Source organism: Chelonus insularis, unplaced genomic scaffold (assembly GCF_013357705.1).
Source record: "Chelonus insularis isolate UGA/USDA-ARS -01 unplaced genomic scaffold, ASM1335770v1 contig_57_pilon, whole genome shotgun sequence".
Lineage (NCBI taxonomy): Eukaryota > Metazoa > Arthropoda > Insecta > Hymenoptera > Braconidae > Chelonus > Chelonus insularis.
Genome location: NW_023276654.1, coordinates 27,544 through 604,259, shown reverse-complemented (window position 1 = coordinate 604,259; position 576,716 = coordinate 27,544). Strand labels below are relative to the sequence as shown.

General features: G+C 32.5%; 10 protein-coding genes, 2 long non-coding RNA genes and 1 pseudogene across 35 annotated transcripts in view; 6 read left to right on the top strand and 7 right to left on the bottom strand.

Annotated features, from left to right (window-relative positions):
- The window catches only part of LOC118070375 (uncharacterized), a 97,895-nt gene extending 27,160 nt beyond the window's left edge, over positions 1–70,735 (top strand). The window contains exons 1-5 of one of the 4 annotated variants that reach the window (XM_035088943.1): positions 50,398–50,736; positions 50,863–51,967; positions 52,040–52,191; positions 52,232–52,400; positions 70,248–70,735. In XM_035088943.1, the coding sequence (XP_034944834.1) occupies positions 52,260–52,400; positions 70,248–70,667 (561 nt within the window). In that variant the 5' untranslated portion in view covers positions 50,398–50,736; positions 50,863–51,967; positions 52,040–52,191; positions 52,232–52,259 and the 3' untranslated portion in view covers positions 70,668–70,735. Of the gene's footprint in view, positions 1–50,397; positions 50,737–50,862; positions 51,968–52,039; positions 52,401–69,207; positions 69,352–69,423 lie in introns of those variants that run through there. The other 3 variants (XM_035088941.1, XM_035088942.1, XM_035088940.1) reach the window with 3 other exon arrangements.
- LOC118070382 (uncharacterized) lies at positions 65–1,055 on the bottom strand. Its single transcript, XM_035088959.1, has 3 exons — positions 567–1,055; positions 259–472; positions 65–178 (listed from the first exon to the last, which is right to left on the bottom strand). Exons 1-3 carry the CDS (start codon positions 717–719, stop codon positions 72–74), a joined length of 474 nt encoding a protein of 157 aa, XP_034944850.1. The 5' UTR covers positions 720–1,055; the 3' UTR covers positions 65–71.
- Positions 9,240–15,394, top strand: LOC118070403 (uncharacterized; annotated as a pseudogene).
- On the bottom strand, positions 29,276–31,577 carry LOC118070389 (uncharacterized). Of its 2 annotated transcripts, XR_004690776.1 has the most exons (6): positions 31,442–31,577; positions 31,238–31,363; positions 31,042–31,149; positions 30,391–30,950; positions 29,579–30,109; positions 29,276–29,480 (listed from the first exon to the last, which is right to left on the bottom strand). It is a non-coding gene; the product is annotated as an uncharacterized lncRNA (long non-coding RNA). The 2 variants fall into 2 exon arrangements; XR_004690775.1 differs by having other exon boundaries at positions 29,579–30,950.
- Positions 44,253–45,863, top strand: LOC118070381 (uncharacterized). Of its 2 annotated transcripts, none has more exons than XM_035088956.1 (3): positions 44,253–44,374; positions 44,524–44,948; positions 45,045–45,863. In XM_035088956.1, exons 2-3 carry the CDS (start codon positions 44,793–44,795, stop codon positions 45,465–45,467), a joined length of 579 nt encoding a protein of 192 aa, XP_034944847.1. In that variant the 5' UTR covers positions 44,253–44,374; positions 44,524–44,792; the 3' UTR covers positions 45,468–45,863. The 2 variants fall into 2 exon arrangements, with proteins under 2 accessions (XP_034944847.1, XP_034944849.1); XM_035088958.1 differs by having other exon boundaries at positions 44,259–44,374; positions 44,736–44,948.
- LOC118070385 (uncharacterized) lies at positions 48,442–48,789 on the bottom strand. Its single transcript, XR_004690769.1, has 2 exons — positions 48,589–48,789; positions 48,442–48,483 (listed from the first exon to the last, which is right to left on the bottom strand). It is a non-coding gene; the product is annotated as an uncharacterized lncRNA (long non-coding RNA).
- On the bottom strand, positions 54,572–58,713 carry Psa (puromycin-sensitive aminopeptidase). Its single transcript, XM_035088933.1, has 4 exons — positions 58,284–58,713; positions 57,964–58,205; positions 57,122–57,272; positions 54,572–56,760 (listed from the first exon to the last, which is right to left on the bottom strand). The coding sequence occupies exons 1-4, from the start codon at positions 58,500–58,502 to the stop codon at positions 54,679–54,681; spliced, it is 2,694 nt and encodes an 897-aa protein (XP_034944824.1). The 5' UTR covers positions 58,503–58,713; the 3' UTR covers positions 54,572–54,678.
- Positions 70,736–70,937: 202 nt separating the features above from the next.
- Yod1 (Yod1 deubiquitinase) lies at positions 70,938–78,269 on the bottom strand. 7 transcript variants are annotated; one of them, XM_035088982.1, is made up of 4 exons: positions 77,574–78,269; positions 77,192–77,508; positions 76,843–77,105; positions 70,938–71,631 (listed from the first exon to the last, which is right to left on the bottom strand). In XM_035088982.1, exons 1-3 carry the CDS (start codon positions 77,962–77,964, stop codon positions 76,887–76,889), a joined length of 927 nt encoding a protein of 308 aa, XP_034944873.1. In that variant the 5' UTR covers positions 77,965–78,269; the 3' UTR covers positions 70,938–71,631; positions 76,843–76,886. The 7 variants fall into 7 exon arrangements, with proteins under 7 accessions (XP_034944873.1, XP_034944877.1, XP_034944876.1 ...); XM_035088986.1 differs by lacking the exons at positions 70,938–71,631; positions 76,843–77,105 and adding exons at positions 72,999–73,268; positions 74,477–74,509; XM_035088985.1 differs by lacking the exons at positions 70,938–71,631; positions 76,843–77,105 and adding exons at positions 73,605–73,634; positions 74,438–74,509.
- On the top strand, positions 73,262–74,011 carry LOC118070399 (uncharacterized). The gene is made up of 2 exons (XM_035088987.1): positions 73,262–73,419; positions 73,495–74,011. The coding sequence occupies exons 1-2, from the start codon at positions 73,348–73,350 to the stop codon at positions 73,936–73,938; spliced, it is 516 nt and encodes a 171-aa protein (XP_034944878.1). The 5' UTR covers positions 73,262–73,347; the 3' UTR covers positions 73,939–74,011.
- Positions 78,270–86,304: 8,035 nt separating the features above from the next.
- Positions 86,305–174,000, top strand: EndoA (endophilin-A). Of its 10 annotated transcripts, none has more exons than XM_035088972.1 (13): positions 86,305–86,718; positions 92,306–92,405; positions 105,272–105,372; positions 105,703–105,771; positions 135,149–135,365; positions 135,470–135,603; positions 136,471–136,537; positions 144,101–144,201; positions 151,859–151,962; positions 152,034–152,131; positions 154,014–154,106; positions 156,274–156,389; positions 171,233–174,000. In XM_035088972.1, exons 3-13 carry the CDS (start codon positions 105,328–105,330, stop codon positions 171,350–171,352), a joined length of 1,164 nt encoding a protein of 387 aa, XP_034944863.1. In that variant the 5' UTR covers positions 86,305–86,718; positions 92,306–92,405; positions 105,272–105,327; the 3' UTR covers positions 171,353–174,000. The 10 variants fall into 10 exon arrangements, with proteins under 10 accessions (XP_034944863.1, XP_034944861.1, XP_034944862.1 ...); XM_035088971.1 differs by lacking the exon at positions 92,306–92,405 and having other exon boundaries at positions 86,323–86,400; positions 86,530–86,718; XM_035088973.1 differs by lacking the exon at positions 86,305–86,718 and adding an exon at positions 92,154–92,239.
- Positions 174,001–200,760: 26,760 nt separating this feature from the next.
- LOC118070394 (uncharacterized) lies at positions 200,761–201,920 on the bottom strand. Its single transcript, NM_001414536.1, has one exon. It carries the CDS (start codon positions 201,876–201,878, stop codon positions 201,024–201,026), a length of 855 nt encoding a protein of 284 aa, NP_001401465.1. The 5' UTR covers positions 201,879–201,920; the 3' UTR covers positions 200,761–201,023.
- Positions 201,921–240,190: 38,270 nt separating this feature from the next.
- On the top strand, positions 240,191–541,150 carry LOC118070371 (dystrobrevin beta). Of its 4 annotated transcripts, none has more exons than XM_035088930.1 (14): positions 240,191–240,315; positions 276,055–276,217; positions 276,299–276,515; positions 304,989–305,071; positions 348,699–348,850; positions 368,015–368,123; positions 389,632–389,798; positions 389,914–390,041; positions 456,309–456,489; positions 488,596–488,717; positions 509,258–509,423; positions 509,505–509,806; positions 535,240–535,385; positions 540,725–541,150. In XM_035088930.1, exons 2-14 carry the CDS (start codon positions 276,058–276,060, stop codon positions 540,784–540,786), a joined length of 1,995 nt encoding a protein of 664 aa, XP_034944821.1. In that variant the 5' UTR covers positions 240,191–240,315; positions 276,055–276,057; the 3' UTR covers positions 540,787–541,150. The 4 variants fall into 4 exon arrangements, with proteins under 4 accessions (XP_034944821.1, XP_034944820.1, XP_034944822.1 ...); XM_035088929.1 differs by lacking the exon at positions 240,191–240,315 and adding an exon at positions 251,737–251,998; XM_035088931.1 differs by lacking the exon at positions 240,191–240,315 and adding an exon at positions 264,892–264,921.
- Positions 541,151–543,976: 2,826 nt separating this feature from the next.
- On the bottom strand, positions 543,977–545,616 carry LOC118070402 (uncharacterized). The gene is made up of 4 exons (XM_035088991.1): positions 545,503–545,616; positions 545,318–545,431; positions 544,848–545,124; positions 543,977–544,701 (listed from the first exon to the last, which is right to left on the bottom strand). Exons 1-4 carry the CDS (start codon positions 545,614–545,616, stop codon positions 543,977–543,979), a joined length of 1,230 nt encoding a protein of 409 aa, XP_034944882.1.
- Between the last annotated feature and the right edge of the window lie 31,100 nt (positions 545,617–576,716).

Below are 576,716 nucleotides of genomic sequence, written 5' to 3'. Positions count from 1 at the left end.
AAAAAGAAAACATATAAAGAAACTTAAAGTATTCAATCACATGAAAAATGAACAAAAAAAGAAATAACAAATTAATGGATATTTTTATTAATATCATCCTTTGTTTTATTAATATCATCACTTTGTTCTATTAAAAATTCTTCAAGACATACATCATCTAAAACAGCATTTCGTCGCCCTACAAAAATACAATAAATTATGTTACATTATCTACAATATTGTAGATATATATTAATCTATAAACTTTAACAAACTTACTTTCAATTTTATCTCTTGGTATATTTGATGAAAATAGTGTTGGAGCACTTGTCATTAGATTGGGCACAATATTTTCAATTTCCGGGTCAACATCAACCGTTGGAATTGGGGAACCACCACCTGTAGCCATACGAGCTTGTCTTTCCTTGGTCAAAGCATCTCTTTGATCTGACTTCAAATTGCTCCACCATTTTTTCAGTTGTTTGACAGTTCTCTAAAATGGTTAGATAGATAGAATGTTATTTTATTTCATGATTTAAATCTTGAATAGTAATAGTAATTACGAATACTTATTATCAAATTCTCACCTGAGTTGAAATAACTGATGAAGAATTATGTTCTTCATGAATTTCTCTCCAAGCTTCATCCTTATCTTTTAAAGTGGCACTGTCACTTTTTTTATTTTCAATGACATGTTTAAACTTTTTCAATATGTTTAAAAAAAAAAAGTTTTTCAACATCGTTATAATGTTTTTTTGCACTAGGCATTATAATAAAAAATCTTCTTATGTATTTTTTTATTAGAAACTGATGAAACTTGACGATGTATTTTTTCTCCAACGGGTATTGACATGAACGTAAATTGTACCTTATTTTTAAAATCATTTCTGATTGGCTCATTGAACGTAAAAAATACGGAACTAACCGAAGATAATATAAGAAATGCTCAAGCATTTCCTTCATTAAGAAATTCTCGAGCACCAATTACTCAAAAAAGTCCATCTCAAGTCATAATTGTGAATAAATAGTATCTTAAGTAGAATTCATTCCAATAAGGCACACTTATTCAAGAAATTCTTAAGTCCATTCTCAAGCCACGACTAATAAGAATTCCGGCCCATGTTTATTTATCTTAACTACATGCTTCGATCCGTAGACTTGGAATTGAGCTCGCTTGTTGAAATTCATACCTAGTAGAAATAATAATAATGGATGAATATGTGTATTTTAAGTTATTTTCAGGTATTCCATTAATTAATGTTCAATGTGTATCATCATATTCATTTATAATACTGCAATAGTCATCAAAGTGTAGGGCATGTAGTGTGACACACTACATTTACATCACGATATGTATTGTACATACACAGATACAAATTACTCACCAAAATGCAGGGCACCATCAGTTCTGGATACGGATTGAGCATTTTTTCAATATGAATGACTGAGGTCATCTGCGAGCATAATGCTGTCACCTATCAGAATTTTTTCAAACTAATTTTCCGGAGAATATCATCTGGAATACAATATTTCTAATTATTTCTAAATTATTCAATTTTATACTATGAATTGATTTTTTTGACATTCAGACAGGTGGCAAGGACTGACGCAAACACGAATTTTGGGCGAAAAACGTATAAAAATGGAATAATTAGTGATTTTTCATCTGAATGATGTAGCCGTAATCTTGGAATTTAAGCGTGGCAAGTCAATTCATAATTTTTTCATTATTCTTTCTAATTTTTTTAATAAAAATATTCACTATATACAAAAAATTGTTGTTTACGTCAGTCCGGCATTAATTCCTCTGTAATTTGGTACCTAATTTTATAGAAATAATCGTAAATTGGCAAAAAAATTAGAAATATCCCGATCCCATGTATTTGGATAGGGGGAATCAGTCGCCTTCCTGACTTCAGCCCAGCCTTAAGGGTTATAAACACTTTTTTTACTATAGCTATATGAACGTAGTTTTTTTTAAGCAATTTAGAAATATTTAGAAGTAGTTGAAATAATCCACGGGGATTTCCGGCACTTCGCCGGCAAACTCTATCCCTACCCTTCGTACTCAAGCCTGCATTATACAATTTATAAACATAAACATAGTGTCAGAGATGATGTGTTAGCTCTGTGAGTAGAACACCAAGCTTTCATTGTACCGATTAGGGTTCGATCCCAGTCATAGCCAATTTTTTTTTTCCTTTTTTTTTCATTAAAATTCTATATAAATACAATAGTTGGTTGTTTATATAAGTTCAGAATCAATTTCTATTGTCTTTCAAAGACAACACTTTCGGAAAAAGAGAATTCATAGTAACTCGTTCCTCACCCTCAGCTTATTTTCAGAAAAACAAGTTGTTTTCCGTAATTAATTGAAAGAATAATTTAATCAAATATATGAATTAATTTATAAGTATATAAAGTCACTTAAGCAAAAAAAAGAAAAAACAATTTGCCTATGACTGGGATCGAACCCTGCCCAGCAAAATAAAAGATTGGTGTTCTGACCACTGAGCTATTATGGTTTCAATAATATTAACGATGCTTGAAAATTATAAGCTGCAGGCTTGGGCACAGAGAGTGGGGGTAGAGCTTGCCGGTGAAGTGTCGGAACTCGCCGCGGATTGTTTCAACTATTTTTTATTGTTAATAAGTTGTTAAAAAAAGCTATTATCAATGTATTTGTACAAAAAAAGAGTTTATGGCTCTGTTCAAATATTTCCTCATTTGTCATCGATTAATTGAAAAATAATTTTACATAAAAATTGAAATTTAAAACTCATTTTTGGAATGATAAAACTGCAATTACATGCAATTTAAATAAAAAAAAATTTTTGCCGCAATTGGAATCGAACAACGTTCGGTAAAATAACTGTCGAACCTTCTGACTATAGAGCTAGAGTAGAACCAAGAAAAGAGTAGTTTGGTCGAAAAACTCGGCTTTTCCCCCACTTAAGAAAATTTGAGTGTCATCAGCATTTTGGCTATTTTCACGGCACCATAATAAATAATCCGCCGAAAAAAAATAGTCCCTCATTTATTTTTACTGATTATTTATATATTATTAGAAAATACAAAAATGTATAAAACTTTCATAATAAATCAAAAATATTGTTAATAAATAAAATTATGTTCAAAAGCCAATATTAAGTGATATTCATAAGGCTAAAATTGGACCTAAACATCAAGAAGTAATCATATTTGTTCGTGACGAGGTATTGCTGGTAAGATTGTAAATATGTAAATTTAAAACTAGATTTTTACGAGCAAGTTATATGGCTCCTTGTACAGAAATAAGACTTATGTATCTGCTAAATATGTTCCTGGAGACAAATTATCAGCATTAGTTTTTTAGTCACTTCAAAAATATTATTATAAAAAACCTTTACTTTGTAAAAAGAATCCTCATCTTCCAATAATCTTGAAGTTAATGAATGTATTAAAAGCATGAATTTTAAGAGATTTTGAAAAAAGCGATGGTATTAAAATACCATATAAAAATTGTCTTTTAAGGAAAGTTAGAGAGGATGAACCATAGACAGTGTTGCATGATCACCAGAAAATTAGAAGAATGTGGTATCGAACGGTATGATGAATTAATTATTGAAGCAAATGAAACTTGCTGAAACTGCAGATCTGAGACAAAATTTTAAAAAAATATACCTGAAAAATTTGACTTAGTTATTAATATAAGTATCATTACATAAAATAATTTATGCTTTTTTTAGATTACTAGTATAGCGAATACTCCAATATAAGAAATAGAAGTGAAAAAAGGCGCATAAGGAACAAATATACGGGCTGATCATGATCCAACAGAAAAATGGGTTCCAGCAGCAGATGATGTTTGGCCAATAGCATTTGAAGATGGTGTTGTCATCATATATAGGTTTGCATTTTTTTTGTATAATCATATATAGTCATAATTCTTTAAGATTGCTGTTTCATTGAAATAAATGAAATCAATTTTTTTTTCAACAGACCTGAAGATAACTCTTCAATCCTGAAAAAAAAGAAAATATAAGCTTTCAAATTCTCTTGATATGTCAAATCATCTTCGAGAGATGGAAATGAATCGAGCTTCTATACCAGATCCTACACTTCGAGCTCCAATATTGGACCATACACATCGAGTTCCAGCATCAGAAAATCGACATAGAGAACGAGCACTTAAAATTTATGTGAACAATAAACGATCTAACAATAAAACGTATGACAATCAGCTAGTGGATAGCTGATGATATTCTCGATAGTAATATTATTAAAATGAACGGGACAAATATAATGAACAAAAAATACAGATATTTTTAGTGTCTGATCCAAGATTAAAACTGTGAGCACAAGTTCACATCTATATTTATCGATTTATCTTTAAAATGTGTATAAATGTTAATAAAAAAAAATTTTAGTTCTACGTAGTTTCTCCACTCATTTTTATATATACTTCAAATTATATACTAAACGTTTTTAAATAATTCATAGTAGTAAAAACACTATGATTAATCATTGAAAATTAAATCATTATATTATTTTAAAATATTCTTATCTTGCATTTACTTTGCAATTATGCTAATAATCGTCATTTTTATCAATCAATTAAGCTTACATTACTGGTTACGAATAACAAAAAATATCGAATAATTTAATTTTATGATAAAAATAATAAAAAGTAAAAAAAATGTTTTTAAGGACTTTAGTCAAAATAGTTCTAATATTCATCCAGGTGTTAATGTCGTTCAAGAAAGAAGAACACAAATTAATAAATATCCTCGATATAGTAACAAAAATAAAATAGCTACAGATAAGCTGGTAGGCCAAACATAGTGGTAGGGCATTTAATGAACGATCATTTAGTTTTATTTAATCGTCAACTTCACAAATAAAATATCGTGACTCACATAGCCAAAGTCTTAGAACATAGAATATTCTGATGTAATAAATGCGTTTGTACACCTTTCAATGCAGACTTCGATGGCGACTAGATAAATTTACATTCATCACAAACAAAAAAAGCTTCATCTGAAGCTCTTGTTCGAATGAAAAATTAATTGAATCTGTCAATTCCTCAAAATGGAGAATTCCGAATAGCTGCAACATAAGATTTTATAACGAGGGGTCATCTACTTATTAAAAAACATACTTTCGTAAAGAAGACACAAGCTTGTCAAATAGCTTCTTGTTTATTAGCTGGATCTGATGCAAACATGGCAATAGATATCTTAACACTACCAATTAAAAAAACTGTGTAACTTATGGACTGGTCATCAAATTTTCAGTCTTTTTTTACGTCCAAATTTGTCTTATAAAATATTATTGAATTTAAAAACTAGAAGAACAGCATATGCTCATGCCAAAGAGCTTTTTATAAAATCTTATATCGTAATCATAAGATATCCTCCTTTATTATCCGGAAGGGTAGATAAATCTACTTTTAGTTCTGGATAAAAACAAAATATTTTGTACATTGTTCTGTGCGACTAATAATTAATTATACATTATTTCCATGAACTTTGAGTTTTATATTCATATGAATTTATGTAGAACATAGATGGTTCATTTCGAATTAGCGCCCTTAAAAGCCCGCCTTTTCAGAAGACAACGTGACAGATTGTTCTCCTTCTCTCTCTAACCTTTGTGTTCCTTCTCAAAATCTACGGACCTTTCATATTTTTCGTGGGTCATATTTGTCGCAAGTTGTACCGGCCGATGGTAAAAAATAGCTAGAAAAATAAACACAAGATGTCAGCCATTACTTATTTCGTTGTTGATGAGTGTTTATGAAAGTGCAAATTTTAAAATGCGATATATTAAAGTGGATTCAACCCCGAAAAAACATCGAGAACGTTATCAGTGGTATAAAGATCTCAAAGATAAGCGAGGTCGTTCTTTTAATAGGCAGACTCAAGCTTTAATATGCCATACATATGAATTCTGTCAAGAAGAGGCTAAAGAAAACGCTCCCATTGTTCCTTTCTGTGATGTTAAGTAAGCTTTTTGTTTACATATTTTCTCATTTACACTTAATCAAGTATGATAAGAAGAAATATTTTTTTACAGAGGCCGAACAGCCGCTATCTTACAAATTTCGAAATCTAGCGTCATAAAATATGTAAGAATAGGTGAAGAAAGTGGAATTTTTGAAACGCCTGGAAAGTGTAGACCACATGCTAAACGATTGCGTACAGTTTGTACTGAAACAAAAGAATCCATCCGAAACATAATTTATGTAGTGTCTAGCAAAGGTAAGTTTAATGGAAAAGCATGTAATTGAAATCGTGTTTAATTATTTTGAACAATAGTTGCTAATGTAGTGTTCCATCTATTTTCAGGTATTTCTTTAAGTCTCCAGAAAATCTATAAGCTCGTGCAACAGTAAGTTCGATCATTATTAATTAATTTCAATGTATTTCTAATGGGAATATGTCTAAGAACTTTCTTTGTAATCTTTTCTATTAACTTTGTAGAGACTCGAAGATAGATTTTTGCGGACACAAGGAAACTTTTAGAAAGGTCCTGAAAGATATTGGGTTTTCGTATGAGAAAAAAAATGGTTCTAAATTTCTCATTGAAGAACCGAGTATTGTTGTGAAATGAAAAAAGTTTCTGGCAGCGTACGTCCAAAATTATATGGAAAAAGACCCGTCAAAGAAGTTATATAACGTTTTCCAAGACGAAACTTGGACCTTCAAGAACGGAACTAATACCACATGTAATTGGCAAGACAGTGATCGCCGTAGTTGTTCACGTCGGAAAACTGCAACTGGACAGCGATACATCATTTGTCATGCAGGTGGTCAGGATGGTTTTGTGCCCAACGCATCGTTCATTTATGCCACTAATGCCAAATCTGTTCCTGGTGACGATTACCATGGCCAAATGAACAGTAGTATATTTCAGGCTTGGTTTGCAAATCACCTCTTACCTAATTTGACGAAACCATCACAAATAATTATGGACAATGCATCATACCACAGTGTCACGGTACGTCAAATAACCACATACAATAATGTAATATTGTCAATAATAAATGAAGTAACATTTGTATTATTTTTCCAGAGAAACCGCCAACCTGCAAGTCATTGGCGAAAATCTTAAGTCAAAGAATGGCTAGATGTACGACATATTCCATTCGATCGACAAGAGAATAAGAAAAAATTACTCGCTTTATGTAAAGCGCACAAGGAAGCTCCCATCTATGAGTTGGCAAAAATCATAGAAAAATATAATATGCCTCATCAAATTTTGTTTCTACCCCCTTATCATTGCTTCTATAACCCCATAGAGATGGTATGGGGCATTGCAAAAAACAAATTTGATAACATGATTGGTAAAGACGGCGATTTCTCTAAAGCAGCAGTCCAGGCAACCTGGAAAGAAGCCATTGATCATGTCACACCACAAATGTGGTATAATACAGTGAAGAAGGTAGAAGCCAGAATTCTCAGTGACTATTTTCGAGAGGTGTACTCGGGTCAACCATCGTGCGCATCATTACCATCACCAACAGCATTATCCTCATCATCAGCTTCACTTGAGAAAGATTTAGACTGGGAAACAGATGATGAGATACCAGAATCGCCATCAAATTCTTTAAGAAAGGTTTCTCGGAAGCTATCTTTTGATGACCCGAAGATGGTAACTCGCAGATTTTGCCAAAACTTTGATTGAAATACCTGACATGATAATGAAGCTAAATAATGATAGTATCTATTCTTTTAGGACACTGAAGAAGATATAGACGCGATACATAAATCATCAAAACCGTTTACTATGGTTATTGAATCAGTCAACGCGGTGAAAACCATCATCGAGAGAGACCAAGACACTGCGTCTATCTCTTTGGCTTCTTATAAGGTAAATATATTGATTATTATCTACATAAAATAAGATTTCAAACAGTCTACTAGTGATAGTAATGTTATGTTCTTTTATAGGAAATGTTAGAGCAATACCAGACCTAATACATACAACCATCGTCAATAAACGCATTTCAACACATAGCCTCTTAACTATATGTAGTGATGCATGGTTGACTGATGAGGTTCGCAGATATTAAGATAAAATTGACTATGGCATCATGATCATGATATTGGAATTAATAACTAATCTTTATTTACAGGTAATAAATGTGTATTTCCAGCTCATAAAAAAACAGTCTACGATGGATATACATGTTTTCAACACGTTCTTCTTCGCGGCTTTGTGTGATGGAGACTACAAAAGAGTCGAAAGATGGACGAGAAAGGTAGTTATTGGTTGATTTTTTAAAAATCATTATTCATATAGACTTTGATGTATAGTACTTTTTTAACAATTTATTTTTTGCTAAGGTTGATATATTTGCAAAGGAACTCGTCCTTATACCAATACACCTTACTTCCCATTGGTGTTTGTGCTGTATTCAATGTTCAGAAGAAACTATCGTTGTGTATGACAGCCTATACACGCATAGCAATGAATTCTTGAAAGTAAGTATGAAAAATGTGTAATATATTACATATGTTACTCAAACATATTGTAATCATGTATATTAGAAATGTATACGATTATATTTTTCTTGCTGTTATTAGGTTTTTCATAATTATATAGTTGAGGAGCATGGAAGCAAAAAAGGAAGCCCATTGGATGAATCAAAATGGAAAATATATCAACAAAAAGAATGTACAAAAAGTCATATTTATTATTATTTCAAATTCTTTGTCATCTGCTTCCTAATTATGATGTAATTGATATTTCCTAATGAACTAGGATGTGCTCCAACAACGAAATGGACGTGATTGTGGGGTTTTCATATGTGCGTATGCCTTAAAATTAAGTCATGGAGAGAATTTTGATTTCACCCAGAATGACATGGACGGCTTCCGTCTTGAAATATTAGAAAATATTCTCTCGAACATTATTAGCACATCGATAGAAGAAACATTGCCAGCAATACAACCACCAAATAGTTTATTACATCAAAAAGCATCTTCGAATTTCATAAAAGAAGCCATCAACATTGAAGGTGCATATCTGTTACAATCTGCCAATTTCCATCAAGGAAGTGAAAAGATATTTTCACATAATAACAGAAATGCACAGTGTACAGGAATATGTGCGTATGCATTATGCCGGCTTTCGTCGTATGGAAATAATTATACCACTATATCACCTGAAATATTAGACGAAATTTTGATAGAAGGCGACAAATATTATTGTCAATGTCTAAGTCAACGTAAGACGTCCATTAATACCAATTTTCTTAATGTTGAAGAACTCCAGCCAATATTCTTTGGTCATTATGAAGTCGTTATTACTATCCACGACATTGGGTATGGAAAATGGAATGACAGATTCGTACTCAACAACATCATTGCAGCTATTGATAGCTGTGTTTCAAGAGAATTAAAAGAAACAACAATAAATAACGGATACCTATTCATCGGTTTGAACAAAACTATCGGCTTCAAAATTTTTTTTGATGGTAACAAAAATACATCATTTATTATGTTCAATTCGCACAGTATTGACAAACACAATCAATACTGCAATGATGGTCGAGCGAAACTACTTCACTGCAACAACAGTAAATCACTTGCTAAATTATTAACAGTTGATTCTAACCCTTCTGAGACGTATTGGCAAATTTGTGAACTAATTTTCATGAATTATATTAATGACGGAAGCTGATGAAAAAAGTTGATATAGTTGCTACGCTCAATGGAATTAGGAAAAAATTGGACGGTAAATAATGGCGAAGACTTTTGTAGTGAGGAAGAATGCTCAATAAGCACGTTAACATTGTGGTTCATGTCATTGAAGTTTAGGTTTTCGTGAACCTACAAATGCGGATTTTCATGGTGGTGGTGGAGTAACTTCAACAGACTCAGATAAATCACCATGCTTATATTATTAGGCTCATCTCGTTATGCAACACCAGAATTTTTATCGCCTATTGCCCAATATTCTATAGCTCCTTATATCAATCAATCACCAGTTCCACTTCTGGGTTTCAATGAAGATAATATTTTCATGCCTACATCCAGCACAGCTCATCATCCAACTTCGCTTATTTCACCTGGAACTAAATGGAAACATTCTCCAATACCTCAGTCTAATTCAAATGAACAATTTCAACAAGTTATTAAACCAGAACCAAATCGTATGGTGTGATCAAAAAGTGGGACTGATGTACCAGTACCAGGACATAGTATCCAAAATGACAAGTATCGGCAAGGCACTATGATGAATCATTTAGAACAGATGCAACAACAATTACATCAGTCAACATGCCAGTCGTTGCAATCAATCATGATACCATCATCCATTCACACTGATAAAACTGTAGTTATGACAAAGGTAAGATTATCGTAATATTGTTAACAGTAAGATAATTCATTTACCATTGATACTACGTAAATCACTTACTAAATTCGTTTTATACGTCATAGCAAACAAATAAAATTGGGCTTCATGGGTCGAGACACGATGATTTATAAATGAATTAGCCGCTATCAACAAGTGTCGTTATAACAGCAACAAATACGTCAGAACCTACTAGTGTCTACCAATATATAATTGTACAACCCAGTCATGTTATTCAAGTACCAAAGTCTTTACCTCATGCTACTGAGGATAATGCTAAAAGCAACGGAGTTGTGTCTAAGTATTGGATACATTTTATTATTTTTGTAAATAGATTGTATTTATTTAATTAATATTTTAAATTGCCTTAATGATGGGTTTTTTTGCATGTGCAGTTTAATAACGTAAATATATTGTAATATTTATTTATACTTGATAAACATAAATTACATATTAGAGTTATCGAACATTATTTAATTATAAAACAAAAATTCGTCTATGCATGTTGTCAATAAATTTTATGACTAAATGGAAAGGATTCCACAGATGACAGTCACAAAGTATCTTCTGGATACCCGTCTCACCCTCCGCTATTACACAGTAATGCAGTACGCAATTGGAAAAAAAGTATGAATCTCATCTTTGATGTATACAATCAAAGTAATGAATGCTTATTGAAGATTTTACTATACCAGTGATATAATTCATTTAATAATCTAAGATGTTTCTTAATATAATTTTTTAATAATCACTGTGCACGTTATACTGTTGCTGAATACTTAACTTCCTTGCCACATTAATTTCGTCTTTTGTACTAATCATTCTTTTTTAGCAATTTAACATCTACTTTAATGGGGTTATTACTCATCATAATAACATTTTAATTGATAATCTATTTATTGATACATTTTTATAATTAACATATAATTTTTTAATTTTTATTAGTTCAATGATATTGAGTCTTTTCCACTGTTTTGTCTCAATGATGAGTTATATTTTTCAATATTTGTAAATAACAATGTATCTGAAACTTTTTTTATTGAGCGAGATATATTGGCTTGCGATTCTTTGTTATTGATTGAAAATAACTTCTGTATTGTTACTTGGATACTACAAAAGAATTCATATAACTGAATTTTCTCAATTTCATAGAAATTTTTCAATGTCAATTGTGGGATTTTACATGATTCTCCATACTTAATTTTCTAATTGTTTTCAAATTTAACATTTGCAATTGGTATTTTTAGGATTAAAATGTAATAAATAAAAGATATTTTATCATTTTTGGCGATAAAGTAACGAAAAAAGCTCGATATTTCTCAGATGTATAGCAGTGTTTCCTGTTTACTGTCTATCATCTTCATCTTTAATTTGAATAAAAAATCTATGATTAAATTGCTATTTCTACTCTACGCTACTAACCACATTTCATAATGATTAACCCCGAAATTTTATTGCAGCTTCTTCCTACCAGACAACCGTGGTGGTAGACTAGCCTGAAGAAAGTCCACCACCATCAGCATTGAGTCCGCCTCTTAGTGCTCCACCTATACTACTTAGTACTGGAAATTCAGGTGAAGAACAACAACTTACGTGTCCTGTACCAGATCCAATAACTCCGGTTAGGAAAGAAGATGGTGATGTTTTTGATAGTACTGAACCAACTACTCGTGCTGAAGTAGATAATAATTCAAATAAACGTCGTAGTCAATCTTTTACTTCTTTACATACTGAAGAACCTCAAAGTCCATTAAAAGTAAGTCAATTCCGAAATTTCGTGAAATCGATTTCACTGTAAGTTGAAAAAAATTTATTATAAATATCATTATTTTTATTTTTACAAACTAAAGATCGTATAAGACATCCTGTGAATGCATTCATGATATTTTCAAAGCGCCATCGAGCAGTTGAACATCAGAGACACCCTAATTAAGACAATCGAATTGTTTCAAAGATTCTTGGTGAATGGTGGTATACACTGGGAGCTGAAGAAAAACAAAAATATTATGATTTGGCATTAGAAGTAAAGAAGCTCATGTTAAAGCTCATCCAGATTGAAAGCGGTGTAGTAAAGATAGACGAAAATCATCAACAACAAGTTTTAAAGGAAATGAAACTAGATCTAAATTAAACAGTACCGGTGAGGAAACTAATACTGGTAGTCCACCCAGTGTAGATGTACCATTAACTCCACATGCCACTGATGAAATTTATGTTTCTGTTGCAGCAGTTTATAATGAAACAACAAATATGAAGGTAAATAAATCTATTTAAATTTTAGAAATTTTTTTTTTTCTTTTAACATAATACTCATTGTTTATTATATAATAGAGTAACATCAATTAGACAATTGTATCTCAATAAGTACACTAACATCAAATACAGACCGATAACTCTGATACGGTGACATAAGAAAAGGACGGTAATGCATCTGATGTCGATTAATTAATCGAGATATTCACCTACTAGCGGTCAAAATCGAGAAGGTTTGCATATTACTTCAGAAATCAATTAAAGGTTATTATATTTTCATTGATATCAATGAAGTGTCAAATTTTTATTGTTAAATAAGTATATTATGGATATCTTTTAATTCAATAGGTACTGAAACTATGGATAATGGATAAAGGAAGCACTGTATCAGTATTATCTACTTATCCTTATCACAATCCTGTAAATCCTACTGAAATTTTCTACACAGTATAGTGTGAACAATTTAGTGTCAAATGTTTACAATGGAAATGGTAGAAATGTGTCTAAATTTATGTCTGCATCTGTTTTACACGCGGTAAGGGCTAAAATAAATAACATTAAATCGAAATTTTTTTTCTCGAAATAACTTTACAAAAGAAAATAACGATTTTAGTTTCCAATTTGTTAAACAATAATTTTGTCAATACAAGTCAGATTATATTTAGTAATATAAGTAACAAAAATAAAACCAATACTAACAGATTGGATCTAAACTGATGATGGCTGTGCTCAAGCAACAGCTTTTGCAGACTTCAAGTACTACCCATCGTCCCTAAATATCAATCGCTTCCTATCAACCCCCGCTTACTCTTAGAGTTCTCAATAATAATTTGGTGGCATTTTCACAGCAGCCACAAGACTCCTAGTATCTCGAACCAAATTCTCAACATCAATGTATTTTTATGCCTGGTTTGCAGATTCCTATTGCTAGTAAGAATAATATGATTTTTTTAAAATTCAATTATAATTGTCAAAAAGTTGAAAAAATTAAATTCCGTTTTATTATTTTTTCTTTTAGATGTCGGAGCTTCAAATGTATCACTACAAAATTTTGTTACTACTAGTAAAGTAGAAACGCCAAGTGTTATCGTGACAAAAACTCACGTCAATGTTAATTCTAATCCTTCCAATCCACCACCGACTAATAATCGTGAAATTGGTCATTCAATTACACGACAGAATCAGAAAAAAAAGAAAATTTGTCATCAACAAATCATCTTCAATATTGTGGTAAGTATCTAATATTTATGTTGTTTTTCATACAGAAATGGTGACGAAATACAATTATTTTTAATAAGTAATAATCTAAGAGTAGAACAAGTAAGAAAGAAAAGACGCCATATACTCCTCACACACCTCATACATTCCATACTACAATCAGTCAGAGTGGCAATCATTCAACACCATGTATTTCCTTTACAATGAAGGGACCTATTGTTAGAAATAATTACACTAGTCAAATTAAAGGTACATTTATGCTTGCCCCAACACCTTCTCAACTTGGTCGTGCTCCGTTCCAACGAAGACAGTCATTAGGTAACTTGTATTATTAATTTTAAATTGATTATTATAAAATCAATTTCTTAGAATTATTCCATAAATTATTGTTCATTATTGAGCCGCCATGGCTCCGCCTGTATCATGTGCAGAACATGCATCTACATCTCAACTTTTTGACAATCGGCAAAAAAATACAACTAATCTAGAAACACAGCAACAAGATAACTTCAATGAATCTCTTCCATCTCCTTCACCATCTAACAAAAAAGGAACATTTTTTAAGAAGAGCGTTAGTGATGGGATGGATAGGTAATTCGCTATATTCTTGAATAATTTATCGTTTATTGATTGTTGTGCAATAAAATAATATCGTTTTAAATTGTAATTGATAGAGTTCCTGAACAAGTGAAGTTTCAAGTAAAATTTTCTTCATGACCTGAATTTAAACCCGAGGATATATAGAGTCCTAATTCAATGACTATTAATACACCTGCAGGATCTACTGTTCATACTCTGGCAACAGATAATCTTCATTCATCAAGCATATCTTCTTTACAGAAATTCTGTAAAAAATCGGGTCAAGGTTCTCATCGTTCATCTGGTAAATAATTAATACTAGAAAATAATAAATTCAGAATTGCAAGTTATTAAATTCGTTGTTTTTATTGAAATAGTTTATGCAGAATATATTGAGTCTGCTATTCCTAAATTGACTACCAGTGTTCAATTAACTGGGAATATATACTTTAGTCCAGACTTCAATGTCGAAGCATTTGGATTAAATCCTGAATTAAGTAGTGATTCATTAGCTACTCTATCATCTGCAAAATCTCGTATGGAAGCACATTTTCAAACTGACAGGGGACAATTAAGAACCGAACGTGAAGAGGTATGCTATGAATAATTGTAAATTGTTTTGAAATATTTTAATCATTTTTTGTTTTAGTGTGATAAGGTTATAAAAGACTTAACAGATAAATTGAAACAAACTCAACAATATGTGAATTCAGAAATAGAACATATCAAATACAAACTTATTATGGAACATCATGACAGAGAAAAAGAGGAAGCAGATAATTTAGCCATCATCAAGTAATGTATTAAAGAAGGCATGATTTCATCGAAATATTAAAAAATGTAAGTAATTTTATATTTTAGAGAATTACAAAAACTCGTAGTAAATGAAAGACGTACCAAACAATCATTAGAGTATCAACTGAAGAAATTAATAAAACAATCTAATAATAAAACTACAAGTAAAATACTTGAAGCTGAGCTTGAAACAGTAAATAATAAATTAAAAGAAGCTGATTTATGAAGAACGAAAAAGAGTAATAGCAGCTGAACAACTAGCAAAAGTTTTAAAAATGGTGAATGAAGAAATTAAAACTTTGAAGTCTTCTATTCGTGCAATGTTAATGAATAAAGATAATTTACTTTTTAATTTTGATAAATCATCAGTAGAATCGGAAAAATCCTCCAAATCAATGACAGACTTTGTATCGGCAATGCTCGTAGTTGACAGCAGTCCACTACCATTGTTACATTTTGCTCAAGAACTAGCAAGACGCGAAATTCAAGTAACAGGATTGAGAAAACAAGATACTGAATGAGAAAATACATTGAGAGAAAATCAGCAAACTCTGTTGATTATTACCCAACGTCATGCTGACGAAATTCAAACTTCAGAAGCTAAAATTTTTCGGTTAGTATTAAATAGTATGATATATTAATAAGACAATTAAAGAACAGTGAGACTAAATGATTCCTCTTCTTTTATTCTAGATTAGAAGCTTGTAAATTTCGAGAAACAATTTATAAACTTAAATATGATCAATAAAATATAATAAAATAAAATATCATCTTGGCAAGTAAAAAATTGTAATTTTCAAAACTATTCAACTTATCATAAAAAAAAAAAACGAACATAATCTCATTGTATTAAAGTATATATTATTTAGTTAATATTTATTGCTGTCATAGTTCATGAAAGAATTATTTAGTCGAAGAAAAAAAAATTATATGAAATGAACACAACGACATTCGTGTTTATGGTATTTTATTAGAGTCTAATAATATAGATAAAATGTTTATAATAATTAAAAAAAAATTAATAATTTAAAACTACTCCTTTCTTCAACATACGTCTATCAATAAATTCATCAAAATATATTTTTATATGTAAATTTAATTAAACTTTTACTATTACAGTTTTTTGAAACGCGCGCTGGCGGAATAATTCATTTATAAAAGTAGTTCACTGCAGACGGGACTTTAGTCACTGTGAATAGAGTGGGGATACAGCCGAAGTTTTCCGACCAAACTACTCTTTTCTTAGTTCTACTTTATTATAAATTTATTTACAAAGAAATAATATATAGAAATACCTTTGAAATTAGATATTAAATTATTATATATAAATGATTTAATTATTATACATGTTTAAACAATTATTAATTGAAGTTATTCTACTAATAATAATAATAATAGAGAAAAGAAAAGAATGAAGAAAAAAAAAGAAGATTTGAATACCCGAGACTCACTGCCGGAGTCGGGAGCTTTACCGCTGAGCTACGAAGCATACAGGAACTTATTTACTATAACTTAATTTTAAGTTGTGAAAGGGAGGTGGCTTGCCCTTCTCCAATTGCCAATTCTCCCTCTACGGTAGTGACGCTTGCGCACAACAGTTCAAATGAAAAGAAAGAGACAGACATATTCATTTTCTGTCTCACTTCATAGGTCACGCGCCCACTTACGGGAACTAGCAATATAGGAGTATTAGATATATGACAAGGAGTCCAATCTTTGTATATAGAAGTTGTGCCAGAAATTTGAAAAAATAAGGTCAGCGCGCAGAGAGCGCTGTGTTCGCTAAGTCCCAAGAGTGAGGGGGAAATTCCTGGTATGTTCGAACGTCAAATGAATAATAAAACAGCAAATTTAAATAAATTAAAGCAAAAACAGTTTAACTCCATCAAGAATGGATAAGTACTTCTATAAATACTACAATAATGATAATTTGGGCTTAAAAAAAAGAATACAGATATTTTTATGACTAATAATAATTCTTGACAACTCCAAGAGTATTTCTTGCAATTTTCATCTAAGTTGAAAAATTCTGTTTTCGTGATATAGGTAACTAAACTAATATATAAAGATCAAAATAATACAAATATGAATTCAAATAAATTTTTTTAAATCAATTTTCCATGTAAGTAAAGTTTTGGACATAGATAAAATCGATATGCTATACTATTTACTGTTCAACTGAAATTTGTTTTCATATTCGATTAATTCGATTCAATTAGATTCTCAAATTTTTTCTAATGCTATGTCATTATCCAAATTGTCATTAAATAAAACTATCAATAGTAGAAACTTCTTATCTGTTTGAACCTTTTTATGGTCTGAAAGCTCATTTTATAGAAAGAAAGAAACAACAAAAGAATATGAATGAAGAAGCTTTTTATTTATTAAATTTACTTATTACGTATCACTTTTAAATTTTTATAGTCTCTATTGTATATATTATTCATACATTCTATGAACTATGTACTTAAATTTTAAACGTCTCATTAGGAAGTTATTGTAATTGGGTCGATTGGTGAAATTTGAATTTTCATTAAATCTCCACGTTTCAAGATATTTGCAAGCATAGTGATATATTTTTAGAATGATGTGTCCGTATGTATGTATGTATGTATGTATGTATGTATGTGCGGACGTCAGCATTTTTTCGTTTTCGATATTTCAAGAACAAATTGAGATATCGACTTCAACCAAAATTAATTCGAAAGATATTATTATAAAGAAGACCTGAAAGAAATTTGAACGAATTCGATCGAGCCGTTTTTTTTTTAATAACAAAATAACTAATTACAACATGAAAAGATTAGCTATTTAAAATACTTTAAAGCCAAACAATAACAATTCTATTTGAAAATTAAGTCGATATTAACTAGACATTATTGTTCACAACCAAATATGACACTTAACAATTACACATTGTTTATAACAATATGAATTTGTTATAAACAATTCCTAATGGGAAGTTTGTTGTGTTAGCACAAAGTGTGCTCAGACCTATTTTTTTTTTTATTTCATCTGATATATTTTTTATTCAATATGCACTGATATTAAAGTTCCAAAAGCCTAGAATAACCATGAAAAATAAAACTTGTCGCAATAAACTCCAATTTGAAGTAAAAGATTATTTACAAAAATCCTCTACATGGTTTTTTTTTTCATCAGATAACAAAACTTATTCCCGTACTTTTATAAATACTACATATAAATAACGGTAATTTAGACTGAAATAAAAAATACAGATAAAATATACTTTATTCAATATTAGAAATATTTTCAATTTATTTATAAATTAGTAAAAATGTTTTTTTAACAGACATAAAGTATATAGAACAATTGTTAAATTATTTTTAACATCTTTCAAAGGATTATTACTGTGTGTCTACTACATGTTCTTTTATTCTTACTCAAATATGTTAAAAATTTTCACGCAGTGAATATTATTCAATAATTTAAATATAATTTGTAAGAGGTTTTTATGCATCCAATGTTAAAATGTGTGAAGAATATAAAATTTATATTTGAAATATCATAAATTCATATTTAAAGTTTCCAAATTTTTATACTGTTTTTTTCTCATAACTCAAAAAATATTGGTTTTAATTTTCAATATTTCGTTAAAAAAAATGTTTATGAATTGACACTCTCTCTTCATAAACACCTATATATTAAACGATAATAAGTCTTTTTCTTTATAAATAAAATATAAATTAATTTATTCTGTATATATTTCAACAACTTGGCATTTATACCTAATAATATTTAGCATTTTTCCGGTACATTTTAGTTTTTTTATGATGTTCTTCATTCTTTCGATTTGCATATTTCGAAAGAAAAAACCCTCTCATTACCAGATACCTATCAATGACTCTTAAAGTCACTTCTTGTGCATGAGACTCACAACCAACTTGAGGTAAATTTTGTTTTCCTACTTCTTCTAAAATGTTGTGCATAGTATCTATTTGCACTTCTGAAACTCCGATTACTCTGAAAACAGATTCTTTTCAAAGTTTTGTGAGGAGAAATAATTTTTGAGATAGATAAGTAAGACCACTATATAATTCTCGAAGTCTAATTAATTCGTTATACTCATCCCTACGTTCACTTTCAGTTGCTTATATAGTACCTTTGCAATCTTCACATTTTAATGCTTTAGCATCTTTCTTATGATGTACCCGGCTATAAACGCTTGAACTTCGTCACTTGTATGAACCACATTATAATCATGTTCATTAATATTATCTTCAGTTACATTTCTAACTTCATTTTCCGAATTGTTTTCAAGCAAATTATCAATACTATTAATCCATTCTTATCTCGGTCTCTCAGTAGCGTACAAAGAATCTGTTGTTTGTATCAATATTGAAAGAAGTTGTGGACCGGAAACGTTACAACCTTTTGGAGGACGTACCAAGAAGAAGCATGACATAAGTCTGAATACTTGGCCAAATAATTTTGGGTCGCATTATAGAAAAAAACCTCTGCAAGAAATCAATGAAAATCTATGATTTGTTTTGAATAATACTTTTTAAAACATACATATGATTATAAATCTCGAACTTTACATTTATATGAGCAACGTTTTAATTGTAAAACAACAATAATTATAAAAATAGTAATATTATGTATTACTGTTTTTACCTCCAAGGGATCTTGACTTAGGCGGGATGTCATAAGAAGTTAAAGTTGAAGTTGTCATGCAAATAATCCACTAAGTGTGGTGTTCCTTTTAATGTGACTTTAAAGCCCAGAATTGTGGTAGAAGATATTGGTATTTGGGGTACAGTTCCAATTAGAGGGCACGCCTGATTCCAAGTATTTACTTGTGTTTCCCATCGTTCCAAAAAAAAAAATTTCTTGATTGCCTAAAAAAATTGAAAATGCAAAAATTGAAAGTGATTGTATTTAATTTCAAAAAGTGTAATACACCTTTGTAAATATAATTTTTAAATTTATGAGTGACAGTTAAAAGCTGCTTTGAAGTTGCTAAAAGCAATAAAAGTATAAGAAATAGGAACGTTTTTTTTTAATTTTTTAATAAGGAAATCAATAGATACTTGATAATAATACCTGATGAAAGAAATATCATTTAAAAAAAAAAGTAAAAGAAAAACATCAACATGAATAAGGAAAAGATATAGTACATAGAATGTACATATTAGTTGAATATTAAATTTTTAGTAGTATGAAACAATAGAAATATATAGATCTAGTACTTGCAAGGAAATAATTGTATCTTTTCCTGGTCCATTCCATTTCATAATAAAATACATACAAATAAAACCAGACAGAATTCTCATACAATCTGAAAAACTAAAATTGTTCACATACTGTTTTCGGTAGTCAAAAAGTTGTGAATTGACTGCTCTCAGCCAGCTAATCTAAAGGAAAATTACATTAAACTGCTTTCAAATGTAGTACTTAATGAAGTTTTCGATTTTTTAGAGTCCAATGATTTCACGTTATACTCTAGAAAATGTTAAATAATGCAGTTAACTACAAATATCTTCTGTAGTTTTTTTTTTTAAAAAATACGTTAGTATTTCTTTAGATCGTGCTTTATTAGCTATACAATTAAAAAAGTATATATAATATTTTATATTATATATATTACAAATTTCAGAATAATCTGTTCCGAGCAAGACAGAGCACAGAATATATCTATCTATCTCCGTCTTATTTTTCAGAGAAGACTGCGAGTTCGAACAGCTAAGTACCTAATCTAAACGTTGATTTCTGAATTGATTATTGATGATTAAATTTAGGCCGTAAGACGGACGGCGGAGGTTATACAGAAATTTGTGCCTAATAAATTGTGTGCCACTTTGTGTGAGATACATTACTACCGTATCTACGCTCAATACCAAGATCTAGCGTTAGAGAGTAGAGACTAGAGACCCGCACTTAATCTCTAGTACCTAACCTCTTAGTACCTGTTCTGACTTGGAGGGGCCCAAGTCAGTTAGTCAGAAATATTAAAAAATTGTTAATGCCGGACTTGTCCACCGGCGCGTCAGTCAACTCACTGGACCAATCATCGGGAAGTATTTCCCTCATGGCCCAGCAGGCAACTCTACGGCCCTAGTGACGCCAACAAGCACGCGGTCGAGCACTTGGGGCGTCAGTTAGCTCCAGGCAAATCAAGCGGTCAACTCTGTAAAAAATTACAAAGTCAGTTAGCTCCAAGCAAATCACGCGGCCATCTCTGTATAAGTTTTCGCAGTCAAATCGTAGTTTTTTGCAGTCAGCTCACTCGTTGTACAATAAAGTACGGTCAAATAGACTCAGACAACTCTCACGAAGAAGCGTGAATCATCAAATCACTCTCATCAGTGCAAGTGGTCCAGTATATTCAGTTTGTAGTGTCTTTGGGCGCGAAGCTGAACTGGCGTCGACGCCATAGTGCCTCACGGACATTCACCTATACATCGCTCCCCCGAATAACTCTGGTGTATACTGTGAATGTTGCTATTCACTGTTTTTTGAGACTATGTCATTTGGTGAAAAAATAACCATTGGACAACTCATAAGTGTACAACCAATTATGGTACAGTCAACTCAACTAGATGTAGTGATTATTAAATTCTATTGAGTACGTTAAGTGTTATTGTTGAATAAAAACTATAAAACCCAAGCAATCCAGTGTTACTAAACTATATTTTTGAACCTTCTAGCATCCAACCTTTTGTTCTTATTCTGCTCTTAATTCATACAGTCCACTAGTTTTCAGTTTGCTCATTCGGCCGACTCGAAGTCAGAACAGTACCTAATCTAAAAGTGGAATCTTAAGTGGATTTCTGAATTTATTATTGATGATTTTTTTTTTAACTTTTTGTAAAGTTTGAACTTCGCAAATTCGAACTTTGCGAGTTCGAACAGCTGACGAGCAAGAACATCCCCTACCCTCTGTTACCAAGCCTGAAGCTTATGATATCTAAACGTAAATAAAGCAAATGAAAATATGCTAGCTCTGTAGTCAGAAGGTACGACAGTCATTTTACCGAACGGTGTTCGATTCAAATTGCGGCCAAATTTTTTTTTATTTGAATTGCATGTAATTGCAATTCTATCATGCCGAAAATGAGTTTTAAATTCCGATTTTTATATAAAATTATTTTTCAATTAACCGATGACAAATGAGAAAATATTTAAACACGGCCATTAACCTTTTTTTGTTCAAATACATTAATAATAGCCTTTTTTAACAACTTATTAACAATAAAAAATAGTTTAAACAATCCGCGGCGAGTTCCGGCACTTCGCGGGCAAGCTTTACCCCCGCGTTCTGTGCCCAAGCCTGCAGCTTATAATTTACAAGCATAAGGGCCTGATTATAAACAAGATAGCTCTGCGGTCAGGGCACGGGACTTCTATTTTGCCGAGTAGGGTTCGATCCCCGTACATACACACACACGCACATACGTACATACACAACCACAGACGTCCACTGGAAAACGATCGTATTCGACTCTGGGAACCTTAAGACGTGGAGATATGTGAAAATTCGGGATTCACAAAATCGGACCCATCCCTATAACTTCTCACTGGGAAGTAAATAATTATTTTATTTTAATAATTAAAACATGTTTGTTCTTTATTTTTTTATCCATTAAAATTTTACATAAATGTAATAATTGGTTGTTTATATTAGTTTTAAATAAATTTCCATTGTCTTTTAAAGACAACATTTTTTAAGAAAGGAAATTCATAGTAACTCGTTTCTCATTCTCAGCTTATTTTCAGAAAAACGAATTTTATTTCGTAATCAATTGGAAGAATAATTTAGTAAAATATATAAATTGATATATAAATATATGAAGTCACTTAAACGAAAAAAACAAAAAAAAAATTGCCATGACTAGGATCGAACCCTGCCCGTCAAAATAGAAGTCCAGCGTTCTGACCACAGAGCTATTGTGTTTATAATCTGCATATTTATGCGTATAAAGTTTAAGCTGCAGGCTTGGGCATGGAGAGTGGGGTTGAAGATTGCCCGCAAAATGCCGAAATTCGCCTCGGATTGTTTCAATTGCTTCTAAATATTTTTAAAAATCCTATTCATTTCTGGAATAGCAATAAAATGTCTAAAAATGGTCGAAAAATACAAATGCGTAAAGTTGACGAAAAAAAAAAAGATTTTCATCACACAGTAAAAAATCGAAAACATTAATTTTGTCTTAACAATTCTAACGGGGAAATGTTCAGAAAACGATTCTGGACATTCTATAATTTTTTCAAATTTTTAAAACCAAAATAAAAAGAAAAATTGGCTATAACTGGGATCGAACCCGAATTGGTAACATAAAAGCCTGGTGTTCTAACCACACAGCTAACACATTATTTCTGACATCATGTTTATGTTTATAAGTTTGTATAATGCAGGCTTGAGTACGAAGGGTAGGGATAGAGCTTGCCGGCGAAGTGCCGGAACTCTCCGCAAATTGTTTAAACTGCTGCTAAATATTTTGAAATTATTTAAAAAAAATGATACATTTATATAGCTGTAGTATAGAAGATTAATGGCCCTGTTTAAATCTCTCCTCACTCAGCGTCTATTAATTAAAAGAATTATTTTAAAAAAACCTTAAATTCTTATTAAGAATCGATTTTGGATTATTAAAATTATAATTACATTCAATTTCACTAAAAAAAGAATTGGCGATGACCGGGATTAAATCCTGTTCGGCAAAATAAATGTCTGGTGCTCCAACCACAAAGCCAGCATGCTTCCAATCAAAGCTTCATGTTTATTCATTTTAAACTGCATGCTTGGATACGCAGATTTGGACACATTAACATTAACATTTATACTTACATTAACGTTAACATTTATACTTGATAGAAATGATAATGATGGATTGATATGTGTATTTTAACTCATTTTCAGGTATTATATCACCTAATTTTCAATGAGTATCATTATTTTGCTGTTATCTGTTGGACTTCTTCGAACTAATTTCCAATAATAATCATCCCAAATCGTAGTTTTTTAATTTAATCGCCTAAAATAATTTTTTCTATGCTTAAAAATGTTACAAGAATTGCGCTAGACAACATTTTGGAGCTGAAATTAGGGAGCCAGAGAAACGACTGATTCTCCCTATCCAAATACATGGGATCGGAATATTTCTAATTTCTTCGCCAATTTACAATTACTACAATTATTATTAGTACAATTATTCTAAACATTCGATATTCATATTTTTCAAAAGATCTCGAAATTGCTTCTAAATATTTTTAAAAATCCTATTTATTTCTGGAATAGCAATAAAATGTCCAAAAATGGTCGAAAAATACAAATGCGTTATAGAATGTCCAGAATCGTTTTCTGAACATTTCCCCGTTAGAATTGTTAAGACAAAATTAATGTTTTCGATTTTTTACTGTGTGATGAAAATCTTTTTTTTTTTCGTCAACTTTACGCATTTGTATTTTTCGACCATTTTTAGACATTTTATTGCTATTCCAGAAATGAATAGGATTTTTAAAAATATTTAGAAGCAATTGAAACAATCCGAGGCGAATTTCGGCATTTTGCGGGCAATCTTCAACCCCACTCTCCATGCCCAAGCCTGCAGCTTAAACTTTATACGCATAAATATGCAGATTATAAACACAATAGCTCTGTGGTCAGAACGCTGGACTTCTATTTTGACGGGCAGGGTTCGATCCTAGTCATGGCAATTTTTTTTTTGTTTTTTTCGTTTAAGTGACTTCATATATTTATATATCAATTTATATATTTTACTAAATTATTCTTCCAATTGATTACGAAATAAAATTCGTTTTTCTGAAAATAAGCTGAGAATGAGAAACGAGTTACTATGAATTTCCTTTCTTAAAAAATGTTGTCTTTAAAAGACAATGGAAATTTATTTAAAACTAATATAAACAACCAATTATTACATTTATGTAAAATTTTAATGGATAAAAAAATAAAGAACAAACATGTTTTAATTATTAAAATAAAATAATTATTTACTTCCCAGTGAGAAGTTATAGGGATGGGTCCGATTTTGTGAATCCCGAATTTTCACATATCTCCACGTCTTAAGGTTCCCAGAGTCGAATACGATCGTTTTCCAGTGGACGTCTGTGGTTGTGTATGTACGTATGTGAGTGTGTACTTATGTGCGTTCGAAATTATTTTTCGCCTCGATTATCTCGAGATCAAAAAATGTTATCGATGTGGGACCAATTGCATTCGACGCGTAATTATGTAACTTAGATTAGATTAGATTTTCAGCAAAATTGGTCTAGCCCTTTTTTTTGCAGAACCAAAAAACTAGCAAAAATGGAAAATGACCTGATTTTTTCAATTTATGAATTATACCATTTTTTAGACAAAATTTCAAGATCATTGCAGAAATATGAATATTGAATGATTGGAATACTTGTATGGATATATGATGACAATATTTCATCGAAAAAAAAAAATTTAAAAAACAATATCAGCAATGAAAGAATTTTAAACTCGTGTCAGGATTGAGAAAACAGCATTAAAGACGCTATCATAGTCCATAATAATTGTCAATAATATGGAATTGTGTTCATAACAATTGAACATTGTTACTAACAAGTGATTATTGATTATAGTAATATTTAAATAATAAATTTTAAATTGTTATAAACAATAAAAATAGGGACCCTTTCTATATATAGGTTCGGTTGGTAACATTTTTTTAGTAAAAGAAAAAATTATGCGTTAAAAGTACTCATATATATAGAAAGGGTCCCTATTTTCATTGTTTATAACAATTTAAAACTTATTATGTAATATTACTATGATTAATAATCATTTGTTATTAAGAATGTTCAATCGTTATGAACACAATTTCTTATTATTAACAATAGTCATTGACTATTTTATTATCCTCAATGCTATTTTCTCCATCCCAACACAAGTTTAAAATTTCTTTATTGCTGATTTCGTTTTTTAAAAATTTTTCTTCTATGAAATACTGTCATCATATTCCTGTACAATTATTCTAAACATTTGATATTCATATTTTTCAAAAGATCTCGAAATTCCGTCTAAAAAATGGTATAATTTATAATTGCAGAATTTAAGTAGTTCACTATTTTTTCAGTTTTTTGATTCTGCATAAAAAATGACTGGACCAATTTTGCTGAAAATCTAATCAGTTCTAAGTTACGTAATTACGCGTCGAATGCAGTTGGTCCCACGTCGATATCATTTTTTGTTCTCGAGATAATCGAGGCGAAAAATAATTCCGAACGCACGTACGAACATACGAACATACGCACATACATACGCTTCATTTCGTTTAGGACGGCAAATAATTTCTGAAGTAATATGCAAACTTTCTCTATTTCGACTGCTAGTAGGCGATTATCTCGATTGATTAATCGTCATCAGATGCATTTCCTATCAGAGTTATCGGTCTGTATTCGATGCTCGTGTTTTCATTGAGATACATGTGTCTTATTTATGTTACTTTATTACATAATAAATAATGAGTACTATTTAAAAAAAAAAAAGAAAAATTCTAAATAGATTTTCGAAAAAAATTTTCACTGGGTGGACCACCAGTATCAGTTTCCTTACCGGTACTGTTTAATTCAGATTTAGTTTCATTTCCTTTTAAACTTGTTGATAATTTTCGTCTATCTTTACTACACCACTTTCAATCTGAATAAGCTTTAACATGAGCTCTTTTTACTTCTAATGCTAAATCATAATAATTTTGATTTTTTTTTAACTCTCAGTTGTAGTGAGACAAATATTGATAAATAAAATAAAATAACATCAAAATTTTCAATACAATGTTGGCAAGATTTATTATCAAAATAATTCATCTAAATACTCCATACAAAATAATACAATCTTGATTCGATTGCTAGTCAGATGATAAATCCTGGATCTCAGGAATATTGTCACCTTACGTTTATCCACGCTTTATATTTACAAGATATAGAAAAATAAATCCAGGTTGGACACTGGATTCCGCGACATAAATTTGAGTCACGATATGTATTTATAGATTATATCAAAATTAAAATCTTTATGATTCGCAATCGCTATTATTATTGATCATTAGATCACTCAATTAAGATTAATATGGATACCGAAAGCGACCTAGATTTGAGGCTTTACGTTCCTTCCTAGCAAAATATTCTTAAATATCTGTATGTTGCCATCTAATGACTATTAGACTAACGACAGTTTGTTAGTTAACGACGATTGCTTAACGATTAGATTGTTTATAGCAACGAGGGGAGAGTTTGTTTATCTCCACTTTTTGACTGAGACTTGAGTTGACCGTACGGATTCTTTCATTTTAATTAATTGCTGTCAATCTTTAATAAACGTTTTTCTTTATTTATTAATTTTCCAAATTTGTAATTTGTTCTTATTTTACATTATATATAAAATCTCCTACCGTATTTATCTGCCTTTTGGTTATCTTTTATGTTAACCCTTTTACTTGATGAATTGTGACCATGAGCCGGGGCCGGTGATCCCATAAAAGAAATAAAGAGGATGCCCAAGCTTGCACTTCCTCCAACACGTGATTTCTCGGAGTCAAAAATGTTGGTTCCTTTTTGGAGCAGAGCGACAGTAGGGAGAGAGTCAGTGTGCCTTGTTCGGCGTCGCAGGACGAAGAGAGAGAAGATAGTGTCATAATAGCTTGACCGTGGGTCAAGCGACACCTAGGAATATTTAGAAATCTGGGAAACGTCTCCTAGATCTTTACGCGGGAGCCGTTCAAGCATCATTAATTAGCGCAAGGGTTACCTTTGAGCACTACACAGTGTATACCACCATTCACCAAGAATCTTTGAAACAGTTCGATTGTCTTGATGAGAGTGTCTATGATGTACAACTGCTCGATGGCTTTGAAAATATCATGAATGCATACATAGGATGTCTTATACGATGTTTAGGCTGTAAAAATGAAAATAATGATGTAATGAATTTTTTTAAACTTACAGTGACATCGATTTCACGAAACTTCGGAATTGACTTACTTTTAATGGACTTTGAGGTTTTTTAGTATGTAAAAAACTGAGAGATTGACTATGATGTCTATTTGAATCATTATCTACTTCAGCAGGAGTAATTGGTTTAGTACGATCAAAAACATCACCATCTTCTTTCTCAGCCGGAGTTATTGGATCTGGTACAAGACACGTAAGTTGTTGCTCTTCACCCGAATTTCCAATACTAAGTGGTATAAGTGGAACACTAAGAGGCGGACTTCATGCTGATGGTGGTGGACTTTCTTCAGGCTAGTCTGACACTACGGTTGTCTAGTGGGAAAAAGCTGCTATGAAATTTCGGGGTTAATCATTATGAAATGTGGTTAGTAGCGTAGAGTAGAAATAGCAATTTAATCATAGATTTTTTATTCAAATTAAAGATGAAGATGATAGACAGTAAACAGGAAACACTGCTATACATCTGAGAAATATCGAGCTTTTTTCGTTACTTTATCGCCAAAAATGATAAAATATCTTTTATTTATTACATTTTAATCCTAAAAATACCAATTGCAAATGTTAAATTTGAAAACAATTAGAAAATTAAGTATGGAGAATCATGTAAAATCCCACAATTGACATTGAAAAATTTCTATGAAATTGAGAAAATTCAGTTATATGAATTCTTTTGTAGTATCCAAGTAACAATACAGAAGTTATTTTCAATCAATAACAAAGAATCGCAAGCCAATATATCTCGCTCAATAAAAAAAGTTTCAGATACATTGTTATTTACAAATATTGAAAAATATAACTCATCATTGAGACAAAACAGTGGAAAAGACTCAATATCATTGAACTAATAAAAATTAAAAAATTATATGTTAATTATAAAAGTGTATCAATAAATAGATTATCAATTAAAATGTTATTATGATGAGTAATCATCCCATTTGAGTAGATGTTAAATCGCTAAAAAAAGAATGATTAGTACAAAAGGAAGTCAAGTGTTCAGCAACAGTATAATGTGCACAGTAATTATTAAAACATTATATCAAAAAATATCTTAGATTATTAAATGAACTATATCATAGGTATAGTAAAATCTGCAATAAGCATTTATCACATTGATTGTACATATCAAAGATGAGATTCAAACCTTTTTTCCAATTGCATACTGCATTACTGTGTAATAGTGGAGGGTGAGACGGGTATCCAGAAGATACTTTGTGCCATCTGTGGAATTTTTTCTATTTAGATTCATCATAGTGCCTTGCCAATACTTGTCATCTTCACTACTTAGTGCAGGTAATGGTACATCAGTTCCACTTTTTTGTTCCATGCTTCTTAACTATATAATTATGGAAAACCTAATAACAGCAAGAAAAATATAATCATATAAATTTCTAATGTACTTGATTAAAATGAGTTTAAGTAACATATTTAATGTATTACACATTTTCTATACCTAATTTTAAAAATTGTACAATTGAATTAGACTGAGCTGTTAGAGAATGTTTCCATTTGGTTCCAGGCGAAATAAGCGAAGTTGGATGATGAGCTGTGCTGGGTGTAGGCATGAAAATATTATCTTCATTGAAACCCATAAGTGGCACTGGTGATTGATTGGTACAAGGAGCTATAGAATATTGGGCAGTAGGCGATGAAAATTCTGGTGTTGCAGAACAAGATGAGCCTAATAATACAAGCATGGTGATTTATCTGAATTTCTTGAAGTTGCTCCACCACCACCATGAAAATTCGCATTTGTAGGTTCACGAAAACCTAAACTTCAATGACATGAACCACAATGTTAACGTGCTTATTGAGCATTCTTCCTCACTACAAAAGTCTTCGCCATTATTTACCGTCCAATTTTTTCCTAATTCCATTGAGCGTAGCAACTATATCAACTTTTTTCATCAGCTTCCGTCATTAATATAATTCATGAAAATTAGTTCACAAATTTGCCAATACGTCTCAGAAGGGTTAGAATCAACTGTTAATAATTTAGCAAGTGATTTACTGTTGTTGCAGTGAAGTAGTTTCGCTCGACCATCATTGCAGTATTGATTGTGTTTGTCAATACTGTGCGAATTGAACATAATAAATGATGTATTTTTGTTACCATCAAAAAAAATTTTGAAGCCGATAGTTTTGTTCAAACCGATGAATAGGTATCCGTTATTTATTGTTGTTTCTTTTAATTCTCTTGAAACACAGCTATCAATAGCTGCAATGATGTTGTTGAGTACGAATCTGTCATTCCATTTTCCATACCCAATGTCGTGGATAGTAATAACGACTTCATAATGACCAAAGAATATTGGCTGGAGTTCTTCAACATTAAGGAAACTGGTATCAATGGACGTCTCGCGTTGTCTTAGACATTGAAAATAGCATTTGTCGCCTTCTATCAAAATTTCGTCTAATATTTCAGGTGATATAGCTGTATAATTATTTCCATACGACGAAAGCTGGCACAATGCATACGCACATATACTTGTGTACTGTGTGTTTCTATTATTATGCGAAAATATCTTTTTACTTCGTTGATGAAAATTAGCAAACTGTAATAGATATGCACCTTCAATGTTGATGGCATATTTTATAGAATCCGAAGATGCTTTTTGATGTGATGAATATGCTGGTTGTATTGCTGACGATCTTTCTTCTATAGATGTGCGAATGATGTTCGAGAAAATATCTTCTAATATGTCAAGACGGAAGTTGTCCATGTCATTCTAGGTGAAATTAAAATTCTCTCCATGACTTAATTTTAAGGCATACGCACATATAAAAACCTCACAATCATGTCCATTGCGTTGTTGGAGCACATCCTAGTTCATTAGGAAATATCAATTACATCACAATTAGAGAACAGATAATAGAGAATTTCAAATAATAATAAATATGACTTTTTGTACATACTTTTTTTTGATATATTTTTCATTTCGATTTATCTAATGGGCTTCCTTTTTTGCTTCCATGCTTCTTAACTATATAATAAAGGCCGAGTTCCTTTGCAAATTTATCAACCTAAGCAAAAAAAAAATAGATTGTCAAAAAAGAAAATGCATAAAAGTCGATATGAATAATGATTTTTCAAAAATTAACGAAGAAATACCTTTCTCCTCCATCTTTTGATTCTTTTATAGTCTCTATTACAGAAAGCCGCAAAGAAGAACGTGTTGAAAATATGTATATCCATTGTAAACCATTTTTTTATGAGCTGGAAATACACATTTATTATCTGTAAATAAATATTAGTTATTAATTCCAATATCATGATCACGATGCCATAAATAATTTTATCTGAATATCTGCGTACCTCATCAGTCAATGATGCATCACTGCATATAGTCAAAAGGCTGTATGTTGAAACCCGTTTATTGACAGAGGTTCTATGTATCAGGCCTTGGTATTGCTCCAACATTGTCTATGAAAGAACATAACATTACTATTACTAGTAGACTGTTTGAAATCTCATTTTATGTAAATAATAATCAATATATTTATCTCGAAGAGGTAGACGCAGTGTCTTGGTCTCTCTCAATGATGGTTTTCACTACGTTGACTGATTCAATAACCATGCTAACAGTTTTGACGAATCATGTATCGCGCCAATATCTTCTTCAGTGTCCTAAAAGAATAGATAATATCATCTTTTAGCTTCAATATCGTCTCAGGTATTTCAATAAACATATCGACAAAATCTGTGAGTTACTATATTCGGGTCATCAAAAGATAGCTTCCGGGAAACCTTTCTTAAGGAATTTACTGTATTATACCACATTCGTGGTGTCACATTAATGGCTTCTTTCCAGGTTGTCTGGACTGATGCTTCGGAGAAATCACCGTCTTTACCGATTGTCTTATCAAATTTATTTTTTGCAATGCCTTATACCATCTTTATGGGGTTATAGAAGCAATGGTAAGGGGGTAAAAACAAAATTTGATGAGGTATATTATATTTTCCTATGATTTTGGCCAACACATAAGTCTTTGTTTCCCTGTCCTGAGAAGGACATTTTATTTGAGTACCTCGCCTTATAGGGCATAACTCTAGGAATGGCTCTACTTCTAGTAACGGCGTTACTTGGGACGTAATATTTGCGCGCCTTTAGAAAGGCACGAGGATACACGCATCTAGCCCAAGGCCTTGCAACATACCACTACGTGTCCAACCTCAATTGACCGGAAGCACCCGGTTCCTACATGTCGTTTTTCAACTTTGCAGCACCGGATGCGGGCTTGGATTTTAGTCTCTCGTAGTACCAGTTTTATCCGCTTTGGTCGGTGGCCCCAGTTGTTTATGGTGTGAGGGAAGCACGATTATATCGTCGATAGCTGAAAGAAATGTTTAGTGTTAGGTGTTCCCTAAGATATGTAAAAGTTTTATTATTATTGGAGATTATTAAGTGAAGTAAAGTGAAATGGAAAATAATATCCCTATCCGTTTGATCTACAGGTTACAGGTGTTCTGCGAAGATTGCAGACGTGCAACCGTTGCCTCGGTGTTCCGACAACGCCCAGGTGTAAATCAATAAAGTTCACGAGCTATGTTTTACGGCGCTGGTAATGACCTACTTCTTCTACGGGGCGGAGGATTCTGTGTGTTGGGCATTGCTGCCCCCGTTCGCGCTACCCTCCTCTTTTCTCTCACCCCCTTGCGGATTCTTCTGATCTCCTCGAACAATTTCTTTTCCGCACACGCCTTGACAAATTGTTCGAGTGCCTTACATGTGTCCTTTGTTTGGACGAATTTTGGCGCTATTTCAGGCCATGTTAGGCTGAGGTCAACGTTCGTTTCCGAACGTATGACCGATAAGAGATCCCTACGTTTGTCCCTATATGCAGGACAGTGCAGCTGGAAGTGCTCTACTGTGTCGTCGTCTCCCCTATTGCAATTAGGGCAAGTTTGGTGTGTTTCGATGGCATATTGTGCACGGTGTGCACGAAATATTCCATGTCCTGTGAATATTGGTGTCATCAGGTTGTTCAGGCGTATCCAATTACTATCAAGCCTATCTGCTATGTTTGAAAAGAATTGGTATGTTTTGCAACCCATCTCGGACGCATCCCATTTTGCCTGCCATATTTTAAGTGTTTGTAACCTGAGGTTCATTATCGGCGTCGACGATTCTTCTGACGTACTGTCATTCAGAGAAATCCGAACATTGTTGTATGTAACTGCTTAGTCAATACGAAGTGTATTTCGCGCATTGAGAACAACGATCGCTATGCGTATAGGCGGGACACCTACCGCCACACAGAAACCGTCGCTTGGGGTAGATAGGCGAGCGTGCGCGACAACTGCTAAGACGCCCCTCTGTCTGGCCGCAAGCGTCAGCCAATCTTTAGCGTTACATAAATCGCTCCATGCCGGGGACGCATAAGCGACCACCGGCAGGAAGCACCCCCTATATATGGTTAGACAGGTGTGATAAGCAAGTCCCCAACGCATCCTCGAAAGTCGTCTTATTTTGTGGAATAACTTTTCCGCTTGCGGCAGTCGTTTATGAATATGCATGGAGATGTTAAGGTCTCTGCCGAACCAGACTCCCAGGTACCGAACCACCTCTGGGCACTTGATCCTGCTACCCTTTACAGTGATTCTCGGCGGTTTACATTCGTGCCTATCTTTCTTCCGTCTGAGGTGTGGTTTATATTCTTGGTAGTTGGGATTGTTTTCATCCCTGTAATTCCTCTTGCCTCTAAGTTTAATTGCTCTTTTTATGAAGATTGCCTCTGTTTTAGTTTCTTATAACTCTAGCTTGACATTCTTGCACCAAGTGAGTTTTGTGTCAACGACTGCCTGTCCTTTGGCTTTAAGGGTATCTCTAGAATTGCCATCTATAATGATAATTAAATCGTCCGCGTACGCTGCTTAGCGTTTTTCACGTTCGGATTGATCAAGTGTTTTTACAGATCATCGAACATGATGTTCCAGCATAGTGGGCTAAGCACAGAGCCCTGAAGGCATCCAGGCGTGGCTAGTCCAAGCTGGATTCCGATAGCCATGTGATCTGACCCCTGAACCCACTCTCTTCCGACTGAACATTTGCTAAGGAATTGTGACAGTCCGTTAGTCACTACAGTCACGCCTATGTACGACTCTCCTCTTGAGAAGCTGTATGTGGGACCTTCTTCGATTTTGTTGAGAACTTCCAGACTAAATTCAGTAGGGAAATTTGCAAGCTTTTCCCTCTGGTATCGAAGTCTAATGACCACAGAGGATATCAGGCATTCACATCCATACAGATGAAACTTGCTTGCCTTTAAGAGCCGTCAAGACTTTTCGTAGGTGTGAACCTCGATTGGATCCTTGAACTGGAAGTAATGTAAAATAGCGTAAAATAAATAACCAAGCCCTTCAATGAGAGCACACGTACAGTGTGCAATACTAAGTTCGTCGATATAGAGCATCTTAAGAAGAAGATTAACTACGACAATAACCAATTAGGGTTTTTCCCATTTATGGGTTTTTGCGGCCACAAGGGGTCTTGGCCAACGCATAATCCTTGCTTTCTCCCTCCGAAAGACGAAAATTGAGTACCTCGCCTACTAGGGCATAACTCTGGGAAATTATAACTCTACTCTCTTCGCGATGACGTTTCCCGAGACGCGTATACCTGCACCTTGAAACAGGCACAAGGATACACGTAACAAGCCCGAGGCCTTTCAACATACCTCTACGAGTTCGACCTCAATTGGCCAGTTGTACCTAGTCCTATATTTCATATTTTAACTTTGCAGCCCTAGGCACAGGGCTTGGAATTTGGCCTCCCGTAGTACCAACTTTATCCGCTTTGGTCGGCGGTCAAAATGGGTACGACGAACTATAATCTGCCCCCGTGTTACGCGACACATCTTAAAGGACAGAAACATCCATGTAAACCCGGGGGGCCCGTGGCCAACTCATAAATGAGAGCTTCCTTGTGGGCTTCACATAAAGCGTGTAATTGTTTATTATTCTCTTGTCGATTAAATGGAATATGCCGTACATCGAGCCATTCTTTGACTTAAGATTTCCGCCAATGACTTGCAGGTTGGCGGTTTCTCTGGAATAATAATACAAATGTTACTCCATTTCTTATTGACAATATCACATCATTGTATGTAGTTATTTTATGTACTGTGACACTGTGGTATGACGCATTGTCCATAATTATTTGTGATGGTTTCATCAAATTAGGTAAGAGGTTATTTGCAAACCAAGCCTAAAATATACTATTGTTCATTTGGCCATGTTAATCGTCACCAAGAATAGATTTGGCATTAGTGGCCTAAATGAACGATGCGTTGGGCACAAATTCATCCTGATCAACTGCATGACAAATGATGTATAGCTGTCCAGTTGCAGTTTTCCGACGTGAATAACTACGGTGATCACTGTCTTGCCAACTACATGTTGTATTGGTCCCGTTCTTGAAGGTCTAAATTTCATCTTGGAAAACATTAGATAATTTCTTTGACGGGTCTTTTTCCATATAATTTTGGACGTACGCTGCCAGAAACTTTTTTCGTTTAACAACAATACTCTATTCTTCAATGAGAAATTCGGAACCATTTTTTTTCTTATACGAAAATTAAATATCTTTCAGAACCTCTCTAAAAGTTACTGCGTGTCCGTAAAAATCTATCTTTAAGTCTGTACAAAGTTAATAGAAAAGATTACAAAGAAAGTTCTTAGACATATCCCCATTAGAAATACTTTGAAATTAATCAATAATGATCGAACTTACTGTTGCACGAGCTCATAAAATTGTTTTTATCCATTGTTCAATCAAAAAATCACATAAGTGTGCGTAAGAAATTGTAGATCAAATATTTGATCAAAATATTAATAAATATTTGATAGTATAAATCTTATTCAGAATTTTCCTTCAAGTGTTTGGAGTATCCCATGAAAACTGCCATCATCGAATGAATGCGAATCTTTGCGCCATGTACACGTCTCGACTGACTCTGCAAAACTAAATTCTTATTTTTGAATAATTATTTAAAAAAATTTTGAAACACCAATAAAGTTTGAAATCAAATGGAGTGTTATATCATCTATAAAATTAAGTCTTTTTTTTCTTTACTTTCGATGAATTGTATAAGAGAATACTTTTCCGAATTTTCTTGAAATAATTTAAAATGTAATTTTGTAGATGAAAATTTACGATAAATTTTTTTTGCAGTCAATTTTTATTTCATGTGAAGAAGTAGCTAGTTGAAAAAAATGTCATAAGACGTCGCCCAATTTTTAAGAATTATATCCAGAAATCTTTTATCAATAGCAAACATTACAAAAAATGTCATAAGACGTGGCCCAATTAAAAACCTACGATATTGCGGAATTGCCGTGGTAACTCAACTTTACACGAAAGATCAATAGATAACAATTAATTTTTTTTAAAAATTCATTTTATTTCGTCAGTAACTTCAGTTTAATCGGATCTCGTTCTTACAGTACAACACCTTAAATTTTTCGTGATGATCTCGAGTTCAATTACTTATAACAAATTCTAGAGGTTTTAATTATAGACGGTTGTTCAAATTTATTTATCATTTATAGAAATGATAACAACAAGGCAAGTTGATTTTAGATAAGTTGAACGATGTCGAAGTGATACCAATCTTTTCACACTGCAAATCCAAGTCTGTGATTCTTGTAGACACTTTTAACACGCGAAGCTTCTCCAATGTTAAATACCGTAAACAAACTATAGATTTTTCACACACTATGAAATGTGTAAAAAGTGTCTGCAACACTGTAAATCTCAGATTTCTAAAATGTATTGTTTGAATGCGGATAAGTGTGTTAAATATGACGTCACCCATTTGATTAACATTGTAGTCACTTTTTACGCAGATCTAAGTGTGTTTGACTGGTATAAACAGTTATGAATTAAAAGAACTGATGGACGGAAATTAGAAACCATTCATTTCTTCAGCCAAGTAATAGAATCTGTTATCTATTGTAAATAATCGATGTGGCATGATTGCGTTACATAAGAATCGATTGATTTAGTGAAGATTTTAATAAGAATTTCGAGGTTTCAATGTCCTAATTCTAGATACGTAATACTTTGTGATAACATAAGAGAAAAAGTAATAAATTTGTGTGTATAAATGGAAACAGTAAAAATTCGAATTTTAATGTAAGATTTGAGAGACGCTTATTTAGAGCGATTACAATCGTAATTAATAACTTGTTCGATTACACTTATTATGAGTCAGGGATTGTAATTGATTAATATTATTTCTCAAGTCTAAATTTAAATCATCCCCTCATAATAGGACACTGTCTAAAAAATGTCTTACAAAGTTTTTCCATATTCTATACCCAAAAACATCTAATGGTTGAATTTGTCCAGTAGCCCCTTTAGGAATAATCATCATCTCAAGTTCTTCATTCGATAGTTTGGCAAACGTGTCAGCTTTAGAACAATCTTCAGTCCACAAATCGCTCAAAAGTAGACTATTTTCTCCAACATTAGGAAAGAATACATTCTTCAACCAGATATTAAAGTGTTTTAAAAAAATTAGTATGTAAACTTGCAGAATATATCATATAATATAATATTTAAATTGAATTTTCCCTTAATTACTTACTAATTGCACGTGGAGAACCATATGGTGATCTGGGGTCCACATCCATTCCGCTAAGGACACAACTTCTGCGCATCGACAGTTTATCACCAATTCTAAAACGGCATTACAGAACTTGGAAGCAGGATAGTAATATTCCAGTAAGTACATGTACTAGCTTCAATAAAATATTACTTAAAAAATATAAATTGTAGAATATGAACATTTTCCTTATATAGAGTCATCACCATTTTGTGCTATGCATATTCATATTACAATTATAACTCAAATTTTATAGCTAGATATATAAAAATTTATGAGACTTTTATATTTCTTTTGTTTCTAATTCTGTTAATATTCATTTCATCAAGTATTTTCATCCATAATTACAGATTCCATTAAAGACAATACAGAAATGGACCAAAAAAACAAAGAATGATTGCCAAGAAAGTTCAAATGATCATCAAGTACCGATACCATCATGTCATCAGCCTATTGATTTATCAGATGATCATGATGCTAGCATTAGCAGTTCATTAGCTTCTAGTGATAATGAAAATATAAATAGCTGCTCATCAGATTCTATTCACGACGATAATGAAGATGAAGATGATATAGATGAAAATGTTTGTTCTCATGACTTTGATTATGAAATTGATGAAAATCCTGATGATGAAGAAAATATAGTTGAACGAGTAAAACATGAACAAATAAGTACTGATGAAATTGTACTTGATCTTTTAGAATTATTTATGGATTGTAAGTATACAAAAGAATGTTTAAAACGTATGCCATCAATAATGTTGAAAGTTCTTCCTCAAGATACAGATGTACCAAGATCCGTTTATAAATTGTTTAAGTACGTTTATGATCGTACTATATATTCAGGTACTATATAAATTAATAAAAATTCATTGATACATTTTACTTACTTACATAATCATTAATTTCCCAGTAGGAAGTTATAGTAATGGGTCCGATTTCGCGAAGCCCTGATTATTTTCCTCAGTGTAATATATTTCAACATACTAAATCAATCAATTTTACATATCATTGTTTTAAACATGTACACTAAATAATAGTTATATTAAAATACACTTCTTTTATGTTAGTGTTTTTTGATTTATTTATTATTGTTATAATCATTCGTATTAATAATGTATTCAATACACATTAAAAAGTGATTTTAATGTATAACACAATTTTCGTGTTGAAAATACACAAAAAAATGTACTTCTTTCATTTATTTTTCATTAAACGAAGATTTTGTTACTATTGTGTTGTTTATAACTTATTGATATTTTTATTGTGTTAAATCCAAATTTGTGTCAATACTTTAATTTAACACAAACAATAAATGTTAAATTAACACAGGGTTGTGTTGCTCATTTAACACAAAAATTTTAACTACTACATTTTTTCACACAAAACACAAAATTTTTTACTATGTATGGATCCTGAGCTAGAGTGCAGCAAAACTTAAAAAAAGAGTAAAGGGAATTGGATTTTTATCGGACATGCATACCATAAAAAATCAGTTGCAATTAAAAAAGGAAAATTAATCACGTAATATAATATAAAAGTTAATATCAAGTAGTTAGTGCATTATAGAAGTGTTGTTACTTGATTATATGTATATAACCTATTTTATAAACAATGAATAATTAATATGACCAATAGTATCAATGACTATGGGACAGCATTTTTTTTGAATAGGTATCTAGTGTGTATCAGGGATCAAGATAAAAAAAAGAAATGTTCAGCAACAGAATACTTCACTGAAGTAAAATTCCACGTACAGAAGGTACAGCATAACCATAATCCAGATCCTGTATTATTAGATAAGAAAAATGCATATCAACGAATAAAGAAATTGTGTGCAATTAGAAATATGAAAACCAAAGATATTTATACCACAGCGATAACAATAGAGTAGATATCATATTTTATGTTCAACATACTTGGGCAACAAAAATCGAGATCGAATGCAATTTAATCAAATTCATGGTACAAAATTTTTAGATTTGCTAAACTTTCAATACTTTGTTTGATGAGATCTGATTTTGTTCGCCTCGAGTAATAAAACATTTTAAAATATGAAATCTTATTTATTATAGCATGAAAACTGTTATAGGAATAGTTAAATTGCGCCAGAAATACCTTACGCAAAAGTTCGTAGAACCATCAATTTGATGAAGGAAAAGAGCCATGGTAAATTGCAATTGGAAAAGACGAAAATCAAAGGTGTAGATAAGACATCATTTTTATCATTTGCCAAATTATTAAAATCAAAAGAAAGTACAGAGCAACTACAATATGGGCAGCTATTGGAATACAGCATACAATCTGATTATGATAACATTTTAATAATATCTAAAAATGAAAAAAGAACTACTATCAACGTCTACTCAGTTCGATAATTTTTAAATTACCAACAATAGTATGTCTAAAATGTTAATATATTTTTTTTTTTTTACTAAGAGGTATTGAAATAGCTCAGTCGAGCTTTTGTTGGTTGGGAAGGGGGGTGAATATGCTCGGAAATCGGACTTTTTAGGATCAGAAATTATTGTTTGACTGAGCTGGATCAGGATATGTATAGTGACGTAAGGATCTGATCGTACCAGGGATTGAAGTGATATATTCCAACTGGAGAAGGCACGTGACCTTGAGAGAATATATTATTTTAAGACTGCAAATGTATATGTGTAATTCTCACCTACCTTTCAAAGATTTTCGAAACGCAGCCCCGATGAAATGAAGACGAGGTGGAGTAAGAATATCGAATCATATAGGAAGAGTGTAATATTTGAGAGTATGGGTTCGGTGACCCTCGACCCGACGTGAGATTTGAATACACAAATTGAGTTTCTCTCCTTTTGGAATTAGAGTCGTATCCTTGGGGATTCCTGGATCTCTGGAAATTGCATGCAAACGTACGCGGAGTACGTTTAATATCGACTAGATGAGGTCCCTGATGACTCTATATCTACTTTCGTGAATTTTATTTGTTTATAACGTTTATTATTAACGTTTTTTCACTATTTATAACAATTACAGGCTGTTATAAACAAACTATAGTGGCGAAAGTACATATAAAATTAATCATTTACTGAAAAAAAAATTTTTTTTTAAACTGATATTTAACTTGTTTTTTTGCAGTTAAATACGCGAGATCTATTTTTATTATTCAACCAATATTAAACCGATTTTTAACCAATATTTAACTGTGATCTACGTCCAGATATATAAAAAATATGTTAGTTATATAACTTGTGTTATTCAGTTAAATACCTAACATTTAACCGGGATTTAACCGTGAATATTCAGTTAAATATGCGAGTTATTTTACTGCTCTTTCACCGTTTTTTAACCGAGGAAAAACGGTTGAATTTTGGTTCGATGATTTATCCGGAATTTAACTGGTTTTTTCCAGCTCATAGAAACCGCGAGAGTCTATTAGGTATAAATGTCAACAAACGAGCTCAATTCCAAGTCTACGGATCGAAGCATGTAGTTTAAGATAAAAAAACATGGAGTTTTGATTGGAGATATGCTGGCTTTGTGGTTAAAGCACCAGACTTTTATTTTGCCGAGCAGAGTTCAATCCCAATTTCGGCCTTTTTTTTTTTTAATAGTAAAATTGAATGTAATTATAATTTTAATAAGCTAAAATTGATTCTCAATCAGAATTTAAGTTTTTTTTCTTTTTATAATATTTTAATTAATGAACGCTGAGGGAAAAGACATTCGAACAGGGCCATAAACCCTTTTTTAGTACAGTTATATAAATGTAGTTTTTTTTAATATAATAGTAATTTAAAAATATTTAACAGCAATTTAAACAATTTGCGGAGAGTTCCGGCACTTCGCCGGCAAGCTCTACTCCCACTCTCTGTGCCCAAGCCTACAGCTTATAATTTACAAGCATAAATAATAGAATTGTTATCCTGATAGCTCTGTGGTCAGAGTGTTGGACTTCTATTTTGCCAGGCAGGATTCGATCTTAGTAATGGCAAATTCTTTTTTTCCTTTCTTTCGTTTAAGTATACTTTATATATTTATATATTTTATTAAAATATTCATCCAATTAATTACGAAGAAAAACTTGTTTTTCTGAAAATAAGCTGAAGGTGAGGAACGAGTTACTATGAATTCTCTTTTTTAGAAAATGTTGTCTCTAAAAGACTCTAGGAATTGATTTTGAACTAATATAAACAACCAATTATTGCATTTATGTAAAATTTTAATGAAAAAAAATTGGCTATGAATATTTTTAAATTGTTTAAAAAAAAGCTACGCTCATAGAACTGTATTTAAAAAAATGTTTATGACCCTTTTTTAAGGTTTTCCGACTCGGCGTCGATAAATTACATAAATAATTGAGAAAAAAAAATCAAATCCTTAGTAAGAGTTCATTTTGGCATGTTAATATTATAATTACATACAAATCTAATAAATAAAAAAGAAACTTTGCCATGACTAGGATCGAATCCTACCCGGCAAAATAGAAGTCCAGCGCTCTGACCGCAGAGCTATCGTGTTTATAATCTAGTTATTTATGCTTGTAAATTATAAGCTGCAGGCTTGGGCACAGAAAGTGGAGGTAAAGCTTGCCCGCGAAGTGCCGGAACTCACCGCGGATTGTTTAAACTATTTTTTATTGTTAATAAGTTGTTAAACACATGCTATTATCAATGTATCTGTACAAAAAAAGGTTAATAGCCCTGTTTAAATATTTTCTCATTTGTCATCGATTAATTGAAAAATAATTTTACATAAAAATCGAAATTTAAAACTCATGTTTGGCATGATAAAATTGCAATTACATGCAATTTGAATAAAAAAAAATTTTGCCGCAATTTGAATCGAACACCGTTCGGTAAAATCGCTGTCGAACCTTCTGACTACAGAAACAGCATATTTTCATTTGCTTTGTTTACGTTTAGATATCATAAGCTTCAGGCTTGGTAACAGAGGGTGGGGGATGTGCTTGCTCGTCAACTGTTCAAACTCGCAGTCTTCTCTAAAAAATAAGACGGAGATAGATATATTCTCTGCTCTGTCTCGCTCGGAACAGGTTATTCTGAAATTTGTAAATTTCTTGGTGCCCTTAGGCTCCCTCATTGTAGTGCATCCCTGAAAATTATCATTTTTCGAACGATTTCATTGTTACCTACTCAATTTCAATTGATATCGAGCTTCGGCCTTTCGCCGCACAACGCGAGGGCGTAAAGTCAACTCCGGGATACTTTCTGACTCCAGCCCAGCCATGGAGAATATAATAAGGAGGCCGCACTGACGTTGGGGAAGTAGGCAAAATACGTATCAAAAAGTCGAGTTGTAGGGTAGTACACAGAAACGCAACAAGCGGCGCTAGCATCAGAAAGCTTCGAAATAAAGAAGAAGAGAGGGCATATAAGGCGGAGCATCATAACTGAGAGGAGGAGGAGCATGAAGACAGAAAGTGGTTCCCTCTGAGGGACCAAAATCGAAGCAAAATGAAAAACTAATAGAAATGAATTTAATACAAAATAGTCTGAAATCAACTCTCTGCGCAGAAAAAAAATTGTTCAGAAAAGTAATTTAAGAAAAACAAGAAATTGACGATTGCGAACATCAGCAAAAAAAATTGAATATCAGAAGGGACAGTTAGCGAACGCTGATTTGACCTTTTGGCGTCCAGCTTTTCGTCTCGCTGTACTTTTGAAGGAGACGCTTTTATGAAAAAATTCCCAACTCATCGATTAAATTAACAATACTCGACTATTGAAGAACTGTAGGAACAAAAACTGGCAGACTGATAGAGAACAATCTGATCTATAATCCTGCCCAACTAAAATGATTAAAAACCGTGAATCGACCTCGCGGGCAATTATGAGAGTAATTACGTTTTCTGTACCTTTTTCTATATAATTGATGCTCTCATAACTGCCTGCAAGATCTATTCACGATTGTACATTATTTTATAATATTGTTATTGAAAAAGTTACAGATTTTAGACGGTGAAAAAGCATGGTTTCTGTACCTTTTTTTCTAAAATTGATGCTCTCATAATTGCCCGCGAGGTCGATTCACGGTTTCTAATCATTTTAGTTGGGCAGGATTATAGATTAGACTGTTCTCTATTAGTCTGCCAATTTTTATTCCTTAATATTGATGTTGAAGAAAGTTACAGATTTTAGAAGCTGCAAAAATCATGTTTTCTGTACCTTCTTCTCTAGGCTGTCTGGCCTCAACTGATGTGGGCGGATCGACCACTGTAGCGCTTCAATATTCTTATCCCTCTCTCTTCTCCTATTCTCCAACTTGTTTCAATTTTTCTGACGCTTCTTGACATCAGCGCTGTCCGTAGAATTTAGGAGAACTATCCGCCAACTCTACTTTTAGTACCAAAATCCTGTCTCTGAGCTCGGCCTCCTCATTATATTCTCCATAAGCCCAGCCTTAAGAGTGAATTTCACCACTCCAGCAGCTACTAAGTAGAGCTGTCAACCATGAAAAAATTTATGCATTCAGCGCCACCATGTGAAAGAGTGTGCTACAACTTTACCAGACCAGGATTCAGCGCGAAAGAAATAACATCATTGTATTTGTGACAAGTTGCAGTGTCGATTTTCGTTTATTTTATTTTAATATTTGCGTTTAATAAACGTTTTTTTTAGTGTGGTGACCAGTGTAGGTAAGAAAATATTTCCATTGTTTTTGAAATTATAATTACATATGTGTGTACACACACTATAGACGAGTAACCTAATGATTCATTAAAATGATTACGAATCATGCTGATTAATTTATAAATATAATTAATGTATTCTTAAATGTATCTAGTTTTTAGAAATGAATACAAATCTGACTTGACTCCGTCAACCTAACTTGACACTTGACGAAATGTTAAAGATTGTTCAATTGATTTTTGAAGATAGAAACATCATCGAAAACAAAGCAACAGACCTTATTATAATAGCTCAAAAAAATGAATGTTGGGTGAAAATCGCGAAATTATTTGATGGAAACTTATCTGTGTCATCACCAAATTATAGATCTATGGAGCAAATTGGAAATTTCTGGACTTCAGATAATTTTCAGGAGGTCGACAAATGGAATTGGCCTTCAATTGTGTTGAAGAAATTACATACAGTATAATTAAACCCTCAATAGAAGGTTTAAATAACCCCTATGATAATGATTCAGAATATAATATGAATAATAAACAGAATGAAAATCAACCACCAGCTGATGATCCAGTTTTTGAAGTAAGTGATAAAGTATTCATTATAATGATGGATTATTATTTTTTCTTACAGTTCTTCTTCATTTTTTATGATTTCTATAATGAAATTTTATTTCAGTACCTCTTGGAATCCAACAGTACTACAAACTGGAACACAGGGGCTCCTGCCGAACTGAAAAACCCTTTAACTGAACCTCTGAAGAACATTATATCAAGAAGGTCTCTTTCGAATGATCAATTCGAGCCAGTAGCATCTACGTCAAATGGAATAACGTCTTCAACTAAAAGATCCTGTTCCTTTTCTAAAACTGCAGACATTTTACAATCAAAAAAATTAAAATTAATAACAGTTATGGAGGAACGTATGAAAGAGCGTGAAAGCTTAGATGATTTAAAAGAAAAGGTATTACAAACTAAATTAAAAGCTGAATCATTGAAATTGCAACTCCTTGAAAAAACAGTACGGAAAACAAACGATGAAATAATACAAAATGCACATGATTATGAAGACTTTTTCAATATATCAGACTCTGATGAATAATAATAATGAAGATATACTTTCATTAAGTTAAAAACTTTTCATTATAATGAAACATGGTGCAATTAAAAATTTTTAACTTAAGTTCAACAATTTTTTACTGGGTTGCGTTAATATTAATATAATTGTTTTCATCTGTTTTATATTTATTAAAAAAAAAAAGTTTTATAAGTAATCACATAAGTTACATATTCACGTTGCTTTGAAAGTTATATGAATGAAAAGTTACAAAATACTTTTTGATGTTTCAGTCATTTTTTTTATTATTATTAACTCATTGCCTGACCAATATTTACTTGTTAATGTATTTTGTTTACTTTCCATAAAAAGAAAACCGAATACGTCGATGACAAACTTCTCAGTATGCAACTGTATCATGCCTGAAAAACGTAATGTTATCTCTTTGAATATAATATATTTAATTTCTAATTGTCTACAATCTTTTATTACACCAGTAGATCATCAACTTTAAATGTAACACTAGCAAAATCTCAACATATATCTTCAGAGTTTAATGGATTTATCAAATAATTATATGGACAACAAACAATTTTAATCTTAAAGAAAATTTATTGACAATTACTTCCGCAATTTTTCAATTAATTCAGATGCCTAAAACTCCGTACATACTTTTGAAATATTGATTAAAAATTTTCGAAATCGATCTTGGTATTGCAGTGAGTGTTTTGATTTATAAACAAAGCCATAAAAAACACAAGACATTACATTATTATTTTGACCTTTTCTTGACCATTTTTTGGTACCAACTGAGAGTGGGTTTGAGTAGTTGAACCAATTGAACATTTTGAATACTTGGACTTAACGTAATGGGATCTCATAAAATTTGTTCATTTGTAAACATCATGATTGATCTTCATCATATTTATTTCCATGTTATTGTCAATTCGGAGTTATAATAATTTTGTTGTTACGGACAAATATGTAGCATATTACTTCAAATTCTGAATGTATATTATGATCCACTTGTTTGCATAAGAAATTAGAAAAATCAGTCTATTTATATAATAACAAATATTTATAGTCTGAAAGGATTATTATAAACACAAATGATTCCATGATACAACCGATTTAATTATAATTACATACCGATCAAAGTAATTATCAATTATCCACTGACGTTCATTGATGTTGTTTATTGGGTTGTATGTTTGTGGAATATTATCATATCTGCTATGCCTTAAAGTCCAGTCAAATAACGGAAATGGGATAATTTTGATTTGCTACTGCCAAAGTGATGATTTATAGATGACTAGATCGGAAATTTCGCGAGAAACACGATGGTGTAGGTCAAAAATGTTTGGCACGCATAGGAGTACATCGCGAAAAACCGCCCCCCATCGCGAATTTCTCGATTTCTATCATAGATACGAAAAAATGTTTTAAATAAAAGTTGTTCAGAATTTAATTTTAATGAAAAAAGTACTGAACACTTTTTTCCATATCTATGATAGATAAAAAGTTATTCGCGACTGAAGCTTCACTATTGACGGAAGCTCCAGTCGCGTCTGAGAAAATTAATAAAAAATTCTTAACGTTACAAATTTCACTTTGTGGCGATTTATTTCGAAAAATGAGATATTAAAGTACATTTTCAAAGAAAATTTTTTTTCGTTCATTCATTTTTTCATTATTTTTATTAACAATGAATTATTTAAATCGTTCTCATTTTCGTTAAAATGCACAGATCAGCCTGATTTTGGGCTCAAAATGTGCGGAGTTAAAAATTAAACAGTCCATCTTCCGGTCATCACGAACGTTCGAGAATTGGCATACATGTTCTTAGATATGTCAAAAACATGTACGCAAATTTTTTCTCTCCCAATTGCCAAGTTCAAACCCAGTCATGGCCAATGTTTTTTTTTTTTAAATTGCATATAATTGCAATGTAATAATAAAAAAAACAAACAGTGTAAAAAAACTTATCTTTATACTTATGTATAGCTACATTAGTTGAAAGATTATTTTTTAAACAATTCGTAATGATAAACATCAAAAAACTGTCAAAACAATCCACGGTGAGTTCCGGCGCTTCGCCGACAAGCTCTATTTCCACTCGCCGTATCCAAGCCGACAGCTTATAGTTAATAAATTTAGTATTCTCAAATGAATGTATCCTAGCTCTGTGGTCAGAGCGCCAGACTTTTATGCTGCCGATGACGGTTCGATCTCAGCTACGGCCAATTTTTTTTTTTACATTCATTAAAATTACAGATAATTACAATAATTATCTATTCATATTAGTTTTATGTACACTCGTGTTCATTAATACCTTCCCATTACCATGGGAGAAATTACCGACCGAGACGGTTTTTTTTTTATATGAATTATTCCATCTATTATTTTTCAAATATTCTATGATTAAATTCTCCTCCGGCCCTGCCCCCTCTTAAAAATAAATTTTCCTACTCCAAAACATCTTATTTCCCCTAATTTTAATTATTTCCCCTCATTTTTGACAGCTAACAAACATTTTTGTTTATAAATAATAAACAGTGTACAGTGTCAATTTTATAAATGTAAACATAACTCGTGTTGACATGTATTCGAGAGGCGAGTTATCATAGGATATCTATCTATTGATTTTCAAATCTTGTTGTTACCACAGGTAGCGAGAGCGTAAAATTTAATCGTTTCTAAAGTAATTTTAACAGCTTCAAAAAGATACTTCATTAACTTGGTAAGAGTATACAAACTTCTTACTTTAATACCAGCATTTTCTATATTTTTTTTGCCACTTTGTTCTCGGTCTATAATTACTAATGCTTTAGTAACGTTCAAACCTTCTGGAGTTAAGTCTTTTCTAAAATACTACTTCCACTGATAATAACATCTTCGATAATAACACAATTATCTCCTTTTTTGTATTCACCTTTAATCATTTTTTTTGTACTATAACTTTTTGCTTCTTTTTTTCTTATTATCATTGGAATGTACCACATAATTGATCAATTTTTTGACTACTATCGCTTAATTTCCAAAGAGTACTTGAAAGCCGGCTCTAAAATTGAGATAAATCATAATAAAATATAATTGATATCAATTATATTTTAATTACATTATAACCTGTAATATTAAATTAAATTTAAATTTGATAATTACTTACAAAAATCTTTAGATATCCTATGATAACTCGCCTCTCGAATACATGTCAACACGAGTTATGTTTACATTTATAAAATTGACACTGTACACTGTTTATTATTTATAAACAAAAATGTTTGTTAGCTGTCAAAAATGAGGGGAAATAATTAAAATTAGGGGAAATAAGATGTTTTGGAGTAGGAAAATTTATTTTTAAGAGGGGGCAGGGCCGGAGGAGAATTTAATCATAGAATATTTGAAAAATAATAGATGGAATAATTCATATAAAAAAAAACCGTCTCGGTCGGTAATTTCTCCCATGGTAATGGGAAGGCATTAATGAACACGAGTGTATAACCTCCAACATGTGATATGCATTTAAATAGATTTTATTCTATAACAAATGAATTAATCATTAATTTATTATATTAATTTAATAATATTGTTGTTAAATATATTTTCTTTGATAAGAAATAAATGAATAGCCTAAAAATTAGTAAGTGACCATTTCTCAATCTAAAATACAAAAGGTTCTCATTGGTTAAAAATGTTTTTGGTGGGATATAATTATCATAATTACCTATTCATATTAGTGTAAAATTAATTTCTGAATTTTTCCAAAAACGACATGTACAGTTACTACGAATTCTCTTTATTAAAAAATGTAGATTGTATAAAACTCTAGAAAACAATTTTAATCTAATATGAATAGGTTATTATTGTAATTATCTGTAATTTTAACGAATATAAAAAAAACAAAAAATTAGCCGTGGCTGGGATCGAACGCTTATCGGCAAAATAAAAGTTGCGTGCTCTGACCACAGAGCTAATATGTGTTCATTTGTTACTTACATGTTTATAAGTCATAAGCTGTAGACTTGGGTACGAAGAGTGGGATACGAGCTCGCCGGCGAACCGCCGGAACTCGCCGCGGATCGTTTCAACTGTTTTTTGCTGTTTATTATTTTCGTTTGTTAAAAAAAATACTACAACGAATGTTGCTATATAAAGATAAATCTTTCTACACTGTTTGATTTCTTTATTACTCTTCCGTCATTGATTAGTAAAATAATTATAGAAGCAAAACAATAAATTTGTAAAATGTAAAAAGTAGTAAAAGTAAATGAAAAGTCTTTGCTATAGCGAACATTCCAATCTATAAACAGATTGAGAAATGGTGTAATGAATTGTTTCGCAATTTTTAAAAATTATAAAAATGTATATTACGATAATGAAAATTAATTATTTATTATTGGTCAGACAAACAGTCGTGAATTTTCCACAAAGCATACGGTCATGAATGTAAAATTTCCTGCTATGACATGCGTAGTATGATATGAAAGAATTATAATTGTCAACTTGGAATTTATTTTTCGTTAATAAAAATTCAGAGAATTGTAAGATACATAATTGTGAAAAATTTTCAATGATTGGTCAGACAAGAAATTTTTATAAAAATGTGGTCTAATATGGAATGAATGGTACAAAATGAGCAATTGTTAAGTCTAAATTAAAGTTGAGATTTATTTGTGGCGTCTTCCGATATTAACGTAGTAATGTGAATTAAGTTCTATAAATTATCAGAACAATAGGATCGCATAAATAAAAATTTAATATCTATTTTCTGTTTTATTTAAGGATTTCCGTCATTTTCAGCTATCAATGAATATTTAACATCTTTAATTTCTCCCACTTTACTTTTCAATAAACTTTCCCGTTGTCCTATTCGTTTTGACACATCAACAAGCTACGCTCCTGTTCCTATAGTAACGACATTTCTGGTAGTGGGGATAAGCTACTATAAATTCACACTGTAATTCCTTGGATTTTCAATTTAAAAAATAATTTGTAAAAATCAGTGTTGTTTTTTAAAATGTCTGATGGATACTGCAATTTGGAGTGTCTTGAATCTTCTAATTCTGAAATCGACGTAGCGAATACTGAAAATAATCCGACGAATAAAATTATTTTAAAGAAGAAAAGAGATATTTGGAGCGACGACGAAGTTACCTGTTTATTAAATGTAGTATCCGAATTAAAAATTGTTGAAATTTTAGACAGCAAAAATATCGCTCGAATGATGTTTTCAAAATAGTAGCAGAAGCTCTGGAAAACATAGGCTATAATAGAAATTTCGACCAAATACGGAATAAATACAAGTCTCGAAAAAGTAAGTAGAAACATATTAAATTTTCTGGGTTAATGTATTAATTATTGTTTTTTTAAAGAAATTGTGGTCAAGAAATTTATTTGAAATGTTGAAATTCCACAAAAATATAAATCTTTTTTTTTACAGAAGAGTATTTCATTGTAAAACGACAACTTAACACCAGCGGAGCAAGATTTCATTACATATGCTCATTGCTTTAAGGAGAAATAAATTAAATATTAATTTTGGGTACATTTATTTTTTAGTTTGTAATTTGTAGTTATTTTGTTCGTTGATAATCATGTCATATTTCTGCTATCTAGTGGATTATCTGATGATTTATTCTTTGAGGCCGTGATTCTACAAGACTTAAAAAACAGGTTTTTTTTCTCCCGCAAACATTCGATTCCGGTGGAAACGGTATATTTTCATTCCAACTCTACCTTCTTTCTTGGGATGGTTGAGTTGTGTGCGTTTTCTTCCGTTTCCACCATCGGAAATATGTGTAGTTATGAAATTTTTCGGAATTTTGAACTCGCCTCTACTCGACCATCAGGTAGAAACGCTTGAAAACGCAGTCCGCCTCTGGTGGAAACGCTTTCATCTCGTCTCAATGTTTTTTCAACTCGGCTCCGGTGGAAACTGAGCCAATTATAATTAGGTTTGAAGAAAGGGGATAGAGCTTGCCGGCGAAGTGCCAGAACTCGCTGCCTATTGTCGTATGCCTCTCTCTTTCTACGAACACGAGCCTTTCTTACTTCTACTCATTCTTTTGTATGTGCAACACATGCGCAGAAAGATAGAATGAGTAAGACTGCGACAGAAGATATATCGCTCTTTGTCACTTGTCTTAGGGCCCTGAGTAATTTTGATACGCACTGTCGTAAAAATCAATAATCATTCCATGCCTTTCAGAGACCATTGCTGCGCCACCTGTGTTTTATTTATTTGTTTTTTTATTATAAAATATTTTTTTAAATATTCCGAACAATAGTATGTATATCGGAAAACAACGATTTACAGTATAGATACAGTGATTATTGTAAAATAAATCATTTTTGCGTTGACGGCTAGAGATGTGAATCGGTAATTGACGGGTAAATTTACCGTAAATTACCGGTAAAAAACGCGTCAATGACCAAGCCTGTTTTACCATATCGGTCAGAAAAATGCTGATCTCTGATTGGTTAATACATGTCCAATCACAGTTTAGAATTCCCAACGGCATACAAATGTTTATTTGTTCTATCAGGTATATATTTTCATTTTTATTTGTTTATTAAAAATACTGATAATATTTAATATAAGAAAATTCAATTTGTAGATAAGGATTTTCATTGAGAACTTGGTGCAATGGGGGAGAACAAATCAATATATAAACATTTCTCTGCATTACCTCTGCAACCTAACCTAACCTAAATAAAGTACCTGAATGTTTTTATGATTTATATAATCATTTTAATAATGCATTTAATAATATTGGAAATATTTTTTCGGAAGAAGAAAAGCTGAGCATATATACTTGTTTAGAAAATCGTAAAACTATGGCTCTACGGCCCATACATTATGCAGCTAACTTACTTGATCCTCAATTAAAAGGAAAAAATTTAAATAGGTCAGAAATGGTTGAAGCTCATCAATTAATTATAAATCTTGGTGATAAATTAAATCTAAATAGTGATAAGGTATTAAAAGATTTAACAGATTATGTGTCAGAATCAAGTATGTGGAGTTACGACTACGTTAAGCGAGCAAGTATAATCACTTCAGCATGTCAATGGTGGCAAAGTATTTGCCAAAAATCTTCGTTGAGCAAAATAGCTGTGGCTATATTGACTTTACCTGCAACATCAGCTGCAACCGAGCGTTCCTTTAGTACACAAGGATGGATTCATTCATCTAAAAGAAATAAGTTAAGTATCGATAGAGCTGGAAAAATAACATACATTGCAAGAAATTTAAAATTACTTAATCCTTCACCAAAAAATACAGAAGAAGAATGGGAAGAAGATGAGGAAAGTAATAAAGGAGAGGATGAAATAAGTGAAATTTGTGCTGAGCATGAATAAGTTGAATTTTTAGAAGAAGAATTTACTCAAGACTAATTAGTGATGTTGATGGAATTGAATCAGTATCAGACTTGTTATTTCCTAATGAAATATGTCAATTATTATGTGATATTACTAGTTGATAGAAACTATAGATTATATAGTTTTATTTTTTCATAAATAATTTACATAAAAGTTAAAAAAGTCAAATTCTTTATAATATGTAATAACGAAGGATTATCTATTTTATAAAAAAAAATTTACCAAAAACTTAACTAAATAAACGTTTATAATAAGTTTCAATATATTTATTATTTCTGTCCTAACAGTCAAAAATGTAAAATATTTTTTTTATTACAAATTACAAAATTTTTTTTTCATCTTATAATAATTAATTAGTTTTAAATTAACAAGTGCAAAAAGCAAAATTAACTTAAGCAAATTGGCAAGCAAGTTCGAAAGCAAGCCATTTCCTCGGTAAAAAGCTCATCATATTCATCTATATAGATGCGAATGACCGGTAATTTACGGTAATTACGCTGACCGACGGCTTGACGGTAAATTTTACATTCAGAATTTTTTGACGTCAGAATACCGTCAGATACCGGTAATTTTACGTGGTAATTACCGAATTTTCTATTACCGGTAAATTCACATCTCTATTGACGGCTGATGACAGAGGTATCCGCCATGATACCTCTAAAATCTAGTGAAAAGTGAGTGCATATGTTCATCTTCATTTTTATTATGATAAAGTAATTAATGTTATTATATTGTTGTTTCCCGATGTGAATAATGAAATAAGCTTTTGATTGAGTCCTAAATTAACTAAATTCATCAATTTTTGACGCCGTCATTTGTAGAGGAAACTTTGCTAGGAACTTTCTAGGGGGGAATCTGTCTACAGCCCAGCCTTAATATAATACCTAAAAATAACTAATCCATTATTATCATTTTGATGAGATATAAATGTTGATAAGAAAGCTCAATTCCAAGTTGGCGTATCCAAGCATGTAGTATAAAAACAAATACACATAAACTCAATATCGAGATTATGCTGGCCATGTGGTAAGTGCGTCGAAGTTCTGTTCTGCTGGGCAGGGTTCGATCCCAGTCATAACCACTTTTTTTCTACTTTATTTGTTAGATTAGCATGTAATTATAATATTGACATGCCATAATTAATTCTTTATAACGATTTGATTTTTTTTTCTCTTTACTCATTAAATTTATAGACGTTAAGTCGGAAAATATTTGAACGGAGCCATAAACCTTTTTTTTATATAAATACATTGATAATGGCCTGTGTTCAACAACTTATTAACAATAAAAAATAGTTTGAACAATCCGCGGCGAGTTTCGGCACTTCACCGGCAAGCTCTACCCCCATTCTCTGTGCCTAAACCTGCAGCTTATAATTTTTAGCATCATCTATATTATTGTAATCACAACAGCTGGGCTGGGCATAATTTTTTATTTTGCTGGGCAGGGTTCGATCCTAGTCATATGCAATTTTTTTTTTTTTAGTTTAAGTGACTTTACATACTTATACTGGAGATAATTCTTTATTTATTATCTCCATTGATCTCTATGATAAAAAATTGGATACGTCTACAAACATCACAGTATATTTAAAGTGATCAAAACAGATGTACACAAAGACGTCAAAACGTAGAGATTTATCGGACTTTGAAAAATAAGACTTATTACAATAACGTTCCACCAAAAAATTAATCAACACATCTATTTTTGCGAAAATATTTTAAATATTTGTAAAAATGTTGTATGAAAATGAACAATCATTAATATGTCATCAAGATTTTTATTGATCACATATTTCAGTGAAATATATTTTAAATATTCGTAATAAAAGTAAATATTACATTTCACAAATAATACCATATCTTAAAAAATCTCAGTACATATTGACCTTAAAATAATCTTCAATTGCTGCTTGATCTCTTGAAAGCCAAGCAACATTAAGTCTGATACTTTCCAGACTTTGTTGCACAGTTCTCTCTGCACCAGGAGTCGAATGTTTTTCAAAAAATTCTTCTATTTCTATGGCATTGCTTTCGGTCACAAAATTTTCTGTTGTATGTTTAATTAATCGAGATAACAAAAAACCTCCATCGTAGCGATTCATTAAAATATGCCAATTATTTTTCAAAAATTCCCATGCCAGGTCACGTCCTTTGATATTAAGAGCAACTGACATTATTGCAAAAACAGTATCTTGCGCCCGAACTTGATCACTCATAGCAAAATCTAGAACCTTATTAAGTAAAGTTCTATCGGAAATTGTTCCTAAGGCTCGCAGTATTCTATCTTTTTCTTCATGGAGATCAGCTTCTGTGTATAATTTAATCATTGCTTCATAAGTATTGATATCGCCAACTGACAATACAGCTCGATAAACAGGTGTTCGTAAATCAGCAACAAGTGGTAATTTTTTCGTAATATGAAGCTCAAATCTTTTTTTTGCTTCTTCAATAATATCTGTATCTTTAAAAATAGCCATTCTATTTAAAACGAGTGACCTTAACAAATTATTTAAATGGCTCTCCCCTGGGTGCGAATCCCAACCTAATTTTCTGGTAATATCTTTAAGTAAAGTACGACCAAATGCTTCAAAGTTTTGGTGAATATCAAGGTGACCTATTAGAAGACTGATTTTTCCAAGTATACTAACGATACTAGACCACACAGTATAATTATCTTCGTATTGAAAAGCCTTCATGAATTTAAGTACTTGAATAGTTGAAGCATGACCAGTTTGAACTATGGCGAAAAGATCGTCAAGAAGTCCTAATCTATCTAAAGGTGGTAAGGTGCGATTTTCAACTGCAGGAATGAGCAAATCTAATATTTCAGGACTATAACGTGTACGATAGAACCCAACTGTTCCTGGATTTATTTTTATCCATGATTCTTTTGGTATATCTTTCATGATAATTTTTTGATTTTTTTCACTCATAACAGTACTGAATGCAACTTCGTCAGGAGACTTGGAGGTACTGATACTTAGAGGTATCATCCATAAACATTGTTCTTGATCTTCGGAACCATCAGCGAGAAATCTACTTTGACATAGTAACAAAATTCTGTCATTACCATCTTGGCACTGCTTTACAGTAATTAAAGGAAAACCTTGTTGTTTTGTCCATGTTGACATAACAGCACCTACAGGTTTATGACTTGCCTCTTCTAACGCTGCCCAGAGATCTTCTGTTTCAGCATTAGCGTAACTATGTCTTTTTAAATATAAATTCATTCCTTTACGAAAATCATCATCTCCTATATACGAATGAAGCATTCGTATGACACTAGCACCTTTATTATAAGAGATATCATCGAATATTTCATCAATTTCTGTAGGATGTCCAACAGGTACTTCAATAGGATGGCTATTTTTTAGACAATCTAATTCTAATGCTTTTATGTACGTATCAGTAACAAATTGAGTCCAAATATCGTATTCAGGAAACAAGTGTGCAACGCAGAGAAATTCAACGAATGACGCATAACCCTCATTAAGCCATAAATGAGTCCACCATTCCATCGTCACAAGATTACCGAACCATTGATGAGCTAATTCATGTCCAACAACCAAAGCAATCCATTGTTTTGATGCTGCAGATGTATTTTGAGGGTCTACTAATAAACAAGTTTCTCTATAAGTTACTAATCCCCAATTTTCCATAGCCCCAGCAGAAAAATCTGCAATAGCAATAAGATCCATTTTTGGTAAAGGATACGATATACCAAAATATGTATTGTAATAAGGCAACACTTTAGTAGCCACTTCTAAAGCAAATCTTCCTTGCTCTTGTTTAGTTTTTGGTGTATAAACTCGAACGATAGTTCCATCGGTTGTTTTACTTTCAAGATAATCAAATTCTCCAATTACAATGGCTAACAAATATGTTGACATTATCGGTGTTTTTAAAAAAGTCAGAACTTCAAGATTGTCATAAACTTGACATTTTTCGACAGGCTATAAGAATGAATAAAAATTAAATGAGAATTTTTGATTAATCTATATAAAAATATGAATTACTAATAGTCAAAATTAACTTTTAAATATTTAGAACTTTTAAAAATTAAGAGTAAAAAAAATTATTAAATTCATTGAATGTAAATAATTTAACCAACAACATACCGTAAAGATTAACTCGTTTTAATTTTAATTAAAAGTGTTTAGATACATTGTTACTATGAATTTTTACTGTATTTTGAAATTTTTATTATCAACTCAAAAATTCGAGAGTCCCAAATTGTCGGACCTCTAAAGGAGTTTACTATAATTTTTGAACAATAAAAAATAAAGAAGAATAGTGTAATATTGAAATATTTACCATATTCGATAGAGCAACATAACCAATGGGTATTTTCAACGTTATACTAAATGTTGCTTTTACCGATGGTTCATCCCAACATGGAAAACAACGTCTTGCATCAGTCGCTTCAAATTGAGTCACGGCAGCATATTTTATACTTCCGTCACTTCTGCAATATAAAATAACAATTAATTTTATATTTATATAATAACAATTGTATTTTTTTTTAGAACAAGAAAGGTTTGTATAAATAAAACATAGATATTTAGAGTCTTTTGATGTTAAAAAACTTAATAAAAATAATAATGTTAATAATAACAATGTTTATGCTCATAGAAATTTCATTACTTCCGAAAAATAGTTATAATAAGAGTATTTACTAAAGTTAATGCTGCAAAATATTATTAGGAAAATTAATTCTTACAATTTACATCAACATACTCAATATTCATATAGATATATATGTGTACAACTAGCTAGCTCTTGTTGACTAATTATGTACGACCATAGCACAATAGTGTGTCATGTTTGTACTTTATCATAGGATAAAATACATAAATTTCATAGCTATTAAGGAAAATTTAGAAGCGGACTTACACGACTTTCTTCAGGTAAGTAAACAGCAATCTACTTTTAATGTCATGCTTTGTCTACCAAGAAGTGAAACAAATAAATCCAACTACTACAATTTAGATGTGAACTAATATCGAGTATTAATTAATAAAACAATCGTTCTGAAATTATTGAATTATCATAATAGTAACTATTGGAACATTTCTTCGTACTCATATTATTTAAGATATCTTTTTTATATAGTATTTATTAGAAATATTATGAATGTAATATACTAAAAAAATTACCCTTGATATTTACTGCGATATAATCCTTTCATTTTATCATTGATCTGCCCATCAAACTCAAGATATAAAGTTCCATAACCAAGTGCCAAACATTCAGGGAATATTAAAATAGCAGTTTCTTGAGATGGAACAAATTCAACTTTAGATGTATTCATATGTACTCCATCATTATTATCAAAAGTAACATTTTTTATGTCTATATCAAGAGAATTTAATACAACCTTGTTCGTAGATTCTTTCACCTGTTATAAGTTGTCATTAAATTTTTAATTATTCGACAAGTTAAAAATCACTTTGAATTATGAAAATACGTAACTTACCTGAATTTCAACTATTTGTGTCCCATGAAAAATGAATTTGTCAATATTTGGAACCAGGGTTATGTTATAATGACAAGGTCGAACATTAGTGGGAAGGCGATAAAAAGGCTTTTTCTGAATTGTAGTCATGTTTTTAATAGTAATAAAAGAGTTATCTATAATTTTTCTTTTTAACAAAAAAAAAGAACTTCGATAGACTAGTTTAACTAATAAAAACATGCAAAATGCATCTCGATGAATATTATTATATATGTATTGGGGTGCGAAAAGAGTTCCTCAGCTGTTTTAATGCTTTCGGGCTCCACACCACTTGGGTGTTTTTCATTTAGAAAACACAAAAGAACATAAAACACTGTGTCGCCACTGTATTCAATAATGTTATGAATGGAATACTAACTTCTTTTGTATTTCAACAGAGGGCAAGACTTTCGGCTTCGTTGTGGCGGCTCCGAGAATTCGGGCGTCAAATTTAAAGATTTCAAGTCCAGCCCTGAAGCAGGCAAGTAAGGCGCCAGGAGTAAGCAGCGGCGAAAAGAAGAAAGACTGGGAGATCGATGCTAGATAGACAGCTACACGTTTGGAAGTGAAATATATTTGTTTAATTACCTAAAGAAAATAATAATTTAAATTTTATAAATAGATAAACTAAATTGTTTAAATAATCGTTCTTATTCCAAGAATCCTTCTTCCCTCTGAAAAAGGCTAAATCGTTAAGGCTGGGCTGAAGTCACGGAGGCGACTGATTTCCCGGCAGGCGATCATTTGTGCCAAAGCGGTAACTGTACTAGAACTATAGCAGAGAATAGAGATGTAAATAGAAGAATCACTGACATGGGAGCGCTTGGACAGAAATTTATGTTTATGAAGATTTCCGAAGGATGGCAGGGCAGTCGAGAAAGAGCAGTAAAACCTTAGATTCGAACTAGGAGAGAGTATAGGAAGGCGGAGTCATTTGAGCGCGCTTCCCTCCTTTGCAAGAGAAACAATAAATTCAATGCGATGGACTGATGCTCAAGATTCAAATAATTTTCTAAGTTCTCTGGGGTACTTATTCTACGTGTATATGTAGAATAAATGCAACTTAAGATATTAATTTAATTCTCTATCGATTCCGCTTAACTATTTTTTTAATTGTTTAATTTATTTAAATAATGTATTTGAAAGTTTATTTGGGCGTTTTCCATTTAAAGAAAACCTTTCTGTGTTTGACACTGTGTCGACTAATTTTATAAATGGAACATCTACTTTTATTGTGTTTCGATAGAGGGCAGCTTATAAAAATTACTAGGAGAAAAAAAATGTTAAAAAAAATGAGAATTTTGAGATTATACATACATTGACATTTACATAGCATTGCATTGTGTAAATGATAAAAGATACTACCTTAATTTCATAACGAAAAACTTTTATATCTGATAATTTTCTCAATTTACCTGTATTATCCATTATTTTTTTTTAAAGTCAATCATTAATTTGCTGGTCGTTGTGAAAAAGTAGTGTTGCCAATGAAAGTATTGAAGTTACCAAGCTTTAGTTGGCATTAGGTTTTTGCTATAGTATGGTCGACACTGTGTTGCACTGTGTCGACTTTTTTTTCTAAATGGAAAACGCTCATGATTTAGAATTTATTTTTAATATACACTTCAAGTACTATCCATAACTCAGCGGAAACATGCATGACTATAAAGCCAGAGGTCACGGGTTGAAATCTCAGATGAAACTTTTTTTTATTTTATTTCTTTACTTATTTATATTAGAAATTAATGTTCAAAAAAAATTTATAACATTCATTTTGAATCGAAATAAGCTAAAACATAAATCGTAATTTAGAATTTATCTTAAATAATAATTTTAAATGGAATCCATAGCTCAGCAGAACATGTATGACTGTAAAACCAGCGTTCGCCAGTTCGAAACTTGTATAAAACTTTTTTTTTATATAAATGGGATTATTTAAATGAAATATCATTTAATATTTCTTTCCTGCAAAATAGTCCAATGAAGGGATGGCCGAAACCACCATTTTGCGGAAAAAGAATGAAACCAACGCGAAAATGTTCATAAAAGTCGTAGGAATATTATTGTAAAAAGTCAGCATCCTAAACGTAAAGGAACCCTTGCAAAAAAATTGCGAAAGCGTGCAAAAATGACTTTTTCGGTAATATCTCGAGAACGGCTGGAGATATGAAGAAAAGTTTTAAGTAAAAGTTGTAGAAAATTAAATTCTCTACAAAAAAGTATTTATACATTTTTTGCGTATCTCTTACCGTTTATTAATTATACGCCATCAAAGGTACCGTGGAATGTCGAATTTTTCAAAAAATTATTGTAGATGTAAAAATTTTTTTTTCTAAAAAAGACCAAATCAGAGGGCTTCTTTATTACTCTGACAATATTTTTGAAGGTAATGAGTTTTTCATTAATTAATATTAATTTGAAAATTTCAAATTAATTTTTTTTACACTTAATCGAATTGAATTTTTTTTTTTTTTTCTACACCATTCGATTCAGCGTAAAATTTACGTTACAATATGCTTTCGTACTTGGATTTTTATTTTAATCCACGTGAGAATGATGAAAAAAATTAATTGGGGGACTTTTCATTTCTTACGTTACTGCCGCTGAGAGAGAACGACATATCTCTCCTTCTCATTCGCACTCATTATATTTTTCTGCACATGCGCGGCGCATAGAAAAGTGTAAGTGCGAGAGAGAACGGCAGTATCTTCCGTTTCTCTCACACTCACTACATTTTTATACACATGCGCGGCGCATAAAAAATTATGTTTTATTCTTTATAATTTCTCTTGGCTCTAAAAATGTGAGAACATCTGACTATTTTATAATAACTAATTTTCCTGTTTCTCGAAAAAAGAATTTTTTTTTTTATATATTTATATTTTTTTTTTTTGCGTAAGTGAGACTATTTTATGAGTCTCACTTACGCACATGCGCGGATCCCTTAAAGCATGATGGTCTGTGGCAAAGTAGGGATGCAGGTATGGAAGTGTCAGACCCATGCCTTAAACTATAATTAAAATAATTTTATTGATGATAATATTTTGTAATTCTGCAAGAAGAAGATATTTCTCTTACATTTTTTTTTTTTTTTTTAAATTTGATTGTCAACTTCCGGTTATTGGGGAGAATTAAAAAGTTGCACGCATGTTTGTATAAATGTTGTGAATATGTGTGTAAATTTACAGCTTGATGGTAGTAATTTTATTTATGATAATAATTTTTAATTATTGAAAAAGATTTTTTCTTTCCTTCTAAAGAATTTTTCTTTAATTCTTCAAAAAGAATTTTTTAAATTTTTTAAAAATATTTAAAAATTTGCACACATGTATGAAACAATGTTACAATTACATTATCATTGAAAAATGTTGCAAAATTTGATAAATTTTTGTATTTTGCAACAACATTGCAATAAAAAAAAAAGTTGATCTCATTCGATAGAGAATTAAATTCTCTATCGATCTGTATATATAAAAATTATTACTTTTTTTTAACCCAATTTTCCATAGTTTAAAATTATTTTAAAAACTTAGAAAAATTTTTAAAGATTTTCAACTTGAGTGAAAAAGCATTTTCGACTCAACATCAAGAATGTCCATAGCTGCTGACTATTCATCTAGAATAATAGCAGTAATAAAATTTAATATGTTTACAGTAGGATTCAATGAGCCCTTTTCTATCTGTTGCGCTTCCACTAGCGGAGTATGCGATTTCACTCGTACTTATATTTTGTCGTATACTCCGCACGTGTATAAAAGTACAGTGAGTGTGAGTGAAACGGAAGAAACTGCCGTTCTCTCTTGCACTTATACTTCTTTATGCGCCGCGCATGTGCAGAAAAATATAATGAGTGCGAATGAGAAGGAGAGATATGTCGTTCTCTCTCAGCGGCAGTAACGTAAGAAATGAAAAGTCCCCCAATTAATTTTTTTCATCATTCTCACGTGGATTAAAATAAAAATCCAAGTACGAAAGCATATTGTAACGTAAATTTTACGCTGAATCGAATGGTGTAGAAAAAAAAATTCAATTCGATTAAGTGTAAAAAAAATTAATTTGAAATTTTCAAATTAATATTAATTAATGAAAAACTCATTACCTTCAAAAATATTGTCAGAGTAATAAAGAAGCCCTCTGATTTGGTCTTTTTTAGAAAAAAAAATTTTTACATCTACAATAATTTTTTGAAAAATTCGACATTCCACGGTACCTTTGATGGCGTATAATTAATAAACGGTAAGAGATACGCAAAAAATGTATAAATACTTTTTTGTAGAGAATTTAATTTTCTACAACTTTTACTTAAAACTTTTCTTCATATCTCCAGCCGTTCTCGAGATATTACCGAAAAAGTCATTTTTGCACGCTTTCGCAATTTTTTTGCAAGGGTTCCTTTACGTTTAGGATGCTGACTTTTTACAATAATATTCCTACGACTTTTATGAACATTTTCGCGTTGGTTTCATTCTTTTTCCGCAAAATGGTGGTTTCGGCCATCCCTTCATTGGACTAAAAAAATTTTCGCTCTACATGTGAGCACAAATATATTACACCAGTTAAGTGTACCAAAAACTATAAATGTGTGCTACACATCTCTATTTCACTCACACGAAGAAGCAGCGGTATTAAAAACCAGGGAAGCGACTGAGACAGCACACTTCTTCAGAAAGTGTAAGAGAAAAAATACAATAACGAATTAAGGGGATTGTAGAGCCCCTGTAGGCAAAAAAAAGGTCGAGTAATAAAAACAACGCAGTCATAAAAATTGTTATAAAGATAGGAATAGAAATAGAAGAGACTTCTTTGCACAAATAATTTTTTTTTCACCTCGGTAAAAATTGAGGTAGATTTTATATCCGCGGAACTTGAAAAATATTTTCAAAGCATACACGCACGCTCCGAGATTTATTTTTTATTCCAAGTTCCATTGCACCCAGTCTTAAGACACAAAAATGTCAAAATTCAGTACCAGTTTTTATATATACAGATCGATAGGAAATTCAATTCTCTTGAAATTTTTGCACAATCTCGTAATTACGTAATAATTACTTTTTAATACTAAATGAACAATCATTACATTATATTTCATTGTATCGTGAAAACAATACTTCTGAGTATCTAAAAAATTTTAAAAATTCATTTATAAGTAAATCTGCATCTTTCAATACCTAACAATGCTTGAAACTTTTTTTTTTATGCCATTTTCCTACGTATAAAAATTCGCAAAAAATGAAAAAATAAGTTGTGTTTAATCGATAGGAAATTTAATTCTCTATCGATCTGTATATATAAAAACCTGTATTGAATTCTGACATTTTTGTGTCTTAATACCGGGTGCCGCTGAACTTGGAATATAAAATAAATCTCGGAGCGTGCGTGTATGCTTCGAAAATATTTTCTAAGTTCTGCGGCACCTAGTCACAAACTTATTTTTTAATTTTTTGCGAATTTTTATACTTCTAAGTATCTCAAAAATTTCTAAAATTCATTCATGAATTTAAAAATAATTGAAAAAAATATTTTTAGAGTATATAAGCTCACTCTAATATTCAATTTTCAACGCGGTTCCATCGCATTAGTTGTTAGGGGTAACATCGATAATAATTAGTACATGAAGTACTATGTCCAAGTTTTTCAATTACCTTTATTTTATTCTGTTGTACTTATAATAGTAGGGTTGAGAACAGTCATTTTAATACCAGTACTAAAAATTGTTTTCATCATGACATTGATGTAATTAAATAAATTAATACGCTACTTTGATTTGTCTATACTTAGCTAGCACCAGATAAAGAGTTTGTAATGACATGTTTTACATTTTATTGCAATATTTCTTGTATATTACTTTCTGAACTGTTCGAATTTTTTTTTATCTGATGCTACTCAGTGAATACCGCGAGAAGGTAATAGACATCATTCACCAGGGGGGATAGGTATTTAAGGCCGGGATCAAAAGATTATGGAATTATGAAAAATGGGATATCCTATTAATTACTTATCTTAAATAAAAGTTAACATTAAATATGGCCCATGTGTTGTTGATGCTATCATCCGTAATATGAGAGATCTTCAGCACAAATCACATGAGCTGCAAAAAGTAAAACTATATTAAAATTTAATCTAATATTACATGTAAATTAAATCTATTTTTTTTTTGGTTTTTTTTTAATACTTATAATTAGTACATATCAACTACTTATAATTATTATACTAATTTATCTTATTTATGACAATTTATCTTTGAATTGCACTACTTACTCACGACTCTTCTCAATTTTGAATTTTGCTGGTTATCGGTTTTTTCCCCATTCTTCCGTTTTTTTAAATTTAATTCTTCTTCTCGATTCATCCACTTTAAATTTTAAAATATAAATGTTCGAACGAATAAATGAACTATGAAATCGCGATGTTCTTCACACGGTTCTTGCCAACAATTTCTATCAATTTCTTCGATTCTAAAACGAATTTTTTGCTTAAGAATATTCGCGATGTTCTCTAAATAAATTATTTTAGGAAATTCGATCGTAAATATATTGTATGCTTTCTGAATCATTTTATAAAACCTATCAGAAGGTACAACTAAATGCACGAAATTTTTACTATTTAATGTATCATATGCTTACCAAAAAATCAACAATTCTGTGTTATCCGTCAATTTGTCATTACTTTGAACGAAAATTTTATTGCACTGTTCGCATTCAAATTTTCTGAATAGCCGATTCAGTAAGTAACCCGCAACGTAATTAACCGCGCAAAATTCTAAGTTTGGTATTGAAAGTTCTATTATCTGATCTTCTCTATCATCACTATCATCGTTCTCATTTTCGAAGAAAGCTTCTATCATTTCCCCATCGTCCGTATCAATATCAGTTTCATCGTCCCTATCGCTGTCAATTTGGTAATCTTTCTCTTTATCTATTTCGTGGATTTTTCTATGATTGATCTCATCTACGAAAAAATTTTTAGAAAATATATTTAAATCTCTACCTTCATCATTAATGCAGTTAGAATCATCGAGGGTTGACATTAATCTAGTAATCATGCTATATTGTAAGTTATGCCGGAATTGCATTGAAGATGGATTTGTGTTATTGTCCAAATGACGACGTAAAGTGCCGAATTAATTCTCTAAACAATCTTGATTGTGGCGTGACGTTAATAAATAGGATTGACCACCATGAAGAACATCTCGTGAAAGTAACGTAATTTAATTTAATGACAATTTTAATCCTGAAAAGGACGCCGGTAAATCACGCTGATTATCTGCATATTCCCACGTATTAATCCATTCTAATGATTTATCAATAAAATTTTGTACTTGAAGAGACTGAAATGAAATTTCGCGTCGTAATGGATTTCTATCTTTAACGGACTTTGCATTAAGGCAATCAAACATATCATTCATATGTTTTACAAAACTCGCGGTTGCTATCCAATTAGGCTTACTTAATGATAAGGCTTGAAACTCCGTTTTTAAAGCCGCATCTACACTCGCACTGAAAATTTGCGTTGCTAGTGATACGCGCATTTTATCCCAATTATTAGGGGAAACGTGTCTTTCACTTAAGTCCTATATAGATGTGGAATATCACAATTAAAAAAAATTTTCCTATCTTCCCACAAAATAAACGGGTCTTCTCCGGTAATCCTGAGTAACTTCACGGCTTTTTGATCATTTGACTCTTGATTACAAACCATTGATCTAATATTAATACCGGCACCAGTACATTTCGAAATACACGATTTAATGAGAATAATTAAATTTTCGCCCTTCACATCGGTGTGTGAATGAAAATATGCAACTGGTTGCTTCCACGAGAATGTCAACCCGCGAATCATAAAAACGAGAGATTTTTTCCCGCGCTTATTCGATCGACCCAGCTCCCCAAGATGTTTAAATCTTTCTACAATATCCTGCTTTAAGTTATATTCTAAAAGCTTCTTAATCGAAATTTCGTCCCACATTAAAACCGCGTCGCGTTCTCGCACTGCCATTGTGTCGACTTTCGCGCGTAGCCTATTGAATAGTTCGTCATCAACGCCGGTAAAAATATCGAGATTATTCACCCATCTCCGAATTGTACTAAGACAAGGCAATGCGATTTTTATCGTATCGCGGAGAAAAACATATGGTTTAGGAGAACCGTAGTACAGTGATACTGCAAAACGTCTTTTGGCTGACGTCCACTCTGTTTTTGAAGAAACGGAACGCTTCAACTGCATTTCTAATCTGATAAGCTGATCAGAATCTAGATAGTTAGAAGCGTCATTGATGATACTATCGGGCGTAGGACGATTAGTTTTCTGTAATTTTTTCAAATTTTTAATTGTTTGTTTTGCGTTATTATATTTTAATTCCAGTTGAGCGATTTTACGTAATAAAATTTGTTCGCGATGAGTAGGAATACGATCTTCTAAATTGAAATGCTGGTTTACAAATGATTGAATATTCGTTGATCGATGGCCATCCTGATTAGCTCCCGATTCATCGTTAGAAATCAACACGCTATTTGACGACTCTATATCTATTGATTCGGACTCCGTATCTACTAAAATATTTTCGAACGGCGTCGAAATGCTTCGCGGAATTTCAAAATTATTCGTGCTTCCAGATCGATTAAAATTATCCGTACATACCAAATTAAGTGGAGTCATTTTCGGTAGTGCATTCCAAATTAATCGTCGTCCTTAACCGTTCGGCTTACTTCCATAAAAAGCGCTGTCATCAAAATGTTCTGAACACAGACGTTTATTTTTTAATTGTTCATATGACAATTCCATCAAATCATCATTACCGCTCCGAACAATCCAATCAGTAGCACTGCAAATAATTGTAATTCTCATTTAGGTTTCTACGACTTCTTAAAATAATATAAATAATCCGACATCAGTATTGAGAAGTGAAGTCGAGTGAAAAAAAGAATTAATTCATAAATGAATCTACATTTTCTTATTGCTAACAATACTCAAGGAACTTTTTTTTTGCGAACTTTTTATTGCAAAAAAAAAAATTCCTCGAATATTGTTAGCTACAAACATGTAAAGGTCTATCTATAGATAGAATTTCGGGATTTTTTAGCTTATGAATAACAAATTAACTACGAAATAATTACTCGTTAATCAACCTACGTCTGTTTATTGTCTAATCATCTATTATAGCATCAAAACATTATTATGTATTATTGAAAAAATCTCTAAATTGTATTTATAGATAGAGCTCTATATTTTTGCAGCTAACAATGCTTAAGGAATTTTTTTTTTTGCATTTTTTTTTGCAATAAAAAATTCGCAAAAAAAAAAAGTTAAGTTTAATCTTATTGCTTATTGGAGTACGTGAACAATTTTATTACCCTAAAGAAGATCGTCCGTGCTTAGACTGTCTTTTAAAAGAAGTGTAGACGGTGCAAAAAGCTGAAGACGTAATAATTCCTTTTCTATTCTCTCCCTTTAAGCTTACTCTGGTTATCGTTGCTCTAGATTCTGAAAGTACTTTTTATTACGAGTCTACCGGACTATTTTGAGTTTTCCTGATCTCGTTTTGAGGTAATGATATTGCCCTAGACAACTTATTCCGACGAATCATTGGAACTACCTAGACCATTAAGAGTTTCGATGTAATTTTGTGAATTCTTATTGTAGTTTCTCATACTTTCCAAAAATTCAATTTGCGTCATCTTCTCAGTAAAGGAATAAAGTAGCACAGGTTTTTGAAAAATGAAATTATTACCGATTTATATGTTATAGGTATCATTAAAGTACATTAAAAGAATTTGAAATTTTTAATACATGTCATAAATATTTCACATATCAAATATAATAACAGTAGAAAGTAATTACAGAAAAATAGAACTTCATATGTAGAAAAAAAATGTTGAATAATATTTATATTCGAACAAGAATGTATGGAAAGAAACGGAGAAAAAAATTAAATGGAAAAAAAGGCTCATTTAAGATTTGAACTCGCGACCGCTGGCTTTTAAGTTATGCATAATTGAAATTGTAGATTTTTCTGCTTAAAAGTTTATTTATCTTTTATTTTGTCAAATATTTGTTTTTGATACAGATAAATAAATTCATATGTTTGAAGAAGTTAGGAAAAAAGTTAAGCAGAATCGATAGGGAATGAAATTGCGAAGAAAGAGTTCCGCAAGCATTCGTAGCTATAAGGAAATGTAGATTTATCTATGAATTGATTTTAGGGCTTTTGCAGAAGACGAAGAATGATATTTTGACACTATAATAGATAATAAACAATCTATAAATTTTATTTAAAGATCGATCTGTATACGTTTGTAGCTAACAATACTCAAGGAATTTTGTTTTGCACTTTTTTGGCAATGAAAAATTCGCAAAAGAAAAAAAAAAGTTAACTTTAATCGATAAAAAATTGAATTCTCTATCGATCTGTACATAAAATAACTTGTCATTTTCTTCACTTCCATAACTGATGCAGTGAGACTTAGAAAATGTTGTTTGAGCGTACACGCATCCAACATGAATCGAATATTTTTTTAATTCCTACTGCATCAGATATGGAAGTGAAAAAAATGACACGTTTTCATATGCACAGATCGATAGAGAATTCAATTCTATTAGTTTTTCATTTTGCTTCGATTTTGGTCCCTCAGAGGGAACCACTTTCTGTCTTCATGCTCCTCCTCCTCTCAATTATGATGCTCCGCCTTATATGCCCTCTCTTCTTCTTTATTTCGACGCTTTCTGATGCCAGCGCCGCTTGTTGCGTTTCTGTGTACTACCCTACAACTCGACTTTTTGATACGTATTTTGCCTACTTCCCCAACGTCAGTGCGGCCTCCTTATTATGTTCTCCATGGCTGGGCTGGAGTCAGAAAGTATCCCGGAGTTGACTAGAGATGTGAATCGGTAATTGACGGGTAAATTTACCGTAAATTACCGGTAAAAAACGCGTCAATGACCAAGCCTGTTTTACCATACCGGTCAGAAAAATGCTGATCTCTGATTGGTTAATACATGTCCAATCACAGTTTAGAATTCCCAACGGCATACAACTGTTTATTTGTTCTATCAGGTATATATTTTCATTTTTATTTGTTTATTAAAAATACTGATAATATTTAATATAAGAAAATTCAATTTGTAGATAAGGATTTTCATTGAGAACTTGGTGCAATGGGGGAGAACAAATCAATATATAAACATTTCTCTGCATTACCTCTGCAACCTAACCAAAAATTAAAATCGTATTCATGTAACTATTGCAAGAAAAAGTATGCAGAAAACATTACTCGCATGCGAAAACATCTTTATAAAGAGTGTAGAAGTTGTCCTCAAGACTTACGGAAACTTTTAAAACCATGTAAACCTCGTAAACGAAATAATTCTCATCTAAACAGCACAGACGACTCATTTACTATTGAAGATTTGAATGAAGCAGACAATAGAGCAAGTACTTCAATGATTTCAAATGAAAATTTACCAAATAATATAAGTGTTTGTAGCAATAACTATAAAAAAAATACAATCGATAGTTTTTGTGATAAAATGTCAAAAAAAGATGAAGATTCTCTACAAGAACTACTTGCAGAAGCGATTTATGCATCTGGTACACCATTATGTATAACAGAAAATCCATATTGGCTAAAATTTTTTAACGCATTACGGCCTTCATTTAATTTGCCATCAAGAAATCAAATATCAAATAATCTTTTAGATTCAGTATTCGTTAGAACACAAAATATGGTTAATGAAAAAATTGAATCTGCTACTACTGTTGGAGTGCAATGTGACGCATGGTCTAATATTCGCAAAGAAGGAATCATCAATTTTATTGTAACAACCCCAGCGCCAGTTTTTTTCAAAACATTTCCAACTGGAACCGAATCACAAACTGCCTTATATATTTCTGAAAAAATAGGAAGTGTTATTGATGCTTTGGGAATTAAAAAAGTTATCGGAATTTGTAAGGTATTAAAAGATTTAACAGATTATGTGTCAGAATCAAGTATGTGGAGTTACGACTACGTTAAGCGAGCAAGTATAATCACTTCAGCATGTCAATGGTGGCAAAGTATTTGCCAAAAATCTTCGTTGAGCAAAATAGCTGTGGCTATATTGACTTTACCTGCAACATCAGCTGCAACCGAGCGTTCCTTTAGTACACAAGGATGGATTCATTCATCTAAAAGAAATAAGTTAAGTATCGATAGAGCTGGAAAAATAACATACATTGCAAGAAATTTAAAATTACTTAATCCTTCACCAAAAAATACAGAAGAAGAATGGGAAGAAGATGAGGAAAGTAATAAAGGAGAGGATGAAATAAGCGAAATTTGTGCTGAGCATGAAGAAGTTGAATTTTTAGAAGAAGAATTTACTCAAGACTAATTAGTGATGTTGATGGAATTGAATCAGTATTAGACTTGTTATTTCCTAATGAAATATGTCAATTATTATGTGATATTACTAGTTGATAGAAACTATAGATTATATGGTTTTATTTTTTCATAAATAATTTACATAAAAGTTAAAAAAGTCAAATTCTTTATAATATGTAATAACGAAGGATTATCTATTTTATAAAAAAAAATGTACCAAAAACTTAACTAAATAAACGTTTATAATAATTTTCAATATATTTATTATTTCTGTCCTAACAGTCAAAAATGTAAAATATTTTTTTTATTACAAATTACAAAATTTTTTTTTCATCTTATAATAATTAATTAGTTTTAAATTAACAAGTGCAAAAAGCAAAATTAACTTAAGCAAATTGGCAAGCAAGTTCGAAAGCAAGCCATTTCCTCGGTAAAAAGCTCATCATATTCATCTATATAGATGCGAATGACCGGTAATTTACGGTAATTACGCTGACCGACGGCTTGACGGTAAATTTTACATTCAGAATTTTTTGACGTCAGAATACCGTCAGATACCGGTAATTTTACGTGGTAATTACCGAATTTTCTATTACCGGTAAATTCACATCTCTAGAGTTGATTTTACGCCCTCGCGTTGTGCGGCGAAAGGCCGAAGCTCGATATCAATTGAAATTGAGTAGGTAACAATGAAATCGTTCGAAAAATGATAATTTTCAGGGATGCACTACAATGAGGGAGCCTTAGGGCACCAAGAAATTTACAAATTTCAGAATAACCTGTTCCGAGCGAGACAGAGCAGAGAATATATCTATCTCCGTCTTATTATCTTAGCTTACTAGGGTAAGCCTGGATGGCTGGGGTCAACTGTGATCATAGTGCTGCCATCAGTCGGACTTATTTGAACCAATTTCCAATGATAATCATCCCAACCGTAGGTTTGTAATTTCTTTGTAGTTATCCAATTTTATTACCTGAAATAATTTTTTTTATTCTTAGAAATGTTGCAAGAAATGCGCTAGACAACATTTAAGAGCTGAAATTAGATAGAAAATAAATAATTCACGATTTCTTTTCATAACCTTGCAGCGGCTATCTTGGAATTGAAGCGCAGCAAATCAATTCATAATCGTTCAATTTTCCCTTTAATTTTTTAATAAAAAAAATAAGTTGTATAATCGAAATTGCTATCTAGCGCACTGCATCATAAAACAAGCTTTAATTTGGGACCAAAATTTTTAAGTAAAAACCTAAATTATCGGAAAAATTAGAAACCTACGATCCAATGTATTTAGATAGGGGGAATCAGTCGCCTCCGTGACTTCAGCCCAGCCTTAATGTCGCGTAGTGTATAGTCAAACTGGACAAAGAGGTACTATGGAACTTAGACGTAACTCGTCTTGAGTGCTTATGCGCATGCACTAGTGGTGGGGCAGTCGAGGTTACGTCTGAATTCCATAGTACCTATTTGTCCAGTTCGACTATTGTTGAACCAAAGAATACAGACCCATAGAAGCCCAGGGCAATAGGATTTAATGTCGCAGTAGAACGCTCAGTACTAACTGCGACCACAGATGTCGCAGCAGTCCAAATGAGTAGGCTGGAGATGGAGTGGCCAGCAGTCGTTGACCAAACGTCAATCGAACCAGTATTGAGTCAGTATGTAGATGAATGTTTGAATTTTTAGGTGATTTAGATAGCAGTAAACAATGATAACATGGATGAAAAAATTCATTAAAGAAACAACTAGGTAAACCACTAATCAGAGCCAGGTTATATTTCCGAAATTCTCGACTATTTCCAATTAGGATATCGCATTTTAAATAATGCAAATTTCGAATAAATGACAATGGAACATGATTTTTTCATCTTTTATAATTGAGAATTTTTTTAATTATCAACATTGAAGAATAAAAAATGGCAAAATTATGAATATCAGTCTGATGTAGAATTCTGTATAATTAAAATATCGAAAAGTCGGAAATCAAGCTCGCAGGCAATTATGAGAGCGTCCATTTTAGGGGAAAAAGTGCTTAAAACATAACTTTTCCATCTTTGAAAATTAATTACTTTGTCAATTATTAAGATTAAGAAATCAAAATTAGCAGAATTATACAAAATAGTCTAATGTATAATTCTGTATAATTAAAATAATGAAAAGCCGCGAATCAAGCTCGCGGCATTAATTATAATCGCAGCATAAAGGACATAAAAAACAATATTTTTTGCAAGAGGACAATAAATTTTAGTGATCTCCAGGTAATAATGTTATATATTCATAATCGGTAATAAAACATCTAAGAGTAGTGCCATAACATAAATTTCACACTATTCGATGTACCACCTAACCTTACTTACTAGATTGTATACATTTTTCTTGTAGACGAAGTCTAATTAACAAAATATTATCAACTCCTGGTAGAGTTTTAAGAGTGAGACTTTTTTCTAAATTCTTATAATTTTTTATGAATAAGCGGGGAGCCTATTCTTTTTATTATCCATCTCAAAAAGTTGAGAAGTCACGAGTACAGTGGTCTATCTTGCGGTAGAGACTATACTACAGGTAGTTTAGTAACTTTAGGTTAATCGGTCATTTCAATAAAAATGGAACCTGTCAGCAGAACATTCACTATTTATCGTTGAAACAAACTAAAAATAAGATTTATTAATTTTGAAATTTTCTTTTCAAGATGGAAATTGAATACTACCGTTTTGAATGGAAGGTCGGTACAGCACCTATGGATAATGAGGAGAACGTGATGGTAACTTTTTTTTCGAATATTTTTTTAATAAAAATTTTTAGGACAATATTAATATCACTAATTTATTCATGTTAGATCGATGATGCTTATAATATCCACTGCATAAAGAAGCATCCATTTTACGTCACAATTGAATTGCCCCGTACACTTATAGGACCTCGACTTATAATCTTCAGTTTGATCAATTCTTTATTACATAGTCAACTCATTGAACGCTGTGAAAAGCATACTAAATCTGATCGATTAACACAATTATGTCATAAAGCACTCCCATTAGTCATACATGAAGATCTTTCTTCGGATTACCCTTATAGGTATGCCGAGAATGGGAGTGTTGCAATCATACTGCCACCGCAACAGCAAGTACATGGAATTCCTGTTGCCATCAAGTGTTCATCAAAATGTACTCGAAAACCATTTAGTCTCATGGTATGCGTATTAAATGAAGAATTAGACGTTCCAATAAATATTCTGCCGATGCACGTTTACGAAAATCGGACGGAATTGATTGATAGCTGACATAGTTCCTACATTTCTGGTGTCAACCGATTCTTGTAAATCCTTTAAGATGTTTTTTACTATTTTTTCAGCCAGTACGCTATCTCTAAAATCAATTTGAATAGACTGTAATCGCGGGAAAATTCGCCATTTCTCGTCGTTCACTTAATATTCTAGCTATTTGAGCTCTAAATTCCGTCCGATTTTCGTAAACGTGCATCGGAGAAAGATCTTCATGTATGACTAATGGGAGTGCTTTATGACATAATTGTGTTAATCGATCAGATTTAGTATGCTTTTCACAGCGTTCAATGAGTTGACTATGTAATAAAGAATTGATCAAACTGAAGATTATAAGTCGAGGTCCTATAAGTGTACGGGGCAATTCAATTGTGACGTAAAATGGATGCTTCTTTATGCAGTGGATATTATAAGCATCATCGATCTAACATGAATAAATTAGTGATATTAATATTGTCCTAAAAATTTTTATTAAAAAAATATTCGAAAAAAAAGTTACCATCACGTTCTCCTCATTATCCATAGGTGCTGTACCGACCTTCCATTCAAAACGGTAGTATTCAATTTCCATCTTGAAAAGAAAATTTCAAAATTAATAAATCTTATTTTTAGTTTGTTTCAACGATAAATAGTGAATGTTCTGCTGACAGGTTCCATTTTTATTGAAATGACCGATTAACCTAAAGTTACTAAACTACCTGTAGTATAGTCTCTACCGCAAGATAGACCACTGTACTCGTGACTTCTCAACTTTTTGAGATGGATAATAAAAAGAATAGGCTCCCCGCTTATTCATAAAAAATTATAAGAATTTAGAAAAAAGTCTCACTCTTAAAACTCTACCAGGAGTTGATAATATTTTGTTAATTAGACTTCGTCTACAAGAAAAATGTATACAATCTAGTAAGTAAGGTTAGGTGGTACATCGAATAGTGTGAAATTTATGTTATGGCACTACTCTTAGATGTTTTATTACCGATTATGAATATATAACATTATTACCTGGAGATCACTAAAATTTATTGTCCTCTTGCAAAAAATATTGTTTTTTATGTCCTTTATGCTGCGATTATAATTAATGCCGCGAGCTTGATTCGCGGCTTTTCATTATTTTAATTATACAGAATTATACATTAGACTATTTTGTATAATTCTGCTAATTTTGATTTCTTAATCTTAATAATTGACAAAGTAATTAATTTTCAAAGATGGAAAAGTTATGTTTTAAGCACTTTTTCCCCTAAAATGGACGCTCTCATAATTGCCTGCGAGCTTGATTTCCGACTTTTCGATATTTTAATTATACAGAATTCTACATCAGACTGATATTCATAATTTTGCCATTTTTTATTCTTCAATGTTGATAATTAAAAAAATTCTCAATTATAAAAGATGAAAAAATCATGTTCCATTGTCATTTATTCGAAATTTGCATTATTTAAAATGCGATATCCTAATTGGAAATAGTCGAGAATTTCGGAAATATAACCTGGCTCTGATTAGTGGTTTACCTAGTTGTTTCTTTAATGAATTTTTTCATCCATGTTATCATTGTTTACTGCTATCTAAATCACCTAAAAATTCAAACATTCATCTACATACTGACTCAATACTGGTTCGATTGACGTTTGGTCAACGACTGCTGGCCACTCCATCTCCAGCCTACTCATTTGGACTGCTGCGACATCTGTGGTCGCAGTTAGTACTGAGCGTTCTACTGCGACATTAAATCCTATTGCCCTGGGCTTCTATGGGTCTGTATTCTTTGGTTGAACTATGTCCAGTGAAAACACGTCTAAACATGTTTAGATTCAGTCATTCGATCGAGCTGGGACGTACACTTGGCTTCATTAATGAAGGATAATTTTTTTTATTATTAGAATGAACGAAAAGTCTACCGTAATTAATAGAAATCAACGAAAGTTTTTTAAGAAATTAATGAATTATAAATTTCTATTGTCATGTTCGCACGACCACCTTAATTCTGAGACATGCAAAATGAGTAACTATTCTTTTTTTTACGAATTTCTACTAATTGTTGTTGATTACGACAGAACTTTGTACCCTATTAATACGAGAAAGAATTATTTCATGTACTAAAACATCATATTTTTAATGTTATCTCAATTTCTATACTTTTTTCAGTTCAGCCGAAGTTAAAAAAATTCTAGATTGGAAACTTATAAACTTAAATTGCATATTATTGCAATTTATACATATTAAATAAATGTTAAATCAGTTTTACTTTTTTTAAAATTTTATTACTCTTCCAATCAATGACGGAGGAGTAATAAAAAATTTAAATAGTGTAGAAAAACTTATTTCTATACAGCCCATTTCTATGCAGGTCGATTTTCTCTGACCATGGTCGAACTCGCCCTAAACATCTAAATACTATTTAATTTGGATTAGTGTAATTGTTTATCTTTATAATTGTATATAAATGACATTTCAAGACATAATATTATACGTAATTGAAAATTTTACTCTCCTGTATATTGCATAAATTATAAAGAGCTACTCCAATAAATCACAAAATTTTTCCTTTTTATGCTTTTACTATTTGTAGTAACGTAATATTTAGAAGGTAGTCTGGCCCCCAAAAAAACTACTCATTTTCTATAAATAAAGAAAAAGTATTGATGAATTTCAGTAGCTCTTTGAATTACCACTTTTGAATCGAATGTAAGATAAAAACATTTCTTTACAACATGTATCGTGTATCTAATTTTATCGAAAGTAAGTTACAGTTCATTATCGAATCTGATACGATTTCATATAATCTATTTGTTTCAAAGGGCACTTATACGAAAACATAGTTAACAATATAAGATAGACAAAGGATTACAATTACAATAATAAATTAAAAATTTAAATTTAATTATGTATCACAAATAAACTCACTGATGTTATAAAACAACGTTTATCATGAATGAATAAAATGATATTCAAGACGTTATCTCCCCGAAATTCATATGACCTGACTGTTTTGCATGTTGACTTGCAGCCGATGATCCACGTAAATAAATATTACAATCCATACATTTAAGAGTAAATTTCTGGACATCTGTATATTGATGAGAAGAAAAAGATTCTTTTGCCAATTCCATTGCTTTTAAAAGTATTTCACTGTCATTTGTAGGGAATATTGTTTGAACTGGCCCGCTCTTCAATTTGATCAAAAAGTCAAAATAAGAGTCTCAGTCATACTTCGACTTATATTACTTAAATAGATTTAACTTTTTGTACTTACATTTGGTGATTCCATATATAATGGATCATAATGAATTCCATCGAATATTAAAAAAACTCGCTGAGCATAATGTTGATCTTCACCAAATCGGTTGATATTTCCATTTACACTATTAACAACTACAATTTCTAATCCATAAAATTTTGATAAAATAGAAAGTTCGATTCCTCCACCCCATGACTCGGGTTTTAATATCCATTTGCAATATTCTTTATTCGGTTTACTCAATAAAGCTTCTGAATATTCCTCAGGATCAGCTGCGACAGTATTAGCAATAATCTCTCTCATAAAACTTGAACAATCGGAGTTAATTTTACCTGCAATTTTTAGTTATATTATTGAAACGATTACATCCGCTGAAACGAATAATATCGTAACTTACCGCCAATAACATATCCAATACTTGTAAAAAGACACGAATTATCAGCAGGAACCACTTTTTTTATAAATGTTCCAGGAACATGAGAGTTTCCATCACTAATAAGGTGTGATGATGATTGTATATTATCGTTCAAAAACTCACTGAAAACTGATTTTTCTTCAACTATAAGTGTTTCTCCAGACATTATACCGACTTCTTTTAAAGTTAATGTATCATTGCTTACTTCTAAAACTTTAGGAGGAAAACCATATAAAATATGAAGCGCTTTGGATTCAATTCCAGTAAATTCAGTCAATTTTACTTTAAGATTATAAACAGTATCAGTTGCTAATAAAGTGCTGATAATTTGATGACCAGATTTAGTTTTGATCCGTAGAAGAAAAGTATTCATTGTATAAAATGATTCAGCGAGAACGTCTACTATAAATTTGGTCTAAGAAATAATATAGATATGCACTCATTTTTTACTAGATTTTAAAGGTGTCATGGCGGATACCGCTGTCATCAGCCGTCAACGAGAAAACGATTTATTTCACAATAACCACTGTACTTATACTGTAAATCATTGTTTTCCGATGTACATACTATTGTTCGGAATATTAAAAAGAAATATTTTATAGTAAAAAAACGAATAAATAAAACACAGTTTCGCGAGAAAAATTTCAGGTGATCATTCACAGGATCGTATTTTTTCGATTCTCGACAGGTGGCGCAGCAATGGTCTCTGAAAGCATATATGTAATACTTCCTATATTGCTAGTCGGTATAGGGAGGGAGACCTAAGGGTGCTTATACATGACAACAACGGAAAGGGTGCCATAGAGTGTCCCGAATGCCAGAAATGTCTACGGCATCATTGTTAACAGAAATGAAATCCCCTAGCGTTTAAAATATACACTAACTATTATGAAAGTTTTCTTCTACACTCTACATTTGATAAAAAGTATGAAAGTAAAAAATTTCATTTTGTCCAATTGTTACGATAAATAATTGATTGTAATTTGATGAATTAAAAAAAATATATCTTTAATAAATTAGTTATAAATTAATTTTTTTAATGAAAATGATTCATTTTGTCCACATGGCATACACTAGCGCTCCTTTTAACATCTACTGCCGGTAAACTAGATTTCATGAGGTAAGTCAAATACCAACATAAAAAAACTACAAATTATTTTAAACATATTACATAGCAATTTTCTATTTTATTACTTAAATAATTACAAAAATAAATTTAAGACGCTTGGTTGAATTTTGAAAAAAAGAAAACATCTTGAAAATCTAGAAAATATTATTAGAATTACATATTTTTATTTTTTAATCCACTTAATACATGTTAGTTATTAACTTTAACTAATTTGTAAGAATATTGTTTAAAGACATTACCATTTTTAATTAACAATAAAAATAGTTTTTTTAATGTCGAATTTCTAGAACGTTTTAAAATCAAAGAAATTTATAAGAACTTTAAGAAACCTAAAAGAAAAATTTACTAAACCTTTAAATTTTTTAAATAATAAACTGATAAGTGAGAAAAATTAAATTTTTGTCTTAAAAATTCCAAAAGTAGACCAACTAAAAAAACAAATTCTTTGGAGTACTTCTCCACAAATTGAAAATTTCAAAACATGTTTTTTAATTCTCATGTTCAAAATGAACACTTTTTATTTAGAAAAACAAATTATAGAATTAATTAAGTCGATCAATGTGTTGTGGAACAGCTCTACAGATAGGACACACTAATGCTTGCTCATCTAGCCTCCAGTATCTCCTGTTTTCTGATCCTTATTATTTTTAATCAACAATAAAAATAGTATTTTCGATATTCAATTCCTGGAACACCTACAAATTAGAGAAATCATTGAAACTTTGAGCTGTATATTAAAAAAGAATGATAAACATTCTTATTTTTGTTTCTTATTATTCATAGCACGATATTATACATTGAATTACCAATATCATTACCGTTATTCTGTGATATTATTTGCACGTTTGTAAGTCCATCACCGATTTGTTTTGTGGAGAATGATTTCAATTCATGACTTGCATAAGCCAGAAATTGTATCGAATTTATCATCTGTTTTTCATATAAGTTCCATAATTTTCTTAATTGATTATTAAAAATTATGTTCTCATCTCTCCTTGCTCGTTTAACATCATTACCTATTATTAAAGTCTGATATTCCAACAATATCGTTTGCAAATGATCTTTCATACGTTCTGAAAAACATAAAATAATTTCAAATAGCATGTACTTGAATAATTTAATCATCAAAAGAAAAATTATACATAAATCCACTATTGTGACTTTTTTTTAGAAATTTTTACTCCATACCTGTAAAGCTCCATATCGATGGATGCACTTCAAGGTTCTCTTGAAGAATCCTATTATATGATTCTGCATAATTGTTCGTTCTTATATCGATACCATATACACTAAATCGATCAGGCTGTATTCTATTTATCCACTGTCGTTCATAATATTTGATAAATTTTTCAAAAAGTTTTTCTATAGATTCTGGTATGTTATTAATTAATCACTGAAAAGTTTCTTCAATCTTATCAGCTGGTAATAATGCCAACGCACAGAATTTTTTTGATAATATCCGTCCTATTTTCCATCGCTGGATGAGAGGTAATAACTGAAGTTTTTTCCACTTTTTCATTAGAGCCTATTTAATTAACAGAAATAAAATAAAATATATAGTTAACTCTCTTGCATTGAATTGGAAATTTTTTCAGTGTATATTGACCTGGCAATAGTGAAAAAAACAACGTTTATGCAACGTTCCAGGATATACTTCTTCAATCACTATTGAAAGAGCTGCTTCAAAATCCGATATAATAATATTTGGTACCAAATCAGGAACAAGAAGAGTAAAACATTTTACAACTTGACAATATGCTGAACTACTTTTCTTTTCCATTAGACTCTAAAAAATAGGGATTGCCTGAAATACCAAAATTTGAATGTATTCCACATTTTTATATTAGAACACCTATTGTTTTTTTAATTCAAAAGTAATAAGACTTACAGTATTATTCACTAATGCTAAAATCGTAAAGAACTGAAGGGCTTGTGGTTTTTTCGGCACAATTTTAAATGTAGCATCCATAAAAAGCTGCGGTGTTTTAATTATTTGTAATAACGTCCTGTTACCAAAAATCGTCACATAAGATTTGTCTTCACATTCTGAAGTTGACACGTGCATCAGACTTGTTTTATCATAGGTTTTTCTAAGAAATATCCTGCGAGGATCATCTTAAATCTTTTGATATTGTTGGAGATTCTGTGGTATTGGAGGTTGAACTTGAGTTCGCTAACGACGCATTCTGGGTTCCATAATTTTCCATGTTTTTATAGTAGCTGCTTCAAGATGTCTAAAAATATATAATTTCTGTGTAAATACATTTGTATATAAAAATGAAAATTTAATTTGTACATATACATCAGAAAATTTATACTCACAGCAAACTAATTTCATTGTAAACAGACTTGACAGATTTCAACCTGTTGTTTATGATTGCAGTATATAATGCCTTCTCAAATGCATATGTAGCATCAACTGATTTAACCTGGACATGATTATGATCAGTTAACATAAAAAACTGACCATTTACAATCTTCCCTCTACCCGGACAATATGAATTTGTTTTTTTTCTGCAGACAACGTATCTGCAATTCATTAATTTTGAATTCATTTAAATTGAAAAGAATAAAATCATTTTTTAAAAGAAGTAAGAAAAATATATTATCACTTACTTTGTTAATCCACCTTCTTTCCAATAAACATAGCAATAGCCATTGAATATTTTGTTTTCCAACTTCTCACAAATAGAAATTTTTGGTCCATGAGCAAATGATGTAATTTTCGGCATATCACTTAATGAAATAGAAGCACATTGATTATTTACACAAGCTATCACGTAAAAACCTCCACGATGTTTTACAAGCACTGTATAATAAATTCTATAAAATTATTTCTCTCGCTAATAAATTGGTAACAGATCAAAATCAAACGGCAGTTAGCAAGGTCACGTGGCGTTAATTCCTAAAGCCAAGAAAGATAGCTTCTCATTGGTCAGTAGAAAGGAGGTGGACCTAAAAATTTCACGATATAGATGACATACAGTGTACACCATAAATTAGATTTCTGAACCGTCTTTCTTTTCGATCTATCCATTGTGTTGATCAGTATACTTAGCCTACAACATATCAGCAGTGAATAGATATTTTTGAAACGTATTGTACACATTCAACAATAAGCGTTTCAAACTATCGTTCGTCAGTTGTTTTTCTGAAAAGTGTGTTCGGTGGATCGGCATTATTACGGCAAATTGGTGGACGCGATACAAGAAAAAGTAAATAATTAATAAGAAAAATAAGTTTCATAATCATTTTTTCATTATTTTTAAAATGTTATCACAGCGTGAAATCCCTATTAGAAAAATTCACAATGGATATTCATACGTAAGATATCGACAAACGGTTGATGCTATGTAAGTATTTCACAATTATTTAGTATCTATTAATTTTGTATGTTTGCTTTCATTTCCGTTTTGACTGTATGGGAAACTAGCTAATTCGTCTTAATATTTTTTGTCTTTTTAGAAAAATGTAGGGTAAATACATGAAAAAATTGGCAATTAAGTCCAGGAGATGGACACAAAATTATTATAAATAGATATAAAAAATGTTTACGTTAAGCGTTTCACAGTTTTCAATTAATAAGATCTTCGTTAAAGGATAAAAAATACATTGAAACATTAAAATGTTTAAAAAATGTGTCCATCTTCAGGATGATATCCATTTATCGATCTATTTACTCTATTTTACTCTTTGATAATCATCTCATATTATTTTAGATTTTGGCGATGTAGTCTCTATCAAAGAGAGAATCGTCGAGGTCAGTGCAAAGATATGAACAATCATTGTATTCTTATAAAAGAACACAATCATCATCAGCAAAGCAACTCGGAATTAATTTCGAACTTTCGTCAACAATTACATCAAGCTTGCGTTAGAAGACTAAACCAACATTCGAAATATTTACAATGAAATCGCCAGTCTGTAAGTTTTTCTAAAATATTTTTAATCAAAATAACGTTAAAGTTTTAACATGAAATATTTATACTTATTTAAACTAATTAAGTATCATAAATAAAGCAGCAATTAAGCTAAAACGTTGAAATTAGAGTTTCACTATTTAATTAATTTGTTTTTTAATAACTTTAGAGTTGTTAGATTTATAAAAAAAATAAAGGATCAAATGGTAACGAAATCATTAAAACATCATTTTTTAACTTTTCAAAAAAACTTGTTCAAAGTTTTAGTTAACTGCTATCTTTAATTATTTTTTAACACAAATTTGATTTTTGATATGTTTTTAAGGAATCAAGAAGCATCAGCATTAGTACCATTCCATAAAATTCAATCGTCTATGACTCGATGGCGACAAGAGAAAATTCTAGCTCAACCACCATCATTACTCACATTTCGCGCCATTGTGCAAATACAGCGTTACAATAAATTATTTATGCATAATAGAGGGAACATTATGGTAGAATTTTTAAGCTCGTTTCGATCATATCAACATAAAATTGCTGTTGGTTTCACTGATGCTAGCGTACTCCACAAACTACGCAATATCAGGACTAATCTCTATGTGGACATGACTCGAAAATTGATTCCTACGAATATGGATCTTTCCAAACTTGTTGCATGGACTATTTCATTCAGAAATCACGTAAGTTCTTACCAGCAATGGTTAATCTTCGAAGAAAGGTGATATATCTTATTTAAAATTAATGAATTTTTCATTTACAGAGCTTCCAAATAGGTTGGAATCTGATTAAAAAAACCCATAATGTATCATACCAAGAAATTACTACAGATATTTCAGAAAAATTTTTCACAAATAATATAACCATTGATCGAGTATTTTATAATTTCGATAAAAAATTGTACAATGAATTGTCTACAAATTTTCCCGAGGCTCAAATTCGAGGACTATTTATTTCTTATTGTATGGTATGTATATCACTCTCAAATAATTCAATCTTTCTTAAAATGTAATAAACGTTTCTTTTTCGTTTATTCTTAGATTAACAATAATAAGGTTATCATTTTTATGTGCAGATATTACTGGATTATGCCGACAATATTCAAGGAATAAATGTAACAAATCCTCATCATTTAATTATATTGAAAAAGTTCATAGGCTTGAGCTTATTACCTGCAAATCAGATAAATCGTGTATTTATCGATTTGTACAGTTCTATACTGAGGTCATACTGAATAATGGATTTCTAGATTTCGTGAAATACTATCATTCCAATTGGATCAGTTCTGTTGGAGTAAACAACATTTCTTTTTATCAAGAGTAATGAATCACCTGATATTTGAAAGTTCTGTGGAATGATTGTTGAATGGGTGCAATCAACTCATCGAGATCTTGATCGTACAGAAAGAGGAGAAAACAGATATATATCTGCACCATCTTTAACCTGTTGTCCTAAATCAACTGATTTAAGAGAATCATAGAGAAGACTTGATAACAATTTAATAGATACAAACACATTTTTAGCAGTTGCATCAAATTTGATCGATCAAATTGTACAAGATATATTATTCAATGGGTTAACACTTTATTCAGACTTCTCTTTAGTAAAATTAGTAGATTTAAATGAAAATCTTCCAGAGATATCTTATAATGAAAATAATGTATTTAACGAAATATTATTAGAAAATCTCCCAAGACAAAATGAGATCAGACATGGCAAGATTTTTTATTACATTATAATAATAATTTTACAATAGTAAAAAATACGAATCAGTTATGAGTGTTTTTCATGATTTCTCCAAATATATACTTTTTTCACAGGCTTAAACGCTTCATCATTGACTACACTACTATTTATTGCTCAATACTGTCATTCTTCTTACTCCTTTCAATACTTTGACATTGCTTTTTCTTCTAAATCCTGGTATTTACTTTTTTTACAAATTTAGAAGGTTATACGTACATTATATGTATATTAGTTTTCACTGATATTGGCATGACTTTTGATGACGAAAAGGATATATGTTTAAAGAAAATAATTTGTTTTTAATTCAATGAATATTTTTTCTTATAGAAAATCAAGAAAACAACGACTGCGTTGCATGCTCATCGAACAGAATTGAACACATAATGCAACCTTGTGGACATAAAGTTTATTGTTGGAATTGCCTGGAGATGAAATTATTTTATGTTTTTCAGAACGTATGAAAGATCATTTGCAAACGATATTGTTGGAATATCAGACTTTAATAATAGGTAATGATGTTAAACGAGCAAGGAGAGATGAGAACATAATTTTTAATAATCAATTAAGAAAATTATGGAACTTATATGAAAAACAGATGATAAATTCGATACAATTTCTGGCTTATGCAAGTCATGAATTGAAATCATTCTCCACAAAACAAATCGGTGATGGACTTACAAACGTGCAAATAATATCACAGAATAACGGTAATGATATTGGTAATTCAATGTATAATATCGTGCTATGAATAATAAGAAACAAAAATAAGAATGTTTATCATTCTTTTTTAATATACAGCTCAAAGTTTCAATGATTTCTCTAATTTGTAGGTGTTCCAGGAATTGAATATCGAAAATACTATTTTTATTGTTGATTAAAAATAATAAGGATCAGAAAACAGGAGATACTGGAGGCTAGATGAGCAAGCATTAGTGTGTCCTATCTGTAGAGCTGTTCCACAACACATTGATCGACTTAATTAATTCTATAATTTGTTTTTCTAAATAAAAAGTGTTTTTTTTTTTTTTTCATTTTGAACATGAGAATTAAAAAACATGTTTTGAAATTTTCAATTTGTGGAGAAGTACTCCAAAGAATTTGTTTTTTTAGTTGGTCTACTTTTGGAATTTTTAAGACAAAAATTTAATTTTTCTCACTTATCAGTTTATTATTTAAAAAATTTAAAGGTTTAGTAAATTTTTCTTTTAGGTTTCTTAAAGTTCTTATAAATTTCTTTGATTTTAAAACGTTCTAGAAATTCGACATTAAAAAAACTATTTTTATTGTTAATTAAAAATGGTAATGTCTTTAAACAATATTCTTACAAATTAGTTAAAGTTAATAACTAACATGTATTAAGTGGATTAAAAAATAAAAATATGTAATTCTAATAATATTTTCTAGATTTTCAAGATGTTTTCTTTTTTTCAAAATTCAACCAAGCGTCTTAAATTTATTTTTGTAATTATTTAAGTAATAAAATAGAAAATTGCTATGTAATATGTTTAAAATAATTTGTAGTTTTTTTATGTTGGTATTTGACTTACCTCATGAAATCTAGTTTACCGGCAGTAGATGTTAAAAGGAGCGCTAGTGTATGCCATGTGGACAAAATGAATCATTTTCATTAAAAAAATTAATTTATAACTAATTTATTAAAGATATATTTTTTTTAATTCATCAAATTACAATCAATTATTTATCGTAACAATTGGACAAAATGAAATTTTTTACTTTCATACTTTTTATCAAATGTAGAGTGTAGAAGAAAACTTTCATAATAGTTAGTGTATATTTTAAACGCTAGGGGATTTCATTTCTGTTAACAATGATGCCGTAGACATTTCTGGCATTCGGGACACTCTATGGCACCCTACTGGTAACTTATCAACTTAACTTTTTATTATGGCGTTGGGCATCATGGGGCAAGGGAAAACTACTTTTTCATCATGTTGTCTAAAAGTGATATTTTATAATAGTTTAACTGTTTGTGAGGAGACGATTCTATTATTGTATAGTATGATGTTTTTGGTTGTATATTTGTTATCGTGTTGAATCGTTTTTTTATCGTTTTTTATTTATTTATTCGGTCTAAATATCGAAATAGTAATACTGAATCTTTTATAATATTTTCAATATTCTCTAGGGGTTTTTGATTCTGATCGCTCTAGCCTAACTGGCCTTTCTTTCTTTCACATAACCCTAAAGCACCTTCGCGTAGTGTATACCTATCATTTAATAGACTTGATTGTAGTAAAATTTTTGCATATAACAATTGAATGTAAATATCTTTAATTCATGTGAAGTAAATCGAGTTATCAAACACACAATTGAGGTAAGTTACATGCAACTGTATTTTCTTTTAACGATATGAGAATCATGGGAGTTTAGACATGGATGACAAAAGTAACGTTAGCAGTTATATAGAGAAAATTACCTCCATGAGTTTAGCTAGATTTTTTGAGGTGACTTAATTATATTTACTCAATCAGGATCTAATCAGTGTTATAACATACAGTACCGGACATAAATGCTGTTTAGTTTTTTGAAGGTTATACATACAATTTCTGTTTACCCTTCTATAGAAAATCACAGAGTATTTATGTCCGGTTCTGTACATTAAAAAAAAAAGAATAAGCATTTGATGTTATATACAATTCAATATGATGTTCGTAAGACAATCCGCTATGTTTTGTATAAAGTGTTAGTTGGAGTCAACGCTTGAATTCGAGACAACTCAACACTCAGCATTTAATGAGTCAACACATTCAGTCCGAACACAACCGTACACATCGAAATCAGAGTGATGACTGTTAGGGCGCCAAAATTTAAATGAATAAAAATTAACTTGATAGTAAACAATCAAATTTATTATTACTTCTTATTGAATTAATTATTAATAATAATTAAAAACATATATTTACTAGATATTTAATAATAATAACTATGAAGCTACAGTAAATTAGGAAAAAATCTGTAATTGCTCAATCTAAAATCCACAATACAAACTCAGTTAAATTCAACAAACAATTTAACAAATAAAAAACGTCAATACACTGACAGAAAAAATGTGATAGCTAGAAAGTATACTAGCGGCAAACACAAAATATACTCAATTTGAGTATAATTATTTTTTGATGCAAGTACATTTTATATCAAAATGAAGTTTAAAGTGTACTGTACAATCATAATAACATTAACTTGATTTCAAATTTTCCATCACTCAATCCTAATATAATATTAAGGCTGGGCTGAAGTCAGAAAGGCGACTGATTCCCCCTATCCAAATACATGGGATCGGGAAATTTCTAATTTCTTCGCCAATTTACAATTATTTATATAAAATTAGGTACCAAATTACAGAGGAATTAATGCCGGACTGACGTAAACAACAATTTTTTGTGTATAGTGAATATTTTTATTAAAAAAATTAGAAAGAATAATGAAAAAATTATGAATTGACTTGCCGCGCTTAAATTTCAAGATGGCGGCCACATCATTCAGATGAAAAATCACTAATTATTTCATTTTTATACGTTTTTCGCCCAAAATTCGTGTTTGCGTCAGTCCTTGCCACCTGTCTGAATGTTAAAAAAATCAATTCATAGTATAAAATTGAATAATTTAGAAATGATTAGAAATATTGTATTCCAGATGATTTTTTCCGGAAATTAGTTTGAAAAAATTCTGATAGGTGACAGCATTATGCTCGCAGATGACCTCAGTCATCCATATTGAAAAAATGCTCAATCCGTATCCAGAACTGATGGTGCCCTGCATTTTGGCGAGTAAATTCTGCATGTGTGTGTACGGGTTATATATGTATGTGATGTAAACATAGTGTATCACTTTACAATGCCCTACACTTTGATGACTATTGCAGTTAGGATAAATAAAAATGATGATACTCATTTAACATTAATTAATATAATACCTGCAAATAACTTCAAATACATATATTTATCCATTATTATCATTTTTATTAGGTATAAATGTTAATAAGGAAGCTCAATTCCAAGTCGGCGTATCCAAGCATGTAGTATAAAAACAAATACACATAAACTCAATATCGAGATTATGCTGGCCATGTGGTTAGAGCGTCAGAGTTCTATTTTGCCGGGCAGGGTTCGATCCCAGTCACAACCAATTTTTTTTTTCTACTTTATTCGTTAGATTAGCATGTAATTATAATATTGACATGCTATAATTAATCCATGATAATGATTTGATTTTTTTTTCTCTTTACTCATTGAATTTATTGACACTAAGTCGGAAAATATTTGAACAGAGCCATAAACTTTTTTTTTGTATAAATACATTGATAATAGCCTGTGTTTAACAACTTATACATCTTTACATGTATTAACAATGTTATGTTATTAACAAGTTAATCATATTATTATTAACATTGAAAAGTAGTTTAAACAATCTGTGGCGAGTTTCGGCACTTTCCCGGCAAGCTCTACCCCCACTCTCTGTGCCCAAGCCTGCAGCTTATAATTTTTAAGCATATATAAGCGTATTGAAACCATAATAGCTCAGTGGTTACAGCATCGGTCTTTTATTTTGCTAGGCAGGGTTCGATTCCAGTCATGATAAAGTTTTTTTTTCTCTTTTATTTGTTAGATTTGCATGTAATTATAATATTAACATGCCAAAAGTAATTGTTTACAACGATTTGATTTTTTTTTTTCTCAATTATTTATGTAATTTATCGACGCCGAGTCGGAAAACATATGAACAGGGTTATAAACACTTTTTTTACTATAGCTATATGAACGTAGCTTTTTTTTAAGCAATTTAGAAATATTTAGAAGTAGTTGAAATAATCCACGGGGATTTCCGGCACTTCGCCGGCAAACTCTATCCCTACCCTTCGTACTCAAGCCTGCATTATACAATTTATAAACATAAACGTAATGTCAGAGATGATGTGTTAGCTCTGTGAGTAGAACACCAAGCTTTCATTTTACCGATTAGGGTTCGATCCCAGTCATAGCCAATTTTTTTTTTTCCTTTTTTTTTTCATTAAAATTTTATATAAATACAAAAATTGGTTGTTTATATAAGTTCAAAATCAATTCCTATTGTCTTTTAAAGACAACACTTTCGAAAAAAGAGAATTCATAGTAACTCGTTCCTCACCCTCAGCTTATTTTCAGAAAAACAAGTTGTTTTCCGTAATTAATTGAAAGAATAATTTAATCAAATATATGAATTAATTTATAAGTATATAAAGTCACTTAAGCAAAAAAAAGAAAAAACAATTGCCTATGACTAGGATCGAACCCTGCCCAGCAAAATAAAAGTTTGGTGCTCTAACCACTGAGCTATTATGGTTCCAATAATGTTAAAGATGCTTGAAAATTATAAGCTGCAGGCTTGGGCACAGAGAGTGGGGATAGAACTTGCCGGAAAAGTGCCGGAACTCGCCGCGGATTGTTTAAACTATTTTTTATTGTTAATAAGTTGTTAAAAAAGGCTATTATCAATGTATTTGTACAAAAAAAAGGTTAATGGCCCTGTTCAAATATTGTCTCATTTGTCATCGATTGATTGAAAAATAATTTTACATAAAAATTGAAATTTAAAACTCATTTTTGGCATGATAAAGTTGCAATTACATGCAATTTAAATAAAAAAACAATTTTGCCGCAATTTGAATCGAACACCGTTCGGTAAAATAACTGTCGAACCTTCTGACTATAGAGCCAGCATATTTTCATTTGCTTTGTTTACGTTTAGATATTATAAGCTTCAGGCTTGGTAACAGAGGGTGTGGAATGTGCTTGCTCGTCAACTGTTCGAACTCGCAGTCTTCTCTGAAAAATAAGACGGAGATAGATAGATGTATTCTGTGCTCTGTCTTGCTCGGAACAGATTATTCTGAAATTTGTAAATTTCTTAGTGCCCTAAGGCTCTCTTTTTGTAGTGCATCCCTGAAAATTATCATTTTTCGAACGATTTCCCTGTTACCTACTCAATTTCAGTTGATGTCAAGCTTCGGCCTTTTGCCGCACAACACGAGGGCGTAAAGTCAACTCCGGGAAACTTTCTGACTTCAGCCCAGCCTTAATTTATACCAAGAATAGCGATTACTGCATTTTTGTAAATATTTTGCTTATCTCAAGTAGGTAGATAATAAAAGAAGATTACAAAGTTTACTTCAGTTGATAATATAGTTTTCTTACACTGAGGATCTTCCTTACTTACCACAAGTGTATTTTATACGGAGATCCCGTATAAAGCGTACTTATGCTAAGTATAATGCTGTTTTACACTTCAAAAACCATGTTCTCACATTATGAATCCTTTTTTATTAATAAGAAAATACTTGTTACTTGATTCAAGTATATCAATTCTTCACTGCAAGTATATTATATACTTAAATTAAGTATACGAAGTACTCATGCTAAAATTTTTTTCTTATTAAATTTAAAAATTTCAAAATATAAATAATCATATTAATAATAAAAAAGTTACTGTTATACCCATTGGTATTGGTCAATTTAAATTAGTGACCATTACTAATGAAGTAATTTAATGATTAAATATTCAGTAATTAATAAATAGATGAAAAGTAATCTTATAATAATTACAACAATTACTGTTGTACTTTTAAATACGTGGAGCTGCTACACTTACACTGGGCCTGTTAAAAGTCTAACTCGTAATATGGCGCTCAGAGATAAATTATTGATTATAGAATCTTTAATAATAATTAATAATTAATTGCATGTCTATTAATTAATTCTAAAAATGAATCGAAATTTGACAATGATTGGAACGATTATTGTGGTACATTTCAATACCTCAAGCTGCTGCAGTAAGACTTGTTAGGAGCTTTAGGAGTTTATCTTTCAATCCAGCGTTCAGCTATAAATGGCTTAATGTTAAATCTTTAATAATCATAATAAAATTATTTAATGTTCATTGATTAATTTCGAGAAAGAATCATAATTGAATGATAATAACAACAAATTGGTGTTGTGCTTTTAAAAACTCCAAGTTGCTCCAGTTAGACTATGCCTGTAGAGTGTTTATTTTCAAACTTAGCGCTCAGAAATAAATTATTCGATATAATACCTTTGATGATGATAAATAAATGATTGATTGTATAATCATTAATTCATAGAGATAATCATAATTTTTTCATAAGTGCAACAAATATTGTTGCATATTTCAATATCTCGAGCTGCTGCCCAGTGTAAGTGTAGCAGCTCCACGTATTTAAAAGTACAACAGTAATTGTTGTAATTATTATAAGATTACTTTTCATCTATTTATTAATTACTGAATATTTAATCATTAAATTACTTCATCAGTAATGGTCACTAATTTAAATTGACCAATACCAATGGGTATAACAGTAACTTTTTTATTATTAATATGATTATTTATATTTTGAAATTTTGAAATTTAATAAGAAAAAAATTTTAGCATGAGTACTTCGTATACTTAATTTAAGTATATAATATACTTGCAGTGAAGAATTGATATACTTGAATCAAGTAACAAGTATTTTCTTATTAATAAAAAAGGATTCATAATGTGAGAACATGGTTTTTGAAGTGTAAAACAGCATTATACTTAGCATAAGTACGCTTTATACGGGATCTCCGTATAAAATACACTTGTGGTAAGTAAGGAAGATCCTCAGTGTAAGAAAACTATATTATCAACTGAAGTAAACTTTGTAATCTTCTTTTATTATCTACCTACTTGAGATAAGCAAAATACATTGGCTCACATTATACTGATTCCAAGTAGAAAGACTACTTAAATACAAGTACTTTATTTTCATAAAACTTGTATACTTATTACTTCTTCAACCGCTTGTAGTCTACTCAGGAGTGGTATATTCTGTATTTAGACTCAGTATTTTTTTTATTCATTTTAAAACGAAGTTTTACTGATTCCAGGTACTTTCTTTACCTGCCTTCCGAAACTTTTTTACCTATCACTTTTATACTGGGGACAAGTAAATTCTATAATTTGCCACCGGAAAAAATTTCTGTCAGTGTAAGTGTTAGATTTTAAATTTTGTTTTTTCCTCTTTCATTTGAATATTCTTATTTAATAAAAATTAATTGGTAATTTTCAGTTGAAACATAACAAAAACCAATGGAATTGAATCGTGAAATAATATTTAGTGTCGTAGTAATCGCTCGTCTGCATAAAACGACAAATGAAGTAAAAGCATCGATTTTAGTGTCCTGTTTGAAGGACAAAACTCAAGTCATTTTAGAAAATTGGAGTTTAGAAGATTTAGAAAACAGTCTGAAAATGAAAATTTAACTGATTTTTCAAATGATTTGGATAGGCTTGTCAAATTTGCGTATCCTTCGGTCTCTTCCGAAGAGAGAGATAGAATTGCTGGTTTGCAATTCATTTCTGGGTTAAAAAAATTGAAGTTACAATTTTCTCTTTGTTCGGAGAAAATTGAATCTCTTCAATTAGCAACTCAGAGAGCTTTAGAGCTTGAGTCGATTGAAGATTTGATCTTTGGAGGTCAGAATAAAAATAAATTTAATAATAAGAATAATAATAATTTTAGTAAAAATAATTATAATTTTAATAAAAATAATAATTTTAGAAATAATTTTAAAAAGGATGATAAAAATAATTCGTTTAAAGGAAATTTTAGGTCAAATTCCCAAAATCAAAATTCTTCGCAAATTTTCCAATGTTGGATTTGTGGTGAAAAAGAACATTCTAAGAAGAATTGTCAAGTTCTTCAAGCTGTTCAAGCTAGTTTATCAAATATTCATAATTCTAATGAGTCTACTGGTGAAGGTTGATCCAAACAAAAAATTTCGTCAAAACTAACAATTAATTCAATTGAATTTTCTTATTCTTCTGGTTGTTCTAAACTGAAACTTTTACTTAGAGGAGAAATTGATGGTAGAAAATGTATCATGACAGTTGATACTGTTGCTGATATTACGGTTGCTAATTCTTCTTTGTTTAAAGGGATGGTAACTGTTTCGAATAATTCTTCTATTTCTTATTCTATTTTTACAGTTTCAGATGATAAATTTGATTTTGATTTTATCGAGACTGTAGAAATAAAGATTTCCAATATTAAGGTTAATGTAGAGGTTGTTTTTGCTCAAATTAAAGAAGAATGTATTCTAGGATTAGATTTCTTAATCAAGTCTGGTTTATTTACTGATTTCAAAGATCTTCTTGATAAAAAATTCTCAGAAAGTAATGAAGTTGTTTCAATTAATAAAATTAGTTCTTCTTTGAATAAACTTCCAGAATTTGTTTTAGATTTGTTTGAAAGATCTTCAAAATTTTTGGATGTCAATGATAAATTTCGTTTTAAAGAACTTTTATTGAAGAACTTGGATATTTGTGCGAAAAATTCTTTTGATTTAGGAAAGTGCAAAATTTTACAACATTATATTGATGTTGGAAATGCTCTTCCTATTAAACAGGCTCCTCGTCGTATTCCTTCACATTATAGGGATAAAGTTGATTCAGTTATGGAGGAAATGAAACAACAGAATGTAATAGAACCATGTAATGGTCCTTGGGCTTCTCCTGTTGTTCTTGTTCCAAAAAAAGGTGATGAAATTAGATTTTGTGTTGACTATCGTAAATTAAACGATGTCACAGTTAAGGATTCAACACCAATTCCTCATCAAGAAGACATATTGAATATGGTTCTTGTCAAAGATTTTGCTACTATTGCAAAACCTTTATATCTTATTAATCAGGAAAAAATAATTTCATTTAGGATGATTTAGCTTTTTAAACATTTCAAAAATTGATACAAATTTTAACTTTTGCTCCAATTCCGAATTATCCTGATCCGAATTATCCTTTTGTTCTGGATACTGATGCTTCGAATGTTGGCACTGGTGCTGTGTTATCTCAGAAGATTCCAGTTAATAATAATGGTGAGACTGTTTATGAAGAAAAAGTTATTGCTTACTTCAGTAAGACTTTAAATAATCGAGAACGTAACTATTGTGTTACTAGGAAAGAATTATTAGCTGTTGTTATTTCTGTTGAACATTTTCGTCATTTTCTTCTTGGCAAGAGGTTCACTATTAGAACTGATCATGCCTCTCTCACTTAGTTACTTTCTTTCAAAAATCCTCAAGATCAAACAGCTCGTTGGTTTGAAATCTTATTTCAATATGATTTCGAAGTTCAACATAGACCTGGTCATAAACATGGCAATGCTGATGGTCTTTCTCGGCGTCCATCTGATTGTGAAAAATGTCTCAAAATAGATATTGATGAAAAATGTGATCGTAGGCATATTTTTTGTGTCATTTGTGAAATTAACAATGATTCTGATTGGATCAAATTTCAAAATGGAGATAACATTTTGAATTTAATTATAAAATTCTAAAAGGGAAATAAAGTTCCTGAGTTTAATGATGTTTCTGGAATACTGGTTCTCCTTTTAAAAGGGTTGCTATTAATATTCTTGGTCCTCTTACTAAAACTTCTTCTGGAAATAAATTTTTACTTGTTGTTACATATTATTTTACTAGATGGCCTGAGGTAATTCCTCTGCCTAATCATCAGGCTTCTACTATTGCTGAGGCTTTAGTAACTTAAATATTCTGTAAAGACGGTGTTCCTATTGAAATTCATTCTGATCAGGGTCGAGAATTTGAATCTGAAATCTTCAAGGAGGTCATGAGTCTTTTTGGTATTAAGAAGACAAGAACGACACCTCTTCATCCTCAATCAAATGGTTTAGTTGAAAGGTTGCATAGGACTATTCTTCAATATTTGTCCAAATTTATTAGTAAGAATCAAAAAGATTGGGATAAGTGGATTGGTTTATTTTTGTTGGCTTATCGTTCTTCAAAACATGAAACTACTGAGTATTCTCCAGCTTTGTTAATGTTAGGTCGTGAATTAAAGTTGCCTATTGATCTTTTTAGAAGAATTCATCCTTCAGATAATCCTCCGAAAAAGGATGCGAAGTCGGAATTTCGGAAAATTGACTCTATGAAATGCGACCATTCAACCTTACTATTGATTAAACATTGAATTTACGATAAAATAATGAAATTTTTAAAAAACTTTGATTCTGTAAGGAACTTTTATTTTGTTTAGTTCCATGACCTTTCAATTCTTGGCATTTCCTACTCTTTGGGTTTTTATGGTTCTTCTCAGTGGTTCCTCTTGATGAGGAAGAAGGAAGGAAAGGGAATTGAAGATGTAAATTTAGATTTTTAATTTTTAATTTGACTAACGAACGATTAGTTTTTAAGGAATCTTTTATTGTATAGAATCACATTATTAGTTTAATTTAGATCATTTTGGTCTGTTTGGAGATTTTACCCGCCGCAAGGTTTTTTCTTCCTAATTATTTGTTTTATTTATTTTAAAGCAAACAGAGTTGAGAAGCGGCAGTTTTAGAAGCTAGGCTGGATTTTAATTTTAGTTATTAGTAATTCATTGTTCCGTTTTATTTTACGATTGAATTATTGGCAATTTAGCACTACTCTAGTACTTCAATGGTCAATACCACTTAGGCTGTTTTGGGATGATATGCGAGCAAGGTAAAAGTTAAATAGACAGATATATGCGGTCTACATTAAGACAAGCTGTAGCCATTTAACTTTAAACATGAATGTCTTCATCAATAGGGTAGATACTAATTTCTTAAAATATTTAGTAAACTACACTAACTCCACCTTGTACACCTATAAAATGCATGTTCCATGACTTGGTGGAAAGTCAAAATAAGCCAATCGAGCTAATAGTTTTCCAGGTAACAATGTTCGCTTAGTTTCCATATTGAAGCGATTATAAGCGGAGTAAATTATTGTAAAAGTTGGAGCATTTATATCAGTATAACATATTGTGTTGTTTCGGAGTTCAAATCTGGATATGAAGTGAATCATGAAAAAAGCATTTTGTTCCATGTGCCAAAAGATATCAAACTACGGAAAAAACGGCAGATTGCAATGCGTCGACAAAAATTAAAGGCGAATCACCAAGTCTGCATTAGGCATTTTCGAAAATAAGAAGTTCTTTTGGAAAAAAAAATTTAAAAAACAGGATAGTAACGTATTAGTTGTGGTAAGTTCTTAACAATCATACATACATCGTTATCTATAAAAGTTAAAATACAAATACATAGGATCGTAGTTTTCTAATTTCTTCGCCAATTTATATTTTTACTTGAAAATTTTGGTCCCAAATTAGAGCTTGTTTTATGATGTAATGCGCTAGATAGCAATTTCAATCATTCAATTATTTTTTTAATAAAAAAATTGAAAAGAAAATTAAATAATTACCCTGCTTAAACAATCTTATTAGAAGAAAGGAGTTCAATAGAAAAATTGCATCGGAAATTTCCTATTCAATCCTATTGAAAGTTTTGGTTTTTCCTATAGAAATCGCTTTAATCCTATTCAGATGTCCTATTAAAATATGCTGAATCCTATTTAACTTCCCAATAGGATATAATACAACTCAATGGGAATACTGTTATCTCAGATTTTCCTATAGAATGATGCAGAATCCCATTCGATTTTTCAATAGGATTTTAGTGAATTTAATAGAATCTCATTACAACAAAAAAATTCTTTCAAACGGAAGGAAATTTTAATTCGCTCTGGAGGTTCTTTGTTTATACGAATTCGTTGTTTAAATATACACCTAGAATGAAATTTATTTAAAACTCATGAAATTAAACCAAATGATAACAAATTTCAAGTTAGTATTGTTTATTTAATGACATTTTTTTACTTAGTTATTTGCTTACCTCTGTCATTATCTGTTATTATAAATATTCTTAATAATGTAGATCATTAACGAAGCTTTGACGACTTTAAACTTGCTGACTACAAACACTGTAGAGCGACTACCGGTAACTTGAACATCTATGCCGTTTACAAAGTTGGAGTATTGATGGGACGAGTCAATCCGACTCTTTGAAGGTATTATGAGAGACAATTACAAATAGGAGGAGCAAATGATCATCGTGTCGTAAATACAGAAGTCATATAGGTATTTTTATTAATATATCGATTATTGCTATAAGAAACAATCAGACCATTTGTTATAAGATTCTATGAGAATTTATGAGTAAGAACTACTATAATTTTTTATGAAGAAAGTTGATATGTTAATAAAAATTTTTTACCGATAAGTTCTTATCCAATCGAATGACCTCCATTCTAATAGAATCGTATGGAATCAGACAGACCACCAAACGGCGTCATTAACTGATAAAGTCTCATAGGATCTTACGACAAACGGTGTGATTGTTTCTTATAAAAATAGTTGATATGAAAAATAATTCATTGATTTCTTAAAGTAATTTTTCTAATGTTTTTCTTTTAAATATAATAAAATCCTATCATATGACACTGGGATAAAAATATAATTTCTAAGTTGCATTCTACCGGTCATATCTTCACAAATGACAATTAATTTATTTCTGCTTTGAAATAGTTGCTAGGATGCAAACTTAATTAACGTCCGAATTATATCGAATTTTGAACCCAAATAGATTGGGCAAAAGTCATGTTTCCATGTTTTAGAATAGCGCAGTCAGCAGCGTACTGGACTATGTGGACCCAAGGATGCCAGGATCAAATCTCACCATAATCAGGATTTTTTCGGACAAAGTTTTAGATAAATTTCATTCTAGGTGTATATTTAAACAACGAATTCGTATAAACAAAGAACCTCCAGAGCGAATTAAAATTTCCTTCCGTTTGAAAGAATTTTTTTGTTGTAATGAGATTCTATTAAATTCACTAAAATCCTATTGAAAAATCGAATGGGATTCTGCATCATTCTATAGGAAAATCTGAGATAACAGTATTCCCATTGAGTTGTATTATATCCTATTGGGAAGTTAAATAGGATTCAGCATATTTTAATAGGACATCTGAATAGGATTAAAGCGATTTCTATAGGAAAAACCAAAACTTTCAATAGGATTGAATAGGAAATTTCCGATGCAATTTTTCTATTGAACTCCTTTCTTCTAATAAGATTGTTTAAGCAGGGTAATTATTTAATTTTCTTTTCAATTTTTTTATTAAAAAAATAATTGAATGATTGAAATTGCTATCTAGCGCATTACATCATAAAACAAGCTCTAATTTGGGACCAAAATTTTCAAGTAAAAATATAAATTGGCGAAGAAATTAGAAAACTACGATCCTATGTATTTGTATTTTAACTTTTATAGATAACGATGTATGTATGATTGTTAAGAACTTACCACAACTAATACGTTACTATCCTGTTTTTTAAATTTTTTTTTCCAAAAGAACTTCTTATTTTCGAAAATGCCTAATGCAGACTTGGTGATTCGCCTTTAATTTTTGTCGACGCATTGCAATCTGCCGTTTTTTCCGTAGTTTGATATCTTTTGGCACATGGAACAAAATGCTTTTTTCATGATTCACTTCATATCCAGATTTGAACTCCGAAACAACACAATATGTTATACTGATATAAATGCTCCAACTTTTACAATAATTTACTCCGCTTATAATCGCTTCAATATGGAAACTAAGCGAACATTGTTACCTGGAAAACTATTAGCTCGATTGGCTTATTTTGACTTTCCACCAAGTCATGGAACATGCATTTTATAGGTGTACAAGGTGGAGTTAGTGTAGTTTACTAAATATTTTAAGAAATTAGTATCTACCCTATTGATGAAGACATTCATGTTTAAAGTTAAATGGCTACAGCTTGTCTTAATGTAGACCGCATATATCTGTCTATTTAACTTTTACCTTGCTCGCATATCATCCCAAAACAGCCTAAGTGGTATTGACCATTGAAGTACTAGAGTAGTGCTAAATTGCCAATAATTCAATCGTAAAATAAAACGGAACAATGAATTACTAATAACTAAAATTAAAATCCAGCCTAGCTTCTAAAACTGCCGCTTCTCAACTCTGTTTGCTTTAAAATAAATAAAACAAATAATTAGGAAGAAAAAACCTTGCGGCGGGTAAAATCTCCAAACAGACCAAAATGATCTAAATTAAACTAATAATGTGATTCTATACAATAAAAGATTCCTTAAAAACTAATCGTCCGTTAGTCAAATTAAAAATTAAAAATCTAAATTTACATCTTCAATTCCCTTTCCTTCCTTCTTCCTCATCAAGAGGAACCACTGAGAAGAACCATAAAAACCCAAAGAGTAGGAAATGCCAAGAATTGAAAGGTCATGGAACTAAACAAAATAAAAGTTCCTTACAGAATCAAAGTTTTTTAAAAATTTCATTATTTTATCGTAAATTCAATGTTTAATCAATAGTAAGGTTGAATGGTCGCATTTCATAGAGTCAATTTTCCGAAATTCCGACTTCGCATCCTTTTTTTAAATAAAAATCCGACTTTCAAATAAATGATTCAATATTATCAAAATAATCAATTTAATTCCACCTTGCGCAAGGAATTTTTAAAAATAAGTTCAATAGCTTCTGCTCCCTGTGCAAACTAAATTATTAAAAATTGGGCCCACAGTTACGCATACTATCCGAACAAAAATAATAGGATACCATGGGCATCTAGTACCCCCCTTTGCTTCACTTCGGCCAATAAATGAAGAAAAGGATTCCGGTACAATGCCTCCAACCGTGTATATCCTAAAATAACTCCACGAGAATGCTTCAGCCACTGCACAGTTTGACCCATCTGCTCTAGAAGCTGACGACACCTAGCGCTCCTAGTGAATGAATTTCTAAAGAAGTCAGGACTGTACAGAATTTTTATGTATGGAACATAGGAAGTCGGATAGGGCTGAGCAAAACTAATTACATACATACAGTCATCACAAATGCGATGAATTCCGCCATTTGTGATGACCATGTTGACTTGTGTTAAGTTGTCAACACTTCAAAAACTTAAGCCGTAAGACGTACAATTTAAGACGTACGCGTGCGCACTAACATCATAATAAGTCAAAAATTAGTTTGTGCACATGCGTACGTTTGAAATTGTAGGTCATACGGCTTAAGTTTTTGGTTGTGTGAATGGTCTAAGAGCTTTAATAGATAATATTAAATGTTAAGTATTATAGCGGCTTATTCAATTTTAAGTTATTATCAATCCGCTGGATATCTGTAAAAAAACGGCGCCACGTCACTGTTGTTTGAAAATCCGATATTTTCAAATTGTTCTCCATGCAAAGAATGTTTGAAATCATAAAATTGCGTTAAGTTTGACTTGCCATAATCGCAAAACCATAACATTGTTTTTATCATAAGAATCGATTGATTGAGTGAAGTTTTGTTCCAAGTTCTAGATACGTAATACTTTGTGATAACATAGAAGGAAAAGTAATAAATTTGTGTGTATAAATGGAAACAGTAAAAAATCGAATTTTAATGTAAGATTTGATAGATGCTCATTTAGAGCGATTACAATCGTAAATAATAACATGTCCAAATACGTTATTTAACATGAGTAACAACTTTTTATCAGTTAAAAAAAGAAAAAAATCCCGTTGAAAACATTCGAATTGATTTCATTTCATTGAGTCAATTTCCATCCATGTAACGTAGTTAGTAACTTTTTTTTAGTAAAAGAAAAAAAATCACGTGAAAAGAATTCAAATTAATAGCATAGATTCCGTTTTTAATTATTTATAAAAAATTCAGTCGTTACAAACAGAGTTGATTTTCATCCATGTAACATATTTAATAACTCCAGTAAAAGAAAAAAAAATCACATAAAAGAACAAAAATAAAGAGAAAAACAAACGTTGCCGTAATTAGGTTTGAACCCTGCTCGGCAAATTGAAAATCTAATGCTCTGATTACAGAGCTAAATTATAAACATTTGAGATGTTTACATTTATTAATCATCAGCTTCTCGCTTGGGTACGAGGAGTAGGGATTGAGCTTGCTTGCGGGCTACCCAAACTTGCAGTTTCTCTTTGATATGTGAATATAACGGAGATAGCTGAATGAACTTCGTGCTTTGTCGTTCTCGGAACAGATGATTAAAGAATTTTTGGTGCCCTGAGGCTCCCTTTTTCAAAGGCATCCCTGAAAATTAAGATTTAGGACGTTGAGCTTTCGTCTTTCAACGCACAAAGGGAGGACGCAAAGTAAGCTTCGGATTTTTTTTTGTCCAGCCCATCCTTAAGAATTTTGAATTTCTATTCTATACCTATTCAGGATAATTATTTTTCGTGGTTCTGCCTCACTCGGGACTACTCAATTCCAGCTTTTTACATAAGTGCCAATTTTTGAAGTAACCACGACCAATTCCACTTTTCGGCGGGTTAAGCAATTGAGACAAGTTGTGGAGAATTTATTCAAAAATACGTCAATAGTTTTAATTTAAAAAAAATCATCTCAGGTCTGAATCAGCGTTTTCCGTTATCTTCAAACTAAGTGCACGTAAAATTGATATTTAACACATATAAAATAACTTGTTAATCATTCGAATTATTTTTATTAACTAGTTTATAGCCATTACTATTTTTTCTGTCTATCCATCGAAAGACCCGCTCAACCCTATACATTTTATCTACGGAGTTAATGCTATATATATATGTATTATAATTAAATAATTAATTTGGAATTGATACTACTTTTTAAGAGGTAAAAATTATTCTATACTCTAGTATGCTTCATCTCCCCGATTAATATTATTGTTACTCCGGAAAAGTAGTAGCTTTTATTCCTAAGAATAGTCATCTATGTATTGAACAGGCACTTCAGTACACGGAAAAAATATTTTACGTAAAAATTACTACATCCAGGTGGGTAATCGCGTTCCATAGTTCAGTTCAGGGCAAAAAGTAACAATTTAAATTGTAAATATAACTATAACGTAAGCGTAAAAAGTTCTATTTGTTATAGTAATATTTACCACTAAGCGGTAGTAAAAATTACCCACATTTTAAATTTTAATTTATGCGCATGCGTGAGTCCAGCACAAACATGCGCACAACGCTGATACGGGTGGGAGAGATCATTTCCCGAAGATCACGTGTACCTTCGAGTACCGGCATTTTACGTAATCATCATTTCTTACATATATTTATACTACGCAGCTAAAATATCACAGTCATCTTGAAAATAAGTTTTAAATTAACTATAAATTCCATTAACATCGTTTAGCGATTAAAATATAACGGTCATCAATTATTGATTTTATTGTATTGAGTGATTTAAGTGGTACTATTGACAAGGTAACAAGTCTTTGCATGAGTTTCTTTCTCCTTGTTTGGCTTTAGATTATAGTTATTCATCGAACAAATTAAGTTGATTCACTGATTTTAGTTGCTAATATTATTATTTTCTCAAATCTAAACTTCAAATTTAATTGACAATGATGGAATGTTCTTTCGTTTTTTTTACAGTGCAAAATAGAATCAATATGACGATGGTGAGAGGTTAACCTTAAATATTATAGTTCACGTGAATCTTGTTTAATCAGTTTTAAATCTTACATAGCGCTAAGCATATTGGTTCATGTGGGTTTGTCTTGTATTACAATATAATCTATGATTTTTCAACTTTATTTCGATAAAAAGATTTTATGCTGTGTTGTTAATTAGTAATATGTGATTATATTTTCTCGAAATCGTGAACAGTCTTCAATCGATCAAAAAAACAACGTTTGTGTAAATTTCGTTATATTTTTTATGAAAAAAAAGCAATAAATATATAATGAATGTTGCCATTAGAAGATATCCCACTATTTTATGAAATCGTTTACATGATTATTTTCAATAAAAATATTTTTGTAATAACCAAAAAATTTAAAGAAATTTATTATGATATGATTGTTAATGCTTTTGAAATGATGAATGATGAAAAGTAATGGTCAGTCATTAATGCAGAATCATTGCATAATTGTATTGTTAGGCATTAAGTCGGTACAAATGGTGGAAGACAATATGTAATTAAGAACTGGTATTAATAAATAAAATATTTGGAAATGACTTTGATCCTAAATCCCTTATTTCAATTTCTTTCAATAATATATCAAACATATAATAATAAAATTAAAATAAAGAAAAATTAATAACAATTGATAAAATTAAAATTAATTAAATACATTGGATAATATTTCGTTTTTATGTTATTTCTATTTTCACCGTTTTATTAATGCAATTTTTTAACATAAAAAATTATTTTTAGACTATTAAAAATTTTACAAAATGTAACGTAAAAATTACAATCAGATGTGATACTTTTTGATTTGACAATATGCTTATCGCTCCAATTCAATTATTATGTGTATAAGTTATTTAAAAATTCAAAAAGCCGTCTTTACCCATAGATCCGTCTTGCTCCGTATTCCCCTACTCCTCATTTTTCTCCGTATACGAATATTAAGAACAAACTGAGTCTTTTTCCATTCATGTAACATGGTAAGTAATTTTTTTTTAGTGAAAAAAGGAATGTTCTGTTGGAAAAACGCTGATTTATTGTAGATCTTGTTTTTAGTTGTTCATAACGAATGCAAACAATAATGGCAAAATTGAAATAGTGAACTACTGAAGAATACATATAAAACATTATGATTGGAGTGTGGGATAAAACTTTCACAAGAAAAAATTGTAATGTAATAATTCTAATGACTTTCTTGTTAATGTTTATCACTTGGTAACGATTTTACATTCTGATTCACTAGCTAATAAACAGTCTACTAATTGAAAAAGTTGCTTAGCATTATGATTCGATAATTAAATATTGAATAAGAGTTTAACTGTATTTTCGAATTCCTAATCAGATATCTTTATCTACTCGCTTTGTTGTGTCGGTACTGTACTCAAGTACTTAATTCAACTTTGAGAATCAATACAAGCATTTTTTTTCCATTACTTGAAATATTGAATGAATCATTACTTACATCTTAAAAATAGTGAGAAATGAAGTGGTATTAATAAAATCCAAAAAATTCACGAAAAAGAGATTAATTCTTGTATATGTGACGAGATTTTTTTAATCAATCTATCATTTAAAAAATGATATTGAAAGTTCAATTATTACATGAAAGATTTTTCACAATTTAATTATCTATATGATGTTAATTTATTAACGATTGCTCATATTTAGAACATAGAGAGGAATCGAATGACACGCCTGAAATCGCGGCAAATAATTTAACAAAGTAACTCTTTTTTCTTCTTTTCTACATAACTCCATATCACTTTTTTTCTGAAAATAATAAAAAATTGACAATGTTATTGTTTCATTATGTAATAAGTCTTTATGTGAAACTTGAAGTAGCCTTTAACTTTACCGAAATTTTTTTGAAAAATAACTAACATTGTCAGTAAAATTAACATTTGTAGTCAGTCTTTGTCAGAAAGAAAATGAATGGTGTTACAGTGAATTCTGGACAAGGAAAATTAAAAAAATTATCGTATCTTAATCGATACAAAATTTAATCCCCTGTCGATTACTATACACACACATTTATATAAATATGTACGTCTATATATTCCTACATATATATATTTCTATATTATCGATCAGCCTGCACTCGAAGTGTATGAGCAGTTGAGGGTTTTTCGCGCGCAGTCACGTAGTTACAGAAGGAGAACGTAGAAAGCAGAAGCACAATTATCGATTGTTACGTTTGAAACCACTATTTTAGAAGAATAACGTTACAGTATTTTCTGTGCTTTTATTATAGTAACAAACGATAGATAAGTTATAAGTATATTGTTGAACTCATCCTTTCTGAATTGTTTGTATATATTTTCACCAATATATTCATCAATAACTTTTATAGAAGTTTGTTGATTATACAGAATCATTATCGTTCTACAGAAGTGTTGATCACAAGAAATTCGGGCTCTCGTTTATTTGTTTAACGGTTAAAAATATATTATATAATCATTCAATATACTTTATATTTATATTCTTGATTACTAATCAATTTTTTGTCTTTTTCAGATATTATCTAAAAACGCCTACTGAAAAATTATTGGATTACTCGGTGGAAAAAAACCATGGCGTTCGCAGGTCTTAAGAAACAAATTAATAAAGCAAATCAGGTACGAAAACAATTTAAACAATCTTTTTTATTATTTAAGATAATTGGAAAATTTATTGACTTGAAAGAATTCAAATCAAGAAGAGTTTTATATTTCCATTGTTCTTATATAGAAACAATGTGAAAAAAATAAACAAATATTTGAATTTTCGTTTCCATTATTTTGTAAAAAATCATAACTACTCTTCACTACAACTGAATATATAACATGCATTAACTATCAAAAACTAAGCGACATAGTAATATAATTTATTGAAAATAAAATTATATTGCAAGAAATTCGTATACGTAGATTTATCTACATATACATATTTATTTGTATTTTTTTCAGTACATGACGGAAAAAATGGGAGGTGCTGAAGGAACTAAACTTGATGTAGACTTTGTGGATATGGAAAGAGTAAGTAAAATGTTACTAGTGAATATTTTTCTTTTAACATGTTCTACTATGCTTATAGTGTTAAAAATAATAGATGTAAGCATGAGTGTGGTTATAATACTGCTCTACAACGGAAAAAATTCCGATCTAATTGTGATTTAAAATCACATGACGAAAAATTACGTAGCTGTCAACATGTGAGTTTACAAACTTACTGAAAGTAAAAAGTAAATGATCACATACAAAAATGTATAGTTACATAAGAAAATGTATCATTCCAGGTTTTTTGAAATTACTTTGGCAGCACCAGAAAATGTAGGTGTTCCACAGCCCTGAAATTTAGTAACGTTAGCTGATGATAACTAAAACCGACAACAATTTTATTTAAGTTTAGTGAATAATATTTTGTGGTTATTAAACAAATATAAATAATAGGTCATTATAATTAACTTTCCTTACTAATGAATTCAGGTGAATAAATACGGCCGCACTTTAACAATACGGCCCACCCCCCTATCCCCTACGTCGGGATCTTACGCAGAAAACCTGTGTCGTACGATACAACACCCCGGCTCCCCGAAGAGATCTGATCTTCGCGCTCCGGTTGGCCCGAGAAAAATCATATAATGAACTTTTTTGTTCGGCGGACTCGAACCCGCGACCCGTCTGTGTCAGCTGACGCTTACCCTGAGTCCACGCGTCACAGCCGGTTGCAGAACTTATCATAATTCGTTAATAGAACGTGTTGCCGCCAATATTGAATCGTACCAGGAAAAATATATTAATTCATCTTTGTTTACTATATGGAAAAGTAACTATAGCACATGAGGGTGTTCACACATCACAAACAAAAGCCGTAAGATGTACGCATGCGTACAAACCAAGTTTTAACTTATTTGAGTGAGTATGCAACGCGTAAACGTCTTAATGTACTTTTACGGCTTATGTGGGTGATTGGTGAACGGTCTTACTACAAAGAAAGATTGTGTTGGACCGTAATTCGAAAGGATTCCCAGACCCAGCACGAAACTCTCTCGATAATAGAAAAAATTATAGAGAAGCACCCGAATTTTCCTACCCCGATCATAAGAAATGAATAATCAGATTCTCATTTTTTTCTAGTCACTTACTATTTTTGTTAAAGTTTTGCATAAAAATTAATATTTATCGAATATTAAACCGTGCTGCATAAGAATTATTTACTTTTCTCTTCTTAATAATATTGAATCTATAAATAAAATTTTAAAAGGATTACTAATTTTTTACTTTGAAGTTGTCTAATTGTTTAGGGAAGTGACAGTTTGCGCGTGGATTGTTGTGCTGAGCACGGTATTTTTATTGGAATTTTTTTCATTTTTTTCTCCGTGTAGTATGATTAGAAAAGAAATTGAACAACATCATTATCGAATTATTAGTTTAAAAAATCGTTAGAGACATAAAGTAATATTTGATTCACTCCAAGTATACTTGTTATTACTATCAATGGATAAATAAAATAATTTTTGTAAACTGAAGTAATCAACATAATAATTTTATGAGATTTTTTTTAAAAAAAAAGATTCTCTATCATAAATTTGAGTATTAATTGATTAAACTAAAATTGGTAAAAGACGATTAGAGATTTCCTTCTGATCTTCCATGAGATGAATTGTTTTTTGTAAACGATAATAACCCTCAACAGTAAGTATTAATTTTCTTAATGGATTAGTCATCAATTTTTTTTTAATTTTTCGCCATAATTTTCATTACAAATCACAAAAGTATGTGATTTTTGAACAATTTAAAGATTGAACTCAAGTTAAAAAATTCGTTTTCGACAACACAGAACGAACCCTCCTTTTTTATTATCGTGTTAACGTATAAAGACTGCTTACACTCTAAAAAATAATAAATGAGTTCCATAGTTGGATTCACAATTCTGTGTTAATGTCTTATTTGACAACTTTATATTTCTCTGAGTATTTATGAATTATTTTTCTACTGCTTTATTTAATATAAAATGTATTGTTCGCGGATGTATATAAGTTACAACGTATCATTTGAGGAGATGTGTATACTTATCTACTTGTTGAGTAATTATTTTTTATAAAACCATAGCTGTAACTGAAAATTTCGTAAAATCGAGGGAAGATTCTACTCCCCTTTTCCTGAATGATGCATTTCCGAAGCGAAGATATAAAACTTATTTGAACCTGTTAAAACGGAATCGAACCTTACCTTACACTGATTGTACCGAGTTGTATAAGAAGGAACTCAGTATCATACTGAATACATTACTAAAATATCAGTGCTCTCTAGGAGTGACCAGAAAGGTTCACACTACTAACTTCCCAACGAAAAAAAAAAAAAATTTAGCCAGTTCCCGAGTCGAAAATTTTCACCTGTTCTATGACTCTTTAATCAAGACTGAATTTTTCCTTAAAAAACTTCTGTTTTATTCCTAATATCATTGAATATCAAAGTCTGTTTTTGTACTTCGAACTGACAAATTAAGGTTAAATAAGTCTATAATGAGTATATTTATTTATTATGTGCACCAATTGTACGTGATAAATAAATGTAAAATTAATAAATTGTAATGTACATGAATTTCATGAAAAATTAAAAAAATATTTTAAAAAATAAAATATAATGAAAAGTAGCTGTAGTCAATACTGGTAACGATATTATCATAAAAATTACTATCGTTATTCGCTTATTGTTTCATTGTACGGTTATTCTCAAGGTTTATATTATTCCAACTCACAATTCTCTTATAATGGTGCTATTCCTTCTACTAACACTTATCAGAAAGACCACACCAATGAGCTCATGAGAAGAATATTGAGAAAAGTGACACAAAGCATTTTTTTTTATCCGGATTTGAACTTGCGATCCTCAGAATCTTAAGTTTAACACGTTAACTCTACGCTATTTAATCTTCACGAATATAGTTGTTTAATTTCAATCTTGAGTTGAACATTCGATTATATATATGATAAAAAGGAGATCATAAGACCAAATTAAAACAAGTGGAGAAAAACAGATAGAGATGAGGACAAAATCAGATGAACGAAAGCTTAAGGGAGAAACATAAAGTAGATGCACTATCAAGAAAAAAATTCGACTAATTTCGGAGTAAAATGAGTGAAATCATCAATTTTCGATATGAAATAGACGAAATTTTGCGACTCGGGTTTACTATTTTCTTCAGTTTTTTGATTCTTCAACAAAAATGGTTGAACTGGTCTAAAACCTACTCAGTTCTAAGTTACGTAATTACGCGTCGAATGAAATTGTTCCTACGTTGATATCATTTTTTGTTCTCGACATAATCAAGCAGAAAACTAATTCCGAACACACGTACGACGTCCACTGAAAAAATACGATGATTTTCAACAATATCTAATTGATCTTCTTGTTAGTAAAATCTTATAGTTCATAATGTTCTGTATCCTACTTCATGTAAATAAATGACTATACTCGAATAGAGATTATTATTAGCAATATTAAACTGTAATTAATTGCATTATCTTATCATTAACAATTTTTAATTATTTGATTATTAATTGATGCTGGAAAACGATGAAAAATAATAATTATCCGTATACCGTATTAAAACTATTATATATTGTATAGTTTTCATTGGTATTCATTTGCTTAATACGTAATTTAACAATTAGCTATAAAAATGACATTTTTATCGATCATACTTGATTATTTTGAAAATGATTAATAATATTACTGACAAGGAACCTCACGAGCTATCACCGTCGATTTAGCTATGGTTTCTATATAATAATTTACGACGAAAATGATGAACCACGTATTTTTTTCGGCAGAGAAACGTTTCGAAAAGGTGAAAATCACCCGCAAAGTTGACGCAATGACCTTGTAAATTGAAAACGACATAAAAGAGGATGAAAAATACCTTTATTTACATATTTATGAAACTTTCAGATATACATTTTTTTTCATTAACAAGAAATCTATAACTCAAAAACTATAATATATTTTTTAATGAGACCAATTTTAATCGAAAAAGCATAAAAAATTACGAGATAAGTGTTTATGCAACTCTTAAAATAATCTCTTTTTCCTTAGATTCGTATCAAAATGAAGAAGATAAATTATTTATTTATTGTTCGTATTACATATATGATAATCATTGTAAAAATGTTCAAGACACAATGATTTTTTACACCATGCACAACGGTGATTGTAATTTAATAATATTATTTCTCGAATGTAGATTTAGATTATTTCCTCGTTATAGGCCACTGTCTGAAAAATGTCCTAAAAAGTTTTTTCATATTCTAAATTCAAAAACATCTAATGGTTGAATTTGTCGAGTAGCCCCTTTAGGAATAATTATTATCTCAATTTCATTATCAGGTGGTTTGGCAGACGTGACAGCTTTAGAACAATGTCCAGTCCACGAATCCATCAAAAGGAAACTTTTTTTTTCAACATTCGGAAAGAATACATCCTTCAACGAGATTTTGAAGTGTTCTTAAATATTTTACAATCTTCAATCGTTTTTGATGACATGAATTGTTTAATTTTATGAGAAACAATACGATGAGCCCTTTTGAATGATAGTATCCACGTTGGAGATGCTTGAAAACGAAGATCATCGAATTGTAAATTTTTTTTTAGCTAATAATGCCCATTTTTTCAAATCGGAATCATGGACTATCATCTCAGCATCGATTGCAGTTTTGAAATTGTTCAATGTATATTCAATTGTCGCGTAGACTGTACTGTTTTAAATTTTTGCTTACCACTATCGATACTTAAATTCTTTTTCTTACTACTTTACCAATACTCGACTGCTTGCAATTTATAATCATGACTTAAGCTCTCTTTATCAGTAGTGCATGCTCCATCAGACACTTATAGCTCATGGATTGCAGATGCATATTATTCGTCTTCTATAATTTCTCGTTCCCAATTTTTATATGGTTCTTCAAAATGTAATAAATGTTTCTCCATCATTTCGATATCAGTATACCTATTCATTGCATTCAATAATATTGGTTCAAAGTAATTCTTCAATTGTATTCGAGCATTATTTACAGGTGTCTCCGTATTTTTCATAGTTTGAAATGTTGTTAAAAATAACCGAATAACATTAAGGGGGTTAACTTTTATTTTCAACTATTAAGTGTTACACAATTTTCAGAATAAGACATAATCATATTTCTACTTCAAGCATACAATATCAATTTACTACAGTATTAAAGATTAATGCAAAAATAATGTTGCAATTTTTTCAATGATTAAAATATGTCACATTCATTCAAAATGCTAACATTAAATGATCCGTATTGCAATTAAAAAAATCATTAACTTCCCAGTGGGAAGTTATAGTAATGGGTCCGATTTTGCGAATCGCTAATTTTGACATATCTCCACGTTTCAAGGTCCCCAGAGTTGAATACGATAGTTTTCACGTGGACGTCTGTGTGTGCGTTTGTGCGTATGTGCGTATGTACGTACGTACGTTCGGAATTATTTTTCGCCTCGATTATCTTGAGAACAAAAAATGATATCGACGTGGGACCAACTGCATTCGACGCGTAATTACGTAACTTAGAACTGATTAGATTTTCAGCAAAATCGGTCCAGCCATTTTTTATGCAGAATCAAAAAACTGAAAAAATAGTGAACTACCTAAATTCTGCAATTTATAAATTATACCATTTTTTAGACGGAATTTCGAGATTTATTGAAAAATATGAATATCAAATGTTTAGAATAATTGTACAGAAATATGATGACAGTATTTCATAGAAAAAAAAAATTTAAAAAACGGAATCAGCAATAAAAAAATTTTAAACTTGTGTTCGGATGGAGAAAATAGCATTAAAGACGCTATAATAGTCAATAATAATTCTCAATAATGTGGAATTGTGTTCATAACAATTGAACATTGTTACTAACAAGTGATTATTGATCATAGTAATATTTAAATAATAAGTTTTAAATTGTTATAAACAATAAAAATAGGGACCCTTTCTATATATATGAGTACTTTTAACGCATAATTTTTTCGTTTACTAAAAAAATGTTACCAACCGTATGCCATAAATGAAAACATACTTTTTTCGTGTATAACAATGAAATTCGTTGTAAATAATAAAAAAAAGGATCTATGAGGTACATTCGAATTCTTCTAACGCACAATTTTTTCTTTTACTGGAATAAAGTAACTAACCATATCAAATGAATAAAAACAGACTCATTTCGTTTATAACAATTCCATTTGTTATAAAAAATGGAAACGGGTTTTATTCAAATTGTTTTTTTATTTTTTCCACTGAGAAGTTGGTCGTGTGGACCTTTCGGGTCGCACCCAGACCACTGCAGAGCACTGATATTTTTTCTTAGAAATAGTTTATCCGTGACTGTGACAAGAATTCTATCTGTTTGCCTACATGACAATAACAAAAAATAATATTTTGACTAATCATAACTTATTTAGTCACTAATTATGATGTATTTTATTCGCCGATTATTGTAACTATAAAAAATTAATCAATAACAATTGAAAATTTTTAAATTGCGATTTTGTTGACTGTCGTTATTGTTATTTGAAAAATTGCATAGACACTTATCTCGTAATTTTTTATGCTCTTTCGATTAAAATTGGTTCCATTAAAAAGTAAATAATAATTTTTAAGTTATAGATTTTTTTTTGATAAAAAAGAAATGTATATTCACAAGTTTTATAAATATTGTAAAATAAGACTCAATAACAACTTCGGAAAATTAGTAAATAAATAAAAATGCTTATTAATGATTGACAGTAATTAATTAAAAGAAAGAATTCATGCGGTCAACTCAAGTCACAGACAAAAACAGGAGATAAACAAACTCTCCCTTCGTTGCTATAAACAATCTAATCGTCAAGCAAACGTCGTTAACTAACAAACTGTCGTTAGTCTAATAGTCATTAGATGGCGACATACAAATATTTTACAGTACTCCCGATCTTCTAAAAATTGCCACCTGGCAATTTCTATTTTTTGGGTAAAAATATTGGATTAGGCTGAAATAAAAAAACATAAAAAATCTATAATTTAATTTCTAATTCGAAATTATGATAATCAAAATAATAATCATTCAGCCTAGATTCCAATATTGCCGCTTCCCAACTCTCTCTGCTTAAAAAAATAAATAAAACAAATAATTAGGAGGGAAAAACCTTGCGGCGGGTAAAATCTCCAAACAGACCAAAATGATCTAAATTAAACTAATAATGTGATTCTATACAATAAAAGATTTCTTAAAAACTAATCGTCCGTTAGTCAAATTAAAAATTAAAATTTCCATCTTCAATTCCCTTTCCATCCTTCTTTTCCATCAGGAGGAACCACTGGGAAGAACCAAAAGAACCCAAAGAGTAGGAAATGCCAAGAACTGGAAGGTCATGGAACTAAATAAAATAAAAATTCTTCACAGAATCAAAGGTCTTTAATAATTTCATTATCAATCATAAATTCAATGTTCAATTAATAATTAGGTTGAATGGTCACATTTCATGGAGTCAATTCTCCAAATAAATTCCGACTTCGCATCCTTTTTTTAAATCAAAATCCGACTCTCAAATAAATGATTCAATATCATGAAAACAATCAATTCAATTCCACCTTGCGCAAGGAATTTTCAAAAATAAGTTCAATAGCTTCTGCTCACTGTGCAAACTAAATTATCAAAAATTGGGATCACAGTTACGCATACTATCCGAACAAAAATAATAGGATACCATGGGCATCTAGTACCCCACTTTGCTTCACTTTGGCCAATAAATGAAGAAAAGGATTCCGGTACAATGCCTCCAACCGTGTATGTCCTAAAATAACTCCACGAAAATGCTCCAGGACAGACATTGTGACTTTAAATCAACAATTAAATGATCAATAAGAGCCAACATTCTCAGACTGGAAGTTACAAAAACCCTGAATTCAACAGAAATTAGGAATCCAGAAAGAGTCAAAAATAACTAATCATCTTCATAAGGAGCGAGTCTATTCACATGAACAACTTTCAAACGACCATTCGGAATTTTATGAATTCGAAATACAACATCATTAAGTTTGTTTTTGATAATATAAGGACCCTCCCACTCACATTGAAGTTTTGGACACTTTCCTTTAACTCTTTTAGGGGAAAATAACCGAACCTTCTGACCGACATCAAAAGAAAGAATATTAGATTTCAAATCATACATATACTTAAGTTTTTCGGATTTAATTTGCAACTTATCCCGTACATTATCATGAACAATCTTTAATTGTTCACGTAGATTAAAAACAAAATCAGTTATAGAATTATCCTCAGAAGAATTATCTGAAGGATTAATTCCTCTAAGAAGATCAATAGGCAACCTTAATTCACGACCTAACATCAACAACGCTGGAGAATACTCAGTAGTTTCATGTCTTGAAGAACGATAGGCCAACAAAAATAAAGAAATCCACTTATCCCAATCTTTTTGATTCTTACTAATAAATTTGGACAAATATTGAAGAATAGTCCTATGCAACCTTTCAACAAAACCATTCGATTGAGGATGAAGTGGTCATTCATCAGAATGAATTTCAATAGGAACACCACATCTACAAAATATTTGAGTTACTAAAGCCTCAGCAATAGTAGAAGCCTGATGATTAGGCAGAGGAATCACCTCAGGCCATCTAGCAAAATAATCTGTAACAACAAGTAAAAATTTATTTCCAGAAGAGGTTTTAGTAAGAGGACCAAGAATATTAATAGCAACCCTTTTAAAAGGAGAACCAGTATTCCAGAAACATCATTAAACTCAGATGGACGCCGAGAAAGACCATCAGCATTGCCATGTTTATGACCAGGTCTATGTTGAACTTCGAGATCATATTGAAATAAGATTTCAAACCAACGAGCTGTTTGATCTTGAGGATTTTTGAAAGAAAGTAACTAAGTGAGAGAGGCATGATCAGTTCTAATAGTGAACCTCTTGCCAAGAAAAAAATGACGGAAATGTTCAACAGAAATAACAACAGCTAATAATTCTTTCCTAGTAACACAATAGTTACGTTCTCGATTGTTTAAAGTCTTACTGAAGTAAGCAATAACTTTTTCTTCATAAACAGTCTCACCATTATTATTAACTGGAATCTTCTGAGATAACACAGCACCAATGCTAACATTCGAAGCATCAGTATCAAGAATAAAAGGATAATTTGGATCAGGATAACCCAAAATTGGAGTAGAAGTCAAAATTTGTTTCAAACGTTTGAAAAGCTAAATCATCCCAAATAAAATCTTTCTTTTCCTGACTAATAAGATATAAAGGTTTTGCAATAGTAGTAAAATCTTTGACAAATTTCCTGTAATAAGAACAAAGACCTAGAAAACTTCTAAGTTCAGATTTATTCTTAGGAACAGGCCAATTAATAATAGCAGAAATTTTATCTGGAGAACTTTTCAGTCCTTCACCAGAAACTACATGTCCAAGGAAAATAACTTCTTTTTGGAAAAATATACATTTCTTAGGATTTATCTTAAGAGAAGCTTGTAAAAGTCTTTTAAAAACATTTTGAAGATGAATAAAATGTTCATTAAGACTTTTACTGAAAATAATAATATCATCCAAATAAACTAAACAAATTTTACCGAGAAGACCTTTTAAAACTATATTCATAAGTTTAACGAAGGTAGCAGGAGCATTACACAAACCAAAAGGAAGAACCTTAAATTGCCAAACCTCATTCCAAATGCAAAAAGCAATTTTAGATCTATCCTCCGGAGCAACTTCAACTTGCCAATATCCACTTTTTAAATCAACGGTAGAAAACCATTGAGCACCAAGAACCATATTCAATATGTCTTCTTGATGAGGAATTGGTGTTGAATCCTTAACTGTGACATCGTTTAATTTACGATAGTCAACACAAAATCTAATTTCATCACCTTTTTTTGGAACAAGAACAACAGGAGAAGCCCAAGGACCATTACATGGTTCTATTACATTCTGTTGTTTCATTTCCTCCATAACTGAATCAACTTTATCCCTATAATGTGAAGGAATACGACGAGGAGCCTGTTTAATAGGAAGAGCATTTCCAACATCAATATAATGTTGTAAAATTTTGCACTTTCCTAAATCAAAAGAATTTTTCGCACAAATATCCAAGTTCTTCAATAAAAGTTCTTTAAAACGAAATTTATCATTGACATCCAAAAATTTTGAAGATCTTTCAAACAAATCTAAAACAAATTCTGGAAGTTTATTCAAAGAAGAACTAATTTTATTAATTGAAACAACTTCATTACTTTCTGAGAATTTTTTATCAAGAAGATCTTTGAAATCAGTAAATAAACCAGACTTGATTAAGAAATCTAATCCTAGAATACATTCTTCTTTAATTTGAGCAAAAACAACCTCTACATTAACCTTAATATTGGAAATCTTTATTTCTACAGTCTCGATAAAATCAAAATCAAATTTATCATCTGAAACTGTAAAAATAGAATAAGAAATAGAAGAATTATTCGAAACAGTTACCATCCCTTTAAACAAAGAAGAATTAGCAACCGTAATATCAGCAACAGTATCAACTGTCATGATACATTTTCTACCATCAATTTCTCCTCTAAGTAAAAGTTTCAGTTTAGAACAACCAGAAGAATAAGAAAATTCAATTGAATTAATTGTTAGTTTTGACGAAATTTTTTGTTTGGATCAACCTTCACCAGTAGACTCATTAGAATTATGAATATTTGATAAACTAGCTTGAACAGCTTGAAGAACTTGACAATTCTTCTTAGAATGTTCTTTTTCACCACAAATCCAACATTGGAAAATTTGCGAAGAATTTTGATTTTGGGAATTTGACCTAAAATTTCCTTTAAACGAATTATTTTTATCATCCTTTTTAAAATTATTTCTAAAATTATTATTTTTATTAAAATTATAATTATTTTTACTAAAATTATTATTATTCTTATTATTAAATTTATTTTTATTAACTTCAATTTTTTTAACCCAGAAATGAATTGCAAACCAGCAATTCTATCTCTCTCTTCGGAAGAGACCGAAGGATACGCAAATTTGACAAGCCTATCCAATTCATTTGAAAAATCAGTTAAATTTTCATTTTCAGACTGTTTTCTAGCCTGAAAACGACTAAATTAAGCTCGAGAAAATTGAGCTTCACCAAAACGATCTTCCAAAATTTTCTTCAATTTATCTAAATTCCCTAAATCTTCTAAACTCAAATTTTCTAAAATGACTTGAGTTTTGTCCTTCAAACAGGACACTAAAATCGATGCTTTAACTTCATTTGTCCACTTATGCAGACAAGCGATAGTCTCAAATTGACGGAAATAAGATTCCCACGTCTGAGAACCATCAAATTTTCCCGGTTTTGCAAAAGCTAAAGAACTATTATTAACCGAAGAAGTTGAGACCGATTTAACCGAATTATTAGAATTATTTTCTAAATTATGAATTTTCAAATTATTATTATTTTCATCTTGCGATTCGTCAGAGGTGTCTGGCCAGGGATCCCAGGGCTCCGACCCACCTGGGGCCTGACCAGACGGAATTATCCTGCAGGCACCTGACTCCCTCAGGTTTGAGGGTGAGCCGGGGCTGCAGCCGTTCAGTCATTTGTTACAGTCGTCTCAGGATTCGGAGAGAACCAAGGATGACCGCTTTCTGCATACGAGCCGCGAGAATCTCAGCCTGACTACGGCAGACTGGTATTGTTCGAAGCTCTGTCAGAAAGCGGTCCCTCATCCCTCCGAGGGCGCCAATCACCAGGACTATCACGTGCGCTGTGTAGTCGTGATAGACATTTCTCATGACCTCCATGAGCTCTCTGTAGCGTTCTTGTTTACTCTCTTTTTTTGCACGTATATTTGTCTCAGCCGGGGCTGAGAACTCAATGTAATATACGTGCTTGGTGGTATGGTCGAAAAGAGTAATATCCGGCTTATTGTGTTCAATACGTTGGGGCGTAGAGAGCGGGTAATTCCAGAGAATTTTTGCTCTTTTCTTCTCAACGACTGACTCAATTTCACCAGGCACATAGGGCAGCACTGGTGTCTCGTCTATTCCATAAGAGTGCCGGAGATGGTAATACAGCACTCTTAGGGCGGCGTTATGCCGGTGAATGTAGGCTGAGCGCGCTAATATCGGACAAGCCGATAAAACATGAAATAGCGTCTCATCTACATCACCGTGACAAACTCGGCATCATGTGTCCTCGAGTTGCTCGTGCATAACATCACGCCGATAGGCGAGGGTGGAAACTACACCATCTTGGCAGGCCATAATGAATCCTTCGGTCTCAGAGAACAAGCCAGCTGACTTAAGGTATTGGAAAGTCAGCTGGTGTGACAAGTCCTGTGTTTCGAGATGACGATAAAACACACCATGTAAGGACTTTGCCACATGTTCGTCGAGCAGTTTTAACTGCTCGGTTGTTTTTATATCGACCTTTCGCTGCCCTCTGGTCAATTGCAAAAGCCTTAGACCGTCTGGGCTGCTAGGGTCGAAAACTGAGCCGAGGTTCTGCGCTGCCTGATATGCTGCTCTATATAGGAACGCATCCCTTCCCAATAGTTCAAAGCTGTTCACGAACTTGAGAAGAGGATCAGAGCTCTCATAGATGTCATAAGCCAGGCCTATCACTAACCTGTCATGTAGACACTCCAAACTTAGTAGTCCACGCCCTCCCAGATCACGGGGAAAGTATAGGCGTTGGACAGAAGATCGCGGGTGATGACTTCGATATAATGTCATCACTTTCCTCGTGATAATGTCCAGATCTTTAAGCTCTTTTCGGAGCCATTCGAGAACTCCGAATGAGTATAGCAAGACTGGGACAGCAAGCATATTCGTGGCTTTGACTTTGTTAGGGCCTGATAATTCAGAGCCCCATATTCTCTTAAGTCGCCACTTGTACTCACTGCGGAGAGTATCTTTGATGACAGACACGTCCTGCAAAGGAGATTGTGCCTGTCCAAGATATCGGTATGACTCTCCAGCATCCAGATGTTTTATGATGCTCCCGTCTATAAGCTCGACATTATCACTCCAGTTCGGCGATCTTCCTTTTACTAAGTGGGCAACTGCGCACTTGTCCAACCCAAACTCCATGCCGATTGCACTGGTATACTCGGAAACAACCTCTAGGGCTGTTCGGAGTCTCTCAGGACTTGCCGCGTACACTTTCAAGTCATCCATATAAAATAGATGTGTGACTTTGTGTACGCGGTTGGAGACTCGTCCGGCTTTATATCCAGGCGTTCGGCGTAGAGTGACAGATAATGGCAGCAGTGAGATGCAAAATAGGAGAGGACTCAGGGTATCTCCCTGGTATACGCCTCTCCTAAATGGCACTGCTCTGGTAGACACTCTTGTTTCACCAGATGTTACGGTGAAACGTGTCCTCCAGAGCGGCATCAGATGTTCGATGCATCCCACTATTTGTGGGGGTACTGAAAGGCATTCGAGCAAGTAGAGGAGAAGCTCGTGTGATGTTGTATCAAATGCCTTTCTGTAATCCACCCAGGCCATTGACAAGTTGCGCTTGTAGTAGTATGCGTCCATTGTGACGCATCGGTCTACTAGCAAGTTCTCCTTGCAACCTGTCAAGCCACGCTTGCTGCCACGTTGTTCGTTTATCTGTCTCCATACAGGTTCTATTGCAGTCAAAATCCTCTCGTTCAAAATCTTTGTAAACAAATTATTATTATTATTATTATTATTATTATTATTATTATTATTAATAATTAAATTTCTTATCTCTTCAAATAAATTTTGAGTCTCTCTTCGACCTTCCTCAAATGAATCTGATCACGATTTAGTCTTTCTTCCAAACCATTTAATCTCATCTCTAAAGCTAGAAGTCCTCCATTACTACCGTCTTCGACACAATTGGCATATTGAGTTCTCCTTCCAGCTCGAGTTTGTCTCTGACTTGGACTCTTGGGCATGATTTTTAAATATTCTTCTAAAAATCACCAACAAAAAAATATTCACGGCACGCGTAACGAACCGCTTCTGACACCAATGTAAAATAAGACTCAATAACAACTTCGGAAAATTAGTAAATAAATAAAAATGTTTATTAATAATTGCCAGCAATTAATTAAAAGAAAGAATCCGTGCGGTCAACTCAAGTCACAGTCAAAAACTGGAGATAAGCAAACTCTCCCCTCGTTGCTATAAACAATCTAATCGTCAAGCAAACGTCGTTAACCAACAAACTGTCGTTTGTCTAATAGTCATTAGATGGCGACATACAAATATTTAACAATATTTAAATAGAGGTATTTTCCATCATTTTTTATGTTGTTATTAACGTATAAGGTCGTTTTAAAAAATTTCGATCAGAAATATGTAAAAATAAAAATTATTTTCATGGGGTGTCGACTTTGGAGCAGATTTGCACCTCTTTAAAACGTTTTTCCACCGAAAAAAATACGTGGTTCATCATTTGCGACGTAAACTATTATATAGAAACCATAGCTAAATCAACGGTGATACCTCACGAGGTTCCCTTGTCAGTTAAGATTGTTTAAAACGATAGTTTGTGATTTTTTTTATACTCTCTACGGTAAACACAGTCATGGTAAGATTGCTAGAAATCTAAAAAAATTTACTAGAATCTCCTCTACTAATTCAAATGATTGTCAAGTCCAGAAAAATTTACGAGACATATGTCGTTAGTCAAGATACTCTTGATTTATAATAAATTTCAGTAAAATTGACTTGACTAGAAAGTAGGCCACTTTAAAACTTTCAGTATGTCGCGTTTATGTTGCTTGACCATGAGGCCATCATCCAGATACAGAACAATTATTATGTTTCTGTTCTTGTTATAGTAAACACATGGATCGTCATCAGTGGATCTAAAACTTAGATACTTTAGGAATTCTGAGAACGTTGCATTCCAAATCTTAGGTGCTTTCTAGCTAAAGACTTTTCTTCAATTTATCTGTAAGACATGACTTGTCATCGAAACCTTTTGGTTGATACATGAATATTCTTTTATCGAGCTCACCATGTGGAAAAGCTATTTTTACATCGAATGTCATTATCTTTATCCTTTCAGATTCAAGATTAACCTGATTTACACCAGGCGAGTGACAGGACTAAAGACTTCACAATAATCTTTACCTTCTTTCTGTTCGAAACCTCTAGCAATAAGTCTTGCCTTATATTTTCGATCATCTTTCTTGTGTAGCTTCCAACGGCAAGTTATAGGTGTGATGTCTTTAGATTTCTCGGTTAAAGTCTATGTTTTCATTTTTAATGATGATTCGAATTCTTCTGACATCCTCTTCTTCTAATTTTCGTTTTCAAGTGCTTAAGCGACTGAAATATCATTCACATCACCGGTTAAACCAGTCTCAAAAGCTTGAATTATTAGTGCTACATCAGTTGAATAATCGAATCTAGCTGGTGCTTTTATTGCAAGACGATTTCGTAAATTTTTTTCTTCCAGGGACTGCAACCGGGCTGTGTGAGCTGTCAGACTTGTTTTTATTTTCTCGACTTGGAGACCAATCTTCATCTACAAGATCTTCAGTGCTAAGGCTATCTTCATCTTCCAAGTTCATGTTTGAGTTTTCATTGTCAGACGTTTCAGTATTTACTTCCGACGGCAATATTTCGAGATCAGTAAAACTTCCAGTGTAAGTCCCGTCATCAAATACGACATTGCTTGAGCTCACGACATCATTTTTCTGTTGAAACTCTGAAATCAGGAGAATCTATATCATACCCATCAAATGAACCTTTAGTTGACTTTTTTTTGTCTTTCTTCTTTTGTTATCTTATACATCTTATACATCAATACGTAACAGTTGCAACCAAAAGATTTTAATTTACTAATGTCGATTTTCCTTCCAAGCCACGGATCAGCTAGGCTTTTCCCTTTTACTGTGCTTGTACCAGTATGATTAATTGTAAATATAACATAATTTACTGCTTCGCCCCACAGATTCTCTTTCAGATTTTTAGCGTGTATAAAGGTTCTGGCAGCTTCGACTACACAGTTCTCATTTTTCTTCCAATACGTCCATTTTGTTGTAGCGTGTAGGCACTGGATTTGCTATGAAAAACCCAAAGACTTTCCAGAATTTTCTGCTCCTCACGATTTTTTATTTGAGTGCCATTGTCCGACCGCAATACCTTGACTTCCTTGTCAAATTGATTTTTAACTAAACTCGAAAATACTTCTAGTTTTGCAGCCGTTTTACTCTCATGTTTTAGGAAGTACACAGTCCTGAAATGTGAATAGTCGTCTTTGAACAGTCAAAAATACTTTTCTCCTCCTAATGAGTGAATATTTATTTTACATAGATCCACGTACTAGACAAGTAGCCTTGTTGATGTTTTTAGATCTAAAGGGTGCTAGCATACTCTGTGCTGCTTTTCGTAGGTACATCCTAGACATACATATTCATTCCAATCATCTTGAAACTTAATTTTAATGTGTCTTAATACATCTCACACGTATGCAACATTTTGATGTGCGAGTTTTTCATGCCATTTTCTGGAAGAAATATTTACAAGACATATTTCTAACTCTCTGCGAAAATGCACTCTGTAGAGGTTTTCTTCTCTGACTGCTATTGCACTGGCATTATCATTGCAGTCCTTGAAAACTGACTTATTTGCACCGGTTGACTGTATGTATCCTCTGTCCAATGCAGAATTTATCGAAAAAAGATTAAATGATATTTTTGGAGTGTATAGTACTTCCTTTAAGACTATCTTCCGCCAGGTTTGACAATCATAAGCTTCAAGCTCGACATCACCTATGCTAATATCTTCCACTTCGGTTGCATCACCAATAATAACTATAGATAGTTGATCAAGAGTTACATAGTTATTGAATCACTCTTTACGTGATCTCATGTGGAGAGTAATAGCACAATTTTGATACCAACAGTCTTCAGGAGTATTATTTAGGGCATTTATTGACGACAGACTCACTGTAATAAGTCTGTCTGTGATTAATGTTCATATTGCTATTTTTGATTGACTTATTTTCCTGTTGACTAGCATCTGTGTTTGGACAGTCTTCGGCAAAATGTCCCTTAACCTTACACTTGTGAAAGCCATATGTATTTTTACAATACTCTAAATATTTTGCAAACGGTTTTCCACGGCATTGTGATTTGATGCGACCAGTTTTTCTACATTCAAAGCATTCTACTGTGTTGTTCTTCTGACTTCCAGATGACTTTTCTGACTTATTTCTTTGTTTTGACATGAATGCATTTTGTGGTGTTGGTATACGCGTTGACTGACTTTTATTTAACTTGTCGTCTTCTAATCTCAAACGATCGAACAGGTTGTTGAGATTTTTATCTACTCCGCTAACATTGTCCCAGGCTGTTTGAAAATAATAAAGTTTTGAAGATAATATATTGAGGATTCTTTACATGATCCAAGTCTTTTTCAATTCTTCACCTTTAGCAGACAAGCTATTAGCCGATTGCTGAACTTACATACAATTTTTTTACGATTGACTTATTTTCATTGTACTTATACCCGAAAAATTGTCTTTGTAAGCCTTCAGTAGACATATCAGACCTTTTTTCATACAAAGTGTTTAGTTTTGACAGCATATTATAGGCTGATGTACATTTTGATGTTTTCATAGAAATGGAGCTGACACAATTTAATCCAATAGAAGTTTAAGCTACCAAATCTTTAGCTGACCATACTGATGCATTTTGAGTGTTCATTCCTCTTTCAGGCTTTACTGTAATTTCAGTGGCAGCATCGAAAATCTTCTTACTTTTCAGGGTTAGACCCAACTTGAACCTTTATGTCTCATAGTTTAAATTTCCTTGGGAATCTTCCGTTAGACGTTCTAATTGGGACCGTATAGTTTCTTCGTATAGTGTGGTGTAGAGTAAAGTACTCACAGCATTTTTTCAAATCGCTCTTTTTATTATTTTATATAAGAAAAATAGGTCTGAGCATTCTTTGTCTATGCTAACATGACTCACTCCCCATTAGTAATTGTTTATAACAAATTTAAATAGTTATAATCAATTTTTGTTGAAAGCATCCGAATCCATGTGATATACACATTATTTAATCAATAAATACAATTTTTAATTGTTTATAACAAATTTGTATTGTTATAAACAATGTGAAATGGTTGAAAGTCATATTTGGTTATGAACAGTAATGTCTAGTCAGCATTGACTCAATTTTCAAATGAAATTGTTATTGTTTGACTTAAAAGTATTTTAAGTAGCTAATTTTTCCATTTTTCATGAGTTATTTTGTTATAAAAAAAAATAAAAACGGCTCGACTGAATTTGTTCAAATTTCACTCAGATCTTCTTTATGATAATATCTTTCGAATTAATTTTGGTTGAAGTCGATATCTCAACCCGTTTTTGAGATATCAAAAAAGAAAAAAATGCTGACGTCCACACATTCGTGCGTACGTACACACACATATCATTCTAAAAGTTGGTCAGTATGCTTGCAAATACCATGAAACGTAAAGATATGATGGAAATTCAAATTTCACCAATCGACCCAAATTCAATGGGGAGTAAAAAAACTTTTTTTATTATTTATTGTTCTTTCGAATAAAGTTAAGTTACCACGTCGATTCCGCGATATCGTAGGTTTTTATTTTTTTCTTTTAAATTAATATTATTCAATCCAGACTTCTTATTGGATCACGATGAGTATGGGTACGTGTAGGAGAATAGGAAGTTAGAAATAGTCATTTACATTTCAACAGCACATGAATAATTTTTTGAGCTTATTTTTAGGCAGTTTTTTTCGAATTACAAACAGATACTCCAATTTTATTCGTACAGATTACTAATATCAAGTCCGGATAAATAATAACTATTTCAGCCATTACGAAATACACTGCCTCCAGACATATGTGTGCTGTTGTCTTGTAGTTTCCTAGGCGTAGACGAACATGAATCTGTTGACAGATTCTGACATCCCAGATATTGGCTTCTAAGAAAGATACTTCTTTTGTGCTTATATTTCTATAACCAATTCAATTGATATAAACAAAAGATAAATGATTTTATACGATTGACATGGTTTGTAACACAATTTCACGTTTTCTATTGTTACAACGAATTCAATTGTTATAAACGAAAGAAGTAAGTTTTTATTCATATTATAAAGTTTGTAACTTCATTTAAATGAAAAAAAAAAAATTATGCGTTGGAAGAACTCAAATATGTTGCATAAAACCCGTTTTCGATTGTTTGTAACGAATTTAATTGTTATTAACAATTTACATGAGCAAAAATTAGCCTATAACCTTTCTGACAATTTTTTATTTTGAATTTCCAAAATTTCATGAATAACGCTATCAAATATCTAAAAAAAGAGAATTTTTTTACTTTTTAAATTATTAATTCTTGTGAATAATTCTGAATAATCAGAAACTATTTAATATACATACTTATATTTCGTCGTGAAAAATACATCAATTTATGTATTTGTGACTTTCGATGAAATATTATTTATAATTTTAGTTGTATAGACAAGTGCATACATAACCCAAATTAGTTGTATGTTTGTCCATTAGGAAATAGAATGTTAAGCAACAAGGACGGTAATGAGCCGATGCCTATGGTGGCAGTGTTATACGCACGAGCGAAGCGAGCGGTAAACTGAACTACCGTGAGTTATTCCTAAGCCTTTGTGAGTAATCTTCAGGTACCCGTGCGTTATTTTAAAAATCCGAGGTTTTATGGCTCATAGGCCTACCGTGGGCAGTCGGAGCGTTACGGTATGGAAATCCGTGCGGTAATCTAGTAGTTACCACGCACAGGTGATAAAAGCTGAATTTAAAATACGCGTTACTCACGCAAGATTTCATTGGCTATTAGAGAGATCAGAATAGGGTGAAAGACAAGCAGCACTAACAGAATTGTCCTATTGATACTAACGGAAGTGTAACACTAACGAGAGCAATATTAACAAGCTTCGACTGTACAATGATTATGCCATGTACCACTAACAACTTAATAAAATGCAAAATGTTCACCTCTCACCGACAGATAAAATATTTTTCCGAAGAGTTCCGATAATAAGTTTCTACTAATCGTGTAAAACAAATGAAAACCTACATCTTTCGTTTATGATAAATTCAATTCATGGTAAAAGAATCAAAACAGAGAACAATGAAATATTTTCAAGTTCTTGCGACGTGTAATGAATTCCGTGTAGAATAAAGGAAAACAACATACTGTTTTTGTTTGTAACAATTAAATTGGACATAAGCAATGAAAAATAGGATCTTTACACTGTATTTTAATTCTTCCAATGTGTCTCTTTTTTTTTTACTGAAAGAAATGAATTCACTATAAACAATGGAAAACAAGACCTATGCAGTGTTAGTTAACGACGTTTGCTTGACGATTAGATTGTTTATAGCAACGAGAAGAGAGTTTGTTTATCTCCAGTTTTTGACGAAAACTTGAATTAACCGGACGTATTCTTTTTATTTATTTAATAGCTGTCAATCTTTAATAAACTTTCCCGTTATTTATTAATTTACTGAAGTTATTATTTGGTCTTATTTTACATTTGGTGCCGGAAGTGATTCGTCTTACGTATCGAGATATTTTATTTGTGTGTTGTGATATTTTTTTAAAGTTTTGAAAATGCCAAGAACTCCAAATCGTCGTCAAACGAGGAGGGAAACAAGGAGAACTCGTTTTAAATATTGTCTTGGAGAAGATAATTCTTCAAATGGTAGATTATTGGCTTTGGGAATGCAGATGAACAGATTGGAGGTACAATTAACGCGAAATAAATTGGAAATGAATTGATTATTTCAAAATTTCATTAGAGAGATAAGATCTTCATTTAATAATAATTTTAATTCTAAAAATAAAAATAATAATAATCTAAATTTGAATAATAATAGCATTAATAATAATTCGATGAATGTTTAAACAATTCCAAATAATTCCTCAGGAATTGTTAATCATAATAATTCTTCAAATTTAAATCCAAATTTAATTGAAACGGTCTTATCGTCTTCCGTCGGGAATTCGTTATCTTTCGCGAAACCGGCAAAATATGATGGTTCTCAGACGTGGGAATCTTATTCACGTCAATTTGAAACCATCGCTCGATTGTATAATTGGTTGGATGAAGCTAAAGATTCAATTTTACTGTCCTATTTGAAGGATAAAGCTCAAGAAATTTTAGAAAACTTGAGCATAGATGATTTAAGAAATTTTAGTGTGTTATCAAAATCTTTAGAAAATCGTTTCGGTGGAGCTCAATTTTCTAGAGCTTTTTTCAGTCGTTTCCAAGCTAGGAAATAAAATAAAAATGAAAGGTTAATTGATTTTTCCAATGATTTGGATAAATTAGTGAAATATGCGTATCTGGGAATTTTAGGTGATCAAAGAGAACGAATAGCCGGATTACAGTTTATTGCAGGATTAAATAATCCAAAATTACAATATTCTTTACGCTCAGAAAAGTTAGAATTTCTTCAATCGGTGACTCAACGGGCTGTTGAATTGGAGTCGTGCGATAAATTATGTTTCGGAACCAAAGATGTTGAAGATGATCATATTAATAAAAATAGTAATAATAAAGATAATAAAAATTTAAAATTAAATAAACAATTTAATAATAAAAATTATAATAATAATAATTTTAGAAATTTCCGAAATAATAACAATAATTTTAATTTTTCTAAAAAAAATTTCAGGAATTCGATCATGGAAATTCTTCTCAAGGTTTTCAATGTTGTAGACAGATAGATCATTTGAGAAATAATTGTCAAGTTCTTAAAGCTGTTCAAGCTAGTTTGGGAAATAATTCTCAAAATATTGGTAATTCTTCAAGTGAAAATTCTTCAAAAAAAAAATTTCGTCAGAAATAAATCATAATTTAGTTAGTTCTTCGAAGATTCTTCAAGATTCGGATTCTTCATCTAAATTTATACGTAAAGGTGAAATTAAGGGTAAAAAATGTAATATGTTAGTTGATACTGTTGCTGATATTACGGTTGTTAATTCTCCTCTTTTTAATGAGAAGTTTACTCGAGCAAATAATTCTTCTCTTTCTATTTTTACAGTTTCTGGTAATAAATTTGATTTCGATTTTCTTGAGACTGTGGAAATTAAGATTTTAAATATCAAAATTAGTTTAGAGGTTATTTCTGCTAAAATTTATGAAGAATGTATTTTGGGAATAGATTTGTAAGTGAAATCAGGTTTGTTTGGTGAATTAAATACTGTTATGATAGAAATGAAGGAACAGAATGCAATTGAACCTTCTCATGGTCCTTGAGCTTCTCCGGTTGTTCTTGTTCCTAAAAAAGGTGGTGATATCAGATTTTGTGTTGATTATCGAAAGTTGAATGATGTTACAGTTAAGGATTCTACTCCAATTCCTCATTAAAAAGATATTTTAAATATGGTTCTCGATGCTCAATGGTTTTCGACTATTGATTTAAAAAGGGGATATTGGCAAATTGAAGATGCTTCTGATCGTGAAAAAACAGCTTTTTGTATCGGAAGTGAACTTTGGCAATTTAAAGTACTTCCTTTTGGTTTATGTAATGCTCCTGTCACTTTTGTAAAACTTATGAATATAGTTTCACAAGGTCTTCTCAGCAAAATTTGTTTAGTTTATTTAGATGATATAATTATCTCCAGTAAGAGTCTTGATGAACATTTTATTCATCTTCAAAATGTTTTTGAAAGACTTTTACAATCAGGACTTAAAATTAATTAGAAGTTTTCTTGGACTTTGCTCGTATTATAGGCAATTCATTAAAGATTTTGCTACTTTAGCAAAACCTCTTTATTTAATTAGTGAAGAGAAAAGAGATTTTATTTGGCATGATATAGCTCTTCAAACTTTTCAAAAATTGAAACAAATTTCAACTACTACACCTATTTTAGGTTATCCTGATCCTAATTTCCCATTCATTCTTGACACTGATGCTTCTAATGTTGGGTTTGGAGCAGTTCTATCTCAGAAAATTCCAATTAAGAAAAATGGTGAAGTTATTTATCAAGAAAAGGTTATTGCGTATTTTAGTGAGACTTTAAATAGTTGTGAACGAAATTATTGGGTTACTAGAAATGAATTGTTAGCTGTTGTTATTTTGATTGAACATTTTTATTATTTTCTTCTCGGTAAACGATTCACAATTAGATCTGATCATGCTTCTCTTAGCTGGTTACTTTCTATCAAAAATCCTAACGATCAAGTTGCTCGTTAGTTAGAAATTTTGTTTCAATACGATTTTGAAGTTCAGCATAGACCTGGTCAAAGTCATGGTAATGCTAATACTTTATCTCGGCGTCCATGTAATTGTAAGAAATGTTTGAAAATGGATGCTTATAAAGAATGTTCTTTTAATAAAAATATTTTCCGTACTATCTGTGAAATAAATGATAATTTCGATCGGATCAAATTCCAAAATAACGATAAAATTTTAAATTTAATTATTAAATTCAAAAAGGAAAATAAAGTTCCCGAGTTCAATGATGTTTCTCATTTAGATTCATTTTTTAAACTTTATTTACTTTATTGGAATTTTTTATAATTAAAAAATGGTGTTTTAGTTAAACGATGGGAAGCTCCTAATCTTTCTTATATTATTTTTCAGGTTGTTGTTCCTCGAGCCAAAGTTCATGAAATAATTTCTGAGGCTCATAATTCTCCTTCTGGTGGACACTTGGTATAAATAAGACTATTTCTAAAATCCGTCAAAGATTCTTCTGGTCTACTCTTAAACAAGATGTTGATATTTGGTATAAAAAGTGTAAAGTTTGTTTTGCTAAAAAGGGTCCTCATAAGAGATCATGTGGTTCTCTTCAAATTTATAATGTTGGCTCTCCTTTTGAAAGAGTTGTGATTGATATTACTATACTATAATACTAGTGCTGAAGCTTTAGTTTCTCAAATATTTTGTAGATATGGTGTCCCTTTAGTAATTCATTCCGATCAAGGTATAGAGTTTGAATCAGAAATCTTCAAAGAAGAGATGAATCTTTTTGGAATTAAAAAGACTAGAACTACACCTCTTCATCCTCAATCTAATGGTTTAGTTAAAAGAATACATAGGACTATTCTTTAATATTTCTTACCTGAAGTATAATTTCTTGTTCCCAATTTTTATATGGTTCATCAAAATGTAATAAATGTTTCTCCATCATTTCGATATCAGTATACCTATTCATTGCATTCAATAATATTGGTTCAAAGTAATTCTTCAATTGTATTCGAGCATTATTTACAGGTGTCTCCGTATTTTTCATAGTTTGAAATGTTGTTAAAAGTAACCGAATAACATTAAGGGGGTTAACTTTTATTTTCAACTATAAGTGTTACACAATTTTCAGAATAAGACATAATCATATTTCTACTTCGAGCATACAATTTAATACACGTATAAAATAATAACGATTAATAAAAATTGACATAAATACAAAAGGCAAGGAATATCAATTTACTACAGTATTAAAGATTAATGCAAAAATAATGTTGCAATTTTTTCAATGATTAAATTATGTCACATTCATTCAAAATGCTAACATTGAATGATCCGTATTACAATTAAAAAAATAATTTTTCTTAGAAATAGTTTATCCGTGACTGTGACAAGAATTCTATCTGTTTGCCTACATGACAATAACAAAAAATAATATTTTGACTAATCATAACTTATTTAGTCACTAATTATGATGTATTTTATTCGCCGATTATTGTAACTATAAAAAATTAATCAATAACAATTGAAAATTTTTAAATTGCGATTTTGTTGACTGTCGTTATTGTTATTTGAAAAATTGCATAGACACTTATCTTGTAATTTTTTATGCTCTTTCGATTAAAATTGGTTCCATTAAAAAGTAAATAATAATTTTTAAGTTATAGATTTTTTTTTAATAAAAAAAGAAATGTATATTCACAAGTTTTATAAATATTTAAATAGAGGTATTTTTCATCATTTTTTATGTTGTTATAAACGTATACAAAGAGTACAGAAATATTTCTGTTCAACAATAAATTTTAGACTGTCGTAGTAATTTTCGAGTCATCTCAAGTAATTCTTGTGTTAAGACACCTTTTGACTCCCAAGTTTACTTACAAGAACTTAAAATTTACTATTAGAAAGAAATTTGTTGACTTCTAAATTTCGAAACGTGGGCTTGTTATATTTGCACTTATGTTCAGTAAAAAAATTTCGTCCTTTAATAGTTAACTCTGTAACTATTAATTACTCATTAATAATAAAGAGGAAGATGTTTGTTTATATCCAAATATTACAAGTAATGAATATATGTGTATCGTATAAAATTCATAATGAAACTGTTGATATATTGAGCGTACGATGGAATTATATTTCCCAGAAATAAAATATCTAAAAGATGATTCCCTCAACTATTTTCCGAAACCCTTTCTATTTTAATGAAATCTTAGGAAAACTCAAAGAAAAATAACTTTAATAAAAATCGTTAACCTCAATCCTTAAGTTTTATTGCTATTCATTCTTAGCTTCTCTTAAGATATATTTTAAATAATTATGTGAAATAATTAAAATACATTCAGACATTACAAATATAAATCTGTTATAAAAAATTAAAAATGTATGAATGAATTCCCTTATGCATGTATCGCACTGATTTGAATACTATTGGCGTAAAAATATTTCCGATGAAATAAAACTCTAAACAAATTCACTTTATTTATAACAATATGAATTTGGTATAAACACTTGGAGATTGTATTTATCAATTGATTAATGCGTATATTGACTGTTCCATTTGGAGACACAATTATATATAACCGAATACAGGCAAACTAGACATGAAGCAACACAATCTGTAACACAACTCGACACTGTGTCAAGTTGTATTCCTAAATGGAAAGCACCCACCAACCAAAAAATGTTTTTTGCGACGAGATATGACTTTCTACAATTACCTATTGTTTATAACAATTGGAATGTGTTATAAACAATTAACGATGGGAAATACGTCATGGTAGCACAAACCATGTGTGCTAAGACCTATTTTAAAATTTTCTTTTATTGTTAGAAAGGTACAAAGATTTGTTACGAATGATGACAATGATTTCATTGTTTTTACTATCCTTCACGTGGTGTTCTCTTCATTTCCTCCTCTTTTGGACTTAAAATATTTTATCTTTACAAATATAAAATCAAAGTGTCTGTATGTAATTTGGAAAAAAAGTCTTAAATTAATCTTGTTGTATTCCAACGAGATATTTTTAGGTCATTTTTAATTTACAAAACAATTGTATTCTAACTATATTATTCGTTATTTAATATTCAATATAGGTTTGAAGTAAGGTAATTTTTAAAAGAGATTTAGAATAGACGAGTTTTTAATCTTTTTTGTATTAATAATAGTTTTGTTCATAATATTATTATTAATATTGGTAAATAATCAGATTTTCCTACAATCTACTAGGATTATTCGAAAACGGCTGAACCGATTACGATGAAACTTTGTAGACATAAAAATGAGGATTTCAGGAGTAACATAAGCTACTTTTTGATTATGTCCATTATTTATACCAATTGCATTTGTTATGAACAATTAAAAAAGGGATCTACGTAATATATTCGAGCTCTTCCAAAGAGTAATTTTTTCATTTACTTAGAAAAAATAACTAATGATTGTTCGCTAATTGTAACGAAATGAATTTCTTATTGGCCTAATTTATAAGATTTTTGTCCTCAAATTTTCTATCGATAGAAAAAGTTACGAAAATTAGGCCAAGTCTTATGAAATTTTTTTTTAACTAACTTCTTTTCCATATTAAGTAAAAATTAATTGAAAATAAAAAATTCATTGTAAATTTGCATCAGCAAAATTACTTTTTTAATTATTTAATGATAATTCAAAAAAGTATTTTCTTACACTATTCATCGGAATTAGAAAAAAAAAACTTAATTTTATGGATGACATGGCATTCTATTTGATTTTAAATCTTTCTGCTGTTTTAAAGTTCTTCTAATTAATGCTTGAAAAATGTTGTCATGTTGTCACAATTTCATCATTTGTAGAGTCATTTGGGACGTCTACATGGCACCGAGTTTTCTTGACATCCGATGACGGCAGTTTTGGTCGAATTTCAATTCTTTTTGTAATTTTATATAACACTAGCTCATGTTCATAATTTCGTCCAAGCTAGTGTTCAGTACTTGACATATATATCGTCCCAAGCAACTGAAAAAATGGATGCTTGTTTTCAATGTATTGCTGAAAAGTTCATTAGCTGAAACGTTGAACTATTCGCTATAATGCTTCTAACTATATTAATAAATCATTTACAGCTAGTGAATTTATTTTTTGTGCCATTTTATCTTTTTAGTTATCGAGATTATATGAATGTTTTTATTAAATTACATAATCGTACTCTAGTAGCGAAATCAACATAAGAATGGCAGCAGATTGACATACGATGGTCTAAGTTTGTCATTCACGGATGTATCAGCCGTTTTTCTAAAACAGACAGACGCAATATTTTTGTCGGGAAATTCAATATCAGAAATAAATAGCGATTTAACTAAAAAAAGAAAAAGGTGGACGTAAGTCTGACGAAAATTATGAAAGTTCTATGATCTAGACACTTGGAATATTTTCGATTGAATATGATATACAATTTAAAAAGAAGAAAAACTTGCTCACACGGCCCGGATGCTTTTTGAACGTGATGAAAAATGACCGGTATCTGAGACTTCGGTAACAAATGTATAATTTACCTTACTATGTTGCGGTTGTTACTTTGAGAAATATCAAAGAAGAATATTAATTATCGTTAATTTTACCCATCAGATAGAACTACAATAAATGTGCGATAAGCACGCAACGTGCAGAGAGCTAAACGTTGCTTATATATTGTAAAATAAGACCAAATAATAACTTCAGTAAATTAATAAATAACGGGAAAGTTTATTAAAGATTGACAGCTATTAATTAAATAGAAAGAATACGTCCGGTTAATTCAAGTTTTAATCAAAAACGGGAGATGAACAAACTCTCCCCTCGTTGCTATAAACAATCTAATCGTCAAGCAAACGTCGTTAACTAACAAACTGTCGTTAGTCTAATAGTCATAAGATGGCGACATACAAATATTTTACAATATTCATAAACACTTACATAATTAAATGTCATCTCAAAATATACTGGCATACATCTGCGACAAAGTCACGAAGATAGTATATTTTCAAGATCAAGTTGAACTGTTTACAAACATATTATTATCTAACTGAACATATGTCAACAAAAAAAATCAGGATTTCATCGTAAGAATCAGTTTTTAATTATGTATAAAAAATGTACTGGTTATGAACAGGAAAAGTCAATTTTCATTTATATTACAGAATTAATAACTTCGTTCAGTAGAAGAAGAAATTTCCCATTAAAAGAACTTTAATTCATTGCATCGATCCCGTTTTCAATTGTTCATAAAAAATTTGATTCTTATGAATGACAAGGGTTCGCTTCTGTTCATGTGACGTGGTTAGTACTTCTTTTCTAGCAAAAGGAAAAATTTGATATTGACTTAATCAATTGCAGAATTCTTATTTTTTACTAATAATTTAAAAAATTTTTAAGCTGCAACAAAGTTTAAAATCGAATCGAGTGCTATGTCATCTATAAAATCATGTCTTCTTTTTCTTTCATTTTGATGAACTGTGAAAGAAAATACTTTTTTGAATTTTCTATCAATAATTTAAAAATTAATTTTGTAGATGAAAATTTAAGATGAATTTTTTGTGCAATCAATTCTGATTCAATTTGAGAAAGTAGTTAAAAAAAATTTCATACGACGTGGCCTAATTTTTGTAATGTTCTCTATTGGTAGAAATTTTTCAGACATTATTCTAATAAAAAAATTAATTTTAAACATTCTTTGCATGTCGAACAATTTGAAAATATCGGACTTTCAAACAACAGTGACGTGGCACCGTTTTTTATTATAGATATCGGATGATAGCTGTTTTTGGTAGTACATTATTTTTAAGAAATTTAAAATGAATCGAATGAATGAAAATTGATATTATTAGTAATGCATTTTCATTGTCTGATTTTCTGGGTATATTATTATTCTTCCGCATTATTATCTTTAAGTGTGTAATCTGGCTCCTGATACATATTCTTCAAACATTGTAGATGCATTGCTCTTTACTACTATGTTTTCCATACACACATATAACGTTTTTTATAAATAAAACATTCGATACGTTTTAATATCACATATCGCGGTTTTAACGCATCTTATTTTTCCTCGTTACAAATTTTCGCCTGTTATTTTCAAATTCGACATGGTATATTGTAACTTTATTTATTTGTACAAAATAAGGATGATTTCAATTTTTTGATTAAGAAAACTGACGTCACATGCGAACTCGTTGAAGAGCTGCAAACAAAAACTAAAGAGTTTTTACAACCAAATCCAACTGCCAGAGCGAAAATGGCTGCTGTGAAAGGAATAAGTAAACTCAGTGGACAAGCAAAAGCTTCAACTTATCCACAACCAGAAGGCGTTCTTGGCGACTGCATGCTTACTTATGGTAAACGAATGGGAGATGACAGTGTTTTCGGTAAGTTCTATGAATGTAATGTTAAGGTTAACATGCTAAGAAAAATTTATTTTGTTAATAATAAGCATCGACTTTCCTTCTTATTGTATTATCTATTTTATTAGCTCAAGCTTTAATTGAAATGGGTGAAGCAATGAAACAAATGGCTGATGTTAAATACTCACTTGATGACAATATAAAACAGAACTTTTTAGAACCCTTACACCATTTACAAACCAAGGATTTAAAAGAAGTTATGGTAATAATTATGTATTTAAATCAGTGTTAGAAAATCATTTATCTCAAAGATTAGAATTGTGGTCTAGGTATGACCTAAAAGGTTCACGTAACGAACTTCCCAGTGGAAAGAATAAAAATACTGTATATTCTATGTGCCATTAGTTATTAATTTATTATGATGAAGTAAGCATAAGAAGAATAGTCGAATGAATAGCTTTGAATCTTTCGTACAATTCCTCAAGTTCAATTTTTAACAATATTGATAATACAAGATAACCTTATTTAAAATTAATGAGTTATTATGTTATTACGTTAATTTTAGATTTTTTTTTGAGTACAATTTCGTTATCGAAGATTTTTTTTTATTTTCTTATTTAATTTTATGCTATTTTATAGTCTTTTTCTCATTTCGCTTCCCCTTCCTCTATTTGGTAGGGAGTACTTCTTCAGTAAAGTTAATTGAATGAAACATAACCCTATGTATGAAATGGGAAAATCGACTATTTTTCTTAAAAAATTGGTAAATTTGCAAATTTGGACCCGTTACAATAACTTCCTACTGGGAAGTTGATAAGACTCAAAATTAACTTTCAAAGCTCATATTTTTGAGTAAAAAATTGTACCTCATGCAGAGTCGAGTTAGTTTTATACAATTTATGATCTGTAATATTTCGTACTTTAGAGTGGAATGATAATGAATTTTATAAAGACTAGCGGTTTTTAAGATACGACTTTGAATATTGAGTATCAAGCCTCTCGGGTAGTTGTCGTTCATTTAAGAACATGGCAGTAATAAATAATTAATTCGACTCCAGTATATTTCGAGGGATAAAAATTCTTATCAATTAAGGATAGAACTGACATATAAAAATTATACTTTTTCAAGCATCATCGCAAAAAGCTTCAAGGTCGGCGGTTGGATTTTGATTGCAAACGGAGACGACAAGCTAAAGGTTTGTTTTATACATTACATACATTTTATACATTTCGAAGATTTAAAAACCCGATAAAAGAGGATTCAATAGAATTATATACGATCACATACAGTTTTATGTGATAGTTTTGTATAGAATTGTATCTAAAAAATGAGATGATAGAATCGTATACGAATGTACAGAATTTTATCAAATTTTATACAATTGTATTAAACGACATAACCGATAAAAAGCAATGATATAGAATCCTATATGTTTTCATAAAATTCTATCTATTTTCTAAAGAAAGTAACATTTCATACAGTCATAAATGCATTTATAAAGATGTATATAGTTGCATACAATAAACCCCTGCGCTTTTCTGTAAATCTTAAAAAGTAATTTCTGAATTGTCTATTAGAAATCCTTATTATATCTACCAATAGAAGTCGATGAAAATTAATAAAAAAAATTTTGTTCATCAGAAATTTCATGGTATCCCGGAAAAAAATTTTCGTATATGATCATGTATGGGAAATTGGCCTTACATGGTTCATGTATAAAACGTATATGATTTTATATGGAACTTATAAGATTATATATGCCACATATATGACGATATATGTTACTTTTTTTGGCTATATATGTTACGTATACGATCTTATATGTTTCATTCACAATCTATAGAAAATAGTACATGTGTCATATAAGATTATAAATGATCCATATGTGAACCATATAAGGCGAATTCCCCATATACGATCATATTAGAAAATTTCTTCCTGGTTATAAATATAGTCATATAAGAGTGTATGTTGTTGTATAAGATTTCATACAATGTGTCGTATATACTTGTGTACAGTTTCATATAACTGTATAAAATTTTCTAAAAGTATATAAACATTTTGTATATAATTGTATCCAATTTTACAAAATTCGATAAAATTCTATCCAATAATTTTTTATCGGGTAATCAGAACACAAACAAAAAAAAAATTGTTATACACGAGAAAAATAATCACAGTAATATTGCTGGAATTCTAGAAAACATTACTAAGATCTCTTTCACTTACATGGATTACTGAAGAGTCGAGGAAAATTGAATAAAATTCCGATTAAGCGTCTCCTCCGATTCGGGCCAAAATTTTTTTACGAGTTTACATCAATTAGTGATGAATTTTCCCCAAGGGATTTTTGGCACAAATGCCCCATAAATTTTTTATGGGGGTTTATAGATTTTACCATACTAGCTATTCATTCATTGGGATCACTCCCAAGAAGAGTGAAATTCAAGAAATATGTTCAGTATTTTTATTCAAACCATCCCGATAGCATAGTTTAATAGCCTTTAATAATTCTATGAAAAGATCACGTTTTAATAACTTACATCGACAACGTCACAGAAATTCACACATAAAATCACTGTGAGATTCTTTCCAAACTCCCCCTCGTGACAATCAGCTACTGTAATAGTATGCTTATATTTGCTTTTTGAACGAAAAATAAATGTCCCACAGATGAGACCGTTATCGTTACGTCCCATAATTTTCTTATGCTTAAGACAGTACCGACTTGATGGTATCAACCCAAGGTCTCTAACCCACTGCAAGGTAATAGCTTTATCAGTAGAGATAGTAGCTATTTTAAGTAAATTGTAAAAATCATCCATTAGTATTAAAGTAATAAAATTTCATGAAAAGTAGTTTATCAATCACACTTATATTGATCTCTGAATCAATTAAACATACGACAAAATCTTGAGGATTCGCCATCTATTGTCTGCTCTTAGAGACTAAACACGGTGAGAGATACTATAACACTGGTAAAGACCATTCTACAATTTTTATTCTGCCCATAAAAATGATATGGTGCATTTGCGCCAAAAATCCCTTAAGGGTTTTTCATGTGAGTTAATATTCGAGGTTTACAATAAATTCTAGTAAAATAAACGTGATTTGGAAGTAATTTTTACGAATATCGCTAATATTTTAACTAAATGATTCAGAAATACATTTTTTCGAAGCCATGAGTTATTTATTTGAATGTTCAAGAAATATTATAGTCGCCAAATTCCTTACGTTTAGAATCGTAGCGGTTTACGAATATAATAGAAAAACTTAATCAACGTAAATAGCCCCAATAATAAAAAAAAAATTTCATTAAATTTTACGCATGTCATACACCAATGTTACGTATATAAAGTTTGAAGATTGGAGAGAACGTTGATGTAAATCTAGTAAAGAATATTCTATAAATCGAGTCAATGGGAGGCCTAAATCACTATTTCAGGCAAAAAAAATAAAACAAATGTAAAAATGTGCATAAGGACTTTATAAACACCAGAAAAATCAGGGTCCTGAATAAGGGAGAACCCTTGCAAAATAATTTCACTAGTGTGCAAAAGTGGCTTGTTCACGAGTATCTCGAAAACGATTAGAAATGTAAGAAAAAAATTTCGTACTCGAACGATTTTTTTATTTTTCTCATCGCTTATTCATTGGGTGCATTTCAAAAGACTGTGAAACAAAGAATTTTTAAAAAAATCGCTTTGTTATTAAAAAAATTTTTTTCTAAAAAATGAACACATCATAGCCTTTCACTATTACTCCTACAATATTTTCCGAAGTTTCTTCTTCTTTTAGATTTTAGATAGTTAATCTTTTGATTTATTTATTTTTAGTTTTTTTGTTATAACGAAAAAAACTGCTCAACCGAATTCGTTCCAATTCCTTTCAGATCTTCTTTATAATAACATCTTTCGAATAAATTTTTAATTGAAGTTGATATCTCAATCCGTTCTTGAGATATCGAAAACGAAAAAATGCTGACATACGCACATACGTCCATACATACGGACACACACACATCATCTTAAAAATTGGTCAGTACGTTGCAAATATCATGAAACGTGGAGATATGATGAAAATTCGAATTCCACCAATCGACCCAATTTCAATAACTCCCTAATGAGGAGTAAAAAAACATTTTTTATTATTTATTGATTTTTCGAATAAAGTTATGTTACCACGTCGATTCCGCGATATCGTAGGTTTTTATTTTTTTCTTTTAAATCAATATTATTCAATCCGGACTTCTTATTGGACCACGATGAGTATGGGTACGTGTAGGAGAATAGACTTTAGAGTATTGCGATAGTTTCAGTAGCAAAAGCATCTAACGCGCACACTTGGGGGTTCTAGAGTCGAGTCCTGGTTAGAAGAAAAAATTCCTTTTTCCCGGAAAAATGTGCCAATACAAAACTGTGTAGATAGAGTGAGGTGAGTCGGGGGAGAGAGGGGAGAAATTGGAAAATTACCAAGACAAGTAAGTGAAATCCGCCAAAAATAGCTATCGTCTGATGTCTGTAGATGAAAACAGCACTACGTCACTTTTGTTTGAAAGTCCGATATTTTCAAATTGTTCTACATGCGAAAAATGTTTAAAATCATAAAATTGCGCCAAGTCTGACTTGCCATAATCGCAAAACTATAAAATTGTTACTATCAATCGTTTATTAAAAAATTTAATCTATTTCTAAGGTAGGTATGATACAGGCTGAGCACAGTGCAGTCCTTGGAATGTTACCTGATTTTATGGCCAAAGTAGAGGCTAGCTGCAAAGATGTGACGAATCTCAAACGTGAGAATGCTGAACTCAGGTTCATACTAGTGCGTTTAACATCACGTGTTGACAAATTGGAAACATGTGAAATATCTGCTGCCTGCCTTTCATCATACTCCTTCTTTGTCGTCTCCTTCCTCAGCTCTAGCTGCAGCTACTCAGGCAAACACTACTCATCTTCAGCACCTCATCAAACAGGCTATCAACACGGAGCTAGTGATATCAGGCTTTTCAGATAGTAATTCACTTACTAATCCTCAGCCTCTAGTAATGGCAGTGTTTGATGTCCTTAAACTACCCGTTCCTTCTGGCAAGATCGTTGAATCGAGGTTTATGCGAAGATCATCTGCTAGTTCTACGCCTCAAGGTATTGCTACAAACTCTGCCCAATCTCTGTTTTCGTCTTCTTCTGCTGCGCTTTCTACAGCTCTACCTCAACTGGTGCTATCAGAAAGCCATCCAAGTCTAAGACGTTTCAATTACTTGGAAGAGCTAAAGCTACTCTAAAGCAGATTGGCTTTGAATTTGTTCGGACCAACAACTCGAGTGTCTGCGCCAAATTTAAAAGTGGGGACATTACACATTTCATCATTAGCCATAATGACATTGCTAGGTTGGTAACGATCTACTTATCATCTACCAGTGACTAACTCATATAACTCCACCCTAACCTACTCTTCATGTCTTGTCTAGAAAATGTCTAGGAAACCTCTCGAAACGCAACCAGATCAACAATATCTAGCAGTTCTTAGATGACCATTATCTACCTCTACATTGCATTACATTGAAATGTGACGGTGTATGATATCTTTTAATGTATTTATTTTGAGAGCATTGTTAAATAGGCTATTTTTTATATCGTTATTAATTTTTATTTCTTAATTATTGTAAATTGTTGAGTTATGAATTTTTAAAGTCCTAGAAATCGTGCTCTGGGACCAGATCGAACAAGTTGATGCTCTCAAAAATTATTCTGGGACATTAAATATTATTTTTTAATAAATTTTAGCGCTCTAAATTGTTTAATAGGCAGAATGCTTAATTTCTTTATTTCGAATTATCCTGGATGTTTCGTTAATATATTTAAAGATTTTTTGAGAAAAAACTTGAATTTTACGGTACATTTTACTATTATTTCGTGCATTAAGAATCAAATATCAGTCAAACTTCATGACGGCATTATTATAAATGTCAAATTAATAGATTTAAAATACCTAAGCAAAAAAAAACTCAATTTTCGTAGTGATTCAAATTATCTCCAGAAACGCGCTAGTAAATTTCGAATGGTAAAATGTTGAGTAGAAGTCCATCTCGTGCGCATACTCTTGCGCAGCTGACATCTGGTCCTCGAGTTGAGAACTCTAGCGCTGGGTAGTGGAATAATGTTTTTGAGGGTCAAGACCGAACTTCGACCGTATGCATAGTAAGATAGGGAGTCGGATAGGGCTGCTCTAGATCAAAGATTCCGATATAACATGATCGTGGTTTTAGTATAGTAACAGCGCGCTCACCGAGCGCGCTTACAATTTCTAGTTCTATTTATCGTACGTGGTAAGAAACTGTTTTTTCGCAATAGAACAGAATTTCCGTTGAAAATACTTATTATTATCATAAAAAAAAGAGTTTGTTTATAATTATGCTATGTTGTTAGCAACTTTTTTTAGCAAAAGAAAGAATTTCTCAAAAGTGAGGCGTGACATGACACAAATAACGAGCAGTTTCATTACGAATTTCTGACCCAGTTATTCATATATAGTAGCGCACAGAAAGTTAGAAATAGTCGAAATACTCGTGAACAAGCCACTTTTGCACACTAGTGAAATTATTTTGCAAGGGTTCCCTCTTATTCAGGACCCCGATTCTCTGGACATTTGTTTAGAAATCTAACTTATACTTTCGTGATTATGTCCACGTATAACATCCAAAAAATGAGACGTTAGTTTTTTCACAATAAGAACTTCGATATTCGAATTATTTTTAAAATAAAGAATTCTACAAAGATTTTAGCACAATTATGTCTAGTTTTCCGAAACTATTGACTCAAAATTTTATTTTTCACCCAGGGTCATGTGGAAATAACGTGATATTTTATCAAAACTGTATCGATACTTAAAAAATAAATATCACGAAATTTCTTAATATAAAAAACGAATTAAATATCAAAGAGGAGTCTCTATCGTAAAAAAATTAAGGCCGCTACTTTGTTAAGTTCAATAATCCGCCAATCGATTAGAATCCACATGAATAAGATTGAAGAGTTTATCTGTGATATCAAGGATATTGTCCTAAATTAAGCTCAAAGAATAATTCTGACAGTATTTTTCAGAATTTCTATTTGTCTTTCTGAAGTAATCTCTGAAACGATTACACTAATTCCGATGAAACTTTGCGAACATTAAGAGAAGGATGTTTGGAGTGACATGACTATTTTTTTTTATTATTGATTGTTGATAACAATTATGGTCGTTTATCGGATACAATTACCAACAAATGTGCATCGATTTTTAAAATCGAATATCGTTCACAACAATTCACTTTCAAAAGATTCTAGAAATTTTTCGGAAGTTAAGAAAATTTTTAACCATTTCTTAAATTTTTCCAACCTTAAAAAAATCTAATGAGATTTTCATTCATTCTAGAACACTTATAATGTTGTTGAATAATTAAAAAAAAATCTTTAATATTTTTCAACTTTTTTTTTTAAACTTTTGGAACAATTCAACAAATTTTACAGACATTCCAGAACATTATTTCAATCATTTATCATCTTTCTACTGCAATACTTATCCCATTAACTAGAGTCAAAAAATAAGACCTGACTTGGAATCTCTTTCTTTGATGTCGGAATATGCTGTTAGAATAAGATCTGATTTGGAAAATGTGAACTTAGTTTGGACAAAGCTACTAAGTCGAAAACAGTTTTCAATTTTTAAGAGGAGTATAAGATCTGTTTTTGACCTAATTTTAATTGTAAATAACAATTTATGACAAATATATATTTATTTTAACATGAAATTTGAGATAGCCGAGTAGCCACGCGGGTTAAGGCACAACTCTTAGAACCAGCAGTTAATTTGATAGATCTTCTGAATAATCTAAATACAGCATGGATAAAATAATATACCAATAAATATTTCTTTCTAAATGATTAATAATTTTAATTGAGTTTTAATCATTTTTAAATTGAAACCAAATGTTATTTGGCTCAGACAGTTGACAAAGCGCAATGTACATTTATACATACAAATCCATTGTCATGGAAAGAAAGACATATATTTAAGTCGAAATCAGCTTTTAAAAATTTCTAGACCTGGTTTGGACTTGGGAAACAAGACTTGATTTTAGATTAATTATTGCGTATGTAGCTCCAAATCGGGTTAAGAAAATTTTCAGTTTTTATCTGCTTTTGACTTTTTTTTAAAGTCAAAATCAGATCATATTTTTCGACTCTAGAAGTGCCTACTTTATTTTAATGCACATTTGTTTATAATTATACTTTGGTAATTTTAATTTTAACTAGTGATTTTGCTCTTCATTCTAAAATTAACAATTTTTTTACTGTTTATAAATATTATAATTATTTCAATCGTAAAAATAAAAGTAGTCTATGTCACTTCTGACATCATCTTCATTATGTTTGCAAAATATTGTTGGAGTCGGTTCAGTCGTTATCAACATAACTCTCGACCGACAAATGGATTGATAATTGTAAAAATTATTCTTCAAGTTTTAATAGTGTGCGAATATCCCTTGACTTTGCTTAAAATAAGACAATTCTTTTAATATCACAAACAGATACTGTTATCGATAAAGATTAGTGGACTATAAGATACAGCATAAAATTATAGTTACTAGGCCAATCTTCATATAAATTTCAATGACTAATTTTGCCTCAAATCCAATAAAATCCAAATTTCCAGTAAAAAAACGTATTAGATATAGTTGGTATTTGTGATTATACACACGTACCGTTGCGTACAGGTATTCATATTTCAGATGAAGAAGTTCGACAAGCGGAAGAAAAATTTGCTGAAAGTTTACACTTAGCTCAAATGGGAATGTTCAACCTCCTTGAAAATGATGTAAGTACTTACAATATCCCGATTCAAAATATAGTTACTTGTTCAAGTTCTTTTATTTCTTTCGAAATCCTCTGTGACATTGGAATTTTTTTTTTTTTTTTATTATAATCTTTTTGACATTTTATATTCTAAGTTTGCTCAATATTAAATCCAATAAACAATCTAGAGTTCTTTAATAATTTAGAATGTGCATAAATTGACATCAAACATATTTTGTGCATGCTATTCCAATATGTTTGTAAAATACAGGATTCGCCAAGTGAAATCTTTTAAAGAGTTAAAAATATTGAAAAATTTTACAAAAATCTCAACTGAGATTTGAGTTATTAACAATATTACTTAAAAGTATACGGAGAGAATTTTTTCACTAAATGGAAGTGCGAAAATGACAAGCCCACGTTTTGAAATTTAGAAATAAAAATATTTCTGTTCAACAGTGGATTTTTGATTGCCGTAAGTATGCTTGAGACTAAAAGGTGCCTTAGTAAAAGAATTACTTACGACAACTTACAAAATTAACTGTTGAACAGGAATATTTTTATTTCTAAATTTCGAATCGTGGACTTGTCACTTTTTGCGCTTACATTTAGTGAAAAAATTCCCTCTGTGTATGAATCTAAAATCTATATACATATATCTATGAATACATATAAATCTAATCAGAGTGTCATTTAGGGACATTTCTTAAGTGCAAGGTATTATATGAGGACACGACATTGCCACGTTGTGATAAATTTATTTATTTATTATTTTTTTTTTTTTGAAAAAAAAGGTGAAAATGAGGGCAAAAGTACATTGTAATTGCATACGCTGTACTTGCAGAGTTTTTGTTTTTTCTTTAACCGTGCGGCCGAAGGCGGGAATTTTGAAAATCGAGAGGGGGATACCAGTCCCCAAATAATACATAAGATGGATTTATATAGATAAATCTAGAATCTAGACCTGAAATTTCACATAGTTATACCTTTCTCGACCAAGACACACACTAAGAACGGATTTTGACTCAATCGTATCCAAAATACTTTTTTCTCCGATCATTGATAATATATCAATACTAGCTGATATCCACCTATCGCTATCGTAACAGTTTCTATGTGCAACATTTGTCACAGTAACCGTTGCTATAATATCCGTTGCTGTGGTAAACATTTTCATATTAACTTTTATTTATGAAAAAGAATTAGTGACAAAAAGAGTGGCGACATATTTTTGTATTTTTCTAAAAAATTTCTGAATTTGTTAGCATCAGGAGAATAAAATAAGAAGTATCAATGGGCTTATAAATAACTTTAGAAAGCGTCTCATAGTAAATCTAATAGTCAATGAACGATTATAGTTGATATTTTGTAAATTCTAGAGGTAGAAGTTTGATCAAAATATTACGTAGGTACCCAGTGAACACATGACTTTAATGTGACGTCATTTATAAGTCATAGGAACGTTACAATATTTTACGTAAATTTAATGTAAAAATGACCTCTCTTGTGATCAAAGTATGATGTAAAAATTTGTGATATAATTTTGATGTTATACTGATGAAAGTTTATGACTTTCCTATGATATGACACTGATATAAAATTTAACTCTTACATGATGTCATGTTTATGACTTAAATGTTACATACATAATATAAAATATGTACATGATGCTGTGACATCACATCAATGTCATAAACTTACATATTATTTACGTAGGAAGTAAATTATACAGTTACATAAATAAAAAGTCCTTGTCCTGGGTGATATAATAATGTCATCACATTAATTTTATATTTGCAAAAGGGAACAACCATTACCATTACTCAATATAGACTTACACGGGAAATGAAAATGATGTTTTCATCATGTTAAATTATAATTAGACATAACCGATTATTACATAAAAAATATACGAAGGTTTTTAACAATGTCTAATTGATCTTAGTAAAATATAATATTTCAGGATGCTGTATATCTATTTAATGGTTATTTACTAAGTTTAATGTTTAATAAGAATTGTTATTATTTATTATTAGCTCTAATTCAATTGTTGGATTAATAACCCAACACTTTATTAACATAGAGTACGAAAAAAGATTTAAGTCCAACATCGTACGGGGGTATGGAAGTTAGCACTTAACACCTTCAAAGTCAAGCAACATTTATTGCGAGGAATACTTGGATGGGTGACCACTTGGGAACACCAAAAAAAAACGTAACGTCGCAGTGAATGATTACTTTTCGTAATCATTCTGAAATTGATTTGAAGAACCTGGAAATAGTTTTTATTTTTAACCTGAATTAATGCTGAACAGACAGATTTTTGGAATACATTTTTAAACCCAAAATAATTGTGAATTCATTTGACATTATAATGATATAATTTTTATATCAGCTTGACATCAGGTCAGTCACAGTGACGTTACTTGGAGGTCATATTTACGTCAGAGTCTGACGTCAGGAAGTATGAAATAATGACTCACATGTGAGTCATCTGTGACTTACAACTTACGTCAAACCTGACTTTGTATGATGTCATAATTACGTAATTGACTTTACTGCGTAATGTAAATAAATCAAGATTATAACATTAGAAAGCTGCATTGTAAAAGATAAACCAAAACTATGTTCTTTGGAGCAAAAATGTATTTTTAACTGTTCTCTAAAGAAATTATTGAACGCAACATGAATAATGCTGGAAAATTTTAATAATTTTCTATGCTACATAAGTGTATTTCACACTATTTTATCAGTCTAGTACGTCAGTTTTTTTTTCTAAAAATAAAAAGTTCAACACGAACATATTTTATTGAATTAGTGAAAAATATGATGATATTTTAATAGAATATTATTTAAGGCAAGACTTATAATTTATGACAACTTTAATTATTCTCGAAATTCGCGGAATCAATAAACTACAAAGTCACATAGTACACAATTCCTCTAATGTACATATAGAGAAGTAATGAGATATCAGTTACATTACATACAATAAGAACTATATTATAATTTTATGTTTATCGTCAACAAAAAATTAAGCAATTTATTAACATCTAGGTTCCACAATCAAATTTCATCTTGAGCTTAGCAGAGCGAGTGGGTGACAGCTATTACATTATATATCCAATATTTCACCTTCAATTTTTTCATACATAGTTCGATACATGCAGATGCAAATTTCATCTGAATATTAAAGTTAAATGAAAATTTTCTTTAAACATTACATTCAAATCTAGATGTTATAAATACTTTTTGGCTGTCATTATTTACGTTTCTTAAAAACTCTAAAAAAAATTATTAATGCCCCGCCATCCATTAAGAGAGCAGCATCTCCCGGACTGCCAAACACTCAACGCCACCTGATAGTCATGAAACACAAACTTAGACTCCATGACACTAATCCCAACAACCACGCACGTGTGACCAGTCGCATCTATTTCCAATCGTTCAATTATTTCATGTTCTCAAGTCATTTTTCACGTTTGGATGTGAATTTTCAAGTTTATCCGACACTGAGGAAAGTATTGTGCACTCTTGTGGTCAGTCAACAATCTTCTGGTGTTCAAAAACACTCATATAATAACTCTCAGCCTGTTGCCGTGACAAGCACGTGCATCAGACATCAAAATTAGTGTTAGTGAACACCGCTTGAGTGAAGATAAATAGTATCTTTCCCTCATCACTGATCTTCATCCTCATCATTGCTGCATTGTGAGAGACTTATAACCTCTCACGTACCCAGACAGGACACCTCAAATGCCTTCAAGCCGTCATTAATTGTGACCAGTGCATTGTGTGCTACCTGGAAATACACCCTGCTTAAACAATCCTATTGGGAGAAGGGAGTTCAATAGGAAAATTGCATCGGAAATTTCCTATTAAATCCTATTGAACGTATGCGTAATTTTCGATGCTCTAAAATTTTACAATGTTGATAATTATGATGCTTTGATGGCAAAATAAGGAACATTATATAAAGTGCTTTGTACCAGATGCAAAAACTGCACTTAGAGCTGAATGTATTGTTTGTGATAAAAGAATGATTACTAATATTGAAGTCATTGACAAGTATGCAAGCTCTTAAGCACATATCGATAAAAGTCAGGATGTATTGAATTAAAATCAGAAGTCTATTTATTCGTACATTCATCAATCTGGAAAAAATGACGCCTGAAGTCAATTTGTTAATATATTCTTTGTCCAAGCTTTATGTATTGTTGTTAGGTCTGTATATAAAGAAATTATTACATTTTTCGAATAATTTTTTTTTTCTTTTGTAGAAAAAATTTCTAGAAGAAGGACAAGTTTTTGTCAAGGGTGTATTAGATTTTTCTGTGACTGGTTGTCCGGAAATCTAGAAAAGGTTGATTAATCTCCTTTAAACCCATCAAACCCTTAATGCAATCATTACCTCATGTAGTACGTGAAACTGAATATCAGAATAGGATAAATGAAGTTAACAACTTTGGGCACAATTTGTATCATTGTGATAACGATGATTAAATATATTTTTAAATTGAAAATTTATCTATTCGCTTTGAATGCAATTTCACTTCATCTTTCCAATGTAGAATGTGAAAGGATATTCAGTAAAATAAATTTAATCAAAACAAAGACTAAAAATATCAGTGCTCTGCAGTGGTCTGTGTGCGACCCGAAAGGTCCACACGACCAACTTCCCAGTGGAAAAAATAAAAAAACAATTTGAATAGAACCCGTTTCCATTTTTTATAACAAATGGAATTGTTATAAACGAAATGAGTCTGTTTTTATTCATTTGATATGGTTAGTTACTTCATTTGAGTAAAAGAAAAAATTGTGCGTTAGAAGAATTCAAATATACCTCATAGATCCTTTTTTTCATTATTTACAACAAATTTCATTGTTATACACGAAAAAAGTATGTTTTCATTTATGGCATACGGTTGGTAACATTTTTTTAGTAAACGGAAAAATTATGCGTTAAAAGTACTCATATATATAGAAAGGGTCCCTATTTTTATAATTTATAACAATTTAAAACTTATTTTTTAAATATTACTATGATCAATAATCACTTGTTAGTAACAATGTTCAATTGTTATGAACACAATTCCATATTATTGACAATTATTATGAACTATTATAGCGTCTTTAATGCTGTTTTCACAATCCTGACACGAGTTTAAAATTCTTTCATTAATGATATTGTTTTTTAAATTTTTTTTTTTCGATGAAATATTGTCATCATATATCCATACAAGTATTCCAATCATTGTATATTCATATTTCTGCAATGATCTTAAAATTTTGTCTAAAAAATGGTATAATTTATAAATTGCAAAATTCAAGTAATTTCCTTTTTTCAGTTTTTTGATTCTGCCAAAAAAATGGCCCTACCGATTTTCCTGAAAAACTTTTCAGTTCTAAGTTCCGTAATTACGCGTCGAGTGCAGTTGGTCCCACGTCGATATCATTTTTTGTTCTCAAGATAATCGAGGCGAAAAATAATTCCGAACGTACGTACGTACATACGCACATACGCACAAACGCACATACGCACATACGTACATACACACACACAGACGTCCACGTAAAAACTGTCGATTCATTCTAGAAGAGGCTTTCGAATTTATTTATTATTAACTTTTTTTTAGCAAAAGAAAAAATTACGCGTTAGAAGAATTCAAATATATTGCATTGATCTCTATTTCCATTGTTTATAACAGATTTAATTGTTATAAACAAAAAGAATGAGTTTTCATTCATGTCGTACGGTTGGTAACTTTTTTTTAGAAAAATAAAATATTACGCGTTAGAAGAATCCAAATATATTGTATAGATCTCTATTTTCATTGTTTATAACAGATTTAATTGTTATAAACAAAAAGAATGAGTTTCCATTCATGTCGTACGGTTGGTAACTTTTTTTTAGCAAAAGATAAAATTACGCGTTAAAGGAATTCAAATATATTGCATAGATCTCTATTTTTATTGTTTATAACAATTAACAAATTTTTTATTCAAATATTATTATGATCGATAATCATTTGTTATTAACAATGTTCAATCGTTATGAACACAATTTCTTATTATTAACAATAATCATTGACTATTTTATTATCCTCAACGCTATTTTCTCCATCCCAACACAAGTTTAAAATTTCTTTATTGCTGATTTCGTTTTTTAAAAATTTTTTTTCTATGAAATACTGTCATCATATTTCTGTACAATTATTCTAAACATTTGATATTCATATTTTTCAAAAGATCTCGAAATTCCGTCTAAAAAATGGTATAATTTATAAATTGCAGAATTTAAGTAGTTCACTATTTTTTCAGTTTTTTGATTCTGCATAAAAAATGGCTGGACCGATTTTGCTGAAAATCTAATCAGTTCTGAGTTACGTAATTACGCGTCGAGTGCAGTTGGTCCCACGTCGATATCATTTTTTGTTCTCAAGATAATCGAGGCGAAAAATAATTCCGAACGCACGTACGAACATACGCACATATGCACATACGCACATACGAACATACGCACATACGCATATACGCACATACGTACATACACACACACAGACGTCCACGTAAAAACTATCGTATTCAACTCTGGGGACCTTAAAACGTGGAGATATGTCAAAATTAGCGATTCGCAAAATTGGACCCATTACTATAACTTCCCACTGGGATGTTAAAAACAAATTGGTAATATCAAGCATAAATGGATTACTATTAGTTGGTCGAAAAATTGATGAAGACTGTGTGTCATTCGAGCCATTAAATCAAGAATCCAGTAGAATGACAAACAATATTCTTTATATATCATATCATAACAAACAAAAGACAGCAAAGACTTTTACATCTTTTTTCGATGATTTTTCTCATGGCTGTGCAATTCTTTCTCTTGTTGATGAATCTGGTACTAATACTTCAGACACAGAAAATATGCATACGACTATACCAAATAATAAAAAATAGATAAATATTAGTAATAATATTTCTATTTTCTGTAATATTCCTATATTAATGTTGAATAATTAGTTCTGCTATGTTACTGAGATTTCTCCAAGATTTATAAAAATATTTTAATTACTAGGAAAAAAATTCGTTTTATATGAATGGATGAAGGAATTTATACGTTGAATATTAATGAATAAAGTCAAGCAATAGATAAAAAACCTACGTTGTTAATTATTACGCTCTATCATATCAAAATTAAAAGATTAATTGTTATTGCATTATTAAATTTACTAGTAAAGATCCCCAACAGATGATTTTTAATGTTCCGCATTGCATTATAAAAAACAGGATCCACGCCATAAAATGAATTAGAACATATTTTTGAAAAAATTATAAATAACTATTACGCTGCAAAAATGACGATTTAAACTTAATCTTTTTCTTAATACAATTTATCTTTGGCGCCCATAGAGGGGAAGTAAATTGCAAAAAACCTTCCCAATCGCGAATTTTTCAATTTTTAAAGTAGATGTAAAAAAAGTTTGAAATATTGTATAAATAATGATTTCAAACATTTGGGAATCAGAACTTTGAAGTCTCAAAAAAGTATCTGTATTTCGACTCGGGATAGTTAATCAAAGAAAAATTTTTTTTTCTAATGACTAGTAATAATCATGATACTTACCAAATTCATTAAGTTTTTTTTAATGACTATATCTTCTATATTTACGATACAGATCGAACAAGTAGCGCAATTGGCTACTTTCAGTGAAGCACTTCTTGAATATCATCAGCAATGCACAGAAATTCTACGAGGGTTGACTGAAACACTTCTAGAAAAGTGAGTATTATACATAGTATACAATTATATTCCAATCTTTAATTGAAATTCTTTCTAATTATTGTGTATAGAAAAAATGAAGCTGCTAACCGACCGAAAATGGAATTCGTCCCTAAAACATTGGCTGATTTGAATGTTGATGGATTACCGGCAATAGATGGAATGAATGGTAACATATTTTTATAATGCAATGAATACTTCAGAAATATAAAACATGAGTTAATACTAATTTCACTAAATTTACAAGTTTAAATTTTTCTTTCGAAAATTTGTTATAAACAACTACTAATGGGAAGTTCGTCGTGTTAGCACCGACAAAGTGTGCTCAGACCTTTTTTTTCGCCTTGTAATGCGTAGTTTTTGAAATCAATTTCTTAACCTCTTACCGTTTACGTAGAAAAAATGCCGATGCTTACAACAAAGAATTATGACTCTTTTCTGTAAATGATCGAATTTTTTACGAAAACATTGACTGCTTTGGACGTTCTGGTAGAATATATTGTCAGATATAAGTAGATGACAACAAATATTAATGAAGAGAGTTTATTAAAAATAACAGATTCAAATACAAAATCTTAAATATGACATCTAATCAGAACTAGTCTCAGTCCTAAACTGGAGATAAACAGACTCTCCCCTCGTTGCTATAAACAATCTAATCGTCAAGCAATCGTCGTCAACTAACCAACTGTCGTTAGTCAATCAATTCATCAATGGAGACATGCATATATTTTACAATGTTTTTGATCATTTTATTGATTAACTATAAAGTACGTAAATATGATTTGATTTAGAAGAAAAATCTTAGTGCTGTCCTGTGGTCCAGGTGCGACCCGAAAAGTCCACACTACTTACTTTTCGGTAGAAAGAATGATAAGATTTAGCTTTTTTCCAGTTTTTTGATTTTTAAAAAAAATGGTGGGACCGATTTTGCTGAAAACCTAATCAGTTGTAAGTTGCGTAATTATACGTCGGATTGCATTTGACGTATACCGAGTACGGACACAAAGTAATACTGGCAGTGACCGAGAAATACTGACTACTACAGACTGAACAAAACTCTGAAAACTCTGCATTCTAGAATCTTCTAGGTCCTTAAGAAGGGATATCTATGCCTACAAATCAATTAGAGTAGTCTTATCGGCGTAGATAAGTTGGCAGGAGACACTCAAATTCCGTAGAGTATTTGGTGGAGAGAAAAATGTCAGGCTGTAGATACAATACCTCTGACCGGGTCAGAACACAGAATATAGATAAACTACTATTTTTTAACTATTTCATTAGAAAATATGAAGATAAAACGTTTAAAATTACTATTCAATAATACACATTTTATAGTTATTCCATTTATTCATCAGAAAGATGAAAAAAAAATTCATTGACATTGTAAAAGTTTTAAAATCATCAGAAATTTCTTTTTCAAATGAATAAATTGTTATCTTCAAAAAAAAATGCATTACACTTTTTTCATTACGATGTTACCATTACCATAAAAACATTTATCATTCTAATTTTCGTAAGTAGTATATTATATTGATATTATCATGTAATAAAATTCATATTTACCAAACCTAAATGTAAAAAATGTCATATCACATTAATATAATTGTTTAATATGACATTAACGTGAGGCAGATACAACACATGTTATATTACATTGATATAACCATGCAATATAATATCCACATACCACGAACATTACAACTATAAATTTATTCCAAGGTAATTATAAAATGTGTACCTCAAAAATACCATCAAAGGTCAACTCTGACAATTTGTGACTTGTCATTGTACATCTGCATAATAAAAATTATATAACATCGCAATAATAATGTAATATTCTTGTTAGATTGTATAAAAGTAACTACTGTTATATTGATTCATTATGCTCACGTAATATCATGATTACGTTAGCATAACTTGTTATGTATATATTATATAACAGCACGGTTTGATATTTACTGGGTAAATACAAGAAACTTATCCTCTTAGATATCTCTATTAAACAGAATTGTTTCTTCTTGTTTAATAATTATATCCATTCTTTGCAGGAGCAAGTCGAAGTGGATCTCCAGTCTACGGAGACGGAAAGCGTTCTCAACTAGAACTTTTTTCGACTGGAAATCTTCCGCAATCTACTAATGGTAATTAACATCTGAACTATTTAATTTCATTTTTTAGTAGTTTCGTCATTTAAAAATGAATGTGCTTCAGACATTCACACGATTCAAGTAAAACTTCTTTAGCTCTATATATATAAATCTAATCAGAGTGTCACTTGGAGACACTTCTTAAGTACAAGGTATTATTTGAAGACATTTGTATACTTTAGGGACAGTCCCCAAAAAAAATCATGTATCCAACGTATTATTGGAGCCACTGGTCTATGTACAAGGTATTATTTGAGGACACGACGTTGCCACGTTGTGATGAATTTATTTATTTTTTTTTTTTTGAAAAAAAAGGTGAAAATGAGGGCAAAAGTACATTGTAATTGCATACGCTGTACTTGCAGAGTTTTTGTTTTTTCTTTAACCGTGCGGCCGAAGGCGGGAATCGAGATGGGGATACCAGTCCCTTGTTCCCAAATAATACATTAGATGGATATATATATATATATAGCTGATTCCTGTGACTTCGTCCGCGTAATGTGTATAATTACATTACATGGTAATAGATTGATCAAAGAAGAAACAAGTAGTGATTTCGTAGCATCAATAACTGAATTCCAAATATGCTTTGTGATATGATAAAAAAAAAAAGTAATGAATTAGTGAGTATTTTCAATGAACAGAAGAAAAATTGTATTTGATTGTGAGCTTCAATTTCTGTTCGTTTACAACGATTAAAGTGTGATAAAAAAGGTCGTTTCTATTGATGGAACATAGACAGTACCTTTACTTCAAAAAAAAACGGACTAATGCAGAGTATTCAAGTCATTTCTTTTTCTTCGAGGTAAAGGTGCTGTCTATGTTCCATAAATAGAAAATGACTTGAATACTCTGCATTAGTTCTGTTTTCAAATGTTTATGTTATAAATGAGAAGATTTTTTTTAATATCTACATTATATAGTTAGTAGCCCTTTTTCAGTAAAAGAGAAAATTCTGCGTTCGAAGAACTCAAATGTATTGCGTGGATTCCGCTTTTAGAGAAGCTTTAGTCGGTAATACGCACCAGACAGTCCTGAATTTGCAGTTCATGAGACAATGAGCAATCTCTCTAAAGTCAACAACAAGCGATACCTTAATGTCTACCTCAGACATAGAGTCTGGTTCATTTGTCAAGTCCCTTTCTTAATATCTTAAGGCGACTCAATTTATTGATAATTTTCAATCAATTCCACACGAGGTTCATACATGCCCGACCAGCATTCCTTATACAATTTCTGGCGATTTTTTTTCCATTTCCCCACCAAGATTCTCTACTACTATCACATATGCGCTTCACACATATATTTTTATTACTATTATACATTAGTTATTATATACTATATTATATATTATACTATACATTAATTACTATATAAAATTCTCCAATATCGTACAATATGTGTTTTACGCTACTGCTTGATAATTATGATCTATATCTTTGTTGTACTCCTTCTGATCTCTTATCTCTGGATTAGAACAACTTCTGTAGACATCCCAAATATAGTCCTGGCACTTTAATCAATCCTGTTCTTCAATATCTTCTGGGCGTTTTCTGCCCCGGATTTTCTTTAAATTCCGGACGTATTACTTACTTCTTGAAGATACGGGCGGTAACTGATACCGGCTTGACTTGTTCTGCTGGTCAATCAAAGGTGTTCTTATTACGAGGTGAGACGTTTGGTGCCGCTTAATTACTCATTTTCTTGTTGATAAAATGACTAAGAGGGTACAGCTCAATCAGATACCAGTGTCCTATTTCATTGTTTATAACACATTCAATTTTTTTTTTATTAATACAAATTCAATTATTATAAACAAAGAGAATATGTAAATATTTATATTACACAATTAGTAACTTCTTTTCAGAAGAAGAAAATCACACATTGGAAGAACTCAAACATCTTGCACAGATCCCTTTTACATATATCTCCCTCTCAACTACTGTTCCTCTCGCCCGATCACATTTTTCATAACGCTCTCGTCACACATTCACCAGCTCACTCCCCAACTCAAACGTGCGTAAAGAAGATTTACATCAAAAACTTTAGAGCTTTTACAAAATATAACTGTAGCATTAAAAGGTTCATAAAAAAATATGCAATGGATTATATGAATATATGGATAATTGTGAATATATTCCTACGATATTTGTGGTTATAGCATCACCTTTGCCATCACCAAGTAAATCTCCTGCGCGGACTCCAGTGCCAAAACAACCGTGTTGCACAGCTCTATACGACTTTGAACCAGAAAATCCCGGAGAACTCGGATTTAAGGTAAGAGATTGACGATTGTTCAATATTGTAAATTAAAGGAGGAACATCATTATTCAAATCTATAGTATAAGACACAACACCGCCTAAGTCAAAAAATTCCATCTGTTTCACAACTCTTCGATGAAGACTAAATTTGCCGTTAAAAACTCCTGTTTTATTCTGGTTTCAAACCATTCAGAATCTATAAAATAAATTTTTTTATTTTTCTAAATTTCCAAAAAAGCTTTCTAGAAAGAATAGAAAAACTTTTTTTTCCGTAATTGCGTTTTCCACAAATATAGTTGATCATGGTATTCTATCGTTTTTTACCATTAAAACTAGTAGTTATTAACTTGTTCATAACAATCAATATCGTTCACTTACTTTAAAAAATAGTGACATATTGTTTTTTATGGTTTTTCATAGCTATAGATAAAATAATTCTTTACTGCTACTTAAATTGATTTTTAAAATTTCTATATTGTTTATATATATAAAAACCATTTGATAACATATTGTTGTTTTTATCTTTTATTATGTGTAATGTTTACAAAATGATTCGAAAGAGAAAAATTTCAATCGATCACTATTTTACGAAAAAATATGAATATATCAAAAGAGTTAGATAATTCCGGTATTGGAATTCTACGAATATTCATAACTATACATCTTTTTTCATTATTTGTAATTATCACCAAGTCATTTGGGCCGTATGCAAAAGGCTAGAGCTATGTAGTCCCAAATGAGGCAGAACTACGAAAAAAAATTATCCTATATAGGTTAATATAGACTGAAAAATTCAAGATTCTCAACGTTCATTGTCACAAATTATGTAGATAACCGAATTTTACAGAACCTCAATCATTTAAAATCACGGATAACTTACTTTATTGAACCCTATATTTTCATGAATTATGGATTGTTACGAATATTTGTTGTTCCGAAAAATAGTTTTTCAAAAAGATGGGATTCTCACAACTGTCAGTAATAAAGTTCTTTCAAATGAATTTGGTATCATCATGAAAATTTGGAGCAGAGACTAGACAAAAATTTCGTTATATTTGAAAAAAAATAGATTTAATTTTATATAAACTATCTCACTTCGAACTCATCAAAATACCATTAAATTTAAATCATAATAACAATTTTTTCAGCCGTTTTCCCGATTTTTATTTAATTTAAGTCTAGATAAATTTAAAAATTATTTAGAAGCAAATGTACATTTGTAAAAAAATACTTGATTATTTATTTCTAAATACAAGTACAAATATTTAGCTTGGGATTTTCTATCAGAAAATATATTTGTATTAAAACAAATTTGTGGAAAATTATTGTTTTGCTTAATTATAAATTCTGTGAAGTTTAATTGATATAAATCATTATCAAATAGAAAAAATGATCAAAATTGTTGAAAAAGTATTTGCAAAATCCAATAGAATAAAAAAAATTTTGTATTGAAATACAAATAATACATACTTCCATTAAAAAATATTCCAAATATAATTGCAAATACCCTAAAAATATTATAAAAAATCATAAATTATGACTTACACTGAATACTGAATAAATGATTGTAATATAAAAGTGTCTTACCCCAACATTGGACAACAAGCAAGTTTGTCGCTTTCTGCTCATCCAAAATTCTTTGTTTAGATGATTCAATATCCGTAATGATCCAGGCTGCCAATTAGCCTATTAATTCACATTATTATGGTATAATCTTTTTTCATTGAAAGCTAAAAGAATTACACAATTAAGCAAAAATTATTTACAAAGTTGCATCATACATATAGGCATCATACACATTTTTTCGAATTGATAAATCAGTTTGCTCTGGCGGTACTTCTAATGACATTGTAAATTTTTCCAATTGATTGATTTCTTCAGTTGGATGTTTACAAAATGTATATCCATGTATTCCATTGAATGTTTCCATATTCCGTATAGAGAAACGTGCACATATGTCTACACAACATCCCAAGGCAAACGTTTTACTCTTTACTTCTTTTCCTTTGTGAATCCGTGATACCATTCGTTGCTAAATCGTTTACGTCATTGACAAATGGTTTAAAAAACACATTCATGAAAGGCAAAAATGATATATTTTTACGCAATTCCAAAGATAGTGCATTTAGCATGATATAAATAGGCCAGATTGATATTTTATTTAATAACGCAGACTGACATCCATCTGTATTTAATATAAATAATGAATTGGTTTTTTTTCTCTTCTAAGGTATATGAGCTTTCGAACTTTTTATATTCATCGTTATCATAAACATCTCCCAATGCTTCGATATTTTTTTTCTGCTGTCCACCTGATAAAAAATATTATTTTAAATATCTTTATTCTTCAGCAACGTCCGTAATTGTTTCTTGATATTTGTTATAAATAAGCATCGATTATCTCGGGTATTTATTATTATATTACTATTATCACACATTACTCTTCCCATTATATATATCGAGAAGTTTTACAAACGCCAATATGCAATTCACATATATAATGATAAATATGATATGTCCGTGAATTATCGGTTATTGGAAAATATTGGTGGAACAATTAATGTTTTTGAGCAGATATAATGTCGGTGTTGAAAATCTTATTTAGTATTATTAATGTATATATATATATGTAATATATACATATATATTGTAAAATAAGAACAAATAACAACTTTGGAAAATTAATAAATAAAGGAAAAAGTTTATTAAAGATTGACAGCTATTAATTAAATAGAAATAATACGTCCGGTTAATTCAAGTTTTAGTCAAAAACTGGAGATAAACAAACTCTCCCCTCGTTGCTATAAACAATCTAATCGTCAAGCAATCGTCGTTAACTAACAAACTGTCGTTAGTCTAATAGTCATTAGATGGCGACATACAAATATTTAACAATATATATGTAATTTTAATTACATGCCCACTCTTGAGCTTATGCAATTTCTTTGCTTACATGTATACCTTACTTTTTTTTTATACATCTTTATCTACAGTTAACTATATTCTCTTCTACATTCTTAATATAAATACATATTTCTACGACCACCTCCCCTCTAAGCATCTTACTTTTTCTCGCAGCTCACCCTCACGCAAACCACTCGCCCACTTTCTTATATAGTCACTAACTTCACTTGTTTGTAGATCAGCTGCTCTGTCGCATATCAGTAAGTACTCCAACGTTCCCATCTCTTAATTACACAGCCTACATGTCCACTCGGTAAAGCCTTTTTTATATGCACGCCCTACACACCCACATCTCATTCTGGCCCATATCTCCTTCCATTTTTTATGATGATTACTCGCTACCTTAAGGTACTTTGCCCCATCATCCTCCGGAACCAGTTCTTTATATAACATACTGAAGCTTGAACTTATGATCAGCCTTTTGACTTCTTCTTTATGACGTGACTTCAACTTCTCAAGCTTGTCTATCATCAAGTCATGTATTTGATTACCATCACTTTTATTTCATATCATTTGGCAGACTTCAGTGGCTTCAATGTCCTCCAGCACGTTCCACACACATTTACCCTACTGTGACGGTTTATTATTCAACACTCCTCTCATCTCTTCAATTAAGCAGATCTTAGGCCATCTATGATTGTCTTGTAACATAATGTCTCTTATGTATCTAATAGCTCTTTCCCTTATTGTAATTTCCATTGATTCAGTACCTAACTCATTTTTCCATAGATAACTAGGGGTGTTTCTAGAAACTCCCAGCGCCATTTTACAGTATCTCGCCTACACTTTACACGTTTCCGTAACCTTACCCCAGCCCCAAATCTCCACATCATATAATGCACCAGCTCTTATTAATGAACTCAGTAGATATATTCTTTTTTTGAGTCTGTCTCTTCCTGCTCTTTTTAATAAACTCCAGACCACGTTGGTGGCTTTCTGAACTTTGCCTGCGGTTGCCTCTAAATGTTTACTATAAGAGTTTCTCGTTGTTAGCCATACTCCTAAATACCTAAATTCATTCACAATTTTAATTTCATCTCCGTTTAGAATCCAGCGCTCATTTGCTCTTTTTATCCCTCCGTTGCGAAATATCATAATTTTGGTCTTTTTAGTGTTGATTACCAACTTATTCATTTTCACGTATCATTCCAAGACGGCTATCATTTCTCTCAACTCATTATTTGATTCAGCTACTACAGCTATATCATCTGCGTACTTTAATACTCTTATCTTAATTTTTCCAATCGCAGAACCTCCAATACCTCTTTTCTTCCACTCATCATTTATATCATCTATAAAAATATCAAACAGGGTTGAGCTTAACGCACAGCCCTGTCTGACTCCTTGATTTGTGACAAATTCCTCAGTGACTCTGCTGCCTACCTTGACCTCAGCTGTCGTTGTATAGATGTTTCTTACCATTCGGTGCATTTTACCCCTAACACCCAAATTCCACGTCTTCATCAACATAAGTTTCCTGTTCACTTTGTCGAATGCTGCTTTAAAATCAATAAATAACACATACAACTTCCCTCTTTTGATTTTCAACCTGTTACTAATCAGAGAATTTAATGCAAAGACATGCTCCCTCGTACCTCTACCTCTTCTGAAGCCAGCTTGGCTCTCTTTCATCTATCTATCTTCAACATTTAGCAGCTTTTTAAAGTGCTTATGCCATTGAACACCACTAATGCTTTTCGGGACTGGACTAACTTTCTTTTTTCTGAATTTATTTATTGCTCTCCACCAGTCTGACATATTTGTTGCATTATTAATCTCGTCCCATCTGTCTTTTTTCCACTTTATTTTTTCCTTTCTGATGACTGATCTGAGCTTGTGTTCGATCTTATTCAACTCCTTTTTATTTTCACTGCATCTATTTTTTAGCCAGACCTTTAACTTACGCTTTAATTATCTTTGCCTTATTTGCAGCATACCACACTGCGCTCTTAATGTCACACCACATTGTAGGATTGCCCTCACTGATTGTCTCACTTAGTTTTTCTTTTGTGGCTTCGTTGAAGACCTCAATTCCTTCTTTTTTCCACACTATTTTTTTTTTTTACAATCACTGCGCTAACTGAACCCTTCACTCTCCATACCTTCACTCGTTGTTACACAGCCGCTCAGTTTAAAGGTTAACGCTACCGGGAGGTGATCTGATTCCGTCCTCGGAATGACATTAAGTCTTACTATTTGCTCTAAATTATTCCTGTCTATCATTAGGACTAGATCTAAGACAGATCCATTGCATGCATTGTCATCTCCGATATATGTGATTCTAGCCATTCTATTGCCATTGACTCTACCATTCAAAACCGTGAGACCCAGACGCTCAGCCAATTTTATCAACCTTTTTCCATTATCATTTATATTGCTGTCTTCCGAATTCCTACGGTGGCATTCAACATCGCTCTCATTAACTTGTACGAGCATCTGCGTCACTCCGATTCTAGCATTCATGTCACCGCAAACAAAAACATTTTCAAAATTAATTACACATTATTCAATCACTTTACATAGCTCATTTTCCATCTTACTCATTCTGACATTATTATACACGGATACGATACATACTTTATCATCAAGAGTGATTTTCATTCCATATTCTCATTCTATTACTTTCCATAACCCGCTCATGCTTCTCTTTTTAATCCCGACTATTTGACCCCCGGCTAACCGACTTCTCACACTATTGTCATTTCTAACAGCAACTTCTGCCCAGTACTTAAGACTATTGCTTAAATATTGACTCTTCTGCAGCTTCGGCACACAACCACGTTTCTTGCAATATCACAATATCATATTTATCTAAAAAGTCTTTTGTTGGAAAAATGCTTTGGAACCATGCGTCTTCCACAACATCATATTGCACTCATTACTGTCCTTACTTCTTTCTTGCTCAATAATCTTCAGCCCGAAAGAGCTGTAATACTAGCTCAGCCGTTAGTTCATTGAACATCCACGTTCCTTCTTCATTTGTGATCTTCATGTATCCAACTCTTACATCCTTTTTCCTTAGTTTCTCTTCGACAGCTACCGCTTTTAACCATTTTTGTATATCTATCTCACGTTTCGTTAAATCATCGTTTAGCCATATACTCGTTTCTTTTAAACCCCTTCTCTTCTTTAAGATATTTAGCTTTGCGTTCAAGTCACAACATTCGAAATTTATCAGTTTCTCACTTCTGTAGTTAATCTTAATCTTATTCATGTCCAATTCTAATTTTCCGATGATGAAACTCCATAGTTGTTGATCAATTTTCTCTATATCCTTCCCGCTTGTTCGCACACAGATGTTACGCCTTTTACCTCATGATTATCTACAGCCACTGAATTATTTTTTATCACTTTTTCTTTTAATAACTCAGCTTTTCCAGCATACCACGCACCCCTTTCTTTTTTGAGCATTTATTCACATTTTTTGCAGTTCTCTTCCTGATTCTTCAGTTGCAGTTTCAGTGTTGATATCATTGGCTTCTGCTCATCCACTTTTCTTTCTAGCTCGTCCCTCCTACTTATAATACTCATTAAAACCTCGTTCAATGCCTCGCAGTCTTCTCTCGACACTCAGTTACTATTTTCAACAGAGTCCTTCGACAGTTTTGGATCTCCATGCGCTTCTTTTGATTCATTTGTATCGAGGAACACGATGATGTAGGTCAAAAAGGTTTAGCACGCATAGGGGAGGGGGGGGAGTAAATCGCGAAAAATCGCCTCCCATTGCGAATTTCTCGATTTCTATCGTAGATATAAAAAAATATTTCAAGTAAAAGTTGTTCAGAATGTAATTTTAATGAAAAAAAATATTGAACACTTTGTTTCATATCTATGATAGACAAAAAGTTATTCGCGACTAAAGCTTCACTATTGACGAAAGCTGCAGTCGCGTCTAAAAAAGTTAATGAAAAATAATTAACGCTACAAATATTACTTTGTAGCGATTTTTTTTAAATTATAAGATATCAGAGTACATTCTCAGAGAAAAAAAAATTTTTTTTATTTATTTTTTAATTATTAAAAAATTTAAAAAAAAAAAAAGGGGGAAAAAATTAATTATTTGTAAGAAAGAATATTTATATCTCCCGCATAATTACCTCAATCGATCTAAAAATGTACATACATGTTTTTGACACATCTGAGAACATGTATGCTAATTTTCGCACGTTCGCGATGGCCGGAAGTCATCCATTTAATAGATAAAGCAGCAAACCGAAATTATCCCATTTCCCTCATTTGACTAGACTATAAGGTATAAATGTCAACAAGCGAGCTCAATTCCAAGTCTACGGATCGAAGCATGTAGTTTGAAATGAATAAACATGAAGATTTGATTGGAAATATGCTGGCTTTGTGGTTAAAGTACCAGACTTTTATTTTGCCGAGCAGAGTTCAATCCCAATCTCGGCCAATTTTTTTTTCTTCTTCTTTTAGTGAAATTGAATGTAATTATAATTTTAATAAGCCAAAATTGATTCTTAATAAGAATTTAAGATTTTTTTTTTTTATAATTCTTTTAATTAATGAACGCTGAGGGAGAAGACATTCGAACAGGGCCATAAACCCTTTTTTTAGTACAGTTACATAAATGTAGTTTTTTTAGAAAAATAATTTAAAAATATTTAGCAGCAATTTAAACAATTTACGGAAAGTTCCGGCACTTCGCCGGCACGCTATACTCCCACTCTCTGTGTCCAAGTCTGCAGCTTATAATTTACAAGCATAATTAGCTAGATTATAAACACGATAGCTCTGCGGTCAGAGCGCTGGACTTCCATTTTGCCAGGCAGGATTCGATCCTAGTCATAAAAAAGTTTTTTTTTCTTATTTATTAGATTTGCATGTAATTATAATATTAACATGCTAAAAGTAATTGTTTACAACGATTTGATTTTTTTTTCTTCAATTTATTCATTTAATTATTTGACGCCGAGTCGGAAAACCTTTAAAAAGGGGTATAAACATTTTTTAAATACAGTTCTATGAACGTAGCTTTTTTTTAAACAATTTAAAAATATTGAGAAGTAGTTGAAACAGCCCGCGGGGAGTTCCGGCACTTCGCTGGCAAGCTCTATCCCTACCCTTCGTACTCAAGCCTGCATTATACAACTTATAAACATAAATATGATGTCAGAGAAAATGTGTTAGCTGTGTGGTTAGAACACCATGCTTTTATTTTACCGATTAGGGTTTAATCCCAGTCATAGCCAATATTTTTTCATTAAAATTTTACATAAATGCAATAATTAGTTGTTTATATTAGTTCAAAATCAATTCCTATAAACTTTTAGAGACAACATTTTCTGAAAAAGAGAATTCATAGTAACTCGTTCCTCACCCTCAGCTCAAAAAAAAAAAAATCTTAAATTCTTATTAAGAATCAATTTTGGCTTATTAAAATTATAATTACATTCAATTTCACTAAAAGAAGAAGAAAAAAAAATTGGCCGAGATCGGGATTGAACTCTGCTCGGCAAAATAAAAGTCTGGTACTTTAACCACAAAGCCAGCATATTTCCAATCAAATCTTCATGTTTATTCATCTTAAACTATATGCTTCGATCCGTAGACTTGGAATTGAGCTCGCTTGTTGACATTTATACTTAATAGAAATAATAATAATGAATAAATATATGTATTTTAAGTTATTTTCAGGTATTACATTGATTAATGTTCAATGAGTATCATCATATTCATTTATATTACTCCAATAGTCATCAAAGTGTAGGGCATTGTAGTGTGACACACTACATTTACATCACAACATATATTACTTGTACACACACATATACAAATTACTCGCAAAAATGCAGGGCACCATCAGTTCTGGATACAAATTGAGCATTTTTTCAATATGGATGACTGAGGTCAGAGAAAAGAGACGTAAATAGAATCACAATGCCGTGTTCCATTTGGGGATCACCCCAGATCACCCCAAACCGCAAAGTTATCACCCCATCCGCAGGACGGCGATACTGTACATGTAAGCTTCTGTACCCTAAAACCAGGTGGCGACAGTGTTCTTGGCACAGTCACGCCTACTCCCCTCCAAAGATGCGCACGCATAGAAAAAATGCTTCGCGGCAGGAAGAGCCAACTTGAAAAAGGTAGACCCGCATCAGTCATAAAATCGGATTACCTACATAAAAAAGTACCACTTGTTCGTCTTCAGATGTAAAAATGTTAAAACTAGACTCGTAGTCCAGTCAAATGAGGGAAATGGGATAATTTTGGTTTGCTGCGGCCAAAGTGATGATTTATAGATGACTAGATCGGAAATTTCACGAGGAACACGATGGTGTCGGTCAAAAATGTTTGGCACGCATTGGGGTCACAAAAAGTCGCCCCCCCCCATCGCGAATTTCTAGATTTCTATCATAGATATGAAAAAATGTTTCAAATAAAAGTTGTTCAGAATTTAATTTTAATAAAAAAAGTACTGAACACTTTTTTTCATATCTATGATAGATAAAAAGTTATTCGCGACTGAAGCTTCACTATTGACGAAAGCTCCAGTTGCGTCTAAGAAAATTAATAAAAAATACTAAACGCTACAAATATCACTTTGTGGCGATTTATTTCGAAAAATGAGATATTAAAGTACATTTTCAGAGAAAAAATTTTTTTTTTATTAATTTTTTCATTATTTTTATTAACAATTGCACATTTTCAGATCTATCGAGGTAATTATGTGGGAGATATAAATTTTCTTTCTTCAAAATAATTAATTTTTCTCCTATTTTTTCTCAGATTAAATTTCCTGTCAATCTAGCTGTACTTTTTTAGGTACTTTTTCCGATTTTTCAACGCAAAAAAATAATTATGTGGGAGAGAAAAAATCTATATCTCCCACATAATTATATCAATCAATCTGAAAGTGTACATACATGTACTTGACATATCTGAGAACATGTATGCCTATATTTGCACGTTCGTGATGACCGGAAGTCATCCATTCGAATTTAAAAGAAAAAAAAATATAATAATTGAAGAAAGAAAATTTATATCTCCCACATAATTACCTCGATAGATCTGAAAATGTGCAATTGTTAATAAAAATAATGAAAAAATTAATAAAAAAAAAATTTTTTCTCTGAAAATGTACTTTAATATCTCATTTTTCGAAATAAATCGCCACAAAGTGATATTTGTAGCGTTTAGTATTTTTTATTAATTTTCTTAGACGCAACTGGAGCTTTCGTCAATAGTGAAGCTTCAGTCGCGAATAACTTTTTATCTATCATAGATATGAAAAAAAGTGTTCAGTACTTTTTTTATTAAAATTAAATTCTGAACAACTTTTATTTGAAACATTTTTTCATATCTATGATAGAAATCTAGAAATTCGCGATGGGGGGGGGGCGACTTTTTGTGACAATGCGTGCCAAACATTTTTGACCGACACCATCGTGTTCCTCGTGAAATTTCCGATCTAGTCATCTATAAATCATCACTTTGGCCGCAGCAAACCAAAATTATCCCATTTCCCTCATTTGACTGGACTACGAGTCTAGTTTTAACATTTTTACATCTGAAGACGAACAAGTGGTACTTTTTTATGTAGGTAATCCGATTTTATGACTGATGCGGGTCTACCTTTTTACAATAGCGTTTTTTACGTCGAAAAACCTACGGGTTAAGTGGTCAATGTTTGGCGCGTGCTCGATTACTTTTTGATAATTGAAACTCCGCACCCTCATCATTGTCTTCGTCTTAATTTTTTGTTTCATTTAAAAAAAAATTTGAAACAAATCTATCAACTCCTTCGTATTTTTATTTTTTTCTCTCCTGTTAACATGAAAGAGAAATTTTCTCAGAGAACGATGTTAGGAAACCATTCGTCTCCCACCACTACATGACAGAACTTGAGCTCCGCCCTACGCTCAGAAACGTCTCCGAATCTCGACCATTCTGCCATCTGACAGCAACAACACGTATCAAAATTTCCGGCCACATTATCCCATAAGAAATAAACTTCTATTTACGTCTCTTTTCTCTGGCTGAGGTCCTCTGCGAGCATAAGGCTGTCACCTATTGGAATTTTTCAAACTAATTTCCGGAAAAAATCATCTGGAATACAATATTTCTAATTATTTCTAAATTATTCAATTTTATACTATAAATTAATTTTTTTGACATTCAGATAGGTAGCAAGGACTGACGCAAACACGAATTTCGGGCAAAAAACGTATAAAAATAAAGTAATTAGTGATTTTTCATCTGAATGATGTGGCCGCCATCTTGGAATTTAAGCGCGGCAAGTCAATTTATAATTTGTTCATTATTCTTTCTAATTTTTTTAATAAAAATATTCACTGCATACAAAAAATTGTTGTTTACGTCAGTCCGGCATTAATTCCTCTGTAATTTGGTACCTAATTTTATAAAAATAATAGTAAATTGGCGAAGAAATTAGAAATATCTCGATCCCATGTATTTGGATAGGGGGAATCAGTCGCCCATGGAGAAGTGAGATAGTTTATATGAAATTAAATCTATTAACATTATGTCATGTTTATGACTTAAATGTTACGTACATAATATATAATATTGTAAAATATAGTCAAAAAATAACTCCAAAAATGATAAAATGTTTGAAAATGTTTATTGAAGATTCACAGCTATAAATAAATCACGAGAAGACATCATGTTAATTCAAGTCTAAGTCATGAGCTGGAGATAAACAAACTCTCCCCTCATTGCTATAAACAATCTTATCGTCAAGCAAATGCAACTAATAAACTGTCGTTATCCAACTTAATCATATGTGGAGATATACACATATTTTACACTTCATCCGATCTTCTGAAAAATTGCCACCCGGCAATTCCTAATAGTTGAGTAAAACATTGGATTAGACTGAAAAGAAAAATCGTTTTAAAAATAACAAATTACTAATTTTTCTTTCAATTTTTTTAAAAATTTGGTTAAATAGTCACCCTCAGTGGAATCAATTAGCAAAATGAATAACCAACTACGTATCCTTTTAAAATTAAATTCGACTTTTAAAGCAATGATCCAATATCATTACAATAATAAATTCCACCTTGGGCAAGAAATTTTCACAAATAAGGTCAATAGATTCTGCTCACTGTGCAAACTAAATTATTAAAAACTGGACAGTGACGTATACTATCCGAGCAAAAATAATAGGATACCATGGATATCTAGTACCGCACTTTGCTTCACTTTGGCCAATAAATGTAGAAAAGAATTCCTGTACAAAGACTCCAACCGTGTATATGCAAGAATATAACTCCAGGACAATGCTCTAAGTAATCATTGTGATTTTAAAACCAATAATCAAAAGATCAATGAAGACCAACATTCTTATACTGGAAATTTACCCTGAATTCAACAAAAATTAGGAATCGAGAAAAATTCAAAAATTAATCATCATCATTAGAAGTGAATCTACTCATATGAACAACTTTCAAATGACAATTCGGAATTTTATGAATTCGAAACAAAGCATCATTAAATTTAGTTCTGATGATAAACGGACCTTCCCACTCACATTGGAGTTTTGGACATTTCCAAAGAGAAATAGCCAAACTTTTAACTAACATCAAAAGAAAAAACATTACACGAAGAAAATATTCATGACCATATTTCTAGAACTCTAGAAAACTTTACTAGAAATTCTTTCACTTATACAGATAATCGTCGAGTCTAGCAAAAGTTACCAGAAATGTCTCATCAATAGATACTCGAGGTTTACGATAAATCCTAGTAAAATTTACTTCACTAGAGAGTAATTTTTACAAATGTTGTAGCTACTTTAATCAAATTTTCCAACAACATATTAAAAAAATTAATTATTTGGTAAACTTATCAACAATATATTTCATTTATATAACGTATCATCTACTATAATGTTTAAAAAAAATCATACTCTTTAAATTCTCTATCGTAAAAATCGTGGCGGTTTACGAAGAAAACGCGATAAACCAATTAATAAAAATAATTGAAATAATTAAGAAATTATTTTTGATAGACGCTATATGAATATGTTGAATACCAATTTTACGTATTCACAGTTTAAAAGTTTCCCGACGACATATGCCTACTATTCGGATAACTATAAATAAACACGTGAGCGTAAAACAGTACAAAATATTTCTAAAATCCGTTAAAATTTAAACAGAAATGTTGGAGTAAAATTTAACATGAATTGCTCGGTAAAATTTACTCAAAAACTAACAGTAAAGTAGCTTTACCAAACTGCTTGGTAAATTTTACCTACACATTATAGTCAATTTTTTCAAGAAAAATTTTCTCAGTGTACTATTACTATCAGATTTTCGCAAGTTCATCTGGGTAATGTGTAAAATAACGTTACCTAATAATAGATTGATCGAAAATGTTTTCAACAGTAATTTCATAATAAGTATAAGCGCATAATGGTACACATTACCTTGTATCAGAATGAAAGAAGAAGTAACGGTTATAAAAACATCGAGAATAAACGTAAAAAATGCGAATTATATCATAATATTGTAAAATAATAGAATGAGAACAACTATTATTAAAAGTTAGTTTATTAAAAATGACAGATTCAAATACAGAATCAAAGACAAGACGTCTAATGTAAGCTAGTCTCAGTCCTAAACTGGAGATAAACAAACTCTCCCCTCATTGCTATAAACAATCGAATCATCAAGTAATCGTCGTTAACTAATAAACTGTCGTTCGTCAATCCATCTATAGATGGACACACATATATTTTACAATATTTTATTTTTGCATTCTTACAATAATTTAATTGTTAAATACTAAAAGTGCAGGTTTCCTTTCGAGTTAACTTAACTACGAGTTGTCACTTTATTTTAGTGAAAGAGAACATCTTGCGTTGGTAGAACGCGAATATTTTGCATAGATCTCTTTAACTTACATTTCCCTCTTAATTTTCGTTCCCCTTGTCCGATCACAATTTTCATAATACTTTCATCACGCATTTACTAACATGCTCCTCAGCCAAGCGTGCGTAAAGAAGTTTAATTTCATAAATGTAGACACTTTGGCTACAGAAAATAAAACAACAATCCGAAAGTCTTATATTATCGAAAAGTACTCTAACTAAAAATTTCCTTTTTTTTTATACTTGGACATGCAGTAATTGGTATCAGTAGAGATTGACCTTCAATGAGCATGTTACACTCAACAAGAATTTATACGCATATTAAGTACGGAAATTACGTCTTCATATTGTAATTATTTTTTAAAAAATGGAAAAGAGGATGACATCATATACCCTTTATACAATCAAAGCAGGAGGGGTTATTAGAAAATATTGAGAGTACGTATAAACATTGCATGCGTTTATGCAATGCGATTGCGCGTACTGCATATGGTAAAGACAATATTGAAATAATTAACGAGATTATCTAATAATAAAATTTTAAACGATTGCAAAGAACCTTCAAGAAAATCAAAAACTATTTTACAACAACGACGCATAGTGAAATATATTGATCATAATGGATTTTGAACTGTAAAAAGAGTTCGTTTGCAGTAGAATATTCAGGGTATATCATAAGTATGTATACACTAGTTACTGTTTATGACTAATTCTTAATTATTATTTTAGAATATTATAACACAATGATAATATAGTGTTTACATAGAATGTGCATACGTGTACTGCCACTCCGCCGTCTCTCTTACAGCCTCAAATTTATAATAATTAATAAAAAATCACTTTAATCGTGCTTCTAATTACTAAATAATAACTAGTGAATACTAGTTACTGTTAATTATTAGTTCTCATGTATTATCCTAGAATATTATTATTATAGGAATTATTATAAGAATATTATAACACAATAATAGTATAGTGTCAACACAGAATATGGACTATAATCAATTAATGAAATTTTTTTTCTATGTTTCAGGAAAATGACACGATAACATTGATTCAAAGAGTTGATGAAAACTGGTTTGAAGGAAAAATAAATGGACGTACGGGCTATTTTCCTGTTAGTTATGTGCAAGTCGTTCAACCATTGCCGTAAATTCTGTTATCACATTGTACGAAAATGATATTTAATAACGTTAAATATCATTCTAATAATATTAAGTATTATAATATACTCAGATCGAATTATACAATTCAATAAATGAGAGATACTGTATAAGGATGAATCCAAACTTAACAATTCCATTGGTTGTCTTCAAAATATGAAGTGAAAAAAATATGTTTCAATATAATTAATTACAATTTCTTATATTTTTAACGTATGAAATTTTTTGTTTCTGTTAATACGTTAGTAATAAAAATTATAGGCGGAGTGCATGACAATGTTTCATATTGTATTTTTTATTAATTTATTTAAACTCTGATGATATAAATTATATCCTTATAAGATATTGTCCTGTCATTTAATGATAAAGAGTTTTGAAAAAATTATTTATCTTTCTATAATATGATGATTTTCTGAAGATCAGGTGAGGGCCGGAAATAATAAATATGTAACGAAGACAATTACCAAGCCTGTCGAATGATTCGAAAGTGAGAATATATGCGAAAGTTGTATATATTCTTCTGGATGCGTCTTTATTGTCATTAAAATTATTATTTGATTTTGGCTAATAATAAAAGTTATACATTGTGTAACACTTGAATCTACTATAAAAAATCGGTATTACATATTATAAGACAAATATATACGTTGCACTCGAAAAATCAATGACATGTATACTTTTGAGAGCTGACAAAAATTGAAAGTAACAGAGTTGATATCAATACTTGAATAGATAAAAGTTTTATGAATGGTTTCTCAGCGCTAATTTTATTCAATCACTATGAATGTTAATAATTAATGATAATCTTTTCTGAACAGTATGAATATCTATTTACGAATGCGTCCAAAACATGTGTTAAAATTCTCTTACAAAAAAACTTAAAAGTTTAACCGCTACACCATAACTTTGACGTCTTGTAAAACTTCATACAATTAAATGTTGTTATTTTCCAAATAAATTGACAATAAAGTATTCTTAGAAGACGTTAACGAGATAAAATAAATATATTGTTCTATTCTATCATCATTGTCTACAGTTGAAAGATATGAATTAATACTTGTTTTATGGTCAGATTATATTTTAAAGTTAAATTGTTAATACTATTTTACACTCAGAAATAAACATAATTTCTATCACTAACAAAAGTGAAATTTTGAGTAGATTTAATAAGAACAATTAGAGAGCTCATTAGATTTTTTTTCGCAGTTAATTTAGCGTAGAGAATTGAAGATTTTATTGAACTCTAGTGAAATATTATTACCTAACAAATAACAAATCGAAGGTTCTTATAAATTTCTCATGGAAGCTTAAAACTGTATCGTAAAAGTGATCATGAACAGAATTTTTTATGCTCTGATAAGCTTTTGCGCCATGGGATTAATAACTTAAGTGATAAAATTTGATAAGGTCAAGTCTAATAAGATATTTCCATACTGATAATTTACAAATTATCTCATTCTAATCATTTTTTTTGTACAATTAAACAAAGAAATTTATTGTTTCGATAACCAGTGATACTTTCGACTCGAAAGTAATAATAGAAATGGTATTTTTTGGTATTATTTCAATGCATGAGAGCAGCTATGTAATAAAAAGTTATTATCAAAGGCAAGATATGCATGCAAATTATATACGTATATGATTTATTGCATTCGCTTATGACATACATTTACTCACGATTTCTGAAAAATTAGATTTTACTCAATATTCAATTCTAGAATCAATAATTATTGACATTTTACATCTAACCAATGATAGTATATATAATATTTTCAATGACATATTTTCGTCTAAGATGTTTATCTCGAAATCATCTAAATGCTTTCAGATCTTTTGAACAGTTTGATGTTATTGTACGCCCGGCGCAACATGATTGAATTTATGTGAATTCTATAAAATAAGAGGAAGAGCAATTCTGTGCGATTTGATAAGTTTTTTGAGATTCTGTTTCTTAAAAAATGATAACTATGTCGTTTCATATTTTATTATGATAAAATATAAAAGAAAAGGAATTGTGTAACGTGATAAGAGTGATTGAAGTTGTTATGCATTTAAAAAATTCTGAAAATAATTTTAGAAAATAGCTTGTTCATACTCGATAAAATATAATGAAAATATTTTTCTCTGATTTCTTTCTATAAAATATTTGATCTAATGAATTCATAGATTTATGTATTCATAATAGTGTACATAATATGGATCGTTTTATTTCCCCTCTTCTTGCAAGTTTACTATTTAGGATTTGAGTGACCAACTTTTCATTTATTTGTCATTTCATAAGATTAATTAAGACTCACTAATTAATTTTTCGACTGTGACAATTCTTTTGTAGATTTTTTGGTCTATTCTTAATTATAAAGAAAAGACCCTACATAAGGAATAAGAATAGAACCATTTATATAGTGTTCGCAGTTTAATAAAAGTTCATTGACTGTGGAGATCTGTCAGCTCTAGGCATCACAACATTTAAAAATGTTCCACTATGATGAAACCGAGGCTGGAAGTAAATGTTTAATTTAAGTCTTAGTTATTTACTTGAAATGGATTGATGGTAAATGGAAAATTGATTATAGAGCAATACTGAATAGATGTAATAGCTATCAAGTATTATAATGAATAAATCTCATTTTATCATGAAGAAATATTTTTTAACAGTTGACAAATATTTTTTAACGATTAATAAATCGACGATCGTAATACCACCTAACCTTATATCAACCAGAACTGTTATATTTATCAATTCAACCTAGTGATGTGAACGAAAAATGCGACCGTCGAGTGACTGTCACGTGACCGTCATGTGACCGATGGAAAAAAATGACCATTGGTGCGCTAACCAAAAGCTGACCAAAGCAGATCTGACTGTCATACTGACAACTAAGTAGAGGCTTAAAATTTTTGGTTTCTTTTATTTCCAAACTCTTAATTCAGTTTTTCTCTTTCAAAATTTTGCTTATTATTGATTATTTATCGTTTAACTGGTCAATCGTCCACAGATATTCTAAACTGCAACGTTTCGTATTTTCAAATTTTAGCGCTATTTTATTTATATTTGTGACCTCTGACGGTGTAACCTTACACTCAAAAATGACGGTCACTGACGGCCGAAAATTTTGTGACCTAACCGTTTCAAAAATTAACGGTCATTTCACATCACTAATTCGACCTTTATAACTTCACTTTTTACCTTTAGATATCTTTTAGTTATACAAATATGTATGAAATAAAACCAAATCATCCTCATTTGAATGTTATATCATTTTTCAAAAAAACCAAATAATCCACAATAAATATGGATTATATTGGTTTTTTTAATTTTTAAATTTTTAATTTTATTCCTTAATAGTTGAGAAGATTTATAAACTGTTAAAAAATATTTTTTAACAATTAAGAAGCCTCCTTTATCATCATTACAAATCCCTTCTATCAGTATGTAGAAATTATCCATTTTTAAAATATTACAATTTAGTCCAATTTCGGAATAATGCCGAAAAGACAACATTTCACATGGCTGCAAAAACTATCTTTCTGTAACAAATGTTTCAGATATCGTCAATACACTATCTTAATAGTCTTCTCAACTATCTAATGTAATAGTCAATCCAAAACATGCAAGATTGCTCTAAGGCCTGTAAATTTTTTCAAAGTTCAAGGGTACGCTCAAGTCAGAAAGTTCCCCCAAATTGACTTTCCATCCTTGCTTTGGGCGACAAAAGGCTGAAGCTCGATGTCAACTGAAATTGAGAAGCTAACAGAAAAATCGTTTAATATATAATCATTTGCGAGAATTTCTTCGAGAAAGAAAGCCCAATAAATTACAATTCTGGGCCATATACGGATAAACTATCAAATTATAACATCCGGCCTGGCTTAGCATGCAACCTCGGCTCAAAAATTTGTCCCAAAGATGTATCAGAGTTGGCCGAGTGATTTTCTGCCGAAGTTAAGATTAACGGTAGCCCAGGGAATAAAATTTGTCAATAAACTATGTATAAACTCTTGTTTTAAATGACCAGGATTCATTTGAGATTGAAATTGAGAGAATTATTATTTATAGGGAATGATAAAAAGATGAATACAACTTATCCTATGAAAATTTATAATAATTTGTTGTTATTTTTCTGTGATCGCTTAAATACACAAATAACAAATTTGCGTTAAAATTAACACATTTCACATGTCCAAAACGGCCCACTAAATTTTTTGTGTTATTTTAACAAAAACTGTATGTGTTAAATCTTTAAACAAGATTTGTGTCAATGATTTAATACACAAGAGCACCAAATTGACATAAATTTTGTGTTAATTTGACACAATTATTTAGCTTTAACTTTACCAGTACATATGTTAATATAACTATTAATATAATATCATACTCCTTCAATTCTTTATAGTAAAAATCGTGGGGGTTTACGTAAAAAATACGAAAAACTAATTAATAAGAGTAATTTGAATAATTAAACAATAATTTGGTTATATTTTACGTATGTTGATCACCAATTTTACATACACATAGTTTAAAGCATACATATTACATGTTTATCTTACGAAAGTATATTATAGCATTTTACGTTATATTGCCTACATGTTCTTAAATACTACTATTTCATTTATTCTATCATACAACAGGTTTATTGGTTTGTTTTGTTTACGTTCAACTTGGTTAAAGTTATTCAGCTGTAGCAGTATGGGTTGACCTTGCTTATTCTTAAACCTCTAAAGAAATGTCTTTTAGTTATTTAGAGATTATAGAAAAGATGGCCGCCGTGGGTGCAGCCAGGATCGTTTCCGTGCTTAGGGGGAGCTGTTGATTTATTTTGCTGAGCTTTCTGATTAGCGTTGCTCTCTGGATGTCGCAGCGAGGGCATTGCCATACGACATGGTTGATGTCTTCTTTGGTCTGACTGCATTTACAGGTGGGATGAGAGACGATGCCAACTATGACTGTGGACTCAGCTAGGGCATAGTAGTTTGGTCTACATCTGTTAAAAATGACTGTGGGGCGCCGCTCAAGTTTTAAAGAGGAGAACCAAGGTTGGGTGCGTTCATTGAAGAAATACTTGAAGTATTTTTCGCCTTTTGATTGTTCTATACTTTTCAAAGTTGCGTAATGCGACTCCTAGGTTGATTTTTTATGGAACTCGAATTGGTCGGTAAATGATATAGGACTAGAGGGGGGGGGAGTTTGTAGCCCTCTTTGCCGGGATATCAGTTTCTTCATTCCCTAAGATCTCTTTATGAGATGGGATCCAGAAGATCTCGATTGAGCTGTATTTATTATTGGAGAGGTAACCGGAGAAAATTTTTTTTATCTCGTGAATGTAAGGGTTGATTTTCACTGAGAATTGAATATTCTGAAGGCTCTGGAGCGCACTAAGTGAGTCCGAGAAAATGATTACAAAAGCATTGACAAAAATATGATGAGTCAACTGAGGGGTTACCTTTTGCCTTGCTTCCATCAGTATAAATGTCTACTGTATTGTTACAATATGAGAGCTAATCATGTCCCTTCGAGACAAGTGGTGACGTCTGCATTATCTCCAGAAACTACAGATACTCTCACCAGAGAAGAGAGACCAGTATAGAAGTCCAGTCCTTATGGGAGGTAAAAAATGCAGTCAGCATTTATGAACGTAACCGCAAGATGGCACGCTAACCCGGCATCTAGCCGAGATAATATGAAGGGCGGAGCTTCGTTTGGTTTTACGGTAGTAGGGAACGAAGAAAACCACAGGAAACAATTTCCGCAGCCCAGAGATCATATGATATAAGGTTTAAAGCGAAATTGTAAAAAAAAACATAGAGATAAAGGAAATAGCATCTCTTCGATAGAAAAAAACTTTTTCCAAGTTCTCAATCCCCCGAATGTGAGGGAAATCGGACTCAGATTGAGTGAGCATTTTTGTAGCCACTTATTTGTAGAGAATTAAATTCTCTATCAAATGAAATATATTTTTGTTTACATTATTGCTTATAACAAAAAAAAAAGCAAAAAAAAATTGAATTACAAAAACGAAGAGCATTTAATGGCTGGACCGATTTTGCTGAAAATCTAATCAGTACTAAGTTAACTAATTACGCGTCGAACGCAGTTGGTCCCACGTCGATATCATTTTTTGTTCTCGAGATAATCGAGGCGAAAAATAATTCCGAACGCACGTACGAACATACGCACATACGTACATACACACACACAGACGTCCACGTAAAAACTATCGTATTCAACTCCGGGGACCTTAAAACGTGGAGATATGTCAAAATTAGCGATTCGCAAAATCGGACCCATTACTATAACTTCCCACTGGGAAGTTAAAAATTGCAAAAAAAATATATTTTATTTAATAGAGAATCCAATTCTCTACAAATGAGTGGCTATAAAAAGGGTTACTCAATCTGAGTCAGATTTTCCTCACATTGGGGGGATTGAGAACTTAAAAAAAAATTCCAGTAGCATAAGTGCGGGTCCTACATTTAATTTTTCATGCCTCTTCTATTTTGGTTAAAATGTTTTTATAAATTACTATGACAGTAAATGTAGCCACTCATTAGCGAGAATTAAATTCTCTTTGTTTTTGTTGTTCAGTTTGATTTTGCTTTTTTTGTTATCAACATTTTTTTGAAAAAAAAAAAAATATAGTTTATTTAATGGAGAATTTTAATTCTCTACAAATGAGTGGCTTTAAATATGGTTTCTATATTTGTCTATACATATGCCTGTAAGGTCGGGAAAAGATTCATTGTTTTTCATCGTATCTAACTACATCCGAAACTAATTTTATTTCTCGCGCATGAAAGTGGAAATTATGAGGAATAAACTAGTTTTTTAGTTCACAATTTGTCATGATGTTTACGTCATGAATACTTTCTAGGAATAAACTATCTGGGATGATAAATGCCTCTGAAAATGTTTACTGTTCGTAAGCTGTTTCCAAGCACCGAGGGATTAATTTCTTACGACCTATTGGAATTTTTTTATTACTGTGAGTAAGTTGCATTTACTTGTTTTCATTATTAATAATTTTTTACTTATCACGTAAACTAATCCTTTTAGTGTATTATGCGAATATGAATCATTGCATCATTTGTAAAATGTATTTGACACCCGAATTTCGTAGGGAGAACATACAACCTATTTAAGGAGATGTCATAAACGATAATAAGCTGCGAAATATTCTAATCCTCTTTACAAGTAGATGCACAGTTCTCTGAAAAACATTTTTTTTTTTTTACAAATTTTTAAAGCAAGAGCCAGAGAAGATAATGACAGACGATAAGAATACATTTCAAGCCGGCAAACTGTAACGCGTAAGAAATGTCTGCAGACGGATCACACAATAAAACTCTCGTTTATATTATAAACGCGGACACATAAGTCTTCTGCTTTATTAAAATTTTTGTTATTTTTCCGTTGTTTTTTAAAATATCAGTCGAAAATAAAATCACTAAAACATTGCGGAAATACTAATTATCAAGGCTCACAAATAGGAAAAGAAAGAATTCAGTGTATTTATTTCCCAGATAAAAATTCAAATAGCATCAATGCGGGTCCTTCATTTAACTTTTTATCATTCTTCAATATTAAAAATATAATTTTTTTAAACTACTATGATAGCAAATGTCGCCACTCATTAGCGAGGATTGAATTCTCTTCGTTCTCATTAATAAATTTAATTTGCTTTTTTTTTTGCTACAAACAATTGAAGAAAAAAAAAAATTGCAAAAAAAAATATATTTCATCTAATAGAGAATCCAATTCTCTACAAGTGAGTGGCTATAAAAACAGTCACTCAATCTGAGTCCGATTTTCCTCACATTCGGGGGATTGAAAACTTAGAAAAAAGGTCCAGTGGCATTAATGCGGACCTTTCATTCAATTTTTCATGCCTCTTTTATTTTAAAAGAAATGTTTTATAAAACTACTATGAAAGCAAATATAGCCACTCATTAGCGAGACTTAAATGCTCTTCGTTTCTGTTATTTAATTTTATTTTGCTTTTTTTTTTGTTATAAACAATAGATATTGCAAAAAAAAATATATTTTATTTAATAGAGAATCCAATTCTCTACAAATGAGTGGCTATAAAAACGGTTACTCAATCTGAGTCCGATTTTCTTTTTATTTGAGGGACGAGAGCTTGTGTTAGGAATTTAACTGCATTGGGATATTCACAATGAGAGTAAAGGAGAACACAAATCTTGTCTTTCCTCTCTCTTAGATTGAGAGGCGTGGCTCAAATAATTCGGAGCAGCGCCATCATGTGTTGGGTTCACAGAAGCTTTTATGTTGTGACCTGAGATTACCGACATGTTGACCGAAACTCCGTCCGGATTTTTAACACAGCATTGGACTTCTATGGTGGTCTCTCTTCTCTGCTCTCACCAAGCTACCTACGGGAGTGCAAACTCCTTAAGCTGTTACAGGATACCCTGAACGCCACCTACACTAGCCGTCGGTACAGAAGACTCCTCGGTGACCTTCAAGGGTCATATGTTTCAATGACCAGAAGCTTCAACCAGAAAGGCGCTGCGACGGCAGAGTGGGCGGGGCCTCAAGATGGAAGGGGATCCCGCCAAAACGAAGCCTCGAGCACGCCGACCGTAGAATCGTGGCCGCTTGAAGATTTTGCTGTCAAGACGCTTGGGGAGATCCTGCACGACTCGCTGCAACCTTCGAGGGTTGCCGGGTAGTCACGGCTATTCTCCAGGACTCCTGATGACGTGTAACGCCAGACCTGCAGTCCCGGCAAGGCCAAAACTTCGATATCTACAAAGGAAGACGACACTTGCTGGTGAGCTCCCATTGTTTAGATCAAATCATTGTAGATTAATTCATTGTAAATCTTGCCGTCCCGTACCCGAGTCATCGACTCGATTGTCTCTATAAAAATATTCTGTAAAATTCAAATAAGTTACTATAAAGCTCGCTTCAGGACGCGGGGGGATAACCCTACGTATTATTGTTCGGACATTAATTTTATAATAAAAAGTATTTTCTATCTCAATTTACGTGTGGAGAAATTATCCCTTGCGTACCTTATTTGCATGCCTTACAGGGTAGGAGATATCTCGAGGGAGACGTGACTCTACTTTCCAAGGACAAATTGTCCAACCACCTGTATTGCTATGAATTCTCGTCGTCGTTTTTCGGCACGCTGGTTGTCTAAGAACCTCTCACATTGTTCTTTATCGATTTATTTTTTTGCTTATTCATTTATTCGTACGACAACTGTATTAAACATCGAGCAGACTATCACCGAAAAGTAAGTAAGAAATTGCACTACCTTCTTGTAGCTAAATTTATAAAATATACTTCAAGATCACACAAGATTTTACTTGCAGCAAAAACCTCTTCAATCCCTGGTAAAATAAGATACCTCCTTTACCTCACATTTACTGAAATAATGGCTGAGTGAGACGTGGTCTCTGGTGTATATAAAAAGTCTGAAAACCGAGCACACCTATAGAAAAATCCATTCCCATCTTATTCTCTTGGATCCTCCATCAGAAATATTCCCTGCTGGACATACAATTTTCCCGCGCTTTTCCCTAAACCACCCAAAAACAAGTCCACCCTCAAATACATAAAGCCAATTTATTTCAGTATCTTTGCCGAGGATTAAAGTATTTATTTTCACGCTAGGAAAGGCTACTTAATGGAGCTGGAATCCAAGTTCGGTGTTAACTGGAATGGAGGTCATTAATGTGAAAGAGTCGTGGCAGTAAATATGATACTTTGGTTTGGTATGGAGGTACGCTTGTTAGTCTGTGGTTTTTTCGATGCACAGCCTTAGAATACTTTCTTCCCTGTTCGTTTTTGGAGCATCTTTTGTGGAAACGAGTTATGAGTTTTTGGAGGGGACAGGTTGAGCTTGATGCTATTTCACTACGAAAGAAGTGACCTAATAGCTTCACTTTATTTCGAAGAAGAATTAGTTTGGATTCTTCGAGTAAGACATTGGTGGGTGTAGTCTTTCTAAAGCCTAGAGCAGATCTAATAACTGTATACTGGAGTCTCTCGAGTTTTTCTGATAAGGGGGAAGTAGACGCAGCTGCCGTAGTCGAAAATAGATCTGACATAACTTTTACATGGAGTGAGGAGAGTTGAGGGATGCGACCCCCACCATGTACTACACAAAAACTTGATAATGTTCAGAGCATTTGGACATTTTCTGAGGACTTTACCCGTTCGTGATGGCGTAAGTGGTAACGCGTTAGGACGATATCCTGAATTAATTATTGATGATTAAATTTAGGCCGTAAGAGGGACGGCGGAGGTTGTACTGAAATTTGTGCCTAATAACTTGTGTGCCACTTTGTGTGATGAGATTGATTACTACCGGATCTACGCTCAATACCAAGATCTAGCGTTAGAGAGTAGAGACTAGAGACCCGCACCTAATCTCTAGTACCTCTAACCTCTTAAAACCTAATCTAAAAGTGGATTCCTAAAGATCCTGGTTCGAATCCAGGTTGCAGACATAATTTTTATAAGTCTGCAATGGCGTAAGTGGTAACGCGTTAGGACGATATCTTGAATTAATTATTGATGATTTTTTTTTTTTTTTATTTGTAATTAATTGAATTTACTGTGAATTGTCTAGAAATTTTACTTAATTTATTTTTAGAATGAATAGCTGAATGATTTGTGTTATATTGAATGTCATAAACTTCACAGATGGTTTCAAGAAAATTAGATTCAGATTTAATGATTTAGAATATCTTGTTAACGCGGACGAGAACGAAAAAAGAATGACGACCGAAACTTCATCAGTCAAAATGGACACTGATTTTTAGTCAATTGGCCAAGATGGCCGCCAAAGTTTCTGCCAGCTGATTATTCAAACTTGAGAATTGATTAATTCTCAACAGAGTCAAATAAAATACCAAAGAATTGTGCATTCAGACTGGATTGAATTACGGTGTCTCCTACGGTGATTTGGATTTCTCTTGGTAATTTTTCGTGGATAATAAAATCAATTAGTACTCCGTTGTAAGGAGAAAAGTCGAGACCTAGCTCGTTGAGGTTGTTTTTACTATTATTATTGCGTTTTCAATTCTTCTTTGACTTACATTGACTGTGGAGTTTTTTAAACTACGATGTCGTCTGCGAATTGAGAGGCTATTGTACTTTTGGGTACATTTTTAGCTATGTCAGCAACGTATAATGCGAAAGAAGAGGGCTCAGTACACCTTCCTTGGGTACGACTTGTAACGAGGCGGCTGATTCGATTGTTACTCAGCCCTTCAGCAAGTCGATACGTTATCGACTTATCGATCACTAGTTGACCTAATTTACCAATTGGGTCAAATTAATTCATTTTTAGCGACGCTATTATCACCACGTGGCTAGCCGGCTAAAATATTTCCGGGAGGATGCCATTGTAGTGTTACCATTGAACGAGTAAGCACGTGGTGTCCACTCCTTTCAAGTTACAATCATTCTCCGACGTTGCGGAGTATTATTATTAGAAGAAATAAATTGTTAAAAAGTCTCTCGCCGTTGCGAGAGCATCTGTGAAGTGTAAAACACATTAAAAAATTGTAAAACATCAACGTTGCGAGGCAATGAGTAAAAATTTATTGGTTGGCGTGACCTCGAGAACAAGGATTATTTGGTGTTCCAGTTCATTCTTTTGGACGTCTCACCGATCATACATATCCCGTGGAGCAGGGAGTTAGACTAGTCACTCTTGGTTTATTTCTCACTTTTAGCAATAATTACAGCAAGGCAGGTTGATTTCAGTTGAGTTGAACGAAATCGAAGTGATAACGATTTTCTCCGAAAATAATGGGGATTAAGTCTGACAAAAGGTGTAGGACGTATCAATTCCATCTATTTATGCTACGATACTAACCCAGTCCTGCAACTTTGTCTGCGTAAATTCTGTTTAACTAGTATAGACAGTAACAAATAATAAATATCAGTGCTCTGCAGTGGTCTGGGTGCGAGCCGAAAGGTCCACACGACCAACTTCCCAGTGGAAAAAAATAAAAAAACACCCCGAGTAGAACCCGTTTCCATTCTTTATAACAAATAGAATTGTTATAAACGAAATAAGTGTGTTTTTATTCATTTGATATGGCTAGTTACTTCATTTCACTAAAAGAAAAAATTGTGCGTTAGAAGAATTCAAATATACCTCATAGATCCTTTTTTCAATTATTTATAACGAATTTCATTGTTATACACGAAAAAAGTATGTTTTCATTTATGTTATACGGTTGGTAGCTTTTTTTTAGTAAAAGAAAAATTATGCGTTAAAAGTACTCATATATATATAGCATGGATCCCTATTTTTATTGTTTATAACAATTTAAAACTTTTTATTTAAATATTACCATGATCAATAATCATTTGTTAGTAACAATGTTCAATTGTTATGGACACAATTCCATATTATTAACAACTATTATTGACTGTTATAGCGTCTTTAATGCTGTTTTCTCAATCCTGACACGAGTTTAAAATTTTTTCATTGCTGATTTTGTATTTTTAAATTTTTTTTTTGATGAAATATTGTTACCATATTTTCATACAAATATTTTAATTATTTAATATTCATTTTTTTCAAGATTTCGAAATTTTGTCTAAACATGGTATAATTTATAAATGGCAAAATTCAGGTAGTTTTCCATTTTTGCTAGTTTAGTTCCGTATTTAGTTAAATCCTCAATTTTTACATCAGGTGTCTCTATTGAACAAATCTTGGATAAACTCAGGTTCATAATTGAATTATTGAACATTTGGAAATTTTGGTGAAAGTTATAATTAATCAATGGTATAAAAGTTTGATTATTGTCGTAATTTATACTTTTGTAAGATTTTAGTATGACACTATTAGAGACAACACTACATCCAGGTGCGATCCACAATATTTTTGTTCCGTTTATAATTTTATCTGTTACCTTATTATTGTAAATAATTCAATGGTCTCAGGTTTAGGGGCCGGATACAACCATTTGTCATTACTTTTAAATTTTATCCAAATAGAAGTTTTTAAACTAATCAGTTTAATATCACAATCATTTTCGCTTCAGTTTACAGGTTCGTTTACAATTTTGCTCATACATGTGTCTTGTTTTTGAATAAAGTATTTTGGGTATATCGTTTTACAGGAATAAAGTGATTTGTAGGTTTTACAAGTTTCTAAAAAATATTTATCGCGAGGGGTATACAATAATCTTTCATTATTAGTAATTATATAATCGTTTGGATTTGATATATAAGCCAATAGATTACTTTTTATTAATGTAGGAGCAGGAATTGCTCTGTATGCTTTATAATTTCCTATTTCTAAAATCGGTATTTTGATAACATAATCAAATCTATATCCTATTACACCATTAGTACGTCACTTGTTTCTAAATATTCAAAATAGTTGCCTTGATGAAAAGCAATTGGCATTTTGTTTGCTCCCCTTTTGTCTCTTATCAATTTTATTGAACTTATAAGTAAATCTGATGTTAATAATTGGGAATATATTTGACCAATTTTTGCAAAACTAAGAGATTGAACGATCATATTAACATTTCTACTAAACTCAATTAGGGCTAACTCAATTTCTAAGCAAATATCTGTGATGACAGTATCTTTTTGAATGATATTTCCATTCTTTAAGATTTTTTGAATGTTTTTATCAATACTTTGAAAATTAGAATTTATTTTATTAAACTTTTCACTGTATTCTCTAAAGAGGCTTTCAGTTTTATGAATAGTTAATTGCAATGTGTATGTTTGATTTCGAAAGAATTCACTTATTCTTTTATTATCCCTATGAATAGCATCAATTTCATTATTGTAATAAGTTGCGTCATCTGAACTCATAGTTCCGAAGAAAATTTTGGAAAGTTGGAACCGACAAAATTGAATGTACTTCTCTTTTCTCTAACTGGATTTGGAACTCCTATAGCAGAAAACAGTTTATACTTATCTTGTCTAAATGTCTCAAATTGATTACGTATTTTCTTTATCAGATTCGCTTCAGTACAATTTTCGTTACAAAACGTGTTGACCATGTTGAGTCCTTTCATGATTTCGGATTCCTGGAATGGGAATTCATCCAAGTTGAGATATGATACTACGTTGTAGGTCTTGTGGAAGAATCTTACGTCCCCCAAATACTCCATGTAGATATTTGGTAATACAGGAAAACCTGTTTCTCTGTAAATTTCTTTGTTACCGTCAGAAAATTCCATCAGGGAAATTCTGAAACAAATTTATATTAGCGTATTTTAATCTATTTGCATGGACGATAATTTTTTTTATTATTCTTTATTATCTCATAATTGACGTCAGACGTCTTGTCAGATATTTGATATGGCCCTTCCCATGGTGGGTTGAGTGCATGTGATTTATTGTTAGCTACACTTTCTTTCCGTAACCAAATTAAATCGCCCGGTTTGAATTCTTGAGGATTACTCATTCTATCATATCTGTCCTTGGATCGTTTTTTACTCTCGGATATCATTTTTTTGCATTCATCTAGATTCTTTGATAACTTGCGTTTTAATTCATTGAGATACTCAGTATATGGTATATTATGACGTTTCTTGACTAATGATACATCTCTTGCGTTTTGACCGAATACTAGTTCACAAGGTGTAAATTACGTTCATTCATGTTTCGATGTATTGTAGTCAAGTGTTGCAAAATGAATTACTTCGTCCCAGTTTTGAGCATTTTCATCACAGAAGTGTCGCAGAAAGTCTTTTAATACCTGATGACTTCGTTCGAGGCTTCCGTTGCTTTGAGGGTGGAAACTTGTTGTCGTTATTTGTTTTATTCCCAACAAATTTTCGAAATTCTTCATTAATTCACTTGTCAAGTTTATTCCTTTGTCTGTTAAAATGTTTTGTGGTACTCCAAAATAGCTGACCCAATGTTTCAAAAATTCATTAATAACTGTAGCGGCTGTGAAATTTTTGAAGGGTACTGGGTCTGGTTTGAAGGGTCAAAAGATATCTATTTTTCCCTGTTGTCGAAGGTAGAGGTCCACAAATATCCATTGCAATTTTCGTATTAAATCTGGTTGGTGTGTCGGTGATCACCATTAACATTTTTGTTAGATGTCGATTGATTTTATTTCGTTGACATGTTATACAATTTCTTACATAATTATCGACATCTTTCCTTAACGATTCCCAAAAATAGTTCTCTGCAATTCTGTAGTAGGTTTTCTTAATTCCTCCATGTCCTCCAGTAAGGCTGTGATGGTTTTCTTTTAATATTTTCGGTATCTCTTCTTCTGTTAGAATCATTCTACGTTTATCATGAAGATAAATTGTGATTTTCTTATTTCGAAATTCTTTTATCCAAATTTTTTCCAAAGTTTTACTTGAAAAGCCACTTAACTGGATACATCCATCGTGATCAACGTGGAGTTCTTCAAGTTCTTTATTAACTGCTATTTGTTTTATTTCTTGAATTTTTTCTATCAATTCTTTAATTTCTCCTTCTAAATTAATTCTCACAATAATGTGATATTCTTAGTTGTCCTCTTCAGAGTAGACTTCTATGGGTTGTGAATTTTCTCCTTCAATGAACGATACATCCACACTACTCTCAGGTTATCTTCCTTTTCTTCCTCTACTTTTCTTTCTTTATTTTGTTCTATGTTTACTTCTATTCTTCTTCGTTTCTTATTATGAGTTACTGATTCCTCATTTTCTTCTTTCTTGTCTGTTTGAGTTTCACTCAACTTCCGTTTCCTAACTTGGTTCTCTGATTCTTCTCGTTCTATTTCTTTTCGTTTTCACTAGTTGAATTTACATTCTTCTTCTTTCGGTACGCCAGTACCGGGTTTCTTGATAATGCATCTGCATTTGTATTCAAAACACCTTTCTTATAGACAATTTCATAATCATAATCTTCTAGCATGATTCTCCATCTGGCTAATCGTGAATGAGGATCTTTTAGATTCATTAACCAAACCAAAGGCCTATGGTCGGTTATTATTTTGAACTTGCGACCATACAAATATGGGCGAAAGTGTTTTACACACTATACCACTGCTAATAATTCTTTTTCAATAGTTGAATAGCGTTGTTCGGCTGCATTGAGTACCCGACTGGTATAAGACACTGGGTATTTCTTTCCATTTTTTTCTTGCGATAATATTCCACCGATTGCAACGCCAGATGCGTCAGTAGCTAAGGTGAATTCCTTTGAAAAATCTGGGTATGCAAGGATTAGACTATTACATAATTCTTCTTTAAGAATTGTGAATGCTTTTTCTTGTTCTACTTCCTATACCCAAGGTGCATTTTTCTTTCGCAATTGTGTCAATGGTTTAGCCTCTTTGCTGTAATCTTTGATAAATTTTCTATAATAGCCTGAAAGTCTCAAAAATTGTTCAATGTTTTTTATGTTTTTTGGACGATGAAATTCTCGAACACTTTTACACTTCTCAGGATTAGGTTTTACACCATCCTTCGTAATGACGTGACCCAAAGACTGTAATTCAGGTTTTAAATATTCACACTTGTCAGGCTGCAGTTTGAGGTTAACATCTCTCATTCTCTGTAGGAAGATACGTAATTTATTATTGTGTTCTTCCAAGGTTGATCCATATATGATGACATTATCCAAGTAAACAAAGCATACTTTTCCAATTAACCCTCTTAAAGCTTTATCCTTTATTCTTTGGAAGGTTGAAGGACTGTTTTTCAACCCGAATGGCATTCTGACAAATTCGTAGTGGCCTTGAGGAGTACTAAAAGCCGTTTTATGTCGATGTTCTTTTCTCATCGGGATTTGGTGAAACCTACTTGCTAAATCAAAAGCTGAAAAATAGCGAGCGTTACCAAGCTGGTCTAAAATTTCTTCTATGTTTGGTATAGGATAAGCATCTGCGCGAGTTTTTTCGTTCAATTTTCGATAGTCTACTACAACTCGCCATTTCTGTTTCCCTGAAGCGTCACTTTTCTTGGGGACAATCCACAAAGGTGAGTTATATGGAAGGTCCGAGTCTGTAATTAGTCCTTTTTCTTTCATTTCTTTCACTTGTCTCGAAATTTCTTCAAGTTGTCCAGGTGGATATCGATATTGTTTAACAAAGACCGGTATTTCGTCTGTTGTTTCAAGTGGATGATCTCCTAAATCTGTGCCTGGTAACGGATCTGCTGGCAAACAGTACACATCTTGATATGAATCTATTATTTCCCCTATATTTTCTTTAGCTTTCTCATCCAAAATATGATTTCGACGTGTACTTTCTTCTAAAAGTTTACTTCTCTCTATTGTGTAATTGGTTGATTCTCTATTCTCAATTTTCAACATTTTTAATTCTGGTATTTTCCTATTAAAAATTATTGTTCTTCGTTTCGCTAATATTATAGCATCTTCTTTCTCAAGAAATAGACGACCAGCAATACCGTCTTCTTCCAGGGGGAACTTGTTAGGAACTACGAGAAAAATGTGTTCAACGTTATCTATTTCAATTTTACATTCCTGAGTACAATTTACAGGCGTAGCATTAATACCCGTTAGCTGCGCCCAGGTTTTCCTGACTGGTAGTCCGACAATACATTTTAATTCGATGACGTTGACGGCTGCTCCTGTGTCTGCCAAGAACGAATAATATCGTTGTCCAAATTGGATGTTGATTCTGAGCATAAAGGTTGCTCCTGGGTTTCTTCAGTTCCTTGACATTCTGTGTATTTGATGGGATTGGGCACGGTTGGTTGTCAGCGCGACGGAAAATTGGCATTGGTAGGTTTTTGTGGGCAGTCTCGAATAAAGTGGTCTAAACTGCCGCATCCATGACATGGAAATCGCTTTTTTGTTTGCGCCAGATTTTTCTGCGTTTCATTATCGATGCTTTTCAGGTTTTTATTTAAATTTTTGTTAATAGGTTTTTTGTTTTCGTGATTCAAATTTTAATAAACCACGCGCGATATTTCTTCTTCTTTTTCTGTTTCTAATGCTAAATTTTGAGCTTCTCGAATAGTTGTAGGTTTTCCAGCTTTAACAAATATTCTGACACTCGGCTTTAAACCACGAATGTACTGTATCAGTCCTTGTTTTTCATCATTTGCAAATATAACGGCGCGATCTCTTTTATCATAATCAATATAATTATTTATTGCTCTTTTAATATTAAGATGACATTCAGTGAATCGTTTATTGTGAAGGGTTACTTTCCTGATCCTTGTTGACATTAGCTTCTCTCAAGAATAGCGATATCGTAAGATTTACACTCGCCAAAATTATTATGTAAAACTTGATAGAGATTATCTGACGATCGAATATCGTGCCCGTCGATAGCTTTCCGTGCGCCCTTAATAATCCTTTACGAAACGACCACCGAACAAATGTATTTCTTTGCTCCGCCGGCAAATCATCAATAATAGATTTTATTTCGAAAATAAATGTTTTAACTGCTATGTTATTGCCTTCGAATTCCATAATCAATTCGAGTTGTTGTTTAAGATTTTTTATATCAGTTGCCGTCATGACGCTGTCTTGCGTTGTAGATGCGCGATCGACTGTATCGTGATTTGACGTGTGATTATTAGCCGGTGCATTTATATTTTCTACTATTGCATGTAATGTAATTAGTTGATTCTGTAATGCTTGTACTGAATTTACGAGATCTGTAATTCGAGCTTTCATCCTGTTTTCTGTTACTTGAATTTCTCGATATTCATTCAAATCTTCCGTAGACTCGTTAGAATCGTCCGTATTAAAATAATCGTTATCATTATTTTCTCTGTATTCCGAAAATGCGTTATCCGTCATATGTGTTTCAATATATAAGTTATTGTACTTACAGAAGTGTTGTTATTATCATTTTATCCTTTATCGATCCAAGCATTCAAATTTCAAACTGATTTGAGATACTACCGCTGCCACCAATTTTGTTATGCCGTGGATAAATTTCAGGATTTCAGTCAATTTAAATATACAAAAATTTATTTTAAGTGATCACAAATTTACTGTCACTTTTAATATTAATTACACTTAAATGTTTTGCACTAAAATTATAATTAACAACAGTACAGTTAATTAATCACTTCTATTTATTATTGAATATTCTAAACTTATTGACAATATTCCGATTTTTATTCTTCACAAGAATCGAGAAAACTTTATTTATTTCTGTTTCTACTTCAATGATAGTTTCCTGTCGACTGCCTGAATAAAAAAATGAAAAAATATCAAAATACAAAAGTAGTGCTACTAATGTGTTACTGCGCTTGAGAAAAATAAGTGAGAGAGTTGCCCTAAGTCTCGAGACATAGGCGTAATAATATTACGGTCAGCAAAAATTAAATACACGTATAGTGTGAGGTAGTCACGGCGTAACAATGTATATAAATTTTGCTAAGTATAAATACTTAGTATATTAAAAATTGAGTTGAGATTTGTGCGGTATCTTTTAAATAGTTATAAAAATTATATAAAGTATTGATATTAAGTATATAAATAGTTTTCTATAGAATTACACGGTATTCATTTTATTTTTATACGCAGTTTACCGGCTTTTTACACTATGTTTGTAAACATTAACTTCCAAATCACTATTATTTTTATTGTATATTCATACAGGGTTCACTATGTAATCACCTAAATTTATAGAACGTTTATTTAGAGCTTACAAAATACTTATAAAATGTATATGAGCGATTGATCAAGTGCTTATACTTGGTTAAAAAAATTTTTATGCCCGTAAAATCCAAGTTACATCTAGCAATATTACCTTTTTATCTGTAAAACTACTACGTTGCATTTATTAGTATATACATATATGTAAGCATAAATCGTTCCACTAAAATAACTATTCTTGTTTATAATTTAGGAACAGTAAAAAAAGGCATGTATAACAGTTTTTGAAAAATGATTTCAAATCTTTGAATCAATTTTTATTCGAATATGCATCATAAACACAATTTAAATGAACACAATAATACATAACGCTGAGGAATACATAAAAGGATTCAGAAAATTTAATTCTGACAGTAATTATGATTAGTATAAAAAAAAACTTAGAATTTTAACGACCATTATCAAATTGTTGCGTTTAAAATCTGACGATAACAATCTTCGAATATCGACAATATTAATGAAAATATGAAGAACTTAAATGATAATGGATGATCTAGAACATCTGCAATATCAATATTAAACTCAGTCATACATTAAACATTTGGCATTCACTTGAAACGCTTAAAAAAAATTATTAATTATAGTTATCATCAGATAATACTAAAAGTTTTGGCAGTAAGCATCACTTAAAAACTTCAGAAACTTTATAATAACAGACTTAGTACATCAACAATAGTACTATCAAATTATACGAAATTATTAATGCTGAAGTAAATCTTAGAATTATATGAGTATCAAAAAGAAGTAAGCATCGTAACAATGATCACTGGGCTAGAACATCTACAGTATTAATATTAAATTCAGTAGTGAATATTATATGTTTGGTATGTTGTATTGAACATAATAAGTTTAACATTAGTAATATTTATACTAAAAAACATTATTACAGAAATTAATTCAACATTTCTTTACATATCTGAAGAAAAATAAGAATGAATTTCAAATTTTAATATTCGAATATAGAAAAAAATGTATTTATTTTTCGAAAATGTAATATGTATTCTTATGGAGCCGGGTATGAATTTAGCATGGTTGGGTACTTGGGGCAATCCTTAAAATGAACACAGCATTAAACTTCTATACACGTCTCTTTTCTCCAGCGATGTTCGGGCCCAACCAAGGTCTGTAGATGGAAGGGAAATACTCGGTCAGCCATCATCCCTATCGACGGACTTTGAGTCCAACAATAAATAATGCTTACATTTATTGTTTTCTAGGTAGGTCACGATTACCCCAAAAGTGACTGAGAAAGACATTAGTTTATGTTGAATTTTCTATAAGTCTTTCTCATTTTACTTCAAAAAATCAAAACTTGCCGAGCCCTGCTTCGGTGTACCGTAAGTACAGTGACAAATTTTATTATTTCGTAATTAGTCTTTTGACATCTAGTACTTTAGAAGTGTTTGAAACATATGTACATTTCTTGTATCAGTTTTAGATGATTATTGTTTGTTATCTTCACAAATTTAATTTCTTCAACATCAGTTTGTTGCCAGGTAAAAAAAAATCATAGTATTTCACACTGTATTTATATTAAATACATATTAATATTCATTGAAGGAGTATAATGATAATTTAATAGCAAGAAAATATGATTTATCATAATTCTTCTTATGTATTGTCATGTTTTTTTATCTTTATGTAACCATGTAAATGGAATTTTATTTCATTTTATCTATTTTTTCAAAGTGATTTTCAAATAAAAAATAGAAAAAAGACGTAGCAATGAACAACAAGCTGTCCATAAGAGGAACGCCAAAAGGCTACGACAGTATTTTGCTGTTTTTCCTGAAAATACTACGTTATCTGGTATTCCATCGAATTTTTTAGAGTTACAAGCAGGTACAATTAAATTTTAAATAATAAATGTAAAATGAATGTAAAAGGAATTCTTCAAGACAAAAATATTAAACATATAGCAAATTTAGAAGAAGCAATTCATTATCTAAATAATGACTCTATAACATGCGAACAATTAAACAAAGCTGAAAATTTACTAAAGAAGTACGTAAAAAATTTTGAATTATATTTTGGTGAAGGCAATATGATTCATAACATACATCTAATGACATATATTACTCAAAATGTACGTAATTGGGGTCCTATTTGGACACATTCAGCATTCGGATTTGAATCATGGAATAGAAAAATTATTAATACTGGAACAAGTCCGCATTGTAGAGCAGAGCAAATTGTAACTCGTTTTTTTCCACCTCACTTACCTGTATCTTCTGCTGGAGTATACGGGGGTGAGAACGATGTGGAGTAATGCAAATATGAATTTGATTATATGACAATGGAATAGTCTAGCTGGACCTGCTGCTCGCGTGGGCGCGAGGTCACCCTCAGGAGAATTGGCTTCCACGAATATACAATAATGAATTTTTATTATAAATTGAATGTATACACTGGGATTCTTCTCTACGACCTGGAGTGGATAGATCAGTTTTACAAATATTTCAGTATACTTATTTTATTAGTTAAAAACTCATAATATGAATAAATAACATTTTCTTTATAAACAATTCAATAATGAAAGTTACGATAGGGTTGAAAAAAAATTAAAATATAGGATATATTACAGAAATTTTAAAGTTATATTTATTTAAATAAAAATTTATGGAATAGATTTTTTCAACAATTGTTTATAAATATTGCTGGCAAAAAATTGAAAGAAATTTTTTTGTCTTTCCTGGATAGAGTTAGAAAAAGTTTGCTGAAGACCATTTTCTAAAATAATAATATCTTCAGCCCTTGAAGAGGGGTGAAAGTTACGAAAAACATGTTTAAGATTTTTTAAAGGGGAAAAAAAATTTCTTTTAAAAACTGAGATGGCTATTTTGTAGAGCGAAAAAAAATGTCGAAAAATTGTTAAAAAATCCAGATGCGTAAAGCTGAAAAAAAAACGTTCACGGCATTGTAAAAAGTCGAAAAAATCGATTTTTTATTAATTTTAACAGGAAAATGCTTTAAAAAACGATTCTGAAAATTCCATAATTTTTTGAAATTTTTTAAATAATGAGAAATATTTTTTTTATGTTAATCAATCAAAATAGCGCTCAACAGCACATTTCGTCCGAACGCTCAAAATGGTCAGTTTCGGTGCACGCGTTTAGAGCGCTGCTCCTTTTTACCTGAAACAGATAAGTATATGCACTCGCGGACTTTTTCGTAGAGAATTCGATCCTCTACAAAAATGGTATTTACTTTTTTCCGAAAAAACGTACGGTTCTCGCTGCGTAATCAGTGACAAGTAAAAAAATTCACTTTGCCCAATTTCAAGTGTTAATGGACAATAGTAAAAATCATTTCTAAACAATGACATTCGGTACAAATGCTCTTCTCGATAATCTCTACGTGAAACCGTCTTAAAAAAATTTTCTTAACTCTTTTAAAATTAATGAATACCAGCATAGGGGCTTTTCATACTGCTCCTGGACTATTAAGAAAGTTATGAATAAATAAGGATAAATTCCAATATATACACGTACTGTAATTCGCTATTTTTTTTTCGAACTACGAAACAGAGTTACTATGTCAGAGGGAAATCTCATACTCTATGAGATAAGCATGTATTTTAATAGTAATGCCAACGTTTTATTCACATTTTTATTTCGTAAATAGAAAGAAAAACTAAAAAATGATTCATTATCAATAACAAACATTGAGCTAATTACAAAGAATTATTTTGTATGTTAAAAATGATTGATCATGTGAGATAAAATAATGCTGGAGGGTTTCCCCTGTAGAGTATCTCAGGCGCAAAACTCCTAGAGTTCGTACACCTTAATATCGACTGGTATGAGACGTGAGTGAGACCCGTTGTCTTCGGAGATGATGTTCACTAAAATTTCTTGTACTCATTACCTTACTGGCTGCGTTTACTGTGAGTTTTGCCTAAGGAAGCCTACTGATTTTCTCTGAAAATAAATTAATCTATTTATTTTAGAATTTTCTGTGTGACTGCTTGATTCTTGGGCGCCAGGTGTAATTGTTTCTTTACACCATCCAAATTGGACCTTACTAAACCTGCAATATCTCTCTGACCAATTTTCTCCGACTATGCTGGTAGACTCAGTAGAGGATAGATCTTTGGTCTCAGGGTTCGTTTGGACAACTGATTAACTGAACTAAATTAACCGATTCATCTCTGAATTGATTTCTCTTTTTACGAGAACTGTAGACTCATTTAATCAAGAAAACAACTGTTTCATTACATTAACAATCAACATTACTGTCTCAATAATCTCTTTTTACAATTATTTTGTTTTCCCACCTTTTCTATTCATACAGCATTCTATAACATTCTATGACATTCTACAACATTCTATTTGCACTTTAAGTCGCTTTTTATGAAATCATTTATATTATTCAAGACAAGTAACTGATTATTCTATCGTTTTTCAAATTCTAATTACAATTTTTACTGATTTACTGACTTTACCGAATCATCGAGAACTCTCGTACGACGCTTAAAAGGAGAGTACCAAGTGATGCAAACTTACGTAAGCATTTTCTCAATCCTTACGTCCTGAGATAATCTCGGTACTGGAATTGACTCTGACTGGATTCCTTAAAGCCTTTTCAACTGACTGGATACCAAATCCACGGACAACCTCCAACCGTTCTGATGGATATCCTGGTCGTGATTGAGACACCTGTCTCGTGATTAGTTCCTTTAAACGGACTCTATCACCAGGAACTAGATTTGACCCTCTGGTCCTTATTGCCAAGCAATATCTCTGACTGTGCTTCTAATTTACTTATAGAAGCCTTCAAAGAACTGATTGAGTACTGTGCTATCTAGCTGACTGCTTCTAGCTTTACTTCAGTGACTGTTGTCTTGTGAGTGCTTCGGAGCAAATGCTACTTGCTGAATGCTAGCGATGTCTCGTTGAGTTGCTCCTCGTGGCTGCATTTTCCCCTTTTCTTTACTAAACTGAGCGGGCTGTTGCGCACGCAGGTAACTGAAACTCGATTAGATGTCGTGTGTACGATGCCATGAGATCTCTGGTGGCCCTTTCGAAAGCCCTCTACATTAAAATGTTTCAGCGGGAAACATTTTTTGTCCTGGTTATGTCACAACTGAACTGTTTTATTGTACTGAATAAAAAGTGTATGCGAACTGAAATATTAAACTGTTAACAACGGGGGCAAATTGAAGATTATTGATCATAATCCGTCGTGCCCCATTTTTGTACTGCCCTATATGGTAGTCTGAATGTGGGCACGTCGAACACGCCGACCAAAGCGGATAAAGTTGGTACTACGGGAGGCCAAATTCCAAGCCCTGCGCCTGAGGCTGCAAAGTCAAAATATGACATGTAGACCTAGGTATAACTGGCCAATTGAGATCGGACTCGTAGTGGTATGTCGTAAGGCCTCGGGCTTGTCACGTGTATCCCTGTGCCTGTTCAAGGTGCAGGTATACGAGTCCTGGAAAATGCCATCGCGAAGAGAGTAGAGTTATAATTTCCCAGAGTTATGCCCAAAGAGACGAGGTACTCAATTTCCGTCCTTCGGACGGGGGAAGCGTGGTGCTGTTCATGATACAATAATTAACTTTAAAAATAAACTGAGCAGCATGATCTGTCCAGACTTTGACGTGTTTTCTTTCAACAAAATGACGTAACTTGGTTATAGCCCAAACAACTGCCAGACACTCTTTGTCAGTCGTATCATAATTAACTTTTACTGGTAACAAAAGACCAGAAATGCAACAAAAAAGTAATTCACAATCCTTTTCTTTATCAAATTGAACTAACACTACACCTAATCCAACATTACTGGCATCAGTATATAACCTGAAAGGCAAAGAAAAGGAATATTTTGACGAACAAGTGTCCAGTGTAGCTGCAGAATTTAACATCTAGTTAACCCGCACTCCAATTTCATGGCCCCAGGCAAATCCAGTTGAATGTGTCAATAAGACTATCAAACCGATGGTAACTGCTTATCTTGAAGATACCGGACATTCGTTATGAGATGAGAACCTGGAGGAGCTCGAGTACCCCTATAATACCACGGTACATACTAAAACCAACCAAGTTGACACCTTTTTTTCTTATGTTTGACGCAGTCCAAGAAATGACATTACAGGACACAGTAGTATTACACGCATATACCTGTATTACACTTGCAGATTCAATAGTGCCAAATAATAAAATCAGAGCTTCTGTTAAAAGGCTTATATCTCATCCACCAACCTCTGGCCGAGATTTTACGATTTTTCATATATATCAACTTAAAAGAATATTGAAAAATTATAACATTGTCCAGAAAATACTTCAATTATTTGCATATTCGCGCTCGAGCAAGATTAACGTGTTACCAACTTTATAATACGTAAATAAGGAAACTTCATAGCAATCGAAAACTCTGATGACCAACTCGATAAAAAAAAAACGTATGATTGCTCCATGAATAAATTCTCATTTTACTCCATTTCTTCGCAACGAAATTGTTTTAATTTCGTATATTATAAATGAAGCAATGATGATACTTCATAGTATGCTTAATTGAAAGCCAACAATCACTTTCCGAGCAAATTTCCAATTTCAGCCAATGTTTATGTTATAATAAGAAAAAAATTTTAGTTTCAAAAATTATAGCCTGCAAAAATCATCTTATAACTTGTATGAAGCAAGATGTCGGCGATTTATGCTTAGCACACGAGACACTACCGTATCTCTTGATCTTTCTTAGTACAGTCTCCTGCTGACTTGTCATCACGCCATATTGTAAAATATGTGTATGTCACCGCCTAATGGTTTTCGGACAAACAACAGTTTTGTAAGTTGTTGACGTTGCTTGACGATTAGAATGTTTATAGCGACGGAAGGAGAGTTTGTTTATCTCTAGTTTATAACCGAGATTTGAATTGACAGGACGTCTTTTCTTATTTATAAAAAGCTGTCAATAAACAATTTATTTAATATCTTTTATTTTGAAGTCATTATTTCACTGTATTTTACAACATTGTGAGAGGCAATAATGTTATAAACTAGATATGCATTTTCTCAAAACAATAAGCGTTATAAGCAGAGAACACTGGAAGCAAAAAGCTATAGGAGTATAAAGAATATAAATGAAGGAAAGGTTAGCAGGTAACAGAAACTAAGACAAAAAAAAATCATTAAAAAACTAGGAAAATAAGCACAGGTGAATCCTATGTGGGAGAATCTTAGAACCAAAAGATGCGCTGAAGACGAGATAAAAAGAACAAGGGTAAAATGCGTGGATGATTAGAGGAAATTTGGGCTAGGCCTAAGTCATTAATTAATCCAAGCTTTGGATAGAAGAACGCCAATCTAGAAGCTTCCAAGGGATGCGCGGAAGGCACTTCAAGAAGCGCGGATTTGGATATTAAGAACACTCTCTTATGAAATTTTACTGGGCATGGTGCGAATCCATAATATAAATGGTATATTCAAATTCATTTTTCTTAAATTTTTACCAAGAATCATTTAAAAAAAACTCGCGAGTGCAAGAAGAAAGAAGACTAGAAGGTTCTGACTAAGATTTCCAACGGGGCAACGACAAGCGACTAACAAAAGAAGCCATAAAAAGTCATAAAGTTATCTTACCAGCACCGAGAGCCGAGAATTTCCAATCGACGCATCAGCCAGACCAAGCAACTGCAGCTTTCCACTCATAGACAACCTTCTGCTACCTAGCTACCTGTTAACCGAAGTTGTGAAACAAATTAGTGAGTAAAAAGAAGACAAAAATAAAGAATTGACTAATAAAAAAGACTCTATTTTTCTTTAATTTAACAAAAAAAAACAACATTTTTATGATTATCATGATAAAATACAGCGATTGATGCATGATTACCACTATTTTGGACGGAAATGTCCGATTTTTACATCGCATATTCGGGGTAATAAAGAAGTAGCCTATGTTAAAGGTGCCAAAATTTAGATTTTAAGCCGATTATAAACATGAAAAGTGGAAGAGAATGCTAGAACACGGACTCCATAAATAGAGATTGTAAGTCGTTGCCATGAATTGATCTGGAATCGTGTATAGTACCACCAAGACAGCTGTATAAATAACAAAGATACTGTAGTCGAGCGTAACAGCCTTTCTATAATCCCTAAAAACTGAATGTAAGTATGTGCTGTTCATGGTTTAATAATATTCAAAGAATTTGACAGAAAATTTATTTTTCAAGGCCAACTGCATATGAAAAGATCATCGGCTACTACGCGGACGGCTATAAACTTCTTTTTTGATAGAAATAATGGGTTAGTTAAAAAAAGATGAAATCATTATTGTTTAATAGAATTTACTTACGTGAGAATAAAATTATATTTCAATGGAAATAATAATTTAATGAAACCATAATAATCGGTTTTCAGCTTATTCGCTTCTAATTTGACACAAGATATATTTGCGAATTGCAGTACATTCTGAAATTTGGTCAGACATGGTAACGTGCGTCTGAAAGTACGCTTCGATAACGACTTAGCTTCAACAATAAAATGTATTTTTTATGCTGAATATAAGAATATAGTTGTAATTGATTTATTTCATCAAGGAGATCGGCATCGAGCTAACAGTCCGCTGTGTAATACATTCAAATAGTAAGCACTGTCTAACTCAAGATTAACTTTGTGCTTGATATACAAGAGTTTTTCAAGACCGACGCTGATTTTTTGCTGAAAGAAATTGCTTTAAAAGCTAATATTATTGAGCGTTGGATAGTTGCTCCTGAATTTTCATATTGTAAAAATACCTATAAAAATCGGTTATGTGTAAAGAAATTATAAATTCCAACAGCATGTCTGATAAGCCCCTATCAACTGTTCCGTGAACTGTAGAGATCGTTTGTTCATATTACTCTGCTATGGAGTAGATGTTAACAGGCCACCGTTGAATGTCAGCTGCTTATTGTTACCGCAGTCCGCTACAAAATAATTCATCAATGTACATCAAATTTATGCTTGGCTAGCAGCCAAGCAAAATTTGAATTGCGACGATAATAACTGCAAAGTATGTAATGAATACGTTGCAAATTGTAAACGCTCTTCAATACATCTCGGCTCATACAATATATGAGCGCGATTTTATAATGAAGCGCGAGGTTAAGAAGAGTAAAATAGCCAGCGGGCCAATCTTGGAGCACAAAAATATTGTTATTAAAAATGTAACTTATTTGTAACTCCTCTAATAATTGACCAAAAATTATTCTTCTATACTTTAATACAAGATTATAATCTTGAATGACAACCTGTCAAATATAAAAGCATAATATGTAGTCATTACAGAGATATTTGCATGTGGAGATTCGTTGATGACATAACGAAATATTTTTCGTGTGTAGAGTCGTTGATAGCATTGGCGCACATAGGAAAAAGAGTGCACTAGTATAAACGGTAGAGACAATGAATATGCGCTAGATGCCAAATATCTACCAATACTCTCGATAAATAGTCTAGCTTAATAGTTGTGGTAAACCGGGATATGAATTTTCAGATTGGTATTCTTTTACAATGCAGTTTATGCAGGTTTGTCGAAGTCATTCTTCATGACTTTTTTTTATAGTACATGAAGTTCAGAGCATACATCTGACAACAGATACGGTTAAATCGACAATCTCTAGAGAAGTATTTCGATTGGGATGATTCGTTGACACTAATGATTTTCTTCAACAATATTATAATTTTCAAGTAATAAATTTTACGCAGAGAATAATTTTTCGTATGTACTCAATAAAAACCATGAGATCCACGTAAAAACAAACTAGAGATCAATATTTAGTAATAATTTCTTATGTATTTCTGTAAAAAAAATTATATTTCTTTCCGGAGTTTAATTTCTCTTCATTTTAGTAGATTGTATGAATATTTGAATCTATGTTCTTGGGTGCGAAAATTAGAATAAATTGATTAGTTCTCCAACTGATTTGTAATGAATTTAAAGTTTTTTTAATCTAGTTCGACTAGGGATCAAGTGTTACAGAATGTTGTGATTATAGAAACATTTATCGATAGTGTTGATACATTTGAAAATCTATGAATTTCGCCATTGGCTTTATATATTTTCTATTGCTATTCAATAAAGAATTCATCCGTTGTTTTTATTATTTCGTTCTTTATTTTATACATGAATGTAAGACCTAAATCAACAAATGGCACTCGTTTGTTGTAACGTACATACATTTCGTAAATTGTTTTGTTTATAGAATCTCTTGTACACGATATAACATGGATTTTATTCACTTTTTCGTTTTTTTTATTGATGTATTGTTTGTCATTTACTGATAGATCACAAATTTTTTCTCGATTCAATATCATTTTCTCAATATTTGTGTATAATGTATTATATAATGATGTTGAAACTGAAATGGTTCGTAAGACTTTCCGTTTTTTAACAGTTGTCGTAAAAGAAACTCCATCTGCCATCATTTGCAAGTTTTCAAACTTCAATTCAAATATTTCATTTGGCTGTAAATTTGTGATGACTAGTAGAACAACTGCTATCGACGTGTCGATAATGCTACGAGCGTCAAATTTATGTGAATGTGTAGATGTGAAGTTTTTGATATATCGTAACATCATTTTGAACAATTGTTTCATGTCGTTTATACTTTCCTCACAAATATTGTTTGAACGATCGGCTGTTCGATGTTTACGAGGAAAACCCATTTTACTCGCAGACCGATCGAGTGAAGAATTCAATAATCGCAATGTAGAGTATATCACGTTGACGTAACTATTGGATAATTTTTTTCGTCTACATCCTGTGTTTTTTATGTAGTTTAAAATGGAAACGACATTATTGTTGTTTATATTCGCTACATTTATCTTAAGCTTTTGTAACTTCTTTACATGAGATAAATGCATAGACACAGTTGATTCTTTAAATGAAGCAACCTTAGTGTAAAAAGCCTCACTCAAATTCATACGGTGTTTTTATAAGATCACACCTATTCTCAATTTATTTGGTCAAGACCGCTCTAAATAAACTGATGAATTTGATAATATTATAAAATAAATATATGCCCTCATCCATGTATAAATTAAGAAACGACTGAATTCATTATTAACAACGTTTAACCGGTTTGTTTACATTTAGTTTCTGACTGAGACTTGAGCTGAACAGGAAAATTTTCCCTGTCATAAAGATCTTACCATTGATTTAATAAATAATTGAATTGTCTCGTAATATTTATTAAAATTATTATTTTATCGTAGTATACATTGAGCATTAAAAGTGAGGCGCTCTGGCATCAGTTCAATGATTTCTTCTCGTGAAGTAGGATGTCGAGAGATTCTGGAGTTTCTGGCAACCCGAAAAGAATCAAGATGATTCAGTCAATATTGGTGGACTATTAGCTATGCAGGTGCATCAATTGAAAGAATAGATAAGAAAAAATAAATGGAAATGTTGACGGATATGATAGAACAGCTAAGCCAATTATTTAATAATAATAACAAAAATTTTCTATTTTCTGTTCACTCTCCGTCCTCCCTCCCCTGCACTGAGCCTTGGCGCCATTGAGCTGGATCAATGTATACAGTAAAAGCAGTCGTCAAGTAGTCATAGGTCGGCTTTACTTTAGCCCGTCTTCATAGCAAAACTGCAGAAGTCCAGCTGCCTCGACACCTGCCCTCTCTTATCATGTGAAGAGAACTCTTTTCTTCCTGTTCACAGCACCGACAGGTGGATTTCTCCACGCGTTCCAGCATCTCTATGTGGCGTCGAGTTTAGGGCGGTAGTAGACCCTTTTGCCATTGACTTCCGAATAGTCCAGTAACGGTGCAATTAAAAATAGGGGTATTAACGAATTTAAGCTTCCATTTCGAACCGAGGTAATTTTTATGTAAAATTGCAAGAGGATTCTAAAAAACTATTCGCAGGCAAAAAAAAGTACGCGTCATTGAGTTTTTTTTTTATAAGTCCCCAGAGTCGAATACGATCGTTTCCCAGTGGACGTCTGTGTGTGTGTATATACGTATGAACGTATCTGCGTATGTACGTATGTACGTATGTGTGTTCGGAATTATTTTTCGCCTCGATTATCTCGAGAACAAAAAATCATATCGATGTGAGACCAATTGCATTCGACGCGTAATTATGTAACTTAGAACTAATTAGATTTTCAGCAAAATCGGTCTAGCTATTTTTTTTTGCCTTTTGCCTGAATTTTGCAATTTATAAATTATACCATGTTTAGACAAAATTTCGAAATCTTAAAAAAATGAATATTAAATAATTAAAATATTTGTATGAAAATATGGTAACAATATTTCATCAAAAAAAAAATTTAAAAATACAAAATCAGCAATGAAAAAATTTTAAACTCGTGTCAGGATTGAGAAAACAGCATTAAAGACGCTATAACAGTCAATAATAGTTGTTAATAATATGGAATTGTGTCCATAACAATTGAACATTGTTACTAACAAATGATTATTGATCATGGTAATATTTAAATAAAAAGTTTTAAATTGTTATAAACAATAAAAATAGGGATCCATGCTATATATATGAGTACTTTTAACGCATAATTTTTCTTTTACTAAAAAAAAGCTACCAACCGTATAACATAAATGAAAACATACTTTTTTCGTGTATAACAATGAAATTCGTTATAAATAATTGAAAAAAGGATCTATGAGGTATATTTGAATTCTTCTAACGCACAATTTTTCCTTTTAGAGAAATGAAGTAACTAACCATATCAAATGAATAAAAATACACTTATTTCGTTTATAACAATTCCATTTGTTATAAAGAATGGAAACGGGTTCTACTCGGGGTGTTTTTTCATTTTTTCCATTGGGAAGTTGGTCGTGTGGTCGTATGCAGAGCACTGATATTTTAATTAATATGTTTTTTGGATTCTTCAACCCCCACCTAAGATCTTGCCACCCCATGCAATACTACGCAGCTACCTTAACTTCCCTCAGAACCACTCCGTTCGACATAAATCCATCCCCACTGCGTGGTGTGCATGAGAGTGTCGTCCGCCAAAGGGGCAGCATTCTACTCAGGCATTAGTGAAGAGGACGGCCATCCGCGTGAGAAGTAATAGACAATAAAGAAGCGTTGAGCAGGAGATGCAGCGCTACTGGTTTCCGAAGACCGTACTAGTCCAGTAACGGTGCAATTTTATCAGCATATTCAAGCTTCCATTTTGAACCGAGGTTATTTTTATGTAAAATTGCACGAGGATTCTAAAAAACTATTCGCAGGCAGAAAAAAATGTACGCGTCATTGAGTTTTTTTTATTATAAACAATTTTTGCCTGCTCGAATTTCCAATCGATCTCAAAACGATTTCTTAGCATAATATCGAAAAATTCAATCGTTTTTCTTTTTCATATGTCTAAAATTATTCATTGTCAATTAAAGACTTTCATTCAAAATTTTATCAGATTTCGTTAATCTTATACTAAAAAATCGTTTTGAAATCGATTGGAAAGAATTTTGTAATACCGACTGGGAAGTTAATAATTGAATTATTACTTGATAATTTTTATTTTATGATGTGATTCACAGTGAATTACCAAATTTTTCAAAGTTTATTTATTATCCGCGCATGCGTGCGGCGTCGCAATTGGCATGGTTTGGCTAAAGGGCTTTGACGAGCCACCTAGTAGTTTCAGCGCAGTGATATAGTTCTCGGCTGATATACAGTGAGCAGATTCAGTGTTATTACGCTCCAGAGTAAAAGTGGAGGGGCTGTTGCGTGGTGGGACCGAGTCCGATTCACACTGGCTGAACGTCGTTTCGAGCAATTAGTCTTGCCCAGCCAGGACCAATGCACGTACGCATTTCTATATTTAGGGTCGCTATGTGCAGATATGTATGTTCCAACTTCTTTTCAGCTACAGGCGTGGCGCTTGAGCAGTAATTGTGCAAGCAAAAGCACGGCAAGTAATGAATGTACAAAAAAAAAATAGATATGTTTGGGGCATGATGGCCGCTGCATACACACGTACTCACAACATATGATTTTCTCAGGCATACGTAATTAAATATAATTGTTGATAAAGGCATATTTTATTTTTTATATGATTGATATGTTTTAATATACATTTACGTCAACCTTACATAGTCATGAGTTAAATATATAGTGAAAATTATAAAAATACAGCGTTATAGTATTAAAAAATGTTTCCATTCAATTTCTTCTTTGATATCCAAAAAGTAGTATCAGAAACTCATCTTTAATGCGCCGCTTTGTATTCTGTATGTGGGTTGTTTTTGTTACACGACGAACCCTTCAATCAGGTTGTTGCACGTCTTATCAATTAAATCATCCGGGTAGTTGCCCGTTTCATGATCTGTACTATTTTTATTAGAAATATAAATAACTGAATCAGTATCACCATATAAAGCGCGAGAGCCTAATTTTTCTAGGTAAGAATATAACTTTAAACAGGCGTGAGCTGTTATGTACGCGGCTTTGACGACATTTGTAGTCAGGTGTGTCTCGAGAGCTTCTTCTTTCTGTACGTATGACTCTTACAAAATTTCATTATTAACGCAGTGTAAACCTGTGATGTCGATTTCAGGATTTGTCAGTAATTTCATAAGCTCAACACGATTATTCACTGTTTCAGTTTGGGTTAGATTTTCACGCTGACCAAATTTATACCATAACGAATTTACAAATAATTTTGCAACAGATCGCAAACCGGAATTATATATTATTTTTCCCCTTTCTAAATTTATGCCTTCAGCTTTTTTATCATTTTCTCTATGTAATTTTGGTTGAATAGGATTATTTTAACATTGTTCCGGCGAGACAAAACAAATACAGCTCGTGTTGTTGTATATTTTGTCATAAAAGATGCGAATTAGTTGATATTTTCAAACTAGAACCATTTTTTTTTAAAACTGTTGAAAGTTACATTCCCACTCCTCAATAAGAGTATACCTTGTTGAACGTATTTTATTTGAAGTAGCCCGTGTTGATTTCATCTGTTGATCACTTGTACGAAATTGTTGATTTCTGTTTACGCGATAACACATTGTACTTCTATGCCAATCACACCTATGAAATTGGAAGACAATTTTTTCCGGAGTTTTTGAATTATGATAATAACCGTCGACTAAAGTACCACAAGGTAACCAAATCTTTGTACGCTGAGCCGCATGATGTGACCGCGCTTTTTCTCCCGGATTGTTAACCATGAAATCGCTACTGATAATTGATTGAATGACCATCGACATACACTGTGTGGCGGTAGAATGCCAATTGTATTAGATTCTAAAAATTTCTTTCCAACAAATTACCGATCGGGTTGTAATAAAATAAATAATCACGTTTACCACAAAAAACACAGTTTTGTGATAAATTATTATTACCAGCACAATACACGCATACTTTCTGAACAACACGAAGATTACGGACATGTAGTTTTGTCATTCTATCACCTTCGACATGCTCGTGCTGTTGTGTTTCAAAATCGTAGAAGAAAAAAAAAACTACTGTTTGAAGCTGCGTTGTGTTGCACATGCTGTTTTGTTTCAGATATACCGCATATTTTTAGATAAAAACATTTTTCGCTAATTTCGTATTAGATGACAAATAGTTAAATCTTTACCTTTGCCATTAAGTAAAACAGACCTCTTTAATATATGTTTATTACAGCAACTATCACTTAAAAAATATCTATTACATTCATTACATATTCGCTGTCTTACAGGTTTACAAACAGGTGCAAAAATAATACAAACGAGCAAAAATAATAACAAAAATTCTCGAACAACTGAAGCCTATCTACATAACATTACCGTTTGTATCAGTTATGGACGTCAAGATGATCGTTCAAGAATTGTGCCAGCTTTTCAATGAGCACGTTGTAAATGAAGCGATGCTTTAAAACTTTTATCATACCACGGGTAAAATTGTTGTAGTTAATTTTTGTGCAATCATTCATATATCAGACTGTACTATGATAATAAAATATCAATAAAAATATTTTCACCTCAGTTCTACCTCTTTTGAGATTTTAGTTTTTCATTAATTTCAGGTTGTTTTTTTGAGCATATTATCTGAAAGTATATTTTAACAATTTCCTTTTTAATTTCCGTCAAATAACCTCTTGATAATTATTTCCTTTTCGAGCTCCCGACATTGTTACTTATCCCAAAAATATACCCCGCTGTAGATGGTGCTAGGCATCACATATCGTAAGTAGGGCTTATTCATATGATACGACTGTGACACATCATATATAAAACATTTCATAACAATATAAAATATTTTGGTGAACCATCGTTGAGTCATATGCGGCGCTATTACTGAAAAAAAAAAATTTTCTTTGTCATTACTATACATGCATAAGTGATAGTCAATTCAGCGCTAGGAAAGACAATTCAACTAGCTTAAACCACGTGTTTACTATCCTCGCCTTTGGCTCGGGTTGTAATTCTACACGTGGTTTAAGCTTGTCTACTTTTCCTTTCTAGGTGTGAAATGTACTATTTGTTGATTGTCTGCCTGTCTCGGCCAATCTTCGACTCTTTATCAGATGGTCCCCAGATAGAAACATCATCAGAATCTGCGGGTATCTTTACAGGATTCAAATGAAGCTGCTGCATGGATGGTTTACGTCCATCTCGACAGTAATATACACGCCCCCAGCAAAATTCACGCTCACAACGCACTACGTTTCATTTATAGAGTTCGTGTTTAAGCATCGCCTTTCACTGCACACGGTCTCAATCTGGTTCGAATCTACACTTGTGTTCATGAACCTTTTCCATCACCAACTCGCATTCAATTGTTGTAATGATAACGCTAGTTAAGTCTTCACCACCCCGAATATCCCAAATAAAAAATCGAAAATTCAGAAGGAAATGACAGTAGTCATGTGTTAATTTCCGTATTTTTCATGATCTTTACAAAAGCAATTTTCCTTGTTGATCTATTGTACTCTAGATCACAATAGATAAATGCTTTACACTTACGTGAATTTGTTATGGCTAAGACCACCAAGTGATGATAGCTATGATAGCTAAAGGCTCTTTTTAAATGAAATCATAAAGTGAGTCAGAGCCCCCTGATGCTGTTGATTTTTTGTGAGAGTGAACCTCAAATAAGTTCAGGAGTTTCAAAGCGAAAGTGTAACAATAAATTGAAGTACTCCAGCAAAATAGTGGTTGTGCGATCGTGCCGGAGTAAGAAAAAATGAAGAATTTGGTCTAGGGGACGAATAAAAAAGAAAGAAAGAGCGAAGATAGGGATATGTGTCTGAGAGAGATCGATGCAAGAGGTCAAAGGTGAACTATTGTGTGTATGGTATATTATCTTTTTCCTTGCTATTTTAGGGGTAAGGGAATGTTACAGGATTGATGGATGAATTTTCAGTGTCAATAATACCGCTTAACACTTAATTCTTCACTTTATTAATCAATAGATTTGACAATACTTCGAACTCAAAGTGACGCGATAAAGACAGTTTTCTCTAGCCGTTACAGCTATTCTTTCAGATAATATAAGTTTGATACTGCAAGTTACATGTGCAGGAATATACTAGGTTTAGAGGAATTCAATATCTGTTTTTTCCGATGGAGAGTCGCCGTACAATTATAGATATTGTGTTTACAATTATGAAGTGACGCGCATCACCTACGCCTTGTTAACAATGAAAACGTACAATACTGATCACCTATATGATGATCTCGAAGACGACATACTATACTATGGTAATGGCATCGGCAGTTTTTTAGGGAGTTTATGTAGGTCTGTGCTGCCTTTTCTGAAAAGTGGTGCAAAATTTATAGGTAAAGAAGCTTTAAAATCAGGTTTGAATACTGCCGATGATGTCCTTGAGAATAACGTATCATTCAAAGAATTTGCTCGAACTCATTTACGAGAATCTGGATGAAATTTAAAAGAAAAAGCCACCGAAAAAATTGATCGCTTGATGAGCGGCTTGGGCTATATATCGCTAGGTTCAACCCTAAATCAACAGTTGCTCCATGACAACCGCTTAGAAAACATCTATTCTCAAAAGATAAGAAAACGCACTGTTAAAAAGTCAAAATAACAGATCTGTAAAGGAAATAAAAGAGTAAAACCCCTAAGATTGAAAGAAAGAAGGCAAAGAAGAGAAAAAAAATTGAGGAACGAGTTCGTAAGAAAGTACGATCTAAAACGGATATATTTGAATAATAATAATGGCTTTTTTTGATGTTCATTCTAGTAAGTGTGCAAAAACAGAGCTAGAACTATTTACAAGGTCCAGGAGATGAATACATTGATCTTGCGCATACTATGTTGAACTCAAAAGTCAACATTGTATCTCGTAAATCATTACAACCTAATAGTGATACAAAAACAACCTCAGATATTAATGTTGGCCCTAAAACAATGTGAATCACTGCCTAATAATTTATATGCTTATAGAGCATGCATCAAAACACTTCTAAATTATGGTCGCGAAGCTCAAAATTCTCATTTCAGTACTATTGGATGGTCTTAATACACACCTGGTAGAATGGATAGTCTTACAGATGAAAATGATGGCTTAAAAGAACGGCATTGATTTTTATTATATGGAAGAACCTTTGATTTACTTGCCTATCTACATTGAGATAATAACTTTTTATATTTATATATTCTAGAATAAACATATATTCAATCAAGAGCATTTTTTAATAACTGTGTTTAAACACGGCTGCGTTTAACGAAATCTCGAGATTGATTCTGTTTAATGAAAGCTGCAGCTGTTGCATGCAAAGTTAAAATAATTGAAGCCTCTTTGATAATGAAACGTGTAAAAATATCCCCGAGTTCTTTGCTTTTACACGTTCGAGTTCTTACAAAAACCACCGGTAAATATCCTTTAACACGTGTGGAAGTTAAGGCTGTTTCTGTACATCGACGTGTTCATGGTGAAATTATTGACAATGTTTTTCTGAGGCAATTACTACGCCGATTAATCATAACTTTTGTTGGTAACAAACCTTTTAACGTCGATTCAAAATTAAATCGTTTTAATTTTTATTATTATAAAATTAATCATCTGTCCTTATGTGTCGATAACACCAAGTTCCTTTGAAACCTCTTCAACCAGATTTTACTAAGAATTCTCTGTATGTTAATTGTTATCACAAGTTATTCTCAGCAACAGGCATACATTTTCTTGATGAAGGAAACGGTATGAATCGTTTATCCCAATAGCGATTGCTTATTTGCTTTTAATTTCACACCTGATCTTTCTGCAAATAGTAATACACACTGAAATTTTATCAGACACGGCAGTGTACGTCTGAAATTACGCATTGATGACGCCTTAGCTTCAACTACAAATTGTATTATTTATGCTGACTATGAACATATACTTGAAATTGATTTACATCAGCAAATTGTTGTGGATTTTGATGGCTTAATATATTTTTATTAATATATGTATCTACTCTTTTATAGATTAGTGATTTTTTTAATAATTTATGTTTAAGTCTTTTTTCCGTTCCAATTGTCTTTAACTCCATTTTTTATTAAAGCACATAAGTATCACATATATCACAACGTTTAAGTAGCAGTAACTGACATATTCAGGTGAACTAAAAATAATAACGGAATTTTTCATCTACATGGCGTTACAGTTACAAATTAATTTAAGATTCTAAAACTATCCTGAATCTTACTAATGTGAAAGAAATGTAAATCAAAAAAAATTGTCATTAATAATTATATTAAAACTGACGCAATTGTGAGTGAAAAACACTTTTTAATTTTTATTCTGAATTGTAGTAAAAAGAATTTCATTTAAATAAACATTGTTAAGAGAAATATACATGGCGTTACAGTTGAGTTGGAATCTGAGGACGTAGGCGTTTTAAGTGGGAGAAATGAAACGGAAATTCCCTTTGCAAAAATTTTGTACGCTGAATATTTACGGAATTATAAAAGATTGCAATTGACCAATCACAGAAAAGTCGCTAACGACAAAAAGCTTGTCTTAAACCACAAGAAAACAAAAATCAAAATTTGAATTGTTGAGTTACGTGAATAAAAATATTGTCACCTAAAAAACTGACAATCGCAGCGAGTATTAAAAACTAGAGAAAAATGAGTTATGTGTGAACATAGTAAGATTAAATTGCTCGGAACAAAAAGTGGGGGGTTCAGTTTACTCGATGACTGAGAATTTGACTGTGAGATTTAAATAAAAAACATGCGCAGATTTAAATTTAAGGACTGAATGGAAAAATAAATAAAAAAAGAAATTAATTGATTAAAAAATGATGCAATAGGAGCAATAGCTAGGATGATTTGAGCCCAACTGGACGTCTATTTTGATGTTTAATTCTTCTGACTCTTTTTTTGCTTCTGTTTTGGTCAGTCAAAGTTGAAATAAAATAAAAAATGATGTAGAAGCAGTAGCTCAGATGATTTGGAGCCAATTAAATCTCCATTGTCATGTTCAATGAAGTTATTTGTTTAATGATTATTGATTATTTGTACGATCTGTTCTATGAATAATACTCTTATTACTACGTTTGTAATATGTGATCGAACGTACTCATACATTTTAATGCTACATTTTGTTATCATTGATTTTATAGTATCGCGTGAATTTAGCGATGTGAAGTTTTCCATGTCCAACTACAAATTGCTTCATGTATATGTTGCATTCTAATCACTGTCCGCGTAGAGTCCGTCTCTTCTTTATTCTATAATTCTTTTTCTTCAATTTAAAATGTATTACTCAGATTTGTGGTGTCGTAATGAAAGTTCGAACATTGTGGGGAAAAAGCATTTTAAGGCAAAAATTATTGCACAAAATAGTAAGTTTTCAATTTATTCAATGCTTTAGTGTTCTAAATATTATCACACAATCAGAAAAAGACATATTCATGTTAGTTTTTAATGGTTTTAAGGTATTTTTCTAAAAGTCAAGCGTAAATTAATCATTTAATTTTTCATTAGAATCATTAATTCACGCATTTATTCAAATATACAAATCAAGTTCTATAATAACCCCACATATTTACTCATTATTCTACAAGTACAGTCTCATTCAAACGGATTCAACACCTCAGTCACCCATTTCAATTCCTCAAACATCTGCGACTGTTTCATTTTCTACATCAACACCTCAACATTTTTCGCCTGCAGTTACATCGTTGCCATCAAAATCTCAACCGCATCTGATCGCAGCTTCACCTTCTTCACATACACCGCAAAAAAATTCGAGAGCCCCTTCAATATCCATTATTACAAACGTAGTAATAAGAGTATTATTCATAGAACAGATCGTACAAATAATCAATAATCATTAAACAAATAACTTCATTGAACATGACAATGGAGATTTAATTGGCTCCAAATCATCTGAGCTACTGCTTCTACATCATTTTTTATTTTATTTCAACTTTGACTGACCAAAACAGAAGCAAAAAAAGAGTCAGAAGAATTAAACATCAAAATAGACGTCCAGTTGGGCTCAAATCATCCTAGCTATTGCTCCTATTGCATCATTTTTTAATCAATTAATTTCTTTTTTTATTTATTTTTCCATTCAGTCCTTAAATTTAAATCTGCGCATGTTTTTTATTTAAATCTCACAGTCAAATTCTCAGTCATCGAGTAAACTGAACCCCCCACTTTTTGTTCCGAGCAATTTAATCTTACTATGTTCACACATAACTCATTTTTCTCTAGTTTTTAATACTCGCTGCGATTGTCAGTTTTTTAGGTGACAATATTTTTATTCACGTAACTCAACAATTCAAATTTTGATTTTTGTTTTCTTGTGGTTTAAGACAAGCTTTTTGTCGTTAGCGACTTTTCTGTGATTGGTCAATTGCAATCTTTTATAATTCCGTAAATATTCAGCGTACAAAATTTTTGCAAAGGGAATTTCCGTTTCATTTCTCCCACTTAAAACGCCTACGTCCTCAGATTCCAACTCAACTGTAACGCCATGTATATTTCTCTTAACAATGTTTATTTAAATGAAATTCTTTTTACTACAATTCAGAATAAAAATTAAAAAGTGTTTTTCACTCACAATTGCGTCAGTTTTAATATAATTATTAATGACAATTTTTTTTGATTTACATTTCTTTCACATTAGTAAGATTCAGGATAGTTTTAGAATCTTAAATTAATTTGTATTGGATTTCTATTAAATTAAACTTGTTCTATTCTCGACAATGTCACCTCAACAAATAAGTATTTCTGTACTAGGTTTGGTGAAAATGAAGAATAACTTACCATAAAAACTTATTAGTGTACTGGTAATGTGTCTAATCAATTTTGTATGTGTTTGGAAAAATTCCATAATGTTAATAGTGTGAAAAAGGAACCTTTAGTTGAAATAAATACTTTAATACTACAAAAGTAATAAGAATTTATTGATTTCAGACATAGATTGGTGTACAAAACCTCGAATTTTTGAAAGATCTATAAGGTATTTTCCAAACAATTCGAAAGGATGAAAAATTGCTATAGTTTACCAGTTAATTGATAATTTTTTCTTCATAGCAGATAAAAAGTATACTAATAAAAATAAAGAGGGATAAAATTAATTGATAGAAAATTATTCTTCAGAATTCATTAAAAAATACATAAAGATTAGATGGCAAAAATAATTATCAATTTAAAATAACAAGAATAATAATCAAAAAGACATTATGAATGAAGAATTAGATTTCAGTAAAACAGGCTTACTTCCATATTGTGAACAAATAAATAGAACTGTTAAAAAATCTTCCAAAAACATGAAATTCCAGTTATATTTAGAAATTCAAATAATTAAAAAAAAACCATATAACGGGGGTATAGATAGAACTTTAAAAGATATAATGTCAAATTGCATGATTGAAATCGACTGTTTAGATTGTAATAAAGTTTACATTTGCCAAACTGGACAATGGATGAGAAAAAGATTTCACCAATATAAATATAGTATTAAAGCTTAAGTAGATAATTTAACTGCATGATGTGAACATAGTAGAACTGAATCTCATAGATTTGATTTTGATAATACAGAAATTTTGAATGTTGAAAATAAAATAAATAATAGAAACATTATGGAAATGATACAAATCATTAAAAATAAGTCAATTGATTTTAGATCGGATACTAATAATTTATCAAATATCTTTTTTTTATTTTTTTTGTGAACTTATTAATAAAATAGAGTATAAAACATTTGAGCATAGTGCCTCTTTAAAACTGGTGTATTGGTTAAACCATCTTAACTTCCAAAACCGATTTTCAATTACTGTTGGTAAAACAGTTATTTTAGTTGTTAATTGATTTAGCTACTGAACCTGCTATATTTTAAATATTAATTTTTTTCTAATTTTGATTATTGTCATAAACATGGAATGAAAGAGAGAGTTTCTAATGTTCTACTTATTATTAACTTCCCAGTGAAAAGTTATAGTAATGGGTCTGACTTTGCGAATCTCGAATTTTGACATATCTCCACGTTTTAAGGTCCCCAGAGTCGATTACGACCGTTTTCCAGTGGACGTCTGTGTGTGTGTATGTACGTTTGGAATTGTTTTCGCCTTGATTATCTCGAATGAAAATAGCGGAATAATGTAGTTGGACTCCGCCAATGACAACCCGACGTGCGTCTATTATCTGCTCGAAGGACAAGTTCCTTGTTTTCGGGGCGATGGTCGACTCAAGTCCTATGAGACTCCTATACGCTGCAATTTGCATGCAAAGTAATCTAAAGGAGACGAGGTCACCCTTAGAAGAATTGCGTCCACAGATGCGTGTGCGGTAATGAATTTTTATTAACCTTGATACATTCAGTGGGATTCTCCTCCTCATATAACTGATGTTACAATCATACAATAATGATATAATAATAATTAATCAACGCAGCGTCGCCCTATGCCTATGGATGTTATTTATACTGGTATGAGCTCACTGATGCTAGCTGGGCCTCAGGAACCTGTTGGTGATAATGACGTCCTGACTGGTCTTCCTGCTGCGGCGTTACGTGCGTCTAGTCGTTGCTCACCCTCAGGGAATACCTGGCTTCCAACTTGAACGGTCCGCTGGCGTAGATGAAGACTTCAAGCTCCTGAAGATATTACTTCCTTCAGGGCAGCACTCCCTCACTTAGAGAACAGCTTCGGGTCGATTTACCATCACTTTATTTGTGAATTTTTCGTTGCCTCGAGGAGCGTCGAGACCTCACTTGTGCCTAGGTCTGGATGCAGAGGGCACCTCTTGCCACGAAGGGACAAAGACATCATCCCGTCCTGTCACAACTTTCCCGGGGTGGCCATTCCTGCAAGGGGGTAACGATGGGTCAACGTTCTTCCCAAAGCGACCACCCACAGGAGAGACAAGTACTGGCGGAGCTCAGTGACCTTTGTGTATCTAGGGCATAGGGTAGCCTCCCAAACAGTTTTTACATACTTTTTTCTCAGACATACGTCTGGATGACTCTATACAAACTAAAGAGATGCTTGACCTTGAAGAGGTCATGGCTTGTTTTCATGTAAGCTTACCCGGTCATGCGCAGAGGTCGCTTCGAGTCTGTTAGAATGACATTTAGTCAAATGACCTTGAGTTCTATGTTCCAGAACCCAGTGACACAGTGTATGTTATACGTTTTCAGCCGCAACCAGCAATTCTTCCGCCCTTTGGCGTACGGGTGGTACACAAGAACCATGTACTACTGAGGGGTTTCCATCCCAAGTACGATGATCGTATTTAGATAAGTATGTTAAAATCATAGATTTAAGAGTGCGATGAACGCGCTCGACCGGATTAGCCTGGGGATGACCTACTGGTGTGAATGTCAGATGAATATGATATTCTTCCGCCAGTTGTTTAATGACTTTGTTGGCACACTCAGTTCCATTGTCCAAGATGATCTGGCAAGGTATGCCATAACTAAATATCACATTGCGTAAAAAGATGTCAACCACTTTTGCGTTATTAGCCAGGACGGGTTTGACCTTGATGAACTTCGTATAAAATTATTGCGTCACCTCATCATGGGCTTGACGAAGGATATCGACGGTGGTTTCATAATCGGGAGGAACCTTTTTTTAATAATTCTCAGTTAAAGTAGATTCGAAGTCAAAGGTATAAAAATACAAATGATTTTCTCTTAGACACCAGTTCGGTAATTTATTAGGAGTCTTCTGAAGTAAATAGACTTTATTTCGATACCACGTAGAATAATTCTCCTTAGCAATCTTTCATTCTAACAATAGAGTACGGTATGGATTGTCAATAACAATATTTTCCTCTTCATCATCTTGAAACATACGGTTCGATGATTTGACCTCCAATTCACCTTGAACGTCTGTATGACTCACAACATCTGAATTAGTTTTTATCAAGAGGAGAAGTGACTTTTGACTGACTTAGTATATCTTTAGAGTGTAGAACGATCTGAGGAGATTTACGGGTATTTTCAGGATGTGAAGAAGTTTGATTGAAATCTTTTTTAGACTTTGATCGAGTAGTAATCTGTGCTACTGTGACGTTTTTTGCCCTAGTTATTTCGAGAGGCAAGGTGACTGAAGATAGGTTAAAGGAGTACTCAGGCATATCCTCATATGCCCGTGGAGGATCGATAGGATCAAGCTATGTATTCCCTTCGAAAACACGAGACAAGGCATCAGGAGCTTCATTATGAGGGCCACGACAATGAACGAATTTAAAATCGAATGTAGACAAAAGGACTGCCCATCTGGACAGACGACCTTTGAGATCCGATGCTGTTGTTAAATGTGTGAGCGCAGAGTGATCAGTATACATTGTCACCGAACTGCCTTCGATAGAATGGCGCAGTTTGGTAACTGCCTATATCACAACTAGACACTCCTTATCCGAAGTATGATAATTTCTTTCAGCTTTAGCGAGTTGTCTCGATATACAGCAATTTAGATATTCACTGTCCTCTTTCTCATCGTATTGGACTAATATCGCACCTATTACTACGTCACTAGCGTCTGTATAGGGGTAAAACGGCAATGATGAATCTGCCGGATATAAGGTGGGGGCATTAGCCAACGCCTCTTGCGTTTCCTCAGTCCAATTCCAGACTGCTTTAAGACTGGTCAACTTATGAAAAGGAGCCATCGTGGTATCAATGTTCTTGAGATGACGATGATACCAATTTACAAAGCCAATGAACTTACGTAATTGTGTCTTATCCTTAGGGACCGGGTAGTCTAACACGGTCGCAATGAGTTCTTGACTCACGTGTACACCGCCATTATCAACAATGAGACCTAAGTACTCGATTCTGTTGCAATATAACTTGCATTTTTCCTGATTCAATTTAAAACCTAATTCTGTTAAGACTGTCAGCGGGTTTTGAGTAGAATGTCATTATCTTTGTTTTCACTCACGACAACCAAGTCGTCGAAATAAACAAAGATATGCTGTTCGATCGGAAGATGAGGATGAGATTGACTAAGTCTATCTTCGAGATATCAATCGTGGAGATAAAATTAGGATGGCCAATTTTCTAAAGGATTCTTAACATATTTGGAAGCGGATAACCAGATTTGAAGGTTCGCGCGTTGACGCTACGATAATCTATACACAGCCGCCAAGATCCATCTTTCTTGGCTACTAGAAGTGGTTCACTCGACTGAATGCTATCCGTCTTAGTGATATAACAAAGCACTTCCGCGTCATGACGACTAATTAAAGGATCTTTATATAAACAAAATATTTTTTGCGTGAAAAATTGATTTTAAAAATTGTTTCAACATTTCAAGTAATAAACGAAGTTTTTTTTACAAAAAATATATTAATGGTATAGTATCAGGTAATAGAAATGACTTATTCATTATAGTATAAATTATAATATCAATATAATACAAATTACTTATTAATTAATGACTTAATATATTTCTCAATGGACGGCGGAGGTTGTACAGAAATTTGTGCTTAACCTGTGCCACTTTTGTGTGAGATGGATTACAGGATCTACGCGCAAGATTTAGTGTTAGAGAGTAGTAAGAGAGTAGAGACCCGCACTTAGTCTCTAGTACGTATAGTTTTTTCTTTCGATTACCGTACAACCTTTTGCCATTAATCTATGGCGTAATTTTGTCTAATAGTAAATATATTTGAAAAACTTACATCAAAGAATTTCCATTCTTCTCGACAATTACCAGATTTGAAGTTGAAATCTTCAACTTACTGATATTACTTTAATAAACTTCGTCATTTCGTTTTACATTGTGTTGCAGCAACAAAATATTTTTGGGTAATAAGTATTTGAGCAATAGATTCCCATGTTTCATCTAAAATATTATTTCCTCCTCTTTTACTTCGAACTTTTTAAAATTTTTTATGCGCGTCAATCAACATTAATGTTGCAGCTGATGTCCATTTAATTGTGCCTTAAAAACAAATGATAAATTAAGACTTAATTGTATTTGCAATTGTTCAATAATCTAGAACATCGTGTAATGAATTACTCTGAGAAGTACTAGCAACTGAATGTTGAGAATTTGAAGGTGTATTTTCATTGTTATCATCAACATTATCATCGTCATCTTCCAAAACAATCGTTTCATACTCATCAATATCAATTTTTTTTCCTGCCATTTGTTAAAGTTTTAGGTAAAAGATCCTCACACTCTACAAATAAAAGTTTAATATATAATTTCATAAGAATTTTTTTCCAAATATATTCTAGATCATTTGATCTAATATTTTGTTAAATTTTCTTAGTAATGTAATTTTCGAATTTATCTATATTAAATTTCTTTGTTACAATATAGTACATGAGAATGAAAACTTTAAATATTTATATAAATATATGTATTTCTACTAACTGCGTAATCATCTTTACCTCTATGTCGCTGGCAAATTCTCAGAAGTTGATTATAATATGCAGTATCTAGAAAAAAAAGTATACTTATATAGGTAATATGAAATGGTTTCTCCTGGCGAAGAGGGTTATTTCCGCACCAGGAGAAGAAATAAGTATAGACTTGATGGGAGAGGAGAGTAGAGAAGCGAGGAGGTTATGGTGAAGGTTGGTTAAGGTTAGGATTTTTAGGGAATTGAGTGATTCCTGTACTATTTTAAAGGTGAAGGCAAGTCCTTAGGGGACTGGAAGGTATTTGTGGAATGAGGAAACGCGCCGGAAAAAGTTTGACGGAGTTTCTGCGGCTTTCTCCTTCAGGATCTACTTTTCAACCACTTCAGAGAAGTTTTCGTCGTAACGAAAGCTTTTTATTATTTATACGGAATAGCCGGGTATTCCAGCGTCTCGGATCTTGAAGGAGTCAATAGAATGAGGAATGTAATTTTATAATTCTGCTTAATATATATATATATATATATATATATATATAAATAATTTTCCCTAAAACGTCTTTTATAAATTAATTATGTGTCCTGTGGAATTTGACATGGTACCCGTCTTCTCAGGACTGTTAGATGTTACTGTCCTGAAAAACACAGGTAATTCAATCATATATTGAAGCGACGATTTTTATGAACTTAGAACTTTTTATTTCCATAAAATGTTTCACTATACCTCCAAATTGCAAATCGTACTTCTCGATTACTTCTCGCTCGGATCTCCAATGATAATAACCTCACAGAACTTGGTCAAAGTAGTGGGAATATACTATCACTTTATCCAGACATGGTATCTCACAAGGCTCTTTCATGTGCCAAAAGTAAGGTGTCTTATACTCATTGTGATTTTTCTCTAAGTCATACTTTTCATAAATTTCATCGTCCTCCAACTCATAAATATTGGACCAGCTGCTTCGGGGTCCCCAAGGTTCTTGAAGATCGGATAAATCGGATTCTAATTTCTGCTTCCGAGATTCATGGCAGTTTTTTGGCATATAAAGTTCTAAATTTTTCGTGAAATGATTGACTACAAAAACGACTGGTGTTATTTAAGTTACCACATTTTATGTCCCCATAAACAAAGGCCTCACAAGGCTAAACGTTTCTTGATGATTTTGTTAAATGATAAAAAATGTTGGACGTAATGAAGCATGACATGTATTCCAAAATTTGATTCATTTTGATTGTACTTCAACGATTGCGTATACTTTAACAAACTTTTAAGTCAATCTTTTGAGTCTAACGGCTTTATGAAGTTTAGTACTCTTCATTTTTACATTTTTATTTTTAGTTACTCTTTATCAGATGACTACTGTCAGCAAAGAGCAGCTAGCCTCTAGACGATTCTGTGATGAAAATTTTTAGAATATAATTGCTTTCCGATTATAATAAATATCGGGTATAAAGGTGGATCCCTTTTCGTGGGTATACCTGGTAACTCTGCCCTTATGATAACGGGATAAAGGATAAGAGCCACCATCACCACTACCTCCTTATAGGTCCACAATCAAGGCTCTGCCTCGATGTAGAGTCCCTTACAGGTGTGTGTGTGTGTGTGTGTGGACGAAAATGTATTTGAAGAAAAAAAGTAATATGAAAAAATGGCAATGCAATTGCAAATATATTTTCCTTTATAAATGATACCAAGTATCATGGCAGAAACGGCAGACAGAAATAAAAAAGGCAGTTAAATAAAAAATGAGTAAACATAATGAATGTAAACTTTCGACACAATTCCTATATATCAATACACGTACAAATAAATAAATGAATAAATACTTCAATAAATAAATAAATGAATGAATAGAATATCAGTGCCATGCAGTGGTTTGGGTGCGACCCAAAAGGTCCACACGACCAACTTCTCAGAGAAAAAAATAAAAAAACACCTCGAATATAACCCGTTTCCAATCGTTTACAACAGATTTAATTATTATAAACAAACAAGTGAGTTTCTATTTATGCTATACGGTTGGTAGCTTTTTTTTAGTAAAAGAAAAAACTACGATCCCTTTTTTATTACTATTTATAACAAATTTTATTGTTATAAACGAAAAAAGGATGTTTTCATTTATGTCATACGGTTGGTGATAGTTTTTTAGTAAAAGAAAAAATTATGAGTTAAAAGTACTCATATTGTAGCATGTATCCCTCTTTTTTTTTGTTTACAACAATTTAAAACTTTTTATTTCAATATTACCATGATCAATAATCATTTGTTAGCTACAACCTTTAATTGTTATGGACACAATTCCATATTATTAACAATTATTGTTGACTATTATAGCGTCTTTAATGCTGTTTTCTCAATCCTGACACGAGTTTAAAATTCTTTCATTGCTGATTTTGTTTTTAAAATTTTTTTTCTCGATCGAATATTGTCATCATATTTTCATACAAGTATTCTCATCATTTCATATTCATATTTTTCGAAAGATTTCAAAATTTTGTCTAAAAAATGGTATAATTTATAAATTGCAAAATTCAGGTCATTTTTCATTTTTGCTAGCTCTTTGGTTCTGCAAAAAGAATAGCTTGACCGATTTTGCTGAAAATCTAATCAATTCTAAGTTGCACAATTTCGTGTCGCATGCAGTTGATTCCACGTCGATATCATTTTTTGCTCTCGAGATGATCGAGAAGAAAAATAATTCCGAAAGCACATACGTACATACGCACATACGCACACACGTACATACACACACACAGTCGTCCACTGGAAAACGATCGTATTCGACTCAAGGGACCTTAAAATGTGGAGATATATCAAAATTCGGGATTCGCAAAATCGGACCCATTACTATAACTCCCTACTGGGAAGTTGGTAAGTAAACAAATGTATCCGAACCATGTTTACGATCGCAGGCTGCCGCCTCAGAAGGTTAGCTGGTCCTTGCCATATCGCTGGACCAATCAAGTGAGACAAGAACAAATATCAAAACACGCGGAGATTGAAAGCTAAAGCAGGGTAGTGAGACCCCTTGGAGAGTTCTGAGCTGCCTTGTTGTCATGTCGTAGGTTTCTCAAGAAGGCATGTTTGTATTGAATTCTTAATAACCCAAGCCACAGTCGTCGGCCAATGCAAGGTGTGATGACTTGGTCCACGGGGGTGGTTAGAGTCGCACGCAAACCGCTTTCCGAGAATCCGTCCTTCTTCCGAAAATATTGTAAGACGAAACTGCGAAGGTTATTCCATCTTTCATATTTGATTAGTCGTAAACGAGGTTTTACTCTTTGGTTTTCTAGTTTACAAAGGTGTTCCTCGAGGCCCTGATCGGCTCCTCTACTCAGGCTCCTGTGATGTGGGCAAGGGAATGTGCTGGTCTTGCCCAACACGTTTCCTGTTTTTCTTTTTTTACTTTTTCAGAAAGCAATACGTACCTATAAAGGTACGCCATGGTACTTGTCCTAAAATTTCCTGTTTTTCTACTTAATTATGTCTACTATATCTATATTATCAAAAATGTGTCATTTTCACACAAGAATGCACATAAGCTAACCACCCTAGTTACTTTATGTTTTCAGAACCAATACGTATCTCTATGCAACACGTATCTCGGTACTACAACACATATCACAGGGACTACCGCCTTTAAGGTGATAGCAAATATAGAATCAAGCGTAATTAAGGAAATATCCGCAAGTACATCCAGCCCCACTCGGAGTTAGCGGCGGGGCCATTACTTAGTGTTAGGCCAGAAAGGCTGCAAGATTCAACTGGAATCCACATCAACAACCAGAATGGATCAAGAAGACGACCCTGGAACTTGGACACCTCAGCACCCGCAAAGGTCTGGAACGTTTGACAGGGTGTCCGGTTGGCGCTCTCGCTAACAGCCGATCTCCGAACCTGGCCACGCGCGCGCGATCAGTCCGTCTTTACCGTGCGTGAGGACATGACCTTGTGCAGCCAAAGGAATACCTAGTGCTCCTAAATCGACTGGATGCTCGAGTAAACCCAATAGGCAAGGTATTTCGAATCCGTAACTGCTCAGTGAGCCTCACCCGACCAAAAATATCTTTTCACAAAAGTGGCCACGCGTGGATGCTCTCAGGGATCTGTGCTGGAACATCATGTTCGGTGATCTCTTGAAAACAATTGATCAGTCTGAACATGGAAAATGATATGCAGCGTACGCGGGTGTTCTAATTGTCATCATAGACGGCAATTCAGGGGAGGCCCTTGAAGCCAAAGGACAGGCAGTCGTTGACACAATACTAACTTGGTGCAAGAATGCCAAGAACGAGCTATCAAAAACGAAGACGTAGGCAGTCTTTATGGAGAGAGAAATAGAACTTAGAGGCAGAAGGAATTACAGGGATAAAAACAATCCCAACTACCGGCAATGTAAACCGCACCTCAGAAGGAAGAAAGACAGGTACGAATGTAAACTGCCGAAGATTACTATAGAGGGTAACAAGACAAAGTACCCAGAGGTAGTTAGGTACCTGGGGGTCTGGTTCGGCAGAGACCTTTACATCTCTATGCATATTTATAAACGACGGCCGCAAGCGGAAAAGTTATTCCACAAAATATGACGCCTTTCGAGAATGCGTTGGGGACTTACTTATCACACTTTTCTAATCATATATAGGGGGTGCTAAAAATAGGCTGACGCTTGAGGCCGCACAGAGGGGCCTCTGCGTGGCAGTGGGCGTCCCGCCAGTACGCATAGCGATCAATGATCTCAATGCGCGATATACACTTTGTACCGACGAAGTAGTAACGTACAACGGCACTAGAATTTCCCTGAACACGTCAGGGGAGACGTCGACACCGATAATGAACCTCAGATTCCGAACGATAAAAACATGGCAGGCAGAATAGGATGCGTCTGAGACGGGCCGCAGAACATACCACTTCTTCCCGAACATAGCAGACAGGCTCTATAATAGTTGGATACGCCTGAACAACATAATGACACCAATATTCACAGGACATGGTATATTCCGTGCACATCGTGCACAATATCCCACCGAAACAGATCCAACCTGCTCTAATTACAATAGGGGCGATGAGGACACAGTGGAGCACTTCTTGCTGCAATGTCCCGCATACAGAGCCAGACGCATGAGTCTCATAGCGGTCATACGTTCGACCGAGCGGTACACAGATCGACATGGTCTGAAATAGCGCCCAAGTTTGTCCAAACGAAGGACACATGTAGGGCCCTCGAACAATTCGTCAAGACATGCGGGGAAGAACAATTGTTCGAGGAAGTTAGAAGAATCCACGAGGTGGTAAGAGAGAAAAGGAGGGTAGTGCGGACGAGAACGGCAATGCCCAGCACACAAAACCCTCCGCCCCGCAGAAGTAGCAGGTCATTACCAGCGCCGTGAGGAAACATAGCTCGTGAACTTCATTGATCCACACCTAGGTGTTGTCGGAGCACCTAGGCACAGGTTGGAGGCCTGCAATCTTTGCAGAACACCTGAAACCTGTGGATCAAATGGATAGGGACTTCTCACTCAATGATCTGTAACAAAAACGATAATAAACTTTTACAATAATAATTAACTTTTATGTATTTCAGGAAACATCTAACACTAACCATTTTCTTCCTTTCAGCATTTGACAATATAAGGGTGCTCCCCTCACACCATAAACAACTGGGGTCGCCGACCAAAGTAAATAAAACTGGTACTACGGGAGACTGAAATCCAAACCCGCATCCGGAACTGCAAAGTCAAAAAACGATATGCAGAGAGCCGGGTACAACTGGCCAATTAAAGTCGGACTCGTAGTAGTATGTCGTAAGGCCTCGGGCTTGTTGCGTGTATCCCAGTGCTTGTTTCAAGGCGCAAGAATATCACGTCCCAAGTAACGCCGTTACTAGAAGTAGAGTCGTCCCCAGAGTTATGCCCTATAAGGCGAGGTACTCAAACAAAATATCATACATGATGGATCCATGTTGGAAACATCCATGGACCTCTATTATTTGTGGACCTATAGGCTGTGGAAAAACTGTTTTTATGAAGAAATTTATTAATGCTACATGTCCTTGCTTCCCCTGTCCGAAGGGTGGAAATTGAGTACCTCGCTTCCTAGGGCATAACTCTGGGAAATTATGTCTCTACTTTCTTCGCGATGGCGTTTTCGGGGACGTGTATACCTGCACCTTGAAACAGGCACTGGGATACACGCAACAAGCCCGAGGCCTTACGACATACTACTACGAGTCCGACTTTAATTGGCCAGTTGTACCTAGTCCTACATGTCATATTTTGACCTTGCAGCCCCAGGCACAGGGCTTGGAATTGCTCGTACAGTTGTTCGAGAAACGACACGGATTTTTAAACGTCGTGATAACAGATTACTACGCACATCACAAGCAGATCGTGGCAAAGAATTTCTAGGCAGTGATTTTCAAATAGTTATAGATAAAAAAGTAATTATTTTTAGAACAGTGAGAAATTCTAATGTTAAAGCCGCTATTGTCAAACGTTTTAATTGCACGTTAGCAGAGCGAATGTGGCGTTATTTTACTTAGGCCCACACAAAAAAATACATTGATGTTCTACAGAAAATTGTCTCAGCTTACAATAATACTAAACCCAGTTCAACAAAACTTATGCCTTATTAAACTGATACTGAGAATGAATTAATAGCCTTCCAGAATATGCAACATCGCTATGAAAATAATAGGTGGCGTAAGAAAGTATCGAAAATGCCTAAATATAACGTTGGCGATCTAGTCCGCATCAGTGAAGCAGAGGTTGCGTTTATGAAAGGTTATACAAGCGGCTGGAGCGATGAAATTTTTAAAATAATTCGTGTGTCAAAACTTCGTAAAGCGCCTGTATATATACTTTAAGATCTGAAGCAACAAAATGTAGATGATATTTTTTATGCGGAAGAGTAGGTCAAAAATCAAGAAAATAAAAATGACACTGCAGAAAGACGCATTCTACATAATTTTACCCAGTAATAGTAGCATGATTTATTTTCCTGAAAATACGACAACGCACTTTGTTACACAATTATCACATCCCCTAAAATTGCCTGGGGAGTGGAGCGTATCCTCGTAAGAAGTAAGTATTCCCATGAATTTTTTGAATGTCCCTGCAAAACATGGCAATGTTTTTTTTTCACTTATACATGACGTCGATATCCTAGAATTCGTGAGAGAAAATGTTGCTAATACTTGTAATTTTGACAAAGCAGAAAATCATCATCATCATTCCTGCTGGTGTATATCATACACTTAAGCATCTAATTAATGAACTAAATGAACTTGACATTATCAACGAGCATACGAAATGAATGTTAAATTCTGGTGGTTATGTTGAAACAACAATGATTTGTGACGAAAGTTGTGATTGGGTACACCTGGTCTAACTATCACCCTATCTTCAGCAGATTCTTGGGTTCTCAGCAAAAAAATAGACATGAATTATTAGCTCATCTTTAAAGCACACGGCTAGCAAGCATCTTCGCATTTCACCATGCAGCTTATTTGTTTATACAGATATCGGATATTCGTACAATCGAAATCGATATAAGAAATGAGTTTGGTAAACCTATACCATTTGAACACGGTACGCTGACAGTAACGCTACACTTCAAAAGGCTAAGATATGTATTACGGAATTGACTACAATATTTCACAGCGTGGCTTTGGGTGCAGTGGTTACAGTGGCATCAGTCAAATTTACATTGGAACACCTCATCAGAGAGGGCATGGTATCGTTATTTTTTTTGGGTGGCTTATTTAGGAGTGTTCTGCTCTTCTTAAAAAGTGTCGCAAAAGTTACTGGTGAAGAAGTCCTCAAATCAGGGCTAAATATTGTCCACGATGTACTTGACAACGGTTTTTCATTCGGAGAATCAGCCCGCACGCGTTTACGAGAGTCAGGGCGAAATTTGAAATGTAAAGCTGAAGAAAAATTGATAGTTTGATGAAAGGTTCAGGCTATATGCCGCTAAGTTCAACATTAAATGAACAGTTGCTTCTGGACAGCCGTTCAGAGAACATCGGCCCTCAAAAGAGAAGAAAAAAAGTCAAAAAAGCACACACGTAGAGAAAAGAAGAAGAATAAAGACCGCAGAATTAAAAGAATCTCGCTAAAAATAAAGAAGTCAACTAGTGTTTTACAAGCCAGTTCCATCCTTAACGAATAATTCGCCTTTTGAATGTGTCGTTCAAGGCCAAGGACATAAATACATAGACCTTTCGCATACTATGTGAAATTTAACAGTCAAAATTACAGCCCGCCATACGCCTATGTCTGAAAGTGATCCTAAAGCTAACCCTCAACTTATTGCTGTCGCGCCTATAAATCATTTTATGCATTCTATGTTTAATCAAGTTGATGTTCTTTTTAACCAAAAATGTGTATCACCTCCTAATAATTTATTTGCCTATAGAGCCTACATTGAAACACCGTTAAATTATAGATAAGACGCAAAAAATTCACATCTAAGTACCGTTGGCTGGGCTCAAGATATACCTGGTAAAATGACCAGCCTCACTGATGAGAATGAAGGTCTGAAAAAACGTCGTCAATATTTATCATACGGAAAAACTTTTAATTTTCTTGAACATTTACATTGTAACGTGTTCAATTAAGAACGCCTTTTCAAAAATGGTGCGGAAATACGCTTACGCTTGACGGAACCTCGAGATACATCTTGTTCAATGGACGCGTCTAACGCTGAATATAAAGTTGCCATAATTGAGGTCTCATTAATAATGAGACGTGTAAAAATATAACCAAGTATGTCGCTATTACATGCTCGTGCTCTAACGAAAAAGACATAAAAATACCCATTTATACGCGTGTAAGTTGAAGCTGTTTAATACATGGAGGTGCTTATGGTGAAACCATTGACAATATGATTCTTAGTCAATTACTACATCGTATAATCATTGGTTTTGTTAATAATAAAGCTTTCAGCAGTGATTGGAAATTAAATCCGTTCAATTTCCATCATTATAAAATTAATTAGTTATCTTTGTATGTCGACGGACGACAAATTCCCTCAAAGCATCCACAGACAGATTTCACTAAAAATTCCCTGTATGTTGACTGCTATCATACATTATTCTCAAGAACAGAAATACATTTTCTGAATGAAGGAAACGGAACTAGCCGCACCGATTATCCAAACGGCTATTGTTCATTTGCTTTTGACTTGACACCTGATCTCTCAGCACATAGTAATACAGACTGGAATTTAATTTGCCATAGCAGCGTACAAATATTTTGTAAGTAAAGGGATAAAATTTCATCAAACATGTTTATGTAGAAATAAAAACATTTAACATTTTACACTTATGAAAATGGAAAAATATATGTGACAATATACATGATTATGTCGAAATGAAAATATGTAATATTTTACACTCATAAAAATGTAACAACATATACAACAATAAAATATATAATTAAATGAACATCTCTGTTTATAATGTGATTAAAATCACACCTCAAGCCTCTGCTATGCGCATGCGTCAATAACATATGAATATTAGTAAAATAACTGCATGTAATTTAACTACTGTAATGTCTAAATGTATTTTAATTATTTCATATAATTATTTAAAATATATTTTAAGAAAAGCTAAAAATGAATAGCGATAAACTTAAGGATTGAGGTTAACGATTATTACTCAAGTTATTTTTTTGAGTTTTCCTAAGATTTCGTTAAAATAGAAAGGATTTCGAAGAATAGTTGAGGAAGTCATTTTTTAGATATTTTATTGCTTTTGGAAAACCCACGTGGCGAAAAGCAATAAAACTCTAAAAAAAAAGTACGTGACGTAAGAAGAGCGTTAAGCTTTTCCAAAAAGGGAAAAGACCATGCGAAGGGACTTGTGCGCGCCTGAAGCAAGGGACTTCTAATTATGTCACATTCGACTAAATAAATACGTGAGGTTTGATGCATCAGTCAGTTGTCGAAAAAGTAAGATCGAGATCGGATCGTCGTGGAACATCTCTTGAAATCATAAGTCTTGAGTATTGTATTGATAATACTTCAAAGTTTGTAAATTTTTGCATGAAGTTTATTTGATCGTCAAATTATTTTTAAATTGGTATTTAAATTAATTCGCGAGAAAAAGTGAATAATTGCGCTGACTGGAACATCGACTAAGGACCAATTAATAGTAATTCATCTCGACCAGAGTAAAAGCAATCATCTGTTGGTAACGTTTAAATTGTTGTTATAATTTTTCAATAATTTTCATTCAATAAAATTTTGTTATTGTTTTTATAAAAATCACACATTTTTACTTTCTCTATCGAAGATCCCCTCATCCCTGTCTATTGGTCGAAAGGCTAGGACTAAAAAGAGGAACTTAAAGTCTCTAAGGTTAAGCATATGGTTTACATATTGACACCTTTAAAGAGCAAAATTACATAACACTACTTATGATATTTTTTACAGTTGAAAATAAGGCTAATTACAATAAATATTCTAATTCTAGAGGGTAATTATTAATATAATTATTTTTACACCTGTAAATATAAACTCTCACTACACGCCCACCCCCACCGCCAGCAGCACGGCTTCACTGGACGCAAATTGATCCCCACTTTGTTGTGGGGATAGGAGTAGGGTCCGCCAAAGTTGCTTTATACTACTTTAATGTATACGGTTTAGATGATGATAATGACATAACGGCTGTTTATTTAAATGAATATTATGATATAAATAAAAAACGTATTCATCTTTTGATTTCTGAGATAGTCAACTATCGAATCATAATGGAAGTATAAATCTTTGTGATCGCTGTTTAAATCACTTTCACACAATAGAATTTTATGATGAACATATTCCAGATTGTATTAATTTCAATGATCGTAAAATTTCATTTCTCAAAGAAGAAAGTTCAAAGGAGAAATTTAAAAATTTTATGTGTAAAGAAAAAGCACCTTTTGTAATTTATGCTCAAACGTGGGAAAGATTCATAAAATGTTTTATGACAGAGTTACATGAATTTTTCAAAAAATAGTCTGTTAAGAAAATTTCGTGGTCCTGCTCATAATGAGTGTAATTCAAATTATCAAATAGGACCTACAATTCCAATTGTTTTTTATAATTTATCGAGATACGATTCAGATTTTCTTATTGAATCATTATCATCGTCCGATTTTCACGGTACTATAATTATCATAACTATTAATAAAGAAAAATATAAATCATTGACTCGGGCAGGTTCAGCGGCAAAATAATCTCTGGCAGGAGATTCAGCGGAAAAATAATTCTGTCAGGAGGTTCAGCGGCAAAAATGAATTCTTTCAGGGGGTTCGGTAGGAAAATATAGATTTTTAGGGGATTCAGCAGCAAAATAATAGTAAAATTCTGACTCGGGTACATTTCCTTTGAGTGTCCCAAATGTTTAACCATTTATAAATCTTTAACGTTTGCTGCCACGGGTTAAAACCCAAAATAAACGCGGCACTAAATGTTTCTTGAATAAAAGAAGATTCAAACTTTAATTTAAGCCTACTTTGAAGCGGTTACTCGATAGGTACGATTACTATATCTATATTAGAAGATTTAAAAAATCATATAAATTTTATGCACTACTTAGGATGGCAGCCCTTTCAGTTTTAAAAATAAAAAAGTGAGTACTTTACAACAAAAAATGTTTTATTCGGTAACTCGAAAGAACCAAGATTTTGCAGCGGGCTCTCCCTCTATAAACAATAATTATTACACATTATAACTTATTCAATTTTAAAGGGTGTCATTAAAAATTTAATTATTAATTTTTTTGAATAATTATTTCTTATATCATACACTTCAAGTGCTTGACAAAAAATAAAAATACAGATAAAACGCTTCAATAGAAAGCACCGCAAGTGCTTTACACAGAATACAATAAAGCAGATAAAATGTATCAATATAATATATTTAAAGTGTTGCTTTGCATGAAACACTTTAAAAAATTTAAAAAACGACTACGTAGGTTTAATCATTTGGAAAGTTTTACTTCAAAACATCTAGGTTTATAGTGACTTTATTTTGCTTATAATAACAAGCTATGGTTACGAACGAATCAAAAACGATAATAAGTGTGGGTTCTAAGATTTCTCAGCAGAATTCATTTAATATCGATCAGGTATGATGTTTCATGACTCTATACCTATTCTCGTAATTATAAATTTATTTAGCCTGTAATTGTCCTAAATAATTGAAAAACATAAATAAATGTAAGATTCGAAATTTTTTTAAAAGATCAAGGGGAGTCATATGGTTCTGCTGGAAGTAAATAGTCGATACGCGATAGATAATTTACATTCGTGATTAAAAAAAACAAAAAATTTTAGCCTACACAAAGTCAGCCCTTTTTTTCTGTATCCACCGTCCACGTATATTGATAAAGATAGAAGAAAGTCTGTGATAGATACTGTGGAATATACAGAATACTGAAATATAGAAATCATGTGTAAAGGAAATAAGATCATATTATCAGAAAGAGAATCGGGAATGGATGAACGTTTTTGAATTGCCTACAAAAACTTAATACTATTGTATAAAGTAATCTTTTATTGAAATAAACAAAATTAAGTTAAGTAGTCAGATTCGCAATTATCGTAGGAATATTAACATTGCTTCTAAAAATCAAGGAGTGAAGCGAAAGCGAAAACAGAAAGCTACGTTACATGTAGAAAATGTAGAGTACGAGTGCGCGTAGGATCTCGACTGTAGGAATAGTGAGTATTGTAAAACGCCGGTTTCTAGCCAGGCATACAATTAGAATAAAAAAAGATATAAGAAAGATTGTTTCTAGTAGTAAAGAAAATAAAACTCGAAAAAAAATTGTTAATTTGTGCATAAAGGTGCGTTGTAATTTTCAGGTAATAATAAATCTATTGAATTTATTTATGATATCTAAGTGATTGAAACCAATAGTGTCGGAGAATTTAATGTAATATTATTAATCCATGGAGTGGTCTTCATTTGTCTATCCAGTGGCATCAAATAGACGACAGAAGGTCGCAATACTGCGTCGTGGTTGAGTCCAGGATACCACCCGTAATCTTACGGGAACAATTAGTAACTAAAAAAAGGTGCGGAAATAATTGAAATGAGAAGTAAGTTTCAACACAAGGGGGTTGGATCACCCGTATCAATAAACTAGGAATGATAGTTTATTCCGCCACTTACGGCGATTCGCAATTAGTACAAAGAATTTTATGAACAGGTGATATTCGTTAGTAAACGTGCAAATGGACGTGATAAGGACTGTGTTAATACAGGATTATTTAAGTAATACGTAAATAAACAATATGAAGAGAGAGGAATCTCCTATTAAAGCAAACTCACCGCGTATGCACGCGCCCTACTGTTGCTTTACCATACTTTCCATGGGTGGAGGGCAGTCTATATAAGCTGGTGAAGCGAGCAGCAAGCCTGGTAGTAGCACGTGGAATCTCGTAAAGATGTTGAATAATATTTTAAGCGTACTATCACTTAACATTCGAAAGCATATAACCGTATTTTTACTCAACTGCGGAAATGATAATTCTCATCGATCGGGTATCGACCCGTACACGCTCTGCTCTCGACTCTCTCCTTCGATTCTTTTTGGGAGACACTTTAGAGTCTTCCGCCCACCCATCAAGTCATCGCAGGACAATGAGATCCGTAGTATTCTTCTGTGTAGAAGTTAAATAATAGTAAATGTGACCTTCAGTTGAATTTTCACATGGAGCGTATCGCAAAGGATTTTGTCCGGTATTTATTGAAGAATTATAGGAATCTTGAAAGTGTTGTTCATTGTAAACGAATTGCTCCAGATTTTTTTTTTTATTTCATCGATAACAGTTTCTATTTACAATACAGTAAAAGCCCACTGTAATTAATTCAACACATGTTGGCGCTTTCACTGTATCCAACTTTCTCCTTTAACGGTATTTATTCCTTCTCTAATGTATCTATTTTCTTTTATTAAAATGTTTCTCTCTGTGCATCAACAAGCGCAGAAAGTCCAACATAGCCATATCCTTCAAAATAAGTACTATTGTGTGTGCAGATATAAAATTTAGGAATAAATATGCGAAATATCTATCATCGACAAGCAGACACTTGGATACACGAAATTTCGTGTTTCTCTCTTCCCTGCAACCTATGCCGCATAGAAGTGAATAATGGAAGTTTTCCAAATTACATTCAACTAAATTTATTCCATGAGTGAAAGTTGGACATTTTGCATCTTCTTAAGTTAGCACTCACTAACTGCAATCTGTAATCCACGTTTGTATTCTATCTAGCCTTTCATATTTACTAGGCCATTATGTGCGCGCTTTTCGCGGTCTTTCGTTTATGTCAGTAGGTATATCATGAATACATGGTAACGCTATCTTGTGTAACAAATTATGTTATCATTTATAATAATATTTTATTGATATTCATCTTTACCTATATTTATTTAAATTTGTTCTAAACAATACATAATCATCTACAATGATATGAACTTATTATTACATGTCTTCTTTACTTAACTTATTTTGCACTCTTATCATTATAAAAGAAAATGGATTTACCGAATTCGTTCAAACTTCTCCCAATTTTTCTCATTGGAATATTCTAAAATGAAATTCTTTCAGACACGATATCGTCAGCGGTTCTTGAGATATCTAAAATGAAAAAGACCCTCATACACGCACACTCATGCATGCACATACGTATGATATTTTATAACGAAAAGATATGATAAAATTACGAATTTCAAAAATCAACCCTGTTACAATAACTTTCTAATGGAAAGTTTAAAATTTATCAGAATCCTCTATACTATTATATAAAATTTTATTAATACAATTCCTGATATATGTAATTTTTGATAACATTTTTATTCCTATGATTTTCTACATAAACTTTTGATATTATATATGAGCAAACTCTTGATAATCCAACATAAGTTGATCACAAGAAAAAACATCTTTTGTAAGCTCCATACCACTTTTCTGAAATGATTGATGCCGAGCTCTATAAATGGTCATGGCAAATGCTAATTTTATTAGAGATTGTCATTTTTTACACTTAAATGTATATATATTCTTACAGTAAAAAGTGATACGAATTATAAGTACTGTATCTCCAGGTTTATCGTCATAATATATTTTAAATTTTGAAATATTACTATGTAGCTCAAAGATGCATAGCCTAGTTCCGTCACATAATTCTCCGTCAATATTGAGACTTCTAATTAACATGTCTACGGCGCTTTATCGTCATCGAAGTCGATAAGAAGGATAATTTGGTAGATTGAGTATTTAAAACTTCTCAGCGTATTATACATAATGGAAATCGAATAGTTGGAAATTGTATCTAGAGTGATTTGAACCTACGACCACTACTTTTGGCATTTTGAACCGGTACCTTTACCCGCTCGGTTATCGATCTATCAAATGGAATACGACCTTTATATATACCGGGTGAGCGAAAAATTGACGTAATATTGATACCATCATAATCTAGAGTGTAAGTGGGAATCGAAGTTCCTTTGCAAAAAGTTGTCTGAACAAATTCACTCGATTGAATTTAAATGAACAGAGCTGTTGTCATAATTATAGAGTGGGGAGACGCTTTATACTTGAAATCACGAAAGCTGATTTAAAAGAGAGAAGATCGAGGTATTCTCTCATACTTTCTCTGATGCTTTGTCTAAGCGATTCTCTCATACTTATTCTCACATAATTTTTTATCTATTTTCTTATAATCTCTCTCATTCATTCTTTCATACATTTTCTCACTTTCTCTTGGTCAACTATTTTCTCATCTGTCTCTCTCTGTGAGTACACTAAACGCTTTTTCTTTTTGTTTTATTTCTTTTGTGCTTTTTTGCTGTTTCTTTTTCCTTCGGGCTTTTTGCTTGCAGATTACGCATGCTATTTTTGCGGTTTATAATACTGCATAATCATTTTTGCACGGAATTGCTTGATGGCTGCATATTTCACGATTTATATTCGGGACTTATCAATTTGGACATCGTTGAGGTTGTCTATTGTCTCTTACATCATTTTACAAATTTGCACTTTTTCGTGGCACTGGCAACTGTAGTGGATATTCGCTAAAACTACTATATTCACGTCAAGCCTCGAAGGCTCAGCCAAGCCCAGTGTTACCGACAACTTCGACTAATTCGAAAATCTTTTCCTTCACGGCTTCATTCTGTTCTAAACTTGCTGTGTTTTGGCTATGATAGAAAAAGATACGGTCTTGAGCAGTGATGCAGCTACTGAATCCGATAGTTCAACTAAGAGAACAAGGATGAGCTCTGAAAAGTGCTTTTGTCGAAGTTGCCACCACCAAAAAGACCTGCTAAAATCACTCTACAGAATATTATGGAAGCTATTAATAGATTTCACTCGTCTATGTCCAAGATTTTATGGCCAAAGTGGAGGCTAGCTGCAAAGATACGGAGGATCTTAAGCGCGAAAATGCTGAGCTGAGGTCTTCATTAGAGCAACTAACTCTGCGTGTTGAGGAGCGTGAAGTGTGTGCTACCTCTAATTTTACTCCTTCTTCGTCGTCTTCTGCCTTAGTCTAAGCTGCAGCTACTTGTTTACAGTTATCAGGCAAACACAACTTGTTTACAGCATCTTATCAAGCAACTACTTAAGGACTGAAGATATTATTATAGTAAAAAATTCCCCTCAGCCTTTAACTTTTTTAACTCCATTAGAAAAATAATAAAAAAATTTTTTTCCAGCGATATTTATCAACAATTTTTATTAATAATTGCTATAGAAAAATATTTTATAAATTTTTTTATGAACATATTGCATGTAAATTTCTGCAATACATCTCATTTTTTGAATTTTTTTTAACCCTATCGTAACCTCCATTTTTAAATTGTTTATAAAAAAACATTATTCATTAATTTCATAAATTTTTAACTAAGCACTGTCATGTAATTTTAAGTGTTCTTAGAAAAAATTTTTACTACTCAAACTACTGTATGGAATTTTATTTGATTACTTTTTCTATTTTTAACTTCCCAGGGGGAAGTTATAGCAATGGATCCGATTTTGCAAATCCCGAATTCTGACATATCTCCACGTTCTAAGGTCCCAACGGTTTTATTTTTCGCCTCGATTATCTCGAGAACAAAAAATGATATCGATGTGGGACCAATTGCATTCGAAGCATAATTATGTAACCTAGAATTGATTAGATTTTCAGCAAAATCGGTCAAGCCATTCTTTTTGCAGAACCAAAAAACTAGCAAAAATGGAAAATGACCTGAATTTTGCAATTTATAAATTATACCATTTTTTAGACAAAATTTTGAAATCTTTAAAAAATTATGAATATTTTTTTATAAATTAAATAATAAGAATACTTGTATGAAAATATGGTGACAATATTTCATCGAAAAAAAAAATTTTGAAAAACAAAATCAGCAATGGAAGAATTTTAAACTCGTGTTAGGATTGAGAAAACAGCATTAAAGACGCTATAATAGTCAATAATAATTGTCAATAATATGGAATTGTGTCCATAACAATTGAACATTGTTACTAAGAAGTGATTATTGATCATAGTAATATTTAAATAATAAGTTTTAAATTGTTATAAACAATAAAAATAGGGATCCATTCTATATATATGAGTACTTTTAACGCATAATTTTTTCTTTTATTAAAAAAATATTACCAACCGTATGACATAAATGAAAACATACTTTTTTCCTGTATAACAATGAAATTTGTTGTGAATAATGAAAAAAACGATCTATGAGGTATATAATTCATGAAAAATTATTCATAAATTTTATGAATTTGTAACTAAGCACTTTTATATAATTTTAAGTGCTCCCCAGATTTTGTCATCGAGGGGAGCACTTAAAATTATATAAAAGTGCTTAGTTACAAATTCATAAAATTTATGAATAATTTTTCATGAATTATATACCTCATAGATCGTTTTTTTCATTATTCACAACAAATTTCATTGTTATACAGGAAAAAAGTATGTTTTCATTTATGTCATACGGTTGGTAATATTTTTTTAATAAAAGAAAAAATTATGCGTTAAAAGTACTCATATATATAGAATGGATCCCTATTTTTATTGTTTATAACAATTTAAAACTTATTATTTAAATATTACTATGATCAATAATCACTTCTTAGTAACAATGTTCAATTGTTATGGACACAATTCCATATTATTGACAATTATTATTGACTATTATAGCGTCTTTAATGCTGTTTTCTCAATCCTAACACGAGTTTAAAATTCTTCCATTGCTGATTTTGTTTTTCAAAATTTTTTTTTTTCGATGAAATATTGTCACCATATTTTCATACAAGTATTCTTATTATTTAATTTATAAAAAAATATTCATAATTTTTTAAAGATTTCAAAATTTTGTCTAAAAAATGGTATAATTTATAAATTGCAAAATTCAGGTCATTTTCCATTTTTGCTAGTTTTTTGGTTCTGCAAAAAGAATAGCTTGACCGATTTTGCTGAAAATCTAATCAATTCTAGGTTACATAATTATGCTTCGAATGCAATTGGTCCCACATCGATATCATTTTTTGTTCTCGAGATAATCGAGGCGAAAAATAAAACCGTTGGGACCTTAGAACGTGGAGATATGTCAGAATTCGGGATTTGCAAAATCGGATCCATTGCTATGACTTCCCACTGGGAAGTTAATAAAACACATAAGAAGATTCATTTATTCATGTTTTACAATTATAATTATTTCTTTGGCCTACACGAAAAAAGTCAATATTTCCAAAAACAAAAAAAATTATGCACAACTTATGATTTATTAATGTTAAATAAATTTAAATAATTCTAATGACTTCAAATTGTATTATTTTTGTGTTCAATGGCAACAATGTATAATATATATGTATTTTAAACGAAAAGTAGGTAAAATTTTTAATGAATGATCTGAAAATGTCGAAAATAAAGGAAATCAACTATATATCATCTTCAAAAATGAATCGAATGGATCGATTACATATATTATCCCCGAAAAAATCTTGTAGCAGAATAAAAAAATTATGTAATATTTGACAGTGATTGCTATATCTTAATTTAGACATAAATTCTGCTACATATCCTAACATATTCTCCTCCTTACATCCAAATCTTGGAATCTTGAAATCTCGCTGTTCTCCAGATTCTCTTAATATGTTGAGTATTTGCTCCACTATCCAGGTCAACAAAATTATCAGTGTAGTTCACTGTTAAATGTTTGAACTCTAAAATATTTATAAAAAATTTTACAAATCGTACAAAACAGTAAATACGATAATATCAATAAATTTTTGTTTCAAACAATCCAGAAAAAATACGCATAACAGAAAATTGATAATGACTTTTATCATTCAAGCAATCGTATGCCCTCCAGCAATCCGATATTATCGTATTCCCAGGTTCAATTCTCCTTTTGATCACTTCCAATAATGTCTTTTTACTCCGATCCATCACTGGTTCCATGAAATATAAATTTGACTCTCTCTAAATACCTCCAAAAATCCATTTTCCCTTAATAACGCTCCCTCAATTGTACTTCCTATGTCCGAATTTAGCCTTATCAATTTCAACAATTTTGCGCCGACCACTAATTTTCTTACTACAGTTTTTAAAAACCCAATATTCACATATTTCCCTCATGTAAGATGCCCAATCATTGTATGTATTAGGTGATATCTTAAACTCATGTTGTCAATTATACGCGTAGGGTGGATTTAAAAGTAAATATTGGCTAATTATTGAACAAACTTTTTCGAAACTCATCGAAGAATTATGGAACCAAGCATTAGTACGAACTGACAACTTGAAATTACACCGTTCAAGTTTCGCACATTTATTTACAGTTACTTTTTTCGTTCTGCGGCACTGTCCAATCATAGTTGTAGAGTTTAATCCACACAATTTCCACAGAATACCTTTGACTTCATCAAACCATGATTTATGAGAAATTGTATTGTTTGTTTAAAGTCATTGAACATTGAAAGTGCCTCAAAAAGGGCCATTTCACAATTAGAACACACCATTGTTAACTATTACGCTACTATATAACGAAGACATTATTACCAACATTCCAAAAATCATTTTAAAACGATCTTGGAAGTTGAACGGTTAATAGAAAAATTTATTTAGACAAACTTTCACGAATAATTCAGTTTTTATTAAATATTAATTTATCAAATTTTAGATTGAAATAAAAAAAATTTTTTTCTTGTTATTGCTTTTTTTAAATCAAATAAAACTACCCATTTCGGTATTTTCAATTGTTCACATGAAATCAGAGAGAATGTCGATCGGGACAGGGGGAAGGGTGTGTTAAAAATTCATAACAGATATTTACTCTCCCCCTTTTCCAATTTCAATTCCATTCAACAGTAAACGTCAGTAGGATACCATTTTTTCTAATGGTAATAATTTTTAACTTTTTGAAGTTTACTTTCAGTATTGTATACTCGATTAATAATTTTAGGAATGTTTTTGTTTACATAAAAATAACAGTAAAAATATGAAAAATCAATATTTTTGTGTATATTTTTTTTTTTAATTTGTTTGATTTTTTGTTAAAAGTTATTTTGCAAAAAATATATACGATAATTTTTGTTTTGCAATCATTTCTTATTTATTTTATATAAGTAGTTCGCGTAATGTACACGTTTCAAATGACTCTGCCAATAACCAAATTCTCATTTTTGAATAATTATTTTTAAAAATTTTGAAACATAAAAAAAGTTTGAAATCAAATGGAGTGCTATGTCATTTATAAAATTAAGTTTTTTTTTTCGTTACTCAAATTGGACACAATTCATCGAAAGTAAAAAAAAAAAAAAACTCAATTCTACAGATGACTCTATTTGATTTCAAACTTTTTTTGTGTTTCAAAATTTTAAAAAATAATTATACAAAAATGAGAATTTGGTTATTTGCAGAGTCATTTGAAACGTGTCCATAGCGCGAAGTTTTACTTGCATCCAATAATGACAGTTTTATGGGATACTTCAAACACTTAAAGGGAAGTTCTAAATAACATTTATGCTATCAAATGTTTATTAATATTTTGATCAAACATTTGATCTACAATTTCTTTCGCACACTTATGTGGTTTTTTTATACAACAATTGATAGAAACAACTTTATGATTTTGCGAGTATGGTCAGTCAGCCTAGGCGCAATTGTATGATTTCAAACATTTTTTGCATGTCGAACAATTTGAAAATATCGGATTTTTGAACAACAGTCACGTGACGCCATTTTTTCACAGATATCGAACGATATCTGTTTTCGGCAGATATTATTCAGAATTTTTCTTGAAATTTATTTATCTTTAAATTTAAATATTCTATGCTGGCTTTCGATTCAATCATGTAATTCTATTGATTCATTTTAGGTGGACGTTTTAACTTTATGTGGTGTGTATAATAGTTTGCTACATTAACGCCACCACGTGGATATTTCTTTCAAGTAGTTCTGAATACTGTATTGAGTAAGCGTAAAAATTAACTGTTTACGTATCGTGATAACATTTATGGAATTACGTTTCTATAATTCTACATTTCTAGAATATTACTAATCAAGTACTCTTGAATTCTTAGATACTGGTAAGGAAATTTAAGTATGTTTAGTTTTTAAACTTATTTTTAAAGAACAAATTAAATGTAATTTCAACAGTCGATATCTACAGTGATAACCAACAAAATATCTTTATCATGTATCTTTATACATGCACAATAATAAGATTCTGTACGTGAAATCGTTCTATCCAATCAAAATTAATTTTTAAAAATTACACTTTGCACTGTTAATTGAATGCGTTTTATATATTTGTATTGTTCTGTCAACTAGAAATTATAGTGAATGAAAAATCGTACTTTTGTTCAATTACTCGTTCAGTGATTGGTTGAATGACTATGGCTGCAACATTAAAAATAATTGCTACAATTTAGCTTTAACAAGTTTTTCCACAGCAACAACAAATCAGATCTTATCATGAGCAGAAACATAATACTTAATACTGAATTACTAATAATGTACTGTACAAATAAATCAAACTTATTCAGAAATTTTCCAGTAGAAGCTCGAAATTGCCTGCTCAATGTTTAACTCAGGTTATCGATTAAAAATTAATAGAAACTGTAAATAATTGGTATAAGACAACACTGCTTTCATATTTGCCGTTCTTTAACAAGTTACAACAATTATTATGACACGAAATACTTTAAATTTTACATATAAAAGTTAAGATTCATTCATTTTCATTTCTACAATGTAAATATTGAATAATAAAAACTCTGAAATTGATCAATTGTGTTTGGAAGATGGATGAGGATCATCAAATTTCTCTGAAACAAATACTTGTTCAATTTCTTGACTTCTATTTCGAGCTTATCATCATTTCTTTTTACACGATTAGTGGCAATTAAGTGTATGCAATCGTATAGTCTTCACAGTGCGAATCTACGTATTGTATTCTTATCAATACTCTCTATATGCCAAGCCTATTTAATATCGAATGCTGTAAACGAACTACAGTCAATCCACAGTTAGTCTACAATCTTTACAATCTACATGTCAATGTTTCATACACCTAGAATGAGCAAGAAAAAGTAGACAGTACATGCATAGTTTATGAATATTTATATCACAATAACTTAAAATTGATTATTCGTATCATCGCCATATGTGTAAAAGATGTTTGGCTTGTGAATGGAAATTTTTGAATCATACTTACATCATCATATGAAGTTGAATATTAGAATAAAATACAATTCTTTGTGCATTAATTTACTTTCGTTATATACTTGAATGAAATGTATTATTGAATAGATTGAAACGTAGGAAATACATGACGAACATATAAAGTTAAAATTTACAACATTGAAATCGGCAATATTTGTCATCACATTTATATATACTATAATTAATAATGTGATGATAGAAAATTAAAATTTCGAAAAATAATTGAAAATTAATAATAATAAATAAAAATTTAATAATTGTATATGCATATAGTAAAAATGTTTTAAAAGTAAATTAGATAAATTTTGTACTACATATTTAAAAATTTTTCACTAAAAGTTGCTTGCACGCAACTTCAACCTACGTTGTTGTCCACTAGGCTATTTTAATATTTAATTCCCAAATTGAAAATAGGCTCATATAAACATATATTTTAGTTACATGTATAAATATTTAGAAAAATGAGCATAATTGTGTGTAATTTTTAATTGAGATTTATTCATTTTTGAGATTACAGAACATTTTGTAAATGTCTTAGGTTTAAAAAAATTGATAAAAAAATCCTTATTTTCTGAGTATTAAACACACATAGCCAATAATAAAGTGAACGAGAAATTCTCTGACAATTTAGGTACACAAATAGTTCTTGAACTGTGAAATATCCTCATAGCTTAGAAGCAATTACCCTGATCTGCTATCAATCTCAGTTTATCTACACATTGAAAAGAAAAGCAACTATAACCAGAAATTTGTAATGTCACATCTGTAGAATATGCCGTCAATACAAAGAACGTATGTAATTACTTGTATGTATTACAAGAACATTGCGCGTATGCAACGAATGTTACCTAAAATTAGTAAAAATATGTTATGTAACATCTAAATAACAGTTGCATAACAAATGTAATGTAACACAGAGATTACAGTGTTATATCATAGAAACATAACATTAAATAACAAAAAATATATACTACTAGTATAACAGTGTTATCTAACATGGATACAACATGCATGTAACGCTAATTATATTGCCATTAGATAACTACGTTATATAGCTACAACGTCACATGGGTGTGAAATCTGCAATATGAACTTGTTACTTTGACAATATATTACAGTTATATAACATATATGTAACATATATTGTTACCTCTGTGTTATATTGCTGTTATATTCAGTGTTTACTGAGTACAGGAAGTAATGTCTACTTTCTAATATTGAGAAATCTAATTATCATTCTTAATCGCTAAGGAAAGCGATATGAGCCTTAGTAATTTTCTTCGTGTGTTGATAAGTTCGAGTTGAGTGAAATTTTTTCTGTTTGTGAAGAAAAATGATAAATTCGTCGTCGACTACTGTCCCAATCTTTTTGGGTTCGAAACCCACTCGAGGATTCTATTATTTTTTTTTTTTCGTACTTTATGCATATAAAAATAACCTTATATTCAAATGATTTACAAGAGTTTTTGTGTTTTTTTTTAACAAAGAATTTGCTATAATGATTCTATTATAATGATTCTATTATTCTGATATACAATTTTATATATAATTAGACTATCGAATATTGTAATTGGAGGAAAACTTTTATCTATATGATTAAAAAAATATAATAAAGCAACTAGAAAAATTGATATGGACATAATACAAGAAATTAAAAAACTTCCTTCGCGTATGTCAAGTAAATACTTTTCATTGGCAAGATTTAATAAAATAAGATCTCATAAAATGAGAACTGCTCTAGAATGATTTATAAACATGGGTTATTATATAATGTATTAGGATGAATAAATAACATGTACACCACATTTATTGAATGCAGTTCTATTACGTTTTTATTATTAACTTTAAACTAACAACAAAAATATTTCGATTTACATAATAGGTGCATAATCAGCTATCTTCACTACTTTTATCATCACTAACATTAACACTAATGTTAGATTTTGTTTGTTTTTTGTTGGTTTTTTTCTGAATGACTTGGTCGTTACAGGGCTTGTACAAATCCTCGTAATTCGCCCGAATAATCATGATATTTTTTAATATTTCTTCTTTCTAATTTGTTCTTAGGTCATTGAAGATAAATCTTAAACTTAAAAGAGTCTTTTGACACTTACTTGTGTCGCCGGGGTTGCTAAAGTGATAATTACAAGTTGATGCAATTCCGGCATATGCATATGCTTTGTCCATAATGTTATATGAATAGTTTCGATTTTGGTCTGTTGAATTAAAGATTAATTTAACCATTCTCTGTATAATAAAAAATTATTGCAAAATTATAGTAAGGGCATTAGGAGCCATTGAAATAAGAGAATCATATATAAGTTAAAATCTGGAAAAAAAAATGGATAATGTCTTAAATACTTAAAACATTAATACTAACAATGTCTACTCATTCACTTCAGATAATGCATCAACTTTGGTGGAATTAGACAAATTGCTCGTTAGTGTCGTTATAAGTAATAATAAAAATGGAGATGATCATGAATATGATTCTGATAGTGAAAATAATAACGAAAATCAGTACATTTTACACAGTAAAGAACCGAATTTTTTCTGGATACTAACATAAAACTTGTGTATTCTAAGTTATAGTCTTTTATACTTAAGAATACTACTTTCATCGTATTATTTTGCAATTATCATACACTTTGCTTACGATAGATAGAAAATTTTCATTTCTAGTATTTTGATACCTTTAAAAGTAAAACCTCAAAAGGATCGAAACTGCTACTCTATATCCTTAGTAAAAATTGATTGATTTGTCATTCCGTCATTTAAAATTATGAAGATAATTGATCAAATTATTTTTGAGGCAAAATTGTTTAAAGTGATATAAAGGTCAACGCCACTGATATCCTTTAAAGTATTATATAAACGTTGTAATGACAATGACTTTAGCTGAAGAGTTCAATTGGACCGGAAAGACGAGTAGTGAAAAAAGAAAGATGTTTAATGGAAACAAAAACCAATAAAATATTCTGGCGAAAGTAGATAATTAGAAAAAATTGTAGAGACAGAAGTATCAAATATTGCGAAATTTTATTGCCTATTCATTTATAGAAGCTCTTTAATTATCATTTCGTCATTCAAAACGAACAGTGGAAGGATTCGAGAGGGACGTGACAGAAGTTTTTCGATCCTACAGGCAAAGTGCTCGGAATGCTCGAAGACCAAAAAGGAATAAAGAAGTTTGTTTCTGTAACAAACCGCAGTACTTTAAAATAATGTAATGTATTCTGAATATTACTTGAATTTTTTGATAATAATAATTTGTTTAAAAACGAACATTGATAACTTTGTAACGAAAAATGATATTCAAATAGAAAATAACTTTTCCGAGTTGGCATTTTTATATCAACTTTATGTTAAATGTATTGAGTTTCTCGATATATTTAATATAAATTAAATATTTAACGAGTATCAATTTTGTACATAAAATTAAAAAATTTTTCACTGAGTTTATATTGAACACATTTGAATAATTCTGTATTCATAACTGTTAAGATAAATTCAGTATGGATAAGAATGTGTCATTATTGAACCTATACTGACTTTACTGAATTTCTAAATTTTTACTCAATATATGCAGTAAAGAATCAATACAGACTCAGAATTTTTAGTATAGAATCAATACAAATTTGGAATTGTGCAAAACTTACAGCTGCGAATTAGTGAATATACACTGTTTCTCAGTAATTTTCACTCATCTATTTTTAGAGAGTAGGTGAAGCTTATTATTAATGAAATTTAAATAATTACAGTAATACTTTGTATTATTATTGTTCAAGCAACAATTACATTGACTTACTTAGTTAAAGTTTGACAAATTTTTTAAATGTTATCACAAATATATCATCTATTATTAATATTATTATCTATTAACTTTTATTTGCTACTCTATGAAAATATATAATTTAAATCAAATATAAATTATATTTCAGAAAAAACACAATCTTAGACTCATTACCAGTAATTTTTAGAACTATCAAATTCAAACTGATTAATAATTACTTTTAGAAATAACATTCAACTTTTATTTAAAAATAAATTATTCACTGATTATTGTTTTAACTTTTTCTTAGCGTATGATCTTGAGCTCGCTGTGTGCTTATTGATGCAGTTTACATAATCTTTTTTAAAAATAGCACAATCGTGCTGACGATTTACCTATTCTGAATCATGATCATGAATAAATATTGTATTTTTTGTATTTAGAGTTTTTATTAATTACATAATTTATTGAAATACCTATATTTACCATACAATCCTTTCAACAGACGTTCATCTATTCCTGGTCGTCCCATTTCTTCATTTATGGCGCTATAGTTCTTTAATTGTTCGCCGTAAATTCGTGTTAAGGCGTCCCTTACCATCACTTTCCAATCTTTGAATCGTATATAGCCCATTTTTATTACTGATATAATTATTTTGGGCGTATAAAAACCACAATCTGAGGATATTTCAGCCTGCCATTAAATAAGATTTTTTTTATTATTCAATTCTATACATATTTAAAAATACTCTCCATATTTTCAATTTAAACCCAATTGCTTGAATTTTTTTATAAGTACGTTGATATTTTAATGACTTACACTATCCTGTCCTGCACTGAAATAATTATCCGAAAGCTGCAATCAAAAAGTTCAAGGTTAGTACAGTAGAATAATATGAGTTACATGAATTTTAAGTAAATTAATAAAATAATACCTTTGCACTTCGGATTGTTTTAGCTTCGTTCTGTTTTTTTAGTTGCCATTTCATAGACAACCAGATTTGCTTTTGGACAGCCACGTCACGTTCCGTTACTGTTAAATTATTGAAAAAAAAATTCATAAATTTCAACTATTTTATAATTTTCAATTTTTCAAGTAATGATAACATATGAATGATTAACGTCTTCCAATGGTTGTCCCACTCAAGATTGTCTGCCCTTGATAAAAATTTTCATCTTCAGACGTTGAATCTTCTTTTGTGCTTTTTGCTCTTCTTGATTTGTGCTTTTTGAGGTTGATGATTTATTGTATAGATCATTTTCAGCTTCAATATTAGATTCGTTGAAAATTAGTTTAGAAATATTTCGTTTTTTATGTGGTGTTGTTCGTCGTTAAGTATCTGCTGTTGCTGATTATTGTCAACATTATCAATCTAAATCGAAGTTTCTTTAGACACCTCATATTGATAGTTAGTCACTACACTGTTTATGTGATTTTGTTGATTGATAATAAGTTGCGGTAGATAATTATTCTCTTTAATATGTGCAGGTATAGTTTAAGTACTATCATGCTGACTAAAAACCTGACTTTGGGTGGTTTCTTCATTCGTTGTTATTATGATACGATGATAAGTAGCACCAATTGCTGGGAAGGATACATCTGAGATAATTTTAATTACAGATGGATCTGACAGATCCATCAATTCGTAATTGTCGGCATTGGTTTTGGTACTACTGACATTATCTAATCAGTTGATAAATTTTTTTACATATTTGGTGAACTTAAAGTTTCTGGTAAGTCAATTGCACTTGATATTTTTTTTTTAAGAAAGGAGCCAAAATTCGATCCTATTTCATCATTTCGTTCGATCTTATTATTAGATATCGATTCGCCTATTGATTTTCGATTATTGTTACTTTATTCATTTTTTCCGCTAGTTCATTTCTATACTTTATAAATTCGCTAAAAACAGATATCGTTCGATATCTGTAGAAAAATGGCGCCACGTCACTGTTGTTCAAAAATCCGTTATTTTCAAATTGTTCTACATGCAAAAAATGTTTGAAATCATACAATTGCGCCTAGGCTGACTGACCATACTCGCAAAACCATAAAGTTGTTTCTATCAATTGTTGTATAAAAAAACCACATAAGTGTGCGAAAGAAATTGTAGATCAAATGTTTGATCAAAATATTAATAAACATTTGATAGCATAAATCTTATTTAGAACTTTCCTTTAAGTGTTTGAAGTATCCCATAAAACTGTCATTATTGGATGCAAGTAAAACTTCGCGCTATGGACACGTTTCAAATGACTCTGCAAATAACCAAATTCTCATTTTTGCATCATTATTTTTAAAAATTTTGAAACACAAAAAAAGTTTGAAATCAAATGGATCGCTATGTTATCTATGAAATAAAGTCTTTTTTTCTTCATGTTCGATAAATTATGTAAGAGAATATTTTTTCGAATTTACTTAAAATAATTGAAGAAGTAATTTTGCATATGAAAACTTACGATAAATTTTTTTTGCAATCAATTTTTACTTAATCAAACCGTCTTCAAAAAATTTGTTCAATTTCTTTCAAATTAATGCATAACGAAAATTAAAAAAAAAAAAAACACATAAGAAGATTTATTTATTCATGTTTTACAATTATACTTTATTTTGATAATTACTTAATGAAAAAGGCACAAACGATGATATGCAAAGAGCGGTCAATTTCAAGGAAAGTTGTAATTTCATTACTTTAAATTGTTCGATTTTCCGTGTAGATTATGAAAAAAAATATAACACTCCTATACGATAACTTGTAAAAAAGTTATCAGCAGTTATACGTGAATGAGTGCATTTACATGAATATTCAATAACGAGGGGACTGCGATAGTATAAAATTACCATAGTTAGTAACTTTTTTAGTAAAAGACAAAAAAAGCACGTTGAAAGAATTCGAATTAATTGCATAAATTCCGTTTTTGATCATTTATAATAAATTCAGTTCTCATATTCTTTATCTTTTTTAGTTAGTTATAGATAAACATTACTATCCATATCTAAAAATTAAATAAATTCCCGTTCTGCATCATTTATATTTCAAGATAATCTATAAATTGATAATGTTATTTGTATTTCCATCAATATTAACGTAAGGAATATATAAAATATTTATTCGCTATATTTATACATTGGAAGTATACCTATATATATCGTAGAAAAATTGTGACCACGAGAGAGAGAGGTCCGTGTTAGATGGCATTTATTATCGGCGTAAAAAGTATAGACCCCTCACTCTCAATAGCGACATAAAAAAAAATAATAATCTCATTAAGTTGTGTGAGGAATCAATGGATAGGAAACCGATTCTACAACTTCTCTAAAAATTTCAATGCAATGAATTAAAAACTTCGCGGGATACAAAATTTTTTAGCGTAAAAAACCATGTTTCTAGCGGTCAATTCTTCATGAGGGAAGTTTACACGATCGTATCAATGCGAAAAATATAGGGATCGAATTGAAAATTTTATCGTAGTTAGGGAAGACGTTTAAAAATAAAATTAAGTTGGAAAAAAAAATTTTTCATAATAAACAAAAAAGTAACAACAAATAATATCAAAGGACAATATCTCGGCCCTAAATGATAATAGTAAAGTGAGACAACATCGACATAAAAAAAAAAATTATAGAGAATGAATCGCGAATAATAAATAGCAAAAAAAAAGAAACCGCGAAAATACGTAACATTTAAAAAATTATGCAGGTGTTTATGACAGTCATTAACGGCAAGGATAATCCATCGTAAACCTTTTCTTCTTATATATAGGCTTGAACATATAAAAGTAAGAAAAAAACTATATTTTTCAACAAACATCATAAAAGAATTAAACATAGAAAGGCGTAAAATCGGTAAAATATTTAAGGGGCAAATGAAGATAGACACAACTTGCACGGAAGCATCCAGTACAGAAAATAAGTGACAGAAAACATGATTTTTTTACTTTTTAAATGTAGTAACTTTTTTCAATATTCATATTGAGGAATAAAAATTGGCGGACTAATAGAGAATAGTCTGATCTATAATTCCATCTATTTGAAATCAGCAAATCAGCTCGCGGGCAATTATGAGAGCATCAATTTGAGAGCAGAAGGTACAGAAAACATGCATCTTTTGTACATTTTAAAATACATAACTCTTGTTAATATCAATATTAAAGAATAAAAATTGGCAGACTAATAGAGAATAGTCTGATCTATAATTCCATCTACTTGAAATAACTAAAAACCGCAAAACAAAACTTTTATTGAAAAAAGTTACAGATTTTAAAATGTAGAAAGTGAGGGGCCTATACTTTTTACGCCGATAATAGGTAAGATTGACGAAGAAGTAGCTAGAAATTGAGTTAAAATCTGTCAAAAACGGAATTAGGGGCGTGGCCTAATCTGTATTTCGATGAATACTCAATGAATCAATCTCATTTTGGATTTTAATGAAAGCTAACACTCATCATTAATTATGTATTGAAAATAATCCTATAATGTTGAATAGTTATCGAGATACTTACAATTAAACATTGCGTTATGACGTCACGCGCGAAATTTTCAGTATAGAGTAGCGTGTCCCTCGGTACTGTGAATATGAGCCACGAGAGCTCGCTCGTTCGACGAGGGGCAATAGATGTCTAAGGGGCAGAATGTGCAGGTGACGTGGTGCCGAGTATCTACCGCTACTCTAGATGGAAAATTTAATAATGAAAAATGTAATTACAGTAAATTCTATAATGTACAATTCAATTAGTTGATTTTTCTCCTAATTAAATCTTCCTATTCTTATATCTATATAATTTGTAGTAACTTCTTAGAACTTATACTTACTACTCATTTCTAATAATTTAAAGCTATCGTTGTTAATCAAAAACGTTCGGGATATCTTCTGGTTTTTTAGGGACTTTTGATAATGGAATGAGTTCATTCATTTTTTGTCCGAGATTCCACACTAGAGCATTTTTTTTCCCCTCGAGGCATTTTCAGTGTACTTTATTTAAAAACTTATGATCATTTTTAGCAAAATTTCACTCAAAAGAAAAAAAAAACGGATCACTCTTAGGAAGAAACAATTAGTTTGACAGCTATTCGCACTAAAAAATGTGTATGACGCACATAGATTTCTTATTCATAGATCACGTTTAGACAGGCTGATAAAGCAACAGTTACTATAGCAACCATTGGCGCTCGAGTCGCTTTTCTAAAGAATTTCTTCAGATAGAGTCACGTATAGGTGGCGTTGAAACATGGTTCGTATGCGCCAAGCTCTTGAAGGCACAATCCCGTATACGTTTATAAACATTTACATTCACGTAAAAATTCACATTCTAAGTAATATTCCTTATAACGATCAAATTTGCAAGAAAGTAATTTAAATTTTTTATAATGTCACGAAAAGCTTTGAGAGATCTCGGTTTACAGCAGCATAATGAGAGATTATGTTTAATTATAAATTTTAATAACGATATACATTCTGAAAATCTTGAAGATGAACCTATACTTATTGATGAAGATGGATTTCCATCAAATGCAGAATTAGAATTATTAAGAAGAATATCAATAGAAGCATAACTGTTTTTACATATTTTTTTGAATCATTCTATACAAGTTATAGTAACTCAATTTGAAAAATATAAAATATTTACATCTTTCAGACTTATAGGTGAAATGTTTGAAGCTAATGAACTACTCGATACCAATGATACTACTGAAAAAGGTTCTGTATTCGTTATTGCTGATGATAATGATGAAGAAGAATAAGAATATAATAGTAAAGATGAAATACTCAATAATGAAACTAATGATAATAACCGCAATCCTTTGGTATCTGGTATACTCAGCATATTTAGTTCAATTAGCACAGTCGAAATGCACTGTCCAAGTTTAGGATAAGTAAAAAACAGTTTATATCAATTTAAAAATTTTTTAACTTCAGAAAAGTGACCTACAAAAAACAACATTACTGTACATCCTGTACAAATAAAATAAATCCTGAATGTGGAGTGTGTGCAACACTTTCGAATAGGAAATCATTAGATTTTATCGAAATGTCAATTCTTAGTCAAATTCACAAGATGTATCAACGAGAAGAATTCTTCAATTTATTACAAAGAAGATTTCAGCAGTCCAATGAAACAAACACGGTATGTGATATCTATGATGAAAAATTATATCAAGAATGTCTTAATAATGGTTTTCTATCAAACAAAAACAATATTTCGTTTAACTGATACACTGATGGCATTCCGGTGTTGTCATCATCGAAAATAAGTGCTTCGTCAATATATCTCACCATCAATGAAATGCTATCCGAAGATAGAAAGAAGAGGCACATCACTTTGATATTAGGACTTTGGTACGGAGAAAAAAAATCCAGATTTTAATCTTTTTTTCTATAGTTCTAGATCACCGTTGAAGATATTATTAAGAGGTATCAGAGTTACACTCCTTGACGAATGTACAATCACTGTGAAGAGTGTTTTACTTCTGGGAGTTCGCGATTTACCAGCGAAATCTGAATGTCTTAATTTCAAACGATTCAACGGCGAGTATAGTTATCCAGTATGTTTTAATACTAGTGACAAATTAATAATTAGGCCATTATCTTATCTTCAAATATATCCATACAATAGTAACCATGAATTGAAGACATCGGAAAAATGTATCGCCTATGCTGGAATTGCAGCAAATAACAATTTTCAATTTGGAGTTAAAGTACATACAGCTTTATCAAGAATTATGTCTAACTTTGTGCGAGGCATCAACACTGATTGAATGGATGCAGTTAAAGGTGGGGTTATGAAAAAAATATTATACCTTTTTTTTGACAAATCATTCAAAAATTCTTTATTTTCATTATATACCAAGATTGATGGAGCTAATAATCGATTAAAAATGATTAAATAAAAATTTATCAATCCCTCGGGACATTAGAGATTTAATACACTAGAAAGCGTCTAAATTGAAGCATTTTTTTATTTTATTATTCATTACTAATACCAAAGGGAATTATGGACCTTAAGTACTTCAATCATTTCACATTATTCGTAGTTGGTTTTCGATTTTAAGTTCTGAAAAGATTACACATATAATGATGGATGTTGGAGAAGACGTATTAAAGTTATTCCTTGCAGAATTTGAACATCTGTACGGCCTTGGATATCTGACAATAAACTTTTATTTACTCGTACATTCAACTCATTGTGTAAGAGAACATGAACCACTTTGGAGTTACACATGTCATGAACATGAAAATATGAATGGGGTAGAATAAGTAATTTTTGTCATTATAATTATATTGATGGGGATTAAATGTAACTCTGACGTATACATTGCTAATGAAATAGGTTATTCACTGAAACTCTCGTCATTTCTTCAATACGAAATAAATATAATTTCAGAATATTTAGCAAACATTCATGATACTAATTTGAAAAAGCTATTCTGATTTTATGTTGAAAATATTAACGCCAGAATAACAAGTATGAAATAAGAATGATTTCAAGATGTCTAACACAGGTTTAAGATAGAACTTCAAAAATCAGTAATTTCAAGATAAATTCAGGATATTCAGTATGAAGTTAATACAAAAATTTCGATTCGGGATCAAACGTGAGCTTAAAAACTCATAACTTAATGATTAATTTAAAAAAATGTATATCTAAGTATGTATGAGTATAGTTATAAAGTAGAAAATAGTTATTCACTGTCATGATTTCTGAATAATTTTTGTGCTTCTTTAGTATAGAAACAATTCCGTGTAAACAACCAAAGGAATACATTTCTTACGAGAAAACCTCGCGAGGTGGTCACCGCCGACTTAGCTGAGGGGTCTTTATAATAATCTACGATAGAAATAATAAAAAACGAATATTTTTTTCTGCGGAAAAACGTTTTAGAGGTGTGATAATCAACCGCAGTAACCCACACATATTTTTAATCGAAATCATTCAAAATGATTTCATTCGATGAAAACAAAAAAACAACGAAAAATCCCTCTATTTACATATCTAAAGAATTTTCGGATATACATTTTTTTTTTTAATTATGAATAACAAAAAATCTTAAACTCAGAAAATATTAATTTCTTTTTAATGAGACCAATTTCAGTCGGAAGAGCATAAAAAATAACGAGATACGCATCTTTGCATTTTTCATGCAATCATTGCAATATTTTTACATCCTGAAATTTTAAAATGAGATTTACAGTCATCGCCGAATGTAAAATCAACTAGATTTGCAAATTTATCTAGTTTAATAAATGTATAACTACTTTTAAACCATGCATAACGGAAAAAATTAATGTATCGTGGAAACGAGAGTTGATTAAGAGTCAGTGATTGTTATTAGATAATAATATTTCTCAAATATAAATTTAAATCATCTGCTCGGAATAAGACGCTCTCTGAAAAGTGTCTTACAGAGTTTTTCCATATTCTAAACCCAAAAACATCCAATCGTTGAATTCGTCTAGTAGTTCCATTAGGAATAATCATTATATCAACTTCTTCATCCGATTGCTCGGTAGACGTGACAGCTTCATAACGATGTCCAGTCTACAAATCAACAAAAAGTAAACTTTTTTTTTCAACATTCGGAAAAAATATATCCTTTAACTAGATTTGGAAGTGTTCAAAAAAAATTAGTACATAAACTTCCAGAATATATCATATAATATAATATTTGAGTTGAATTTTTTTCCTGAAGTCAGTTTTTCAGATTTCTACGTATACATTATCTGGTCTAAAAAGTGTTGCTTCTACCCGTGGACCAAGTTTTCCAGTTGGTTCTCTTAACACAAGCAAGAGGAGAGTGAGGAGTTTTCCATCAGCTTATATCGTTGGTTATTTGAATGTACATCTAATTGGAAGCTACTTTGATTAACATTATATGTGTTATCTGAACCATATGATTGAATTCCGATGTTACATCGTTGACGAACTCTTTTAGTGTTTGTTTTGATATTTTACGATCTTCAATTATTCTAGATGATATGGATTCGTTAATTTGACAAAACAGAGATCATTGAATCGTAGTTTTTTTTCAGCTAATGGTGTCCATTTTTTTCAAATCAAAATCATGGATTATTATCTCAGCATCGATGCCTTATAACATACCACTACGAGTCCGACCTCCATTGGCCAGTTGTACCTAGGCCCACTTGTCATATTTTGACTTTGCAGCCCCAGGCACAGAGCTTGTAGTACCAACTTTATCCGCTTTGGTCGGCGGTCGCTAACGCGTCTCGCACTCGGCGTGACCACATTCACACTACCATATAGGGCAGTACGGAAGCGGAGCACGACGGATTATGATCAATAATCTTCAATCTGCCCCCGTTGTTACGCGACATATCTCAAGGACAGAAACATCTATGCAATTCCGGGGGCTCGCTATGTTGCTCTATATAGGAACGCATCTCTTCCGAATAGTTCAAAGCTGTTCACGAACTTGAGAAGAGGATCAGAGCTCTCATAGATGTCATAAGCTAGGCCAATCATTAACCTATCATGTAGACGCTCCAAACTTAGTAGTCCACGCCCTCCTAGACCATGAGGAGAGTATAGGCGTTGGACAGAAGATCGTGGATGATGACTCCGGTGTAATGTCATCACTTTCCACGTGATAATGTCCAGATCTTTCAGCTCTTTTCGGAGCCATTTAAGGACTCCGAATGAGTATAGCAAGACTGGGACAGCGAGCATATTCATAGCTGTGACTTTGTTGGACCCTCATGATTCAGAGCCCCATATTCTCTTCAGTCACCACTTGTACTCTCTGCGGAGAGTATCTTTGATGACAGACACGTCCTGTAAAGAAGATTGTGCCTGTCCAAGATATCGGTATGACTCTCCAGCATCCAGATGTTTTCTGATGCTCCCGTCTGTAAGCTCGACATTATCACTCCAGTTCGGCGATCTTCCTTTTACTAAGTGGGCAACTGCGCACTTGTCCAACCCAAACTTCATGCCGATTGCACTGGTATACTCAGACACAACCTCTAGGGCTGTTCCCAGTCTCTCAGGACTTGCCACGTACACTTTCAAGTCATCCATATAGAATAGATGTGTGACTTTGTGTACACAATTGGAGACTCGTCCGGCTTTATATCCAGGCATTCGGCGTAAAGTGACAGATAATGGCAGCAGTGAGATGCAAAATCGAAGAGGACTCAGAGTATCTCCTTGGTATACGCCTCTCCTAAATGGCACTGCTCTGGTAGACACTTTTGTTTTACCAGATGATACGGTTAAACGTGTCCTCCAGAACGGCATTAGATGTTCAATGCATCTCACTATTTGTGGGGGTACTGAAAGGCATTCGAGCAAGTAGAGAAGAAGCTTGTGAGGTGATGTATTGTAAAATTGCATTTCAGTCAGGGCAAATTTTTTTTTCTTTCTTTTTATATCGTATAAATCCACTCATAACAATCATTACTTATTCATATCAGTTTAATAATGTTCTCTAAAGTTTTGTACAATCTCCATTTTTTAATAAAGGAAATTCGCAGTAACTACAAATGTAGTTTTCACAAATGAAAAAAAAAATTTTGCCGTAATTGGGATCGAACCCGGCCCGGCAAAATAAAAGTCTAGTGCTCTGACCACAGAGCTAACATGCTTATACTTGGTTCATTTATGTCCATAAATCATACGTTCCAGGCTTGGGCATGAAGTGTGGGGATATAGCTAGTCGGCGACGCGCAAGAACTTACCGTGGATTGTTCTAACTGTTTTTTGATTTTTATCATCATAAATTATTAAAAAAAAATCTAACTGATGCGCTTATATAAAGATAAGTTCTTTTACACTCTTTGATTTTTTTTACTCTTCCGTCATTGATTAGAAAAATAATTCTGAAAAAAAAATGATTTTTGAAATCAATGCTTGAAATTGTATTTTATTTATTCGTCTTTTTGTTATAAAATATATTTTTAAACATTCCAAACGATAGTTAGTAGATTGGAAAAGATCAGTTCAGAGTCAAGGTACAGTAGTTATTGTGAAATGAATCATTACCTCGTTGATGGCCGATAACAGCTGTATCCGCCATGACACCCCTGAAATCTAGTTAAAAATAAGTGCATATATTTATCTTCATTTTTAATCATAATGAAGTAAGTAATTTAATTGTATTGTTGTTTTTCGATGTGATGAAGAAAACAAGCTTTCGATTAAGTCTTAAATTTAAAAAATTTGTTCATTTATGACGCTATCATTTGTAGAGAAAAATTTTCTGAGAACTTTCTAGGAGGAAATCTGTCTACATCCCAGCCTCAACGGAAAATTTCTTCTCTTACTGAAAAAAGTTATTAATTCTGTAACATAATTAAAAATGGACTCTTCTTGTTCATAATTAGTAAATTCGTCATGGATAATCAAAAATCCATTCTTACAATAAAATTCTGTTTTTTTTTTATACATATCGTTCAGTTCGATAATAATATATTGTGAACAGTCCAACGTTATCGCGAAGATATATGAATATCAAATGTTTAGAATAATTGTACAGAAACATGATGATAGTTTTTCATAGAAAAAAAAATTTTTAAAAACGAAATCAGCAATAAAAAAATTTTAAACTTGTGTTGGGATGGAGAAAATAGCGTTGAGGATAATAAAATAGTCAATGATTATTGTTAATAATGAGAAATTGTGTTCATAGCGATTGAACATTGTTAATAACGAATGATTATCGATCATAATAATATTTGAATAAAAAAATTTTTTAATTGTTATAAACAATAAAAATAGAGATCTATGCAATATATTTAAATTCTTCTAACGCGTAATTTTTTCTTTTGCTAAAAAAAAAGTTAATAATAAATAAATTCGAAAGCCTATTCTAGAATGAATCGACAGTTTTTACGTGGACGTCTGTGTGTGTGTATGTACGTATGTGCATATGTGCGTACGTACGTTCGGAATTGTTTTTCGCCTCGATTATCTCGAGAACAAAAAATGATATCGATGTGGGACCAATTGCATTCGACGCGTAATTACGTAACTTAGAACTGAAAAAGTTTTCAGAAAAATCGGTAAAGCCATTTTTTTGGCAGAATCAATAAACTGGAAAAAAAGGAAATTACTTGAATTTTGCAATTTATTAATTATACCATTTTTTAGACAAAATTTCAAGATCATTGCAGAAATATGAATATTGAATGATTGGAATACTTGTATGGATATATAATGACAATATTTTATCGAAAAAAAAAAATTTAAAAAACAATATCAGCAATGAAAGAATTTCAAACTCGTGTCAGGATTGAGAAAATAGCATTAAAGACGCTATCATAGTCAATAATAATTGTCAATAATGTGGAATTGTGTTCATAACAATTGAACATTGTTACTAACAAGTGATTATTGATCATAGTAATATTTAAATAATAAGTTTTAAATTGTTATAAACAATAAAAACAGGGACCCTTTCTATATATATGAGTACTTTTAACGCATAATTTTTTCGTTTACTAAAAAAATGTTACCAACCGTATGCCATAAATGAAAACATACTTTTTTCGTGTATAACAATGAAATTCGTTGTAAATAATGAAAAAAAGGATCTATGAGGTACATTCGAATTCTTCTAACGCACAATTTTTTCTTTTACTGAAATAAAGTAACTAACCATATCAAATGAATAAAAACAGACTCATTTCGTTATAATTAAATCTGTTATAAACAATGAAAATAGAGATCTATGCAATATATTTGAATTCTTTTAACGCGTAATTTTTTCTTTTGCTAAAAAAAAGTTACTAACCATATCAAATGAATATAAACAGACTTATTTCGTTTATTACAATTCCATTTGTTATAAAAAATGGAAACGGGTTCTATTCAAATTGTTTTTTTTTTTTCCACTGGGAAGTTGGTCGTGTGGACCTTTCGGGGAGCACCCAGACCACTGTAGAGCACTGATATTTTTACAAATCGCATAGACATGTATCTCGTCATTTTTCATGCTCTTCCGACTGAAATTGGTCTCATTAAAAAATGAATAATAGTTTTTGAGTTATAGATTTTTTTGTTTTTCTTAAGAAAAGAAAAAAGTATATTCGCAAGTTACATAAATATGTAACTACAGGTATTTTTTATTATTTCTTATGTTGTTTTTAACGTATTAGGTCGTTTTGGAAAATTTCGATTAGAAATATGTGAAAATTAAAAATTACCTTTATAGGATATCAACTTAGAGGCACATTTTCACCCCTTCAAAATGTTTTAACGCCGAAAAAAAATATATGATTTATCATATTCAACATAGATCATTGTATAAAAACCTCAGCTAAATCGACGTTGATCGCTTTGCGAGGTTTCCTTGTGAATCGAATTGCTATTTATTTCTGATATTGAATTTCCTGACGAAAATATTGCGTCAGTCTGTTTCAGACAAACGGCTGATTCATACGTGGATGACAAATTTAGACCGTCATATGTAAATTTGCTGTCAGCCTTATGTTGATTTCGCTACTATGATACGGTTTTGTGATTCAATAACAACAATCATATAATCTAGATAGCTTAAAAGATAAAATGGCACAAAACATAAATTCACTGGCTGTAAATAATGTATTAATATAATTAAAAGGACGATAGTTTATAGTTGAGTGTTTCAATTAATGAACTTTTTAGCAATACAGTGAGAACAAGAGTAGTTTTTCAGTTGCCTGGGACGATATATGTCCGGTACTAAACATTAGCTTGGACGAAATTATGAATATGAGCTAGTAATCTATAAAATTACAAAAATAATTGAAATTCGATCAAAATTGCAAACCGAGCTCCACTCATTAAATAAATCACATTATTAACGCGACCAAAACTGCCATCATTGAATGTCAGTGAAATATCGCACCATGTACGCGTCCTACATGACTCTGCAAATGACAAAATTGTCATTTTTCAATCATTAATTAAAAGAACTTTAAAACAGCAAAAAGATTTGAAATCCAATTTAATGCTATGTCATCCATTAAATTAAGTCATTTTTTTTAATTCCAGTGAATAGTGTAAGGAAATACTTTTTCGAATATTTTTTAGATAATTAAAAAAGTAATTTTGCTGATGCAAATTCACAGTAAACATTCTTTTTTAATTACTTTTTACTTAATTTGAAAAAGCAGTTAGTGAAAAAAATGTTTCATAAGACTTAACCCAATTTTTAAGATTTATGTTGATGAAATTCTATCAATAGAGAATGTTACAAAAATTGGACCATTGCTCAGGCGACTTGGGACTCTAGGGACCTGCAGGCCTAAGACATAAGACGACCACCTTTACTGTGCATGCGAACCCTGTGCGATGGCCCCGTAACTCAGTGCAGAGAAAAAAAAAGAAAAAAAAAACTCTATCTGGAGAAAATGAAAAAATTTAGAAACTTTTTTTTTCAACAAAACGAACGGTTCTCGCTGCATAACCAGTGGAAGGTAAAAAAATACATTTTGTCAAATTTCAATGGTTTATAAACAATAGTATAAATCATTTTTAAACGATGACATTTGGCACAAATGCTCTTCTCGATAATCTCTATGAGAAACTGTCTTCACAAAAATTTTTGAACTCTTTTAAAATTAATGCATACTAGCGTAGAGGTTTTTCATACTGCTCTTGGACTACTTATAGATATGTGTGGTAGATTTTATTAAAGTTTGCAACAGTGACTAATGAACTCAATTGACATCAGCCGTTATTGATATTATCATCGTTACTGATTGATAGTATCACTATTAGTTAGTAAAATTTATTCATAAAAACATGTGTGAATTACTGAAAATAATGTCGAACACAGTGTTAAATACTTCAGTTTAGATATAGATATGTTGTAAAATCTACAATGTAGCTTATATTTTACAGGAAGTATTATGCTCTTTGAGATAAAAATTGACTGCTTATCAGGTCAATTAAGGTAAAAACGTGACACAAAATAGATATAGGGTCAAACTGTTTTTATACTTCAAAGTGACAATAATACTCATTGATGTTATTTGAGAAATAACCTAATTTTTTATATCCACGTAAACTTATCGATAGTTTTGCTGGATTCGTTTGCTCTCTAAATTACCAGATCCATCTTGACCAGAGTATTCCTAATTACCGATAGAAGTAGGATACTAATAAATTTATGAGAGGATTTTATTTAAAACTTTAAAAAAATTATGTTTTCCATGGAATTACACACAAACTAATCAGGATAACGACAATGATGATGATAGTGATATCTACTCTCTGGAGGTCATCACAACATTAACTGTGAGTATATAGATGATTTTCTTAATGATGTACAGTTCCTTAAAATGTTTCGAGTTCGTAATGAATAGAATATATGCTAAACTCTCAAACTGTCCTTGTAACCATTATCCTCAAATATAATGATTTTATCGTTTATGACGATGTCTCGAAAATTATAAATATCTCGGACGCCGGGAAACTGTATGATCCCGCTTGGTAGAATTCGAAAGACAGCAGTTACACTTTCTACTATTAACATAGCTCTTCTAATATCCCTAGTTGAATCAACCTGATAGTGTAGAGAATCTTCGATTAGCATTCCTAGAACATCAGTTAGTGTTTGGATTATTTTTTTTTTGTCACGTAATCCTTACCTCATCTATACTCTCAGTCATCGCTGAGGAGCTGATATGCAAGACTTTTAAAGATCATATTCAACGAATAATCGATTCATTTGAAAATGTAAACGTTCTATACATCCAAATTTTTAAATCGTGCTGGCTATCGCTTCCATATTTCATCTATACCTTCCTCTTTACTAAATAAAATCTTCTGCAAGAAGGATAATATACTTTACTCACACGCATCCGTCAATACCACAATATAAATTTCTGGTTTCTGCCTGTTTCTTTTTTTGCGCTAATCTCCAAAACGGCTCATTCGATTGCGACCAAATTTCGCACAAATGTAGAGGGCTGAACTTGAAAATATTGAAGCAAATTAATTAGTAACAGACACACCGAGTTATTGGTAGTTATATTGAATGTGTCATAAAATGTACTAATTTTTTTTTCCAAATAATCTAAGAAAACAATTTTTCTCGAATACTTTAATAAACATTTAAATCTTTTTTATTAATTTCCGAAGTGATTATTGGGTTATATTTTACAATACCTTTAGGGCCGTTTCGTGATTTTAGTCCTTCGAGAACTGAAGGCTACCATACATTATCAAACGCGCCTGAAATATCGACGAGCAATGCAACTGTGTTACGTTCTGTGGATTCTTACACTGCTCTTCGCACTGTCAATATTGCACCTACCATTGATCGCCCTTCCATAAATCCATTTTGGTGATCTAAAATATTTCCATGTTTGAAAACGCTTGTTAAAAGACGAATTTTTATAAGTCTTTCAAACATTTTACCGAGTACCGATAGAAGACAGATAGGTCGATATGATTTGTGGTCTGCTACATCTTTGTCGGGACTCTTTAGGAGCATACAAATTATTCCCTCCTTCCAATCCCAAGAAAAGACGCTTTGGGACAAACATTCGTTGAAAAATGTTAGGAATTTTTTTAGAAGGTACGCAATTGCACGCTTAACAACCTCTACTTACAGTAAGTCTAGCCCTGGTGCTAATCCATTCATGAGCATTCGGACGACTTGCTAAAGTTCTTCCTTATTGAATGGTTCTGCATCACCTGTGCTGGGTAAATTGAGAGCGTTTATCTTTATCTGGCTCGGTTTATCTGTGTCCATATCTGGATGGTCATCGACTACGTGTACTGCTAGCAATCGCTTGGCTTTTTTTTTAAGTCTAAGGATCTATTGTTTTCTTCAGTGTGAAGTGCATTTATGACTTTTTCGACCCTTATTTTGTCGGCCGCAATTTCGTAAACCACACTACATTTTTTCTCGTTCTCGTGGGTTGTAACAAACTTTTTCCAGCTCTTCGTTTTCGCTTTTTTTAATTGCTTAGGAGTACTCCTTACTTGCTGGGGGTATCGAAGTCTCTTTGCCGTGATTCGGTGGGTATCAGCACCAAGCTTTTTGATGCACTGCGCAGTCTGCAAACATCCCGCTTTAAACGGGACGAGTAGCTGTTTCACTAGGGATTCGCTTTTCTTGGTGCTTTTCGACGTGGCATAGATTTTTCGCAAAGTTCTGTTAACCCATTTACGAGAGTGTCAGCAAATCCATCAATGTTCATCGGGACGTCCAGCAATGGCCCAGCGGAAATGGTGCTTTCCAGCTCGGTTATCAACTTACCGAAGGCTTCCCAATCAGCTACTTTGATATTGAACCGTTGGGTTGCCTCCGCATAAGTTTCACCCTGCACTCCACTTTGACCAATGGGGATTCCGATGACCAAGTAATCTGACCCCTGAACCAACTCTCTTTCGAGTGACCATTTGCTTAGGGACTGTGACAGTTCCTGAGTCGCTACAGTTACGTCTATATACAATTATCCTCTTGAGGAGTTGTATGTGAGACCTTCTTCAATTTTATTAGGAACTTCTATATCAAACTCAGTGAAGAAATTTGCAAGCATTCCCCTATGGTGTCGAAATCTGGTGGCTACACAGGATATCGGGCGTTCGCATCTACACACATAAGAACTTACTCGCCTTTAAGAGTAGTCAAGACTTTCCTTATGTATTTAATGTGAACATCAATTGGATCTTTATATTGAAAGTAATGCGCAGTGGATAAGCAGGGCCGGTTCTGGATCACTCTGCAATACCGGCCAAGTCAAAAAAGTAGGTTCTGATCCGCACTAATTACCGACCGCGATGACTTCGACGATAAGTTGCCGACCGCGATAAGTTATCGACACTGATAAATTATCGGCAGCGATTTTTTTTACCGACCTCGATAAATTATCTTCAATGATAATACCGATTTTTTACCAACCGCGATTAAAATTTCATCATCAGCAAAAATAACTGATTTTTTTTCAAAGTTTTGTCAGTGTATTGATATTCTCTCAAAATTTGCGCTACCGACTATTAGATTTTTTCTGGAAATAAATGAATGAAAACAGTAATCTTTTTCGTGTACACAATTTACTTATAGCAAAAAAAAATTTGATTAATACATGAATAATATAATCATAATTATATAATATGTATATTTTTTACAATATTTTATGTTAGTTTTCTCATTTGCGCACTTAAAGGTTTATACTCTATTATTCGATCATGTAAGATCAAACAATAGGCTGATGTGTTAGCAGGAAAAGCTTTCGATGATTCAAATTCCAGTCGAACATCAACTGGTCCTGATTTTAAGGATTCATTTTGTTTAGAACAATCAATTACAACGAGTGGTGCTATATCTATAAATTTTTTTTTCGTGAGTAGAGGTTCTGCTTCTTTATCATAATATGATGTTTGGAAATCTCTATACATATCATATAATAAGGCAAATTGATTGTGACTTATGTCAAGATTCATGTTGCCATATGGATAGCATTGTGAATTGAGGAAAAGTTTTACATCCCTTAAATCACAATGATCGAAATGACTTGCATCTTTTGTAGCATCATTTTTGCGTGCCGTATGAAATCCTAATATAACATAGCGGGGCTTTTCCAATTGAGTTGATGTTTTTACGACCCATACGTGTTTGGTTGTGTTCGGCAGCATTGGATATTCATATAATTCCCATGATCTGAAACTCACTGGAATCGGTGGGTCTTTTGCAATGTAACTTAACAATTCTACTTTCCTTATGTCTGTAACAGTAACATAAGGAATGATCCATTTCATTTTTATAAGCGTGATCGTCTCTTCAGGTTCCGCTGTAGCTTGTAAAATTGCATTAAGATCGATACTTGAACGAGTAAGTATTAATTCATGTTTGGCATTAACAATTATGCGATGATAATCTTCAGCAAATCCCAGTAGCATATGTAACGGTATCAAAACATCAAAGTATCCATTATCATTGAATATTCTTTCATTATCAATTACCCAACCTACATTATCTAAATAATTTTTTTGACCTGGATGAATAGATAGATATCCCTTCATGAGACTTGTAAGACCAACATTTTTATTTCGATCAATCTCAACACCATTCAATTCATATCGTATTTCTTCAAATAAATAGCATACGGCCATATTAACGAATCTTGATGTTGCTGCTACTGCATTTCCGTTAGATTTTGTAAATTTCCCCATAATATGAAGGGAACTTTTGCTTGGCAACAGACATAAATCTTGATGTTGAACTGAGATATGTATCTCATCATTATTATTATATGTTGTAGATGCATATGGTTGATGAGCATGCACCTTAATGTGTGCAATAGACTCATCAAATATGACACCTTTGCTTATTGCTAATTTTTCTTCTTTCATGGTAAAAGACATGCAAGACAACACACTTTCACTTTAATTTTGTTGCACTTTTGCGTATTTTTAGTCCCAGACTTTGTAGGAATAATCGATTTTGATAAGTTAATCGTTTGAATTTTCTTCGATAACTGATGGGATTCAGGCATGATATGTTAGTTTTATAGCTTCCCCCTACTATTGGTTTATAAACAATCCCCATTACGTGACTGATTTCAAATGTAAACGTATTGTTACAGTTTCACCACGTAAATTAACCGATTGACCGTCTTGATCAACAATGCGCAGTTGTAAATTATGTATTGTCTGTACGGTGATTGGAAGATAAATGACGTTTGATGGAACTTCAATAATCATATATCCTGGTGGAACTGATGGGAAAAATTCGTGAATCGTATGTACCAACTGATTATTCATGTATGCTCCTGTAGTAATATCACATTCAATCCTTAATGCATTAATTTTCAAGATAGATACTGGTAAATCTGATGTGTAAGTCAATTTTGGAAAAATAACTCGTGGACTAAAGCCCAACAGACTACCAATAGAATCATGCGGTTTGAAATTTATTGTTGCATTTTCACTGTAAACTTCACTGTGTAGTTCATTATTATTGGGCTTAATAGAAATTGATAATTGAGTATCAGCTTTCTTCAAATAATTTTCAATGTCTTCAATTTCATAGCTTCCTGTGGGTATTTTAATACTTTTATCTTCACCATTGAGTGTATAATAAAATTTATTATTGCCGTTATCAATATTTGCAATGGAATTGAAGGTTAACAATTCCACAAGTCCTAGGGTATATAGGAAAAGAATTTTACAATAAAGAATTTGAAGCACTTATGAAACAATATAATATCGAAATCTATTCCACATTTAGTAATCTTAAGGCATCTATATGTGAACGATTTAATCGCACGTTAAAAAGTCAAATGAGGAAACAATTTACGTTGCGAGGTAATTACCAGTGGATAGACATCTTACCAAAATTGATGACATCATATAACAATAGCAAACATAGAACCATCAAAATAAAACCGATTGATGTTACTTAAGCCAATGAGAAACAATTACGTCATACTATCGACAATAATAAACTTGAAGTTCAACAAAAAAAAAGACTAAATTTAAAGTTGGGGACAAAGTACGCATAAGTAAATATAAGCATGTTTTTGAGAAGGGATACACCCCTAATTGGACAACTAAAATCTTTAATGTAAGTCAAGTATTGAATACTGATCCAGTAACCTACAAGCTTGTCGACTATCAAGATCAACCGATTGAAGGAGGTTTTTATCAAGAAGAATTGACTAAGGTTCAATACCCTGATATTTATTTGGTAGAAAAAGTTCTGAAAAAACGTGGTAATCAAGCTTTTGTCAAGTGGTTAGGATTCGATAAAACACACAATAGCTGGATTAACATAAAAGATTCATAATGTCTCTAACTAATGAGTTAGAAACAATGACTGCCAAAATGTCTTTAGCTGAAGAGCTAGAAACAATGGCTGACAAAATGTATAGTGATGCTCAAAAATTACCACGTTATACAAAAGATAAAGCTGCTAATATTAAATGGATATCTTTAACTCATAAAGAACAACAACAAATTAAAAGAGAAAAAAAAATAATTAAACGTCTTGATAAAATTAATAAACGAATGTTAAAAGAAATTTAAAAAAATAAGACCAATAAGAATGAAGATGATTTTGTCATATTATTTGTAGAAGATGAGTTCAATATAAACTAATGTAAATAATTTATAATGTTATTTTTTTTTATTGAATAAATTTTTTTTTTCTTACAAATTATTTTTTTTTTTTTAACATAAACCTCATATTTACAATAATTTACTTAGACTATTTAATATAAATTATAACCTCAAGGAAGTGTATCAGTTGTTTGTGCTAGAAGAACTCTTTTATTGTCTTCCCAACTTAATGCTAATTTTTGTCTACTAATTGTATGGACTTCATGTTTCTTGCTGACTACATGATATTCCGTTTTACATAATTTTTCATGATCAAGTAAGCATTTTTTGTAATCATCAAATGTTATAGATTTTATTGTTGCAGTTTTGACACCCTTTGCTTTACTATATTTGTCTTTTTTATTTTGAACTTTAAATGTGTACATTTTTGCTTTTAGACCAATGAATTCCGTCATTATCTCACCTTTATTTTCATCTTTTATAAGGCCTACAATTTTTTTTATTAACTAATGGAATATTGAAACGGTTATTTGGTGGATAGTCTGAGGTGTCAAATTTATGTATATTATCTTTGATGCAATCATAAATATCAGCATTGAGAAATTGATAAATTAAACTATCTGTATCTGTGTATAATAATTTTATCTGATTGTCTGTAAATTGTCTTTTAATTAAATTGTAATGGAAGTCATAAATAAACATTTGTGAAAGATCTAAAACTACAAATCCTACGTATATCGGCTTATTGAAATATATATTTTTTCGCTCCATTTTTATTATTACCATGTCATTGTCAAAAATTATACTATTGTGGAATTTTGGAGAGGCAATGAGATTTTTTGCACCATACCGACCTTCCCACTGTGTAACTAACTTTACATCTTTATACTTCCGAACGTTTTCCATTGTTTTTCCGTAAACTGCATTATTCATTAATTTATAGAAATTTTTTTCAAAATCATTTTTAGATTTTTTTCGTAAATCTGTATTCAGATCTACATACTTCTTCATCCATGGTGATTGATTAAATTTAAGGCTCTATGGATTTTGGTTACAATCATTCCTAAATCGAGACATTGTTTTAAATTTCTGTAGTGAATCACATATTCAAGTTTAGGTAATAATGTCGTCATAAGTTTGCTGCTATTGCTGTTTTGAGGTTTACGGTGTTCAGGACACAATGGCAAATCTTTATGATGCTCGTGTAAGATTTTTGGATACTCTAAATCAACCTCGAAAATGTAACCAACTGGAGAATCATTGGAGATATTTTTAATTATTTCACAGATATTAGAAATATTGATGTCATCTTTCAAAATACATGAGATATGATATATTTTCATTGGGGTTATAATCATTACACATATACGGGTTATTTGCTCTTGCATATCTATTTGAACACTGTGCCACTCCTCCTCTAATACCTTTTTCTATGAAATTAAGCATTTCCACATTGTCCAAGAGTTTGAGTTCAATTTCTGTATATTTCAACATAGCATCAAAAGCTAATCCAGGTGCAGTGTAGTAATGTAACGGATCAAGCTCATAAGTAGAGATACAACTTTGTCTAAAATTTTGAAAAATGTCTGCTAACAGAAGAACGTCTGTTTTTAAATATAAATCTGAATATTCACCGAGGGTGTTTGGTTGAAATTGATCCCAAACGTGGCGTGCATGTTGGTAATCGTCATCGGAAATGGCCGAATCGTTGAGTTTCGAATAGAATTTTGTTTTGTCAGGTAGTTGTCATTCGTCAAGTTTTTCCCAACTGTCAATACATTCATGTGGGAAAACACCTTTACGAGTTACTAACTGAAATTTATCTGGCTCGGGATAGAAACTTTTGGTAATTGATTTTGCGTTATTATCCAAAAATGATCCAAGTTTCTCAATACTATTGCTCATGAATCGGAAAGAATCAATAAATCGTAATTAAACAAATATTTCTTTTTTCTTTTTTCGTGGGAAATTTTCTGATCAACTGTTTTTGTAAATGCTATGTATTTTTTTTTATTGACAGGTAATAATTCCATATAACCTTTAAATAATGCAGCTAATGATTTAATAGAAAAATGTGAGTCATATCCTGAGAGGTTATGAAAAATGATGAATTATGCATGAATTTTGATCATTTAAATTACAATTAACATGAGCAGCGCCTCGATAATTGTCTGTAAAGTGACAGTGATCATGTACTTTCGTTTCATCATGTAAAAATGATTTATTACAAATGTGACAGATTTTTGCATTATGAAAATCGTTTAACTGTTGGGATGTTAATGGTTTCATTGGTACTACCTTTTTTAGGTGAGTTTTGACAGTTTCAGCTATTTTTTTCAACTCAGTCATGAACCAGTTTATACAATTAACGTCACGTTTAAGATTAAATCGACATTTTGAATTGTCATATGTACAGTGCATATAATAGGCTACACTACATGGAATATGCTTTTGATTACCTTCATTATCAGGTTCAAGAATACTCTCAAGATCGGCATAGATAGCAAATGGCACAGGCTGTTTAAAATGAAAATTTTTAAATTTTATTTTAACACCTTTTTCCGGAAGTGAAATTCGCGTATCATTCATATTGATACAATCTTTTTGATGATTTTTCTATCTTAAAGTGATTTAAACATCTATCACATAAGAATAGTTTGTGTGCATTTTTAGAAATTTGATTTCCAACTAATCTTGAAAGATCCTTTATCAGACAAAAATGAAAAACTGGATAAATATTATTATTTTCATCACCTACTTCTACTCTACTTTGTACCATTAACAGGTGAATACATGGCTCATCTACTTTATAATATTTACTTAAATATAACGGAATAATTTCACAATTATTATCTAAACCATACGTACATTCATCTAAACCATACACATTTATTGCTACATCGTTGAGTTTTTCAAATTTTGGAACATCATGTAAGGTTGTGGGACAGTTGATACCCTCACATTTTAACACACTTTTGTAATCAGAATATGAACTTGTTCTTGTTGAATTTACAAAAACAGGATAAAGAGCTGCAGTAACAGTCCAAAAGGAACAACATTGATCGTTGTCTTTAATATTTAGTACTGCTTTTTTTTGTTGTATAAATTTTGGTAGAGGTATAAATGTAGATTGTCCAGCTAATAGAGGTTGATAACTATTAATATTGACTTGCAGATATTCAATTTCTACATTCTACGTTCAAGTGACCAACCAGAATCTCGTTCTTGAAAATCCTCGACTTTTGTTAGTAATTTGTCAACAACATTTTCCAGAAAATGTTTTTTTGTGTCTGTTGATGGCAAAATTGCTTCATTTTTAACATTAAAGTACTTAATTTCTACAACTGTTCTATCATTTGTTTGATTACTGAATTTACAAGCAAGGACAAAGTTCACTTTTGAATTTCCCTCACTTGTTACTATATCTGTCAACTTTTTGATAATCAGCTTTTCAGCGTCCAACAAGAAGTCTCGTAAATTTGAATGTTGCAAGTTAATGACAACACCAGTGCGAATTCGATTTTGGAAAATATTTTCTAAATCTTTCCATCGAATCAATTGTTCTGTTGATTGAAGGCTTCCTCCAACGATTGAATGATTTATAAACTTTTCATGTAATGTTGTGAGTGCTGCAATTATCGATTGAATTCGTTGTTTTTCACCAACCGATAAACCACTCGATTGCAAATGTCTGTTTAATGTAGTCATATTGTCACTACTCATTCGCACCCACTTATCAATGATTTCACTAGATTCATGATTCAAAGATGGTAGAAGAGCATAAGCCCCCTCCATCATTTTAATCAAATCAGAATAATAGTTCGATGCACTCATTTTTGACTATACTAGATATACAAACTTCGGAATTACAATGACGGAAAAGCGTGTTTAAAAAGATTTATATAGGGTTTTAGATGACCTTGTAATGAATGCCATAATCCAAAAAATTTCTTGAAAGTTCGAGAATATCAATTACCAAATTTAACTTATATTAAATAACGATTTTCTTGAAATGTAGAGAGAGGAAATATTTAAATCAAAAGAACAATAATTTCAATTTTCATTTCATTCATTGTATTCATTATTTTTGTGACATGTAAAATTTTAGATTAAATTTCATCATTAACTATGAATTCAAAAGAATTGTTAGCTCCACCATGGTACAACAATAATAATCTGTTGTCAGCAGCCAACTCAACCAATTTTTCAAATTCTTTATGATTTTCCAAAATTTTCACCGTTCTTGGAGGTAAAAATATCATGTAGCTATTTTTAACTGTTGCCACAACTTTTGTTCCATACACAGTTTCAAGTTCTTTTAAATCAGTATTTTTATACGTTTTAAACGGTTTTAATGTATCCATCTTTTTGGTTGGTAAGTACGTCTCACAATTGGCAATTTTATTTAATCTTGATAGATCCATTTTCACTGTTTTGAATTATGTATAACAATGTATTTCGCACAGTTTCAATTGATCAGTGATTTTAAACATGAGTTGCATGGGTATAAATACAATTCATCCCCTCCAAAACAAAGATTCCAGAATGTTTCAATTTTTGATGCAATCATAAATTAAAACATGCATAAAAAAACGTTTGCGTAATGTTTTATCATCATCCCCCGCTGAAAACTTCCAGAACATGTCAAGGCTGTGAATCATCCCTGAGATCATTTAAATTTTTGCTTAATTTTTCAAGAAAAAATCTTGAGGGGTTGGCATGATGTTTCATCATCGTTCTTGCTGAAAATTTCAGAATATCGAAAATTACATGTAATGAAAAAAAATATAATTTTATAGACAATCGTTGTAGTGATGGAACAATAAGATTAGATGTTATAATTTTAAAGTGGGGATAAACATATAAATAGATGATTTACCAAAAAACTTTTCAGTTGGGTTTTACATTTTGGCATGTATACAAATTTTTGAGCGCATCATGGAAATGATATTGGATGTTCAAGGTTTCAAGCAGCCAAATAATCAGTTTTTAGTGAAAGAATTGGTGACTATTACAATCCAAGATAATAGTGATGGTATGGAAGACATTTCAGTGATAATTTTTGAACCGCCATATCAGTGGGAATATTTACCTGAAAAATATGAATGCATAAATTCGTGGTTGATACGTAATTATCGTGGCATTCCATGGAAATCTGGAACAATACCATATGATAAACTTCCATACATTCTTCGTGTACATGTTAAAGATCGAGACCGTATTTACGTGAAAGGAGATGAAAAGAAAAAATGGTTATAAAGTTTAATTGATAACTCAAAAGTTGTAATTAATTTGGATTAGCTTGGATGTCCTTCGCTACATGTTCTGGATATGAATTATCTAAGAGATTGTGGGGTGCATAATGGAGAAAATAAAGAATGTGCAGAAAAGAATGTAAAAATTCTAAAAGCATGGTATATGGTGAATTTTCGTAAAAAAACCCCATTTGAGAAGTCATTCAAATTGGATTGTTTCTTAAAAAATATAACAAAAATGTCAAGTGAAGATATTGCTTGTCTTCCAAAGTATTTTTTCTTGAAGATTGTTCCAGAATACATCGACGATATTTGGGATAAATTACCGGAACATTTACAACTCGATAGAGATATCTTATTGCATCGTAAATGTTACAAACATTACATGTCATTAGATCATACAAGAACATTGAGAATTAATTGTATTGATTGTAAAAAAGAAAAATTCATTCATTTAAATACATAAAATGAAAATGTATAATTTTTATTTCTTAAATAAAAATTCTTTCTCAAGATTAAAATCTTATTATTATTGTTAAAGAAGTCATTTAACGTAAATAATTATAGATCATAGTTCAGAAAATATAAAATGAAAAAAGATAATAATTTTTCGTTTCAATAATTTTTTTACATTTAAAATACGTTTAGTTATGATTACTCATACAGTAAATAAAATATTTCAATTGATTATTCATAATATGTATTCTGTCTTACTTCAATAAGTAAAAGAGAATGAGAGCATAAACAAAGTGAAAAAGAGATAAGGGTGAGGAAAATATGATGCAGTCGACCGACTGAGTCAAACGTTAACGTTTCTAAATGAAATAAAATAAGTCGATTATTTTTTGACACATGGCCCTTTTAACTCTTGCATAAATCACAGCTTCTTAGCGGAGAATAAAAGTATAGACAAAGTGAGGAAGCGGTGGCGGAGCGAGGAAAAGAAGATAGCAGAGGCATGAGTGACAAAGAAAACACATTTAATTAAAAATCCAATCGAAAAAATATGTGTCTAAAATTATTTATCCATAGTAGAGATCGTTGACAAACTATTTTAATAATTAAAAAGAAAAAAAATGTCATTTATAAATTTTTTTTTAAGAGAATTTTTTCTTGTTGTCAAATTCTTTTCTTTATCTGTAATTTGATGTTGAATGATATGATCACGGCCTCTCTATATAGATTTAAATCAATATCGTTCAATGATTTTTTCACCATTGGCCTCTTTGAAAAATATAAACATTTAGCCATGGTGTATAATGCATAGGACAAAATATTTAGTTCATTTTCGACAGTCAAACTGATCAAACCATACCAAGTAGTGACTTTTGCTTCATTCAAGTATAAAAAGTGTGTTTTTTTTTTAATTTTTATGCATTAATATAATTATTTATTGAGTGTAATTGTGAATTTTATGAATTGTTAAATGATAATTTATCAAGTGGGAGAATTTTTCTTTTTTTAAGTTTGAAAACAATCTATCATAATCGTTATTACTTTTTAGAAAAAGATGTGCACTTTTATTTTTCTGGAGGCCTGGTTCGATCTACCGATCACCCTCCTAGAAATTATTATTCTAATGACACTTGAAGATCATTGGGAAAAGACGGGAGGGATAGAAGGCGCTACCCTTACACTTTATGGCGTAACGGCTACACTGTCGAAGACAGTGATAGTGAGGTAGAAGTTCTACCTCCTTCTCCAGCGACTGTGTCATCGGAGGATAGTGAGGTAGAATTTCTACCTCCTTCACCTCCAACAATTGACGACGATGATAATTATGATGATGATTCCACTGACTATGATGATGGTTATGATACTATAAGTCTTGTTTTATGATTAGTTTTTCTAGTCTTACTTATATGAAAAAAGTTATTAAAGCAAATAATTTTGATTCCTACAGGTAGATTAATGCTACTTGGGAACCATCATTCAAGGGATCATTATTTTTTTATAAAAAAGAAAAAATATATTATAATTTTTTTTTGAATAAAAAAAAATGGACTTGAAAGAGACATTGTTTTTACTCTAAAACCTTTTCCCAATCATCTAACATCCTTGAGACACATCACCGCCATTTTTTTTCTACGGTTATTTTTCTGATAATTATAATATTATCGCTGAAGATAATTTATCACCAATCAGGATCGGTAAAAAAAAAAATCGCTGCCGATAATTTATCAGTGTCGATAACTTATCGCGGTCGGTAACTTATTGTCAAAGTTATCGCGGTCGGTAATTAGTGCGGATCAGAACCCACTTTTTTGACTTGGTCGGTATTGCAGAGTGATCCAGGACCGGCCCTGCTTATTTACTATGCGCAATACCATAAAATGAATAACCAAGCCCTTTAATGTGAGCACACGCGCAGTGTGCGTTACTGAGTTCATCGATATAGAGCATTTTAAGAAGACGATTAATTGCAGCAATAGCCGATTTGAGTATTTCCCGTTTATGAGTTTTTGCGGCGACAAGGGCTTGGCCAAATTCTCTTACTGCGTAACCTCGTGAACTGGCATTTGTGGAGTAGAGCTCCTGTAATAACAGTATGTCTAGTTTCTTTCCTTTCACAAGTGCATACGCTTTTTTGTAGAATTAATGTTAAGATAAAGGTTTAGTCAAAAACTTAGTCAAAAGACGAAGTTCATCTGTTATTCTGACGTTGGCATTCTTTGCGATATTTTAGGACGGCGTTTGACTACTTGGAATCAGGATAATGCTTTTGCCGGCTTTGTTGTCTTGTGGTCGCACGTTGTAATGCTTCAATTGGTTGCTATGTTATTTGCCTTTGTACCCGATGCAAATCTGCAAGATAGACTGATGCATTGCCATATTCGACCTACCGTTAATACACATTTTCGGGTTGCTAGTATTTCTATATTTTAACACCTTAAGATCATGCATCTGTTGATCAGTGCATCCCTAAGGTACTACTAATCTTTTTCATTTTATTTATTGTTTGGTGAAATTTTCCAGCCCAAACGAAGTGATTATGCAACCATAGGTCGATGCATCGCTATTCATGGTTTTGTTGTGAGATTCTCTACGGACACAAATCAATCAATGTGATAAATACACACCTGTACACTTACACTTGACCAACACCAGAGTGGCATCTTTGGCCCAAGGGCGATCTTAGCGCATCCTCCCATCAGAAACTTAAGAGCGGCCTAAATTTACCCCCACTTCTTATAGATATCCCTAGGTAACACCTTACACATAAATCCACCTCCTCCTCCCTCTCGTGTCTACAACTATGAGAATTCTACAACATCTAACTTTTTGATGACGTCACTGCGGCCGAACTCTTATAGCATAACTACTAACAAACAACTGAATTTCCATTAATCGTTGCTGAATTGGAACATAAAAAAACTTTTAAGATTTTTGTTTGCATTTTATTCACAACCACAAGATAAAGGTGAATTTTTAAGACTTTACATTATAGTTAAAATGTATATCAGCCTTTCTTTGGCACCGATTCCACAGGCACCCGGAGACGTCTGTTTTGTCTGGATTGAGAATCCTTCAACAAATAAAAATCACTGAGGTTTAATTGTGTTCTGACTTGGAGGGCCTTGAATCAGCGAGTCTGAACATATTTGAAAATTGTGTAATGCCGGACTTGTCCACCGGCAGGTCAGTCAACTCACTGGACCAATCGTCGGGAAGTATTTCCTTCATGGCCCAGCAGACAACTCTACGGCCCTAGTGACGCCAACAAGCACGTGGTCGAGTACTTGTGGCGTCAGTTAACTCCAGACAAATCACGCGGTTGAGTTAGTGTCTCATGGATTAACGTGAACAAGTATTATCAGTCTACACAGTGCGAGTGGTCCAGGAAAAGCAGTTTTGTGTTTTTAAGTGCGGGGCTGTGCTGGCGTTGACGCCGTAGTGCCTCACGGACAGTCACACGTACAGCACACACCCGAACAACTCCGCTATATTGTGTGCCTGTCGCTACATGCTGTGTGAGATCATTTTTGAGGTTCTATTACTCAGACAATTTTGTTAGTGAATTATATGAACAATTAATGGACAACTCACAAACAATTAGTAATTAATTAGATACACAGTCATAGGTTAAGTGTTTTTGTTAATAAAAAACCCAGAAAACCATATTCTTTCGTGCCAGTGCAATTTTATTCTCTACACCTCCTCGCATCCAACCTTTTTCAATCCACCTAAAATTTTTTATCATTCATTTTTCAATAGCTGACTTAAAGTCTGAAAAACTTGAATTGTCTAATTTGCTTATAATGCAATTGAATTGTAAGTGAATTTAAGTTATGCTATCTATTAAATACTTTTTATAATTAATTATTGTTATAGTCTCAAAAAACTCTTAAAAGCATTATTAACAGTGTTACTTTCCTATCTAGTATATCCGTCTTAAGTTAGATGTAGTACAACTTCTTCTAACATATTTTAACAGAATGGAATTGTACTATCATTTTTTGGCATTCAAACTCTGAAAAATATGAGACAAACTGTTTCAGAGAACACTATTCGCTATCGCAGAATTCGAAAGAAATTTTTTTATTTGTATTTTGTTCCAGATAATGGAAGATGAACAACTTGTCAGTTCCGATTTCGATATGAGTGGAGAGAATAGTAGACTTCATCTGTTACAAGAGCTGAAGCAGCAAAATTTCGACTCTATTCGTTTTGCATCATACCGTGTAGCTTGCAAATTGAGATTTATTCAGAAAAAAGTCCATCGTAAGTGGAAAATTATTCAGAGATTCGTGATTATATAAACTGTACCAAAAAACTAAACTCAAATTTTTGAAATAATTTTAGTTCACAATGTCGATATATGGAATATTATTGAAGCATTTCGAGAAAATGGACTCAATACACTAGACCCTTGTAGTACTATTGGGGTGTCAAGATTGGAAACACTTCTCTCTTCACTTTTTCATGCTTTAAACAAGCGAGTTCCGGTTTCTCAACAATGTAACATACAAGCGACAACAACATTGCTGTTAAATTGGATATTAGCAGCATATGCGAGTAGGTACGATGATTCAATATATTTTCCGTGTACGATAATTTACAACTATGAAAAAGTTCAATCGATTTACTCGAATGCGTAGAGACAATCTTGAATATTTTGTGAAAAAGATATGTTCTAGAAAAACCAACATAGTGAGACCGGGAATCAAACCGAGATTTTAAAGTTACGCGCTCTACCACTTCAGCCGTTCTACACTCGCGTCTAATTTTCTACTTTCCGTTCCTAAATTGAGCAAGACTTTCCTTACTCCACCGTCTTTCTTACAGCCTAAATTGAAGTATATGTGACAATATATGATGATCATATGAAAATCAGAGGTGTGAAACTTAACATTGTATTATTGTTTATTTATGGTTTTATTCAAAATATAAATAATAAAGAACATAAATTTTTTTGATTTATAAATATGGAAAAGAGTATTTATTTATGACTAATCGGAAAAAATAATGCCACAATAGATACTGTGATGAATAATAGCACAATGATGGAATAAACTCGTTGTCAACCTCTGACGAATTTTTTCTGTAGTATAGTTTATCAATGAACTATAAAACAGCCATTTCTTTATTTATTATATTTTATTTGTGAAATGACTACTGATTTTGTTATAATTACTTGAAATATTCTATTCAATATTTAATTTGAATAATCGGCCAACTATTTTTTGAAGAGACCAACTGCAATCGAAAGAGCAGAACAAACAGTAAATCCGTGTTTTTGTATACTAAAATCAGTACTGTAAAAAATGAGATTAAAAAAGCAGATATAAAGGAAGGAAAGTTTATTAAATTGACAGATGTGAATACAAAATCTTAAAAAATTGGTCTGAGAACACTTTGCCTGTGCTAACACGACGAACTTCCCAATAGTAATTATTTAGAGCAAATTTAAATAGTTACAATCAATGTTTGTTAAAAACATCTAAATACATGTGATATACACATTACTGATTTAATAAATACAATTTTTAACTGTTTTAACCAATTCATATTGTTACAAACAATGCATGTTTGATAAAAGTTATATTGAGTTGTGAACAAAAATGTCTAGTCAGTATTGACTTAATTTTCGAATGAAAATGTTATCGTTAGACTTAGAAGTATTTAAAATAGCTAATCTTTTCATTTTTTCATGAGTTATTTTGTTATAAAAAATAACGGCTTGACCGAATTTGTTTAAATTTCACTAAAATCTCCTTTTTGATAACATCTTCCCAATCAGTTTTGGTTACGTGCACACACACATCATTCTAAAAATTGGTCAGTATGCTTGCAAATATCATGAAACGTGGAGATATGATAAAAATTCAAATTTTACCAATCGATCCAATTTCAATAACTTCCGGATGGAAAGTTTAATGCACTGTTAGCTTTTATTTAGTCAATGTAAAGGGTGCAAAGGGTACATTAAAGAAAGTGTATTAATGGAAAACTTTAACATAAATTAAAAGAAAGTAAGAAAAGTGAAGTTGCTGGCTCCAAAAACGTGGTTACAAACTCATGTCAGAGAGCAAAAAAAGGAGAGACAGAGAGAAAAAACAGGAAGAGATAAAATGGAGCTAGCATGCTCTAAGAGGATCGGGACTCAACGTCCTCTGCGCACAGTCTCAAAAAGCGCCAAATACAAAATATCCAAACTTTAACAACATATTGATAAAACTTACGGATATACATTTTTTACCATTCACAAACTCGGACCTATTACTATAACTTCCCACTGGGAAGTTAATAACATTAACGACAGTAAACAAATTTACAATTTCAAAATTTTCAATTGTTATTGATTCATTGTTTATGGTCACAATAATAACCGAATAAAATGCGTTGTAATTAGAGACTAAATAGTTAATGATTAGTCAAAATATTATTTTTTGTTATCGTCATGTAAGCAAACATAGATTTAATTCTTATCACAGTCACTGATAAAGTTTTTTTGAGGAAAATTATTTCTGTAATTTGTAATATACGGATTAATCAATGCTAGCATTTTGAATGAATGTGATATATTTTGATTAATTAAAGAAATTGTAAAATTATTCGTTCGCATTCATCTTTAATACTGTAGTGAATGGACATTTATGCATCTTGCATTCATATTAATTTTGGTTAATAGTCATTTTTTTATATGTGTGTAAAACCATGTTCTCGAAATAGAAAAATGATTATCTTTGATTCTTAAAATTATGTAACACTCAATCGTTGAAAATAAAAGTTGACCCCCTTAATGTTATTCGGTTACTTTTAACGACATTTCAAACTATAAAAATTATGGAGACACCTGTAAATGGTGCTGAAATACAATTGAAAAATCACTTTGAACAAATATTATTGAATGCAGTGAATAGGTATACTGATATCGAAATGATAGAAGAGAATTCATTTGATTTTGAAAAACCATATAAGAATTGGGAACCAGAAATTATAGAAGACGAAGAATATGCATCTGCAACCATAAACCAACAGTACCTGATAAAGCATGTACTACTGATAAAGAAAGCTTGAGTCATAATTATAAATTGTGAGCAGTTAAGTATTGGCTAAGTAGTAAGAAAAAGAATTTGAGTATCGATAGTGTTAAGCAAAAATTCAGAAAAGTACAGTCTACTCGACAATTAAAACGCTGGGCGCATCAATTGAACCAAGGTTAAATATACGAGGAGAAAATAGATCAAATTTGCAAATATACGTTGGGAAATTTTAAAACTGCTAACGGTGCTAGAATGATAGTCCATGATTCCGATTTTGAAAAATGGGAATTACTGGTTAAAAAAAAATTACAATTCGATGATCTCTGTTTTCAAGCATCTTCAACGTGGATACTACCATTCATAAGAGCTCATCGTATTGTTTCTCGTAAAATTAACGAATCCATATCATCTAGAATAATTGAAGGTCGTAAAATATCAAAACAAACATTAAAAGTGTTCGTCAACGATGTAACATCGGAATTCAATCATATGGTTCAGATAACACATATAATGTTAATCAAAGTAGCTTCCAATTAGATGTACATTCAAATAACCAACGATATAAGCTGATGGAAAACTCCTCACTCTCCTCTTGCTTGTGTTAAGAGAACCAACTGGAAAACTTGGTCCACGGGTAGAAGCAACACTTTTTAGACCAGATAATGTACACGTAGAAATATCAAAATCTGGAAAACTTCCTTTAAGTGAACAATCTAATTCAAATATTATATCATATGATATATTCTGGAAGTTTATGTACTAATTTTTTTTTGAACACTTCCAAATCTAGTTAAAGGATATATTTTTTCCGAATGTTGAAAAAAAAAGTTTACTTTTTGTTGATTTGTAGACTGGACATCGTTATGAAGCTGTCACGTCTACCGAGCAATCGGATGAAGAAGTTGATATAATGATTATTCCTAATGGAACTACTAGACGAATTCAACGATTGGATGTTTTTGGGTTTAGAATATGGAAAAACTCTGTAAGACACTTTTCAGAGAGCGTCTTATTCCGAGCAGATGATTTAAATTTATATTTGAGAAATATTATTATCTAATAACAATCACTGACTCTTAATCAACTCTCGTTTCCACGATACATTAATTTTTTCCGTTATGCATGGTTTAAAAGTAGTTATACATTTATTAAACTAGATAAATTTGCAAATCTAGTTGATTTTACATTCGGCGATGACGGTAAATCTCATTTTAAAATTTCAGGATGTAAAAATATTGCAATGATTCGTTTTGCATAGTGTAAAAAATCATTGTATCTTGAACATTTTTTCAATGATTATCATATACGTGATACGTACAATAAATAAATAATTCATCTTCTCCATTTTAATACAAATCGGAGAAAGAAGGGAATATTCTTTTTAGTGTCGATTTCCATGTTATTTTAAAAATCGCATAGACATGTATCTCGTCATTTTTCATGCTCTTCCGACTGAAATTGGTCTCATTAAAAAATGAATAATAGTTTTTGAGTTATAGATTTTTTTGTTTTTCTTAAGAAAAGAAAAAAGTATATTCGCAAGTTACATAAATATGTAACTACAGGTATTTTTTATTATTTCTTATGTTGTTTTTAACGTATTAGGTCGTTTTGGAAAATTTCGATTAGAAATATGTGAAAATTAAAAATTACCTTTATAGGATATCAACTTAGAGGCACATTTTCACCCCTTCAAAATGTTTTAACGCCGGAAAAAAATACATGATTTATCATATTCAACATAGATCATTGTATAAGAACTTCAGCTAAATCGACGTTGATCACCTTGCGAGGTTTTCTTGTCAGTTACATACATAAAATATCAGTGCTCTGCAGTGGTCTGGGTGCGACCCGAAAGGTCCACACGACCAATTTTCCAGTGGAAAAAATAAAAAAACAATTTGAATAGAACCCGTTACCATTTTTTATATTTTTTATATTCATTTGATATGGTTAGTTACTTTATTTCAGTAAAAGAAAAAATTGTGCGTTAGAAGAATTCGAATGTACCTCATAGATCCTTTTTTTCATTATTTACAACGAATTTCATTGTTATACACGAAAAAAGTATGTTTTCATTTATGGCATACGGTTGGTAACATTTTTTTAGTAAACGAAAAAATTATGCGTTAAAAGTACTCATATATATAGAAAGGGTCCCTATTTTTATTGTTTATAACAATTTAAAACTTATTATTTAAATATTACTATGATCAATAATCACTTGTTAGTAACAATGTTCAATTGTTATGAACACAATTCCACATTATTGACAATTATTATTGACTATGATAGCGTCCTTAATGCTATTTTCTCCATCCCAATACAAATTTAAAATTTTTTTCATTGCTGATTTCGTTTTTCAAAAATTTTTTTTCCTATGAAATACTGTCATCATATTTCTGTACAATTATTCTAAACATTTGATATTCATATTTTTCAAAAGATCTCGAAATTCCGTCTAAAAAATGGTATAATTTATAAATTGCAGAATTTAGGTAGTTCACTATTTTTTCAGCTTTTTGGTTCTGCAAAAAAAATGGCTAGACCGATTTTGCTGAAAATCTGATCAATTCTAAGTTGCACAATTTCGTGTCGCATGCAGTTGGTTCTACGTCGATATCATTTTTTGCTCTCGAGATGATCGAGAAGAAAAATAATTCCGAAAGCACATACGTACATACGCACATACGTACATACACACACACAGACGTCCACTTAAAAACTATTGTATTCAACTCTGGGGACCTAAAAACGTGGAGATATGTCAAAATTAGCGATTCGCAAAATCGGACCCATTACTATAACTTCCCACTGGGAAGTTAATAAATAGACAGTCGCGCGTTGCTATCAACAGATTCTATTGTTTGTCAATCTATTAATACATGGACACACAATTATGTTACAATACATATATTGAATTATTGACAATGTAAATGAATTATTCTCGTAAATAGTCGGAATGTGCAATTTATCCGTCTATACCTTCAGCATATTCAAGAGTTTAATCATGAATCTCATTATTACAGGTCTCATATTCATAATTTTTGATGGAATAATACCTATGCATAATAATTTTTTACGCAAGGAACAAAGGATTATTGCGGTATTTTGGCATTCTGGAATATTGCAGTGTACGTTACAGTCATCTATAAATGCTACTAGAACTTGTACTGTTGATTTCTATTGTAACATTTATCGCACAAAAAGCACTACAAGATTATTGTTTCATCACTATTGATTTAGAATCTCCATTTTTCATCTGAGCCAAATCATTAATTAATCTAAAATACTTTTTGAAGTTGAGGATATTTCTTAGAACCACAAAGAAATTATTTAATGAGATGATTTTCAAAATAAACGTAATGATGACATCATATAACATAAAATTATTACAATTAAAATAGTACAATAATCCTATCTTCGAAAACTCATGACTTACTGTCAAGCAAAGAGATACAATCACGAAAACCGTTCATGTGTACATAATTAAATATTCATAATATTTTTTTCATAACATTACGGAGATTACAATTTAATAATGATGATATCAAAAGAAATTTTTAAATTACCGTATTAAATACAAAAAAAAAAATAATTAAAGAATACAAAATTAAATCAACCAATCAGAAAGGCGTAACCATTTTATTCGTGCACTATGTTACGTCCCGTAACTGAATTGCAGTCTCATAGTTTATGTTGCAAGAAAGCCCTCCTCCAACTTTCTTGGGAGCGGAGACCTCGCTTATGAGATATGTTAGGATATTGATTTTTTGCTACAGCAGTTGCATATTCACACAAAAGACAACATCAAGGTCAAAGACACAAATGAATAGGTTATAAATGAATGAATTACTCATGTCGGCTCTTCCTGAATGCTAACACAACAACAAATGTTAATTGATCGGTCAGATGTGAAGAGTAATTTGATACAAGGTTTTGAATACAATTGTTGAGATATTGGTTGCAGAAGACGTGCGAAGATCGAGCCAGGTTTCGACCAACAAGGATCTGGTGTTCAAATCAGACTAACATTTTTATTCAATTTTCGCATACCTTTTATACACATTTTTCGCCTATTCGTTAACATTGCTTCGCTACTACCCCTGGCTATTTTAGCCCCACTCTCCAGACATTGTCTTCACACTCATTGCCCTCTCTTAACCATCTACCATAAACTTGCCCTCTCTCGATTATTCACCATTAACTTTCCCTCTCTTTGGCATCCCTCAATAATTTTACTCTCTCTTCGGCTACCTTTAATAAATTTACCCTCAAATTAGTCTTACCTCACGCATATTCGTTCCTTTCTTATGCATACTTTTCACCCCCCCCCCTTTCTTTTAGAGCCTTCTTCCCTCAGAGACTCTTCTTTTCTCTAGCATTTATCATAATCCGCGGGATATTATCCCCTTCCTGGTTTTTATGGGCACTATACTCTCTTTTAGTTAACGTATTCCATATAATATTATTGTTCTCTTTTTTTATTACAAATCAATACAACATAATTTCAGATTGTAACACGCTAATTGATCAATTTTATTTTTGAATTTTCGAAATAAATAAAAATAAAAATTGAATAATTTCTTACGTTGTCGACTTGAGACAGCACGCTCGAAGAGCGTATAGTGTATTTCTAGTTCTACATAATATCATATACTATAAGTAATACTAGTAATATTACAATACAATTATCTATAGAAAAAGAAAAAGAAACTTGTGACTTGAACTCTGCAAATCTCAAATATAGAAGTATTCGAATTTAAAACACCTCTAAGTATCTAAAAAGCGACTACAATTTTAATCGAATGGGTGACTTATTTTAAAATGCTTTGAATGTTTTAATTAAATCACTACGATTTGCAGTGAACTCACTGTTGCAACAACTTAACTGCAAGTTTTTAACGCGATGTTAACCTGTTATATCGATCTCAGGGTTGGTCAGTAATTCCATGAGCTCAATACGATTATTTATTATTTCAGTTTGGGTAAGATTTTCACGCTGCCCAAATTTACGCAATAACAAATTGAAAAATCATTGTGCAAGAGATCTTAAACTGGATTATGTATCATTTTTCTCTCCTCAGTTTATTACGTTTAGCTTTTTCATAATTTTTTGTGTATACCTTTTTTTCATTAGAATTATTTTTACATCGATTTCGACAGCTACTTGCTTTTCCTTTAATTTCTAAAAAAGTGTTAACATCATTAGTGAAAAGACTCGGTTATATTGAATTATCTCATATTACTACATATCTAATACTTATAAAATTCTATACCCTTTCTATATATTAGATCTGAATAAAAGTTTACCGTGGAATTTTTATAGTAATACTAGATATAAAAGGTCAAGAGGCGTAAGATTGTACATTTTACAAGCCCCTCGATTTGATTAAAATTTTTTTAATTTTTAGGAATTTCATTACATTCGTTGCCAACGTAAATTAAAGTATGATCAATAGAAGATTTACCGGTTTTACCCACGTAAGGGTATAGTGAACATATTTGATTTTTTTGGTGATACGAGCATCACGTAGTGATGCGAAGTTTCCTGTACGTTGCAGTCAATAGACAAAGGAGGAGTACAGGGTCATTTGATTGTAGAAATTTATTAAACAACTGATTTTATTTTAAAGTGGCCTTTTAAAATCGTATATTAAATAACAAACAATTTCAATGGAAGAAAATGACATTTTTAAATGAAGTTATAATACCTTGAATTAATAGCAATTCAATCCACAGAATTTCCAATTTTAGATAACGAACCTAATAGTCAACATGAATAAAGGCAGGAACCACGATTCATAATTAATGAAATAATTCACATTCGTACGGTTCAAACACGATTGCAACTGACTATTGAGTTTTTACAGTGGTATGTATATGGTTTGAAAAAGGCGCTGATTTTTCCGAAGGTAGGAGAAGTCGAAACCATGTATCATTGAGATTTTTGACTTATTATTTTTATTATTGAATATTACTTCAGGGAACACACTATCTTTTTCATATTAGTGATGCCTCAGCCTGTAGGTATCTTACTCACTACGCACCAACGTCACCAGGCGTAATTACCTACTTAATTGTTTCTGCTAATATGTGTTGGAACGGTATAATTTTTTTCGAGTAATTTAAAAAGTGTTAAAACATGTGTTAGTAATTAATTTATTTTCTTTGTTACAAATGATTAAAATCTATTGCATGAATGAGATACCGATGATTTCTTACTCAAAGGTAAAACTTTTTGAAGTAATTTTGTTATTGCTTCTTCCACAATTTTTATAAAATATTTCATAAAACTAAAATTGAAGTGACCATAAATTATTGATAATATTACAAATTTAGCGTTAAGAAAATAACCAGTATGTTAAGAGAAATTTTTTTCAATTCAAAGCATTATATCACTATAGATGATTCATTGAATGACCACCGATATGCACCGCGTGGAAGTAAAATACCAAATGTATTAGATGTTAAAGATGCTTAGGCATGTTGATACTAATGCACAACATTCAGAGTAACTCATGGAGATACAGTATGGACGATGAGTTTGTTTCCTCTTTTTTATTTTATGAAATAATATACAATAATGTGTTGTGGGTTAGAAACGTTTCGTTTCATTGAAGGCATACATTTTACAGTATATTCACCTTACATTCTAGTCAAAAAACACACCATATTGAAGTCTTCAATAACTTTCCACTCCCATTTAATGTATTTAATTGCAGTTAATAGCGTTTAAATTTTGTCGTAATTTTCTGTGAGATGTAAAAAATATATTAATGAAATAGATAAAAATTTCTTTTTGTAGTAAAAGAGAAAATTAGAGGATGAATACGGGGCTCTCAGGAATTTTCTACCAAGAAAAAACTGATTCGGAGCCTTACGTAACCGGACAAATTGGGAAATCTGTCAGTCTGTTGACTAAAGTGGTATATAGTTTTAAAATAAGCGATTCTTTATCGTACGAGTTTGATGAACTTTTAACTTGACCAAGAATAAAGGGTATCTGAGATTTCGGTAACAAATGTATAATTTACCTTACCATGAGTCGATTGTGATTTTAAGAAGTAGTAAACGCAAAAATTATCGTCAATGTTATCAATTATCGTTAATTTTACCTATCAGATATAAATACAGTAAATGTGCGTCTGGCGTGCAACGTACCGAAAGTCAAGTAATAGTTATATGTTCATCAACACTTACACAATTGAATAATGTATATTACAGATTTGGTAATTTCTTTTTAATGAAAGAGACAATCTTTGGTTGAAAGAACTCAAATTTATTGCGTCGATCCTGTTTCCCATTGTTTATGATAAATTTAATAGTTATCAACAAAATAAAAAGCTTTTATTAATGTGACATTGCTTGTAACTTTTTCAGTAAGCAGAAAAATTTTTTGTTCGAAAAACTCAACTCATTACATAGATCCCATTTTCATAACATATAATTATGTTGTAAAATATTACATGAAGAAAACAAATATTAAAAGAAATAAGTCTATTCAATTGACAGATTTGAATACAGAATCTTACATATAACGTCTCATCGGGGCTAGTCTCAATTACAAACTAATATAAACAAACCAGTCACGCGTTGCTAACAAAAAATCCAGTCGTTCGTCAATCCATCTATAGGTGGACACATATATTTTACATTTCTCCCAATCTTATGAGAATTGCCTCCGGGCAACTTTTCATAGCTAGGTAAAAATATTGGATTGAGCTGAATAAAAAAAAATGCAAAATCTAAAATTAAACTTCTTATTTAAAATTATAAAAATGGATTGAGTAATCATTCAGCTATGCTTGAAAATAAATAAAACAAAGTATTTTGGAAGAGAAAATCCGCGCTGGGAGAAATCTCCAAAATTGGCCAAAATAATCCAAACTAACTAATAACGTGACTCCATATAATTCAGAAATCTTAAACACTAAGAGTCCGTCCGTCGAAATTTAAAACTTCAAAAATTCTTCTTTTCTGTTTCTTTTTTTATTGAAGAGAATCCAAAAAGCATTAAATGAAAATCCACAAAGCTGGAAATACCAAGGATGTAGGAGAAATTAATAAAGAGAATCTGAACAGATTTCTCAAAATTACTGCAGCATCAAAGTTTTTAATAAATTTTAAATTAAATTCAAATTCTTTTTTTTTAATTGAATGGTCTCACTTCTTGGAGTACGTTTTTAAAAATTAATAACCGACTACGCATTGTATTCATAAAATTGAATACTCTTGAAATCACAAAAACAATAATCACAAATGATCCACCATGTAAGGAATTTCCAAAAAGATAAGTTTGATAGTGTAATCAACTATTAGAACTTTATAGGATGCCATGGACATTTAGTTCCTAACTTAACTGCATTTTGGCGATTCATGAAAAAAGGGTCACAACACACGCTCCAACCGTGTATATTGTATATTAACTCCATGAGAACGCCTCAGGACAGACATGTTTTCTACACGTGAAATTCTACGAAGAAAATCTAGATGTAACCTTTATTCATGACCTAACATTAATAATGCTGGAGAGAAGTTCTGTAGTTTCACGCCTTGAAGAACGATATGTTAACAGAAATATAGAAATCCAACGATCCCAATCTCTCCGATTTTTATGAATAAATTTTAACAAATATTGAAGAATAGTCGTACGCAACCTTCCAAATAAACCATTGGATTGAGGATGAAGAGATGTAATTTTCGTCTTTTTTACTCCAAAAAGATTCATCACTTCTCTGAAAATTTATGGAACATTATATCTACAAAATATTAAAGTAACTATAGCTTCAGCAATAGCAGAACCCTGATGATTGGAATGAGAAATTGCTTTAGGCCTTCTAGTTATGTAATCAGTAATAACTAAAAGAAAATATATTTCTAGGAGAAGTTTTAGTAAAAAGACCAAGAATATCAATTGCAAGTCTCTCAAAAAGAGAACCGACATTATAAATTTGGAAACAACCACATGATCTCTTATAAGGATCTATTTTAGCAAAAAGAACTTTACACTTCTTACACCAAATATCAACATCTTGTTAATTATTAAATTCAAATACAATCGGAATTATCATTAATTTTACAGATAGTACGGAAAATATTTTTATTAAAAACACTCTTTATAAGCATTCATTCTCAAACATTTATTACAATCACATGGACGCCGGGATAAAGCATCAGCATTACCATGACATTGACCAGGTCTATGCTAAACTTCGAAATCATATTGAAACCAAATTTCTAACCAACAAGCAACTTGATCTTTAGGATTTTTGAAAGAAAGTAACCAGCTAAGAGAAGCATAATCAGTTCTAATTGTGAATCGTTTACCGAGAAGAAAATGACGGAAATGTTCAACCGAAATAACAACAGCTAACAATCTTTTTCTAGTAACACAATAATTTCGTTCACGACTATTTAAAGTCTTACTAAAATACACAATAACCTTTTCTTGATAAATAATTTTACCGTTTTTCAGAATTGGAATTCGTTTCCAATAACAGCATTAGAAGCATCAGTGTCAAGAATAAATGGAAAATTAGGATCAGGATAACCTAAAATAGGTGTAGTAGTTGAAATTTGTTTAAATTTTTGAAAAGTTTGAAGAGCTATATCATCCCGAATAAAATCGCTTTTCTCTTCACTAATTGAATAAAGAGGTCCGGCTAAAATAGTCTAATTTTTAATAAATTTCTCACAATATAAGCAGAGATCGAGGAAACTCCTTAGTTCACTTATATTTTTTGGAATATACCAATTTATAATGGAAGAAATCTGTTCAGGACAACTCTTCAAACTTTTACCAGAAACAATATGACCTATAAAGACAACCGCTTTCCAAAATAATAAAGATTTCTTTACATTAATTTCAACTCCTGATTGTAAAAGTTTTTAAGTAACATTTTTAAGAATATCAGTGCTTTGCAGTGGTCTGGGTGCGACCCGAAAGGTCCACAGGACCAACTTCCCAGTGGAAAATATAAAAAAACACCTCGAATAAAACCCGTTCCTAATTGTTTTTAACAGATTTAATTATTATGAACAAAAAGAGTGAGTTTCTATTTATATTATACGGTTATGAGCTTTTTTTCAGTAAAAGAAAAAATTACGCGTCGGAAGGATTTAAATATATCGCGCTATTATTTTTACGAAATTTAATTGTTATGGACAACGAAGTATGTTTTCATTTATGTCATACAGTTGGTAACTTTTTTTCAGTAAAATAAAAAATTACACGTTAATAGAACACAAATATGTTGCATAAATCTTGTTTTCCATTCTTTATTATAAATGGGATTGTTATAAACAAAATGAGTGTGTTTTTATTCATTCGATATGGTTAGTTACTTCATTTCAGTAGAAGAAAAAATTGTGCGTTAGAAGAATTCGAATGTACCTCATAGATCCTTTTTTTCATTATTTACAACGAATTTCATTGTTATACACGAAAAAAGTATGTTTTCATTTATGGCATACAGTTGGTAACATTTTTTTAGTAAACGAAAAAATTATGCGTTAAAAGTACTCATATATATAGAAAGGGTCCCTATTTTTATTGTTTATAACAATTTAAAACTTATTATTCAAATATTACTATGACCAATAATCACTTGTTAGTAACAATGTTCAATTGTTATGAACACAATTCCATATTATTGACAATTATTATTGACTATTATAGCGTCTTTAATGCTATTTTCTCCATCCCAACACAAATTTAAAATTTTTTTCATTGCTGATTTTGTTTTTCTAAAAAATAATTCTGAACGCACATACCTACATACATACACACGTACATACATACATACACACACAGACGTCCACTGGAAAACGATCGTATTCGACTCTGTGGACCTTAAAACGTGGAGATATGTCAAAATTCGGGATTCGCGAAATCGGACCAATTACTATAACTTCCCACTGGGATGTTAATAAATAACATGTTCATCAAGACTTTTTTTGAAGATAATAATATTATGTGAATAAACTGAAGAAATTTCGCCTAAGAGACCTTGTAAAATTATATTTATAAGTTTTACAAAGAGCATTCCATAAACCAAAAGAAGAAACTTTGAATTGCTAAAGTTCACTTCCAGAACAAAAAGATGTTCTTATAATATTCAGAAGCAACCTTAACTTGCTAATAACCACTTTTCGAATTAATAGTCGAAAACCATTGACCATCAAGATCCATATTTAAAATTGTAACACGACGTGTTCTGTGGGGATCGCCCGTTTTATATCCCCTCACTATTTTATTAGTTGACTGAGAAAACAGTCAGCCAAGAAATGACACCTAACACTACCGTAAGATTATCATGAGAGGTCGGGTCAATAATTACCGACTGACCCTTTTTAATCAATGAAAGGATCAGTAGTTCATCCAAAATTTTAAATTATAGATGAGGGCTTGACTAAGCTCTTTGCCCTACTCCTAATAAAGAAGCCACGAATAAACGATTGATCACCAGAAGCTTTACTCGGCGGTTGCCTGTCTAGTTGAAAGGACTTCACGTGGCATTGCTGGTAGTGCCGAAAAGACATCACTGTTTTGTGAGTCTTACAATTAATTATACAAAAGCGAACGTTCGTGAAGTTTGAGAGAAGATCTATTGTATCATCGGGTTTATACTCTCTGTTGGAGAAGCCGTTAGTGGTCAGGAGAAAATCATTGGGGAAAGTACTCAGTAAACCTGGATATCCAGCCGTCGGTAGTGGGGCAGATCAACGATAGCTACAAAGGGAGCGTGTGTCACGCAATTTTTATTGTATAATTTCTTAAGTGATTTAGGAACGCCGTAGTCAGGAATTTTGGCAGCAACAAGTTTTTGTCGTGCCGTACGTCCAGATCTCTCTTGAGACAGGAAATTATTATCTCACAAGTCTCATGAGTAGTGGTTTGATCGATGTTGGATTGATCTAATTATTTGATTGATATTTTAATATTTCTTATTCGAGAGACTATTGTGAATTTCGCTGATACTTGATTAATTGTTCTAATGGAATTTGAGCCATTTTGGCAGTATTATGGTAGCGGCTGACGCAAATTAAATTTATTGATAATTATTATTATGAATACGGCGACCCATTGGAGTCATTGGAGGGTAGAACCTTTATTGTTTTCCCTACCTGGTGCTCAAATCTATTATGAATTTTATCAACATTGATTTGGTTTTGGTTACCGTGATATAAAATATAGCAATCTAAATGAATATTAATTTCTCATTAACGATAGACACTGTGTCGAGTCACAACAGTCTATGCGGATTGAGAACCACTCTCTGTCTATCGTTACAAAATATCTTTGTAATGAGGAATTGGAGTAGAACCCTTAACTGTAACATCATCCAATTTTTAATAATCAATACAAAATCTGATATCACCATCTTTTTTAGGAACAAGAACAGCAAGGGAAGCCTAAAGACCATGAGAAATCTCAATTGCATCCTGCTGCTACATTTCTACCATAAGAGTATAAACAAGGAGCTTTTTTAATATTGATCTTATGTTGACATTTCTGGATATCAAAAGAATGTTTCGAGCAAATATTTAAATTCTTTGATAACAATTTAAAACGTAAAACATTTTTTTGATCGAATGACTTCGAAGTGCTTTGTAACAAATCTGAGATAATTTCAGGAAGATCACTTGAATCGGGAGAAATTTCGTTTCTAGAAACAATTTCATTATTGGCGAAAAATTTTTTATAAAGACTTTCCTTAAACACACTAAACAAACCTGATTTAATTGATAATCTATTCTCGAAATACATACATCCTTCATGAATTTAAGCATAAACAACTTCTAAAATTATTTTAATGTTTGCAATGTTGATTTCCACAGTCTCAAGAAAAGCAAAACCGAATTTATCACCAGAAACTGGAAAAATAGTAACAACAGAATCATTTGGTTCATAAAATTCCTTTTTAAAAGAAAGATCTACAACCATGATATCAGCAGCAATATCAACGAACACATCACATGTTTTACTATCCATTTTACCTCGAAGCATACGTAAAGGTTTAAAGGAAGAATTCGAATCATATAGAATCTTCAAAGAGCTAACTAAACTATAACTTGCTTCTAACGAAATGGAATTTCTAATAATAATAATAAGAATAATACAACATATCACGAGCTTCTCTTCCACTTGCTCGAATGCCTTTCAGAACCCCCACAAGTAATGAGATGCATCGAACATCTAATGCCGTTCTGGAGGACACGTTTCACCGTAACATCTGGTAAAACAAAAGTGTCTGCCAGAGCAGTGCCATTTAGGAGAGGCGTATACTAGGAAGATACCCTGAGTCCTCTTCTATTTTGCATCTCACTGCTGCCATTATCTGTCAATCTACGCCGAACGCTCGGATGTAAGGCCGGATGAGTCTCCAACCTAGAGTTTGGGTTAGACAAGTGCGCAGTTGCCCACTTAGTAAAAGGAAGATCGCCGAACTGGAGTGATAATGTCGAGCTTACAGACGGGAGCATCTGGATGCTGGAGAGTCATACCGATATCTTGGACAGGCACAATCTCCTTTACAGGATGTGTCTGTTATCAAAGATACTCTCCGCAGAGAGTACAAGTGGTGACTGAAGAGAATATGGGGCTCTGAATCATGAGGGTCCAACAAAGTCACAGCTATGAATATGCTCGCTGTCCCAGTCTTGCTATACTCATTCGGAGTCCTTAAATGACTCCGAAAAGAGCTGAAAGATCTGGACATTATCACGTGAAAAGTGATGACATTACACCGGAGTCATCACCCACGATCTTTTGTCCAACGTCTATACTTTCCCCGTGATCTGGGAGCGCGTGGACTACTAAGTTCGGAGCGTCTACATGACAGGTTAGTGATAGGCCTTGCTTATGACATCTATGAGAGCTCTGATCCCCTTCTCAAGTTCGTAAACAGCTTTGAACTATTAGGAAGAGATGTGTTCCTATGTAGAGCAGCATATCAGGCAGCGCAGAACCTCGGCTCAGTTTTTGACTGGTTAGCAATAGTTCGTTAGCTTTCGTGAAACCGGATGAATTTGATGGTTCTCAGACATGAGAATCTTATTCACGGCAATGTTAGACTATTGCTCGTCAGTATGAGTGGATAAATGAGAATTTAATGAAGATCATTTTTGAAATTGTATTGTTGATTTTTATTTTAAACTTTATTTAGTTTCAGCTTAATCTAATACTTCACTCACCTAATAGGAATTTCCGGATAGAAATTTTTAGAAGACTGAGAGAAAATTAAAATATGTGTATATTACAATCTAATAATTTACGGACAAACAACAGTTCTGTAAAATGTTGAAGTTGCTTGATGTTTAGATTGTTCATAGCAATGAGGGGAGAGTTGCCTTACTTCGAGTTTATGACCAAGATTCAAATTGACAGGACGTCTCTTATTATTGATAAATAGCTGTCAATAAACATTTTTTTATTTATTTTTTTAACTTTGAAGTCATTTTTTGGCTCTGTTTTACAATATTATGCGAGCTGATTTCTGTGGCTTCGTCTGGGTATGTGGATAATCGTGTCACGTAATAATAGATTGATTGAAAATGTTTCAAATAGTAATTGTGAAGTGTGTAAACACCAATTCCAGAAACGTATTGTTATATAACAGTAATTAAGGTTATTATTTTGTGGGTGTTATCAATTACTGCAAGAAATCCAACTCAACTTTAAACGGGCTTGGGCTAGACTTGGGCACACGTAGTCACAAAAAATAATTTTCTCTGACATACGTGATTAAGTATAATGAAATACACGATTATTGTCGATAAAGGCACGTACTAATTATTCATTTCATTGATATGTCCAAATACATGTTTACGTCCTTTATGCATAACCGTAATAATTCGATGTTAACAAACCGCGTGCATGTGCACGGGCTAATAAACGACATGATACAAGTGATATAATGCGTCTAAATAGTCTCATCCCATCGTTCAAGTCTAGACTCGGGATAAAACCGAGAGATCGCTGGTGATCGATCACGAAGATAACGCACAAGTGTTGACAAAAAAATCATGAAAGACGTAGCGTTTGACTTATCCATGATGAATAATAAAAGATTCACGTTTACAGCTGATTAGCAGTCAGGGAATGCACTCACTTTGAAGCTTTTCAGGGACTGACGATTGAAGAATTATATTTAAAATTGCAGCAGTAGATGTTTCTATATTGTGCATATTTGTTGCTCTCAAGAAAAGAAATATTATATTTACTCCTAAATTTCTTAATAATGCTGTATTATATTAATGTTCATTACATATTTTTATACTAACAAAATCGAGATCAAAATAATTTTGAAAAATTCTTACTTTTGCAATGATTATGTTCAAGGTTGTTCGTCATGATCGTTTTTCTTAGAATACAAAGGCTCCAAAACTGTTAGCGTTGCGGAAATCAGTGTTTTACAGAGGTTTAAGTTATATGGTTGAAGGTCACTAAAATGCAGTCATGAAGAATAACATGGTGGGGGGTAAAATGTTCCAAATAACAAATTCTCTTAAGCGATTTGTTGAAAAAATGTTAACTTTGAATAGCCTAACTGATTAAGGTTAGGGAAGATTGTGCTAGATCAGATCAATCAGGAAAGTCAGGTTTTGTAAAAAAAATAATATTCTTTATTTTAGTATAAACAATAAACAATTATACACTGTACACTTCTACTTCACTACATAAATGAATGAATGTTTCTAGAACTTAATGAATGTTAGTTGTAAGCACAGAATGTTAATTAATAATTAACTGAATGATGATTGAATGTCTAAACCAAAACTAAACTTGGTGTATTCGGTATTATTGACCTAGTCCACGAGCTCAACAAGCTTCTCAAGTTTAGTTGAATGATGATTGTGCACGTGGTGTTAGCCTAACAATGCAATGCAGAAAGAATTTAAGTTAATCACTTGAATTCACTGTCAATTGTCGTGAAATATTTATTAATTCAGTTGTAGAATGAACTGTAGAATGTTTCCGTTTATTCAGAATTGTACTAACACTACTGATTGACTCAAAAATGATTTTTTGAAAAAAAGAATAGAATGGCGTGTACACGTGAATGAGAACAGAAAAAAAATGGTGACAGGAACTTCATTAGTCAAAATGATCACTAAATTTTAGTCAATTGAGTGACTAGATTGAGAATTATTGATTATTTGGTCGATTGGTTATCGACCTAGGCCCAAGATGGCCGCCGAAGTTCCTGGTAGCTGACAATTCAAACTTAAACATTAATTAATTTTCAACACAATTCATTCAGACTCGTGTCGTGAGTGAAACAATCAACCGTTATAACATGTCATCATCATCAAGCCAACAATATGAATCTTCTTTATCCAACGATCAACAGGGTGAAATGGATACTTCTGAGGGAGCAGCCTTAAAGGGCCTTAAAGAGCCATTTAGCGCTTGACCGTGGTGGTATGGGCCGCTATTATACATTCAAGAGTAAGAGTGGCAGGGCTAGCTACACGCTGCTTCGAGCGTTTAGTTTTGCCTTGGCGCAATTTCATGATTTTAAACATTTTTTGCATATAGAACAACTTAAAGAAATCAGACTTCCGAACAACGGTGCTGTGGTGCTATTTTTTTTACAGATATCATAAGAAAACTGTTTTTGGCAGATTTATAACACAGAACGTTTTCCTCAGAGAAAATGACAACGTAAAATTTTTTAAAATGCTAACTACATCGTATTTTTGAAAACCTCTGTGATCATTCACAAATTCCGCATTTAGCCCGGCAAGTGTTGCCCGAAAATATACGCTTTTTCCAAGTTATATATTACGATGCAACTGCTCAACCACACGGTTACTTATTGCGAGACTGGAAATAAGCAACCTCTGAAAATTGTCGATTCCGCACGTGTATTTTTCCAGAAGACCCAGAATATAACGTTAATGTACAACGCAAACATAAAAATGAAAACACTCATAATCACAATTTTTTAGCTATAAATATGTGATGCTTCAGATGCATCATAAAAAAAACAAGCTGCAATACTCAGTGCTTTCTTCTATCTAACAAAGAAGCCTCGCGGGGTAAACACTGTCGATTTAGCTGAGGCTACTATATAATAATCTACGTCAGAAATGATAAATCATGTATTTTTTTTTCTGCGGAAAAACGTTTCGAAGGGGTGGAAATCACCCCCAAACTTGGTTACAATACTTAACTGCTTGCAATTAATAATTATGACTCAAGCTTTTTTTATCAGTAGTACATGCTTTATCAGGCACCGTTGGTTCATGGATTGCAGATGCATATTCTTCGTCTTCTATAATTTCTGGTTCCCAATTCTCATATGGTTGTTTAAAATGAAATGAACTCTCTTCTATCATTTCGATATTAGTATGCACATTTATTGCATTCGATAATATGTGTTCAATGTGATTGTGATGAGGAATTGTATCTATGTTTGCCCAAATGACGTTGACAGAAAATAATATTTTGACTAATCATTTACTACTCAGTCTCTCGTTACGACGTATTTTATTCAGTGATTAATGTGACGATAAATAATTAATCAACAACAATTAAAAATTTTTTAATCACGATTTTGTTCACTGCCGTTGATGTTATTTTTAATATTCCAAAGACACATATCTCGTAAATTTTTACACTCTTTCTATCAAAATTGGTCCCATCAAAACTAAACTTTAGTTTTTGAGTTATAGATTTTTTGATGTAGATGTTTTCGAAGAAAAAGAATAGTTTTTTCAGCTCCAGAAGGGGGAAAAAAATAGAGTGTACAGTTCAATCAGTTTCTTCGACAACTCACAGTTATAATATACAACCATCGGTATCCCAATATAACCCATTGTAACCCAAATATTATATTATATGATATATTCTGGAAGTTTATAGACTCATTTTTCAGAACACTTCAACATTTGCTTGAAGAACATATTTTTTCCAAATTTTGAAAAAAAAAGTTTACTGTTGATCAATTCGTGGACTGGACATCGTTCTGAAGCTGTCACACCTGCCAAACCACCAGATGAAGAAATTGAGATGATGATAATTCTTAAGGAAGCAAATTTAGCCATTAGATGTTTTTGGGTTTAGAATGTAAAAAATCTTTGTAGAACATTTTTCAGATAGTATCCTTTTACAATAAAATGATTTAAATTTATACTTGAGAAATAATATTATTACATCACGATTACTGGCTTATAATCAACTCTCGTCTCCGCGATACATTAATCTTTTTCGTTATTCATGGTTCGAAAGTTGTTATACATTTATTAAACTAAATGAATTAGAGAATCCAGTCGATTTTGCATTTGTTGATAACTGTAAGTCTCACTGTGAAATTATAGGATTTAAAAATATTGCAGGTACATAATTTATCTTCTTTATTTTGATGCAAATTTAGGGAAAAGAAGAATATTTTTTTTAGCATCGATTTTCATGTTATTTTAAAAATGGCAAAGACACGTATCTCGTAATTTTTTATGCTTTTTCGACTGAAATTGGTCTCATTAAAAAATAAATAATAGTTTTGGAGTTATAGATTTTTTGTTTTTTTTTTAATAAAAAAAAATGTATATCTGTAAGTTTTATAAATATATAAGTAAAGGTATTTTTCATCATTTTTTATGTTGTTTGAACGTGTAAGGTCGTTTCTGAAAATTTCGATTAGAAATATGTAAAAATCAAAAATCACCTTTATAGGATGCCAAGTTTGGGGGGTGATTTCCACCCCTTCGAAACGTTTTTCCGCAGAAAAAAAAATACATGATTTATCATTTCTGACGTAGATTATTATATAGTAGCCTCAGCTAAATCGACGGTGACCACCTCCCAAGGTTCCCTTGTGAGCAAAAAACAACAAGCGGCTGTATTACGGAAAGCTAATCCTCCTAGTACGTTACTCTTTTACGACTCTTAGCTTGGCGTGGAAGTGCTAAGGGAAAAAAAATTATTTTACGAGAAGGTGTGATTTTTCACCGATTTTTTCGGCACATATTCTGGGCAGCTCAATATCAGAATTGATTAACGACTGAAAATAGAACATGCTAAAAAAAAAGTTCTAGAACCTGAAGATACTGTGAAGAATTTTCAATCGCTCGATATACAATTATTTACAAGCAGGTTAGATAAAAGTTGTGATTTCTCATCAAGGCGCCTTGATCAAAAAATGAATTACATATTATGTTCTACACTTTACCAAAATGAACGTGAGAAGTGGAATACCTATTCACAAGTGCTGAAAGAGTATTTGCGATTAATCAAAAATGTGAGCCGTCCTGCAGTAAGTCAGCATTTGACTCAAAGTGACAGTGAAAAATCGTCGAGATAAGGTAACGAAACTAGGAAAACAATACATAAATCACTTGATCATAATATTGATCAATTTGTGATCGATAGGGTCCTGAAGAAATTCCAGTCAAGGTCAGAAGTATAAAAGCGGAAGTGTAAAAATAAATGGTTCAAATTTTTCGTTTAAGTGATAGGCGCTCTTAAAAAGATGTATTACACGTCCTGAACATCCGGCAGAGGTTTTGCTGGTGCAAACCAATTGCTGAATTATACACAAAGAATACACAGGGATAATGTGAAAAAAATAGCTAGAAAATCAAAATGCTTACACGTTACACCGTCCCACGAGGCGGCGTTTTTCAAGGCGCACATATAATGTTGCACATGTTGACGATGTCAGGGAAGCAGATTTAGTTGATCTACATAATATTGCTACTTATAATGATAACATTAAATATTTATTAATTGTTATTGATGTTTTAAGTAAATTTGTAGGGGTTATACTATCACTTAACAAAACAAGTTTAACTGTTGCTCAAGTAATGGGGTGCTTTTTTAGACGTAGTAATAAAAGATTACCGCACATATTACCGACAGATCGTGGTAGAGAATTTTTGGGCTCTGATTTCAGAAAAATTCTAAATAGAAAAGTAATTAATTATTTTTAGAACTGCTAGAAATTCGGATGTCAAAGCAACTGTTGATGAACGATTTAATCGTACTTTAAAAAAGCGAATAAGGCGTTAATTTACATACACACCTACAGAATGATACATCGATGTTCTACAAATAATTGTCACCGCTTACAATAACATTGAACATAGTGCTACAAAACTTACGCCTGTTGAAAATGATTTCAACTATGAGTTAACAGCTTTTCTGAATATGAAGCATAAATATGAGTACAATAAGGGCTGTAAAAAACTATTCAAAAAGCCTAAATATAGTGTTGGTGATTTTATTCGTGTCAGTAAAGCAAAAGCAGCTTTCACGAAAGGATATACGAGCAGTTGAAGTGCCGGTGTAAATTGAACTCAGTCTCAGCACGCGCCAGCCTCTCCACTTTTACTCTCGAGCATGGTAATATAGCCGCTCCTTATAATATTGAACAATTTGGCGTTACGCAGGGAATCACATAAAAACCATTAAATAATTGAAAGGTATATATTTTAATAAGCCAATAATAAGTAAATTATAAAGTTATTATATTACAAATTACAATATATCAATATATTACAAATAGAAATTGAATTAAAACAGAATTGGAGGGAGTGACCTAATTCGTATATTGATAAATACTTAATATATAAATCTTATTTTGGATTCAAATTGAACCTAATTGTCATCATTGATTGTACATTAAAATTTATCTTGTAATGTTGATGAGTTTTTGAGTTATTTACAATTGAACATTGCGTCTTTAAGTTGAACGCTATCTCTCCAATTTAAATTAGCGTGTTACTAGGCACTGTAAATGTGAGTCGCAAGAGCGCGCTAAATCAACAAGGGGCAATAGTTAGATGGGAGACAAAATGTGCGAGTATCGTAGCACCCAGGCCCCGTGATTACATAGATGTTTCTGTTTTTTAAAATATGTCGCGTTACATGGAGGCAGATTATAGTTTGTCGTGCCCCACTTCGTACTGCTCTATATAGTAGTCCGATTATGGATACACCGAACACGCGAGCGCGAGACGCGTTAGCGACCAACGACCAAAGCGGATAAAGTTGGTACTATAGGAGGCCAAATTCCAAGCCTTGCACCTAGGGCTGCCAATGTCTAAATATTGACCAATTGAGGTCAGACTCGTAGTGGTATGCTATAAGGCCTCGGGCTAGTTACGTGTATCCCCGTGCCTTTTTTAAGGCGCAGGTATATACATCCTGGGAAATGCCTTTGCGAAGCAAGTGGAGTTATAATTTTCCAGATTTATGCCCTAGAAGGCGAGGAACTCGATTTCCATCCTTCGGACGAGGAAAGCATGGCTTTCATCATTTTCACTATATTTTTAATATGACAGAACATAGTAAATACAGTAAATTTTACTGAACTTATACGTATTATATGAAGTAAAGCTGAAATTAATTTCATAGTTGACCACTTACTTTTTATCCTTTCCTCTTAAGTGTCTTTTAGTATTTATAAACATGTTGGCAGAATATCAACTATCGTGACTCCAATCGCGTAAGGATTAGGCCTTAGACAATATGCCAGGACTTTTCGTGCCAAGAAGAAATTAAGAGATGTTACAAAAATGTTATCTTCATTATACAACTAAGTATCACAATGAATCATCACAGTTCATTACAAATACAATGAATAAATTAAAGCAAAATATTCTTAAGCAATGTGTCTCCGGATCTTGATGTAAATGTCTGCACATTTTAAAGACTTTTTTTTTAGATCAGTATATCATTATTTAAAATGTTTTCACCACTTTTCATTAAATTAATTCTTTCTTCTATAGAATTTTCTGAGATATTGTCTTAATGTGGTTCAACGAATTAAAAGCTGTTACCGACTAAGTAGTTTTTATATCCGACAAGTTTTCTAATTTTACTGTCAATTCTGATATAAAGCGAATATTTTTTGGATGGTATTACCCAGCCTTAAATGTAGTAATTGAGTCCGGACGCTCTTACCTAAAAAGTACCTACTTGTATTTGTTTAGTGCACATGCTTTGATTTATGCACTAAAGTTGCAACAAGCTACAGTTCGATAAAACTTTGAATTGAAAGAGGTTTTCAGCATATTTTGCAGGAACGCCTAAAATGATGTTTTAGGACGCGCGTTCAGAATGCTGTATACATTTAATCGTTAAAGAGAGACAGGTGCTGTGTGGACTCTCCGTAAAGAACTTGAATCTCTATAAAAAAAGGTTTTGACTTTCTTTCCGTATTTATAACTGTTTTCGCTACATAAGCAGAAAACGGACAAAAACACAATTTTCAGAAACTCGACACTTGCTAAGCAATAGTAATATTATCAGTTCTTTTACATTGATTTTACGGAGTTGTTAAGTTTGAAGGTTATGTTGCTGTCAGCTGATTTATTTTTGAATACACAGTTAGTTAAATTTTACTACAGTGGAATGGGTCGTTTTGTGCAAAAAAAGTGTTTTCAATGAAACAGAGAAGACTCACAGAGATCCCGTTCGGGTAACGAAAAGCAAGAAATAAGCTTAAACAAAAATTTCTTCGAATTTATTGAATTTCGAGGCCACAAATTTACCACATGTAAAAAAGAAAAACAAGACTGCTTAAAAGAATGACTACCGGTATTTAACCACGACATAGAAGATAATTTGGTACATCATATTTCCGAATTAGAGAAGTACATGTTCGGGCGGACAATAAATAATATTCAGTGTAGAAAAATAGTGATTATATTATCATACCTTATGTAAGATACTTATTGTTGTATTTTAATTTTCTTTTTGTTTAAGACATATATGATTATGTCGTATCAATTAATAAATTTAAGTTCTTACCTTGCGATAATTCAAAAATTGCTTTAATTAACAGAGAAAAGTAGGTAGAGTGTTGATGATTTTTTAGTCTTGAAAATAATAGAATACTTATTATTGTGTTTTGCATCTTTATTTTTCGACATACGATATGTTAGTGATAAAATATTATTCAATTATAGTTTCTATGTTGCCATAAAACGAACAGTATATAAAAAAACCTTACTCAACAGAATAAAAGTAAATATCGGTTATAATTTTCTTAATTCATTATAAATACTTATTATTGTTTTTCTTTATCTGGGTGTATATAGGCAAATTTCGTGTCTGTAAGATTGAGTACTGCCTCAAACATAGATATTTTTATGTAAATAAATATTGTATTTATTACTCGCACGATTTTAACTCCTATAGTACAATTTAAACAACTCGTTGGTTGAATTGAATCGTTTGTAGATCTTCAAAAAACACATGTTTGACTACCTTAAAAGCAAACTAAGACCCCCATTTTTTTTGTATGTGATAGCCAAGCCGTTGATTTATAATTATAAAAGTTTTTCATGGGTATAAGTTTGTATGTAAAAGAAAAATTGACGTTAAACTAATAATCGGTACAATATATCCGACTTTTCCTTATTAATTTTGTAAAGGCAGTATCTGTTGCTTCGACAGTGCGGACTCTGTTATTATTATTAACCCCTGCATGTATTTTCTTTTTCGAGCAAGTTGCTATATGCTTGCAGAAAATCTCTCGTCCGTCATCATCACTATGTGCCGAACCTTGATCTCACTAGAGGGGTAGTGTCACTTAGAAATTGCTTGATATCTTCACATGCACTTAGGCGGTGATCTGTTCTAAAAATTTTGGAGTCTCTGTACAACTAATTACCATGTAAAAATTCTCGACTCAGAAAAGTCGAGTAGTGGAATGTCAGGCAGCTTATTAAGTGGTTTTTCAATAAAAAGGTAACCTGGCATTAGTGCTTTCAGGTCGAATGGAATTCCAGATAGTGGGCTCAGTGGTCTTGCATTCAACACAAACTCAATTGGTATTTTGAAGTATAAAGTGCTATGAGAATTGAACTGCCAATTTGTCCGATGCTCTAGTAATAACTCTTTCAGATGCTTGTTCTCCAAACAGACGGTAAATTGGATTTTGCCCTTTTTAGATGATTACAATAGCCATAATACCCCATGTCTTTATAGAATTCGATTTCATTACTTCTTTGGTGATAAACTTCTCGAAGCAGAGTTAACTGAATTGTATTTGCCAGCAACATACTACCTAATGGCATTTAGTTACAGGTATTCAACGCGATGAACTCAATTTCTCGGGTAGTTCTTATATCTCCAAGAAGGAAACTCATCAGAAATATCTGGTTTGTTCTTTAAACTAATGTATAGTCGTTATAGGGATATACAAGAAAAAAGGTAACTGGATCTAGTGAACTCTACTCTAAGTTTAGTCATAGTGCACTGCTCTCTCTCTCAAGACTTCATGATTAAAAAAAATAGTCGATTGATGCTTCAGTCATTTTGGTGAGTACTTATTTTACGTATTCTGGATTCTTATACTCACCCATGAATTCAGTATAAAGTCTTTCGTACTGACTACAGTTTTCTAATCTTCTGGGAATATCTCTTAAACATTTTACCTCAACTGATGAGTCGTCAAGATAAATAAGTGATGATTTTAAAGAGAGCGTTACGATGTATTTACTTATATTATTTTTAGTGTGGGTTTTCTTAACATGGTCTGTACATTGCTGGTCCGCAGGGCTTAGTTTTAAATTGTTAACTCCAGAAATTTTTTTTAGCACTGAATTCACTAATGAAAAAATAGAACTGTTTTTTAGTTGTTGACTAATTACAGTACGACAGATTTTTGCCAGGATTGTGTTGGACAAACCCATTCGGTATAAACAGAAAGAAGAAACCTTTGTGATCGAAAAACTCGAATACAGAGCATAGATCCCATTTTCAATCGTTTATAACATATTCAATCGTCATAAACAAAAAGAGTACATTTTCATTCATGTTAAGTGAGTTCAAAGAAGCTTTCGAATCTATCATCATAATTACATGTTTACATTTATTTATTTTGACTACAATAATAAAACGTAAGCCATCTAAATTTTCTAATTTCACGCTCATGATTAGTACTCATTTTCGGTTTCCTCCTCCAAAGTCGATGTCACCGGACGCTTTTGAAGTGCCTCTGACCCCACGCCTATCTGGCAAGAGACATTCAAGTTTTCCTGAAAACGACTAAAAATGCAATAACCAGATTTTTTATAGAATTTATAAGCTTTATTTTCACTGCTTTTATTTGAATTATTAATTAATCAACACGTTTTAGCAACATGACCATTTTCCCCACAAAGTTGAAATTTTACATTCGATGAAACTCTATTTGATTTTTTAAAACAATTCTTAACAGTATGTCCAGTTTTACCACAAAACTGACGATTTTCTTTGTTACCTTTTTCTCTTGAGTAGTAATCGTTAACCTCAATTTTTAAGTCTTATTGCTATTGATTTTCACCTTCTCTTAAAATATATACTAAATAATTATGTAAAATTTTTAAAAATACACTTAGACATTACTAAAATATTGGAAAAAATTGAAAAAAAAAAAATTTTTTTTAAATTGTTTTTACATTTCTTCATGACTATTTATTTAAAAATAGGAAAAAATCATTTTATTTACATTGTTACGAATGATTGATGATAAAAAATTATGAAGGTATCCTATAATATACATATTTCAAAATTTTGGACTTTCAATCTCAATATCTCAAAAACAAAGAGAGATATCGAAAAGTTTATGCTTCATTTTCGACTTATTTTCGGTCGATCTATCTAAAGACATCCTCAAATGGCGGTGCCACGGAAACCGTAGTCGTGCCTGTTCAGCCGTCATACTTTGCCGCACTACTCATACTTCACAAAGTTATAGATATATGTAAATGTTAAAAATCGTATCTAACACCCAGTGTTTAATGTTGGCAATGAAATAACATAATGAATATTCTGTGCCTCGGTCAAAGCCCGTGGTATTAAATAAAAAACATGGTTGCGTGAGAAATGCCGTTAATAGATTAGCAATTCAGGAACTTTATCAATTTTTCAATTCCTTTCTACAGCATCCACCTAATTGCTTGAGGCTTAAAATGAATAATTAATGATTGATAAGAGAAAATCGATTGAACTTCCAAATCATGATAAACTAGAATTAAAATTAAAATTTTTTTGATTTTTGTAGTGATAACAATAAAATTCAAGTATTCTCTGTGAAAGTTGCACTAGCTACATTGTGTGCTGGAAAGCTGATGGATAAATTTCGATGTAAGTAATAATTTTTTAATTCTAATCTTCGAATATTTTCGAATTCTATTGTACGAAATATATCTGTACAATGGAAAAAATATGATACAGATGAATAAAAAAAGGAGCAATGAAGTAAGTGGAGATAAGGGAGTGTTTATAATTCGGCGCAATATAAACAAAAAAAAAACAAAATTCTTAACAAAATTTTTGTTTTTAATTTCAATTGATTTTCTCGCCTACGATTTAAATTATAAACACCTCGTACCCTTTACCTCCACTTACTTTATTCCCTCCCTCCAATTTAAACCCATGAGAACTCAACTACTCCAGCTTAAACCCTTAAAAGTTCTACAGTACTACACTCCGGTTAAAATCTATGAGAGAACTCCATTTCTAGTTCAAATCCGCTTGCATCTGAATTATTAATATTCGATAAACTGTATTTTTATGTTGAAACGATACTTTCAAAATTTCAATATGATAAGTAAATATAGATTTTCATGTAAGGCACAAAAATACGTTCAAGAAACAGGAAATTAGAAATGTAATAAGTAGAGGGAGAAAAGAACGTTAGTTTGAAAATGTATATAATGTTGGATGTAATCTAACAATGAATCAGTCAAAAATTAATCTTGAATTTAGCATCATCTTTAACCATTTTTTATGATGGAAAACACTAAAATTACACATATTATCGATATGAATGGTTTCATAATAAATGAAGTATTTTATTGTGAAGAAATAGCTCGTATTGATGTTAAGAGTGGTGAATTAAATTCAAGTCATTACGATATTGGATATCATATTCTGTCACCTAAATATGAAAGGATATCAAGATTCGTTACCATGTTTTTTCATGGGTTGACGATGAAAGATGAGTACGATAATCCTCATTATAAATAATAATAATTTCTTATTATATATTACTGAAGAGGCGAAATCACGAGGAGGAATAATTGGATACAAAGGAGGATGTTTTAAACGAGATAAATTAACATCATTGGGGATTTCTAGTTTTGACATAGAACACACTTTCAGAGTCGATGAAAATAATGTTTCTGATGTGTAATTAAAAAAAATTTTTGTAAGATAAACTTCAATACCTTGCATACGAACTGTTCCCTGATATTTATAACAGGTGTAATTGTTATAAACAGAAAGAGGAAGTTTTTATTTGTCTTATATGGTTCGTAACTTTTTTGTAGTAAACGAAAAAATTACACTTTAGAAGAATTCAAAAATGTTGCATGGATTCCTTTTTTCATTGTTCATAACAGATTTAATTATTATTAGCAAAAAAGCATGTTTTCATTTATGCCATACAGTAGGTAACTTTTTTCCAGTAATAGAAAAAATTACGCGTTAAAAAAATCTATGTATATTGCATGGATCTCTTTGTTTATTGTTTGTAACAGATTTAATTGTTATGAATAAAGAAGCATGTTTTCATTTATGTCATACGGTTGGCAATATTTTTTTAGTAACAGAAATAATTTTGCGTTGAAATTTCTCGAATATATAGCATGGATCCCTTTTTTTCTTGTTTTTAACAATTTAAAATTTTTTATTCAATTATTAATGTAATGAATAATTTGTTAGTTACAATGTTCAATTGTTATGGACACAATTCCATATTATTAACAATTATTGTTGACTGTTATAGCATCTTTAATGATTTTTTCTCAATCCTGACATTAGATTAAATTCTTTCATAGCTGGTTTTTAAAAAAAAATTTTTTTTTTTAAGAAATATTGTCATCATGTTTTCATACAAGAATTCTAATAACTGAATATTCATATTCTTAAAAAGAATTTGAAATTTTGTCTCAAAAATGGTATAACTTATAAATTGGAAAATTCAGGTCGTTTTTCATTTTCTCTAATTTTTTGGTTGTATAAAAGAAATGGCTAAACTGATTGTACTGAAAATCTAATCAGCTTTAAGTTACGTAATTACGCGTCGAATGCAATTGGCCCCACGTCGATATCATTTTTGTTCTCGATATAATCGGCCAGGAAATTTCCGGATGAACGTACGCACATACACACATACAGGCGTCTACTGGAAAACAATCGTATTTGACTCTGAGGACTTTAAAACGTAGAAATATGTCAAAATTCGGGATTTACACAATTAGACCCATTACTATAACTTTCCACCGGGAAGTTAATAATAGTAAATGATTATTTACTTACTGATGAACTCTTCCACAACCTTATTTTTTTTTATATTTATAACAATTATTATTATATATACTCAACCACTAATTGCTCGTGAGTTGTTACTGAAAACCGAGTCGTCTGTGTAATAGAATTACAACAATTATCATGTATCTATGAGTTGTCTGTATTGTTTTTGGGGATCATTGAATGATGTGAGTTGTCTGAGACCTGACTGAGGTAAAGTTGTCTCTTTTCTTGAGCTGTAGGAGATCGGACCAAACCTAGTGACCCTTCTTCTAGGACCCTCAACCTTTCTGAGGCTGAAACCTCATGTGCCAAGGTCATCTCTTCCGTCGAGTCACCAGAGAAGCATTCTTTACTCCTGTTAGCACATATAGATTGACATGATTCATCACCATTGATCATTGAGTTGTCTGCATGTTGAGTGATCACACCACTTCTTGACGAGTTGACTGAAGCATAATCAGAGTTGACTGCAGAGAGTTGACTATGATGATAAGTTACCTAGTAAGAAGTCTGTTCAGATCGATGAGTGTGATTTGGAGTTGGCCATGGAAATGGCGCTTTACCACCTCACTGCTGGGAGGTTGATAGCTGTTGACTGTTTTAAGTAGGCTGCGGTTCGTGGCCTGGTATATATCCCCTCTTTCTCAATGACTCCGTCCGGGGTGTATGGATCGTTGAATGATGCTTCTGATTGCACCCATTGCACCGTTTGTCAGACTGGATCAAGTGGTGGCCGAAGCAATTGAAGCACAGCCGTGCTGAGAGGACCAGTTTGTATCGCTTCAGTTGAGAGAGAGCTGCAAAAGATGTATAGTCAACTAAATAATGCTCTCGACTGTCGCACTGATCACAACGGTAATCAGCCTGTCTGTTTTAAGCCCCATGCCTGGAGGCTCGAGTCGTCTGAGGTTGAGTTGACTGCTGTTGGGACCTAGACTTCCTCGTGATCACTGGAGTAGGCCACCTTTTAGCCTGACGTGCAACATCCTCAATTGACTCCATCGCACGTGCCGTGGTTAAGATGAAGTTTAGTAGACTGTTCAGTCTTTTGAAAGTTTATATTTTAAAGTAAGTACATTTATGATATATTGTTTCTAGAGTTATTACGGGAAGAACACTCAAAGAAGGATTGGACATCTCTGGATTTCTCTCTACTACTTCAATCAAGAAATGCTGTCAAATTATAAATGACTTTCGAACACATCACTTTGAAAAATTGCACAGTAAAACTATCTGGATGAATTTATAATAAAAAAGTAAACTTAATTGATTATTGTGAAGAAATAAAAATACACTCGTTTATTTTTAAAACATAGAATGGCTAATAGTAATAATAATGATTGAATAGGAGTAATATTACTTTATCAAAAATAACGTGAAAGAAAAAAAAAAAGTATAAGAAAAATTAATTTCATAATTCTTGATTAATTTTATCCTAAAACAATTCATTCATAAAGAACTAGTTTTAGCTAAAAGAATGTTTGAAATGCAGATTTTTTTCCCTTTTTTATCACTACTGAATATAAAAAAACTAATTAATTAAAGAGTCGAATGTAAAAAGACCAAGTGATCGGAAAAGATCCTTTATTAACAATTATAAAAAAAGTCTTTTTTTATTCTTAAATTATGATTTGCAGAAAGATGTACGTACGCAAAATGTTAAGGATTGTTTTCGTTAGTAATTGAGCGACTCGCCATTTAAGTATAATTGCTGATTAATAATAAAATAGTTTTCAATGTTTGCAGTGATATATTGTGTAACTTAGCTCAGCTACAGCAATAACTACTGCAAGCGCTACAGAAAGTTTCAGAACGAATTCTACTTTCTACTGTAGCTGTGGCACCACAGTTTCTGTGGATAGATTTTGGGATAGTCCCTGTGGAAAACATCTACACAGTAAAGAATATAATTTTCCATATGATTATGAGAGACTTGCCCTACGAACTTCAACGGTTCTATATAGATAAATTTATTAATTGAACATTAAAACAAATTTTTTTAACTCTTATATAATAAAACTTGGAGAGTAGAGCTCAAATGTTAACTATCGTGGACACGTAAAAATGTACAGTGCTGCGATGACACGCTGAAAATCAAGCATTTTCGGCGGAATATGCCGTTAAACGCCTTTTTACTTAATATTTTAATAAAAATCAGTGCTCTGCAGTGGTCTGGGTGCAACCCAAGAGGTCCACACGACCAACTTCCCAGTGGAAAGGAGAAATAAAGTCAATATGTTTTGTAGTTATAATAATTATTATTGTTACAAATGTAACAATTATTATTATTATCTCCTTTTAGTTCGTCAAAGGTGTCTGGTTAGGGCCCAGGTAGGTCGGAGCCCTGGGATCCCTGACCAGACAGGATTATCCTGCAGGCACCCGACTCCCTCAGGTTTGAGGGTGAGCCGGGGCTGCAGCCGTTCAGCCAAGATTTTTACAAACGTCTCAGGATTCGGAGAGAACCAAGGATGACCGCTTTCTGCATACGAGCCGCGAGAATCTCAGCCTGACTACGGTGGACTGGTATTGTTTGAAGCTCTGTTAAAAAGCGGTCCCTCATCCCTCCGAGGGCACCAATCACCAGGACTATCACGTGCGCTGTGTATTCGTGATAGACATTTTTCATGACCTCCATGAGCTTTCTGTAGCGTTCCTGTTTACTCTCTTCCTTTGTACGTATATTTGTCTCAGCCGGGGCTGAAAACTCAATGTAATATACGTAATTGGTGGTATGGTCGAAAAGAGTGATATCCGGCTTATTGTGTTCAATACGATGAGGCGTAGAAAGCGCGTAATTCCAGAGAATTTTTGCTCTTTTCTTCTCAACGACTGACTCAATTTCACCAGGCACATAGGGCAGCACTGGTGTCTCGTCTATTCCATAAGAGTGCCGAAGGTGGTAATACAGCACTTTGAGAGCGACGTTATGCCGGTAAATGTAGGCTGAGCGCGCTAATATCGGACAAGCCGATAACACAGGAAATAGTGTCTCATCTACATCACCGTGGCAAACTCGGCATTTTATGTCCTCGAGTTGTTCATGCACAATATCACGCCGATAGGCGAGGGTGGACAATACACCATCTTGGCAGGCCATAATGAATCCTTCGGTCTCAGAGAACAAGCCAGCTGACTTAAGGTATTGAAAAGTCAGCTGGTGTGACAAGTCCTGTGTTCCGAGATGACGATAAAACACACCATGTAAGGACTTTGCCACATGTTCGTCGAGCAGTTTTAACTGCTCGGTTGTTTTTATATCGACCTTTCGCTGCCCTCTGGTCAATTGCAAAAGCCTTAGACCGTCTGGGCTGCTAGGGTCAAAAACTGAGCCGAGGTTCTGCGCTGCCTGATATGCTGCTCTATATAGGAACGCATCTCTTCCTAATAGTTCAAAGCTGTTTACGAACTTGAGAAGGGGATCAGAGCTCTCATAGATGTCATAAGCCAGACCTATTACTAACCTGTCATGTAGACATTTCAAACTTAGTAGTCGACGCCCTCCCAGATCACGGGGAAAGTATAGACGTTGGACAAAAGATCGTGGGTGATGACTCCGGTGTAATGTCATCACTTTCCACGTGATAATGTCCAGATCTTTAAGCTCTTTTCGGAGCCATTTAAGAACTTCGAGTGAGTATAGCAAGACTGGGACAGCGAGCATATTCGTGGCTCTGACTTTGTTAGGGCCTGATAATTCAGAGCCCCATATTCTCTTGAGTCGCCCCTTGTACTCACTGCGGAGAGTATCTTTGATAACAGACACATCCTGTAAAGGAGATTGTGCCTGTCCAAGATATCGGTATGACTCTCCAGCATCCAGATGCTCCCGTCTGTAAGCTCGACATTATCACTCCAGTTCGGCGATATTCCTTTTACTAAGTAGGCAACTGCGCACTTGTCTAACCCAAACTCCATGCTGATTGCTCTGGTATACTCGGACACAATCTCTTGGGCTGCTCGGAGTCTCTCAGGACTCGCCGCGTACACTTTCAAGTCATCCACATAGAATAGATGTGTGACTTTATATACGCAGTTGGAGACTCGTCTAGCTTTATATCCAGGCGTTCGGCGTAGAGTGACAGATAATAGCAGCAGTGAGATGCAAAATGGAAGAGGACTCAGGGTATCTTCCTAGTATACGCCTCTCCTAAATGGCACTGCTCTGGTAGACACTTTCGTTTCACCAGATGTTACGGTGAAACGTGTCCTCCAGAGCGGCATTAGATGTTCGACGCATCTCACTTTCTCTGACTCTACCCCGAGCAGCGTCTCCTTTTTACTTATTTCTTTGCTCTTTTACTTTTTTTTTCAATCCCACCACTTTTTTCTTTATGAGAGTAGTAGGAACCTCCATCCTCGGCCTGTAAATGTAGAAAAATTATAATAATGATAATGAAAATGAACAAAAAAAAATATATACATAATTGAATAAAAAGACAAATATTAAAAAAATCAGTAATTGAATGAACATATCGATGGAAAAATAAAAAAAACATACAAATTGATCGTTATATCAATGAATTAATAAATAAATTTAAAAGTACATCAATAAATAATAAAAATTAAATAAATAAATACTTAGGCAATTTAAATTTAAAAAAATAATAGATCAATATATAAAGAAATCAATGGAAAAACAACAAATAGATAAATACATATATATATATATATATATATATACATATAATACATATATATAATAAAATACATATATATATATATAAATGAAACAGAAATATAATTAATGAAAAGAAAATGTAAAAAAAATAAATGAATGAATAAAAAAAAAAGATGAATAAATAAGTAAAATAATAATTATATACATGAATAAATATATGGATGAACAAATAAACAAATAAATAGTAAAAAGAATGAATCAAAAAAAAAAAAAAGAACAAGAAATAAAAAAAAATGAACAATAAATGCTTGAAAAAATAAATAAATCAATTGGTAAATAAAAAATCAAGAATAAAAAAAAATTAATAAATAAATGAATCAATAAGCATGTAAAAGAAAGAAAGACCAAATAAAATTTATTAATAAATGAAAAAAAAATAATAAAAAAAAAAATAAATGAATAAAAAATAAAAACGAAAGAAAAGATCGGAGACGTATGCTATACGAATTCGGTGGTTAAACATCAATTCACTCAAATAATCGGAAAAAAATGAAAAAATTAATAAAGTAGAGAAGTAAAAGTCTGAAATATTTTGAAAAATCAGCATAACATAAGACAAATCAGAATGTAAAACAACAGTATTCAATGTTTATAATTGATAGATGGCTCTAAAACTAACAGAAAAAAGCGTTGCTTTATTTAAAATTATTTTTACTGTTGACAACTGGTATTTACAACCGGGCTCTGCGTCGATATTACAATATTGCCTATAAATTTTTGATCAAAAACTATACGCTCGTATTTATTGTTTAATAATAAACTAACCTTTAATTGCAGAAACATAGTTAAATTTTTTGTTGGTAAGTATACCCTTATATACATTAGCTATTCACTAAAATCAAATTGATTATAAACTAGCAGATTTTCGCGACTTCGTCCGCGAATAAGCCAATTCCAGTACCTATTGCTGTGTGATGAAATTAATAAGAAAATAATAAATGCGTAAGCATTGATAAAAAAAGGAAATGATTCGTATTTTATCGTAATACTCAATTTCTATTTCTTTACAACAAATTGTATGTTACAAACAAAAAAATTCGGTTCATAATTATTTTACATGTTCTGTAACTTTATTTTAGTGAAAGAAAGAATTACGTGTTGGAAAAACTCAAAAATATCAAAGAAATCCTTTTTTCTATTGTTTACAACAAATTAATTATTATAAACGAAAGCAGGATGCTTCCATACATTTTACATAGTTCGTAACTTTATTTCAGTAAAAAAAAAGTACGCGTTGGGAGAACTCAAATATCATGCATAGATCCCGTTTTAAAATGTTTAAGAAGAATTTAATTGTTATAAACAAAAAGAGTGAGTTTCCACTTATGTCATACGGTTTGTAACTTTTTTTCAGTAGAAAAAAAAATTACACGTTGGAAGAATTCAAATATATTGCATAGATTTCTATTTGTATTGTTTATAACAATTTAAAATTTGTTATTTAAATATTATCATGATCAATAATCATTTGTCATTAACAATGTTCAATTACTATGAACACAATTTCATATTATCAACAATCATTATTGACTATCATATTGTTTCCAATGCTATTTTTACCATTTCAACACAAGTTTGAAATTTTTTTATTGTTAATTCTATTTTTAAAAAAATTTTTTTTTTCTATAAAATATAGTTATCATTTTCCTGTACAATTATTACAAACATTCAATATTCATAGTTTCTGAACGATCTCATAATTTTGTCTAAAAAATGATATAATTTATAAATTTCAAAATTCAGATAGTTCACCGTTTTTTCCAGTTTTTTGATTCTGCAGAAGAAACTACTCGACTGATTTTGCTAAGAATCTAATCAATTCGCAGTTGCGGAATAACGTGTCGAATGCAATTGGTTTCACGTCGATATCATTTTTTGTTCTCGAGATAATCGAGGTAAAACATAATTCCGAGCGCACATACGTACATATGTACATACACACACACAGACGTCGACTGGAAAACGGTCGTATTCGACTGGCCACCAGAAAACGTGGATATATGTGAAAATTCGGGATTCGCAAAATCGGACCCATTACTATAACTTCCCACTGGAAAGTAAAAAAAAAAAGTAATATTTTTACTGAATATATCGAAAGAAAGAGCATCACTCATTATTGAAAAATTAATTTACCAATAACAAGAATTGTTATTGGAGCTATTTTTTTTATAAGCAAATATCAGTGCTCTGCAGTGGTCTGAGTGCGACCCGAAAGGTCCACACGACCAACTTCCTAGTCGAAAAAATGAAAAAACACCCCGAGTAGAACACGTTTCCATTCTTTATAACAAATGGAATTGTTCAAAACGAAATGAGTGTGTTTTTAACTTCCCATTAGGAAGTTATTATAATTGGGTCGATTGGCGAAATTTGAATTTTGATTAAATCTTTACGTTTCAAGATATTTGCAAGCATGCTGACATATTTTTAGAATGATGAGTGTGTGTATGTATGTATGTACGGGGGTCAGCATTTTTTTCGTTTTCGATATCTTTAGAACGGATCAAGATATTATCTTCAACTAGAATTAATCCGAAAGATATTATTATAAAGAAGACTTGAAAGAAATTTGAACGAATTCGATCGAACCGTTTTTTTTTTATAAGAAAATTACTAATAAAAAAATGAAAAGATTAGCTATTTGAAATACTTTTAAACCAAGCAATAACAATTTCATTTGAATATTGAGTCGATATTGACTAGACATTATTGTTCACAACCAAATATGACTTTTAACAATTACGCATTGTTTATAACAATATGAATTAGATATAAACACTTGAAAATTGTATTTATTGAATAAGTAATTCGTATATCACATGTATTTGAATGTTTTTAACAAACATTGATTACAACTATTTTAATTTGTTATACACAATTACTAATGGAAAGTTCGTCGTGTTAGCACAGACAAAGGGTGCTCAGACCTATTTTTATTCATTTGATATGGTTAGTTACTCCATTTTAGTAAAAGAAAAAATTATGCGTTAGAAGAATTCAAATATATCTCATAGATCTTTTTTTTCATTATTTACAACAAATTTCATTGTTATGTTTACTATAACTTCTCACTGGGAAGTTAATAAAACATTCACATACTACTAATAAATTTTAAATAATTCCAACATTCTGTTGGTAATCGTTTATATGGAGCCAATAAATAACGTTCAGGAAAATTTTAAATAATTAAAAATTACACATTTGTATGAAAAATTTATTAATAACAAATGCTAACACAAATTTAAAAAAAATTGTTTTACACTCTTCACATAAAGATATGAAACTTTGCTGTCGATAATTTACTGATTAAAAAACTCGCCAAATGCGACAATGAGTCCACCAGTCTAACTGTTGCCACCTATACCTGATGTCTCAGAGCCTAGAATTTGCCCACTCACGAATTAAACTATTTAATTGTAATTTTTAATGCCCGCAATGCACCAGGAAGTTTTATACCAGACTTCCACTGGTTAAAGGTACGTGAAATAAGTCAAGTAATTAACTGGCCTGCAAGCAGGACCTCTAGTTTATTTATAATAATAATTACAATTATTGAAATTAAGTTCGCAAACTATCGCGACTCTACTGCAGGTTACTAAAGAATCATACGCGAAACGTTCCAACGCCACACCACATACGATTACAAAATTATTTAACTTATTATTATTGACAGTAACAATTAAATTGAGCGTTATACTTAAAGATGCTCTAACGTACAATCTCTCAGGGAGTATTTATGTTGGTCGTTATACGTTGTTTACAAATTATTGAGTCTGCCGTACACACGATAACAATGCGTGACCTTAGCCAGCTACGGTTTCTCGAACCTTCGAGTCTTCTGTTAAGTTGTGAGTTTAAGGCGTTAGTTACTCGAGAAACAAAGTAAGGTATAGAGTAAATTACTAGAAGATAAGAAGATAGTCGAAATGTCACAAAATCCATGCAAGAATTATTAAAATGTAGATCAGGCTCACGCTTGTTGCGTCGTGTCCGCCTCGTCGAATTCTCCGAATGGACGACGATAGCTTCTGCCGGTCTTTCTTGTTCCTCCAGACATCTGTTTTGCTCTCGCCTGAGATTCTTGACAATGGGTCACAACTGAACTAATCTTCTTGCCAATGTTCACAACTGAACTATTTTTCTGGTAGTAATTCACCAACTTCAGTACTTAATTGCGATGAGGCACTCTTACTTTTATGGATACTTCTCGAGTGTGTCGCCGCTTGTTCTCTAGCTGCCGCACGATCTCCGTGTATCCCTACTAATCAATAATTTAGGGCAGTGGGGCCACTGCACGTTCCTTAATTGGGTCATCTGTTTTGAGGGATGTCTTAATTCACGCCGTCGCCTGACGGCACCCGATGTTAATCGATTGCCCATTGCGAGCATTGACAGGCTGAGCGCGAGATCGCTACAATCCTCGTCTCAGCTACCCCCTTCCAGATCGATGCTTAGCCTGGTCTGATAGCTCGAATCGTTGTAGCTCCTTTCTGCATCGTTGTTAAAGTGACTCCCGTGGGTGTTGGCGTAAACATGATCATTAATTTTCATAATAATGTATGTTACAATAACTTACCTTATTTCACGTTAACCATTTTCATACATGGCGCCTCCCAACTCAGAATTTTTGTATAATTTTAATTATGGTACTGATAAGTTTTTTTTTTTTTTCGTGATGTGAGAGAGTATCGTATGAGTCTATTGACTAATTGGATTCGATTATTAGAGCTTGCACAATCTTAACGATCGACAGAACGTCTACTCGTGTTGTATATTTTTATTTGTTATCATCAATTTTTTTTCGATGTTGCTACTGCCATTATTTCCTGCGTAGTGTTTTAAGAAATTCGATTGTTTCGTTGGATTATGATTCATTTATTCGGGTTATAACGTGATGTCATACAAAAGAACCCAGTTGAGTCTAGCAAGAATTTCTATGGAATGATCTAGAGGAATGTGCCAGTTATTTATTTTATTTTAAATCAATTTTGACAATAATACAAGTCTAAAGATAATACACATAATAATTTTTATAATAAGAACAAAAGAAAAAAAAATATTTTTAAAAGGAAGTTGCCACGATTAATGTTTGGAATTTATAATTAACAAGTAAGCATGGTATTGAAATGTTAGCAGCGAATCAATGCTACTCGCAACGTAATAAATAAATTGTGTGACTAAGTCGGAAAGTTTTGTTTTATATTTTCTTTTCTCTAAGAAAAAAGGAGTCGTTTTCGTATTAGTGCCTACTGGTTGATTGTTGAGGTAACTCGATCATCTCGCCTGACTCCAGGCGCAAGTATCTCGGGTTATCCTCTGTTTTCTTGGCCCTTTCTCTTTTTTCCCGTGGAACTCGTCTCTTCAGATGTGCAGGTGGTTCGTGCTGTGGAAGACGTGCGATGCACAATTCACACCAAGGGTTAAGTAACTCTAGCGGGCCCCTGCATCCAGAACAGCGATCCTTGCGTGATCGATCATGATAACTTCTCCAAGGACACTTGTCGGTAGTAGTATTGTCAGCCAAGCATTCTCTGCAGAAGTCAGATCTTATAGGTTTAGGACACCTTTTCCAAATGTGATCTTCTGAGCGGCAATTTACGCAACCATTAATCGGTTTTGGACGTAGCATGGTGAGCACTGTTTGTGTCTCGCAGGGTTTTGTTTTTGCCGTTTTGCGATCTCTCATCTGGCGATATTCTCCAGCCAGTTTCAACAGAGAGTCCTCCCTGGTTTTCAATGTTGATTTAACGGTGCCCAGCTCAGAACGTAGTTGAACATTATTTAACACAAGCGTGCGGGCTTCTTGCTCCAACTCCACGATCTTTTTGTTGCGCTCTTCCATCGAGGCTCGGTTATAGTTAGTGGTCTTTCTTGGTTCAGCCAACTCGCGACGCAGCCGTGCGTCATCTGAAGTGGTTGAACTGACCTGTCCGGTCTCCTCACGCCGTACTGCTTCAAGGTCAGCCTTGACTCTACGCAGCTCTTCCTTCGGTGTTCGACAACAGTAGGCAGATGACGCCTCTCGCTCTCGAGATTCAGCAAGTTGTTTTTGCAAATAGTCTATCCACCGGCGCTCTTCTGCTCCTCCCGTTTTGGGAACCACATATTGCATCGCCCTGTTGAAAATCCAATAAGTGTAACTCAAAAGCCAGTGAGCCTGCCCATTAGATGAATTAGAAGGAAAGACTTGATGATAGTGAAATAATAGCTTATCCCCTAAGTCAAGCAAGTTAATAAAGAAAAGAATGAGCAAGTTACTATGATAATCTACAGAGAATGTTATTGAAAAATTGCTGTAGAAAGCAGTCAGTAGATAGTAAGAAATATAGTTAGCAATAATGAAATATTACAATAGTTAAATTATTCATTCGTGGTTTGTTTGTCGCGATCCCGCGTTCTTTTACTACGTCTCGGGATTTTTAAGTCAGTGACGTAGTACTTCCCTAGAAACTTTCCCTTGTCGTCATCGAGAGTTACTACTAAAGACGAAAGTACCTCTTTTACTCTGGCAGGCCCTTTATAACGAGGTGCCAGCTTAGCAGAGTCACCCTTACCAGCGTTGCTCAACACCCTGTTATGGTAATACACCACGGTGCCGGGTAAAATACCTGGCTCTGCTCTTGACTGAGATATTTTCTGATATTTTTCCGTAGCAAGACTTCGCTCAATTAACTCTTGTAGCTCTATAATTCGCCTAGCACGATTAAGAGTAACATCCCTTGACTCTCCTATTTCAACGTTCCCTGACACTTCACCATTCAACCCTACGGACTTCCCATATGGGTTGAGGTGCCTACCAAAGTTGAGATAAGCTGGCGAAACCTTTAGAGTGGAATGAACAGAAGTATTATAAGCGAATACGAGCTCTGGAAGTGTTTTATCCCATGACTTATGTCTGTCACCTACATAGATAGCTAGGAGATTTTTCAGATTTCTATTTATACGTTCCACAGGGTTCGATTGGGGGTGATAGAGTGGAGTAGTGATTTGTTTAACACTGCACGGCTTCTCCGTCTTAGAATTCAGTACTCTATAGTCAACAAAAATCGGTGTTTACCACTTTTCTTCAGCACTACTACTGGGGGGCTCGACCAAGCACTATTGCTAGGCACAATATAACCTTTCTTGAGTAACCGATCAACCTCTTCATGCAATATTGCCCTAACAGCTTCGCTTCTGCGATAAGGTTTTTGACGAACCGGTTGCGTATCTAATAGATTAATTTTTAGTGAGATCAGATCTGTAGGACCAGGTTCACGACCTTCAAATCTTTTGAATTGGTCATCTAAAAATTTTGTTAACTGGTCTTTTTGCTCAGGCAATAATACCTTGAAACAACGAATAAAATCACAATCGGCTCCGACTGTCTCTGCATCACCGCTTTGACTATCCTCGCTAGGTAGTGCTGTAACGTCATAATGATGAATGACATCATCACCCACAAATGTCCAGCACTTTTCCTTCGCATTGGTGGCCACCCACCAATCAACCATAAAGTTTTGCCCAAGAATCAAATCGCCTGAAACATTGTCCATCACATGTATGTAAGCCTGACCAACCCAGTTGTCTACAGCTATACGAAACTTTGCAGCGAATCCTGGATGCACGATTGATACGCCATCAGCTAATAGAACACCCCTGCGGGTCACAAAATCTTGTTCTGGAGGAGAAATTTGACAAAATTTAATTTTCTCATATAACCTTTTCGAGATAAAACTGCGATCACTACCATTATCTAGCATTCCTACGACCTCATTAGGCCCAAAACGAACGACTATAGGTAATCTCAATTGACCAAAATCAGGTTTGTCGCCTGTAGCTCGTCCAGGTTCTGGAAATTCCCTCAATTGACTATCCACCATTGGATCAGCAACCGAACAAACTCTAAAAGCGACACGGCTCTCGGTGTGACTCTGTCCAGAGTTACCACCCACGTGGACCGCCATTGCCCTCGCCTGAGGTTCGCCCTGATCATCATCAGATTCGTAGTCCTCCTCCTCGCTGCCCTCGTATTCACTATCGTCTATACCTATCAACTGTTGGTCAGCAATTTGTTGACCCATATTGGACCCAACAACCATAGCATTTACATTAACTAGCGCTTCGGTTCGCTCCGAAGAAGCGCCTTGCTTTTCTTGTGATCCCGAAGCGACAGCTAGTTTTTTGGACTTTTTGAATTATTCCTACAACCACATTTAGTTTTGTTCGTTCCCGTTTTCCAACAGAAGACGCAAAATTCTACCCTATCGTTTTCACAATTAAAGACCGTGTGACCCTCCTAAGCACAGTTGAAGCAACGGAGGGTTTTACCTTTCTTATTATCATTAGGCGACCGGTGCTCTTGACGTTTATCTCGACCATTATAGTTCTTGGAACGCTCACCTTTAATATTGTTGGTCTTTTTCTCGTTTTTCTTAACATTAGACTGCCTTTTTGGCTGAGAAACACTGACTGCACATACTGCAGTTCTCTCCCTCTCACTAGCGACCTCACTAGCCTCCGAATCCTCTAAGAAGATGATAGTACTATCAACCGCTTCAGCTAAATGAGCCCTAGGACGAAGGTTGTATTCACAACGGACTTTATTTTCCTTGGCTCTCTCACGCATCAGTTCCACGGCCTTTTTTGCCTGCAGAAGAGCTGCTACATACTGATCGTAGTCCTGATAACCATTAGGATTGCTTACTAGACCGATAAGCGAAGGTTTCAACCCGCCGTGAGTTGCTGAGATTTTCTCGCTTTCGGTCATTGGTTTTTCACGCACAACAAAATACGATTCCATAACAGCTATATAATCAGACACCGAGTTCTTCAGCCCTTGGCGTTTGTTTAACATTTCCATCTGGATTTGAGAATCATTTTGACGAACAATATTATAATTACTAAAATCGACCTTAAAGTCTTCCCAGCATGTCCAATATTGATGCCTATCCTCATACCAATTCCGCGCTCTACCCTTCAGTACCCATACTAAAGCAGCTTTAACTTCCGAGAATGTTAAGTTTTCAGCTATGACATTCCTTTCAAGAGTACGAAGAAAAAGTCTCGGCCCAAGATTACCTGGAAATTCTAAATTCCAATCTTTAACCATCTGAGAGAAAGGTCCACGACCTCTAAATCCATTTCGATAAAACTCACGAGCGACTGGTGCTCCCCGATTGCCCGCACGGTCGGCATCACGAGGACCAGCACCAGAACCCCACTCAGGCCCGTTTAGATTATCCAATCCATCATTGTTCAAACGATTATGGTTACTCTCCCTTTCTTTATCACCTTTAGAGTTCGACAGGCGAACACCTGGATCACGACTCCTAGTGACACCATCAGGATCGCTTTGAAGAGGAATAATTCTTTGACTTATATCACCTTCAAGATTCAAACGACGGGAAATGGCCCCTCGGCCTCTAACCACCTCATCGCGCCAATTGACTGAACGAATTGGATCATCAGTATTAGCCCCAGTAACTCTAGGAGTTATTTCAGGTTCTGTACCCACGTGTCTCCCGTTACCCTGTCTGGACCCCCTGCGAACGGCTGGTCCTATTTCCATTTGTTGACCATTTGCAACCAATTCAGGATCCGGTATTCGAGCTACACGATTGCTTTCAACCCCATAAATGCTTTCGTGCATCGTACGACCCAACTTAGGTGACCAAGCATTTCTCCTCACATGAACATCACGACCAGTCGAACCATCTCTCGACGAGTCATGAATACTATTAAGTTTCTCTGCGAACTCCGCCAACGTTCTACGATACCCATCGTTATCCCAGCGAAGCGTTGATATCTCGTTCAGCAAGACCGCCGTGGTTTGTTGCCAGCTTCGAGAAAAATCATTCAACTGTGTACCGAGAGAAATCGATAATTGACGCAGCGCCGCCACTAGCTCTGCATTGGACCCACCATTGGACCCGACGACCTCCTGATTATCCGCTTGCTGAGCTTCCACCACTGCTGCAGCCTCATCCTGCGTGGCTTCAACCGGCCCTAGAATTTCATTCATGTCTTGGACCGACCGGGCTGGCTGTGACTGCTTTGGACGCCCGCGCGTCTTAGGTACAGCGCCTTGGCTCACACCACCATTCGCGCGTTTGACATCTCCCCCAGGAGCTGCTTTATTGGCCTGATCAAAACTCCACCCCCAAAATAAGGGTGGAAAAATTCCAAAGCAACATTTGGATTTTTTTCAACATGAAAAAAAATTTTTTTTCAAAACTGAGATAGCTCAAAAGAAAGAAAAAGATGTTTCAAGTACTGTAAAAAATGGAAAAAATTTTTTTTTTTTTCAAATAATTTTCATTGGAAAATACTAAGAAAACGATTTTAGACGTTCCAAAATTTTTTCAGATTTTTTTTAATATCAGAAATATCTCTTTTCAAAGATATTGTTTGGCAGACCATCTATTATACAGGTCGTGAGCCAATCACACAAGGTCTGCACTTGGACCCTTTAGTTACCAGCGATAACAATGATGCCGACAAATGGATATCCATGGCGAAAGAAGTCTTGACATGGGGTCCCGAAAAGGTTGACATTGTATTCGATAAACATACCGTAAGTACGCGTTATCTGAAGGGCGTTGTACGAAACACGCATTCATACAGCAACGAAGTGTTCCATTGTGAAAATTTGATCTTAGGCAGTACACAATAAAAATTTGCAGGAATGCTCTCCTTATTATTTTTTACTAGAATCTATAACCAAAAATTTTGTATTTCTATTTTATAATTAATGCACGATAGCATAGGGCTTTAATCTGCGGCTACTCGACTATAAGGCTGTCACGTCTGTCAAACTACCGGATAAAGAAGTTGAGATAATGATTATTCGTAAAAGGAACTACTGGTCGAATTCAACCATTCGATGTTTTTGGGTTCAGAATATGGAAAAACTTTGTAAGTCATTTTTAAAAGAGTGTCCTATTATAAGGAGATGACTTTAATTCACACTTGAAAAATAATATTATTGAAGTACAATCACTGGTTATGTACAACAATTAATACACCTAAGTCGTTCGCGTATTCTTAGACTATAAGCTGTTAAGGATATACATTCAATCTTGACCAGGAAATTTTCATTTTATTATTTCTCTTTGTTCAATCTTCACTTTCATTTTTAACAATTGTTATTAACAACTTGATCTAGAATGTCTATCCATCTGGATGATTGGAATTATGACTCAAATTTTAAAGTATTTTTGTTAATATTTCACTTATTATAAAACTATCTCTTTCGCCTTTGTGGATTCAAAGTAACATGTAAAAAATATGTTTGATTTTTTATAAATTTTATAAATTAAAAACTGACTTTTAATCAACTTTCGTCTCTGCGATACAAAAATTTTTTTTGTTATTTATGTTTTATATAGTTATACATTTATTAAATTGAATGAATTCGACAATCCAATCGATTTCGCATTTGGAGATAACTGCAAGTCTATTATTTCAATCATGTTCATACAACTAATATAATTGTGTCATTATTGCTATTGTTTTAATTATGAATTTTTATATTTTGTATTTGATTTTTGGGCGTGCGCTTTACGCCAGCTACGTGCAGGCTTAAAGAACCTAGGGCTATGCCAGAAGGACGTCGACGCGACATCTAGCGTTTTCGAAGATAACGAGTCTCACTGAAAGTAAGCTATGAGGTCCGTGTGCCATGACAGTTGAAAGCAAATGGTGGAGTGCCGTACAGTGGGGCTGACTGGTCTCAGAGGTGTGTGGCTGCAGTTTCTTGCGCTCAGATGCCTTGAGACAGGCCCCACTGACGGGTGTGGTGTTAATTAATGGTCCATTTATCCGGATATGTATAGCTGTTCGGGTACTTCCGAGCTGCGCAGAAACGCGTTTGCATATTTATGCATGCTTCGCGCACTACGTGTTTCACCAAGTACACGGGCAAATAATGAAAATAGGCTTTGTATTTTTTATCACAGTTTTTTTATTAATGAGGTGTTACATACTGTTAAGAAAATGTCAACTTTTGAATAGCCTAACTGATTCAGGTTAGGGAAGATTTTGCTGGATCAGAGCAATTAGAAAGGTCAGGTTTTATGAAAAATATATAATCTTTATTTTAGCACTAACAATGAACAATATACACTGTAAAACTTTACTTCACTAGACCTCAATTAATGTCAATTGTAAGCACGGAATGTTCATTAAATATTAACTGAATAAGAATTGTCCAAAAAAAATGACAAAACTTGGTGTGTTCCGTATTACTGAACTAGTCCACGAGCTCAAGTTTAGTCGAATAATGATTGTGCATGTGGCGTTAGCCTAGTAATGCAATGCAAATGAATTTTAATTTTATCACTCAAATTTTTTGTGAATGGTTCTTGAATAATTATTGATTTAATTATTGAATAAACAAGTAAATGGTCCTGTTGATTCAGAATTGCACTATCACCAATGATTGGCTCAGAACAGATAGATTTTTTAGAAAAAAATCAGAATGGCGTGTACACGTGGATGAGAATAAAGATAGAATGGCGACAGGAACTTCAGTGGTCAGGATGAACACTGAAAATTTGTCAAAGGGGTGACTACAATTAGAAATATTGATTATATGGTCGATTGGTTATCGACCTAGTGCGAAAATGGTCGCCGAAGTTCCCATCAGCTGATAATTCAAACTTGAGAATTGATTAATTCTCAACATATACATATTCTAAAAATATTAAATCCAGACTCTTGTATTTCATATGATTTTTTCGAATAAAAATTACAACTAATTATCTGTACGATAATCACCGTAAATATAATGTGCAGGAATTAATAATAAGAAATGCATATTATTTTTGTTTATATGGAATGTTTATTACAACATGTGCTCATTTGTACATATACATGTTCGGTGGAATTTCAATCCTTTACCTACGTAAACTTTTTCATTACATTTAAATTTAATTTTTTTTTAAAAAGGCTTTATAATATTTTCTTGCACACTGTTCTGACTTGGAGGGCCCCAAGTCAGCAAGTCTCAGAATATTTGAAAATTGTTAATGCCGGACTTGTCCACCGGCGCGTCAGTCAACTCACTGGACCAATAATCGGGAAGTATTTCCCTCATGGCCCAGAAGGCAACTCTACGGCCCTAGTGACGCCAACAAGCACGCGGTCGAGCACTTGTGGCGTCAGTTAGCTCCAGGCAAATCACGCGGTCAACTCTGTAGAAAATTACTCAGTCAATTCGCAGTTTTGCAGTCAGTTCACCTTTGTTTGAGAACAAAGAATCTCAATCATACACAGTCAACTCTCGTGAACATTATTGAACCATCAAAATTACTCTCATCAGTGCCAGTGGTCCAGTAAAGTCAGTTGTAGTGTCTTTGGGCGCGAAGCTGAACTGGCGTCGACGCCATAGTGCCCCACGGGCATTTACATATACATCATACACCCGAACAACTCTGGTGTATAGTGTGAATGTTGCTATTCACTGTTTTGAGACTTTTTTGGTAAAACATTAACCAGCAGACAATTCACAAGTGTAGAAATAGTTAAATTACGACCAACTCACTGAACCTTAGTGATTAGTGTTTTCTATTGTAGTAGTAATAAAAGTGATAAAAACCATACAATTTTTTTGTTTGAACACTATTTTCAGGAACCTTCTAGCATCCAACCTGTTTTTTTTTTTTTTTGTGTTTGTTTATTATTACAGCCTATTAGGTTTAGTTTTCTCGTCCGGTCGACGCGAAGTCAGAACACACACTTACAAAAAAAAACATAATAATCCTTTCTGACTCTTAAAATTAATATCGAAACTAACCCATTCATTTATAAAATTAACAACAAAGCTAACGACTTCGAGACTAACACCCCTAACAGCAGCATTGAGAACTATATTGGGTCCCCTCGCACATAGGTATTGCAGGAAATGAGGAAGCAGACACTCTGGCCAAACTTGCAACCAAGACTCCACCCGACGCGCCTATCCGTATCCCATTTACTGACTTTAGAAGTACATTCAAGAGGAAAAGCTTTACTGACACCAGAAACTACAACCTGCGAGTAGAAACTGATGAAAAAAAGGGCGAAAAATACTTTCGAATAATGTATCATAAAACAAAGCCATGGTATGCTAAAAGAGGGCTAGTACGACAGGTGACAGCTACGATTAACAGGTGAGAGCTAATCATTATAACCTGGCGAGCTCTCTACACCGAGTGGACTTGATTAGCTCCCCAGAATGCAAATGTGGCTATGCAATAGAAGACCTAAATCATAAAGTTTGGCACTGTCCCTTAGTTAACCATAAAAGAAGTAAATTTTTACAAAATTCAAAAAAAATTAAGCTATGACGGTCCGTCTTGGTGCACTTAATTATGACTACAATTGACTTTACAAATAAATTTATAGAACAACGCAAATGGCAGAGCTGCTACTTTAGATGCCGTGTTGTCTATAGGGAGCCTCTGGGCTAAGTAGCGTCGGTTGTGCCAGTTTGGATCCTCGTGGCGTCGGTAATCCCTTCTCTTGCATGTTTTTTCCCGTTCAATTGATGATGGTCTTCTGGTGTTAGAGGGCTGAATCTCCAATCAAGGGCGTTAGTTTCCATTGATCAAGCGATAGGAAGCCCAAGACATATCTGATGCTGATACATGACCGTTGCTCGAGCCCAACGATACGTGTTATTGATATCTCGCCTACGTGATCTCGACAATAATAACTCAGACAAAAATATCTCATATCAAAATATCTCAGCGCAATAATATCTCTCGATTTCAACTCATGAATATTTAATCATCTGTTTATACTGGAGGCTTCGCCCCTCGACCCCGGAAAAGAAACCAACCCTGCAAGAGGGTAATTATCTATTTACAAAAACCGTGCAAGTACCCTACCAGGGGCTCTGCCCCTAGACCCCGACCGCCCCCTTCCCTTTTTTCCCTCTCTTAGTATGAATTTCTTATATGAATATCATTTATTTAATAAATAACCAATACAAAATATCAAATAATATATAATGACATAAGAATTCTCATAAACAAAGACTTTATTACTTGAGATATATTGAGGTGCCACCCAAATAAATATGTTATTACATCAGCAATATATTACATACAATTAAATTAGCACAGCCATCAGTATTGTTTTTCAAAAAATTATCGCTAAACTTTTACGATAATCAAATATATAAATTATGTGCAATTCCACGCAAATACATTAATACATCTTCTCGATTGTAATTTTGAACAATTATATAAATATTACGATTTCGATCACGATATCGTTTCCGATCATTACTATCACCACTACCAGCGATTAGACGTTCAACCGCAGCTTCAGTTAGACATTGTTCTTCTTGGAGTAATTCAATGAATTTCCAGATGGTGATATGCGCTGCAGCAGCACGATTATTAAATCCATTGTGCCACTCTTCGACAGAATTGTTCGTTCGATCATCGTGATTTAACGTTGTCTCATAATAATTTCATGATTTTATAGAGAATATACTTCCAGAGCGTTGTTTACGTCGATTTAACTTCCCAATCCAAGTATGCTCAAAGTATTCCAGTAATTCAGTAAACTCATCAAGATGATCATTATAAAATGGTGATGCAAGCAGCTCATCGTATGCTTCAATAATATCTCGAGGCGGAACAAAAGCAATTGCACATAACATCCTCAAATTCAACGAGTACTGTGTATCAGAAGCGTACTTCACCTGTAATCCACAACTCTGTATTTTTCGCCAAATACATTGTGTGAAGTGAAAAAAACATCCTTTTACTTCAACTCCAAACACTTGAACAGCAGCTTGCATCGAGGCTAACTCAAAATCAACCATAACCTCATTTGGATTTAATCGAGGCTCCAATTCTTTCAATTCACATAACATGCGAGTGAATACTTTTTTACTTTTCCCAGTACACAGTACAAACACTAGAGGCAATACCTTATCCTTCAATCTGCCATGTATACTGTACAATTGATAAAATAGTGATGGTACTGTTTTAAAAGTACCATCAGCATATAAAACATTACTTGATCTTAGATAATTTGAATTTGAAGCAGTCGAAAAAATTAATAAACGATCGCTTCGTTTAGAAGTAGTAATAGTTACATCTTTTAATAAAAACTTCTCTCCAACTTTGGTTACTGTATAGCATTCAGGGATTATTAAATTTTCAATTGTAGATGGTATTTTAGGATGACTTGACTCCACAGCACGGATACGAGTAACAGTACGTGCTAAATTACGCCGACTAGGTAATTGACCAGCAGCCTCAGCAGACACACTAGCAACAGACTCAGCAACCACAGTAGCAGCAGGTTTATGACTACTCTTTGCTTTACGTCGTAACTTTGCTGTTGCGATCATAACTTCAACTCTTTTAGGCTCAGGTGCATGACGATGATCAGTAACTGATACACTTTCACCTAATGCAAAATTATATTAAAACAATGAATAACTAAATAAAAATTCATCGTGTTTATTATTCACTAATCTATGAACCATTTTTATCATTAGTAGTTGTATGGCAAATACTACGGCATCGGCCACTATTATAATGAATACAACGCCACTGAAAATCGTTAGGGCCCTGACGATAGTATCTATATATGAAGCATTTATCAATTAAATTCACACCACCTTTTTGGTTTTTTACAAGTTTCAACGGCATGATTCTGATAGAAGAATAATACATAAATAAATAAATAAATTAAACAACACAAATAACCTAATACGATGGCACAATGCTTAACAAACCAAACAGTATGAAATTGTCGCATACCGACATCTATCATCTACGTTTATGAATTCAAAAGGTGATGATAAGCTTATAAGATATTATTATTAACGACTGAGATATTAATGACTGAGATATTTTTAAATGAGAAATTTTTCCATGAGATCTTTTCACCGAGTTCTTTTGACAGAGATGAAATTGACTGAGATAAAAAGGGCTGCCACCGAGCCCAACACTTCACATCTTGAATTATGAAAGTAGTAATCAAAACCATCAAGGCTATCGGAATCAAACTTTTTTTCATCAGTGAAAATAACTTTTCTCCACTTCTTCTTTCATTGAACATGTTTTTGTGCAAATTCCAATCTTTCCAATTTATGTTTATCAGACAACAATGATTTTCGGTGTACTTTCTTGCGTTTTAGATAGCTACACTTATGTATAATACGTTGAACATTTTTTATATTAGTATTAACACCAGCCTCCATTGCAACTTGTCTTGTTGTCAGAGCAGAATTGGATGCGACTCCCAGAATTAATCTTCTTTCACGTGGTGTTGTTGCTCACTGTCGGCCTGTCCTCTTTCGTTTACTATTATTTTCAGGATCTTTTAAGAAATTTCGTATAACACACCGACTTCTGCCGATAAATTTTGCAATTCTGGCCTCGGAGAAATTTTCAGAATACAACTTTCTGATTAAGTCTATTTCACTTTTACTTGAATGTTTTCCACGTGGCATTTAATTACATTGTAGACCCAATTTTAATAACTTTCTAATGGGAAGTTAACAAACAATAACCATCTGGATAGTCAGTACGACTAATATCGTTCCCTCCGTTGAGAAAATGTATTCCTGTTCCTGAAAATAAGGTGTGATAGCAGTCGAAATATAAAAAGTTTTTAGTAAAATCTGGTTGTAGAGGTTTTGATAGAATTTGACGGTCATCAACATACAACAATAAATAATTGATTTTGAATGATGAAAATTAAATAAGTTCATTCTTTTGATACCACTGAAAGCTTTATTATCAACAAAATCAATTTATTCGACGTGTCAATTGTACAAGAATAATGTTATCAGTGGTTTCACCATGAACACCACCATGTATAGAAACGGATCTTACCTCTACACGTGTTAACGGATTTAGCTGTGGTTTTTGCCGAAACTCGGACATGAGACAGCTAAGTGTTGAGCGATACTTTTACACGTCGCATTATTAAGGATTTTTTAATTATGTCAACTTTGCAGACAGCGTCCGAGGCGTTCATTAAACAAAAAGAATCAATATTTTCAACATTTTTTGGGTCACTTTCATCTACAGATGCGTCACGTGCCGTAATTTTGATTTTTAAATTTAACATTGTATGCGCACGGTCTATGTCTTGCCCTTGAACAACAAATTCAATCGGAGAATTATCTGTTGATGACGAAGTAGGCTTATAAAAGACGAGTTGAGACCCTTTAGGTGGTACAGAAAATAATTCCAGTTCCGTTTTTGCCCACTCACAAGAATGAACATGGAGAGAAGCCATTATTATGTAAATATATCTGCAACACGTCGTACTTTTTTTGTTTTTTTCGTCTTTGTTTTTTTCGTAATTGTGCAGCCGCTACGTTTCTTTCTTCCCTTAAATGTTTATTTTTTTTCTTCTTTAATTTTTCGCATACAACAGCGTTTTCGAGAGACGATGTTCTCTGAACGGCTGTCAAGGAACAACTGTTCACTTGGCAATGAATTGTGTGGTATATAGCCTGAAACTTGCATTAAACTATCAATTTCTTCTTTTTCTTTCCGTATCAAATTTCTTCCCGATTCACGTAAACACGTGCGAGCTGATTCTTCGAATCATACTCCATTATCAAGGACGTCGTGTACTATATTTACGCCTGATTTCTTAGCTTCTTTACCAATAACTTTTGCTCCGCTTTTTAAAAAAGGAAGAACACTTCTGAATAAACCTCTCAAAAAACTACCATTACTATGACCTCTCTAGTGAGGAGTTCTAATATAGATTTGACTGATTCCGCTGTAACCACCTCGTCCGAAGTCAGTCTGGGACATGTCATATTCAATTTCTGGAAACACGTTTATCTTAATCTCTTGAGATGTAAAATCACAGTGAAAGTACCGTGTTCAAATGGTATAGCTTACCAAACTCGTCTCTTATATCTATATCGATTGTACGAATATCTGGTTTTAAAAAAGGTATGTAGCGTTTCGACGAAAATAATTTCATTTTTGTAGTCCCATATAAATAATTATGTATATCGAGCGGTACAATGCGTAATAGAGGCGTCAGTACATCTCCGGATACATAATTCTCACAAATATCTGTGTAAACAAATAAAGTACATGATAGTACAAATTAGGGTAGTTTAAACATGACCACCATGATTCACAGACCATTATATGTGGTTCCTCGGGATATTTAAGGCGTTCAGTTCATCAAGTAAATGCTGAAGCGTTTGATACACGCCTGCAGGCACTGAGACGTCATAATACAATACTTTTTTTGTCAAAACGAAGCATATCGGCATTATGTATAAATGTAAACGAAACACCTGTATATTTTACAAATACATTTAGAAAATTCATAGGGATACTTATTTCTTCTACAGTCACACCCCACTCACCAAGTAGTCTGAGAGGTTGTGACAACTGTGTGATAAAATGTGTTGCCGTGTTGTCAGAAAAATAAAGTATAGCATTTTCTGCTTAGAGTTTTTTGAAATTCAGAACCGATGAATCCTTTGCCCCGGTCTGTTGGCAATATACGTGGCCTGTATTACTACTTTCGAAAATTCGTGTCACTGCACAGGCAACAGTTAAACTTTTTTTGTCCTGTAATGGCTCGGCCCATGCAAATTTGCTTAAAACATCAATAACAACTAATAAATATTTCATCTTATTATTGTGCGTGAAAATATTACGTAAATTAACTAAATCAGCATCTCATACATCGTCAGCATATGAAACATTATATCTTGGAAAGTACATTTTGAAAAATGCCGGCGTGTTTCTTTTACACCTCTTCTGTAAGAGTCCAGTACCTTTTTGTGATGTGCCACTAGCAGCACTTAAAAAACAGGCCTCATTTACTTTAGAATCACTCTGTGATTTCATCGATGACGTGCTTTCAGCTATCACGTCAGGTATTATGAGACGCCGTGTGCACCGTGCACCCGTTGGCGTAGATGTTAATAGCGTTTCAGTACCAAATAACACTTTATTTTCTACGTACCCGCGTGGCGCGTATCCTCTATGAGTAACTCGGGCAAACTGAGCTCTACCTATTGCGTATGCATTTTTTTCCCTTGGTACTATCACGTGAAGCCATGTGCCGCAAAATAGAAACGTGACGCTTTAATGTACGTTTTCGATCAGGTGTTAATGACACATTACCACGAAGAATGTTAAGAGTACACTTGCATATGTATCTCACTAGCTGCGGTTCAGCTTTCCATAAGACAGCTGAGCATTGCTCTTTACTTAAGTAAAATAAAGCGCTCAGAATTTCTGTTCGTGTTTTCCGTGATGCGCTCACAGCCATCACTGATTGGTAACTGATAAATTAATTCTATTGAAACGTCTATTTATAAGCTTTCGTTGAATGTAGACGTAATGTCTCAAAATATCAAGGAATATATATATATATATTAAAAATTGGAAAGAATTCATAGAAGGTCTTCCGCAGTTATTCAAAAGTTTTGACAATTCTGACAATCGTAAATCAGTTAATAAAGAAAACAGATGTGCCGGTGATTTATACACCTTTATAGTGCCGGGCGGCCCGAAATGTGGGACCAGAATATTGAAAATATAAGATACGAATAACACTTGTGTGTAAAAAGAATTCAATTTAAGAACGCATCGATCAACTTTTAAACATTACCTCCATCATCAACAACTGCAAGGATTTAATAGTTTAAGCTCTAAAAAATGAAATACCAACTATTCAGCTTACTATCAACATCATCCAGTTACCTGTGGATTTAATTTACACGTACGGGACCAATTATCTTCAACGTGACCATGTACTGCAACTAATTCTTGAACAACTGAAACTGGCCGACATGTCATCAGCAGTACTATCTGTCATGGATATCGAGATTATCGCTCAAAAATGTGTTATCTGTTCAATGAACATATAGTTCGTGAAGCAATGCTATAAGTTTTCTTAAATAATCTTGAGTGACAACATGTGAAATAACGTTTATTCATATCTATACCTACATTATTTTTATGTCATAAAATATTAATGAAAATTTTCCATCATCACCCCCCCCTTGCTTCAAAAAATCAATTTTTAAACGTAATAAGCTGTTTGATGCTACTTTTTCTTTTATAGCAAACATTAATAACTATAAAATAAATGTAATATTGTGGCTTATTTTCACAAATTTCAGGGTGAGGTAATTTGAGCTTCTTTAAATGATTTTTGGAAAACTGTCGAATTATTTTTTTAAAGCTAACTTTATAACTTCCCAGTGGGAAGTTATAGTAATGGGTCCGATTTTGCGAATCGCTAATTTTGACATATCTCCACGTTTTAAGGTCCCGCGAATCCAATACGACCGTTTTCCAGTGGACCTCTGTGTGTGTGTATGTACGTATGTGCGTATGTGCATATGTGCGTACGTACGTTCAGAATTATTTTTCGCCTCAATTATCTCAAGAACAAAAAATGATATCGATGTGGGATCAATTGCATTCGACGCGTAATTACGTAACTTAGAACTGAAAAAGTTTTCAGGAAAATCACATGCTATACATTTGAGTACTTCCAACGCGTAATGACATGAATAGAAACATACTTTATCCGTTTATAACAATGAAATTTGTTGTAAATAATGATAAAAAGGATCTATGAGGTATATTTAAATTCTTCTAACGCACGATTTTTTCTTTTACTGAAATAAAGTAACTAACCGCATCAAATGAATGAAAACACACTCATTCTGTTTATAACAATTCTATTTGTTATAAAAATGGAAACGAGTTTCATCCGAGGTGTTTTTTCATCTTTTCCACTGGGAAGTTGGTCATGTGGATCTTTCGGGTCGCACCCAGACCACTGCAGAGCACTGATATTTATTATTTGACATGAGTCTGTCTCTCTCGCTCTTGCGGCCGAAAGGGTACTTGGTGATACACGTAGTGCGCGAAGCATGCATAATCTGCATGCAGCTGCTCTGATCCAGCAAAATCTTCCCTAACCTGAATCAGTTAGGCTATTCAAAAGTTGACATTTTGTTAACAGTATGTAACACCTCATTAATAAAAAAACTGTGATAAAAAATACAAAGTCTATTTTCATTATTTGCCCGTGTACTTGGTGAAACACGTAGTGCGCGAAGCATGCATAAATATGCAAACGCGTTTCTGCGCAGCTCGGAAGTACCCGAACAGCTATACATATCCGGATAAATGGACCATTAATTAACACCACACCCGTCAGTGGGGCCTGTCTCAAGGCATCTGAGCGCAAGAAACTGCAGCCACACACCTCTGAAACCAGTCAGCCCCACTGTACGGCACTCCACCATTTGCTTTCAACTGTCATGGCACACGGACCTCATAGCTTACTTTCAGTGAGACTCGTTATCTTCGAAAACGCTAGATGTCGCGTCGACGTCCTTCTGGCATAGCCCTAGGTTCTTTAAGCCTGCACGTAGCTGGCGTAAAGCGCACGCCCAAAAATCAAATACAAAATATAAAAATTCATAATTAAAACAATAGCAATAATGACACAATTATATTAGTTGTATGAACATGATTGAAATAATAGACTTGCAGTTATCTCCAAATGCGAAATCGATTGGATTGTCGAATTCATTCAATTTAATAAATGTATAACTATATAAAACATAAATAACAAAAAAAATTTTTGTATCGCAGAGACGAAAGTTGATTAAAAGTCAGTTTTTAATTTATAAAATTTATAAAAAATCAAACATATTTTTTACATGTTACTTTGAATCCACAAAGGCGAAAGAGATAGTTTTATAATAAGTGAAATATTAACAAAAATACTTTAAAATTTGAGTCATAATTCCAATCATCCAGATGGATAGACATTCTAGATCAAGTTGTTAATAACAATTGTTAAAAATGAAAGTGAAGATTGAACAAAGAGAAATAATAAAATGAAAATTTCCTGGTCAAGATTGAATGTATATCTTTAACAGCTTATAGTCTAAGAATACGCGAACGACTTAGGTGTATTAATTGTTGTACATAACCAGTGATTGTACTTCAATAATATTATTTTTCAAGTGTGAATTAAAGTCATCTCCTTATAATAGGACACTCTTTTAAAAATGACTTACAAAGTTTTTCCATATTCTGAACCCAAAAACATCGAATGGTTGAATTCGACCAGTAGTTCCTTTTACGAATAATCATTATCTCAACTTCTTTATCCGGTAGTTTGACAGACGTGACAGCCTTATAGTCGAGTAGCCGCAGATTAAAGCCCTATGCTATCGTGCATTAATTATAAAATAGAAATACAAATTTTTTGGTTATAGATTCTAGTAAAAAATAATAAGGAGAGCATTCCTGCAAATTTTTATTGTGTACTGCCTAAGATCAAATTTTCACAATGGAACACTTCGTTGCTGTATGAATGCGTGTTTCGTACAACGCCCTTCAGATAACGCGTACTTACGGTATGTTTATCGAATACAATGTCAACCTTTTCGGGACCCCATGTCAAGACTTCTTTCGCCATGGATATCCATTTGTCGGCATCATTGTTATCGCTGGTAACTAAAGGGTCCAAGTGCAGACCTTGTGTGATTGGCTCACGACCTGTATAATAGATGGTCTGCCAAACAATATCTCTTGGGTCGTTATTGTTTATCCCTGTGAAGATTGTAATCTATTAAGCGCGGCTGTCAAAAACCACTTCCGCTGCTCATGCCTATAAACAGAGGTGAATTAAAAATTGTGAATTGAGACATTTTAAGTTCTCTCTATCTTTTATCATAAAATTCCACGAGAACAAAAGTTTTGCAAATATTTACAAAATTAAAACGCTGCTAGCGCCGTCTACGGAGGAAATATTTATTCTTCCAACATGTGTCCGACAAACGAGTCTACTTTTTTGGAAACTTTATTGAAACTTGTTCAATATTTACGCGATTGCTTACCAACAATAGCCCGTTTTTACACCGACTCGCGTTTATAATAATATTAACTTTGTCATGCCGTTTATTAGTTCGAGCACATGCCCACGGAATATTATCAGCTAATTTTATTATAATGCGTGAAGTGGGAAATACATTAATCAATATTGATGAAGAAAATGCAGCTTGCATCTTACCGTTTTCGAATTATTATGGTATGTGCGTTCAAGTCCATGTTTCCCTGTCCTGAGAAGGACATTTTGTTTGAGTACCTCGCCTTCTAGAGCATAACTCTGGAAATGGATCTACTTCTAGTGAAGGCGTTACTTGGAACGTAATATTCTCGCGACTTTGCACGGGGATACATTCATCTAGCCTAGCCTTGCAACATACCACTACGAGTCCAGCCTCAATTGATCGAAAGCACCCGGTTCCTGCATGTCGATTTTCGACTATGGAGCCCCGGATGCGGGCTTGGATTTCGGTCTTCCGTAGTACCAGTTTTATCTGCTTTGGTCGCCGGCCTCAGTTGTTTATGGTGTGAGGGAAGCACCATTATATTGTCGACAGCTGAAAGAAAATGTTTCGTGTTAGGTGTTTCCTGAAATATGTAAAAGTTTTCTTATTATCAAAGATTGTTGAGTATTGTTAAGTGAGGTAAAGAATAGAGAATGAAATCCCTATCCGTTTGATCCACAGGTTACAGGGGTTCTGACAACGTCCAGGTGTGGATCAATGAAGTTCACGAGCTATGTTTTACGGCGCTGGTAATGACCTACTACTTCTACGGGGCGGAGGATTCTGTGTGTTGAGCATTGCTGCTCCCGTTCGCGCTACCCTCCTTTTTTCTCTTACCCCCTCGCGGATTCTTCTGATTTCTTTGAACAATTTCTCTTCAGAATGTTCAGATTGATCAAGTGTTTTTTAACAGATCATCGAACATAATGTTCGAGAACAGTGGGCCAAGCACAGATCCCTGAGGGCATTCACGCGTAGCCACTTCTGTGACTGAGCCGGTTTCCCATGATAGGCTAACTGTACGATCTGTGAAGTAATTTTTCATTACTTTGTAAATATTTTGAGGGCAGTTTCGTGACTTTAGTTTTTCGGCGACTAAGGGCCACCATACATTATCAAACGCGCCTGAGATATCGAAGAGCAATGCAACCACATTACGTTCTGTGGACTCTTGCACCGCTCTTTGCACTGTCAGTATCGCATCTACCGTTGATCGCTGTTCTATAAATCCATATTGGTATCCAGAGCTGTTTCCTTGTTTAAGGACGCGAGTTTAAAGACAAATTTTTATAAGTCTTTCGAAAATTCTGCCTAGTACTGATAGAAGACATATAGGTCGATATGATTCGGGGTCTGCTACATCTTTGTCGGAATTCTTCAGGAGCATACAAATTGTTCCGAGGAAAGACGCCTTTGGACAAGAATTCGTTGAAGAGTGTTAGAAATTTTTCTGGGAGGTACGCGATTGCACGTTCATCAACCTCCACTTCAAGCAAGTTTAGCTCTGAATCTTTTCCGTTCTCAAGCGCTCGGACGGCTTGCTTGAGTTCTTTTTTATTGAATGGCTCTGAATCATTTATGCTGGGTAGGTTGAGAGCGTTTACCTTTATCCTGCTCAATCTTGTATACCACAGCCCATTTTACCTCGTTTCCGTGGGTTGTAACGAAGTTTTTTCAGCTCTTTGTTTTCACTTTTTTTATCGCTTAGGAGTACCTTCTTACATGCTGGCGGTATCGAAGTCTCGCTGCCGTGATTCGGTGGGTATCTGCACCAAGCTTTTTGACGCGCTGGTATTTATGGCGCAGTCTATAGACATCACGCTTTGATCGGGACAAGTGGTTGTTTCACTAGGGATTCACTTTCCTTGGTGCTTTTCGGCGGGACATGGATTTTCCGCAGAAATCTGTATCAGCAAATCCATTAATGTTTATCGCAGAGTCTAGCAATGCTCCAGTGAATTGTGTGCTTTCCAGCTTGAGTATCAACTTACGCCCTGCACTCCGCTTCGACCAATGTGGATTCCAATGGCCAAATGATCTGACCTCCGAACCCACTCTCTTTCAACTGAACTTTTGCTTAGGGACTGTGACAGTTCCGGGGTCGCTACGGTTACGTCTATGTGTGATTCTTCTCTTGAGGATCTGTATGTGGGACGTGCTTCAAATTTAATTAAGAACTTCTAAACCAAACTCGGAAAAAAATTTTCAAGCTTTTTTTCCCTGGTTTCGAAATTTCGTGACCACAGAATATATCAGGCTCTTGCATCTATGCAGATAAGAACTTGCTTGCCTTTGAGAATCGTCAAGTCCTTTCGTAGGAGTTCGGTGTGAACTTTGATCAGATCCTTGAACTGGAAGTAATGTGAAATAGCGTAAAATAAATAACCAAGCCCTTCAATAAGAGCACACGTACAGTGTGTAGTACTAAAGTCATCGATATAGAGCATCTTAAGAAGAGAGTTGGCTACGACATTAGCCGATTTGGGTTTTTCTCGTTTATGGGTTTTTGCAGCGACGAGGGCTTGGCCAAATCCTGTAACTGCGTAACCTTGAGAATCGGCATTCGTCGAGTAGGGCTCCTATAATAACAGTACATCCAGTTGCCTTCTTTTCACAAGTGCAAAAGCTTCTTTTGTAGAGTTAATGTTGAGATGAAAATTTATTTGGAAAAGACGGAGCTCGTCTGTCCTTCTAATAGCAGCATTCTTTACGGTATTTTGGGACGGCGCCAGACCACCTGGAGTCGGGACGGTGCTATCACCGTCTTAGTTGTCCCGTGGTTTGCATGCCGTGATGTTTCGATTGTAATTATTAATACTGTTATTATTATTGTTGTTAATGTCGGCTGCCTCTGCGGAAACGCCTTGCCGAGCCCTGGCTGTGGCTTTCCATTGTGAAGGGTCAAAAGATACTATCTCTATGCTTATGATGCGGGGCCCGAGAGGGGCTACGCATGTTTAGTCGAGCTAGGCTCACTAAGCATTTACCAATTCGAAGTACACTGCCTATCGGGTCTACTCGAGTATCCAGTCGAGTTAAAAATATAAAACATTCTGTAGTCTGAGTAAAATCATATCACGACGCGTGATAGGGACGGACTGATTGCGATCGTGTGCACGTGGCCAGGTTTGAAACCCGGCTGTTAGTGGGAGCGCCAGAAGGCAGCGCGCGTGAGGCCAACTAGACATCCCTTCAAACGTTTCGGGTCTCAGCAGGTGAGATGTCCAAGTTCCAGGGTCGTCTTTTTGATTCACTCTAATTTTTGGTGTGGTATCCAGTTGTCTCCTTCAGCCTTTTTGGCCTCACGCATAAATAATGGCCCCACTGCAGACTCCGAGTGGGGCCGGTTTTCCTTGCGGATATTTTCTTAAGTACGCTTGATTGCATATTTCCTTTTGTTGCCTTAAGGACGGCGGTCCCTATGATACTTGTTGTATCGAGACCCGCACCTAATCTCTAGTACCTAACCTCTTAGTACCTAATCTAAAAGTGGATTTCTGAACTAATTATTGATGATTAAATTTAGGCCGTAAGAGGGACGGCGGAGGTTGTACAGAAATTTGTGCCTAATAACTTTGTGTGATGAGATTGATTACTACCGGATGTACGCTCAATACCAAGATCTAGCGTTAGAGAGTAGAGACTAGAGAGACCCGCACCTAATCTCTAGTACCTAATCTAAAAGTGGATTTCTGAATTAATTATTGATGATCTTGAAAATTTTTCATTTATTTATTAACAGCCTCGAGATAGGCATTGTTTCTGAAAAACATAAAATTACTTAGGCGGTATGTGCTTGTGCATTTCTAAAAGGTGATGACACATTACATGGTAAAATGATAGAAAGTTAGAACAAAGTGGATAATAATATAACTCAAAAAAAAATAGAGTAAAATAATGGGAATCATTTAATTTTGATACGACTTGTGGCTACCCCCTTAGCCAAAGACAAGTACCATGACGTACTATTATTGCTTCGTATTGCTTATTGATTAAAATAAAGCCCAACACATTCCCTTACTCACAATCACAGTAGAGGGGCCGGTTAAGGCCTCGAGGAACACCTTTGTAAACTAGAAACCAAGAGGTAAATCCTCGTTTACGATTAACTAAGAATAGAAAATAAAATAACCTTCGCAGTATTGTCATACAATATTTTCGGAGGAAAAACGGGCTCCCGGAACGCGGTCTGCGGGCGATTTTCTAGCTACCCCGGTGGACTAGATCCTCACGGTCTGCACTGGCCGACGACTGTTGCTTGGGTTATTGAGGAGTCAATATCAACATGCTTTTTCACGAGACCTACGACATGATAACAAGGAGTATCAATATAAACAATATGCGAATTTCACTTGATGGAAAAGGGATTAAAATAAAATTTAGAAATTTTCATTTCAAAAAGCTTATGCCATTTGCTGTCTATGCTGTTCTTGAGTGTATTCTTTAACCTGATGAGAATAGTAATCAAAAGCATATCCCATGTAGTGTAGCTTACTACATGTATTGTACGTATGAAAGTCAAATGTCAAATCAATCTTAAACGCGACGTCAACTGTAAACCATTACTTTTTCAACAGTTAAATGATTTTCATAATGCAAAAATCTGTCACATCTGTAATGGATCATTTTCACAAGATAAAACAAAAGTGCATGATCACTGTCATTTTACGGGCAATTATCAAGGTGCTGCTCAGGTAAATTGTAATTCGAATTATCGAAACTCATGCATAATTTCAGTTATTCTTTATAATCTTTCAGAATATGACTCACATTTTTGAATTAAATCGTTAGTGACATCGTTTAAATGTTATATAGAATTATTACCGGTCAAAAAAAAAAATTCATAACATTCTCAAAAAAAGTTAATGAGAAAATTCCCCCGCAGAAAAAGAAAAAGAGAAATAGTAGTTAAATTACGAATTATTGATTTTTTTCGATTTATGAGCAATAGTATTAAGAAACTCGCGTCATTTTTTGATAATAACACCAAATTATTACCTTGAGTTTCTATCCAGATCTAGATGAATTTGAATTAGTAACTCGTAAAGTTGTTTTCCAGTATGAATATATTGACAGTTGGAAAAGACTTGACGAACGACAACTACCTGACAAATCCAAATTCTATTCGAAACTCAACAATTCGTACATTTTCGATGACGATTATCAACATGCACGCCGCGTTTAAGATCAATTTCAACTAAACGCCCTCAGTGAATATTTAGATTGATATTTAAAAACAGGCTTTCTTCTGTTAGCAGACATTTTCACAAATTTTGCTTTTGGTTTAGCTTTTGATGCTATGTTGAAATATACAGAAATTGAACTCGAATTCTTGGACAATGTGGAAATGCTCAATTTCATAGAAAAAGTTATGAGAGGAAGGGTAGTTCAGTGTTCAAATAGATATGCGAAAGCAAATAACCCGTATATGTGTAATGATTATAATTCCAATGACAATATATCATATCTCATGTATTTCGATGTAAATAATTTGTGTAGTGCAGCAATGAGCAAGATTTGCCACTGTGTCCTAAACACCGTAAACCTCTAAACAGCAATAGTAGCTAAATTATTCGACATTATTACCTAAACTTAAATATGTGATTCACTACAAAAAATTTGAAACAATGTCTTGATTTAGAAATGATTGTAACCAAATCCATGGAATCGTTAAATTCAACCAATCATCATGGATAAAAAAGTGTGTAGAACTTAATACAGATTTACGAAAAAAATCAAAAATGATTCTCAAAAGAATTTCTATGAATTAATGAATTACGGAGTTTACGAAAAAACAATGGAAAACGTTTAGAATATAAAAATGTAAAGTTAGTTACACAGTGGGAAGGTCGGTATGGTGCAAGAATCTCATTGCCTTTCCAAAATTTCCAAAATAGTATAATTTTTGACAATGACATGGTAATAATAGAGATAGAGCGAGAAATAATATAAACTGATATACGTAGGATTTGTAGTTTTAGATCTTTCAAAAACATTTATTTATGATTTTCATTGCAACTCTATTAGAAGACAATTCACAGAAAATCAAGTAAAATTATTATACACAGATACAGATATTTTAATTTATCAATTTTCTAGTAATGACATTTATGATTGTCTTGAAGAAAATATACGTAAATTTGACACCTTAAACTATCCACCAAATAACCGTTTTAATATTCCATTAGTAAATAAAAAAAGTTATAAGTCTTGTGAAAGATGGAAAAAAAAGGTAAAATAATGACCAAATTCATTGGTCTAAAAGCAAAAATGTACACATTCAAAGTTCAAAATAAAAAAGACAAATGTAAAGAAGCGAAAGGTGTCACAACTGCAACTACGAAATCTATAACATTTGATATTTATAAAGAATGCTTACTCAATTATGGAAAATTATGTGAAACGGAATATCATATAGTCAGCAAGAAACATCAAGTATATACAGTTAGTAGAAAAAAATTAGAATTAAGTTGGGAAGACAATAAAAAGTTCTTTTAGCAAAAATAACTGATACACTTCCTTAGTGTCATAATTCATATTAAACAATGTCTATAAATCATTTTCAAATATAAGGTTCATATGTGTAAGGTTATGTAATTAAAAAAGAAATCTGTTAAAAAAATGATTTGATAAAAAAATTATAAATTACTGACATTAGTTTGGTTTTAGAATTCATCTCTTACAAATAATATGACAAAATCATTTTCATTCTTCATGATTTTTTTTTCTTATTTTTCTTAATATTAGTTTATTATTTCTACCAAGACGCTTAATTTTTCCTTTTTTTCTATTGATTTATAGTTGTTCTTCATGAGTTAAAAGTGTCCATTCAATATTAGCAGCTTTATCTTGTCTATAACATAGTAATTTTTGAGCATTACCATGCATTTTGTTGGCCATTGCTTCTTGCTATTAAGCTAGAGATATTTTAGCAGTGATTGTTTCTAACTCATCAGTTAGAGACATTGTAAATCTTCTATGTTAATCCAACTGTTGTGTGTTTTATCAAATCCTAACCACTTGACAAATGCTTGATTACCATGTTTTTTTAGAACTTTTTCCACCAAATAAATATCAGGATATTGAACCTTAGTCAATTCTCTTTGATAGAGACCTCTTTCAATCGATTGATCCTGATAGTACACAAGCTTGTAGGTTACTGGATTAGTATTTAGTTCTTAGCTTACATTGATGATTGCAGTCGTCTAATTAGAGGCGTAACCATTCTCAAAGACACGCTTATATTTACTCATGCGCACTTTGCCACTAACCTTAAATTCCGTTTTTTTTCTTTTTTTGTTGAACTTCAAGTTTATTATTGTAGATAGTATGACGTAATTGTTTCTCATTGACTGAAGTAACATCAATCGGTTTCATTTTGATTGTCCTATGTTTGTCATTGTTATATGATGTCATCAATTTTGGTAAGATGTCTATTCACTTGTAGTTACCTCGCAATATAAATTGTTTTACATTTTGCTTTTTAATGTGCGATTGAATCGTTCTCATATAAATATGATAAGATTGCTAAATGTGGAATACATTTTAATATTATATGGTGTCATAAGTGCTTCAAAGTCTTTATTGTAAAATTCTTCTCCCCTATCAACGTGTAAAAATTCCGGCACTCTTCTTTGTGATAGAATTGACCTCATGGCATAAGCTACATCTTTACTATTTTTAGATTTTGTGCGCACAGCCCAAGCATATTTTGAAAAAACATCAATAACGGTTGATAAATACTGATGTGCTTTATTAAAAGATTTATATGCGGTTATGTCGACTAGATCAGCTTGCCAAGTTTTATCAAGACCACGTACATTAACATGTCGTCGTTAATAATTCTTTCTCGCCGATCTATGTAGCTCTTCAGTGATTATTTCTTTCTTCTTGTTCATGATGTTGCTTAGCTCTAATATATCAGATTAATGAATGATTTCAGCTTCACGTGATTCCTCTATGATTGATAAAATTTCATTGGTGTGACTAAAATTTCTAGCAGTTTGAGAGGCAATAAATAAACGAAGTTGATCTACAAGATCATTGAGATCATCCCAATAAATGTAATCGATAGGATAATTACGTTTATGTTTAATAATGTATTGTGATGAACTTTTCTCACTTTTTGGTATAAATTTCAGGTGAATTCATGAATGACAGTTCCAATAGACCCGTAGAAGTATTGTATTTCTTATCACTAATATAAGTAAAATTATTGTCGAATCTGATTTCAGAATCACCCATCATCAGTCGATCACCTTTTAACTTTCTTATGCTATACTCCACTTAGGTTGATTGAATAATTTTGAATAAAGATATATATTTTCAAATCTCAGACCACTTGGAAAATGATTAGTGCTAAAAGAGCATTTGTCTTATCACAATTTGATGGACCATAAATAATAGCTCGAACGCTATTGGGTAAAATCTGTCCATGACGTTTGGAAGTTGTTAGTGGTATGTCAAAGTTTATAACAAATAGCGTAATGTTTTGTTGTTTGAACTCTATCTTGACAAACAATGATATCGCAGCTATGAATTCGCATCTTGTATCGATGCTAAATCAGTATTTCTCAAACAATAATAGTGCAAAGACCTATCAAGAAACGCGGCAGTAGTTTTGTTGACACATTAATGAAAAAATTGCCATTCGAACTTCACATACCAGGACATCATTATTGTGGTCCGAGAACTAATTTAAAGGAGAGATTAGCACGTGGACAACCAGAAACCACGATATTGCATACTTGCAAAATAGATTAAATACTAAAGCTAAGAACGCATCCGATAGAATACTTGCTGGAAAATCTTTAAAACGTAATTTGCAAGAGATACAAATCTGTGTGGACGACTTGTTGCTTTAGAAATAGCCCTTCTCGTAAAAATTAAATCGAAACTTGGAATGGGCCTGAAGAGAAAAAAGGGCAAAGGAGTTAAACATTTGCAAGAAGTTGTAAATTCAGCAAAGCTTATGTTGAATTCTTGTCCAAATCCTATAATTCTGCATTAGCTGCTGCAAAAAAGTGGTTCATAATGCTGGTGAAAAGGAAAAAAGAAAAGTTCTACGTATTGTAACGATGCCACTAAAAGTGGGAGGTATTTTACCTCTTATACCTCTATTTGCTGGTTTAAGTGCAGTTAGTACTGCTGGTATCTCTAAAGCAATTAATGATGTTAGAGCCGCCAAAAGTCAATTAGAAGAAGCAAAACGACACAATAAAAAATGGAAACGATAGCTTTAGGTAAAGGTTTATGTTTAAAATCACGTAAAACAGGATAAGGATAACATTTGAAGCCATATAAAAAAGGATTGCGATTGTATTTGAAACTATATAAGATAGGTTTTGGATTGAAACCGAGTAAAAAACAAAATCATTAATTTACTCCATCGAGCTTTGACGGATATAGAACATCCAAAATATCCTAAAATTTTGAAAATACCCTATTTTCGTGGTGTTTTCAGGTGAAACGATCTTCCAAAATCTAGACCATGGAAGAATGAATCAGCAATTATCAACCTGGAAGATAAAAATGGTCCTGGAGCCCATTGGGTAGCATATAAAAAAAGTAACAATTAAGTGACATACTATGATAGTTTTGGTAATTTACAACCACCAGAGCTAATAAAATATCTACATGTCGATGAAATAATGTATAACCTTGATAAATATCAAGACTATTGTACGGACAATTGTGGACATTTGTGTTTGAAATTTTTACATCAAAAAGTATAAAAGTAATATAGAACTTATAGTAAGTATCAGTCATGGATGATATATTCACGTTAACATTGTCTAGGCAATCGTCCATTCTAGAAGCATTTTATTGTCCACCAATTGAATAATCACCATCTAAAAAATATATATTAAGGCTTGTAGAATTATCAACCGTTAGTTCCTTTCCAAAGATTGACAATGGTACGAATATATTCTATTATACAGTGAATGGTGAAGATAAAATTATTGGAATATCAACAGCAAGCTATGAAATTGAAGATTTTGAAAATTATTTAAAGAAAGCTAATGACCGAATAATAATTCCATCAAAGCTAAATAACAATGAACTGCGCTTTGAAGTTTACAGTGAAGATGCTATAGTAAATTTTGTACCAGATGATTCTATCAGTAGTTTGTTCGGTTTGGGTTCACGACTTCTTTTCCCAAAGCTTAATCACTCGTCTGATTTACCAGTATCTATATTAAAAGTCAACGCATTGAGAATTGCGTATAATAACAGGAGCATATGTACATGATAAGCTGGTGCATACGATTTATGAATTTTTTCCATCAGTTCCATCAGGATATAAGATTATTGATGTGCCATCAAATGTCATTTATCTGCCAATCATCGTACAGATAATACATTATTTACAACTGCAAGTTGTCGATCAAGACGGTCAATTAGTTGATATACGTGGTGGAACAATAACAAATACGTCTACATGTAAAATCAGTATCATAATGGGAATCGTTTATAAACCAATAGTTAGAGGAAGCTGTACAAGCACCATATCATACCTCAATTCCATCAGTCAACGAAGACAACTCACACAATTAACTTATCAAAATCGTTTATTTCTGAATAACGTGGGTTTAAAACTACACAAAAATGTTTCAAAATCAAAGTCAAAGTTTGCAGTATCGCATGTCTTTTACCACAAAAGAAGAAAAATTAGTGACAAACCAAGGAGTCATATTTGATGAAACAATTGCACACTATAAAGTGCATGCCCATCAACCATTTGCTTCTACAACATAGAATAAATGTGATGAAATACACATTCAGTTCAACATCAAGATTTGTAATTGTTACCAAGTAAAAGTTCTCCACATATAAATACGATATAAGTTAAATGGTGTTGAGATTAATTGTAATGAAAACGTCGTACAAGTCTGATAAAAGGATATATATCTCTTCATCCAGGTCAAGAAAATTACTTAGATAACGCCGGTTAGATAGTTGATAATCAGAATCTATTTGATGCCAATGGAAATTTTGATTTTTCTGTATCATTACATATGTTATTAGGATTTACTGAAGATTATCGTCGTATAATTGTTAGTGCTAAACATACATTGTCTTCCAGACAAATACTGATCTTAATGCAATGAGCCAGCTGCTGCAAATCCACAGGAAAAAATCACTCTTGCAAAAATTGAGTGGGTAATTCCTTATGTCACTGTTTCAGATAGAAAACAGGTGGAAGTGTTAAGCTATATTGCAAAAGATCTACCTGTTCCGATGGATTTTAGATCATAGGAATTATATGAATATATAATGTTACTGAGAACGACAAGACACGTATGGGTTGTAAAAACATCAACTCAATTGGAAAAGCCCCGCTATGTTATATTAGGATATCAAACTGCACGCAAAAATAATGATATGGCAGATACAAGTTGTTTTGATCATTGTAATTTAAAAGATGTCAAACTTTTTCTCAATTCACAGTGTTATTCATATGGCAATATGAATCTTGATATAATTCACAATCAATTTTCTTTGTTATATAATATGTATAAAGATTTTCCAACATCATATTATGATAAAGAGGTACAACCTCTACTTACGAAAACTGGATTATTGGCTACGGCACCACTTGGTGTAATTGATTGTTCTAAACAAAATAAATCCTTGAAATCAGAACCTATTGATGTTCGATTGTAATTTGAATTGTCAAATGCTAACACATCAGCTTATTGCCTAATTATTCATGATTGAATAATAGAATATAAATCATCAAGTTCACAAATTCGAACTCTTACATAAATAAAAAGTATATATGATGAAGAAGTAAGATAAATGTAATTATTATTATTATTATTCTAAATGTAATTTTTTTAACAAATAAATTGTATAAGTAAAATAATTGTTATTTAATTTAAAAAAAGTATATGATACTAAAAGTTTATAGATAGAATATAATAGTGTAAAAATTAATTACTTATCACGTAAGGCAATTTCTCTATTCCATTCTAGTGATCGCTTAGTTTGTTCAAAGTCTACAAAATGCTGCTTCATGAATTGCCAGTCGTACTGTATGCATAGCAATCTAGTAGATGCTGCTATCCTTGTAGACGGCGCAGAAATTAATGAATGTTTTTTTAATATCATTGATTTGAATTTCTCTAACCTTCAGGGGTTAAATCGTAGCTGCTACAACGGTTGTCTAAAAAATTTGATCATATATGTGATAGTCCTAGAAAAAAAAGAACAAACATAAAAAAGTACATAAAACAGCGTTTAAAAGGTAATTTTAATCCTCGCCCACCGTCGAAGCTCTTTTTTTAGGGGAAACTAATTGTACATTCCCTACAAATATTGTATCAAAATTTTATCCAATTCAATATTTCCGCGGATAAAAACTTAAATGATTGGACTATACATCACGCCGCATATTTTCATGATAATTTATACTCTTTTACAGAATTTTTTTTTGAATGTTATGCAAATGTATTACACTTTTAAATTTTTTTCTATTAGCTTCACTACTTATGAAAATTGAAAATGTTTTTAAATGTAAAGGGCAGTTGAAAAAATTTTCAGACAATATCCGGGAAGTCACATTTTTAATAAATCAAATAACAATAAGTCGAAATTTTATTTCTTTTGTCAAAAATTGGCTTTTCGTTAGTGAATCATTACTAGAGGTTTTTTTTATATGTTTCACTTCTAAGAATTAAGATAAAATCACCGTTTATAAATTTAAAATATTACAATTATAAAAAGAAAAATCAAGAGAGAAAGTCTTATTTAAAAATTAAAAAACCATTTAAAATAAATATTAAAAATTCAACTACATTTTTTTGTTTAATACCAAATCAATCCCTCTAAACGCGAGCAACAAAATCGGCAGAGACGGATTTTCTTAGTGAACCTGATTATACCCTTAAAATAAACGATAATTTTTGTATTTTCAGACATATATTCTCAAATATCTGATAGCAATGGCTGTTTGATACACAGTAAGTTTGACGACTATTTGAAAGAAGTTTTGAGGTTAACAGCGGCAGTTTATGAGTCACCGTCTTTTTCATACACTGAAGATCTTAGTAACACAATTTTCGTCACTGTAAGTAAATGAACTTTACGTATTGTTTTATAATATCGTTTTTCTGAAACTATCCAATACATTCTTTTGTCACTTATTTTTAAGTGCCTCGAGGGTGGCTCATCAGTAACGACTCCTAATTAGACATGATTTTTATTAATGTTACAACTTCATCAAAACAGTCAAAATCGAGAGAAGAGTTCGAAATTAGAAATGCATAACGAGTTTAGATAATTTGTGGTGTAATATAAAAATTAATACATTCTGTACATCTGTTTTTAAAGCAAATAAATTGCAGATGATATTTCTTTAATTAATTAGGGCCAACTTTTGAGCTACGCCATACGATGTGGTAAGAAGAGGTATACTCACAAAAGACAGACACTTTAATTAAGCTAATAATCTTTTTAGTATGAAAAAAAAACTAGGTAAGGCGTTAATAAACAATGATTAGTAGAACAGTACCGAACAAACTAGAGCCAATTAATAAGCAAAGAACAATTTTTTAATCAAATAAATGCAAGAGCGGTAACCAAGCACGTGTGCTTGAACGGCGCGTGAGCGTTAACGGCTCCAAACACGTTGTGGCCAGCATCGGTAGACCTAGCACAATGGCAGGACAACTATAATTGGATAGGTTGAAGATAAAGAGCTGGGATTTGATGAGTGCTGAAATGAGAGCTAAGATAAATTTTAAAGATCTAAATTTGATTGTATTAATAATGTAACTTACAAGAAAGATATTTCGGTACGTGTCAGTTTCGACTCTATCGCAGCCAAACGGTGTAATTTTACATCACATTTTACGTGAAACGTATTGTTTTTTACAGATTCATATTGTTCTGAATGAAATAAAATCTCGAAGATAACCGCTATGCAAGACTTTTATTGGGTCTGCGTATCTATAGTGTATATTATTTTCAAAACGTATATGACTTATATATGCCTATGAATATGCATACGGAATAACGAAAAATTTGATGCATATTCGAGAGCTACAATGTAATATTTACTATTATAAAAAATGATTAGAATGTTGAATGATACAAAATTTTTTATTTTAGGACCTTTGCTGTTGGGAATAACTCTAAAATACTAGGTTTGAATGAAAACTTGAAACCTTCACTAATTTTGTATTATAATCCTACTTTTTCTATGAAAGAAAAAAAACCATCGACCTTGGTTAATCTGTAATGTTCAAGTGTATTTCAATTATTTTATATAATTTTTTGATATATATTTCAAGAGATGCTGCAATAAATAGCAATAACAAGTCAAGGATTAGGGTAAACTATTATTACTTAAATTAGTTTTTGAGTTCCTCTAAGTTTTTGTTTAAATAGAAATGATTTCGAGGAGTAATTGAAAGAATCATTTTTTAAAATTTTTATTGCTTTTGGAAAACCCACGCGGCGAAAAGCAATAATACTTCAAAAAAGAGTACGTAACACAAGAAGAGTATTAGCTTTCTAAAAAAGGGAAGGACCATGTGAAGGGACTTGTGCCCATCTGGAAGAAGGGATTTTTGATTATGTGATCTGCGAAGAAATGAATACGTAAGGTTCGATGCATCAGTCAATTGTCAAAAAAGTAAGATCGAGGTCGAATCGTCGTGAAACATCTCTTGAAATCGTAAGTCTTATTTCTCGTGAATATCGTACTGCTAATAATTCGAAGTTAATAAATTTTTGTATGAATTGAATTTGATATTTCCAGTGAATATTTAAATTCAATTTGCGAGTGGAAATGTGAATATTGCGCTGGAGCATCGACTGACGATCAATTAATAGTAAATCACACACATTTTTACATTCTCTATGAAAGATCCCTTCATCCTTGTCGATTAGTGGGAAGGCTAAGACTAAGAAGAGAAACTTAAAGTCTCTAAGCTTAAACATATGACTCATTATTGACACATTTAAAGAGCAAAAATACATAACACATCACTTTTTAAGTTTTCTTCCTCGCATTTTTAATCGAATGCGATTAGTCCGAAGTAGATATTTTAATTAATAATCGAAAAATTGTGTACGTATGTACGTACATACGTACATACATGTAAAAAATCGAAAACGATCTGTATAAACCGTTTATATGTTTAAACATTACAATAACTTCTTCATGACAAACTGAGGTCAGAGGAACACGTTTATGCATTCTGAAAAAAATATGCATATTCAACTTCAAAATTGTCGAAAAATAAGAGCAAATCTCATGCAAATGTATAAGTAATTTTATCACTCTAGAAAATAGTTTCCGAATAAAAATGCTACGACATCTTCGAGAGTTGAAAATCTCATAAGATTATTACAAATATATATACAAACTAAATTGCAGCGCAAAAATATCTATATAGATACATGAAAAATGATTCCACGGATTGCATGGATAAACAGGATTACGAGATCAAAAAAATAGGTCTGAACACACTTTGTGCTAACACGACAAACTTCCCATTAGTAATGGTTTATAACAAATTCATATTAATAATATCAGTGCTCTGCAGTGGTCTAGGTGCGACCCGAAAGGTCCACACGACCAACTTTCCAGTGGAAAAAATGAAAAAACAATTTGAATAGAACCCGTTTCCATTTTTTATAACAAATGGAATTGTTATGAACGAAATGAGTCTGTTTTTATTTATTTGATATGGTTAGTTACTTTATTTCAGTAAAAGAAAAAATTGTGCGTTAGAAGAATTCGAATGTACCTCATAGATCTTTTTTTTCATTATTTACAACGAATTTCATTGTTATAGACGGAAAAAGTATGTTTTTATTTATGTCATACGGTTGGTAACATTTTTTTAGTAAACGAAAAAATTATGCGTTAAAAGTACTCTTATATATCGAAAGAGTCCCTATTTTTATTGTTTATAACAATTTAAAACTTATTATTTAAATATTACTATGATCAATAATCACTTATTAGTAACAATGTTCAATTGTTATGAACACAATTCCATATTATTGACAATAATCATTGACTATTTTATTATCCTCAACGCTATTTTCTCCATCCCAACACAAGTTTAAAATTTTTTTATTGCTGATTTCGTTTTTTAAAAATTTTTTTTTCGATGAAATATTGTCATCATATATCCATACAAGTATTCCAATCATCTAATATTCATATTTCTGCAATGATCTTGAAATTTTGTCTAAAAAATGGTATAATTTATAAATTGCAAAATTCAGGTTATTTCCTTTTTTTCCACTTTTTTGATTCTGCCAAAAAAATTGCTCTACCGATTTCCCTGAAAACTTTTTCAGTTCTAAGTTACGTAATTACGCGTCGAATGAAAGTGGTCCCACATCGATATCATTTTTTGTTCTCGAGATAATCGAGGCGAAAAATAATTCCGAACGTACGTACGCACATATGCACAAACGCACATACGCACACACAGACGTCCACGTAAAAACTATCGTATTCAACTCTGGGGACCTTAAAACGTGGATATATGTCAAAATTAGCGATTCGCAAAATCGGACCCATTACTATAACTTCCCACTGGGAAGTTAATAAACAATGCGTAATTGTTAAGAGTCATATTTGGTTGTAAATAATAATGTCTCGTTCATATTGAATTAATTTTCAGATGAAATTGTTATTGTTTAGCTTAAAAGTATTTTAAATAGCCAATCTTTTCATTTTTTTATCAGTCACTTTGTTATAAAAAAAACGGCTTGATCGAATTCGTTTACATTTCTTTTAGATCTTTTTTATAATCATATCTTTCGAATTAATTTTGGTTGAAGTTGATATCTTAATCTATTCTAAAGATATCGAAAACGAAAAAAATGCTACATATAATGGAGATATGATTGGAGTTGTCTTCATTGATTTTAAAATTGCTTTTGAGACGATCAGTAGAACACATTTATTGAATAAAATGTATAAATATGGAATAAGAGGCAATGTATTGAATTGGTTTAGATCGTATCTTGACAATAAAACACAGCAAGTTAAAATTAATAATGTTTTATCAGATAAGCAAAAGGTAATACACGGTGTCCCCCAAGGGTCTAAGTTAGGACCACTGTTATTTATATTGTATGTTAATGATGTAATAGATGATTTAAAAGCAGTAGGCTGCTAATGTAGATTGTTTGCTGATGATTTAATAATTTGGAAGAGCAGTAGATACAAAAAAAATATCGAAGTAAATTTGAAAAAAAGTCTTGATAGTTCAAGGGATTGGATGAAACCTAACTCATTCATAATTAATATTAAAAAAACTATATTTATCTTAATCTATGATAGTAGAAAAATAGATTCTAGAGAAAAATGTCAAATAATTTTTAATAATTGTCAAGTCGAAGAAGTTAGTAAAACCAAATATCTTGGTGTAATAATTGACAATAAATTGAAATTTAATGAGCATGCCGAATGGATTATAAGCAAAGTTAACAAGAAAATAAATTGTATAAGTAGGTTAAGATTCTCTTTAAGTAATTTTGCCAAAGTAACCTTGTTTAAAAGTATTATATCTCCGCACCTGGAATACTGTAGTTCTATTTTCTTGAACTTTGATAAGAAGTACCTGAATAAACTACAAATATTACAAAATAGAGCGATGCGAGTGATATTAAATATAAATCGATATACTAGGATAAAAGACATGCTTGTTACGCTTGGGTTTTTGTCCATTGAACAGAGGATAAAATTCAATGTGTGTATTTTTATAAATAAATTAATTAATAATATGTTACCTCAATATGTATGTGACCTAGCATCGTTTAGTAGTAATAAGTATAAGATGAGAAGTGCGAATAATCTGATGGTGAATAGAAAAAGGACGAAAGGTAGTGAAAAATGTATAGAGTATAGTGGATTCTTACTATACAATAAGCTAAACAGTAATATAAGAAGCATCAAAGTGCTTAAGACATTTAAAAGAGAGCTGTTGCTCGAAATTGAAAATAATAAAATTTGAAATTGAATCCCTAAATTTGATGGATTGTGCTCCAGAAGTTGCAGATGAAATGCGAAGTAAAACAGTACTTTTTATTTTGTTTTGTATTCTTTTGTATCTTCGTGTTCGGCCACTTCTTTTTATGATCTGGAATTCTTTTTTTTTTGTTTTGTTGAAGATAAAAAGCGATATTTTTGGTTATTTTGTATTATCCTTTGTATAATGTATTTTTATTGTAAGTGCGATTCACGCTCAAATGTACAACTTTGTATAGCTTTTTTTTTTATGCTAATAAATCATAATAATAATAATAATAATATAATAAAATGATAAATAATAAATAATAAATAATAAATAATAAAATAATAAATAATAAATAATAAATAATAAATAATAAATAATAAATAATAATAATAATAGATAATAAATAATAATAATAATAAGAATAATAATAATAATAATAATATACATACATAATCATACATACATACAGACATAATACATACATACATATAAACATACATACATACACATACTACATACATACATACATACATACATGACATACATACATACAACATACATACATACATACAGACACATACATCATACATACATACAGACATACATACATACATACATACAGACATACATACATACATACATACATACATACATACATACATACATACATACATACATACAGACATACAATACAATACATACATACATACATACATACATACATACATACAACATACAATACATACATACATACAGACATACATACATACATACATACAATACATACATACATACATACATACATACATACATACAGACATACATACATACAGACATACATACATACATACATACATACATACATACATACATACATACATACATACATACATACATACATACATACATACATACATACATACATACATACATACATACATACATACATACATACATACATACATACATCACATACATACATACATACATACATACATACATACATACATACATACATACACATACATACATACATACATACATACATACATACATACATACTACATACATACATACATACATACATACATACATACATACATACATACATACATACATACATACATACATACATACATACATACACATACATACATACATACATACATACATACATACATACATACATACATACATACATACATACATACATACATACATACATACATACATACATACATACATACATACATACATACATACATACATACAACATACATACATACATACATACATACATACATACATACATACATACATACATACATACATACATACATACATACATACATACATACATACATACATACATACATACATACATACTACATACAGACATACATACATACATACATACATACATACATACATACATACATACATACATACATACATACATACATACATACATACATACATACATACATACATACATACATACATACTACATACATACATACATACATACATACATACATACATACATACATACATACATACATACATACATACATACATAACATACATACATACATACATACATACATACATACATACATACATACATACATACATACATACATACATACATACATACATACATACATACATAACATACATACATACATACATACATACATACATACATACATACATACATACATACATACATACATACATACATACATACATACATACATACATACATACATACATACATACATACATACATACATACATACATACATACATACATACATACATACATACATACATACATACATACATACATACATACATACATACATACAGACATACATACATACATACATACATACATACATACATACATACATACATACATACATACATACATACATACATACATACATACATACATACATACATACATACATACATACATACATACATACATACATACATACATACATACATACATACATACATACATACATACATACATACATACATACATACATACATACATACATACAGACATACATACATACATACATACATACATACATACATACATACATACATACATACATACATACATACATACATACATACATACATACATACATACATACATACATACATACATACATACATACAGACATACATACATACATACATACATACATACATACATACATACATACATACATACATACATACATACATACATACATACATACAGACATACATACATACATACATACATACATACATACATACATACATACATACATACATACATACATACATACATACATACATACATACATACATACATACATACATACATACATACATACATACATACATACATACATACATACATACATACATAACATACATACATACATACATACATACATACATACATACATACATACATACATACATACATACATACATACATACATACATACATACATACATACATACATACATACAATACATACATACATACATACATACATACATACATACATACATACATACATACATACATACATACATACATACATACATACATACAACATACATACATACATACATACATACATACATACATACATACATACATACATACATACATACAGACATACATACATACATACATACATACATACATACATACATACATACATACATACATACATACATACATACATACATACATACAGACATACATACATACATACATACATACATACATACATACATACATACATACATACATACATACATACATACATACATACATACATACATACATACATACATACATACATACATACATACATACATACATACATACATACATACATACATACATACATACATACATACATACATACAACATACATACATACATACATACATACATACATACATACATACATACATACATACATACATACATACATACATACATACATACATACATACATACATACATACATACATACATACATACATACATACATACATACAGACATACATACATACATACATACATACATACATACATACATACATACATACATACATACATACATACATACATACATACATACATACATACATACATACATACATACATACAGACATACATACATACATACATACATACATACATACATACATACATACATACATACATACATACATACATACATACATACATACATACATACATACATACATACATACATACATACATACATACATACATACATACATACATACATACATACATACATACATACATACATACATACATACATACATACATACATACATACATACATACATACATACATACATACATACATACATACATACATACATACATACATACATACATACATACATACATACATACATACATACATACATACATACATACATACATACATACATACATACATACATACATACATACATACATACATACATACATACATACATACATACATACATACATACATACATACATACATACATACATACATACATACATACATACATACATACATACATACATACATACATACATACATACATACATACATACATACATACATACATACATACATACATACATACATACATACATACATACATACATACATACTTAAGACACATACATGAGGCAACATAATACACTGGACAGTGACTGACTCGCCTATCTACATACATACGTTCAGTGACATACATACATACATACATGTTGTGATAGAGTTGTGCATATGAGTCATTTTTTGTGAGTCGTCTGATCATGTGTTGTAAACACTGATGAGCTCTCGCTGATGAGTTGCCTAGAAGAGATGGTGATGCTTTTAGCGGGATTCTCACAACATATCGCCCATCTTGATCTCGTGAATGAGTCGTAACATAATGATCTTCACAGGATTGATCATTTGGGCTGAGTTGACTGGCTGAAGTATCTGGAACTTCTTTCTGAACTCACAATGTTGTCAAGAGATCAGATACTTGCTGATATGAGCTGACCTTTGCTGCGTGATGAGTTCTCGCAGTTGAGCATCTTGTCTGTTGTGGCATTCCAATGAGCATCCATCCAAAGATTGACTCTTCGGCTATTAGAGATGACTGAGGAAATTGTTTGATGCCCGCCTTCACAATCAGACCATAACAATCTGCTCCTATTAAGATATCAATGGGTCTTGGAGGTGAGTAGCCTGGATCAGCAAGTTGTAGAGAGTTGAGAGCTGACCAGTTGATTCCCTTGAGTTGTCTGGTTGGTAAAGTACCAGTGACACATTTGAGGATATGAGCATTAATTGTAACTTGCTCCTGTGTGTTAGTTGATCTAAGTGTCACTGTTGTCACTCCTCTAGTTTGTACAGCTGGTTCGTTACCAATTCCAAGCACTGATATCACTGATGGACGACGTTGGAGATGACAAGTCTTTACCACACTTGATGAGATGAACGTCAGCTCAGACCCTGAGTCTATGAGGAGTCTTACTGGAAGCTAAGAGTAGTCTGAGATTAATACTGCATTGGCTGTGGCGAGTAAGACTGCTGAGCTGTCTGATTGATCTGAAGACTTATTAGTACATATCTCTTCTACTGCTCTAAGTGCTGAAGAGAAACGTCCATGAATCTTCGAGTTGTCTGTCTTGTTCTTGGTGAGTATTGAATCATGTGAGTCGTCTGAGAGTTGACTAGTGTGAGGCTGACTCTTTTCTTCAGCTATAGGAGATCAAACGAGACCTTCTGACTCTTCTTCCAGGACCCCCAACCCTCCTGAGGCCGAAACCTCATGTGCTAAGGTCATCCTTTCCGTCGAGTCATCAGAGAAGCATTCTTTACTCCTGTTAGCGCATGTAGATTGACATGATTCATCACCATTGATTGTTGAGTTGTCTGCATGTTGAGTGATCACACCACCACTTGATGAGTTGACTGAAGCATAATCAGAGTTGACTGCAGAGAGTTGACTGTGATGATGAGTTACCTGGTGAGAAGTCTCCGTAGATGAATGAGTGTGATCTGGAGTCAGCTGTGGAAATGGCACGTCATCACCTCACTGCTGGGAGGTTGATGGCTCTTGACCTGGTTGAGTTGGCTGCGGTTCTTGGCCTGGGCCATATCCTCCCTTCCGTAAGGATGCTGTTCGGGGAGTGTGAATTATTGTGTGGTGCTTTTGATTGCACACACTGCACCGCTTGTCAGACTGGCACACCTGGATCGAGTGGTGGCCTAAACAATTGAAGCACAACCGTGCTGAGAGGACCAGGTTGTATCGCTCCAGTTGAGAGAGAGCTGCAAATGATTGGCAGTCTACTAGGTAATAATCTCGACTGTTGCACTGGTCACATGGGTAATCAGCCTGTTTTTTTTGAGCCCCATGCCTGGAGGCTCGAGTCGTCTGCGATTGAGTTGTCTTCTGACGATTGGACTGGTGTTGTGATCTGGACTTCTTCGTGATCACTGGAGTAGGCCATCGTTTTGCCTGACGAGCTGCATCTTGAGCTGACTCCATCGCACGTGCCCTGGTTGAGATGAAGTTGAGTGTAGTTGGGGACCGTGATCTGCTCCGTTCTAACTCCCAGGACTCTCGGAGATGTTGCTCGAGTTTACTAGCCACCAAATAGATCAAAAAGTAGTCGGTTGAGTCGACTGGAACATTGAGTGCCCTGGGTGCATCCAAATTCTGCTTTACAATGCCTACTAAGTTGTCTAACTGTTCAGCTGACTCAGATGCTGGTGATGGAATGCTAAACAGATGTGAGAGAATATGAGCTGTTCAGGGTTATCATACCTTTCTTTCAGTTGCTTCCAATCTGGCTCATACCCATCATCATTCATGATGGCATGCCTGATAAGTTGCGATGGTGGGCCTGACAGGTTGGCCTTCAGGTAATGGAGCTTGGAAACTGGTCGTAGATCTTGACGATCATGTACCAGACACGTGAACATATCACGGAACTGGGTCCATTCTGAGGAGTCACCTGAGAACGTCGGAAGGGTTATTTCCGGGAGAGTTGCCTGTTGCAAAATGACTTGAGTTGCCTGCTGAGTGGACGATCTGTACTCGTCTAGTGACTTCTGAATGTCCTTTTCGTGCAATTCAGATTTGACACGGTGAAGCGTTGACTCGGTGTGATAGTGAAGTCGCAACGCATTTTCATAGACTCGATCAGTCATGTATGGGTGCTTGATGAGTGTTAGCCGGCACCCAACACTAAATGTCTCGTGCTCTACCACAAAGTAGGTCCACAGCTCATTGAGTTGTGCGAGCTTACCTTCAATTACACTCATTGTCATGGGCGCAGGCTGTCTTACTAGCTCAAGCACATCCTGATACATGAACTGGAGCTGTTAGTACCTTGCCATCTGAGACGTCAACTTAAATTGTGTTGTGTTGGCGATTGCTGGTGGTGACTTTGACCTGTCACGAGATGTAGTGGCCTTTTCGGGCACTTTGAGTGTTGTTTCCCTGATACCTTCTGCCTGAGAGTCGACTGAAACTGGTGATGGCGCTTGGCTTACACTCACTTGCTCTAACATCTCACTAATCCCTTCAACTGACTCATTGTCTTCGGCTACATCTACGTAGTCCGATTTTGCAGGAGAAATTAAACGTTTGTCTGCCATAGTTCAGTTAAGTGAGTTGTCTAATATCACTAAAACTACACTTATCACTAAGAAGCTGCACAAAACTGTTGCTAGAGTTGTCTATTGTCACCTTGATACTGGAGGTGGGCTTTCAATACAGTCTCAACACCAAAAGAATCACACAAATTAATGAACTGAGTCTACGAGCTCTGAATAGTAATTTTCGGTGACTAAACTTGCACTACGGACACTACACTAATTAACGAACTATGTTTATATACACGTAAGTTGACTGCGTCAAGGCTATCTTGACTCTGACCAAAATGTGCGCCAAGCGTCTAAAGAGGAGTCCAAGTTGGCCAGACTGAGCACCACTATGTCACAACAATAAAGATGAGTGTCACTGGGCATTGGAATGCGTAAACACCTTTTGTCTGTAAGGTTGTTTACCCACTAACACTGAAGGTTATTTGAGTCTATATGAATTCTAAGCACTTTATACAGAGCATTTCACAAAATATTCACAAAATTATGAAGCACTAGAACCTTCTAGAATTGTTCAATGTGCATCCAAGCCGTTCTCATCCGGCTCAAAGGACCAAATGTTCTGACTTCGAGTCGGCCGGACGAGCAAACTAAAAACTAGTGGACTGTAATGAATAAGAGCAGAATAAAGAAAAAGGTTGGATGCTAGAAGGTTCCTTAAAAAGAGTTTATTAACACCAAAACTGTATGGTTTTTTCACTTTTATTAACAACTAACAATTACTAGTACAATAGAAAACACTAATCACTAAGGTTCATTGAGTTGTCCGTAATTCAACTTTTTCTACACTTGTGAATTGTCTGCTGGTCAATGTTTCACCAAAAAAACGTCTCAAAACAGTGAATAGCAACATTCACGGTATACACCAGAGTTGTTCGGGTGTGCGATGTATATGTGAATGTCCGTGAGGCACTATGGCGTCGACGCCAGTTCAGCTTTGCGCCCAAAGACACTACAACTGACTTTACTGGACCACTGGCACTGACGAGGTTGATTATGATGATTCACGTATATTCGTGAGAGTTGTCTGAGTCTATTTGACCGTACTTTTTTGTACAAAGAGTGAGCTGACTGCAAAAATCTGCGATTTGACTGCGAACTATTGTACAGAGATGACCGCGTGATTTGCCTGGAGCTAACTGACGCCACAAGTGCTCGACCGCGTGCTTGTTGGCGTCACTAGGGCCGTAGAGTTGCCTTCTGGGCCATGAGGGAAATACTTCCCGATGATTGGTCCAGTGAGTTGACTGACGCGCCGGTGGACAAGTCTGACATTAACAATTTTTGAATATTTTTCGACCAACTGACTTGGGCTCCTCCAAGTCAGAACAGTTTTTAAGAAATCTTTTATTGTATAGAATCATGTTTGTAGTTTAATTTAGATCATTTTGGTCTGTTTGGAGGTTTTTACCCGCCGCAGGATTTTTCCCTCCTAATTATTTGTTTTATTTATTTTTTAAAGCAGACAGAGTTGGGAAGCGGCAATATTGGAATCTAGGCTGAATGATTATTATTTTGATTATCATAATTTCGAATTAGAAATCAAATTTTAGATTTTTTATGTTTTTTTATTTCAGCCTAATCCAATATTTTTACCTAACTAATAGAAATTGCCAGGTGGCCATTTTTGAGAAGATCGGGAGAAGTGTAAAATATTTGTATGTCGTCATCTAATTACTATTAGTCTAGCGACAGTTTGTTAGTTAACGATGATTGCTTGACGATTAGATTGTTTATAGCAACGAGGGGAGAGTTTGTTTATCTCCAGTTTTTGATTGAGACTTGAGTTGACCGCATGGATTCTTTCTTTTAATTAATTGCTTTCAATCTTAAACAAACATTTTTATTTATTTATTAATTTGCCGAAGTTGTTATTGAGTCTTCTTTTACAATATGCATTCAGATGTTTGTGGACCGATGTCAACACCGTCACTGGCAGGCACGCGCTTTCTCCTAACGCTTAAGGATGATTTTACTGGGTTTCGACACGTACGCTTTCTGGAGCATAAGTCAGATATGTTGGAGAAATTCAAAAAGTACAATAATATGTTGACCAATAAGTTTGGACGGTCAATGAAAATCTTGAGATGTGATAATGGCAGAGAATACTGCAATGACGAGATGAAACGGTTTCAAAGAATTTGAAAATGACAAAAAAGTTTGAAATTACACGGACTGCCATGTCATCTATAAAATTGAAATGGCTCCTTGCGAAAAGAGTGATTTCCGCGCCAGAAGAGAAAGATGGGTAGCGTGTGAGAGAGGAAGATGGAGATGAATGGATGATAAAATGAAGGAAAAAAGGGGATTCCTATGATATTTTAAGGTACTATATGAAGTCTCTATGGATCAGGTGGAGTAAATAAGTGTAGAAAGTATGTTAAAGAAAAGCGCGGGAAAATGTATATGTTGTTTCTTTCTCTTTCACTCTACTAATATCTTTATACCACTTCTACGAAGTTTCTGCCGTGACAGAAGACTTGTATGTGGAAAAACAGAATAGCCGGGTATTCCAGGGTCTCGGATCCGTGATCAGTCAATTAAAGTTGGACTATGAGTTTTTTATGATTGTTCTGCTTAATACATATGTATGTAATTTTTCATTTACCTTATTCCTCGTCTGGTGATTGTAGAGAAAGTTATACGAGAGAAATATGTTGCAAATGAACGAATGAGTGAGACGAGAGAATCAAATAGCAAGAGAAATATGCGAATATTAGACTAGCGACGGCGGATTAAATTGTGCGCAGCCTTCGGGGATGAGAAATACCCGTCGGCATGGTGATGACACTCGTAGGAGGTTCCCAGTATTCCTTGGAGGTTCTGAGGTCAATCCCTGTAAATTAGCATGCAAAAGGCAGGAGGAACTTAACCCTAGGGAACTGTCGTCCACGAAATTATAATACTGAAACTTTATTCAAAGATATCAATGTACAATTTTGTAGGATTCACCAATCCGCGACCTGAAGCGGACCTGCTATTACACGCGTTACAAAGAATTGATCGTACTAATCCAATTGTCATTATTTACAATAATCTTTAATAATTACTAGAACACTAGCCGGGTACGAGGCGATGATAGCAAACAAAGCAATTGCCTGAAGGGCCAAATAGTGTCTCAATTAATTGATTATTACAATTATTAATTCACGGGGACTCGCCCTATGCCTTTTCGAGGTACAGTATTATGTTGTCGAGCTCACCCTGAAAATACTTCGACGAAGAATGCTAGGAATGTCTCAGAAAAACTCTCCCGTCGCTCTGGATGTCCTTGGACGACTTTCAGTTGCGTAGTCTGTTAAGCCTTCCGGGGATGTCATGTATCTGCGACTGCTGCTGGACCGCTGGCGTGCGGGGAACTACCCTGACGTTCCAACTCGTATGTCCGTCCGCTGGGAGTCTGGCAGCTTCGTAGATGATGTCTTTTTGGACGATCTTCTATTCTACGCGTACACGATATCTACCGCTTTCGGGAACTTCCGTACTACTTAGCGTGTTCGTTTATCGTTTGTCTAACGTTCTGTAGTCAAGCGCTCTTGACTACTCTCAGCTACAGCTCGGGGCTAACTGGCACAATCGAAGTGCTGTCTTAAGGTGGTGTTCCCCGGAACGTTGTCCTCTATTTGACTTTAGTAGGTCACGCAGATATCCTTCATACCGGCATTCGGCGTGATGGCGCTCTATCAGCAGTGTAAAGTCTCCCAGAGAGGGCGACATGAGTATTTTGTAACTTCAGGCTCATTCTGGCTGGTACGGATGGCACTACTTGTCCGGAATGGACACAGAGTTCAAACCCGTCTTGTCACAAAATAAAGTCATTTTTTCTTTAATTCCGTGAAGTAGTAATTTTTGTTATAGCTGCCACTTTGAAAATATTCTATATAACGTCGTTCATCATGCCTGTAAAGTGGGATCTAAGTCTTAGATTTCAGGCAGGATTTCAAGACTTGTGCGATTCTTCCAGAGAATAGAGGGAATGAAGAGGATGCGGAAGAATGGACTTATTGTGAACAAGTATAGTGTGAATCATGACAAGTTTATATATTAAATTCACATACATAGTCTCAAAATGTAAATCTTTTGAGCAATTAATGACTGAAACAAATCTCTCACGTTGGTTCACTTTCGGCGTGGAGCATAGAAAAATATTAAAAAATCTGTACTTAGACAATTACTATACTGGATTTTCACAGACATACATTAGATTCATTCACCCAATTAATACTGACTAAAGTTAAGCTTATTGGCAATCTTATGAATGTTCTCAAATCAAGTAAGTAATTAAATTGATTCACAACCATAGTAAACCATAATTAACATAATCGACATAATTAGCAAAATCAACATAATCTAAAGTCTAGATTAATTCTGATTTCACCTCTGTATCCTAGAGAAGAAAATAATACTTGCTATGAGCTATAGTAATATCATTAAAGTAGGACCCAAAAAGTCAATTATAAATGTTTTATGAAAACATAATTAAATATTAAAAGAGGAATTATATTCCACTCAATTTTTTCAATTATTATTCGAAATTATTAATATTTTATTTTAAGAAAAAATGTTGAAGCTATCTGAAATATTGATAGAAAAAAATTAGTTTCAAGCAATGATAAAAAATGGGTATGAATTGATACAATTTTCAGAATTTTATTGTTATAACATTTCATAATATTCTGTAAAGTGATTTTAGCAGTTCTTTTTGGCGGTAGCATCTTTAAATAGAGAACGCTATCAGAGCTTATCTGACTTCTTGTTCTTTTGGCTGAGCTCGATGAGCTATCAGATTCAGTAGCTGAATATGACCATATCTTTCTTCATTATAACCTAATCACAGCAAAGTTAGAACAAAATAAAGCCGTGAAGAAAGAGATCGGATTTTTAATCGAAATCGTCGGTAACACCGGTCACTACTTAGTCTACGGGGCCTCACGTAAAGCAGTTAGTACGAAAAACATTCACTGCAGATGCCAGCGCCACAGAAAAGTGCAATATATAGAATGACGTAGAAGACGGCGGATAACCTCAATAAGTCCAAATTGGCAGGTCTCAAACATAAACTATGAAATATGCAGCTACAAAGCAATTCCGTGCAAAAATTATTATACAATATGGAGAACTGCAAAAAGCAGCCCAAATGAACTTGCAACAAAAAAGACCAAAAGAAATAAAGCAAAAAGAAAAAGCATGCAGTGTACTCACAGATAGATTAATAAATAGATAACTAAGTAAAAAGACAAATTAAATTTAATTGTGAGCTCCAATTTGGAATAAATTTATTTACTATTTTAGTTTATCCCAGCACAAATAATTTATTTTTTAAGGTGTCCCCAGTACAGAACTCTACTCATTAATTCTGTAACATAAATAGAAATTCACTCTCCCTGTTCATAATTAGTAAATTTGTGATAAATAATTAAAAATTGAGAGTAGAGTTCTGCACTTCAATTTATTGCTTTGATGCCGTTTCTAATTGTTCATAACAAATTTGATTGTTATAAACGATAAGAGTTCGTTTCTATTTATGCGACACGGTGATTTTAGTGCAAATAAATTGCTGAATGTTTTAATTAAGTTGGTTTTTACTAATCACGAGCTCAGAGAATGGAAGCACATGAGCCACGCTGTAGGATGTGGTCAGGAGAAGTGCACCCACACATAAAAAACACTTTGCTTGAGATAAACAATGTTTTTATTATAAAAATATACTATTTTCAATTATAATAATAACCCCGTTACAATGTTAGAGCTTACTTGACACAATTTTGAGCAATCTAGAGCTGATAAACGATTTTTGGACAAACTATGATGAAAAAAATAGACAGAGTTGCAACAGAATACGTGTACTTAAGCGTCGTATGAGCGTTAATGGCTGCAAACACGTTGTAGCTGGCGTCAGTAGTACAATAGTACGATACCTGTCATTAGCTAAGTCGGAGAAGATGAGTTGTAATTAGTTGAGTGCTAGAAGAAGAGCTAGAATAGGGCGAGATTGACGGAGTACGAGCTAGGAAAAGATCGAGTCCATCTGACAGGTTACGGTTAAGTTCACGCAACACACAGTTAGTACGTCTTTTTTAGCCGAAGAAAAAATTTTCCGTTGAAAGAAATCGAATTGATAGCATAGGTCTCGTTTTCAATTGTTTATAACAAAATTTAATAGTTATGAACAAAGAGAGATCGTATAACAAATTTTGTTATTGTAACACATTTACATAAACAAAAAGTAGCCTTTTACCTTTCCTAGAACTCCTCTACATATTTGCTAAGTTTGGTCGCAATCGAATCTACTTAAGCCATCAATAAGAACGCTGCAATTTAAGTTTAAACCTTTCGTTACAATCACTTTGTTTTCACCTTTTTTGTTTTGAGCCTTTGAATATCTTCCGCACCTTAATTCAATACTTTAGCGTCAGCTAGTGGGAAAACGAAACACAGGACGTAACGAAACTCAATATGAAGGAAAATCATTTTCGCGGTTGGTAATTGCTCATTGAGAATGAACATAAATGTAGGTGATTGTACTATTTTTACCAGAATCTCTAATGCCCAACGATATCACAATTTCACTTTACATACCAAACTATAGTAAATTCTCATACCACCTGCCTGACACGAAAATAAATTGTATAGCTTTATCACATGCATTCTATGAAAGAAATTATTTACGAACTTAAATCCATTTAACATACGCAATTACTAATGATTCAATGAATTTTAACAGTTTTATAGATATTAAACGGTAGATAAAAAATAAACATGTATTACAGATTGCTTTCAGCAAGTGCCAACTCGAGAAAATGCGAAACGTTCAAACTTTACTCATGAATAAAAATGGCTGTATGTTTTTCAGAAAACTTCCAACTTTAAATCTTTGAAGTTAAATACCTTTTTAAAAAAAATATAAAAATATTATTATCTATGCAGCAAATAAAAGCTCATAGATGATTTATATGGTGAATGTAAGCATGATTCGCTATTTTAGTGTCAGTATTTCTGGACTACCAACTGGTCATGATCTGCAAACGAAAACTGGTAACAATTTTTTCTGCACAGTGTTGTGATTTAATTTGATCAAATTGTCTGATACTCATACTGATGCCAATCGCAATTTGTCTTTAGAAAAAAAAAAGTTAATAGGATTTCTTTTTTCAATTGTTTATTAATGTTAAGCATTATAACAATGAATTTATTGTAACTTTTGAATTTGCACCTTTCTGCATTGTTTTTGCTGATGGAAATCAATTTAGTCTTAAATTATAATATTGACTACAGGTTCATAAAACTTGTAAACTGCGACCTGAAGTTGGTTTCTTTTAGAGTATACCTCAAACTAAGAAAATGTATATGCACTAGAAAATACGTATCTATTAAAATTTGATTTAGAATTACATATACCAGACGCAAAAAACGCGATGATGATACTTTGAAATAGCTTCTACATTAATATTTTGTTTCAAAGGAACACGTCGATACTCCTTCTTATAAAGATGTATGACCACACATTTTATTTTTCAGGATATTAAAGTGACTGTCAATGATTTCTTGGACACTCTACTATCAGATCCGGGACCTAATTGTCTTATTTGGTTGCCTTTATATCATCGAATGGCTACTGTTGAACTTGGTAAAAAACATCATAATTAGAAACTTTTACTTTTAAGTATAGAAATTTTCATAATAAGTTGACTAAAATTCAGATGACATTAAAAAAAGCTAATTCAAATTCTCATTTATTATCATTAAAATTTAATTTGCAAGAATATATAAGATAACTAGAATGAATTTGATACTATTGCATAATCCATGTCTTCAGAATAATGACATCAAACCAATGGTATTAGTAGCAGAACCGAACAACTAATAACTAGAAACAGCCAATCAGAAATAAATAAAGGAAACGATTTTTTCTATCCTGACAACTCCTCTTTGTCCGAACGCTCTCCTTTATAAAACGCCTTGTTTCCCTGTCCTGAGAAGGACATTTTATTTGAGTACCTTGCCTTATAGGGCATAACTCTGGGGATGACTCTACTTATAGCGACGGCGTTACTTGGGACGTAATATTCTTGCGCCTTTAGAAAGGCACGAGGATACACGCATCTACCCCAAGGTCTTGCTACATACCACTACGAGTCCAACCTCAATTGACCGAAAGCACCCTGTTTTTGCAGCCCCGGATGCTGGCTTGGATTTTGGTCGCCCGTAGTACCAGTTTTATCCGCTTTGGTCGGCAGCTTTCTCTCCTTTATAAAAGCGCGCTACCCTATATCCTCAATTTTCGCCTTTACAATGATTATTTATTTAAATTCTTAAATTAAATATACTCGTATATAATAGGGCCATTTAACTGAGTTGATGATTTTTAAATCAAGTATTCAATTAGTGAAATTCGATTTCGATATTATTCGATGGGATTGTGAAAGAACTGATAAATAGAGTCTGTAATAATTCTAAAGCGATACACTAACACTCATTAAAATATTAAGCAACGATATTTTTAATCAAATATGGAATGAATTGCTATAAATTGTATATTTTATATGTATTTTAATTATTTCACATAATTATTTAAAATATATTTTAAGAAAAGCTAAAAATGAATAGCAATAAACTTAAGGATTGAGGTTAACGATTATTACTCAAGTTATTTTTTGAGTTTTCCTAAGATTTCGTTAAAATAGAAAGGATTTCGAAGAATAGTTGAGGAAGTCATTTTTTAGATATTTTATTGCTTTTGGAGAACCCACGTGGCGAAAAGCAATAAAACTTAAAAAAAAGAGTACGTGACGTAAGAAGAGCGTTAGCTTTTCCAAAAAAGGAAAAGACCATGCGAAGGGACTTGTGCGCGCCTGAAGCAAGGGACTTCTAATTATGTCACATTCGACTAAATAAATACGTAAGGTTTGATGCATCAGTCAGTTGTCGAAAAAGTAAGATCGAGATCAGATCGTCGTGGAACATCTCTTGAAATCATAAGTCTTGAGTATTGTATTCATAATACTTCAAAGTTTGTAAATTTTCGTATGAAGTTTATTTGATTGTCAAATTATTTTTAAATTGATATTTAAATTAATTCGCGAGATAAAATGAAGAATTGCGCTGACTGGAACATCGACTAAGGACCAATTAATTGTAACCCATCTCGACCAGAGTAATAGGAATCATCTGTTGGTAACGTTTAAATTGTTGTTATAATTCTTCAATAATTTTCATTCAATAAAATTTTGTTATTGTTTTTATATAAATCACACATTTTTACTTTCTCTATCGAAGATCCCCTCATCCCTGTCTATTGGTCGAAAGGCTAGGACTAAAAAGAGGAACTTAAACTCTCTACGGTTAAGCATATGTAAAATATTGACACCTTTAAAGAGCAAAATTACATAACATACGAAAAATATTTCTGATGCATTTTCAGATTCATTACCATACCTCTTGAGGCACGTTGAGCGATTTTGAATACAGAAGAATCTTATGGGTTTGTGTTTCCAAACTACGTGTCACCAACGCCAGGCTCTATCCCAAGTATATATATACAGTCCAAGTCACTTGAATAGCCTCACCAATAGATTAAATATAAATCCTGTTCTTTATCTATAACTGTTTATCAGATTTTATCAATAAACTTTATTAGAATAGTAATATAACATGAATGAAAGAATTAAAATAATTATAATAAAAAAATATTAATAATTAACTTAAGTGAAAAAAAGAGATAATTACGTAAATAGCCTCAATAAATAAAACACAGATAAATATGATTACAATTAATTTTCAATATTTCGTGTATTTTTCATTAATCTTAATTACTCCAAAAAAAAAACGACAATACTTCCTGGTAAACCAATCCAATATAGTCTGTCAGACAGCTATTGAAAACCATAAACATCTTATAAGAATATATTGGTTCTATAGCAAGGTAGCACGGTTCTCATAAAAATTAATCAAAACGAATCAGAACTTATGGGTGGTACAAAAATTCGAAACTATGATACAAGAATGACAGAGAATAAATAGGACAACCCTGTGCGTCCCAATAAGAACAAATAGGAATATAATATATTTATCTATATTTAATCTATGATTCAGTCTTACCAGAATGAGCAAGCAGCGGTGTATAAGTCTCAATAAGAATGTATGGGACAATTTAATTTTTCATTTTATTCTTCAATCTCATGAGAATTAAACGGGATTATTGTGTGGGTTACGATGTATCAAGTGCGTTATTCTTTTCTTAAATCGTGAAAATAGTGTAAATATACATCTGAACTATCTAATTCAATTTTTTTTTTGTCACTGAAACAACATTATGCCATTCATTCGTCCAGGACATATGCTTTTAAACAAACCATGATCAGACTTTTTGATGCTGATCACGCAGAAAAGGATTTCTTTCAATTTTTGTTTTTTTTAAGGTGTGATAATGACTTTATAATACGTGGTACCGTAGAAAGTGAGAGACAAAGTTACCAGTTTTGTCCGACTTTTATAGTTATTTCTATAGTTTTCTTTCTGTTTCATATAATAATTGATTACTTTAGGATTACGACCGATTATAGGATATGAATAAAATAACACTTCAGAAATGATATTCAGATATTCTGGTGGGAAGATAGCTGTTCGCGCCAGAATAAGATTTCAAAAAGAAACGAGAGAGATAGATGATGTTACTATCTCTCAAAAAGAAATTTAGATTGTTTGCTGTACCTAAAATATACCAAAATTCTATTTCTAAAATCTTCGGTGATCTCTTTAAGGTTATTTAACCAGGGAACTTGGACTCGAGTGTCTTTGTTCTATGATTCTATCTATATTTGCTGTACTAGATATTCTTGTTGTCACTTACCTTACACCAGCTTCTGCAGATGAGATTGCATGCAATGTACCAAAATAAATTAACAAACGAAATGTGAATTGACAATTTTCTTCGTATGACCTCGGACACACTTTCTGTACGACGTAAGAGTTGTATGAAATCTTAGTGAATTCTGGAACGATCTACGTCTAGAGACGTCTCTCTTTCTGGACCCTTGGGACGCTGAAAGTTCATATACCGAACTTTAGAGGGAAAAGTCCACGATAATTGCGTTCAACGCCATTTAGGTTATAATTGACTTCCGGGGCACGAGCCGAAATAACGACGATTAGGGAATGAAGATTATAATAATTCAACAATAATAATATTAACGCGACTTCGCCCAATACCCTTGAAAACAGTTGCTTAAAGGTCGGCTCACCCAGATTATTCTGAAGTAGAATTTCTAACAGACCGTTGTAGCGTTGTCGTGGTCTTCTTCGCGTCAGGACTCTGCAGCTGACCTTCGGTGAATTACCCAGGATCCAAACTCGTATGTCCGTTGGCGATGCAGGTCCTCTAGTTCCTCCGATTTTCCTTGATTGGCGGGTCCACGATGCCCCAGCAACCACAGCATGTTCCTGGTCTAACGTTTATTAAGTTATAACTTATTCACGAAGCGAGATTTGAACTCCCGTCCGTACAGTTTGACAGCGTAAGCTTAACTGTTGAGTAATTGTCGACTCGGCGTGCTTCCGGCTTCGTTGTCGCGATCCCCTCTCTCGAGTGGCTATGCCCCTTCGACTTCCGCAGCGTCCGTCGTCAATATGGCCTAAAACAATTTAGTATTCTCTCCTGTAGATGGAGGTGTAAGTAACATCACTGGTGTAGTAGCAATGACAGAGGTGGTACCACCCTTCCACGAAGAGACAATTCTTCTTCGTCGTATAATAATATATAGGTAATATACGCTACTTATAAGAAGGATTGATAACGATGCACCGATATAACCGTACGCGAATAATGTTCCAATGACACTAAGGCTAATCATGTAGAGCGGAAAAACTGACTTATCGACACTACGCGCGGTGTTTATGTACAGGTTCATGCAAGTTGTATCTTGTATCGTAAGGCACTGCACGTGAAGAGAAAATTAGACAGGGTTTAACGTAATAATAATGTATGTTAATATAAAGATATACTATATTCAGGGGTGAGGCCATTTAAGTGACTCGGACTGTATGTGGTATCTTTGCGGTCACATTTATGTCTCTCTCTTTTTTGTCATGACCAGCACGCGACAGCACTCACTCGAATATAAGAAATTTTTCCCTTTACCTCAATCCGCAACCTGTTTTTTTAAATTGACATAATGACTGTGGCACATAGACACAAATAATTTTTGGATACGCCGTATGAATCATATATGAATTATTATTTGCAACATCAATAATGATTTTTTATAACCTAACAATAAAAATATGAGTCCATAGCAACCAAAAGTCCGAACTTTTCTGAAAAATATCTCGTCCATGGGTGAAAGTTGAAGTTTTTACCTTGGATGTTGGTATGAATGTCGATAGCATATACAAATTATATCTGTCTACTCATTGGGCTATTATGAGCCGATAATATATATAATAACGATAAAAATCTGCGAAATTTATTGAATTGATCATTTTTTGAGCAAATAAATATCGGATCTGCGGCACTTTCGTTAGATCTTTTAATGCACAAATTGTTATGTGTACAAAAGGTAATGTTCAAAGGTACAACATTTATTTTTAATTACAAAAAATTTTAATAAAAAAAAACTCATCAATTCGTTTCTCATTGTTATTGATTTTTACGTAATTAAATCAATCTTTCCTATGTACAATTAAAAAAATATCAGTGCTCTGCAGTGGTCTGGGTGCGACTTGAAAGGTCCACACGACCAACTTCCCAGTGGAAAAAATGAAAAAACACCTCGAATAGAACCCGTTTCCAATTGTTCATAACAAATTCAATTGTTATAAACAAAAAAAGTGAGTTTCTATACATGTTATACGGTTGGTAGCTTTTTTTCAATAAGAGAAAAAATTTCACTTCGGAAGAATTTAAATATATCGCGCGGATCTCTTTTTCCATTATTTTTAAAAAATTTAATTGTTATGAACAAAGAAGTATGTTTCTATTTATGTCGTACAGTTAGTATATTTTTCAGTAAAATTAAAAATTACACGTTAATAGAACACAAATATGTTGCATAAATCTTGTTTTTCATTCTTAATAACAAATGGTATTGTTATAAACGCAATGAGTGTGTTTTTATTTGATTCATATGGTTAGTTACTTTATTTCAGTAAAAGGAAATATTGTGCGTTAGAAGAATTCGAATATACCTCATAGATCCTTTTTTTCATTATTTACAACAAATTTTATTTTTATACACGAAAAAAAGGATGTTTTCATTTATGTCATACGGTTGGTAACATTTTTTCAGTAAAAGAAAAAATTATGGGTTAAAAGTACTCATATATATAGAATGGATCCCTATTTTTATTGTTTATAACAATTTAAAACTTATTATTTAAATATTACTATGATCAATAATCACTTGTTAGTAACAATGTTCAATTATTATGAACACAATCCCATATTATTGACTGTTATAGCGTCTTTAATGCTGTTTTCTTAATCCTGACACGAGTTTAAAATTCTTTCATTGCTAATTTTGTTTTTTAAAATTTTTTTTTTTTCGATACAATATTGTCATCATATTTTCATCTAATATTTATATTTTTCAAAAGATTTTGAAATTTGTCTGAAAAATGGTACAATTTATAAATTACAAAATTCAGGTCGTCTTCCATTTTCGCTAGTTTTTGTTTTTGCAAAAAAAATGACTGGACCGATTTTGTTGGAAACCTAATCAGTTCTAAGTTACATAATTACCCGTCGAATGCAATTGGTCTCACATCGATATAATTTTTTGTTCTTGAGATAATCGTGCGCACATACGTACATACACACATACAGACGTTCATTGGAAAACGATCGTATTCGACTCTGAAGACCTTAAAACGTACAGATACATCAAAATTCGGGATTCACAAAATTGGACCCATTACTATAACTTCCTACTAGAGGGTAAAGGCTACCGGAAAGGTGAACCCAAAAAATGGAAGAAATTAATAAAGATCTTACAACACCATCATCTTATGCATGGCAGCTGTATTGAAGTAAAAGTCTGGAATATTTTGAAAAATCAGCATAACTTGTAACAAATCAGAATATAAAACAAGAATATTTAGTGTTCATAATTGATAAATGCCTCTAAAACTAACAGAAAAAAGCGTTGATTTGCTAATGAGTATATATTGTAAAATATTTGTATGTCGCCATCTAATGACAATAAGACTGACGACAGGTTTTAAGTTAACGACGATTGCTTGACGATTAGATTGTTTATAGAAACGAGGGAAGAGTTTGTTTATTTCCCGTTTTTGACTGAGACTTGAGTTGACCGCTCGTATTCTTTCGTTTTAATTAATTGCTTAATTTTTGTTAGTGAATTTCTTTGGAGGAATTTTAGAATAATCATGCCAAAGAGCCCAAGTCGTAGGCAAATTCGAGCCGGAAGAAGGACTCAATTTGCCGTTTGTATCGAAGAGGGTACCAATAGAGAATTATTAGCATTAGAGATAAGAAACTTAATTACTACTATTAATAATAATAACAATGATAATAATAATTTAAAAATTCATAATTTAGAAAATAGTTCTAACAATTGGGTTGAATCAGTCTCATTTTCGTCGGTTAATAATAGTTCGTGAGCTTTCGCGATCATTTCAGATTAAATCCATAGATTTGATTCAATTATTCTTTAAAGTGAAGGAAATGGCCTAAAGTTCTAGTTATTTTTGGAAGCTCTTCATGCATCTGAAACGTACTTCAAGATAGTGTGTTTCGAATTCATAAAATTCCGAATGGTCGTTTGAAAGTTGTTCATGTGAATAGACTCGCTTCTTATGTAGATGATTAGTTATTTTGACTCTTTCTGGATTCCTAATTTCTGTTGAATTCAGGGTTTTTGTAACTTCCAGTCTGAGAATGTTGGCTTTCATCGATCATTTGATTGTTGATTTAAATTCACAATGTCTGTCCCGGAGCGTTCTCGTGGAGTTACTGTAGGATATACACGGTTGGAGTCATTGTACCAGAATCCTTTTATCCATTTATTGGCCAAAATGAAGCAAAGTGAGGTACTAGATGTCCATGGTATCCTAATATTTTTGTTCGGATAGAATGCGTAACTGTATTAAATCATTTATTTGAGAGTCAGATTTTATTTATAAAGGACGCGAAGTCGGAATTTATTTGGAGAATTGACTCCATGAAATGTGACCATTCAACCTAATTATTAATTGAACATTGAATTTATGATTAAAAATGAAAATTTTTTTAAGAACTTTGATTCTGTGCGGAACTTTTATTTTGTTCAGTTCCATGACCTTCCAGTTCTTGGCATTCCCTACTCTTTGGGTTCTTATAGTTCGTCCCAGTCGTTCCTTCTGATGAAAAAGAAGGATGGAAAGGGAATTGAAGATGGAAATTTTAATTTTTAATTTTTAATTTGACTAACGGACGATTAGTTCTTAAGAAATCTTTTATTGTATAGAATCACGTTATTAGTTTAATTTAAATCATTTTGGTCTGTTTGGAGGTTTTTACCCGCCGCAGGATTTTTCCCTCCTAATTATTTATTTTATTTATTTTAGATCATTATCATAAATCTGTTATTTTTCATAAATTAATAAGGAGGTATTTCTATATATAAAAATTTTTCTAAAACGAGAATTTAAAAGAAAATCACGTAGTACACATTTAAAAATTCGAATCATTTTTGTTAAATTTACAAATTACATTAGACATACTTTAGAATTTACAAAAATGTTTACAGTGATATTTTATGCATATAGAAGTAAATAAAACATAACGAAAATCGTACTCCTTAAATTTCATATCCGTCGTTCTGGAATATATTTTTCATTATTTGCTGTAGTAACAAATCTGACTATTGTACAATACTTTAAGTCGAGTAATTGTATAATGCGCCAATTTCGTACTTGTAATTCTTCTACTTCATACGCTTAAAAATGATCATCAAACATAAAATTTTCGATCCATGATGTCACTGAAATCACGTTTTTCGTAGATTCTATGGAAATAAATTGAACATGACAAATGTAGGACCATTTTCTGAAGCCATAAGTAGAACGGCTTCTTCTCTTATTTTATTACCCGTATAAATAAGATATTTGGTCATCAAAATATTGCCAACATTCGATGGACGTCATGGAGAAAAAGACTAGTGATAATCTAAATTTTTTAAATTATCAAGAGATACGAGTCGGCCTGTTGTAAAAAGTTTATTACATTGCTCTTTACGCAATAAAAAATAAAGTTTCAACTGATTTTCGATGCCAGAAGGATGAGTAATATTTTTTCTATTTATCGAAAAATGAATAGCTATTTTAGATTTATGATGTTTTCTTTCAAAATTCATGCTACAAATATTTCAAAGAGGTCCAAAAGCAGCTAAAACATCAGCATAATATAATAAAATGTGGTGCTTGAATTTTAAGCTATCAGGAAACAAAAGAAATGAAAAGAGATATTCTCGAATCACAACTCTTAAATAGGCTACTATACTTTTAGGAAATGTTTTAGATGTGCAAATATCGCTTATTTTCTTCAATTTCATTACTAGATCCCAATACGGATCATTTTCTGAAATAAGATCGCCAATTAACAGTGTAATATTCCTGGAAAAGCACTGCATTTCAGCTGAAGACATATTTATGTATTCATCTTTTTTTTAGTCTTTTCTTAATTCAATCGGTTTATTTCTTTTTTGTTAGACCTATATAAAAGCCTCTAATTCGAAAATTTGGAATATCCATCGTGAATAGTTCCTTTACGAAAATAAAGTGATATAAAATTCTACCATAATCATATTGACATACTCATTCGAGTAGATAGTGCATAACATGAATAGCTAACGAATTTATGATATTAATATTAGGCAATTTATTAAAACAACTTTAAATCTTCTTCATAATTCTCAGGAGTACATAATCGACATAATCTATTATCACTCGTTTTTTGTCTTTCATTACAATGCAACAAACGAAATCGGCAATAGTTTGCAGAAAAACTACTCACAAAACCAGTAATTGCATTGACGCCCAAATTATCACCAATAATACTTGCAACTGAAAAAAAAACTTTTTTTTTGCTTTGTTCCTTTAAAAAATGTAATTCCCTGCAATTCTAAATGAATTAATTCTTCTTTTGCTTTAGCTAAAATAACTTTAAACTCTAGGTTTTCATCTAAAGAATTGAATAATACAAAAACAAAAATATTCTCTAATTTTGACTAAATAGAAGGTGGTAAACATGCAATACTCAGATAGATAGCACCAGTTTTTGCAATATCCCTATGATTAGCCAGTGGATTATTGGTTTCATATTTATTAAAATACAAAATGGGTAGCAACACAAATTTCTCCCCAAAAAAAGTTTCCTTTTTTTTTCAAAAATTACAGACAGGTATAAAAATCAGGTGACAGGTTTAAATATCATGATTTCTTGTCCATTTTGGGAACAAAATCATCTTTTTGACCAATTGGTACGGTTGAAGGAGGAATGTAAGTTCCACTTTTCTGAAGCTTCTTTAAACGTAACCATTCTGAATTTAAATTTTTAAATGGATTTAATAGTGTATCAAACATAGAAATTATTGAAATTGTCTGGAGTTTCGCCCAGATCTTTCAATCACTGGAGTAAAATGATCCATAAACAATTTTGTGGTAGAATTCTGCAATAGGTTTATGATAGAATCTACAATATCTTGTACACGACTTCGAGGTACATCGTTGTAATTATACATTGTTGACCAAAAATGTAAGGACTCGTTAGTTAAACTTGTTTTGAAAGATCTCAAATCAAAAGTTCAATCATGAATAACTGCACCAATTTGAGATGTAGAGGGAGTAGAGGGTTTAAGACTTTCTTCTTCTATTTTACTTCGATTGAATTCTTTAGGAAATGTGGTACTATGTAAACTAGAGTCACTGCAATGAAGATCAGTAACGTATGGATATTCGTACTCAGCAGAAAAAAAATATTTTGAATGCTAAATCTACAGCTTCTATGAGAGAATTAACTTTCAATTTGACGTTATTTACGATAACATAGAAACTAACGCGGTTTTTATTCGATCCAGAAAAGATCATGAATGGTTGGATGGTTGTCCGGTTCCTTAAGGCAATTTATTTGTTTTTTTTTATTTACTTCTTCTAATTGAAAATCGGTCTAAAAATCTAATAAGAAGCACCAAATTCAAGAAGCCAAAAACTTAAATAAAGAATAAACATCGATTTACTATTGTTGAGCTAGATGTATTAGTAATTCGTCTTAAAAGAACAAGCACATTTAGTATCTATAAACTGAGCATACTTACAGCTATTTCTCTTACAACCAACTTTTTTTATTGAAAATAATTGAATCGTTTCAAAATATGAGCAAATAACATAAGAATTGCTGCATATTCATTGACTGCAAGAAGACAATTTTCATCATTATTGTGAAAAAAATTAAAGTTGTTGTTGTAGTAGATGGAATCAATTAATTTCATAAATTAGTTTTGCAAAATTTTTTGAAATATAACTCGTCAATAAGTAGCTGCTTCTTAACAATTAACAGATGATAACACTATATAAAAATTACCTCCATTTAAAATTAGGAGTAGAGTAAGCAAGAATTTGACAGAATTTTTTTTTCCTGTGTAATAGGATGAATATTCTTTTATGAATATTTCAAAAGTATCCCATCGATTTTTTAAATTATCTGCGCAATCTGGATGAATTTGTTGAAAGTCGTATTGAATATGTATAGAAGAAAAATGATATTATAAATTTCAAGTCACAAGCATTAATGAAGTGTGAAAAGTTACTAAGCTTATTCCTTTATTTAATTAAACACAGAAATAACTAAAGCAATCTGAGCTGTTATCAACCTGCGTCCACGGGCTTATGTTCAATTTGAGCCCCTCTAATTGGTCTTTGATCGATTCTAATAGTAAAAGAACTCATGAAACAATTTGATAATGATAATAGCGATATAAGAAAAAAAGTGATAAAAAACAAACCATCGATTTCAGAATTTGTTGTTGTTAAATCAACACTAATTTGATCAATTATTTTTTCGCCAAAATTCCGGTATTTTTTGATAATTTTTTAACCGTGTTATATCGATCCCATAGCTTTCCTGTCACATGAGTTTTGAAGTTATTGTCGAAAGGAGAATAGTAAATATCGGGATCTTCGTTGAAAAATTCCGCAATTTCTTTTGTAAATGTAAGAAACCGCGAAGTATCAATGCTAAAAAAAGAATTTGAAAATCAAAGAAAAAAAAATTTCGTGATATTATTCGTCGACAAATGAGCGATTAAATTAAATTTTTACAGAGAAATAACATACTGCAACTTCTCCAATTTTTTGCCGGGCTTTAAATTCGCCGACTTCAATATTATGTCTGTTTCACGAGCGATTACTTTTCAAACCAGTGTATTTTGAAAAGAATCAGATAGAATCCCATTAGATTTATAAGAATGAATTACCATCAATCCCTTACTATCACGACTTAAATACCGGATTCAATTTTTATTTGAATCAACAAATAATATCATATCATAACCATAATCTTGTATTTTTGAATTAGTCATAATTTGATCAACAAACTGTATCGATGTACCTGAGTCGTCGATAACTACAATAAAAAAGTAATTTTTTAACATGTATAACTTGATGGAAATAGCAAAAAAAATCTTAATCGCTTTTGAAATAAAATGTACAAAAAAAAAATATGGATAATATGTAAAGCTAGCTTTAGATACACTTTAAAAAATTTTCATTCAATTTTCACATTGTCATTAGGAATAGTCAGAAAATTTTTCATTTCAGATCAATTGTTACATTAACATGAATATGTTGAGGTTAAAAATGTACATGCTATCTCTGTTAGTTACAAGGTTACTCTAATTTAAAAGAAAAAAGGTTTACAGTGCATGTAAAATGGGATACTTGAAACATTAATAGAAAAAACTAGTCTAAAAATATACATTGAATAGCTTGAGGTACGAGTTCATAACTAGCGTTAAACGTGTCACTGTTTAATGCATCATAAATAATCTAAAAAGCATCACTGTACTTATAGTATTACGTAAAAAAGAATTTAAAACTTATTACCACCTACTTCTGTTAGGCTTACACTCAAAACTGCTATATCACTCATTATCGTAGCGTATAACTTGTTTTTTAACAATTTACTTCCTACAAAAAGATGATACTACTCACTGGTGATCGTTTGCAAGTTTCGTCCGTTACAAATACACGAATGCACATACTACACAAGTATAAGACTCACAGCTATGAACATGGTTATGGCATATATGTTTAATTGTTGTCATCACTATACTGTAAAAATGCTACATGTTAAATATTTCTTTGTAGTCTGGTTTCTCGTTTCATGTTTTATATGAATCAGTACTATATTACGTAGATGACTCATGAATAAAAAATGAAAATACCTATCATAAATGAAAAGATAGCCTATCCATAATTTATTGTAGACCCAATAATGCAAACATGTTAGGAGTAATATGTCCACTAGTTGAGATACTCATAAAATTTTATTCTTTTTTCGCACTATGCCAAATAGTTACTACATCTATGTACATAGGCAATTTGACTATTCTAAATGGTATATAGTTTTACATCATTATTGCTGTTACTAAACTCCTATGTAGCAAAGAAGCCATAACTATGTAATTTTTTCAGTGTATTTGCTATGTTTGGGAAGAATTTATATGTTTTGCGGCCTGTTTCGGATGTATCCCATTCTGCCTGCCATATCTCAAGTGTTTGTACCCTGAGGTTCATCATCGGCGTCGATAATTCTTCTGACGTATTCTCATTTAAAGAGATTCTAACATTGTTGTACGTTACTGCTTCTCTAAATCTCTCGTTTCATGAAAAGTGCCTCTGTTTTTGTTTTTGACAACTTGAGCTTGAGATTCTTGCATTAAGTGAGTATTGTGTCTGTAAAGTATCTGTAAAGTAATTTTGCATTATTTTGTAGATATTTTAAGGGCAGTTTCATGATTGTAGTCCTTCGAGGACTGAAGGTCACCATAGATTATCAAATGCGCCTGAAATATCGAAGAGCAATGCAACTACGTTACGTTCTGTAGACTCTTGCACTGCTCTTCGCAGTGTCAGCGTTGCATCTACTGTTGATCGCCCTTCCATGAATCCATATTGGTGATCTGAGATGTTTCCTTGTTTAAAGACGCTAGTCGGAAAACCATATTTTTATAAGTCTTTCGAAGATTCTATCTAGTACTGATAGAAGACATATGGGTCGATATAATTTAGGCTTTGCTACATCTGTGTATATATTTGGGGATTTTCCATTTTTAAGCGTTCGGACGACTCGCTTAAGTAATTCTTTGTCATAAATGGTGCTAAATCATCTGTACTGGGTAGGTTAAGAGCATTTATCTTTAGCCTGCTCGATTAATCTGTGTGCATTTCTGGATGGTCATCGACTATGTGTACTGCCAGCAATCGCTTGGCTTTTGTTCAGGGTTCTATTACCCTCTTCAGTGCGAAGTGCATTCATGACTTTTTCGACTCGCATTTTATCGGCTGCAATTTTGTATACCACACCCCATTTCTTCTCGTTTCCGTGGGTTGTAACAAACTTTTTCCAGCTCTTTTTTTTCGCTTTTTTAGTCGCTTGAGAGTACGTTCTTATTTGCTGGCGGTATCGGAGTCTCGCTGCTGTGATTCGGTGGGTATCAGCACCGAGCTTATTAATGCGCTGGTATCTATGGCCTAGTCTGTAGACATTACGCTTTCAACGGGACAAGTGGTTATTCCACCAGAGATTCGCTTTCCTTAGTGCTTTTCATCGTGGCTTCGATATTTCGCAGAGTTCTGTTAACCCATTTGCGAGATTGTTAGCAAATCCATCAATGTTCATCAGGGAGTCCAGCGAAAAGTGTGCTTTCCAGCTCGGGTATCAACTTACCGAAGGCTTCCCTATTAGCTGTTTCGACATTGAACCGTTGGGTTGCCTCTGCGTGAGTTTCACCCTGCACTCCGCTTTGACCAAGCTGGATTCCGATGGCCATGTAATCTGACCCCTGACCTTACCCTCTTACGACTGAGCATTTGCTTAGGGACTGTGATAGTTGAGTCACCACGGTTACGTCTATGTATGATTCTCCTCTTGAGAACCTGTATGTGGGACGTTCTTCGATTTTATTAAGAACTTCTAAACCAAACTCGGTAAAAAAATTTGCAAGCTTATCCCCTCTGGTGTCGAAGTCTAGTGACCACAGAGGATACTGGGCGTTCGCATCCATACAGATAAGAACTTGTTCGCCTTTAAGAGTCGTCAAAACCTTGATAACAAAAACTTTCAATGAGAGCACACGCACAGTGTATATTACTACGTTCATCGATATAGAGCATTTTGAGAAGAAGGTTGACTACAACAATAGCCCATTTAAGTTTTTCCCGTTTCTGGGTTTTTGCGGCAAATATAAATCAAATGAATCAATTACATATATTATCCTCGAAAAAATCTTGTAACAGAATAAAAAAATTATGCAATCTTTGACAGTGATTGCTATATCTTAATCTAAACATAAATTCTGCTTCATATCCTAACGTATTCTCCTTCTTGCATTCGAATCTTGGAATACTGGCTCGCGCTGTTCTCCAGATTCTCTCAATGTGATATGAATGAGCTCCACTATCCGGGTCAACAAAATTATAAGTGTGGTTCGCTGTTAAATGTTTGAACCCTCAAATATTTATAAAAAATTTTATGAATTGTACAAAACAGTAAGTACAATCGTGTCAATAAATTTTTGTTCCAAACGATCCAGAAAAAATACTTAAAATAAAAAATTTATGATTACCTTTATCATTCAAGCAATCGTATGCCCTCCAGCAATCCGATATTATCGTAGTCCCTGGTTTAATTCTCCTTTCGATTACTTGTAACAATGTCTTTTCACTCCGATCCATCACTGGTTCCATAAAAAATAAATTTGACTCTCTCTCAATACATCCAAAAGTCCATTTTTCCTCAATAACCCTCGCCCAATTGTACTTCCTATGTCCGAATTTAGCTTCATCAATTTTAACAATTTTGCGCCGACCACCAATTTTTCCACTACAGTTTTTAAAAACCCAATATTCATATATATTCCGAATGTGAGATGCCCAGTCATTGTATGTATTAGGTGATATCTTAAACTCATTTTGTAAATAATATGCGTGGAGTGGATTTAAAAGTAAATATTGGTTAATTATTGAACAAACTTTTTCGAAAACTCATCGAAAAATTATGGAACCAAGTATTAGTACGAACTGTCAACTTGGAATTACACTGTTCGAGTATCGCACGTTTACTTACACTTACTTTTTTCTTTCTGCGGCACTGTCAAAACATAGTGGTAGAGTTTCATTTACATAATTCACCACAGTTTCCACAAAATACCTTTGACTTTATCACACCATGATTGATGAGAAATTCTATTGTTTGTTTGAAGGTAATGAACATTGAACGTGCCTCAAAAAGTCATATCACAATCAGAACACACTATTGATAATTACTACACTAATACATAAATTATTAATTACGAAACTAATAGCTATTGTTGATTAATTATTTGTTACAACTTAAAAAACAAAGTAATTCCAACTCATAACGAAGAAGATAAGTTTATCACGAAGAAACATGTACGTACTTAATTGCAAACTTTTCTTTGATTAGTATATTTTCTAGTGATCTAGTTAGATGGCTTACACAATTATGATTAGAATTCTTAACTTCTATTGCAGTGCTCTTGTAGGCAGGAAATCAATTAAATATCCTTCTTATCATTCTAATCAAATATTACTCGCAAATATTATCTCAAACTTGAATATTTATTACAGTGCTCAAACAGTCAAATAATCGATTAAAAATATAGGCGCGCTGAAATTTTACGATAGCAGAAACAAAGCAAACAATTAATGACTTGACGATCGATAAAATGTAATAATTACTGACAGTAACAAAGCCATTATTACCAACATTCCAGGAATAATTTTAAAACGATCTTGAAAATTGAACGGTTAATGCAAAAATTTTTATAGACAAACTTTCACGAAAAATTAAGTTTTTATTAAATGTTAATTCATCAAATTCTAGATTAAAATTGAAAAAAAATTTATTTATTATTGCAATTTTTAAAACAAATGAAACTACCGATTTTTGTATTTTCAATTGTTCGCATGAAATTAGAGAGAATGTCGATAAGAAAGGGGTGGGGCGTTGAAAATTCATGACAAATGTTTACTTTTGGTCTGCTTTTTAAACATCCCCCCTCCCCCATTTCAATTCTTTTAATAGTAATTTTTAACTTTTTGAAGTTTGCTTCTAATATTGTACACTTGATTAGTAATTTAGAGAATGTTTATGTTCACATTGCTTCGATAATTATTTAATAAAAGAAGGCACAAACGATATGCAAGAAACAGTCAATTTTAAGAAAAGTTGTTATTATTTTAAATTGTAAAAATATGGAAAATCACCATTTTTGCATGAATTTTTTATTCAATTTGTTTGTTTTTTTGTGTAGATAATGAAAAACAATATGGAAACTCTATACGATAACTAGTGTTATGTAATTTTTCTCTTTAAAGGTGTCAATATGTAAACCATATGCTTAACCGTAGAGACTTTAAGTTCCTTTTTTTAGTCCTAGCCTTTCGACCAATAGAGAGGGTTGAAAGGATCTTCGATAGAGAAAGTAGCAATGTGTGATTTACATAAAAACAATAACAAAATTTATTAAATGGAAATTAGTGAAAAATTGTAAGAACAATTAAAACGGTACCAACAGATAATTTCTTTTACTTTGGTCGAAATGTATTACGATTGATTGGTCCTTAGTGCTCCAGTCAGTATAAAATTCACTCTTATTTGCCAATTACCTTAAATATCAATTGAAAGATAATGTGACATTCAAATAAACTTCATACAAAAGTTTGCAAACGTTGAAATATTATTAATACAATGCTCAAGACAAAACAAGACTTACGATTTCAAGAGATGTTCCACGACAATCTGACCTCGATCTTACTTTTTCGACAACTGACTGATGCATCAAACCTTACGTATTTATTTAGTTGAATGTGATATAGTTAGAAGTCCCTTCGCATGGTCTTTTCCTTTTTAGAGGGCGTATGCTTTTCTTACATTACGTACTCTTTTTTTGAAATTTTTTTGCTTCTCACTAACTTGAGTGATAAGCGTTTACCTCAATCCTTAAGGTTTATTGCTATTCACTTTCAGCTTCTCTTAAAATATATTTTAAATAATTATGTGAAATAATTAAAATACATTTAGACATTACACTAGTGAAGAAATTATCAACAGTTATACGTGAATGAGTGAATTTATACGAACATTTAAAACCCTGAAACCAATACAAATTTTTATTTTTTTCTATTTTCATAATTTTTTTCGTAAATCCGCCGTAAAAACAAAGATTGTAGAGAAAAAATTACTCTAAAATGTTGATTTTCGATTTTTCGGAGCCAAAAAACGAGGGGACCGCGAAAGTATAAAATTACGCTTTTACGTAACAGAAGAAAGTTTTTACCATTCTGTAGAGTGAATTGTGAAAACAAATAAAACTACCCATTTTAGTATTCTACTCTGTTTGTACAGGGTACCCTGAATTGCAGGGTAATTTTTATGCAATTTTCCTTTTCGTGTAGAGTTTGTCATGGAACGTAACAGTTTACGTTATAATAAAACTGACAATTCCAATTTCTAGTTGTAAAAAGATTTAGGACTCGGCTAAGTCTTTTTACATTCAACTCATATACAAAGTAAATGAATTGACGATCGTCAAAATCATCACAACTTCCTGACGTGCACAGTAATTTCTGTATCATTTAAAGCAGAGGAGTTTGAAAATGTCCAAAAATGTGACAATCGTTGCATAGTTTGCAAGTATATCATAAAATCGGAGGCAGCATGCGCCGAGCAAAAACATTTGAAGTCACGTGACATTGAAGATATCGTTCAACCATTTATCAATGATTCAACCAACGCTGATCCATCCATCAGACAAGTGGCTTTCCCTCTGCAAATATTATTACATTCAAAAGCATAGTTAAATGTTGTTACTAATTTGGAACGGTAATTTTACATTTTTACTCGACTGGAGCTAATGTAAATAATCCTCAATCCATAAAAAAAAGTGCAATATTTTATTATTGCACAATCATCCGCGCTCCAAAATCTGCTACACCCATTGCAAAAATGATAAGGTCACAGCATGACATTTTATCTATTTCTGCCTTCCTAAAGGAATACAATGTTTTTGTTTACAGAGAATTACATAAATGTCCATTAGTGAAAGCAATTATAACTGATTGAAGTTGGGCACTCATAAATTCGATTATGTTTGAATTAAATGGAATAAACATTAAAAAGCATTTAGAGATAGAGTTTACTTGTCCTACCGATGAAATTGTTCTGGTCAGCGTAATACTCTTGCTGAGCCGCTGTGCACATACTATGCATCGAATAAGCAGAATTGTAAAACGTGAATTTTCTGAATTACACGAAATAAAATCATCTTTATTAGAGTGTATGGGCTTTACTAATTTTATGTAGACATTTAAAAAAAAGTGAATTCAGTTTTCAGAAGTATCTCAGAAATAGTCCTCACTAAAAATAAAGAATCAATAGAAAAAGCATTTGATCTGTTAGGAATGGGGAAAGAAGAGAGTCTTAATGATTTGTTGAAAGAAGCTCAAGAACTGAAGTACAAAGAACTTGAATCGGATGATGAATTATTGTCCAATCTGGAGCTGTCTCACGATCGATCATGTCGATCCAAATATATCACGTGTACCAAATGCCTGTGTCGAAGCACGCAATAAAATTTACAAAAGAAATAATTTTAGAAGACCAAAAGCGAAAGAGAGTTAGCTATGTATACAGGGTACTTTGTGAGTAAATCTTTGCTGGATAAGAAGTGGAAAATATAGATAATAATAGAAGAGTGCAAATCACATATATCCCATTATATTTAAAAACGGCGTCAAATCCATCGCAAACGCAAAAATAGGGACAATAACAAACCGATATAACTCTTTAAAAAACAAAGGAAAAACGACATCTTCATATGAAAGGAAAGCGTATTATAAAGATTAACCAAAAACTTAATAAAGATGTTGATACAGATATTGAAGATGATAAGAAACAAACGAAGAAACGAAGCTTGAATACAGAGAATAAATATAAACTAACGCGTGCAAAGAAATATACACCTACTAATAATTCAGCACGCTTTGCCAAACAAACAAGTGATAACAGAACTTTAAAAAAATTAATCAGAAATCTACGTACATTCTACAGTTACTTAACACTAACTACTATACAGTAGTTACTGTTTATTACGAGTTCATTATTTATAATCTTAGAAAGGATTATAAGTATTCAGAATGTACAGAATCTGCACACATGTACATTACAACTTCGCCTTCAATGTAAATACACCGTTTATATAATTATAAACCTATAAATGAATAGAATCTGTATAAAATGCAATTCATGCGATTTTAACATATCTGTCAAGCTGCTGATCGATCTAAATCACTATAGCGAAGACACAAAATTTTTCTATCAACGAATGTCTATAGTTATAAATTTGTCCGTCTTCGACCATCCAAGAAGGTGGCTTCCAGCCACTATGAAACTAATACGTATTACTCACATCCTACAGCTTTAAATTTGAATGGACAGCTACTGCTTGTAGTCCATCAACAAAGAAGCTACATACTGTACAGATGACATCCACTTTAATCTCGAAAAAACAAGACGCAAGTAAAATCTCTATAATTCCATGACAGCCAGAAGCCACCGTTCTATAGTACCGAAGACAAAAAAATTTGTAGAAAAAAACATGGTATTTCCGATCCAACGACCTAAATTGACTTAAAAGTCAAAAAATATGTTGTTTAAATCCAACGAATGCGTGTGTGCATATTCATTAGCCCACAATGACCGTAAGCTACTACTTAAAAATATTTAAAACAATAAAAAAAAGCAAAATACAGAATTTTAGATATTCGTACACCCATTCTTAGCTATGTAAAAAGCAATCGAGTCGAGTTTCTAGGTGATCTCAACGACAGAACGAGAGTAACATTTTTCTGGTACCTCATCCGACTTTATTTTCAATATTTCTTGTTTTTTTAAAATTTCAATAACTGTCTTACGGTCATTCTAGAATTTTTATAGTTGACACACATATTTTAAATAGTCTGAAAAAAATTCGTACAAAGTTTTAAGTTAATCTAAATAATAAAACAGAAGTTTTTATCGTTCGTTAAAAGACTTTTTTAGATTTTAGTTTTTTCGTTTGTTTAAATCGGTGAATTCAAGTTTTTTTACATTCTTCGTTACCGTATTCCATATTCCCACATGTTTATAATAATATTGATTTTTTTGAAGTGAAAACTTCTTTAGGTGCGTTGAGCGTTTTGGTAGAGGTTAAAATTTCTTCTCAATGATAACTGCAATCGAAGAAATAATTACCAAATTATTATCTTCGTCTGTTGTTTTTTTTTCAGCGTGAGGGTTTTCACTCAAGTAAATGACAAATAATAGCAGGTGTAAAATTTATAACTTATCACAGCTATGACTACCAATCGAAATATGAAACTTGATGTCAAACGAGATAGAGTTAGACTGCAATTCAGAGACTAAAAAATAAATAAAAGAAAAAATAGTCGAAGCATTGAAGATAACAAATGACCATTTTTTCTATTCTTTTACCAATGTAGCAGCAATATTTGGGGGGTTAGGAATGAGAAAACATTAGAGTTTAGTAGTTGTCCTTATGCGGGATAGAATGTCACTCGCAAAAAGTTTATATTGAGATGACGATTAAACAACTCCAAAGTAATCAACTCAAGTAATCGAGGTAAAATAACTGATATAATACAAGGATCCATTATTTGACAATATTAATCTTGCACTAAAATTTATTCGTTCTCAAAGAAACCTAACCATTCGAGATTTTCGGCATCAACACCAATTAGGAAGTAAAGTCATATTTTACACTATTAATGATTTAAGCTTGATGCAATCCTTTTTTCATGATTACCGTTTGTAACTATCATATGTTATATGTTCATTGCAGTTATCCACTATGTTACCTGTGATTCGTGTCATACATCAAACTTTACTGGATTCCGCTATCGATGTCAGAAATGCTATTCTTATCAATTATGCCAAGATTGTTTTTGGAGAGGACACGTTTCTGGAAGCCATAGCAATGATCACGAGACCAAAGAGTATAGTAATTTCGTAAGTTATTTGCTAAATAGTAAAGGAATAATCATTGATATGTTAAATTCGATCTTGTAACTGAAGTACTTTACTGATTTGAGGATCAAAAAATGTCGTTTTCAACCATTTCTAGAAATCTCCGAGTAGACAAATTGGTCATTCACTACGGAAAAGTTTCAAATGTATGCCAGAAAAAGGAAAAAATAATATTCCTCGATTTCCCGACGAACCAGAGAAAACATTGGACCTTTCACATATTGTGTAAGTGTTTTATTCAACATTCCGATCATTAATCGCTAAGGTTGAATACTGTAAATCATATATTTTATTGTTTTAATGAGCATCTTTTGATTATTTATTAATTATAAAATCTAGTTCAACTGTTTATGTGCTACATCCGATGTTCATGCCAATGCTCTTCGTGCTCTAGAAAGTGTTTAATTTTTATTAAAATATAATAAAATTTATTCTTTACGAACTTTAGATCTTTATAATTATTAATGAAACGTCAAATCAAAAGGACTTAGATGTTTTGCTGAAGGAAAAAAAAATGCCAACGGAATGCAGCGATTATGGAAGTCTTGTTACTATCTTTACTGCCAAGTCATGCAGCACGATGCACCCACGCATTTTTTATTGATAGTAGCAATTGAAAAACAGATAAAAAATTGATTAATAAATTGTCTGATTTATTCTAAGTAATATATCTTATTACAAACTATAATAAATATCATTGTATTAAACAATTCTTCAAACCAAATTTGGTAGGTAACAGAATATAGAACATTTTTTAAAGCGTTGTCCACGTAAAAATATTGATTCACAAGCACAGATATAATCGAACGAATTCAATTTGAATTAAAAACTAAACGAAAACGGAATTTATACTATTATTTTAAGTTCTTTTGATAAGATTTTTTTCCATCCTGAATAACGTAATTATCTACGTAACATGAATAGTAATGAACTTTTTTTGTAATAGAAATTGAATTTTCTAAATATACAGTTAAGAGCCGGAGCTGTGCAATAAATTTACGGGCGGGATATTAATTTCCAACAAAGCAAATTTACTCACTACATAAGATGAATATAAAAAATTATTTGCGTTTATCAAAAATGAACCGTTGTACACAAGCAGAAATTAAATATCACAATAAATTCTAGATTTTTTTGTTTATTATCAATACTCACGAATATGTTACTTTTCTTTAATACCATCACGAAGCAATTCGTTCTTATTCCCGTCAATTCGAGACAATCGCTCGTCTGCATGAGTGGACAAATGTAGTTAAAGCATCGATTATAGTATCCTGTTTGAAGGAAAAAGCTCAAGTTATTTTAGAAAATTTGAGTTTAGAAGATTTAGGGAATTTTAAAAAATTGAAAAAAATTTTGGAAGATCGTTTTGGTAAAGCTCAATTTTCTAGAGCTTATTTTAATCATTTCCAGGCTAGAAAACAGTCTGAAAATAAAAATAAAACGAGCTTTTCAAATGATTTGGATAGGCTTGTCAAATTTGCGTTTCTTTCGGTCTCTTTTGAAGAGAGAGATAAAATTGCTGGTTTGCAATTCATTTCTGGGCTAAAAACATTGAAGTTATAATTTTCTCTCCGTTCGAAGAGAATTGAGTCTCTTCATTTAGCAACTAAGAGAGCTTTAGATCGTGAGTCGATTGAAGATTGGCCCTTTGGAGGTCAGAATAAAAATTTTAATAATAAGAATAATAATAATAATAATTTTAGTGAAAATATTAATAATTTCAATAAAAATAATAATTTTAGAAATAATTCCAAAAAAGATAATAAAAATAATTCGTTTAAAGGAAATTTTAGGTCGAATTCTCAAAATCGAAATTCTTCGCAAATTTTTCAATGTTGGATTTGTGGTGAAAAAGGACATTCTAAGAAGAATTGTTAAATTCTCCATGCTGTTCAAGCCAGTTCATCAAATATTCATAATTCTCATAAGTCTACTGGTAAAGGTTCATCCGAAGAAAAATTTCGTTAAAACGAAAAATTAATTCAATTGATTTTCCTTATTCATCTGGTTCTTTTAAACCGAAAATTTTACTCAGAAGAGAAGTAAATAGGAAAAAATGTATCATGACAGTCGACACTACTGCTGATATTACGGTTGTTAATTCTTCTTTGTATAAAGGAAAGGTAACTGTCTCGAATGATTCTTCCGTTTCTCATTCTATTGTTACACTTTCAGGCGATTAATTTGATTTTTATTTTATCGAGACTGTAGAAATAAAGATTTTCAATATTAAGGTTAATTTAAAGGTTGTTCTTGCTGAAATTGGAAAAGAATGTATTTTAGGATTAGATTTCTTAATCAAGTCTGGTTTATTTACTGAATTCAAAGATCTTCTTGATAAAAAATTCTTAGAAGGTAATAAAGTTGTTCCAATTGCTAGAATTAGTTCTTCTTTGAATAAACTCTCCGAATTTGTTTTAGATTTGTTTGAAAGATCTTCAAAATTATTGAATGTCAATGATAAATTTCATTTTGAAGAACTTTTATTGAAGAATTTGGATATTTGTGCGAAAAATTCTTTTGATTTAGGAAAGTGCAAAAATTTACAACGTAAAATTAATGTTGGAAATGCACTTCCTATTAAACAGGCTCCTCGTCGTATTCCTTCACGTTAAAGGGATAAAGTTGATTCAGTTATGGAGAAAAGAAAACAACAGAATATAATAGAACCATGTAGTGGCCTTCGGGCTTCTTCTGTTGTTCTTGATCCAAAAAAAGATGATGAAATTAAATTTTGTGTTGACTATCGTAAATTAAACGATGTCACAGTTAAGGATTAAACACCAATTCCCCATCAAGAAGACATATTGAAAATGGTTCTTGGTGCTCAATGGTTTTCAACCGTTGATTTAAAAAGTGGATATTGGCAAGTTGAAGTTGCTCCAAAGGATAGACCTAAAACTGCTTTTTGTATTTGGAATGAGGTTTGGCAATTTAAGGTTCTTTTTTTTTGGCTGTGTAATGCTCCTGCCACCTTTGTTAAACTTATGAACATTGTTTTAAAAGGTTTTCTCGGTAAAATTTGTTTAGTTTATTTGGATGATATAATTATCTTCAGTAAAAGTCTAAATGAACATTTTATTCATCTTCAAAATGTTTTTTAAAGACTTTTACAAGCTTTTCTCAAAATAAACCCTAAGTAATGTATATTTTTTCAAAAAAAAAAGTTATTTTTCGTGGACATGTAGTTTCTGGTGTTAATTGGCCTATTCCTAAAAATCAATCTGAACTTAGAAGTTTTCTAGGTCTTTGTTCTTATTATAGAAAATTCGTCAAAGATTTTAATCGTAAACGTAACTACTGTGTTACCAGGAAAGAATTATTAGCTTTTGTTATTTCTGTTGAACATTTTTGTCATTTTCTTCTTGGCAAGAGGTTCACTATTAGAAGTGATCATGCCTCTCTCACTTGGTCACTTTCGTTCAAAAATCCTCAAAATCGAGTAGATCGTTGGTTTAAAATCTTATTCTAATATGACTTCGAAGTTTAACATAGACTTGGTCATAAACATGGTAATGCTGATGGTCTATCTCGACGTCCATGTGATTGTAAAAAATGTCTCGAAATAGATTCTGATGAAAAATTTAATAGTAGGCATATTTTCCGTGTCATTTGTGAAATTAACAATGATTCTGATTGAATCAAATTTCAAAATGACGATAACATTTTGAGTTTGATTATTAAATTTAAAAAGGAAAATAAAGTTCCTAAGTTTAATGATGTTTTACATTTGGATTCTACTTTTGAAATTCATTTACTTTATTAGAATTCTTTAGAATTAAAAAATGGTGTTTTAGTTAAACGTTGGGAAGCTCCAAATCTTTCTCATATTATTTTTTAGGTTGTCATTCCTCGAGCTGAAATGAATGAAATAATTTATGAGGCTAGTAAATATCCTTCTGGTGGTCATTTTGGTATTGATAAAACAATTTTAAAAATTCGTCAACGATTTTTCTGGGCAACTCTTAAACAAGATGTTGAGATTTAGTGCAAAAAATGCAAAGTTTACTTCGCTAAAAAAGGTCCTTATAAAAAATTTTGTGGTCAACTTCAAATTTACAATACTGGCTCTCTTTTTAAAAGGGTTGCTATCAATATCCTTGGTCCTCTTACTAAAACCTCTTCTGAAAATAAATTTTTACTTGTTGTTACAAATTATTTTACTAGATGGCCTGAGGCAATTCCTCTACTTAATCATTAGGCTTCTACTATTGCTGAGGTTTTAGTAACTCAAATATTTTGTAGATATGGTGTTCCTATTGAAATTTCTCCTGATCAGGGTCGAGAATTCGAATCTGAAATCTTCAAGGAGGTCATGAGTCTTTTTGGTATTAAGAAGACAAGAACCACACCTCTTCATCCTCAATCAAATGGTTTGGTTGAAAGGTTCCATAAGACTATTCTTCAATATTTGTGTAAACATATTAATAAGAATCAAAAAGATTGGGATAAGTGGATTTCTTTATTTTTATCGGCCTATTGTTCTTCAAGACATAAGACTACTGAGTATTCATCAATTTTGTTGATGTTAGGTCGTGAATTCAGGTTGCCTATTGATCTTCTTAGAGGAATTAATCCTTCAGATAATTCTTTTGAGGATAATTCTACAACTGATTTTGTTTTTAATCTTCGTGAACCATTAAAGATTATTCATGATAATGTACGTGATAAGTTGCAAATTAAATCAGAAAAACTTAAGTGTATGTATGTTTTGAAATCTAATGTTCTTTCTTTTGATGTCGGTCAAAAAGTTTGGTTATTTTTCCCTAAAAGAGTTGAAAAAAATGTCCAAAACTTCAATGTGAGTGGGAAGGTCGATATATTATCAAAAACAAACTTAATGATGTTGTATTTCGAATTTATAAAATTCCGAATGGTTGTTTGAAAGTTTTTCATGTGAATAGACTCGCTCTGTATGATAATGATGAATCATTGTTGACTTTTTCTGGATTCCTAATTTTATGTTGAATTTAGGGTTTATGTAACTTCCAGTCTGAGAATGATAGCTCTCATTGATCATTCGATTGTTGATTCAACGTTACAATATCTGTCCTGCAGCGTTCTCGTGGAGTTATTTTAGGATATACACAGTTGAAGTCATCGTACCGGAATACATTTCTTCATTTATTGGCCAAAGGGAAGCAAAGTGGGGTACTAGATGTCCATGGTATCCTATTATTTTTGTTCGGATAGTATACGTAACTGTGAGCCCAATTTTGAATCATTTAGTTTGCACAGTGAGCAGAAGCTATTGAACTTAATTTTGAAAATTCCTGGCGCAAAGTGGAATTGAATTGACTGTTTTGATGATATTGAATTATTTATTTGAAAGTCGAATTTTATTTTTTTAAAAAGGATGAGAAGTCGCTATTTTGCAGAATTTACTCTATGAAATGTGACCATTCAACCTAATTATTAATTGAACCTTGAATCTATGATTGAATAATGAAATTTTTAAAGAACTTTGATTCTGTGAGGAACTTTTATTTTGTTTAGTTCCATGACCTATTGGAAACTAGGCTGAATTTCTATTTTAGTTCTTTTCAAAATATGATTAAATTTGAATTGTAATTCATTGAGTTTGAAGTTTTATTCCAAACTTTATTCAATTTCAGCTTAATCCAATACTTTACTCAACTGTTAGAAATTGCAAAAAGGCAATTTTTAGAAGATCAGGAGGAGTGTAAAATATTTGTATGTCTCCATCTAATGACTATTAGACTAACGACAGATTGTTAGTTAACGACGATTGCTTACCGATAAGCTTGTTTATAGCAACAAGGGGAGAGTTCGTTTATCTCCACTTTTTGACTGAGACTTGAGTCACCGCACGGATTTTTTCATTTTAATTAATTGCTGTTATTCTTAAATAAACTTTTCCTTTATTAATTTATATTCCGAAGTTGTTATTCGGTATTTTTTTACAATATATATCTGCATTCTACGCTAAGTCACGATTTCACAAAAAAACAAAATCAAAAAAATGACATTTTTTAACATTCATCGAATTCAAAATTTATCATTAATTCGTTCCATAAATTAATATTACAATAGTAGATAAGCAGGGCCGGTTCTGGATCACTCTGCAATACCGGCCAAGTCAAAAAAAGTGGGTTCTGATCCGCACTAATTACCGACCGCGATAACTTTGACGATAAGTTACCGACCGCGATAAGTTATCGTCACTGATAAATTATCGGCAGCGATTTTTTTTTTACCAACCTCGATAAATTATCTTCAATGATAATACCGATTTTTTACCAACCGCGATTAAAATTCCACTATCAGCAAAAATAACTGATTTTTTTTCAAAGTTTTGTCAATGTATTGATATTCTCTCAAAATTTGCGCTACCAACTATCAGATTTTTTTTTGGAAATAAATGAATGAAAACAGTAATCTTTTTCGTGTACACAATTTATTTATAGCAAAAAAAAAATTTGATTAATACATGAATAATATAATCATAATTATATAATATGTATATTTTTTACAATATTTTATGTTAGTTTTCTCATTTGCGCACTTAAAGGTTTATACTCTATTATTCGATCATGTAAGATCAAACAATAGGCTGATGTGTTAGCAGGAAAAGCTTTTGATGATTCAAATTCCAGTCGAACATCAACTGGTCCTGATTTTAAGGATTCATTTTGTTTAGAACAATCAATTACAACGAGTGGTGCTATATCTATAAATTTTTTTTTCGTGAGTAGAGGTTCTGCTTCTTTATCATAATATGATGTTTGGAAATCTCTATACATATCATATAATAAGGCAAATTGATTGTGACTTATGTCAAGATTCATGTTGCCATATGGATAGCATTGTGAATTGAGGAAAAGTTTTACATCCCTTAAATCACAATGATCGAAATGACTTGCATCTTTTGTAGCATCATTTTTGCGTGCAGTTTGAAATCCTAATATAACATAGCGGGGCTTTTCCAATTGAGTTGATGTTTTTACGACCCATACGTGTTTGGTTGTGTTCGGCAGCATTGGATATTCATATAATTCCCATGATCTGAAACTCACTGGAATCGGTGGGTCTTTTGCAATGTAACTTAACAATTCTACCTTTTTCATGTCTGCAACAGTGATATAAGGAATGATCCATTCAATTTTTATAAGCGTGATCGTCTCTTCAGGTTCCGCTGTAGCTTGTACAATTGCATTAAGATCGGTATTTGAACGAGTAAGTATTAATTCATGTTTGGCATTGACAATTATGCGATGATAATCTTCAGCAAATCCCAATAGCATATGTAACGGTATCGAAACATCAAAGTATCCATTATCATTAAATAATCTTTCATTATCAGTTACCCAACCTGCATTATCTAAATAATTTTTTTGACCTGGATGAAGAGATAGATATCCCTTCATGAGACTTGTAAGACCAACATTTTTATTTCGATCAATCTCAACACCATTCAATTCATATCGTATTTCTTCAAATAAATAGCATACGGCCATATTAACGAATCTTGATGTTGCTGCTACTGCATTTCCGTTAGATTTTGTAAATTTCCCCATAATATGAAGGGAACTTTTGCTTGGCAACAGACATAAATCTTGATGTTGAACTGAGATATGTATCTCATCATTATTATTATATGTTGTAGATGCATATGGTTGATGAGCATGCACCTCAATGTGTGCAATAGACTCATCAAATATGACACCTTTGCTTATTGCTAATTTTTCTTCTTCCATGGTAAAAGACATGCAAGACAACACACTTTCACTTTAATTTTGTTGCACTTTTGCGTATTTTTAGTCCCAGACTTTGTAGGAATAATCGATTTTGATAAGTTAATCGTTTGAATTTTCTTCGATGACTGATGGGATTCAGGCATGATATGTTAGTTTTATAGCTTCCCCCTACTATTGGTTTATAAACAATCCCCATTACGTGACTGATTTCAAATGTAAACGTATTGTTACAGTTTCACCACGTAAATTAACCAATTGACCGTCTTGATCAACAATGCGCAGTTGTAAATTATGTATTGTCTGTACGGTGATTGGAAGATAAATGACGTTTGATGGAACTTCAATGATCTTATATCCTGGTGGAACTGATGGGAAAAATTCGTGAATCGTATGTACCAACTGATTATTCATGTATGCTCCTGTAGTAATATTACATTCAATCCTTAATGCATTAATTTTCAAGATAGATACTGGTAAATCTGATGTGTGAGTCAATTTTGGAAAAATAACTCGTGGACTAAAGCCCAACAAACTACCAATAGAATCATGCGGTTTGAAATTTATTGTTGCATTTTCACTGTAAACTTCACTGTGTAGTTCATTATTATTGGGCTTAATAGAAATTGATAATTGAGTATCAGCTTTCTTCAAATAATTTTCAATGTCTTCAATTTCATAGCTTCCTGTGGGTATTTTAATACTTTTATCTTCACCATTGAGTGTATAATAAAATTTATTATTGCCGTTATCAATATTTGGAATGGAATTGAAGGTTAACAATTCCACAAGTCCTAGGGTATATTTTTTAGATGATGATAATTCAATTGGCGGAAAATAAAACGCTTCTAGAATGGACGTTTGTCCAGACAATGTTAACGTGAGTGAATCATCCATGACTGATGCTTATTGGAAAGTGCATATTACTTTTATACTTTTCTACGTAAAAATTTTAAACACAAGTGTCCGCAATTATCTGTACTGTAATCTTGATGTTTTTCATGATTGTACAGTATTTTATCAACATTAAGATATTTCATAAGCTCATGTGGTGGCTGCAAATTGCCAAAACTGTCATAATATATAACTTTATTACCACGTTTTTTATATGCCACCCAATGAGTTCCAGGTCCAGTTTTATCATCGAGATTAATAATTGCTGATTCATTTTTCCACGGTGAAGATTTTGGAAGATCATTTCGCATAAAAACACCACGAAAAAAGGGTATTTTCATGATTTTTGCATATTTTTGAAGTTCAATATCAGTCAGTGCACGATGGGGTAAATTTAAAAGTTTTTTTTTACCGGTTTCAAATACAATCCTAATCCTCTCTTGTGCGGTTTTAGACGTAGACCTTTACCCAAAGCTATTGCTTCCATTTTCTCGTTATGTCGTTTAGCTTCTTCTAATTGACGTTTGGCGTCTCTAGCATCATTAATTGCTTTCGCAATGCCAGCAGCGCCACCTGCTACAGCACCAACTGCACTTAAACCTGCAAATAGAGGTATAAGAGGTAAAATACCTCCCACTTTTGGCGGCATTGGTATAATACGTGGAACTTTGATTTTTTTCTTTCCACCAGCATCGCGAACAGTCTTTCGTGCAGCAGCTAATGCAGATTTAATAGGATCTGAACTGGAATTTAACATAAGCTTTGCTGAATTAACAACTTTTCGCAAATGTTTAACTCCCTTGTCCTTTTTGTTTTTTCTTTCAAACCCATTCCCAATTTTGATTTAACTTTCATGACGTTGGAAATTCCTAAAGCAGCAATTCGTTCAGCAATATCTGCGTCTCTCGCAAAAACACGTTTCATAGATTTTTCAGCAAGTATTCTATCAGCTGCGTTTCTAGCTTCAATGTTATCTCGATTTTGCGAATATGCAATATCGTGTTCTTTACAAGCAGCGTCCAATGGATTGATTCCTGGATCTCCACGTGCTAATCTCTCCTTCAATTTAGTTCCTGGACCACAATAATGATATCCTGGTATATGAAGTTCAAATGGCAATTTGTTTATAAGTGTGTTAACAATACCAGCACCTCGTTTTTTGATACGTCTTTGCACTATCATTGTTCAAGAACGACTAACTCGACACCTATAAAAGATGTAAATTTATAGCTAGAATGTCATTCTACATCAAGATGAAGTTCAATCAACAAGACATTAAGTTGCCTGTAATTAACTTTGACCTATCACGAGACACAAATATCAAACGTCACGGACAACTTTTACCAAATAGTGTCCGTGGTGTTATTTGTGGTCCATCAAATTGTGGAAAGACAAATACTCTTTTAGCACTTATTGTACATCCAAATGGCCTACGATTTGAAAATATTTATTTGTATTCAAAATCATTTAACCAACCTAAATATCAGTTTTTAAAAAAAATAATTGAACCAATTGAAGGTATTAAATTTTATGCTTTTAATGAGCATGAGGAAGTGGTAAAACCGGATGAAGCAAAACCCAACTCAATTATGATTTTCGATGACGTAGCATGCGAAAAACAAGATAATATGCGAACCTATTTTTGTATGGGACGACATAGAGATATTGACTGCTTCTATCTTTGTCAAACTTATGCACGAATTCCTAAACATTTGGTGCGTGACAATACAAACTTTCTTGTACTTTTCAGGCAAGATGACATGAATCTAAAACACATTTACGATGATCATGTAAATACTGACATGACTTATTCTCATTTTCGAGATATATGTTCAATGTGCTGGAATAATGATAAATATGGCTTCTTGGTAATTGATAAAGACAGTGATCTTAATAATGGGCGATATAGAAGAGGATTTGATTGCTTTATAAGTATAAATTCACCGTGAATACATTAAATTGTACATTATGTATGTGATTGTCAAAGTGTCAACATGAAAACTACGAAGCTGCAACAAGAAAAAAAAATATTGCATCAAATAGCAAAAGTTAGTGATGCAATACGCCAAAAGCATAAGTTGATTAAACTTGGAAGAGATATGACTCAACAAACCATGAGTGAAATATTTAAACCTATGGTGACTCCTCTTAAACAATTAGCTGATAAAACACTTATTAAAGAGGAACCTCAAGAAATAAAAATAAAAAAAGAAGAACCTAAAGAAGAGCCTAAAGAAGAAGTTGAAAGCAAACAAGAAAGCCTTACACCTGATTATGAAATAACTGATGATGATTCTTATACAACAGCAACAATTACCCATCAAAGTACTCCTATTAAAGACATACCTGTAGTAAGGTATTTGAAGATGTTCGATTCTAAGCTCTTGTCCAAAGAATTAGATACAAAGTATGGCATACGAAAGTTAAAAGGTAATCGACTGATGATGGGTGATTCTGAAGTCAGGTTCGACAATAATTTTATTTATATTGGTGATAGAAAATACAATACTACTTCTGGTCTATTGGAATTATTATTTATGAATTCACCTGATCAATCAAAAATAACAAAAGAAGATGAAAACACTTATGGCAGAATTATCAGTATGACAAACGCCTATCGAAAGCATTATCTTCCTGACAGAAGTATCAGAGTAGATAAGAATTTAAAAAATTCACCGACATAATCAGTAAATATATACCAAAAAGTGGAGAAAGTTTACCACAATATATGATTAAACATAAACAAAATCATCCTACCGATTATATTTATTGGGATGATCCCAATGAACTTGTAGATCGACTTCGTTTACTTATTGCATCTCAAACTGCTGGAAATTTCAGTCATACTAACGAAATTTTATCAATTTTAGAGGAATTGCGTGAAGCTGAAATCATTTATTAATCTGATGTATTCTACACAGCTACTCATTCTTTGAAGAACTTTTGAAGTGAGAGGTTTAAAAATGAGTGTTGACGTTTTTGGACGACAATTAGCGAAAGATATTGTGAAAAGTGCTGTTCGTGGGCCTCCTGGTGAAGGATTCAAATTAACTGTGGATCAACAGTTTGACATGGATAATAAGAGATTGTGTAATCTCGCTGAACCAGTAGATTTGAATGATGCAACATCATTAGGAGTAATTGAAAAAAGATTACAATTTTAAAAAAATTATTGAAATAGAATTACGTCTGTTACGCGAAACTGTAGCAAATTTAAGAAGAATTGTTGAAGAAAATAGAGAAAGAATCAAAATCATTAATGTTCAAGTAGAGCAACATATTGAATCATCACAAGAACATCGTAAACGTCTGAAAGAAGAATTGAATGAAACAATTGAACTGCATGAGTCAGATCGATTACGTTTACTGAAAAAAGCAAATCGTAAACAAGCTGAAAGTATTAAACAATTGGAAGAAAATATTCGGAAATATCTTGATCAGCAGCATCATGAACAAGGAGAACAAAATAATAACTGAAGAGCTGCATAGACCGGTCAGAAGAAATTATCAACGACGACATGTTGATATACGTGGGCTTGATGAAACTTGGCAAGCTGATCTAGTTGACATGACAGCATATAAATCTTATAATAAAGGTCATCAGTATTTATTGACTATTATTGATATTTTTTCAAAATACGCTTGGGCTGTGCCCACAAAATCTAAAAATGGTAAAGATGTAGCCCATGCAATGAAATCGATTCTATCACAAAAAAGAGTGCCAAAATTTTTGCATGTTGATAGAGGAAAAGAATTTTACAATAAAGAATTTGAAGCACTTATGAAACAATATAATATCAAAATGTATTCCACATTTAGTAATCTTAAGGCATCTATATGTGAACGATTTAATCGCACGTTAAAAAGTCAAATGTGGAAACAATTTACGTTGCGAGGTAATTACCAGTGGATAGACATCTTACCAAAATTGATGACATCATATAACAATAGCAAACATAAAACCATCAAAATAAAACCGATTGATAATACTTCAGCCAATGAGAAACAATTACGTCATACTATCTACAATAATAAACTTGAAGTTCAACAAAAAATAAAAAAGACTAAATTTAAGGTTGGGGACAAAGTACGCATAAGTAAATATAAGCATGTCTTTGAGAAGGGATACACCCCTAATTGGACAACTGAAATCTTTAATGTAAGTCAAGTATTGAATACTGATCCAGTAACCTACAAGCTTGTCGACTATCAAGATCAACCGATTGAAGGAGGTTTTTATCAAGAAGAATTGACTAAGGTTCAATACCCTGATATTTATTTGGTAGAAAAAGTTCTGAAAAAACGTGGTAATCAAGCTTTTGTCAAGTGGTTAGGATTCGATAAAACACACAATAGCTGGATTAACATAAAAGATTTATAATGTCTCTAACTGATGAGTTAGAAACAATGACTGCCAAAATGTCTTTAGCTGAAGAGCTAGAAACAATGGCTGACAAAATGTATAGTGATGCTCAAAAATTACCACGTTATACAAAAGATAAAGCTGCTAATATTAAATGGATATCTTTAACTCATAAAGAACAACAACAAATTAAAAGAGAAAAAAAAATAATTAAACGTCTTGATAAAATTAATAAACGAATGTTAAAAGAAATTAAAAAAAACAAGACCAATAAGAATGAAGATGATTTTGTCATATTATTTGTAGAAGATGAGTTCAATACAAACTAATGTAAATAATTTATAATATTTTTTTTATTAAATAAATTTTTTTTTTCTTACAAATTATTTTTTTTTTTAGCATAAACCTCATATTTAAAATAATTTATTTACACTATTTAATATAAATTATAACCCCAAGGAAGTGTATCAGTTGTTTGTGCTAGAAGAACTCTTTTATTGTCTTCCCAACTTAATGCTAATTTTTGTCTACTAATTGTATGTACTTCATGTTTCTTGCTGACTATATGATATTCCGTTTTACATAATTGTTCATGATTAAGTAAGCATTTTTTGTAATCATCAAATGTTATAGATTTTATTGTTGCAGTTTTGACACCCTTTGCTTTACTATATTTGTCTTTTTTATTTTGAACTTTAAATGTGTACATTTTTGCTTTTAGACCAATGAATTCCGTCATTATTTCACCTTTATTTTCATCTTTCATAAGGCCTACAATTTTTTTATTAACTAATGGAATATTAAAACGGTTATTTGGTGGATAGTCTGAGGTGTCAAATTTATGTATATTATCTTTGATGCAATCATAAATATCAGCATTGAGAAATTGATAAATTAAACTATCTGTATCTGTGTATAATAATTTTACCTGATTGTCTGTAAATTGTCTTTTAATTAAATTGTAATGGAAGTCATAAATAAACATTTTTGAAAGATCTAAAACTACAAATCCTACGTATATCGGCTTATTGAAATATATATTTTTTCGCTCCATTTCTATTATTACCATGTCATTGTCAAAAATTATACTATTGTGGAATTTTGGAGAGGCAATGAGATTTTTTGCACCATACCGACCTTCCCACTGTGTAACTAACTTTACATCTTTATACTTCCGAACGTTTTCCATTGTTTTTCCGTAAACTGCATTATTCATTAATTTATAGAAATTCTTTTCAAAATCATTTTTAGATTTTTTTCGTAAATCTGTATTCAGATCTACATACTTCTTCATCCATGGTGATTGATTAAATTTAAGGATCCTATGGATTTTGGTTACAATCATTCCTAAATCGAGACATTGTTTTAAATTTCTGTAGTGAATCACATATTCAAGTTTAGGTAATAATGTCGTCATAAGTTTGCTGCTATTGCTGTTTGGAGGTTTACGGTGTTCAGGACACAATGGCAAATCTTTATGATGCTCGTGTAAGATTTTTGGATACTCTAAATCAACCTCGAAAATGTAACCAACTGGAGAATCATTGGAGATATTTTTAATTATTTCACAGATATTAGAAATATTGATGTCATCTTTCACCCATTCAAATGATCCAGTTGGTAGGTACTCACTCATTGCTGCTCCATACAAATTATTTACATCAAAATACATGAGATATGATATATTTTCATTGGGGTTATAATCATTACACATATACGGGTTATTTGCTTTTGCATATCTATTTGAACACTGTGCCACTCCTCCTCTAATACCTTTTTCTATGAAATTAAGCATTTCCACATTGTCCAAGAGTTCGAGTTCAATTTCTGTATATTTCAACATAGCATCAAAAGCTAATCCAGGTGCAGTGTAGTAATGTAACGGATCAAGCTCATAAGTAGAGATACAACTTTGTCTAAAATTTTGAAAAATGTCTGCTAACAGAAGAACGTCTGTTTTTAAATATAAATCTGAATATTCACCGAGGGTGTTTAGTTGAAATTGATCCCAAACGTGGCGTGCATGTTGGTAATCGTCATCGGAAATGGCCGAATCGTTGAGTTTCGAATAGAATTTTGTTTTGTCAGGTAGTTGTCGTTCGTCAAGTTTTTCCCAACTGTCAATACATTCATATGGGAAAACACCTTTACGAGTTACTAACTGAAATTTATCTGGCTCGGGATAGAAACTTTTGGTAATTGATTTTGCGTTATTATCCAAAAATGATGCAAGTTTCTCAATACTATTGCTCATGAATCGGAAAGAATCAATAAATCGTAATTTAACAAATATTTCTTTTTTTCTTTTTTCGTGGGAAATTTTCTGATCAACTGTTTTTGTAAATGCTATGTATTTTTCTTTATTGACAGGTAATAATTCCATATAACCTTTAAATGATGCAGCTAATGATTTAATAAAAAAATGTGAGTCATATCCTGAGAGGTTATGAAAAATGACTGGAATTATGCATGAATTTTGATAATTTAAATTACAATTAACATGAGCAGCGCCTCGATAATTGCCTGTAAAGTGACAGTGATCATGTACTTTCGTTTCATCATGTAAAAATGATTTATTACAAATGTGACAGATTTTTGCATTATGAAAATCGTTTAACTGTTGGGATGTTAATGGTTTCATTGGTACTGCGTTTTCTAGGTAAGTTTTGACAGTTTCAGCTATTTTTTTCAACTCAGTCATGAACCAGTTTATACAATTAACGTCACGTTTAAGATTAAATCGACATTTTGAATTGTCATATGTACAGTGCATATAATAGGCTACACTACATGGAATATGCTTTTGATTACCTTCATTATCAGGTTCAAGAATACTCTCAAGATCGGCATAGATAGCAAATGGCACAGGCTGTTTAAAATGAAAATTTTTAAATTTTATTTTAACACCTTTTTCCGGAAGTGAAATTCGCGTATCATTCATATTGATACAATCTTTTTGATGATTTTTATATGATTTTTCTATCTTAAAGTGATTTAAACATCTATCACATAAGAATAGTTTGTGTGCATTTTTAGAAATTTGATTTCCAACTAATCTTGAAAGATCCTTTATCAGACAAAAATGAAAAACTGGATTAATATTATTATTTTCATCACCTACTTCTACTCTACTTTGTACCATTAACAGGTGAATACATGGCTCATCTACTTTATAATATTTACTTAAATATAACGGAATAATTTCACAATTATTATCTAAACCATACGTACAGTCATCTAAACCATACACATTTATTGGTAAATCGTTGAGTTTTTCAAATTTTGGAACATCATGTAAGGTTGTGGGACAGTTGATACCCTCACATTTTAACACACTTTTGTAATCAGGATATGAACTTGTTCTTGTTGAATTTACAAAAACAGGATAAAGAGCTGCAGTAACAGCCCAAAAGAAACAACATTGATCGTTGTTTTTAATATTTAGTACTGCTTTTTTTTGTTGTATAAATTTTGGTAGAGGTATAAATGTAGATTGTCCAGCTAATAGAGGTTGATAACGATTAATATTGACTTGCAGATATTCAATTTCTACAAGTGACCAACCAGAATCTCGTTCTTGAAAATCCTCGACTTTTGTTAGTAGTTTGTCAACAACATTTTCCAGAAAATGTTTTTTTATGTCTGTTGACGGCAAAATTGCTTCATTTTTAACATTAAAGTACTTAATTTCTACAACTGTTCCATCATTTGTTTGATTACTGAATTTACAAGCAAGGACAAAGTTCACTTTTAAATTTCCCTCACTTGTTACTATATCTGTCAACTTTTCGGTAATCAGCTTTTCAGCGTCCAATAAGAAGTCTCGTAAATTTAAATGTTGCAAGTTAATGACAACACCAGTGCGAATTCGATTTTGGAAAATATTTTCTAAATCTTTCCATCGAATCAATTGTTCTGTTGATTGAAGGCTTCCTCCAACGATTGAATGATTTATAAACTTTTCATGTAATGTTGCGAGTGCTGCAATTATCGATTGAATTCGTTGTTTTTCACCAACCAATAAACCACTCGATTGCAAATGTCTGTTTAATGTAGTAATATTGTCACTACTAATTCGCACCCACTTATCAATGATTTCACTAGATTCATGATTCAAAGATGGTAGAAGAGTATAAGCCTCCTCCATCATTTTAATTAAATCAGAATAATAGTTTAATGCACTCATTTCTTTCGACTATACTAGACAAACTTCAGAATTACAATGATGAAAAAGCGTGTTTGAAAAGATTTATATAGGATTTTGGATGACCTTGTAATGTGGTGCCATAATCCGAAAAAATTTCTTGAAAGTTCGAGAATATCAATTACCAAATTTAACCGTCATTAAATAACGATTTTCTTAAAATGTAGAGAGGGGAAATATTTAAATCAAAAGAACAATAATTTCAAATATTTATTGTATTCATTATTTTTGTAACATGAAAATTTTTTTTTAGATTACATTGATTATCGTAAGATTTACATTTCATCAATTGTATCCATTATATTTTTTTTGTTTGACATGTAAAATTTTAGATTACATTTCATCATCAACTATGAATTCAAAAGAATTGTTAGCTCCACCATGGTACACACATGATAATCTGTTGTCAACGGCCAACTCAACCAATTTTTCAAATTCTTTATGATTTTCCAAAATTTTCACCGTTCTTGGAGGTAAAAATATCATGTAGCTATTTTTAACTGTTGCCACAACTTTTGTTCCATACACAGTTTCAAGTTCTTTTAAACCAGTAATTTTATACGTTTTAGACGGTTTTAATGTATCCATCTTTTTGGTTGGTAAGTACGTCTCACACTTGGCAATTTTATTTACTCTTGATAGATCCATTTTTACTGTTTTGAATTATGTATAACAATGTATTTCTCACAGTTTCAATTGATCAGTGATTTTAAACATGAGTCGCATGGGTATAAATACAATTCATCCCCTCCAAAACAAAGATTCCAGAATGTTTCAATTTTGATGCAATCATAAATTAAAACATGCATAAAAAAACGTTTGCATAATGTTTCATCATCATCCCCCGCTGAAAACTTCCAGAACATGTCAAGGCTGTGAATCAGCCCTGAGATCATTTAAATTCTTGCTTGATTTTCCAAGAAAAAATCGAATGCATAATGTTGCATCATCATTCTCGCTGAAAATTTCTAGAATATGTCAAGGCTGTGAATCATCCCTGAGATCATTTAAATTTTTGCTTGATTTTTCAAGAAAAAATCTTGAGGGGTTGGCATGATGTTTCATCATCGTTCTTGCTGAAAATTTCAGACTATCGAAAATTACATATAATGAAAAAAAATATAATTTTATAGAGAATCGTTGTAGTGATCAAACAATAAAATTAGATATTATAATTTTAAAGTGGGGATAAACATATAAATAGATGATTTACCAAAAAAACTTTTCAGTTGGGTTTTACATTTTGGCATGTATACAAATTTTTGAGCACATCATGGAAATGATATTGGATGTTCAAGGTTTCAAGCAGCCAAATAATCAGTTTTTAGTGAAAGAATTGGCGACTATTACAATCCAAGATAATAGTGATGGTATGGAAGACATTTCAGTGATAATTTTTAAACCGCCATATCAGTGGGAATATTTACCTGAAAAATATAAATGCATAAATTCGTGGTTGATACGTAATTATCATGGCATTCCATGGAAATCTGGAACAATACCATATGATAAACTTCCATACATTCTTCGTGTACTTGTTAAAGATCGAGACCGTATTTACGTGAAAGGAGATGAAAAGAAAAAATGGTTAGGAAGTTTAATTGACAACTCAAAAGTTGTAATTAATTTGGATGAGCTTGGATGTCCTTCGCTACATGTTCTGGATATGAATCATCTAAGAGATTGTGGGGTGCATAATGGAGAAAATAAAAAATGTGCAGAAAAGAATGTAAAAATTCTAAAAGCATGGTATATGGTGAATTTTCATGAAAAAACCCCATTTGAGAAGTCATTCAAATTGTATTGTTTATTGAAAAATATAACAAAAATGTCAAGTGAAGATATTGCTTGTCTTCCAAAGTATTTTTTCTTGAAGATTGTTCCAGAATACATCGACGATATTTGGGATAAATTACCGGAACATTTACAACTCGATAGAGATATCTTATTGCATCGTAAATGTTACAAACATTACATGTCATTAGATCATACAAGAACATTGAGAATTAATTGTATTGATTGTAAAAAAGAAAAATTCATTCATTCAAATACATAAAATAAAAATGTATAATTTTTATTTCTTAAATAAAAATTCTTTCTCAAGATAAAAATCTTATTATTATTGTTAAAGAAGTCATTTAACGTAAATAATTATAAATCATAGTTCAGAAAATATAAAATGAAAAAGATAATAATTTTTCGTTTCAATAATTTTTTTACATTTAAAATACGTTTAGTTATGATTACTCATACAGTAAATAAAATATTTCAATTGATTATTCATAATATGTATTCTGTCTTACTTCAATAAGTAACAGAGAATGAGAGCATAAACAAAGTGAAAAAGAGATAAGGGTGAGGAAAATATGATGCAGTCGACCGACTGAGTCAAACGTTAACGTTTCTAAATGAAATGAAATAAGTCGATTATTTTTCGACACATGGCCCTTTCAACTCTTGCATGAATCACAGCTTCTTAGCGGAGAATAAAAGTATAGACAAAGTGAGGAAGCGGTGGCGGAGCGAGGAAAAGAAGATAGCAGAGGCATGAGCGACAAAGAAAACGCGTTTAATTAAAAATCCAATCGAAAAAATATGTGTCTAAAATTATTTATCCATAGTAGAGATCGTTTACAAACTATTTTAATAATTAAAAAGAAAAAATGTCATTTATAAATTTTTTTTTAGTGAGAATTTTTTCTTGTTGTCAAATTCTTTTCTTTATCTGTAATTTGATGCTGAGTGATGTGATCAAGGCCTCTCTATATAGATTTAAATCAATATCGTTCAATGATTTTTTCACCATTGGCCTCTTTGAAAAATATAAACATTTAGCCATGGTGTATGATGCATAGGACAAAATATTTAGTTCATTTTCGACAGTCAAACTGATCAAACCATACCAAGTAAGTAGTGACTTTTGCTTCATTCAAGTATAAAAAGTGTGTTTTTTTTTAATTTTTATGCATTAATATAATTATTTATTGAGTGTAATTGTGAATTTTATAAATTGTTAAATGATAATTTATCAAGTGGGAGAATTTTTCTTTTTTTAAGTTTGAAAACAATCTATCATAATCGTTATTACTTTTTAGAAAAAGATGTGCACTTTTATTTTTCCGGAGGCCTGGTTCGACCTACCGATCACCCTCCTAGAAATTATTATTCTAATGACACTTGAAGATCATTGGGAAGAGACGGGAGGGATAGAAGGCGCTACCCTTACACTTTGTGGCGTAACGGCTACCTGCCTAACGTTCCCCGGTAACGTCATATGGTTCCGGATAGAAGGAGACATCTCCGTCGTGCCACCACCTCTAAGCCAAGAAATCATCACTGTCGAAGACAGTGATAGTGAGGTAGAAGTTCTACCTCCTTCTCCAGCGACTGTGTCATCGGAGGATAGTGAGGTAGAATTTCTACCTCCTTCACCTCCAACAATTGATGACGATGATAATTATGATGATGATTCCACTGACTATGATGATGGTTATGATACTGTAAGTCTTGTTTTATGATTAGTTTTTCTAGTTTTACTTATATGAAAAAAGTTATTAAAGCAAATAATTTTGATTCTTACAGGTAGATTAATGCTACTTGGGAACCATCATTCAAGGGATCATTATTTTTTTATAAAAAAGAAAAAATATATTATAATTTTTTTTAATAAAAAAAAAAAAAAATTGACTTGAAAGAGAAATTGTTTTTACTCTAAAACGTTTTCCCAATCATCTAACATCCTTGAGACACATCATCGCCATTTTTTTTCTACGGTTATTTTTTTTTGCTGATAATTATAATATTATCGCTGAAGATAATTTATCACCAATCAGGATCGGTAAAAAAAAAAAAATCGCTGCCGATAATTTATCAGTGTCGATAACTTATCGCGGTCGGTAACTTATCGTCAAAGTTATCGCGGTCGGTAATTAGTGCGGATCAGAACCCACTTTTTTTGACTTGGCCGGTATTGCAGAGTGATCCAGAACCGGCCCTGCTTATCTACTTACAATTATTGAATTTTCTACATTTGAATATTACGTATTACTATAATTTAAATAATTTTAGATTTATTTATACATTAACTAGTTTCAACGAATATTTTCTAAAAATTTAAGAAATGCATATTTATATTTTATCAAGGAGAGCATTCTTTAAGAAGAATTATTGTTTATTCCTAATAACTCCATTGTTATTAACCATAGTTTAAATTTGTATAAAAGTAGAACAATAATGTATGTGAAACTTAGATAATTGATATTCATCAACACACCGTTTTAATAATGATAGTACACTCTGTAGCTGGCTTCAGAAATAAATGAAGAATAAAACCTGAGAAGTTGACACTGACATTTCATCAGGTATTCCAAAATAAGGATGGCAATAGGTGTACTCAGTATTCACCTTCCTCCAGGACACTAATTTATCAGCTAACATCCCTGGTTCGCTTATAATCATTATAAACGACGGGCGCCAAGTTATTTTTATCGCCAGAATAACTAAACTGGCAAAACTTACATCTAATCCCAAAAAAAAACTAAACCTAGACCAAAACTTACAACTAACCTTAAATCAAAATCCAACCAAACTCTCACAATTCTCAAAAATCCTAAAACTAATTACGAAATCTTAGACTAAACTTAATTAAGATGCTGCTGGTAAAGAGGTCCTGACAGGGGATCTCCTGGAGCTCAGTTATGTGGGTTGTGGAGAGAGGGTCAGGGCCGGCAATAATCCTCGGTTGAACCCCACAAAAGTATTCAAAATTATTAAATAAACAAACTGGAGTTGAAGGTTCTTCTTTACCAATTATTCAAATACCAATTATCCATTAATGCTTAATTTATTAAAACAAAATCAATTTTCTTATTCATTATTCCATTAACAAAAATCATAAATCATTCTGTAACGATTCTGCATCATCAATAAAGAAAAATAGTTTACAAACAAATAACTGTGACTCGAATTCTGGAACAAGTTTCAAATAATCACCTATCGTTTCTGACGTTTAAACATTAATTAACCGTAATCTAACGACTCTAGTCTCAAATACACTAATTTTTATCTTATAAATGACTCTAAAACCCGAAGCAAAATCATCAATACCTCTTATAATTTAAACAATAACACTCTAAACTGAATTTATTAACTAACTAAATCACGAGAGCAAGCCAAGGGTGGAAGATTCCCTACACTTCATTAGTCTAATTCTAAACTGTAACAAAACTACCAAAAATTACCAAATGTCAGACTCAATACGACTTACAGGAGCTGCAGAGGATACTTAGGTGTCGGATCCTGGTCTCGACACGTTCCTGGATATTCTGGAACCTCCTCTATGCATCAGGGACCTCCCTATAGTCTGCCATAACTCTACTTGATTGTTTCTTCCTCCTAGGCCTGTTCTCGTCTTCAACCTCCAATAACCCTCGCTTCCTCCATCTTCACTCAGCAACCGCCAAATTTCAACTCTCTTCTCCAAAAGCCAGAATCTTACTCTTCTTCCCAAAAGTCAAAATCGTACTACTCCTCCAAGAGCTAAAACCTCACTCCTCTTCCCTTCAATTGTTCGAGGTCTTATCATTTCCCCCTCCAATCGCATAAGTACTTTGTGATTTGCGAAATTGTGTCCCCATTAGTAGTTTCCATCACGTGATCTCTCCTAGATTTTATTGTGGAAGGGCGTCTTAACCTAGGTGCTTCCTTGGAGGCAAAGATGATCAGGCTTCCCCCACAAGGCCTGCAAGCTTATAACTAATTCTTCAACTTAAATCTAATTGCTCCACAACATCTCCAAAATGCACCTTCCACACCTCCATCTCTTCCATTGGAGTGCCATATTACTGGGCCTGATCAAGTGATGATCACTCACAGGGCTAGAACGTCTTCTAGCATGGACCAACTAACGGGTGGCACGTTTCGTTTGGCCATCTACTCCACGTTAGCGATCCACTTCTCCACTTAATGGTTTCACAGCTCCTCAAATATTTCTCACTTCTCCTCTACCAACTCCTCCCCATCCTACTGAGTCTTTTCCTACTACCAAAATTAAATACATAATCTTCCAACCTTGCTACCTCTCTTTACATTAATATTTTCAAAACAAGTAATAACAAAAATAACTACAATTCATTAGATTAAAATAGTTTATAAACCAAACGTGAACCATCACTGTAACCATCGGTTAAATAGCCCCTGAGGACTCAAAATAATAAAATATGACGTGAACAATAGCTAGGGCAACCCAAATGGGCTACGATTAGCTTCCACTATTCATTAAATTATTCTTTAAGGTGTCAATGGGACGTTATCCCAAAAATAACGTCACAATATATATATACATATACATTCGAATCACTTCTAAATGTTATTCAATATACTCTACGAAATTATATCAGTACATTTATTTTGTTTTAATGAATAAGAAAAAAAAATTTGTCATTTATCGATAATTATAGATCTTATATCGATAACTTAGTATTAATGGTATATATCAGTTTTGTAATAATTATGTACTTAAAAAAAATATTAAAAAATTTTTTTCCATAGACTGCTGGTGCTACTATTTACACTCATTCGTTTTTCCTTATCTATTTCGTCCTCGTCTTCAACCACGTCTTCTTCGATTACCTCATTGTCTTCATCTTCGTCTTCCTCAGCATTTTCATTGTTATCTTCATTTTGACTTTGTTCTCGTCTATCACATTCCGGATCATCCTCATCTTCACTATCATCATCTTGATTAGTAACCACACATTTGATTACATCGTAATCTAATTATTTTACAGCTACATTATTTTGTGGAACAATCGCCGTTACAACCACAATCAATGAAACATTTTAATTATTCTTTTTTTTCCTTTTCTATAGAATGCACTTGTTGAGTCACACCCAGCAAATGCATGTGCGAATAGAATTATCGGTTTTATTTCGTTTTGTTCTTGTGTACAGTATAGAACATGTGAAGATTTACCTCCAGAGCTTTTATGAAAATAACATTTTTTCTCCTTTGGAGCTAATGCAACTAATAAAATAAGGAGATCAATATCATTTCCTACAATAGTTATTGGATTGTTTATCGTTTGAGATTTCTTCACTGCGTTGTAAATCACTGAACAGTCGGTATTTTCTTTGGCTTTTTAAGTGCTCATTCTTCTTTGATGGAAATACGTTGATAATTTCTCCACTAGCTTTACTTTGTTTCCAACATTTAAGAAAAATTTCCCAGAAGTCAGTGAGGCAATGTTGTCTTCGACGATGCAAATATCAGCAGCTGAAGTTTTTTCTTTTCTTCGATATCTTTCATAAGATTTTACTCCAATTACATCATTATAGTAGCCATCGAAACTACAGTTACATTAATGCCATAATTATTCACTATGAAATTATAGTATAGTTCGATAATTTCTCCAAATGTACGACCATGTGGCCAAACAATCTGATGAAGTAGCCGTCTGCCATCTATTATAATATGTGAGTTTGTTGGTATCATTTCATCTCCAATTACTGGTTCAAAAAGAGTGTATAATAGAGATTTAGCGGTTTTTCTTATAAGCCCACTTTCATCAAATGAACTTAATCGATACGGTGATAGCTCATATTGGAATGCTTCAAGCATTTTTCTATCATCTCCGTGTATAACCAATGAAATCCTCTAAAATAAGCGGATCAAATGATATTATTACATCATTGTTGATATTAAATAATTTTCCTTGAAGTAAATTGCGGACTTTCTAGAGTTTAGTCAATGAAAACTCGGCATTTCTATTTACCATTGTCGCCATTCCTTCGTTTCCATGTTCATAAGCTTTGTGACAATTTATTTGTGAGCTACCTATGATGCCAGTTGATATGGATATCAATGTCGGACATGGTGTGAATGGATTATGCCCCCGTAACCACTGTAATAACATTTCAAGATGTTCCATATCTTTCTTCATTCTGTTTGATGATAGATCATTGTGGTGTTCACTATTATCAGATTTCAAGTTTAAATGTTCCTCCAAGTTCTCCATAATATTGAAAGCTGCTGGCATCCCTAACAAATAACGAGCTGCAACGCTTGGTGTTACTCCTCGACCGTGTTTCAAATCGGTTCCGAAGAAACGATTTAAGGTCTATTCAATCGTCATATCAGAAAAAACACTACACCAAACCTTCGTTAAATAGTAAAATATCCCTCTGATGTAAATTGATCATATTCTGTTGGATCTATTTTTAATTCTAGGTCTATCATATCTTGGAGGTAAATTTGCGCACTTTTTGCATAAGCGAAATTCCCCGATGCATAAAATAACGGAAGCATTCTTTTAACACATTGCAAATGTAATTGCCAATCGCCTAATCTCTCAGCTTCAATAAACTGAAGAGCCACTGAAACAGATTCAAAATACTGATTTCATAATTTAGCAGTTGAATTCTTCTTTGATGTCCATGCTAAATATGAATTAAATTCTTCGGTTAATATCATGATATTTTTTTCTGCTTGAAGTTCTTCTAAAATTGGTGGTTTGTTATTCCAATTAGAGAAAATTGAATTTACCTTATTCAACAGCTCTACATATTCATTATACTTTTCTCTTGCTTCGTTGCTTTAATCATTGGCTTCTTCTTTTTTGAAAGTTATGGCCTCACAAATAATTGAACCAAGAGCTGTGAAAGTTAAAATATGAGCTCTTATAGCTCGGCTATAAGCATGTCCGGAAATCATCTTCTTAGTTGACTGTGCTGCATAAATAAGAGACCACAGATTTTCTAAGCCGCTTCCTGCCATAATGTATCCAATCGCTCCAAGATACGACATTAATAAATAAAAACCTCCCAATCGAACAACAATATTTTCGTATTTCGATTGATTGCTTAATTCTAATACTATAGTGCGAGCTTTCAGATAAAGAGGTTGGTCATACGTAACAAAACATGTTTTTTGTTTTTGTTTAGTAGATTCTTCAAGTGCGTGGAGTAATGGGGTATTTAAAGTTGTAAGATTCGAAGGTGGCTCATTGATTAATGATAAACAAACGATTTTTGATACGCTGTAATCCATACGACTTGTTATAACTTCCATAATTCCTCCCCAGGACGGCAACTTCAACAATTGGCGATATTTATCCCATAAATATGCGCTATAGTGCAATGGTAGTAATGGTGGAGACAGAAGATCCATGGACGCTACTAATTTATGAGTGATTTTATTAAGACTTGCTTGATCTGTTTTTTTGAAAGGAATTGTTCTAATTGGTTTTTGCATCGTCAAAATTGATGCTTTCGGTATCTTCTTCAATTTCTTGGTACCACCTGTATAGCTGACATTACCAATTGGCGTATAAACAGCAATACCGCCGAGACAATGGAATGTTTTTTTTCTTTGTAATGTGCTTACGTTGTGATCTGCGTTGTCAAAAACAAATTAAACAAATGAGTCTTGAGGGTCAAATGTGGGAGGATCCATGATTGTTGATGCTTCATATAGTTGAATCGCTTGATATGTTGAGCTAATTCAGAGTTTAGATAGTAGATAAATTATTAGTTTGGATCCAGTTTTTCTGCAAATATAAGTTCTAATTGATAATTGAAATGTTGAAATAAATGATCTTGGTCGTAAGATACAAACGATGGAAGAGGCAATTGAATTCTTTTTTATTTCATTTGTTTCGTCACTAATCAATTTATCTAAGAAATAACTCAACATGGATGGTATATCAGTAGTCACCTAGTCCATGAATTTTTCAGCTAAAGGATATGATGAGAGATCATATTCACGACATTTTATATCTAATGATAAAATACTAGCTGCAGTTCGTAGAATTGTTTGTTGTGCAGCAATACTAACATTATCTTTGTCATAATGCCAGTCAGTACAAATCGTTTCAATAGAAGGTTTTTCATACAACAATTTCAGCGATTTTCCTAATTCACGAATAATAGAAATATCTTTTCCAACATAGAATTGTAGCTCATGACATAATAAGTCATTGTTGCGAAAATTGTCTTTTATAATATCCTTAAAATCCTTGAGCGTAAATTCATACTCGTTGCTGGTTAATATCAATTCGAAGACTTGTTGAAGTGCTTCTCTATATGGCAAGTTTGTATCACTATATTTTTTACAATATGTAACTTTATTTGAAAATTTATAGCACTTTTCATGATATTGTGCCTGAGCAGTAACAAGAGAAGAAACACTTTTTAGACGACGTTTTAATTCATGGCTAGTAGGTGTTGCAAGTTTTGTACAAAATTCCAGTAATCTATCTCTCGATTCTCCATTATTAGAAACTCTGTAGACTTTTTCTATGTTTTTTATCTAATTTTTGATCACAGATAAATCACAAATTTTCGAAGTCAAAGCTCTTCACTGACGATGGTCCGGGTGGCTGCTCCATTGTATGGCAAACAGCAGAACTATTTGTTCATGGGAAAAAAGAATCACTTCCATATAGTTGTGAAGTAATAAATATATTTTTATGTATGTTCTAAATCTATTGAACATAAAAAATATTTACCTCAAAAATTTGTACTACACGGAGAATGTTTTGAGCTTATTGACGAACAGATGACCCGAAATAGAAAAAAAGGGGTATAATATCTATAAAAGTAGCAATGTCAAAACTATAAACGATTGGAACACTAGTAAAATAAAGAAATGTACTCAAAAATTACAAGTAATATTTGCACTGGAACACACAGAAAAATGTTTTTGTACTCTCAATGTTAAATAAGCTTGACCAAACACACAATAACTTAAGTAGCGTAAAAAGTATTTAATATGTGGCAAGTAACTCCAAAGTGTTAGAAGTAGTGTTTGAAAATAACAGCACCTACGCCTGAATGCTCTCGTGCTCAGTTATGCTATTCCCTATCTCATTTGAACATATGGAAAATAATAGTCGTACTCTATCTCTATGCTACGTTGCTGCGCATGATCCAAAAGTAGTAAGGGAACGAAAAGAGCATGATGCAAGCTACGTTGGGATATGATCCCAAGTTTTGGATGAGAACCCAGGTATTCACGGAATAAACAATAGAAAAGAAAGTTGAAAACACCAGATGTAGCATCTTAGAGTGATAAAATAACTTACAGTTAGTTTACAGTCGAGAAAGATATTTTAAAAAATGTATTTATGAAAAATTTATGACTTCAAATAATACCTTGTATTTAAGAAATGTCCCCAAATGACACTCTGATTAGATTTATATATATATACATAAATTTAAAATAATGTAAAAAAATTTTGTTTTTCAAAAATGAAATTCAATAAAATATTAAAAATTATTTTATTTTTTCTATATTAATATTGTTTTTTCCATTTGGGTTTTTTACCATTAAAATAGCACTACGTAATTATAATAAAAATGAAATAAATGATTTCAAGTAAAGTAAGAAGATGAAAAAAAAAATGTATTTCAAATAAAGTTTAATTTATTATTAAAAATTATTTTATACTTCATTGTTAAATTAAACAAATTTGACGCTCAAATAGTTTCTTTATTCATTATTCAAATAGCCTCTTGTAATTATAAAAACAATAAATACATAATATTCTATCAATTTTATCATATTAATTAATTCATTTATGTATTTATTTTTATTCGGCTTGAAATATTTTAATTTCAAGTCAACTGAAATAAAACTCAATACATTTAAAACTTGAGAATGTATTGGAAAGGAAAACACTGACCTTGTGCGTCAGCTAACGTATCGCTCTGTCCGTCTCACAGCAGTATCGTACGGCAAGGGTGTTCAATATTTCCACCAGTTTTAATTGTACCAACCTTTAGAGGTCGATAACTCTTTACTTATTACAGGTAAGGGTGCGAAGATGCGGACTTTCTTATGTAAAAACGTAGCCGCTACAACATTGATTGAAATGTGTGCGGATCAGAACCCACTTTTTTTGACTTGGCCGGTATTGCAGAGTGATCCAGAACCGGCCCTGCTTATCTACTTACAATTATTGAATTTTCTACATTCGAATATTACGTATTACTATAATTTAAATAATTTTAGATTTATTTATACATTAACTAGTTTCAACGAATATTTTCTAAAAATTTAAGAAATGCATATTTATATTTTATCAAGGAGAGCATTCTTTAAGAAGAATTATTGTTTATTCCTAATAACTCCATTGTTATTAACCATAGTTTAAATTTGTATAAAAGTAGAACAATAATGTATGTGAAACTTAGATAATTGATATTCATCAACACACCGTTTTAATAATGATAGTACACTCTGTAGCTGGCTTCAGAAATAAATGAAGAATAAAACCTGAGAAGTTGACACTGACATTTCATCAGGTATTCCAAAATAAGGATGGCAATAGGTGTACTCAGTATTCACCTTCCTCCAGGACACTAATTTATCAGCTAACATCCCTGGTTCGCTTATAATCATTATAAACGACGGGCGCCAAGTTATTTTTATCGCCAGAATAACTAAACTGGCAAAACTTACATCTAATCCCAAAAAAAAACTAAACCTAGACCAAAACTTACAACTAACCTTAAATCAAAATCCAACCAAACTCTCACAATTCTCAAAAATCCTAAAACTAATTACGAAATCTTAGACTAAACTTAATTAAGATGCTGCTGGTAAAGAGGTCCTGACAGGGGATCTCCTGGAGCTCAGTTATGTGGGTTGTGGAGAGAGGGTCAGGGCCGGCAATAATCCTCGGTTGAACCCCACAAAAGTATTCAAAATTATTAAATAAACAAACTGGAGTTGAAGGTTCTTCTTTACCAATTATTCAAATACCAATTATCCATTAATGCTTAATTTATTAAAACAAAATCAATTTTCTTATTCATTATTCCATTAACAAAAATCATAAATCATTCTGTAACGATTCTGCATCATCAATAAAGAAAAATAGTTTACAAACAAATAACTGTGACACAGCAGTATCGTACGGCAAGGGTGTTCAATATTTCCACCAGTTTTAATTGTACCAACCTTTAGAGGTCGATAACTCTTTACTTATTACAGGTAAGGGTGCGAAGATGCGGACTTTCTTATGTAAAAACGTAGCCGCTACAACATTGATTGAAAATATTTTTCCACATTTATTATAGTTCTCGAAAAAAATGAGAACAAACGTGAAAAAATGCATTAAAAAGCGTTTAAAGGGTGATTTCAACCCTCGCCCGGTGTCAGAGCTCATTTTTTTCAGAGGAAACTAATTCTACATTCCCTACAAATATTCTATTAGAATTTCGTCCATTTCAAAATTTTCCGATCTAAAATCTAATATGACTGGACTAAATGAAGAATGTACTTGTTAAGCACACCTAACGGAAAACCAATGACGAGAAGAAAGAGTCCTGAAAATATCGTACCTGACTTCAGTGTTACATCATTATCGGCTTTAGGAATATCTTGTCGATTGTCAAGAAGTGTTGCCACAAAGATCTCAGAACATTGGAAAATAGTAGTTTTAAGAGTCAAATGTGCTATGAAAATTCGTGATTTAGGATTAAGTTATATTTCTTCTACGCCGTCTGTACTCAACACTACTATTGGGAACAAGTTTCACGGAACAGCACTCTATGTAGCACCCAAAATTTTATTACATAATCAACCTTGATCAACATACCAGATGTACGGGCAGTAGCATGCTATATTGTGGGAAAATTTATCGAGAAATGAACTTGGACGTTACCAAAACCTGGATCACAGCATTTAAAATATGCCATAATTCAACAAAGAAACTCGACATATCGGAAGTACCATTAGCACTGCATGAAATTTTAAGTACATGTTTTGAACATGAACCAACAAGAAGGCCTAATGCAAGTACGTTTTTAAGTACTTTGAAGAACATTTACATAAACATGAAATAATATATAGGTATTACAGTGTATTAGTTTCGATTTGAGAACGTCAATATCGATACCACTAATATTTTTGTACCCGGAGTTCCATGATCTCTATAAACGAGAGAGTGGAACATTGGTTGAGCACCTACTGGGCGCGTGTTCAGGTGGTGGATAGGAACATTGTCCGGGTAGTACCGAGGGGACCCCCCATTGTAGCTATCCTTACCTGTGCAAGAAGCTCTGCACAGGAGGACCTATATTTCCTCAATATTCGTGGGACTCGAATGGATGATCTTGTCGACATTCGGAGCAGTGGGGATCCTTTTTTTTTCTGATGAAGGGACTTGGTAAAGCCGAGGCGCAAGCTGAGCTGCCTTGAAAGGAACGACCTGATACCAGCGAGGAGGAATAGGGGAAGAAGTTCGATAAACCTGATTCACCATTACGCTGCAATAAGAAAAAACTTTGCAGAGCAGAGAAGAAGAAAATGAGGAAGGCAAAGTTGCTGAAACTGGGAAAATCTAGGGCTAGCACAGCCTGAGCGGAAGCTGAGCCAATGCAGAGGAAACTGGGGACGCCTGTGGTAACCGGCGGAATCTCTGAAGGCAAGGCGACTTCCAGTAGAACCGGGACTGACCTTATGGTCGATACCGAGGCTCGAAGCTCCCACAAGTCGGGGTCTTCCACATGTCGAGCAAAGAAGGCTTGCATACTACCTTCATAGTTTATAATTAATGCACAATAGCATACGTCTCAAATTTACGGCTACTAGACTATAAACACTGGAGCAGCTTGTAGACTGTTACCTCAAGTAGAGCGCATTGTGCATTAGGCTCTTGGGCTCAGCGCAACACGCCGACCGAAGTGGCAAGTGACGAGGCAGTTCAGAACTTTGGAGCAGACGCTATGCTTGCACGATGGATCATGAACCTACTCGCCAATAGAACAGCCATTGCCCATTAAGGATGTACGGAAGTTCGAGCTGCAGTTGCCAGGGGCTGCTTGCAAGGAGGTGTCATATCTCCCCTCCTGTGGACCCTGGTGGTAGACGAACTTCTTGAAAATCACGGTCACATGCGACGATTCAAGAAGTCTGTCCCTCAGGATGCAGACGGCCCTCAACGTCGTTGAGAGATGGTGCCAGGCTCAGGGTCAAGAAAGCCACGGCTACCTTCTGGACCTACAGAAGAATGTTCAGCATCACATGGGGTTTGAAGCCGAAAACAATAAAATGGCTGTACACAGCTGTTGTCATTCCCTAACTAACCTACGCCTTCATGGTATGGTGGACCTATGTCAGGAGGGACGTCTGCAGGAGGCGATTAAACAAGGTCTATAGAGCGGCACTGCTGGGTATGACGAGAGTATTAAGGAAGACTCCAACCCTAGCCATGGGCTACCTACTGAGCATCCCTTCGCCGGAACTTATGGTGGAGGGAAAGAAGAAAAATTAAGAAATTCTCGATAAATCGTTGTTGATTCTGATGCAAGATTCGATAACAAATTTGTTGATATTAGTAATAAAAAATACGAAAGTATCCCTGATCTCTTAGAACTGCTATTTATGAAATTACCTGATCTAAAAATAACAAGACAAAGTGATGAGATCATGGAGATATTTTAAAAAGTACTTATGCATGTCATAAGCATTATCACCCTGACAGAAGTCTTAGAAAACATAAGTCATTAAAAAAGTATCAAAATATTATAATTCAATGTTTATCTAAAAGGGGTAAAGATTTGCTGCAATATATGATTAATTATAATCGATCGCTGAACTACATTCATTAGGATGGTCCTAATGAGCTCGTTGATCGATAGTGTTGACTTGTTTTATCACGTTCTGCTGGTAATTTCAGCCATAACGATAAAATAATGTTTATTATCAAAGAACAACGTAAAGCTGGGGTCATATATTCATTAGATATTTAATGTAATCATTTATTTTCCAATTGACTCTTGGAAAGTGAGGATAAATCTAGATATTTTTGGACGTAAGTTAGATAAAGATTTGCAAAAAAGTGCTGTTCGTGGTCGACCTGGTAATGGGTCCAAATTAACGATCGATAAACCGTATAAAATATATAATTAAAGATTGTGCAACCTCCTTGATCCTATAGATCTAACTCTTTCTCAACAAGCTGATCTTGTTGATGTGTCAGCACATAAAACTCATAATAAAGGATATCAATATTTATTAACAGTTATTGATATTTTCTTCGAACATTCTCGGGCTATACCAACTAAATCTAAGAGTGGTAAAGATATCACTGCAGCAATAATGGTCATTTAAAATAGAAAAGAGTTCCTATACGTTTATGTGTTGATAGAGGAAAAGAGTTTTATAATGAAGATTCCGAAGGACTTATGTAACAGCATAACATCGAAATGAACTCAACATTCAGTTATCTTCATTTAAGAAATTTACTTTACACGGAAATTATAAATGGATTAATCTTCTACGAGAATTATTATCATCATATAATAATAACAAACATCGTGTTATTAAAATGGAGCCTTTCGATGTGTTTTCAGCTAATGGAAAGCAATTGTTCGATAATATTTATAGATAGCTGAAAGTTGTAAAGATAAAGAAGAAAAATAAGATCAAAGTTGGTAATAAAGTTCGCATTAGCAAATATAAACACATATTGGAATAGGTTTACACTTCCAACTAGACCATCGAAATCTGTACTCTTAGTAAGGTGATAAATACACACTCAGTAACTTATAAATTAACATAAAAATCAATCGATAAAAGGAGGTATTTATAAAAAAGATATCGTCATCGATCAATCGTGTGATTGTACCATACCAGGAAAGGAATTTAGTACTACCTCGAATCTTCTTTCCATGAGTTTCAAATACAAAATGAATTATTTTCTTCACTCGATGGACAAACAGCCATCGAATAGGTAGTACGACTATACAAAAAAAAATTCAGGGCTGGATGTACTTACCGAAACAAACACAAATAAATTGTTTTAATGTCATCAGACAAATAACAACCCGTATTAATAATTATTTTTTTATTAAATTTTCAATGTTATATTAAACTCAATATTTCCTTCTTTAACTCGTTTCCTTCTAAAACATTGTTCAAAATTTTCGAAGGATCTATCGCCTCTATGAAAGAATCCCACAGTTCATTTCAACGACTTTGACAAATACTTTTTCATAGAGATAGATCATCAGTGCTGTGTTTCGAAAACTTCATGTATACGGAGAGAATTTTTCGACTAAATATAAGTACAGAAATGACAAATTCAAGTTTCGAAATTAAGAAGTAAGAATATTTCTGTTCAACAGTAAATTTTGGGTTGTTATAAGTGATTTTAAGTTATTTCAAGTAATTATTTTACTGAGACACTGAAAGTTTCAATTTTACTCCTAGAAGTAAAAATTTACCATCGAATAACAAATTTTTTATTTCTAAATTTCGAAACGTAGAATTCTCACTTTTTGCCCTCACATTTAGTCGAAAAATTCTCTTCGTGTACCGTTGTAAGTTACAATCGGTGCATGTTTAATTTACTTTTTACAGTCTACTAGTTCAAAGATCGATGCAGAAATTATTATTGAGAATTAACTTACTGTTCTGACTTAGAGGGGCCCAAGTCAGTTAGTCAGAAATATTCAAAATTTCGTAATGCCGAACTTGTCCACCGGCGCGTCAGTCAACTCACTGGACCAATCATCGGGAAGTATTTCCCTCATGGCCCAAAAGGCAACTCTACGGCCCTAGTGACGCCAACAAGCACGCGGTCGAGCACTTGTGGCGTCAGTTAGCTCCAGGCAAATCACGCGGTCATCTCTGCATAAGTTTTCGCAGTCAAATCGTAGTTTTTTGCAGTCAGCTCACTCGTTGTACAATAAAGTACGGTCAAATAGACTCAGACAGCTCTCACGAAGAAACGTGAATCATCAAATTACTCTCATCAGTGCAAGTGGTCCAGTATATTCAGGTTGTAGTGTCTTTGGGCGCGAAGCTGAACTGGCGTCGACGCCATAGTGCCTCACGGACATTCACCTATACATCGCTCCCCCGAATAACTCTGGTGTATACTGTGAATGTTGCTATTCACTGTTTTTTGAGACTATGTTAATTGGTGAAAAAATAACCATTGGACAACTCATAAGTGTACAAACAATTATGGTACAGTCAACTCAACTAGATGTAGTGATTATTAAATTCTATTGAGTACGTTAATTGTTATTGTTGAATAAAAACTATAAAACCCAAGCAATCCAGTGTTAATAAACTATATTTCAGAACCTTCTAGCATCCAACCTTTTGTTCTTATTCTGCTCTCAATTCATACAGTCCACTAGTTTTCAGTTTGCTCATTCGGCCGACTCGAAGTCAGAACATTTGGTCCTTCGAGCCGGATAAGAACGGCTTGGATGCATATCGAATAACTCTAGAAGGTTCTAGGGCTTCATAATTTTGTGAATATTTTGTGAAATGCTCTGTATAAAGTGCTTGGAATTTAGTTAGACTCAAATAACTTTCAGTGTCAGTGTGTAAACAACCTTACAGACAAAAGGTGTTTACGCATTCCAGTGCCCAGTGACACTCATCTGTATTATTGTGAGACAGTGGTGCTCATCTCACAACTTAAACAATTTTTTGAGACGCTTGGCGCGCAGTTTGGTTGTGTGAGAGCCAAGATACCCTCGACGCAGTCAACTCACGTGTATATAAACATAGTTATTAGTTAGTGTAGGATCCTTAGTGTGAGTGTAGTCACCTCAAATTATTAAGAGCTAGTAGACTCAGTTAATTAATTTGTGTGATTCTTTTGGTGTTGGGACTTTATTGAAAGCCCACCATTAGTATCAAGGTGACAGCAGACAACTCTAGCATCAGTTTTTGTGCATTTTTTTTGTGATAAGAGTAATTATAGTGACATTAGACAACTCATTTAAGTAAATCATGGCAGATGAACGTGTAATTTCCCCTGCCAAGTCGGACTACGTAGATGTAGCTGACGACAACGACTCAATAGAGGGTATGGCCCAGGCCAAGAACCGCAGCCTACTCACAGCAGCCAACAGCCATCAACCTCCCAGCAGTGAGGTGAATACGTGCCATTTCCACAGCCGACTCCAGATCACACCCATTCATCTAAGCAGACTTCTCACCAGGTAACTCATCATCATAGTCAACTCTCTGCAGTCAACTCTAATTCTGTTTCAGTCAATTCTCCAAGTGGTGGTGTGATCACTCAACATGCAGACAACTCAACGATTAATGGTGATGAATCATGTCAATCTATATGTGCTGACAGGAGTAAAGAATGCTTCTCTGATGACTCGACGGAAAGGATGATCTTAGCACATGAGGTTTCGGCCTCAGGAGGGTTGAGGGTCCTGGAAGAAGAGTCAGAAGGTCTCGTTCGATCTCCTACAGCTGAAGAAAAGGGTCAAACTCACACTAGTCAACTCTCAGACGACTCACATGATTCAACAATCACCAAGAACACTACAGACAACTCAGATATCCATGGAAGACTCGCTTCAGCACTCAGGGCAGCAGAAGATCCATGCACTAACGAGTCTCCAGTTCAATCAGACAGCTCAGCAGTCTTACTCGCCACAGCCAATGCAGTATTACTTTCAGACCACTCTCAGCTTCCAGTAAGACTCCTGATAGACTCAGGGTCTGAGCTGACGTTCATCTCATCAAGTGTGGTAAAGACTTGTCATCTCCAACGTCGTCCATCAGTAATATCAGTGCTGGGAATTGGTAACGAACCAGCTGTACTAACTAGAGGAGTGACAACAGTGACACTTAGATCAACTCACACACAGGAGCAAGTTACAATCAATGCTCATATCCTCAAATGTGTCACTGGTACTTTACCAACCAGACACCTCAAAGAACTCAACTGGTCAGCTCTCAACTCTCTGCAACTTGCTGATCCAGACTACTCAACTCCAAGACCCATTGACATCTTAATAGGAGCAGATTGTTATGGTCTAATTGTGAAGGCAGGCATCAAACAGTTTCCTCAGTCATCTCTCATAGCCCAAGATTCAATTTTTGGATGGATGCTCATTGGAAGTCCACACCCGACAAGATGCTCAAGTCAGAGAACTCATCACGCAGCAAGGGTCAACTCATACCAGCAAGTATCTGATCTCTTGACAAAATTCTGGGTTCAAGAAGAAGTTCCAGATACTTCAGCCAGCCAACTCAGCCCAGATGATCAATCTTGTGAAGATCATTATGTTACGACTCATTCAAGAGATCACGATGGGAGATATATTGTGAGAATACCACTCAAAGCATCACCATCTCTGCTAGGCAACTCATCAGCGAGAGCTCATCAGTGTTTACTACACATGATCAGACGACTCACAAAAAATGACTCATATGCACAACTCTATCACAACTTGATGCAAGAATACGAGTCACTGAACCACATGACACGAGCCAAGGCAAGTCCAGTCAACTTTCCTGTGTATTATTTGCCTCATCATGGTGTCTTAAGAGAAGACAGTGTTACTACAAAGCTTAGGGTAGTATTTAATGGCTCTAGTCCATCTTCTAGTGGTCTATCAGTGAACGATATTCAACATACTGGTGCCAAAGTCCAGAAAGACATTGCAGACGTACTCATTTGGATCAGGCAGCATAAATTTGTGTTCACATCAGACATCACCAAGATGTACAGACAAATCAAAGTCCACCAAGATGATTGGGATCTCCAGAGAATCCTGTGGGTGGACGAGCACTCCAAGATCATCCCATATCAACTCACAACAGTCACGTATGGTACCAGATCAGCTCCATTCCTGGCTGTTCGCACAATGATCCAGCTAGTGAAGGATGAGGGTCATAAGTTCCCTCTAGCTGTTGATCCACTACTAAAAGGAAGATATGTGGACGATATTTTTGGAGGTGCTGACACCGTGAGTCAACTGATAGACATCTCAACCCAAGTCAGACAACTCTGCATGGCAGGTGGCTTCCCGTTAGCGAAATGGCACAGCAACTCACTTTAATTCCTTCAATCACTTACAGACAACTCATCAGAAGAGCAGATCCACTCATTTGAGAGCAGCAAAACGAAATTACTTGGGCTCTCGTGGATTCCAGCGACGAACTCATTTAAGTTCAACTCAAAACCTCCTCGTGAGAAGTCCAAGCTCACAAAGAGAATAATTTTATCAGAAACAGCACAACTCTACGATCCACTTGGATTTCTAGCACCCTTCATTGTCAGAGCAAAGATGTTGCTACAAGAAATCTGGCTAGATAAAATTTCCTGGGATGACCAAGCCCCAGATCACATCATCACCAAGTGGAACAGCTTCAGATCAGAACTCTCACATGTCTCAGACCTCTCAATTCCACGATGGTTACGGATTACTCAGAAATCGACCGTGGAACTTCATGGTTTTTCAGACGCCTCACAAGCAGCTATGGCAGCTGTTGTTTACATACGGGCTACTCATCCAGATCATGGAACTTGTTCAACTATAGTCTGCTCAAAGTCTAAAGTTGCTCCACTGAAGAAGATGTCTATTCCTAGACTAGAACTCACCGCAGCATTGCTGCTTGCCAGACTAATCACTTATGTAAGGAACAACTTAGACATTCAGCCAACTCAACTCGTATGTTGGACAGACTCCTCAGTGACTTTGACCTGGATTCAGTCTCACTCATCCCGTTGGAAGGAGTTTGTAAGAAACAGAGTGTCAGCAATTCAAGATCTCACTCCAATCAGCGTTTGGAGGTTTGTACCTGGCAAACAAAATCTAGCGGATTGTGCTTCTCGAGGTATCAGCATATCCCAGCTTCGGAAGCACCCCCTGTGGTGGACAGAACCACAGTGGTTAAGAGCAGACGAATCATTATGGCCAACTCAATCATCAGTGTACGATTCAAAAGCTCAGCAGGAAGAGCGGCCCGGGCTCACTTTACTTACTCAGACAATTCAACATGATTATCATTGGGATATGATATACAGACATTCTCGGCTAATCAAATTGCTCAGAGTGACTGCAATTTGCTTCAGATTTAGCCAACTCCTCAGACGAGTACCGCAGTCATCTCTCACCTTCCCTCTCACGCCACAAGAATTAGAGAGAGCAAGGATATTTTGGATAAAGGCAACTCAAGAATCGTACTTCTCACAAGAAATCAAGCAGATCAACTCAAATTCACTGCCCGTCTCACACCCCCTCACACGATTGACAGTATTTATTGACACTCAGGGAGTCATACGTGTTGGAGGGAGGTTAGCAAATGCTAGCTTGGACCAAGAAGCAAAGCATCCTGCAATCCTACCACAGAAAACTCATCTTTCCAGACTAATCATTGCAGACGCTCATGAAAGAACATTGCACGGTGGGACGCAGGCAACTCTGAACCTCATACGATCATCGTACTGGATCATTGGCGGACGACTCCCAGTACGATCCCATATTTATCATTGTATGAAATGTGCTCGTTTACGTGGCGAACGAGCGAAGCAGTTAATGGGTCAATTGCCGTTATCAAGAATCACTCCAGCCCGACCATTTGCCGTCTGTGGTGTGGATTACGCTGGTCCCATCACGCTCAAGACTTGGAAAGGCAGAGGCGCCAAAACATCTAAGGGTTGGATGTGCATTTTTGTGTGCTTCGTTACTTCTGCACTTCATTTAGAGATTGTAACAGATTATTCAGCAGACTCATTCATTGCAGCGTTCAGAAGGTTCACTGGACGTCGAGGTGTCTGCAGAACTCTGCACAGTGATTGTGGCACCACATTTCAAGGCGCAGACACGCTCATCAGACAACTCTTCATGCAGGGGACTCAACAGTTCAGTCAACTCGCAGCTGTATTTGCAAAGGATGGAACTGATTGGAAGTTTAATCCACCAGCTGCACCACATATGGGAGGAAAATGGGAAGCTGCAGTCAAATCAGTAAAGTTCCATCTTAACAGAACGATAGGCGACTCACTCTTTACATATGAAGAGCTTTCCACACTGCTTGTCCAGATAGAAGCAGTCCTTAACTCCAGACCACTCGAACCTCTCTCAGCCGACTCTACAGACATCTCAGCATTGACTCCAGCACACTTCTTGATTGGTGAACCGCTTATAACATTACCAGAGCCTTCACTTGAAGATGTGCCAATGCCACGCTTGTCCAGGTGGCAATCTATTCAGCAGCGACTCCAATCGTTTTGGTCAACGTGGTCAAAACAATACCTTCAGCAGCAACTCGCCATTTTCAAGTGGAAACACCCCTTTCACAACATCACAGTCGGCTCACTTGTACTACTCACTGACGAGAGGTTCCCACCAACGGAGTGGCCTCTCGCCAGAGTGATTGAGGTGTTCCCAGGATCAGACGGACTCATCAGAACGGTCAAACTCAGGACAGCAGCAGCAGAACTCATCAGACCACTCACCAAACTAGTCATCTTACCATACACTCCACCAGCAGAAGATCAGCAAAGGCGTTGCTGATGGTGGGACAATGTTCTGACTTGGAGGGGCCCAAGTCAGTTAGTCAGAAATATTCAAAATTTCGTAATGCCGAACTTGTCCACCGGCGCGTCAGTCAACTCACTGGACCAATCATCGGGAAGTATTTCCCTCATGGCCCAAAAGGCAACTCTACGGCCCTAGTGACGCCAACAAGCACGCGGTCGAGCACTTGTGGCGTCAGTTAGCTCCAGGCAAATCACGCGGTCATCTCTGCATAAGTTTTCGCAGTCAAATCGTAGTTTTTTGCAGTCAGCTCACTCGTTGTACAATAAAGTACGGTCAAATAGACTCAGACAGCTCTCACGAAGAAACGTGAATCATCAAATTACTCTCATCAGTGCAAGTGGTCCAGTATATTCAGGTTGTAGTGTCTTTGGGCGCGAAGCTGAACTGGCGTCGACGCCATAGTGCCTCACGGACATTCACCTATACATCGCTCCCCCGAATAACTCTGGTGTATACTGTGAATGTTGCTATTCACTGTTTTTTGAGACTATGTTAATTGGTGAAAAAATAACCATTGGACAACTCATAAGTGTACAAACAATTATGGTACAGTCAACTCAACTAGATGTAGTGATTATTAAATTCTATTGAGTACGTTAATTGTTATTGTTGAATAAAAACTATAAAACCCAAGCAATCCAGTGTTAATAAACTATATTTCAGAACCTTCTAGCATCCAACCTTTTGTTCTTATTCTGCTCTCAATTCATACAGTCCACTAGTTTTCAGTTTGCTCATTCGGCCGACTCGAAGTCAGAACACTTACTTTTAGTACTTTTTTAATTTTTATTCGATATTTTATTATTTTTATTTCTCACAAAACGAGAATTTTTGTTTCACTAATTAACAGTTTATGTTATTTTGGAAGTTATTGTTGTTCACTGGTAACTTTGAAGGAGTGACGCGCTTAAATAATTCTTTAAGAATAAACCAATAAGATCATCTCTATCAAGTCATGATATAGTCTGGTTTAGACACAAACTTTAAAACGAAATATACGCGGCTAGTGCTGCTTGTATTGCCTTTTTGTCGTGCTCACATAATGTCTTCGTTATGCTTATAGTAGTTAGGGCACAACAAGCACGTGGTAGCACAAATATGTTATATATGCACTTGTCTATAGTGTGTGTAGAAGTATTAACAAAGTTTATTCCCGATTCTATATTCTAAAAGTTAAAATTTCTTATTCATAATTTAAGGCTATATAATGAGTATTGTTATATAATATGTATTCATGATGGGACCGCGTCTTAGGCTAAGTTTATATTACTCTTCTACGAACATATATGTATACATTTATATATTCTTTATCAAATAAATTTCAAGATTGATCAAACTAAAAAATTATTACATAGTCTGAGTACGACTGTTTCTCAATAATAATAGCTATTCAATAGAATAATGTTGACAGAGTTTTAAATATTTAGTAGTGGAAAATGCAAGAGATACGGTTCAATATAGAATGTAAGAATAGAAATTTACCATCAATATTATATATAAAACAAAATGTGATTTTTTAAAAGTAAAAAAAAAAAGAAATTTATTTCAACATTGAGATCTTCAAAATAAATCATTTGAATTTAGATTGATTAAATCATATTACATACTCTAAATAAATAATTTACGAATTCCGATTTTTTGAAAATGATTTGACATAATTTAATCATTTAATAAATCATCATGTGATTGACATTATCATTATTCAAATTGAGTACTGTTCTGACTTGGCCCGAGGTATTCTACCGACGGCCTGACATTTTTCTCCCTACCAAATAATTAGATGCACCAATGTCTCTCCTGCAAACTCATCTACGCCAATTAGACGACTCTAATTAATTCCTAGGCGTAGATGTCCCTACCCAAAGAACCTCGAAGCTTCGAGAACGCAAAGTCTTCGGGAAAATCGGTCCGTAGTCTTCAGTATTCAAATACTGACGGACTCTTTTATCATTATTCTACTTGTTACTTCAGTAGTTGATAAACAGTTATTTGCTATTGTTAAATAGTGTCAGCCGATTCATTTACACTCGTTCAACAGTCCCGACTGTTCTAGTATCCAAATATCCTAAAAAGCACAGTCCACATAACTCTCATTACCGTCTACCTGTAATCTCTGTCCATCTTTTTTCACCACCTCATGAAAGTCAAAACAATGTTATTGCAGTAAAATCAAGAACAGTTGAAATTAAGTTTAACGAACCCTTATATATTAGATTTTATTTCTTATCCATGTTTTAAAAACATATATTTATGATTTACATTGTGATTATATTCAAAAAACATTTTCTCCGGAACAGGTAAAACTTATGTATACGAATACTCATAGTTTAATGGATCATTTCAAAGTTCCCGACATTTATGAATATATAAAAAGAGATATAAATACATTTGATACTTTAGACTATAAAGAATATAATAAATACAGCATAGACTTAGATAAATAAAAAAGTAATTGGTTCAACGAAAGATGGAAATAATGGCAAAACGACACATTTTATAGGATTAAGAGCAAAAACGCATGCATATAAAGTATTAAATGTAGAAAAAGGAGAAGAAAAAATAGCAGAAAAGAAAAAAACAAAATGAAAGCTAAAAGAACAAGATCATCGGCTATGAATACAATTACATTTAATGATTATACAGAATGTTTATTCAAGGATGTCAACGTAAGTTAAATTGAATTCCATATGGTTAGTGAAAAACATGGAGTGAATACAATTTTTCTGTGAAAGTTGCTTTGAGTGCAGATGATAATAAAATAATATCACAAGAAGGAAAAACAGATACATTCCCATAGAGATCTAAAGATGATTCAATAACATTAATACTAAAAAAGAAAAAAAAAAGGAAAAAACAGTAAAATAATAATAGTAAAATATGTATTTTCATTCATTTATTTATTAATAATATTAAGTTTCATCTAACATGTACTTCAATTTTGAAATTAATAAAACTAAACATTTTTATATCAGTCCAACTGTTTTACGATTTATCAAATCCCAACCATTTAACATACACTTCATTTTTTCCCCTCTTTAACACTTTTCCCATAAGATAGACATCTGGATGTTCGACCTTAGTTAATTCTGTAGTGTAAAATCATCCTTTAATCGGTAGATCTGGATAATTAATCAGTTCATAAGTTACAGGTCTTGTATTTTTGATGTTCTTCGTGGTGAAAAGTTTTGTAGTCCAATTAGGTGTATGTCCTTCTTTGAATGCATGTTTATATTTACTTAGACGAACTTTATCTCCAACTTTAAATTTCAATTTTTAAAGTTTATTCACTAAATGTATTTGTTCGTTATAAATATCTGGAAACAATTGTTTTTCATTATTAACTATTCCATCTTTCGGTTTCATCATGATAGTACTATGTATTGTATTATTATATAATTCCATTAGAAAAGGTAGAACACCAATTCATTTATAATTACCACGTATAGTAAAGTGTTCCTGTTGTGGGAGGTTAATTGCTACCTGTCAGCTGGACTATCTCTCATTCCAGCTTGTGCGTGGTCATGCTCACCCGATTTGCTTGCCCTATCCTAGCTCTTCTTCCAGCGCTCAACTAATTAGTGCTCGTCTTCTCCAACCTAGCCAATGATAGTTGTCTTACAATTGTGCTAGGTCTACCGACGCCGGCTACAACGTGTTTGCAGCTATTAACGCTCACGCAAAGATCAAGTGCACGTGCTTTGTTACCGCTCTTTCTGTTTTCTCCTTAAATAAGTGTTCTAACTCTATCCAAGTTTAAAAAGGCTCCCAAAAACTCTGCTAAGCTCTACTAGTGTTAATTATTCATTGTTAACGTGATAAATAGTTTAGTTTTGCTAATAAAATTATGATGAAGCTTAATAAAAGTGTCTTTTGTGTGTGTGTACCTCTTCTGGCCACATTCTACGGCGTAGCTTATCAGTTATCGATCTTTCGGCTCAAAATAAATGAATTCACTCAAGCAACAATTTTACTTTCTCGTGCAACAGTTTCCACATTTTATTTTTAATGTACGATTCAATTGTTCACATAGAGACGCCTTTAAGTACATTTCAATGTTATATTGCTTCACAAGTGTTTGAAATTCTTCATTATGAATTTTTTATCCTCTATTTACATGTAATTTTTGAGGTACTCGTATCTGTATTAACATTGATTTCATAGCATCAGTGACATCTTTTCCTTTTTTTGTTTTCACTGGTACAGCCCAGGCATATTTCAAGAAAATATCGATAGTTGTTGGAATATATACGTATCAAGTGTTAATGGATAATTGAACAGTTAAATCAACCAAGTCCGCTTGCCATATTTCTTCAAGACCTCGTATATGAACTTTTCAATATTTGAAATTTTTTTTTTGCGGTCTATGTCGCTCATCGGCAATTACTTTCCTAATTTTCTCAATTTGATTTATTATTCCAGGGTAGACCACTAAGCAAGAAATTCGATAGTTGTGATGATTTCAAGAGTGCTTCTTGTTTCCTTGATTTTCCAAAAAAGCCTATCATAGCTTGTCGACATACATTGAATTGTAATTTTATCAAATTGTTAACGGCATCAAATTTTGAAAATTATGAGTCAATAAAAATTTTTTTGAGATTAATTTTTGTTCAAAATCATTCAACATCTTTTCCAGAGCAGATATAGTTTCCTTCAATACTAATGATGATAATATTTCACCAGAGACTGAATCTCCTATGTCGTTTATCTGTATTATCGAAGTAGATACAGTTTCTTTTTATAATGATGTTTTATCATGTGATAAATCTATTACTTCATTTGAATCTACTATTTCATGTAAGTTGTTAAATTCTTGGTGCACAATATTATTAACACTTTTTAATGATGCTGCGTCTTTTAAATCTCTAGGATCAGCTGTATTGCATAATCGTTTACCATTAATATTAAACTGATCGTTACTAGTTAATTGGAAACTAATTTCAGGGAGTCTTTTCTTCGAATACAAGTATTGCCTATAGAGTTCCGAAGGCGTAGGTTTCCTTTCTTGCATAACGAATCCAAGATTCATTCCGACCTTTAATATTTACAGATCTGAGTATTGGAGAAAACCCCCTGTTAGTCTAAGCCTCTATGAACCTCGCCAGCGACTACTTAGAATAATATTATATTGTAAAACATTTGTAAGTCGCCATCTAATGATGTATAGACAAACGACAGTTTCGTAGGATGTTGACATTGCTTGACGAGAGTCTTTTTATCTCCAGTTTTTGACTGAGACTTAAGTTGACAGGACGTCTTCTCTTTCAATGAATTTGTTGCAGTTAATCGTTAATAAACATTTAAATCTATTATCTCTTTAATAGGCCCTGTCATTCTATTATTAACTGATTTAATTTGCTTTTTCAGTTCTTCAGAAGTATCATTTAAAATTTTAATGACTCAGCATCATTTGAATCCATAGCATCACCTATATAACACAATTTTTTACTATCAATATCATAATTATAATCCTCAGTTAACAATTTCCCTGAGGGCTTTAAAGTTGATTATAACTAGGAGTCCAATATTAATCTTGACGATTGATACTCATTTTTCTTTTTTTTCTATTGTTATGATGTGAATTATATGGTAGCCACTACATAAGTGAGAAATACTCAATTTTCTCGACTCATTTTTAGTAAATTTTGATCAAATTTTGAGGAAAAATCCTTATTCTATAACATTCACTATTCTCAGTTTTTTAATGATTGAAATTATTTCATCTAAATCAGCAATATTCTCTGCATTGTGAAAGGCCATGAGTCATCGTAATGTATCAACAAGTCCATTAGTATCATCTCAGTCGGTAGAGTTCATTCTTAGATTTTTCACAGATACTTTATATTGGGGTAGAAATTTTTCGACTTCAGATGATAATCCACGTCCATCATACATAGCGATGTATGTCCTGTATTTTTCACTCTCATCGATCCTCAATTTTTGGATTGTATCATTACTTATTCTACTGAAATTTGTGTAATCAACAATTTCACCATAAATTTTTTCGAGTGTTCGATATGATTGCTGCATTTCCTTTTTTTGCGTAAAGCTCGTTCTTCTTCTTTTTCTACTGCTTCTTTTTCCTCTCTTAATGTACTTATGTATTTTCTGTTATTTCATGTTTTATAATGTTTTCAGAAATTGACTTGTTCACAGCTCTCAATATTGCTTTTATTTCTGCCGTTTGATTGTGTCATTCACGTTTCTTTCTTCTAAAATTATTATAATAAAGAGAAAAAACATTAACTTCATTACGAAATAGTTTTCCTTTCAGTGGAATAGCATTTCGTCTTTGTTTTAATGTTACCATTGCAATATTCTTTTCTTTGACATCATTATTCAAATGATCATGGTTATTCTTATCATTTATTAATTAATCGGTTGAATTTTTTTTCCTTTTTCATCTACAAGTTCATTTACTAGATAGACTATAGGTTTGGAAATTTCATTCAATGATTGTTCACTACTTTTTATCTTATTTTTCATTATTTTATTTTTTTGACGTATTATATGACTTATTCCATTTAATTTTTCTAATGCATTAACAGCTTTTCCCAGTTTTCTCAATTTACTCCTATTAATAATGTTTATTTAGTAGACAATAAGCAGTAAATAAGTGTTTTGACCAAAAAAAGATTCAATTTATACATATATAACATTCAAAGTCCTCCATATACCATCCATCATCAATTCCACTATCTTTATCGATTATAAGAAAATTTTACCTATCCTTATTCTAGCTCAGAATACATTAATCTTTGAACTGTTGAAATGTCATATTTGTATTAACAGGGTCATTATATATGACGTAAATTCATTAACTTCCCAGCGGGAAGTTGCTACCGGCAAAAAAATGCAATTTAATAAAATACATCATCAATAAACGCTAAAATATTTACTCAGAGATACTAATCTCATCAATAACAATCGTCAAGTACGCGAGATCATTCTCGAATACATCATGTTTAATACTGCAAAGAAATTCCTCAACGAGGAAGAAGGACAGATGGTCTTAGACGCAGAAATTGGTACCAGATTACTCACACGCACTCTCTCACACTCACACGTACGCGTAAAATATAGAGAAAAGGAAAGAGGTGGAAGATAATATGTAGATATTCCGGCTTACGAAAGCTCCTCTTCTTCAAGATAACCGATTGCTCTGGTCTAGCGGGGCTTGTAGACTCGTCGAGACATTCACTCAAGCAAAAAGCACTGTAACACCAACTAATCGTCTTCGTTTTACAATTAGCCGGCCATGCTAACTGACCACAATAGACGATTCACCTCGCAACGTCAAGGTTCTACCAATTGGTGATAGATGTATGTCTTTACCAACACTCTTGCAAGGTTAAGAGAGTTTTTTCTAATTTAACATTACGGGTATCACTTCGTAACGTCAGAGAAGAAGGATGATTGTAGATATTTATGAGCGAAATCGATCACACACTAACGTCCTTGTTTATTGATTATTCAACAATGACGTTTTTCCGCAAATATTTTCGCTGGCTCGCCACCTGGTGATAACAGCACCGCGAAAATGAACTATTTTGACCTAATTATTAAATTAGGTCAATCGATAAGTGAATTACATATCGACTTGCTGAAGGTCTGAGTGACACTTGACTCACTCATCTCGTAACAATATATACATGAAAATAAGCTATTTAATCACATTTGTTCTATTTTCATCACAAGTTTATGGACCATTCGCAAACACGAGAAAAGCTGTTTGACCGACTATAAAAATTTATCTGAAAATCCTATGAAGAAAAAAAGGTTTCGTTCGAGCATAACGTGAGTTCAAGCGTAGTTCACTTTTCATATAACATGAGCGAAAATCTCTGATCATAAGAACAAATACAAGAGAGTAAAAACGCATTTTTTATTATTGAAACATAAGTTAAAACGTACGAGCACCTAACATAACGTTGGAACATATTTTTGTTTCTCAGAACATAATTTTGAACATTAGAACACATCTTTTACCATTCGTGTTACGTTACCTAACTGGATAGCAGTTTCAAAGTTTAAGTTACGAGAAAGACCTCCTTTGACTTCTCTGGGAGCGAAGACTATAGTATTTTAAATGGCTAATTTTTTCCGAATTATGAGCTCGCTTTCAAAGTATTCGCCCTGCAAGTATCTTTGCCTCCTTACCATGCAGCTTGTTTATTTACACGGACATTTGTGTCAATTATGTAACAGAACACACCATTATTAAATGTTGTTAATGCCAATGAGACTTTTTTTCACATTCGCTGGATATTATTCTTTTCAACTACAACACTAAGGACGTATATTACATTGAGTTCTCAGCCCCAGCTGAAATACATACACGTGCAAAAGAAGAGGAAAAATACGAACGCAGCATACACCTTGGATGCAGAAAACAGTCATTCTTGGGGTCCTCTAAATTCCATATTATCAACAATCATTAATGACTATTATATTGTCTTTAATGCTATTTTTACTATTTCAACACAAGTTTAAAATTTTTTTATTGCTGATTCTGTTTTTTAAAAATTTTTCTTCGATGATATAGTGGCCGGTAGTTGCTAATTAGAGAGTCAGGTTTTATATAAAATATATATCTTTATTTTAGTACTAACAATGAACAATATACACTCAACAACTTTACTTTACTGGATAAATGAATGAATATCTCTAGAACTCAATGAATGTCAATTGTAAGCACAAAATGTTAATTAAATATTAGCTCAATAATAATTGAATGTCCAAAAAACATAACTAAACTTGGTGTATTCGGTATTATTGACCTAGTCCTGGAGCTCAACACGCCTCTCAAGTCTAGGTGAATAATGATTATGCTCGTGGTGTTAGCGTAACAATGCAGTGCAAAATGAATTTGAAGTCAATTACTTAAATTTACTATGAATTCTCAAGAAATATTACTTGATTTTTTTTTGGATGAATAGCTGAATGATTTCTGTTATTTTGAATGTCACAAACTTCACAGATTCTCTCAAGAAAATTAGATTTAGATTGAATGATTTAGAAAGTCTTATTAGAGCTGACGAGAACAGAAAAAAAATGGCGACACGAACTTCATAAGTCAAAGAGGACACTGAAAATTAGTCAATTGAGTGACTAGATTGAGAATTATTGATTACTAGGTCGATTAGTTATCCCAAGATGGCCGCCGAAGTTCCTGTCAGCTGGCAATTCAAACTTAAGAATCAATAAATTCTCAAAAATTTTTGTTGACAAAAACAAAAATTAATATTAACAATGTAACAAAAAAAAGGCATTACCTCGAATAATAAGAGCAAGACATAAATAGTCATGATTATATGTAATATGGACTAGTACTAATGATCATCGACAATCGTATGATGGATGAATACAAGCATAAAAAAATAGGTCTGACCACACGTTGTCTGTGCTCATTTTCAATTAATTATAAGGAATTTACATTGTAATAAATAATACTTAATTGCTGATAGTCATATCTCGTTATTAATATACGCATTGGTTAATCGATAAATACAATTTTAAATTTTATACAACAAATTCATATGTTCATAAACAATGCGTAATTGATTAACAATATATTCAGTTGTGAACGTCTACTCAAATCGCCTTCATTTTCGAATAAAATTGTTCCTGTTTGGCTTGGAAGTATTTGTTATGTTGAGTAAATAATAAATGCATGATTGCTAGGTTTACTCGATCGAAGGTGTACAATAATTAATTAACAAAAATTAATTAATAGGCAACAGTAATGAAAGTAATACCATGAGTATAGTAAAAAAATTTATGTCGAATGAGCCCTAATGAGCACTAGAGAATACAACGAGTCCGATAAATACGGTAAGTACACGACAACGTAGTTTGTAGTGCCGCATTGTACGCTTGAGTCTGTTAAGTTCGATTAAATGCTGATTTTTTCGAATATTGAGAGATAATAAATGTAATGAGTCTTAATTATAAATTCTTGAGTTACTGAGTTGAGTTCGTGACCACGAAAATAAGAAAAATGAAAATTAAAAAATGAAATTACTTTAAAGAAAATCATCAATAATTAATTCAGAAATCCACTTTTAGATTAGGTACAAAGAGGTTAGGTACTAGAGATTAGGTGCGGGTCTCTAGTCTCTACTCTCTAACGCTAGATCTTGGTATTGAGCGTACATCCGGTAGTAATTAATCTCATCACACAAAGTGGCACACAAGTTATTAGGCACAAATTTCTGTACAACCTCCGCCGTCCCTCTTACGGCCTAAATAAGTGCATTGGATGAGTAAAAAAGAGTGCATAAAACGATAAGTAACAGCGTCAGATGAAGGCTTTTCAGCAACCGATCAACAATCGAAGTGCAGTGACAAATGATTTGCCACCCGGAAGTTGACAGCGTTCACGGTCCTTAATTAGTGCGCGTTATGACTGCTCTAATAGGTCATCAGCTTAGCTCGAGAGTAAAATAATCAATTCTGTCATCGATTACTGAACAGTATTTTTAATAGCTAATCTGTTCATATCTTTATTAGTTATTGTGCTTTAAAAAAACGGCTTGACGGAACTTGTACCAATTCCTTTCAAATTTTCTTTATGAAAATATCTTTTTAATTAATTTCGGTTGAAGTTGATATCTCGCTCCGTTGTTAAGATTTCGAAAACGAAAAAAATGCTGATGTCTCTACATACATTCCTACATACATACCTGAATACATAGATACGCCCTGGGCCAAGGAGATACTGCTACTAGGCGCGTCTTTTCCTGGCGGATAGGGAGATGCTCACCGTCTTTAGTTTCTAGGAGCAATGAGTAGGGGCAATTGCTTCCGCGGACAGAAGTCCTCTTCAGTCAAGAAGGGTTGGTCACAACATCTGACCAAATGGGGCTAAAATGAAAACAGCCACCAGTCGCGTATCATTGTGGGTCGAAGGAAGCCTTACTGCTCAGCAGGTGATAGGAGCTAAATAAAATAAGTTCGAAAGAGATGTGCGCTATGATCTTTATAGCGCAGTGTGCGTAGTAACTCCTGGCATCAATGTGCTGCATCCGCGGGAGCAAGAGGAAGCCGATGATGGAAGAAGGTGCATGGTCAAAGCAGTTGAAATTTCCCCCTTCAATGACCACAAGCTCTTATAGTCAAAAAAAATTCAGAAAATTTAGAAAAACAAAAACCACAAGGAAGTGGAGAAGACAGGCCTCACACCCGACAGGCAGTGATCGAAGCTAGCGCTGAGACGAAAAGGATACAAGCGTTGAAACACCTGGAAAAGCTGACCAGTGAGCTTCACGAGTTTGGCCAAGTGAAGGTCAATATCCACAAAGAGATAAAGACCAAGACAACCAGTGTACTCGATGCCCTTCGTAGATTTAGAACAATAGATGAGGAATGGCAGTCATCACGACGACGCATTTTAAGTCGGTGAAGAGAAACGAAGAAAACTTGCCAGAATCAACAGACAGCCAAGCCAAGAAGAAAAAGGACTTGAAACCAAGCCCTCCGAAAAACATGGTGGTGCAGAACGTCCATAATAAAGAGGCGTCTAAATGGCAAAAATCTAATCTAAGAAGAAGAAGAGGAAGCAGGCAAAAGAGCAACTTCCAGAACAACCGTCGAAGGAGCCCCGGTTGACGCCCAAGCAAAAAAAAATGCGCAGATGGATCAGGCTGGATGCGCTGATAATCCGCCGAGCAGACACGGTAAAGTATGCTGAGATCTTGAAGCGAATAAAGCAGAACGTTCCTGACAACCAAGAAAGACATTCAGGCCGCCTTACAAACAGTAACCGGAGAAGCCTACGAGATACAACTAGAGGCAATGAAGATTCATAAAGCTTACAGAGTTACTCGGATAGCTGTTGTGACACTACTAGCAGCTGCAGCGTGCAAGATATTGGAAGGAAGCGGCAAAATCCAGATCAGCTGGGTCAACTGCCGGATCAGAGCTACGAGAAGACCAATCCAATGTTTTAAGTGCTAGCACCTCAGACACCATGGATCCTAGTGCAAGAGCAATGTGGAGTAGTGAACAATGGTAGCACCAGCTTTGTGGCAGCATCAGTTAACGGCATCCGGTTTCATAGCTGCTATGCATCACTTAGCCTCTCCATTTACGCTTACTGACGCCCTGAATCGACTGACCGAGGACGCAGAGCAATATTACCTAGTAGCAATAGCTGGGAATTTTAACTCCTGAGCCGTAGACTGGGACAGCAAGTCAACTAATGTCCGGGGTAAAGCAGTTCTGGATGCAATGGCTACCCTAGACGTAGTCCTCCTCAACAGTGGTGATACACCAACATATATGAAGGGAGAGGCTAGTTCGATAGTAGACCTCACATTTTTCAGCAGTAACTCAGTAAGAAGCCTACTCGAACGACACAATGTCCACAGCTCCTAAAGAGGATAGTCTCCACGCTGTTCTCTCGACAATACAAGTGTACCTATTCCTTTCTGCAGCTTAATCGCGAAGATATTTTACTTATTACACAGGAAGAGCTAATGGAAGCATGTAATTGCGTAGGAAATAATAAGGCGCCGGGATTGGATGGGATCCTAAATGTTGCCTTGAAACCTTCTATCAACGCAATGCCAGCTCTATTCTTAGAGACCTACAATTTATGTCTGAGAGAAGGGGTCTTCCCTAGGAAGTGGAAGCAACAGAGACTAGTTCTGTTACCCAAAAGAAAAAAGCCAATAGAACAGCCATCATCTTACCGTCCACTCTGCATGCTTGATACCGGCGGCAAGATATTAGTGCGCATAAAATTCACCAAAGGATAGAATCAGTGGTAATAGGCGTTTTGGTCCGCGGACAAAATATCCTCGACGAAATATCCCCGGACAACATATCCGCGAGGCAGAATATCTCTGGATAAAATAACCTTAGATGAAATATCTTTGCGATAAAATATACGTAGACAAAATATTTTTTTTATAAAATAGTTGTAAAATGAAGTAAGTTCTGTTTACATATTAATATATTTTGTATTTTGCCGCTAAGAATTACATATGATGGTACTGTTACTACTAGTTTACAATTAAAGTTGCTAGACGGCGCTTCGGAATCTATAAGTTGGTGGGCATAAACGAGTGCCCAATCTGCAATTGTTAATCAAATACAAAGTATATTAAATGTGTGTGTTTTGGTTACTTGTTGATCTTATTATCCTTGTTGAATTACTAATGTTTAATTATCCACGCCATTTGTGTTTTGTAATATCTGGAGCATCATTTTTGTAATATTCAGTATTAATTAATTTTAAATATAGTTACTAATGTTAGAGTTTTTTATTCATTATTTATGATGCCGTTGTCTTTTGTGCCATCACAAAAAGGTAAAAAATTACTGCTCCATGAGGGATATTTGTATTCCAAAAAAACAATTAATAAAAATACTATTACATGGCGTTGTACGTCTAATGTAAATTGCAGTGTTTTAATTCATACGGATACAGATACAAAAACTGGTATTTATTTAATTTGGTTTTTTTTTTCTTCAATTTTTTTTAAAGTATTAATTAAGTAATTCGTTATATAGGAAATATAGTTGGTGTAATCCCGAGGCATGAACATGCTGGTGATATTGCTGCCGTGCAATCTAAAATTATAAAAGCAAAAGTTGTAAAAAAGGCTAAACGGAATGATGCAAAGCCGAGTATTATCATATCAAGTGTATTACGTGGTGTTTTATCACCTGTTTCTGCATTATTACCTAAGCCTGCATCTATGACTCGAACTGTGAACCGTATTCGATGTAAAAATAATCCGCAATTACTGGATCCACCATCACGGAGCCAATTGGAATTGAGGGGTGAATGGAAACAAACACACAAGGGTGATATGTTTTTACTGTATGACAGCGGTGGCAATAAAAAACGGTTTTTGGTATTTTCCACTCCAAAAAATTTAGACGTTTTGAAGAAATGTCAGCAATGGTTGAGCGATGGCACATTTAATGCTGTGCCAAGTATATTTTCACAGTTATATACTGTGCATGGCTTTATTGACGGCAAATCCATTCCACTTGTGTATGCGTTATTACCTAATAAATCTAAAAAAATATATTTACAATTCTTGACCGTTCTGAGACAAAATATGCCAAATTTTTCTCCTAGTTTAATCATGGTAGACTTTGAGCCAGCATTTATTGAGGCTTTTCGAGAAGTATTTAAAAGCACTAAAATTACCGGTTGTAATTTTCATTTTAACCAATGCTTTTGGCGTCGGATTCAGTCCTGCGGTCTTCAAAGCCGATATAATCAAGATGTCATTTTTGCTGCTAATTTACGTCTACTCATGGCGCTTGCGTTTATTCCACCAAAGGATGTGATTGAAGGCTATGAATTGATTGTTGGTTGTGATTTTTATGAATGCAATAGCGACGATTTGGAAGATTTACTTGCCTACTTCGAAATGACTTGGATTGGTCAATTATGCCATAATAAAAAAAAACGTAAGAAGCCATTATTTGATATCAGTATGTGGAATTGCTATCAAGCCGTGATTAATGATCTTTTACGATCAAATAATCCAATCGAAGGATGGCACAGTGGTTTTAATCGACGTGTGGGTGTTTCACATGCTTCAATTGGATTGTTTTTAAATAAACTAAAAGATGAGCAGTCTCGTAATAAAGCATTAATATCGCAAATAGATACCGGGTTGAACGTTGTCACTCAGCCTAAGACTTATCGAGATTACAGTGTTCGACTGAAGAAGGTTGTCATGAATTATGATTCTAGCGATAAATTAGGATACTTGAGAAGCATTGCCAAAATAATATCCATCAATGCCAGGCGTTGATGTTACAATTGCAATTATTATTATTTTTTGATATTAGAGATACATTTTTATGTTATATTGATCATTAATTTTGTTTTGTGTTGATATTTTTTGACCATCAAATACTTGACACATACTAATTTTGACGCTCATCGTTAAAGTTAATATTGATATTATTTCTTATTGTGATTGTAAAAATATGCAATTTAAGTAGATTTTAATCAAGTTAAGTTGTTGAAAAATCATAGATATTTAACAAAATATTAAAAGTATAAAAGTATTGACAACATGACTGTGAAAATATTCATTATAAAAATGATATTCTATATGTGAGTAATTATTCAAAATGAATATTACGATATCAATTATAATTAATTTAAATACTAACGTAGATATATATTTTTGTACCTGACGTCAATTGGAATAACTTAAGTTTAATTAATACTATGATGAGTTAATTAATGGATAAATATGTATATGCTGTTTAATTAAAAAAAGATGTAAGTTGATGTGTCAAAAATTCCCATGTTGAAATTGCTGTAATAAAAGTAGTCATTGTATGATATCTTTTTTTTTTGTTTATTAATTTTTTATAATTTTTGAAACTCAATTCATTTGATTATTATTTGTAGGACAGTTAGAAAAATTTTTTGTATGTACTTTTTTTGGGAAAATTATTATCATTATTGGATATTTTTTGCGAATATATTTTGTCGGCGGATATTTTCTCTTAAGGATATTCTGTTCTGGGAATATTTTATCCTAGGATATTTTGTCCGAGGAAATTTTGTCTTAGATATTTTGTCCGCGGATCAAAACGCATAGGACCAGAGTCAGTACCAGTATGGTTTTTGGAAAGGAAGGTCAACCCTGGATGCAATCAATCTGGTTGTCAATACAGCCAAGAATGCAATCGCTGGAATTAGGTGAAGGCGTGATACAAAGAAGTACTGTTTGGTAGCTGCTCTAGACATCAAAAATGCTTTTACTTCTGCCGACTTGGACTCTGCATTATGCGAGCCCTCGAAGGCAAAGAAGTACCAAGATACCTGTGTAAAATGGTAGCAAGCTACTTTACAAACAGAATCCTCATATCGTCGCTGAAGTTCTAACACCACGTAAGTCATATGCTTATACATTGGACTTACGTGGTGTTAAAACTTCAGCGACGATATATGACATTAAAAGTGGTCCAAAGGAGTACAAAATAACCGGAGGAGTACCTCAGGGCTCAGTTTTAGGTTCTTCGTTATGGTACATCATGAATGATGGTTTACTAAGTACTGCATTGCCAGCAGGTCATTTATGTTAATAACAAGGCGTCAGTATTGAGAGCGAGCCTAGCACGACTGATGGCAAACGTTGAAGGGCCAAAGCAGAGCCGAAGGCTGCTGTCATCATCGGTAGTCACGTCAGTGCTCACATATGTAATATCCATCTGAGCCGACGCACTGGACACGCAAGAATCATGGAGGAAAGCCGGACCGGTTTATCGAATGAGTGCGCTAAGAGTAGCCAGCGCCTATCGAACAATATCTGAGGAAGCAGTGTGCGTTATTTCCGGAACTCTGCCTCTCAGAGTCCTAACTGAGAGAAGACGGAACTTTTATTATCGAAAAGGGTCAACAACACTCAGTGCTGAAGAACTGAGAACTGAAGAGCGGCAACAAAGTATCGCACGATGGCAACACCAGTGAGACGCCGCAGAAAAGGGAAGATGGATGTATCATCTCATACCAAAGATCGACGTCTGGTTAAACCGGTGTCACGGAGAGGTCAACTACTACATTACGCAGATGTGGTCAGAACATGGCTGTTTCTGAGCTCATCTTTACCGATTCAAGTACGATGATTCCCCGAAGTGTTCGTCGTGTCCGGGCGTCGCTGAAGACGTGAAGCACGTGTTTTTTGTGTGCCCTCGGTTCAACCCACAGCGAGAGTGGGTTAGAGAGAATCCTGAGCAAGAGAGTTTAACCGGAGACAATAGTAGAAGAAATGCTGTCATCAGAAAGTGCCTGGAATGTACAAGCTCCTACACCATAGAAATGCTTACAAAACTGTGTGCTATTGAGAGAAAAAGAGCCGAAGACAGAACCTAGAAAAGAAAGCGGCAGCTTATTCCCCCCCCCCTACGAAAAAATGCCTTACGGCGGAACTATGGGGTAGCAGATGATAGAAGAAAAAGGGGTTCAGAGTTCAGTGAGTATAGACACTAGCGTTAAGGGTTAGTATGACACTCGGTCGAGTTTCATATATTCAGGCAAAACACCCATGCCTGGAATTCGTAAAGAGCATTCCTTCCCCCCTCTAAGAAAAAAAAACGTACATACATACGTACATACACACACATTAATATAAAAATACGACAGTATGCTTTCAAATATCTTTAAATGTGGAGATTCGATAAAAATTCAGATTTCACGAATTGGCCCAATAACAACAACTTCCTAATGGGAAATTAAAAATAAGCAAAAATCTTCGATTATAAGAACAAACAAGAGAGAATAAGAACGCATTTTTCATAATTAGAACATAAGCTGAAATGATAAAACACATGTTTGTTGCTTAGAAAAAACTTTCCAGCATTAAAAACAACAACGGATGTTGAAACGCATATTTCACTATATGGACAGAAATAAAATCGTTAGAATGTATTCCCTATCATCAAAACATGAATATTCACTAATTTTGTTAGTCAGTTTCATAATTTTTACTGATCCATTTTGAGAGAGCGCAACTGAATTATTTAAATGCGAATATGGATGAATATTTCTCTAAGACCAATTGAATATTGTAAGAAACCTTTATATATTTTTCATACAATAGTCGATTATGTTTAAAATAATCAAACATAATAAAAACAATCTTTTTATTTCACGTATAAGCTTATGAGGAAAACAACTATCGAATATTGTTGTTGACCCTGAAATATTGTTAATAATAACATTTAGTCCCTCATTCTCTAATATTTATCGTACTTAACAATATTCGATAAATGGTAATTCTCATTCCTTCTTGCAAATACAAAATTAACTAGTTTATTTCTGGTAGGATGTTCAGTCCGATAGAAGGTTTATTTTCATCTTTCTAATGAACCTGGTTTGAAACTGAACATCCTGAAAAACGCAAGAAGGTTAATCAGAATGATTTCAGTATCATAGAAAGTTAGTCTAAAAATTGATTTAGGACATTCAGGTTCAAATAAGGTTTATTTCTTCGCCTCGCGTATCAATTGATAATTTTAAATATAAAATCATCAATTAACACTGTCATTGATAATTTTATTTCCGGTATTAATGATTATTTAGTAATTTTCATTTTTTTTTTTTCTAAAATATGCGTTACAGAAGTGATTGATAATTCTTCCTTATAGTATTACAGAAAAAAATATTAATGCCGGACTTTGTGCTCAAGTAACGATGATTACTACCATTTATAAAAATATCTATAATTGTGCTACTCAATGATTCATGCATCAGATTATCAACATCAATTAATGTCGGCCGCTGATCAGACGCATAATCATCATTATCTGATAATATTTTGCTAAATTCTAGATGCAATGTTATTGGATAACTGTTATAACCATCTAGTCTCTTGGCATAATGGAAAACGATCTTAGAAAAACATATATTAGTTATACGATACATAACATGGATGGATTTCTTACGAAAACATTTGTTTCACAGCCTGTAGACCTACAAATAATAAAGGTTTATAGATAGTTTTAACATAAATCTATCATGTATAATGATACTTATTACAGTCGGAAAGTAATTGCATTCCAAAAATTCCCATTATAGATTTGTATTTGTGCTGACAGTAATCATTATTTGGGTGAGTGTTTTATTTATAGTGTTAAAAGTTATTTATAAAGTTGGTGTTGAGAAATTTGTGTAACGTCTGCAAAAAAGTGCTAATAAAATCTAATATACCATTTTTTATTATTTAACGAGAGCATAAAGAATATTCGGCCTTGAGAGCCTTCGTTTAGCGTTCACGAATTCTAGTAACAGTAGTCATAGTAATGGTTGCTATGGGATCTGTTGCTGTAGTAAAAATTACTTCATCAACTTTTGGTCAACGAAAAAGAATAACCAATAAAAAGAGTGGTGACAAATTTTTATATGCCTCTATAAAATTTCTGAATTCGTTATTATCAGAAGAATTACATGGCAAGTATCAATGTCCTTATACATACCTTGCGAAAATTTCACACAGTAAATTCAAGAGTCAATTCATAACTATAATTAATATTTCGTAAATCCTAATAGCAGAATATTAATTAAAATAAAAATGTAGGTGTCTATTCATGTTATAAGGTTTGTAACATTATTTAAGTGAATACAAGAATTATGAAATGGGAGAACTTGAATATACTGCATAGTTCTCTTTTCCCGTTATTTACAACACATTCAATTAATATAAACAAAAAAAGTATGTTCTTTCCGTCACACAGTTAGTACCTTCTTCTTAGTGCAAGAAAAAATTAAGCGTTAGAAAAACTTAAAGATATCACATAGATTTTATTCTCAATTGTAAATAACAAATCCGATTGTTATAAATAAAAGAAGTAGCTGTTTATATATTTTACACGGCTAGTAGCTGTGTTTCATCAACAGAAAAAATTACGTGTTAGAAAAGCTTAAATATACTGCCCTCTACATGTTTAAAGAATTTTATTGCAATCTGATCAGCTGTTATGGAAACTAATGCAAGCAAACGGACAGAGAGACAGACACCAGAAATTTGTATGATAATATAGATAAATTATAATAAATAATGTAAATGTTTTGCTAACGACTCAACGTCAGAATCGAGTTTCATGTAAAAATACTTTTACTTCTCTCGACAAAACCCGAAACTTTGGTGGAATAGAAAATTTTCCCCATTTGCAATAGTTCAAATTTTAGTGTTTTAGCTAACAAAACTAAAAAATGTTTAGTCGGACCCTACATAGTGTTTATATTCACGAACAAGAAAATACGTGCTAATGTTTTACACAAAAATCTTCATAACTCGCGGTGTAAATGCTGCACTCTCGTTCCGGTTTCCACGGAAACCTCCATCGACATTGATTAAGTACGGGGCTTACCCAAAGAGACAATAACTCTAAGCACGGGTTTCTATCAAAAACAACAGACCTGTCAAGATCGCTCACAAAGTATAAGGCACGTAAATATCTAATTCATCAGTCTTAAAGCTGTATATTTAATACTCCTATATTTCTAGTAGGGCTCTGGAAAAGAATAATGACTCAACGGTGCAGACATAAATACATCTGTCTCTGTCATTTAGACTTAGAATGCTATGTGCATGCCTAAAAACCTAATCGAAATATTTGTTTATTACTCAAATACTTCATTTATTATATAAAAAAAGTGTAAATGTGTGAATTTTATTACACAAAAAATTTAATAACGTATAATTTAGTCTATTGTATGCATATATGTATGCATATGCAGTTCAGCGTCCTCACCTCTGATTTTTTCGAAATTTTAGTATGTTGTAAAGAAAATCATATTAATTAATTTTATATTATATATATATATATATATATATATATATATATATATACATATATATCTAAAGAGGTACTTACAGGGACCGGTAGTATGTAGCTTTTTTTCTAAGTATGTAGAGAAATTTTTATGCGAAGCAACTATAAATGAGTCGGAAATGACAGGTATGATATCAAAAAGTTATATATCCAAAATTTAGATAAGATACATAAAAAGGTATTTACAAGGACTGTCCCCATAAAACCGAAAATATACTTTAGCTTTATATATAGTAAGGAACATATAAGGACTTAATCAAAAAACGTGTATTAAGAGGACTGTCCTTATAAATACCAAAAAAACTTTTTGATAGCAGTTGTAATACACAAATTTTAATAGATCACTTTCACATTAAGCAAGTACTGAAAGGCATCATGTCATGCATAGCTGAATAGTTACATGTTAATATTCATAGAAGCAGAAATCCTTTTATAAAATAAGTCATTAGTCACTGTACATTATACACATTTTTAAAAAATGCGTAATAAAACAACATGAATATTGAATAGCCCTGAAATGATTAGAACGACTTCTATGAATAAGATGGAAAATTTCTATAAGAATCATTTTTCAATACCCTGAGATTATTAAATTTTTCAGTAGATTTAATTTCGCAATAAATTGAATCTAACTCTTCTGCTCGTGCAATTTCTTTTCGAAATAAGTTGGAAATAAAAAGTTTCGAAGTACAATAGTGGCCTATAGGTACTTATAAGGACTTACATTAATTAAATAGACTTTTTTCCAAGAATCTCTCTTAATTTACCTAAATTATAAAAGTCTACGATAATTTTAAATCTGCGATAAATATCAATATGAGCTTTATTGCTGGTGCAATTTTTTTAAATTTGTTGAAATTAATGAGCATGTTTTAAAATATATACAACCACCGAAGGGTACATGTCAGGACGCAAGTTGATAAACCGACTTTATATCAAACATATGTTCCTATAATTTTTATAGGTACGTATGAAGCCTCACAATCGACAATGAATATAATTAAATGCAACGTCCTTTGATTTTTTAGAATTTAATACGTACATGCAGTGTGATGTACAGCTACTTGTAGTCGATAGCATTTCTCTTAAATTCGTATAATATTCCGATTTGAATGATACGATAGTCAATTTGTAAAGAAGCTTTGGAAAAATCATGTTTTTTTCTGTCACAATACAATCAGTGGCTGAATTTAGTGTATCGGAATTTACGAAATAATTCAAAACTTTTCTGTAGACGAAAAGGTAGATGCATATGATTGATCAACCTTTCTCTGATGAATTAAGTTTAAGACAAACCCATCCATTGAGAAAAAGTTGCCTATAGGTACTTATGAGGACTTAATCATAAAACGTGTATTATAAGGACTGTCTTTATAAATACCGAAAAAACTTTTCGATAGCAGTTGTAATACATAAATTTTAATAGATCATTTTCAAATTGAAATGAGAACATGAAAAAAAAAACTTATGATTAATTTTTTTTTTATATTTTATTTAACAAAATATCATAAAAATTAAAAAAAAAAAAAAAAATATAGTGTACTCTGTAATGAAACCTAAAGGTTCGCGCTGGTTTCATTTCTCGTACTTAATTAGCTTTAGAGATATATTACTTTGAATAGAAGTCATGGGTACGGTTAATTTTTCTATATCTTAAGGACAAAACGGAAGCTGGTCGCGAAATGTACATAAATTGTGTTTGTACATCAAGTCGATTTTAATACATAAGTTTCGATATAGGTTCCCAATTGGAGGCCGACTCGTCATACATATCCGGCTAGACCCTCTACCATGAAATAATAAAATTTGTCTATAAGAATTTTGCTTTGATTTTGTAAGAAACTTCTGTTTCGTTTAGTTACATGACCTTCAGTTCTTCGCATTTCCTACTCTTTGGGTTCTTATGGTTTTTCCCAGTGGTTACTTTTGATGGGAAAGCAGGAAGGAAAGGGAATTGAAGATAAAAATTTAAATTTTTTAAATTTTTAATTTGATTAACGGACGATTAGTTTTTAAGGAATCTTTTATTGTATAGAATCACGTTATTAGTTTAATTTAGATCATTTTGGTCTGTTTGGAGGTTGCTACGCGCCGCTGGATTTTTTTCTCCTAATTATTTCTTTTTTTTTTTATTTTAAAGCAGACCGAGTTGAAAAGCGGCAGTATTGGAAACTGAGCTGAATTTCTATTTTAGTTATTTTTAAAATAAGATTAAATTTTTATTGTGATTTATTTAGTTTGAGATTTCATTCTAAACTTTATTTAATTTCAGCCTAATCCAATACTTTACTCAACTAATAGGAATTACCAGGTGGCAATTTTTAGAAGATCGGGAGAAGTGTAAAATATTTGTATGTCGCCATCTAATGACTATTAGACTAACGATAGTTTGCTAGTTAACGACGATTGCTTGACGATTAGATCGTTTATAGCAACGAGGGGGGAGTTTGTTTATCTCCAGTTTTTGACTGAGACTTGAGTTGACCGCACGTATTTTTTCGATTTAATTAATTGCTGTCAATCTTTAATAAACTGTTTCTTTATTAATTAATTTTCTAAAGTTGTTCTTTGGTTTTATTTTTCAATATATAAAAAAAAGATTGATGAAAAACACTGTACCTCTCAAAATGTTTTGATAAAAAACATGATAAACTAAAACTCTCGGTATTAATTTCAATTCAGCATTTTACGATTCTATTCCACATTTAGTATCATAAATCATACATGTTAGTCCATATGCGCACCGAAAATAAATTTCTAATGTTTTAATACGAAATTTTTTATTCTTTACTGGCAAAGTCACCGTAGTATCGGAATCATTTCTAGAAATAGAATTTATTACTTCAGCACTGACAAAAATCTGAAACTCATTTAATAATCAATTAAAACTAGAACTGAATTAGAATTTTCATAAAATGATGGAAACAAATAAAATTTGTATTTTACGAGATTCTTTACTTTGTTATTGTTTAGAAGTTTATCGGTTACTTGTTGACTTACGACGACGACTTTTGAAGCACTTGAATATTCACAGCCAGAGTATTTTGGCTAGACTAGTGTATGAAAATTCTACTTGTAACATGTGGCTTGAGTTTCCACATCCCGCATGTTTTGTGTGAGTTTCAAAGTTACACTTCTGCACTTATTACGTGTGATCAGATCGTTTTCTTTATTTTCGACATACACACATTAGAAGTAGCCACAATATGGTGTCACTTCCCAATAAAAGGTATGTAAGCACTACGGACTTCCGTGCGGGTAGACACACCGCCAACTAACAGAAAAATATCAACAGTCGGTAAGACGTCAGCCTACCATATTCCACAGAGGAGCGATGTCAGTTGTCGGTGATACTGTCCACAAGTGGTCGATAATATAAAACAAGATAGCGTGGTCAATATTGCACATTGCGATAGAACCCCCCTTGGTTATCTACTATAACGATTCGATTTGCTGACTTCGGAATTTTAACACATCTCGACGTTTCGACGTGTGGGAAGATCATGTGAATAGTTTTCAAAAAAATTGATGAACGAACGTTTTCATCTACGGTTTATGAAAAACTAGTTGACACATCATCTTCAGGCCAATTCCACTAGATAGATAATCTAAAAAAGAAGAGCTAAAATGAGTTTAAGTATGATTCTCTATTTTTTTTTATTAGCGCAATGTTTTTCCGCTTTTAAGAACAACTTAAAAATTAAAAACTGGTAAAGGTTTCCAATCAATAAGTCAATAACGATTAGTCCTACGATAAAGTGCCAAAGTAATTTTGGTAGTAAATCAGTTTGCCGAGGTCATATATTTCTTATTAAAAAACAAGGTGCTCACATGATGTTGAAGCGTAAATGCCCGGAAAAAAGGAGACAATTCTAGACCTAATAAAACAGTTAGTCTTACGACAAAAGTGTAAAGATGATTTTTGTAGTTTTTTAGTCTCCTACATTTTTTCGAAAAAACCAACCGTTCTTCCGGCATTCTTGAAAAATCACATTTTTGATATGTCTCAAACACCGTAAAAAATTGTCTATTCTATAATGTCCTACTCTAAATTCTTCTGTAAACTCTATTGTTCTCAAACTGTTTTCGAAAATTGTTTTGAAACCGGTTTTATTCGAAAATATACATGAAATCGTAAATTCTATACTTAAATGTATGCGGTCTTCTTTGTAGCAGAATTCTATCTGTCCACTGTGCAATGTTACAGTTTTTTGTGGAAAGTTATTCGTTTTCAAGACATCCACAAATTAGCGTTAAAGAATACCTTAAATAATAAAATACTATGTGTAAACATATCCAAATGAGAGTTACTTTCTAATTTTCTTTTCCATCGATCAATCGAAATCGATATATGGGATGCACTGCAAATAGCCTACCACCAATTAGTAATAATTGTTTTTTCGATCCAGTGAAATTATTATCGAAATCTAAAAGTCGGTAGATAGGGCTAGAGAGAATGGTCCTAGTATAACTGGGAACAGTTCGGTAAAATTTTGGCAAGAAAAGTGCTCCAATCCTGAGCAACAGTAGAAAAAACCAAACATTCCATTTCTCAGATTTTAGCAATTAAGAGAGAAAAAGTGTTCTCGAGATTTTTTTCTTTGAAGTAGTTAAAGGTGGAGGAGATAAAAAAAATAAGGAGGCCTGGTAATACAGAACGGTCTACTTTACATAGGTACATTTTTTAAAAAAAAAAAAACTAGTTTTTCGATTTTTTGCTTTCGAGAATAATAATATTTCAAATTATTAGAGGTATAGGTAAGGAGATAGCTTACTTCCTTATGTAGAATGATAAGATCTACAAGTTTCGCTTAAAGAATTTTTTTATTTCTCTCGCATTTTGCGGGATAATTAGTAAAAAATAGGTCTAAGCACACTTCGTGCTAACACGATGAACTTCCGATTAGTAATTATTTATAACAAATTTGAGTAGTTATAATCGATGTTTGTTGTAAGCATCCAAATCTATGTGATATACGCATCAGTTAATCAATAATTACAATTTTTGATTGTTTATAACAAATTCCTATTGTCATAAACAATGTGTAATTATTGAAAGTCATATTTGGTTGTGAACAATAATATCTAGTCAGTATCAACTCAATTTTTGAATGAAATTGTTATTGTTTGACTCAAAAGTATTGTAACTAGCTAATTTTTTCATTTTTTTTCTTAGCTAATTTGTTATAAAAAAAAACGGCTCGATTGAATTCGTCTAAATTTCTTTCAGATCTTCATGATTATAACTTTTGAATCAATTTCAGTTGAAGACGATAATTCTATCCGTTCTTGAGATATCAAAAACGAAAAAAAGGCTGACGTCCATACATACATACATACATACGTACGTACGTACGTACACTCATATATTTCTAAAAATTGGTCAGTATGCTTGCGAATAGCATGAAACGTGGAGATACGATGAAAATTAAAATTTCACCTATCGGTCCAATTTCAGTAACTTCCTAATGGGAAGTTAATAAAATCTAACGGGTCATTTCTACGTTGTTTCTTCGTACTAAGAATTGTTTTCAGTGACTTCGTAATGATTTTCTCTAATTCTTAGCCGTATCTACCGATTTCCTTTTTTTGACTCTAATGCCACTGAGTTATTTATATTTTTTTGAGTCAGGAAAACTATCAAAACAGTAACATTATTTCGTGTTTTGCAGTCCTCCATCACCACTTCCATCTCACAATGGATTCATTGACCAATCATATGTCAATACTTTCGATTTTGGATCATCAGATAGTCGAATAACATTGAAAAGTTCAGAAGGTCTCAAGCTTGATGATGAACATAAATTAATAGCACGTTACGCCCATCGACTAGCACAAGAAATCGAAATTACGGTAAGAAAAACATTTTTCTTTATATTTCCGTCTGTATATTATAAATTTTCTTGAATAATCATCATCATCAGATTTGATATTTCTTTACGAATCTCATGTGACTTATATCTTGAAATAATTCACTGCTAATTTTTTTTTTAACAATATATGAAAATCGATTTCATGTTAATGTTCTATTGAATAAACAAATAATTAAAAAATCTTTTTCTATGACAACAACATGATTATTAAATAGTAATTTTTTTTTTACAACAATGGAAAAATCGTACATTTGAACAAAGTTATGGATTCAATTCTGCAAATTCCGCATTTTGACATACCTCGACATTTTTAGGTCTTCAACGGATGTAAAAAAGAAATATTCCCTTTTTTCCCAGATTTGTATCTATATAAAGAAGATAAATTATTCATTTATTGTGCGTATTACATATGATTATCATATCATTGTAGAAATATTTAAGACACAATGATTTTTTACATCATGCACAACGAAAAATTGCAATATTTTACATCCTAGAAATTCACAATGAGACTAACAGTTATTTCTAAATGCAAAATCAACTGGATTTTTAGATTTATTTGGTTTAGTAAATGTATAACTACTTTTAAACTATGAACAACGAAAAAGATTGATGTATCGTGGAGACGAGAGTTGATTATGAGTCAGTGATTGTAATTTAATAATATTATTTCTCGAGTGTAAATTTCAATCATCTCGTCGTAGTAAGACACTGTCTGAAAAGTATCTTACAAAGTTTTTCCATATTTTAAACCCAAAAACATCTCATGGTTGAATTTGTCCAGTAGCCCCTTTAAAAAAAATCATTATCTCAATTCCTTTATCCAGTGGTTTGGTAGACGTGACAGCTTTAAAACAATTGTCTAAACCATTAAATTGTGAATTCTTTTTCGCTAATAATGCTCATTTTTTTAAATCGGAATCATCGACTATCATCCCAGCATCGATAGCAGTTTTAAAATTTTCCAACGTATATTTGCAAATTTGAGCTATTTATTCTTTGTATTTTTCGCCTTGGTTTGTTGATGTGCCCAGCGTTTTAATTGCCGAGAAGACTGTACATTTCTAAATTTTTGCTTAACACTATCAATACTGAAATTCTTTTTCTTACCACTCTGCCAATTCTCAACTTCTCGTAATTTATAATCATGACTTAAGCTCTCTTTATTAGTAGTACATGCTCTATCAGACACTTTTGGTTCATGGATTGCAGATGCACATTCTTCGTCTTCTATAATTTCTGCTTCCAATTCCCTACATGGTTCTTCAAAATGCAATGAATTTTCCTCCATCATTACGATATCACTATACCCATTCATTGCATTTAATAATATTTGTTCAAAGTGATTCTTCACTTGTATTTCAGCATCATTTACAGGTGTCTCAATACTTTTCCTAGTTTGAAATCTTGTTAAAAGTAATCGAATAACATTGTGGGGGTTAACTTCCATTTTCAACTATTTAGTGTTACACAATTTTAAGAATAAAAGATAATCATATTTCTATTCTGAGCACACGATTTTATACACATATGAAATAATGACTATTAACCAAAATTAAAATGAATACAAGATGCAAAGGTATTCATTGACTACAGTATTGATTTATAGTTTTTGAGTTATAGATTTTTTCGAAGGAAAAGAATCGTTTTTTTGGCATCTATTTCGATGTCATTTTAAGAATTGCAAAGACACGTATCTCGGAAAATTTTATGCTCTTCAGATTGAAGTTGGTCCCATCAAAAAATAATTTTTAGTTTTTAAGTTTTAGAATTTTTGTTATTTTTAATAAAAAAAAATGTATATCCGCAAGTTTTATTAAAATTAAAAATCACCTCTATAGGGTGTCAACTTTGGAGGTGATTTTCACCCATTCAAAACGTTTCACCACAGCAAATAAATACGTGGTTCATTATTTGCGACGTAGATTATTATATATAGAAGCATCAGCTAAATCGACGGTGACCACCTCGCGAGGTTTCCTTGTGAAGATCGATTTTTGTGCTTTTGTGTACTTCATGGCATTCTTGTTCAAAATGATTCTTTATCTCAATTTCCCGAGTCGAAAAATTCTTTAAAATTGTAGACGACTGTACTGTGTTTTTACTGCGTTTGTACATACATTCGGCATTATTTCTGTACTATGCTTACATAGCGAACAAATGCGTTCGTAGCACATTAGAAGAAGGCCAGCAGTACGGCCGCATAAGATGTAAAAATTGCCCGCATAATTTTTTCAAGCGCTTGTACTGGATCTGCAGCGTGTCAGCATGCATCCATCGCGTGTCCGTATTTAATTTGCAGCATACCCACAGATGTAAATATTTCATCTGCAAAGGTATATTGAAAATGTGTAATGAAAATGAATTTTCTTTCGATTATTTATAATTAAGTATCTATTAAAATTATTAAAAATCAAAATTAAATAAAATATCACAAAGTTTATACGACTTTAAAATAATCCATACTAGAATAACATAAATATACATATGTCTATGTATATAACTATATTTACAAGTATATCTATCAATGGATCATTTATGGACACACTTATTATATTTTAATTTAGTATACTGATTATCATTATTGTTGTAAGGCTGGACTTGAGGAGGATGACTAAATTGTGCAAAATATGGAGTTTGTTAATATGAGAAGTAATATTAATTTTGGTTATTTGGATAATATTGTTGGTATTGCGGATGAGAATAAGGTTTATTGTCTGGATAATATGTGGATGCCCCATTATTATAATTATAATTCATTAAAGATGGACGATTTTCAATATAACCTGGTGGGTTTTTCTTCATATTTTGGGAATAGCATTCGGATTACTGATAATAATTATAAGTGTTTGGCGACGAATTTGTTGACATATTCAAATTGTTTGTAGTTATCACGTTGTTTCTTGGTTTTGGTGGGAAATTTTCCTACATCGATGGTCCTGGTAGAGAATTTTCTTTTCTAGCTAATGTGTTATCTTTTGGTTTTGATGGTGTAATTTTTGGTATCATTGGACCTGATAAATCATGATTTTCTTCAGCTGGTATGTTATCAGGTGTTATTGGGCTCGGTAAAACTATTTCTTCGGCTCTTGAAGATTGGCAAACGCATTTTTTTTCGGGTTCGAATGCATGATTCATTCGAATCTGATTGTTCATGTTTTGTAGAGGTAAAAGATTTTGTAGATGGAAAAAGTCATTAATATATAACTACAAACATTGTAAAATGTAAAAAAAGAATCAATTGTTGCTAACTGACAATATCGGTCATTCCTATTCTTCATTCTCTTGTTGTTTGAGGATTGTTCATCTTCCTGTGCTCTACTTTTTGGTGCTCGTTCGCGAGTCTTCATTTTGAGATCTTCTTGTAATTCCGGTGGTAATTTCGTATTCTCATAAACTGAAGTTTTTTTTTGAAAATATCGTTATATTCTGCTGTTGTCCGATCGTTGTCATGTCTTTTTTTTATATACCCTGTAAATAATTAAGTAAATACGTAAGCTTTCCGAATGCCAATTTTCCCGGATGAAAGGAAGCTAATTTAATTATGTAAAAGTAAATTAGTTAGATTTAAAAGTTAACTGTTTACATTTTCTTACGTTATTGGAGTTATTCTTATCACTACAGTTTGAATTTTGAATAGATTAATATTGTTACTTATAACTGCTTTTTGAACACATGGTAATCTTTTCTGCTGTTTCTGTTTCTAATGTTTGTTGTTTCTTCAGGATTTTATCTAATAGTAATCGCAACATCGTTCTTTTACAGCTGTTTGCTCGAGAGAACCAATTTTTCAAAATCTCTGTCTTAATTTTTACGCCGGTGTTAACGTTCAAGCTGTACTGAAATTCAAAAATGAGTTATATGATGGGCACATGCTATGTTTATTAAACTATTTCATATGATTTATAAAAATTATTATTTTGCAAATCGATTCCGCGAATTCGATAGACATTGGTAATTCTATAGAAAATAGTTCAGTATTTTTATGATAAAGCTGTACTTTTTAGCTAAATATTCTTGATTAATTGTAAATCTTTAGGCATCATTAGGCAGCCAGGTAAAAAAGATTATGCTAGAAGATATAAAAAGACAGTTTAAGACAGGTGTCTAAACACTTCCATGTGTAAAATGGTCTAGGGAATTTTCCAGGCGAAGAAAACACTAAAAGAATTTTAAAAATTATTTACCACCAATGATGATTATGACATTGGAATTTTTTGTGTTTCCAAATACTTCCTTAACAATATTGATTGCATTTCATGAGCTGCTACAAATTCTGGTGTAACTGTAAAGCAGAAAATTGACAGTAAAAAAATAATGATATTTAATGTATGTGTGTGCATATTTATGTATATTGATGAATAGTTTTGATGTCTAACCTCGAGAAGTCCAAATGCATCTCTTATAGTTTTCACAACCAGCATTTTCTACAGAATTAGCCTGTTGACTGTCATTCTATAGTGCATTATCTTTACTATCATCGTGAAGATATTTTAATTCATTCGTTTCATTTTCCACTTATTTCAACCGTTTCGTTGACGTGTTTTTCCCCTTTTTTCTTGTTTTTGTCACTTTTAACTCTTTAGCTATCATTCGATCGTTTTGTTTGTCCTTGATAACCCGACCGAGAACGTCAACTACAATTCAATACACTTTTTAGTATCTGTGATTATTTATCATGTTTAATTTTTTTTAATGATTGGCAACTACAGTCGCTAAATACTTTCATGAAATTGTTAGTATTTTAGCTTCGTACAATTCTACTATTCCTCAATCATCAACTCAAGGTAGACTTCCGATCCACATGCGTCAGAGAATATTTTTATCCACTTTAGTTCAATCATTACACTAAATGACAGAGCACATACATTATTCTGTCTAAACTATAATAGCCTATTTTGTTTTGAACACTTTTTTCTTCATTTAACAATATTTCACTTTTTCTAATAAACAACTAATAAACACTAGTTGAGTATAGTATAGATTTATACATCTCTCTTGTCGAGTATTATAATGTATACTACAGTTCGGCACGCCCTCGATCTCAACTTCAAGGTTTTATGTATACATATGTACGTATAAGTTTATCAATATACATTGGGGCATGTGAATGAATATATCGATATCAAAGTACATATAATATTATTAAATCTGATTAACATTTGCAAATTTATAAGTATCGCTTGAATAAAGGCATAAAGATTTCAAACAATGACATCAGTTCTGCAATTGAGTAATATCAAGCTCAGTAAATAACAAAAATATCTAGTTCTAACTATCGATCAACTGAACCATTACGTAGGACAAGAAGATAGCAATTACGAAAACAACGTAATGAAAATCTTTATATTGATTAAAGAGAACGGTAAGTACCATGTTTACTTATAATAGACAAAGAGCCAATGATAAATTTTAGGTAGTCATTTCAAAAGTCACGGAACTTTCTACAGTGAATCTTCTATACCTACTGAAAATTAAAAGCCACTTCTGGCAGCCCTCTATGGCCGGGGTAGACTACCCTAAAATTTTGAAGAGGGTATGAAAGAAGATTTATTTTAGTCTAAGTATCAGTCATAAAATTTCGGGAAATTACTCTTGATAGTATTTTGTCTGATCCTGAATTGTATAGATTGAAAATTAAAAAAATTTTTGAATTTTATATGTACAAGACAAATTTTAAAATTTGATAACTACTGCGATGAAAAGCAAAGGAATTTGATGCATGTTTTTTTCAGCTCTCACAGTCGATTTAATTCAATACTACACCCAGACATCAATGATTCTTCATCGAGTTCAGGTGAATAATTTTATCATTCTTTTAACTTAATTTTTTGCAGTTGGCTTACCGAAATAAACTTGTTTTCTTATATTTGATAATAATAGTCTGTCTATATTTTAGATAACGAATTATTAGGTCCCATTGATAGTAATCATAACAGAGACGTTGATATCAATTTTATAGAACAACATGAGAACATACCAGGATATACTTAGAGATTAGTGCTGTCAAAAAAGTCAATTCATCAATTGTAATTTAATCTAATATTCTACATCTGTATGATTGTAAGAAGATTGATATTTTGATCTAATTCTGACATTACTACTGCAGATAGTGCTTACTATCATCGAAAATAGGTATTCAAACAATATTGAAGCTGATAATTATAATCAAGTGTTTTCTTTAGATACAAACTATTATGAGAGTCCTCAAAGTAAAGTTTTTTATCATGAGTCTATTGTCATAAGTGACAGTGATCTTGACTTCAATAAAGAATCAGGTATTGATCTTGATTTACTTTATATTACTAACACTCCCATATGATTAATTCAAAATACTTAACGAATGGTAATATAGCTGTTTTATTATTTTTTGCAGACAGTACTATTGATAGTTCAGAAGAACATTATAATGAGTGGGAGTGACATAAACTCTGATAGTGAAAGATCACAAAACTCTGAAAGCAATGAAGAAGATGAAAATACTAGGAATAATATTAACCTGTATGGAGATGAGGCATTGTATAAAGGAGCTTTTATAACTCAAAAAGAGAGCATGTAAAGTCTTTTAACCTTGGTATAGACTCGAAATCAGTCAAGTAGTACTTTCGCTGATATACTCCAAATTATAAATTAACATCTTTTGCCAGTTACTTATTTTAGAGATACTTTGTATAAACTTTGAAAATATTGTGAATATGATCAAATTTCAGTGATTAGACATATTTATTGTAAACAACGTATAATAGTTTTACGAACTCAAACGGAAATATATGAACGTACAACTAATGTCGGATAAGACTACTTTATCTAAATGGTGATTATTAGCCAGTTGCAAAATTTATACTTAAATTTAGAATGTGTTGAGAACCCTAATTTATAAAAAATTTACAGGAGAACGTAGAATATTATTAAATCCAAACGATTTTTCATTCACATGGTACACCGATGAGATCTAGTTTTTAAATCGAAAAGTTTCAGCGTATGGCCCGTATTTTTGATGATTAATGGGTTACCCTACGAAAAGCGCAGTCAAAAAGAGAATTTTATGGTTTGGAGAAATTAAACCTATTTCAATATTTACTTGAAACCTATGTATGAGTAATTCAAAACATTGAAAAACGGAGTTAATTTTTCCAATGTATTGAATATTGTAAGAAACGTAAAAACCTTAACGTCAGCTGGTACTGGTAATATACCATGTTCCTATTCTACACGATATTATGAAACCAGTTCACTTAATTCAATATTTAAAATTGATCCATGGAATATATCTCTTGAGTCAAACACATAATACTTAAATTTCAATTGATATTGCCGAACAACTGTAGAGAGCTTTTCTTTCGAAATTTTATTCCTCGTATGACCGTCGATACATGTCCATCAATTTTCATATGTTACTACACCTTGCTGAAAAAGTTCGTAATCTTAGATCTTCATGGACAATGTCATGTTTTCTTTTTAAGGATTTATTGGAAATTGTATTGAAATATATCCATGGAACCACTCATGTAGGGTTGCGAATGTATAAAAAAATTGCGCATAATGTCATTATTTCTAATAGGATTGATAGGTTCGACGAAAACTCAGATATTAAAACGTTATGTAATGTAATGTTAGTTACAGGAAAAAATGGAAAAAATCCAATACATTGGTCCCAAGACATTTATTGTAGGTAAAATTGTATATCTTGAAATTATTCCATTGTATATTTCATCAACATTCGAAAATAACAATATACGGATAGATAATATAAATGTATGGATTTTTAATGAATTAAAACAATCAGTTTACATGATTTACACGAAAATTTGTAGTCTGAGACAAGGATTGTAGCGATCTCGCGCTACTGGCCCCACTGCCCTAAATTATTGACTAGTAGGGATACACGGAGATCGTGTAGCAGCAAGAGAACAAGCTGCGACACACTCGAGAAGTAACAATAAAATTAAGAGTATTTTATCGTAATCAAGTCACCAAAGTCGGTGAAACACTAGTTTGAGAGACTAGTTCAGTTTGTGAAATAAAACATCGTCAAAAAATCTTGGGCGAAAGCAAGATAGATGTCTGGAGGAGCCAGAAAGACCGGTAGGAGCTATCGTCGTCCATTTGGCAAATTCGACGAGGCGGATACAACGCAACAAGCGTGAACCTGCTCTACATCTTATTAATTCTTGCATGGATTTCGTGTCATTTCGACTATCTTCTTATCATTGAGTAATTAACTCTATATCTTACTTTGTTCTCGAGTAACTAACGCCTCACAACTCAACAAGAGTCTCGAAGGTTCGAGAATCCGTTGCTGGCTAAGGTCACGCATTGTTGTCGTGTGCACGACAGACTCAATATTTGTAAACAACGTCTAAACGACCAACATAAATACTCCCTGAGATTTGTACGTTAAGGTATCTTTTAAGTATAACGCTTAATTCAATCGTTACTGTTCAATTATAATAATTCAATTAATCTTGTAATCGTCAGATGAACTGTCATCAACTGTCCCGTCAACCGTAGAGATCGTTTGTTCATATAACTCTGCTCTGACGTACGTGTTTGTAGGCCACTGTTCAATGTCAGCTGATTATTATTACCGCAATTGGCTACAAAATAATTCATCAACGTGCCTTAAATTTTCGGCCACTCTAACAGTCAAGTAAAATTTAAATTGTGCTGATAATAACTGCAAAGCTTGTAATGAATGCGCTGCAAATTATAGAAGCTCTTCAGTACATCCCCGCTCATACAATAGGCGTATATCCAGCAATCCTTGCTTCAAACATTGTAGTGTAATACACGTGGCGGATTTGTTTCATAAAACAAGAACAATATTAAAACGTTGTAATATAGATACAACAGGAATATTTCGTGGTAAATGTAAGAATAGATAATTGTTTGAATTATAATTTTAGAATGTTCACATCAGTGATAGCAACGAGCGTGCGAAGCGCACAACCAAGATGCTTGTCGAAATTATTAGCTATGAGCACCTGTATATGAAGCGGCCATCATGCCCCGCTGCTAAGCACCGGTGTCAAACATTGTTGTGTAATACACGTGGCTCGTAGTACCAAATATATGCCTATTTTTTTTCTATGCCTTCATGTTTTGCTGTGTTGTTGTGCTCTCACTTGCAGAATTAACAGCTCAAGCGCCACTCCTGCAACTAAAAGGAAGTTGGAAGCATACATATTTGCGCGGAGTGGCCGGAATACGGCAACGCGTTTGTGCGCAGCTTTCTTCAATCTCATATTCCCACGCGACGAGCGGTAGCAAGAAGCCCCCCGTGCGTAGGTCCTGGCTGAGCAAGACTGAACGCTCGAAACAGCGTTCACCCAGCGTAAATCATACTCAGCCCCACCACGGCCAACCATTAGATGTCGCGTCAATGCCCTTTAGCCAAACCACACCAAGCGCGACGCTGCACGCATGCGCCATTAGTAAATATTGAAAAATTTCGTGTTTCGCGGTCAATCACATAAAAATCATTAAATAATTAACAGGTATATATATTAATGAGCAAAAAATCATTGAATGTTTATAGTATGAATTCTTTACCCTTACTCATGATTTTGCTGTTACGCGGCAACCCCTACAAATTCATCCCCACATTGTAATCGATCTTGAGCGGTAACCATTACCGATTTTTTTTATTAGTTCGCGCTGCTATGGCAAGTAAAAAATTTGAATTTTCAAAAAGCTTCTGCTGGTAACTGTCACCAACCTTTTTTTTATACAATGGCGTTAGTATTTCGGTAATTTAATGTTAATTATTTTAAATTCACGTCCAATTATTATCAATATTCTCCATTACGTGACGCTGCTGTTGTGCCGGGTGCAAGATATCAATTTTTAGCAATTAATTGGTCGTGTGTTAGAGGGTGCTACAAGTAAATGCCAGAAAATATCTAAATTTAAACAAATTTATTTTAGAATCATTATAATGAATTTGATTACATTATTTTGAATGCATTAAAGTGTACTTTTTGTGAAATCAATTGTCTTGCTTTGTGGAATCCACTGATACGTTGTCTTCTAATTTCAATTCTCTGTAGATTGTGATAGGTTACATTTGAAGGTATTTAAATAGTTAATAGATATATTTTACTTTAAATATTATTGTGGTGTATTATCTCTGATTTTTAATAAATCATATTTACATAGAAAATTCGATTCAAATTTACTTTAAACCACTAAAAAACTCGGGTGAATTGAAGTATTTAATGAACTATTCAGTAGGGGAAACATTTGTATGATTTTTGGTTGATACATCTGCCCTCTAGTGACTGAAGAACAAAAATACATATCTATCGATATACATACCTACCCTCTAGCAACTAAGAAACAAAAAATATCGATCTATTGGTGTACAATCTGCCCTCTAGGGGCTTGAAAATATAATATCAATTTCCTGTAAATTGTGATAGGTTACACTTAAAAACAATCCCTTTTAAATCCTTATTTAAATACATCAAGTGTATGCAACACAAGCGTTAAACCAAGTGTGTTTGTTGTGATGCTTGTGCCTCAACAGAAAGAAGATAGTGCGCACTATAGATTGCAAAAGTAAGGCAAAGAGACAATACCAGCGCCCCTAAATATCTTATAATCCATCAACGCTTATGATTCTTCGTAGTGCACGTATTATCATTGTTTTTTTATTAATCTTTGAAATATTATCAATCAGTGTCGAGTAAAATAGTTAACAGAAAAATAATATGTATTGTTTTTAAACAACGAATCAACGCAACCAGGATAAATATTCAACTATTGAATTTTATTGTCAATCGAAAGTAGGAATAAATACATTGCAACTTTCTCACTGGATTATTATTCATTTTGAATAGTAAACAACAGTAAATAATAGAAATTAATTACAAACATCTGTAGAATATCAGTGCTCTGCAGTGGTCTGGGTGCGACCCGAAAGGTCCACACGACCAACTTCCCAGTGGAAAAAATGAAAAAACACTTCTAATAGAACCCGTTTCCAATTGTTCATAACATATTCAATTATTATAAAGAAAAAGAGTGAGTTTCTATGTATGTTATACGGTTGGTAGCTTTTTTTTTAGTAAAAGAAAAAATTATGCGTCGGAAGAATTCAAATATATTGCATGGATCTCTTTTTTACATTACTTACAAAAAATTTCATTGTTATAAACGAAAAAAGTATGTTTTCATTTATGTCCTACGGTTGGTAACATTTTTTCAGTAAAAGAAAAGATTATGCGTTAAAAGTACTCATATGTATAGCATCGATCCCTAATTTTATTGTTTATAATAATTTGAAACTTTCTATTTGAATATTACCATGGACAACAATCATTGGTTAGTTACAATGTTTAAATGTTATAAACACAATTTCTTATTATTAACTATTACAGCGTTTTTAATGCTGTTTTATCAATCCTGATACTAGTTTTAAATTCTTTCATTTGCTGATTTTTTTTTTTTAAATTTTTTTTTCGATAAAATGTTGTCATCATATTTTCATACAAGTATTCTTATCATTTAATAATCATATTTTTTAAAAGATTTCGAAATTTTGTCTAAAGAATGGTATAATTTATAAACTGCGAAATTCAGGTCGATTTCCATTTTTGCTAGTTTTTTATTCTCGATATAATCGAGACGAAAAATAATTCCGAACGCACATACGTACATACACATACACAAACATCTACTGGAAAACGATCGTATTCGACTCTGGGGACCTTAAAACGTGGAGATATGTCTGAATTCGGGATTCGCAAAATCGGACCCATTAGTATAACTTCCCACTGGGAAGTTAAATATCTCAGGCAATTTTTGTTCGATATTATTTCCAATTGTTTTAATAGACTATTGATCAACATTGTAATGTCTACATATACTTCAATTATTTCACTTAATTATTAAAAATACATTTTTCAAGAAGCTCAAAATGAATACCAATAAAGTTTACGGATTGGGGTTCACGATTATTACGTAATTTATTTTTCTTTGTGTTTTCTCAAGATTTCGTTCAAATAGAAAGAATTTCGGAGAATAGTTGAGAAATTCATCTTCTAGATATTTTATTGCTTTTGAAAAACCCGCGCGGCGAAAAGCAGTAAAATTTTAAAAAATGAGTACGTGACGTAGGAAGAGCGTTAGCTTTCCAAAAAGGGGAAAGACCATGCGAAGGGACTTGTGCGCGCCTGAAGCAAGGGACTTCTAATTATGTCAAAAATAGATATAAATAAAAATCATAGATAAAAATTGTTTAGTCTACAGGTAGACTCGGTACTTGGTCTAAGTCGCCGGGGGTTTCCAAGAAGACCGGAAACGATAGAGCATCGTAAGCGCTTCCGATTTCAGCGTTTTATTTAAAAAGTACTTACAATGAAATTCCTTTTATTTAAATATAGCCTCTATTTTGTAAGGTAGCAAAAATAAAGACCTGTTTCTCAGCTTAGTCAGCTTGAGAACCTAAAATTTGAACAAAACGAATTTTTCCATTAAGTAAGGGCTTCGGGTTTCTGCATGGGAAATGAGTTCTCTCATGAGGAAGCGTGAAACTCAACTTCCGTCAAAGACAAAAATTAGTTTGTCAGCGTATCGGTAAATTAAGTATGCGTTTATTTTTGGTTTACCAAAAATAAAGCGAAATGTATGTATATGAGGGAGGAGAAAAAAGAAAAATTGTAACCATAAAGTCGGACATAACAAAGTGAATAATTGTGCTGACTTGAGCACCGACTAAGGACCAATCAATTGTAATTCATCTCGACCAGAGTAAAAGAAATCATCTGTTGGTAACGTTTAAATTGTTGTTATAATTTTTTAATAAATTTTGTCATTGTTTTTATATAAATCACACATTCTTACTTTCTCTATCGAAGATTCTCTCACCCTTGTCTATTGATCGAAAGGCGAGAACTAAAAAAAGAAACTTAAAATCTCTATGGTTAAGCATATGGTTTACATATTGACACCCTTAAAGAGCATAAATACATAGCAACATCAAGAGTTTAATTTTTTTTTGAATGTTATCTTATATATTCACAAGAGTGTGTTTTTTTTAATCAGAAGGTATAATATATACTATTATAATTACTTTAAAATATTATTTCTGTAGTTTAGTATCATTTTTGTAAATTTGAGTTTTTATAAGTTCAATTTTCTATGTTACCTATGTATTCAAGAAAGACTGTGTTTCTAATAACAAAAAATATAATTTACTTTAAAAATTACTTTAATATTATTTTAATAATTTGGTTCAATTTTTACAAGTTTGATTGTTTTTATGTTATCTTACACACACGAATAAGTGTGTTTCTTATAAAAGTTATGATTTACAGATAAGAAATTACTTTTTAGTTTTGTAGAAAAGTAAAATTTTTAAAAGAAGGCTGATTATAAATACATTTTATTCACATTTATTTTTACAAAGCTTCACATTAATTAAAGTAATTTTGATTGATTTATTCACCTGTATATTACTACTGACATGACTAAAATTTTATATACTGTTTTATTAAAAGTGATTCACTGACATAAGATAATTGTTCTTAATGAGTACATTTTATCCAAAACATATTTGAAACAAAACACCTCTCGTTTTGGACAATGTGCCACTTTGTCTATTTTAGTCAATTGACAATGTTTCCCACATGATAAAGTTTCCACATAATTATAAGTTTTATGATCTTCTTGCTTGATATATTGTATAATGTTTACAAATTTAGGACAATTCAATACTCCTAGATTATTGTAATTTCAAATTTCCAACTTTTTTAATTTAGATTCTCTGCAGTTACCACCTTTGTAAGCAATCATCAATCCTTCCTTTTGAGCTTTTCCAGGAATTTTCAATAAAAATTCATTAATGCTTAATTGATCTTCATCATCTTTTTCATCACTAAATCCCATTCCGTGTATATTACAATAGCAGAATCTTGCTGTTTTCCGGTGTCTGGATGATAATTCTTCTTTTTTTAATCCAAGTTCATAAAAATTAGATTGAACTTCGTCAGTAGAAGCATTGATGTTGTTGCGAGAGGTTAATCGCAACCTGTCAGTTGGACTCACTCTCGTCCCAGCTCGTGCTCAGTCGAGCTCACTCGATCCGCTCACCCTATCCTAGCTCTTCTTTTACTATTGTTCTAGGTCTATCGACGCCGGCTACAACGTGTTTGCACCCATTAACTCTCACGCGACGCTCAAGTACACGTGCTCGATTATCGCTCGTTCCTATTTTGTATATCCTAATCATCTCAAGCTCTTGATAAATTCTATTCAGTTTCAATAAAGTTCAGTAAAGCTCATAAATTGTTAAGAAGTCATTGTTAACGTGAAAAATACTTTATTTTTGTAATAAAACTTATAAATAAGCTCAAGAAAAGAGTCTATTGTGTGTGTGCACCTCTCCTGACCACATCCTACGGCGGAGCTCGATCGCTATCGATCTTTTAGCTATAAATAAATCAACCCAATCAATAATTTTCGGTTCTCAAAATACACATTGGTCCTTCGAGCCGGATGTGGTCAGCAGTGAATTGAAAGTGCTCGTAAAAAAAACATTTTTTTTGTTCTGGCGTTCGCGCGCTCCCGCGAAGTATCGCTCTCTCGCTCGCGCTCATTAACTTTAGAAGCTCTCTCGCTCACACTCGTTGGTCGTGAGTTTAGCTCAGTGTGGTTCGTAGATGTGGCTAACTTTAGGACTTCACGTAAACACAGTGAACTTATTCACATTTTTTGTGTGGGTCTTTGGTGCTAGTAAACAGAAAAGTGAGTTTTTGTGCTGGTGCTCGAAGATTCTAATCGCGTCATTAATAATGACCAACGTATCGATGCTCGAGGCCGACGTCGAGCTTCACTTTACAGCTCAACTAGCTCTTCAAGATGAAAGAAAGGAATTTCTTTTTGGAGCTCTTGATGTTTGTCTCTCAGAAGATGTAAACAAGCTCTCTCTCTCAGCTTGAATCTAAGCTCTCTGTTCGTGAGAAGACGTGGCAGTTGTTTAGTCAACTGAACAATGACCTCGCCCCAAAATTCTCTCAGCTCTATCTTAGCTCCGCGTACAAGAAGCAGAAGGTTTATCTTATAACGTTAGAGGTCTACGACGAAGCTCGGGCAATCCTGACTAACCTCATAAGCTCTCTTCGCTCAGCTCAACCATCAAGCTCTCCTGAAGCTCGTACATCTTGCTCACCTGGTGCTCATCTCTTCGAGAAAATCAAGATCAAACCCTTCAGTGGGAAATACCAGGATTAGAAGGAGTTTGAAAACTTGTTCCAGGCCATGGTTGGCAACAACGCAGAGCTCATCGACGTCCACAAGATGATGCTGCTCAAGGTTGCAGTTCAGGGTAACGCAACTCGGCTTTTCCAGAATTTGAGGACCACCAATGACAACTACGCCATCGCGTGGAATCTGCTCACTTCTCGCTACGAGAACAAAAGGCTCTTGATATCAACACAGCTAGACAAGCTCTTCGGCGACAGCTCAGTGGTAGAACCAACATCTGAGGGTCTCCACGACTTGCTCAATGGGGTTAGAGAAGCTCTCGATTCGCTAAAAGCTCTAGATGCCGAGGTTGACAAGTGGGACATGCCACTTGTCTACCACTTAGTTCGTCGGCTCGATCCTTCCATCAGGAGAGAATAGGAGCGAACGCTCGGCTCTAACACCGCTTATCCATCGCTCAGCTCGCTTCGGGAGGTTTTGACTTCTGAAGCCATTTCTCAAATCAGCTCGGCTCCAGCTCCTGCAGCTCCAACCAGCTCAAGCTCATCCGATCCAGCTCCAGCTCAACAACCTCCAACCACATCAAATTGATAAGCTCCAATTAACCTTGACAGTCATGCTCAAGAATTAATTTTTGTTCCTTTTGTTGTTAGCTCGAAGTAGCTCTCCCTTGTTAGCTCAACAGCTCAACTCAACCCTCAGCTCAACGCTTAGCTTTCAACTAGCTCTTGATTTACGCTCCAGATCAACTCAAAACGCAGCTCTCCACCAGCTCCTGATTTATACTCCAGTTCAGCTCCCGCTCCTGAATCATCTCTAAGCTCGACCTCTGGTCTTCCGATAAGCTCTTCAGTAGCTCTATCTTGCTCTACTAGTTCCTGCGATCCTTCAGCTCTTAAACAAGTTCAAGAATTGTCGGTTTATCCAACAGCTTTACTTGCAACAGCTCAAGCTCAACTAATTGCTTCTGTCTTGGCTCGTCAACCAGTAAGAATGTTGTTGGGTTCAGGATCAGAGCTCTCTTTCATAACAAATAAATTAGCTCGTTAACTCCAGCTCCTAAAACAACGATCATCAATCCTGCTCACTGGTATTGGCAACGCTGCTGCTGGTCGTACACGGGGTCTAAGCATCAATACGCTTGAATCTCTCTACTCAGACGACCAAATGCAAGTTCCTGTTCACATGCTCAGCAAGATAACAACAGTCTTTCCTACCTACAACATCGACAGCCCATCGTGGTCTCATCTCAAAGGCTTACAGCTCGCAGATCCTCAGTATAGAACGCCAGGTAACATTGATGTTTCTCTAGGCTCTATACCATTAGCTCAAATCATTCGCTCGGAGCTCAGACGAGGTCACGCCTCAGATCCCATAGCTCTCAAGACTATTTTTGGTTGGATCGTCTTCGGTGCAACTAAGTCAAGCTCATCCTATCTAGCAAGTTCAGCTCTTCACGTGAAACAGGATCACGATCTTCATGAACTAATATCCAAGTTTTGGGTTCAAGAAGAGACAGCTCAAGCTCATTCTTCTAAGCTTACTCCAGATAAAGAACACTGTGAAGCTCATTTCATCGAAACTCACTTAAGGGATGCAACTGGAAGATATGTTGTTAGACTTCCAATAGTTCCATCACCAACAGCTCTTAGAGAATCTAAAACCCTAGCTCTCAAATGTCTTCGATCAATGCTCAAGCGACTCTCAAATAACTCTAAGCTCAATCAGCTCTACACGCAATTTGTGAACGAATATCAAGCTCTAGGACATATAAGGCGTGCTCCAGAAGTTCAATCAAGCTCAAGAGGAAGTCCAGGTATTGTATCTGGTGATCGCTCGAATGAGATGACCTTGGCACATGATACTTCGGTATCAGGAGGGTTGAGGGTCTCGGTAAAGGGGTCATCGCTGCAACCCAATGGTCTGCCTCATTTGTATTTGCCTCATCATGGAGTTTTTCGTGAGCAGAGTCTTACCACAAAGTTGAAAGTCGTCTTCAATGGATCAGCTCAGACAAGCTGTAGTTTCTCGCTCAATAATGTTCTTCATACTGGTGCCAAGCTCCAAGTCGACATCTTCGACGTCTTGTTATGGATTAGACAAAACAAAATCATATTTAGCTCTGACTTAACGAAGATGTTTCGACAGATAGACGTTCATCTAGCAGATTGGGATCTCCAGAGGATTCTTTGGCTCGATGAACATAACAATATAGTTCCATGTCAGCTCACCATGGTTACCTATGGTACCAGGCCAGCTCCATTTCTTGCTGTACGAGTTCTACTTCAACTAATAGAAGATGAAGGCATGAAATATCCTCGTGCAATAGCTCCTATGACGAAAGGTCGTTATGTCGATGACATTTTCGATGGCTCAGATACTTTGCACGAAACTCAGCTCATAGCTCAAGATCTAATAAAACTCTGCATAGCGGGGAGCTTCCCTCTAGCAAAGTGGTCAAGCAAAAGCCCTGCTCTTCTACAAGCTCTAGCTCTACAAAGTCTCTCAACTGCTCCTGCTCAAGCTCTAGATGATACAGAACTAAAAGTGCTTGGACTATCTTGGAGTCCTGCATCTGATCAATTCATCTTCTCACCAAAAAGCTAAACGCTCAAGAAACTAACGAAACGCTTAGTGCTCTCCGAAGTAGCTCAGCTCTTTAATCCGCTCGGATTCTCAGCTTCAGTAATAGTTCGAGCAAAAATGTTCATTCAAGAGCTCTGGTCAAACAAATCGAGATGGGATGATGAATTTCCTGCTCAGCTCTTTCAACGGTCGACGCACCTACGAGACGAGTTACCATATCTCGCTCATGGTCACATCTCTAGATGGCTCAACACGATCTCCAGCTCATACGTAGAAATACATGGCTTCTTATATGTATCGCAGTTAGCCATAAATGCATTCATTTATATTAAAGTTCAAAACTCAAACGAATCAGCTCAGATCCAGCTCTTGTGTGCTCGAACTAAGGTAGTACCATTAAAACCAGTTACTACTCCTCGGCTCGAACTAACTGCTGCTTGGATGCTCTCAAAGCTCGTGAAACATTCTCAAGAAGTGCTCGAATTAGCTCAAGCTCATATCTATTTATGGACTGATTCATTTGTAGCACTAACATTCTTAGTCATCCATCCAAGTGGAAAAAATTTGTGCGCAACAGAGTTTTATCCATCCAAGAGCTCAATCCAACCGCTAAACGGCTCTACGTCCCTGGAAAACAAAATCCAGCGGATTATGCCTCTCGCGGCTTTACTCCAAACCAACTAACTATGTTCAAGCTCTGGTGGAAAGGACCTGAGTGGCTTAAAGGCTCATTTTCTTCTTGGCCAGCTCAACAGTTCAAACTTTCAGCTCTTGCTCATAAAAAAGAAAGATCAGGCGTGTTATTGCACGCAGCTAAAGCTCCATTCGAAGAAGATCATCCATTGTGGTCCCTTCTATCAAAATACTCATCGCTCTACAAGCTCTTCCGCATTACTGCTCTTTGTCTACGCTTTATCGCCTTGCTCAGAGGGAGAACCACCAGCTCGTTAGCTCACAATCCTATCGCTCCACAAGAACAGCTCGATGCTCAGCTCATCTGGGTGAAGATCATACAACGACTTCACTTTCCATTTGAATTAAAGCTCTGCGAGATGGGCTTCAATTACCATCATCGCACTTTGTCTCTAAGCTCGCAGCTTTCGCTGATCAAGAAGGTATACTTGAGATGCGTGATCTGTGCTTGATATCACGCTCGACGTGCTCAACAGCTTATGGGCCAGCTTCCAGCTGATCGTGTGGTACTAGTTCGACCATTTCACACTACTGGGGTAGATTATGCTGGTCCCTTCACGCTCAAGACGTTCCAGGGAAGAGGCGCAAAAACATATAAAAGCTGCATAGCTGTTTTTGTCTGCTACGTAACCTCAGCTGTTCACTTGGAGCTGGTGTCAGACTACTCCACAAAAGCCTTTATAAAAGCCTACCGGTGCTTTGTCAGTCGTCGAGGGGCAAGCTCAGTGCTCTATAGCGACTGTGGAACCAACTTCAAGGGAGCTGACTCCTTCCTGAAGGATCTCTTTCGTCAAAGCTCATCAGCTCATTAGCTCAGATAGGGACAAGATGGATCTACTCACCTCCCAGCGCTTTTCACTTTGGTGGAAAGTGGGAAGCCGCTGTTAAGTCGGTGAAGACTCACCTAGTGAGGATTCTAAAAACAACCTTACTGACTTATGAAGACTTTACTACTCTACTAGCTCAAATAGAGGCGGTGTTAAATTCTCGACCGCTCTTGCCGTTCGCTGATGATCCCGACGATCTACGAGCTCTAACTCCAGCTCACTTTCTTCATGGAACTTCTCAAGCTAATCATCTCAAGCTCTTGGTAAATTCTATTCAGTTTCAATAAAATTCAGAAAAGCTCGTAAATTGTTAATAAGTCATTGTTAACGTAAAAAATACTTTATTTTTGTAATAAAACTTATAAATAAGCTCAGGAGAAGAGTCTACTGTGTGTGTGCACCTCTCCTGACCACATCCTATGGCGGAGCTCGATCGCTATCGATCTTTTAGCTCTATATAAATCAACCCAATCAATGATTTTCAGTTCTCAAAATACAGATGTATTTTAGCTCTTTACACATAAATTTACCGTTTACCATATATCTATCCATGTCGATTATGTTCAAAATTTTTTTTTTCACTCTTTTGTTTAAATTTTTTTTAAATTCTTAATCTAATTTTATTTAAATAATATTTTACTAAGTGTTTTCAGAAGAGAATAGATTGATTGTTTTATTTCACAAATCACTTCAGAACTTGTCACTTATACGTAGTTTCTCTTTTAATGTCATTAATGTTTATAATTAAACTAGAAAAATATTTCTTAGAAAATGACGTCACATAAGAACAGTTTATCAGAGAGCGTTGAGAGGTGGTTTTTATCATGTGTGATGACGTTTTGAAACTATAAAATAGTTTCTTGGAAATGACGCTACTTGAAAAAAAAATAACTATGAATTTCGATTGCGTATAAGGGTAGTATTTTATTTTATTCAACTGAATAACTGGTGGCACTATCTGGACATTTCTATTTCGGAAGTCACAACGTGAAAATGTAAATTTTAATATACTAGTAGATAAAAAATATCAACAAGATAAAGAAATTTCTAGAAAGTGACATTGCTCACAACTCACTACAAAAATCGATTAGTGTTTAAGAGTAGTTTTTATTTCACAATCAATAATTAGAGGTAATTTTATGGTATTTTTTTGAAAGTAAAAGTATACATATCAATTTCAAGAAACTGATGAACAATATCAATTGAAATTTAACAAGTGGAAATGCGTGACTATTATAAAGAATCAATCAAAATGATGGAAGGAGCTTCTATGCTTCTTTCATCATTGAGTGAACTAAGTAAAGATGGAGGCGTGAATAAATGGTTGGAAATAGAAGATTGGAACATTGCATCGACAATTGCGGTAGCTTATCAGTTGGTGAAAAGATAAATATTTATTCAACAATTTTAATTCTTAAAACACTTTGTGAAAAGTTTATTCATCAACGAAATTATCTGCGAAGAGGTGATCTTCAACGTGATGATCAACGGCCATCAGTTGTTTGGAGAGATGAAGAAAGTATATATGAACTCCGTATTCCTACAGGATCAATCATTAATTCAAGGCATTTAAATTCGATTAATTTTTGTCAATGATGCGAAGATGATTATATGTGAAAAAATCAAAAATATTATTGATAATAATGGCAGTGTGAAAGTGAGTTTCTCCTCAGCTTGTAAATTCCAAAATGTAAAAGATGGTGAATATATTAAACGAATGAAGTATTTTACAACACCAAATAAACTTTTTATGCCATCGAGTGAAATAGAAGAAATTATAGAAGAGAAAATTACTGATGCTTTATTAATGAAAGTTGAGGACTTTGAAGAACGAGATTCAGGATGGCCCATGGCGGAGATCATTCATCTCCAAGTCAATATTAATAGGTATGATCCATTAGCAGCAGGGGACTCAACTTAGATTCCTTGACCACAGTTCATTCGAAATAAAAAAGCAGTGTTGAACATCAGTAACGACGACCAATGTTTGTTTTCTTTGGCTGATTGTAGCAGCTTTATTTCTAACTGGAAATAATTTCAACAGCACATCATCTTATCCACATTATCGGATCGTTCTTAACTATTAGGATTTCAATTGTCCAACAACTTTGCTCGATATTACTACATTTGAACTAGATATTCCTTCCAATTAATGCTCATGGATTAAATAATAAGGATAAAATATTTACATCGTACTTAAGTAAATTTCCTTGCGAAAATCAAATACATGTATTGATGGTAGAAAGTAATGTTCGAGTTAATAATAATAATAATATAAAATCTACCTATCATTTTTGTTTGATCGAAGATTTCTCTAGATCAGTTAGTTTTTGAACAGCTCAAGGTAAATCAGAGAAATTCTTATGTGATCAATGTTTGTGTCATTTTAAGATAAAAAAAAAATCATTCATCAATCATCGTAATGACTGTATTAAAATAAATAAAACGGCTATAATTTTTTCGAATCATGATGACCTTGAAGTACGTTTTCTAGATTTAGCTATGAGAATGTAATGCAATATCTCACTTACCGTTCAGCGATAGTCTGCTCGGTGTTTGATACAGCTTTCGTTCAAATGAATGAATAAGCAAAGAAATAAATCGATAAAGAACGATGTGAGAGATTCTTGGACAACCAGCGTGCCGAAAAACGACGACAAGAATTCACAGCAATACAGGGGGTCGGACAATTTCCCCTTGGAAAGTAGAGTCACGTCTCCCTCGAGATATCTTCTACCCTGTAAGGCATGCAAATAAGGTACGCAAGGGATTTACTGGGATAATTTCTCCATGCGTAAATTGAGATAGAAAAGACTTTTTATTATAAAGTTAATGTTCGAACAATCGTACGTAGGGTTATCCCCCTGCGTCCTGAAGCGAGCTTTATAGTAACTTATTTGGATTTTACAGAATATTTTTATAGATACAATCGAGTCAATGACCCGGGTGCGGGACGGCAAGATTCACGATTGATTAATCTACAATCATTTGATCTTAATTATAGGGAATCGGACAGGCGTTACAATCAATGTTTCCGCAGCTTCTTGCGGACTCGCCCAAATGCTCTTGAAAGACTAGGATAATTGTGGGTGAGCTCACCAGCGAGTGTCGTCTTTCTTTGTAGATTTTAATGTCTTGGCCTTGCCGGGACTGCAGGTCTGGCGTTACACGTCGTTAGGAGTCCTGGAGAATCGCCGTGACTACCCGGCGTCCCTCAAAAGTTGCAGCGACTTGTGCAGAATCTCCCCAAGCGTCTTGACAGCAAAATCTGCAAGCGGCCACGATCCCAGCCTCGTACTTCCGGCTCCCGGTCTAACTTTCCACTAATTACTGTGAGAACTTGATTACGTGCTCGACGTGCGTCGTTCGTGCGTGCGTACTTGGCGACAGCGGAAGCCTAACTACTACTGACTGATCTCCGGTCGGCGTGATCGCAGCTTCGTTTTGGCGGGATCTCCTTCCATCTTGAGGCTCCGCCCACTCTGCTCTCGCAGCGCCTTTCTGGTTGAAGTTTCTGGTCGTTGAAACATATGACCTTTGAGGGTCATCTAGAGCTGCTGCATTAGGCGTTACAAATATCACGAAAGTAAAATCAAAACTTCACTTTCATGATAGCAGTAAAACGATTAATGGAAGAGAGAATGTTCGAGTTTCTTGTGTATTACCTGTACCGACTAAGGTTGGAGATGTCACCACTTATATTGATATTTGCTAGTCCAAGTGCAATTGGAGCTTTAGCTGGTAGAGCTGCAGGCATTGCGAAGGCAGTTAATGATGCTCAAGCTGCTCACTGTCAATTGGATGAAGCAAAACGTCACAATTAGAAAATGAAAGCCATAGTCTCGGGTAGAGGTCTACGTTTCAAACGTCGAAAACGAGGATACGGTCTATATTTGAAACCGGCAAAAAAAAAAGGTTTAGAGCTACCACATCGAGCATTGACTAACAGGGATATTCTGAAATATACAAAAATTATGAAAATTCCATATTTTCGTGGAGTTTTTGTAAGAAATGATTTACCAAAATATAAACCATAGTAAAATGAGTCAGCTGTTATTAACCTTGATGATAAAGATAGACCTTGAACTCATTGGGTGGCATATAAAAAACGAGGGAATGAAGCAATATACTTCGATAGTTTCGGTAATTTATAACCCCCACCTGAACTCCAACAATATCTCGATGTTGGTAGCATACTATACAATCATACAAAGCAACAAGGTGATTCAACAAAAATTGTGGACATTTATGTTTAAAGTTTCTCAGAGAAAAAGTTAAAGCCATCTGGGGACTTGATATGGAATTTAATCTCAATAGCTATGATGAGTAAAGTACTTTAGTCATGAATGATTTGTTCTCAATAACGCTGTCTGGACAGTCCTCCATATTAGCGGCATATTATTTTCCACCTATCGAATTAACAAGGACAAAAAATTATGTACTGGGTCTTGTAGAATTACTAATATTCAACTCTATTCCAAATATTATATTGGAAATTTGATTATAATATAAATGAACAAGATAAAATTATTGAAATACCAACAGGAAGCTATGGAATGGAAGATATTGGAAATTATTAAAAGAAAGCTGATCCTAAATTGTCAATTTCCATTGAACCTAACAACAATGAATTGCACAGTGAAATTTACAGTGATAATGCTACAATAAATTTCAAGCAAGATGATTCTATTGGTCGTCTGTTAAGTATTGGTCCAAGACTTATCTCGTTACAATCAACACAGACGTCGGTATCACCAGTTTTTATCTTAAAAAGAAATGCATTGGGAATCGAGTGCAATATTACAACAGAAGCATACACAAATAATAAATTAGTGCATACAATGCATGAATTCGTCCCATCAGTTCCACCAGGATATCAAATCATTGAAGTACCTTTAACGTCATTTATCTGCCAATCGCCGTGCAAAAAATACATCATATGCAATTGAAAATTTTCGATTAAGATGGAGAATTGGTTAGTTTTCGTAAAAAAATAATAACAATTCGTTTACACGTGAAATCTGTGAAATAATGGGTATTGTTTATAAAACAATTTTCGGAAGAAGCTGTTGAGAATTAATTAATTCTCAATTTGAATTTGCCAGCTGACAGGAACTTCGGCGGCCATCTTGGGACTGGGTCGATAACCAATCGACCTAATAATCAATAATTCTTTATCTAGTCACTCATTTGACTACTTTTGAGTGTCCCTTTTGACTAATGAAGTTCCTGTCGCCATTCTTTCACTGTTCTCGTTCACGTGTACACGCTATTCACATTCTTTTCAGACAATCTTGAAGTTTCGAGTCAATCATTAGTGCTAGTGCTATTCTGAACCACCAGAAATATTCAATTTTCATTCTACAATCAAATCAACTAACAGTTCAAGACATTTCATAGTAAATTCACGAAGTTACAGTAAATTCATTTTGCATTGCATTGATAGGCTAACGCCACGTGCACAATCATATTCTTGCTCAACTTGAGAAGCGTGCTGAGCTCGTGTGGGAGGTCAATAATACTGAACACACCAATTTGAGTATTTTTTAGACATTCAATTCACATTCAGTAATTACAATTGACATTTAGTGATTTCTGAAGACATTCATTTCTTGTATTCATTGACGAACGGTCATTCAGTGTATATTGTGTACCTGTTAGTGCTCAAAATAAAGATTATATATTTTTCATAAAACCTGACTTCCGTTTGCTCTGTTCCGGCACAATCATCCCTATCCTTAAACGGTTAGGTTAATTCAAAAGTTGAGATTTTCTCAACATTTTATTGGTCCTTCGAGCCGGATCAGAGCTTTAGGTTGTGTAAGTGTTTGTTTTGGTGCTATCAGTGTACTAAACAATCGACATTCTCGTAAATCATAACAAACATTCATCAAGTGATTCACAGTTTATTCAGACAATCAAGTGCGTGAGTGATCTTCACAATCAAAATAGCTAATCAACCGGTTCTGGATGAGGTAATAAAATTCAACTATCTTTAATCAGCTCCTTTAGGTCCAGCTCTCGCTCTGATAAAAAAACCTTCCTCATACGGAAGAGTCATTCACCAAGGCTTGGTCTACGCTAAAATCCAGGTACGAGAATCGCAAGCGGCCCATCCACGTGCACCTGGAGAAGCTCTTCAACCAATTCGCAGAGTCCAAGAGAGCTGTATCTAACTCTGAAAAAATCTCATCATTACTCACAATCATAGACAATTCACTTGATTCACTAAAGCCTTTGGAAAACACTTTGCAGAAACGGTATGGGAAGTCCACAAGCCAATCTACCCAACAATCATCTTCCATCAATCAACCTTCAACTTCACAGCAGTGAGGAGACGTAGCAGTCTTTGAAGAACAATCATCTCTAATACAAACATTCAAGCTTGCTGATGGACTCGCTCTAGAGGGTCAAACTGACTGGATGACCTTAGCACATGAGGTTTCGGCCTCAGGAGGGTTGAGGCTTCAGTTGGAATGGTCCAAAGGACAAGTTCAGAAGCAGCAAAATCATCTAGGACAATCAAAAGGTCAGAATGACCACAAGACAATCAATCAACATTCAACTAGTAGTGCAAATAGCACACAAAATCATCAATCAAGTGACGTTAAATCAACTCAACTTAGTAGACAATCATCGACGAGAGCAATCTGCTCAAGTCAAACAATTCCAAGTCATCTACATGATGATCATTCAACGCTGTTAGCAACAGCAAAAGTCAGAGCCAATTCACATTCAGGGAGTTACATTGCACGAGTGCTCATAGATCCTGGATCAGAGCTAACACTAATCACAAATCAACTAGCCAATCTGCTACAACTGAAAAAACGCCATCAGACAATCAACATAAGAGGAGTAGGAAGATCTAAATTCACTCAAAAAACAGGTGTAGTCTTCTGTGAGCTACAATGTCTAACATTCAGTCATTCAATACACATTCGAGCTCACATAATGAATTAGTTGACAGCATGAACTCCAAAGGTGCCATGCAATTATTCTAACAATCATTGGACTCATCTCAATGGATAAAAACAAGCAGATCCAACATTCAATATTCCACAATCAATAGACATTTTACTTGGAGCTGATTTTTGTGGACAAATCATAAAACAAAATATATGTAATTCTCCAACAGCTCCTATGGCTCAACTTTCAAACTTTGGTTGGCTAATTCTTGGTCCAGTAGCACCAAATTCATCAGTCAATCACTATTATATTCATCATGCTACTACAATCAAGAACTATGAAGACATTCAAGAGTTGCTAACAAAATTCTGGGTCCAAGAGGAAGTTCCGATGTCAAATCAACATCAATTATCATCCTTGGACCAACAATGTGAAGATTTCTTTAAATCAACACATTCTAGACATTCATCAGGACGATACATTGTTTGAATTCCACTCACTTATTCACCTGCAGCTCTTAGGGACTCCTATACAACTGCGTATCGATGCTTGAGGCGTCAGTTGAGGAGATCAACCAACGAGACTGAATACAACAATCTCTACAGACATTTCATGAAGGAATACGAAGGAGTTAATCAATGGTGCAAGGCGGGCGGCGTCCCCCTTGCAAAATGGCAATCAAATAGTCAATCACTTCTCCAAATAACGTCACAATCATCAGTCAATCAAGGAAAAATCACCTTCGAAGACTGCACCAAAAATTCTTGAACTTTATTAGAATCCGAATTCAGACACATTCACATTCTGATCAAAATCAGTCATTCATGAGTCAACATACTCAAACCGCCTCATTCATTCAGAAGTAGCTCAAAACTATGATCCATTGGGGTTGTGTCACCTATAACAATCACAGCTTAGATGTTCCTTCAAGAGCTCTGACTACACAACCTCAGCTGGGACGAACCAGCCCCACAACAATTCATTAATCGCTGGCTGCTCATCAGAGAATAATTCACACAACTTAAGAAATAATAATTCACAATGGATCCATACAACAAGACATTCAACAGTAGAAATTCATTGATTCTCTGGTGCATCACAGCTCGCGATGGCCGCGGCAGATCTATTCAAAAATCAATTCACCGTCCACAGGGCCCAAAATCACATTCATCCGTGCGAAAACTAACGTAGCACCAATCAAACAATTCACGATCCCCAGGCTAGAGTTAACTGCTGCGTTAATTCTAGCGAAACTCACGAAGTATGTTCGAGCTACACTCCACAGAGTGAACATACATTCAATTCACTTATGGACGGACTCTTCAATCACACATTCATGGATCAATTCAAATGCAGGACGCTGGAAGGACTTTGTAAGGAACAGAGTAGTGCAAATTCAAGAACTAGTTGCGGACGCGCACTGGCACCACATTTCTGGCAAGGAAAATCCAGCGGACTGTGCTTCAAGAGGCATCACAGCAAATCAATTAAAAGATTACTCGCTATGGTGGAGGGGACCCACCTGGTTAGCTGAAAATCAAGAAAACTGGCCAGTAAATTCACCACCAGCTGACGAGGCTTGCAACTTAGAAGCTCGTCCTGGAATTTCACTCATCGCAGCAATTCAAGATACAATAATTCAATGGGACTTGGTCAACAGATATTCAACACTCAATAAACTACTTAGAATCACCGCCTTAATCATCAAATTCACTTCAAGACTTCGACATTCTTCAGTTACCAGTCCTTTAGCATCAATCACAACAGCTGACATCGAAAAAGCGAGAATCTTCTGGATAAAGTCTACTCAAGCAGCACATTTTCACCAAGAAATCAGGACTTTATCCAACAATCAACATCTTCCACCAAACCATTCATTTAACAGACTCACAGCATACGTTGACTCAGAAGGAGTTCTACGAGTAGGAGGACGACTTCAGCATGCTCAGTTGAGTCATGATTCAAAACATCAATCAATTCTACCTCGACATTCACCATTCACCACTCTTATTATTCGACATTATCATTTAATCACGCTACATGGTGGCACTCAACTTACACTCACAACAATCAGACAACGTTACTGGATCATGGGTGGAAGAGCTCCAGTAAAAACATTCATTCTTCGGTGCATCGAATGTGCTCGACAAAGAGGCATAAGAGCACAACAACTCATGGGCCAATTGCCACAATCACGTATCACTCCTTCACGGCCATTCTCTCATACTGGCATAGACTATGCTGGGCCATTCACAATCAAAACATCATCAGGCAGAGGAGCCAAGACTAGAAAAGCTTGGGTCTGCGTATTTGTCTGCATGTCAACTTCTGCAGTTCATTTGGAAGCAGTTAGTGACTATTCAACTGAAGCATTCATTGCTGCCTACAGGAGATTCACCTCTAGACGAGGATTATGCCAGACAATCTATTCTGACTGTGGCAGAAATTTCATTGGAGCTGATATAGAACTCAAGAAATTATTCACACAATTCACCAGAGAACATGAGGTCATCTCTAGATTCATCATCACCAACGGCACTCAATGGTCATTCAACCCACCTGCAGCACCACACATGGGTGGCAAGTGGGAGTCAGTAGTGAAATCACTTAAATTTCATTTGACGAGAACAGTAAAAGAATCACTCTTCACGTTTGAAGAGATCACCACACTACTGACACAAATAGAAGCCATTCTCAACTCAAGACCTCTAGAGCCAATCAGTGATGACCCAGAAGACATTCAAGCACTCACTCCTGGACACTTTCTTATTGGGTCAGCACTCAACACTGTTCCTGAACCATCAACCTCAGAACCTGCACATTCAATTCAAAATCGATGGCGGATGATTCAACGACAATCACAGCAGTTCTGGTACAGGTGGTCACAATCTTACTTACAAAAATTACAAGCTATTTCTAAGTGGTTTTTCAGGAACAGAACAATTCAAGTTGGTGCATTAGCCTTGCTAACTGATGAAAGATTTCCCCCCACGAAATGGCCACTCGTGAGGATAATTCAACTACACCCAGGGCAAGATGGGCTTCCACGAGTAGCAACGGTGAAGACACCAACAACGACGTTGGTCAGACCAATCGTCAAGCTAGCCATTCTACCAATCAACCCAACTCCTGAAGCCCAGCAGCAGAATCAACCAGAAGACAATCATCAACTAGTTGCTGATGGCGGGCGGCATGTTGAGAATTAATTAATTCTCAATTTGAATTTGCCAGCTGACAGGAACTTCGGCGGCCATCTTGGGACTGGGTCGATAACCAATCGACCTAATAATCAATAATTCTTTATCTAGTCACTCATTTGACTACTTTTGAGTGTCCCTTTTGACTAATGAAGTTCCTGTCGCCATTCTTTCACTGTTCTCGTTCACGTGTACACGCTATTCACATTCTTTTCAGACAATCTTGAAGTTTCGAGTCAATCATTAGTGCTAGTGCTATTCTGAACCACCAGAAATATTCAATTTTCATTCTACAATCAAATCAACTAACAGTTCAAGACATTTCATAGTAAATTCACGAAGTTACAGTAAATTCATTTTGCATTGCATTGATAGGCTAACGCCACGTGCACAATCATATTCTTGCTCAACTTGAGAAGCGTGCTGAGCTCGTGTGGGAGGTCAATAATACTGAACACACCAATTTGAGTATTTTTTAGACATTCAATTCACATTCAGTAATTACAATTGACATTTAGTGATTTCTGAAGACATTCATTTCTTGTATTCATTGACGAACGGTCATTCAGTGTATATTGTGTACCTGTTAGTGCTCAAAATAAAGATTATATATTTTTCATAAAACCTGACTTCCGTTTGCTCTGTTCCGGCACAATCATCCCTATCCTTAAACGGTTAGGTTAATTCAAAAGTTGAGATTTTCTCAACAGAAGCTATAAAACTGAATTACCATGCCAAAAAATTGTCAGTCAACGACGAAACCTCAAACGACTAAGTCGTCAGAATATTTCGTTTTTAAAGAGCTTAGACCTAAAGCCACGCCTACAAAAAAAGTCAGAGTAAAAGTATACTATTTTCCATGTTTATTGCCATGGCTACAGGAGAGGAGACATTAGCTATCAACAGAGGAGTTGTTTCAGATGAGTCTATATCACATTGTGAATTACATGCTCATCAACCTTATGCATCAGCTTCACTCAACATTAAGATTTGTGCTTATTACCTTGCAAGAGTTTTCTTCATGTTACTAGAAAATTTACTAAACTTAATGACACTGCTGTAGCAACTACAACAAAATTTATACACATAGCATTACTTATTTGAAGAAATACAATATGAATTGAATAGCATTGAGATTGATCGCAATAAAAAGGATATTTTGACATTTTATTGTCATTGAATATGCAATTGGGATTTACTGAAGATCATCATCGCATTGTTGTCAATGATAAGAATAAACTTGTTTTAACACGTTCAGACAACGATCTAAACGCAATAGTACAAGTTACAGCGAATGCAGATAAAAAAATTACATTGACGAAAATTGAATGGATGATTCCTTACATCACAGTGTCAGATACAAGAAAAGTACAATTAATAAATTATATTGCCAAGAATCCGCCAATAACAGTGAGCTTTAGATAATGGAAAACTTATAAATATTGATTGTTATCGAAAATTAAAAGAAACGTTTAGATGATGAAAACATCAACACAATTGGAGAAATCGATATATGTTATACTGGCATTTCAAACAGCACGAAAAAATGATGCAACAAAAGATTCCATTCAATTTCATCATTGTAATGTAAGGGACGTAAAAGTTTCTTTCAATTCACAATGTTATCCATGTGGAAACTTGAATCTTGATATAGCTCACAATCAATATGCATTATTATATGATACGTACCAAAATTTCCAAGAATCATATTACGGTGAAGATTCAGAACCTCTTCTCACAAAAGAACAATTTTTCGGCAAAGCACCCTTGATTATCATCGATTGTGCAAAACAAAATGAATCATTAAAATCTGGATCTGTGGATGTACGAAGCAAATTTGTATCTACAAACATATGGTGTATCACCAATTTCTCATGAAAGTCCATTGAAATACTTTCTACCAACATCAGCGTCCCATACTTCATCAATAGATAATTCACCGTAATCACATGGTGGTTGAAGTAAAAAATGATATTCACAAATTTCTTCCAATCCTAACCATTTACATGAAGCTAACTCTTTTACAATCACTTTTCCGTTAGAAAAACGATAGCCTCTTATATCAGTAACAAGATCCATGATAATCACTCGTTCTCTCTCTGCGAGACCAATTTTGAACGCACAAGCTCGGTGGTTTATATTGAAATAAGTATAAAAGCTCGAAACTGCTTTCAGCCAGCGTGAATCGGACTCAGTCGCACCGCACGCCAACCTCTTCACTTTTAGTCTCGAGCATGGTAATACAGCCGCTGCTTACAGTATACTTGCTGAGAGCCATGTTGCCACGGCCAATAATTATTTTAGCTAGGCTTGCATATTCTGCCTCTACTGTTAATAATGTCACAGTTTAGTGTTTTTCCGATCTCTATGTAGAAGTTGCACTGCAAAATGTGAACGTTTATCTAAAGAATAAGCAACAGTCAATGGGATTACCATCTTAATGAGCATCTAAACAACTGACAATGGTATCTCCTGATTCTGAGTAAGCCGTACCTATTTTTTTGGTTCCGATATCGTAGGAATTTCTTATCCTGGGCAAAATGACACCTTTAAAGTCAGGATTGTGAGCAATAAAATCAGTTTATTTGTACTATATACAAGTTGTCATTCATGATACTCATATATATCGATGTGTGACATGATATTTTAACGCATAATTATATATTTCAGACAGAGAAATCACCCCCTGAGACGAATCAATTGACAGATGACACTTCTCAGGCCCAACGAGAACAAATATCACAACTTGAAGCAAAAAATAAAGAAATTCTTCGAGAAATAGCTCGATTAAGGTGAGCAAACCATCATACTATTGTCAAAAATTAGTTTTTTCTCTGCTTTGAGGTTGGACAAGTGACATTCTGCCTCCCTCAGAGAAAGTGACAACCCGTCTAGACATGCGCACAGACGATATTTTGTCTTTTCATGCATGATAGAATGTGTCGCTTTGGGACTTAGAAGTAAATTTTAACTTTAGGCAGGGGTATGAAAGAAAGATATTTTTCGAAACACATATATTGGTTTGTGAAAGCGACTTGAGGCATATCGAATTTTTCTGTAATTAACCCATTAATAAGAAATATCAATTTTCTTTTTTGAAAATTTCGTTAGTAATTTTTTTTTTTAATTGAATAAAGAACGTATCAAGTATAACTCCTTTGTACATAGACAGAGTGTCAGTTGAAACTGAAAATCACGATAATAATGATTAGAATAATTCATGACGATTCATTGAATAGAAACTAAATAAACAGAGTATATTCATCATATAGAACTAATTACGATTTCATGTTTACTCGATATTTAAATTTATTGCAATCAAATTCATTATGAACTTCAAAAATTTCCAGTGATATGAGCTGGTTACAGATAATTCCTATCCAGTGAAACAATGAAGCTACATACATCAATATCTGTTATGTTCTTCGTTGTTTTCAACACATTTAAGACTCGTTTTAGCATCGAATTTACAAGTCTATATGAAACGATTGGCAGTGACTGGTAAAGTGATAGGTAATAATGCACGAATCTGAATTCTTTAAAGCAAATTTTATTACTGTTTTTAATCGAACGAATTTCAATAACTTCCTAATAGGAAGTTGATGATATCTTATGCAACTGTCAATACTGTAAAGGTGCCGATTACAGGAAAGAGTAGAATATTCTGAGATTTTGCCATAACATTCCATACTACGTGACTTATTAGTTTATATGCTTTTGGAAAGTAAAAAAGCCCTCTAAACATAGCAACCTTTCGAGTTAGTTTGAGGGTTGTATGTAATTTTTGTCAATATTTTTCCAAAGAACTAAATTGATATTAATCTACATGGAAAATGATAGAAAACGGTACTCTATATAGTAGTAAGAATTTAACAATTGTGATTACCCTGGATTTACCATGCTAAAAAATAATCAATATTCAATTCAAAGAAATCTATCGCTTATTCCTCAAAATGCCTGATTGCAATCGGAAGAGCAGAAAAAAGGTGATATGTCTTTTTGCATTTTATTCTGGCTTATTAAGGAGTATTCCATCTATAGCTGAATATTTTTCTCCCGCTGTGAGCAAGGACGTATCTGCACGACTCGTACTGACGTCATCGTGTCCCAAGTAATAATAGGTTAAGTCCCGTAGTGCACACGGAACTTTGTATCTAACAGGTTATGATGAGAATAACTTATTCTAGCCCTAGAAAGAGGTCTGAGTACCTCATTAGCGATACGATGGAAAGAGCTCCTATAAAATTTTTGTAAATAGAGATTGAAATTATCATCTTTAATTCCCTTTTCTTCCTCCTTTTTTGTCAAGAGGAATCATTGGAAAAAAACCTAAAGAGTCCAAAATGCCAACTTCCAAGAAGTCATGGTACTAAACAAAATACACGTTCCTTACAGAATCTAATTCTTAAAAAAATTAATAAAGAATCAATCCGTCTTTCAGTTTTCTTATAATTTGGTTGAATGGTCACATTTCATGAAATTAATTCTCCAATAAATACCAACTGCGCATGCTATCCAAGTTGAAATAGAACGATACCATGGACATTTAGTACCTTACTTAACTTCAGGTTGGCCAATAAAGGAAAGGAATGACTCCAATACTGAACTCCAACCGTGCATCTCCAATGAATATAGTCTAAATAACTAATCATCTCAATAAACAACGAGTCAATTCATGTGAACGACTCTTAAACGACCATTCAGAATTTTACAAATTCGAAACACAACATAATTAAGTAAGTTTTTGATGATATACGGTCCTTCCCGCTCACATAGGAGTTTCGGACATTTCCCTTTACCTCTTTTAGGATGAAGTCGCCAAACCTTTTTTGACCAACCAACTGTAACTAAAATCAGAAAAATGAACATGAAGTTTTAAATCATATATATCAATCTAATCAGAGTGTCATTTGGAGACATTTCTTAAGTACAAGGTATTATTTGAGGACATTTGTATAGTTTAGGGACAGTCCCCAAAAAAAAATCATGTATCCAACGTATTATTTGAATACCTTATTTGTAAATTTAAATCGTAAAAAACACACGAACATTTAGTAAAGACTATAAATCTCCAATATTAAGAAAATCAGATAAAAAGTTAGGTTTCTTTAGTATTTATTGAAGAAAAATATATAGTCTACAACTTCTATAAGATTACCTCAAACCAACATATTTCAAAAATAATGATAATCAAACACAAATCGAAAGCAAACAAAAATTACTTATAACCTACAATCATTATTCTTATTCTCAATATCATCATTAATGTTATCATCTCCATATTCATTTTCTTCATCAAAATAAAAACATCTCCATCATTAGATCCTACACTATTATCATCATCAAAATTTTAATCCTTACTCTCATTATTATCATCATTAAAATCTATGTTGTTCTCATCTAAATTGATGTTAACAATGAGAGAAATATAAATAAGATCAGTATCATCAGCATCGTCATCAGTGTCCTCTTTGCTGTCGATTTCGTTGGTCATCCCACTATCGTTAGTGTCATTATTTTCATCGTCTACATCATCATCCATATCAATATTAAAAAGAAAAAGAATGTCATCTTAGTTGAAGTTTTCTTTCCTGACTGGTAGAAACAGATATGTTTGTTTGAAGTCGTCGAATATCAATTTACAAGCCGTATTATTCATATACAAATGATAAGTATGGTTTCTCATTTGATAACCATGTCTCTCCATGGCATAATTGATTCGCTCTTCTATATCATGAATATGATTCCATTGATATGGTATTACAACTTTATAGAATAAACTCTATGGTTGGATATAAGTACTGAAATAAGAAAGAAATAGTCTGAATAACCTTATTTTTATCTGTAGATTATTCGAATGTACAAAACATCATTATTAACATTAACTTATATTTATCTAATATACAATCTTCACTATACCTTTCTATGCGGCCATTTTCAATATTATTGTTAGTAATCTTCAAGGAATTAACATTTTCTGTATAAATATTGTCGTATTAAATATCTACTACTCTTACAAATGTCCAAATTTTATTATTTGGATCAATTACAAGTGTTACTTAAATGTCATTGCATGTAAAAATGTAATTATTTAAACTCTCTATTAGTTCTATTCATAACTTCATAGCAGAAAATAATTGATTTACTGAATAATTGATAAATGTCTGCTCTTGCCACTCTTGAGGAATGATTTTTGACTTTCATTTCTATTTCAAATAATTCCATCTGAAAGAACCAATTTTTTCTTTGCATTAATCAATTTACTCAATTGTTTTAAGAAACTTTTTTATTGTCAAAAAAAAGAATCCAAGTGTAAAAATTGAAAATATTTTTTTACTTACGTTGAAATGATAATCGATACGTTGAAATGAGAATCGTTGAATCTAAAGATCTTTTCCAATTATTAATTTATTTTTTTCTTTGTTATTAAATAATCAACAGAACACATCGAAACACTGTAAAATGTCGTTGTGGAATTTGCGTCTTTGTCCTACCAAGGCACTCTATACTAAGCTCTATCTTTATGCATGTTTGAGCCTGTTAGGGTACAAGTATCAGAATAGAGAGCACGTGGATTGGCGTAGCACAGTTCTAGTATTGCATCGTCGTTTCACTAACATAGACTATATATATTCCATCTCTGTTCTCAGTTATATTGGTTAAGGCATATAACAACAACAAATGGACGTGGTTAAGCTGCGCGTTTTCAGTCATGATTTTCAAAACGGCTTGTACATGAATTTTTATTCATACAGATTGTAGATAGATGAAATATTCAAAGTAAATTACTTAACGGATATCGAATAACTAATTCATCGAACGTTTTTTTTAATCATATTGAAAAAAAGAATAATTTATACATCAATTTTTCTATACCTAAAATAATTTTAAAATTTAATTGTTATTTTCATTTAAACGAAACATACTAATGACCAAATTTTCTGTTTGCAATTAAAGTTAATAATAATAATACTTATTCATAAATAACATTATGACAGAATTATTTTTCATTCAATAATATCATTTTTAGAATTTCTAAAAGATTAATAACCTAAGAAAAAAATGAATACACATGTAATAAAGAGAAAGAATCTGTGCGTTCAACTCAAGTCTCAGTCAAAAACTGAAGATAAACAAAATCTCCCCTCGTTGCTATAAACAATCTAATCGTCAAGCAATCGTCGTTAACTAACGAACTGTCGTTAGTCTAATAGTCATTAGATGGCAACATACAAATATTTTACACTTTTCCCGAACTTCCAAAAATTGCCACCTGGCAATTTTTATTAGTTGGGTAAAAATATTGGATTAGGCTGAAATAAATAAAATGAAAAATCTAAAATTTAATTTCTAATTCGAAATTATGAAAATCAAAATAATAATCATTCAGCCTAGATTCCAATATCGCCGCTTCCCAACTCTGTCTGCATTAAAAATAAATAAAACAAATAATTAGGAGGGAAAAATCCTGCGGCGGGTAAAAACCTCCAAACAGACCAAAATGATCTGAATTAAATTAAAAACGTGATTCTGTACAATAAAAGATTCCTTAAAAAATAATCGTCCATTAGTCAAATTAAAAATTAGAATTTGCATCTTCAATTCCCTTTCCATCCTTCTTTTTCATCAGGAGGAACCACTGGAAAGAACCAAAAGAACCTAAAGAGTAGGAAATGTCAAGAACTGGTCATGGAACTAAACAAAATAAAAGTTCCTCACAGAATTAAAGTTCTTTAAAAATTTCAATTTTAATCATAAATTCAATGTTCTGATTATAAAATAACTCATGATGAATCTTATACAACAGCAACAACTACCTATCAAAGTAGTCTCATTAGGGACATACCTGTAGTGAGGTTTTTAATGATATTCGATTCTAAGCTCTTGTCCAAAGACTCAGATACAAAGTATGGCATAAAGAAGTTGAAAGGTAATCGACTGAAGTCAGGTTCGACAATAATTTTTTTTATATTGGTGATAAAAAATACAATACTACTTCTGGTTTATTAGAATTATAATTTATGAATTCACCTGTTCAATCAAAAATAACAGAAGAAAATAAAAACACGTATGGCAGAATTATCAGAATGACAAACGTCTATCGGAAGCATTATCTTCCCGACAAAAGTATCAGAATAGATAAGAATTTAAAGAAATTCACTAACATAATCAGTAAATAGATACCATAAAGTGGGGAAAGTTTACCACAGTATATGATTAAATCTAAACAAAATCATCCTATCGATTATATTTATTGGGATAATCCCAATGAACTTGTAGATCGACTTCGTTTACTTATTGCATCTCGAACAGCTGGAAATTTCAGTCATACTAACGAAATTCTATCAATTTTAGAGGAATTACGTGAAGCTGAAATCATTCATTAATCTGATGTATTCTACACAGCTACTCATTCTTTGAAGAACTTTTGAAGTGAGAGTTTTAAAAATGAGTGTTGACGTTTTTGGACGACAGTTAGCAAAAGATATTGTGAAAAGTGCTATTCGTGGGCCTCTTGGTGAAGGATTCAAATTAACTGCGGATCACCAGTTTAACATAGATCATAAGAGATTGTGTAATCTCGCTAAACCAGTAGATTTAAATGATGCAACATCATTCGAAGTAATTGAAAAAAAGATTACAGTTTTTAAAATTTTTATTGAAATAGAATTATGTCTGTTACGCGAAACTGTATCAAATTTGAGAAAAATCATTGAAGAATGTAGAGAAAGAATCAAAATGATTGATGTTTAAGTAGAGCCGCATATTAAATTATCACAAGAACATCGTAAACGTCTGAATGAAAAATTGAATGAAATAATTGAACTACATGAGTCAGATCGATTACGTTTACTTAAAAAGGCAAATCGTAAACAAGCTGAAACTATAAAACAATTTGAAGAAAATATTCGAAAATATCTTGCTCAGCAGCATCATGAACAATGTGCAAAAAATAATAATTGAAGAGCCGCATAGACCGGTTAGAAAAAATTATCAACCACGACATGTTGATATACATGGTCTTGATGAAACTTGGCAAGCTGATCTAGTTGACATGACAGCATATAAAACTTATAATAAAGGTCATCAATATTTATTGACTGTTACAGATGTTTCTTCAAAATACGCTTGGGCTGTGCCTACAAAATCTAAAAATGGTAAAGATGTCGCTCATGCAATGAAATCTATTCTATCACAAAAAAGAGTGCCAAAATTTTTACATGTTGATAGAGGAAAGGAATTCTACAATAGAGATTTTGAAGCACTCATGAAACAATATAAGATCAAAATGTTACACTTAGTAATCTTAAGGCATCTATATGTGAACGATTCAATCGCGCATTGAAGAGTAAAATGTGGACAATTCACGTTGCGAGGTAATTACTAGTGGATAGACATCTTACCGAAATTGATGACATCATATAACGAAAGCGAACGTAGAACAATCAAAATGAAACTGATTGATGTTACTTCGGCCAATAAGAAACAATTACGTCATAATATTTACAATAATAAACTTAAAGTTCAACAAAAAATAAAAGAGACGAAATTGAAGATTGATGACAAAGTGCGCATAAGTAAATATAAACATGTCTTTGAGAAAGGATACGCTTCTAATTGGACAACTGAAATATCTAATGTAAGCCAAGTATTGAACACTAATCCAGTTACCTACAAGCTTGTCGACTATCGAGATCAACCCTTTGAAGGAGGTTTTTATCAAGAAGAATTGACTACGGTTCAATATCCTGATATTTATTTGGTGGAAAAAGTTCTGAAAAACCGTGGTAATCAAGCTTTTGTGGAGTGGTTAGGATTCGATAAAACGCACAATAGCTGAATTAACATAAAAGATTTATCATGTCTCAAATGTTACCACGTTATACAAAAGATGAAACTGCCAATATCAAATGGATACCTTTAACTCATGAAGAACAACAAAAAATTAATGAGGAAAAAGAAACAATTGAACATCTTGATAAAATTAATAAACTAATGTTGAAAGAAATTTGAAAAAAATTAATAATAAGACCATTAAGGATGACAATGATTTTGTCATATTATTTGTTAGAGATGAATTCGAAGATACAAACTAATGTGAATAATTTATAATCTTTTTTTAATAAATAAATTTTTTTTTCTCATGAGCTCTACATGAACCTTATATTTACGATAATTCATCAACACTATTCAATATAAATCGTATCCCCGAGGAAGTGTATCAGTTGATTGTGCTAAAAGAACTCTTTCTTCATCTTCCCAACTCAATGCTAATTTTTCTCTACTGATTGTATGTACTTTATGTTTTTTGCTGACTATATGATATTCCGTTTTACATAATTTTTCATGATGAAGTAAGCATTTTTTGTAATCATCGGATGTTATAGATTCTATTGTTGCAGTTTTGACACCCTTTGCTTTATGGTTGTCCTTAGTTTTTATTTTAAACTTTGAATGTGTACATTTCGGCTTTTAGACCAATGAATCCATCATTATTTCACCTCTATTTTTCATCTTTCATAAGACCTAAAATTTTTTCATTAATCAATGGAATATTTAAACGGTTATATGGTGGGTGGTCTCAGGTGTCAAATTTATGTATATGATCTTTGATTGAATCATAAATATCAGTATTGAGAAATCGATAAATGAAACTATCTGTATCTGTGTATAATAATTTTACCTGATTGTCTGTAAATTGTCTTTTAATAAAATCGTGATGAAAATCATAAATAAACATTTTCGGAGACTACAAATCCTACGTATATCGGCTCATCTAAATTTTTCCAAATTCTTTCCAAAATCATTTTTAGAATTTTTTTGTGAATCTGTATTTAGATCTACATACTCCTTCATCCATGGTGATTGATTAAATTTAAGGATTCTATGGATTTTGGTTACAATCATTCCTAAATCGAAACATTGTTTTAAATTTCTGTAGCGAATCACTTATTTGAATTTAGCTAATAATGTCGTCATAAGTTTGCTACCATTGCTGTTTGAAGGTTTGTGGTGTTCAGGACACAATGAGAAACCTTCATGATGCTCGTGTGAGATTTGTGGCTACTCTAAATCAACCTCGAAAATGTAATCAATTGAAGAATCCTTGGAGATATTTTTAATCATTTCATAAATATTAGAAATATTGATGTTATCTTCTACCCATTAAAATAATCCAGTCGGTAGATACTCACTCATGGCTGCGCTACACAAATTATTCATATCAAAATACATGAGATATGATACATTGTCATTGGGGTTATAATCATTACACATATACGGGTTATTTGCTTCTATATATCTTTTTGAACACTGTGCCACTCCTTTTCTAATACCTTATTGTATGAAATTGAGCATTTCTACATTGTCCAAGAATTCGGTTCAATTCCTGTATATTCTTACATAGCATCAAAAGTTAATCCAGGTGCAGTGTAGTAATGCAACGGATCAAGAAAAAACTCCATTTGAAAAGTCATTAAAATTGTGTTGTTTATTGAAAAATCTAACAAAAATGTCAAGTGAAGATATTGCTTGTTAACTTCCCAGTGGGAAGTTATAGTAATGGGTCTGATTTTCCGAATCCCGAATTTTGACATATCTCCACGTTTCAAGGTCCCCAGAGTCGAACGCGATCGTTCTCCAGCGGACGTTTGTGTGTGTGTGTATGTACGTATGTGCGTGTGTGCGTATGTACGTATGTGCGTTCAGAATTATTTTTCGCCTCGATTATCTCGAGAACAAAAAATGATATCGATGTGGGACCAATTGCATTCATTTTTCAGCCAAAATTTTAGAATCTTTTAAAAAATATGAATATTATATGATTAGAATACTTGTATGAAAATATGGTGACAATATTTCATCGAAAAAAAAAATTTAAAAAACAAAATCAGCAAATGAAAGAATTTTAAACTTGTGTCAGGATTGAGAAAACAGCATTAAAGACGCTATAATAGTTAATAATAATTGTCAGTAATATGGAATTGTGTCTATAACAATTGAACATTATTACTAACAAGTGATTATTGATCATAGTAACATTCAAATAATAAGTTTTAAATTGTTATCAACAATAAAAATAGGGACCCTTTCTATATATATGAGTATTTTTAACGCATAATTTTTTTTTTTACTAAAAAAATGTTACCAAACGTATGACATAAATGAAAACATACTTTTTCCGTGTATAAAATGAAAGAAAGGATCTATGAGGTATATTCGAATTCTTCTAACGCACAATTTTTTTTTTTTTACTGAAATGAAGTAACTAACCATATCAAATGAATAAAAACAGACTCATTTCGTTTATAACAATTCCATTTGTTATAAAAAATGGAAACGGGTTCTATTCGAATTTTTTTTTATTTTTTCCGACTGAGTCAAACGTTAACATTTCTAAATGAAATAAAATAAGTCGATTATTTTCCGACACATGGCCCTTTTAACTCTTGCATAAGCCACAGCTTCTTAGCGGCGAATAAAAGTATAGACAAAGTGAGGAAGCAGTGGCAGAGCGAGGAAAAAAAAAGATAGCAGAGGCATAAGCGACAAAGAAAACACGTTTAATTAAAAATCTAATGGAAAAATCCTTTTCTCTACCTGTAATTTGATGCTGAGTGGCACCACTTCTAAGCCAGGGAATCATCATTTTCGAAGACATTGATAGTGAGGTAGAAGTTCTACCTCTTTTTCTAGCGACTGTGCCATCGGAGGATAGCCTTGCTTCCGCTGTCCGAAGGACGGGAATTGAGTACCTCGCCTCTTAGGGCATAGCTCTAGAAAATTATAACTCTACTCTTTTCGTGATGGCGTTTCCCGGGACGCGTATATCTGCACCTTAAAATAGGCACAGGGATACACGTAACATGCCCGAGGCCTTACGACATACCACTACGAGTCCGACCTCAATTGGCCAGTTGTACCTAGTCCTACATGTCATATTTTGACTTTGCAGCCCTAGGCACAGGACTCGGAGTTTGGCCTCCCGAAGCACCAACTTTATCCGCTTTGGTCGGCGGTCGCTAACGCGTCTTGCGCTCGGCGTGTTCAGAGAGCCCATATTCTGACTACCATATAGGGCAGTACAAAATGGGGCACGACGTACTATAATTTGCCCCCGTGTTACGCGACGTATTTTAAAGGACAAAAACATCTATGTAAACCCGGGAGCCGAGTGTCATCGGAGGATAGTGAGGTTGAACTTCGACCTTCTTTACTTCCAACAATTGATGATGACGATAGTTATGATGATGTTTCCACTGGCTATGATAACCGCCGACCAAAGCGAATAAAACTGGTACTACAGGAGACCGAAATCCAAGCCCGCATCCGCGGCTGCAAAATCGAAAAATGACATGCAGAGAACCGGGTGCTTTCGGTCAATTGAGGTTGGACTTGTAGTGGTATGTTGCAAGGCCTTGGGCTAGATGCGTGTATTCTCGTGCCTTTCTAAAAGCGCAAGAATATTACGTCTCAAGTAACGCCGTTACTAGAAATAGAGCCATTCCCAGAGTTATACCCTATAAGGCGAGGTACTCAAACAAAATGTCCTTTTCAGGACAGGGAAACTGACTGTTACAACGGGTTGTCTGTTAGTTGGCATCGTTTTATGATGCCTAAGAGTCGTCCGAGAATACTGACTAATACAGACTGTTTTTCCCGGAAACTCTGCGTTCTCGAAGCTTCCAGGCCCTTTAAGAAGAGATATGTACGCCTAGGAATTAATGAGAGTTGTCTAATTGGCGAAATAGAGTGGGCAGGAGACCTTGATTTATCTAATTATTCACCGAGGAGAAATTTGTTAGGCTGTTGGTAGAATACCTCTGACCAAGGCAGAGCAATTGTAATTAATGGACGTGGCATGATTGCGTTGGATAAGAATCGATTAATTAAGTGAAGTCATAAATGAGAATTTCGACGTTTAAATGTCACAATTCTAAATACGTAATACTGTGTGATAAGATAAAAGAATGAGTAATAAATTTGTGTGTATAAATAACAACAGTGAAAACTCGAATCCTCATGTGAGATTCGATAGATGCTCACTTAGATCGATTACAATAGTAGTTAATAACATATTCGATTACAATTATTCTACATTAGTAATAACTTTTTATCAGTTGAAAAAAGAAAAAAATCCCGTTAAAAAAATTCGAATTGATTTCATTTCATTGAGTCAATTTCCATCCATGTAACATAGTTAGTACCTTTTTTTCAGTAACAGAAAAAATCACGTTAAAAGATTCTGAATTAATTGCGTAGATTTCGTTTTTAATTGTATATAACGAATTCAGTTGTGATATGCTCTATCTTTTTTAGTTAGTTATACATAAACATTAGTATCCGTTGAAAATTAATCAATTTTTAAGTCTTATTTATTAGCTGATAGGAACTTCGTCGGCCATCTTGGCACTTGGTCAATAACCAATCGACCAAATAATCAATATTTCTAATTCTAGTCACTCATTTGACTAATTTTCAGTCTCTATCTTGACCTGGTCATGACCTACTACTTCTACGGGCTGGAGGATTCGGTGTGTTGGGCATCGCCGCGCCCGCTCGCGCTACCCTTCTCTTTTTTCTCACCCCTTCACGGATTCTTCTGATTTCCTCGAACTATTACTCTTCCTCGCACACTTAAACAATTGTTCAAGGGCCTTAAATGTATCCTTTGTTTGGACGAATTTTAGCGCTATTTCAGGCCACGCTAGGCTGAAGTCAACATTCGTTTCCCAACGTATGACCGATATGAGATCACTACGTCTGTCTCTATATGTGGAACAGTGCTGCAGGAAGTGCTTTACTGTGTGTTATCACCCCTATTGCAATTAGGGCAGGTTGGGTCCGTTTCGGTGGCATATTCTGCCTGCTATATTTTGAGTGTTTGTAACCTGAGGTTCATCATAGGCGTCGACAATTCTTCTGATGTATTGTCATTCAGAGAAATTCTAATATCGTTGTACGTAACTACTTCGTCGGTACGGAGCGTATATCACGCATTAAGAACACCGATCGCTATGCGTATAGGCGGGACGCCTACCGCTACGCAGAAGCCGTCCCTCGGGGTAGATGCGCGAGCGTGCGCGACAACTCCTCAGAGGCATAAGCGACCACCGGCAAGAAGCACCCCCTATATATAGTAAGACAAGTGTGGTAATTAAGTCACTAACGCACCTGCGAAAGGCGTCCCATCTCATGAAATAACCTTCCCGCCCGCGACTGTCGCTCATAAACATGTGAAGACATGCCGAGGTCTCTGCCGAGCCAGACCCTCAGGTACCGAACCACCTCTGGGCACTTGATCCTGCTACCCTCGACAGTGGTTCTCCGTCCAAATATCCTAAAAAGTACAGTCCACAAAGTCCCGACTTCTCACTCAGCCGCCTCAAAGTCAGAACAACAATGGATAAGAGATTTTATTAACTCGCTGATAAAATAAATGGTTCCTAATTCCTGTCCGTCAATTCCTAAATCATTACTGTTTATACTAGTTGTTCTGACTTCGAGTCAGCCGGACGAGCAACTTAAAACTAGTGGACTGTAATAAATAAGAGCAGAATAAGAACAAAGGTTGGATGCTAGAAGGTTCCTTAAAATAGTTTATTAACACCAAATTGTATGGGTTTTATAGATTTTTATTAACCAATAACACTTAACTTAAACAATAGAAATTAATAATCACTGAGTTTATGTGAGTTGACTGTACATTACTTGTTCATACACTTTTGAATTGTCTGATGGTTGTTTTTTCATCAAAAAACGTCTCAAAACAGTGAATAGCAACATTCACGGTATACACCAGAGTTGTTCGGGTGTGCGATGTATATGTGAATGTCTGTGAGGCACTATGGCGTCGACGCCAGTTCAGCTTCGCGCTCAAAGACACTAAAACTGACTATACTGGACCACTGGCACTGATGAGAGTAATTTCGATGATTCACGTATGTTCGTGAGAGTTGTCCGAGTCTACTTGACCGTCTTTGGTACTACCAAAGGTGAGCTGACTGCACAAAACCGCGATTTGACTGCGAACAATTATACAGAGATGACCGCGTGATTTGCCTGGAGCTAACTGACGCCACAAGTGCTCGACCGCGTGCTTGTTGGCGTCACTAGGGCCGTAGAGTTGCCTTCTGGGCCATGAGGGAGATACTTCCCGATGATTGGTCCAGAGAGTTGACTGACACGCCGGTGGACAAGTCCGGCATTACGAATTTTCAAATATTCTGAGACTTGCTGACTTGGGGCCCTCCAAGTCAGAACACTAGTCAAACAGCATTTACGCGGACAAATTTGTAAGAATAAACTCGTATCATGGCATAGATGGAAAAAAACCAACACATCCTATTTCTTTTGTCAGAATTGAACTCTTTTTCCTGGTGCACTGCAAATCCCAAGATTCTAAGCCCATGTTATAATGACATACATAAGGCGTATTCAACGTAACATGTCCATGAACAAACTGTACGTTATTTGTAGACACTTTTGACACATTTCATAGTGTGTGAAAATCTATAGATTGTTTACGACATTCAACATTAAAGACGCTTAGCGTGTTAAAAGTGTATACAAGTATCATAGACTTTGGTTTGCAGTGTGGAAAGTTTGGTATCACTTCCACTTCGTTTAACTTATCTCAAATTAACTTGCCTCGCTGTAATCATTTTTAAGTATGAGAAGTGGATTGAAACAAACGTCCATAAATAAAACTAACAGAATTTGTTATAAATAATCCAACTCAAGATCATCACAAAAAATTTAAGTTCTTTTACCGTAGAAACGAGCTTCAATTAAACTTAAGTTACCAACGAAAAAAAAAAAATTAAAAAAAAACATCTATTGTTATCTATTGCTCTTTCGTGTAAAGTTAAGGTACCACGGTGATTTCGTGATATCGTAGGTTTTTTATTTTTATTTCAATCAATATTATCTAATCTAATATGAAAAAGTAAATAAAATGCGCTAAAAACAATTATCGTTCGAAATTTGTAAAAAAAATGACGCCACGTCTCTGTTGTTCGAGAATCCGATATATTTTAAATTGTTCTACATGCAAAAGATAAATAAAATCATAGAATTGCGCCAAGTTTGACTGCCATAATCGCAAAAGCATAAAATTGTTTCTATTAATTGTTTTAAAAAAAACCCACATAAATGTGGGTAAGAAATTGTAGATCGAATGTTTGATGAAAATGCTCATAGACATTTGACAGCATAAATTTTATTCAGAATTTTCCTTCAAGTGTTTGAAGTATCCCACTGAAACTGATAATGTCGGATGCAAATTCTTATTTTTTAATAACTATTTAGAAAAATTTTGAAGCACCAAAAAAGTTTAAAATCAAATGGATTGCTATGTTATCAATAAAATTAAGTCTTCCTTTTCCTTGTGTAAGAGAACACGTCTTATGACATCTTCCTCTTAATGTCCAAGCATACAATAACAGTCGAATGTGAACAGAGAAATCAAAATCTTGTGCAAATTCTTATGCGATGATGTTATTATTCTCGGACGAAGTGCTACCGAGATAAAACCTAATGCATGCTAATATCCAAATTTTAACCATGAAAAAGTATGCACAAGAATGTACGTCTATGAAATTATTTAGCATAATTTTCCCTACAATATACTAAAATTTCATGAAAATGGGGCAGATGCAACCTAAACTAGGTAATTACCGGAAAATCTATTAATTTTTTTTTAAACATTTTTCTGTTCCTTATAATTTAAAAAAATTGATGCTCAATTCTCTAATAGTCTGTCAGTTTTTCATTTTTAGTCTATTTCCTAGCCTGAAAATGACTAAAATAAGCTCTAGAAAATTGAGCTTCTCCAAAACGATCTTCCAAAACTTTCTTCAATTTTTCAAAATTCCCCAAATCTTCTTAACTCAAGATTTTCCAGAATAACTTGAGCTATGTCCTTTAAACGGGATACTAAAATTGATGGTTTCACCTTATTTGTTCACTTATGCAGACGAGCGATAGACTCAAATTAACGTGAATGGGATTCCCACATCAGAGAACCATCAAATTTACCCCATCTTGCAAAAGCTAACGAACTATTATTAACCGACAAACTTAAGACGAATTCAACCGAATTGTTAAAACTATTTTCTAAATTATGAATGTTTACATTATTATTATCATCATTGTTGTTACTATTATTTTTACCTTCCGGTTCGTCTGCCCTCTGGTTATTCGCAGAAGCCTGAGACTGCCTGGACTGCTAGGGTCGAAAACTGAGCCGAGGTTTTGCGTTGCCTGATATGCTGCTCTATGTGGGAACGCATCCCTTCCCAATAGTTCAAAGCTGTTCACGAACTTGAGAAGGGGATCAGAGCTCTCATGAGTGTCATAAGCCAGACCTAACGCTAACCTGTCATGTTGACACTCCAAACTTAGTAGTCCACGCCCTCTTAGATTACGGGGAAAGTATAGGCGTTGGACAGAAGATCGCGAATGATGACTTCGATGTAATGTCATCGTTTTCCTCGTGATCATGTCCAGATCTTCAAGCTCTTTTCGGAGCCATTTGAAAACTCCAAATAAGTATATCAAGACTCTCCAGCATCCAGATGTTTTATGATGCTCCCCTCTGTAAGCTCGACATTATCACTCTAGTTCGGCGATCTTTCTTTTACTAAGTAGGTAACTGCGCACTTGCCCAACCCAAACTCCATGCCGATTGCACTGGTATACTCAGACACAACCTCTAGGGCTGCTCGGAGTCTCTCACGACTTGCCGCGTACACGTTCAAGTCATCCATATAGAATAGATGTGTGACTTCGTATACGCGGTTGGAGACTCGTCCGGCTTTATATCCAGGCGTTTGGCGTAGAGTAACAGATAATGTCAGCAGTCAGATGCAAAATAGAAGAGGACTCAGGGTATCTCCCTAGTACTCGCCTTACCTAAATGGCACTGCTCTGGTAGACACTTTCGTTTCACCAGATGTTACGGTAAAACGTGTCCTCCAGAGCGGCATAACATGTTCGAAGCATCTCACTATTTGTGGGGGTACTGAAAGGCATTCGAGCAAGTAGAGGAGAAGCTCGTCTGATGTTGTGTCGAATGTCTTTCTGTGATCCACCCAGGCCATTGACAAGTTGCGCTTGTAGTAGTGCTTCAAGTTCTTTTTGCAACCCGTGAAGCCACGCTTGCTGCCACGTTGTTCATTTATCTGTCTCCATACAGGTTCCATTGCAGTCAAAATCCTCTCGTTTAAGATCTTCGTAAACAATTCGTAGAAAGTATTCAGACATGCAGTAGGCCTGTAGTTCTTGGGGTTAGATAGATCACCACTTTTGGCGATCAGCACAGTCTACCCTTCAACGAGTCATTCAGAAATGGGCGTATCTCCTCCTAGATATTCCGAGAAGATACGAGCCAGATATTGGTGAGATGATGTCAATTTCTTCCACCAGAAGGTGGGCATTGCATCTGGCCCAGGGGCAGCCTGGTTCTTTGTGCCCTTTAGAGCATTCCGGACCTCATCAATGCTGACTCGTTGAAACTCTTCCGGAATTCGTGATAGATGTTCGTCACAGAATTCTCTGAAAAGTTATTATCACTAGTATTATTATTATCATTATTATTATTATTATCATTAGTAATTGAATTCCTTGTTTCTCAGAATAAATTTGGAGTCTTTTTCCGACTTTCCTCGAAAGGCTTATACAAACGAATTTAATCACTGTTCAACTTTTTTCCAACCGATTTAACCTAATCTCTAGAACTCAAAGTCCTTTATCAGTACCGTCTTCGACACAATCGGCATATTGAGTTCTCCTTCCAGCTCGAGTCTGCCTGCGACTTGGAATCTTTGGCATGATTTTTTTCCCAATATTCTTTAAAATTCACAAACTAACAATGTTCACGGCGCGCGAAACGAAGAACTGTCTGACACCAATGTAAAATGAGACCAAATAACAATTTTGGAGCATAAATAAATAAAGGAAAAGTTTATTTAAGAATGACAGCAATTAATTATAATGAAAGAATCCGTGCGGTCAACTCAAGTCTTAGTCAAATACTCGAGATATACAAACTGTCATTAGATGGCGATATAAAAATATTTTACCATATTTAGTACACCTATTGCCTTAGAAAAATATCTTTACAACCGACAGACGACGAATATTTCTGAATATTATTGTTTTATATCAATCACAACTTTTCTTCGCAAATATTGTTGAAAAACTACTAGCAAGAATGGAAGATTTTCAAGGTCAAGATTCTGGTTGGTCACTTGTAGAAATTGAATATCTGCGAGTCAATATTAATTTTTATTAATCTATGTCAGCTGGATAATCTACATTTGTATTTGCACCAAAATTTATATGAAAAAAGCAGTATTTAATATTGTGTACAATAAAGAATGCTGTTTTTTTATACCATTGCTCCAAGACGTTATCCAGCTGAAAATAATGCTACATAAACCAATAAATATTTTTATCATGAAAATTTACTAAATCGTGAAGGTATCAACTGTTACACAACTTTTTATGTGTAACTATACATGAATTTCCTAAACACTGTAGAAGAATTCTGTGTCATGAACGCTTGTTCAATGATGTAAAGTAAGATTAATTTTTCGACTATTTGATGTTCACCTTGTTTTTAGAGAAGCTATTAAACTGCAAAAAAAGCCATGATTTTTTACCCGTACTGCATGGACTTAGCAAACTTCTATAGAACATACAGTAGAAGAAAATTCTAATTTACATGTAATTGAATCTATAAAATTAATCCACCGTTTCTTTCAAATAAAATTCACATGATTATCAGAATTGACTAATTCGCATATCATAAAATTCAATTTTTTGTATTTTTCTTTTGAATATTTCATGCTACAATGGAACAGTTTGTTCAATACAATAGTCAATTCAAAAATGATTTATAAACACGCTTAATTTCAAAATTCATTTGAATTTAAAAATTTTGCTAAAATTCAGCACTCATACGCTATCTCGGAGAATTATGAAGTTTTATTTATTTTACGCACTTATCATCGGTTAATTTAATATCGACCATAGGGTATTTCCGATTTAATTGTATAGTAAGAGTGACCTTTCTCTATTTTTTAATTTATAAAAGCTCGGATAACGACTTAATGTAGAGGAATTACTTTTCTAGCTATTGCACAATGTCGCCGTCTCGCGCTCCTAAATAAAAAAGATCGGTAACAGTTACCAACAATAGATTAGAGAATATATTGGCTTTCGCTTGCCGCACGAACATGTGCCTGAGACTTGAGTATATTGGTGTGAATTCGTTTCAATGAATGTAAATGTATTAATATTTCTTTGCGATAAAATGAAAATATATTGAATTTAGACTTAAAACTACGTGAAGGACGTTAGAAAGTAACATCTTGATAATAATAAACGTTAAAATAGATACAAAAATCCTGAAATATCTCAGATTCACTTGCTATGTAAATATTTGCAACTGTTTTAGTGTAAGGACTACGTACACATCTTCTGCACTCAAGTCCTAAATTTCCATGATTTTTTGCGATTTATTCGTCCTTACTTAAAGTCCTGTGTCTACGTATTAGAAACTGTGATGCTGGAATGAAGCCAGCAGCCGTTTTGTTGAAAAATAACGGAATAAACAATTTGCATAGATAACAAATAGCCTGTTGTACTCCTGATACTCTCCTGCTCACTTTTGAAAGTATTTATTGGAACATTGGACTGACAGGGAAACTGACATACAAAAATTTCAACAATTACAATTAATCATTTACGTTTCAACAGTGTGCAAGTAACCCTCCGCACATTGTTTGAATTACATCCACTTCTTTTTAAATTACACACAGACGCGCTAATCTTATTTACATCGATTAGTGTTTTTCATAAAAGTTAATTTTACAACAGAATCGGGGATACTTTACAAGATAATTAGAGATATATATAGATGCTTCTGGTTATTTTAAAAAGTTTTAAAATATTGTTAAAAATTTATGTAAAATCCCGAGAAATATCCGAATTATTGACAGCTTTCCACAATATTCAATTCGTTCCAATTTCAATTTTTTTCTAAAAAAATGTCCTGTAACTTTTAGACTTTACTACAAGATTGAAGAATACTTTTTTCGGGCGTTGCTCTTACCCTCGACTGAAGTCGGAGCATTTTTTTATGCGGAAATTTTTTCATTGTGTTCTGACTTGGTCGGGAGTATTCCATCCATATCCTGTCATTTTTCTCCCCACCTACTTATTAAACGTTCACGATAATCTATCATCAGAATACAATCCGAATGTGGCTCTTTTGCCTATCATGCCATCATCGATAGTTATAATTAGTGCAATGACAACCAACCAATATTTTTATGAAATCAACAAAAATTATATCATATAGTATTATGGATAATTGACAGACAGTAAATCTACATCAATATCCAGCTTACCAATAATTAACATTCTGTATTTACTCGTAGATCATATATGAATTTATCTTCATTGCCAGTCATTACTTTACAAAATTTAAGTTGTTTTATTATTTTAAGGTTCACTCAAAAAAATTCTGTTTATCTATGTATTATTTCTAGAAATATTCTTAAAAAGACACATTTATTTAGATGTTCTTGGCCAAGAAACATCGAGTTGTGGCCTGATTAAACTCACGAATTACTTACAACAATCAACAGCTCATCTGTTGAAAGAAACATTCATTGAGAACATACAAATGTTTGAATTGACGTTATGACTATGTGATCATATAGAACTATTGTTACAATCGTACGTTTATAGATTTATGAAGTTCCGTATCAGTAACATAGAATGAAATAGCAAATAATTAACAAACTTTATCGAAATAATTAACGACTGGCTTATTCTCATGACTTCGTCAACACAGATGCTATTCGATTGGTATAAACAATACTAAACTGTGAAGATTAATGCTCAAGAATTAGGAGCAATACTATTGTTCAGCTAATAAACAAAGTCTTTCATTTATTATAAGTGATCAATGTGGCATTACGACGTTACATGAAAAATTGATTAAGTAACATATTGGATAATAATTTTGAAATTCAAATTACTGAATACCGAATACACAATACTTCGTGAATTTGAAATTAAAAGGTGACGAATTTATGTGCATCAATAATAAACAAGAAAAACTTTCATTCTAATGTCTGATTCGATTCTTGCTCATTCGAACGAGATGCAATTGTTATGGAAAACATGCTTATTTTGAATCATGTTCCATAGCTAGTAATTTGTTAAAGAAATAGAAATAAAGGCAATTTTCTTAAAATTACAGAAAGACACTCTGATTCAATTTATTTTTACAATATAATTATGATAATACTTTCAGACGGCAGCAAGAAATCGAAGGATCTGGAGTGGAAAATCCTACTCTTATGAATGAGCTTCGAGCGTTACGACTGCGAAAAGATGAATTAGAATCACATTTATCAGCATTACAAGACTCAAGAAAGCAATTAATGATCCAATTAGAAAGCTTGATGAGAATGTTAAAAGTAAGTTAAAAAAAAAATGAACACATTTTAATTATAGTTTTTTATTTTTGTCATGACCAATTTCAATGGTTTTTATTAAAGAATCATCAATCATCACCACAATCGACACCAAATAGTTCACCACGAAGCATTAAATCTCCCTCATTACAATTGAATGGAATGACTAATAGTAAATCTGCGCCAGCAACACCTGGTGGATCACTTACGAACTCTATGCTCCAGCATCAGCCGAAAAATTCTCAATTAAACAAGTTGGATGACACGAACATATTTCAATATTACACCAAATCGACATCTAATCCTGCTTCAATAAATGCAGCTGTATCAAGTGCATCTGTTAATACTCTCCCAGATAATTTAACATGCTTAGGAGGTGATGTCAGGTAAGTAAAATACGACTCACATTAAAAAAGAAATGGTATGAGGCTATTTGCAGTTCCCACAAATAGAACTTACTATAAGTCGATTCCAATTAATAGAGGGAAGAAAATGGCAAGAAAATACTTATTCATTTTGTCTTGGAATAAACGTAATTATAAATTTTTTTTAAAATACTCGCTTTAAAAATAATTTTTTCAAATAAATAATAATATATAATTTATATTTAAAAAAAAACCGTTCTATAACGATTTTCGGTGAATATTTGGCATTTTTACACTTCTGTCATAGAACATGTTTGTTGACTTATTTGCTACAAAAAATTATTACGACTTTTTATCGTAGAACTAACCGTTACCGATTTATCGATTTAAAACCTGTGCTAGTTTTGAATTTTTATTTCCTTCTTTGCAAATAAGAGAAAAGTAATTGACAGACAATATTTAAACTTTTTTCAGCTCTTTTTTTTGCAATTTTCTTTCAAATGGAATTAGCCTGAAGTTGATATCTCGATTATTCTCTGAGAAACCGAGAACGAAAAATATCCGAACGCCCGATCATTCCAATACCTCCTTTATGGGAAATTCATAATGTATGTAGAGAGTGCCAAAAGATTTTGGCTGCCAATTTTAAAATTTGGTTGAAAATCACGTTACTCATACTAACAGAATGTCAGACAGACGTTTTGGTGATAACATAAAAATAAGTAAAAGTTTTACAGACGAAATAAGTTTTTTCACGATTATACCTATTCTTTTATTTGTCGGCAAAAAAACTTGATGCTCTTTGTGTAAAGTAAAAGGCGAATTTTACGTTTGCAAAAAATACATGTGTTATTTCAATGCCCCATAGGTATAACTTGCAATTTGATGAGTAACGAACAGTTATTTTACACTGATAGTTATAAGATAATCCTATATTATTGATATGTATGGTATGCGAACGAAAAAAAAACTCTGGATTTCGGGAAAAGTCGGCACCAAGCTCTCTCATAATAACATTGTGAAATTCATAAACTGGTCCTAAAATTACTAGATTCTTTAAATTGAATTTTATACATAGTCTTCTCGTTATGGACTTTTTTTTAAATTGAGATAGCACTCCAACTTTGCGATATTATAGGTTTTGAATTTTTGCTAAATTAATATCATAACTCCATATCTAAAAACTCATTGGATGAATGTGTGTATAATCTAAATTTCATTATTACTTTCACTGAAAACTTAGTCTTGTGGACCGTTTAGGTCCCACTCAGACCAGTGAACACCACTGTGATTTTTTTCAAGATTTTTTAAGGTAAATAAAATCGGTTTAACATCTACAGTCAATTCATGAATTATCATATGAAAAAAATTTTCGTAGGTGAATTCAAAATATTTTAAAAATACCATTCCTTCATTCTTATTATTGCTCTTAAATAAAAAAATTGCGTGATTTTTTACTACACGTTCCCCTCATTTTTTAGCGCTAGAGAATCCAAAAATAAGCCGATTCGAAATTCTTCTTCCAAATCCTTATTTTACCGGTAAAATTATCGGGGTAATTATACAAAATATCTCACTCTAAGATTTCATATGGTTTAAAGACTTGGAATATTATCATTAACTCGGTTTTAAGAATACATCCATTTTGAACTTGTATGTAAGTCATCGGAAAATAAACTTGTAGAAGAAAAGTCATAGATAAATCATGCCCTAATGTTGTGCAAAATAGGAATTTTTTTATCTCTATATATTGTAAAATAAGACCAAATAACAACTTCGGAAAATAAATCAATAAAGGAAAAGTTTGATGAAGATTGACAGCAATTAATAAGGAAGAAAGAATCCGTGCGGTCAACTCAAGTCTCAAGTCAGACAAAAACTGGAGATAAACAAACTCTCCCCTCGTTGCTATAAACAATCTAATCGTCAAGCAATCGTCGTTAACTAACAAACTATCGTTAGTCTAATAGTCATTAGATCGCGACATACAAATATTTTACACTCCTCCTGATCTTCTAAAAATTGCCACCCGGCAATTCCTAGTAGTTAAGTAAAGTATTGGATTAAGCTGGAATTAAATTAAGCTTAAAATAAAACCTCGAACTTAATGAATTATGATTTAATTCAATATAATTTTAAAAATAACTAAAAGTAAAATTCAGCGTAGCTTCCAATACTGCCGCTCCTCAATTCTGTCTGCTAGAAAATAAATAAGAGAAATAATTAGGCGAAAAAAATCCTCCGGCGGGCAAAATCCTCCAAACAGACCAAAATCATCTGAATTAAACTAATATCGTGATACTATACAATAAAAGATTCATTAAAAAAACTAATCGTCCGTTAGTCAAATTAAAAATTAAAAATCTATATTTCCAACTTGAATTCCCTTTCCTTCCTTCTTTCTCATCAGGGAGAACCACTGGGAAGAATCATAGGAACCCAAAGAGTAGGAAATGCCAAGAACTGGCAGGTCATGCAACTAAACGAAATAAAAGTTCCTTACAGAATCATAGCAAAGTTCTTTTAAACAAATTTTATTATTTCATGGTTGAATTAATGTGCGATTAATAATTAGGTTAAATGGTCACATTCCATGTGAACAAAAGTAATAGGATACCATGAACATCTAGTACCTCACTTTGCTTCACTTAGGCCAATAAATAAAGAAAAGGATTCCGGTACAATGACTCCAACCGTGTATATCCTAAAGTAAATCCACGAAAACGGTCCAGGACAGACATTGTGAATTTAAATCAACAATCAAATGATCAATGAGAGTTAACGTTTTCAGACTGGCAGTTACAAAAACCCTGAATTCAACAGAAATTAGGCATTCAGAAAGAGTCAAAATAACTAATCATCTTAGTAAAAATTAGTCAAAAGTCTTCTTAGTAGAAGAAGTAAAAATTTATTTCTAGAGGAAGTTTTAGTAAGAGGACCAAGAATATCAATAACAAGCCTTCCACAAGGAGAACCAACATTTTGAATTTAAAGTTGACCACAAGATTTTCTATGAGGACCCTTTTTAGCGTAACCAACTTTGCATTTTTTTTACCAAATCTCAACATCTTGTTTAAGAGTTGCCCAGAAAAATCGTTGATAAATTTTTGAAATTGTTGTATTAATACCAAAATAACCACCAGAAGGGAAGTTATGAGCCTCATAAATTATTCCATTTACTTTAGCTCGAGAAATGACAAACTGGAAAAGAATATAAGAAAGATGTGGAGCTTCCCAACGTTTAAGTAAACACCATTTTTCAAATCTAAAGAATTTCAATAAAGTAAATAAATTCTAGAAGTAGAATCCAAATATAAAACATCATTAAACTCGGGAACTTTATTTTCCTTTTTGAATTTAATAAATAAATTTTACATTTAATAAAATTCAAAATTTTATCGTCATTTGGAAATTTAATTCAATCAGAATCATTGTTAATTTCACAAATGACACGGAAAATATGCCTACTATCACATTTTTTATCAGAATCTATTTCGAGACATTTTTTACAATCACATGGACACCGAGAAAGACCATCAGCATTGCCATGTTTATGACCAGGTCTATGTCGAACTTCAAAATCATATTGAAATAAGATTTCAAACCAACGAGCTATTTGATCTAGAAGATTTTTGAAAGAAAGTAACCAAGTGAGAGAAGCATGATCAGTTCTAATAGTAAACCTCTTACCAAGAAGCAAATGACAGAAATGTTCAACAGAAATAACGACATTTAATAATTCTTTCCATGTAACACAGTGGTTACGTTTATGATTATTTAAAGTTTTGCTAAAATAAGCAATAACTTTTTCTTCATAAACAGTCTCACCATTTCTATTAACTGGAATCTTCTGAGATAACACAGCACCAATGCCAACATTCGAAGCATCAGTATCAAGAATAAAAGCATAATTTGAATTAGGATAACCCAAAATTGGAGTAGAAGTCAAAATTTGTTTCAATTTTTAAAACGTTTGAAAAGCTAAATCATCCCCAATAAAATCTCCCTTTAAATAAAGAAGAATTAACAACTGTAATATCAGCAGCAGCATCAACTGTCATAATATATTTTTTGCCATTAACATCTCCTCTAAGTAAAAGATTCGGTTTAGAAGAACCAGAAGAATATTAAAATTCAATTGAATTAATTTTTAGTTTTGACGAAATTTTTTTTTTGATGAACCTTCATCAGTAGACTCATTAGAATTATGAATATTTGATAAACTAGCTTGAACAGCTTGAAGAACTTGACAATTCTTCTTAGAATGTCTTTTTTCACCACAAATCCAACATTGGAAAATTTGCGAAGAATTTTGATTTTGGGAATTTCATCTAAATTTTCCTTTAAACGAATTATTTTTATCATCTTTTTAAAAATTATTTCTTGAATTATTATTTTTATTGATATTATTTTTATTTTTACTAAAATTATTATTATTCTTATTATCAAATTCATTTTTATTCTGACCGCCAAAGGTCAAATCTTCAATCGACTCAAGCCCTAAAGCTCTCTGAGTTGCTAATCAAAGAGACTCAATTCTCTCCGAACGAAGAGAAAATTGTAACTCTGATTTTTTTAATCCAGAAATGAATTGCAAACCAGCAATTCTATTACTCTCATCAAAAAAGACCGAAGGATACGCAAATTTGACAAGTCATTCCAAATCATTTGAAACGTTTGTTAAATTTTTATTTTTAGACTGTGTTCTGGCCTAAAAACGACTAAAATAAGCTCTAGAAAATTGAGATTTACCAAAACGATTTTCCAAAATTTTCTTTAATTTTTGAAAATTCCCTAAATCTTCTAAACTTAAAGTTTCTAAAATAACTTGAACTTTGTCCTTTAAACAGGACACTAAAATCGATGCTTTTACTCCATCTTTCCACTTATGCAGACGAGCGATTGTCTCAAATTGACGGGAATACGATTCCTACGTCTGAGAACTATCAAATTTACCTAGTTTTGCAAAAGCTAACAAACTATTATTAATCGAAGAAGTTGAGACCGATTTATCAAAAGTATTAGAATTATTTTCTAAATTATGAATTTCCAAATTATTATTGTTATCTCCTTTCGATTCGCCAAAGGTGTCTGGCCAGGGATCCGACCCACCTGGGGCCTAACTAGACGGGATTATCGTGCAGACACCCGACTCCCTCAGGTTTTAGGGTGATCCGGGGCTGCAGCCGTTCAGTCATTTATTTACAGTCGTCTCAGGATTCAGAGAGAACCAAGGATGACGGCTTTCTGCATACGAGCCGCGAGAATCTTAGCCTGACTACGGCAGACTGGTATTGTTCGAAGCTCTGTCAGAAAGCGGTCCCTTATCCCTCCAAGGGCGCTAATCACCAGGACTATCACGTGCGCTGTGTATTCATGATAGACATTTCTCATGACCTCCATGAGCTCTCTGTAACGTTCCTGTTTACTCTCTTCTTTTGCACGTATATTCGTCTCAGCCGGGGATGAGAACTTAATTTGATATATGTGCTTGGTAGTATGGTCGAAAAAAGTAATATCCGGCTTATTGTGTTGAATGCGTTGAGGCGTAGAGAACAGGTAATTCCAAAGAATCTTTGCTCTCCCGCTCTCAATGACTGACTCAATTTCACCGGACACATAGGGCAGCACTGGTGTCTCGTCTATTCCATAAGAGTGCTGAAGGTGGTAATACAGCACTCTTGGGGCGGCGTTTTGCCGGTAAATGTTGGCTGAGCGCGCTCATATCGGACAAGCCGATAATGCATGAAATAGCGTGTCATCTACATCACTGTGACTAACTCGGCATCTTGTGTCCTCGAGTTGCTCGTGCACAACATCACGCCGATAGGCGAGGGTGGAAAATACACCATCTTGGCAGGCCATAATAAATCCTTCGGTCTCAGAGAACAAGCAAGCTGACTTAAGGTATTGGAAAGTCAGCTGGTGTGATAAGTCCTGTGTTTCGAGATGACGATAAAACATACCATGTAAGGATTTTGCCACATGTTCGTCGAGCAGTTTCAACTGCACGGTCGTTTTTATATCGACCTTTCGCTGCTCTCTGGTTATTCGCAGAAGCCTGAGACTGCCTGGACTGCTAGGGTCGAAAACTGAGCCGAGGTTTTGCGTTGCCTGATATGCTGCTCTATGTGGGAACGCATCCCTTCCCAATAGTTCAAAGCTGTTCACGAACTTGAGAAGGGGATCAGAGCTCTCATAGATTTCATAAGCCAGACCTATTACTAACCTGTCATGTAGACATTTCAAACTTAGTAGTCGACGCCCTCCCAGATCACGGGAAAAGTATAGGCGTTGGATGATGACTTGGATATAATGTCATCGTTTTCCTCGTGATCATGTCCAGATCTTGAAGTTCTTTTCGGAGCCATTTAAGAACTCCGAATAAGTGTAGCATGACTGGGAAAGCGAGCATATTCGTCGCTGCGACTTTGTTGGGGCCTGATAATTCAGAGCCCCATATTCTCTTAAGTCGCCACTTGTACTCACTGCAGAGGGTATCTTTAATGACAGACACGTCCTGTAAAGGAGATTGTGCCTGTCCAAGATATCGGTATGACTCTCCAGCATCCAGATGTTTTATGATGCTCCCCTCTGTAAGCTCGACATTATCACTCTAGTTCGGCGATCTTTCTTTCACTAAGTAGGTAACTGCGCACTTGCCCAACCCAAACTCCATGCCGATTGCACTGGTATACTCAGACACAACCTCTAGGGCTGCTCGGAGTCTCTCACGACTTGCCGCGTACACGTTCAAGTCATCCATATAGAATAGATGTGTGACTTCGTATACGCGGTTGGAGACTCGTCCGGCTTTATATCCAGGCGTTTGGCGTAGAGTAACAGATAATGTCAGCAGTCAGATGCAAAATAGAAGAGGACTCAGGGTATCTCCCTGGTACTCGCCTCTCCTAAATGGCACTGCTCTGGTAGACACTTTCGTTTCACCCGATGTTACGATGCATCTCACTATTTTAATCCACCTAAGTCATTGACAAGTTGCGCTTGTAGTAGTATGTGTCCATTGCGACGTATCGGTATACTAACAAGTTCTCCTTGCGACCTGTCAAGCCACGATTGCTGCAACGTTGTTCGGTTATTTGTCTCCATGATGGCTCTATTGCAGTCAAAATCCTCCCATACATGATCTTGGTGAACAATTCGTAGAGAGTATTCAGACATGCAATAGGCCTGTAGTTTTTGGGGTTAGACAGATCACCACTTTTGGGGATTATTTTGCCTGTCCACGATCGACAGGTGCTCTCGCGAACTATTTTACAGAAAACGTAATTCTCTACAAATAAGATGTCAATTTTCTCTTATTTTATCACCGTACTTGCTGCGTAAGCGGTGAAAATGAAAAAACGCAATTTGCCAAACTTAAATACTCGATAAACAATAGTAATTATTGTTTCCGAGTAATAAAAATTCGCACAACTACTCTCCTCGTCATCCTCTACAAGAATATATAACCAAAAAATTTTTATCACTCTCCTATAATTAATGCACGATAGCATAGAGCTCAAAATTACGGCTACTAGACTACACGCCAAGTTTTTGGGTGATCAAGTTTTGTTTAATTGAAATCACTTAATTTTTTGTCATGTGATAATTTTTCTATGTTTAATTTTTTAATGCTACATACTCTATCTTCTTTTGTTTATTCCTTGTTCATTCTTTTATTTTTAATGATTAACAATTATCCGTGACTTTCATTCCAAGAATATCTAACAATTTCAAATGAAATAAATTCATTTGATTTTGATAAATATAATTGATTTCATTCAAATGCAATACTTGGCGTATCATTACTTCACGACTTTTTGTAACCTTCTGTGGTACGTACATTTACGACAATAGCATTTAAAGACCGGAGATTATCGTCCTCGCGATTGGATCTCCGTGCGCAATTTTTAACAGTAAGATCATCACTTACATTCATCGATAGAAATTTACTTTTTTCAAAGACAGTTCCGATCCGTGCTGTCAATCTATGTTCTTTGATCCACTCTCGATATTAACGTATCCCTGCCTACGTTTTGCAGAAATTCGCAATTTAGTGTTTGCCTGTATCATAAGTACTTTCGTCATGCTTTGCTCACATTTCATTGTATTGATAAATTTACACATGCTTGCATGACACATACGTACTTTTCCATCGAACCTTCGACTGCATTGTTGGAACGAATAACATCATTAAGTATTGCGTCATATCAATGCCACAAATTTATGGAGAAGTAAGGGTTCAACCGTTTTTTACCGCTACAAGTAACACTTTAAAAGAGATACGTCCAAAGTAATCTGATGAATGATGTAAATTTATTTTCGTGTTTCATTCAATTATAACTCTACTCTCTTCGCGATGGCGTTTCTCATGATGCTTATACCTGCGCCTTGAAACAGGCACGGGGATACATGTAACTAGCCCGAGGCCTTACAACATACCGCGACGAGTCCGACATCAATTGGCAAGTTGTACCTAATCCTACATGTCATATTTTGACTTTGCAGCCCCAGGCCTAGGGGTTGGAATTTAGCCTCTCGTAGTACCAACTTTATCCGCTTTGGTTGGCGGTCGTTAACTCGTCTCGTGCTTGGTATGTACGGAGTACCCATATTCAGACTATTATATAGAGCAGTACAAAATGGAGCACGACGAACTATAATCTGCCCCCCGTAACTCGACATATCTTAAAGGACAGAAGTATCTACAATCGAAACAAATACTAGAGCGAGCAACATCCCTACATTTAACGCAAATCGTGAATCTGTATTGTATGCATGTTGCAACCCCGATGATTAAACTTTTCACCAGACACTGACTGATATGGAACAAGCAACCAGCTATTTTAGCTTCTGAGAACAGTAACTAAAACGTATTGATGAATGCAATTTTGTAGTCCAACATTGCACGTTCAAGTCTCAATGTAGGCACGCGATCCTTGATCGATGTTAATACTTTAGTATAAGTATTTTCTTTTTTTTCGGATAATAAAATGTAGATAAGAAAAAACATCTTTTCATTTTTTAAGCCGTGTAATGTATATATTGTTAAAAAATTAATGGTACGGATGAATATGTACCATAACCAGCCCATTGTGAACATTCCGACAAACATTGGAAATCGGCGGCTGTTGTTAAAATTAAAAATCGGTCATTCCTTTAACCGTTATCATCAAACTGCATGTCTGCACCTTTATCAGTATTGCAAAATCCATCAGGTATGCTTAAATCTTGGCGAAATCGCGGCTCTATAAACGGAATATTACTAACTTCACGTGCATGCTAAATATTCCGTGCCATTGACACGATTTTAGGTAATCTGGCAATAACCGGTGATGTAATATCAGCTAATGCACTTCCAACGACTACACCAAGAAGATCATTATTTCTTTGTCTGTGTTATCGTAATTTATTTTGCACTTTCTTTGCTCATGTACGGGTATTGCTTCAGTAACATAACCTACATTCAAATTATACTATAATTACTTAATGTCCACGAAAAAAAAAATTACTTGAAAAAAGAAAAATGAAGCAAACGAACCAAAGAGATTTTCCAAATTCGTATGGACATTAACTAGCAACACTGGTAAAATACTCCACGCAGCTCCACGTGACACTATTTTTCTTAATGCGTTTTTTTTGAGTACGAATAGCCATTCAAATATAATTGCTTTCGCCTTTTTTGTAACCAAATATATTATAACAACATATTTTAACACAAATTCGTAAAATTAATATTAATAAAATAAATTTAAAGTTTGAACCCAAATAAATTATATGGAGTTATTAAAATATCGTGAAACAGTCACAAAATTCACCAATGACGCTACTCTACGGTGTGCGATCCTTGCTTCTCACGTCGGAAATTATAACTCTGCTCTCTTCGCGGTGGCGTCTTCCGGGACGCGTATACCTGCGCCTTAAGACAGATACGGGGATACACGTTCAATGCCTATCCTTTGATTACGGAGGGGCCGAGGATCATTAACGTCTTATTTTATTGAAAATCCGCTAGGTTCTCTAGTGAGAATGGAGCGTTGGAAAGTGTATGTAACGAATATGTGTGTGCATATATTACAGAAGATTAGAAATAAAAAAAGTTTTACTCTGTTATATGAAATTAAGAAATACTTTTTAAAAATCTTTAGACAATGTTCTGTGCCAAATTGTACAAGTGTGTACTATAAATCTAATGGAAAAATGGGTGTTTTTGCTTCTTAAAAAAATCCGGTTGAACCAGAAAAATGGTTAAAAATTTCAAGCTTTGCCTTACAAATAATTCTTCTATATGTAAAAAACATTTAAAGCCAGAAGATGTACACTTTTTTCGATATTATTCGTGATGGCAGCAAAATTTTGTGTCAGGTAAGTTTTTTAGTTTTTATATATTAGTCATTAGAATATAAATTTACATAACCTTGGAATCAATTTTTAAGAAATAAGAATTAATTTCTTTACTTCTATTCTGTAAGCATACTTTGAAAGAACCAAAATTAAACAGAGGAGCCTTACCAATAGAAAATGATATTCCCGGTAAAAAAAAAATTGTTGTTCTATTAACAAATCTGAAAATAACTCGAACGTTTTTGAATCTAACATGAACATAACTCCAATCAATAATGCTAAACAAAATGATTCTATTGAAAATAATGGAATAAGTGATTCTCCTGTTAATGATACATTCAGTGAAAATAACTCAAACTTTTTGGAATCTAATACAAATACAACTAATATCAATAAAGCTGAGCAATCATTTGATGCAATTTATAATCATATAGTGAATACCCAGTTACCTAATAAGGAATGGGGATTTCCTGTAAAATCATCGCCAAGGAAAATTTTTTTTTGTAAAATAAGTGAAACATTAACACCTACATGTAGAAATAATTTAGTTCCTGCTCTCAAGAAACAAGTATTGAATTTTAGTATATAATCATATTATCATATTTGTCTAATATATCATTTGTAATTAAAAATTCGTGTTCAACAGATCGCACTTAATCAACAATCAGAAGTATCCATTTTTTTGGAAACAGAATTATCAAAAATCGTGAAATAGAAAATCCTGAAAATAAAAAAGGAAAATAATTATTATAAGAAATGGAGGATAAAATGAATATATGTGCAGGGGGTCCCGAAGTTTCCATAATAATTCTTTATTAATTATTAATAGTTGTAAGTCTTGTTTGTCTCCATAAAACACACTTATTAGACATCTTAATTGTAAACAAAAATCTACCACAACTAAATCAAAGTCGGGAAGAAAACGTGTTATTTTGTTACTTAATACTAGAAACAAAATTAGAATATCAGTGCTCTGCAGTAGTCTGGGTGCGACCCGAAAGGTCCACATGACCAACTTCCCAGTGAAAAAAATGAAAAAACAATTCGAATAGAACCCGTTTCCATTCTTTATAACACATGGAATTGTCATAAACGAAATGAGTCTGTTTTTATTCATTCGATATGGTTAGTTACTTTATTTCAGTAAAAGAAAAAATTTTTTAAAGATTTCGAAATTTTGTGTAAAAAATGGTATAATTTATAAATTGAGAAATTCAGGTCATTTTCCATTTTTGCTAGTTTTTTGGTTCTGCAAAGAAAATAGCTGGACTGATTTTGCTAAAAATCTAATTAATTCTAAGTTACATAGTTACGCGTCGAATGCAATTGGTCCCACATCGATATCATTTTTTGTTCTCGAGATAATCGAGGTGTAAAATAATTCCGAACGCCCATACGCACATACGCACATACGTACATACAGACGTGCACTGGAAAACGATCGCATTCGACTCTGGGGACCTTAAAACGTGGAGATATGTCAAAATTCGCAAAATCGGACTTATTACTATAACTTCCCACTGGGAAGTTAAAAAATCGGAGAACTGAATTTTCTATCGCCACAAGTAAGCATGATCAAAAACTTGATTTTTACAATGTAATAATTATAACTAATTGCAATTTGTTGAAAATATTTATGTTCTTCAACGAATGCAGATTACTTCACTACAAATAATTGATATAAATCATATTTTTTTGGAAGAAAATCATCAACTTTGTATTGTAGTTTCTTTTTTAGTCAATAATTGTAGATATGGAATGTAATTTCATGATTTATACATAACGAAATTGTATATCAGAAAGTTTCTTTCAATTCTTGAATAATAAAAATCTTTAATTAATGATCCACTAATTCAATTTTGAATTATTGTCAGGTTAATTTAATCATGGAGTGCATCACTTTACGGTCTAAAAAATCACTTATAAACCATAGGTACAGTGATCATTGGCTTTAATATATTCGTTATTGTGTATCCGCAGCAGCTCAACATATAATTTTTCGAAAGAAAACAAAATTCTCCCATTGCCTGCTAAACTAACTATGTGTAAATATTTACTAATGACAAATACTGGCTATGGTTTCATGAACAATTTTTTAAGTTATTCAAGAAAGATCTAGAAGTACTGCCAAAAATTTGTGAGCACAGAATCCTTGTATTCGATAAAATACAGGTACGGACAAGTATTGTAGTCAATGTTAAGACAATGTTTGATAGTTTAAAGGATTACAGAGATAGAAATGCATTGAAGAATACTACTGAAAATCAAGCTGATCATGCATTAGTTTTCATATTTATCATTGATGGCTAATTTTCATCAATCTGTTGCTGTATTTGCTGTTGGAGGTACAATACTTAGTCACATATTAGCATTTTTAGTTCTCAAAGCTATTATAGAAATAGAGAAAGTGAACGGTAAAGTGCATGGGTTAGTTTGTGATGGCGTAAAAACAAATAAAAGCATGTGGACTCTGTTTGGGATATCAGGAAAAATCGATAACTTGAGTTATTGTTTATTCTATCTTTTACATGAAAATTGCGTCATTTATGCTATTTCGGATGCACCCCACTCAATTAAATGTATCAAAAATGTTCTTTCTCAAAAAAAGTTTTTACAGTAAAAAAATTTTTGTTGATTCAAATAAAATTGATTCTAAAATACTCATAAATTTTTTTGTGATAAAAATAAAAATAAAATAAAGATAAGTGAGAAGGAGGTAGAATAGAAATTCTTAAAAAATTTTTTTCTGAAGACATTAAAAATCCCGATGATCTTCTTGTGTATCCTGCTATAACTGCTAATCATAAAAATCTAACTTATTTTTTCAAAATTCGCCTATTATATGCTTCTAAAGTGTGTCAAAACTTTTTTTGTTGATCAATAATTTAATTATCATATTAAGGCGCCTCGAGCGAAAAAATCTAAATACATGGAAGTATATGGACCTTTGCGCACTAATTTTAGGTGAATAAATAAATAAAATAAAAAAATACCAACAGGGAGAGATTCGCGCAACAACGATACAAGGAATAAAGCGAGGTAAACTCCATTCGAGGCGCCTTAATATTGATACTTTAACATTTACATATTTTTATTAAATGTAAATGTAAATATTTTAATTGGATTCTCAGTATATCAGTGGTTTGTGGATTAAAACTATATATGGATTGTGGTGAATCATTTGAAAATTTTGAATCTACAATATTTTTTACCTTGAGAATAAACGATTTTTTTGATGCATTAAATCGAAAATTCTCTAAGAAAGGAATTCAACTTGATAGCAAAGACTATGAAGTAACATACATTTTATACGTGAATAGTTTTTTACTTCTTACAAATCTGAGAAACAAATAAACTATCAAAAATTTTATGTAATTTTTCAGATTTTCAAGGACAATATTAACTGGCTTGATACATAGGAAAGAGAACTGGATGAAAAAGATATTTCCATTAATAATTTTTTATCTCATCAAACTGCAGATGGGCTCCGAGTAACATTACATCCAGTAATTGCTCTGTCATAGTATCTATTAACTAAATGCAATTTCAAATATATTTTAACGGCAAAAATAAATCAAGATTGTTCAGAGGTTAGTGGTGTTTATTTACTTCTTAATTATTTTAATCTTTTATTATGTTACCTATAAAATATGTATATTAAAGTGTGAATGTTTTTTCAGAAATTTTTTGGCAGTATTAGACAACCTAGCTGCCACAACGATCACCCAACCCTTCGAATATTGCTTTAAATATATCATTTAATATCTATGTATAAATTACTAAAACCACCTAAATTTCGGAATTGTACAGAAAATGTGAATTTAAATGTTCAGATTCAATCGTCACGCATATCATTCGAAGGCTTCAAAAAAATCAACTCGCCTGAAGCAAAATGATTAAATTCGACTTATGTTGATCGATTAAAATTAAAATTGAATAATTTAAAAACTTATAGTGAATGGGAATGTGATGAAATTTTTGATCACGATTATAATACGGTAGTAGTCAAATATTGTGTACTATGCTACGTTTGTGGTTTCTTTTGTAAAAAAATAAGAGCTATGAAAAGAATTTCAAGTTGTGCGAAATGTCAAAAAGCTTTTGATACTGATGCTTCTCGATCAATTAAAGAGAAGCCGCAGGCACAACGTGTAAATATCAAAACTTACGGTCAATTCATCCAAACAATCATATCTTTTGATTTTTAAAGAACATAGAATTTTATTTTTCACAAAACATTGAAAACCGTAATGTTTATAATGCAACAGTTGATGGCTTAATATTCACAAACATGATGTGATGAGTTTCTGCGTGCATTATTATATTACTCTGAGGAGAATGCTTCAATACGCAAAGTAAGAAAATTTAAAAAAAAACAAGACTAGCCAAATACTGAAAAAGATATCCTAGAGGTAGAATATTAACTGAAGTATCGTGTTGGTAATGAAAATAAAACGAAAAAATGACAAAAAATATGCATTTTGGAAGAAAAACTAAAGTTGTGTGTTTTTAAGTAAAAATGTTTTCTTTTACTTTCTTCTGAAAAAGCTCTTTGACGCAACATAAATAATTGTGAAAATTTTTGATTACTTTCTATGCCAAAAAGCTGCATTCTACAATCTTTTCTTTGTCTCCGAGGCTATTTTTTTTTTTAAGTATAGAAAAGTTTAATATAAAAAAAGCTCATAAAAATAGTGAGAAGTAGAATATTTCATTGAGACATCATTCGGAGCAAAATATGTAATTTATGACAGTTTTAACTATTTTATAAATTCATAGAATTAATGAGATACAAAACTCCCATGCTTACATGATTCATCTAATTCACCTCCAGATAAGCAATGAGATATCAATTGCATTACATGCACTAATCACTATAATAAAATTTCAGATTTACGTTTATCTTTAACAAAAATTCAAGCAATTCTTATACACCTAGGCTTCACAATCAAAATTAATGGTAAGCCGAACGAAACGGGTGGATATTAGCTAGTACTTTATGAAGTTGACTTTTCTTTTTCATAATTGTATGTACTGACAAAATGTTGATTTGAAATGAGCCTAGCCAAATTCAGAGAGGAATGATTAGGCCACAACAGAACCATTGAGAAGTCAGGTGTACAAAAATATATTAATCTTTATTTAGTAGCACTATCAATAAACAATAATCACACTGTACAAAATGTAGTCACTAAAGCTGAATAAATGTCGCTTAAAAGTCACTCGATAATAAGAGAATATTGATTAAGAATCACTGAATGATAATCGAATGTCCAAAAGATGGCTTGATTTGGTGTGTTTGGTATTATTGACCCCCCATAAGAGCTCAACACACTTCTCAAGTCAAGCAAAATTATGATTGTGCACGTGGCGTTAGCTTTGCACGCAATGCAAAATGAATTTGAACTTAATCAATTGAATTTACCAAGAATTGTCCAGAAATATTATTTGATCTATCTTATGAATAAGTAGCTGATTGCTTTTCGATACTCAGAATGTCACAAACTTCACTGATTAACTCAAGAAAAATAGATTTTAATTGCATGACTAAAAAAAGCCGTGGAAAGATCAACGAAAACAAAATGAATGGTGACAGGGACTTCAGTAGTCAAAATGGACACTGAATTTTAGTCAATTGAGTGACTAGCATGAGAATTATTGATTATTCGGTCGACCGAATGCCAAGATGGCCGCCAAAATTCCTGTCAGCTGATTATTCAAACTTGAGAATTAATTAATTCGGCTGACACTATTTAACAATAACAATAACGACTATTCATTGATTACTAAATTAACAGTAACAAATAAAGGTAACAAAGAGAGTATGTCTGAAAATGTCTGGTATGAGTTCACCGGAAACTAAGTCTTTGAATTGTCTATCAAAAGCTTGACTTTTTCGTCAAGGAAAGAGGAAAAAAATGAATTTTCGCATCTGCCTCCCTCAGCAACACGGACATGCCAGAAATTACTTGAAAAGAGAGGAGCTAAGTTTCTTGTTGAATGATGTTTGCACGCGTCGGATAGATTATACCTCAAACAACAACAGTAAAAGGATTTGTTTTAGGGTGGGAGATAATTTAGGACGACTGCACACGTCAAGTGAACTAGGCCTTATTCCAAAAAGGGAAAAAATGAAGATAAGTTCAGTTTGAGGACTACCACATGTAAGTGTCTCTGATTAACTCAGAATTGGATATTGGAAGAAAAGTTAAGAAAAGTTGAATTGAAATATTCAAAAGATTCTTTTTCATTCTCTATGTCCAACATTTTCATCATTTGATTATTGCTTAACTTACGAACGTATTATGAAAATTCAAACAGCATTACCTTTCATTCAATGGCACGAATATATTTCGCGCTTGAAAGTCTGAGGTTATCTAAAAGCGTATTTTTTATGTATAAATATAAGAAAATTATAGGCATAGGATCTCTTTCTGCTGCATGGACATGTGCGTGCGACTCACGTGTGTCGGCACATATATGTGGATAAGTAAAGTAAAAGTAAATGTTCCGGTAGTATTATTAAGTTAAGGTACTACATATGATTTCAATATTCAATAGTTTTTATGTATAATGACCGCGAAAAATAATAAAATTATATTCAAAAAAAGAAATTGATGCTTGCTCGCACAGTTCCGTAAATTTTTCTCTATACAGAGTGTCCTGTAACTTATAGCGAAGCCGGATATATGTTATGTAAAAAAATAAATAGAAAGATCTAATATGGGAACTTATATTCACAAATTGATAGTTTTTGCAAAAAAAATGATTAAAGTCTGGTAAATTAATTCTCGTTTTAAATATCGTCATGCGGGCAAACATAGATATAATTTTTATCACAGTTACTGATAAACTATTTTTGAGGAAAATTATTTGTGTAATTGTAATATATGGATTATTCAATGCCAGCATTTCGAACGAATGTTACACATTTTGATCATTTAGAAATTGTAACATTTTTTTTTTTGCATTTATCTTAAATACTATAGTAAATGGATATTTTTACGTCTTGCATTCATTTTAATTTTGATTAATCGTCATTATTTTATATATGTATAAAATTGTGTAACACTCAATAGGTGAAAATCAAAGTAAACCCCCTTAATGTTATTCTCTTACTTTTAACAACATTTCAAACTATAAAAATTATAGAGACGCCTCTAAATGATGAAAATACATTGAATGCAATGAATGAGTATATTGATATCAAAATGATAGAGGAGAATTCATGACATTTTAAAGAACCATGTAAAGATTGGAAACCAGAAATTATAGAAGACGAAGAATATGCATCTGCAACCCATGAACCAAGAGTGTCTGATGGAGCATATACTACTGATAAAGAGAGCTTAAGTCATGATTATAAATTGCGAACAGTTGAGTATTGGCGGAGTGGTAAGCAGAAGAATTTAAGTATCGATAGTGTTAAGCAAAAATTCAGAAAAGTACAGTCTACTCGACAATTAAAACACTGGGCACATCAATTGAACTAAGGTGGAACATACAAAGGAAAAATAGCTCAAATTTGCAAATATACGTTAAAAAATTTTAAAACTACATCAATGCTGAGATGATTGTCCATGATTCCGATTTAAGAAAATGGACATTATTGAATTCATATTACCGAAAACGATTGAAGATCGTAAAATATTAAAACAAAGAACAAAAGTGTTCGTTAACGATGTAAAATCGAAAATTCAATCATATAGTTTAGACAGCATCTCTAATTCAGATCGGGGTGGCTTTTAAATAAAAGTACATTCAGAGAGGACTTTAGTTACAGAAGGAGAAAAAAAAATAGAGTGCACAGTTCAATCAGTTTCTTAGACAACTCACAGTTATACTATACAATCAATGGTATCAGCTAATGGAAAACTTCTCACTCCCCTTTTTCTTGTGTTCAAAGAATCAACTGGAAAACTTGGTCCACGGGTAGAAGCATCGCTATTTAGACCAGATAATGTACACGTAGAAATATCGAAATCTGGAAAACTTCCTTTAAGTGAACAATCTAATTCAAATATTATATCATATGATATATTCTGGAGGTTGACATATTAATTTTTTTTGAGATTACTTTTAAATCTGGTTGAAGGATGTATTCTTTTCAAATGACGGAAAAAAAATTTTACTTTTGATTGATTCATGGACTGGACATTGTTCTGAAGCTGTCACGTCTGCCAAACTACCAGATAAAGAAATTAAGAAAATGATTATTCCCAACCATTAGATGTTTTTGGGTTTAGAATATGGAAAAACTTTGTAAGACATTTTTCAGACAGTGTCCCATTACGAGAAGATAATTTAAATTAACGCTTGAGAATTATTATTATTAAAATACCATCACTGACTCATACTCAACTCTTGTCTCTACGATAAATTAACCTTTTTCATTATTTATGGCTTAAAAGTAGTAATGCATATATTGAACCATATTAATTTGAAAATCCAGTCAATTTTGCATATGGAGATAACTGTAAGTCTCATTGTGAAATTCCAGGATGTAAAAGTATTGCAAATATCTGTTGTGCATGGTGTAAAAAATTATTGTGTCTTAAACATTTTTAAAATGATTATCATGTATGTAACATGTGCAATAAATAAATAATTAATCTTCTTCATTTTAATACATACCTAGGCAAAAAGGGAATATTTTTTTTTGGCATTGATTTTAATGTTATTTTAAAATTTTGCAAATGCGCGTATCTTGTAATTTTCTATGCTCTTTTGATTGAAATTAGTCTCGTTAAAAAATAATGAATAGTTTTTGAGTTATAGATTTTTTATTATTTTTAATAAAAAAAACATATATATCCTTAAGTGTTATAAATATGTAAATAAAGGTACTTACATCGACTCATTGTGAGCCGCGCTTTCTCGACAGAAATATAATTGACAGTTTGAAGTAAGAGATACTGAGAATTACAAAAATATGGGTAGCATCACTCTTGTCCTCGATTAACATGAAACAATGGACTGTACGCTCACCAATTGAAGAATTCTCAGGGCTTGTTGTCAACTTCAACTTCTTGGAAGGTTGTTGGTGCTTTTTCGCTAGCAATAAAACACCTTCTTGGTCCTTGTGAAGTTCTTCTGTATTAATATATTGCTCGTGTCCACTGAGTAGTCGTCTCCAAGGTAATTGGGATGAGACTGTATTAGAATGATTGGTAGGATATTGGTGGCAAGCACTCGATTGCCCGTTGCATGTCGACGCTGTTCGAACTTTAGTGCCGGCGTCGACCACTGATGCACAATCAGGTTCGGCCCCCTCGCGATTTTCAGTGCCACTGATATGCAACTTGTGAGTAAAAGTATGAATCGGGTGGTTGGCAAGGCAGGGCATCACGGTTGCCTCCACTAGGGTACTGAAAGGCTATTAATGACTGCGGTGACCTTTCACAACAACAGTAGGGAATACTCTCAAACGTGAAGCAATTAATGAATGTTTCAGGCTCCTGGAACGCCGGAGTTCGCCACCTTCCACGAAAGTAAACATCTTTATCTCCATCTTGTGACAGAATGAACTTGTCGATGTTGAAGCAACTATAGATTCGCCTGTGTAAAACGCCCGGAGCTAACTGTTGCCACAAGAGTCTGACTGCGTGCTTGTTGGTGTCATTAGGACCGTAGAGTTGTACCCTAGTCCACAAAAGCATTGATTCAATCTGATTGGTTCAGTCTGTTGACTGATGCACACCCAAGACTTGATTTGGGATACACCAAGTCAGAACAGTTGCGCTACAATTTAACAAATAAATTTATAATTGGTACATGAAGGATAATTGGTTACTTATAAATCAGATTTCACTTCAATCTAAGGATGAATTGACTTTCATTCGATGATAACCTTTTTACTAATTAAGTATCATGATGATGGTCATCATCTACTAGAAATTGAGATTTAAAATTATCTAATAGTTGAATTTAGTAAAATGTTTAAAATTCCTTCATTAAAACATATACTTTGAAATTATGGAAGTTTTTGGGTGTAAATGTAGGTAAATAAACATGTATCATCGTTGTGTAAAGCTATTGAAATAATCGAACAATCTGCATTCATAGACTTAAAAAGTAGAATTTTTCTAAAAAAATGTTATCCACTTATTACCATTATCATAGATCCCATTTACTAAAGGAAAGGAGTAACTTCAAGTCTTTTTTTATTTAAACGAGTAAAGTATTGATAAATCTATTCATTTTAAAACAAAAATGTTTAATACTAGCCAGGGATCGTCAAAAAGAGTACTTTCAATTACACATTACTCAACTACTAGGAAATTGTTTATCAGAAAAAAGAAATTATCAATTACTTCTGTAACAGTATTAATTGATAATTTTATTTTTAAAATTATCAATTGATAATGTAATTTGTAATTTCTTAGATCCAATTACAATTTAAAATTTTTTTCGCTAAATTACTAAATACAAAAGTAATTTGTAATTTAATAATTTAAATTTCTAAATTAATAATTAGTAATTTTACTAAGAGTTGATTAAAATTTTTATTTATTTTGTGATGAAAGCATCACGTTCTCATTATAAGATAAAAAAAATGTTTTAATATGTATATCAACGATTCAACTTATGGTTCAATAATAAATTATGTGTTTTAAAGTTCACACATATATTTTGACCATAACACATGTGTTTATAACAACTTATTTATGTTTTAATGTTCGTCAAGATGTTTTAACGTTGAATCATGCAATTAAACGTTCTAACTTATGTTTAAATGATTAAATATATGTTCTAACAAACTTACTTATGTTCGAATAGTCGAATATGTATTCTAATGTTCCGGTCTATGTTCTAATAATGAAGAATGCATTCTTAGAATTTTTTTTAATGCTCTAATCGTCCAATATTCTAAATTATGGTCTTGTCGAACAAGAATATGTTTCAACGTTACATTATGTGTTCGAACGTTTCCACTTATGTTCTGATGATTGAATATGTGTTCTTACTCTCTTGTGTACGTTGTGATAATCAGAGATATTCGTTCATGCTGTATAAAAAAGTGAGCTATGCTTGAACTCGAACGCAACTTTTCTTTTCTATAGAATTTTTAGATGGATTATTGTAGTAAGTCAAACAGCTCTCCTTGTAGTCGTGAATGAAAACTTTTAATTAAAGTAGAACAAATGTCATTAAATAGCTTATACTCATGTATGCTTATTGGAAGAGTAGAATTTTACTGAGAAGAGCAGAAATAGAATAGTTTCATCGATTTAGCTATCACTCGAGTCGCTGCTGAACTAGAGTGACTTTTTGAAACGTTACGGTTTTTTTCTTGAGTACAAAACAAAACGTTGACTTCTCAGGCCACCAGATGATTACCTGAGTAGCGTTGTTGGCTATTGCAATCATCTGTAGCGAACCTTACTAGTAGAAGTCAACCTCAGCTCATGGTAAAGTTATAGGGTGACTATCTAAGTTGCTCGTTGAACTACTGTGATGTCTATAGTGGAACTTTCTTTCTATCATAAGCTTTAAGAAAAGCAAAAATGAATCAGATTATCTCACCAAAAGTGGATTGTTTAAAATTGCTTGAGTTTTGAGCAAATGTTGGCAGTTGGTCAGCCAATATTCACTAGGAATACCTTGGTTGTATCTTTGCAGACGATAAATAACTCTCTACGATGGAATGTTCGTTCCAGGATTACCAAATGTAGACTCCTGATGGTTAAGTTGGAGGATGATAATACCGAATGCACAAAATCAACACCAAATATTATCAATTGTTGTGACAAAGTACTTTTTTTATTCGATACATCGACAAATCAATGAATAGCTTGAACGATCAACGAAGACTAACTAGTCCATTGGCTTTAGATAGAAGCCCATATACATTTGGGTGTTCACTTGATTTTCCAACGCGATTTTATAGTTTTTAGGTGGGGATCACGAGTACCAAGTTTATTTTTTAATGTTTGTGGTCAATTTTTTATTATTAGCAAATTTATACTTTAAACTGCTGAACAAGCCATATCGTTAATTTTACAAAGAAAATTCTTTAAAAAAAATGTTCTTTATAATCTTGGCTACAACTTTTGTTTAAAGTATTTTTTTGTATTTCAACTATTTATTATGAAATTGAAATAAAATGTATTGTTAATGCTCCGATTGATCGGGTCTCTCACTTGTACGCAGTTATAACCTATGGTCTGTCTCACTTACGTTCGAGCGCAGTCTGTACGCCGTTTGCGTGCTACGTTCTTTCAGATATATTTTCTTAAATATCTCAAAATCTATTAATCTGAGATGGAAAAATTATCCATATAAATTATTTAGAATCGCGCTAGGATTCCAATAAAATTTTTTTTTTTTCTACCCTCAATAGTTTACACAGAATAATGTTTTTTATTAAAATGAAGCTCATTTTTGAATGCGCACCACTGGCTATGCCGCCGCTCGCACATAAAACTTGATGTTATTCAATTATATAAGTTTTTAAATAATTCAGCAATATACTTATTTCTTCATTTATTTATTTTTCAAATTATACAATTTCACTATAATTTTTTTATTTGATTTAAATATAATTTAATAATTGAAATTTTTCTCTTTTAATTTTTAAAAATTTCTTGGATCTATTTATTGACTCCGAATTAGTATTGTCATTATGATTTCAATTTTTTCATTGAAAAAAATATTATTTTATTTATATAAAAATATAATTTTCACAAGATTTTTTTTCAACACAGGTACAAAATGCACAATACAAAACATTAAAACTCTTACATTGACAACTGTTCGAACATTTCTTACAATCACACGGTGGTGGTAAATTATCAATTGGAGGATATAGATTTGTTACTTGTTGTGGTATTAGTTGTCCTAAATTTGTTTATACTGTTTGTTATACTGTTCCCAAATTTCAATGGATTCACGTTTTGACGAAGTGGCTCAAGTAATGAAATTTTTTTATTGGTGATATAAAATGCTTGTAAAATGTGCAGAGATATTGTTGCACTTGTTGGAGACAGATCATTAACAATTTCTGATTTTCCAGTTGTTTACTCCCACGTTCTTAACTCGTTAAAAGTCTTACAATTACTATTTTTTTTCACTACTCCAATCAAATATTTTTCACTATTCTGTATTATTTTATTCATTTGCCATTGACAAGTACCTGTAACATTATTGAATATAATTTAACACAGACAAAATATTTTCGGAGTATTTTTTAATTATGTTCAATAATCTTTATGAAGAAATAACAAATCATTAAACTTACTGTTATTAAAATAATTATTTAAACAGTAATAGACTTCTTTGTATAATATCAAAACAGATTTATTCATAGTTACTCACTTTTACCAAAATCTTGTAAATACTTTGATGGGTTTGCTTTAATTGCTCTTAATTTAGTTTCTATTCCGCTTGTATATGACGAACCCGTCAAAAAATGAAGTGCTGGTAACACTTAGCAAAATGCTAACTTATAATGAAGTACCCAGTGATGAACTGGGATGATCACTTTTCTTCTGCCAGTCATGAATTCTATCCCTAATTCCTGATAGATAAAAAAAATGTATTACTATATAAATTCATGTTTACATTTTAAATTCAAATTTTTCCAAATCAGTAACAAAAATTATCTGACAAATGCAAATTGTCTCAAAGTAGTTTCATTATTTTATCGAGAATTTTAATTCATCAATGTTATAAATTCAAATGATAATTTCCTGTAATCCATTGAAAAACGTCAATATAATACTTGTTTTACTACCTTTTAAACCAAACGTCTGGAATCTATGCCAATAGTACATTTTTATCACCAATTTTTACAAAATAACGCCCTTCCAGCACAGCATTATTAATGTGAATGATTGCACGGTCATACAATGACAAATATTCTAAATTTCTACAGATTTAAATAAATCTGTAGATCTGTAAGAGTAATTATTAGTCTTTATAATAATTTTTGTCATCAAAAATAAGTTCAACGCTATACATTCTTCTATAGAGCTTTTCAGGTACAGTTGTAACAATTCTATATTATGAATATTATTCCAAAACTTCTTTTCTTGTATAGGCATTGAAACACTCTCATTGATAGCATGGATTTTAATTGATTCTTTACAAAAACGGTATCTACATTTTTTCCGAAAAACGAACGGTTCTCGCTGCGTAAGCAGTGAAAGGTCAAAAAATGCACTTTGCCAAATTCAATTGTTAATAATCAATAGTAAAAATTATTTTCGAACAATGACATTTGGCACAAATGCTCTTCTCGTCAATTTTTTACGAGACACGCCATAAAAAAAATTTTTTAATCCTTCTAAGATTGATGCATTAGGAATTCACACTGCTCTTGGACTATAAGTTAATGGGGTTTCCGAAAGATTTCAAACGTCTCCGTTGTATCGTTTAAATTATATTTCTCTTTAATCGTCTAATTGTTGTGTACAGTTACATGTATAATTAAATACAATTTAATGAACCCAGTACTCATGACTTAATTATTTTTGAAATTAAAAATACTAATGATAATTGAGATTTATGTAAATACTAGCTGTACATATCGATCTGATACATGTATGTATGTATGTACGTACGGACGTTAGTATTTCTCCGTTTCCGATATCGTAAAAATGGATTAAGACGTCGACTTCAACAAAAATTTATTCGAAAGATATTGTAATAAAGATGATATGAGCAAAAATTGAACAACTTTGGTTGAGACGTTTTTTACATAATAAAAAACTAATAATAAATAAATGAAATGATTAATCATTTAAAATACTTTTAAGCGAAAGAATAAAAATTTTTTTAAAAAATGAAGACAATATTGACTAGATATTTCAATTACTGCAACTAGTTTGACAATAAAATTAATTGTAAGATGTAAATAATTTATTGTTATTTTCAAAATTATTGTATACTAATATTACCTGACTGCTTTACCATATTGTAAAATATGATAAATTAATGACTTCAACTTGTATCAGAAAAGAACTAAACAGCGACATACATTTATTTTACAATATATTGTGCACAAGACGAACATAATTTCAGAGAATGGGAAGAAAGCATAATTATTAATGAAGTTTAACTTCTATTGATCTAGACAAATATGAACTATGTCCATTTATTTATAGATCGGCATTCAGAACTACTGCTCTTCCAAGCTGTAACAGCATCAACGGAAACAATTGTCCCGTAAAATCTTTAAGGAATGATCTCTTAGTTGCAGCAGATAGCGTTACAAATGCAATGTCCTCTTTGGTACGAGAACTCAATGCAGGTATGATACTATTATACAGTATAACAATACGTTTATCTATAAATTATTCAAAACAACTCAATATATCGTAGCCATACGAAGTTTTCTATAAGGGTAATTCTAGCTTCAAGTTTGCAACTCTTCTAAGACCTTGACCTTGAAATATGTCATTTTTGGGTTTACTCAAATAAATATGTAACCCGTAGTTCGGAAACATTTTTTTTGCATACACTTATAGTTTAGATCTCTCTTGATGTAATACAAGTGTTATAGTTAATTACTAACTATAAATTAATAACAATTGAAGCATTTTTATGAATAACATATACTTTCACCAAATTTTTTCAGTTCTAGTATTATCGTGTATAATCTGAAAATGCTCTTAATGTGTAGCATTGGTTCGAGAAATATAAGCATCGTCATAAGAAAATAATTTCCATGTATCTTTGGTGCAATAACAAGAACGACATAATCTGTCGCAACTGATTTTTTAAATTCGTATCCAAAACTACCATTGCAAGCAGCTTCTTTCGTGGTTGCACTCGGTACGCCTTCCAGTCACCGAGGCCACCACTCAGTACTACCCGGACAATGCTTCTATCCGCAATCTGGAGACACGTCCAGTCAGTGCTGAATCAATGTTCCACTCTCTTGTTTGTTGAACCTGGGAAATCTGAATCTTAATCTTATCTTAATCATACGATGTATTTTAACCCGAGTAACGCCGGGTTCCGTGGCTAGTGGTGCAAAAAAAATTTGAGGATCCATTTTTTCACGTATCCGTATTATCTAATACAGACTTTTAGCGACAGACACGGAAGTACAGCAGAGTTGTGCACGCGTGTGCTATATGTGTGACTGTCCGTGAGGCACGATAGCGTCGCCGCCAGCTCAGCTTTGCGCTCAAAAATACTACAACTGACTCTTCTGGACCACTGGCACTGTAGAGACTGGTTCTAATGGTTCACATGTAAGATCTTTTCTGAGATGACTGAACTGAGTTGTAATCAAAGACTGTGAGTTTACAGCACAAATCTGCGTATTGACACAAGTGCTCGACCGCGTGCTTATTGGCGTCACTAGGGCCGTTAGGGAAATACTTCCCGACGATTGGTCTTATGAGTTGACTGACGCACCGGTGGACAAGTCCAGCATTACACTATTTTTTAATTTTTTTAGGCTCGCTGACTTAGAGCCCTCCAAGTGAGAACAATAAGAAAAGTTTTTGCGCATGCATCAGCAGCTCACTCAGAGCAAAAATACTCAGCAACGCATACGGCAAATTATCGTCAGGAGATAGTAAATAATTTGATGCGCATGTCAAAATGGTAAAACCTTGGTCTGTACACATGCGTATTCGTATCCTCAGCCTTATCGTCTCAATTGTATGAAAGCCTTTAGTATAATAGGATGTCAGACAAGTGGTACATATGAGAATTCATTGATTTAGCCAGTAGGCTCAAACTGGTCCGAATGAGCATCTTCGTTGCAAAATGCTCGAACGATGGCGGCACAGACGCCTCACGGCCTCATGGACAGTCACACACACAAGATCCATCAGGACAACTCGCTTGTGTCTGTGTGACTGACGCAAACACATTGCAAATCAGACGACTCCTGGTGCAGAAACCAGTACAGGAAAATTCACAACTACAGACAATTCAAAGACTCTCTTATCTTTTCTTTTTTTGGTTACTGTTACTTTGTTGTTTAATAAATCGTTAACTGTTACTGTTAAATAGTGTCAGCCGATTCATTAATACCGCTCAAAAATCTCGACTGTTCTAGCATCCAAATATCCTAAAAAATACAGTCCACAAATTCCCGACTTCTCAGTCAGCCGACTCATTGAAGTCAGAACAGAGATAAAGATGTGGAGATCATGTCTTTTCTCTGGGTCTTTTACACCATCTATACTATCACGATCAGAAACATCCGATAAATTTTGTCCTAACTTAAAAGCGGAGGATAGGATATGAATTCTGGCTCTAGTTCATCTTTAAGTCATTTCTCAATTGAAATTAATTGAAGTCACCCATGTTGTTATTATCTGTATTCCAATAATCGCCATAATAATCTTATTATTTCTTTTTGCCATTATAAATATTATAATTATCTTCATCTTCTTCACAGTCATTATCAATATGATAATAATTCTTATTTTCGTAGTTATCCTCATCTCTATTGTTATTATAAATATTGCCGTTAGTATTGTTATTGCAATGATTAACGTAATTATTTTAATTGTTTTCTTCCAGACTTTCATAATGATCCTGCTTGTGAAGTAAATTATTATGATTGATACTACAGTGTTTTTCTTAAATTCAAATAAGACTTTTCTCTAATTTCGTTCGTAAATATTCTCGTTGGAAAAGAATAAGATGATCTACTGAGTATTTTTTTAACATTAATCAATTTTTTTTTTCACATGCATTATTTTTCGTTTGATTGTAATTATGATGATCCGATAATAATCATTGTTTCGAGCCATCTTTGAACAATAGTGGTTTATGATCACTTTTTTTCGTCAATAACAACAATTGATGAACTACTTACCTCAAAGATGATCAATTAAAAGATGTTTTCCTAACGATTTCTTAAATTGTTAATAACAAGATTTGATATGTTTACTTGTTTAATCTTAAGAAATAGACCAAGAATTCGTGTGGTCGTGTTTGTTTTTTCCATTAAGTTTCAAAATAATTGAAATACTTATCAAAAAATATTACGTAATTCTCCCGAGTATTTTTCATAACATCATCGAAGGTGCGTACAATACATTTAGGTCGAAGTTATACAAATGAGCTTAGTTGTCGAAAGACAACAAATCTTTAAGGAAATGTTTAATTATTCTTCTTTTGATTCATAATTTTCCTCTTTCTAGCTTACTTCATGAGGGCCTAATAAAAATAAGAAGATATAAGTAATAATCTAAATGTGAGTTCAGTTAATTATGTGAGCAATTTTTTCCTTTTTGATACACATGTAGTCAGTGCGATTGAACATATAGTTCAATTTTTATCATTTCTGTAGGAGTGTAAAAATTCAAATAACTGTTAACTGATTCATAATAACTGCAGTGATGATTGAAAATTATTGACCATTCTTTGGGTAATAGAAAAACCAAGAGAGAAAAAGATAATATCTGTAATTTTAACCCTAGCTAAGATAAGTTAAGATTTGTGGCTTTTTGTCTTCTGAAAATCAAAAAATCTTGAGAATTTAACTTCTTTCTATGGAAAGAGGGCAAATGTTGTGGATAATCTACTGAATCACTACTGCTCTACTCTACTTTCTTAAGAAATGAGTATCTTATGTACATAAATACTTATTATTAATGTCCACTAAGATTCTTTACTCTTCGCTCAATGAAAAGTTGTTATAATCGGTCTGATTGTTTAGGTTCATTGGAAGATAGTCAAAATAACTTGGTTAGATTATGAAGAATTTTTGTTATCAAAGTAGTTTTTGTCTTTTAATAAATATACACATTTACACCCATGTTTATTGTAAATAAAAAATCTTACAGTTATTGCGAAAGGTTGATAAACCTCATCTAAATTGAACAAAAATAATAGAGGTTGTGAGTTACAATCGGAAAAACGCGATGTACATGTTGCTTATTTCGATTGATTTCGTGAACGTTTCAATTATTTTTAAACATTTCTTGAAGAAATTATTCTGTCGTATTTTACGTTTAGTGCCAGAAGTATGTCGTTCATGCGTTGGTTCAGTGATTAATTTTTGTAAATCATACCCAGAAGTTCAGGAGATCGTGGTAGGTCGAGACGGAATCAGGATGATTTAGTCACTGCTGGTGGACTATGAGTCGTGCAGATGCATATTGAACCTTCATAATATTAGATTAAGTAGAGAACTCCCAAAAATGTCGATATTTTTCTTTTTAACTTAAAATTTTACACAGAAAAACGAACCTTAAGTTTGTAAAGTGTAGTTATCTAAAAAAGCACCTTCAAAACTAGTTGTGTAGAATTATTCACTAGAATACTATGATCCTAATATCAATGGCAATAGATTAAATATGACTATAGATATAGTATCATTTCGAGCGTTGATAGGTTAATCAATTGGGAGAACTGATGAGAAAGAATGAATTAGATATTCAAGGACTATTTAAGAACAGTTTGATGAAACAGCTAATTCATTAATAATAACAATAGTAACATTTCGAATAATAATGGTGACATTGATACTAATAACTTGAATGAGGAAAATTAATATTCCAAAAATTCGATTGTTGCATTAAATGAAGCAGATTATTGGGTTGAATCGGTCTTGCTTCGTTCAGTTGTGATGTTCGAAACTTTTGTGGAATCATATTGGACATATTAGAATATTATTGGACTTATGAGGTTGAAGCGTTAATATTAGTGTCCTGTTTGAAGGACAAAGCACATAATATTTTAAAAATTTATGTAAAGATGATTTAAAAATTAACCGAACGTATAGAGTATCGTTTCGGTAGATAACAACATGCTTATTATCTCATTCTAATTGTTCTTAATCGAGAAAACAAAGTCCAATTAAAACCATCACTAATTATTTCGAGGAAATAAATAAATTAGTTACATATGCGTTTCCTACGATTTCATTCCATGATCGAGAAAGAATAGCTAGACTTCAGTTTATTTCTGGTTTAAGAAATGTAAAATGAGCTTTCTTTTTGGATAGATAGAATCGAATCATTGCAACAAGCAACTTAGTGTGTGCTTGAAATCTGCTTAAGAACAGGAATAATTATAGAAACAATAACTTAGATGATAATATTAATTGATTAAAAAATTTTTCTAAAAAATATATATGAACGATGATAATTTTAATTCTCAATATTTGCAGTGTTCGTTATGTGGTCAAATTGGTCATTTAAAAAATGTATGATGGATACAGAAAAATCTGACTGGTCATTTAAAAGTTGTTTATTTGAATAGACTGTCCCTTCATGGAGATAATTTATAAATTTTCGACTCTTGTTTGGAATTCCTGATTTTCGTAGAATTTTAGGTTAATAGCTGCCAGTCTAAAGACATCACACTTTTATTGATTATTTGATTGTAGATTCGAAGACACAATGTCTGCACAGAAAGGTTCCCGTGGAATGGCTAAAAATACTATGCTTGGCGAATTCGTTAATGTGTAGTTTTTTACTGAGACTCCATTTGACCATATTTTAACATGTTCAGAATGACCGGAAAATTGACATATTTCTAGGTTACAGTCATTAGGGTGTTGTTAAATCAAATATAGAATTGAAATTTTTCATTTATTAAATGCCGAATTAAGCTCAAATAAAAATTTACCTCAATCTATGACTCATAAGAAATCATTTATTCTGTTCACAGATAGCAGTGACTTCAAATCAGCGGATGTTTGTGCTGTTCCTATTACATCAATAAACGAGTAAATAGTGGCTACAGTTAACTGGCACGAATAAATTTTTTTTTACCTATTAATATAATTATTCATGAGAAAGATACTCACGAACTTATTATTTTATTTTTACTATTTTACTCCAAAAAATTCAATAATGTCAGGGATTTCGGCACAATCAGTTGGTAAAAAATAATTCATTAACAAACAATGTTTCATGTCAATTGTATTTCATTTAATTGACAGTAGGAGTAACGCAATGTTTCTTTTTAAAGACACTTATTATTGTTTAATTTAGGAAAGAGCAGATACAATAGATATGATAACTAAAATATAAGACATATACCTCCAGTTTCTAATTTTCCTTTACATTTTTTCTTGCCAGTAATTTTGCAAATATTCTGCTCTCGATTTCGATCTCTATAATTTACAACTAATTTTATAAAGAAAAATGAATTTTTTTTATTTTAAATTGTGAAATCATAATATTTAATCTTATTGATTCATCTTATCAAATTAATCATAACAATAAAAAACAACATCAAATTTTATAAAAGAATTTTTTCAATTCCTTGAAATATAATACTTTCCTTATTAAAATATTCAATAAAATACAATGCTTGGTACGATTTTCTGATGTAATAAAAAAAAAATGTAAAAACTTTTCTGTTAAACAGTACTGAAATCGACCTTACTAATTTTTCTTGAAAAATTAGTTGGGATTACTTGATGGCTAACTTTACTAGTACGCGCTTATTTTTTGAATCAAAGAGTGCGCGCCTCTGCAACTTTCTGTTATACAACTCCGTCCTATTTCACGAAATCTATCTTACACATTGCGAGAAAGCAAGAAGAACGACATTACATCAAAAATAACTTATTGATATTTATAGAAATCCTAATACAGCGTTATCTTCAGGAAAAGCGTTGAAATACTTCGAACGAATGATTCTGCCATTTTAAAGAAAATGAAGTGCAATTTAATTAATTAAATAATATCATATTGTAAGACATAATCAATTATAATTGTTCAAGAATGGAAATATTACTCTGGAATCATCTAGCAGACAAATGATAAAATAGATCTTTCGTGAACATTTGTCATTAATTCTAAGCGAATCACTAAAACAGTAATGAGTAGAGACATTGAGAGTCATGAAACTTCAGCACAACATCGATGTTTCTGTTTATATACAATATATGGATAATGGAATGTGTTTGTGTCAAAAAACATTATATACAATCATATTAGTTATAATAATAAAAAAAAAAAAATTTCTTCCGTATATAGAAGTTACTTAGTTTTTTATTTACCTTCTGTCACATGCGTAATATCATCTCATAAAAATTCGAATTCCTTTTTATTGAAATGAATGATTTTACTTTTTTGGGTACTTTTGTCAAAGAAATAACTCACTACGCAGTCTATTCATAAAATCCGACTAGTTGACACACAACAACAATATTCAAATGATTTACCTTCCTAGAAATTTTCAAAAACCCAAGTTCAATGGTTTTAGCCGACTGTTAGAATTTCATAGGATGCCATGGAAGGCTAGTGCCTGAATTTACTTTTTTTTTCACCGTTAATAAATGGAATTTTAACAATACTTATAGCTTCATCGGTGGAAAACCGATGGTGACTCTACGAAAACGCTCCTGAAGCGATATTGTGAATTCGACGTTTTCAGACGGTAAGATCAAAAAATCCTGAATTCAACCAAAATTAGGAATCCAAAAAGAGTCTAAATTTAATCATTATCATACAGAGCGAGTCTATTCATATAAATTTATTTTGAACGACCATTCGGAATTTTCTGAATTCTAAAAAAACATCATTCATTTTACTTTCGATGGTAAAGATAGCGTCCTTAATTAACAAAAACTTCCGGCAATTTCCTTCGCTCTCTGAAATAAATCGAATTAAATCGACTGATTTCATCTAAACTAATCATTCCCCAGATCGAATTATTTTTCGTTAAACTTGCTCCAACAGCTTGAAATCTTACGAGTTCTTGTTCGACTGACTTTACATTTCACAAACCCAACATTTAAGTGCACAAAAAGAGTTTTCATATTTGATCAACTTTAAATATCCTATGTTAGAATTAGAATCTCAAATGGCGTTACATATTCAGAGCTAAGTCCTCGATCATCGTCTCATTTTCTTTCTAGCGCTTTCTTTTTATTATGCTCACCGAGACTACCAACTACCCTTCACATAAAAAATATTGTGTGACGTCGTCAGTACATCTTCGAATTTAAATATCTTCGTTTTTACTGACTATGATGCCTTAAAGACGTTCCAAAAAAAATCAATTTTCTTACGATTCATTTGAAACTTTAAATACACATTCTCATAAGTGCCCTCTGTACGTATAAATTTTTTTTAATCGTTCTTGCGGTAGTAAATTTAGAAATATTGACTATTAAAATTTGCATGCTTAAGATAGGAACCCTATCTCGATCAATGTTAAAGCGAATGTTTTATTAAATAACAATAGTAATTTTCTTACAATTGTTTTCAAAAACTGATAATTATTGATTAAAGATGTAATGGATATCCTTCTGTAAAAATCACTATGACGAGCGGTATTAGTTTTGTGATAAAAAATTTTTAAAATGAGCTGATTCTCGATTATTTTCACTTCTCATGTAGTGAGATATGGCGACTTGGCAACGTTGCACTGCGCGGTAAGTTTGAAATATTATGAAAGCACAGTAGCTCTCAATAAATGACAGCAGCTTATAGATATAGGTTCACTATGGGTCACTGAAAATGAAAAGTCATTTTTTATAATAAGTGGAATATTTATTAGTATTTAATATAAATAAGTAACATATAAACATCATAAACTTTAAATTAACATAAAATACTAGTTAGTTATATTTTTTTTTTCTTAGGTATAAGTGCTATCTTTTAAATTTTCTTTTGGTTGTTTTCAACTTTTTGTCTATTGCAAATTTTGATTTTTCAGAAAGTTTAACACTTTCGATATAATGTTTTTTTTTGTTGCTCTCACTTTCTAATTATCTGTTTTTTTTGTAAACAATTTTACAACAGCATCTTCGCCTCCTTCTTTGTATATTTGTTTCAAATGATCACATGAAATATCAATTGAAGCTAGTTTTTTGCACATATTCATAGAAACAATATGTTTTAATTCAGCAGACATTCGTAAATTCACTTTAGTTTTGTCTGACTTTGACAATTCTTGTAAGCACTAATCACAAGTTTCATTCGCATTGAATAACTTACTCTCTAATTTTAATGTTTCAGTCAATTTTTGCAATATCACAACGTCATAAGCAGCATCGTGAAATGATTGCTGATCGTTATCACAAATCTGTAAGAAATCTTTACTTACATTTTCCAATTTAAACTGACCAGGACCTTTCCTATCGATCAAGACTGATCGAAATAATGTTAAGGTATCTGCGAAACCTGCAATTAAATCTAAAGTTCCAAGCAATTTCGCATTAATAACAGCGCCTAAAAGTCGAGGAACGTCAAATGAAGCATTATGCGCAACTAATAGACATTTTTTTCGCCCATTAGATAAATTAAATGAAAATTGTTTAAATGATTCTAATGCATCAGAAAATATAAGACTTTCAACTTTCTTGTTTCTATGATATAAATCTCCATGTTTGTGGTAAAGTTGAGTTACAGCACTCGCTGACGTTGAAATTTCGGACTTCGTGTATACATAGACATTAAAAATTTGGTAATTACAGATAGCTGCAATTTGTAAAATATGGACATTTGCAGCGAATCCCGTGGTTTTAATATCAAAATAAACAACATTTGTTTCATCTTCTAATATAATGTTATTGTTATTACTATCACAGTCTTTACGTACGTAATTATTGAATTTATTAATCCCGCAGTTACTTTCATAGGTAATGCCTTCGTGCTGTTCATTTTTGTCTTTAACAGTTTCCTTTCCTTTTTTTATTCAACTCGTCTTGATTTTTTTGATTTTGACTGACTTAGAATTAATCTTTTCTCTCGTTTCGAATTACTTCGTTTAGCGAACTCGACTGTGCGAGATTCAATAGGAAGATTCAATCATTGTTTAATGTTTATAATACTTTTTTCACCGTCATTTTTTACGCAAACAGCTTCAGCTACTCTAATATCACAAGCAGCACTTGTACTTAGACATTTATTTTTGTGTGCTTTATTTGCAACAATATTATTAAAACTTTCGTTACTTTGGCTTGAAGCTGCAATTGAGAATTTGGAGGAATTGGATGCATATTTTTGAAATAAGTCTACTAATTCTTCATGGAGTGCTTCATTGGAGAAGTGAATAGTATGTTTTTTTATGTGGATTGCACCAATTACCGCAATTTTCGCAATTAACCGCTAAATTTTGAGGATTGCCTTTATTTTGAGACACATCGTACGAGAAGCATTTTTTAATATAAAGAATAACATCGTTTCCAGCTAATTCTTTAAATTATTCCCTCATTTTGTATAATTCATTAGAAAAGTTCTTTATTAAATGATTTTCATCAGCTAATTTGTAGAATTTCCCAGTTCGATTATCCGCTCGTACTGCAGAAATCATGGAGCTATCCTCATCTCTAATGACAACTCGTACTTGCAGTCCAGCTTCTTTAAGGATACTGCTGTGGTTAATAAGTTGAACCCCTGCATCAGCTTCCATTGCCTTAGCACCGCCATAAAAATTTAATCGGCAATCATGATCATCTTTTTTGTGCCCAAGATCGCATTTTTTACATTTCCGGTTTTTCGTGGCGTAATCCAAAATTTTTCCGGACAAAATCCAATAATTGTGCTATAGCCATTTAAGCTATCATAGCTACGTCCATTATCTCGTTTTGTCCAACCCATATTATAAGACACTATAATATTTATTATTTGACCCAAAGCCATATCAAATATTGAATTATCATCATCTAAAGGAAGGTTGAGAATGTCTAGCTGAGGGAAAATATCTTAAGCGATTTCCGTAGGTCTAAAATAAAAACAAAAAAACTAAATTAAAAAAAAATATATACAAGCCGGTATTTCCTACACCACCATGTATGGCTCCTGAAACACGTAAATAATAAATTATATTTCTCAGATCGTAGAATTAATATATAAAACAAGTAAAATATATGTATATATATATATATATATACTTTTCTTAATATAATAAAAAAATTACAATAGCATATACTTAATTATTGATAATAATTTACTCGAAGGCTTATCTAAAATCACGGATGAGTTGATATCTGAGACTCCATTTCTGTTTACTCCTGTATTAACTAAATTGCGATTAGCGAAACTATCACACTTAATTTCAAACTTGGAATGCAATCCTTCCCTTTGAAAATCACTTCATTTTTCCAAATCCAAAAGGCTCTTGCAGCTTGCAAAAAGTTGATCAAAACACAAAAACTTTACATATACAACACGTATCTCAAGCACAGTAAGAATACAATGCTGCCAGATCTGAAAAACGAAGCAATGGCATCATCTGTTCCACTTGAGAACAATTGCTTAACTCCACAGTTTCCTCATTCTCAAAGTCTTAACATGTCATTGCAACATTGAGGTGGAAAGTTAGTAGTTTTTTATTCTTGTCCTTTATTCACCCCATAAAGCACTAATGACAACGTCTACCCGTGTGGAAAATAACCTAGGCGTCCTGAGTTTAGGTTAGGGCACGTGAAGGCAAACCTGTGGCGTCCCTAAATAAGGCATTCTGTCTGAAGCCTAAGGAGTACCTAGTTTCAAAATTTAGCTTTGGCTTCCCTATTTTTTCCTACGCAGGCCCTGAGTAGGGAATTATTTGTTTGCCTGAACTTAAGTTGAGGAAAATATTTATGAAAATATTTATTTACGCAAATAATTATTTAAATTAGATTTTATGTGTATTTGTCTACTTAAGCTAAATGATGGAAGTCTTAAAAAAAAACTCTGTAGAGAAATAAAAAATATTGAAAAATATTAATTTACATTTGATTAAATTTGTAATTATGATATTTATCAAACTTTATGTATGAATACGGTATGATAAACATTGCTGATTAAGTGTCACATGTACGTAAAGCAAATTTTTTAGAATCACCTATAGACTGCATAGACAATCTTATGAAAATTAATTTTCGCTCGATGTTTATAAGTTGAATAGTTTTCATTTCAATAAAACCGTGTATTGACTTGCCATTCATTAAGACTAGACAACTCTTCTCGAAATGAATTAAAATTTTTTTTGTATAGTCCAAATTTTTTCTCTGATATTAATTACTGATGCAGTTAATTCTACGTCTGATGTAACTGATTTTAATGCAAAGATAGACGTTATTGCCATTATTTGTTCATTTTTTAAAAGTGCATATTTATCAGGACGTTTATCAGTAATGCAAGTAGAATAATTAATAATTAATTTGGTTATAAACACAATACCGTTTTCTACGTACGATTTAAAAATTTCATATTTTTTAGGGAAAGAAATATCTTTACTTAATTTTAATAATCACTCGTGCTCTCGTTGGCATACTTGTGCTAAGTGTTTCACTGCCGTACGAAGATCTCGTTTACTTTTATGTAGGGCATTTTCAAATCGAAAGCAAGTTAATCTAGTCAACGAACAATTGAAATTAATAACATCGTCAGCTATTTGTAAAAAATTATGCACGTTAATAAATTGATATTCTTTACCATATCACATTGGCATAAGTTCTATAAAATCTCTTAATAACTTTCTAGCAACATTGTTGAGAGATATTGACTGCTGATCAGAAAATAATATTCTGAATGCAGTATGTAATGAAATAAAATGACGATAATATTTTTGTAGAGGAACATTTCGTAGAACAATAGGTCCACAATGTAACAGAAAAATCATTGCTCATTTTCATTTCCTAGTACTGAACAGTGATCTAGGCTTAGGTGAAACCCAGAAAAAAGCTCAGTTTTCAAACGTAAAAGCCTACGAGAAATTTCTATTTTTTGCATTGGACGAAATCGAAATTATAATAAACCATACATCCACATTTCTAGCAATTTTTTCATAATACCACAGCAGCCTAAATGCATGAAATCCAATGCACAATGTTTAATCATGTCTATTTCGAGTGTTATTTCCTCCAAAGACGGAGTTCCCATGTGATGGTCCTTATCCATTCTTCCACAAAAAGCATCGCTTGTTCTCGCTTGATGATTTAGTCCTAGATATACAACACTAGATGATTTTTCTCAGATTATACTAGTTCCAGGTACAGTGCGGGGTTCACATGCATTATATTCACTATGTCGTTTCACACATTTTATATAGAACCTTGCTGGAGTATCTGCTGTTATACATTTCAACTTAACAACGAAGTGTTTATCATGTATAGATAAGCCATTGATAAGTAAAAGATTTAATTCTTCGACAAATGGCTCCAAATAATGTGTTAAACTAGGTTTACCTTCACCATAATAAAAAACAACTATAATGGTTTATAAATATCAGGTATATAAAATCCTTCACATCAAACAAGTCAAAAAGATTTACCAGATGATTAGGCGATTGGAATTCCATCAATGTTGACAATTAGTTCTAAGTCACAATCATGGTAATCAGCAACAGATAATAAAAGGCCACTTTTAATTCCTTAAGTAAACAAACTCTCTAAGAATTCCGTCAATAGAAGAATTTTTTATGGATACTATATCATATTCAGCTGATGCAGTCCTCAAGTATGTATTCGAACATTGAGGTAAATCAGGTAATATCTTTCTTTTCAAGATTTTTATCAATTTATCCAAACTGGAGCACTTAATGTTTTCTTCAATAGCCCACGATCTAAGTTGATCAACTTCATTGTCATCGTTATCGTTGTTCAGTGATTTTTAAATGTTATCAATGTCAGTATCATTATTAGATGGTTCTAAGGTGTCACCATCTTCATCCCTTTCATTCAAATCTTGATCTTCAAAAGTTGCTTCTAGAAAATTTATTCCTTTTAATCTTATTCCTGTATTGTCATCACAAGTATTCATTCCAAAGAACAGTCCATAATTATGAACATGAACGCAATGTACATCAGCCATTTCTTTACCTGTAACAAATTTGAGATACTGATAATTTTTTGTCACATTTTATAAAGAAGACGCGCTATAAACCAAGCATTTTGAGCGCTCCGGCAGAATATGCCGTTGAGCGCCTTTTCAATTAACATTTAAAAAAAAAATTTTTTTAATATTCAAAAAAAAATGGAAAAATTCTTGAATGGTAAACACCGTTTTCCATTTAAAATGGTAACAAAGAAAAGAAATTTTTCGATTTTTTACATCATTTGAAGCGTCTTTTTTTTCGTGGAGTCGCACCCTTATATCTTTTAAGTTTAAGGGCACATTTCATAGCCAATTTAAAAGCAGATAGGATTTCTTCTGCTCTATAAAATGGCTGGTCTAAATTTTTAACAGGCCCTCCCACTCCATTCGAAATCCTCTCCAACATCAAGTATTTGCAAAATACTAACTATTCAAGATAGTGTACATTTCCCAATTTTCAAACCTTAATAACTATGTAAAGCAATGGTTTTTACGCCTAATACATACATTTATATATATTTATTCAGCATAAAAAACTGTATAACAAACTAAAATCTCAAAGAAATCGGGCGTATGCGTAAAATTTTATTTACTTCTTATATTTTTCTCCAGTTACCTCATCATTATGTGGAACTAGCTATCACTCATTCATGTTTTATAAAAATTTTTCAGCAAACATCAAATTTTCCTGCAGATAATTTTCAGATTAAAAAAAAAATTAATTAAAATGAAAGAATCCTTGTGGTCAACTCAAGTCTCAGTCAAAAACTGGAGATAAATCAACTCTCCTCTCGTTGCTATGAACAATCTAATCGTCAAGCAATCGTCGTTAACTAACAAACTGTCGTTAGTCTAATAGTCAACAGATGGCGACATACAAATATTTTATAATATGTATGTTGCAAAGGATATTGGCCGTGGATTATCAACCAAAATGAGGAAATTTTTACCTCAATATAAAGTCTCAAAAAGAAATCAATCAACAAATTTCACCTACTGAGATGATCCTAATGAGCTCGTTGATCGATCGCAGCTACCTATAGCCTCCTACAATGCAAGAACTAATGCTTATTGAAATGAGATAATTTCGAGCATTGAAGGGCTTAAGGAAGCAAATGTTATAAAGTGAAAATTTTACTCAAAATTTACCCAAAATTTCTATGATATATAAGTCAAGAATTGGGTATTTCTCATTTATGTAGTGGCTACCGTACAGTTTATGCGCTACAATAAAAAAAAAATGAGTATCAATCGTCATGGTCAATATTGGATGCCTAGTTACAATCAACTTTAGGGCCCTCCGGGAAATGGTTTCAAATTAACTAAGAATAATAATTATGATATTGATGGTATAAAATTGTGTAATATAGGTGATGCTATAGATTTAAGCGATGCTGTGTCATCGAAACTTCTGAATGATACTTCTGAAGAATTGAAAGAGCAAATTCAATGACTTGATAATGGAGTGAAAGACTTTAATAGAAAAACAACGGATATAGCATTTAAAGTTAAAAATCATGTAACAGCATCAATAAAAAATACACTGGAAACTCATACATCTTCTACATCCAATTCAATCAATACAATAAATTCAAAGTTAATAGCACTTCAAACCAAGTTAGATAAATTAGAGATGATACTCAAAAAAGGTATATATTCTGAGGTATAGTCAGAAAGTAATCATCCGTGTGATAACTTTTGTGGTCTTCACATTATTTTTTGAAAAAATGAGCATAAATCATTTTGAAAAGCTTTGAGAATCTACTCCCGGTCTAGTGAAAGGGCCTCCTGGAATTAGTATCCAATTAACTAGTGACGATGAGTTTGATATTGATGGAAAACGATTGTGCAATATAGCTGATCCCATAGATTTAAATGACGCAGCATCATTGAAGAGTGTTAATAATTTTGTGCATCAAGGATTTGAAAACTTATATAAAATACTGTTGGCGGATTTAAATGAAACAATCGATTTATCACATGATGAAACATCATTATTGAAAGAATCTATATCTACTTTGAGAGAACGGATAAACGACATAGAAGATTCAGTATCTGGTGAAATATCATTATCATCATTGAATAAAACTTCATTTACTTTAAAGAAGAAGTTGGATAATTTTAAAATAAAAATTAATCGCAGAGAGAATTTATACTGATTCTAAATTTTTGAAGTTTGATGCCATCACTGATTTAATGAAATTACAATTTATTGTGTGTCGACAAGCTATAATAGACCTTTTAGAAAATTCAAGGGGACAAGAAGCACTCTTGTAATCATCACAATCATTGAATTTCTTGCTTAGTGGTCTAACCTAGAATAATGAATCAGATGGAAAACTTTAAAAAAGTAATTGCCGATGAGCTGCATAGACCTGCAAGAAGAAATTTCAAACATCGAAAAGTTCATATACAAGGTCTTGATGAAACATGGCAAGCGGACTTGGTTGATTTAACTGATTACTCATCCACCAACAATAGATACAAATATATTTTAACAATTATCGATATTTTCTCGAAATATGCCTGGGCTGTACCGGTGAAAACAAAAAATGGAAAAGATGCCACCGATGCTATGAAATCAGTGTTAATACAGAAACGAGTACCTCGAAAATTACATGTGGATAGAGGCAAAGAATTCTATAAAGTCTATGTTAAATGGTTGGGATTTGATAAATCACATAACAGGTGGATAGATATAAAGATTTGTAATTTTATTAATTTAAATGAGAAACATACAATTTGTATCAATAAATACTCCTAATAGATAAAAACATATTTCTTATTCACTATTTTTTCCTTTTTTCCCCTCTTTTCCATGTTTTCAATGTGATTGCTACATTATTATCATTATTTTACCCGTATGGAAATGTATCAGTTTTTCCTTATTGCACCATTTGCTTTTCATATTCTGCGCTTAAAGCTATTTTTATTCGAGAAATTGTACTCACTTTATGTTTTTCACTAACTATATGATGCTCAATTCGAGATATTTTTTTATCATTAAATAAACATTCTTTACATTGATCAAATGTAATCGTTTTCATCACAGACAACTCTACTCCTTGAGCTTTTACTTTAACTCTCACTACTTCTAATTTTTTAGCTTTTATTTCATCTTTATCATTTATCACCTTAAATGCATACATTGTAGCTCTTAAACCAATAAAATGTGTCATATCTTTACCATTATTTTCATCTTTCATTAATCCAATAACTTTTCATTTGCTAAAGGTATACCACACATATATTATCTTTCTGATACTCTAAAGTATCAAATTTATCTATATCCTCTTTAATATGTTTAAAGATATCAGGATTTTTAAAATGATAGATTGAACTATCAGTATCAGTAGACATTAATTTAGCTTGCTCAAGAGGATATTTTTGAAGTATATAATTATAATAAAAATCATAAATATAAATTTTTGAAATATAAAGAATACAGAATCCAATGTATATTGGCTTATTAAAAATCACTTTTATTTTCTTCAGTTCTATCGCAACCAAATTTTCATTACAAATTACTCTAGAACGATAATTAGGTTTAGATATGTAATAATTCGCTCCGTAACGTATTTCCCATTCTGCAACAAGTTTGACATCTCTATGTTTTCTAATATGTTCCATAGTTTTACCAAAAACAGCATTATTCATTAACGTAAAAAATTTTTTTTCAAAATCATTTCTCGCCTCTTTTCTTTTATCCGTATTGAAATCTATATATGGCTTTAGCCATCGAGATTGTTCAAATTTCAAAACTCTATGTATATTTGTTACTCTTAATTCTGATTCGATACATTGTTTTAAATTTCCATAGTGAGTAATATAATTTTTTTTTTCATATAAAGTTGTCAATCTTTTGGAATCCTTTGAATTAGGTGATCAAGAATGCTCGGGGCAAACGGGCAGATCTTTATGTCTTTCCAATAAACTTTGAGGGTATTTCAAATCAACTTTAAGTATATAACCAGTAAGAGCATCATCGCTCATTGTCATAATATCGATTTCTACCGTAGACCATTCGAAAGAACCATTTGGTAAAGAAGAGCTCATGGCTGTTCCATACAAATTGTTTACATCATAGTACATTAAATATGATACTTCTTCATATGGCTGATAATCATCACCCATACATTTATTATTCGCCTCAGCATATCTATGACAACATTGTGATACTCCACATCTAAATTATTTTTTTTTTAAATAATACCATTTCAGCATCACATGGAATATCTAATTCAATACCTGTGTATTTGAGCATAGCATCAAATGCTAATCCAGGTGCTGTGTAGTAATGTAAAGGATCTGAACTATAAGTTCTTATACAATTTATTCTAAAATTGTCAAATAGATCAGTTAGAAGACAAACATCTATATTCGAATATACATCATAATAATCACCTAATGTTTTAGTATTTAAGTAAGATCATGCTTTGAGGGCAGGGTCATAATCCTCATCGGTTACATTTGAATCATCTAGAGAAGAAAAAAGAATTTTTCTATCAGGTAATTGCTTGTCTTCAAGTGTCCCTCCAATTATTACAATATTCATATGAGAATTTACCTGTGCATATTGCTAATTTGAATGATTCTTCATCGGAGAAATTCTTACGCGTTATTATTTTATCATCATTAGATAAAAATTTAGATAATTTATCGATACTAGAGCTCATGAAAGGGAACGAATCTATAAAATGAAGCTGTTTGTTTGAATTTTTTTATTTTGTTTCATCATTATCATAATTTGATCTTTTTGAATTCCTATTTTTATCAATTTCAACTACTTTGGAGAATGATATATATTTTTCTTTATCAATGAGAATAATAAACCATTTTATACAATCTTCCCCACGTTTAAGAGTAAATCTCGATTGTGAATCATCATAAGAGCAATGAATATAAAAAGCTATACTACATGGTATATGTTTAGATCTTTTTTCAATACGAGGTTCAATAATGCACTTTAAATCAGCATAAATTACAAAAGATACTTTTTCTTTATACATAAAATTTTTAAATTTCATTTTCAAATTTTCTTCTCCGGGGAATGAAATTTTACGATCATTGAAATTAATACATTCCTGAATATGTTGATCACAGAATTCTTTCGTGTGAAAGTGATTTAAACAACGGTCACAAAGATCTATACTCCCATTATGATTAAATAGTTGACTTGATACAAAACGAAATAGAGATTTAATAAGTGAGTAATGGTAAACTGGTTTTTTATTTTCATCTACTCCTATCTCAGAAATCACGAGATGCATACGATTTTTATTGATATCATAATATTTACTCAAATAAACCGGTGCAATGTCATTATCATCATCTACACCGTGAACATTAATAATTAAACCATTTAATTTCTCGAATTTACGAATGTCACTTAATGGTGTTTAAAATGAGATTCCTGTTATTTTTATAGAATCGAAATTTTCGTTATAATTTAACATACGATTACTTGTTTGCGCATCTGATGCTAGATGTAACGAAGCAAGAACTGACCAGAGAAAACAGTATTTATAATTCTCATTTTTTATGTTTTTTTTTATTGAACTAGGAAGATCACAATATGTACTTATTTTTTTTATTACTTTTCTTTATATATCCCGATCTTTTTTCAGGTGTATACCTATTAATATTTATCTGTAAGCTATCGATTCTAACCATTGACCACCCAGAGTGACGTTCTTGAAACTCTTCTATATCTTTCAATAAACGCGGTATAGTGTAATTTAAAAAATGATCTGAAAACTCCGTTAAAATAAGTACTTGTATGTTTTTTGTATGAAAATGCTTTTTTTCATACACTATCGATTATTGTTTTATATTTTCAAATGTACAAGCTAATTCCAAATTTACAAGCAAATTGGTTTTTAATGATTGATAATATTCAATTCTATCAGTTATTAATTTTTCCCATCCTTTAAGAAAATTTCTTAAATTTAAATATTTAAATTTAGGATTTCCTATTACATGAGTACTTCGACGATTTTTTAAAGCGATGTCCAGATCAATCCATTTGAGATCCGTAGATACTGCCGCTGCAGAAGTTGATGATGTTGCTGCTGATGCTAATGATGTTGATGGTACTGCCGCCGATGATAAAGGTGACGATGATGATGATGATGATGCTACTCTTAAGGACGCTGTCGTTGTCGCAGCAGATGAAGTTGATCTTGAAGATGTTGTCGTTATTGTAGCAGATGGAGTTGATCTTGAGGGTGTTGTTGTTATTGCAGATGATGTATTATTCATCACACCGCCACTCACTAGTTTTTTAAGTTCCTCGTAAACACTTTCAAAAGAATTATGATCTTCATGGATTTTCGGTATTAAATCTCCAAGTTCTTCAGATGCAAGTTTAACTCTCACAATAATGTTTGAAAGTTTAAACTTTTGAGATAATGGTAATGAAGGATATTTTAAATTATTTCCTACCAATGTCAAAAATTTAGTTGCTAAATCTAGCCAACGTCTAACTTCATCTCCATCACACTGCTCTTGTTGCTCAAAATAACGACAAACTGACTCTACTTGTAAAAGTAAGCGATCGTAGAGATTATTAATCCGCTTGAAGTTCGTCGTATACTCACTTATTTCGACTGAGTAAAAATTGTGTAGCATGATGGTCATATACGTATTTTGATCTCTGTATACCCACCCGTTTAGATATGGAAAAATTTATTCGACAAATTGAACATCAAATATTTATCGGAAAATATACAAAATGTTTAAAAGGTGCATCCCACGAACATTTTCCATTAGAGCAGAACGCCAATGATCTCTAAGATGTGAACACCCCCCTTCTTCCTCGAGCGTGCAGGAAAAGGCAAAAGCCGATGCATTGGATGGGTGAATTTTGAAAATAGTAGGGATTAAATTGGGGCGAAAAGTGCTATAAATGCTGAGACTTTTTGGTTAGAAAATCACTCTCAAACAAAAAATTGTTTGATATTTTATAATCTTTGTAAGCTAAAGAATATCTTTTCTCTTAGTGAATAACAATGGATTTAAAAGAAGTCAACAACGGTGATGCTGCTGTAGCAACTCTGGATGACAAGGTTAGAGTTTTCCTGCCAAACAGAATTGTAAAAGTATTGGCGGCGGACGATAAAAAAAAAATTTCTTGATTTTCAAAAGGCATGCCAGATAATCATTTATCCATAGAATATTATGGGACCGTATGTAACTCATTTGAATTCTCTTATGAACATGTTCCCGTCTTGTAATCATTTGTAAGTATTTAATACTTATTTTATCTGCTATTAAAAATTTTATTTTCAAATAACTTATGTTTTTTTTTTTTAATTTTTTGTTGCAGTTAACCACGGAGAAAGACACCTCCAACTATTCAATTTATTCATCAATATCAAATAATTTTGTACAAGTATAATTTCATATGAGTAATAAGTATTGTATATTTTATAATTCATTATAACATTTGTAGAAGATTGAATGAATAAGTTTATGTAACCATATTTATGTTTTATCATTTTCATAAAAAAGAACCTTATCTATTTGCTTTTATATATCTATGTATAATAAGAATTGGAGATAAGAAGGAGGAGATAATTTTTATTTTTATATAATATTTATTCAATTGTTTTTTTCTTATACAAATTGATTTTTAGCATTATTACATTTGAAAGAATCTTTTTCAAATTTAAAAACTTCTGTTGAATCTTTATGCAAACGGCAGCTCCTTTAAAACATAATCGATTTCATTGTAGGCATTGCTCACCTTTGTTTGTAAGCCAAGTTCGAAAATGTCCTCGGTTTCCATCTGAGCTATACTTCCCAAGTTTAAATACAGTAGGGATAGAAAATTTTGTCTTGATGTTAAGTTTATGAATTTATCTATATAGAACCATTGCATCTGTACAGCGAGTCTGGCACAATCATATGGAAACGTGTATTCTTCAAAGTGTAGATGTTTTTCACTATATTTATAGTTGACTTGGAAAAAACGATACATATTTTGTTTATTGGAGATATTTTCTCGATGTTTTGTATCATATGTACAACATTCAAGTTTGTGCGCCGATGTTATGCTCGATGCTCCATGTCTAAAAATTGAAATATCAATTATTACTTGATTTGATGTTGGAAATTCCAGGAAAAAATCTTTTTGTAAACCATCAGCAACATAAATATATGCTGCATTTTGTAACGCATTCGTTATGACTTTTTTTAGATAATCATATGGAACTTCTCCACATCCCTAAACAATTCCGTGAATAGCATAAGTATCCCATGAAATTTGATTTTGGTAATCGCACTCTCAAGATGCAAAACTTTTTGAAAGTTGAAACAACACAGTACGTTCAAACGATTTATCTTGAAAATTATTCAAAGAGATGATGGAAAATTCTTCAACAATAAACTCACTATTCATAAAAGTATAACCCTGTACGTTTACCACAACAGCATTCATTTTTGTAAATGAAAGCATGATCTTACTCGAATAAAAGTTTTAGAAATACTGATACATCATTATTAGAATAAATTGAAGATTATTACGATAGACATTCAATTGTTGTTAGATAGTTATAGATCCCCCTTTCCTCTTTTACTTTTAAAAAAGAGAGAAAAAATTCCAAAGGAATTTATTTATTTAAAAACATAAATTAAATAGCTCCCGAATTGTGATACTTGTAGTTTATTAGAGAAAACATTGACCATATTTAAATTTATCAGTGATTACATCTTTTAAATCTTAAATCTACATTATTGCAGCGAACCAAATATCCTCATCTTGAAGAACTCCAGGATGCTCATCGATGTGCTTATTGAACATCTTATCTTTATTCAAGCGTTTGATTTCATCATCTTGAAGAATGTTAGGCGTACTTTTAGCTGCTTGTGGATCAATTATTTGCGCAATTATTTTTTTCGCAGCGTATGCTGTAGCTCCATGAGCGCTATATGAAAATTCCTCCGAACTTTCAATTGTGAGCATATCATCTCTCCTGTATATACTATTTCCTAGAGCTCCAATATTGATTTTTATATTATTGAAATCTATATACTCTCATTTTTCCATTTTTATTATGCACACTTCGCCTGATGATTCTGTTATTGAATCTCATGTAAAATTGTATCTGTAGCGACGCTTGGTACATAATGCCCATAATTGAGTTATGAAGCATTTTTTCAGCTCACATCCATAGCAAAAGTCGACAATCCATGATTTTATTTCATCCTTATTAAATCGAGATGTTATATCTTCATGAAGGAGCATTTCAGGATGTGTATCGATGTAGGCTCTCAACGCACCATAGCCTTCTTTGAGTAGAAAATCTATTTTTTGATCTCCAAGTATCTTAAAATTTTCTTGAAGACTTGAATTCTTTAAGTCTTCCTCAATATTTAAATTGTTCAATTGTATTCCAATTTTTTTTTAAGCATATGCCAGAGACTTATCTACTTTTTCTTTTGCATCAAACTCACTAGTTAATTCACTTATACGAATTGCAGTATAGTTTCCACAGTTGGACCGAATAAGCCCAACATACAATCCTTCTTTAAGGAATTTTCATGAATATCAAGATGGACTCAAGTCCACCATGTTCAAACGCCAACTTATCCACTATATATACATAATAATCCGCTGATCGACAAATATGACACTCACTTTTCGGTAAAGAAGCTATGTTAGATAAATGACGATAGATAAATTTAACAACCAGTTTACAATGATTGTATTTCACTCACGATCGAAACGTGACTGATAGATTTTCGACTTTGAATTGAGGGGGGGGGCATTAAGCCGCATACCTTTTTCTAATAAATTACCAAAGAAACCCGCTTAATGTTGAATTGAGGACATGTAGCTGCATGTCTATGCACGTCTGAGGCGATGCTTAGTTTTTCCCATATATATTTTTCATATGATGAAATTTTCTTTTTAAATCTTTTCTCTTCTAGATCATCAAAGGAAGCTGCCTAATTTTGAATACAGGGCATGCAGTTGCATGCCTCTTTCTAATAAATTAACGAAGAAACCTCACTTAGATTTTCTCATCTATGTTTGACACCTTACCTCAAGAATCCATCCTCAACCCCCCGCCTTAACAAAACCTAAGAACTCCCCCACTTTTCGCGTCCACAGCTATGAGAGTTCTACCACAATATTCATCCCAATTCCATGCATCCACAGCTATGAGAGATCTACCACAGCACTCTAAAAAAAAAAATGTGCGGTAGAACTCTCATAGTCTATCTACTATCTATTGGCTTCACGCACGGCAATGAAAACGTTTGACACCGCACAGTAAGTGTCTTACAAAAATAGCCCCAATGTATTTTCTCACAGAACACATTAATTTATCGGCTGTTCATATTGTGAGAATTTTGATTTTTAAATTATGTCAAAAGAATTTAAATAAAATCACTTACTCTAAATTCTTTTTAAAGAAACTCGAAACTTCCAACTTTATTCTAATAACTTTATTTTATTTTTATCATAATAATCATTATAAAGAGAAGAGAAGAGAAAAAAAAAAAGATAATAATAATGAGCCTTTCGGTGCGCTATTGATTGCATTTATCAAACATGTAATTTTTAATCTCTTAACGATCTTAAAACTGAAATCTTCAATTATATTATCCAATTAATTTGATTATCTAAAGAAAATCCTATAAATAATTTCCATAATAAATGTTATTGATTATGAATGTGCTTATTTATTCAATTTTCATTCAACATCTATCTTCTGAATGCTCTAATTTCTGAAAAAAATTTATTTCATTTTATAACGCGTATTTTATTCTAAGAAGTAGCAAAAGAACGTTTCATGTCGTAAGCATCAGCAATGCTCAAACAACGCACTTCGAGAAAACGGCTTGTAAACGAAGCCCTCTTCTCATGCGCGCGAGCGTGCTGCCAATGAACGCGTTCGAACTTGGATGCAATACTCACACCGGCTCGGTTTCTTCGAAATGTGGCGTCATATTTTAACAATGACGCTCCTAATTTCACGATCTCTAATTTTCTGAATTTATTTAATCACAAATATCATTCGAATAACTATTGTTCATCATTTTTTTCAGAAGAAACACTCCAAATTCAAGATACTCTTTATTGAAATGTTCTAGAAAATTACTATTACATACATCTAAATCTTCGAATGTTTCCTCCAAACTTGTATATTGTTGACGCAATAGTGTCTTTAATATCACAAAAACTGTTTCACTGAACTTTATAATTAGTCAAACCATATTGAAAATTATAAAAAACATGTTTTATATTGAAAGCGTAGTAGGCCTATAATCTATTGGAATAGGAGGTCAGGGGGTACTTGATTGAGCCAATCAAAGACACAATTATTATTCAAAACTAAGTTTATTTAACACTCTAAACAATGCTCTAATCATCACCAAAATAATGTTCATATAAATAAACCAGAATACAGATATTTTATGAATACAAAATGAACGCGTCGTGACAACAATAAGCTTCACGAAAGAGTGAGTAATAGCGTTTAGGGAACAATCTCACAAACCGGAAGGGAGAGCTAGTGTCATAAGCCTCATGCACCTCACGACACCCAAAGATGTCGTTACCAACAAAATCTGTACATCAACAGGTGAACTACCTGAATTTTGAAATTTATAAATTATATCATTTTTTAGACGAAATTACGAGTTCTTTTGGAAAATATGGATATTTAATGCTTTTAATAATTGTATAGGAAAATTATAACGATATTTCATGGAAAAAGAAATTTTTAAAAAAACAGAATCAGCAATGAAAAAATTTTAAACTTGTGTTGAAATGGTAAAAATAGCATTGAGGACAATATAATAGTCAATAATGATTGTTGATAATATGGAATTGTATTCATAATAATTAAACATTGCTAATAACAAATGATTATTGATTATGATAATATTTAAATGACAAATTTTAAATTGTTATAGACAATAAAAATAGAAATCTATGCAATATATTTGAATTCATCCAACGCGTAATTTTATCTTCTACTAAAAAAAAGTTACCAACCATATGACATGAATGGAAACTCTCTCTTTTTGTTTATAACAATTAAATTCGTTATAAACCTTTTGACACGGGATCTATGCATGTGATTTGAGTTCTCCCAACGCGTAATTTTTTTCACTGGAGTAAAGTTACAAGCCATGTAAAATGTATGCAAGCATCTTCCCTGCGTTTATAATAATTGAATTTGTTTTTTTTTTTCTTTGTAACATATAATTTGTTATAAAGGGACAGAAATTGAGTCTTACGATAGAATTCGAATTATTTCCTTTTATTTTCAATTCTTACGCATATATCGTTTTCTTATTAAACTTATCACATAGCAATAGGTTTCTGGAATCTGCTAGTTCATAATTAATTTAATTTTAGTGAATAGCTATTGTATATAAGGGTAGACTTCGCTACACACAATTTAAAAATGTTTTTGCAATTAAAGGCTAGGTTATTATTAAACAATAAATACAAGCATATAGTTTTTGATTACAAATTTATAAGTAATATTGTAATATCGACGCAGAGCCCGATTATTGATACTAGTTGTCAACAGTACAAATAATTTCAAATAAAACAACGCTTTTTTCTGTTAGTTTTAGAGACATTTATCAATTATATACATTGAATATTGTTGTTTTATATTCTGATTTGTCTTATGTTATGCTAATTTGTTTAAATATTTCAGACTTTTACTTCACTACAGCTGCTATGCATAAGATGTTCGTGTTGTAAGATCTCCATTAATTTCTTCCATTTTTTGTATTCACCTCTACGATAGCTTCTACCCTCGAGTTGAAAGTTATAGTAACAGGTCCGATTTTGCGAATCCCGAATTCTGACATATCTTCACGTTTCAAGGCCCCTAGAGTCAAATGCGATCGTTTCCGAGTAGACGTCTGTGTGTGTGTATGTACGTATGTGCGTTCGGAATTATTTTTCGCCTCGATTATCTCGAGAAAAAAAAATCATGTTGACGTGGAACCAACTGCATTTGACACGTAATTGCTCAACTTAGAACTGATTGAATTTTCAGCAAAATCGGTCCAGCCATTTTTTTTGCAGAACCAAAAAACTAGCAAAAAGAGAAAACGACCTGAATTTTGCAATTTGTAAATTATACCATTTTTTATAAAAAATTCCCAAATCTTCCAAAAAATATGAATCTTTGATGATTAGAATACTTGTATAAAAGTATGATGAAATATTATTGATTTTAGTGTACTGTTTGAAGGACAAAGCTCAAGTCATTTTAGAAAATTTGAGTTTAGAAGATTTAGAGAACTTTGATAAATTGAAGAAAATTTTGGAAGATCGTTTTGGTGAAGCTCAATTTTCTCGAGCTTATTTTAGTCGTTTTCAGGCTAGAAAACAGTCTGAAAATGAAAATTTAACTGATTTTTCAAATGATTTAGATAGTCTTGTCAAATTTGCGTATCCTTCGGTCTCTTCCGAAGAGAGAGATAGAATTGCTGGTTTGCAATTTATTTCCGGATTAAAAAAATTAAAGTTACAATTTTCTCTCCGTTCAGAGAGAATTGAGTCTCTTCAATTAGCAACTTAGAGAGCTTTAGAGCTTGAGTCGATTGAAGATTTGACCTTTGGAGGTCAGAATAAAAATAAATTTTATAATAAGAATAATAATAATTTTAGTAAAAATAATTATAATTCCAATAAAAATAATAATTTTAGAAATAATTTTTAAAAGGATGATAAAAATAATTCGTTTAAAGGAAATTTTAGGTCGAATTCCCAAAATCAAAATTCTTCGGAAATTTTCCAATGTTGGATTTGTTGTGAAAAAAGACATGCGAAGGAGAATTGTCAAGTTCTTCAAGCTGTTCAAGCTAGTTTATCAATTATTCATAATTCTAATGAGTCTACTGATGAAGGTTCATCCAAAAAAAAATTTCGTCAAAACTAAAAATTAATTCAATTGAATTGTATTTTTCTTCTGGTTCTTCTGAACCGAATCTTTTACTTATAGGAGATGTTAATGGCAAGCAATGTATTATGACAGTTGATACTGCTGCTGATATTACGGTTGTTAATTCTTCTTTGGTTAAAGGGATGGTAACTGTTTGGAATAATTCTTCTCCGTCTTATTCTATTTTTAGAGTTTCAGGTGATAAATTTGTTTTTGATTTTATCGAGACTGTCGGAATAGAGAATTCCAATATTAAAGTTAATTTGAAGGTTGTTTTTGCTAAAATTTGAAAAGAATGTATTCTAGGATTAGATTTCTTAATCAAGTCTGGTTTATTTACTGATTCGACAAATCTTCTTAATAAAAAATTCTAAGAAAGTAATAAAGTGGTTTCAGTTAATAGAATTAATTCTTCTTTAAATAAACAGAATTTGTTTTAGATTTGTTTTAAAGATCTTCAAAATTTTTGGATGACAATAATAAATTCCGTTTCAAAGGACTATTATTGAAGAATATAGATATTTGTGCGAAAAATTCTTTTGATTCAGGAAAGTGCAAAATTTTATAACATAGAATAAATTACTATTAGCAGGCTCCTCGTCGCATTCCTCTACGTAATAGGGATTGAGCTGATTCAGTTATGGAGAAAATGAAATAACGGAATGCAATAGAACCTTGTAATGGTCCTTGGGCTTTTTCTGTTGTTCTTGTTCCAAAAAAAGGTGATGAAATTAGATTTTGTGTTGACTATCGTAAATTAAACGATGTCACAGTTAAGGATTCAACACCAATTCCTCATCAAGAAGACATATTGAATATGGTTCTTGGTGCTCAATGGTTTTCTACCGTTGATTTAAAAAGTGGATATTGGCAAGTTGAAGTTGCTCCGGAGGATAGATCTAAAACTGCTTTTTGTATTTGGAATGAGGTTTGGCAATTTAAGGTTCTTCCTTTTAGTTTGTGTAATGCTCCTGCTACCTTCGTTAAACTTATGAATATAGTTTTAAAAGGTCTTCTCGGTAAAATTTGTTTAGTTTATTTGACTGATATTATTATTTTCAGTAAAAGTCTTGATGAACATTTTATTCATCTTCAAAATGTTTTTGAAAGACTTTTACAAGCTTCTCTTAAGATAAATCCTAAGAAATGTATATTTTTCCGAAAAGAAGTTATTTTCCTTGGACATGTAGTTTCTGGTGAAAGACTTAAAAGTTCTTCAGATGAAATTTCTGCTATTATTTCTGCCTGTTCCTAAAAATGAACCTGGACTTAGAAGTTTTCTAGGATTTTGTTCTTATTACAGGAAATTCGTCAAAGACTTTGCTACTATTGCAAAACCTTTATATCTTATTAGCCAGGAAAAGAAAGGTTTTATTGGGGATGATTTAGCTTTTCCAACATTTCGAAAATTAAAACAAATTTTGACTTCTACTCCAATTTTGGGTTATTCTGATCCAAATTATCCTTTTATTCTTGATACTGATGCTTCGAATGTTGGCATTGGTGCTGTGTTATCTCAAAAGATTCCAGTTAATAGTAATGGTGAGACTGTTTATGAAGAAAAAGTTATTGCTCACTTCAGTTCGACTTTAAATAATCGAGAACGTAACTATTGTGTTACTAGAAAAGAATTATTAGCTGTTGTTATTTCTGTTGAACATTTTCGTCATTTTTTTATTGGCAAGAGGTTCACTATTAGAACTGATCATGCCTCTCTCACTTGGTTACTTTCTTCCAAAAATCCTCAAGATCAAATAGCTCGTTGGTTTAAAATCTTATGTTAATATGATTTCGAAGTTCAACATAGACCTGGTCATAAACATGGCAATGCTGATGGCCATTCTCGGCGTCCATATGATTGTAAAAAATGTCTCAAAATAGATTCTGATGAAAAATGTGATAGTAGGCATATTTTCCGTGTCATTTGTGAACTTAACAATGATTCTGATTGGATCAAATTTCAAAATGATGATAACATTTTGAGTTTAATTATCAAATTCAGAAACGAAAAAAAAGTTCCCGAGTTTAATGATGTTTCACATTTGGATTCTACTTTTAAAATTTATTTACTTTATTGGAATTCTTTAGAATTGAAAAATGGTGTTTTAGTTAAACGTTGGGAAGCTCTAAATTTCCCTCATATTATTCATCAGGTTGTCATTCCTTGCGCTAAAGTGAATGAAATAATTCATGAGGCTCATAATTCTCCTTCTGGTGGTCATTCTGGTATTAATAAAACGATTTCAAAAATTCGTCAACGATTTTTCTGGGCAACTCTTAAGCAAGATGTTGAGATTTGGTGTAAAATATGCAAAGTTGGTTTCGCTAAAAAGGGTCCCCATAAAAAGTCTTGTGGTCAATTTCAAATTTATAATGTTGGTTCTCTTTTCGAAAGGGTTGTCATTGATATTCTTGGTCCTCTTACTAAAACCTCCTCTGGAAATAAATTTTTACTCGTTGTTACAGATTATTTTACTAAATGGCCTGAGACGAAATGTGACCATTCAACCTGATTATTAATTGAACATTGAATCTATGATTGAATAATGAAATTTTTAAAGAACTTTGATTCTGTGAGGAACTTTCATTTTGTTTAGTTCCATGACCTTCCAGTTCTTAGCATTTCCTACTCTTTGGATTCTTTTGGTTCTTCCTAGTGGTTCCTCCTAATGAAAAAGAAGGATGAAAATTCTAATTTTTAATTTGACTAACGGACGATTAGTTTTTAAGACATATTTTATTGTATAGAATCACGTTTTTAGTTTAATTTAGATCATTTTCGTCTGTTTGGAGGTTTTTACCCGTTGCAATATTTTTCCCTCCTAATTTTTTTGTTTTATTCATTTTTAGGCAGACAGAGTTGGGAAGCGGCAATATTGGAATCTAGGCTGAATGATTATTCTTTTGATTTTTATGCTTTCGAATAAGAAATTAAATTTTAGATTTTTTATGTTATTTATTTCAGCCTAATCCAATATTTTTACCCAACTAATAGGAATTTTCAGGTGGCAATTTTTAGAAGATTGGGAGAAGTGTAAAATATTTGTATGTCGCCATCTAATGACAATTAGACTAACGACAGTTTGTTAGTTAACGACGATTGCTTGACGATTAGATTGTTTATAGCAACGAGGGGAGATTTTGTTTATCTCCAGTTTTGTGACTGAGACTTGAGTTGACCGCACGGATTCTTTCTTTTAATTTATTGCTGTCAATCTTTAATAAACATTTTTATTTATTTATTAATGTGCCGAAGTTGTTATTGGGTCTTATTTTACAATATTGTATTTTTGACTATGATCAGTCTCAGCTATTGATTTGGATTATAATTCTTTCGAGCCAAGTTTGTAAATTTAACAATTTTACCATAAATTCTTTCATCTCATTCATCAACAGCAAGTTTATTGGGTAGTTTTTTTAATAATAATTCAAGTAGCCTAGGTGTACTTCTATAAACTCGATCGGCAATGAAAAGTTTATCACCCCGAAAAACAATTTCTGACTCTCCAATATGAAGCATATTTCCTCGAAGTTTTCTTACACCACAATTTGTATCCATATTTTGATTATTATCTCTGAGCATTTTTATGTATTCATTTATTGTTTCGGTGATTTTGAGGAGGGGTGCTTTATATAATACTTGCTGTAGGCTTTTGTCATTGATCTTCTTCCTTTTCTTCTACAACTTCCATTCTTTCTACTGATCTCTCCTTTTCTCCCCCCGCCGCTCCTTCTTCCTCGCCTATAGCTTCTCTGTCTTTTCCTTCTGCTGCTCTTTCTTTTTCTTTATCTCGTACTTTTGTATTTTCCATCATTTTACGTTCCAAATTATTAATAGAAATCGATCTTTTCATAGCTTTTGATACTGCTGCAACTTCTTTGCTTTGATTGATTTCTTCACGTTTTTTTTTCATGTTATCGTTATAAATAGAGAAAATATCCAGCTTCTGAGGATTGAATTTTCTCTTTCTCGAGGTGGCATATTGTCTTTCATTCATTGATATATGTTCATTATCACCGTTCAATAATGGTATTTTAGGAGAGATGTTTTTTTCCATTTATAAGTTGATGCAATGCTGTTACTACGGACTTAGAAAATGTATTCAATAAATATTTACTATTATTTTTCCCATACTTAATCATTTCATGTTTCCGACGCATAACATCACTGACTTTCGTCAATTTTTCCAAGACATTGACTCCCTTGTCCAGTTGTCTACTCAATTCACTCATATTGATGATGTTCACTTAACAAACAATGATTTTTAAATGTATATTTTTAGAATAAAGCATTTAATTTATACATATGAAACAATCAAAACCTCTCATATCTCGTCCATTATTGATTTTGCCATCTTAATCGATGACGAGAAAACTATTATTTTTACCATTCTAACATGAAGTACACAAATCTTTAAATTGTTGAAATTTCATATCTGTATCAACATTATCATTATATATATTTCGTAAATTCGTTTCATCTTGTCGAAAGAGAATAAGAAAATTTACATTATCCCGCATTAGATGTTTTGGAATTCTCGCATAAATTTGACAAAGATAAAAACTATCAACATCTTTGTGACGACCCATATAAAAATATGCTCGAACATTATCTTGCTTCTCACAAGCTATATCATCAAATATCATAACGGAATTAGGTTGAGCATCATCTGTCTTTACAACTTGTTTATGATCATTGAATGGAAAAAAACCAACGTCATTAACCGGCTCGAGGAGTTTACAAATAACTGAGCGTATAGTATCTGGTAATAATTCACGATGCCGTTTAATCTTTGTATTTTACTTTAACGATATAATTTTATCAAAATTTTCTGCAGATAATTTCAAATCTAGCGGTTTAAACTCCATCTCGATAATAACTTAGCGTAAAGATGTAAATATCGACACTTTTCTAGTTTCTATTTAGTTGAATAATGAATGTTAAGAGAAAAACATCCAAAAAAGGAGCGGGAATACTAAATAAAATCATTCATAATTTACCTGTTGAATTACATATTCCAGGCTATCAATTTTGTGGACCGGGTACAAAATTACAACTATGATTGGCTCGAGGTGATCAAGGGATCAATCCATTAGATACTGCTTGTCAAGCACATGATATAGCATATTCTCAGAATAGGTGGAAAAATAGCAGCGTGGAGTGTTGTGAATGCTATAAAACTTAAGACAGAATTTGGAATGGGATTAATGAAAAAGAAAGTTAACTCACGAAAAAAAAGAGTGAAAGGAGGACAAATGAAGAAAAAGAAAACGCCACAACGTAAACGTCGTCTACCTTTAACAAAAAGATCTGGTAGGTTGTTACCACTGCTTCCATTGTTAGCAGGTTTAAGCACCACAGGTGCCCTAGCAGGGGCTGCTGCTGGAATCGCTGAGGCTGTCAATAGCGCCAGAGCAGCAGACAAAAAGTTGAATAAACTTAAACGTCATAATGAAAAAACGAAAGCTATAGCTGTAGGTAGAGGCGCTTATTTGAATCGATACGGAGGTGACGGCGTTAAAAATTAATAAAAAAATTGTTCAAGATGAATCTATATCTTATTATAAGACTCACGCCCATCAGCCATACGGCTTATCATTATATAAAAACAATGATGAGATACGTATAGCTGTAAAACATCAAGATTTATGTATTTTACCATGTGAAAGTTCAATTCATATTACTGGTAAATTTATAAAAGACAATGGGAGTGCTACATCAAACAGATCTTTACTTGCAACAATGTTTGCTTGTTTCTTATTTGAAAAAATGAGATATGAATTGAATGGAGTTGAAATTGATTGTAGTAAAAATGTGGGCTCTACAACACTCATGAAGAGATTTCCATCATTTACACCAGAGCAAGAATATTCTTTGGAAAACAGTGGAATGGTACTTGATAATAAAATACTATGTGATTCTAATGGAAATTTTGACGTCATCATACCATAAAAATTATAATTTGGATTTGCTGAGGATTATAAACAAGTCATTGTTAACTGTAAACATGAGCTAATACTCATAAGAGCCAACACTGACTTAAATGCAATACATCAAACTGAAATAGCTAATGCGGCAACAACAGCAGCAGAAAATGTAAAAATTACTCTTGATAAAATTAAATAGTTTGTGCCATATGTTATAATGTCTGATTCAAAGAAAGTTGATATGTTAAGTTACATCGGTAAGATCCATCGATATCGATACCCTTCAGATCATGGGAGCTATATTAATATCTATCTTTACCTATAACAACGAATCAACTAGAGAAGCCAAGGTATATTATATTTTCATTACAAATTGAACGTAAAAATCAATTATCAAAACGCGCTGATTGATTTTTCTGATTGATTGATTTTGTAGTATTTTGTTGTTCTATATCATCTTTATTTATAAAACATTCATGATGGATAATTCAATAATCGATATCTGCAGCTGCATGCCTCTTTCTAATAAATTATTAAAGGAACGTCACTTAGATTACACCCTATTAATTATTCAGTAAGATTTTCCCATCTACGTTTGACACCTTACCTCAAGAATCCTCCCTCAACCCCCCGCCTCAACAAAACCTAAGAGCTCCACTACTTTTCACGTCTACAGCTATGAGAGTTCTACCACAAAAAACCTTAGAGACACCCCCCGCCCCCCACTTTTCACGTCTACAGCTTTCTACCACAAAAACCTTAGAGACACCTTCATCCCCCACTTTTCGTGTTCACAGCTATGAAAGTTCTACGACAATACTCATCCCTACTCCATGCATTTACAGCTATGAGAGTTCTACCACAGCACTCTAAAAAAAAAAAATGTGCGGTAAAACTCTCATAGTCTATCTACTAGCGCTGTTCGAGGACTAGATGTCTTGTTTCGAATTACAATAAATCGTTGTACGTTAATTGCGATTCAAAAGCACGAAAAAAATTTTTTATCCATTTTAAATACATATAAACCTGGTTTTAGATGATTTAAGAGAACATTAGAGAAATTTCGATGATTTTAAAAATCATTAAAGAAACTTTAGATGATTGTAGAAAATATTAGAGAAATTTTTAATCCTTTAAAGTATATTAAAGAAAATGGATACAGAACTAGAAGATTTACATAGAGTTAGAAGGTGTTACATTGCATATTACGAGTTATCATTGTTTTATTTTATGAATTATAATTGACATGATGATTTTACCCACGATAATTTGTTCCAAAATCCCGAAATAGATAAACGAGGAACAGAGAAAAAGTCTTGTCGACTATAAGAGTGATGAAGAAGAAGTTGCTGGAGGATACGACTCTTCAGAACTAGTAATAGAGGAAGGAGAGGTTTTAGAGGAACAATAAGATGGAAATAGATGGTAAGTTTTTTTAACAATTTACAAGAAATAAACATCAGTTATTATGTCTTCTCGTTCTGATTCCCTGCTAAATAAATCAAATAAAAAGAGGCTTTTAAAATTATTAGAAGTCAGAAGTTAGATTGACTTAGAGATAGAGCTCGAAGGCCTAATCAGATAAATCCAGGTTATTGAAGTAAAATTTTTTTGATTTTACAGCCAAAAGCAAAGACAAGAAAGAGTTAAAAATAACAGAAAACAACTGAAACACCTTATCGTCACGAATTCCTTTTCAAAACTACAGAGGAACTGAGACAGAGGCAAGTTGAAAAGCTAGCCAAAATTAGTAAAGAGGCAGCTCACTCAAACAAAATTGCAGTTCGAGACCTAGCGATAACCGCCAATTCCTTGGAGCAAGTGATGTTAATGGCCAGAGATATGGTCAATACTCTGGCTCAAACATCTAAGGATAATCTGGAGGCACAGAGGATTCGTTATGAATCACTGAAGGTTCCAAAACAAAATTTGAAGTTTAAAGAGCGAGCCATAAAAACAGTCCTGGTAGGCTATACGACGAAAGGATATCCGTTTTTGCATCCAGGTTCAGGGAAGTTTTTCGAATCCAGACATATTAGATTTAATAAGAAGCTCGTTTACAAAAATGTTCACAAGAACAATAATTTAGAGCAAAACATAAAAATAGCACCCAAAATAGAAAACAATATTGATTGGAACTGGATAAAAGAGTTGAAAGAGAAAGTCCAAAAAGAACAGGAACCAGAAAAACATGAACCAAAGAAAAAAAGAAGACCGCGCAAGAAAAAATCAGATGTAAAGGATTCGGTAGAGGAAAGAGTAGAAAAGAATTTAAGTAGCCCAGGAGTCAAAATAAGAAAAAATTAGAGAACAGCGAGAAAGTTCAGTAGGTCAAGAGATACCACGAAGATGCCAGCTTTGTTAGATTCATAAATACTTGAGAGGATAATTCGGAAGAAGTCATTAATACAAACATAGAGAAGAAGATAAAGAATTTAGATGTCTCATAGCTTCAATCAACTAAGAACCTGCAAATTCTAAAGAAGCTATGAGATCTAAAGATGCAACTTTATGGAATAAAGCAGTGAAAGAAGAACTAGATTCTATAAATGAAAATAGAGTGTGGGAATTGATAGATAGAGAAGAAATAAGATTGAAAAATAATAGAGCTAATACAATAGTTTCAAGATGGGTGTTTTCTTAAAGGGAAATCAAAAGCTGATGAATCTATGAGATACAAAGGTCGATAAGTTATCACAGGATTCAGTGATAAAAATAATTATGATCTAGAAAAGACATATGCACCAGTTTCTCGGCTACTAGTAATTAGAGCTGTAATGGCAATAATAAATAAATATGATTTATATGCATGTCAATTAGATGTCAAGACGGCATTTTTTAACGGAGTTCTAAATAAAGAAGTTTACATGGAAATTCCAGATGGTTTCTGAAAGAATCGAAAGTGTGCGAATTAGAGAAGGCACTGTATGGGAAGTAAGTTCAAAGAAATGGAACATACGATTCACAGAAGAAGTAAGAAAACTTGGACTAGAGAACGATGTACACGAGCCATGCTTATATACTTGGAGGAAAAACAGTGAAATGGCTATATTAGCACTATATGTAGACGATATCTTAGCAGCCAGCAATGACAAGATAAAACTAGAGGAAATTAGAGATCATTTAAGTTAGCATTCGCAGTCAACTACTTAGCCAAGAGACAGTTAGAGCCAACTGGAGATGATCGGAGAGAGGTAAAAAGAATATTCAGATACTTAAGAGGAACTGTTGAATTAGGGTTAAAATTTAAAACTTCACAGGATGAATTAGAAGCTTATACAGACGCCAGCTTCAGAGATCATAAAGATTCATTATTAACGGGTAGATATGTAATTCAACTTGCATGCCAAGAATTAAAATCCTTTGATAAGGCAGTGAGATTCGCAATAGGAAAAACATTATTTTCGTTACAATATAGTGTGACAACAAGTCAGCAGGAGACTGTACCAAGAAAGATAGTTGTCACAAACTTAAGATGTTTAATGACAATTTAGAGGAAATAAAAAGAGGCCCACTAAAAAGGGAAAAGAGTGGAACTAAAAGACATATAGCTGTCACACATGGATATTTTATGAAGCAGTGTGTTGAGGAAAATAGAGTTAGAGTAGAATAGACGATGACAAAAGAAAATATAGCTGATATAATGACTAAGCCACTACCATTCGAAACACACAAATATCTTAGAAACGAAATGTTAGAGTAAAACTTAGTTTATTTTTTTTATGTTTCAGATGAATCCTAAGAGTGTCACAACCGATAAAGGCAGAAAGTGTTGAGATTTAGACTTTGTTGGTGACAAAATCTTTGGGTGTCGTGAGGTGCATAAGGCCTACGATACTAGCTCTCCCTTTCGGTTTGTAGGATTGTTCCCTGAACGCTATTACTTACTCTTTCGTGAAGCTTTTTGGTGTAACGACGCGTTCATTTTGCATTCATAAAATATCTGTATTTTGGTTCATTTATATGAACATTTTTTCAGTGATTATTAGAGTATTGTTTAGAGTGTTGAATAAACTTAGTTTTGGATAATAATTGTGTCTTTAATTGGCTCAATTAAGTACTCCCTGACCTCCCATTCTAATATCATCATTTTTTCCAGTTTTTCGATTCTGAATAAGAAACTACTGGACCGATTTTGCTGAAAACCGAATCAGTTTTAAGTTGCGCAATTACGTGTCGAATGCAGTTGGTTCCACGTCGATATCGAACAAAACGATTGTTCTCGACTTTGGGGATCTTAAAACGTGGATAGATGTCAAAATTCGGAATTAGCAAAATTCGACCCATTACTAGAACTTCTCACTGGGAAGTTAATAACGCTAAATTATAAAATTGCATAAACTGTGTCTGACTCCCGTTTCTATTACATTGAATAGGAAACATTTTGAATAATATAAATTTATTATCAACTATACATTGAAATTCACTCTCAAATGTATATCTTTCGAAAAATACGTTTTCGTTGAAAATAACAAAAAATCATTTTTCACAAATCATTAAAATTTATTTTTTTTCGTAATATTATTAAAAAATCAATCATTCTTATGATTCTAAACCATAAATACACACAAACAGTACCTATTTTTTGTTTCCATCGTATCAAAAAATAAATTATTATAATTAATATTAATTTTTTTTTTTTATCAATAAATTGATATGTATTGTATTTTGAATAATCCTGAGTGATTTCGAGTTAGACAAGTTTTATCAACAATGAATTTTTTCTATCCAAAGAAGAATACAGACGATTTAGGCTTTTGGCTATTAATTTATCACGTAACATGTACATTATCATTTGACGCGTACATCTTTTGAAAAATACATTTTCATTGGAAAGAACAAAAAATCATTCTTCACATTGATTAATTTTTTGTCATAACATAAATGAAAAATCTTCCTGAATATCGTTCATGAAATATGAATTAAATAATGAAATTTAAAAATTAAAAATTATTTCTGATCTTATCAATTATTTTTGATTATTCATTTTAAAGGAATGAATATTCTTCTACTTTAACGATACTAATGGGAGTGACGTTGAACTCACGGTCTTCAATTAATCCATCGTTCATATTTTGAAAATAAGGTAAAATTCGCTTACACTGTGCAGATTTTATATCAATTATCTGTAAATACAAAATAAAAAAAAAATAAATTCTTTTACATGATTGTATATAACATTCATCATTTGAATACTGATCAATTATACAGAAATGATGGATTCAAACACTCACTGAATAACGATTATTTTTACCAACTAATTTTTCAGCTTTTTTATTCCAGAATAGGACACGAATACGTTTTCCGGCTTCATTGTTAATAATTGGTAATAATTTTCTTCCGTTTGCTACGTATCCCAACTTTTCAATGTGGTCCACATAACCTCTTAATGAACTATAATTTATTTGTAAAATATTATATTAATTATCATTCTATAATAAAAAAAATGAAAACTGCTTTTCCCGAGGTCTTGAAATCATAAATAGATAAACATTTATAGAAAATTAAGGAATCATTATAGATATACGTATCGAAAATCAATAAATTTTATATTGAATATTAATAGAATAAATTATAAAAAATACTAACATTGTTGAATTATTAGGAACCCATTGAGATATTTTATCATGTGGTGTGACAAATATTTATAAATAAAATAAAGTAATATCAAAATTTAATTACAATGTTGGCAAGATTGATTGGCAAAATAGTTCATCCGAATGCTCCATACAAAATAATACAATCTTGATGTTCACGCACGCTTTATATTACAAGATATAGAAAAATGAATCCAGGTTTGACACTGGATTCCGCGACAGAAATTCGAGTCACGACATATATTTATAAAATCATCTCAAAATGAAAATCTTTGTGATTTCGCAATCGTTAGTGCTATTTATTATTAGATTACTCAATTAAGATTAGTATGAATGCCAAACGCGATCTAGATTGGAGGCTTTACGTTCCTGCCTAGCAAAATATATATATAAAATCTCCTACCGTGCTTATCTGCCCTTTGGGTTATCTTTTATGTTAACCGTTTCACTTGATGACTTGTGACCATGAGTAGTGGCGGTGATCCCAGAAGAAGAAATAAAAATGCTGCCCAAGCTTGCACTTCCTCCAAAAAACGTGATTTCTCGGAGTCACCAATCTTGGTGCCTTTTTGGAGCAGAGCGACAGTAAGGAGACTGTCAGTGTGCCTTGTTCGGCGTCCCAGGACGAAGAGAGAGAAGATGGTGTCATGATAGCTTGACCATGGGTCAAGCGACACCTAGGAATAATTAGAAATTGGGGAAACGCCCCCTAGATCGTTACGCGGGAGCCGATTGAGCATCATTAATTAGTACAGGGTTACCCTTGAGCACTACAATCATTTGAAGTGAAAGAATAATTCCTTAATGCCATTGTTTCAATAAGATTTTTTTTCAGGAACACAATTATTTACAAAACGTGACTATTCCACTCTCGTGAATACCCGGAAATAGTTATTGTATACAGTATTGCCAATCGATCGCGGATCGTTTCATTGAGTGATAAGAATTATCATCAAATACTTCTTTACAGATGTCTCTGTACAGATCACAAAATTAAAACGATAATAACTTGTATATCCCCCTTTAATTATTTGTATCATTATACTATAATTATTATGCATTATAATGCATTTTTGTTTCTTTATTTAAGAAACTATTCAGTCTCAATTAGTTTTTTTAAAAAATATTATAATTTTTCCTGTAAATGTTGACGCATATAATATACTGTAAATTCTATTGTTATGGTAATTAATGATAATTAACATCTGTCGGTAATTTTTAATCGATACATTATCAAATCATTAGGATAAGTGCAAAAATGATAATTTAAGTTTTGTAACACGAAATAAATTCATTATTGCATCCAACCTCTTTGCCATACCATTTTATTATCGATAAAAATTAAGTTACTTTTGTAAAAAAATCATTACAAAAAAAAAATATCAGTTTATGCGTGTTACAAAATTTATATTTTCAGTATACATATTCATGAGTTAATAAGTGAAAATTGCCTGCATTCATCATTAATCATAAATCAAAATTAACGATCTTACTAATACGTTATTCAAAAAACTATCAAAATTTTGTGATATATAATATTTTACATGGAAATTTTTCTATGTATCAAATAATAGGGGAATGAATAATCAATTTGTTTTGAGAAATATTAAATTGTCTTATTTATTCGATGAAATTTGTCATATAAATAATAATGTGTATTTTTTTAGTATAATACCTATTGACTTTTTTCTATCAAATTTTGAATTTTATGATCTAATTTTTATTCTTCAAATTAATCAAACATACCCAATAAATAATTGATGAAGAAAAAAATCAATTTGTTCATTGAAATTAGATAAATTAACGAATATGGATCGTTCCACATGAACTAGGTACGAAAACATTTGATCATATCTTTTTCATGCATGTTTTAATATATTCCATTGCTTGAAAATAACGAAATAATATAGTTTTATGTTAACAAATTCGTTTATCAATCAATATTATTTCAGTTATTGACAATTCTGAAAAAACCTATAAATTTGAAGTTCGAATAAAATGAATAATTATGTATTTATTTTTTTTCTATTATTTTAAAGAATGTTTTCTAAGATGATAATTTTTTTTTGGTAAATAAATACACGTCACAACATACTTTTTTTCCCCATTAATCTGCCCCGCCTCCCCTGCACTTAGCCACGGGGCCATTGTACTGGGTCCAAGCTTGTGGTAAAGGCGGTCTTAGGTGGGTTGGTACAGCCCGGCCTCGTAGCAAAATTGCAGAAGCCTGTCCGTCCCGACCGTCTCAAGGATGGGTGCGTCGGTCTCAAGGTTCCCTAACAGGCGCTGCCTGGGTTCCCTTAGCCCCGAGCATTCCCTTATCATGTGGAGAGGCGTCTCTTCCTCCTCACCACACCACCGGCACGCGGATTCCTCTCCGCGTCCCAGCATCTTCATATGGCGTCGAGTTAGCCAGTGCCCTGTGACGGTGCCCACGGCCACTCTTAGC

What these genes read in the sequence shown, in the direction of transcription:
- LOC118070371 (XM_035088929.1), top strand. Translation starts at nt 251,879, where the DNA reads ATGCTGGAATTGCAGCAAATAACAATTTTCAATTTGGAGTTAAAGTAC. An exon ending in CGAGAAATAGCTCGATTAAG is followed by an intron (nt 488,718 to 509,257) that starts GTGAGCAAACCA and finishes TAATACTTTCAG; the next exon opens with ACGGCAGCAAGAAATCGAAG. An exon ending in GGTACGAGAACTCAATGCAG is followed by an intron (nt 535,386 to 540,724) that starts GTATGATACTAT and finishes TTCTGTTCACAG; the next exon opens with ATAGCAGTGACTTCAAATCA.
- Yod1 (XM_035088982.1), bottom strand. Translation starts at nt 77,964, where the DNA reads ATGAATACTTTTCTTCTACGGATCAAAACTAAATCTGGTCATCAAATT. An exon ending in TATTGGATATGTTATTGGCG is followed by an intron (nt 77,509 to 77,573) that starts GTAAGTTACGAT and finishes TAAAAATTGCAG; the next exon opens with GTAAAATTAACTCCGATTGT. An exon ending in TATATATGGAATCACCAAAT is followed by an intron (nt 77,106 to 77,191) that starts GTAAGTACAAAA and finishes ATCAAATTGAAG; the next exon opens with AGCGGGCCAGTTCAAACAAT.
- LOC118070402 (XM_035088991.1), bottom strand. Translation starts at nt 545,616, where the DNA reads ATGGGTTGGACAAAACGAGATAATGGACGTAGCTATGATAGCTTAAAT. An exon ending in ATAGCTCCATGATTTCTGCA is followed by an intron (nt 545,125 to 545,317) that starts GTACGAGCGGAT and finishes CTCAAAATTTAG; the next exon opens with CGGTTAATTGCGAAAATTGC. An exon ending in AAAAAATGACGGTGAAAAAA is followed by an intron (nt 544,702 to 544,847) that starts GTATTATAAACA and finishes GAATAAAAAAAG; the next exon opens with GAAAGGAAACTGTTAAAGAC.
- LOC118070381 (XM_035088956.1), top strand. Translation starts at nt 44,793, where the DNA reads ATGGAATTGGCCTTCAATTGTGTTGAAGAAATTACATACAGTATAATT. An exon ending in CTGATGATCCAGTTTTTGAA is followed by an intron (nt 44,949 to 45,044) that starts GTAAGTGATAAA and finishes ATTTTATTTCAG; the next exon opens with TACCTCTTGGAATCCAACAG.
- LOC118070382 (XM_035088959.1), bottom strand. Translation starts at nt 719, where the DNA reads ATGTTGAAAAACTTTTTTTTTTTAAACATATTGAAAAAGTTTAAACAT. An exon ending in CATCAGTTATTTCAACTCAG is followed by an intron (nt 473 to 566) that starts GTGAGAATTTGA and finishes TAACCATTTTAG; the next exon opens with AGAACTGTCAAACAACTGAA. An exon ending in ACCAAGAGATAAAATTGAAA is followed by an intron (nt 179 to 258) that starts GTAAGTTTGTTA and finishes GTATTTTTGTAG; the next exon opens with GGCGACGAAATGCTGTTTTA.
- Psa (XM_035088933.1), bottom strand. Translation starts at nt 58,502, where the DNA reads ATGTTTTTATTAGTTAAACTAGTCTATCGAAGTTCTTTTTTTTTGTTA. An exon ending in CACAAATAGTTGAAATTCAG is followed by an intron (nt 58,206 to 58,283) that starts GTAAGTTACGTA and finishes AACTTATAACAG; the next exon opens with GTGAAAGAATCTACGAACAA. An exon ending in TATCGCAGTAAATATCAAGG is followed by an intron (nt 57,273 to 57,963) that starts GTAATTTTTTTA and finishes TTTATATTGCAG; the next exon opens with AAGTGACGGAAGTATAAAAT.
- LOC118070399 (XM_035088987.1), top strand. Translation starts at nt 73,348, where the DNA reads ATGGAAATTGAATACTACCGTTTTGAATGGAAGGTCGGTACAGCACCT. An exon ending in ATAATGAGGAGAACGTGATG is followed by an intron (nt 73,420 to 73,494) that starts GTAACTTTTTTT and finishes TATTCATGTTAG; the next exon opens with ATCGATGATGCTTATAATAT.
- EndoA (XM_035088970.1), top strand. Translation starts at nt 105,328, where the DNA reads ATGGCGTTCGCAGGTCTTAAGAAACAAATTAATAAAGCAAATCAG. An exon ending in ACTTTGTGGATATGGAAAGA is followed by an intron (nt 105,772 to 135,148) that starts GTAAGTAAAATG and finishes TTTTTGATTAAG; the next exon opens with AAAACTGACGTCACATGCGA. An exon ending in ACTGAAACACTTCTAGAAAA is followed by an intron (nt 151,963 to 152,033) that starts GTGAGTATTATA and finishes TATTGTGTATAG; the next exon opens with AAAAAATGAAGCTGCTAACC.
- LOC118070394 (NM_001414536.1), bottom strand. Translation starts at nt 201,878, where the DNA reads ATGAATTTGAGTGAGGCTTTTTACACTAAGGTTGCTTCATTTAAAGAA.